At 46.4% G+C, this 576716-nt stretch overlaps 1 protein-coding gene, 1 long non-coding RNA gene and 1 pseudogene across 4 annotated transcripts; 2 read left to right on the top strand and 1 right to left on the bottom strand.

The window, feature by feature from the left end:
• The window catches only part of LOC100614986 (putative selection and upkeep of intraepithelial T-cells protein 1 homolog), a 109577-nt pseudogene extending 6867 nt beyond the window's left edge, over positions 1 to 102710 (top strand).
• A 70086-nt stretch (positions 102711 to 172796) lies between these two features.
• Positions 172797 to 409424, top strand: TRABD2B (TraB domain containing 2B). 3 transcript variants are annotated; one of them, XM_001142926.6, is made up of 7 exons: positions 172797 to 173484; positions 175565 to 176128; positions 368296 to 368442; positions 375163 to 375337; positions 391389 to 391479; positions 394491 to 394760; positions 403842 to 409424. In XM_001142926.6, exons 1-7 carry the CDS (start codon positions 173383 to 173385, stop codon positions 404044 to 404046), a joined length of 1554 nt encoding a protein of 517 aa, XP_001142926.2. In that variant the 5' UTR covers positions 172797 to 173382; the 3' UTR covers positions 404047 to 409424. The 3 variants fall into 3 exon arrangements, with proteins under 3 accessions (XP_001142926.2, XP_063658463.1, XP_063658461.1); XM_063802393.1 differs by lacking the exon at positions 394491 to 394760 and having other exon boundaries at positions 172819 to 173484; positions 403842 to 404134; XM_063802391.1 differs by lacking the exon at positions 368296 to 368442 and having other exon boundaries at positions 172819 to 173484; positions 403842 to 404134.
• Positions 349626 to 351866, bottom strand: LOC107976940 (uncharacterized). The gene is made up of 2 exons (XR_001721268.3): positions 351649 to 351866; positions 349626 to 351283 (listed from the first exon to the last, which is right to left on the bottom strand). It is a non-coding gene; the product is annotated as an uncharacterized LOC107976940 (long non-coding RNA).
• Positions 409425 to 576716: the final 167292 nt, after the last annotated feature.

Below are 576716 nucleotides of genomic sequence, written 5' to 3' on the forward strand. Positions count from 1 at the left end.
ATTTTTATGTTGTGCAATTCAACAGTTTCTTCTTTTCACAGTGTCCAAGTCCTACATTTTCTTAGTAAGAGTTTTCCAGACCACATTTCAAGATTATAACAATGACTCTTTCATTTATTTTAAATTTTGAAACTAACTCATGCAAAATGATTTCTTATATAATAATTGAGATTAAAATCTGACATTATTTTTTCAAAAAATACCTAGTTGTTTTTTTATTTATTAAGTAATCCATCTTTCTTCAGATATCCGAGATGTTATTTTTGTCATAAACCAAATTCCCCTAAGGATTTGCATTTCCAAACTCTGTCCCATTGAACTCTCTTCTCATGGGCCAATTACAGAACTTTTTTAAAAAGGTAGTATTTATATAATTAATTTAATATCTTGTAGAAATATTCTCTGCTCAGTGTTTTTTATAATATAGTTTTTCTATTTAAAGTTTATAAGCATATTTTCTTTTTTGAAGTACTTTAAAGGTATTTTTATTTTCAGGATCTCAAATGGTTCCATCAAGTTATGTGTGCTGTATTGTTGATTTTAACATAAAATATTCTGATATTTTCCATTATGCCTTTCAAATTTTTTTCTTTCTTTTTCTTTATTTTCTCTAAGATTGTTGTAAACTGGAAAACGTGATAAAATATGTATTATACAACCTTAAGAATATATCAAATTATATATCTAGTCAGATATAAAAACTAGTATAGAATAACAATGAAATGATTTTACCTTGCATTATTATTATTATTTTAGAATAGACATAAAGGTAAATATGACAATTAGATTGTAATCACTCTATATGTGATATTTTGCTGTTACATAAGCATTTAAAACACATTCAAAATAATCAATATTTTAAATATATAATTGGAGTTTAATTGATTAAGGCACTAAAATTTGCAGAGTCTGCAAAATATCTCAAGCACTGATCTTAGGAGCAGTTTAGGGAGGGTAAGAATCTTGTAGCCTCAAGCTGCAATGCCCTTTAGCCATAATTTCTAATCTTGTAGCTAATGTTAGTCCTACAGAAGCAATCTAGCCCCCAGGCAAGAAGGAGGCCTGCTTTGGGAAAGGGCTGTTATCATCTTAGTTTTTTGTTTTTTTGTTTTTTGTTTTTTTTTTTAATTTTTTTAGTATTTATTGATCATTCTTGGGTGTTTCTCAGAGAGACGGATTTGGCAGGGTCATAGGACAATAGTGGAGGGAAGGTCAGCAGATAAACATGTGAACAAAGGTCTCTGGTTTTCCTAGGCAGAGGGCCCTGCCGCCTTCTGCAGTGTTTGCGTCCCTGGGTACTTGAGATTAGGGAGTGGTGATGACTCTTAACGAGTATGCTGCCTTCAAGCATCTGTTTAACAAAGCACATCTTGCACCGCCCTTAATCCATTTAACCCTTAGTGGACACAGTACATGTTTCAGAGGGCACGGGGTTGGGGGTAAGGTTATAGATTAACAGCATCCCAAGGCAGAAGAATTTTTCTTAGTACAGAACAAAATGGAGTCTCCCATTTCCACCTCTTTCCACACAGACACAGCAACAATCCGATCTCTCTGTCTTCTCCCCACATTTACCCCCTTTCTACTCGACAAAACCGCCATCGTCATCATGGCCCGTTCTCAATGAGCTGCTGGGTACACCTCCCAGACGGGGTGGTGGCCGGGCAGAGGGGCTCCCAACTTCCCAGACGGGGTGGCTGGGCAGAGGCGCCCCCCACCTCCGGGACGGGGTGGCGGCCAGGCAGGGGCTGCCCCCCACCTCCCAGAGGGGGTGGCTGGCCGGGCGGGGGCTGCCCCCCACCTCCCGGACGGGGCGGCTGGCCGGGCGGGGGCTGCCCCCCACCTCATCATCTTAGTTTTAAACTATAAACTATAAATAAGTTTCTCCCAAAGTTAGCTCAGCCTATGCCCAGGAATGAACAAGGACAGTTTGGGTTTTAGAAGCAAGATGGAGGCAGTTACCTTAGATCTCTTTCACTGACTCGGCCTTAATTTTGCAAAATCGATTTCACTTTCCTCAATGAGTGGGGCAAGGGACCAACATGGAGAGTTTGAAATGTCCCCTCTTCCCACATCTTATTATAGTCAGGGACTAAATATCAGCTTTGAGAGTTTCTGAGCCTCAACACTGAAAGAACATCTGTTACAGCCAAGCTGTATCACAAGCAGAAAACGATAAATGAAACATCCTAACCTGTGTACATTTGTAGGGGCAGGTGGTGATAGTTTAAGACATCTTGTTGGTAACATCGAAGAAAACAGAGAGACGCAATGTGTTAAGCATAGTACTTCCATAATAACAGACTGTGAAGAATAAGGAGGTCAAACTAAACATAGAATGTGTGAGAATTTTCCAGAATTTAAAAAAGACAAGAATCATCCAATTCAAGAAGCACTATGAAAGAGCCAGAAAAAGACAAATGCATTCATACATGGATTCATTATAGTTAAAATGGAGTAAATTTTAAGAACTGCCTGAAAGTATGTTTAGAGTAAATGAAATAATGGAATGAAGATGGGCATGTGTGGCTGGCAAGATGACTGAATAGGAACAGCTCGTCTGCACCTCCCAGCAAAATCATTGCAGAAGGTGGGTGATTTCTGCATTTCCAACTGAGGTACCCAGCTCATGTCATTGAGACTGGTTAGACAGAGGGTGCACAGACGGCAAGCTGAAGCAGGGTGGGGCATCACCTCACCCGGGAAGTGCAAGGGGTTGGGGAACTCCCTCCCCTAGCCAAGGGAAGCCATGAGGGACTGTGTCATGAGCAGCGGTGCTTTCTAGCCGAGACACTACGTTTTTACCATGGTCTTCACAACCCATAGACCAGGAGATTCCCTCAGGTGCCTACGCCACTAGGGCCCTGGGTTTCAAGCACAAAACTGGGCGGCTGTTTGGGCAGACACCAAGCTAGCTGCAGGAGTTTTTGTTCATAACCCAGTGGCGCCTGGAATGCCAGGGAGAGAGAACTATGCACTTGCCTGGAAATGGGGCTGATGCCAGGGAGCCAAGTGGTCTAGCTCAGTGGATCCCATCTCCATGGAGCCCAGCAAGCTAAGATCCACTGGCTTGAAATTCTCGCTGCCAGCACAGCAGTCGGAAGTCATCCTGGGATGCTCGAGCTTGGTGCAGAGAAGGGCATCCACCATTACTGAGGCTTGAGTAGACGGTTTTCCCCTCACGGTGTAAACAAAGCGGCCTGAAATTTCAAACTGGGCAGAGCCCACTGTAGCTCCACAAAGCCACTGTAGCCAGACTGCCTCTCTAGATTCTTCTTCTCTGGGCAGGACATCTCTGAAAGAAAGGCAGCAGCCCCAGTCAGGGGCTTATAGATAAAACTCTCATCTCCCTGGAACAGAGCACCTGGGGGAAGGTTGGCTGTGGGCACAGCTTCAGCAGACTTAAACATTCCTGACTGCTGGCTCTGAGGAGAGAAGTGGATCTCCAAGCACAGCACTTGAGCTCTGCTAAGGGACAGACTGCCTCCTCAAGTGGGTACCTGACCCCTGTGCCTCCTGATGGGGAGACACCTCCCAGAAGGGGTTGACAGACACCTCATATGGGAGAGCTCTGGCTGGCATCTGGTGGGTGCCCATCTGAGACAAAGCTTCCAGAGGAAGGAGAGGGCAGCAATCTTGGCTGTTCTGTAGCTTCTGCTGGTGATATCCAGGCAAACAGGGTCTGGAGTGGACCGACAGCAAACTCCAGCAGACCTGCAGCAGAGGGGCCTGAGTGTTAGAAGGAAAACTAACAAACAGAAAGGAATAGCATCAGCATCAACAAAAAGGACTTCCTCACCAAAACCCCAACTGAAGGGCAGCAATATCAAAACCAAAGGTAGATAAATCCATGAAGATAAGGAAAAAACAGGGCAAAAAGGCTGAAAATTCCGAAAACCAGAAAACCTCTTAATAACAAACTCCTCCGAGCTAATGGAGCATGTTCCAACCCAATGCAAGGAAGCTAACAACCTTTAAAAAAAGTTAAAGGAATTGCTAAATAGAATAGCCAGTTTAGAGAAGAACAGAAATGACCTAATGGAGCTGAAAAACACAGCACGAGAATTTTGTGAAGCATACACAAGTATCAATAGCCAAATCGATCAAGAGGAATTATATCAGAGACTGAAGATCAACTTAATGAAATAAAGCATGAAGACAAGATTAGAGACAAAAGAATGAAAAGGAATGAACAAAGCTGCCAAGAAATATGGGACTATGTGAAAAGAACAAACCTATGTTTGATTGGTGTACCTGAAAGTGAAGGGGAAAATGGAACCAATTTGGAAAACACTCTTCAGGATATTATCCCAACCTAGCAAGACAGGTCAACATTCAAATTCAGAAAATACAGAGAACACCACAAAGATTCTCCTCGAGAAGAACAACCCAAGACACGTAATTGTCAGATTCACCAAGGTTGAAATGAAGGAAAAAATGTTAAGTGCAGCCAGAGAGAAAGGTCGGGTTACCCACAAAGGGAAGCCCATCAGACCAATAGTGGATGTCCGTGCAGAAACCCTACAAGCTAGAAGAGAGTGTGGGCCAATATTCAACATTCTTAAAGAAAAGAATCTTCAACCCAGAATTTCATATCCAGTTTCATATCCAGCCAAACTAAGCTTCGTAAGTGAATGAGAAATAAAATCCTTTACAGACAAGCAAATGCTGAGAGATTTTGTCACTACCAGGCCTGCCTTACAAGAACTCCTGAAGGAAGCACTAAATATGGAAAGGAAAAACTTGTTCCAGCCACTGCAAAAACATACCAAATTGTAAAGACCATCAACACTATGAAGAAACTGCATCAACTAATGGGCAAAGTAACCAGTTAGCATCATAATGACAGGATCAAATTCACATATAACAATATTAATCTTAAATGTAAATGGGCTAAATGCCCCAGTTAAAAGACACAGACTGGCAAATTGGATAAAGAGTCAAGACCCTCATTGTGCTGTATTCAGGAGACCCATCTCATGTGCAAAGACATACATAGACTCAAAATAAAGGGATGGAGGAATATTTACCAAGCAAATGGAAAGCAAAAAAAGCAGGGGTTGCAATCTTAGTCTCTGATAAAACAGACTTTAAACCAACAAAGATCAAAAAAGACAAAGATGGGCATTACATAATGGTAAAGGGATCAATGCAAGAAGAAAAGCCAAATATCCTAAATATATATGCACCCAAAACAGGAGCACCCAGATTCATAAAGCAATTTCTTAGAGAACTACAAAGAGATGTAGACTTTGACTTAATGATAATGGGAGACTTTAACACCCCACTGTCAATATTAGACATATCAACGAGACATAAAATTAACAAGATATTCAGGTCTTGAACTCAGCTCTGGACAAAATGGACCTAATAGACATCTACAGAACTCTCCACCCCAAATTAACAGAATATACATTCTTCTCAGCACCACATCACATTTATTCTAAAATCAACCACATAATTGGAGGTAAAGCACTCCTCAGCAAAAGCAAAAGAATGGAAATGATAACAAACAATCTGTCAGACCACAGTGCAATCAAATTAGAACTCAGGATAAAGAAACTCACTGAAAACTGCACAACTACATGGAAACTGAACAATCTGCTCCTGAATGACTACTGGATAAATAACAAAATTAAGGCAGAAATAAGTAAGTTCTTTGAAACCGATGAGTACAAAGACATAATGTACCAAAATCTCTGGGGCACAGCTAAAGCAGTGTTTAGACGGAAATTTATAGCACTAAATGCCCACAGGAGAAATTGGGAAAGATACCCTAACATCACAATTAAAAGAACTAGAGAAGCAAGAGCAAACAAATTCAAAAGCAAGCAGAAGAAAATAAATAACTAAGATCAGGGCAGAAGTGAAGAAGACACAAAAAGCCCTTCCAAAAATCAATGAATCCAGAAGCTAGTTTTTTGAAAAAAATTAACAAAAGAGATAAATGGCTTGCCAGACTAATGAAGAAAAAAGAGAAGAATCAAATAGACACAACAAAAAATGATAAAGTGGCTATCACCACTGATCCCACAGAAATACAAACTACTGTCAGAATACTATAAACACCTCTATGCAAATAAACCAGAAAATCTAGAAGAAATGGATAAATTTCTGGACACATACACCCTCCTTAGACTAAACCAGGAAGAAGTCGAATCCCTGAATAGACCAATAACAAGTTCTGAAATTGAGGCAGTAATTCATAGCCTACCAACCAACAAAAGCCCAGGACCAGATGGATTCACAGCCAAATTCTACCAGAAGTACAAAGAGGAGCTGGTAGCATTCCTTCTGAAATTATTTCAAACAATAGAAAAAGATGGAGTCTTCCCTGACTAATTTTATGAGGGCAGCGTCATCCTGATTCCAAAACCTGGCAAAGACACAACAACAACAAAAAAGAAAATTTCAGGCCAATATACCTGATGAACATCAATGCGAAAATTCTCAATAAAATACTGGCAAAATGAATCCAGCAGCACATCAGAAAGCTTATCCACCATGATCAAGTTGGCTCCATCCCTGAGAAGCAAGGCTGGTTCAACATATACAAATCAATAAACCTAATCCATCACATAAACAGAACCAATGACAAAAACCACATGATTATCTCAATAGATGCAGAAAAGGCCTTCAATAAAATTCAACATTCCTTCATGCTAAAAACTCTCAATAAACTAGGTATTGATGGAGTGTATCTCAAAATAATAAGAGCTATTTATGACAAACCCACAGCCAACATCATACTGAATGGGCAAAAGCTGGAAGCATTCCCATAGAAAATCCGCGCAAGACAAGGATGCCCTCTCTCACCACTCCTATTTAACATAGTATTGGAAGTTCTGGCCAGGGCAATCAGGCAACAGAAAGAAATAAAGGGTGTTCACATAGGAAGAGAGGAAGTCAAATTGTCTCTGTTTGCCAATGACACTATTGTATATTTAGAAAACCCCATGGTCTCAGCCCAAAAACTCCTTAAGCTGATAAGCAAATTCAGCAATGTCTCAGGATGCAAAATCAGTGTGCAAAAATTACAAGCATTCCCATACACCAATAATAGACAAACAGAGAGCCAAATAATGAGTGAACTCCCATTGACAATTGCTACAAATAGAATCAAATACCTAGAAATACAACTTACAAGGGATGTGAAGGGCCTCTTCAAGGAGAACTACAAACCACTGCTCAAGGAATTAAGAGAGGACAAAAACAAATGGAAAAACATTCCATGCTCATGGATAGAAAAATCAACATCGTGAAAATGGCCGTACTGCTTAAAGTAATTTATAGATTCAATGCTATCCCCATCAAGCTACCATTGACTTTCTTCACAGAATTAGAAAAAACTACTTTAAATTTCATATGGAACCAAAAAAGAGCCTATATAGCCAAGGCAATCCTAAGCAAAAAGAACAAACCTGGAGGCATCATTCACCCTGACTTCAAACTACACTACAAGCCTACAGTAACCCAAACAGCATGGTACTGATAACCAAACAGATATATTGACCAATGGAACAGAACACAGGCCTCAGAAATAACTCCACACATCTACAACCATCTGATCTTTGGCAAACCTGACAAAAACATGCAATAGGGAAAGGATTCCCTATTTAATAAATGGTGTTGGGAAAACTGGCTAGCCATATACAGAACACTGAAACTGGACCCCTTCCTTATACCTTACACAAAAATTAACTCAAGATGGATTAAAAACTTAAATGTAAGACCTAAAACCATGAAAACCCCAGAAGAAAACCTAGGCAATACCGTTCAGGACATAGGCACGGGCAAAGACTTCATGACTAAAACACCAAAAGCAATGGCAACAAAAGCCAAAATTGACAAATGGGATCTAATTAAACTAAAGAGCTTCTGCACAGCAAAAGAAACTATCATCCAAGTGAACAGGCAACCTACAGAATGGGAGAACATTTTTGCAATGTGTGCATCTGACAAAGGGCTAATATCCAGAATCTACAAGGAACTTAAACAAATTTACAAGAAAAGAACAAACAACCCCATCAAAAAGTGGGGAAAAGATATGAACAGACATTTCTCAAAAGAAGACATTTATGTGGCCAACACATATATGAAAAAAAGCTCATTATCACTGGTCATTAGAGAAATGCAAATCAAAACCACAATGAGATACCATCTTATGCCAGTTAGAATGGTGATCATTAAAAAATCAGAAAACAGATGCTTGTGAGGTTGTGGAGAAATAGGAATGCGTTTACTGGGTATATACCAAAAGGATTATAAATCATTCTACTACAAAGACACATGCACACGTGTGTTTATTGCAGCACTGTTCACATTAGCAAAGACTTGGAACCAAGTCAAATGCTCATCAATGATAGACTGGTTAAAGAAAATGTGGCTCAACCATGGAATACTATGCAGCCATAAAAAAAGATGTGTTCATGTCCTTTGCAGGGACATGGATGAAGCTGGAAACCACCATTCTCAGCAAACTAACACAGGAACAGAAACCAAACACTGCATGTTCTCACTCATAAGCGAGAGTTGAACAATAAGGACACGTGGGCACAGGAAGGGGAACATCACACACCAGGGCCTGTTGGGTGGTGGGGGGATAGGGGAGGGATAGCATTAGGAGAAATACCTAATGCAGATGACAGGTTGATGGGTGCAGCAAACCACCATGGCACGTGTATACCTATGTAACAAACCTGCACATTCTACACATGTATCCTAGAACTTAAAGTATAATAATAATAATAATAAGTTGTTTTAACTAGGGTGAAAAAAAAGAATGAAGAGGGGCAATTGTTATACTGGTAGTAGTAATTTTTCTTTATTTTAACAGAAATGAAAACCATACAGCAACAATGGAAACCATTTTTTATATTTCTTTCTTTCTTTTTTTTGTTTTCAGATGGAGCCTCGCTCTGTCTCCCAGGCTGGAGAGCAGTGGCGTGATCTCAGCTCACTGCAACCTCTGCCTCCTGGGTTCAAGTGAGTCTCCTGTCTCAGCCTCCCAAGTAGCTGGGATTACAGGTGCACACCACCATGCCCGGCTAATTTTTTTTTGTATTTTTAGTAGAGACGGAGTTTCACCATATTGGTCAGGCCAGTCTCGAAGCCCTGACTTCAGGTGATCCACCCACCTCGGCCTCCCCATATTTCTTAAAGTAAGTAATTTGATGAATTTCCATTCAAGCAAAGCGCAAAGTAAAGGTGTTTTCAAGGAAAAGAGAAAACAAAAGAATGTACTCTCAATAAAGTGTGTGTGTGTGTGTGTGTGTGTCTATGGGTGTTTGTGATATAATAATTCAAATAAAAATTTTGTCTTGGTCCACTTCTCACCCTTTGGTTGCTGTCTCCCTTCACAGAACAATTCATAGTGAATAGCTTATAGAGGCCAATCTTGGCTCCACTGGGTGGAAAAGTTGAGCTCAGTTGCCAGCTGTCTCCACCACAAAGCGCAGAACACATGGAAATACGCTGGTTCCGGAGTCACTACACATGACCTGTTTACCTGTATAAGGATGGTAAAGACCTGTATGGAGAAACTATCTCCAAGTATGTGGAGCAGACAGAGCTCCTGAAAGAAGCCATTGGAGAAGGTAAAGTGACCCTCAGGATCCTTAATGTCAGTGCTGATGATGACGGGCAGTACCACTGCTTCTTCAAAGACGGAAATGTCTATGAAGAGGCCATCACAGAAGTGAAGGTCACAGGTAAGGATGGATCCCTGTGAGTTTTCTATGCATCCAAGATTCTCAACCTGTATGAGGCTGAGTATTAGGAAAATTCTCACTATTTCTATTTTTATATTATATGGTCTGGCTAACAAGGTCAATTTTATGAATTTAGAGTTTGATTTGGAAAGAGTGGAGGATCAAGAATGAGAATTATATCTGTTCAGACATCAAAACTATCAGTAAATACTGTCTGCTTTTTTACATCTACATATATTGTTAGATTGCTAAAAAATTAACAGAATCTTTTAGAATTTGTTACAATCCTTCTAATTATTTCTGGCAACACTTTAGTAAAACTTGACTTTTAAAAGTACCTGAATCTTTACAATAGACTCTTTAATGATAATTTTTATTCTCATTTCTCCCTGAATCAAATTACTGACTACTTAGTTACAGATTCACCTTTCTAAATGTATTTCAGAAAGCCTTCACCTACTATCTTCAAAATTCTACAATCTATATACTATATGGGTGCTATTTGCAAATACGTAGCATTTAAGCCAATCACCCTTGAAGTATTCTGAATGAAAGGTGAATACTCACCCTTGAAGTATTCTGAATGGCAGAGAAATGGAGGGGAGATGGAGGACTTGAAGCAAACTAAGGTCTTCACAAATGTGAGGACACATGTGGAGGGATCCAGGGCACTCACGCTTAATATCTTTACTGGATATTATATGACACCCAACTCCATAGTCTACAGCTGAGCTATCCAATATGATATATATTAGCCACATGTGGCCATTTAAATTCATATGAAAATTAAATAAAATTAAGCATTCGGTTTTTCAGTCTCAATGGCCACATTTCAGGTGCCTAGTTGTCTCATGTGGCAAGCAGCTACTGCATTAGAGGGCGCACATATAGAATATTTCCATAATTGCAGAAAATTTTATTAGACAGGGCTGCTTTAGAGTCACACTTTAAATCTTTGTTCATTCTTTCTTTGCCCACATATTAGGCAAGACTTATGTCCTAGGTAATATCCTGAAATTTTTCAAAGACTTCTTTATTTTCTCTAAAGTGATATGCACCATATTTTGAAAACAGTAATGTATTTCCTTTTTTTTGTAAAACATATTGCATGTAAAAATACCTATTGTATGCAAAATACAAATTTGTAATTTGTTATGGTGGCTCAGAAGTGGCTAATGGTGAAGATTAAAGAAAAAAACATTAAGCCATAAATTCTATGAGGACTGAGATCTTGATTTTTTTGTTTATCATAATCCAAGGACCTAGCCAAGTTACTTAAATTTAGTAAATAGCCCATATTTTGAGTGAATGAATAAATGTAAAAAACAGGCATTTCCTCACCTCACTTACTTTGGACTATGTTGTTAATATGATTATCATAACACTTCAGTACGGCTTATCCCTGTTCCTTTTTGAATGGCTTGTCATGACAATCAGCCTCACAGCTTAGCTATCAATATCTAAGGACACAGGGATTAAAGAGGGCAGGAAGGCTTTTCCCCCATCTCTTCTGTGTTTCCTTGTCTTCCTCTAAAAACAGTTTCTCCCTTTTTGTATTCCAACCAGCTACAAGTTTAGAAATACAAATTCTTATTCATCCTCCGAATAGCAAAGGTCTTTTAGTGGAGTGTAATTCAGAAGGTTGGTTCCCACAGCCTCAAATGGAATGGAGAGAGAGCAAAGGAGAGATCATTCCACCTGCATCAAAATCCCATTCCCAGGATAGAAACAAATTGTGCAACATGAAGATGAGCCTTCTCCTTAGAGACTGCTCCCATGGCAACATCACTTACTACCTTCAAAAGCCTGTAACTGGTCAAGAGGAAAGGACAAGCATTGTCTTACCAGGTGCGATCTGAGTGTTTGTTCTTCAAATGATGGCCATTGACATAAAATTTGTAAATTAAAGAGAAAAAATCATATACATACTTTCTTCACTTGGTTTCCAAGACATTACTTTCTCTTGGTTTTATTCATTGTCTTCTTGCTTGTTTTCTTTCTTATTCTTTTTGTTATGGTCTTTTTTTTTCACTCTGCCTTCTTGCTATTCAGATTCCCAGGACATAGTTTTTGTTTTGCCTTGTTTTTTAGCTTTTATTTTTAACTTTTATTTTAACTTTTATGTTAACTTTTATTTTAAGTTTATTTATTTTAAACACATGTGCAGGTTTGTTTGTTTGTTTGTTATATAGGTAAACTTATGCCATGGGGGTTTGTTGTACAGATTATTTTGTCACCCAAGTATTAAACCTAGTACCCATTAGTTATTTTTCCTGATTCTTTCCCTCTTCCCACCCTCCACCCTCCAAAAGGCCCCAGTGTGTGTTGTTCCCCTCTAAGTGTCCATGTGTTCTCATAATTTAGCTCCCACTCATGTGAGAACATGCAGTATTTGGTTTTCTGTTTCCCAGGATGTAGTTTTTTGAGCCTTTCCTCTGTTGTGAGCTCATTCTGTCTCAAGACTTCGGATATCATCAGTGTGACTATGGCTCCTCCAATAGTATCTCCTGCCCTGTGCTCTCTTCAAACTCGGCTTTCATCTTCAAACTCAACCTCTCAACATAGAAGTCTAATAAATATCCTGAACCAAACACATCATAAAGTAAACTCCTGATTACCTCCAAATTTGCTTAATTAATGTCTTTCCAATCACACTTTATATTTTCAGTTTCTCAAAACAAAATAATTGAATTCATCATTGACACCAATTTTTCTCTCATATTCTGCAACACATCTATCAAGAAATTGTGTTAGCTCTACCTTTAAAATATATTCAGCATCTCATCACTTGTCACCAACTTACTACTGCTATCCAAGTCTGAGACACTATCACCCATGGTCTCAACTTTGGCAATAGCATCCTAAATATCCTCTTATTTTTATTCTTGTCCACTCTGGTACATATTCTGCAACACATCTATCAAGAAATTGTGTTAGCTCTACCTTTAAAATATATTCAGCATCTCATCACTTGTCACCAACTTACTACTGCTATCCAAGTCTGAGACACTATCACCCATGGTCTCAACTTTGGCAATAGCATCCTAAATATCCTCTTATTTTTATTCTTGTCCACTCTGGTACATTCTCAACATATAAATAGGAACCCTCTGTTCAAGACCCTGCAATTTTTCCCCATTGTTTTTCAGAGTAAAATGCCCTTCAATATCCTGCATTATCTCTGCCCCCATTACCTATCTGACCTCATATCCTAACACCCTCCTTTGTGCACTCTACTCTAGTCACACAGACTTCCTTGCTGTTCCTAAACCTGCAAGACATGCTCCTACCTTGGAGGCTTAGCTCTAGTTGGTCCCTCTTCCTAGAATGCTCTAACTTCCTCTATGTCCTTCCAGTCTCTTCTCAACTCAACCTCCCTAATAAAGAGTACCTTGACAAACCAGCTTGAAAAAAATGCCACCTGCCCCCAAATTACTTGCTTCCCTCTCTCCTTACTTTCCTTAATTTTTCTTTCTTCCATGTTATTTTCACCATTTAGCCCACCATACAACCTATTTATTATGTTTATTTTCACTTATCTGTTTCCCTGTCTGAAACATGAAGATACAAATGTTTGTCAGTTTTATACACTAATACACTCCAACTGCTTCAAACATTGCGCGGCACATAGCAGGAATGCAATAAATCATTGATACTTGAATGACAGAAATACACCCTAGTAAGTGTCTTATAAACTGTCAAGGAAATATGAATGTGTTAGTGTTTGTGTATTCCATGAAATTAATATTAGAGTCACATGCTGAAAGGGACATTATCACTTACAGGAATGACTCCCCTAACAATTTTAGCAATTTACTACATTCAAACATTTCTGCGTTTATTTTCTCATTTGATTTTCCAGAAAAAAAAAGCTTCATATTATGGTTGTGTCAGAAACAGCAATACAAACAGTTACAGGGGATAAAGGAGGACTAAACTACATACCTTCCTTCCCCCAAGTTCATAGTAGGATATATATGAATAAAACAAACAAAGAAAAAGGCAGGGCTGGGGGAAGCCCTGCTGATTTATTTATAACTTTAGTGAAAAATGCTTTTTAAAAGTATATGCACTTTAAAAATGATGATTTAACAGAATTATAATTAGCACAAACTTTGAGAATGAGTTACAGTCCTGGGAATAGAGACATCTCAGGGAGATCTTATCTGTATTCACTGAATGTCAAAAAACATGGAAGAGGCCAGGTATAATGGCTCATGCCTGTAATCACAGCGCTTTGAAAGGCCTAGCGGCCAGGATGCCTTGAGCTCAGGAGTTTGAAACCAGCCTAGGCAACATAGCAAGACCTTGTCTCTATGAAAAATTAAAAAATAAAAAATTAGTTGGGCATGATGGCATGTGCCTGTGGTCTCAGATACTCAGGAAGCTGATGTGAGAGGATCATTTGAACCAGGGAGGTTGAGGATGCAGTGAGCAGTGATTACGACACTGCAATCCAGCCTTAAGATATAGCAAGATTCTGTCACAAACAAACAAACAGAAAACGTGGGAGAGCAGCCTTCACTCACTAACTCACATTCAGCTCTTCCCTACTCCAGATCCTATCCCATTTTTCACGTGCACAATTATAATTAATTTCCCAAATTGGCCTTGGTTTACATTTGAAGGTGACAGGTATTAAGCAGAAACATGCTTTGGATGAATCATCATTCCTAGTTTGGTGGGTTCAAGTTTCCTAAGTGGTAAAATTTGTGACTCCCTATTTCAGATAAACTGTTTCCATGGAATTCTATCTGGATACTGATTCTGGTTGCAATCTTGGCTGTTCTGCTAGTCTTCATTATGTTGCCAAGTGTTGAACTACAGCAAAGAGAGCAACGTAAGTTGGCTTGAAGGATGAGAGATGCTAATGGGAGTGGGGAAGCTAAAGCTGCATGACCCATAATTCTCAAGTCTGTCTGTCTCAGGAAGTTCTGAACTTTTCCATGTATGCTAAACATATGCTATCCACCCATTCCTTGATCCTACATACTGTTCTCTTTTGCTGCTGGAGCTGTTGACAATGCTGTTATCTGAAAGTGTGACCTTTTTGTATCTCAACCAAATTGAAACCCATTGTCCTTATAGTGACAGATTTTCAAACAACCTGGGAAAGCTTTTTAACATTTAACACCTAACAAAATCTACACATATTTCTCACTTGAATTCTTAAAGGGACCACTGACCCTTCAGGGCATAAAATTAAGTTTTAATTGCACAGCATCAGGAAAATACACCACGTAGGGAGAGTTACACTAGCTGCAACACCAGGTGTTTTACTTTTCCTTAAACAAAAAGTTTTCATTCATTCTCAACTATGGTGTTGGGGGCGGGGATTGGGGGAACTTGCACAATAAGCAAGAAAATTTAAGACCCCAAAAAATAGCTGTTCATGATTTGGGGTGGTGCTCAATTTAAGAAGCTTCAGACTCACAGATCTCTTCTGGCAGAGCTCTGTGTTTCAAGAGTAGTGTCCTGTGCTCTCCCCCTGCTTTTCACCAGGCTCCTGCGCCACCTCCCACCACGTGTAGTTCTGCTGTCAGCGAAGGATTTGGGTCTTGGTCTTCCTAAATATCTCTCCACTTCTTGGATTTTCCGTTTACATTTGCAGCTGCTCTTCTGGCCTGAACTCTGTTATCTGACCCTCAGAACTGCCATTTTCCACCACTGTGGTTGTGGGGTTTGGGGAAGACACCACTCCACCAGAAAGCCACCAGTTCACAACATTCACCTCTGCTAGCTGCTGTTTTGCAAAACAAACTGTACTGTAGCTTCTATCAGCTTATTCACACTATCCAAGTTTTTAGAGATTTGTTTTTTTCTAATGTTCCTGCTTCAATACATCTTTTAATGCTTGTCCTTATTTAATACTGACCTGCTTCTCTGTATCTTACACTTAATTGAACATTCAAAGGTCACATGTGTAACAACTGACATTTCCCAGATAGCTCTTCAGAGATTAGCAGTCAGGAACATTTCAAACTTGACCTTTGCCAAGCTGAGTGTGCCCAGTTATTCAACTGTTTCTCATGGGCGTAATTTGAGTTTCTGAAAATCTCTTCAACTTTATCTAAAAGGTATTGGTGAATCAGTTGGAATAAATAATTTTTAAGGATGCAGAGTTAGTTTTATAATAGTAATTATTACATCATCATTAGAGGCTAACATTTATTGTATTTTTACTACTGAAAAACTCCTCACCAACAGATTTACAGAAATCAGTGCATTTAACCTCCATAATACACTTTGAGTTAAATATTATTACCACTCCAATTTCTATATTATGAAAATAAACCCATCAACGTTAACTATCGCACCTAAAATCACACAGCTAGTAATGGTAGGAAACAAGATCGATTATAAGCCATATAGACACTGTATCCCATATTTTAACCACTAAGTTACACTGTGCCTATGCTACTCCAGTGGTGGAGTGGCATCACTTGTGGTAGTAAGCCCCACACCATAGGCTATTTTATGGACAGACTAGATAGCCAAATGATGTTGCTATGGTGCGTGCTAAAGAATATTTTTAATATTATGTTGTTGAAAACCCTTTCACTCATGAGAGTCGTATATCCAAAGCTCATATGATCTTTTAGGCAGTTCAGAGGTCTCCAGAACTATTGTACTCCCAGACTCTTTCAAGCCCACGTGAAATGATAACAATCGGAGCATAACTCCATCTAGTGCTCTAATGAGGCCCATTTACTGATGGGCTAGATAGAGAGAAAGAAGGATGAGTTGTTTTTCTCCAGACCTGTTTAGCCTCAACCCAAACCTATCCCATCCTAGAAACAGCCGTTCTTCTTGTCTCTGTCACCCACAGCTCTCTGATCTTTAGACCTAAGCCTTAGCCCAAATCTAAATGAATTCAGTGGGATGGCATCAAAACATACCTCTTGATTTCTTGACACATTGTGCCCCAATCAAAAGTGCCTCCACACCAATAACTAACAATTACAATATCTCTTCTTCTTCAGGTAACTGGTGTGACTAGAATTCTCCCTGCCTGATAGGCATTGGGATAGTCTTCTTTTCAATGTGTGTAATTGTTGGACTCATTATCGGTTTGCATCGCAGAAACAGAGGTATGTGGATTAAAAGGATGGGAACGTCCTGAAAATATCTCATTTCCTAAATGCCCATTCTCTGGTAAGACGTTTAGCCAAAGAGCAGTAATGCTTGTTTGAACTACAGGAATAATACCTACTTGGACCTCATGTCCTAGAGTTTGGAATCCAACTTCCTAAAATTTGTGGGCTTAATGCTACAAACTGCTGATATTTCTGTTCCTAGGAAAAGAAAATATTTCTTTTAGTTGATAGCTTTATTTTTGCCAAACATTGGCCGTCACATCATCAAATAAATTATGTCAATTTTTACTGTACTTTTAGCCTAGAAGGGGTAATAATTCAGTATATCTTAAACTTTTTAGGTCATAGGTATTTTTTCAGATATCAGTGTAAATCACAGGACACTCCTCTCAAAATTATTCACATGTTCACACACATTTTGCTAAATTTCATGGTCTGCATGGACACCTGAAACTGATTCTTTTCCTTTTTGGTAAAATGGGAATGGTAATTGTGAAAATGTTGGGATAGCTGAACCCAACATGTTTGACATGTGTGCTCAGCTTTATCTTTGAGGTCCCTATGGAAATGACATATGCAAGGCAATAATCAGCCAGATAAAATAATTCTTCTTCTTCTTCATAAGCTTGAGCTATAGCCAGAAATCACAATTAGAAGTTATAAAGCAGGCCTGGACTCTTCAGAGGGTTTTGTTCAATAGTTTTCTCCTGTGAAATGAAGACACAAGTGGCCTTAAACCAAATTAGGGTTAAAGTGCTTTTTATATTTTACTCCAAAAATGTCCATACCTGAGCCAGTGAATATTTACTGTGTTAGTAGACTAAATTGCACATTCACCTTTACCAGAAGAAAAGGAGCAAAGTGATTTGATATTAGTTAATATACATTACATGCTTATTATATGCTCTAAGAGTTGTATACAGATTAATATATTCAATCTTTAGTGAAAGAGATGTTATAGTTGACAAATTCTGGTACAAAAGGAAGCTAAATATCTTATCTAAGATGACATAGCTAAATAATGGCAGAGCCAGGATCCCAACTCAGGCACTTACATGCCTTCACCGTGTGTTTCAACAATCTTAGTATATGGTTTTAAGAGAAAATAGAAAAAAATATTATAAATGCATCATGAAATTGAGACATAATGCATTCTAAATTCAAGTTCTTGTCAATATATGTTTTACAGATATTTTCTTCCACTCTGTGGGATACATTCTCCCACAAAGTATTCTCAAAAGCAGAAAATTTTATTTTTGTGGTAAAATCTATGTAACATAAAATGTACTATTGTAGCCATTTTTAAGTGGACATTTTGGACACACAGAGTACATTCACATTGTTGTGCACCCATCACCACCATTCACCTGATCTTTTCATCTTACAAAATCGAAACTGTATACATCAAACAATAATTCCCTATTTGCCCTTCTCTCCAAGCCCTGGCACCCCACATTCTACTTTTGGTCTCTATGATTTTCAGTACTCTAAGTTACTCATATAAGTGGAATTATAGAAATATTTGCCTTTTTATAGCAGACTTATTTCACTCAGCATAACATAATCAATGCTCATCCATACTATAACGCATTGCAGAATTCCATTCCTTTTTAGACTAATGTTCCATTTTACAAATATAGCACATTTTGCTTCTCCATTCATCCATCGATTGGGATTTGTGTTGCTTCCATATCTCAGCTATTATGTATAATGCTACTATAAATAAGAGTGTACAAATATCTCCTCAAGATTTTGCTTTTAATTCCTTTTGGGTATATACCCAGAGTGGAACTGATGGCTCATATGGTAATTCTATTCTGAATTTTTTGAGGAACCACCATATGGTTTTCCCCAGTGGCTGTACCCTTTCACATTCCTACTAAAAGTGCACAGGAGTTTTCATTTCTTTATATATTTGCCAACGCTTGCAGGTATGTACGTATGTGTGTATGTATATATATAATATTGTATAGAGATAATATATTTATGAAATATATATATACACACATACACTATCCAAATACTTCCATTTGCATAGCATATGTGTGTATATATGTATATATAAACTATATATAAAATGTGTATTTATATAATACACATAAATATATATTATGTATGTGTAATATATTAATTATATATATATTATCCCAATGCATGTGGTTTCTCATTATAGTTTTTATTCGCATTTGCCTAATGATTGGCATATTGGGCATCTTTTCATGTACCTATTGGCTGCTTACATATATTCTTTGGAGAAATGTCTATTCAATTCATGTGCTCATTTTTGAAAAGGGTTGTGTGTCTTTTGTTGTTGACTTTTCAGATTTCTCAACATATTCTGGATATTAATTCCTTATCAGATGTAAGATTTTCAAATAATTTCTCCTACTGTGTGGTTGCATTTTTACTTGGTGAATGATGACTTTTTGAGGCACAATTTAAAGAATTTTTCAAGCAGTCCAATGTCTGAATGTCTATTATTTCTTTCATTGTTGTGCTTTTGGTTTCATGTTAAAGAAATCATCACTAAATCCAAGTCAAGAAGCTTTTACCCTATGTTTTCTTTTAAGAATTGTCTTACTGTATGCTTTTGATCTACTTTCTGTTAATTTTTGAATATGGTATTATATAAGGGTCCAACTTCATTCTTCATGTGGATATCCAGTTTTTCCAGAATCATTTATTGAAATGACTCTCCTTTTCCCAGTGAATGCTCTTAGCACCCATGTCAAAGATTCTTTAACCATTTTGTAAAGGTTTATTTCTGGGCTCTATTATATTCCAATGGTCTATGTTTCTTTTTCTATGTCAGTATCACACTGTTTTGATTACTGTAGCTTTGTAGTAGGTCTGGAATTAGAAAGTGTGAGTCTTCTGGCTTTGTTATTTTACTTTTTAAAAATTGAATCCAATATATTACATTTTTATGGGGTACATGTGGTATTTTGTGTGTAATAATCAAGTCAGGGTTTGTGACAGGTCCATCACTTTGAGTATTTATCATTTGTATCTGTTGAGAACAATTTATCTCTTCAGCTACTTTAAAACATATAATACATTGTTATTGACCCTACTCTGTAGTTGAGCAATAGAACTTATACCTTTTATTTACGAGCACGTGCGTGCCCATTAAGCTACCTCTCTTAATTCCCCCTTGAATCCCCTCATCCCAGCCTCTAGTATCTATCATTCTTCTCTCTACATTTATAAGCAAACTTTTTTAGCTCCCACATATAAGTGAAAACATGCAATATTTGTCTTTCTGTGCCTGAGTTATTTCACTTAACATAATAACCTCCAGTTCCATACAACTTTCTGCAAATAACATGATTTTCTTCTTTTTAATTGCCAAATGCTATTCCATTGTGTATATGTACCACATTTTCTTTATCCATTCACCCACTGTTGGACACTTAGGTTGATTGTATATCTTTGCTATTGTGAATTGTGCTACAATAAATATACATGTATAGTTATTCCTTTGATAGGCTGATTTCTATGCTTTTGTATAGATACCACATAGCGAGGTTGATGAATTTATTTTTAGTTTTTTGAAAAATCTCCATACTGTTTTCCACAATGGTCATACTAATTTACATTCCCACCAACAGTGTATGAGTTCTCTTTTCTCCACATCCTTATAAGCATCTGTTATTTATTTATTTATTTATTTATTTATTTATTTATTTTATTTTTTAATAGTAGTCATTTTAACTTGGGTAAGATGATCTCTCACTGTGGTTTTGTTGTGCATTTCCTTGATGATTAGTGACGTTGAGCACTACTGATGAAAGACAAATAAATGGAAAGAAATCTCATGCTCATGGACTAGAAGAATTAATCTTGTTAAAATGACCATACTGCCCAAAGCAATGTATGAATTTGGTGAAATTCCTATCAAAATACCATTAACATTTTTCACAAGAATGGAAGAAATAATTCTAAAATTTTCATGGAACCAAAAAAGAGCCAGCATAACTAAAGCAATTGTGAGCAAAACAAACAAAACTGGAGGTATCATACTGCCTGACTTCAAAATATATTACAAGGATATAATAACCAAAACAGCATGGTACTGGGATAAAAATATACACATTGACCAATGGAACAGAACAGAAAACTCAGAAATAAGTCTACTTACATACAGCCAACTGATTTTTGACAAAAGCACCAAGAACATACACTGGCAAAAGGACACTCTCTTAAAAACCAAATATCAATATGCAGAGGAATGAAACTGGACTGTTATCTCTTAACATGTACACAAATCAACTGAAGATGAAATCAAAGACGTAAATGTAAGATCTTAAATATATTCTACAAGAAAACATAGGGGAAACACTTCACAACATTAGTCTAGGCAAATATTTTATGACTATGATCTCAAAAGCACAGGCAATTAAAATAAAAATAGGCAAATGGGACTATATTAAACTAAAAATCTCCCATGCCACAAAACAAACAATCAACAGAAGAAAGAAACAACATGTTGAATGGGAGAAAATACTTGCAAACCATTAATCCAACAAGAGACTAATCTCCAGGATATACAATGAACTCAAGCAATTCTCTAATAATAATAACTATTATTACTATTATTTCACTAAAAAGTGGAAAAAGTCATGGCTAGACAATTCTCTTTTCTTTCTCCAAGGTTAAATTGTATGTTAGGTTTGGGAGTACATGTGAAGGCTTGTTACATCGGTAAACACGTGTCACTGGGGTTTATTGTACATATATCATCACCTGGATATCAAGCCCAGTACCCAGCCATTATCTTTCCTGCTCTTCTTCCTCCTCTCACCCTCCACCCTCAAGTAGACCCCATTATCTGTTGTTTCCTTCTTTGTGTTCGTAAGTTCTTATCACTTAGCTCCCATTTATAAATAAAAACATGTGGTATTTGATTTTCTGTTCCTCCATTAGTTTACTAAGTATAATAGCCTCAAGCTTGATCCATGTTCCTGCAAAGGACATGATCTCACTCATTTTTTTGGCTGCACAGTATTCCATGGTGTATATGTACCACGTTTTCTTTATCCAATCTGTCATTGATGAGCATTTAGGTTAATTCCATGTCTTTCCTATTGTGAATATCGTGGCAGTGAACATTCCTGTGTGTGTGTCTTTATGGTAGAATTATTTATATTCTTCTGGGTATATACCCAGTAATGGGATTTCTGAGTCTAATGGTAGTTCTTTTTTTTTTTTTTTTTTTTAGCTCTTTGAGGAATCACCATACTGCTTTCCACAATGCTTGAACTAATTTACACTCCCAACACTCCCACCGACAGTGTGTAAATATTCCCTTTTCTCCACAACCTTGCCAGCATCTATTATTTTTTGACTTTTTTTTATTATAGCCATTCTCTGACTGGTGTGAGATGATATCTCATTGTGGTTTTGATTTGCATTTCTCTAAAAACTTAGTGATATTGAGTTTTTTTTTCATATGCTTGTTAGTCACATGTATGCTTCTTTTGAGAAGTACATGTCCTTTCCCCACTTTTTAATTGAGTTGGTTGTTTTTCTCTTGTAAATTTGTTTAAGTTCCTTATAGACACTGCATAGTAGACCTTTGTTAGATGCATAGTTTGCAAATATTTTCTCTCATTCTGTAGGTTGTCTCTTCACTCTGTTGATAGTTTCTTTTGCTGAACGGAAGCTCCTAAGTTTAATTAGATCCTACTTGTAAATTATTGCTTTTGTTGCAATTGCTTTTGGTGTCTTTGTCATGAAATCTGTGCCTTCTCCAGTGTCCAGGATGGTAGTGCCTAGGTTGTCTTCTGGGGTTTTTATAATTTTGGATTTTATATTTAAGTCTTTAATCTATCTTGAGTTGAATTTTGTATATGGCATAAAGAAGGAGTCCAGCTTCAATGTTCTGCATATGGCTAGCCAGTTATTCTAGCACCATTTATTGAATAAGGATTCTTTTCCTCATTGCTTGCTTTTATCAGTTTTGTTGAAGATCAGGATGATCACAGATGTGTAACATTACTTCTGGGCTAATTTTTCTGTTCTATTGGTCTATATACCTGTTTTTATAGCAGTACTATGTTGTTTTGGTTACTGTAGCCTTATAGTATAGTTTGAAATCAGGTAATATAATGCCTCCAGTTTTGTTCTTGTTGCTTAGGATTGCCTTGGCCAATTGGGCTCTTTTTTGAATCCATATGGATTTTAAAATATTTTTTTCTAGCTCTGTGAAGAATAATGATGATATTTTGATGAAAATTGCATTGAATCTGTACATTTCATTGGGCAGTATAGCCATTTTAATTATATTGATTCTTCCTATCACACGGAATTTTTAAAATTTGTTTGTGTCTTCTCTGAATTCTCTGAGCAGTTTTTTTTTTTTGTAATTCTCATTGTAGAGATCTTTCATCTCCCTGGTGAGTTGTATTCCATTCTTTTTGTGGCAATTGTGAATGGGATTACCTTTCTGATTTGGCTCTTGGTTTGGCTGTTGGTGTAGAGGAATACTAGTGACTGTTGTACATTGATTTGGTATCCTATAACTTTGTTGAAGTTGTTCATCAGCTCAAAAAGCTTTTGGGCCAAGATTGTGGGCTTTTCTAGATATAGAATCATGTCATTTGCAAACAGGGAGAGTTTGGCTTCCTCTCTTTCTATATGGATGTGCTTTAGTTTTTTCTCTTGCCTGATTGCTCTGACTAGGACTTCCAATACCATGTTGAATAGAAATGGTGAGAGAGAGCATCCTTACCTGTGCCAGTTTTCAAGGGGAATGTTCCTAGCTTTTGTTTATTCAGTATAATGTTGGCTTGGGTTTGTCACAGATGGCTCTTATTATTTTGAGGTATGTTTCTTCAATACCTAGTTTATTGAGAGTTTTTTAAATGACGTGTTGAATTTTACTGAAAGCCTTTTCTACATCTATTTAGATAATCATGTGGTTTTTGTCTTAAGTTCTGTTTATGTGATAAATCACATTATTGATTTGTGTATGTTGAACCAATATTACATTCCAGGAGAAAAGCCTAGTTGATCATGGTGGATAAGCTTTTTGATGTGCTGGTGGATCTGATTTGCAGTATTTTCTTGAGGACTTTTGACTCAATGTTAATAAAAGACATTGGCCTGGTCTGTTTTGTTGTTGTTGTGTCTCTGCCAGGTTTTAGTATCAAGATGATGCTGTCATTATAAAATGAGTTGGGGAGAGATCCCTCCTCCACAAGTTTTGCAGTTGTTTCTGTAGGAATGGTGCCAGGTCTTTTTTGTACAGCCGGCAGAATTTGCTTGTGAATCCATCAGGCCCTGAGCTTTTTTTTTGGTTGATAGGCTATTTATTACTGATTCAATTTTAGAGCTCATTATCGATCTGTTCAGGGAATCAATTTCTTTCTGGCCCAGTCTTGAGTGGGTGTATGTGTCCAGAAATTTATTAATCTCTTCTAGGTTTTTTGTTTGTAGAGGTGCTCATAGTTTCTGATGGTTGTTTTTATTTATGTGGGGTCAGTAGTAACATTCCCTTTATCATTTTTAATTGTATTTGTTTGAATCTTCTCTATTTTCTTCTTTATTAGTCTCTATAGTTAGTGGCCTACTTTATTAATTTTGTTTAAAAAAAACCCTCCTGATTCATTGATGTTTGGAATGTTTTGTGGGTCTCTATTTCCTTCAGTTCAGCTCTGATTTTTGTTACTTCTCATCTTCTGCTAGCTTTGGGGTTGATTTGCTCTCGCTTCTCTAATTCTTTCAGTTGTAAAGTTAGGTTGTGAATTTAGATCTAACTTTTTGATGTGGGCATTTAGTGCTATGAATTTCCTTCTGAACACTGCCTTAGCTGTGTCCCAGAGATTCTGGTATGTTGTATCTCGGGTCTCATTCTCATTCAGGATCATGTTGTTTAATTTCTATGTAATCGCATGGTTTCGAGCAATTTTCAGTCCTGACTTCTCTTTCTATTGTGCTGTGGCCCGAGACTGTTTTTGGTATAATTTTTTTTTTTTTACATTTGTTGAGGACGGTTTTATGTCCAATTATGTGGTCGATTTTAGAGGATGTGACATGTGGTGATGAGAAAAATGTATATTCTGCTGTTTTGTGGGGTAGAGTTCCATAAAGGTCTATCAGATCCATTTAGTTCAATGTTGAGTTTAGTTCCTGAATATCCTTGTTAATTTTCTGCCTTGATGATCTAATACTTCAGTGAACTATTGAAGTCTACCACTATTATTGTGTGGGAGCCTATGTCATTTTGTAAGTCTCTTAGAACTTCCTTTATGAATCTTAATGCTCCTGTGTTGATTCATATATATTTATGATAGTTAGGTCTTCATGTTGAATTGAACCCTTTACCATTTTTTTAATGCCCTTCTTTGTCTTTTTGGTCTTATTGGTTTGAAATCCATTTTGTCTGAAATTAGGATTGCAACCCCTGCTTTTTTTCTGGTTTTCATTTGCTTGATAGATTTTCCTTCATCCCTTTATTTTTAGCTCATGGGTGTCATTATATGTGAGCTGGGTCTCTTGAAGACACCATAGCATTAGGTCTTGGTTCTTTATTCAGCTTGCTATTCTGTCCCTTTTAAGTGGGGACATTTAGCCTGTTTACATCAAGGTTAGTACTGATATATTGAATTTGATCCTATCATTGTGCTGTTAGCTGATTATTATGTTGGCTTGTTTCTGTGGCTGTTTTACAGTGACTCTGGTCTTTGTGTTAAAGCACGTTTTTGTATTAGCTGGTAGCAGTCTTTTCTTTCCATATTTAGTTGTCCTTTCAACATCTCTTGTAAAGCAGGGCTGGTGATAATAAATTCTCTTAACATTTGTGTCTCTGAAAAGGATTTTATTTCTCTTTCACTTAGGAAGCTTAGCTGAACTGGACATGACATTCTTGAAGGAAGATTTTTTTTTAAGAATGTTGAATATAGGTCCCCAATCTCTTCTGACTTGTAAGGTTTCAGCTGAGAGTTCTGCATTAGCCTGATAAGATTCCCTTTGTAGGTGACCTGCTCTCTCTCTAGCTGCCTTTAACATTATTTCTTTGATTTCAACCCTGAAAAATCTGATGATTATGTGTCTTAGTTATGATCTTCCTGTGTAGAATCTTAAAGGAGTTCTCTGTATTTCCTGATTTTGACTATTGGCTTCTCTAGCAAGGATGGGGAAGTTTTCACGAATGATATTCTAAAATATGTTTTCCAAGTTGTTTGCTTTCTCCTTCCCTTTTTCAGGATGCCAGTGATTCTCAGATTTGGTCTCTAAATAATCCCATATTTCTTAGATATTTTGCTTATTTCTTTTTATTGCTTTTCTTTATTTTTGTGTGTCTTATTTCAGATAACCTGTCTGCAAGTTCTGAGATTCTTTCCTCACTTTGGTTTATTCTACTGTTAATACTTGTGATTGCATTGTCAAATTCTTATATTGTGTTATTAAGCTCTGTCAGACCTGTTAGCTTCTTTTTTATACTGCCTAGTTCATCCTTCAACTCCAGTATCACTTTATTTTGACACTTTTTTTTTTTTTAGATTGGGCTTTACCATCCTTCTGAATCTCAATTATCTTTATTCCTATCCATATTCTGAATTCTATTTCTGTCATCCCAGCCAGTTCAGCCTAGTGAAGAACTCTTTTTTACTTTTTCTCTCTTTTTTTTTTTTTTTTTGAGATGGAGTCTCGCTCTTTCGCCCAGGCCGGACGGCAGTGGCGCTATCTCGGCTCACTGCAACCTCCGCCTCCCGGGGTGAAGAACTCTTGCTGGAGACCTGGCGTTGGAGGGCATACAACACTCTGGCCATTTGAGTTACTGGAGTTCTTGTGTTGGTTCTTTCTCACTCTGCGTGTGGGTGTTCCTTTGACTGCAATATAGATTGAGTACAGTCAAGACATCTTTTCTGGATGTTTTCACTGGACCAGGTCTTTTTGTAGGGTCTTTATTTGAAGCTGACTTATTGCCTCTTGTTTCAGAGTTGGGGAATGTTAGCCAGGTATTTTTGATGTTGAAGCTTTGGGGTGTGATCCAGCAGGTGGCATGTAGGCTTATTGATCAGTTGGTAGACTCTTTCTTGGCTGTGTGTCTCCCCCACGTTTCCTCACAGTTGCATCCTGAATGTCACCTCAGATGGAAAGGGAGGGTGTTGCAACAGCAGAGGAGATGCAACAACAATGGTTTCCCTTTCGGCGCCTGCACCTTTTGATTAGAAGCAGCGATGAGTGATCAGGCAACAGATCACCAATATTTAGAGGAAAGAGTTCTTTTTGCCTGCTGTAGCTGTTGCAATCTATGTGCGGCCTGCTCCAGGAGCACACACACAACTGTCTACCAAGAGGATAGGGATAGGGAATGGGTTGCTGCTGTGCTAAAAGCTGAAATTCGCTGTAATTAACTACAGTTTAGTATCCAAGACTTCCCCTGGTAGTTGCAAACTTTCAATACACTCCAGAGATTCCAAGTTTACATCACACAGATTCTGCTGATGTAATTTTTATTTACATGAGAAGGTTCTTTCTACTCTTTCATCTTTCCAGAATCTCCTCTATTGGCTTTTAATATGTTCTTTGCACTGCAGTCAGAATAAGCCTCTATGTGTCTATAGGATCTTGGCACTTTGTTCAAAATACTTCAGTGAACTTCTGTTGTTCACATAGTGAGCTCATTGCTCATTGCTTAAGCTGGTTTTCAAAGCCCTAAATGGTCTGATCCTGATTATTTCTTACTGATACATTGGATAAATACTTCTGACTATAAATTCTTTTGAAAATACAAACCTTAGACAAATTAAACAGAGTTTAATTGAGTAAAGAACAATTAATCAGGCAACCTTCTAAACCATAATAAGTTCAGAGAGACTCCAGTGCTGCTGTTACTGGTGGAGGGTCTTGACTATGAGTCATCCAGGTTCTTGACTTATTGAACAAGGAATTGGACAAAACACAGAAACAAAGCAACGAAAGAACAAAGACATGAATGCACAGATTTACTGAAGCAAAAGTACATGCCACAGAGTGGGAGCAGGCTTGAGCAAGAGGCTCAAGAGCCCCATTTGCAATGTTCCTTGGGTTTTTATTAAGCTAGAAGAATTTGGTAACACCCCTAGGTACTTTTTAGAGGCTTTCAGTTGATTACACCTTATGCAAATGAAGGATTCACCCACAGCCAACCAGAGGCTGAAATGGGGGCTTGGCCCATGGCCAGTAAGAGGCTGAAGTTTTTCTTCAGTTTAATTCGAAGAAGCCAGCCATGGGTTGGCCTTAGGCTCCCTGTCTCCAGACTCTATTCTATCTCATTTCCCCTGAGAGATGTGAGCCCCATATATTTTTATGGGAGGCAGAGAGACCAATGGTCTTTCTTCTGTAACTGCTTCATGCTGATTTGTATGCAGTCCCTACCTATTGAGGATCACAAAACGCTCTCCCTTCTCTGTCTAATGAAGACAGTGTGACCTCTCAATGACCAGGGCCATTATCTGAAACTGGCTGGTAGCTCTTCTGCATGATCACTTGAAGCTTAATGGTCTCTAGGTGAGAAGAAATAAATGTGGTTAAAAGATTTACAAACATGGTCTATAAATCATTGCAACTATAATTATTAATAATGGGCCAACTAAGGGAAGGAGCTCCATAACTCAGACAGCTGTCAACATATTTTAGAGACCTGGTCAGCTAATTTTTGGGTGGCATCTCTTACTAATCCTGATAGGTTGACATAAAAACAGCATTCTTCCTCTAGGAAAAGACATATGCCACCTTTTTCAGCAGTTAGGAGATCCAGTTCCCTTCTATTTTGTAAAGCAACCACTTAGCCTTTCTCGTTGTATGTAGCAGAACAGAAAAGCATAGTTGTGGGTGTGCTCACTAAAATATTAGGCCTAGAACCCAGGCCAACCACCTACTTCTCAAAGAAATTGGACAGAGTGGCCTTAGGGTGGCCAAGCTGCCTGTGGGCAATAGTAGCCACTGCTATTTTTGTGGAAGAAACCACTAAAATCACCCTGGGTCAACCACTGGATGTGTTAACCCCACATCAAGTAAGGTCAGTCCTAGAAATAAAAGGACACATCTGGATGAGAGGGGAAAGGTTAATCAAATACCAGCCCATGGTCCTAGACAATCCAGATATGAGAAGGGCTAAGTGAGTTTCAGGATACCAACTGGTGGAACCTGGCTGAGAGCCTGTTTTAACTTGGTGAAGGCTCCCTTCATTTCTGGGGTCCACTCCATTGACTTATTTTCTGCCTCCCTTGTTGCTTCATAAAGTGGTTTTGCTATGAGCCCCAAATTTGGAACTTATAGTTTTTATACATCAAAGGAAAAGTTCTAAAACCAACTCAAACCATTGATTCAATTGACTGACCCTGGAAACAAACACTACTCAAACATTTCCACTCTCATCCACCTCTCCAAAAAACAAAATATATAATGTACTTTCTCTGTTTATATCATATAAAACTAAGTCTTTTATTTTTTTTAGCTCTCTAGATCACCAGAGGCAAGCAAAACCAACCAAATTCCAAATAGCTGGCAGCTCCATCAATTTCTGCACACCAAACAAAGATAGCCTAGGAATTCAAGATAAAGGGAAAAAATATTGACTTGCTAGAAATGCACAGGAAATGAAATAACCATTCAGAGAACCAAATGAAAGCCTTCCATCAGAAACTAAAAAAAAAAAATCAATGATTTTATATAAATATATATGCATACACAAGCAAAACGCCAAACAGAACAAACAGCAAACAAATGAAAATGAGAAGCAAAAACAAATAAACAGAAAACCAACCATCAACCTTTTTCCTACTCTGTCTACTCTGGAGGCTACAGTGTTACTCAGAGCCCCCCACAAAACATGTAGTGAATACTTTATTCCTGTTATACAATTCAATATTATTAAGTCCACTGATATTAGCATACATCCTATGCAATCAAGAAATTTACTCTAGGCACATGACCAGTAAGTACTCTAGTGCCAGCACTATCCATGCAAAACAGCAGACATAATGTGAAGCAATGTAAGCATGTACATTAAGGCCGGCTTCATGCTTAACTATATTAAAAAAGAATTGTCAAACTGCCAATGTATTTCTTTACAATATTTCTTATTTTAATTTACTTAAGACTCAGAGCTTTAACTGTGAAAATGTTAATTAGCCATACTTCTCCAATTCTCTATCAGGTTTTAGAGAATATTTTATTATCTAAAATGTTTCAACTTTTTAGTTTCTCTGTATGTGCATGAAGATAAACACACAGAAAAACAGAAAAAAAAAACTATGTATGACATACAGATCATCCACAACATGCCTGAGCTTTCCATTAAGTCCCAGATTTCCTCTACTCCTCCTTCTCCTCCTTCTTCCTTCTTCCTTCTTTCTTCTTCTTCTTCCCATTTTACTCCAGGAGAAGAAAATCTACCATGGAAGATCCTTCCTCATACGAAATTATTAACTTTATATCCTTCCTTATAAAAAATACATCTTCATATAATAACTTTCTTCACATCTCTCTCCCTTACTTACAAGCTCCTTATTACTTTGTTTCAAAACCTTTTTAAAGTCCATAATTTTAATTAACTTTTAGATAACTTCGGAGTTACACAAAATTATTATTTTTTACTAATAACATAAATTTGGGCACATTTTATATATAGAATTATGTGTTAACTATAATTCTTATCCTTAGTAACATTAAATTTTGGTGAAACCTAAAAAGAAATCCTGAACTATCAGATATGATCATTTTTATAGATGAGAACAATTTCACAATTTTAGAGACATATTTCCTCATATCACAATCCTTTTGAAACTGGAAATAACCCAGATATCCAATAAGCATAAAAATAATTTTAGAATTTTAATTTACACAAAAGTTCACCTAAAACATTTATCCCATTTACATGTACTCAATTTTTTTCATTTTTAACAGTTTATCTAGATTACTTCTGAAAACCGAGATATTAGACACCATCATTTAAGGTTAGTTATTTTCTTGTTAACCATTTTTTTAAAATAGCCAATGAACATCATATGCTCACCTAAATAAAAGCCTCAAAGTTAAATACGTAGGTATTTTTGCTGATAACTCGAAAAATTTAGCTAACAACATTAAACTATTCTCATTTGTCAAAGAAGGCACACAAATCAAGATGATTTTGTTTTGGCTGAGTTAATAGGTTTATTACCTTCTATGCCAAACACTGACAACTCAAAATATCTAGCAAAGACATATATAAAACCCAGAAAAAATGTATGTTTACAATTCTGAAGACATTTCTATTTTTATTTTACTGATAATTTTAAAACCAGCTTGTTCAGTAAAGATATACTTTACTGAAGATATACTTAAGATACTTAAGTCATATGAACTTGAAAATTGCTTGCACTTATTTACTTAGTTTATGAGTGCTCTTCTGCTTACAAGCCAATTTGGTAGCCACAACAATAAGTGTACATACAAATAAACACATCTAGACATGTATACACACACAAAAATGAAGATCCAGTAGCTTTTGCCTTGGAACTTTAGCCGTAAGATAACAACACAAGCTCACCAGTTTTACATGGTTACACTTTGTTTGCCCCAATAGGTAATCCCACAAAGACTGTGAATCAAAATTTTAGGTAAAGCAGCTTCTATGAAAGTTTGATTTTTAAAGGCCAAACCTCCCTAGACTCCAAAGAACACTGAGGACCAACAGCACCAAAAGAGAGCATCACAGTTGCATAGGGTGTAACTCTATGCACAGCCCAACCCTGCTTAGAACAGCAGCACAAAAGTCTGGATATGTGCAACTTCATTCCACTTTCCCATTCAACAGCAAACTCCAGATTCCTAACAATATTGAAGCCAAACAGTACTGCAAAAGAGTATCAAGCATTTCCTGCTTAGATTATCAGGGTCAAACTGATTCCAATGGTTGAGGATGCAGCCAAGTGCAGAATCAGGTAGAATAGATGCAGTGTTTCCCATGATGGTAAGGAATAAAAAAGATTCTAAGAAAAAAAGCCTAAGGAGGGCTTATTTATTGACCCAAAGTTTCTGCCTGGGGTGTCCCTCTGGGGAAGTCTTTGGTTTCACATTGGACCCCCAGGTGTACCCTTTTAGGGTCCCATCTTAGATTTTCAGATGTCTCTGACCTTAGGTGGGCAACAGCACCACTTTGTATGTTTTCCCTTCAGAGGCAATGGCCAACTATGATCTTTCCTTTGGTTCCTGGATCTCATCTCTGGCCTTTAACATCCCACCAATTTAGATGGGCCACATCTTCTGGCAGTTTTTTGCAGGACTAAGGAGGTTCCCAAACATCACAGAGTTGACAGTACCAAGGTTTGTGGGGTGTCTCCATGAAGGAAGATTCCAGGGGTTATATCAACGATTGGGGTTGAGAATTTATTTGGGGTCCATGGCAAGCAAATTGATGCTGAAGAAATGTCCATCAAGCTTGGGGTCCCATCAATGGAGGTTCAGGATGTAGAACATATTCTAATGCTTGTGGTCCCCAAAGGCCCTCAGCCAGTTGAATAGATCAAGTAGAAGGGAGGTCTAAGAAACATTATCTTTTGCTGTTATGGGCTAACTCTATAAATAATTTAGCATAAGAAAAGAGAATTTAAGTTGCCCAAAACATGTGTGAGTTCACCCTGGATGAGCTGCTACCCCCATTGCCTCACCCAGGAGCACAAGGGGTTGGGGATTTCCCTTTTCTAGCCAAGGGAAGCCATGACAGACGGTACCTGGAAAATTGGGACACTCCCATCCTAATACTGTGCTTTTCCAAAAGTCTTAGCAAATGGCACACCAGGAGATTATATCCCATGTCTGGCTCAGTGGGTCCCATGCACACAGAGCCTTGCTCACTGCTAGGACTGCTAGTGCAGCAGTCTGAGATTGAACTGTGAGGCAGCAGCAAGGCTGGGGGAGGGGCGTCTGCCATTGCTGAGGCTTGAGTAGGTAAACAGAGTGGCTGGGAAGCTCAAACTGGGTGGAGCCCACCGCAGTTCAATGAGGCCTGCCTGCCTCTGTAGACTCCACTTCTAGGGGCAGGGCATAGCTGAACAAAAGGCAGCAGAAACTTCTGCAGACTTAAACGTCCCTGTCTGACAGCTTTGAAGAGAGCAGTGGTTCTCCCAGCATGGAATTTGAGCTCTGAGAATGGACAGACTGCCTCCTCAAGTGGGTCCCTGACCCCCAAGTAGCCTAACTGGGAGGCACCTCCCAGTAGAGGCCGACTGCCACCTCACACGGCCGGGGCGAAGCTTCCAGAGGAATGATCAGGCAGCAACATTTGCTGTTTTGCAATATTTGCTGTTCTGCAGCCTCCACTGGTGATACCCAGGCAAGAATTTTCTGCAGCCTCTGCTGGTGATACCAGGCAAGAATTTTCAACCCAGAATTTCATATCCAGCCAAACTAAGCTTCATAAGTGAAGGAGAAATAAAATCCTTTACAGACAAGCAATGCTGAGAGATTTCGTCACCAGCAAGCCTGCCTTACAAGAGCTCCTGAAGGAAGCACTAAACATGGAAAGGAACAACCAGTACCAGCCACTGCAAAAACATACCAAATTATAAAGACCATCCATGCTAGGAAGAAGCTGCATCAACTAACGGGCAAAATAACCAGCTAACATCATAATGACAGGATCAAATTCACACATAACAATATTACCCTTAAATGTAAATGGGCTAAATGCTCCAATTAAAAGACACAGACTGGCAAATTGGATAGAGAGTCAAGACCCATCAGTGTGCTGTATTCAGGAGACCCATCTCACGTGCAGAGACACACATAGGCTCAAAATAAAGGGATGGAGGAAGATCTACCAAGCAAATGGAAAACAAAAAAAAGCAGGAGTTGCAATCCTAGTCTCTGATAAAACAGACTTTAAACCAACAAAGATCAAAAGAGACAAAGAAGGCCATTACATAATGGTAAAGGGATCAATTCAACAAGAAGAGCTAACTATCCTAAATATATATGCACCCAATACAGGAGCACCCAGATTCATAAAGCAAGTCCTTAGAGACCTACAAAGAGACTTAGACTCCCACACAATAATAATGGGAGACTTTAACACCCCACTATCAACATTAGACAGATCAATGAGACAGAAGGTTAACAAGGATATCCAGGACTTGAACTCAGCTGTGCACCAAGCAGACCTAATAGACATCTACAGAACTCTCCACCCCAAATCAACAGAATATACATTCTTCTTAGCACCACATTGAACTTATTCCAAAATTGACCACATAGTTGGAAGCAAAGCACTCCTCAGCAAATGTAAAAGAACAGAAATCACAACAAACTGTCTCTCAGACCACAGTGCAATCAAATTAGAACTCAGCATTAAGAAACTCACTCAAAACTGCACAACTACATGGAAACTGAATAACTTGTTCCTGAATGATCACTGGGTAAATAACAAACTTAAGGCAGAAATAAATAAGTTCTTTGAAACCAATGAAAACAAACACACACAGTACCAGAATCTCTGGGACACAGCTAAAGCAGTGTTTAGAGGGAAATTTATAACACTAAATGCCCACAAGAGAAAGCAGGAAAGATCTAAAATCGAAACCCTAACATCACAATTAAAAGTACTAGAGAAGCAAGAGCAAACAAATTCAAAAGCTAGCAGAGGACAAGAAATAACTACAATCAAAGCAGAACTGAAGGAGATAGAGACATGAAAAACCCTCCAAAAAATCAATGAATCCAGGAGCTGGATTTTTTGAAAAGATCAACAAAATAGATAGATCACTATCCAGAATAATAAAGAACAAAAGAAAGAAGAATCTAATAGATGCAATAAAAAAATGATAAATGGGATATCACCACTGATCCCACAGAAATACAAACTACCGTCAGAGAATACTATAAACGCCTCTATGCATATAAACTAGAAAATCTGAAAAAAATGGATAAATTCCTGGACACATACACCCTCCCCAGTCTAAACCAGGAAGAAGTCAAATCCCTGAAAAGACCAATAACAAGTTCTGAAATTGAGGCAGTAATTAATAGCCTACCAACCCAAAAAATCCAGGACCAGATGGATTCACAACCAAATTCTACCAGAGGTACAAAGAGGAGCTGGTACTATTCCTTCTGAAACTATTTCAAACAATAGAATAAGAAGGAATCCCCCCTAACTCATTTTATGAGGCCAGCATAATCCTGATACCAAAACCAGGAAGAAACACAACAAAAAAAGGAAATTTCAGGCCAATATCCCTGATGAACATCAATGCGAAAATCCTCAATAAAATACTGGCAAACCAAATCCAGCAGCCCATCAAAAAGCTTATCCACCACGATCAAGTTGACTTCATCCCTGGGATGCAAGGCTAGATCAACATACACACATCAATAAACCTAATCCATCACATAAACAGAACCAATGACAAAAACCACAAGAATATCTCAATAGATGCAGAAAAGACCTTCAACAAAATTCAACATCCCTTCATGCTAAAAACTCTCAATAAAGTAGGTATTGATGGAATGTATCTCAAAATAGTGAGAGCTATTTATGAAAAACCCACAGCCAATATCATACTCAATGGGTAAAAGCTGGAAGCATTCCGTTTGAAAACTGGCACAAGACAAAGATGCCCTCTGTCATTACTCTTACTCAACATAGTATTGGAAGTTCTGACCAGGGCAATCAGGCAAGAGAAATAAATAAACGGTATTCAAGTGGGAAGAGAGAAACTCCAGTTGTCTCTGTTTGCAGATGACATGATTACATATTTAGAAAACCCCATTGTCTCAGCCCAAAATCTCCTTCAATGGATAAGCAACTTCAGCAAAGTCTCAGGATACAAAATCAATGTGCAAAAATCACAAGCATTCCTATACATTAATAATAGACAAGCAGAGAGCCAAATCATGAGTGAACTCCCACATTCACAATTGCTGCAAAGACAATAAAATACCTAGGAATACAACTTACAAAGGATATGAAGGACCTCTTTAAGGAGAACTGCAAATAACTGCTCAAGGAAATAAGACAGGACACAAACAAATGGAAAAACATTCCATGCTCATGGATAGTAAGAATCAATATCACAAAAATGGCCATACTGCCCAAAGTAATTTATAAATTCGGCATTATCCCCAATAAGCTACCATTGACATTCTTCACAGAATTAGAAAAATCTAATTTAAATTTCATACAGAACTTGAAAAGAGCCCACATAGCCAAGACAATCCTAAGCAAAAAGAAGAAAGCTGAAGGCATCACGCTACCTGACTTCAAACTATACTACAAGGCAACAGTAGGCAAAACACCATGGTACTGGTACCAAAACAGATATATAGACCAATGGAACAGATCAGAGGCCTCAGAAATAACACTACACATTTACAACCATCTGATCTTTTACAACCTGACAAAAACAAGCAATGGGGAAAGGATTCCCTGTTTAATAAATTATGTTCAGAAAACTGGCTAGCCATATGCAGAAAACTGAAACTGGACCCCTTCCTTACACCTTATACAAAAACTAACTCAAGATGGATTAAAGACTTAAATGTAAGATCTAAAACCATAACAACCCTACAAGAAAACCTAGGCAGTACCATTCAGGACATAGGCATGGGCAAAGACTTCATGAATAAGACACCAAAAGCAATGGCAACAAAAACCGAAATTGACAAATGGGATCTAATTCAACTAAAGAGCTTCTGCACGGCAAAAGAAACTATCATCAGAGTGAACAGGCAACCTACAGAATGAGAGAAAATTTTTGCAATCTATCCATCTGATAAAAGGCTAATATCCAGAATCTACAAAGAACTCAAACAAATTTACAAGAAAAAAAAATAACCCCATCAAAAGATGGACAAAGGATATGAACAAACACTTCTCAAAAGAAGACATCCATGCAGCCAACAAACATATGAAAAAAAACTCATCATCACTTGTCATTAGAGAAATGCAAATCAAAACCACAGTGAGATCCCATCTCATGCCAGTTAGAATGGCAATCATTAAAAAATCAGGAAACAACAGATGCTGGAGAGGTTGTGGAGAAATAGGAACGCTTTTACACTGTTGGTGGGAGTGTAAATTAGTTCAAACATTGTGGAAGACAGTGTGGTGATTCCTCAAGGATCTAGAACCAGAAATACCATTTGACCCAGCAATGCCATTACTAGGTATATACCCCAAAGGATTATAAATCATTCTACTCTAAAGACACATGCACACATATGTTTATTGAAGCACTGTTCACAATAGCAAAGACTTGGAACCAACCCAAATGCCCATCACTGATAGACTGGATAAAGAAAATGTGGCACATATACACCATGGAATACCATGCAGCCATAAAAAAGGATGAGTTCATGTCCTTGGAAGCTGGAAACCATCATTCTTAGCAAACTAACACAAGAACAGAAAACCAAACACCGCATGTTCTCACTCATAAGTGGGAGCTGAACAATGAGAACACATGGACATAGGGAGGGGAACATCACACACTGGGGCCTGTCAGAGGGTGGGCGGCTAGGGGAGTGACAGTATTAGGAGGAATACCTAATGTAGATTACGGGTTGATGGGTGCAGCAGAGAACCATGGCACACGTATACCTATGTGAAAAACCTGCATGTTCTGCACACGCATCCCAGAACTTAAAGTATAATAAAAATAAATTTAAAAAAATGATTTAAGGCCAGGCGCGGTGGCTCATGCCTGTAATCCCAGCACTTTGGGAGGCCGAGGCAGGCGGATCACGAGGTCAGGAGATTGAGACCATCCTGACTAACACGGTGAAACTCCGCCTCTACTAAAAATACAAAAAATTAGCCAGGCGAGGTGGCGGGTGCCTGTAGTCCCAGCTACTCGGGAGGCTAAGGCAGGAGAATGGCGTGAACCCCGGGGGGGGGGGCGGAGCCTGCAGTGAGCCAAGATCTCGCCACTGCACTCCAACGTGGGCGACAGCGAGACTCTGTCTCAAAAAAAAAAAAAAAAAAAAGTTTTAAAAATCTAAAATTCATATGGAGCCCCCCAAAAATGCCCAAGTAGCCAAAGCAATTCTAAGCAAAAAGAACAAAGCTGGAGGGATCCCATTTCCGGGCTTCAAATTATATTAAAAGGCTCTAGGAACCAAAAACGCATGGCATTGGTATAAAAATAGACACATAAGTCAATGGAACAGAATAGAGAACATAGAAAAAGAGCTACACATTTACAGCCAATTGGTCTTTGACAAATTTGATGAGAACATACGCTGGGGAAAGGACACATTATTCAATCAATGGTACTTGGAAAATTAGATAGCCATACGCAGAAGAATGAAACTGGACCCCTATCTCTCAACAGTAACACAAATTAACTCAAAATAGATTAAAGAGCTAACCATAAAAGGTGAAACAATAAAAATCCTAGAATAATACCTAGAAAAAACTCTACTAGACATTGGCCTTAGCAAAGAATTTTTGAGCAAGTCCTCAAAAGCAAATACAACAAAAACAAAAACAGACAAATGGGACTTTATTAAACTAAAACTCTTCTGCCCAGCAAAAGAAATAATCAACAGAATAAAGACACAATCTGCAGGATGGGTCAAAATATTTGCAAACTATCCATGTGATAGGGGCCTAATATCCAGAATATATAAGGAACTCAAACAACTGAACAACAACTAAAACAATGAATGATATCATTAATAAGTGGCCAAAGGATATGAATAGATATTTTTCAAAAGAAGACACACAAGTATAAGAAATAATACTCAGCATCAATAATCATCAGGGAAATGCAAATTAAAATCACAATGTTATATCATCTTGACCCAGTCAGAATAGCTATTACTACGCACTTTGGGAGGCTGAGGCAGGTGGATCACCTGATGTCAGGAGTTTCAGACCAGCCTGCCAAACATGGCAAAACCCCATCTCTACCAAAAAATACAAAAATTAGCCAAGCATGGTAGTGCATGCCTGTAGTCCCAGCTGCTTGGGAGGCTGAGGCAGAAAAATTGCTTGACCCGGGAGGCAGAAGTTACAGTGAGACAAGATCGCCCCACTGCACTCCAGCCTGGGAGACAAAGCAAGACTCTGTCTCAAAAAAATAAAAATAAAAAAATAATAACAGATGTTGGCAAGAATGCAGGAATAAGGGAGCTCATATACTGTTGGAGGGAATGTCAATTACTACAACCTCTTTGGAAAACACTATGGAGAATTCTCAAAGAACTGAAGATAGAACTACTATTTGATCCAGCAATCCCGCTATTGGGTATCTACCCAAAGGAAAAGAAATCTATATATCAAGAAGATACCTGCACTCATATGTTTATTGCTGTTCTATTCACAATAGCCAAGGTATGGACTAAACCTAAGTGTCTATCAACAGATGACTGGAGAAATAAAATGTGGCATATATACACAATGGAACACCATTCAGCCATAAAAAATAATGAAATCACATTTTCTGTAGCAACATGGATGACACTGAAGGCTTTAGTGAAACAAGTCAGACACAGAAAGACAAATACCACATATTCTCACTTATAAGTGGGAGCTATTAATAAATAATGTATACCAGTGGACATCAGGTATGGAGTGATACACAATGGAGACTCAGAAGGGTGAGGGGGTTGGAGGGAGTGGATGATGATAAATCACTTAATGATTATGATGTACTTTATTAGGGTGATACCTTAAAACTCCTGACTTCACCACTATGAAATCTATGCATGTAACAAAATTGTACTTGTACTGAATAAATTTATACAAATAAAAAGAGATGCCTGATAATAAGACACTAATTGACCATAAACATATACACTAGCCCATTAACATGAGCTGATGGGTTTGTCAGCTGGTCAGAATCTTTGCATAAATCAAGTTGAAAGGTTAGTAAATGAAGTCTGGGAAACGTGTTAATATAACTTTCAGAATGAGCACAAAGTATGATATAGTCGTGAATTATTTACATCATTATACAAAGTTGCCTATTGGAGAGGAAGCTTTCTATGGTCGAATCACAAGGTGCCCCATCCTGTGAATGTCAGTCACTCTTTGAGCAACTCTGGTGCTTGTTTAATGGACTCATGTACAAAACAGCCATGGTGATGGGCTAGAGGTTATGCATGAGGTCAACAAAATGGATTTTCTCTTCCCACAGCTTCTCTGCCTGCTGAAACAACTCATTACCCAAATGTCAATGATAGTGATTATATATTAAGTCCCAGATTGGCACGCATTCTCCACTGATTGATTATATTGGACCTCTTCCACCAGAGAGAGAGAAGAGCATTTTTTTTCACTGGATTAGACAATTATCCTATATATGACTATGCCTTCCTTGGCTGCAGCGCTTCTGCCAGCATCATCAAGCACAGACATATGACAACATTTGTATTGTCATTATGCTATTCTGTGCAAAATGGTTTCTGATCAAGGAACTAATTTTACCACAAAAAAAAGTACAGTGAAGAGCTCCTACTTAGGGAATTGACCAATATTACTATATATATATATATTTCTTTATATAGAAGCAGCTGTTCATCTGGATCATTGGAATATCCTACTAAAAACATGTTGCTAGTTGAAAAGCACCATCTGCAAGGCTGCAAAAACCCCATAAAATGCAGTCCTTTATTTGGATCGATGACTTATATGTGGTGATTTTTAGTTTCGTGACCAAAATGCATAATTTCAAGACTAGAGAGATAAAAGTGGGAGTGGTTTCTTTTACTATCATATTCAACAATCTATTTATTATATACTCTTGTTTCTCACTCCCACAAGTCTGAGGTCTGTCAGTCTAAAAGGCTTCCCAAGAAAGGAGTGACTTCACATAAGTAGGCAACATCTGTCCTGGTGACATGGAAGTTGAGACTGCCACCTGGCCGAGTTAGGCTCCCAGTGCCACTGAATCAACTGGTCAATAAAAAGGGATTGATTCCAGCTATCAAGTGGAAATAAACACCATCAAGGTAGAGAGAATTATGCCTAAAATCCAAGGAGTTCTCTGAGAAACATGTAATTACTTCAAGTTCAGTAGTAGATATTAATTAAAGACCACAGGGATGCAATGAAGGCAGGGTCGCTAAAGACTCAGATGCTTTAGGAATTCAGATTTGAGTCTTCTTACCAGATAAAAAAATAATCCCAACATAGAGAGGAATGGCTGAGGGAAAAGGGAATCTGGAGCAGGGAGTATTAAGTGTAACTATTATTTATAGCTTTATAACTAGTTACTGAAAAGAGGACTGTAGCAGCTATGCCGATTCTCCCTCTTGTTGAGGAGGAATTACAAGCATCCTCCACATAACCTTTTCTTGGGGGACCAAGTAAAAATAAAAATGTGTAGCTGAAACACTGGCAATCAGAGCTGACCAGAAATTTTGCTATTCTAAGAAACATGCTCCTTATAATATAGACAGATGTCCCCTAGTAGAGTACAAATGTGTCTTTTCTGTCATAAACTGCCTCCACATCATCATACTGCAGTCCATTGACACTAAGCCTCTGAAGAAGACAGCACTATAAATCTGAGGAAGATCAGTTTAAATGATGCTGATCATAAGGAAAAATCAGGATGAATCATTGTCTCATTGTCTTAAAGAGAAATTAGTATCCTTTGCTCTTATTCTGAATGTGGACATACTTTCCCTAAGTTCCATTTCTGTTAGTAGCTACAACCAAGCTGACAAAAGAGAAGGCAAACTTATTTTCTTTATCTGCCTTTCCCAGGATCTATCTGCCTCTAAACTAATTATGAGACTCAAGATGTTTATCTTAATGAACTTTCCTAAAACTAGCCAGTAGCAAACTTCCCTTCTTGACACAAAAGAGGAGTCAATAAAATAGGAAAATAAGATTTTTTTAAATTATGGAATAGAACCTGGGACTGCCACTGCCCAGTTGGAAGAGGAGTATTAGACTAATCGCCCAAATATGACTTAATCAATCCAGATTTTTAACATGTCCTTGCTCCCTCCAATTTCTCAGAAACATCACCTTGGTAACCAGTGCTGCTGTGAGGTGAGAAAAGAGCAGGACAGAACTGAAGTAACAACCAGCTCTCTCACAGTGAGTGATTCACATCAGCGTAAGTCAAGCCAAGGCAAGTCACTGCAGCAATAAACCAGTAGCATGAAAATCAAAGTATCAGTGAAACTCCTAAGTGAAGGAAATCTCCTCTCAAAGATAACCTTACGAAATTCAATTTGGTACTTTCTACAGTTTTATTGAGGTATAATTGACAAATAAAACCTGTGTATATTTAAGGTGTACAACTTGACATTCTGGTATACATATATACTATGGAATAATCATCACAATCAAGCTAACTAACATGTAAATCACCTCAATCAATCCCCTCACATAGTTATCTTTTTCTTTTGGGTGAATAAAAACACATAAGAACTACCCTCTCAGCAAATTTCAAGTATACAATACAGCATTGCTAACTATAGTTACATTGTTCTAAATCTTACTCATCTTGCATCACTGAAAATTTGTGCCCTTTGACAAACATCAACCCATTTGCTCCTCTTTCCAGCCCCTGGCAAACACCATTCTACCCTCTGCCTCTGAGACAGCAAGATAGAGCTTAAGTAGCAACCAGCTCACTCACAGTGGGTGAGTCACATCAGCAGCATCAAGACAAGACAAGGTAAGTCACTGCAGCCATAAACAGCAGCATGAACACCAAAGTATCAGTCAAACTCCTAAGTGAAGGAAATCCCCTCTCAAAGATCACCTTACAAAATTCAGTTTGATATGTCAAGCTCGAATATTTGAAATTACACATATAAATGTGATTATGCAGTATTTGTCTTTCTCTGACTGGCTTATTTCACTTAGCATAATGTCCTCCAGTTTCATCCATGTTGCCACAAATGGCAGGATTTTTTTCTTTTTTAAGGCTGAATAATACTTCATTATATATATACACCATATTTGCTTTTTCCATTCATTCATTGATGGACATTTAGATTTTTTTCCATATCTTGGCCACTGTGAATACTGCTGCAGTGAACATGGGGGTGCAAATATCTCTTCAACATACCAGTATTATTGCCTTTGGATAGATATGTAGTCAGAAGTGCAATTGCTGGATCATAAGGCAACTGTATTGTTAATTTCTTGAGGAACCTCCATACTGTTCCATAATGGCTGTACCAAGGTACATTCCCACCAACAGTATACAAGCATTTTCTTTACATCCTCTCCAACATTTGTTATTTCTTTTTTATGATAGCCATTAGAACATGTGTAAGATGATATGTTATTGTGGCTTTGATTTGCATTTCCCTGATGATTAGTGGTATTGAGAACTTTTTCATATGCCTCTTAGCCAATTGCATGTCTTCTTTTGAAAAATATAAATTCAGGCTCTTTACTCATTTTTTAATTGAGTGTTTTGGCATTCTGCTCTTGAGTTGAATGAGTTCCTTATATATTTTGAATAGAATCCCTTATTAGAAATGTGACTTGCAAATATTTTCTTCCATTCCATACATTGACTTTTCATTTGATTATTTCCTTTGCTGCGCAGAAGCTTCTTAATTTGATGTAGCCTTACTTATCTTTGCTTTTGTTGCTTTTGTGTTTGATGTCATTCTAAAAAATCATTGCCCAGACCAATGTCAAAAGGCTTTTTGCCTATAGTATCTTCTAGCGGTATTATGGTTTCGGTTCTTACATTTAAGCCTTTAATCCATTTTTAGTTCATCTTTGTACATGATGAGAGATAAAGGTCCAATTTGCTTTTGCTACATGCAGGAATAGTTTTTCCAACATCATTTTTTGATGAGTCTCTCCATTTCACATTGTTTTTATTGGCATCATTATCAAACATCGGTTGATAGTAAATGTGTAAATTTACTTCTGGGGTCTCTATTCTGTTCCACTGGTCTATATGTTCTGTTTTTATGGTGGTACCATACTGTTTTAATTATTGTATCTTTATATTTTGAAATCAGGGAGTGTGATGTCAGCTTTTATCTTGCTAAATATTGCTTTGGCTACTCAGATCTTCTTTAATTTTTTCACATCAATGCTTTATACTTTTTAAGGTATAAATATTTTACCTCCAAGTCACATTTATTCCTAAGTATTTTATTTCTTTTGATGTTATTTCAAATGGGCTTTTATTTCATAATTTTTTATGTGTCAATTTTTGTCAGTGTATAGAAGCGCAAGTGTGTTTTGTATGTAAAATATGAATCCTGCAACTTTACTAAATTTATTAATTCTAAAATTTTTTTACTAGTCATTAGAGTTTTTACATATACGATTATGTCACCTACAAACAGATAATTTTACTTCATTCTTTCCAATTTAGGTGTCTTTCATTTCTTTTTCTTATCTAATAGCTCTGGCTGGGACCTTTATTAATATGTTGAAAAAAAGTATGTCATGTGGATATATTGTGTAATGCTAAGGTTCAGAATATGAATTATCTTGTTACCCAGGCAGTGAGCAAAGTATTCAACAATTTTTCAACCTTGCCTTCCTCCCTCCCTCTCCACTTCAGTAGTTCCCAGTGTCTTTTGTTGCCATCCTTATGTCCATGAGTGTCCAATGTTTAGCTCCCCCTTATAAGTGAGAACATGTCATATTTGGTTTTCTGTTCCTACATTAATTTGCTTAGAACACTGGCCTCCAGCTGCATCTATGTTGTTGCAAAGGACATGATTTCATTCTTTTTTATGGTTCTGTAGTATTCCATGGCATATATGTACCACATTACCTTTATCTGGTCTACCACTGATGGGCACCTAGGTTGATTCCATGTCTTTGCTATTGTGAATAGTGCTGAGATAAATGTGTGCACACATGTGTCTTTATTATAGAATGATTTATATTCCTTTGGGTATATATCCAGTAATAGGATTGCTGGGTTGAATGGTAGCTCCATTTGAAGTTCTTTGACAAATCTCCAAACTGCTTGCCACAGTGGCTGAATTAATTTACATTCCCATCAGTAGTGTATAATCATTCCCTTTTCTTTGCAACCTCATCAGCATCTGTTATTTTTTTACATTTTTTCTAACACTACTCCAACATGATGTAGTTTACTTTAGCCTTCTGTACTTGTATGTCTGTAACTTCCCTCTTTCTGAGAGAAACTGGCTTCCAGCACCTGCTATCCATTTACTTGTTTTGGGTTTTTGTGTTTGAGATGGAGTCTTGCTCTGTCACCCAGGCTGGAGTACAGTGGTGTGATCTTGGCTCACTGCAACCTCCGCCTCCCATGTTCTAGTGATTCTCCTGCCTCAGTCTCCTGAGTAGCTGGGACTACAGGTGCCCAACACCATGCCCAGTTATTTTTTGTATTTTTAGTAGAGAGGGGTTTCATTATGTTGACCAGGCTGGTCTCAAACTCCTGACCTCAAGTGACCCTCCCAGCTTGGCCTCCCAGTGTTGGGATTACAGGCATGAGCCACCACGCCCGGCCCACTTTTTTACTTTTTAATAATCACCATTCTGACTGGTGGGAGATGGTATCTCATTGTGGTTTTGATTTTCATTTCTCTAATGATTAGTGATGTTGAGCATTTTTTCATATGTTTGCTGGCTGTGTGTATATCTTCTTTTAATAAGTATCTGTCCATCTCCTTTGCCCATTTTTTAGTGGGGTTGTTTAGTTTCTGCTTATTAAGTTTCTTATAGATTCTGGATATTAGACCTTTATTGAATACATGGCTTGCAAACATTTTCTCCCATTCTGTAGTTTCTCTGTTTACTCTGTTGATAGTTTCTTTTGCTGTGCAGAAGTTATTTAGTTGAATTAGGTCTCACTTGTATATTTTTGTTTTTGTTGCACTTGCTTTTGGAGACTTTGTCAAAATAGTCTGATCTTCGACAGTGTTGACAAAAGCAATGGGAAAAGGATTCCCTATTCATTAAATGGTGCTGGGATAACCAGATAGTCATATGCAGAAGATTGAAAATTGACACTTCCCTTTCACCATAAGTGAAAATCAACTCAAGGTGGATTAAAGACTTAAATATAAGACCTAAAACTGTAAAAACCCTAGAAGAAAACTTATGAAGTACCATTTGGCAAAGATTTCATGACAAATTCTTCAAAAGCAGTTGAAACAAAAGTAAAAATAGGCAAGCAATGTTTTTCTTCAATAAGCCATTTTTCTAACTGAAATGTATAAAATGTGTTTGTGGTGAGTGGGTGAAGAGCTTTAAGGAGCATGTGCTCTTCTTAAACTACTGTGTTATAGGACATTGCCATGGTAATGAGTGGCCGAAGGAGTTCAGATGAAGGGTTTTGGAATGAGGGTCAAACAATCTTGAAACTGGGGTGTTGGATTGCTTTTCCTTTGGTCACTAAAGCCTCGTATGATTATATAAGAACCTATACTGAATAGAAACACAATAATTGCTGACTCCTATGTATTGAGTGCCTGCTAATGGTCTCATATTACTAAATATTTTATACACATTGGCTCTAATTCTGACAATTACCCTTCAAGATATATATCACTGTCCCAGATGTATAGGCTAAAGCCAGACATTATCTGGAAAGAATTAGTGGAAGGGATAGGAAAGTTGGTTGCTTTTGTTAAATCAAGAAGCATGAAAGTAGTGTGCACTGTTTTGGTTGGATAGCCTCAGTAACAAAGAAAGGTGGATTTTTACCTGATAAGAAAATAACATGCTTTCTGAGGACATATAAGGGAGCTTCAAAATGCTGACACTACCCCCTGGCTCTTTGGTCTAGGGTGGGAGAGGAAAAGCAGTAACAATTAGTGACACATACAAGGTAGGTGGTTTCCATGGGGCAGAGTCAAGTTTTCTTTAAGGGAATGTGTTAGTAAAGGTTCTCTGAAGAAAGAAAACCAATAAGATGTGTATATGGAGAGAGAGACTTGTTTGAAAAGACTGCCTCACATGATTGCGGAGTCTGGCAAATCCGAAATCTGCAGGGCAGGCCAGCAATCTGGAAACCCAGGGAAGAGTTGCTGATGTACCCTTGAGTCCAAAGGGGATCTGGACACAGAATTTCTTCTTCCTCAGAAGACTTCAGTTTTTTTTTTTCTGAAGGCCTTCAACCCACTGTATGAGGCTTACTCAGATTATTGAAGGTAATCTGCTTCAGTCAAAGTCTACAAATTTAAATGTTAATCACATCTAAAAAATGTTTTCACAACAACATGTAAACTGCTACTTGATCAACAACTGGACACTATAGCCTAGCCAAATTGGAAAATAAAATTGTCACAGGAAGGAAGAAAGAAGACAATTATATAAATAAGGCAGAAATATTGGGTAGAGTAAACTGAAATAGGATGAATGTCCTGAGTCAACAGATAGAATGGGTAGAAAAAATAAATGAAAGACTAAAAGCATAAAAGGATCCACGGAATGAGAGACTACAGGAATTTGCATTTTGGAGTGCCCTATGGTGAGAAAGATAAGAAGCATGGTAAAATGGATGTTTCTTGAAGGGAGGGCCAAAGCTAAGCTAGTAAAGTCCTGTACTATTGGAGGCCTGAGCAGATTAGTACACTGAGTCTTTCTCATTATTGAAATGGAATGTTGTAGGGCACCATTCTAATTTCTTGGAGCAGTTCTTTTAGAAACAGAAAGGGAATAATCACTTTAGCAGCAACTCATCAATATCAGTCCCTCTCTTGCGGTCAGAAAGCCCTAAGCTCTGGAAGTAGACCTGAGAAAGAGTAGATTTTTTTTCATATTACTTCAGTTAAATCTACCAGCTAACTCAGACTTTTCTCAATTCTCCACCTACACCTTTAATATTTCCACTATCTAATTTGAGATATTTATGAAATAGCCAAGTGTGTGTGACACTCCACTTCACTATTTTACATTTTTGAGGCTCACCCAGTCCAATTGTCCCAAGTCAGAACTGGTTTATGGAGTCTGTCCTCCTGCTGGAATTTGGTCTGCTTGCTATCTTTGTATCTTTCTGGTGTCTCATGTGTGGCCACTGCTTCTGCCATGGTCTGTCCTCCTAAATTCCTAAGAATGACTCCTCAGCACTACTCCTTGCCTTGACCCAATGCAACTTGGTCCCAAATAGCCTTTCCTGTAGCGCCATAATAAAGCACACTCAAAGCCCTTTCTGAAAACATTTCTGACAATAGGTTTATCAAGGCTCATACATAACAAAACAAAAACAAAACAAACAACAATAACAAAGCCTATCTGCCCAATCTACTCTGAGGGGCAATTTTAGCTGATTCTGAGCTCCTATGTCCTGAACCCGGACAGCCTGCTAAATAAGAGTAACTGCCCAAACAATTTGTTTCATTCTACCAGATCCTAGATTCATATCTTACTGACTTCCAAAATCCCCTACTAGAAGGCTCCAAAAAAAAAAAAAAAGAAGTAGAAGAAGGGCTCCAAATTTGATATCATCATGGTCCACGTGACAACCCAGACGCACCCTGAGAAAGTAGTGACATAATGGATTGAATCAGACTGCTCTAAATTATAATCTTGCCTGCTATTTGCTGGCTGTGTGATTGCAGCAAGTCAGTATAAAAGATAAATATTAATTATGTGCTCAATATTGTATATTAAATGGAACTAGTCTCATGTGTGTGAAGCCAAACTACCAGACTACTCAGCAAAAGATCAATGTTGAGTCTGTTAAATGTAAATATGAATGAACAGAAATAGGACTTTCATCCTACTTGCATTCTCTGGTACAAGAGAAACTTAAGAACCTTGATTCTGCTCACCAATCAGCCAGAAAACCTTGATTATTATAGTATTTATAGCACCAAACATAATAATGTAGAATATATAAACATGGAGGGATTATACCATTTACTTTTCAAAAGATTTCTTTAAATGGCAAGTTCTTCCACTTGCAATTATATACTATGAAATATTAAATATATGTCAAAACAGCTGATTCTAAAGCAAGCTGGAGAAATTGAATTTTTATTCTTGTTTACTCCTATTTCCACTCCATTATCTCAGCTGAGTTCTTATTTCTCTGACAGCCAGAAAAGGAAACATTTCCTGAATATCCAAGGAGAAAAGAGAGGAAATAATAAAAGACACATTTCTTCTCACCCACTGTCCAACACATTTCCTTCTTAGTAGATGCCAATGACAGGCAGACAACCAAAAAACTAGAAGAACAGGAGTTACATTTTCCTCAACAATGGGCAGGTATAATATGTGTAAAATTGTGTATTTTCTTCAGTAAGCCTCTTTCTAGCTGAAATAGCATACAGGATGGGATTGTGAGTAATTTTAATGAGCATTGCAGAAACTTCATTTAGGTGTTGAAGTGGTGTGATGACAAAGATAAGAAGTATGGAGGATGATTTTGAACCAAGCAGTAACCCAGTCCAGAGAAAATGGGATTCCATTTAAGAGGTAGGAGCTTGGATTGGTTAAGAGCTTAGACTAAAGAGAGTACAGAGAACATAGGAAAGAACTCAGGCCATACCTAGATTAAATTCTGGTAACTGAAGGGAAAGCAAAATGAATGACTGACATTAGCATCTACTTTTCCTTGCACCTCCATTGCATTTTTACATATACTGCTTTAATATTTCAGTTCACATTCCTGCTGGCCCTGCCTGGAATCCCATTTAATACATCCACTATTGAGAACAGAATTAATATTTATTTTTTATACTGACTTGCTGCAATCTTTCCTGAAAAGGATATTTGTGACTTATGCAAAATTTGAGCTGAATTTGGCTAGGTCATATGCAATAAAACTGAAAGTTGATAAGGGGAACCAATTCCTGGGTGAGGCAGCAATGTTGACACAAACAAGGTAAATTGTGCAAGCTCAGACAGGCTGAGTTTAATTTCCAAAATACATGGCAATGACCATTATGCATTATTTCCGGAAGCAGAGGACTGCATACCAGACCATCCTCCCTCTCCAGAAAGTCTACTAGGAATATGTTCATACTATTACTTAGGTCACAATAACAGGAGGCTGAGAGCTTTGTAGGGTCACAGATAGAGGCAGAAAGAAAGTCAGGCTACAGATTGCTCAGCAAAAGGGACCAGAATGCAAAAACCAAACCATGGACTGCAACAAAACTTGCAAAAACTTGACAAAGCTTTGTGAAAGAATAAGAATTACAGAGGAAACAAGGATAAGATCTCAGACAGAAGGACATATAATTTGACCTTAGTGTGTGTCCTTGATACACGAAAACCACATGATTATCTCAATAGATGCAGAAAAGGCCTTTGACAAAATTCAACAACACTTCTGCTAAAAACTCTCAATACATTAGGTATTGATGGGACGTATCTCAAAATAATAAGAGCTATCTATGACAAACCCACAGCCAATATCATACTGAATGGACAAAAAATGGAAGCATTCTCTTTGAAAACTGGCACAAGACAGGGATGCCCTCTCTCACCACTCCTATTCAACATAGTGTTGGAAGTTCTGGCCAGGGCAATCAGGCAGGAGAAGGAAATAAACGCATTCAGTTAGGAAAAGAGGAAGTCAAATTGTCCCTGTTTGCAGATAACATGATTGTATATCTAGAAAACCCATCGTCTCAGCCCAAAATCTCCTTAAGCTGATAAGCAACTTCAGCAAAGTCTCAGGATACAAAATCAATGTGCAAAAATCACAAGAATTCCTATACACCAATAACAGACAAACAGAGAGCCAAATCATGAGTGAACTCCCATTCACAATTGCTTCAAAGAGAATAAAATACCTAGGAATCCAACTTACAAGGGATGTGAAGGACCTCTTCAAGGAGAACTACAAATGACTGCTCAATGAAATAAAAGAGGATACAAACAAATGGAAGAACATTCCATGCTCATGGGTAGGAAGAATCGATATCATGAAAATGGCCATATTGCCCAAGGTAATTTATAGATTCAATGCCATACCCATCAAGCTACCAATGACTTTCTTCACAGAATTGGAAAAAACTACTTTAAAGTTCATATGGAACCAAAAAAGAGCCCGCATCACCAAGTCAATCCTAAGCCGAAAGAACAAAGCTGGAGGCATCACACTACCTGACTTCAAACTATACTACAAGGCTACAGTAACCAAAACAGCATGGTACTGGTACCAAAACAGAGATATAGACCAATGGAACAGAATACGGCCCTCAGAAATAATGCTGCATATCTACAACTATCTGATCTTTGACAAACCTGAGAAAAACAAGCAATGGGGAAAGGATTCCCTATTTAATAAATGTTGCTGGGAAAACTGGCTAGCCATAAGTAGAAAGCTGAAACTGGATCCCTTCCTTACACCTTATACAAAAATTAATTCAAGATGGGTTAAAGACTTACATGTTAGACATAAAACCATAAAAACCCTAGAAGAAAACCTAGGCAATACCATTCAGGACATAGGCATGCGCAAGGACTTCATGTCTAAAACACAAAAAGCAATGGCAACAAAAGCCAAAATTGACAAATGGGATCTAATTAAACTAAAGAGCTTCTGCACAGCAAAAGAAACTACCATCAGAGTGAACAGGAAACCTACAGAATGGGAGAAAATTTTTGCAATCTACTCATCTGACAAAGGGCTAATATCCAGAATCTACAATGAGCTCAAACAAATTTACAAGAAAAAACAAACAACCCCATCAAAAAGTGGGCAAAGGATATGAACAGACACGTCTCAAAAGAAGACATTTATGCAGCCAAAAAACACAAGAAAAAATGCTCATCATCACTGGCCATCAGAGAAATGCAAATCAAAACCACAATGAAATACCATCTCACACCAGTTAGAATGGCGATCATTAAAAAGTCAGGAAACAACAGGTGCTGGAGAGGATGTGGAGAAATAGGAACACTTTTACACTGTTGGTGGGACTGTAAACTAGTTCAACGATTGTGGAAGTCAGTGTGGCGATTCCTCAGGGATCTAGAACTAGAAATACCATTTGACCCAGCCATCCCATTACTGGGTATATACCCAAAGGATTATAAATCATGCTGCTATAAAGACACATGCAAACGTGTGTTTATTGTGGCACTATTCACAATAGCAAAGAAGTGGAACCAACCTAAATGTCCAAGAATGATAGACTGGATTAAGAAAATGTGGCACATATACACCATGGAATACTATGCAGCCATAAAAAAGGATGAGTTCATGTCCTTTGTAGGGACATGGATGAAGCTGGAAACCCTCATTCTCAGCAAACTATTGCAAGGACAAAAAACCAAACACCGCGTGTTCTCACTCATAGGTGGGAATTGAACAATGAGAACACATGGACACAGGAAGGAGAACATCACACACCAGGGACTGTTGTGGGGTGGGGGGAGGGGGGAGGGATAGCATTAGGAGATATACCTAATGCTAAATGATGAGTTAATGGGTGCAGCACACCAACATGGCACATGTATACATATGTAACAAACCTGCACGTTGTGCACATGTACCCTAAAACTTAAAGTATAAGAATAATAAAAAAAAACTGATGAAAATTTAACACTGATTGCATAAACAAACATACAAACAAAAAGAGAACTAATACAAACTCTACATTTTAATTTTGTCCCCCCAACTCTAACTTTTTGTTGTTACTATTTATATTTTATTGTACTATGTCTTGAAAAGTTGTTATGGTTCTTATTTTTTATAGTCTTTCTACTTACGATAAAAGCATTTTACATACCACAATTACTGTCTTATTATAATAGTCTGTGATTTTTCCGTGTGCTATAACCAGTGAGTTTCATACCTTCAGATAATATTCTGTTGCTCATTAATGTCCTTTTCGTTCAGATTGAAGGACTCCCTTTAGCATTTCTTGTAGAACAGACCTGGTGTTGATGAAGTCCCTCAGCTTTTGTTTGTCTGGGAAAGTCTTTATTTTTCCTTCATATTTGGAGGATATTTTCACCAGATATACTATTCTAGGGTGAAAGTATTTTTCCTTCGTTACTTTAAATATGTCAAGTCACTCCTCCTGGCCTGTAAGATTTTCACTGAAAAGTCTGCTTCAAGACTTATTGGAGGTCCATTGTATGTTATTTGTGTCTTTTTTCTTGCTGCTTTTAAGATTTGTTCTTTATCTTTGACCTTTGGGAGTTTGGTTATTAAATGCCTTGAGGGAGTCTTCTTTGGGTTAAATCTGCTTAGTGTTCTATAACCTTTTACTTGAATACTGGTATCTTTCTTTAGATTTGGGAAGTTCTCTTATATTATTCCTTTGAATAAACTTTCTATCCTTATCCCTTTCTCTTCCTCCTCTTTAAGGCAAATAACTCTTAGATTTGCCCTATTGAGTCTATATTGTAGATTTTGTAGATTTTGTAGGTGTGCTACATTGGTTTTTATTCTTTTTTCTTTTGCCTCCTCTGACTGCTTATTGTCAAATAGCCTGTCTTCAAGCTCAGTAATTATTTCTTCTGCTTGTTCAATTCTGCTACTAAGAGACTCTGATGCATTCTTCAGTATGTCAATTGCATTTTTCAACTCTAGAATTTCTACTTAAATCTTTTTGACGATTTCAATTTCTTTGTTAAACTTATCTGATAGAATTCTGAATTCCTTTTCTGTGTTATCTTGAATTTTTTTTTTTTTTTTACTTTTTTCAACACAGCTATTTTCAATTATCTGTCTGAAAGATCAGATACCTGTGTTTCTCCAGGATTGGCCCTAGGTGCCTTATTTAGCTCACTTGGTAAGGTCATATTCTCCTGGATGGTCTTGATGCTTGTAGATGTTGGTCTGTGTCTGGGCACTGAGGAGCTAGGCGTTCATTGTAGTCTTCATGGTCTGGGCTTATTTGTGCCTGTTCTATATGGGAAGTCTTTCCAGGTATTTAAAGGGACTTGAGCCTCACACTCAATAATGCTGTGGTTCTTGCAGGCTCATAGAGGTGCCAACTTGGTGGTCTTAGGTAAGATCTGGAAAATTTTTCTGGATTATTAGGCAGAGACTCTTGTTCTTTTCCATTACTTTCTCCCAAGCAAACGGAATCTCTCTGTGTTCAACCTCCTGGAACTGGGAGTGGTAGGACAGAAGGATACATATGGCCACCACTGCTGGGACTGTGTTGGTTCAAACCTGAAGCCAGCCCAGCACTGGGTCTTCCCCATGGCCCGCTGTAACCACTACCTGGCTACCACCTAAGTTTACTCAAGGACCTAGTGTTACAGTCTCACCAATGCACCACAATGTAGCAGTCTCTTGTTGTGACGTACCACCTGGAGTTCTTTGTCTCATGACCAAGAATATTAGGGAGCATGGAGGCAAAGGGTGAGGTTGGAGTGAAAGTTGAATGAGCAAAAGAAGAAAGCTCTCCACAGCAGAGAGGGGGGCCTGAGTGGGTTGCCATTTTTACAGTTGAATCCAACAGCTTTTATAAGAAACTCCCCCTCACCAACAGCTTTTATAAGAAACTCCCTCTCATCTCTGTAGCTATTTGTATCGCTTCTCTTGTCTGTGAAACTTTCTGTGCAACTCCCCTCATCTGTGGAGCTGCAGGCATATCTTTAGGCAGCACAAAGTGCAGGTTCTCTTGTTTGTGCAACTGTGGATGTGTTTTGGGTAAGCCCCCACCTCCCTGTGCAAGTACCCATGGAAAAGAGGTGGAAACTTTTTCATGGGAGCCCACTAATCACACAAAGAACAAAAGGCTTCTGTGTTGGACTTTGCTTTCTTATCAATGCAGCAGCTGCAGTTTGGTTTTACCCCAGGCTGCTCTATTTGTGCCTGTAACTGATTTTTCAGGTGTTTTTCTGTTTAAAAGAATTTTACCAAGGACCAGCTTTAGTTGTCTGCCCAACTAATTTTTCCTTTTTCTCCCCCGCTCACTAGGGCTCTACAATCAGCAGGTGGCAAACCCACTGATGTTTCTGTCCCTCCTTCAGGTTGGCAAGTTCCCCCAGGCCCCAGATAGGTTCAGAGATGCTGTCTGGAAGCCAGGGATTAAAGTCAAAAACCTTAGAAATTTACCTGGTATTCTATTCTACTGCAGCTAAGCTGGCACTCAAACCACAAGACAAATTCCTCCCCACTCTTCCCTCCCCTTTCTACAGGCAGACATTGCCTCTCCCTGTGGCCACCACCAGCAGCAGCCCATGGGGTGTTTTACTTAAAGTTCAGGGGCTCTTTGATCAGCTTGTGATTAATGCTACCAGGCCTTGGACTCAAACTTCAGGTCAGTGGGTTTCCTCTGGCTCCAGAGAGGTCCAGAAATGCTGACCAAGAGACTAGGCCTAGACTTGGGGACCCCAGGAGCCTATTTGTTGCTCTATCCCAGTGTGGTCAAGCTGGTATGTATGGTGCAAGACAGAGTACTCTTCACTTTCCCCCACTCCCTGCTTTTCTGAAATAGTCTTTCACCATAGCCACCACAGCTGGGAATGTGGTCACATCTGAAAGCAGCATGTCTCAGAGCCAAAGGCCCACAATGTACTAGCTGGGTATCACTGTTGGTTATTCTTGGCCCACGAGCTCTTTAGTCAGCAAGTGATGAATACTGACAGGTCTCTACTGTGACAGGGCAGCACAGAGTTCAATGTAAAGTCTCACATTTCCTGCACTCTCCCTCTCCCAACAAAACAGATTTCTCTGCACCATGCATCTGCTGTCAGAGAGTGGGGGAGGTGTGGTGCAAGCCCTCCCTTTGCCACCCTGGCTGTTCTCTCAGTAGGTTGCCCTCAGTCCACTGGCTCTGAGCTCAGCTCAGTTCTAGGACTTGCCTAGGAATTGCAATCCTTTGGCACAGACTGTCATTCAAGTTCACTTAGGGCCCCAGAGCACTCCAGGCTGGTGGTGAGGCTTGCTGGAACTCAAGCTCTGACCACTGGGATGGGTGATTTCCCTCTGGCTAGGGCTAGTCCAAATACTCCCTCCATGAGCGGATGTCAGCTGAGTACAGCCTGGTTCTGCTTTCCACTATAATAGGGCAGCACTGAGTTCAATGCAAAGCCTCACAATTGCTCTGCTGTCTCTCTCCCAAGCACAGATTGTCCATGCCACGCAGACACTGCCCAGGGGATAGGGGAGGAGTAGTGTTGCCAATTCAAGACTGTCTTTCCTGCCCTCTTCAATGTCTCTTTCAGTGATATGATGTTAAAATCAGGTACTGTGGTTACTCACTTGAGTTTTGGTTTTTGTGATGGCGCTTTTAATGTGCAGTTAGTTGTTATAATTTAGTGTTCCTGCAGGGAGAGGACAAATGGTGTAGGCTTCTATTCAGGCATTTCGCTCCACCCTAAGAGACTCTCTTTAACAAATGGTGTTGGGCACGCACAGTGGTTCATGCCTGTAAGCCCAATACTTAGAGAGGCAGAGGTGGGAGAATTGCTTGAGGCCAGGGGTTTAATACCAGCCTGGACAACATAATAAGACCCCCAACTCTACAAAAAGTAAAAAAAAAAAAATTGGCCAGGTATGATGGCACATGACTATAGTGCCAGCTACTTGGGAGGCTGAGGCAGAAGGATTACTTTAGCCTAGGATTTCAAGGCTGCAGTGAGCTAAGATGGCACCACCACACTCCAGCCTGGGCAACAGAGTGAAACCTTATCCCTAAAAATAAATATAAATAAATAAATAAATAAATAAATAAATGTGGTGTTGAGAAAATTGACATGTAAAACAATGAAACTGAATCCCTATCTTACACCACACAAAAAAAATCAATTCAAAATGAATTAAAGAATAAGACTTGACACCATAAAATTCTTAGAAGAAAACATCATAAAAAACCTTCATGACATTGATCTTGCCAATGATTTCTTGGATATGACACTAAAAATATAGACAACAAAAGCAAAATAAACAAGTGGGACTACATCCAACTAAAAACCTTCTGCACAGCAAAAGAAACAATCAACAGAGTGAAAAGGCAGTCTTTGGAATGGGATAAAATATTTGCAGATCATACATCTGACAGGAGTTAATATTTAAAATACATAAGAAATTCCTACAACTCAAAAGCCAAAACCCAAATAATTTGATTAAAATGTGGGCAAAGGTCTTGAATAGACATTTCTCCAAAGATATACAAATGGCCAATTGGCATATGAAAAGGTGCTCAACATCACTATAAGTGGGGAAATGAAAATCAAAACCACAATTAAATGTTGCCACACACCTGTTAGAATGGCAATTAAAAAAAAAAAAAAACAGAAAATAACAAGAGTTGGAGGGAATATAGAGAAACTGGAATACTTGTGCACTGTTGGTGAGAATGTCAATAGTTCAGCCACTCTGGAAAACAGTATAGAGGTTCCTCAAAAAATTAAAAGACAGAACTAGCATATGTTCCAGCAGTCCCACTCCTGGTATTTTCAAAAGAATTGAAAGTAGGATTTCAAAGAGATATTTGCACTCCCATATTCAATGCAGCATTAATCACAGTAGCCAAAATGTGGAAACAACCTAAATGTTCATTGACCGATGATTAGATAAGGAAAATGTGGTATATTCTTACAATGGAATGTTATTCATCCTTTAAAAAGAAGGAAATCCTGTCATATGAAACAATATGGATGAATCTTGAAGACATTATCCTAAGTGAAGTAAGCTAGTCACAGAAGAACAGATAGTGTATGATTCCATTACTATGAGGTATCAAATGTAATCAAACTCATAGAAGCAGAAGGTAGAATGATGGTTTCCACAGGCTAGCCACGTGAGGGGATAGGGAGTTGGTGTTCAGTGGATATAGCATTTCAGTTACACAAGATGAAAAAGCTCTAGAGACCTACTGTACAATATTGTGCTATAGTATACACTTAACATTTTGTTAAGAGGATTGATTTCATATTGTTAGTTTTTACCACAATTTAAAAAATGTAAAACAATGAAACTTCTTGAAGAAAACAGGAGAAAACCTTTGTAACTTAGGATGAGGCAAAAAACTTCTTAGATATGAAACCAAAAGTATAATCCAAAAAAGAATATATTTATAATATATTTATAATTTGGACTTCATAAAAACTTCTCTTTAAAATACGCTGTTTTAAAAATGAAAAGACAAACTACAGACTGAGAGGAAATATTTGCCAAGAATATCATTCATAAAGGACAAAATGTGTAAAGAACTCTCAAAACTCAACAATAAGAACACCTAATAAAAAATGTACAAAAGATTTAAACAGACACTTCACCAAAGCAATGCAGATATGCTCAGCATCATTAGTCTTTACAGAAACGTTGACTAAAACCATGAATGAGATACCACTAAAAGCCTATTAAAATGGCTAAAATCAAAAAGACTGACTATACCAAGGTTTGGCAAGAAAGTGGAAGGTTCCTGGGCCACTGACGGTAATGTAAAATAGTACAGCTGCTTTGTAAAACAGTTTAGCAGTGTCTTTAGAAGTTAAACTTATACCTACTATATGATCTAGCCCTGCTGCTCCTAGGTTTTTAGCCAAGAGAAAACAAAGGATACATTTATACAAAGATTTGTATAAACAAATATTTATGTTAGTTTTATTTATAATGGACATAAAGCAGAAATAACCCAAAAGTCCATCGATGAGGGAATGATTAAATAAACTATGGGATATACGTACGATGTTATACTACTCAGCAATAAAAAGAAATAAATGGTACACAAAATGACAGAGATGAATCTCAAAATAATCATGCTGGGTGAAGGAAGCCAAACACAAAAAAGTTCATATTGTATGATTCCATTTATGTAAAGTATTGGAAAATTCTCAGCCATTATTTCTTTGCATATTGCCTCTCTACCATCCCGATTTTTCTCCTTCTGTGATTATCATTATACTTACTTTAGCCCCTTGGCACCCTCATGTCTTTTACATTTCTCTATGTGTTTTGCATTCTTTCTCTGTGCTTCAGTTTGGATACTTTTTATTTACTTATCTTTCTGTTGTTTTGCTGTGCTCAATTGACTTAATTTCAGATTTTGTTTTCAGTTTTTAAGTCCCACTTAATTTTTTTATAAATTCCAATTACCTATTAAACTTTCCATCTATTCATCTGTGTTAGCTTGGGCTGCCATAACAAAACCGTAGACTAGATGGCTTCAACAACAGAAATTTATTTCATTGCAGTTCTGAGGAGGCTGGAAGTCTGAGATCAGGGTGCCAGCATGGTCTGGTTCTGGTTCTGGTGGGGACTCTCTTCCTGCTTCCAGATGGCTACCTGCTCACTGTCTGAAGGAGACTTTGTTTTATCTTCTCAATTTCCTATTAAGTTTTTTATAATCCAAATTTTAATTTCCAGTAATTTGTTGTAATTCCTTAATCTTTATTACTGTGTTGACTTTTTGATGTTATTGGCAGAGAAGGTGGGTATTTGGGGTTTGTTTCTGTTTGATTTTGAACTCCTATTCTCTAAATGTATCTTTACTTTTTTCAGTTTTTTTAATATTGAATTTCTTTCCTTAACATTGCACACTTTTCTCGAGTATCTTGGAATCATTTTTACCGATATATATTTAAGACTGAAGAAAAAGAAAGATGAAGTCAGAGTGAGACTTACAGACCATCAAACTTTATCAGCTGCCAGGAAACCAGTCATTTCTCTAGAGCACCTCTCCCTCAAAAAAGTGCCAGATTATGGAAAGGTTTACACAGGTAGGCAGTAGCTACACCTGCTCTCCTAGATGGCTTCTTTAATATTTTTTAAAAGGAACTTCTATTTTATTTTATTTTGTTTGTCTGATGTAATCAAAGTTATGGCCTGTTTGGTTTGCTTTTGCCAAGGTATAAATACTGCCTAAAGGCCATTCTGCACATGGGGATAGGATGCAAGTCGACTTGCATGTACAAAGCTTCAACTCATCCTCCTGTCTGGGCCCCCACTTTTAATTCTCATTCTTTGTTATGCATACAGTCTCAAGCCTTTCTAGGATATTACCAGGGGAGTTGACTGCCTTTAACTGTAGTTTCCTTGGAATTGCAAATATCAATAGAGAGCTGGTTCCTTCTCTTTGTTCAGGTTTCAGCTCCAACATCACCCCAGAAAAGTCTACCATGACTTCTCTATCTAAATAAACCTCATCTCAATCACTCTCTATTATGGTTTTCTATCTTGTCATCCTCATAGCATTTACCATCATCTGAAATGATTTTGTTATTGGATTTTTACTTCCGCTACTAACATGCAAGCTCATGGGAAGAAGTTTTGTTTGCCTCATCCGTAGCTACTTCCTCAATGCCTTTACCCATACCTGAAACACGAGAGGTGCTCGTATATTTATTAAATAAAGACATAGTCATAAGATACTGGGCAAGGTCAGAGGAAGGAGAGATGCTTCTGCTCCATCTCAAAATTCAACTAGCCCAGGCTCAGCCCCATTCCCAGAACTTCTCACTCCAAACTCAAATTCATTCTCCCCTATCCAAGCTTAGAAAACCTGGGATAATATCATTTCTCTTTTACCAACCCTTGCCTCGCCTCCAATTCCTATGTTCCTAGTTTATTGATTGTTACATCTGTCTGGTAATTTCAAATTCACAGTTTCTCATGACTTCCCTAAATACAGTGCTTATGATTGTGCCTTACCTCCATCCTGTCTACCTAGATGTGTCTCAGAATAATAGAATAGTTAAGAGCAAACAAAAAGTAATAAATATGGAATTGAAGAAAACAAATTTCCTCCACCTCTCTGCCACTTGAGACAAAACTGGTTCTTTTCCCCAGGGCAGGGCTGTGTCAGAATCTTGTCCCTTCATAGACTCAAAGTCCAAAGCCTGACCCTCTGTGCAAGGATCCAAAGAGAATGAAAGTTCCTCTTGCATCAGAAGGACTGTCTCAAGGGCACCTGTGCTGTCTGCCTCAAATATGTGTAATACAGGATGCTAGACTGGTCGTTCAGCCTCAAATTCTTTTTATCCTCAGAGAAGATACACATGCATGAATTAATAATCAATAAAATAAACATGTGTCTGTCCTCTGGCGTTTCATTCACCGTAAATGGACACCATGACCTAGAGAAATACAACAAAAAGAAATTGGGAAAACATTGGACAGAACCAGTGCTGTTTCTTTGGAAGCTAAGCAGTAAAAGCTGTAAAAGTACATGAGTGCCATCTAGAGGCAAAACTAGCACTGCAGTGTTGTTAAAGGTTGTTCATACTCAGGAGAAAAGAGAAATTTGCTCCTGGAAACCCATAAGTGATGGGAAAACTTGTCATGACAACCTGATGGATCCTGCCCTATTGTCAATGACTGGCAGTAAGCAAGTTTTTCATATCCCGGGTCAAAATTTGCCTCTGCCTTTCCTGACCGCTGCAGACCACAGTAACCTCCCCTCCTCTGATAGATCCTAGGGTATTTTCTTTAACATTTAATCAGTCCCAAGTCAGAACACATTCTCTCTTCAACAAATATCTTTCCCGATATATTCTTTGCATCAGACTCTGAGCTCAGCAATGGGACTGTCTGCTGGTTTACAAGTCACTTCCTGAGCTGGACGGACATTGTCCATCCCCTCCTTCCCTGTGACAGGAGTTCCCTGCATAACATCTCTGAAATGCACTTCCTAACCTTTTTAGAAATGGATCCTTTGGAAAAGCACATCCCACCTGCTCTAAGACAGGTAAAAATCTGTAGGCATATAACTTCCCGCAGTGAAAATCATGGGTTTGGAAGTCGGTGAGATGTACTATTGAATCCTACCTCTGTGATTTGTGAAATGTGTGAACTACCGAAACTTGGGCAAAGGACTTAACATCTCTGAGACTTGATTTCCTAGTTGTTAAATGGAATAATAATACCTACCTGTGGTCTTATGGTAAGGATTAGCAATAGCACTTTTTTTTGGGGGGGGGGGGACAGTTTCGCTCTTGTTGTCCAGGCTGGAGTTCAATAGCACGATCTTGGCTCACTGCAGCCTCCACCTCCCAGGTTTCAGTGATTCACCCACCCCAGCCTCTTGAGTAACTGGGATTACAGGTATCTGCCACCATGCCCGGTTAATTTTGTATTTTTAGTAGAGATGGGGTTTCACCATGTTGATCAGACTGCTCTTGCACTCTTGACCTCAAGTGATCCGACCTCAAGTGATCCGCCCTCCTTGGCCTCCCAAAGTGTTGGGATTACAGGTGTGAGCCGCTGCACCCAGCCCAGTATTTATTATTTATATACAACCTGGCACAACCTGGAACAAAGAAAAAGTGGTAAGAAAATATAAACTTTCACTATCATTATGATAATAAAAGTTCTATGAGATTAAGTCATCTACTTTGCAAAGTTGTTGTGAAGACTAAATTATGTACACATGTATGATAGACTGCCAGGCAAAACAGAACTTAGAATTTTTTTCATCAAGAGAACCTACCAGTGGGTTTGGCAGGATATGATGTCTCACACCTGTAGTCCCAACACTTTGGGAGGCTAAGGCAGGCAGATCACGTAAGGTCAGGAGTTCAAGAGCAGCCTGGCCAACATGGCAAAACCCCATCTCTACTAAAAATACGAAAATTAGCCAGGTGTAGTAGCACACACCTGTAGTACCAGCTACTTGGGAGGCTGAGGCAGGAGGATCACTTGAACCCAGGAGGCAGAGGTTACAGTGAGCCAAGATCACGCTACTACACTCCAGTGTGGGCGATAGAGCGAGACTCAGTCTCAAAAAAAAAAAAAAAAAAAAAAAAAAAGAGAACCCGCCAGTGGCTTCTATCTGACAACATTGTAAGTTTTATCACCTTGAAATAGATGTTTTATTTTTCTCTGAACACTTCAGTTGCATCTCTGAGTTATTGCAAACAAAAGACCACAAGGTACACGCTAAGATATTAATATGGTTTGGCTGTGTCCCCACCCAGATCTCATCTCAAATTGTAATCCCCATGTGTTGAGGGAGAGACCTGGTAGGAGGTGATTGGATTATGAAGGCAGTTTCACCCATGCTGTTCTCGTGATAAGTGAGTCAGTTCTCAAGAGAACTGATGGTTTTAAAGTGTGGCACTTCCTGGTTCTCTCGCTGTCTCCTGCCACCTTGCAAAGAAGGTCCTTGTTTCCCCTTTGCCTTCTGTCATGATTCAAAGTTTCCTGAGGCTTCCCCAACCATGTGGAACTGTGAGTCAACTAAACCTCTTTTGTTTATGAATTACCCAGTCTCAGGTAGTATCTTCATAGCAGTGTGAAAACAGACTAATACAGATGTGGAACAGCTGTAACAGGATTCTTTAAGCCTCACAAAGATTATCCTTTGCAAAATGTCCCAAGATTTGACTACTTGGGAGAGGGAGCTAAATTTGCACAGGGGTGGCCAGGCATGGTGGCTCATGCCTGTAATCCCAACACTTTGGAAGGCCGAGGCAGGCAGATCACCCAGGTCAGGAGTTTAAGACCAGCCTGGCTAACATGGTGGAACCCTGTCTCTACTAAAAATACAAACACTAGCCAGATGTGGTAGCAGGCACCAGTAATCCCAGCTACTCAGGAGGCTGAGACAGGAGAATCGCTTGAACCTGGAAGGTGGAGGTTGGAGTGAGCCAAGATTGCGCCACTGCATTGCAGCCTGGGCAACAGAGCAAGACCCTCTCTCAAAAATAAATAAATAAATAAATTTGCACAGAATCAAGCCAGTCTCTTCCCCCTAACAATCAAGATTAGATTCTCTCTGATAGATTGAGTACATTTGGAAACATCACCAAATGCTTTACACTACACAATGTTCTTGAAAAAGTCAAGGAAGATGGACATGATTGGCAGATAGGCCTTAAGCAATTAAATGAAAAGCAAAAGTGATATAACCTATTTTTATGCCTTGGGCTGATAAAGAAAGTCAGTCCAACTATTCATGTGCAGCATCACATCTGGCATGTGGTAGCACTCAATCAATGGTGGTTCTTATTACTGATATTGTTCCAAGTGGTTTCTTGCTAATCCAACCCAGAGCTTGTGTCATCTGGCAACAGTCTCATCTGGGCCCAGTTAGCAACTTCTCTATGAGCTAGCCATGTTAACAACCTTCTAGCTCACACAGTGGTAGGCCAGAGCCTGTTAGGATGGAGGGAGAGATGGCAGGGAAGCGTGGCCAGCCAAGGCTGCCAGCACACACACAACTCAGAATTCTAAAATATGTTCCCCAGCAAGGAGAGATCTGAGAAATGCCTCAATGTAATGCTTGCCCTTTGGACTTGTCTAATAGGAGCAAGTTGCTCTAAGTGATGTATCTAAAGTGTAGCTACCCATGCTGTAGATTATTTTTCCTTTTTCTTTTCCCCCATCAGTGTTAACCTTCTTGCACAGAATAGAGGAGAACAAACAGAGAAGGGAATGAAGTAATAGTTCTTAGGGATGTGACAAAGTCCAGAGGCCTCAAATCATCTCTTGAGTGTGTTACACTTTCTCTCCCAATGGATTTTCCATGTTTGCTACATGAATAATGCACCGTTAAGCACTGAAGCAATACAATGGTAGCCTTAACAAAATAGCAATTTGAAAGTTAAACTGTCATTACTGGTTTGTATCTCAATAGTGCATCTTTCTTTATAACGCATGCTTAATTACATTAGAGGCATGGGGAATAAATCATATTCCCCTTGCCTATGGTGGGGATCACCTTATGGTTGCAAACATCAAGATCTATCTTTAGATTTATTGGTGACAAATATCAGCCCATTGTCCTAATGGTGAAATAACATAGTCTACTAGCACAGGATACAAATTTAATTTAGTGAAATTTCTTTTAAAAAAAAAAAAAAAAGCTCTGAATCACAAGCAGTATGAGCTGGAAGCATTCAGAAAAATAACCCATGCCTGGTTCTTAGCCTCAGAGGCACTCCAGAATCACCTGGGAGCTTTCAAAAAATGCATTGCACAGGCCCCAACTCAGACCTATTAAGTCAAAATCTGTAATTATAGGGCCCAGTTATCATTTTTGAAAACCTCCCAGGTGATTAATAAGTGCAGTCCGGAATGAGCACCACCCATATACATCAACCCCATGATTGTACAAGGGGGCTTTAGCCCCACAGGGGAGATAGCTGGTGCAGGGTTCCCAGGGATGGCTGGAGAGTTGGGTCCAGAGCGTGGTATTTTGCCCCAGCTGGCACCCTTCCTGATTGGATGCTGTGCCTTAACATCTCTTTGCCTTGGTTCCTTTTTCCCTCAATAGCCTACCCCTGCCTCCAGGTTTCTACTTCATTCACTAATTCATTAGACTTGTGTGGAGTACCTACTATGTGCCAGATAACCCCATTCCTGGAATATCCCCCTATGTCTTAGCTCTGCCAAATCTTTTCCATTGTGGTGATCTTTTTAGCACTCCTAAAAGGCAAGGCTTCCTGCAAGCAACAGCTTCTGACTGCTCTAACCACAGGAGGGAGCCAAGCACCCCACTCTTTTTTCTATAAATCCACAGATTGGACAAATCAAGCAGAGGGCAAGTGGATTGCAGGAGGCAGGGCCTGCAGGGAGTGGGTGAGGGCTGTAAGAAATGAACTCCGAGTGACCTTTCAGGCTTGAGCCACCATGCTGCCCACCTGAAGAAGGCCATGGGGTACACCAAATACAACAGGCTTGACAGACAGGCACACCTAGGACTTCACTGGCTGAGAGTTCGCCTGGATCATCACTTATAAAGCAACCACAGAAGGTTGTACCAAGATCCAATGTGGCCAAGAATATAAGTGCTGGAACAGAGCAAGTGCCCAACTAGCTGGAGTTCCATCTTCTGAGAGCCCCTCCCCTTCCTTTTCTCCCTGCTTTCTTTCATCCTCATCCTATTCTCTTTCCTTTTCCTGAGAAGCCACATAGAGCAAGGAAGGCCTGAGATGCAGAGCATTCACCCCTCCACCATGGGTAGCAATTCATGATGTAGGTTCTCCTGCAGAAACCAGCCTATAAATGTTAAGTTGTAGCCTTGACATGTCCCAAGGATATGATGAACACTGCCTCAAATGGCCTTGTCTGTCACCAATCCTTCACCAGATCATCCCTCAGTCAGAGAATCTGAGGCAGGAGCCTGCGGTGACCTGCAGGGTCCTTGCTCTGCCCTCCCCAGCCCTCTATGGCCACCTGGTCCCATTGGTGAGTAGTCGTTGGGCCTCTGTTGACTGTTGACTGAAACTCACTGCCACATAAGGCAGCCACTGTCAGGCTGTCCCTGTTGTAAATGAAAACTTGACACTCCCCCAGCACTTCTGCCTTTGGCCCTTCAGAGATTTGGAGCCAGAGAGATGCCCCTGAGTCTTCTCTCCTTCAGACTTTAACAAAGAAATCTCTGCCCACCCTGGTGAGATCTCCAATTTTTTGTGGTCCTCACTCCTGAAGATACCTGGTTTGGTGTGGTGACCCCGGTGAGGGCAAGGGGAATCTCTAAGGGTTTGTGCTATGCTATGAACCATAATACACTTGTCAACACCAGCCAAGATCACATTAACCTGGGAGCAGCAGGTCAGCCTCCTCTTTCCTGTCCACCTCTGGTTCCCAGATTGGTTTTTTATGAACAAACAAAAGACTGAGCTCCCTAAGGTGAGGTATTCATAGTTGGGGGTTTGGGCCTAAAGGCAGACTGGTTCCACCAGACTCCTGCTCACTGTCTGCGGTTCCCTCTGTCTCTTCTCTGTGGCTATCCCCAACACGCAGATTGGTATCTGTCAGCTAATGCACACAAGGCTGTGCTCTCTCAATCACAAAAGGAAAAAAAAAAACACTCCTTGAGACTCCAACTCCTACATTCTTTTCCTAGGAAATGCAAACCCATTCTCAAATGAAAAGTCACATTCCCACTGTCAGCCAGGCACCACCAGAGTTGGTCTTGACCAGTAGGTGGATTGACTGATTCCTCCCAGGGCTGTGAATGAGGATACACCTTCCATGCTGACCCATCTGTCGCTCCCTTTCTTTCTCCCTCCCTCTCAATACACACACACACACACACACACAGACACACACCCAGGGACGCACATACAGAGACACACAAATACACACACACAGACACACACACGGAGATACAGGTATACAGAGACACACAGAGGTAGACACACCCAGAAACAAACAAAATGACACACACATTCATAGACACAGATACACACATATAGACACACACAGAGACACCTACAGAAAGACACATCAAAGACACATACAGGCACACAGAGAACACATACACAGATACACACACAAACACACAAAGAGAGACCCACAGACACTCACACAGACATACACATAGACACAGAAGCACAGACAGAGAGACACACACAGACACAGAGATACATGCAGACACACAGACACACACACAGATGGCCTTAGCATCCAGCTTCAGGGCAATGCCCTCAGGCATGGGCACTGTCCCCATTTCATCCCTGTATCCCCAGCAAAGTGCCTGCACACAGTATGTGCACAATAAATGTTTGCTGAACTCAACAAAGCCACAGGGGAGACAGTCCAGACTGCTTAGAGCAGCCACTTAGAGCAGCAATGAGAAAAATGAGTCCTGTCCAAATTTCCTTCTGATTAAATCCTGCATATAAAGTTCTAACTGGAAGATTTTACATTGTAAAAACATTTCTGAGACCCTCCCCACTTCCTTTCCCACAAAGCCCAGACTCTATCATGAGCCCCCGTGACGTGGCCCCTATTCTCTTGGCTGCAGCCTCTTGGGGAGAGTACAGTATGAGGCAATTCTCTGGGAGGTTCCCAGATCATCTTTGGCCTACTTGTGTGCCCCCAAGAAACCTGGGATCCTGGGAAACCCCATTATCAGACAGTGCCTGCTCACCAAAAGTCCTCCTGCCCAACAGCTTCCTGAGCCATATTGAAACCCAGGTTTGCCTGACTCCAAAGCCTGTGCTTGAAACCACTGTGCCCCACAGCCTCCAGCACCGTCAGCAGTGAGAATCCCCAGATAAGATGAAAACAGCATTTCCAGCCAGGAGAGCAAGGCCCACGGCTGCAGCAGGAAAAGCCACAGGAGGAACTGGGCCCAGTTTCATGAGGAGGCAATTATGGTTGTCAGAGGCACCTCAGAGGCTGGATGATACATGTGTGAACATTCCTTCATTCATTCCTAGAAATGAGACATTACAGAATATGGTTGAAGCAAAGGGTCTAGCATCAGACAGAGCTGGGTTTAAATCTTGGCTCTGCCACTCAAATGCCAGGTAACCTTAGTCAAGCCATCTGAACTGCCTCACTTTCACTCAACTGTAAATTGAGAATGATCGTATCCCTATTTTAAAGGTTGTTGTGAAGATTAAATGAGATAATGTATATAACAGTTATCAGACCCTCACAAAAGTCTTACAAGGTAGATATTTTATTCCCATTTTACATTTGAGAAAACTGAGGCACTAGGAAGGAAAAAAATGTTTCCAAGTTTGCCCGGGCCCAGTGGCTCAGACCTCTAATCCCAACACTTTGGAAGCCCGATGGGGGCAGTTCAGTTGAGGTCAGGAGTTTGAGACCAGCCTGGCCAACGTTACGAAACCCCATCTTTACTAAAAATACAAAAATTAGCCAGGCAGGGTGGCGGGCACCTATAATCCCAGCTACTTGGGAGGCTGAGGCAGGAGAATCACTTGAATCTGAGAGGTGGAGACTGCAGTGAGCCAAGATCACACCACTGTCTCCAGCCTGGGCAACAGTGCAAGACTCCGTCTCAAAAAAAAAAAAAAAAAAAAAAAAAGGTTTCCAAGTTTGCACAGCTTGTCACTGGCAGAGGCAGAGGTGGGACATAGAATACAATTCTGCCTGATTCTTCAGCCTCTGCTCATAGCCCATCTCACTTTCTCTCTCCATCTCAGGATGTGTGGAGTCCCCCTGCCATCTAAGTGACCACTCTTGCAGGACCAGGCATCACCATGGCCTGGAAAAACCAGCCTCAGTGCCCTCAGTATTTTTTGGTTGCTCCTTCCCTGGAGTCCTTCACGGCACCAGAAACTGACTCTTCCTGGCTCCAGTTCTCTTCTAGATCTGAGAGGACAAAAGCCCCACAACCTCCCAGCAACCTGTGCATCAATAAAGGCTGCCTTGCTCCCTGTCTACAGTGAGCAGTAGGTGCCTCCCAGCCTGAAGCCCTCTTCTGCTTCAAGAAAGGACCTATGCAGTTCTCTCCTGCTTCTGAACCCACTGTTACAAGCCTATGGACAGGGAGTGAGTGGCCTGTGCTCACAACAGGTGCACGGTCCACCACTCTGCCTCTGGCATCCAGAGACACTCACCCCAGTGTGAGCTATTTAGGCCACTCTCAAGGGGTCCTGGCCCATCTCACCTCCCCTCTTCATCCCTCTCAGTTCAGGATGTGGGCCTCCTTGATTTCATAGTTCTCTTTTCTTGTTACCTAGAGGACACGCTCTCCCCACCCACCTGCAAACACTTGTGTGGGAGTAGCTATCTCAACATCATGAGCAAAAGGTAGGTTTTTTAAAACTATAGCAGATGGTGAGAACATAAGAATCACCTTAGGTATTGTAGTTGCTTAAAATTATCCTCCTGCAAGAGATTTTAATATGGAAGAGCCTGAGGTGAGGCTCAAGAAGCTGCGTTGTTAACTCTGGGGTCTCCTGACACCAGCCCTCAGGGCCTTGCTGCTTTAATGCTCCTGACTCAAGGTCCTGGGGAAGGATACCAGTCATTAAAACCCAGCCAGGACCTCCAAGGTGAAAACTGACAAAGCACAGGCTCCCGTGTCAAACAAATCTGATTCACATCCCAGCTGCACCATTTTCTAGCTATGCAGTTGGGGTCTAATGACTTACCATCTGTGAGCCTCAATTACCTTTCCCTGGGACCCCCTCCCTCATGCCTATTTTTAGAGTTATCACGAGGATTAAATGAGGAATTATACATTGACTAAATGGCTCAGAACAAGTGAAATCAGCATCCCTTCAGTCTCTGCTTACCTCTCTACCAGGGGATCTCATGCCCATGTCTCCAGCTTAGCATTTGTTGCAACACATTGAGAATATCCGGGTATGTCTCTCTCTCTCCAGTAGGCTGTGAGCTCCTCGAGGACAGGAGCCAGGATTAAACCCTCTTTTTATTTCCATGGCCTAATGCAGAGCCCAGCACACAGTAGGGTCTCCATGAGTTGTGGGTCTATTGAAATAGAGAGGACATTCATTGTGTCCTTCCACCCCTGGAACCTCAGTCAGTTCATGCAAAAATAACAAAACCTACCTGTGTTCACTGAATTACTATTTAGTACCAGGCCCTGTGCTAGGGACATAGCATACCTCACTTCTAATCCTTATTCATCCCTGTGGATATATATTACTAACCCTGACCCCACTACACACATGCACACACATCCTGGGTTTTTTTGTTTGTTTGTTTTTTTGTTTTTTGTTTTTCACTTAGGAGGTTACTATGGTTCAGAAAGATGAGGTATCTTGCCCACAGTCATACAGCTAGAGGATCTAGTTCAACCATTGTGGAAGACAGTGTGGCAATTCCTCAAGGATCTAGAACTAGAAATACCATTTGACCCGGCCTTCCCATTACTGGGTATATACCCACAGGATTATAAATCATGCTGCTATAAAGACACATGCACACGTATGTTTATTGCGGCACTATTCACAATAGCAAAGACTTGGAACCAACCCAAATGTCCATCAATGATAGACTGGATTAAGAAAATGTGGCACATATACACCATGGAATACTATGCAGCCATAAAAAAGGATGAGTTCATGTCCTTTGTAGGGACACGGATGAAGCTGGAAACCATCATTCTCAGCAAACTATGGCAAGAACAAAAAACCAAACACTGCGTGTTCTCACTCATAGGTGGGAATTGAACAATAAGAACACTTGGACACAGGAAGGGGAACATCACACACCGGGGCCTGTTGTGGGGTGGGGGGAGGGGGGAGGGATAGCATTAGCAGATATACCTAAGGTAAATGACGAGTTAATGGGTGCAGCACACCAACATGGCGCATGTATACATATGTAACAAACCTGCATGTTGTGCACATGTACCCTAGAACTTAAAGTATAATAAAAAAAAAATTAAAAAAAAAAGACTGACACCCAAACCATAGCCCCAAAGCCTGTCCCTCCTCACTGCAACAACAGCCTGTCTTCCATAACCAAGGACCAACGCCTTTGCCTGAGGATCCTTCCCCTTTCTCAAGACTTGTTGAGGTCAAGGTGAAGGGCGTGAAAGGAGCCAAGCAAACTTCAGTGTCGGCCGCGTGCCTTAATGCCCATCTGATATGTACTCATCTAAAATTCTCCACAGACTGAAGCCATAAAATCATAGCCTTATTTAGTGGTTTCTCCAAGTCTAGCTCTGAGGCAGCTCCACAACTCTTGGCTAGGAATATTAATTCAAATAACTCACGCAGACAGCTGTGTAACCAACACGAGAGATAGATGGAGCCCAGAACGCCCCTGTGCTGTAGATCACAACCCCCCACTCCCGTGCCCTCCCCAAAGCTGCCCGGACAGAAAGAGGTCAGTGATTAATTATGCTAAGATAAACAGAGTTAATTTTCTTCCTGGATAAAACTAATTACAACTGTGTTTGTTTTGGTAGGACATGGAATTACTGTCCCCGGTGACAAATCTTCCTAATTGAAAAGAGTGTTTATTTTAAAGGGGTGGGGGTTGGGGTCACTAAACAACAGTTAGCTAGTGTTTTCCCCATTTTTCACTTGAAGAGGGACAGTGATTAGGCGTTGGTCTCAAAGAAATGAGCAAAATCTTTTTGTCCACGTTTCCTTCCTTCAAGCCCGCTCGAGAGCCTTGGCAACAGCATGAGGGAGAAGAAGTTGGCAGTTTGGAGGTTTCCAAGAAGAATTCATGCCCTGTGGTTAATTAGATTTTAGTGGGCGGTGAAATCAGGGTGAACCCCTCTTTGGAAATCCAGTGAGGAGGGAGGAATGAGCATTTTGAATCCCACCACCCAGCAACATCATAAACTGTGGGAGAACATGTGACCCAACTCAGATCAATTCTTGCAGCATTATGCTAGGTCAGCTCAGTGCTAAAGCAACAGGGATAGAGGAGAGGGAAGCAGAGTCCCTGCTCTCAAGGAGGCCAGAACAAGAATTGTTGTTCACATATCTGGTGCCGAAGGAGCAGAATGAAGAAGTTGTGGAGAAGGTGGGCAAACAGAGAAGAGGAAGAGCCTTCCACCAGTGACCAGTATGAGCAAAGGCGTGCAGGTGCACAGTGTGTTTCAAGAGCTGTACGTAATCCAGTGTGCCTGGGATAACAGGGTGAATTGAGGCACATGACTGCAGAGGAGGCTGGAAAGATACCTGGTATTTGGATCATGACAATTTATGTTCATTTACTAGGGCTGCCATAACAAATTACCACAAACTGGGTGGCTTAAAACAACAGAAGTGTATTGTCTCGCAGTTCTGGAGGCTGGAGATCCGAAATCAAGGTATTGGCAAGGGCTTGCTCCCTCCAAAGCCTTTCTGGAAAGAAGAATCCTTTCCTTGCCTCTTCCAGCTTCTGGAAGCAGCACCAGGTGTTCCTTGGCTTGTGGCAGCATAACTCCAATCTCTGCCTTCACTTCCCATGGCTGTCCTCCCTCTATTCCTATGTCTGTGTCCAAATTTCCCTCTTTTTATACAGATTCCAGTCATACTGGATTAAGAGCCCACCTTACTCCAGCATGACCTCATCTTACTAATTACGTTTCAACAACTCCATTCCCAAATAAGCTCACATTCTGGGGTATGAGGAGTTAGGGCTTGAATGTACATTTCTGGAGGACACAATTCAATCCATAGCACAGGTTGCAGAGGCCACTTACAGGAGTGTGAAGTTTAGGAGCAGAGGGAAGACACTCTAAGAGCTGTAAGTGATGGAGGGGCTTCATTTGTTTGTTTTATTTTATATAAGACGTCTCTGGGTCCAATTTGGAGGACTCATAGGTGAGCATGACTCAAAATAGGAAGACCAGTTGGGTAAAAAGTTGTTACAAAAATGCTGGTGAATCTTGATTGTACCCAGTGATTGACAGTGGCAGAAAAGCTGGGTTGGAGAAAAAGGAATCTGTGACAGGGCTGTTTAGATTTCCAGGATTCTGGGGTTTAAAGAACCTCATTATTACTGGGGTGGTGGAACAGTAAAGAAAAGGGGGGGAGTCAAGGACCACTTCCAGGTTTCTGAGCTCACTGAGGAGAAGCAGATTGGAGGGGAGAGGAGTTCAGTTCTGTACAAGTGACAAGTTATGCAATCAATGACATTCGGGAAACAGTGGGATGTAAAGGTCTGAGATTCAGAGAAACACTTTCCTCTGGAGATACAGATTTAGAAGCCATCAAGAATTAGACGATTATTGAGGCAGGAAGATGGATGATGCTCCAGAAAGACCACATAGAGTGAGAAGAAAAGGTCCAGGACAGAAGCCTGCAGAACCAGTCATGAGAGAGGCTAAAGGAGAAGGGGGATCAAGGGTTTACACTGAGAAAGTGCAGGGTCTGACTTCCCAGCCTTCCAGCCCCAAACCAAAGTGACCTCCTGCCACCACGGTGCACACAGCAGTACTTATGTGCACTACACCTTCTCCTGAATGCTGATTATCCACACACGCGCAGAATCCCCTGATCCCAAACTCTGCCAACTCCTTAAGTGCGTTGTGGACCATGTCATTATCTGCTACCCTTGGGTTCCTCGCGGCCTCCCTAAAAAGGATTTAGCACAAAGCAAGTGCTTATCACTAAATATATGAATAAAGGTGAATAATTAAACCACCGTCAAAGATGTATTTAGTACTTACTGTAGGTAAGGCAAGGTTCTCTAACAGAAACCAAGTATAGGGCACAAGATAAAACAGGTGCCCACTAAATGTTGTTGAAAGGAAAGGAGGAAGGGGAAGACACCAGTTAGCATCAGAACTATTCAGAATAATGATAGTAAGAGGCTCCACCAGAGAGGCCCCAGGACTGCGTGATTGTGATACGGAAGAAAGGGCAGAAGGTTGGACATCGGGACACCTACATGCCAATTCTCCTCTCACAGTAACTCCCTGTGTAAATCATTCAGCTTTCTGGAGCCAGTTTGCTCGAGTATAAAGTTAGGGGTTTCGGTTGTAGATTTTCTGAGAACCTTTGCCTTTGCAAAGCTAGAGTCCAAATTAAAAGTGTTGAAAGACAGAGTACAGAGGAAAACTAAGCTCTGGTTTTTTTTTTCGACAGTTACACGCAGAAATGCTGAACATTTTCTCAAGTAATCCTCACCCCTGTCTCACAGAGAAGAAATAGAGGCTCAGAGACATTTTGATATGCCCAAGGACCATGAGAAGATTGGAGCATGGGGCTGGGGATGCACCAGGGCTGGGAGACAGGGGCGAGCATCCCCACAGTCATGGATGGCAGGGAGGCCGCGTTGCAGAGCCATTAAAACATGGCCTCTGACTTGGCGATGCGGGCTCTTTTTTGGTTCCATATGAACTTTAAAGTAGTTTTTTCCAATTCTGTGAAGAAAGTCATTGGTAGCTTGATGGGGATGGCATTGAATCTATGAATTACCTTGGGCAGTATGGCCATTTTCATGATATTGATTCTTCCTACCCATGAGCATGCAATGTTCTTCCATTTGTTTGTATCCTCTTTTATTTCATTGAGCAGTGGTTTGTAGTTCTCCTTGAAGAGGTCCTTCACATCCCTTGTAAGTTGGATTCCTAGGTATTTTATTCTCTTTGAAGCAATTGTGAATGGGAGTTCACTCATGATTTGCAAGTCAATCCTAAGCCAAAAGAACAAAGCTGGAGGCATCACACTACCTGACTTCAAACTATACTACAAGGCTACAGTAACCAAAACAGCATGGTACCAGTACCAAAACAGAGATATAGATCAATGGAACAGAACAGAGCCCTCAGAAATAATGCCACATATCTACAACTATCTGATCTTTGACAAACCTGACAAAAACAAGAAATGGGGAAAGGATTCCCTATTTAATAAATGGTGCTGGGAAAACTGGCTAGCCATATGTAGAAAGCTGAAACTGGATCCCTTCCTTACACCTTATACAAAAATTAATTCAAGATGGATTAAGGACTTAAACGTTAGACCTAAAACCATAAAAGCCCTAGCAGAAAACCTAAGCATTACCATTCAGGACATAGGCATGGGCAAGGACTTCATGTCTAAAACACCAAAAGCAATGGCAACAAAAGACAAAATTGACAAATGGGATCTAATTAAACTAAAGAGCTTCTGCACAGCAAAAGAAACTACCATCAGAGTGAACAGGCAACCTTCAAAACGGGAGAAAATTTTTGCAACCTACTCATCTGATAAAGGGCTAATATCCAGAATCTACAATGAACTCAAACAAATTTACAACAACAAAAAACAACCCCATCAAAAAGTGGGCGAAGGACATGAACAGACACTTCTCAAAAGAAGACATTTATGTAGCCAAAAAACACATGAAAAAATGCTCACCATCACTGGCCATCAGAGAAATGCAAATCAAAACCACAATGAGATACCATCTCACACCAGTTAGAATGGCAATCATTAAAAAGTCAGGAAACAACAGGTGCTGGAAAGGATGTGAAGAAATAGGAACACTTTTACACTGTTGGTGGGACTGTAAACTAGTTCAACCATTGTGGAAGTCGGTGTGGCGATTCCTCAGGGATCTAGAACTAGAAATACCATTTGACCCAGCCATCCCATTACTGGGTATATACCCAAAGGACTATAAATCATGCTGCTGTAAAGACACATGCACACATATGTTTATTGCGGCACTATTCACAATAGCAAAGACTTGGAACCAACCCAAATGTCCAACAATGATAGACTGGATTAAGAAAATGTGGCACATATACACCATGGAATACTATGCAGCCATAAAAAATGATGAGTTCATGTCCTTTGTAGGGACGTGGATGAAATTGGAAATCATCATTCTCAGTAAACTATGGCAAGGACAAAAAACCAAACACCGCATGTTCTCACTTATAGGTGGGAATTGAACAATGAGAACACATGGACACAGGAAGGGGAACATCACACTCTGGGGACTGTTGTGGGGTGGGGGGGGCGGGGGGGAGGGATAGCATTAGGAGCTATACCTAATGCTAAATGATGAGTTAATGGGTGCAGCACACCAGCATGGCACATGTATACATATGTAACTAACCTGTACATTGTGCACATGTACCCTAAAACTTAAAGTGTAATAATAATAAAATAAAAATAAATAAATAAATAAACATGGCCTCTGGACAAAGGCCACCCGGTGTGAACCCTAATTCAGGCAAAAACGTGTTTCACACAGTTTTGAATTATTTGAGGCTTGGAGTTGTTCCAACAGCAGTTAAAGGTACTGACTCAGGGAGGAGGGTCCTTCCCGTGGCTTACCAAAGGTATTTTCAGATCCTTGGGCTAGCGGGGAAGTGACAGTATTATAACCACGGAGAGCCGCGGTCAGCAGGGCTGCGGAGGAGGGAGGAGACCTGCACTGTAGCTCAGGCTGTCCGTGGCACGTTCCCTCTGGCCTCAGGCTCCTCGTCGCTAATGCTTCATCAGTGAGCCCCAAAATCCTTTTCAACTCTGACACTCTGTGAAACCTCACCCTGAATTCTAGGAGCCCAGGTTGTTGATTTGTGTTGCACAGTTAAACGCTTCATGCTTGTGTGAGGCTGCCATTCTCTGGAACACTCTGAAGCAGCGGCTTCCAAACGCAGGTCCCTGCACCAAGCTGAATCATAATTACCTGTAGGGCTTTATAAAAACACATATGCCAGGCCGCCACACCAAACCCACGGCGTCAAAATCTCGGGGGCGGAGCCTGGGGATTTGTATTATTAGAAATCTCCCAGGTGAGCCCGGTGCTCAGATCCACCCGTAGAACCAGTTGTGCAGCTGCCGCACCTGCGTTTCCGATGCAGCACCTGCCACCTGGTGCACATAGAAGGTACTGCAGGGATCCTGCAGGTCCAGGCAGCTCACTGCAAAGGGTGGAAGAGGACTCTGGGGTTTCTCATCTGGGTAACCAGCTGTCAGATACAGCTGAGCTTAAATCCTTACACTGACACCTCCAGCAATGTAACCACAGGTGTACTTAGAAAAACTGGGTGGAAATCCAGTGTCAAATGTGGGTTCTCTTGGAATAGCAAAAAAAAAAAAAAAAAAAAAAAAGTCCCATTCTTTCTCTTAGGAATGGGAAAAGTGTTTTCTGCTATGCAAAGATCTAATTTCTTGGGGTGATGATGGAGATAGAGTAATGAAGGAGGGGCAGCGAAAATGTGGAGGAGAAAATAAACGCATATGTTTGGGTTCATTTGGACTTTTTCTTTCAGTGGTGAAGAGAACTTAATTAGTAATAAAGGACAGATAATAACCACGGTTAATCCTCGGATAGAGCAGACCGTGTGCCAGACACTGATTAACAGCTTCATCTGTAATCACACTTCATTTCCAGCGCCAGCCCAGTGAAGTAGGCACTATCATGATGCCCATAAAAACATATAAGGAAACTAAAGTACAAAGAGGTTAAGTGATTTATTTGATGCCTCTCACCTGGATGTAGTTCTGTGCGTTCTGATCCAACATTTCATCTGTGTAAAACAAATATTTTCACGTAGTGTTCCCCTTCCTCATCCACCTCCATTCAGCATTCAAACTGCCCTTGCTTCATCAGGAGATGGACTGACAACACAGCTCAGAGAGATGGAAAACCCTCAACATAAGCAAAAATGTTTGGAAAAACATCAAGGATAAGAGCAAAGTGATTAAGGAGAATGACACTTCCTGTGAACTGGAGAGATACATGTGAAATTTCTATAATCTATATTTAGACAAGTTGGTTGTGCCTCGGTTTCTGTCATCTGCCAAATGGGGGAAAAACTAGTGCCTATCTTATAGGTTGTGAAGAGCAAATGACATAGTGTGTATACAGCAGTCAGCACAGTACCCCTTTCAATGTTTAGCAGCTGTTGTTAGCAGATCAGATGTAACCAGTTTATTGAGAAGCCTCAATCCATTGGGGTATAGGTATAAACAGTTCAACTTGTTTACTCTAGCCACAACTGTTAACCATGATTTGTCCTATCTGTCAGTATCATTTTCTAATGATATTTTCAGGTAGATCCCATTGCTTTCCCATCGATATCAGTTACCAAAAGTCCCATCTGGTCTAGTTCACAACTCCCATCTCATATCCAGTTTCAATAGCATTTCCTCGTCTCGCTTCAATGTTTGCCAGACTTGTACCTCAAGTTACGAGAGTGGGAAGGGGACATGGAGAAACCCTGTCGCTACAAAAAAAAAATACAAAATTAGCTGGTCATGGTGGTGCATGTCTGTAGTCCCAGCTACTTGGGAGACTGAGGCACAAGAATCACTTGAACCTGGGAGGCGGAGTTTGCAGTGAGCCGAGATCACGCCACTGCACTCCAGCACCTGGGCAACAGAGTGAGACTGTCAAAAAAAAGAAAAAAGAAAAAAAACACCAAGAGTGGTAAAAGGTTGTGGTCTTGTCTTCTAATTTTCTCCTTTCTTTTCTGGGTCTAGTGCCTTTCATGTTGAGGGAAGAAGGGAAAATAAGAGGAATAACAGAGATCACTCTAAATAAGTGGCTGTTTGTCATTGGTGGAAAAAGGCTCCTGATCTTACACTGGCTTTACCTGCTTCCCTCTGTTGCTGGTGGCCTCTGACAATATGTTGGTCTCCTATTAGATGATGTAGTGTATGGAGTTATATGGTTTTGGATGCAGATGTTCATCTTTATGCCAGCCCTCTCCATCTCTGATGACCCCACAGAGGGGTAGCTGTGTCTCCCTTCATCCTATTAGCAGTCTGGCTCCCAGCTTCCTCTTTGGCCGGATATCACCTTATCTGGTCCACATCAATCAGAACTCCCACCTTATCCTCCAACTTCTGTTCTTTCCTTAAAATGGAGCCCTGATGAACATGGAGGTCTTCTACACTCCCCAAGGGCTGAAGGGAAGTTGGTGAGGTAGACAAAGAGCACAACATTTTCTTCTTTTGTGGAAAACTTCACTACAGCACCTGCTCTCCCTTCAGAAGTGTGTTGCTCCACCATGCTTCCAGACATCAGAAATCTATGGTAAGAATTGGATGCCAGGAGATTTGCACTTTTGCCCACAATTAAGTTACCAGGATTGAATTTACCCTCCTGCCTTCAAAATAAAAAAGATAAAATGTCAGAAACGCCATTTTCAAGACACTAGACCTAAGACAACAAAGGATACTTATTCCCTGAGAGACAAGAAACAAACTAGGTAAGCCCTATGACTGCCCCAGCTTGCTGCCTTCAGAGACTATGCAGGCTACGGGACAAAGAAGAAAGTCTGAGAGGAGCCCAGTAGGATCCTTGAACTGAAGTAATAAGGCTGCGAATTAGGGAAACCAAGTGGACTAGAGTTCATGGATGCACAAAGTAATAAAAGGAAAGAGATGTGCAGAGAAAGAGCCCTGACTATCTGCAGAGCATCCCCCTCTGATATTCAACCGAGTCCTGATTAGCACATGCATGTGAAGTAACACTTCAGGATGGAGTAAAAATAATTTGAAAAGATTAAAGAACATTGTCTGATGCTCACACGGGGCTGGGAATATTGCATATCCCCCCTCTGACAGCTGAACGAAATCATACTTTATGAGCATTGGGTAGAGTACCCCAGAAAATCTTGCTTAGTAGTGGGGCATAATTAGCCCTAGACTGCTCAGATATGCCAAATAAATCATAAAAGCAAGACCCAAGAAGATCAAACAATTTCCAGGCAACTTAACACATCCCAGAACAAAGCTCAAGAAGATTTATAAGAATCAAAAAGATCCACCACCCAATAAGGTAAAAGTGACCATTTCTGGCATCTAATCAAAGATAACCAAGCATGCAAAGAAGCAAGAAAACACACAGAGAATAATCAAGCAATCAAAACCATCCAAGAACTGAAACAGATTTAAAATTGTCAGGCTAAGATGTCAAAATAATTATTATAATTGTTCTCTATATGTTCAAAAGTTAAGTAGAGGCATGGATGATTTCAAAAATACTCAAATAGAACCTGGAGATGAAAACTACAGTGTTTTAGATGAAAAATACTCTGAGTAGGATTAAGGATATATTAAACATGGCAGAAGGATGGCTAACTTGAAGACATAGCAATTAAAAATAATGGAAAAATAAACAGCAGAAGAAAAAATAATAAAATTCAGTGCAGAAATCAATGGAATAGAAAATAGTACAACAGTAGGGGGAAAAAATCAATGAAACCAAGAGATGATTTTTTTAAGATCAATGGAATTGACCAACCTCCAGCCAAGTTGATCAGGGAAAATATGAAAAAAGACACAAATTACAAAATTAGGAATGAGACAGGTGCCATTACCACACATTCCCTTATATTAAAAATAGGAGAATATTATGAGCAACTTTATACCTATAAATTTGACAACTCAACAAACCAATTCTTTAAATAACACAAATTATGAAAGCACAGTCAAAAAGAAAGAACCTTAGCATCTCTGTATCTACTTGTTTTTTTCTTTTTTGTTTGTTTGTTTGTTTGTTTTTGTTTTTTGCAGTCAACACACATTTATTGAGCATCGACTCTGTGCCGGGCCCTGGGTGGGCACAGGGGGCTCAGAGACGAATCACATGCAGCCCCTACCACTGAGGCCGTCACAGCCTGGCAGGGCAATTGGTCACGTCAATGGACACTCACGATACAGTGTGGTCAGTGGCGTTAGAGGTAGCACAGGTGACCGAGGGAGCACAGAGGAAGGTCCTCTGACCCGGCTGGGGGTGGCGAGGAGGGCTTCTTGGAGGAGGTGACACCTGAAGAGGGCTTTAGGGAGTGAACGAGAGGGTGTCTCGTCTGAGGAAGTGGCCTGTGCAAGGGTTCAGTGGTAGGGACAATGGTGGCGGCTGGGAGTTGAGCAAGGGCCAGTCCAGGAAGGGCCGTGGAGTCCGCAGGCAACAGGGAGCGCTGAGGGGTGTGAAGCAGGCGGTCGGCAGAGGGCCCGCTAGAAGCCAGCATGAAGGGTGGCCCAGGGGACAGGGCAGGGGAGAAGGGTGGGTCGCCGTGGACAGCAGAGGTGGACGAGCACGGCCCTTGCCCGGGGAGTCTCATCCTGCCTGGAGGCCCCCTCAGCAGCGGGGAGGTGGGGCTGCAGGCTGCCAGCCGCGGGGCCGCAGGGTGCACAGCACTGGGTCCAGTGGCTTGAGCGTGGCCTGCTACTGCAGCCCGAAGCGCTGCCCGGGCACCAGCTGGAACTCCAGCCTCTGCAGCAGCTTTGCCATGACCACCTTCACCTCCATCTGAGCAAACTGCTGACCGATGCAGGAGTGGTGGCCCAGGGAGAAGGGGAAGTAGGTGAACCGTGGCTTGGGTGCTCCGGGGCCAAAGCGATAGGGGTTGAAAGTCAGTGGGTCTCTACTAATAAAACAGAACTTACAGACAAAAAAAACTTTCCCACTAATGAAGAAAACTCTAGTTTCTTCACTAATGAATTATCCCAAACATTAAAAGAAGAAATAACACTAATTCTACACAAACTCTTCCAGAAAACTGAAGAAGGAATGCCCGCCAACTCATTATTTGATGCCAGCTTTACCCTGACACTGAACCCGGATAATGACAATACCAGAAAACTACAAGCCAATATCTTTAAAAAACACAGATACAAAGTTCTAAACAAAATTTTAGCAAATCAAATCCATATTAAAATGTAACAAATTAAATCCAATAGATAAAAAGGATAATGTATTATGGCCAAGTGAAGTTTTTCCAAGGAATGCAGAGTTAGTTTAACATACGAAAATCAGTGCCAGTTCTGGAGATCTTTTGCACAACAATGTGAACATACTTAATAAACTGTACAGTTAAAAATATTTAGATAGAAAATGTTTGTTATGCAAGGTTTTTATCACAATTAAATTTTTTAAGAAAAATCAATGTAATTCACCATTTTAACACATTGAAAAGAAAAAAAAAACAACCCACATGATTATATCAACAGAGACAAGAAAAAGCATTTAGCAAAATCCAACAACCTTACAAAATCCAACTAATCTGGATAAAAACTCTCAACCAACTAGGAATAGAAGAAAACTTTCTCATTTTAAAAAGTCAACAAAAATATCTACAGCTAACATTTTATTTAATGGTAAAGACTAAATGTTTTCCCTCTAATATCAAGACTAAGAAAAAGATGTCTACTTTCAGCAATTTTTTCAACATTGTTCTGGATGTTTTAGCCATGTGTGCAATCAGGAAAGAAAAGAATAGAAAGAATCCAGGTTGGAAAGGAGTGAATAAAATCATTTTTTATTCCCAGACGATGTAACTGTCTATGTAGAAAATAATGGCATGTGCAAAAATCTATTAGAACTAATAAGTTTAACAAGATTGCAGGATATAAGGTCAATATATAAAAAGTGATTGTATTTCCATATCAGATACTCAAACTATCAGAAATAAAATATTTAAAAATATATTTACAATAGCATCCACCAAAAAAAATATTAAACAATTAGGGGTAAATCAGACAGAAGGTGTGAAAGACCTATACACTGAGAACTACAAACCATCACTGAGAGCAAGCAAAGAAGATCTAAATAAATGGTGACATTCTTTGTTTGTGGATCAGAAAACTCACCATGGTTAAGATTTTACTTCTCCCCAAATTGATCTATACATTCATGCATTCCACATCAAAATCCCAGCAGGCTTATGGCATAAATTGATAAGTTGATTCTAAAATTCATGTGATCATAAAAAAGACCTAGAATAACTAAAACGGTTCTGAAAAAGAACAATGTTGATAGGATAACTCTACCCGATTTCAAGACTTATTATAAAGTAATCAAAGTGTGACATTAGAATCAAACTAGACAAATAGATCAATGGAACAGAATACAGAGTCCATAAATGGATCCACACATATATGGACAACTGATGTTTGACAAAGATTTAAAAGCAATTCAAGGAAGGAAGGTGTTTTCAATAAATATTGTTAACACAGCTGGATGTATGTAAGCAAACAAAACAAAACAGAAAGAGAGGGTCCAATTCATAATTCACACTGTATATAAAAAATTAACTCAAACTAAGTTATAGATCTAAATGTAAATCATACATTTATAACATTTTTTGGAGAAAATCTTTGTGACCACAGGATAGGCAAAGTCTTTTAGATTCAACATCAAAATACAATCCATAAAAGAAAATTTTGATAAATTGGACATTATCAAAATTTAAAACTTCATACTTCAAAAGACACTATTAAGAAAATGAAAAGACAGCCTACAGAATGGGTCAAAATATTTGCAGAGCATATATTTGGCAAAGGACTTGTATTCAAAATCTATAACGAACTCTCAAATTCAATAAAAAGAAAACAAGCAATCCAATAAAAAAATAGACAAAATATTTGAAGAGACATTTTACCAAAGGATATATATGCATGGCAAATAAGCGCATGAAAAGGTGCTCATCATCCTTAGCAATTTTAAAACCACAAAACCACTATACACCTATTAAGATGGCTATAATCTAAAAGACTGATCATGCCAAGTGTTGGCGAGGATCTCAACTTGATACTCTTCTAGTGGGAATGTAAAATGATGGAACCACTTCAGAAAAAATAGTTTGGCAGTCTCAAAATCTACAGCTACCATATGATCTAACCATTCCAACTAAAAATACATGAGCACATATGTTCATACAAGACTTGTACATGAATGCGGATAACAGCTTTATTTGTAATAGCCCCAAACTGAAAACAACTCAAAGGTCCATCAACAGGTGAGTGGATAAATACATGAGTGTATTTACATACCATGGAATGCTACTCTGCAGTAAAAAGGAATGAAGAAACCATACAGCAGCAATATGAGTAAATCTCAAATTATTGATACTAAGTGAGAGAAGTCAGGCAGAAAAGAGTGTGTACTGTATGATTCTATTTATATGAAACTCCAGAAAATGCAAACTAATCTATAACAACAGAAAACAGATCAATGGTTGCCTGGGAAGAGTGGGTGGGGGATGAGATGAGGGAGTAATCACAAAGGGGCAAACTTTTACCAAATAAAAGTGAGGATGATGGGTCTATTCACTATCTTCATTGTGGTGAGGGCTTTAGATGTGTATATACATGTCAATACTTGTAAAACTGCACACTTTGAATATGTGTAATATGTCTATTATACCTCAATAAGGTTGTTTTTTAAAAAAGAAGCAACAGCAAATCTCAATCTCTGGTTCATGTGTACCCTCAAATTCCAGTGAATTTTGAAGAGGCTAAGCTCTTCCTAGAACTTTCCCTCTAAGTTCCACTGTGCCCTAATAGGGATGGGCCTGCAAATTCTGAACATCAGCAAACTTCTAACCAGGAAATGAACCTCTCCCTGTCCCCACTTCCTGTAGGTGCTCCCAATCTCTACAGGGCTCTCTCTTGGAACCACCTCCCTGACTTAGATTAAGTTAGGAGAGAAGTGGGGGGATGGGCGTGAGAAGGGAGTATCCCCTCTACAAACATTGCGCTTTCTGAAATGACTATAACAAATTTCTGTCCCTCTCCTGACCTATCTTCTTGTGCAGACTGGTGGGGGGCAGTGAGTGGGTGGTTCTTCAAAGCTTCGGTGAAGATTAGGCATACCTGGGATGTTTATTTGCCTCCAAAGGTAATTTCTGACCCTGATTGTTAGCAGCTGCAGGGCAACCTCCTGCTCAGATAGAAAACTCAGGAGAACAACCACCTGCTCAGATAGAAAACTCAGGAGAAAGGGAGTCTTGCTGACTGGCTCAGGCTTTGCGAGAGGAGGAGGCTTTCTAAGTGGGAAGTGGGTAGGGGCAGCCATGGGTCCAGAAAGCTTCAAGCTGCCTATCAAGCTAAGACAGTAAATCTTTAATGACTTCTCTTTGGGGAGAATTAAGAGTTGGGGCAGCCAGATAGGGAAGGCAGCAGTGTTTCTTCTCAGGCTTTCTTCCACCACACTCTTTTTCCCTTTTTTGCTCCTCCTTTCAGCACTCAGTGTTGCTGATGAAGGAAACATAGAAAACTCTTTTATGTCTCATATTTTTCTACTATGAATGTAATTTGTAACATACAATTGTTTACTCTTGACCAAAAGTAATTAAATATTTAAATCATGCACACATCATGTCAATTAGAGTAGGTTTTAATGATGCCTGCCGTATTCTGGAGGTTCTGAGAGAGATGGGAGAAAAACTATCCTTGTAAGGGTCTCATAGGAAACTCTAGAACACGCTTGTACAACCTAAGGCCCATGGGCTGCATGCAGCCCAGAATGGCTTTGAATGCAGCCCGACACAAATTTGTCAACTTTCTTAAAACACTATGAGATTTTTTTTGAGTTTTCTTTTTTAGCTCATCGGCTACCATTAGTATTTTATATGTATTTTATATTTGGCCCAAGACAATTATTCATTTTCTGATGTGGCCGAGGGAAGTGAAAAGATTTGACAGTTCAGAGAAAAGGTTCTCTCTCTGAACTGTTATCTAGAGTTTATCCTTTACTCTTCATTCCCATAAACTGACCTCTCACTTCTAACCTGGCATGAAATTCTCTGCCTCGTCTTTGAGGCTCTTGAGCAAGCCTTGCAAGGATGTCCGAGACGCTGACACGCAGCCCAGTTGTGGTTAATGTGAAACTTTACAAGCAGATCTGCCAGTGAGCATTCTCCTGGCCTTCCAACCTTGCCCAAATGGGCTACATCAATCATTGCTCTGACTGCCTTCTGAGGAAGTCAGGATAAGGGTCTAGTTATTTATGACAACCTCCTGAAGGTTTCTCTCTGCAAACTGGTTCCCTAGGAGAGGAGGTGGTCATTAAACCACCCACCTCCACTGTGCCCTTCCCTTACAAACAAGATCTTATTCTTTAAGTGCGTACTGATGCCAAGAAAGAGATTAGTTTGGTGGGGGAGAGGGAAATTCAAGCAACAGAGAAACTTACATTGGATCTTAGAGCTACAGAAAAATCACCTTGCCCACTCTGTAACAAGAGCCCTAAGATCCAGGGAAGGAATGTGTCCTAGCCTACATATGCCATTCAGAGGCAGGACTGGAACTAGAAGTCAAGTGCCCCTCTACCCCTCAGTCAAGGATTCTTTTCTGTAGCCATTTTTATTTTCAGAGAAAATTTCTGAGTAACTGCAAGATGTCTCAGAATCCTGCAAACATATTCATTTTTCTTTCTTTGAGAACTGAGTTTCATGATCAGGATGAAACTTCCTTTTCTGGAATGGGGTACCTCAGAGTCTTATTTTGGTTGGAAGAAGGAGGGATCACCTTTAAGAATGCAGATAGAGCAACAGAGCAGGAGAAACCCTCCCAACAATCTCTGGGAGGTCATTTGTATTAACTCTGTGTTGTAGATTAGCAAAGGGAAGACCAAAGAGTTAAAGCAGTTTGCCCTACTCAGTATTTTAATCCATGGGTGATTAAATTTGAATGATTTAAGAAATAAAAGAGAATAGAGATGGAGGCCAAAACAGCACCTTTACAGGTTATAGTTGGAGACAAATGGGTCTTATGGCAGAGAGTGGTTAGATGCTCAGCAAACCTGCTTCCTCTTCTTGCTGGCCATCATTAGACCACAGTTCCCAGCCTTGTTCCTTGTATGTGGTCATGTGACTTAGTTCTGGCCAGTAGAATGTGGGCAGAAGTGTTACACATCACTTACCAGTAAGATCCATAAAATTCTCTGACATATAATTCTCCATTCGCCCTCTTTTTCTTCATCTGCTGGTTGAATGATCCAAGAAGGCCCTAGAACAAGATTTTTCAACTTCAGCACTACTGGCATTTAGGCCAGATAATTCTTTATTAGAGATTGTCCTGTATACTGTAGGATATTTAGCAGCATCTCTGGTGTCTACCTACTAGATGCCAGTAGCATTCCCCACTCTCCAGTTGTGACAACCAAAATGTTTCTAGACATTTCCAAATGCCCCATCTGTGGCAAGATCATCCCTGGTTGAGAACCACTGTTCTAGAAGATGCCAGAGCCACACAATGGAGGGAACTTGGGTCCTGAATGACTGCATGAAGCAGAGCACCCTTTTCACATCTTTCAGTGACATTAGCAAGAAATTAACTTTTAGGCTGGGCATGGTGGTTCATGCCTGTAATCCCAGCATTTTGAGAGGCCAAAACGGCAGATAGATCACTTGAGCCCAGAAGTTTGAAACCAGCGTGGGCAACATGGTAAAACTCCATCTCTACAAAAAAATACAAAAAATTAACCTGGTGTGGTGGCATGTGCCTATGCTTCCAGCTACTTGGGACGCTGAGGTGGGAGGATCACATGAACCCAAGAGCTCTAGGGTGCAGTAAGCGTGATTCTGCTACTACACTCCAGCCTGGTGACAGAGTAAACCCTGTCTCAAAAAAAAAAAAAAAAAGAAAAGAAAAGAAAAGAAAAGAAAAAAAAAGAAATTAACTTTTACCGCAGTTTGGGAGATGTTGGTTCAAAAGGTATCCTGAATGACATAGTACAGCTAAATCATCCCCCTAAGTAGGCAGACTTTCCCAACCAAGCACAGCAGCACTATATGAGGCCATCCTTGGCTATCAGGACAAGACCCAAGAGCAAGAGCAGAAAGTGTGCTTCTTGTAGACAGACAGCCCTCAAGATAAAGAAAGTAGCAGAACTGAGCTTTACATGCCCTAAAGTTCTTCCCAAATTCACCAATCAGATGTCACTTCTCATCTACAGGGGCAGAGAAATCTGAAATGTGGATAGTGAAAAAGCCTTCTTCTCAGAAACTCCCTCTTCATGAAACCAGGAGGCTCTGTTCCAGGGGACCCTAGAGCCTGCTGTCTTTCCCCTACACCAGAAGATCTGACTCAGTACAGAAAATGACCTGTATTCTGCTCAGTATGAAATACGGCCTGTGTTCTCATTTTCTCATTAAATGCTTTATCTTATTTTGTTATCGAAGTCAAGGCTCAGTCTTCAGCCAAGGCCGAGGGTCCATCTGTGACTAGACTGAAGCCTCACTTTGGGACTAGCCAGTTCAGCCCATCAAGGACAGGAGTTGGTCTGTGACAGGAAAACAGAACTGGGCTGGAGAAGGGTAAAATTCACAGTCTCATCCTGAATTAACTCATGAATTTTGCCCAGCGCTCCCATCACACAGTCCATTTCCTTTCTTCATTGTCCTTTATTTTTCTAAACAGGCCAGTGATACACTAACTGCTTCCCATAAAGCTGTCAAGAGAATGCAATGAGTGATCTCAGTCCAGGAGGAGCAGACCAGTGAAAAGGAAATAACTGGCTGGAAGCCAAGCGACATGGACCCACATCCAGATCTGATCTGTCACTAACTGATTATTCCAAACTGGACATACTACTTTCCCTCTCTGGACCTCCGTTCCCTCTGCATAAGGTAGGAATATTAAGTGGGGCATCTCTTTTAATTTTATTTTAATTGCACTAAGAAGTATTAAATCAAGATCCTGTCTTACATCTATCATTAATGGTAACCACGTGCTGCTGCTTTTCCCTCCCTCATTGCTCCTCAGGTCCAGCTCAGCTTTGGATGTTGTGAAACTCATAAAGCTGCGATAGCCCACAGTAGGTCTTCTTTATCCCAGACTGTCTCCAAACCCCAGCCTATTTCACTGGGAAAAAGACTAGATACATTCCTAGGACCCTTAAGTTATATTATCCTAGAATTCTAGGATTCTAAGATTCTAATCTACATCTTTACTAGTCTAGATTCTAGTCTAAATATCTGGTAGCCTAAAAGGCTTTGAGTCTGAATTCTTTTTTTTTTTTTTTTTGAGACAAGATCTTGCTCTGTTGCCCAGGCTGGAGTGCAGTGACATGATCATAGCTCACTCCAGCTTCAAACTCCTAGGCTTAAGTGATCCTCCCACCTCAGCCACCAAGTAGCTGGAACTAGAAGCTTGTGCCACCATGCCCGTCTATTTTTTTAGACGGCTAGCACAGGCTGGCCTCAAACTCCTGGGCTCAAGCAATCCACCTCCCTCAGCCTCCCAAAGTGCTGGGATTACAGGCATGAGTCCATTCATGGCTCTTTGAGTCTTAATTCTAAAGCCCTAAAAGTCCAGACTTCTAACTAACTTGAGTTAAATGAGGTTACGTAATAGTAATAGTTCAAATTTTCACTGGCTCCTGCCCCCAGGGTTCCCAAATTCCTCATAGGTATCTTTCATGTCCTTACGAACACATTTGGTCAGTGAGAATGCAGCACCTTCTGTTCCTCTCTGCAGCTTCCACCTTTCCCCACTCTTCAGCCAGGTCTACCTGTCTACTGCCAATCGTTACCTGGCCATTTCCCACCCCTACCTCCACCACACACACACCAGTTAGCTACATCTGTTTAGCCTCATCTAAACCCAATTGAGGACAGAGGCCTAGACTCAAACTAAGCTCCTCACTTCTGAAATTCTTATCATTTGATATTTCAGTGCCCCCTATTTCTGTTTCAGATAGTTTAGAATTCCAAGTTTCTCACAATTTATAATCTGACTATCCTTGGACATTAATAATCTCAGCTTGAAAGATGTTTAGATTCTAAAACACCAGGCTTCTAATTCAGTGGGAGATGCCAGAGTATCTCCTACTCCCTCTCAGAGGCTCTGGAATCAAGGAAGTCAGAGAGGCCTTAGCCAGCTCTGAGAGAGCCTATGAGAGGGAGTAATAGGTCTAAGGTGGGAACACCACCACATGGAAAGAGTGCTGTGGACTCAGGGTGGAAGGAAGAGCAATCAAGCTTCTCTGTAGAATGCCCAGAGTGGTCACACCCCAGCAGGCTTCCCAGGCCCTTGGCAAGCAGTGAGCACCAACTTAACAACCTCCAATCAAGTGTGTTATTTATTTTACAAGTGACTATAAATATCAAAATAAAACTGAGAGTTTATGTACATGAGCTGGCCCCAGAGCTATTAAACTGCTAGTGGCTGTACATTTAGGAAGTTCTCCTCCCAGGGCTAAGGGTAGGACCGCCTGGCCTTTTGCAGGCTTGGTCCTAGCCTCACATCTCTCACGGTTCAGAGTTTTGGAGGTCTGATTCTTCCCAGCTTGGCTGCAGACCCCTCTAGCTCTGGTGAGTGGTGGATACATGGAGTAGGTTTCCGAACAGTGGAAGTGATTTAGGCATGTGTTGGGAAACTGGGGCCTCGTTCAAATGTCTGATTTCGTAAGAAGCCCAGAAGGCTGGCAGAAATTCTTGGCCCAACATATCCCAGAGCCAGGAGCATCATCTGCAGCCAGAAGCAAGGAAGTCTCAGCTTGGAGGAAATTGAGGGCAGAAAGAGAATTTTCTCTGTTGTAGCAGGGCTGGGCCTTCAACAGAAATGGCTCCAATATACTCCCTGTTGCTATGGAGAAGTTTGGACACATACCTCTATCAGCCAATCAGCTCCTCTGTGTGTCAGTCAATATGGGGGTCAGCCAGGTCTGTCATTCATGATCATTATCAATAAAGCATTATCACGGAGACAAAGCCAGCCCTTAGCCTGGTCTTCAAATCTTTTACATCTTGACCTCAAGCCCTTTCCAGTCTCACGTTCTGCCCCTCTCCATTGTAAACCCCACTTGTTCCCCCAAATCCTGCTTTGCACCAGCATGTCTCAGCCTGCACTCTCTGTTCCCTCCCTCTTCTGGTGGTCATTTACTCAACTCAGAGGCAGATGAAATATTTCCTCCTCTTCTGTGAATCCTATTCTAACTCCCCAGGTGCTGGGGTCATGCTTCTCTTTAGTACTTAAAGAACTACTTTGTAATGTTCCATTTAAATGTCAGCCTCCCTATTAGACAGCACCATTTCTCATATCTGCATTCCCAGCCCCTAGCACAGGGCCTGGAACGGTATTTTATTTGGATATTTGCAGACATGGAGGAGTAGGAAGTGTGGTTAAAGCACGTCAGAATAAAATGGAAGAATCTGTTTCGATTCAGTGAAAACAAGGTGACCTCTGAAAGGATAGCAGGAGAAAGGCCAGAGTGAGACATGAGGACAGCTTGTGCTGGGCTTTAACCCCAGAGAGATGTCTGGCCTTTGTGCTGCTGCTCCTCTCTTTACCAATGGGATGATCACAGGCAGATTACTTAACCTCATCTGTAAAACGATGGTGGCTATGAGGATTAACTGAGTTCATGCATGTAAAATACTAGGACAGTGCCTGGCACATAATAAGCATTAGAAAGATATGAACTTTTATAGTAGTAATTGAACTGCTGGAAAGGGTAGTGGTGGTAGTAGTGGCACCATTGTGTAGGTTATGAGGAAAACAAAGCCTTGCTAGCCAGGTTGAAATAGGCAATAGAAGTTGGCTTCTAGTGGAAATTGAGGCTTCCCCATTTTTACCAAGGTTACTCATGCTGTGACCCACATGGATAAAGGTCAAGGGTACTGCTGAGCCCACGGTAAGGGGAGAGTTCTCAGTGTTCTGAAGTAACACTCAGGCTGTCTGTCATGTAACATAGTATGTTTTGGATTTAATTCCTCTTAGGTCCCAGTCCTGAGTCTCTCTGTCTTTCTCTATATCTGTGTCTGTCTGTCTGTCTTTCTGACTATCTGTCTCTCTCTCTCAACTTGAGTGGAAATGCTTTCTTTCCCTTCACTTTCCTTTTCTTAGGTTTTTCTGTTTCATCATCCTCTACCCTTCTCTTCTACCTTAAAGACATGACTGACAGCATAATGTAGTATAAAGAACATCAGATGGGGAGTCAGAAGAGCTGGGTTCCAGCCCTAACATCTGGTGGAATCCTGGCCAAGTGTCTTCCCTCTCTGAACCTAAGTGTCTTCCTCTCAACAAAGAAGACCTCAAGTTGCACGTTGTTCAAAAGCCCTTTCTGATTCCGAATGTCTGTATGTCTCTGTAGCGATGTTCTCATATTGAAATTTCTCTGTGCCTATGGAAATCATACAGAGAATTTGGTTTCATTCATTATTCAGCCAACGTTGATTGAGCACAGATAATATGTCAGGCATTCTACTGGGTGATGGGGATCCTGGGGTGAACAAGCCAGACAAAGTCCCTGCCTCGAAGGAGCTTACATTCAAGAGTCTTGAGGAAGATTAGATGATAAATGAGTTACTTCACAATCACATCTGAAGATAAGAGGAATTGATGTATACTGCATACCTCCCATGGCAGGTGGTATGCTAGACACAGTGGCCTGGGTCATCCCAGTTGATCCTCACAATCACCTTAAGAGTTATTGTCATGCCCATTAAAGACTAAAATGAGGCTAAGAGACATTCGGTAGCTTAGTCAATGTCACCCAGCTAGGTGTGATGGAGATGAGTCCAATAGCACACCTGGTGTCCTTTTCTCATGAGCACACTCTCTGTTCTCTCTGGATTCTGCATTCTGAGGTCTGGGCACACCAGGAGAGCAAATCTCAGAGCCCCACTTCTCAGGAAATACCCCAAGGCACTTTCTCTGGCCCTTGCTGGAACATCTACGCTTCAGACCACCATAGCTCACTCCCTCTGTCCCAACGTCTCAGCAGGGAGAGCTGTGAGATTTGTAGTTGGATTCTGCCCTCCTGGCCCATATCCCTATAAAATAGCAAGCAGAGAAAAGAGGGCGGAACACAATTTAAAAAAATAAACACTGACGCAGATAAGAAATGACTGGGGAGTCTTGGGGATTTATGCCTCATGAAGTGAGATGGCAAAGGAGGCCAGACAGGGAGCAGACAGCCCTGACGCCTCTGCCTCATGGATAATTTATCCCAGAAAGTAGAAGCCTCTGTTTGCAACTCACACAGGCCAGAGTGGTTTTCTGGGTCTTCCTAGCCCACTGTCTGAGGAGACCCAGGCTGAGTCAGAAGTTTTGTTTTCCCAGACTAAACCCACATGTGTGATACTTTTTTATGTCTTTCTACTTCGATGATTTGTTGGAGGTTCATCTTACACTCCCAGTGAGGCTGACAGGACGGAGACCCTTATCCCTGTTGGTCAGGTGAGAAAGTTGAAGCTAACAGACCCCTATCCAGGCATGCCCAGGGAATTGGGAGTATGAGCCATTGTTGGTTGACATTACAGCTCCCATAGGTACGCATTTCCCTCCTTCTCATTCTCCTTCCCCAACTCTAACCCACCCTTAAATTAACTCTGTTTAGCTAATGAATTAATTCAACTACCCTTTATGGAGTAATAATATGTACTAAGACTGCTGCAGACACAGAGATGAACAAGATAAAGGCAGATATTACAAACAAATGAACACTTTTTAAATACATGTTGTTGGTGATTATAAAGATTATGTTAATTGAGGGTCTCTCTCCAACATAATAATCAGCAGAACTGAAAAGCAGAAGAAATTAACTAAAAACCGTAGGGATAAAATGAGAGAGGTAATCAATGCTTGGGTCAAGCACAAGAAATACTTTATTTGCTGGGTTCTTCAAAAGCAATTCAATGGGCATTGGGAAGGTTCTTGTCCTGGATGATGTCCCAGCAAATGAGTTCATGGATAGGAACATGCTTCAAGATTAATAAGGAGCTGACAGTCACACTCGATTGTGATGTGGATGCTTAACTTGGCTGTGTGGCAGGCCCTCAAGCATTTTTATATCCACCAGCTGCTATAGAGGTAAAGCTCAATCTTCATGTAGGATGAAAAGAATTCAGGTTTTGATCTGATTAACTTGGTTTTTAATCCCCACTAGCTGTATGCTTAGAGCTAGTTGCTTAGCCTCTCCCAATCTGTTTTCTCAACCATGAAATACAGGTAGCAATATCTACCTCAGAGTTTTGCCTTGGAAAAAAAACGTAAACTACATTAGTCCACATTTCATGGGAGGCCCCAAGATAATGGACACCACCTCTGCAAGTACAGTGTAGGACCAACCTGTAAGAACTGCAAAAGATTGTATTAAAAACTACTTTTGAGGTTCCTTGCTGATCCTTACTCAACTCTGGCATATAAAAGAGGTGGGAGAGGCCAAGAACAAAGTGGGGGATCAGATAGGGTTTTTCTGGAAAGAGCTGTAAGTACATCGTGTGTCTTTGTCCACTCCCTCCATTAACTCAAGCCTGGGGAAAGTGACTTTAATGGGATAGGTGGAGAACATGATGTTTTCCCTATATTTGGGGGATACTGTAAACTAGAATCTGATTCCCACTGCTAAATGTAAAAGGTTAGATGCCGGCTGACCAGCTGCCCAACAGAAGAATAAAGGGAGGTTGCTGCACTGGGGACAACCTAAATTCTCAGTTTATCAAGGTAGAGAATGCAGATGTGTTTTCTTGAACTAGATCTGGAACACATGAGAGAGAGATGGTCTAAGTCTTCCTAAACCCTGTCAGAGGACCATCTAGTGGGATGAAGGACCTCAGCATAAAGAGGCAGGTGGTGCTGGAAGATGCCTAGGGGCTGGGGAAGGAATCTGAAGGAGCCAGCTGGAATCAAAATGCATTTACCCACATCAGGGATCACCTGCATGAGTTGGGGGTGGGGATTTTCCAAAGAACCCACAAATATACCAAATGAAAGAAGAAGTAAGGTTAATGCCTGCCAAGCTCAAAGAGACCCTGTATCTTCAATTCTATACTTGTCCAGTAAAAATTCTCCTGTTCCTCTTCCTTCTTTTTCTCTTCCCATTCCTGACAATAGAGATATATATAAAAAAAAAAATCCACAATGGTTAGCAAGACATAGACAGAGAAGTAGAAAGAAGAAACAGCCCCTTTCTCACTGCAGGAGATTGAGCCTCTTTCTCACTGCAGGCCAGCAGCAGTTCCAGGTCCAAGCAAGTAGTGAGGGAAAAAAAAATCTTGCTTTTAAAGGAAGTTTGAAGTTTATTACTGCTATTATTGTTAATAGGTTAACAGTAGTGCTACGGTTTAAATGTGTTCCCTGAAAAGCATGTGTTGGAAACTTAATCCCCAATGCAACAGTGTTGGGAGGTGGGGCTTAATGAGAGGTAATTAGGCCATGAGGGCTCCACCCTCATGAATGGATTAATGCCAATTATAAAAGGGCGTGAGGCTGGGAGTTCAATCTCTTGCCCTCTCTTTGCCTTTCCACCATGGGACGATGCAGCAGGAGGGCCCTCGCCAGATGCCAGCTCCTTGATCTTGGACTTCCTATCCTCCAGACCATAAGAAATAAATTTCTCTTCCTTCTAAATTACCCGGTCTCAGTTATTCTGCTATAGCAGCACAAAATGGACTAAGATGAGTAATAGTAGTATCCTAGACAAGTTAATTACCGAGCAGAAACAATATTTTGTGATTTAAGACAGATGGGGAAATTTGTATTACCTAAGAGAAAACAGAAGAGTCATAAAGCAAGTCCCAGATTTCATCAAAAAGAACAAAAGAGACTCAGAAGTGTAGAATAACTGATGAAAGTTGTTTCTTGATTATTCCCCCGTGAGTCTGGCTTATTCAATGTAACAGTTACATGAGATAACATTGTCATCCCTTCCTTGAACACAGTTGACCTGAGTATATCTGAGTTTGCATCTACCATGTCTCTTGACTTGGTTGACCAGCAGTGGACAAAGTCAAACAGCTAGGTTGTCTTCGAGCAGATACTGTGTTTCTGGCCTTTTCTCTAACCCAAGGGTAGAGATAGGAGGAGACCCAGTCTTAATCCTTGGCCAACATGCAGGTCACAGGGTTGGAAAGCCCCTTAGAGATGTATGGATGGGGTGGCAGAGACCAGAGAGGGGTTAGTTTCCCAAATCCATTGTACAGCCAGGCATGGAACCTGGTTCTCCTCTGTCCCTCTTCCCTAACTATCCTATTACTCCCTCCACACAACCTCCACCTAGAAACCTAAGACAGGGTAGAATCAAGTGCTAGGTTGACCAATCTGATGGTATCTACCATTTATTGAGCATCTACTATGTGCTAGGATATAAGCTAGCCCTAATTCTAATAATAACCTTCCAAGGTAGTGGTATCAGTAGCTTTTTCATAGATGAGGAAATTGAAGCCCATGAGGTTAAACAACTTGTCCATGGTCATATAGCCATTAAGGGGTAAAGCTGGGATTCAAACCAGTCAGCCTGACTCCAAAGCCAGTGATCTTGTCACACTGCCTTACCATCTCTCCTGAGGGCTGCTGGAACCAGGAAAGAGTGGTGCCAGCAAGGCTACAGGTGCATCCACAAAGCCCCAAAGGGAGCCCCCAGGCTTCCCACAGTGCCATCTTTGTGGAAAAGAAATGGTGCAGACTGGCCCACATGCTCGCCCAAAGCCAAAATGACCAGAATAGGCTTGCACATTACCAATTCCTTCCAAGCAACTAAAAGTGATGCAAATTTTTGAAATTATAAAGCTGAATAACTTTTAATTAGTTGGCAAATTACATGGCCAGAGGGGCCTTACTCTGTTCTCTGCAGTAGATATTAACTTTATTAACTTTGTTCCTTTTGCAAGTTAAGTTGGTTCTTTGTGAAGGTGGGTGCGTGCGAGTGTGGTAAGTTCTCATTTTATTTGGCAGGAATTTTGGCTGAGATTTACAAGGAAAAGATACTTTTAGATTTTTCTTCTGATGGTGAACTTGGCCTCCCTTACTCCCTACTGAAACTCTACTCTTTGGAGGCGGAAACAGGGGATAAAAAAAGGATAAAGAAAGACAGAAATTAGGGGGCGAAAACAACTGAAGAATAAATAATCCTCTTAAACCAGTCACTGGGAGAGGCAACGGAAAGAGCCCGAGACGGGGGAAGCGGGGGCGGGGAGCAGGCGGCGTGGGTTCTGGTTGGGTGATTCACTTACTAGCTGGCTTTCTGACCTTGGACAAATGACCTAATCTCTCTAGGTCTCTGTTACCCTGTCTGTAACATGGAGAGGATAACCCCAGCTCAAAGGCCTCCCTCAGGTCTGCTGAGAGGATCAAGTGGGATATCATCTGATAAAGTGATTTGACTTTTACAAAGGACTGTCCAAATAGAAGGTTGTGGTGTTATCTCTGACATCTGAAGCGAGGTCCTTGGATGTTCCTGGAGTCAAACCTGACAACAAGGAAACCTTCAGCATGACCGAGAAAAGGGTCTCCCTTAGCTCAGCTCCTGGGAGGGCCCCTGAAGGAGATATAAAATGTGAGTCTGTGGGTGGGAGTGATTGTGCTGGGCATATTTAATGTATGTCAGCATTCACTCACACTTTTGAGTGTGCACATCTTATTTCTTGTATATACAAAAGTGATGTGTGTGAACGCCTGTGTCAATATGGTGGGCAGAGAGGGTCATTTATTCATTCATTCCAGGAATGAGTTTTGAGGATTTACTCTGCTCTCTAGATGCTGGAGATTCAGTGGAGAACAAGACAGACTAGCATTTGCATGTACGTAAGAGTGTTTATAAGAAAACATGAGTTCTTAAGTGTATGGAGTATTAAGTGCATATGTGAGAATATCTGTGTGAAAACACATGTCCTTATGTATTAGGAAGTGTGTACTTGTGTAAGAGTTTGCATGTGAGTGTTTGAGAATCCGTGTATTTGTACCTATGTGTGGTGAGAGAAAAAAGGAAAGAAACAATTCTTGGTCACCCTAGAGGGCATCAAATTTTGTTAAAATACCTTAGAGCTGAAAGACCCTGTCTTAGTCCATTTGTGCTGCTATAACAAAGTATCAGAGAACAGAAATTTATTTCTTATAGTTCTGAAGTTTGGGGAGTTCCAGATCAAAACACTGCCATTGGTCTCTGGTAAAGGTTGCTGTCTGCCTCTGAGATGATGCCTTGTTGCTGCGTCTTCCAGAGGGGAGGAACACTGCGTCCTCACATGGTGGAAGGCAGAAGGTGAGACAGTGCTCCCTTCAACCTGAGCTCTTTCATAAGGGGCCAAATCCCATTCATGAGAATAGAACCCTCATGACTTAATCACCTCCCACAGGCCACACCTCTTAGTACTGTTGCATCGGGGATTCTGTTTCAACATGGATTTTGGAGGAAGCACAAACATTCAAACTATAGGAGACTCTGAGCTTTCATCTAGTTCAATCCTTAACATTCCAGATATGGAACCAGAGAAAGGAAACAGTGTGTATAAGGTGACCAGATGGCCAAAGAAGGGCCAGAATATACACCTACGGCTTTTGAGCCCAGGCATCTTTTCCTAATGAGGATGTGCGTAAATGTGAATGTAAACTGCGCATCTGCGAGGAAGAATCTGGGAGAGCAAATGGAAAGGTTGGCCTGGCTCGAATATGGAGAACCCTGAATGCCATGCCAGGAGGATTTGAGCAGGAGGGCAGAGTGGTCAGGTTTCTGCCTTCTAGGTGTCCTTCTGCTGTGGAGAAAATCAGCTGGAGCAAGAGACACTGCAGGGGAGAGATTGTGAGAGGGCAGGTGGAGCCGTCCAGGTGAGAGGGGATGACACCTGAATTAGGGAGAGGGGAATAAAGGATGAGGTGGGGCCGGGCACGGTGGCTCACACCTGTAATCCCAGCACTTTGGGAGGCCGAGGCGGGTGGATCACGAGGTCAGGAGATCGAGACCATCCTGGCTAACATGGTGAAACCCCGTCTCTACTAACAAAAAAAAAAAAAAAAAAAATTAGCCAGGCGTGGTGGCAGGCGCCTGTAGTCCCAGCTACTCAGGAGGCTGAGGCAGAAGAATGGCGTGAACCCAGGAGGCGGAGCTTGCAGTGGGCCGAGATCGCGCCACTGCACTCCAGCCTGGGTGACAGAGTGAGAATACGTCTCAAAAAAAATAAAAAAAGGATGAGGTGGGCAGGGGAATGCTTCTAGCCTAGAATCAGAGGCTTTTATATCCGTTAGGATGTGGAAAGTGAGCTCACACATTCCAATCGTTTACACAATAAGGCAGTTTCCCCTAAACCTGAGAACCAGGAGCCTGGGAGACTTTACAAGCATCTCATTAAAACTTCTCAATAGCCTTGTGAGGAGGCCATTATTTTCCCCATGTTACTGAAGACAACTGTGGCTCAGAGTGAGAGGCAGCTGCCCAAAGACACATAGGCTGATTTCGGTGGATCTAAAATAAGAACCCAGGTCTTATTTGCTTAACAAAATATTGCATAAGTCAGCAATCACTTATTAAGCATCTACTTTGTGCCAGGAGCTGTACTTGGCACTTTAGGCACATTACTTCATGTAAGCCTTCCGATGACCCTTTCTCCATTTTTCCAGTGAAGAAAATGAGATTCAGGGGTATGACCAAGAGTACACAGTTGGTTCAACCTGTACCTGAACCCAAGCCATCTGATTCCAATGCCCATCGTTTTCAACGATTCTGCATTTCCTTTCAAAATCGGAACAAATGTGCATGCAGTAGTTTAGGAAGAAGTGAATTTAGGAATTCCATCCCTAGAGAATGTACAGGTTTAGATTATGGGCTGATTCAAAACAGTTTTATCAAATGCCTGGGTGATAAGTCCATGCTGCAGATTGAAGAGTCCTATTCCTAATCATCAAAAACCACATACAGGAAGTCAGATTGGGCCTCCTAAATCCCATTGCCTGCCTTTCTCAGGGGTAGAGCAACTGTGGTCTCTACTGGGTCCCAAGAGCAACCATATGGGGTTGGAGGCTGGAAATCAAGACATATGGGACACAGGGTCCCAATAATTTCATTGTGAGGCCCAGGCAAGACCTTGTGGGTATGGGTCCTTCCAGCTCCCGCCATTTGGGATTCTACGTCCTCATCCACTCGCAGACACAACGTGCTTTTCCTTCAGTGACAGAACACTTGGTCTTTGCATCAATGCCAGCCTGGTTCCCTCACCCTGAACAAGTATAGGAACTGAAGGCCTTCATGTCGCACACTTAGACCCGCTTCCTCAGATCCTGAGCCCACCCTGTCTAATACAGAGAGGATAATGAGCCCCTCCTACTGGAGGCTGAGATCTAGAATTTGTCTGATTTTCCTAAGGCCTGTCTCAGGTTCAACTGCACTGAGACTCTCTAGCCCTGCCACTCTTTCAGATGTTTCCTGCTATCTACTCTATTCCCGTTTCCTCAAATCGCTGACTGACGTCCTATTATAAACCAGACAGGACATGGAGAACCTGCCTTCCAAGACTGCCATGCATGTCCCTGAGATACCCACTGCCAACCCTAGTCAGAGGCCCTGGATGAGGCATCAGAATGGATGGGGCCTAAATACCACACCCCCTCCTGAACTTTGATCTCCAAAACTGGTCACTGATAGCCTGAGGCTATGCCAGCTCCAATACCACCTTTGTCTTCCCCCACCAACTTCTCTGCCAAGACCCCAACATGCCTTTGGTCAAACTTACCCATTTTACCTCAATTGAGTTGATTTCTTCTGACTTTTTTGTTCCGGAGTCTCTAACCTCACCCCACCCTAATCCCTGAAACTAATTCCTGGCCCCACTTGAAAGGCCTTTCAGACTGAGTGAAAGTAATCTACCCCAAGCACGCTGACACATCAAGTCCCCAAGGGTACTTTCTTCCTGACCAGAAATGCCATCAGAGAGTCCAGGAAGGGCTTGGCATACTGCCCTTATCAAGGTCTCATCAACATTCATTCCAAGAAAACACAGTTGTCAGAAGACACACCCAAGAAAGTGGCCAGGAAGCAACCAGTCATCTGAATTATTTACTGTCACCTGGAACCTAGCCAACTAGATGCCGGCCATGCAGATGCTGGGAAAATATTTATGTGGGTCTTGATGGATGCTTGGCCAGGAATGACTGCCCCCTGTCATCTTTCCTTCCTCCTGATAAGGTAAAGCTACACATGTCAGACAGCCCTTAGAAGAGCCCGACAGCTGAGGTCTGGCATCCGATCAGAGCCGGGTGAGCGGCCAGTCCTTGGTTCCAGACCTGTCTCTGCTACCAGAAAGTTCTGCCCCTCCCAGGGCCTCCACTTCTCCATCTAGTAGACTGGATGAACTCAAGGTTTCTGTGATCCTATAAGATTGTGACTCAGACAGAGTCGAATGTATTTTCCAGATCTGCCATCATGATGCCATTGGTTCATCACAGAGCTATTTTTCTTGGCATCGTGGAACGTTCTTAAAATTCCAACATCCTAGGATTTCTGTATTCACTGTTCCAGTTTCTGTAATCAGATGGGAGAACTCCATCTGGAGGAGGAAGATCTGAGCTTAAAATAAAGGGGTAAAATGGAAGAGGGGAAATTGAGTTCAAGGAGTGTTTTTCATGCATCCACTAATTGCAAAGCACAATGCAGAGCCCATGCTGGTAGCGGAGTGCCCCCATGTTTTGTCCTCTAAACCACACGGAGCCCCGGTCCTGTTCTCTGTGAGCTTACAATGTCAGTGATGAGGGTGGCCGACAAGGCTCATTTTATTCCCCAATGCTCTTCGTGTTTCTTCTTTCTTGTAAACCCCAGGATCTCTGCCTGCTGCCCTCCTCGGCTCTGGAATTCTGTCCTCATCAATGATCTTCCTGGGCTCCTTTCTGGGAGGAGTTCTGGCCTCCCAACTCTCCATTCCTTGTAGACAACCTGACCTTGCAAGTCCTTCTCCACTTCAGAGTTTATGGCTAGTTCCCTTGAAGACCTACCTGAAGTAGCAGTTGTGGATACAGACACAGGACAAAGGTTCGGGAGCCTCCAGAGTTCTCTCAAACATTGTCTCTACTCAGATGCTCCTGATGCCTCCTCTGAGATGCTCAGTGTCATCTCAGGAAACTGCTGCCTACCTCAGTTTCCCTGAGCAGGAAGCTCTTCTGGCCCTTCTCTCTCCTCAGACCTGCACCTCTCTAGGAAGTCTCTGTATCCCAATGTGAAAATGTGATCTGCTGTAGTGGCCACTGAGGTTGGAATTTGAGTCTTCTAGGCTGAGTGAGTGAATTCAATGGGTCTTCCCCCAAGACAGTCATTGGGACAGGCCTGGTTGGTTTGGGCATCATCTCAGTTTATCTGGTCTGAAGAACTATTCCTGTGGACTCCCCTTGTCTCCATTCAGCAGATACTCACTTCACACCTATTCTTTGCTGGACACCATGCAAGGCATGAGTAAGGCAATATGCAAAGACAGACAAAGCTCTGTCCTCTCTACCTCCCCAGGTGCCTGGGATTCTCAAACCATGGCCTAGGACATGACCAGGCAAGTCTCTCAACCTCTTGTCCCTTGTCATTCCTTGTTCCCTCATCACAATTCTTTCTAGTTACCTGCTTCACTCATGAAATCATGGCATCATGAGAGATCAGAGGCAAAGGGCCTTTACAAACCAGACTACCTAAGAAATCAGTAAGAATGAAGCTGTGTGATACAGGCCAAGAATGGCCTCTCAGAAAGCCATGGCCTGTATGGTAGAGCTCTGTGACCAAGGATCACAGCTTGAGAAATGTTATCTTGCAGAGATAGTCGGATCATGTTATCTTACAGAGAGAGAGCCAGAGAGGCAGAGCTGGGACCCAGATAGCATGACTGATATCTCAAGATGAGATATTCTACTATTCAGTGTAGATACCTCTTATAATCCTCACAAGAACCCTAAGAAGTAGGCTTTGTTAAATTCCTCTTTGTTCAAATGAGGAAACAGACTGAGAGAGATAAAATGACATCCAAGGTCACACGGCTTTGAAGAGGTTGAGTCTAATAGATTCATACCCAGATCTCTTAGATTCTAGAGTTATTTTTTCCAGAGCCCAGGTACTTGGCTGTTTAAAAAAATCATGCCAAGGAACCAATGACCATAATTAAAATGCCAGTCCCCAGGAAAGTTGCATTTTAATATTATTTATTCATTCAAGAAGAAAAATAGCTAAAACCTAAATACTATACTCTGGTACCATAATAGTAAGAGCTACATGTCATGAGAAGCCAGGGGAAGCAACAAATAACTTCGCCAGAGGTTTTTGATAGGGAACTGGAAAGGCTTTTCAGAAGACAGAACATTTGAAGCAAGTCCTTGAAAGATGAGTAGAAATTCTCTCAGAGAAAAGGGGATGGGAGCTTCAATGCACCAAGCTAACAGCTATAAAAGATCAGTTTGCTGTGTCTCAGGGGGCAGTTGATGGGTGGGGAGAAGCAAGAGATTCAGTTGATGAGGGAGAGAAGGGCCTTGGGTGCAAGGCAAGGGAGTCTTTACTTTATATTTAACCCCCTAGGGGTCATAAAGTGTTCAACCAGAGAAGCCACTCTTTGTAGAAGATGACTCTGGGGATGAAGAAATTAATATATCCCAGGGATAGGAGCTTATAATGTCAAGAATGATAATAGCAACTCACATGTGAATATCATTCTCATAAATCTTGAAATAAAACACTTTCAAGAAAATTAATTTATTTCTAACATCGATCCTGTGAGGTCAATAACCTCATCCCACTTTTACAGAAGGGGAATGCAGGGCTTCAAGTCACATGTATCTGTCCACTCTAAGTCCAGCGCCACTCCTCAAGCACACACACTCCGGGTAATGAGCTCTTGGACAATGGTGAGTGTACAAACAGAACCTGTACTTCTGCCCTGGGTGGGAGTCTAGACCAGCTGCTCTTTGAGATGGTAAAATTCTGCAAGTCAGTGGCAGGACTGGCTGCCTCGTGGGGCTGACAGACTGAGCTGTGGGTGGTCAGGAATGTTTCAGGACTTCCTGTGCCCAGTGTTCCAAGTCGGAGTGTCTAGATTAATGATCCATCTCCAAGCAGACCAAGCCGAGGCCCTGACGCCAAGTGTGGGGCATTGATTAGACTTTACACTCTGAGCTTGCTTTCATCTTAAGCCCTCCATGTGGGCTGGGCCCTAATAATTAACATTCTCTGAGCCCCACAATATGAGTGAGCTGGAAGAAGAGAGTGCAAGTCTCTGAGAAGGACCCCATTGGTGGTGGGAGTAGAGCCCCCAAAGCCTCAGCATGGCCACTTGGCAGATGACCACATCTACCCAGCCAACACTCCCACCCTGCCTGGAGTTTGTCCAATGAGTGATTTTGGTCTCACCTTTGGGCTTCACAACATTTCTATGGGGAAATAGCACTAGGATTATTATCCTCACTGTAGAGATGGGGAAACTGAGGTCCAGAGGAGGGCAGGGGATCACCCAACGGCAGAGAGATCCGGATCAGAACTCAAGTCTCCTGCTTCCCTCTCTGGCATCTTTCCAGGGCAAGAGGCTGTCTCTTTCAGGGATGTTAGACCCTCTTGGCATCTTGAGGAAAGAGAAGGTAGAAGTGTGATAAGATATTTTATTTCACAAGAGAAATCATTGCAGAAGGGCCCTTTTATTTGTTCACACACTGTTTCAACAAATACTGAACACCCAGTATGCTCCAGCTGCTGTGCAAAGTGCTGGGAATGGCAAAAAAATAGTCCCTGGCATCAAGAAGCTTATAATCAGGGAGGAGGGGGAGATGGGTGGTGTGGCAGGGGAGAGATAGGTATGCAAATAGTGAGGTCAATGAGGTGTCATGGTGCTTTAAGTAGTAAGTATATTGAGCATATTTAATAGTAAATACATTTAATAGTATAGCACACTTTTGGCTGCAGGTAGGGTTTGAGTAAGAAAGCATGGGAGATGAGGCTGGAGAAATATGCAAGGAACAGGACACTGAGGCCTCCTAAGCTGGGGCAAGGGGACTTAATTTACCCTGAAGGATTCAAGCAAGAAGGCAGCAGGGTCAGAACTGCTTTTTAGGATGTCCCCTCCTCTGCTGTGTTGAAGATGTCTTTGGGGAAATGAAGAAGACACTATCTGGGAGGCAAAAGATGGTAGAAGCCTGCTTTGATCAGGTTTTAGCCACAAAGGACACCAAAAACTTTTATCTAGTCTGGAGAAGCCTCTGTGTGGGGTATTTCCTTATTATAAAAAAGTATGTCCTATGGTTGCCAACTTATGCCAAGGTCCCTGGATCTGACCCATTCCACACTCCTCTGATCTAAGAAGAAGCCACAGCATTCTTTTCTCTCTTCACATTATAGAATTCTCCATACCACTCTACCCACTTCTGCAGGTTCACGCTCTCCCGTAGTGGGTTCCCCACTGCCACCAACACATGGCAGCAAAGCACCACACCTTTACAATCCTCTTCTTTGACCTTAGATGACTCCACGTTATGTGGCCTTCCCCTTTCATTCAACATCAGGTGTAGATTAATTGAGCATCTACTATGTACAGACATTTCTAGGCTTTGTGGATGTGGCCTCTACCCTCACAGCCATGGGCCCCTGTGGTTAAAACCCAAACTCCTCAGCCCAGCATTTCAGGGTCTTCTTAGATAAAGCCCAGCTGACCCCATATTCTCCTTTCCCCCTCCAGCACTCTGTACTTGTCACATTTTTTATTCTCTAAATACACTATACTATTTTTTCAAAATTATAGCATTATTAAAATGCTAATATACACACTCTAATTCAAACAATACCAAAGGTAGAAAATAGAAAGTAAAATTTGTCCTATACCTCCTTGCAGCCACTACCCTGTAAATCCCAGTCCCCAGGGATGAACTTTGTTAACATTTGGATAAATATCTTCTCAGATTCTTTAAAAAACTTTCCCTGCCCTCACACACCACCTTTTGCAAACAACTATTTGTCCTTCAAGAATAATGACACTGCCATATTCTCTCCTCTGAGAAGGTGTATGTGTTCCCACAGAGACACAATGCTCACATCTGACATAGCACCTGCCACTCTCTATTAAAATAATCGGTGCACACATCATGCCTCCATCAGGTTGAATGTGAGACTGTGACCTGAGATCATCATCTCTGTGATGATCACAGAGCTGCTGCAGTCGTGGTCATTATTCACTGTGCCTAGCATGTAGTAGGCCCTCAATAAGTATCTATAGGATACATAGGTGGGTGGATGGATGGATGGATGGATGAGTGGATGAGTGGATGGAGGGAGGGATGGATGGATGGATGGATGGATGGATGGATAGATGGATGGATGGATGGAGAGACGGGCTGACGGATGGACGGGTTGATGGACAGACAGCAGGCACATCTGTGGGATGCTCCACAGGACACAGGTACGGTGACAGTACTGGCACTAAGGAGTGGAAAGGACCTCAACTAAGGGTAAAGGACCTGGATCCTGTCCTGGTTTTGCCTTCTACTTGCTATGTAGCCTTGTATAAATGCCTCACCCTCTCTAAGACCCTATGTCCCTACCTGAAACTGAATAGCGGAGCTGCGGAGTTTCCCAGGACCCTCCCCAGCAGATGCTCCAGAATGCTCAGCTGGCCCTGGCCCAGCACCCTCACTTTACACCTCTGTAATTACCCACCTGCATGCCTTTATTATAGAGATTGGGGTGGGGTGAGGGCTTGTTAAATAAAGGGCAAAAGGAAATTGCTGGCTTGCCTAAATGACATTGTTGGCATTAACTAGATTAACTTCTGAAGTGAAAAGCCCACAAAAGCAAAACCAAAACAGAGAAGGGGCCATGGCTTCCGCTGGGGGCTTTGTGGTCCCCTGCTCAGCCTGCCTGACCTCCAACCCTAGCTCCCGATCTGTCTTCATGAGGGAGGTCACAGAAGCTACTTTCCTGCCTTCACACATGACTTCATCTCAGCAGTCCCAGGAACATAGTCCTGGGCACTGAGCTCCAGGCCAGGACTGGGGGGCTCCTCATGGAGCCTCCAGACTGTAAGAGGGATGGGCAGGTAAATAGATACACACAGAGCAGTGGAAAGTAGTGACTATTGGAGCCAGACTTTGCACTGAAGCCTTTCCAGCTCCAAATCTGTGTTCTTTTCCCACACATCTCTCCCATCCAGACCCTTGTCCTTGCCCATCAGATGTTCCTGAGCTGAATGATGAGCTGCTCTCCAGACAGAGCTTCTAGGAAAGGCATTCCAGGCAGAGGCAAGAGGAAGAGGAAGACACAGGAACGTGAAAGAGGATGGCACATTCAGGCAGTCAGGGACAGTGCCACCTGGCACTGGAGCATAGAGGGAAGAATAGCACCTTTCCATTTGGTGTCCCTCCTGGTCATGCCTCTCAAGATGAAGGATACAAACTCTGCAGTAGCCTAGGCAGGGAACTGAAATGCCACATCTCCACACCATGCCAGAGGTGCCAATGTGTGAGAGCATCCATCAGGCAGCAGAGGGAGGGAGTTGCTGCCAGACCCATGGTTAATGCGGGCTGGTATCAAGACGCGAAACAGAGGCAGGAGACTGTGACAGACTCTGACCAATGCAGTTTCTCAGTTTGCAATGTTTATAATCATCAGAAGAGTCAAGGAGATACTGAGGGCGATGGACCCAGCCCTGCTCAATGGTTCCAGATGCTTCAACAGGTAGGATAGGATGGAGCCTTGATATCTGGCTAACTGTCCAGTCTCACAGAGAAAGGCCATCCTTGTAAAAATCCCAAAGTACATAAGAAAAATTCTTCTCCCCAGATGAACCAGAGATCTTCTCTTCCTCACTACAAAGGGTCAGCTAAGTCAAATTTAAGAGGAGAGAAAATGAAGGAAGGAACAGCATCTGTGCCTGGCTTAAGTCTGTGCCTCTGTAATAATCAGACACTTTACATATACTTTCTCATTTCATTCTCTGAAGAGTCTAGAGAGAGGTATTATTTTCTCCATTTGGTTGACAAATAAGCTGAGGCTTAGGGAGGCTTGCCCAAGTCCTCACAGCTAGTGACTATCAGAGCTGGACTTTGCAACAAGGCCTTTCCAGCTCCAAATCTGTGTTCTCTCCCTATACATCTCCAGACCCTTGTCTTTGCCCACAAGAAGCTTACAGTCTAATTTCACTGCAGATCCGGTGATATTTCATCAGCTTGCTAACCTGGTACTAAAAGTCATGAATCCTGTAATTCTTCTGAGCTGCTGGACACCAGAACTGCCAAACGACAGCCCAAGGAGTATTTGAAACACAATTTATGTGACTAGCTCCTCTTGCCAGGTACATTTGTGATACCCTACGTCTGAGGAATGACCACCTAAATAACAGAATTTCAGGCACAGGACAGAGAATATATTCTTAGGTAGGAAGCCATTCCAGCATTTGTCAAGCCTCTTCCACCTGCATATGAGCCCACACTTGGGCCTGAAGGCCACCAACACTCTCCTGAGTCAGGCCTGGTCAGGTTCACTAGATGCCAGACTAGGTCACTGGGTATTAATCATTGCCAAGGGAGCAGTTAAACTGAAAGCCAGTTCATTAAAGATTAAGCTTCATCTCCATAGCCCTCCGGGAAAGGGAGCTTTGGGTAGGGAGCCAGGCCCTATTCCAGGAGGTCACCTACTGTGAACAGGAGGCATCAGGAGCATCTGAGTAGAGACAATGTTTGAGAGAACTCTGGGGGCTCCTGAACCTTTGTCCTGTGTCTGTATCCATGACTGCTACTTCAGGTGGGTCTTCAAGGGAACTAGCCATAAACTCTGAAGTGGAGAAGGACCTGCAATGTCAGGTTGTCTACAGGGAATGAAGGGTTAGGAGGCCAGTCTCCCTGGAAAGCATATGGTAAGGAGTCAAAAGGCCTGGATTCTGGTCCTGACTCCATTCTCCATCTGCTGGGGGCCTTGCACAGGGCAGTTCCCCACTCTGAGCTCCTGTTTTTTCCTTTGATGAATGGAGAAAACATTTGATAAGTGGATTTGTAGTGATGCTTTAGCATGGGTTGCCCTGCGAATGATCTATACATGTTTGCCTTCCTCAGTCTATATTAGCTCTGCACCCCCAGGCTGTCTGGCCCAAGTTTCACTTCCTGTTCACAATCTCTGTGGCCAAGGAAAGTTGGCAGTAAATCTCAAATTCACCATGAGCCCTGAATTGCAGAGATCAGATCTCTCTTCCTGGCTCCCCACACTGGACAGATTGCATCTGCATACTGGCCTAAGAAAACTCTGGAGGAAACTCCTGTGAGCTCACTAAACCTCAAGAGTAAGAATTCCCCATTTGGTCAATTCTTGGTACTTACATTTAGATTATCCCATCCCAATGGAATCTGTTAAGCCAAAGTTTTGCAAATTCTGCAAAGATACAAGACCTTCACAATTTTGATACAGTACTAAAGCAATGATACAATATGTACTGAACCAATCAATAAATGGATACAGAATCATCTCATCTCTTATACAAGGTGACATGGTGATTTCAGGGCTCCAATGGTGGCCCCCCAAATGGAAATGGCACTATATGCATCCTGGTTTGCAATCAGTGATTTCTGTTAATGTAAGATGTCTGAAGATAATAGTGGTAAACATGATAGATTTTTAAATAGTAGGGTAATAAGGTGAGGGAGACTTTTGGGGCTGATGACAAAAGCTCTCCTTGCTTTTTCTGCTGCTCTTTAATCAGGCTCTTTATGAAATGAATCTAATCACCTTTCTGTCTGTAGGTGGCAGCACTGGCCCCTTTCACTCTCCAAGGGGGACCTTGATTGTCATTTAGAACAAGTGCTCCTCTCAAGAGCAAATTACAGGACAATGCGAGGATAGAATAAGATAAACTAGCTTCAGAACAAATGTTCTCACACAGTTAAGATGGGATGCATCTGGTGAACTCACAAAACTTCTAAAGCCTCACTCCGCTTACAGAATAGCCCCTTCCAGATTCTAGTAAGAATACAGATCACTAAAAATGTTTTAAGGGACCATTGCAAAGATGAAAGTTGAGGAAGACTCCCCAGAAGCCCATAGGGTCCACAGAACCCAGCTTGAAAACCCTTGAGCAGGGGAACAGCAGACCAACCACCCGAAGACGACACAATTCTCTCCCCAGCCTGTTCTGTAACAACCTGGAGTGTCTCACCTTGGGGTCTATTCTCTCAGATATTGCCCAAAACTTACATATGTTGAGTGCTCACCCTGTGCCAGGCATATTGCTAAGCTGGTTACATGCATGTGTCAATTACGCCTCATGACAGGTACTTCCACCATCCCATTTTACCAAGAGGAATCAGTGGATCTGAAAGGTTAACTTCCCAGAATATCCAACCATCACCTTGCACAAATGGGAAAACTGAAGAGAGCAGAAGACTGTTGCTCAGTGTCACATGACAAATCAGTGACAGGGCTAGGACGCTGATTTCTGCTGTCCACGGTGAACACCTTAGAATGAAGGGTTTACGGGAACCGTATGATGATGCAGGACTGGGGCCATTGAAATGGGAAGAGGAGGACAGGAATGAGGCTCTAGGCTCAGGACACACCCAATATCTCCTTTCAATAGTTTACCCCACCCTCAAAGAAAGTCCTGGGGAAGGAGTCAGGAACGCCCCTTGAATCTAGTGCCAGCTTTGCCCTGAACAACCTGAACAACCTGAACAAGCTGTGTGGCCTCAGGCAAGTCCTTTCACCTTTCTGCGCATCTACACCCTCCCCAAAGCAGTGGTGAGTATCTAATGAGATACTGGCAGGAAAAAAGCTTTTAAAAGTATGAAAGCTCCCTTGAAGCTATTATTATTAATTATTATTATTACCATCATCATCTTTCATGGTTATTAATGACCTGTTACCTGCTAGGGATCTGTCATCTAGGAATTTCTTTAAGCCCTTCTTGAACCTGTTTATATTCACAGTCAGCAGCACCTCCCTTGCTTTTGATCCCCAGTCTCTAGCCCAGGTTGCTACAGGCAAGATCACTGGCCTATAGGCCTGTGTTTGAACAACTGTTCTCAGTCTTTTTTGCGGGTTGCATCATGGCCAATTGATACAGTGCAATGCAGCCTCATTTCCTCCTGCCAAACCCCATTTGTATGCCCAGGTCTGTGTTAGGGATCTCAGAAAGAAAGAGAGAAAGATACAGGCTTTGACTTCTCAACCCGCCCCTTCCCCAGGCCCAGAAGCCCAGGGTAAGGTGGGGATATAAGACTCCCTCTTAACCACCTATGCCAGGGCTGAGAAGAGCATCCAGACCTCACAGCCCCAGAGAACACCAAGGACCAGGGCCCCATCTATTCTCAAAGTCTGTTTTCCTCTTCATACCAGGGACAAAGGACCAGGAGCCCTTTCCTGAAGACACTGTACAAGCCAAACATAAACTAAGCTCAACGAACTTCGACACCTACTCTGCTCTGGGCTGTGCAGATTTCAAGTTGATTAGACACTGTCAGGCCCCTGCCTTTAAGAAGTTCGTTGTCTGATAGGCGAGACCAAGGCATTAACAGCCATCTTGCAGAGCAAGGTTAGCTAAAGGCTTGAATAGAGGATTCATGAAAAGCAGAGTTAGGGAAGGGCCTAATTAGCCCTGCCTGGGACAATCTGGAAAGGATTAATAAAGAAGGGACATTTGAATCAGGTGCTAAAGGATGGGTAGGAGTTTGCTAGGCAGAGAAGGTGGTGAGCAGAAGAGAAGAATTTCTAGAGCAGGTAGAGCATGAACCAATATTGATGGCCACATGGTTTTCAGGGAATAGGGATGGACTGGTCAGAGGACAGAGGGGCCCAGCTGGGGTTTACTAGCAGGTGAGAACTGCTGGGTGCACGGTTCTACCTGTCACAGAAACTGACAAAAGCCCTCATTTCCTGCTGTTCAGAAAGGAGCCCTGTGGACAATTGAAGTTAAAGCCCCATAGAAGAACTCTCTGACTTCCCCTAAGCAAGTCCTTTAGATCTCTCAGGTTGTGGAGAACCCAGAAGAGCATGGGCATTAAGGTATTTTCATCCTCAGTCCTGCGTTGACTGTTCACCAACAGCATGGGTCTCAGTGTCCCAGCTGAGAAGGGCTACTCAGACATATCGCATCCCTTCCCTTAAGTACTTCTTTATTGTAGGCGACAAGCCAGAAAAAGACCCTTTCCTCATGAATCAGGAGCAGGGGCTGGGAGTGCAGCCCAGGTCTCCTGACCCCTCCCCTCCCTTCTGCTCATGTAATGGGGTAAATCCCACCTGACGCACTGGAGGAGAGCTCCAGACAAATTCAAGGTGATTGTAACAGTAGCATTTGCAGGCAAATTATACTCCATGAGCTAATTAGGAAAGGATTGGGGCCCTCAGCGTTAATTAATATCTAGTCCCTAACAACTTAATCCTCGGTAAAATCATACCAGGGATCTCACCCGAATGCTGAAATTCTTTCCTCCAACAAATCACCTATATAAATACATATATTTTAATAGCAGCAATTATAAAGTTCTCTGCCAGCTTATGGGGCTGTTTAACATTCCTGGATTGAGGCCACAGTTTGTTCCCCGGTCTCCCCCCTCCCCACAACCAAGGCCTAATGAATAGTAACTCTTTTGTGGCTCTGCGTTCCATTTAACCAATATCTCCTGCCCAATGGGTCTTCACAGGGAGTTAATAAGCAGCCTGGGAGGACTGCCTGAGGAGGTCCACAAACCTAATCGTTAACTGCAAGGCCTAATCAACGTCTGCTTCCCACCCAGAGTCCCCCACAGCTACACAGCCCTGGTCCTCCCAGTAATGGATGGAAAATCGGCAATTTCCTGACAGTTAGCAACCAATTTTCCACCAATTAGGAGAGAGATGGTGGTCTCTGGAGGAAACAAGATGGCTCCTCTGCAAGGAGCTGGTACCAGAAGACAGATGATCCTAGAAGCACCAGGGAACCAAAACCTGTTGGGGTGGGGGGAGGTTGCCAGATCCCTCCCCTGCCTGTTTCTCCCTCCCCTAGGTCTACCTTGGCTTGTATCAGTGGGAGGAAACTTCCAGGGACAGAAACTGCCCTGGAAATTCCACAGGAGCTCTTCTCACTCAGACACCCCATTACGCAATAAACTTACCCCTTCCTTCTCTCCTCCAAGGCCAGCCTGACACAGGCTTCTCCTGCTGGGTCTCTCCTCAGTGCCCAGGACTGCCCAAGAAATACCTCCAAGGCAGCTGGTGTGGTGGCTTAATTAGAGCATAAGCTCTGAGTTGGACAGTTGTGCCTTGAAGTTTTCTTTCTCTCCAGTTGTGTGTGACCTTTGGCATAGCACCTAACTTCTCTGGGCCTCAGTTTCCTCATTTGTAAAATAGGGATAGTAAAGCATCTACCTGATAGGATAGTTTACAAGGATTAAACAAAACAGTGTGGATAAAGTACTTTATACCACACGTTATAAGACTCAATAAATAGGCATAAGTATTCTTCTTACTATTGTTTTCATAATGAATATTATTAATTAATATTAACCACATGTGTGCCAGGCATGGTGCTAAGCTCTATGAGAGCCAATATCTTAGACAATTCTCTGGCTCATTTGCCCCTATTATCTCCCACTTAGATTACTATGATGGTCATCTCCCATCTGGCCTCACACCCCTCCAGTTCATCCCACACCAGATCTTTCTTTATTTATTTTAGAGATGGGGTCTCACTGTATTGCCCAGGCTGGGGTGTGGTGGCACAAGCATAGCTCACTGAAACCTCAAATTCCTGGGCTCAAGTGATCCTCCCACCCCCGCCTTCTGAGTAGCTGAGACTACAGGCACAAGCCATCACACCTGGCTGATTTTTAAATTTTTTATAGAGACAGAGTCTCACTGTGTTACCCAGGCTGGTCTCAAAACTACTGGGCTCAAGCAATCCTCCTGGCCTCGATCTCTCAAAATTATGGAATTACAGGTGTGAGCCCCTACACTTGGCCCAAAGATCTTTCTGAAATACAGATCTGACTATGCCATGTCACTCCTGGATTAAGACCCTTCCATGGGTTTTGCCCTCGAAGAACAGGACATGCTCCTTTCCTGTGGTTCACAAGCCCTGAGCCATGTGCTCCCTGCAAACTCCCCAGGTTCACCTCTCACCACTCCCAGTCCTATCTCTTATAATCCTAAAACAGAACTGCTCTTTAATGGCCATAGTCCCTTAGCACCAGACCTGCCTCTCTGGCTGAATGTGAGGACTCAATGACAGAAAGAAGAAAGCTTTGTACGCAGTAGGTACACAAGATATGTGGCTCCCTTGCTCAGTGCTCCTGGGCCACAGCACAGTGCAAAGAGGAGGTGGGTAATAAAGTTGCAGTAATGCTTTTCAGTCATGAAAGAGAGACAAAGTTGTCCTCAGCATCACTATGGCATTTATTGGACTTGATTGTACTCTGAATTCTCTCATAATTGGCCATTCTCATCTGGTAATTGTAACTGAATCAGACACAGTCCCTCCCTCAACAAGCTCAGTCTGCTGGAGAGAGAAATAACAAAAGCAAAGATTTAATGAGCACTTACTCTATGCCAGGCACTCTGCTGAGAAACTTTACATGGATTATCTCATGGTATCATCTAATTTGATCTTCATAAGAGCTTTAGGAGTAGAGTGAACATATAATTTCTCATACAAACTAAGACACTTCTGTGAGTAAAAGGGCACACTATTAATAATTACACAGAGACAACAGGCAGAAACTGGGACGTCTCAGGCAAGCCAGGACAGATGGACACCCTGTCTACAAGGCCCATATTCAAGAATCTTATTTTAGAAACGAGAAAATGGAGTCATGAGGAAGTTAAGCACCACACCCAAATTTCCACCACTCTTCAGAGCAGGGCTTCAAACCAGCCCATCTGACTCCAATCACACGGACACAAGTAATGACAATTCAAGGTGAAACAAGGTTTTCTACAAGAAAAGGGTGAGACCTGGTTCAGGCTGGAAGTTGAAGCAGGAAGAGAGGGCAGCAACAGGGCAAGGGAGGCTGGCCAGGACAGAGGCACCTGAGCTGAGAGCAGGTGGGAAAGGGTGCCGCAGGGACACAGGATGTGCAGCAGGTGGAGGCAGAAGAGGGAGGGAGTTGTTTGGAGAAGAGGGAGGAGCTGGGATCCAGGGGGTGTGGGGAGGAGGAGCTTAAGGTAGAGAAGCGGACGCAGAAACAGGAGAGGACTCAACAGAAAGGGTCCTGAATGCCAGGCCACAGGAAATACGGAGGAAAGAACAGTCATTCGGCTTTAGCCCCAGCCTCCTGTGCGCACTGCGTACCCCCTAGTCAATTACAGTACACCCCCACGCCACGGCCCTCTATGGGTGTCAGAGTCTCTCCTTTTCTAAACATGCCTCTTCAAAGCAGGCTAGAAAACCCTCGACATCAGAATCCCCATCAGAAAAATGAAGGGGCTGCAGAGGTGCTTGTACCCCTTCCTTGGGTTGATGTTCTATGAGTTCTCCCAATGGGCAGGATTGGGAGTGGTGACCTGGACACAGTCACCTTGCAGAGCTGGGCTCAAACAGCATCCTCTTGCCCCAGGCTTTCTTATTCTTCAGACCCCAGTGCCCCCCACTGCCTTGCCCTACTGTCTGCTTTCTGTTCTATGTGGCCCCCATCGCCTCCAGCTCTCCTCCACAGAACCCAAGAGGTGTGACATCACCCCTTGCCTGAAATTGGGGTCAGAGCTGCTGGTTTGACTCAGGTGGCCCCTGGATTCCAAGCTCATGTCCAGCCTGGGAGAGATACCAGATGCTGCTTCTGACTGGCAAGCTCAGGGTCCAGGCAGGAAATACTGCTGCTGGTGGAGAAGGAGCCCCACACCCATGAGAGCCAGGCTTGGGGAACACGCACAGTGCCTCTGCATCCATGCAGCCCTGCCTTCTTCAGCCTTGTGAGGGCTCTGCACCAAACTCTGCCCAGGCCTACTCACCCTGCTCAGAGCCATGGTAGCACATGTGGCTGAGGCCACCCTGCTCCCAGCTCAATCCTCTGAGCCATCTCCACACCTTTGCCAGAATGATTGTTACAACAGATCTCATCAGTCACTCAATAGCTCCCTGTCACCAATAAGAGAAACATTTGAGCGTCTTCACATAGAGCCCAGGGGACCCTGCAGATCCAGGCCTTGCCCACCTCCCCAGTTTCACCTTTCTCCAGTTCCCCCACGGGCACCCATGTACCTGCATTCAGTCACTTACTCGTGCATCAAATGGGTGCTAAAGGTCTTCCTCACCCTGAGCCCTGCATGGGAGCTGAGAATCACTCCCTACCCTCCAGTGTCACCATGCTGCCTAGGCCTCCCACCCCAGCCCTCCTACCCGATGTCCTCCTGCTGATCCTTCACAGCCTGGAGCTGGGGAGCATCTGGAGACCACCCCTCGACCCCCAGCTCCCACAGCTTTTCCTCATGGTTGGTTGGCTGGCTGTTTCCTGTGTTGGTCTAGAGCTCTTACACGAAGGCACTGGGTCTGGGTCAGTCCTGTGCTCTGTCTTCCTGGGGAGGCCTGAAGCATGCAGGCCTTCAGGAAAAGGCCAGATAAATTTCACCCTTCCCAGCTCGTATATTCCTGGGCTTGCATTTTCCCTTATTTTATCACCCACTCCACCCACCTCCTTTTGTGTGCTGCTAGACCTTGGGACACCAGTGTTTGCATTAGAAAAAAGTACCGCTTCCTCTGGTTGGACATTGCCCCAGGCCAGGGGAGTGTGTCTTATGAGCAGAGCTCTGGCTGGATCTCAGCCCTAACTTGCCCCTCACCAGACACCTTTGTGCAGGACACACCCATACAGCCTTACATATCTTCCCAATGCTCACCAGGTGCCCAGCAAGCTACATTTGGGAGAAATGCCTTCAACTCAGTCACACTTGCATCAGGGGTGAATAGGTGTCCCATCTGCAGGCTGTTTGCTTCTTCTGAAAGGAAATAATATGGGGAAATTATGAAACAATAAAATGGGATATTGTAGATGTTCTGCAGACCCGTTGGAGGCTACATAAGACAAAGGCCTTGCTAGCCTGCTGCCCATCTGACCACTTCAGCAGGTGCCTTCATGATGAGGACTGGGCCAGTTTCCACTGGGAGAACTTCAGCCATTGTACTTCCTTCCTTTTCCCTCTAGTCTTGATAGTCTTAAATTCTGAGATTCAGCCTCAAAAATCCCTTTCCAATCTTCTACTCAGAGGCACACATACATAGGCTCACACACATACACATGCATATACACGCATGCTCACTCCTGGAACTATTTGCTGAAATGGGCTCTAGGAGTTGAGCTCCAGGGAAGCTAACTTGCCAGGAAGAGCCTGGTCCTGGACCAGGTTAAGAGATATGGAGGGTGACAGAAATCCCTCTAAGCCCTGCCACAGGCATATTTACCTGGTATTCACACTGGGACAATAGGAGATGGGGCTTGGCCAAGCCAAGGTAGCCTAGCAATGGCACGATGGAAAACCTAGTTGAGAGGAAACAGCTTAAAGAAGAGCAGGCTTTGGGTGCTGTCTCCATCTCTCCCCAGTTTCTCGTGGGAGGAGGAAGCAGATGTGTTCTGGTGGCCAGAGAGAACTAGGACCAACAGGGGCTGACAAAAGGAGGCAAAACTGGGTTCCATATTCAATAACTTCCCAGGGGCAGCCTTAGGAGGTAATGGGCTGTCAGTCATGGAGATTTTAGAGCAGACCCTGGACAGCTAGCTAGTCTGACCTTTAAGGCCTCAAGATGTGAATATCATTCTGTTTCATAGCCTAAGAGTCCACATTGAAAGTTATTATTTGATTCCATTACTACATAATCTTAAGACTGTCGTAGTTCAGTGATTCAAATAATTTTAAGACTTTCATAGTTTGGTAAGTCAAAAATGCTAAGACTTTATTATTCCCTGACTCTGGAACCTGGGATACTTAGAACTGTAAAATTATCTGAGACATGGTCATCTCTGAACATTTATTTTAAAGATGTGTTAAGCACATGCTTGCATGAGCTACTTTACATATATTACCTCATTTAATCTTCACAGCGTATGTTACATACTATTATTATCCATACTTTTCAGGTGAGGAAACTGAGGCACAGAGAAATTAAGTAACTTACCTAAGATCACACAAGTAGTACATAGTGGTCCTATAACCAAAACTTGGAGTCTATAATCTTAACCACTGTACTAGGCTGCCTCCTTGTGCTATAAAAGGAATATATCCAGGAGCCCTGGCCAGGCCCAGAGCAAAGTTATGGAGCCCTCTGAGATTGTTGCCAGACCTGGACTCCACTGGCCTGTTGCAGTCCCAGCCCTTGGGCTGGAGGAGCTGCGACTCTCCCTTCCCCTTCCCACCTTAACGGGGTGTTCCTTCCATAGTCTCAGGTCCTGAATTCCCCAGGCAAAGCCAGCCACATTCTTCGGGCTAGAGTCCAAGTTTATTTAAGAAGAGGAAAATGTTATTATGGAAATTACAACAGCTTTACAAAACAGAGCGTCGCTGTATCAATCCAGGACCACAAGAATGCTCATCAACTTAATAGCTTCCTGTTGGGAGCCTTTCAAGCTGTGCCTGAAGCTGGCAGGCATCAGGGTGTGGGACTGAGGCCAAGCAACTGGGTGACATTGCCCCCTCCTCTGCCCCCTGCCCTTGGGAATGAGAGCCGACAGAGGGGACCCCTCCCTGACTCCTCATACCCTGCAATCCTAAACAATACAAGCAGCTCAGTTTCCCATTCTCAAAAGTGGAGGGGTATGTGGGGGTGTGTGTGTGTGTGTGTGTGTGTGTGTGTGTGCTTGTATGTCTGGGGTAGTGAGCAGAGCAGCGCAGAGGGCTGGGGCTCCCCTTCCCGCCAGCCCCAATCCCATTCCACACCCTCAGTCTAACTCAAGCATAAATGAGGTTGCTGCTCTTCAGACTCTCTTTGCAAACCCAGTGCTTAGCATCTAAATCTAGGTCCTTGATAAGGAGAGGGTAGAAAAAAGTTTAGGAAAAAGATTCCTTTTTTTTTTTTTACCTCCTAAGCCTAAGGAGAGAGAAGGCCAGGGTCTTAACTCTTTTTATCTCTTTTTTTAATAAAGGAAGAAGAAAAGAAAACCATTAAAGCAAAATTCCTGGGGCTGGGAGCAGCCAGGAGTCTGGCGCGTGTCTCCTCCTGGGTAATTATCTGGCATTTAGCACCCCTCTTCCCAGCACTTGTAATTAGCAGGGAAATTAAGATGCTGTCATCCTACCTCCCAGCTTCTTGCCACTACACCCAGAGGCCTGGGGAGGGGCTTAATGAGATGGGAAGGGGACCTGCACAGCTAGAAGAAGTGAAACTACACATCGGAAAGGACTTTGCGCTGTTTACAGGGCCTTTTGACAAGAGGAGAGCAGTGGAGGGTCCTTTGGGGACCACTTCCTGCTGTCTCCAGCTGAAGCCATCTCTTCCCCCCTGAATTCCTAGAGCATGTGCAAGCTGGGCCACACCCCTTCCCACGGGATACTACCCTAGCTTTGATTAAATGGCTGGGTTTCAGCAGGGTCTTATTGCACTCACCAACATCATTACAGATGTCTCTTGGGTGCCTGCCTCTGTGCTGGACCCTGAGGACAGAGATGAGTCAGACCCACCTGGAAATGCAGGTGTTCACCAGGCAAAAGATACGGCATTTGAGTGGACAAATGTAATACAAGGTCAAAAGTGACAAGACCTAAGGGAGGCAGGGCCAGCTGCAAAATTGGAGGGGCCTAGTGAAAAAAGGAAAATGTGGGGCCCTTGTTCAAAAATTACTACTAATTTCAAGACAACAACAGCAGAGGATTAAACCGAGTGCAGGGTCCTATGTGAGGACACAAGCTGCATGCCCATGAAGCCAGGCCTGGAGGGAGGGCTATGTAGGTCTTGCCAATTTGGGAAGAATCCTTGGAAGAAGCAACATTTGAATTGATCTGGTTAAAGAGATCAGTACTGTTTAATAGATAAGGTTCCTTTTCCTGTCTGGCCAGTTTTCTCATCCTTTGAGGCCTCACTGTATGCTCTCTCCTCCAGAAAACCTTCCCCACCAAACCCAGGCTGGGTTAGGGCTCTCACAGCCCCTTCCCCAATCCCTCTAACCCTAGACTTCTCTAAAAGCCCTTTTCACACCACTGCAATTGAATCTGCATCTCCCACAAATCCACATGCTGCCTAAGGACGAGGTCTACACCTAATCCCTGTCTGTATTCTTAGTGCCCCATGGAGGCACTGGACAAGGTAGGTGCTCAACAGTGGTTGGCAGAATGAATGAATACACCTGAGGGAGTGGATTGGGCAAAGGCCTCCTTTGACTGATGCTTAGGGAACACGAAGGTGCATTTTTACCTGTAAGGCTGGAAAGTTAAGCTGGAATTCCATCAGAAAGACCCCTAAATGGCAGGCCAAGGTAGGAAGGCGTTACTGTCTAGGAAGGTTTGAGCCTTTAAAGATCTATTTAGCCACTATGTAGAGGATGGATTGGAGTGGATGATGGGGTGCAGGGTAATCAGAAAGAGGCAGCGCAGTTAGGAAGCTGTAATCATGATCCAAGCAGAAGGTCAGGATGGTTTGGACCAGACAACAGCCACGGGAATGGAAAGAGAGAGGAAGAGTTGGATGAGAGCTTTGAAGCTCCAACTACCCTGGTGGCAGCAATACTGGGTCACTAGCCAGCTATTCCAATTATTCACAGAAATCAATTCCATTCCACAGAGGCTCAGATAAAACTTGTGTTGCCAGCCGACAGTAATGGATGGGGAGCTTAGAGTAAGGAGATAAGAGGAGGCCCAGAGTGTGGGGTGATCAGGTGGGGCTTTGCAGGGTTGGGGAGGAGCGGTAAGAGGTTATCAAAACATCCCTTCAAATAGCAAAGGCTCAGAGCTGGCCCGCCCAGTTGTGATCTGTGACGGGACAAGTAGGCTCCTTTCCAGGCCTGGAGCTGTGAGACTCAGGCCTAGTGGTCCTTGGGCATTATTCCCAAGGGGAATAATGGGGAAGCTAGATCAGTCTTGCTGCCCTGAGGCTTATATTGAGATCTAGTGCCTTCTTTCGGGGAGGTGGAGAGACAAGGGCAAGGCCATGGAGTAGGGAGGATGCCCTCTGAGGCCCCTTTCAGCCTGGACTTTCTGGAATTCTGAGTCCATGAATCACCATAACGACATTTTGTCTGCACGATCAGGAATAGAATGTTCCATTCTCCAGCATGGGACAGAGAGAGTAGGAGGCAGCCTTCATGGTCTCAACTAAGCTGGGCCAGAAAGGCTGTGTCCCCATCAGCCTCAAATTCCTCCACATATGCTGCTAAGGGATCCACAGAGCATCCTTCCTCCTGAGACATAAGAGAGGATGTGAATGTGAGAGAGAAAGTTTGCCCAGGGGAAGAGAAAGAAAGCAAAAGACACTGGGGCTTCAGCAGTCAGAAGGTGGACCACAGACTTATGCTGATAATAAATAACTGATTCTTCCATAGTGTTTGCCACCATGGCAGGCACTATCCTAGCTGCTTTATGTGAACTCATCATCACCCTCTCAACAACGCTCATTTTATAAAAGAGGAGACCAAGGCACCAAGTTGAAGTGAACTTCCCCAAAGTCACACAGCTGGAGGTGCAGATGCACTTGGACCTGGACAGTCTGACTTCACTGCATCCCAACACTGTGAAGATCATCTGCTTGCAAAGGGCGTGCTATGCACCAGACACTCATTTAGGCACTTTTATAAGAATAATATCACTTAGCGCCTAGAAGGAGTTATCAGCTCCCTTTTACTGATGAGAAGCTAAGGCTCACAGAATTAATTTGCCCATCTTCTGCCCATTTCAGAAAAGTAGCAGAACTAGGATGAGAACACTCATCTCAGATCCTTGCACGCTCACCTCTGGGTCCTCCCTGCTTGGCAGGGGCTGTGCTGAATGGCTGTGCTCGCGCAGCTCCAGATGGAGGCAGAGTCTGAGGGACCAGCCCCTCCTGCCCTCCTCAGACAGCTTTTCCTCACAGTGTGGGTGGAGGCAGCTGGAGGTTGGCCCTAGCGGCCCCATCTGCTAACACTCAGGGCTGGGAGAAGATAGTGCTTTTTATCTCTGCAGAGAGTTCAAGAGTTTATCCCCACCCGGGGCAGTGGGGAGCCTGGTGCCCATTCTTAGAGGGTGTCCCATGACAGGAGAGATGGAAGGCACTTCCTCTCCCCTCGAGCACTCACTCCTCTCCACACCCCAGCATCACCAGAGGCCAGCGGGAAATGTCTTGGACCAAGCCCTTGGACACGGGTGCTGGGTCCAGTGGAAAATATCTGCCTCAGGGTCCAGGGAGGGCTGGGTACCAAGCAGCCAGAGCGGCCTGTAAAAAGGTCACAGCTCTGGAGGTGGGCACCCCATGGGCGGTGGGGATGGGGGTGCACTTCTAGCTCTGCCACCTTCTGCCTGTGTAACCTGGGACACAGTACTTCACCATCGAGCCTGTTTCCTCCTATCGAAAGCTGAATTCCCATTCCTGCTTTGGAGCGTTGTTGTCAGGGTTAAAACAGGAAAGATCAAGTATTCAGTACCTGCCTCACAGTCTGACTTATAGATAGGGCTCTGAAATGACCCCTTTCCTGTATGCACCACATGAATTTGACTTCAATCAATAAAACAAACTCCACTCCAGTCTCCCATAGATAGAGTGAGCGAGCTCACCCTCCTCCTCCAGCCACCTTCCTTTCCCCAGGTCCTCCACATTTTCCCCGTGCCCTACTGAGGACAGAGCACACCCCTCAGCCATTCAGGACCCCCCATGAGTATCTGGCTACCTGTCTCTAGCCCCCAAGTGACTCATTCTCCCTGAACAAAGCAGGCCCTATCTTTGTCCCCCAGTGCATCCTTCAAGGCCCAGATCATCCGCTGCCTCCTCTCTGAAGCCGCCCCCAGATCCCTGAGGGAGAATGAATCACTTGCTCCACTGTGCTCCGACAGTTCTGAGCTCATTCTGCTTTGTGTTATGGGTATGGATTTGTGTATCTGCCTCTCCAGCAGACTGGGATCATGGTCTTCTAAAATGCCTGGCACAAAATTTGTAAATGTTATTTAATTAATTAATTAATCATACAGAATATCCTAGAATTAGAGCATCTCAGAGCTAGAAGATCTTAACAATCATCTGGTCCAAATGCCTTCCTCAATAGTTGAAGGGGCCTGGAGCTGGAAAGTGGGGGAGGGTTGACATGAGGGTAGAGAAGAACAGGTCCGAGGTCGCACAGTGAGCTAGCAGCAGAGGATACACTAGAATGCTGTCCTTCACAGCAGAATGAAGTCAAGAGTTGTTATTTTTGCTTTATAGTTAGATAGACCAAGACCCAACATGACTCTCCATTGCCCTCGGAATACAGTTCAAATTTGTTATCCTGATTCCCTAAGGCGCTTTTTGGTGTGATCCCAGCCAACGTCTCCACCCTCATCTCCTAGTGGACACCCTCACCAGGAGGGGAACCTCATCCTCCTCCATCTCAGGTTGCACTGCACTCCTCCAGTACCTGGAATGGGCCCTTCTTTTTTGCCTCCAGGCCTTCCTTGCTGTGCTCTGTGTCTGGGACCCCACCCCTTTGCCTAGGACACTCGCTGTTCCTTTGTCTGGCCAGTCAGATAATCCTTCAGGTGTAAGTTTAGATGCCACATCCTCTGAAAAGGCTCCCTTGTCGCCCCTTGTGCCACAGGCCCATGTGATCCCATCTATCAACCCAGGCTATAGTTGTCTCTGTTTCCAGTCAGCCTGAGAGTTCACCAAGTCAGAAACTGAGTATCTTGTATTCCCAGTGCCCAGCACAAGGAATTCCTTCTGGAATTCTGAGTCCATGAATCACCATAATGACATTTTGTCTGAAGCATCAGGAATAGAATGTTCCATTCCCCATTCATTCAAAACGAATGAACACGGATGAATGAAGTATAAGGACCAGAACTCCACACCATAGACAGGGATACTAGTGATCCCAAATTAACTCCAAGCACTGTGCAAGGGGTAAGCCACTGAGTTGAGAGGAGATAGAAGGAAGGTGTGTGTCAGGGCAACTGGGGGTGGAGTGGAGGAAATGCTAGCAGGAGGGAGAGGGAAAGGATGTCCAGTTCATTTACTGGAGCCTCCCTTCTATTCTGAGGTCCAGTGACCACTCTTGTTTCTGGAAAGCCTTTGAATCACTGGGAAACATTTGGGAGAAAGAAACCCCTTGGGGAAAAAAATCAGTTAGCACTTCAGCCCAAGTACACCTTCACCATCCTGCCAGCATTCCCACCCTCTGGCCAGCCCTGGGAAGATGCTCTAAAACTGGCCTTGAAAAATAGCCTGAAGTTGGCCAGAGGAAGAAGTGGGGAGGCCATCCAAGGTGACTGCATACACAAAGCCTTGGAGGGAATGTGGCTTGTTCAGGGAACAAGGAAGAGTTTGGGGACAGGAAGAGATGAGCCTGAGGGTGAGCCAGAGCTTGATGGTAAAAGACTTGGAATGCCATGCTAAAATACCCAGACTTTCCACAAGTTCACACATTCATTGTACTCCTGCCCTGTGCCAGACTCAGTCCCTACCCCAGAGAGCTTACGGTCTAGTTAGGAGAAAAGGAACCAAGACACACTCAAAATTCAGTGTAAGAATGGATGTATAATGGAGACACAGAGAGGCTGCTGCCCAGCCTGCCCTGGAAGGTGCTCTGGGGAAGCAACAGCGGCTGGAAATTAGATGATGAATAGGACCTCTTTCCTTCTTTCTTTCTTCCTTCTATCCTATCTCTTCTTCTTTTCTTTTCTTTTTCCTTTGTTTTCTTCTTCTATCTTTCATTCAATTATTAAATATATCATCACTAAAGAACTACCATGTGTCAACCACTCTCCTAGGCCAGGCTATATAAGGTGAATGTAGTCCGTTGTGGCCCACGACTACATGAAGATTGTGGTCTACTGGGGAGGCAGACATAATACACATGACCACACCCTATATGCACATACACACGAAAAAACCACAAACCTGCTAAGGTCTATCAGAGAGAGAGAGAGAGACATTTAGCACCATCTCACACCAGTTAGAATGGTGATCATTAAAAAGTCAGGAAACAGCAGGTGCTGGAGAGGATGTGGAGAAATAGGAACACTTTTACACTGTTGGTGGGACTGTAAACTAGTTCAACCATTGTGGAAGTCAGTGTGGCGATTCCTCAGGGATCTGGAACTAGAAATACCATTTGACCCAGCCATCCCACTACTGGGTATATACCCAAAGGATTATAAATCATGCTGCTATAAAGACACATGCACACGTATGTTTATTGCGGCACTATTCACAACAGCAAAGACTTGGAACCAACCCAAATGTCCAACAATGATAGACTGGATTAAGAAAATGTGGCACATATACACCATGGAATCCTATGCAGCCATAAAAAAGGATGAGTTCATGTCCTTTGTACGGACATGGATGAAGCTGGAAACCATCATTCTCAGCAAACTATCGTAAGGACAAAAAACCAAATACCACATGGTCTCACTCATAGGTGGGAATTGAACAATGAGAACACATGGACACAGGAAGGGGAACATCACACACCGGGTACTGTTGTGGGGTGGGGGTATGGGGGCGGGATAGCATTAGGAGATATACCTAATGTTAAATGACGAGTTAATGGGTGCAGCACACCAACATGGCACATGTATACATTTGTAACAAACCTGCACGTTGTACACGTGTACCCTAAAACTTAAAGTATAATAATAATAAAAAAAGAAAGAAAACAGACCTATGATCTGCCGAATAAGCAGGAGTTCCTCAGCAGAGGAGTGTGAAGGATCACATTCAGCAAGAAGGAGTCGTGCATACAAAGGTTCTGCAATGGGAAGGAGCTTCACATGTTCAAGGAAACAAACAAAAAAAAACAAACAGAAGGCCAGGGCAGGCCAGGCACTGTGGCTCATGCCTGTAATCCCAGCATTTTGGGAGGCCGAGGTGGGAGGATAATTTGAGGTCAGGATTTTAAGACCAGCCTGAAACCCCGTCTCTACTAAAAATACAAAAATTAGCCAGGCCGCGTAGTGGGTGCCTGTAATCCCAGCTACTTGGGAGGCTGAGGCAAGAGAATCGCTGGAACCCGGCAGGCAGAGGTTGCAGTGAGCTGAGATTGTGCCACCGCACTCCAGCCTGGATGACAGAGCAAGACTCCATCTCAAAAAATAATAATAATAATAAAGAAAGAAAAGAAGGCCAGAGCAGCTGGCATGCAGGGAACACCAGGGAGAATAGCACAAGAGGATCCTGGAGAGGCAAGGTGCTGGTCAAGTTTTAATGAGAGAAGCAGAACTGCTAGGGGCGATCAGAATAATAAGGGCTTTATTCCAGGGATTTGACCTGATGCAGCTGTGGGGGGTGGTTTAACCATCTATCTGAGGCTGTTTTCTTGGATCTGATGCTGAGGCCTGAAGTCACAAGGGCAGACAATTAGAGGAAAGATGGATGGGAAGATGGAATCCTGAAGGTCTCACTAACTCCAAAGTCGCAACTTGGGCTGTGAGGGTAGACTCCACGAGAAGCAGCTTTTCACCGTGGAATTGAACACATCCTTAGGGCAGGAGGAGAAGAGGCCAAGGGAAAATACCGCAGGAGGTGGAGGAACTGCAGGCCCACTGCTTTCCCATGCTAACAGGTGTGACTGCACCAATGCTTGGGGCCCTGCACTGCCCTTCCGAGTGTCAAAGAATACTACTGCTGTTCATGTCCTTCCAAATCTCCCACAAAATGTCTCTTGTGCCCCTTGTACACCTGACTCTATGCAGGGAAGGGAACTCTGGAAAACCCAGTTGCAACCTAGCTAACTCGACACACTACAAATCCACTATAGGGGGCAGGGAGCAGATCATACCGGGCCTTGTTACGTTGGATATTAAGAGCCTATGAAGTCTGCATTGTAAGAGGAAGGCTCCATCCATATTCCAGTCCCATTCCAACAGCACTGCTTTCCTCCCTGAGCCTGGGCTGCACAGAGATGCAGAAGATGCTCTCCCTACAAGCTGCCAACACAGAAGCCACACTGGTCCGTGCCATTCCTTTCCTCTGCCTCCACAGATCAGGAAGCTCAGCCCCACCTGGCTGGGCCCACTCCATGCAGGATGCTGAGAGCCTGCTTCATTTTCTCCACAGACAAGAAGAGGGTCTGAGGCCAGCTCCCCTCACCCAAGGCCCGTTTCCCATCTGCTAGAGCCAGACAGAGCCCCAGCTGGGCCTAGAGCCAGAAAGATAAGAAGATTCAGTCACTCACTTTCAATTTCCCACAAACTTGACACCCAATGCCTGTTGCAGAAAAAAACAAATCACCTTCTACTCTTGAGATACCAGGAAATCACAGTGTCTTAGAGCTGCAGTGACTGATCCTAAGTGAGCACCCATTCAGACCTGCCTAGCCCCTGCTGTGCAGGAGACTGTTGTGCAAACAAACGATGACATAGACACAGGTAGGACATGGTGAGGCACAAAGGTAGGAATTTAGTCAGACCCATAGTGAGTGTTACTAAGACAGCTGGGCCGTAAACCCAGCTCTCCTGTTGCTTGGCTTCATACACTTTCCAACCCACAAGTACCTGAGAATCTTCATCTGCACACCTGGGGCTCCTCTGCAACCTCACTCTGCTGGCACACCTTTTTTGACAGGGAGCTCAGCACCTCTAGGCAATCTGGATAATTCTCAGTGTTAGAAAGGGCTTCTCTATCCTGAGTCTGAATCTGGTTCACTGCCCTCGGTGAACTTATCTGGGAATTCAAAGAGCCCGGAACCCTCTTGGGAAGATTAATGTGGAAGGGAAAAAATGGAGAATGTTGTATTCCTTGGAATTTTCTGAGACTGAGGAAAGCAGACTGGTAGTTCTCCCTGCAAGAAAAGCCACAGGTTGGAGTAAGAAAGGAGCTGGTAGATATCCACTGGGCAGTCTATAAAGTTGGCAAAACCTGTGATCCCTCCCCATGACACCCTCAAATCTTCAGTCGAGTGACAAAGCATGGCAAAATCCCCAGGGCAATCAAATTTTTGTGGATAAAGGAGAAAGGCAAAGCTTTATGTCTGATTCTATGGTTTGACGTGGCACAAAGGGTGCTGCAGATCCCCAGGAGCAGGAACAGAGAAGCAAGACAAACACCTGCAGAATAACCAAGCAATCTGAGCTTCACACCAAGGTTGACCCAAATCTCCCAGGGGCATAAAAGTTCCAAAGGGCATACAGATAACTTACAAACATTGTGCCATTCACTTGCCTTATTCCTTCATGTGTCTAGATATTTATTGAATGCTGACTATGTGCACGAGGCACTGGGGGCACTATTATGAACAGACCAGACAAGAGATCTTGGACTCCCTGTATTTTTATCTAACATCTCTTAAATAGGTGTCCCACATCTCCAAAGAGTTTGCAAGTTCCTTGAGGGCTGGAGTATATATTTGCCTCCTCCCTTATCCCTAACACCCACCCCTTCCCCCGTCACCCCCACCACTGCTCCGCAAGAAAGACACACCCTTTACACTGAGTCTCTAGGGATCTGTTCAGGGATTCAGTGGGAGATACAATTTCATCAGTCACATTTACTGACCAGCCGTTTAATCAGTTTTACACAACACACCGGGGCTCAATTCTTATTACAACCTCTCCAGCTGAATCAGGCAGACCCAGAAAGGGTCAACCCAAGGTCATCAAGTCTATCACCCTGCTTCCAGACCAGGCTAAAACCTAGGCTAGATCAATATGAGGGCCTGGTACAGGGCAAGAACCAAACTCTGGGAGTCAAGAGACCTGAGTTTGAGCTGGATTCTGAGTTGAGCCCACTGCATGGTTGGCAATAACGGTAATGTCCATTGGTAGCAATTTGGAAACCCTTTCTCTCATTTGATCCCCTCAACAACCTGTGAGTTAGGCAAGGCAGTTTCTATTATCCCCATTTGACAGAGGAGGATACTGAGGCTTGGAGAAGTCCAGTTGCTTACCCAAGATCACAGAGCTGGTGAGTGGAGGTGCCAGGATTTGAGCCAGGTCTGTCTGGTCCTGGAGGTGCCTTCTCCTTCCCTACCACAGTGCCCCTGGGGCACCGACTCGAGATGCTGCTGTGCTGTGTTCGACTGACAGGAGCCCCAGAGCTGGGCTGATTCATGAACTGATGGTCCAAGTCTCCCTGCCTCCCCCGCCTGATGGATTTACTGGCTCTTCCACCCACCACATCACTGGCCAGTAAACAGGGAGAGGACAAGAAGGCAAGATGGAGGTTGGGGGTGTGCAGAAGAGACAGAGCAGAGGCAGATGAGGCAGTCTCAGAGCACCCACTACCATCATAAGGGCCCATTCATCCTGGGATCTCAGCTGCTGTCTGATCTGCCCTGAGAGCCAAGTTCCCATCCAAGAGTCTGCTGCCTGACAACCTGTCAGTCACTCCCCCAGGAGAGCTCCTTCCCAGGGTAGCTCCTTCCCAGGGTAGCTCCTTCCCAAGCCCCCTTGGCCTCAGGGCCTGCTGGGACTCAAGCAAATGGGCAACATGTACAGGGCTTTGACAAGGAAGGGAGGCAGCCACTCAGACGCCAACAACAGACAGATGCACGCTTTTTCAGCCTCCTGCTTTTTAAGCTGATTCTCTGAACACTTAGTCCCAATCCTAAATTCCTTAAGCTCCTTTGCTTACTGCTTTAAGAGATGCAAACTTTTCTTAGGCATTTCTCCTTCCCCTGGACTTCATCTTCACTTCCTAGGTTGGCCTACTTGGTTGGACGTGCCTGGCCACTGCGCATCCTGCCCTGCGTATCCTGTTGGCCTGAATGTGGGACTAGGAAGAAAGGAGGGAGGGAAAGACCCAGACCATCTAGGGTGGGGTCATGCTGCTGAGGTCGAATCCAGAGGGAAGGGTGACTGTTGGAATTACAGACTCTGCCCATCACTCCTTTGGGGAGCTGAAGTTGAGGGGAGTGCTGCCCTGTTGTGCTTCTGTACTGGTTCCATTTCAACAAACAGGCATTGATGCCTGCTCTGTGCCAGACCCTATGCTAGGCCCCTGGTCCAGGCATGATTCCAGCTCCTGAAGGGCTTTTAGACTGATAGGGACAAGAGCTCAGCAAACAAATAATGAGGACGCAGATGATCATTGCTCTGAGGGGAGCTGAGGAAGCCCAGGGAAGAAGGACACCTAAGGAAGTGGCAAAGAGCCTTGAGGAAACAGCTGGGAACCTGGACTCAGAGCCGAATGAAGATTGCATCCTGCCATGGTTCACTCACTTCTCTAAGTCTCAGTGTTTTATCTGTAAATGAGAGTGATCATATTAAGCACCTCACAGCATTGCTCCAGGGATTGTGATGTCCCTGTTCCTACCTACTATATGGATTGTCCTCATCTGCTTGTCTCTGCCACGAGTCTGTGGGCTGCTGCAAGGGCTGGGTTCCATCTCATTCACCACAGCATCCACACTGCCTGCTGCCAGTGCCACTCAGTGAATGTATACAGCAATAATTAACGATGATTCTGCAGAATGAAAAACAGAAGAAACAGACTAGAAAGAAAAGATGAAACAAAAGGGAACTCATATTTTAAGCTCCCACTGTGTGTCAGGCGTTAGGCTGGTTCCTTATGTGAATGATTAGGTTTAGCTCCCACCACAGACTGCTACGTATGTTATCCTCCCCACATTACAGAAAAGGACATGGAAGCTCCACGACCTGCTGCTGGAAAGCAGCAGCCCTGTGGCTCCACACCCACTCATGGATCCGCACAGCCCTTTCCATCATTCTGGGCCACTTCCAACTGTCCGAAGAAGATCTGGCCAGAGCCTCAGGTCCCAGAGGGCAGCCCCTCCCCACCCACTCCTCTCCCCATCCCCAGCTGTGCAAACATACTCCAGCTGGGCGGTTCAAGGAGTGCTGGGGGAGGGTCTGGGGGTCTGACAGGTCCAGTGAGCCAGGCTTTCCTGAGAACAGCTCCCACCCCAAGGTGGCCTAGAATCCATCCTTGTCAGGCTCAGGAGAGGGGCCGAGAGCCAGGCTGAGACCTCAGCCAGCAGTCGAACTCTAAAACTGAAAATGTGTCCCACCCCAAACCCACACACAAATCCCAACCCCCAACCTCCATCCTCAACCCCCTACCCTCATTCCAAGTGCAGCAGGGTCCCTGTCTGGTTAGCGCTGCACTAAAAACCTTTCAGCAAGTCCTAGGCTTGTGTGACATACACACCTCTCACTGCACTACCATGCTGCTGGGAGGGACAGAAGGTCTGGGAACCCCTACTGGCTTTCCTCATCTGCTTGACTGCACCCTCCCTCTCTGTCCTCTCCCCGCCCCAGAGTCCTACACACAGCGCTAGCTTCCTCTCCCTGTTTCCTCCCTGCAGAGCCCATTTAAAGCCAGAGCCTTTGCAGATATTGTGACCCTAAGGGTCCTGTCACCAATTCTGCAGCAATCTCAGAAGGGAGTGGATGTTAGGGAAACGATCTCCCTGCAAAGAGCACGTGCAGGACACCCATGGCCAAATACCCACAGTCAGAACTTCCCAGCCTGGGTTTCCTCAGCTGAGTGATTTTTTTTTTTTTTCCTGAAGGATCAGATAATCCACATCTAGGAGGAAATGGGCATGAAGACTGATTGGTTCACGCTAACACAAACACAAGCTGCTATACGCCCACTCAGCAATGTGAGACACATTCGCTTTTCATCCACACTTGGCTCTCAGACAAGCTGATACGGTCTTGCACATACCACCCAGAGAGCTGGGGATCCACCCTGCCCAAGGGCTGACACAAGCATAAAGGAAAAAAAAACTTTGTCAGGGGATGCCTGCCACCTGTCCCCAGAGGCTGCCTGAAAACTTTCCGTTTGGAGATCAGGCCCTGTGAATCAGGGAAGCAGTGCCTGTCTGCAGGCGGGGACTTCCCAATTCAGGAGAGCCCAACCCATCCTTCCTATGGGTCAAGTGCAGGGAGGCAACCACACCAAAGTGGACCCTGGAATTCGTCTAACACACATTTAATGCTCACCTATGCTGTGCCAAACCCTTGGGATGAGGAATGGGGTGGCAGAGGAACCAAAGTTTAGAGTCAGAAAACCTTGGCCTTGTCACTTCATTACTCATGTCAGACTCGTGTCAGACTGAGATTCAACAAACACTTCTTGCACACCAACCGTGTGTTGGCCATGCATACATGAGCAATTTTATATAGTTCATTTCTCTATGTAATGGATGCAAAACCAAGACCCTGAGAACATATGTCATTTGTCCAAGGCTACCTGCATTTTCTTATATGTAAAATAGGTTCATAGCAGTACCTACCTCATAGGATTATTGTGAGGACACATGAGTTACTTCATGTAATGTTATTAAAACAGTGCCTGGCACAAAGTAATGTTAACTAATATTTAATGGCCTTGTTATAAATTCTGTTCATAGGAACAGCAGAAACGGAATTGAAATAACTCAAATCTCATTTTTCCCCCACAATACCAAGCTTATTTTTGCATTTTCTTGGCTTGCAAATATTTCCAACAAATAGCTATTTGATGTTAACTCTATACTAAGGGTGAGTTGCAAAGTGTGAGCAGCTCTTGGTCTCATGTTCAAAGCCCCCAGTGCACAGGCCCAAATTCCCCTCTTAGCGTCAGCTCCCTCCCCTCCCTTAAGCAAACACTCTCCTCTGTCATGATGAAGAGTAACTACTCCAACAAGCTCACCCCTGGTTCTCCTGCCTCCAGGTCTTTGTTCAGACTCAAAGCTTCCAAGCTCTGTTCCTGTGGGCTCAGGAATTCCAGGAGTTGTACTCGGGAGTCCTTCTGCTGAGATGGATCTTAAGATCCCTGTGGTATAATACAGATTAGCAGGCTTCCAAGTCAGAACTGAAGCACCAGATCTCAGCTCTGCCCCATTGGCTGTGGAACCGTGAACAAGTTATTTAACCTCCCTGAACTCAAGCATTCCTATATGAAAAGTATGTGTAATAATTCTCATATGAAGTGTATTAAATGAAACAATGTACAGAGAGTACACTTCCCATTTAAGTTTTCAATTCACACTCAAACAAATTACATTAAGATATGGTTTTCTCTATTTTTAATTTTCTTCCATAAGTTTTTCATGAATTTTTATGCCTACTATATCTTTTTTTTAATCTTATTTTAAGTTCCAGGATACATGTGTAGGACATGCAGGTTTGTTTCATAGGTAAACGTGTTCCATGGTGGTTTGCTGCACCCATCGACCCATCACCTAGGTATTAAGCCCCGCACGCATTAGCTATTTATCCTAATACTATATCTTATCCATACCAAAGCCCAATTTAAGAAGGCATAAACTTAACACCAACCAAGATATTTGGCCATTTTGAATTTCACCTCAAAGTGGTTCGTGAAATGTTCAGAGCTTCTCAAATCCTATGGAAGTGACCCTGAACTCTCTTTGAGAATTTGGCTCAACCTTGTCCTCAGCCTGTAGCCACACCCTTTCCATCTTTCAAGGTCTGTCCCCATGTTGAATTACAACTGTGGTCTCATCCATCTGTTTACTGTGATCTCGTTGGGGACAGACGCTGGGTATGACTCTTTGCACAGAGCCTAAGAAAACTTTCAAGAAGTCCTTGAATGGACCGCCATTCATTCCAGTCATCCACTCAACCATCCATCTCCAGTCATTCACTCATCACACGTGAATTAAGGACTCTGTCCTCTTTAGGGAAATCCCCTCCAAAAGTGAGAACCTCTGCCTTATTTGTCCCCTTTCATTCTCCCTCTCCTGGAATCCTTCCAGCCAGTTCTGCTGCCCTCATTGATATTCTCTGCCTTTCCTATTTCCAGGCAGCCTCTTCCATTCCCATTCTGCAGGGCCTCATACCTCCATGCAGGTAGAAGTTGGAACTGACACCTCAGAAGGAGCAATGTCCTATGGTCCACAGCTGGAGGCCTTTAAGGACATCTGGATGGATCGTGAGTTCCCTCCCTTAGCCTTTTAAGCCCCAGGGTGCCAAATCTGAGCCTAGGCAGATAAGAAAGCTAGATTTTCATGTGCACATTTGGTGTGTATGTGGAAAGGGGAGGGGAGGGTTGGGGCAGGATCTCACTTACTCCAGAAAGCCCTTCTTATCTACAAGCTCTTTGAAGTAGGGAGCTCTCAGAGACTGGCAGTCAGAGGGGAGCCTTTTTTCCACACCAAGTCCCTGCCATTCCTCAGCTGCAGAGGCCAGGCTCAGTAATTCCGGAATCTCAGAAGCTTACACATTATTCATTCACTCAGCAAGTGCTTACTGAACCTAGCAAGTGCTAGGCTCTGGAGATGAATCAGACCCACATGCTTATTTCCAACCACAAAGGCTCTCAAATTGCTCCCGGCCCAAGAAGGGATGCAGACATGCAAATAGAGACAGTGCAGTGGAGTGTTTACAATCTTGGGTCCTGGTTTGGAATTCGACACCTGTATTTGATGCCTAAGAATCCTCTACAATGTTGGAGGAAGAAAAGAGGTCTCAAACTCCTGCTCACACACCTCTACTGATGGGGGAAACCACTACTACCCCATCTTCTCTGCCCCAGAGCAGTCTGTTACAACAGTAGACTCTCTGGCTGGTAGTTGTGCTACCTCCCTCAGAGCTGAAACCTGCCCCCTGTGCTCCTCCCACTGGTTTTAACTCTGACCTCTGGGGCCGCACAGACCCTCTCTGGCTGTACATGTCCCAGAACAGCTCTGAAGACAATTGGAAGCAATGTCAGATTCCTACAAAACTCAGTTCCTAAAGATTGTTTGGCTTCAGAAAGGCCACTCTAGAACCAGTAAGCAGGAATCACAAGACTGGTGGGGGCTGGAGATGAGGAGCTCAGTAACACATCAGGTGGGATATGATGTGGCTTGAGCCAAGCAGGATCTGGGCTGGGGAAAGCCAGAGGGCCACTCATTGAGAAGTCCTGCTGTTGGGGACTGAATGGGAGGCCATCTATTGGAGACTGCATGGGAGGGCATGCTGGAGGCTGGAAGCTCAATGGGGAGGCATGCTGGAGGCTGGAGGCTCAATAGAAGCTCATGCTAAACCTTGGAGACTCAATGAGAAGGCATGCTACAGGCTGGACACTCAATGGGAGGACATGGTAGAGGTTGGAGACTCAATGGGTGGGCATGCTGGAGGCTGGAGACTCAATGGGAGGATATGCTAGAGGTTGAAGACTCAGTGGGAGGACATGCTGGAGCCTGGAGACTCAATGGGAGGATAGGCTAGAAGTTGGAGACTCAGTGGGAGGACATGCTGGAGGCTGAGACTCAATGGGAGGGCATGCTGGAGGTTGGTTCCCAATGGGAGGGCATGCTGAAACCTGGTTCTCAATGGGAGGGCATGCTGGAGGCTGGAGACTCAATGGGAGGACATGCTGGAGGTTGGCAGAGGAGAGGCTGACTCAGAGAGCCAGTTAGAGGGAGCTCCCAGGCTAATGAGAGAGACTTAATCCCTCTTTTACCCAAGGAGAGGGTATAAGACAAATGAGAATGAGAAAATAGAAAACAAGAGAGGCTTTCCAATTCCCAGCCCTCTGCCCCCTCCCCCTTCTAGCCAGATGTGCATCCCTCCCCCTGCTCTTTCCTTTGAAAGCATCTATTCTCAGGCTGCTAATGTTCTTGCCTAAGCAGCTGGAGGTCAAGCAGCTGGTTCATCTCTGTCCCATCTCAAGCATTACCCTTGTCCATGACTATGCCTGGTTCACAACCTGCACATGCAAAGGCTTAGTAAGTGAGTATTGAATAAATATCAGCATGTAAAATTGTTCATTGCACTAGTTTATGCTGATTGTGGCTGGTGCAGAAGCTGCATGTCTAAAGAAGTAGGAATCAGTGAACTTTAGGGTCAGGAGACCCAGATCTTAGCCTTGGCTCTGACATAAACTTAGTTTGCTCCAGAATGACCTTGAGCTGGTCTTTTTTCCTCCATGGGATTCAGTTTCTCCATCTAAAAGGACCACACAAGACAACTCTGAGGCTACTAAGCCACAAATGCCATATGATGATCAAGGATACCCCCTCCACATTTATTTGGCACATTCTATGTCCATGTAGGGGACACCTGAAGAGACCATCTTCTAATTTCTCCCATAGCACCTCCATCCCCCTACCAGACTAGTTCTGAGCCCTCCATCCACCAACCAGACTAGTTCCAAAAGAGGAATGTGTTCAACTGTGAGCTTGGCCAAATTAAGCCAAAACCTCTCTCTCTGCAGAGGCAGTCTATTGAGGCTGGGAGGAGAAGCAAATTCCTATTTTTGAATAATTCACTTTGCAGTGGCTCTAAATTCCCCAGGATCAGGAAACCTCCAATGCCAGCTTTCCACTGCCCTTTTCTCTCAATTCTCCCCTGAGGCCACTTCAGTGGTAGGCCTTCTGGAGCACTCTGCTGGCCTTATTGTTTTCCAGAACTGATCTGTCATTATAGTCCCTGGCCCAGTCACGTCCATAGGGCCTGAGTTATGCAGCACAGAAGGCCCAGATCTTCTAGGCTGCAGGCCTGTGCATCAGAGGGTAGCTGGGAATGAACTAGATCAAGACTAGAGCTGACTGAAGGAGGATGGTGGATCTAGTGTTACAAACTTTTGTGTTGTAGCATTTCAAACTGGAAGAGACTTTCAGGATTATTTTGTCACAGACTCCAGTTGTACAAATGGGTAAGGAAGTCACAGAGAGGGCACAGGACTTACCCAAAGCCACATCACATGTTCCTGGTAAGCTTAGGATGCAGATCCAGGTTTCATTTATTCACTTATCCCGCAATCATTTTTCTACCACCTCCCAAGTTCTAGGATTGAACTTGACTTACTTACATAAATTTGTATTCATTTAACCAACATTTATATAAACTTATTATGTGCCAGGCACTGTTCTAAGCACTTTATTAATATTATTTCATTTAATACTTCTAAGAACTCTGAAGGTAGGTTCTATTATCTGCAATTTACTAAGAAGATTGAAACTCCAAGAGGCCAAGTAATTTTTCCAGGGTCACACAGCTAAGAAGTGGATCATTGAGGTCTGGATTCTGGTCTGTCCTGTACTCCTTCATAACTCTGGATTGTTCACTTGGAGGCAAGAGAAGTTCAATCCAAGTAACATGCAGTGCAAACAGTGGGAGATCCAAGGCCACAGAACAGAGAAATCCTGGGCAGGCAATGGAGCTCTGAGGACATCAGGTTCACATATAGCTGGGATGGCCCCAATGATAGGCTTGTCCCCAGCAGCCTCGCTTCTGCCCCAGTACAGCAGCAATACACAACTCCAGGGAACACCGTCCACTCTGTATTCTATGTGAATTGTGCCCCGTGGGGTTGTGCATCGCAGCAGTAGCCCAGCCTTCATGTGCACAAGCAACTGCCAGCCAGGTACGTGCCTCAGCCATTTAGTCAGGGCTGCTTTTCTCCAAGATGAGGACTCCTCAGCCCAGAACGGATGCCTTGCCAGCCCCAGACGTAATGTGCCCCAGCTGCTGCTGCAGCCCCCACCAGCTCTGCACAAGATCATGCCAAGGGCAGCCTGGGGGTCATATGTCTAGACCGTCAGACTGAGAATGGGGCTCGGCATCTTGGGAGAAGTTTCCTGAATTCCTCCCATCTTTGGGAATGGAAACTGAGCTAACAGGGAATTTGTTCTAATTATAGGGAAATAAGGAGAATTGAACAAGAGCTCCTCATAGCTGAACTCTTCTGCAGAGTTTCTCCAACCCCCACTTTGCTCTTCTGTTCCATGAGAAATTACAGAGCACCAACTCTGTGCCAGCCCCCGGCTGGGCATTGGGCACAGAGAGGATTAGACAGGGCCCTAACTGCCAGCAATGCCCATCTAGCTGGGCAGGGAACTGACAAGCTCAGCCCATGATGCTGTAGGTTCCATCAACAAGGAATCCTGGGGATGAAGGAGGGCACATGGACACAGGCTTCTGAAATCCCAGCCTGGAGGTCAGCCCAGGCTTCCAGACAAAGTCCAGGTTGAGCTGCTCTTTCTCTTCTTCTCCCCAAACCAAGGGACCCAGCTGAAAGGCCACCTCCTTCAGGAAATCTGATTTCAGGACACACCCATGGTCATTCAACAGGCACCATTCAACAAATACTCACTGAGGAAAGAGCAGCCGATGAGAGAGAAGAGTTGTCCACTCGTGGGGTTATGGCCACTCCCTTTTGTAAGAAACCTTTGCACACATTTCACCCATTGAACCATCTCAGGGGTGTGTGTGTGTGCGCGCGCGTGTGTGTGCATGCGTGTGTGTGTGTGTTTGCTCTTAAGCATTTCCCATGTTTATTTCAAGAAATAGGTAAGTATAATGATTAAAAACCTAACCTCTAGAATGAGAAATTCACATTTAAATCCTGAGCTCATCTCTATGTAATCTTAAGCAAGCTACTTCGCCTCAGTTCCATTTATCAAATTGGTACAATGATAGTTACTTGAGAAATCTGTGTGGATTACATAAAGGAATGCTTGTTAATTGCTTAAGCTAGTGCTTGGTTATTATTGTGAGTGTAAACAGGGGCAGTCCCTACTGCTAGTCACATCAGCCCACAGTGTGTTAAGACAGGCTCTGTACTTAGTAGGCACCTTATGAATGCCTGGTGTTTGACTGATGTTTGGCAAGAAGCAGAGGGTAGATATGTGTGGCCTTTTAAAATAAATTGTTTTTAGGCCAGGCGCGGTGGCTCACGCCTGTAATCCCAGCACTTTGGGAGGCTTAGGCGGGCGGATCACGAGGTCAGGAGATCGAGACCATCCTGGCTAACATGGTGAAACCCCATCTCTACTAAAAATACAAAAAATTAGCCGGGCGCGGGTGGGTGCTTGTAGTCCCAGCTACTCAGGAGGCTGAGGAAGGAGAATGGTGTGAACCCGGGAGGTGGAGTTTGCAGTGAGCTGAGATCGTGCCACTGCACTTCAGCCTGGGTGACAGAGCAAGACTCCGTCTCAAAAAAAAAAAAAAATGTTTTTATTAAGGTAAATATATCTTTAAAAATTTACCATATTTATAATCCCAGCACTTTGGGAGGCCGAGGCGGGCTCCCATCTGTAATCTCAACACTTTGGGAGGCTGAGGCAAGAGGATTGCTTGAGCTCAGGAGTTCCAAGGCTAGCCTGTCAACATAACAAGACCCTACCTCTACTAAAAAAAAATTAGCCAGGCAAGGCACGGTGGTGCATGCCTGTAGTCCCAGCTACTCAGGAGGCTAAGGTGGGAGGATCACTTGATCCCAGGATTTTGAAGCTACAGTGAGCTATGATCTCACCACTCCACTCCAGCCTGGGTGACAGAGTGAGATCCTGTCTCTTAAAAAAAAAAAAAAAAATTCACAATGTTGCGCAACTGTCGCCATTATCCATTTCCAGAACATTTTCATCATTCCAAACAGAAACTCTGTATCCATTAAACAATAACTCCCTGTTCACTAACCCCCAACACACACATACCACTATTCTACTTTTTGTCTCCATGAATTTGCCTATTGTAGGTACCTCATAACAGTGAAATCACACAATATTTGTCCTTTTGTGTCTAGCTAATTTAGCATAATGTTTTCAAGGTTCATCCATGTAGTAGCACATGATAGATTTTCTTCCTTTTTAAGGCTGAATAATATTCCATTGTATGTATATACACATATTATTTACCCATTTACCCATTGATGAATATTTGGGTTGTTTCAACTCTTTGACTATTGTGAGTAACACTGCAATGAGCATTGGTAAACACGTGTCTGAGTCCTTGCTTTTAATTATTTGGAGTACATACTAAAAAGTGGAATTGCTGGGTCTATGTTTAAGTTTTTGAGTAACTGCCATACTGTTTTTCACAGCAGCTGTACTATGGTATATTCCCACCAGCAATGATGTGTGTGGTCTCGAAGTAGGAGTTGCCTCCAGGGGTACCTGGCACCCTGCTTTGAAGATGTTCCTCACAGCAATGGAAGCAGAGTGATGACGAGGAGGGCAAGCCTGGAGGAGGTGCTCAGCATGGGAGGGCCCAGAAGCCACACTGAGGAGGCAGTGGAAGGCCCAGAGTGTGGGTCTGGCCAGAAAGCCCTGGAGGATGTGACAGCTGCCATTATATGTCCACCATGCTGCCTGGGGACAGAGTGGGCAGCCCCAGAAACAGAGAGAAGTCTGGGGAGAAGAATTCTAGGGAAACTGGATCCATTTCCATATGAAGAAAAGGAAGGCTTTCTGAGAGTCAGGGCCATTCGGTGACATGAGCAGGGAGCTTTCCATCACTGGAGGTGTGCCAGGAGCCACTGATGGCCTTTTGGACAAGAGGCCAAAGGGCATAGGAGGTTGGACCAGATGGCCTCTGCGAGTCTGTAGAGCACTGTGTTCTGAAAGTGTGTGACTCAAGGATTCTGTAGCTGGATTCCATTTAAGCCCATTTGTGGGCAAAGATTCTATGACTTGCTATTCCTACCCATCCAGACAAATCCTGCCCTGGCTTCTCTATGTGAGCCGTATTGGCAAGGACCCCGTATTGGCAAGTACATTGCTCAGCCTAAGCAGAGGTGAGCTTCATTTCCATTTATTATGTGACTCTATACATTCCTGTGACTCCCATCTACATTTTCAATTGGAAATAATACCATATGCCTACAAAAAAGAAAGATGCAGGGAATGGATTTGGAAACCGTGCAGAGGTGGGCAGGGGGCAGAGGGAAAAGGTACAAGGAGCTTTCCTGTCTGGCCTTCAAGGGCATCCAGAGCCTGCCCCTTCCCCGCCACCTGTGTCCCCCACCCCTGCCTCTGGCCTAGGTGCAGAACTGACTTTATCTCTGTCTCTGCTGGGCACTCAGCCTCCCTGCTGCTGCGGTGCTCTCTTTTGTACTCTTCTCTCCTTCCAATCCTTCACCTCACGCTCCCTGCCAAGCCTGCTTCCTGGGATACCTGCTCTGATTCTCTCCGCCTATGCAAATCCTACCCATCATTTATGGCTCACCCAGAAAGCCCACAAAGGCCTTCTCCCGTAAAGTTTTGTATGCTGAGATGCCACTCCATGCAATCATTCAAAGATATTTATCTATCAAGTGTTCAGCACCAGGAGTGCTAGAGGCACTGGGGATATATCAGTAAAGAGAGTCAACATCATCTCTGCCATCACTGAGCTTCGATTGTAGCTGGAGACACCAGAAAAGAAATATGGAAGCAAATACACAAAATTTCTTGGTATAGAGATGATTAGTGTGAAAATGATAGAACAGCAGATATAACAGAGGCTACTCTGTAGAATGGTCAGTGAAGACCTCTCCAAGAAGTGATATTTGAGCTTGAATTATGAAAGCAGCCAGCTCTGAGAGGATCTGGAAGAAGCCTTCCAGGGGAGTACAAAGACAAAAGTGACAGACTGAGGTTAGATTGTTCAAGGAACAGGAAAGTGGCTACTGTGGCTGGATCATGGAGAACAAGGCAGAGTGGAAGATGTGGCAATAGGAAGACAGGCAAGAGTGGTGATTTAAGACATGGTAAAGTTTGTAATTGGAAGCTATTTGAGAGTTTTTGTTTTGTTTTTTTTTTTTTAGAGACAAAATCTTGCTCTGTTGCCCAGGCTAAAGTGCAGTACCACGACAATAGCTCACTGCAGCCTCCAACTCCTGGGCTTGAGTGATCTGTTTGAGGGTTTTAAGCATAGGAGGGACATGATCTGATTTATAATGGCAAGAAGACGCCATGGCTGCTGCGTAGAGAATGGTTTGTAGTAGGAAAGGCTGGAAGCAGGGAGGCCAGTTAGGAGCCCACTGCAGCAGACTAGGCAAGAGACAATAGTGGCTTGGACCTGGGAGGTAGTGATGTGAATGGTGAAGAGTGAGATTGGCCAGGCGCGGTGGCTCACGCCTCTAATCCCAGCACTTTGGGAGGCCAAGGCAGGGGGATCACGATGTCAGGAGTTCGAGACCAGCCTGGCCAACATGGTGAAACCCTGTCTCTACTAAAAATACAAAAATTAGCCGGGTGTGGTGGCGGGTGCCTGTAATCCCAGCTACTTGGGAGGCTGAGGCAGAAGAATCGCCTGAAACTGGAAGGTGGAGGTTGCAGTGAACCGAGATCGCACTGCACTCCAGCCTGGGTCACAAGAGTGAAATTCCATCTTAAAAAAAAAAAATCCAAAAGAGACAGATTTGAGATAAATTTTAAAGTTACAATAGCCTGGGGTTTGAGAGAAGAAGCTCTTTCTACTCAGAACTCACTTGCACGTCTCATCTTCACACAGGGGAACAAAGCCATCGTGTTTGCATGAAGCCCATTCTATGAACAGGCTCAGTCCCGCAGGCAGAGAGGCCCAGCTGTACTCCACTAAAGGGAAACGCAGAATCCTGGTAGGTCTGCTCTTCCCTGTGTGTTCTGGAAAGCACTTGCAAAGCCTGAATTCCCAGCCCGCATGCTGGAGCAAAGCATTCTGTTATCCCTTTGAAACTTAAGAAAGTTGCAGAAACAGCCATTTACCTGTCACATGACTTTCATAATTTCCCTGCCACCTCTGCTAATCACTGAAGGGAGTTTTGGCCGGTGGTGGGTCTGAGGCGGGCATGCTGAACTGCAGCTAGTTCATGAGTAGAGAATTGGAGCCGAGATCTTACGGGGCCCCTCCTGAGTGGGTCTAGCCACAGGGGTCTGCTCATGAATATTTGGAGGCCTTGACGAAACCTGAGAAGCAAACCGATGTGCAGGAGGGTAAACCAGGTGACGTGTTACAAAGTCGAGTCAGTGAGTACCTGTGAGCCCAGCCCGGAAACACCCATGTGTGGTGTAAGAGGAGGGTGAAGAATTGTGGACAGTGTGAAAGATACTGAGTGACTCAGGACTGACAGGGATGCAAAGTACATGATATGTCCATGTAGTCTCAAAAATCATACCTCTTTATTCCTTCTCTCCATGAAGATTAATACGTGTGCTGTTCCAAGCACTAGGATACAGTGGCAGAACATTAACTCAGTCCTTTTCTGCCCAGAAATATGGATTAAAGGCAAGTGCGCAATGTGGTTCCAATTGCAGACACTCAGGAGAAGGGGATATGAGCATGGCCTTGAGTGATGACTAGGAAGGCTTTCTGGAGGTGGTGACATGCCAGATTAACTAGAAAAGGCACTAAGGGAAATCCAGGGCTTCATAGCATCAGTGGAGAAAACTTGGACTGTGGACCAAACAGGCTTGTTTTCAAGCTAACTGAGCCTTTGTTTTCTCATCTATAAAATGGGAATTTTAATGCTTGTTTTAGGTATATTACAGAGATTAAAGGACCTTGGAGCAAATGTGCCTGGTTCAAAGTGAGGTTTCCTGAAATGGTTGGTTGCTGGGGGCCAGGGAGCAGGAGGTGATAAAGAGTCTCAGAGAGAAAATCTACAAAACTATCTCTTCCCCCTCAACCTATGGAAAAGGTTAGGGTAAGTAGGCCCCAAGGCAGCACCCCAGATTGTTTGGGTCTGGTGACCTGTTTGCCTAGAGCTTCCAGAGGGCACTAGCACAGAAGGCAGCCAGAGAGGCTTTGCTAAGCGAATTTTCACAAGCCAGGAGGGCCCTACTCTGAGGTTCACACCTTGCGAACTTGAGATGTTGGCTAAGTTCAGGCTGTGGGAGGGGAAGGCAAGTGCTGCATCAGCTGAATTTGGTGGGGAAGTAGGCCTCCAGGGTGGAAAAGGAAAATAAAGAGAAGGATTCTTGCCATAGCTTGCTCACAGAGAGATGCAGTTCTCAAATGTCCCCGCCTCCCCCATCCCAGGATTTTGTTGGAGAACTAATCTTTGGAATCTGACCCAGCAAAGACCCACCTCCTCCAGGAAGCCTGCTTGGACTGCACTGGTCATTTACGAGCTCTTACTCCTCCAACCCTGTGCACCTGACTGTGGCTTCACTCTCATATGCCAAGTACATGCAACACATCCTGTTTTGTACAGTTCATTCTTGATTCAGATTGTAAAAGTCCACTAGCAAAGGCAAAAGGAGGAGGAGAAAGTACACACTTATTGAGCCCCTACTGTATACCTCACTCTGGGCTAGGCACTTCTCATGTCATCTCACGTAAATCTTGCAACAGCTGTCCAATGTAAGGGCCACTATCTCGATTTTACAGATGAAAGGACAGGCTCAAAGAGATGTAAGTTCTGGAATTGGAACCCAAGTTGGCTGGACTATGAAGCTTTTCTAAAGTCATCTGTCCTTCAGGGCCTACTTCCTCCACATCAAAGCAAGATCCTCTGTGGGAAAAAGAGTACATTATGCATACTGTGGTGACGTGTTTAGAAAATGCTGCTTGTTAAGCATTTCTCTTAAGTTCCCAAACCACAGTCGCATATTCGAGGCTCTGAGAAGTCCTGCAGAGAAGACACCAGACTAACTTTACCTAGCCTAACATTCCTGAGGGACACCTCAGTTGCATTATAGCTTCTATAATAACATCCTCCAAAGCCCCTGGGCACACACTTTGAGATACGCTATCTATAAAGCAAAGATCATCAAAATGGCAGTATTCAGGAACAAGCTCTCTGAGAAATCTGAGGTGGGTGGTGAAAGCTGAATGAGACGTGAATAAGAGGGAGTAGGAAGAAGGGTATGTGAGGTGGTGGAACAGAGAAAAGGCACAGAGTTGAGAGTGAGCAGCATGAGGGGTCAGGACCAGGAGAAGACAGCCTCAGCTGAAACTCAACATCTTAAGTCCATGAACTGTTGTCTTCTTTGACCACAAAAGCCTGTCTTTAAAGCCAGAAGCTCAGTGTGACTCTGAGTCATGCTATCAGGTGTTGCAAGCAGGAGGCAGTAGTTGAAATAAATATGAGTACGTGTCCCTGTTGCCTAAGGAAACAGCAGAATGCAGCAGGAAGGACTTTAGTTAGACATTAGTTAGGCCATCAGTAGAAAATTCTAATCAATCCCCCCTAAACCACATGCATTGTCCTACCACCATCCCATTGCTTATGTTCCCCACACTGTAATGCTCAGGTGAAAGAAGCATGGCCTCCAGCAATGAATATCTTCCTTTCTGCACATTTCCACCTTCCCAGCCTCCACCATGCAGTTCATTTCCCAAAAAAAGACTTCTAAAGGCTCCATGCTCTCTGCTTTCTCTGGAATCAGAGGTCCCAATGCATTTGTCCTTCCAGAGAAGATGCTGGAGACTTAAGATGTCAATGTCAGGATTTGGAATCTTAGTACCAAGATTGGGCAAAGAAGTGGTCCTGCCAATTTCTGCCTAGGACTGAGCGTACCTGGAGTATTATACACTATCAGGGCACCACAGTGACAAATGCTGGGGTGTCCAAGTATTGATAGCCCAGATGGGAAGCTCCTAGAAATTGCCATAGGAGACATAGGTTAAGGAAAGTGGCAGGGAGACACTTATTGAGGGAAATACAATCAAAATCTTTAAGTAATAGCTCACATTTTTACAACCCCTTATGTAGTCTGGAGTAGGGCTTCTCAAATGTGGTCCCCGAACTACCATCATCACCATCATCTGGGAGCAAGTTAAAAATGCAAATTCTTGCACACCACGCCTCCCAGAACACCTGAGTCAGAAAGTCAGGGTAGAGCCCAGTCAAGAGTTTTAATGAGGCCTCAGGGTGGTTCTGAAGCACGCTCAAGTTTGAGAACCTCTGACCTATACTCCCCTTATAATACTAGCTTCTCATGAAAATAGCATTATTATTTTTTGTTGTAGAAAGCATCTCAGAAAGGACATTTGTTCAGTCCTAGGACTCACAGCAGATAAGCTGCAGAGCTGGGGTCCCAACCCAGAGGGGACATCAAATCCCTGTCATTCTGCTCCCAAGGACACCAGACTCTAGCTTTGTAGGGGGAGGAGCTTCCCGGCAACAGGACAGAGCTGTCTGCCTAAGGTACTAAGAGAGCTGCCTGCCTTGGCCCCAGTCGGCCTTAATTGGCTCATTAATAGCTGTGATTAGCGAGAATGGAGAAGTCTTTATCTTTGAAGTCCCTGGGCTGTGCTAGAAGCTCATGCAGGGAGCTTGCTGTGGCTAATTAAAGCTGAGCTGTGTTTCCTGTCAAGGGCCCAGAGTGTTAATGGCTTCAAGCAAGAAAAATTAAGCTTCAATTTCCATTCAGGGGTAATGGATAGAACCAGCAGAATGAAGATGAGAAGACAGAGTCTTTTAAAGGGGCAGGGACCCTGGGCAGGAAGCAGAGCTCTAGGTCTCTTCTGAAGTGATAGCCAAATAGGTGCTGCTTGCTTTAGGGGGGATGGGGTGGGGGCAGGCTCAGATCCTCACATGGCAGCCCCAGGGCTGACATTGTCTTCATTCAGTGTGTTATTAGGATTTTTGAGCACTTCAGCTTCTGGCCCCTGATCACACCTGCTCAGGTGGGTGTGAATTGTAAGTGGGGAGGGAGAGCTGGATGACAGTCCTGGTGGTAACAGGATCTCAGAGGCTGTGAGGGTTCTGGCTTCAAAAGTCATATCCATTGCAGACTTGAGGTCCTCCAACTACTACCATTAATTTATCAGTCACCTTTCCTCGAGTCTTCACTAAATGCCAGATACAGGGCATTATCTCATATAATGTTGCCAATAATCCTACAGAAATTGCACAAGGCACAGGTACATTAGTTAATTGTCTTGTCCAGACATATGTATCTGACAATGGACTAAACCCAGCTGCAGCTGATTCAAAATCCCTTGTCCTTAACCATGAATATAGCCAAGACACCCTGATCCTTGAACTTTCTTGAGGCCTGGGTCATTCCAAGCTGCAAATGCTAACTCCACCCAGCCATCTACCTGGTGAGGGCTCTTTTCTTATCCACCCCCACCCTACCTCTACCTTGCTTCAGGGGAGATGACTGAGGACAGAATCTTTCCTGAGACACATTGTGGTTGGGCGAAGGGGTCAAACTAGACCCTGGCTGTGTGGATATAAGTATAGAAATGATGCTTCTGAATCAGAAATCAGAACATGTGGTCTAAAAAATGGCCTATTCTTATTTAATTTCTTCTTCTAAAAAGTTTGATCAAAGTAATCAAATGTTGGGAAGTTTGAACACATAATACCTTTAGTGAAAAGAGTATTACATAATAAACACAAAAGTCAGACAATAATTGATATATCCATTCAACTAAAACCCTGATTGTTTAAATAAGAATTATCCAGGACACCCGGCAGGTGGTAAATGTGGCTCCCCTGGAGCCCATCATCATAGCTCCAAGTAGTCAAAGGCTTTCCCTTCTTCAAGGCCTAAGTCCTAGGAGCTGTCCCACTGCCCACTACTCTAACCCTCCTCCCCAGGAAAGTGGTTGCACCATCCCACCCCCAATTTCCTACCACTCTCTTTTTAATGACCTATTTCAGAGTTCAGTGTGTCTGCCCATCCTCCACCACCTCAAGGTCTGAGATTTTTAAAAAATTTAAAAATGGTCTGAGGCAGAGGGCCCAGGCCCACAGAGCCCAGCAGGTGTCAGTGTGCTGGCTGAATGAACAAATGAATGACCATGCTGACTGAGAGGAACGTTTCTTGGCCTAGAATTCATCTCTGCGTACCCTGGGCTTTGTTTTTTTCTCACAGTCCTCCAGCACAGCTGGTGATTATGGGTCTCTGCGTCTGCCTCCTCAGAGGCGGTGGTCCAGGTCAAGGGCTAGGTCTAACTTGCCTCTTTATCCCCAGTGTCAACCCAGGGAATGGTGCCAAAGAGACCTACGGAAGGGCTTATTGAAAGAATGAATGATCAAAAGAACAAAGAACTTGCCTCAGAAATGTTCCATCCTTGGCAGAGAAAGCATTAACCTGTATGTGTGAGCCTACCCCCATCCCCAGCAACCTAAATGAAATTAGAAGGAGGTCCCTGCTGATTGGTTATTCTAGGCCAGGCAGAGCACACCAGGCTGAGCCCAGAGGGTAGGGCTGGGGCATGGCCAAACTGGGAGCCCAGGCGGGGCAGAAGGGGCAGGGCCAAATGACCACTGTCACCAAGGACCCCTCCATGTGGATGAGGTTAGGACAGCTTCCCCAGCTCCAGGCTCTACTCAGCAGCTCCCTTTGGCTCCTAAAGCTCCTCAGTGGTCTGTGTCCTTGGCCCAGCCATGAAGGTCAACATAATAAAGAAGAAAATAACACAGAGAAGTCCTGGCTCCTTCAAGGATGATGCTACCCTCCTCCCACCTCCCCTAATCCATGAAATGGGGCAATAATAATAATAATGCCACTTTCAGGGTGTAGTTGAAATATGGAGCTCAATTGGCCAACGGGATTGGGCTTTGCGAATTGTTATGTGGGACCTTCGGGTGGCAGCTTGCCCATAGTAGCTTCCGTGAAGACAGAAAGTGGTGTTGTACGTGGGGAGAAAAACAGATCAAATTATGCTGGGGGTGATGCAAAATTCCCTTCCTGAGCATTTACCACATGCCAACCCCTGGGCTTGTAGACACATAACCATGCATTACTTCATTAATTTTCATAGTCAATATTCAGAGTAGGGATTAATCCCATGGAAAAGATGGGGAAATTGAGGCCAGAGAGACTCAAAGAGGTAAAGACATGTGGCCCACATTGGTCTCAAATGTCAAGGCTGAGCCAGGCTCAGAACCCAGGACTTTCTGACCCCATACTCTCAAGTTGCCTCCCCCAAACCACAAACAGACATCCATTCTGGGTCAGTCTCAGCCATGCACTTGTTCTGTTTCCTTGTGCAAGTCCTTCCTGCTGTGTCTGTTGAAGTCTGACCCACTCCCTACCCCCAACTTCAAGGAGCTACTCTGTCCCAGTCTGCTCATTCACATGCCCATCTCTCTCCACGACCACCTCAAACTGCAGCTGCCATTTCTGTTAGAGCTAGAATCAGCATAGCAGCATGTATTTCTACTGGAAAGGATTGCATGAGCCTGTGCCCCTCCCTGATTGGGATCCCTGGGAAGACAGAGTCTGTATTCTATTCATCTCTATGCTCCTCTACACCACCAAGTCACCCAGCCCAGTACACAGCCTTGAGAAAAAGGACACAGAGAAGATGCATCTATTAAAATGTCCCTTTTCCAGGCCTGTTTTTTCTCCAAATGGTGGATGAGTTCGATTAAATCAATGGTTACAGAAAGGCCAGGAGTAAGCCCTATCCAAACAGTCTGCTCCCATTACCTCTCTGATCTCATCTCCTGTGTTCCAGCAACACTGGCTTCCAGGACATCAGTCAGCCCTGCCTCAGGACCTTTGTATCTGCTATTGTCTCCACCTGGAGTGATCTTTTCTCAGATCTACCCATGGCTACCTCCTTCACTCCTTGAGGTCTTCCTTTCCTGATCACACTATTTAAAGTTGTGTCACCCCCACCCCCCCAAGAATTCTCTGTCTCCTCCTCTTCTTTATTTCTCTCCATTGCATTTATCAGTATCTTACATTTTTTAAAAAGTGCTAAGGTGTTGGCTAGCTGCCTCAGAATTACCTGGGAGAGCTTGTTTAAAAATGCAGATTCCTGAACCCCACCAGACCAGCTAAATCAGGATCTCAGGAATGAAGACTGACTATTTGCATTTTATAAATGCTTTCTAGGTAATACTGATGCACAGACAGGATTGGGAACTGTAGAAAATCACTGGAACAAAGTCCCTCCCAGGTGGGACATCTTTGGATCAGCCAAGCCCCAGCTTCAGCTCTGGCCTTTGTTCCATCACCTGCACCCTGCACCCCCCTAATGCTGTTCACCCAGCCTCCCTCATGCTACATGAAACTACTTGCTGTTCTCTGACCATAGCATCCTTTTAGACTTGTTCAACTTTTTTTTATATATACTTTAAGTTCTAGGGTACATGTGCACAACGTGCAGGTTTGTTACATATGTATACCTGTGTCATGTTGGTGTGCTGCACCCATTAACTCGTCATTTACATTAGGTATATCTCCTAATGCTATCCCTCCCCCCTCCCCCGACCCCATGACAGGCCCCGGTGTGTGATGTTCCCCTTCCTGTGTCCAAGTGTTCTCATTGTTCAATTCCCACCTGTGAGTGAGAATATGTGGTGTTTGGTTTTTTGTCCTTGCGATAGTTTGCTGAGAATGGTGGCTTCCAGCTTCACCCATGCCCCTACAAAGGACATAAACTTGTTCAACTTTTGCTCATGCCCTTTCCTCTGCTCTAACTGTCCTCTTCAGTATTCTCAACTTATTCTCCAAAGCACTGCTGAGATGCCACCTTCTCTGGGAAGCCTGCCTGTCTCCTTCACCCCACCTAAGTCAGAGTCCCTAATTTCTTCCTCCACTCAGAGAATCTGCACATTTCATTGGTACAGGATTTATCACACATTTTAGAATCAATTTTTCATATGCTTGTTCTTCTCAGTAGACCATGGCTCTGAATAAAACAATGATTGAGTCAGATTCATTGATATTCTCAGTGCCTAGAATAGTACTTGGAATGTAGCTAGTGCCTACTATGGTGAGTGCACGAGTGAATGTATTAATAAATATGCATGGGTGCTTAAGTTGACGCATGCTTAGGAAAGCCAGAGTTGTAAGGTTGATATCATTTGTCTTCAAACTGACCCAGCATTTTCCAGTTTCATCTGAGCACTGACAGCTCAAATTTTCCGTTAGGACAAAACAGACCCTCTCAAACTCCCCCTACCCATCTGTCAACAAGTGACCCAGCTTAGTTTAGAAGCACTCCCCTCCTGGAGCTCTTTACTCTGTTTCAAGGTGAATCGAAGCCTTCTGCTACAAAAGTTCTAGATATCAAAGCTGCCCTTGGGGAGTTCTTTTGTTCATGGAAAGGACTTTCTCTAACCTTGCCCAAGTCAGGTGATTCTTAGCCCACTCCATCACAGAATATGAGATCTGCCCCAATGGTGCTCCAAGCAGAAAGGAAAGACAACATTACCCACACACAAAAGTCACAGGACAGCCCTCTAGTTTGGCATGAACCACCAGAGATCACTGGGTGTAGCCTCCTCTCTCTTCAGATGGACAGAGAGGGCCAGAGTGATTTGCACAATTACATAAGGTCACTGGACCCTGGCGGAACTCAATCCTTCAGTGGGAGGCTCTTCCCCTTCCCCACCTCTTGCCCCTTCCAGAGAATGGCTGGACTTCCTCTTAATGAGAGACATGATTTATGTCGGCTGGGCCCAATTAGCGTCAAGCTCTCTTGGGCTGCCAAATGCCCCGCTGGCCAGCAGCTGAGGCCTGTCTGGCAGGACATATTTGGATGATGAAGCCATGCTACATGCTAAACTCAGCCCAGGAAACAGCAACTTGACTTGGATGCCCACCAAAGACTGCCAGGCTTGGCTCCTACCCTCAAGTTGGGCAACAGGGCTGTTTGGCAGGGGATGGAGCCGTGATTCTCTGGCAAGAGGGGTGAGGCTGGTCTAGGAGAGCACCACCCCAGGGCAGGATGCCCTCCTTGGGCTTGGCTGGGCCCAGCAAGTATAGGCAGTGACAGAACCCTGAGCTGTGAGCCAGGGGATCTGGACTCAGAGCCAGCTCCACTACTGACTCCTTATTGGGTGACCCTGAGCCCATTGTTTATCTTCCTCTTTATGTCTCAGCTTCTCATCTGTAAAGTGGGAAGGATTTCTTTGCCTGCCTCAGGAAACACTTAAGGGACATACATGGTACCAAAAAGGCTTACTCTTTTTAGACCTTGGTTTCCTTATCTATAAAATGGGACAAGCATGGCATTTCCCTCACAGAGCTGGTATAAGTTTAGGTGTAGATTAACACATGATGCCTGGCATGGAATGAGAGCTAAATCAGCTTCGTATTATTAGTATTATGTTGGCTTAGCCATACTCTCACTAACTCTTAGTTTTCTGATATGCCTTCTTCATAAGGGTTGGTGTGAAAATCAAATTTGGAAACCGTGTCTGAGAAAGAAGCTTATGTTGGTACAACTAAGAATTAGTAAATTGGGGTTCTAAATTTAGATCTGTCTGACCCTCAAGCCTCAGTTTCATCTACAATAGCAATATCCACTTACCATCCACTGGTTTTCAGATCCTGCTTTCAGTGCTGAGCATGCAGCGTGGAGCTGGCCTGGAGAGCCTAGACATACCAAAACAGCCCCAGCCCCCACATTGCCACCCCAGATCTGCCCTGTTATGTTCATGGTAACACTTCTGAAAAGCCCAACTTCCAGGAGAACAGACTAAAACAGAAAGCAAGGAGGGACTGTCCTGAGCCCCCAGTGAGTCAAGTGCAGGCCCTGAAGAGAATAACCACAAGCTCCAGGCTCTGTCCAGACCTGCCCCGGCTGTGTGCCCAGCCCTACGGAGCCACACAGCCTCCTTCTTCCTCTGCCCTAAGTCTTCCCTGCTTTACAGGGTGGAGGCTTGAGCTGAGAGGAAGAGCACATGGATTTTAATCTCAATTCTAGTACTGACTTTCTTCAAGACTTTGGAGAAGCACTTTAAACTTTCTTGGCCTGAGACTATTGTGTGTTAAGTGGAAGTGCCACGCAAACTCATTAATGTGGGTGTGCTTCTCACCCGTTCCTCATAACAGGATTTTTTGCCCTTATAAACTTTAAGGCAGAGGGATGACTGACTCCTCTTAGCTTTGTGCTTCGTTCTGTTTCTTCAATATGTTAAAAAAAAAAAAAAGAAAGAAAGAAAGAAAGAAAAAGCAAACAATCCCCCCTTATTAATGTCTCTGGGACACCCAGCTGGGGGATAAAGAATGCAAGGAAGATGGCCATGGAGCCCAGATAAATCTGTAGCTCTTCATTTCCACTTGGAGGAGTACAGACCCAGGCCCTCGCCAAGCCCTGAGAACATGAGAGCCTGCAACTCCCAGAGAAATAAACACGCTTCAGAGTGAGAGGGGAGCCAATGGAAGTCAATCAGCTCAGAGAGACTTGAGAGATTTTTGGATGTTTAAGGCAGAGTATAATTCATTTTGGGGAGTTGTGGGCTGCTAGACCCAAAATCTGGACCCCAAATCTAATCTAGATAGAGAAATTAAAATCTGCCCATACATGCCTTAAGTTTTCACCCCAAACCTGCCACCATCCTCAGCCACCTTCTTTCCTCCTGAGGAGCTAGGACCCAGTCTCTTGATTGTTTTTATTCCACCATCAACACCCTCCACCCTAGGACTGAACACGTGGGGTGCTCAGTAGACATTCTATCTGCAATCCTCAGCCCTTACTGATCAGGGGCCCCTGTAGACTGTAAGATGTTAGATCGCCAGGAGCCAGCCCTGTTCTCAGTAGGTGGAAGGTGTTTACTTCAGCTGAGCTCACACATATTGCAGCCCATGGGTTCCAGGAAGGATGGTCAGTTCAGATGTGATTCATCCCAGCCACAGAGCCTCTGGGTGTGACCTTAGATAAGTGAATATGTGGTGGAATGTATGAACATCCAGAATTAGGGTCAAGAGACACCCTGATTCAATCAACTTAGGAAGGAATACATGTCTGTTTATTAATCAGCAGATGGTATCTTTCTGACCTCCCAACTGCTGGGCGTGGGGAACCCAGAGAAACTGGGACAGAAGAGATATATGAGAATGGAATGAACATTAGTTTACAAAAAAGTTAGTCACAGAATGGGGAAAAAAGGTCAAAGACAGAAAGCAAATTTAACCCTTGGTACTATCATAAAGAATAACAGTAGGATTTCCTAATTCTGCAGAAATTTCTTACTTTCCCAGAATCCAGTTTCACCCTCACCACAACCTCATCAAATAAGTCTCATTATGGCCATTTTATAAATGGGGAAATGGAGGCAACTACCAATAAGGTTGCTCGCTCTAACATCTTAGAAACAAACTCATTAAAAATAAGTGCTATACTTTTGAAATCACAGAAGGTCATCAATTTGATGAGCTTTTTTTTTTTCTCCAGAGTAAGAATGATGTAAAAAGGATTCTACAAGATTGATTATGGTCATTAATTAAACTTCCAAAGTGCCTTCATAGGAGATGTAAAACTTTTTTCCCTGTAATGCTAATCCTGTGGCAAGTTTCCTCTGAAGGACCCTTCTCCCTTCTTACTTTACTTTAAATGGCTCAGCCCCTCAGGGTCTATTCTTAGTCCTACTCTTCTTCTGTATACATTCTTTCTAAGTTCTCTCATTCACATCAGGACTTCAGGTGGTATCCCTGAATTGTACACTTCTAGCATGGAAGCCTCCTAAGATCCACACCTGCACGTTCTACGGTGGTGGGCACTTTAACAGCTGAGTATCCCCATAGCACTTAAAACAAGACAGAGCAGTTTCCCTTCCCCAGGTACTACTGTTCTTTCTTTCACACTCAATCATGGAAGAAGAAAGTCAGGGCAGGAGGGAGGGAGGAAGATGGATGCTGCTAAAGAGCCCTAAAAGACTGACTAGTCCAACCCTTCATTCTAAAGATGAACAAACTGGCTAGACAGAATCAGATTTGGGACTGGAAATCCTGTCTCCTGACATCTGGCCTGGATCTTTGTAAGAGTAGTGACACAGAGCACTGAGAAATGACACAGAAAAGGCAGAAGGTCAGGAACGAAAGCTGGGCCTTTGTTTCAGAGCTCTCAACACAACGTGTGGTCATATATTTGTCTGTTTAAATGTGTGATGTCTGTCTTTGCAATGTCAGGTCTACGAAACCAGGGACCATGTCACGCTCACTACTGTATCCATAGCACCAGGCATAGGGCCTGCACATAGAAGGCATTCACTAAATATGTGCACGATTTATAGTATCCACAATGTAGAAATCTAAGAATTAATCTAGGAATTAATTAATCTAGGAATTAATTAATCTAGGAATTAATTTAACCAAGAAAACAAGATACAAGATAAGTGGTTAATTTAACCAATTATCTAGGAATTAATGTAACCAAGAATACAATAGATCTCTATGTAGAAGAGTATAACACTAACATAAGGCATAGAAGATTGTGTGAATAAGTAGAGAGACATTCCTGTGCATGATTGAGCTGACTTAATATTAAAAACATGCCCCTTCTCCAAAATCAATATAAACATATAATATGAAGCCAATCAAAATATCAGTTGATTTCTTGAGGATGCAATACACTTACTCTAAAATGTACACGGAGGAATTCAAATGGAGTTAACCTAAAAATGTTAAATCGTAATAAAGAAAAAAGAAAAGAAGAGAACCTCACTCTTCCAGATATCAACATGCTACAAAAGCAAGATAATAAGCACACTGTAATAATGGCCAATAACAGATAGAGTCACTGTCACAGAACAGAGAGCACAGAGACACATCCTCACACTCTCACATGTATTGCACTGGATACTCTAGGTTTGCCCCTCCACATCCTTTCTCCACCCTTCTCTAGCTTCATATGAGAGACTGGCCTCCCTGCATTGCATTAACCGTACTTACTTGCCCTGTGATCCCCTATTGAGTTTGGCCAAAGAGAGTCACCAGAGGGAGGCTGGAGAGAAAAGGAGTTAGAGGGTAGTTACGCCCTAGCTCTCCCCTGCCAGGTTGCACTCATATGCCCAAGACCAGAACACCAGCTACAGCTTTTTCTGGGTTTGATAGCCACTCCCTTCAACGGCTTGTTCATACTTGGTGGGTAGGAGCTGGAGGATGGAAGATAAGACTTCCCCACTGTTGCTACTGAGTATCCTACCCATCCTTGTTGGTGTCCTTAACCTGGGAGTCCTTCATTAAGTTCTCCTCCGTCACCCCACTTCAGCTTGCATTCTGTGTCCTGCTAGGATGCTCATAGATACATATATAAAAGAACTTCACATACAATAGAATATGACGAATCCAGTCACTACAAATTAAGTGTGTCATGTTGGAAAATTAGTTCACCATATGTAGAAGAGGAAAACTGGATCTCTTACTTAATATCATATACAAAAGTGGTATTATGTGGATTAAAAACACAAATGTGAAAGAAAAAATAAAGTTATCAGAAGAATGATAAAGTTAATAGAAGATCTAAAAAATTTAAAGTTAATAGAATACGTTGAAGTTTATCTTTATGACTTAGATATGAGGAATAATTTCACACAAAAAACATTAAAAGCACAAACAATGTGGGAAAAGATAAATATTACTCCATTATATTTTTAGAAGATTTCTATCCAATGAAGGGCTCTATGGAGAAAATAAATAAATAATAGAAGGTATTCGCAACATCTGAAATTGGCACAGGATTAACATTGAAAAGATACAAAAACTCCTACAAATCAACAAGAAAAAGAGAAAAGCCATGAGAAAAGTGAGCAAAGGATATTTGTGCATAGGTAATTTTCAAAAGAGGAAACTCAAAAAGAGGAAAAGTATTAGGAGAGTTGCTCAAAATTATTAGTAGCCAGAGAAATGTCCCTTATGTAATTTATACCAATAAAAATTAGAAAGCTGGATAAACAATAAGATTTGCAAGGATATAGGAAACTCTCATATAGCAGGATTATTGAGTGGTGGAGCCATTCTAGAGAACATCCCCCACCACTATGTCCAATTAGGTATATGCATAGTCTATAAGTTAGCTATTACACTCTGGGATATGCATTCCCTAAAAAAGCCAATCTACGTGTATAAGAGAATTATTTCTGGAGTCAGGGAGTTGTAGGCAACTTGAAAGATCATCACTCAGAGAGTAGACAGGTGAAACATGTGAAATACTACTACTGAGTGTTATATAGCAGTCAGAAGAAATAAATTGATTGTTAAGAGTATAGTCTTTGATGCAAAAGAAAAGAACAGAGTCAGTCTAATTACACAACATCATTTATCTAAATTAAAAATATATGCACACAAAATAGGTATACATATTTGCAAGGACATATACAAACAAAAAAATGCATCAAATGTAATTGTTGCCTATGTGGTGAGGAGAAAGGGAAAGAGATATGAGAATAAAAGAGAATAAATAAAGAGAGACAGAAGGAGAGAGAGAGACTAACTTCTGCCACTAACCCGGGCATGTGCACTATAGACCATGAAGCAACAATTTATTTAAAAAGAAAAGGAGGATATAGGTAAGGGGAAGTAGAAAGCAGAGAAGGAGAAGAACAAGGGGGAAGATGAGAAGGAGGAAGAAGACGAGAGGAGGGAAAAAGCTACCAAGGTTATAAAAGAAAATGAAATCACAAGAAATAGTCAGTTAATCTAAATGGAACAAATAGAAAACAGACAGCAAAATGGTAGATTTAAACTCAAGCAGACCCATAATCACATTAAATTTAAAAAATTGTCAAATTGGAACAAAAAAGCAGATGCAACTACATGGTGCCTACAAGAAATCCATTTTAAATGTAAAGACACAGTAGGTTATAAGCAAGACATGGAAAAAAGATATACGATGCTAACACTAACCTAAATAAAGTGGTTATAGATTTATTAATATCAGACAAAATAGACTTCAGAGCAAGAAATCTTGCCATAGATAAAAAAGGTCATTTCATAATGATAAAGAGTTCAATTAATCAAGAGGACATGACCAAAATGTATATGTATCTAATAGTAGAGTTTCTAAGAACATGAAGCAAAAACTCACAGAAGCGAAAGGAAAAATAGACAACTCCAGAATCATACTTGGGACTTCAACACTCCTCTCTCAATAATTGATAGACTAGGTAGACAAAAAATAAGATTAAGATAACCTGAAAAACATTATAATCAACTTGATGTCATTGGCATTTGTAGAACATTTCACCAAACAACAGATAAACATTCTTTTCATGGGTCCACAGAACATCTATTAAGATAAATCTTATTCAGTGCCATAGGACAAGTCTCAATAAATTCAAAAAGATAAAAATCATACAAAGTATATTCTCTGACTACAAGATAATTAAATTAGAAATGAATAACAGGAAGAAATCTGGAACATAACCAATAATTTGCAAATTAAACAATGCATTTCTAAATAACCCATGGGACAAAGAAGAAATCAGAAAGGAAATTACAAAGTATTTTTAATTAAATCAAAATGAAAAAACAAATACCAAAATCTATGAAATGCAGATAAAGAAAAACATGTAGAATTAAAGGCATATATTAGAAATAAAGAAAGGATAATTAATGACCTGAGTTTACATCTTAAAACATGAGAACAAGGAGGGAAAACTAAAACCAAAGCAAGCAGAAAAGGAAGGAAATCACAAAAATTAAAACAGAAAACAGGGAAATAGAATGGAGAAAAATTATGGAGAACATCAGTAAAGCCCAAGCTGGTTATTTGGGAAGATATAAATTTGATAAACCTCTGACCAGATTGACCAGGAAAAAAAAAAAATAGAAGATTCAGATTACTAGTAGCAAGAGTAAGAGGAGAGGATTTATTTACAGATCCATTTGATCATTTCTATAGATGCAGAAAATGCAAGGTTATAGAAACCAAGAATAACATACAACTTTTAACTGTATTTTACATACTTTCAAGGAATTGTTGTAAGTAGAAAAACTTTAAATACTATTTCTAAGAGCATTAGAAATCATGAAATGCTTTGGAAAAGCTTTTACGAAAGGTGTACAGATATGTACACTGAATAACTCAAAATATTGCTGAGAGAAGTTTCAGAAAATCTAAACAGAGATAAACCATGCCTATGGATTATAAGACTCAATATTATTAAGATGTAAATTCTCCCCTGATTGATCTAGAGATCATGACCATATCTATCAAAATCCCAGGAGACTTTTTGCAGAAAGTTGATTTTAAAATTTATATGAAAATACAAATAATTTGATAGCCAAACAAATGCTATAAAGCAATACCTGAGACTGGGTAATTTATAAGAAAAGAGGTTCAACTGGCTCACAGTTCTGCAGGCAGTACAGAAAGCATACAGGCATCTGCTTGTGGAGAGGCCTCAGGGAGCTTTCACTCATGGAGGAAGGTGAAGCAGGAGCAGGCACTTCACATAGTGAAAGCAGGAGTAAGAGAGAGAGAAAGAGAGAGAGAGTAGAAGGGAGGTACCATATGCTTTTAAATGACCAGATCTCATGCGAACTCAGAGCGAGAGCTCTCCTATCACCAAGGGGATGGCCCAAGCCATTATTGAGAGATCAGCCCCCGTGATCCGAACGCCTCCCGCCAGGCCCTACCTCCAACATTAGGTATTATAATTCAACTCAAGATTTACACAGGGACAAATGTCCAAACTATATCAAAGATGAAGAACAAAATTAGAGACTTAATACCTGGTTTCATGACTAAGTATAAAACTATAGTAATACAGTGTGATGTTGCTATAAATGTAGATATGTCTACCAATGGCACAGAACAGAGTCCAAAAACAGACTCACACAAAAATGATAATTGATTTTTGATAAAGGTACCAAGGCAATTCTATACAGAAAGGGTAATCTTTCAATAAATGTTGTCAGGCAAATATGTAGTAAACTAAAACATCATGGGGTGCTGAATCCCCTTAGCCTTCAAGTGAAAGCAAAGCTTGTAATCACCCAGCCCACCAATGACTTACATCATATCCACTGTTACAGATTCCACGCCGAGTTCACTCCCAAGTGACCAGAAGATCCATCTCTGTTTCCCCTGGACTCAGGCTATTCAGGGACTGCCAGCTTCGGTAGACAGTGTTCTTCTGTTGCCTAAAGAAAATTCAGCAACTGTTGTGATGCAGCAAATGCCCTGACGGATGGAATTCTCCACTCATCCAAAATATAGGCAACCAATGAAGGGTCTAGATTTGCCTCACAAATCTCAGAATTGATGGTCTTTGTTCCCAGGCTACAAGGGGCTGTAGAAAGAGGGAAATTAAAGATTTTTGTTCCAGATGCTGTGAAAAAAACAAAAAAAGCAAATGGTGTTGGGACATAGATATATCCATTAGCAAAAAGGAAAAGAGAGAGAGAAAGAAAAGGAAGGGGGAATGAGGAGGAGGAAGATGAGAAGAAAGAGGAAGAAGTGGGGAAAAGAAGGTGAGAAGGAGGAGGAAAGAAAAGAAGGACATGAGGAAGAGGAGAAGGAAGAGGAACAAGGGGAGAGGTGGAGGGAGTAGTAGGACGAAGAGGAAAAGAAGCAGCGGCACCCTTGCCCGTGGTCCTTATCTCACAACTCATACAAGGTCCAAGTAAAAACTGATCACTGACTGAAGTGGAAAGCCTAAAACTATAAAAATTCTAGAATAAAACAAAGGAGAGAAAATCTTAGTGACCTTGGGTTAGGCCAAGATTTTTTAAACAGAAGAAAAAATGAACAAATTATTAAAGAAGACCATTGATAATTTGGATTTCTTCAAAATTAAAATATTTGCTGTCCAAAAGACACCGTTAAGAAAATAAAAACACAAGCCATGAGAAAATATTTGCAAAACTATGTTTCACAAACCACTTGCATACAAAATACATGAAGAACTATCACAACTCAAAAATAAAAAGCCAAACAGCCCAATATAAATGTGCAAAAGATTTGAACAAAGGCTTCACCAAATAAAACGTAAGAATGGCAAATAAGTATATGAAAACATGCTCAACACCATTAATCATTAGTGGCCAGGCACAGTAACTCATGCCTGTAATCCCAGCACCTTGGGAGGTCAAGGCAGGAGGATCGCTTGAGCCCAAGAGTTCAAGACCAGCCTGAGCAACGTAGCAAGATCTCATTTCTACTAAAAACTAAAAAATTAGCTGGGTGTGGTGGTGCAAGCCTGTGGTCCAAGCCTGTGGTCCCAGCTATGCAGGAGGCTGAGGTGGGAGGATCCCTTGAGCCCATGAGGAGCCCCTTTCAGTGAGCTGAGATGGCACCAGTGCACTCCAGCCTGAATGACAGAGCAAGACCCTGTTACAAAAAACAAAAAAAGAAAAGAAAAGAAAAGAAAAGAAAAAGGCATATTACAATCACAGTAAGATGCCACTTCACACTCACTGGGATGGCTGTAATTACAAAATCTGGCAAGACCGAGTATTTGTGAGGAGGCGAACAACTGGAACTCCCATACATTGTTAAATGCCTGTCATATAATTAGTGCTCCAATATATTAGCAATTAGTCATAGCAGCTAGCAGTAGCAGCTATTATGAATATGAGCTACACACAATGCAAAATGAAAAACCCTGACATGGTCTCTACTCTCGTGAAGCGTCTGTCTAACCACACTTGTTCCCTGTATATGTGAGAATTTTTTGAATTCACTCTCTTAAAGACTCATGTTTCTCTACTCCTGGGCTAATGCTTTATGTTGTAGCTAGAAATGGTGATTTCCATCTATAACATTACCGGAAAAGAGATCTAGAACTGTGAGAAAATAGTTTATATTGAATAGGTTAGACCAGGAGCTGTTGATTTTTTTTTCTTTTTCTTTTTTTTTTTTTTTTTTCACTTCTCGTTCTGTTGCCCAGGCTGGAGTGCAGTGGTGCAATCATGGATCACCACAGCCTCGACCTCTCAGGCTCAAGCGAACCTCTCACCTCAGCCTCCTGAGTTGTTAGGACCACAGGTGTGCACCACCATGCCCAGTGAATTTTTTAAATTTTTGTAGAGACGGGGTCTCCCTATGTTGCCCAGGCTGGTCTCAAACACCTGGGCTTGAGCCATCCTTCCACCTTGGTTGGCCTCCCAAAGTGACCTCCCAAAGATCACAGGTATGAACCACTGTGCCTGGCTAAGCTGCTGATTTGAGAAGGGGAGAAAGAGATGGGAATGCTAAATACTACAGATAGATTACTAAAAAGCTAAGAGGCAAAAAACTAAGCTAAACTAAAAATTACAACAACAAAAGAATCAATTAAGTTGGTGAGTCTGCAAAAGCTTCTGCCACTACAGAAGTTTCCTGGACTCCAGGGCTACTGCTTCTACATAAAGGCAGCTGTGTATTAGTGAAATAACGTGGATCTGGGTCAGAAAAAAGCTTAAGAGCCGTAAGACCCTGGACAAATCACTTCATCTCTCTTAGCCTTGGATCCCAGGGCACACAGATGTTGGATGAATGAGTTAGTAAATTGATGAATGAAAAAAACTATAAATTATTGGTGCCATTTCTAGACACAAAGAATTTTTTTAGTGGACAGGAGAGTGAAAAGAAGCAAAAGCTTTTATATAAGAAATGGAAGAAATAGCAGTAAGACACAGGGTAACTTGATCCCTCTATCCAAATCAATGAACAGCTGTCGTGAAGAAGATAGAGATTTGTTCCATGTGGTCCCAAGGGCAGGAACCAGGGACTAGTGGGTATAAGCTCCAGGTAGGCGGGTGTGGACTCAGTAGATAGAAGTTTCTGAATGTGAAGAGCTGCTTCAAAGCAGCATCAGCTATCTGAGGCTGTAGTGAGCTTCTTGGCACTAAATGTCATAAGCAGTGTCAAGACAACTACTTGATAAGATTCAAGAAAAGGGCTTTCAAACATAAAATGGGAGTAGAGTATCCAGCCCAAACTCTCAACTGAGAAAAATGGTTGTATGAATTTGGACATAATGAGTTTGAGAGGAAAGCAAGGCGTTCAAGTAGAGGAAAGAGCAGGCTGGGTATAGGGATGGAAAAGTCATCATAAAATTCCAATGGCTGAAGATCAGAAATTCATCTGATTCTCCATGAATGGATTTTCTAATTAAAAGTCAAGCAAACCTAAACATTTTAGGAAGCATGCCGGTGGGTGCTAGCCTATATGGTGCCTGGTGGAATCACTGTAGATGCAGCTCCTTGCCAGGGCACAAGGCTGGACAAGCGGAGTGCTGGCTGGATTTTACTACCACTCACCTCCTTAACAGAGCCCCCTCCTGCGAAGTGCAACCTGCCCACCTGCTCCATGCAGTGGCCCCGGGTGCCACCATGACACAGACTTCCATGGCTCCTTCCACAGGGCATCCATGTTGCAGGTGATGCAGGACCTTTCATGACTTTTTAAGAGAACTTGAAAGTAGTACAAGAAATATTTTTGAGGCCTCTTGTTTTTCTTAGTATTGTTAATAATGATGACAGAAGTAATATTCACAGCCCTTTACAGTACACAAAGTGCATTCACATGCATTATCTAACTTGATTCCCACAACAAAGCTGTAAGATACACATTACTGTTGTTCCTCACTTTGCAGAAGAGGAAATTGAGGTCTGGAGGGATTAAGCTAGGCCTTAAGTGAAGCCTTTAGTGAGCTTCTTGTCACTAAATATCATAAGCTGTGTCCAGACAACTGCTTGATAAGACTGACGAAAAGGGCTTTCAAACATAAAATGGGAGCAGAGAATCCAACCCAATCCAATCCACTACTAATGGTAGTAAAGGCTTTCTTTTCTTTCTTTCTTTCTTTCTTTCTTCTTCTTTCTTTCTTTCTTTTTTTTTTTTTGAGACAAGGTCTCACTCTGTTGCCTAGGCTGGAATGAAATGGCATGATCTTGGCTCACTGCAACCTCTGCCTCCTGGGCTCAAGCCATCCTCCCACCTCAACCTCCCAAGTAGCTGGAACTACAGGTGTGTGCCACCATGCCCAGCTAATTTTTTTTATTTTTTGAAGAGATGGGGTTTCACCATGTTGCCTAGGCTGGTCTCAAACTCTTGGCCTCAATCAATCTGCCCATCTCAGCCTCCCAAAGAGCTGGGATTACAGATGTGAGTCTGTGCCTGGCCAAAGCCTTTTCTTACGCAGCATATATTTTACAGTTATAAACTCTCGATCACCATATAAATGTGTAAATCTATTTGCGTAGACCACATTGGCCCTGCAAGAGTCCACAAAGAAGGAAAACACTGAAGACCACTTAGCAGTCCGAGATTTAGCTGGATCACCCATAACTCCACCCAACCCACTTCATTCAGATCTGCTTGCATGTCCTCATGGCCAGTCTCATTCATTTTCCATTCCTACTTCAGTCTGGGCCTTTCCTTCTAATGAATCCCAACTTTTGGTCCATTTCGATAACCTCCTGTTCTTGGCTCTATCTGGTCATGACATGCCCCATCAGTGGTTCTACTCTTACCAACCCCTCCTCTGACAAGTTTGGGGAATTCCCTTTCATCTGTGGACCTATCCAGGTCCTGCTGAGCCTGGCTTTGCTTCAAGTTTTCTCTTCAGCTGTAGAGATGGGTTATGCTGAGTCACCATAGCGAAAGAAGCTTTCCCAGCTTCTTTCTTATCAACAAAGGGAGGTGTCTGGACAGAACTAGACATTCAGTCTACAAGAAGAGCTCAGTCTGGCGCCAGGACTGGCTCAGTCTGTATCAACGGTCAGGGCTAGGAGCTGACCAGTGGCTCAGGTCAGAGCTCAGATCTTCCTCTCTGAGAAAGTGGAAATCATTCTCCCAGAACAGCATTATCTAGCCACCAGACCACCTACATCATTCACATGCTTGAGGCCTTCTCTCCTATAATCACAGATGAAATGTCCTAACAAGAATTAGCCACTCCAGGGCCAGGTGCAATGGCTCACGCCTGTAATCCCAGCACTTTGGGAGGCCGAAGCGGGAGGATCACGAGGTCAAGAAGTCAAGAGATCAAGACCACCCTGGCCAATGTGGTGAAACCCCGTCTGTACTAAAAATACAAAAATTAGCTGGGCTTGGTGGCACATGCCTGTAGTCTCAGCTGCTTGGGAGGCTGAGGCAGGAGAATCGCTTGAACCCAGGAGGCAGAGGCTGCAGTGAGCCAAGATCGTGTCACTGTACTCCAGCCTGGGCGACAGAGTGAGACTCCATCTCAAAAAAAAAAAAAAAAAAAAAAAGAATTAGCCACTCCATTCTCTCTGGATCCCAAGCCTCTTGCTGCTCTAGTACTTCTCAAGGATGTCTCCCGTGAACCCCTCTCTCTCTGGGATCAGAAGTTCCCTTCTGTCTGCCAGATCGTTCACATTGGCTTGCAAATACATATATGACTCATATTTTTAATAGTTTCACCATTGACCCTTGTTCTTACTCCACTCCATTTCCTTACCCTTTACCATAAAATTCCTAGAAAGAGTTCCCTGTAGTGGCTGTCTCCACTTGCTCAACTCTCTGTCTTCAACCTATTTCACTTGAGCTTGCATCCCCAAGAGTTCACTGAAATGTCTCATGTCAGCCTCCTGTGGTCAAATTTAATGGTCACTTCCCTGTTTTGTTTTATTTTGTTGGATGTCTTGATACCTCTCTCTCCTGGTTTTTCTCCTACTTCTGTCTCTTTTGATGAATGCCTCTCTTTCAAACTTGAAATGAATGAGTTCCCTGACTTACACCTAGGCCTTCTTCCATTCTCTCCCTCTCTTTAACAGCACCTTGGCTCCAAGTATCATCTTTGTGCAATGGATACTACATTTATTCTTCCAGCCCGGACTGCTGCCCTGAGCCCCAGGCTCATTTATAAGCTGTTTTCTTCACACCTCTACTTGGATCCTAGCAAGCAGCTCTTGCTTAACATGACCTAATGGTGGCCTCTTGATACCTTCCCTCCACTCCCTCCAACCCCTGCTCCTCCCTCAGGCCTCCCTATCTCAGCTGATGGAGCCAGTTGCTCAAGATAAAAACTTCAGCGTCACCTTTGATTCCTCTCTTTCTTTCCCTCTCACATGATGTATGCCACAAAACAGTCACTGTATGTGAACCACATTTGCTCACTGTCCTCCAGTTTCACTACAATCACCCTGGGCCAAGGCACTATCATCATACCCTTTAACTACTGCCCTAGCGTCCTTACTGAATCACTCCCTGAACTCCCCATGTGTTGGCCTCATCATCCCCCACATCAAAATCTGAATGTTCTTTTACAAATGTAAATCGGATCCTGTTACCCTTCTTCAAAACCCTCCTATAGCTTCTCAGCAAAGCTGGAATTCAAACTCCTTACCTTGACCTACAAAGTCTTACTCCACCTGGCCCCTCCTATCTCTCTAATGTCATCTCTTGGAATTTCCTCCCTCATAGGAGAATCGCTTGAACCCAGGAAGCGGAGGCTGCCATGAGCGGAGATCGTGCCACTACACTACCGCCTGGGCAATGGAGTGAGACCCTGTCTCAAAAACAAACAAACAAACAGAATTTCCTCCCTCATGACCTAGGTCCAGGTTCACTGGACTTCTCTCTATTTCCTGAACTGACCAAGGTGCCTCCCCACCTCTGGGCCTTTTCCCAGCCTATTCTCTCTGCTGGACATGCTCTTCCCCCACATCTTCTCATGGCAGACTCCTTCTCAACACTCACCAGACATTCTCCATCACTTACATTATCTCCATTTTTATTGATTTGCTTGTTTATAATTTTTCTTCTCAACTAGAAAATAAGTTGTGTGAGCAAGGACCTTGCCTATCTTGTCGACCAATTCTTTATCACCACGCTGTGATTAAGCTCTCAATGCATATATGTTGCATGAATGGATGAATGAATCCTCCCACTCTAGAGGTGGAGAAGTCACCATCACCACCACGTTCCAGACACTGAAGTAGACACACATGAGTTCATGCCACTGCTTTGCTTCAAACCCGGGCACACTGCCTTGGTTCCATCACTTACTAGGTGTGTGATTTGGGGCATGTTTTCTCTCTGTGCTTCAGTTTCCTTATCTAGAGAATGAGGATAATGGTAGTACCACCCTCCTAGCTTTGCTATTAACAGATACAGGTTGACACACTTTAGTGATAGAACAGTGCCTGACATATAGTTAATGCTCAGTAAAAGTTTGTAATTATTATATCATCACATAGCAACCTAGAAGGCAAGGTTTCTCAATCTTGGCAGGATTCGCATTTTGGGCAGGATAATTCTTTGTTGTGAGGGTAGAGTGGGGGCAGCATCCTGGCCTCTACCCACTAGATGCCAGTAGCACCTTCCAAGTTATGACAAACAAAAGTGTCTTTAGACATTGTCAGACGCCTCTGGAGGCCAGGATGAGGGCAAAACCACTGCTATAAGACATGCGCTTTGCCTCCTTTGACAGGTGTGAAATTGGAAGTTTACAGTGTTTAAATAACTTGCCCAAGGTCAAAGGGCTACAAAGTGGTGGAGCAGGAATTCAAACTCTTGTCTTCTGGGCTCCACCGTGCATGCTCTTTCCTCTACAGCTCATTGCCCGGGGCCTAAGCACCCCTCCCCTCACCCGGGCCTGCATGCTCACTCACAGATCTGTGCTAATTACACAGCAACATAAAACTTTATATGTGGTTTGTTATTTTATATCCAGGAACATGGTCCACAGCCTTCATTACATAAAGCAGCTGTGTGTATACTTGGGGTCTAAGTGCTATTTAGTGGTCAGCTCGATGGGGTATTTTGTTTCAAGCATCACATTTCTTTTTTCCCTTTCCATACTCCTATTGAATCCCAAATAGAGGAGTGGAGCCTCACACAGCTTGGGCTAAAGTGAAAGGCAAAAGTCTCCTAAATGGCAATCATCCCACTAATTAGATTGGGGGCCGCAGCACAGGAATTGCCATATTTGGTATGTATGTGCCCCCCAGTGTGTGTGTGTGTGTGTGTGTGTGTTTACTAGCCATACCATCTGGCCTGTGCTATCTGTGCTACCTTCCCATTCATGTCTTAAAGGAAGCAAATGCTTTAGTGGAAAGAGCTAGACAGTCCAGTTCTTCTAATTATCAGCTATATGACTTGAATGTGTCATGCCTCCCCTCTGAGACCCAGTTTCCTCATCTTTAAAATGGGGTAAACATATCTGTCTCACAACATCATTAAAATCTTTTAGATACAGGGTCTTTCACAGAATCGGTCTGCAATAACCCCCAGCTCCTTTTCCTCCTTCATGGCCAAACTGCACCCCAGCCCAGTCCCGACTTCAGCCTGCTATCTCAATATTCACCCCTTCTACTCTAGCCAGAACCTTCTTTTCCCTACCCCACGTTGGCCCTTTCAATTTCCTCATTCCCATTATCTGGAATGCAAGCAAGGCCCTTTCCATCGATTTAAATCCTACTTTTCCTTTATAGCCTAATTCAAATCCTGCCTCCTCCAGGATCATTTAGTAGTTCTATATGAAGGTGAGAGTCTTCAGCTCACTGACTTTGCCTGGAATTTTACAATACTGCACCACTCCCCCGGCCCTTCCATGCATGCGAGTGGGTGGGTGGTGATTTCTAACTCTTTTTCTCTTTAAAAATATTTAATTGACAAATAAAGATTGTAAAGTCTGGCCAGGCGCTGTGGCTCATGCCTGTAATCTCAGTACTTTGGGAGGCCAAAGCAGGCAGATCACCTGAGGTCATGAGTTGGAGACCAGCCTGGCCAACATGGTGAACCCCATCTCTACTAAAAATACGAAAACTTAGCTGGGCGTGGTGGCAGGCACCTGCAATCCCAGCTACTCAGGAGGCTGAGGCAGGAGAATTGCTTGAACCTGGGAGGCGTAGGTTGCAGTGAGCCGAGATTGCGCCACTGCACTCCAGCCTGAGCAACAAGAGGGAAACTCCATCTCAAAAAAAAAGAAGATTGTATACGTTCAAGGTATACAAAGTGATAATTTAATATATGTATATATTATGTAATGATTATTAACATCAAAGTAAAAAATACATCCATCACCACACTTGCTGTATATTAGATTCCCAGAACTTATTCATCATATAACTGAAAATTTATACTTTTGACCAGTCTGTCTATACCGTTGGTAAGAATGTAAATTGGTAAAGCCATTATGAAAAACAGAATGAATGCTCTTCAAAAAATTAGAAATAGAACTACCATTTGATCCAGCAATCCCACTTCTGGGTATATATCTATAGGAAATGAAAACAGCATGATCCAGAGATATCTGTACCTACCATATTCATTGCAGCACTATTCACATAAACACATCTTAACTTACCACCTACCCATGTTTTGTCTTGTTCAGAAATGGCAAGTATCCAGAGGGCAGGACTATATTCCTTCCTGCCTAAGACACCACAATTCATATGGGGACCCAGTAAATATTTGTGAGTTAACACAGCCCATGCCTCTCATTGCTGTTATATCCCTGAGGCTGCACACAGCCTGTCTGGTACCTGGCAGGTCAGCCACCCTCAACCAGCACCCACAATTTATGCAGAGCAAGCTCAGGGGATTATCTCCTCTGAATGGCAGGATGAAGGGATTTCCAAGATAATGTATAGTCCTTCCTGGTACAGTCTGATTTCTGAGTCTCCCCAATAGTTCTCCTCCATTCTGCCTCTCCTCTCCGCCTTCATTGTTGACAATCCCTGTATGTGCCAAGCAATTGCAGTCCCATGTCTTAGCACATTCAGTTCCCACTGCCTGACCTTCCCTTCTTCCTCTTCCGTGTCCAACTCCTGCTCATCTTTAAAAATCAACTCAAACATGACCTTCTCAGCAAAGACCTTTGCTGATCTCCTTTCTCCTAAGGCTGACTTCGTTGCTCCTTTTGTCCCCTCTATTTGTTTCCCAAAGCCCCCTGTTTGTTTGCATCTCTGTCCTCCTCACTGGATTGCAAGCTCCCTAAGAACAAAACCCTGGACTGATTCCTATGTACTCTCTACTCCCCCACTGGGCAGGCCCATGTAGGGTTTTTGTTTTTAATGAATGCCATATTATATGGCAATTTTAATCCTTTGTTGCACTTTTGTGACTATGTGTCTATTTTCCCATTGCCAGGAGAAAATGCCCTTTTCTGAATTAGTTTCTGCACTTTTTCTGGTTCTTTTTTTTTTAATTTTTTTTTTTTTTGAGACAGGGTCTCTCTCTGTCACCCAGGCTGGAGTACAGTGGCATGATTTCGGCTCACTGCAACCTACGCCTCCCGGGTTCAAGAGGTTCTCCTGCTCAGCCTCCTGAGTAGCTGGGATTGCAGGTGCCTGCCAGTACGCCCAGCTAATTATTTGTATTTTTAGTAGAAATGGGTTTTCACCATGTTGGCCAGGCTGGTCTCAAACTCCTGACCTCACGTTTTGCCTTCCTTGGCCCCTCAAAGTGCTGGGATTACAGGCGTGAGCCACTGTGCCCAGCCCTTTTTCTGGCTCTTTCCACCACTCTAGACTGTCTTAACTGCCAACCTCTTGGTCCTAAAGTCAGCTGTCCTTCCCTCCCATGCCCCATGTCCTTCCCTCCCACACCCCATGTCCTTCCATCATCAAGGATTAACTGCCAACCCAGGTGAGGGAGTTGGAGGAGAGGGTGTGGAGGAGATAGAGCCTGAGGGTGGGTAGGTAGGAGCAGGACTGGGATAGGAGTCAGAGCTGGAAGTCAGGCCAGGCCAGGCCCATTTGAAAATGCCAGTGTGGCCAATGGCCAGGGCAATGGCCTTGCAGGAGGGCAGCCCTCAGGCCCACAGCAAAGCTCCTCCTTTCAGTGGACTGGAGCAGGGGAGCCCCTCCTCTGCCTCCCTGAGAGATGCCCTTTAGCAGCACTGGGCTCCTGGATCTGCTCAGGAGGCAGACTTTGTTGATTTAGTTCCGCTACAAGGCTTTCTGCTCCTGCCCTAACTGTTACAGCTTTCAATTCCTGGTACCAATTTGATTGAACAACTTAATTAAAATGCAATAAAAGGAAAGTGAGCCAAATGTGCCCAGGGGAGAGGAGGCAAGCTACGAGTCCCCTGACTCTCTCTTGAGCCCTGTGCTCTTCCCCATCCTGCCTAAAGGCTCTAAGCAGGCTGTGGCCAAGGGGCTCAGAATTCCAGTGTTATGTATAGAGGCTCCTAAAGGTGACCTGCTCCACAAACTTCTTCATACTGATGACATGGAACCTCAGTTCCTACTCAGGTCCAGAGAGAACAAGTGAATTACCCAAAGCTACCTCGTGAGATGTTAGCAGAAGAAGGATAAGTCTCCAGGACTTAGGACTATCATCATCCAGGGTTTCTCACACTACACGATGTGGGAGGAAAAAAATGGTTTGAAAACACTGAGACCCTTGCTCTTGAGTCTTGAGGAACACTCTCTCCTGAGGCCCCAAACTTATTTATTTATTTGGTAACAGCTTTATGGAGATATAATTCACATACCCTACAATCCACCCATTTAAAATGTAATTCAATGGTTTTTAATATATTCACAGAGTTGTGCAACCATCACCATTCTAGAATATTTTCATTACTCCAAAAGGAAACCCAGTACTCTTCAGCTATGGCCCCACCATTGCCCCCATTTTTCCTAGCCCTAGGCAACCACCAATCTACTTTATGCCTTGTTATATATTTGCCTATTCTGAACATTTCATATAAATGGAATAATATAATATACGTCCTCTTGCAACTGGCTTCATTTGGCATAATGTTTTCAAGACTGATTTATCCTATACTGGAAATAGCATGTATCAGTGCTTCATTTTGTTTTATGGCCAAATAATATTCCATCATATGACTATAACACGTTTTTTAAATGTATATATTTAGCATATGATATGATATTTTTATATATCACATTTTGTTAATTTATTCGTAAGTTGATGAACACTTGGGTTGTTTCCACCTTTTGGCTATAATAAATAATGCTGCTATCAGGCTTTACGTAGAAGTTTTTGTGTGGATGAATGTCTTCAGTTCTCTTGGGTATATATCTAGGAACAGAAAAATCTATTTGTTCTTGCATCTCTTTAAGAATATCAGTAACAATACTGGTAAAGATCTTAAGACGTTATTGCACACATTGACGCACAGAAAGTGAGGGGGACAGGAAACTGGCTGGGGAAAGAGAGGCACAGAAAAGCTAACTGTCCTGCCTTGGTCACAGTCACCACGTGTACCATGGAGGAGGAAGTCATAGCTGACACTCATGAAAATTAGCCAACAAAACTTTTATAATTTTAGGAAAAAAGATACCAGGGAACCTTTGTTTACAATACAGCAGGGGAAGGTTTTTTAAATCCACACACATATTTACACACATCATTATTTTAAATTGATCGGGCTCTTTCTTATCCACTATCTGACTTGTGTCTTCGAATTCTCCAATGAGAACCATGACCCTCCCTCCAGTGGAATTCAGTTCTCACTTCCCCTCATCCTTACCAGCAGAGTGGTGACCTTGTAGGGAGTTTTGGAGCTCCGGAAAGTGGAGGCTCTTTAAAGGACATCTCTTGTCAGAGCTGCAGGTCTCAGAGCTCTGTGTGTGGGAAACATGGCGCTGTCCTGTGCTCTCATACATACCGTCTGGGCACTCTGGCCTGCTTGGTGTCTGTCACCAAGTGTGTGTGTAGCTAAGAGGCTGAGGTTGCTCCAGACACCCAGTAAGTCGAACCATATGAAATTGCCAACATGCATTCACTTGTAACTTACAAAAGTGGCAACTTCATGTGGCACATGAGGGTAAACCTGCCAGTCTCTGGTGTCCCCTTCTTTCCTTCCCGTGTTCCTCCCAACCACCCAGATCCTGTGCTCTGGAAAACCTTTCTGGCCCTCCAGCCCTGCTTGGTCTTTCTCACTCAGCCTTCTAGTATGGTCATTTTCTAGCTGCTCAATCTGGTACCTGCAGGCATGAGTGGGAGAAGTGGGGGAGAACACTGGGCTGGGAGTCAGGAGACCGAGGCTTGGGCTCTGGCTCCCTCCTCACTGACTATCTGCCCACTGGTCTCCCTGCCTCCAACTTGCCCCCTCCAATTCATGCCCCCGATGAGCACAGATCTACTCTAGCCACCTTAAACTTCAAATCTTGCAGTGACTTCCTATCACCTGATACCTAGAACGGACAGACTCCCCAGCTTGGCCAGAAGACGCAACTTCAGCTCCTGCCACTTGCTTTTTGCCGCAGCCATGGATAACTGCTTGCAGTCCCCTGCAGGTGTGCTCTCACACTGCTGCGCCTTGGCATCTGGTCTTCCTCCACTTGGAAGGCATGTGCACCTCCTTCTCTAAGCTACCTCTGACTTATTTTTCAAGACCATCTCCCAGGCCTCTTCCCTGGGCCTCTGAGCTGTGTTAGGAGCTCTTCCTCTCTGCTCCCATTTCCTTGTGCTTCTGTCTCTCCTGGCCCTCATCATCCGTATTTTAATGGCGTCTTTGCATATCTGTCTCTGTCTGTCTCCTTCTCTAGGCTGTGGGCTCCTGACAGTATGACCTAATTCATCTGTCGATCTTTGTTGTCAGGATAGGAAGAGACGACAAACTCTCCTTTAACAGAACCAAGCAGGGGTGCCTGTGCCTCCCTTTCTTCATTTGCTGGAAACGGCTCAGAAGCTTAGATCTTGTGCTCTGGCCTTCTCTAAGTCTCATTTGCCTCTTGAGGACGGGTAGATTGGTTTAAGGGGTCTTTCAAGTCTTGTGGTCTAAGAAACTGGGATATCAATCCTCACTCTTCCAGAGACAGACACAGGGATCCTGCGTGGGTCCAAGGACATAGATAAGAGGGGATTACTTAAATGGAAGATTCCAAGGAATTTTGAGGATTTCTTTTCTTTTCTTTTACAGTTGGTGTTTGCAGAGCATCTACCAAGCGCATCCCAGAGCTACGCGTGACATAAGGTTGCACACAGCAGCTTTCTGAATTTTGTGTGATTGCTGCCTCCCCAGTCCAACTCCTGTCCCTCTCGCTGTTCGCTCCTGCCAGGATCTGCGGGACGGATGCGTTGGGCGAGGCTGGTCCCCAAATCTGTCGCTGCCACCCAGTCCGCGTCCGCCGCCGAGCCGGCGGTGGTTGGCCGAGCGGGTCCTTAGCCCGGGCGCCCTCTGGCGGCCGCACGGGGAAGCTGCGGCCCGGTCGCGCCTGGCGAAGGGAAGGAGGAGGGATGGGGGAGGAGGAGGCGCGGGCAGGGGAGGGGAGGAAAAAGTTGCGCTGGGAAGTTTGGAAAGTTGGGAAGTGGCTGCTGCGGGCTTCGCCTCCCTCCGCGCGTGTGTGAGGGAGCGAACGAGGGAGCGAGAGAGGAGCGAGCGAGCGCCTGCCATGCCCATCAGACCCCGCCTCGCCGCGCCCGGGCGCGGAGCTAGCCCCGACTCCCTGCCGCCTGGCCCGTCCCGGCCCGGCCCGGCGCGGCCCCGGCCACTCGCCCCCCCGCCCCCCGCGCCAGGTCCTCCCCTCCCCCGCCCCAGCGGCCCCAGCCCCCCGCCCGGCCCGGCTCCGCGCCGCTCTCCCGCCCTCCTCTCTCCCTCCCTCCCGGCCGCGGAGCAGCATGGCGGAGCCCGGGCAGCGGCCGCGCGGCCGCCCGCCGCCCCTCTGAGCCGGGCTCGGGGGCAGCCGGTCGCCCCAGAGCCGCCCCCCACCCCTGCCGCGCCCTCCGCCGCACTTGTCCCACTGCGCGCCTCCTGGAGCGCCGCGCACCCCTGGGACCCTTGCGCGCCCCGGGTGCCCAGCATAACCCCGGGACCCTTGCGCACCCCGGGTTCTCGGTTCTGCCCCAGGAACCCCGCGCGCCCCTGGACCCCGACGCAGCTCCGGGACCCCGCGAGCCCCCGGACCCCAACACGCCCTCAGCACCCGGGGCGAGGTTGAGCGCCCGGGGGAGGGGCCCAGCCCTAGAGGGTCCCCCTCTTCCAACAGACGGAGCCCCGCCCCAGAGAAACCCCCAGGTCCGACAGGGACAGTCAGCCACGCCCCAGAGGGCGCCCAGCATCCTGCGGCTGGAGCCCCGTGCTCCAGAGGAAACTCCGTGCCCAACTGGGGGCTCCCCGCCCCGCTGAGGGGCGCCGCCCAGGAGGGTCCCCCGCGCCCCGCGGGCCCTGGCAGGATGCACGCCGCCCTGGCGGGGCCGCTGCTCGCCGCCCTCCTTGCCACCGCTCGCGCCCGCCCGCAGCCCCCGGACGGAGGACAGTGCCGGCCGCCCGGATCGGTGAGCGAGCGCCTGCCCGGCCACTCTCCCGCCTGCCTGGGTATTCCAGTCCCGTGGGACGATGGTTTGGGTCCTGCTTCCGCACCCACCTTAGCCCACCCGCTCCACCTCCACCCCCCGGGCGCAGCCTCGGGCGCCCTTCCTTCGCTCCTTCCTGCCCCGGCTCCAGCTCCCAGCCAGGAGCGAGAAGGGGCGCTCCCTCTCCGGTTCCTTCTCCACACGCTGCCGCTCTGGGGCTCTCCTCTTGACTTGTGGTGCTGCTTGGACGCCTCCTCTCTCTCTGCCCCTTTTTGTCTCTCCTTTCTCATATTTTTTCTGTCTTTACCCTTCTGGTCTCTCTGCCCGCTTCTGACTGTGTTTTTCTACCATTCCTTGCCCTTCTCTTGACTTCCATCGAACCCTTTTGCTCTCCCATTCACACACTCTGCCCCCTCCCAGGCTTCCCTCTCTCTCCCTGCCCTCCCACTCTGACCTAAGACAAACTTTCTCCCTGTTCCTGGTTCTCACCTCCATCTCTGCGGCCCAGGCTCCCACCACCTACTCTCCCAAGCGTCCATATTTCGTGAAAAGAGGGAAGATTTCAGAGGAGAGGAAAAGGCAATGCCAGGACATACTGGCCTAATATTTCTTGGGGTCGAGTAATTACTGGTTCTCCTAATTTTCCTTCCAAAACAAAGAACCTCTTTATTTCCTTCAGTATCTTTCCCTCTAAGTGTAAATTAATGCATTGACAGTAACCCTGAATTGGAGGCCAGGAGACCATAGGGTCTGGCTGCTGTAGGTGTGCTGCCTGTTAGCCCGGAATTCGCTGACCTTGGGCAAGGTGCACCTCCAGCGGCCTGCCTTGTGCACAAACAGGGAGCTCGTTGGCTGACTGGGCTCTCAGTCTATCGCCAACATGCTGGGATTAACAGTTTGGGGTTGTTAGTAAAGTAAGGTACTGTTCTCCCACAACCCACCCATCCCAACACATACTTTTCATTTGTGCCAGAATCAGGCAGAAAAGTGTTATGAGTTGGTCTAAAGCTTGCAAGTGGTCAGTGGGCACTCCAGGGATTTTTCTGGATGGAAAATGGCTTTGCCCTTTATGCCTGGCCCTGACTTGGATCTGTAGAAAGGACCCCTGTCTGCATGCCTCTCTTCAGCTCCTACATACACACACACGCACACACACATGCACACACACTCCCCTAAGTCGGAGCTTAGGTCATAGAAAATGACAAACAACTGGGGTTGGAAATCAGGTATACATTTTTAGGGGAGGAGCCTGGAAAGTACCCAGAATATGTACATTTCTTGGGACTAATTGTAATGGAATCCTTTCCTCCCAAACCAGATTCTGAAATTTGACTTGGCCTTGCAAGATTTTAAAGCACTTTCTCATCTATGGTCTCAGCTGGTCGAGCAAAGTAGCTGACACCCCAGACCTGCCCTCCAAAAAGAAAAGTGTATTCACCGTGATGAATGTGAAGTAGCTGTTTAAATAGGTGTGCTATTTTTAATAGGTGTTCTGCTTTCAAAGTGCTCTTGGCTTATATCTTCTAATGATTGGATTTAAAAGTTATATGACTTCCTCCCTTCTTGCCAGAGCAGGACTCTTGGTCCCCCTTTCCCCACCCTCCGCATGAAACACCACCGGTGAAGGTTTGACTTGGCCAAGCATGAATATTCTCAGGTGGTGTGGCAGTCCTTGGCACTCACAGCGAACGCTAATCATGAGAGTTTCCCTTCATTGCTGACTTCCTCTGTGCCTGGCACTGCTCTGAGGGCTTAATATACATATATTGTATCTTTTAATCCTCCCAACAACCCGAGGTAGTTGCTTTCACCCCCATTTTACAGATGAGGAAACTGAGCCTGTGGAAGTGAAATGATTCACTCAAGATCATACATCTAAGACAGGGCAAAGCTAGGTTTTCAATGTGGGTCTTTCAGGCTCCAAAGACCTGGCTCTTTACCACGGCCTGTGTATGGTCTCTGCCTCCCATCCCCACCTCCCTCTGCAACGTGCCTCTGGGCTACCCTGACTCTACTCTGTTGCCTTCGGCCTCACTGCCTTGCCTCTTTTCTACTCCTGCAGCAGAGGGACTTGAACTCCTTCCTGTGGACGATTCGGCGTGATCCTCCGGCCTACCTGTTTGGCACTATTCACGTTCCCTACACCCGCGTCTGGGACTTCATCCCGGACAACTCCAAGGCAGCCTTCCAGGCTAGCGCCCATGTCTACTTTGAGCTGGACCTGACAGACCCCTACACCATCTCGGCCCTGGCCAGCTGCCAGCTGCTGCCGCACGGGGAAAACCTGCAGGACGTGCTGCCCCACGAGCTTTACTGGCGCTTGAAGCGCCACCTGGACTACGTGAAGTTGATGATGCCCTCCTGGATGACGCCCGCTCAGCGGGGCAAGGGGCTCTATGCTGACTACCTATTCAATGCCATCGCGGGCAACTGGGAGCGCAAGAGGCCCGTCTGGGTGATGCTCATGGTAAACTCGCTCACAGAGAGGGACGTGCGCTTCCGTGGTGTGCCCGTGCTCGACCTCTACCTGGCCCAGCAGGCTGAGAAGATGAAGAAGACCACAGGGGCTGTGGAGCAGGTGGAGGAGCAGTGCCATCCCCTCAACAACGGGCTCAACTTCTCCCAGGTAGGCATGCAGTGCCCCAGCCCGGAGCTGACAGCCCTGGGTGCCTGGGTCCTCTTCTCTGATTGTCTTTCTTCTCCGAGGGGGAGGGGGAGGCAGCCAGAGTCAGGTCCTTTTTCTGGAAGGAGAGGTTCTGCTGGGCAGCGAGGCAGCACCTGGCTGCTCTGGTGGTATCAGTTGAGAGTGGCGTATACTGGAATTTGGGGTAACAGTCTGCGTGTTTGCTTCTATTTCAGCAGTATTACATGTTGGGGATGTACACTCCTCACCTGCTGTGCTTGCCTGGGCAGAAAGAATTTCCCTCAGAGCATCAGAGTGATCAAAAACAAAAAGAGGGGGCTTCTGGTTTGTGTCAGGCCTTCCTGAGGCCCTGGAGGCTGTATTGAGGCTGGTGTGTGGACAGTGCCCAAGAAAGTAAGAGGTAGGCATGGCTCCCAGGGCTGAGCCAACAAGGAGTTGCCTGGGACCTGGCGACAGTAGAGTGCTGCTTGCCATTTGAGGTTAAGCACCATCAGTTTCCCGGTTCTGTGCAAAGCTCTAGGTGACCCTCGGACCGCCTCGCTAAGGCCAGGAGAAAGTCAGCCAGGAGAGTTTTAAGGTTAATAATTTCAGAGAAGTGTGTTCGCTTAAAGGTTGACAGTCCTGATTTCTGAACCTCAGAAGTAGGAGAGAAGGGAGGGGCTTAAGAGGTTTAAAGTCTCTGGCTGCCAGAGATCTGATAGAGCAAAATGTCATTAAAAGCCCCTTCTCCATGGGCAGAGGTCACTTGCTACTCACTGGCCCCAAACTCAACTCTGAGACCCTGGGAACAATGAGTTCACATCTGTGCCTTGAGAACGGGGCTGTCAATCCCAGGATGGGGACTCCTTCAAGGAGGCCCCAAGATGGGGCTTGGGTCAATTTCCTGAGTGAGGCATGGCTCAGAGACGTGCTGCCCATTAAGGAGACAGCCTCATAAATTGGCTGGACCAGAAACTACCACTGGAATCAGACCTGCTTGCTCCTCCGGAGATGTTGCAAGCTCTTCACCAGGGAAACAGCGGCAGAAACTGATCCCCTTTCCAAGATCTCTGGCCTTTGTTTTTCCAAGGGAAATGCAATATTGTCCCTGGGGAGGTAAGAAGCCAGATTGATTTGCCGGCCAAATGAAAGGCGGGTTTGTCGGTTCTCCTGCTGGCTCTCCCATAATTGTGGAGTCCTTACCCAGAGGGCCCCAGTGGCAGGAGTATTGGGGCAGTTAGTCACGCCCTGCAGGGTTCTGACTACGCCTGACTCCTTCTCCACGGGGGAAAATCCTGTGTATTCTCTGGCCCAGTGCTGATTCCTCTGAACATAGCCGCTTTCTCCCTCTGAAGTGACTTTTCCCTTGCCAGCCTCGGGAGCTGATATTATCTGTGTCGGGACCCCCGGCGCTCACCGCCCATCTCATTTCAGAGGCAGGTTTGTGGGAGGCCTCTCTGTTCAGAGGCCTAGGTCTGGCCTCGATATCTTTTTTAGGATGGGGAGGTGAGGTATCCACCATCACTCTCAACACTCTCTTTGCACCAACCACAGAGGAATCCGACAAAGGCTGAAGGGAGCACACACAAACTCTGGCTAAGCAGCCCCTGTCTTTAATCCGTCTTTCTTAAAACAACAAAACTATCTTTCTTTGGGGTCAGGAGACACTCCTGTTCAACCAAATGATGGCTTTGGTGGGGTGAAAACATTTGCTGGAAAGTGTGTGTGAGGTTATGTTTTAGGAAAAGTTACTGAGAGCCATTCATCGGCCGGGAGGGAGCCTGCTGACAGTCTCCAAAGCTCATGTTTGAAGATCAAACAGACTCCAATCTCTATTTCAAAAATGTGCCCAACCCATCACCAGCCTGGGCCCACTCTTAAAATTGTTCTTGGGTCCAGCTCCTCAAAAGAGCTGCAGAAAGCAAGTCCCAAACAAAAGAAAACAGAACTCCTCTTAGTTCCCTAATCTCCATACCCTTCACCACCTGCCAGAGTGTCCAATCATGCCAATTTGTCCTGTTATCATTTTGTAGGGAGGCGATGAAATCTCTCCTCCATCCCCTTGGGCAGCCTTGGACTAAATGGGAAGGGTGGGATTCTGGAGCCTAGGCAGGTGAGGTCATTAGGGATCCAAAAATTCAAAATCAGAAATGCAACAGCCTTCTCAGTAAAATTACATGCACGCGTGCACAGTTTGATATGAACATCTGTGATGCATTAGTGTACTGAAATATCTGTTAAGTGCATCAGATTTTTATTTTTTCTTTCCTCGCAGCATTACTGTTATTGCAAAATATTTGGGTTGGGGGGACGGTGAGAGAAGAAGGCGGGAAAAATAAGGCTTTAAACAATGTCTTTTTGTTAAGATCTGGGATTTTAGTATTAATATTGTTTTTAAAATTTTTATAATTTTTTCTGGACAGAAATACCATAATTTTGCTTGTTAAATGGAGAAAGAAAGCTTAAGTTTTGGAACCCCGGAAAAAGCTTCTTCCACCCTTGTGCAGCTTGGAAGATCAGGTCTATTGTTAGGTTTTGGTCTTTGATTTCAAAATAAACTGAGGGTGCTAGACCCAACATCACCGTGACTTTGCTATGTGACCTTGGGCAAGTCACTTCCTCTCTCTGGGCCCTGTTTTCTTGGTCTGTGAAATAAGACACTGAGATGAGGTCATCGTTCAAGCTCCTTCTAGCCCTGACATTCCATAGGATGATTCTAATCAATTCCACGTGCCTGGCACCCTGCAGGAGGCTCCACATGCTTTTCCACTGCATTGAATTCTCATAACAACCCTATGGCTTTCTAAGGTGGGCATCCAGAAATGTTGAATGACTTGCCCAAGGTCACGTGGCTAATAAGGAACAGAGCCAGTCAGCCTGACTCTGTATGAAGGATGTGTTCTCCCAGCTTCCCCACACTGTTTCTCTAGACTTCCTCTTGTCTAGGTATTTGATATCTTCTGTAATCATTCCTTAGTTCTTTCTTCTGTTTCTCTCTCCCCTTTAGGACTTGAGGGCTTAAAATTGTCTTTCTTGGAAAATTTATACTTGTAGAGATATTATTTCCTTCGGCTATGAGGCTGGTGGTGAGGCAGGTCTCTGAAGGTTTTCTTGATGTATTGTAGACAGCTCAGCACAGTGGGCTGGAGATAGGAGACTTGCTTCCAGGTGTCAGTCCCAGCCTCAACACTAAAACCAATGTTATATATATATATATATATATATATATATATATATATATATACCAATGTTATATATATATATATATATATACACCAATGTTATATATATATATATACCAATGTTATATATATATATATATATACCAATGTTATATATATATATATATATATATATATATATATAACCAACGTTTTAAAACCAACAACTTGTATATAATCTTGGGCAAGACTTGGTATGCCCATCCATCCAATGGGGCAGCAATTACCAGTCTTTCAAAGTTGAGCTGGTTTTTGTGGGGACATGAGAAAATACTACCTGTGGGAGGTTGTTGATGGGTTAAAACGACTACTTGGATGTTGGTTTTGTGCTTGGCAAACAGTCTAGGCTGGCTCCAGGGCAGGGAAAGAGGAAGGCTGCCTGGGAAGTTGCCACTCCCTTCTCCCAGCAGCCATATCCACTCGTCATCCCTTGTCGAATGTAGTAAAGTTGGAGTATTAGGAGGCGGTGAGCCCCTGCCCTTGGGGGCCCGAGGATGCCTAAGTCTTGAGTCCAGATCTTATGACAAGCTTGAGACCTGCAGATTTCTATCAGCTCTGCCTGCTGCCTCCAGGGACTGGTACCGGCTGCCACTACTTCTCCCTCTAGGGGACCTGAGTCCTCCCCTTCAACTCCCTGCATGGCAGAATCAGAGACACTGGATGAGACCTCAAAGTTACATGGTTCTCTGAGGTATAATAAGAAAACAAGGACTCTGCTATTCTGTACTTTACCAAGCATGCGAGCATTACCCATCTAATATGTGTAGCGCCTGAACACTGAAGCGTGCCTGCCAAAGGTGTGCAAATTGTTTGTAAAATTCTACAAGTCCCTCACTTAAGGAGTTAGAAACCACAATACCATTTATTGAGTTTTGTCTCTATGCAGGGTGCTGCATTAGACCTTATAATTACATTATCTCTAACCCTCACAGAGATGCAACAAGATTTATTATCATATTTATTTTTAAGACCATAAATTGAGATCTGAAAAGGTGAAGTCATTTGGCTGTGATTACACAGACAGGCCAAGTAGACTCAGTGTTCAAACTCAGGTGAGTCCATTACCACAACCCAGCGTCTGAAAGATGACCTGGTTTTTATTAGATGACATTTCTGCTGAATTGTGTGTGTGTGTGTGTGTGTGTGTGTGTGTGTGTGTGTGTTGGAATGGTGGTAGACCATCATTTCTTGCCGAAAAAGAGAGAGAGAGAATTGAAAAGTGCTGGAACTGATTTTCTCCTTGACGTATAAATTGGATCTCAAGGTGATTCTAAAATAGGAGTTCTCAAAGACATTCTGGGCATCAGCTACTCCCAGGGAATATGTCCCAAACTTTCTAAGCCACTGCTATGAAGACATACACACACCCCCCCCCCCCCCCCAATATAGGCTAAGCCTGCGCAGTTGAATAAAGATCTCCTTGGTTTATAGTCAGAGCTCCTATGTCTACACCCTGGCGGGGCCAGCAGGTATTAGTAAGTGCTCAGTAACTATTGGGAGCATGAATGAATTAATGAGCAAATGGTCAAAAATCATGATGTGACCATCCCTGATTCCGTTCCACCATGCAGCATCATTGAAGGAATGAACGATGAAGAAAAGTATAAATCACAGCGAGGAGCCCCCTTCTGAACTTTGAAAGCTCCTTTCCATCCTATAAGGACAAAAAATGTCAAAATTATCATGTAGCCTGCTACAGCAAAATACCTTACAGTGGGTAATTTATAAACAACAGAAATTATGGCTCACAGTTTCTGGAGGCTGGGAAGTTCAAGATCAAGGTACCAGCAGATTTTGTGTCTGGTGAGGGCCTGTTTCTCATAGGTGATGCCTTCTGTGTATTTACATGGTGGAAAGGGTGAACAAGCTTCCTCTAGCTTCTTTTGTAAGGGCCCTTATCCCATTCGTGAGTGTAGAGACCTCATGAACTAATCTACTCCCAGAAGTTCCACCTTTTCAGATCATCACCTTGGTGGTTAGGTTTCAACATACGAATTTTGGAGGGACACATACATTTGGACCACAGCATAGGCAGGTCGTATTCAAAGCAGGTTCTAATCCTGATCCTGTTAGTACCTTGCCTGTGACTTTGGGCCAGCCCTTTTCCCTCTGTAGGCCTAAGTTGCCCCCCTTTGTCCCATGAGAGCGCTGGGCTAGGTGATTTCCAGTGTTGGCCCAGGTCTGAGTTCTGTGATGCGTATCTCCCATATTTTGGAGAGCCTAGGCCAACCAAGTCTGAAATTTTGAGCCTGAGTTATCTGTAGTTGGGAGGGGCTGGCAGGCTTGTCTTTGGCAGTTGCTGCTGATACCTATTTGTCCAGAGCCTGTTGGTTCCAGTGGGTGATCCTGCTGCCAGGCTTCAGACAGGAGAGCCCCAGCCTGTCACGGCACAGGCTGCTGGACACCCACCCAGCCTCAGCTGCTCTCCTTCATTGTGACTCTTCTCCCTCTGTTGCTCCTCACTCATTCAACCAGAGCACCTCACTGTGTTGTGCCAGTGAAGGGTCTGGGAAGAGACTTCGAAATGTGTCTTTGCCTGCCGAGAATTCATTACCTGAGTGTGCACCCCATTGCTTTTATGCCCTGACAGGTGGGTATTATTAGTCCTGTTTGCAGCATGGAAACTGAGGCACAGAGCACCTGAATATTAGTCTCTCCTGTGCCCTGGTTCTCCACACTTCAGATAGAGACCCTGTTCTTTGTTCCCCTTTTGGTTGTATGCTCCCACCTTTCAGAACCATTCTCTAATTTCCTGTCCTCCAACAATGGCCATTCTTGAGTCCTCCAGCCCTCTCTGGGCCTCTGTGGCAGCCCTGGAGCCCACAGTGTTATACCTTGTCAGATCTCTTGTCAGATCTATGTGCGCTCCTTAGAGTAGAGGGAGCAAGCCTCCCCCGAGGCCCCAGACACCCCTGGAGGACCTCAGACCATGCCGAAGCCTTTTCTCCCAGGAAGTCAACCACGGAGGGAGAGCCCCTCCATCACCGTGGAATTAAACACAGGCTAGCATCGCCTACACCATATACCTCCAGAACCTGGACTGAGAAACAGGCTTCTTCTGGCGCGACCTTCACCTTGTGCTTCGGCAGTCTGCCACACCCGCTGTGTCTCCCCCACAGAGCCATCTGGTAAGGAGCTGCTCAGCAAATGTCCATCACCGGGTGTCCCCCAGCAGCGACCCCTGGGCATGTGCTCACTCAGATTATTTCTGTGCCCAGAGGGCTGTTTGTGAAGAACCCCTGCAGGCATGGCGAGCTCTGTCCATCCCCTCTCCATGACCTGGTTCATTCGTGTCTTAATATTTAATATATTATCTAAATGTAGGGGGATAACACACGCAGAAGCAGCACAGGATAGCTTACGCACCTCCATCAGAGGAGAGTGAGGTCCTAAAGCTGGAGGTGACCAAAATGTCACGAGATATTCTAGTCTCAGAATTGGAAGTTCACAGCAAGAAGACTTCTAGGCTCAGAGAATCTCCAACCATAAATCCAAATTCTGAGGCTCAAAGAATCTAGGAATGGTGAAATCTCAGAATATTAGGCTCAGAGACATTTAGGGACTCAAAGAATCTTCACTTCATGAAATCCTAGCCTCTTAGCTTTGAAGAATTGTCAGCTCATGGACACAGACTTCTAAAATCTTAGAGTTGAAAGGGGCCAGCTCTCAAGAATTCCAAGAACCCTCATCCACAAAAATATTGTCTGATCTTCCCCCAACCCGCTCTCCAATCCCAGGCCAAGCAGAGAAAACCTGACCGGCAAAGCACTTTCTGACGGAGATAAAAATGGGAGCGTGCCTTTGTTAATAGTTCCCATTTGGACGTCTCTCAAAGCCAAGAAGAGGTCGCCTGGTAATGCAGCTTTCCTAGGGAGGAAACAAGAATGCCGGCGTGAGCGCCACAGCCTGCCAGCCGGGCTGCTGACGCTCTTTTCCCCTTGAGTTTGCTTCTAAATATTATCCACTTCACTCCCTTTTATCTCCCATCACTGGCTCTCTGTCCGCCCACTTAATCCACAGGCAGCCGGTGGCCGAGCCTTCAGTATTGTTCAGCGGCTGCCAAGCCGTCTCGCCGAGCAGCTCCTCCAGGATCCACAGGCTTTTAAATCGGTGCACTATATCCGCTGGAACACAAAACTGTTGCCCCAAGCTTGGAAACGCTGTTGCTTCTGCTAGGCCCCCTCCCTCTTTAGGAATTTCCTCCTTTTCTATTCTATTTCTGAATCCTGAGATTTTTCAAGGCTCAGCTTAAAGCTGTACCTCCTCCAGGAAGTCTTCCTAGAATGTTCCCAGGTCTAATCTGCTCAGAAAGACTTGGGCCAAAGCTTTACTTAATGACCCAGCCACATATATTTTTCCCCTCTGTGGAATTATTTATGGCATTTTATGACATTCTTTCAGCACTTATATATTTTGTTTATAATTTTTTCTCAGGCAGTCTTTTCTCTTCTGATTCAAACCTAGCTCAAAATGTGCTCACAATTGATTACAAAATTAGATTGAATGTTCTCCAGTTCTGAAGTTGGGGCTTTGTGGTATATTCTGTGGTTGGAGTGTTGGCAGCTCTGGATGCTAAAAAGGGACTATGTCTTGGCCTCTGTAATTCTCAGAAACTTCTTAGGCTTTCCACCTGAGACATATTCAGTACTGTTGCTGGCCCATTTGGTCAAAACTTTGTAACATTCATGGGTCCCTATTGGATTCATTAATCTCCATCCTGGGATATTTTGGGTTTTTTTCCTTCCTTTTCAACTGTTACTTGCAAACAAGTCTCTGTTTTTCTCCTTTTCACTATCCAGAGCACACATGATCTTCTCCAGGCTCACTGCATCCCTCCACTTATTTTCATGTTAAAATGCTTTTTATTCTTTGCTTGCTATCTTGGTTTTGGAGCACCAGGGTTGCTGAGCTGTATGATTTCTCCCTCCCTCCCTCTCACATATACTCCTTAGTTATGCCTCCATGCATTTGCTTATGTTGTTCCCTCTACCTGGGAGCCCCTTCCCAGTTTTTATTTTCTGGCTAACTCTTACTCCTCTGAATTGGTAAAGGCCCCTGAGGACCATCCATGTTAAAAGCTTGGGCTCGTCAAACAAATGTCACTTTACAGCAAGACTTTTATCCATGGTCATCAGATTGGATGGATGCCACGTAATCATAACTCAGTAGTTTCAGTTTAGGTGCAACAATGTAATTGGCTTTTAGCATTGTTTTTTGAAAGAACTGGTAGGTAAATTGTACTTGGGCCACACTGAATGCCTGGCTTTCCTGGAAAAGAGCCATGAGGTCATCAGACCATGCCTATAAAAGTCAGGGCCCTGGGGCCATCTCTGAGGGACAACCTAGGGCCTTAAGAGATGTGTGGTCTCTGCCTTTGCACCTGTTGCTGGATTCTATGTTCCTTCCGAAGGACTTAGACAAGGTGGTTTCCTTGGGAGAACCCGGGGTTTTCCAAACAGCACCAGACCACCCCTGCCCTGAATGCTGACACTCTGTCACCTTCATTCTTGGGATTCTCCCTGTACTTCCCATTGACTCAGGAAGGGCAGGAGGAGACATTAAGCTCCTTCCCACCTTCCTTATTCAGAGGAACATCCTGGTCTGATTCTACCTTCAGAACCAAAAGTCAGTCTTTAAGTTTACACGTCATAGTGCAGACTCAGCTCAGGAGTCCCCTCCACTGGAAAACTTCCCGACATTGGCCGGATGGCCCAGTGCTCCTTCAGTTCCCAGAATAAGTGCACTTATCAGGAGTATAAGTAACCTTGGGGTAGTTACATAAGCTGTCTGTGCGTCAGTTTTCTCATGTCAACTGTATAGGATTGCTGTGAGGATTAATTGATTAATGTAAAGCACTACAGCACAGTGCCACACACACAAATGCTCAGTACATACTAGCTCATAGTTATTACTTCATTTTCAAATTATCGTTATACAACTTTTCAAGAAATGTTTGTTAGTTCCTACTGAGTGCCAGACATGGGATAAGTGCTGGACGTAGTGAGCGAGAAGAACGTTGCTGTTGCCCAGGTGCTTCCTTTCTGGGTAGGGAGGGGACACAGCATCCGTGCAGGTGCTGGGAGGAGGGAGGCTGTGGCTTGTCTTGTGGTGTGTTGCGGGAGTACAGAAGAGGCACAGCTTCCTTGGCCCTGAGGAGATCCAGGAAGGCTTCCTGGAAGAAGCCCAGGTGAACCTGAGATCGGAGGGAGTAAAAAAGCCAGGTAAAGGCTAGGGAATACTAGGCTCAGGAGATTGGAGGCACCTACGCTAGAGGACGGGGCGCGAGTTGTGCATTTGAGGGCCGAGAGCAGTTCAACTTGGCCGCTCTCTGCATGGACTGCGACTAGAGAGAGACCATGCTGCATAAAGCCGCCTGCTGGTGTCCCTCCACCTCCAGTTCACCTTGGCGCTCCCCCGGGAGGCTTGCATGACTGTGCCCATTTCACGCCCTGGCGCAGAGGCGAGCGCTCTGTGCATGACGCATTTGGCCGGAGCCGCGCCGCCTCTCTGGCCTGGCCTCCGCGAGCGTTAAGTGCACGTTTCCTAAAAGAGCAGCGGTTGGGCGGCTGCGCCTTGGGGGCCGCAGTGTGTATCTCCTCGCCCGTCACTCGATCGGGCAGTGACACAGGCGGGGCCCTGCGGACAGGCACCTCGGGGCGAGGCGTTCCTGCGGTGGAGGAGGCGGCGCGGCGCGCGGCCAGCCTTGCCCGGGTAGCCACGGTGCAAAGATAAAAGGACAGGCCTTCCCCTCCTTGTCTTCTGTTTAAAGGATTTGCCTCCTTCCTCCCTATTAAGGTTATTTAAAGTTTCCTGGCCAGTGTTATCTCCTGGGGACTTAATGCGCCTTCAAGGCCGTTAGTAATTTAAGCCTAGGGTCCCATTCGACAGCCCCTTTTAGAATGATACCAGCGCAGAAAGCCATTTGGAAATCTCTCTGGCTCATCTTTTAGCTTTAGTTCACACGGTTTCCCTTTCTTAAGCTGCTTGGCCTTGAGTCTGAAAAGAGACAAAAGCCTAATTGGCAATGATAATTTCAACCATTTGCATCGCGGTTTGCAATTTCCAGAGGCTTTTCACATGCACGACCGCGTTCCCTCCCGTCCCCAACAAGGACACCAAGACACCAAGAAGTGTTAGTCTGTTCCTGGCTCCTCTTTTTTTTTTTTTCTTTTTTTTTTTTTTTCTTTTTTTGCCAGTGTGGTTACTGAGCTGAGAAAGGGAACTGGATTTGCTTCAGAGTGCCAGGTGTTGGGACCCCCAGATATCCAGCTGGGTGGCTCCAGCATCCACTGGATTATAGTACATTTTTGAGCACCAGACCCTGTATTGGGGCCGAGTTGCAGCTGGAAGAGCTGTGGATTGGTCACAGGATGGGTAAACTGAGCCACTTGGGGACTTCGGTGATAACAATGCTTGGTCATTGTGCTTGACCTTGACTGTCATTTTTTAAAAAAACTTTTATTTTAGGTTCAGGGGTACATGTGCAGGTTTGTTACATATGTAAACTACTGTCACAGAGGGTTTTTTGTACAGATTATTTCATCACCCAGGTATTAAGCCCGGTACCCAATAGTTAGCTTTTCTGCTTCTCTCCTTCCTCCTAACCTCCACGCTCAAGTAGACCCCAGTGTCTGTTGCTCCCTTCTTTGTGTTCCTGAGTTCTTGTCATTTAGCTCCCACTTGGAAGTGAGAACATGCAGTATTTGGTTTTCTGTCCCTGTGTTAGTTTGCTGAGGGTAATAGCTTCTAGCTCCATCGTGTTCCCACAAAAGACATGATCTCATTCTTTTTTATGGCTGCCTAGTATTCCATGGCATGTATGTACCACATTTTCTTTATCCAATCTGTCACTGATGGGCATTTAGGTTGATTCCATGTCTTTGCTATTGTGAATAGTGCTGCAGTGAACATTAGCATGCCTGTGTCTCTATGGTAGAAAGATTTATAGTCCTCTGGGTATAGACAGTGATGTTTGTTGACCCACCACTACAGAACCCGCATGCTGAGGCCTGCTGGTGGTCTTGGAGGTAATTTAATATTCTGCTTCCATCAGTAGTTTTGTGGGGAGGCTTTTTGATGGAGGTGGCTTTGAGAGACACCTTGCAGGTGGGATAGGATTTGGGCCCCTGGAGATGAGGTGGAAAGGAAGCAGACTTACACGGAAGTGCCAGGATGGGAAAATGCAGAGGGAATGCAGAACAAGCCTTTCTACACTCCCTCCACTGGCTTTATTCTTTCTGTTTCCTATCCAGCCCCTAAGAGAGCCATTGCTATTTGGTGCCTGTTATATGCTAGGCCTCTGGTTTATCACAGTAAATTTCTAAAACAATCCTGAAAGGTAAGCATTTTTCCCCCATTTTGAGGACACTGAAGCTAAGTACTTTGTTCAAAATGATGGAGCCAGGATTTCTACTTGGATCTTTTGATACCTTAAGGAAGAAACTGGACTGGAGTTGGAAATCCAGCTCCTCCACTTTGGCTAGATGGCTGAACATCTGTTTCCACATCTGAAAAAATGGTGCTCACAACAGTATTTACCTCCTGGGTTTGTTGTGAGGCATAAATGAGATAATGCATATAAACCACACAGCTGAGTGGCTTGGCACACAGTAAGAGTTAATGAATGTTAACTGTGGTGGCTTAAGTAGTGGTCATTTTCATTATTATTATTGGCCCATTTTCACAATGTCTGTCTTGAAGTGAAGCCCATTCCATACAAAAGATGGCTCTTCGTCCTTTGGTCTCTCACACACTGAGCATCATCCAGTGCAGGGATGGGTTGTTGGTTGGTCTGATAGGAACTATGTGGTTGGACCACCCAGAGCATGGCCATTTATTTTTCTGACCATCTGCAGTGTGTAATGTCTGACTGTATTCATTCTGGCTTGCCTTCACTGTGGTCTCCCACTGCTCTCTGGAGGTGGGACACACCAAAAGGAGGGAGTGAAAGGTTTAGGCTGGAGTCCCCAGCTTGAGGCCCAGCTCTGCCCTGGGTTAGATCTGTGACCTGGGGCTCCTGCCTCTCAGCATCCTTTTCCTCTACTGCTCAGACAGGTTGGATGTTACCTAGCAACAGCTTACAGCTCTTGGGAGAATCCAGTGGGATCAAGTCTGAGAAGGCCGTTATCAGCCATCAGGTGCTCTATGCTCTCAGTAGTGCTAGAGGTGCATGTGTTTTTCCTCTTTTCTCCCAAAGTGAAATTCCCCATAAATAATTAATTGAATTAGTTATTATTAAACTGTTCATTCATTTATTTGTTCATTTCTTTGAAAAGCACTGCTGGGAACTACATTGTGCCAGGCTCAGTTCCAGATCCTGAGGGTTCAGAGAGGTATATGGGGCTAGTGGGGAAGGGGGTGGGGTTGAAGAGACCTGAGAGAGAGGTACCTCACTGCAGAGTGCCAGGAATGATTCTGAGCCCTTTATGTGCACTGCCCCACTTAATCCTCATGGCAGTCTCTCAAGTAGATTCAGCCGCATTTTACAGGTGAGGAAACTGAGTCACAGAGCGGTAATTCACTTGCCTGGGGTCACACAGCTAATGAGTGGAGGATCTGGAGTTTAAACACAGAAACTCTGGCTGCAGAGCCCTGTTCTCTTGACTTATCTGCATCTAAAGAAAGAGAGAATGTGGCCGGGTGCAGTGGCTTATGCCTGTAATCTTAGCACTTTGGGAGGCCGAGGTGGGTGGATCACTTGAAGCCAGGAGTTCAAAACCAATCTGGTCAACATGGTGAAACCCTGTCTCTACTAAAAGTAGAGAAATTAGCCAGGCTTGGTGATGCACGCCTATTATCTCAGCTACTTGGGAGGCTGAGGTACGAGAATTGCTTGAACTGAACCCTGGAGGCAGAGGTTGCAGTGAGCCAAGATCGTGCCACTCTACTCCAGCCTGGGCGGCAGAGCAAGACTCTGTCAAAAAAAAAAAAAGAAAAAAGAAAAAAGAAAAGAGGGAATGTGACCCAGAGGAGGTGGAGCTGGAATCTGAGAGTAGAGGCGACAGCCCTTCTGAAACTGGAGATGTGATGAAAGGTAAGAGGCCAGGAGGTGACAGGGACAAGGAGCTGAGAGACTTCTGAGGGTCCCTCTTGAGGAAGGCTGTGGCCCTGGGAAGCAGAGAGTGAGATAGTCCATTTTCTAGGAGATAGAATGAGGAGGGAGTGTGAGGAGAAAGTCTGTGGTGGGCATTCAGAGCAGAAGCTGACCTTGGCAGTTGAAGTGATGGCAGGGCAGGCTGAGGGGCCCAACAGACGTACAGGTGCCAAATTTGTAATGCCACCAGTCTAGATGGCTGGGATGCTTCTCTGCAGAGCTTTCTAGTGTAGGGCAGGGAAAGGGGAAATGTGATGGAGGGCCACCCCCAGCCTAGAGGAATCTCTGTTCAATTTGCCTCAGTAGCTGGAAAGAATGTCGCTTCCCACCTATCATTCAATCTACTGTGTTAGTGTACTGTTGAGTGCTGACCCTGAGTCCCCCACCCCCATGGCAGCTGGGGCTTTGCAGAGCTCAGGTGATCTGGAGGGTCCTATGGATGCTACCAAATGGATGAGCCTGTATTCTTGCTGTCTAGGAGTTAGTTCTCTTTGCTGTTGCATATACTCAATTGTATACAATAGACTGGCCTCACCTCCTTGTGAGTACCTGGTTTGGCTTTAGTGTGATACCACTTGAGCTGTATTGAAGGACAAGTGGGCATGTCCTGGGTTCAGGAGTGGCACCATGTTATGGGGGTGGGTGCTGATGGTGATATTGATCCGGATTGAAGGAATATAGTTACTCATACCACTCACATGTGGAGAACACTAGTGGGAAGCATGGGGAGACTAGGCAATTGACTATAGAAGCACATAGGGGTCACATGATGGAGGCCTTACAACCATATTAAGAAGTTTGGGCTTCATCCTGGGTGCACTGGGGGGCCACTGACCCTCACTCTCATGTTCTGCATTTCAGAATTCCTTCTGGTTAATAATTGGCCCACCCACTCATTCCTTTGTCGGCTAAACTGGAACACCTCACCCAGGCTTGTCTGTACCTTCCCAACCCTCTTGCTTGAGCCAGAGCAGAAGGGTTCCCAGCTTCTGGGACAGGAACTCAGGACTGGGTTTCCTTTAGAAACAAGGTGGTGAAAGCGATCTGGTGACTGAATGAGACCAGAGTAGTTATACATTACAGGGCCTTTTGTGAGGGAGCCTGAGACCTTGACCACCATTTCTAACGTCGTTGCTGGAGGATAACATTTCCTGCATTTTGTGTCACTTATTTTATGTGATTTATTTGTGGGATTCCACCTGTTCAAAGTGGGGGCGGGGTAAGGCAGGCGATTCCTGATGTTCGCCCCAGCCCCAGCAGAAGTGAGGGATGGGAGGACCCTTGGTCGGTGAATAGAGCACTGGGTTGGGAGTCCCACAGCAGGACCAGAGCAAGTCCCTCCCCTCGCTCAGCCCCCTTGGTGGGTGTGAGATTGGTTGGTAAACCATAAACCACACCCCTGCTGCTGCAAAGCCACTTTCTAAGCTGGCTCTGACCTCACTGGAAAGTGGCATTTTAAATGTTATTGTCTTTTATATGTTCACATGTCTGTCTCCTTCATTAAACTGAAGTTCTTTGTGGGAAGGAACCTCCTAGAATGAATCTGGGTTTCCCTGACACCTGGCTTTGAGTACACATGCAGGGACCCTGTGTGTAGCTGTAAAATTATTGACCATGTCTACACATCATCGCCTGAGTATCCTGGTAGAAAACAGGAAGCCCCCTTCCCGCATTGTTCCCACATTTCTAGATGTTTGGTTCCAGGAGGCCAAGTACCTCGGCAGCCACCTCCGCTTCCCACGGCAGTCCTTGGGTGCTTTGGCTTTGGGAGGCCATGACCACTGAGAGCCTTCTCAGCCTCTTGCTCTGACCGACTCCTGGTGCGGCTGTAGCATCCCCCTGATCCTCCCTTCCCAAAGGGGCCCTAAGGGCTTTGACTGGACCACCCTGTGGGTGGGAGCTGCTTCTCCTTGGACTGGAGGAAACTTCCCAGCTCTTCCCCACAACCTCCTTCTTCGTGCTTCTGTGTTTTTCCCAGGGCACGGATCAGAGCTTCTGTTTGCTGGTCATTCCGTGATCCTCACACAATATAAATGAAAGCTGCTAAAACCAGTAAATTCAAACCATGTGTGGGGCACCAGGGAGGAGCGAGGACGTCAGAGGGCCGCAGTGTGAAGTGGCGTCAGCTCTGACGGCACCCAAGCTGATTTGTTTATGAGAAAAGTAAATATCCAAAGCCATAAACAGCCTTGGGTCTCTCATCATCGCTGGGATTCAAAGGCATTTCGTAGGAACACACACTCTCTGTCTCATGTAAACAAAGTGAGATTCTCTGTGTGTGCTGACCTAAATTCTGCATTTTCATCTTTGGGAATGCCAGCCAGTCATTCGGGTCGGGATACCACAGGCAGTCTGGGCCTGTGCTGGGTTGCCTTGTTTCCAGTTTTGGCAGTTGGCCTCGCACCTTGCTTTGCAGAGGGCTGCCCCATCATCGCTCCTTGGCCTTAGAGCAGTCCTGGATAGTTGTCTTAGTCTGTTCATGTTGCTATAACGAAATACCATAAGCTAGTTTGCTTATTAACAACGGAAATCTATTTCTCACAGTTCTGGGGGCCAGGAAGTCCAAGATCAAGACACTAGTAGATTCAGTGTCTGGTGAGGAACAGCTTTCTGGTTCATGGATGGTGCCATGTCTCTGTGTATTTACATGGCAGAAGGGGAGAACTATGGTCCCTTCAGTCCCTTATAAATGCACTAATACTATTCATGTGGGCTCTGCTCTCAAGACCTAATGACCTCCCCAAATCCCCACTTCCTAATACCATCACATTGGGGATTAGGTTTCAACGTATAAATTTGGGGGTTGGGGAGGGACACACATTTGGGGGAGAATTTTGTGAATGGGAACATATTATGGACATTTAGAGCATACCAGATGGATGGCATGGGGTGGCCATTCCCACCCTTGTATGGATGAGGAACATGAAACCCAGAGATGTAAATTGACTCACCCAAGATCACACATGAAGTCAGGGCTGAACCAGGACATCTCCCTTTTCTTCTCCTTTAGAGCCCTCCAGCTCTTCATTTCCTCTTCCTGTGATGATACTTCTGTTCTCCCTAACTCAGAATCCAGAGGCATACTTTTCAATTCCCCCTCATTTCCTCTCTCCTCCAATGTCTCCTGGAGCCTGTCCTTCCTCTTGGTTCCTTATTCCTGTGTTTTTTTTTTTTTTTTTTTCATCCCGGCCATTCTTGTGCTCAAGAAAGAGTCCCAGGAAGTAGTTAGACAGTCAGAGATTTGGGGTTCTGATTTTTCTGCCTGCTGTAACTTCCAACAGATTCCTTCTCTGAGTGCCTCAGTCTTCACATAAATAAAATGGAGATAAGAATACCTGTCTTCTTAGGATGATTGCTCGGGTAAATGGGGCTCAGGCATGTGAAAATGAACAGCGTGCCTAGTGGCTGGTGCCTTACTTTGTCCCACTCTCCTTCAGCCCTACACCCTTCAAGTGGCCTTCTAACTCACATATTAAAAATGGACTAACCTGGCTGGGCGCAGTGGCTCACACCTGTTATTCCAGAACCTTGGGAAGCCAAAGCGGGGATCACTTGAGGCTAGGAGTTCAAGACCATCCTGGCCAGTGTGGTGAAACTCCATCTACTACAGATTTTAAAAATTAGCTGGTGACATGGTGGCATGCACCTGTGGTCCCAGCTACTCAGGAGGCTGAGGCATAAGCATCACTTGAACCTGGGAGGCAGAGGTTGCAGTGAGCCAAGATCGCACCACTGCACTCCAGCCTGAGCAACAGAGCAAGACTCTGTCTCCCGGAAAAAAAAAAAAAAGGACTAAACCTTAAAATTGCATAAAGCTAAATACACCATCCACACATATACATAACTGAGTGCATGTAAAACTGGTGAAACCTGAATCACATCAGTGGATTGTTATCAACCTCAATTCCCTGGTTTTGATATTGTACTATAGTTATGTAAGGTGTTACCACTGGGGGAAACTGGGTAAAGGGTATTATTTCTTACAACTGCATGTGAATCTACAATTCTCTTAAAAGTTTAATTTAAAAAATGGATCAATCTTCCCAACACCCTCAGTTCATACACTCATTCATTCTTCTGTGCCTGCTGCATGCCAGGTACTGCTCATGTACCAAGCATGTATGCAAAAGAAAAGAATTCCATCCCTATCTACCTCAGGTGCTCAAAGATGTTTTCCCCTGACCACCCTATTTGAAATTGCAAATCACTCCCTTGAATTTACTTTCCTTTCTCCTTGCCCTTTTCTACCATAGCACCTGTCATCAATTGCATTCTATACATTTTACGTATTGCTCTTCACCCCATCACTACAATGCTAGCTCCATGAGAGTAGAAATATTTGTGTGTTGTCTATATTCTTAGCACCTACTACGTCTAGCACATAGTAGGTAATCAGTTAATGATTGTTGAATGCCTGGAAGGTGACAGATAAGAAACAAGTACGCAAAGTACACAAATGATTAATAAGAAGTCAGAGAGGGATAAATGCTGAATGAAAACAAGTAAAGGAAGGGGTTGGGGAGATAGTGGAGGAAATGTCATTTTGATCCTGGATTTTTCTACAAACCCTGCAGGCCTCCCAGTGTGTAAGGGGTAGAAGGTTGGCTTCTTAGATTATAATTCACTGATTAATTCTCTCTTTTATTCACTCACCAGATATTCCTTTGGGCCATTACTATGTGCAAGACCTTTTAGAGCAGGCAGAAATTAGGCAGGAAAGGACCTTGCCCCCAGGAAGCTTACAGGTGGAGTAGGAGAGATGGGACAAGAATGCAAATGACACATGAAAAGGAACATGAAGCAGGGGACCTTGAAGGTCTGGAAGGTCTTTTCTGGTCTGGCCCCAGCTCAACTACCAACCTCCTTTTCCATTGCCCCTCTAGGGAACCCCACAGCTCTACTCAGACTACCGTCTGCAGTTAATTCTGGACTCTGTGGTTACCCTGGGGTGCCCTCTGTCCTTCCTCTTGTCACTCCAAATCCTGTTTCCTATTTCAGGTCCAGCCTGGCCCTTCCTGCAGGAAGGCCTCTTTGACTACCCCACTCCCATGATCAGTTTTCTCTGAACATATTTGCCATTTATAGTTTGTATTGCTTCATTTGACCCCTTAAAAGAGTCTTGTGTTTGGCCAGATTTGTGTTTGCTGCTCTAGGACAAGAGCTGGCTGTTAAGCCCTGTAGGCCCTCAGCAGTGCTTGTGGCTGAATGGACTTGAGAACAGTGAGATAACTGAATTCATCCTCAAAAAGGGCAAGATTTGTTTTTTTTGTCATTGACCCCAACTTTCCTCACTTAGAACCACTGATGGTTCAGTTTCGGGTGAACCAATGTCTGCCTTTACAATGTTTCAGGTGCACAAAGTAATGATGCAAATGGTATGACCCAGACAGTGCTTAACAGACTTCAGGAATTCATCTGTTTTCTAGTATCATGCTAAACCCTGTGCTCAGTAAATGCTTACAAAAAGACCTGAAAATATATGTGCAGCATTTATTACTGCACATTCATTCACCTAACAAATGTTTTTTAAATAAACTTTTAATTTTAGGACAGTTTTTGATTTACAGAATTATTGAGAAGATAGTACAGAGAGCTCCCCACACCCAGTTCCCCTGTTATTAGCATCTTATGTTAATGTGGTACATTTGTCATAATGAATGAACCTGATACATCATTATTAACTAAAGTCCATATGTTACTCAGATTTCCTCAGTTTTCCCCTAAAGTTATTTTTTTATTCCAGGATCTTATCCAGGATACTGTATCACGTTTACTTATCATCCCTTCTTAGAATCCACTTGGCTGTGACAGTTTCTCAGACTTTCCTTGTTTTCGATGACCTTGACAGTTTTGAAGAGCACTGTCCCTCCATAGGGATTTGTCTGATGTTTTTCTTACAATTAGAGTGGAATTATGTGTTTTGGGGAGGAAGGCCACAGAGGCAAAGTGCTATTCTCCTCACATCATATCAAAGGTACATGCTAGCAACATGACTTATTACTGTTGATATTAACCTTGATCACCTGGATGAAGTAGTATTTGTCAGGTTTCTCCACTATAGAGGTACCCTTTTTTCCTTCCATCTTTTCATACTGCACACATTGGAAAGGAGTTGCTGTGAACAACCCATTCCTAAAAAGTGGGGAGTTAACTGCTCTGTCGTTAACAAGTGCGTTTTGAAGGCTCAGTCTGCACTGGGCACTGGTACAGATGCTGAAAATGTAGTGGTGAACAAAACAGAAAAGATTTTTTTTTCCTGCATGGAACTTTTATTCCAGTGAGGATTTAGCAATGAATTAATAAATAATTTTAGGTCATGATAAGGGTATAATGAAAAACAAAAATCAGTAGGCTAGAGAGGGACCAGGCTGCAAGTGGGTGGGGGTTGGATGGGGGCAGCTGCTTGGTGTCCTTGGGGTTTGGGGAGAAGGTGCCTTAAGAGCTGAATCCAGAAGGATGAGGAGGAGCCAGCCATGAACACCTGGGGAAGGCACATTTTGGGTAGAAGGAACAGCATGTGCCAAGGACCTGAGGCTGCTTAAGGGACAGAAAGGATGTAACTGGAGCCATGCATGTACAGGACATGCATGTCAGGAGATGGAGCAGAGAGGAGATGAGGTGAAATCTCACCTGGCCTACAGGTAATAGGACAGTACTTGGATTTTATTCCAACAGTGGAAGTCATTGGTTTGAAGCAGAAGGTGATCTAATTTACTTTTTGGAGGAGATGCAGACAGAATCTTACTCTGTTCCCTAGGCTAGAGTGCAGTGGTGTGGTGTGATCATGGCTCACTGCAGCCTCGACCTTCCAGGCTCAAGCTATCCTCCTACCTCAGCCTCCCCAATAGTTGAGACTGCAGGCACATTCCATTGCACCCAGCTAATTTTTGTATTTTTTGTAGTGATGGGATCTCACTATCTTGCCCAGGCTGGTCTCGAACTCCTGAGCTCAAGCTATTGGCCCGCCCCGGCATCCCAAAGTGCTGGGATTACAGGTGTGAGTCACCGGCCCCAGCCTAATTAAATTTTTAAATGTAACATTGCTTTGCCTGTGGTATGCAAAATGGACTTTCCGGAGAACAGAATAGAGAAAGCTGGGAGGCCAGCATGGACACTATTAGAATAGTCCAGGTGGGAGACACTGGTGGTTGACTTGGGGAGGAGTGAGGTAGGTGTGGCTCTGTTTTGGAGGTGGAGCTGAGACATGACTGTTGGTTGCTTGTGGAGATTTCAAGAATCTGGGGTGGCACTTGCACATTTTGGTCCATGGTGGTGCCATTCATTGAAATTAGGGGAGGCTGGAGGAGGAGCAAGTACGAGTATACACACAGTACTTGTAAAATTTCAAGTACTATATGGTTCATTAGAGAAGCTTCCTGGAATTCGTTTGTTGGCAACATTGTTAGTGGCATCTTCGGGTTACATCACATACCTGGTGAGATTAGAATAATGCCCTGTTTCTTAATTCCCATGCCCCCTTTCTCCCCAGTAGTCCATACTATTGAAATAGGAGATGCAAATATCAAGTGTGCATGGCTGAGGACCCTGGATGTGAAGAGCACACCAGTTGCCAGAGACCTGGCTGCGGGGGCTGCCCCCTGCTGGCCCAGGCCCTGTGTGCCTGTCATTGAACTGTATACCGTCTAGCCTTTCCTGGTGTCCAGCCCATAGCAATTTATTTTTTCCTATCCCAGCTGCCACTAAATCAGCATCTCTTGGTTTGTGTTGAATTACGTCCACAGTAAAGTCTGTCAACAAGTATTTATTGAACACCAGCTATTGCGTAATGCTGTCTTAGACAGGAGCCATGATCTCTATCTAGGTGGGTAGATAAGGCATACACAAGGTGAATGAAGTGTATGAGGGCATGTCCAGTAAAGAGTACACAGCCATGCACGTACAGTCCCCACAAGAGAGAAAGCACATGTCCTTAGAGATGCCTCATTTACTAGGAGGGATCCAGGAGGGCTCCCTGGAGATGGACACAGACTGTAGATCTGAAGGGCATTGAGGAGACTGGGCCATGTCTTTGGGGTTTCTGTTAGAGAATTAGCGAGAGAAAGGATTGGAAAGGTAAATTTATGGACTTTGACTAGCATGAGGGTCAAAAATTGGTGCTTGTCTTAGCTCAGGCTGCTGTAACAAAGTACCAGACTGAGTGGCTTATAAACAAACAAAAAAAAATTCTCACAGTTCTAGAAGCTGGAAGTCTGAGGTCAGGAAGCCAGCATGTTCGGGTTCTGGTAAGGGTCTTCTTTCAGATTGCAAGACTGCCGTTTTCCGGTTTTGTCCTCATGTGGTGGAAAGAGGGCTAGAGAGCTCTCTGGGGTCTCTTTTATAAGGGTGCTAATCCCATTCACTAGGGTGCCACCCTCATGGCCTATTACCTCCCAGAGGCCCCATCTCCTAATACCATCACATTGTGGGTTAGAATTTCAGCATATGAATTTGGGTCAGGAGGCTAAGGGGACACAAACATTCAGTACATAACAGTGCTGAAAAACTAGTTGTTGAATGAGTGAATGATTGGAAAGTAGGTGGATACTGCTGCCTGGAGGGACTCTCAGGCCAGAATGAGGAATTCAGTGGCTCCCATGGGTAGTGGGGGACCACTGCTGGATATAACCCGTGTGCAAGAAAACTGGAAGAAGCCAGATCCTGAAGAAAGACTTTTGAATTTCTAGCCAGTATTTAATTTGTAGTAATAATAATGATACTGCTAATAATAACAATAATTTTTATAACTACTTAATTAGCATTATTTTTGCCGGAAAGTCTCAGTTAGTTGCATGCTTGGCCCTGTCTTTGTGTGATTAGAGGTTGTGGACTTATCTTGAGGTTTTGCTGTTTTCTTTCCTGGTTGGTCTCTGCTGATAGTCCATCTCACTGTTGGCTCTTTCATCTGTTTGTGCTCCATGAGATACCACAAAAGCACAATCTTTGATAAGGCAAATATGTCAAATCCTTATTATAACATTTAATCACTTACGGAGGTTTCATCTGGGGTGAGAGTGGGAGGGGTGGTGGGAATGGAAAGAAAAGGCCAGATTGCTTTGATTAACTGCATTTTTCTTTCTGGGTGAATGGGAAGTCTTTGGTGGAAACCTCATTGTTTGAGGCTGTATCCAGGAAAGAGTAAGAAAAGCAATTGAGGAGGTTCTGGAGTCTTGGTCAGCAGCATATATTGAGTACCTATTGTGGGTGTGGCATTAGGCTGCGTGCTGTCAGGGAAGGAAGGAAGAACACACCTGTCCTCCTGTTAAGGTGTGGTATCTGAGTGTAGGAGTTAGGGCTGGGCAGGCCTACCTGGCACAAGGTAGACCTGGATAAATTCTCATTGATTGGTTGGGCCTTTACCTGTTTGGTAATTAATTGTTTTAAGAATTCAGATTGGCGAGAGAGATCATTTCCAAGGAGATAAGCCTTTCTCCACTTATAACTATACCCAAGGCTGGCTTTCCACGGGTTTTCCCATTTATTGCAAGGTTTCTCATGTATTGAGAGAGCTGACATTCAGAAGGTTAAGAGCTACATTCATACCACCAGGATAGCAGGGACATGTCTGTTTGGTTTACGAAACTGGCTCAGGGTCTGGCATGATATTCCTATATATAGTAGATTGTTAGCTTATGTGCACTGAATGAATGAAGTTTTGGGGGAGTATACTGTGTCTGAGTCTCTCAGAAAGTAGGATGTGTACCTATGATACAAGCCAGGCCTTCCATTTCCAAGCCTGATTTCTTTTACCGTACTATCAAATTTCATTAGGCAGAGATGGTGTGTTAGATTAGATTATTGTTCAAACATATTCACTCTCTGCCTCTTCCTTCCCCCAGCCTCCAGTGATGTAGAGTTTGACAATGTCACTTACTTTGGCTTTCTGGTGGGCTAAGTGTACTTCTTGCTTCTTGACTTTGGGCTCTGTCTTGTCACTTGCTTTGGCCAGTGAGACGCTAGCAGACATGCGCCACCAGAGCCTTAGATGTGCTTGCTTTAGTTGAGCTCATCCTCTCGTGCCTCTGCCATCACCATGAGAAGGGAATCTTCCATGTAGCTGCTGCCTCTTCAGCCTGGGTCCCAGAATGCACACAGCAGACCTGAGTCCAACCCACAATGAAGAGTCACACCCAAGACACATAGGTTGAGTCCAGCCAAGTCCAACTCAGATCAACCAACCCCCGGCTGACCCACAGATGTGCTAGTGAAAATAAATGATTATTGCTTTAAGCCACAGAGGCCTGGGGTGGTTTGTAACACAGCAATAGCTGACCAGTACAGATGAGAAGGGCATTTCAGGCAAGGGCAGGACCATAAATTATGTCATGGAGGGAAAGAGGGAATGAGGGATGGGAGATGAAAATGGGAATATAGATTTCAGCTAGATCTTAGAAGGTCTTAAATGTCAGTGTAAGGAATCTGGCCATTTTCCAATAAGCAGTGGGAGGCATTGAAAGTTGTTGATTCAGGAGGAATGAGTTCCAAACCCAGCTATAGAAGGGTAAATTTGAAAATAAGTGCAAAATGGTTAAAATGGAGAGGGAACTAAAAGTCAAAAGACCTTTTGAAAAGCTACTGTGTTTTGTCCCCCACTGAACTCCAGAGCCTGACACCCTGCCTCTTATCTAGTAGGTACTCCATATTTATTCATATTTGTTGAATGAATATATGTGCAACAGAATTGTCCAGGCACTTGATAACAAGGACTTGGAAAACAGGAGTCTCTGATAAGTCATCCGTTTACCCATTCATCCATTCACCAATGTTTGCTGAGCTCTTAAAATGAGTAAGTGCTTGAGTCTGGGGTCAGGGCTGGATAGAGCCTGAAGAGAGATCCATAGGGTCCTTCCCCAAACATTTTGGAAAAGGGACCAGAACAACAAGGAGGTCAGGCTGCAATGTGAGAGTGAGGAGCGGTGGGGGAGGTGAAGTCGGACACTGGAAGGGGCAGCTTCGAGGGAGGGCATGCTCCTTTCTCTTGATCATGAGGACATGACAGGGGAAACATCACCTTGCTGGCTTCACCTGGGACCAGGACAGCATCACTTGTCCTCCCTCTGAACCCCAGGGCTGGCTCTGCAAGGGCCACTAGGTTTGTGAATCTGATTCTATTTGGCCTTTCTTTTTAGGCCAAATTACTAATGCCATGCTGTCCAATCGTTTTAGGCTTTGTGTCTACGCCTTCGATCATTTATATGTTCTAGGTCACTGACCTGGGTGTGGGGAAACATCAGTGACTGAGAGGTCTCTTCCCTAGAGGAGGGCACAGTCCAGTGTTTGTAAGTTTCTAAAGTGTGACTTTTGGCCCATCATGGACCTCTCCCAGCCTTTTTCCTCATCTGTGAAATGATCACTGAAAGGTCTACTCAAACTGCCCTATGCTGGCTTCTGTCCTTGAGTGAATCACTGCTTAACTGAGCCCTTGTGAGTGGTGGTCTCATCTCCCTCTGCACGGCATGAAGATCTTGGAGGATGGCACCTGGGAGACAGGCTGAGTGTAAACTTAGAGAATGCCAGCTTTTTAAAAGCCTGGCCCTGCATCTCAGAGTTCCTGCCTATAAGCAGACATACCCAGTGAGCACTTATTTCCTATCCAAGGTCAGAAGACACTACATCCCTGCTTATGGATCCACTTGCAAAAGAAAACCAAACAAGCAAGCAAACAAAACCTCCAGGCTTCTGTGATAATAGCCTGGGCTGGGAATGGTGAGCAGAGCTCCTATGTTAACGAGGACCTAATAGTAGTGGCTTCCTGAAATCTTGGGTTGAGAATGATTCTGAGGCTCTATTGGACTTGACACAGGGCTATAATGTGTTAATGATAGGCATGGGACACTGCAATTCAGCATATGCTTACCAGGGCTGATATCTTTCTTTAGTCTGCAGGATCAGCCACCATTCATTTGTCTTCATTCAGCATGTTATTACTGAGCCCCTACTCTACTGTCAGGGAGTGGCCTGGGTACTGAAATCGCAACTCCAAAACAAAACAATGTTCAGGGTCCTCAGGCAGCTTCCATTCTAGCGAGGACAGATAGATAGCAAATAATAAACATAACAAGTAAATAAAATAGTAGATTGGAAGGTAATGTGTGCTGTGGAAATAGGAGAAGAACAGGTGCCACGCCCACCCCAGAGCTAGTCTTGTTTGATGTAGTTAGAGCAGCCTATGAACCCTAACCATTGCTGGAGCTTCTGCCTGGGGACTCATACATGGTGAGTGGTTGAGGTGATTCAAAGGGATATGTTGTCTTGGAGTGTGTGTGTGTGTGTGCACGCATGTTCATGCCAAAGTGTGAACCTGTGTTCCTGAGCCCAAGATGAATGACTCTGGAGTAACCGTTGTTTGATATTAGCTGTACTTCCTCTAGCTGCCCAGACAGCTAAGAGTTATTGTCCCTTTGTGGCAGCTCACGCCCAAGGTCCTGGCCTTCTGGCAGCTGGTTTGGGGACTTGAGTAGTAGGGGGAGTAAAACCATAGTGGTTGTCGTAGGAGCAGCCTGCAGTTTACCTTCTCAGACTCTAGGAAAAGGATTTGCTGAGCAAATTAGAATGAAAATACATATTCATGAGGAAATGTGCATCTGGGTCATGAACGCATAGTTATCACAAGGCAGGGATGTTATTTGTTTGGGATCAAATATTAATATGCTAATTTGAACAGTTCTTATCTCTGTGAAAGCAGGTAATGTAAGTATCTCTAGTAGGTAATACTTTCTTGCCTAGTTCCAGTTACCATGGCAATCAGTCAGCTAGGGTGGTGCCCACCACATGCTCATCATTGCATTATGCATTACAATCAGTCTCATCTTCCCTTGAAAACCATGCTGTACACTGTAAGATAACACACAGTGACACCTCATTTAGTCAACATCACTGTAGAGTGAAGTCTTCCACCGAAATGAATTATCTGGATAAAAAGTTATAACCGTTAGGTATCATGATGTTAGTTGGCATAACCATGTTGGATGAAAAGTTTGTAGAAGTATGTTTGTTGTGTACAGCAGCCAACTCTTGAACTGGTTCACAGTTTTCTTGGAGACTCAGTGTCATTTATAATTTTCTTGGATATCACATGGTGAGGTGTATATAGTATTGCCTTTTCTCTGGATGACTCTAGGCTGCTATTATTTTCTAGTTCCTATTTTTCTAGTTTCTAGTCATTTATCTATCTCTCTTAACAGAGTCAGGCAGAACATTTTGACTTCTTACTGGAGCCAGCATCCTTTGCAGTGTATTGGTTGTTTTTAATCTTTTGTGAGCTAGAAAGCCAGAGAACCAGACGTAAACGAGAGTCCAAAGATAAACTAAATAATTTCAGATGAAGATGGTGAGGTATTGTTCTAGGAGTCAAGTGTATGGATGTGGTGCGGTGTTAATTTTGTTGTTTTAACATATGTTCTGGATATGGGAAGTTGCTAGATAGTGGACTTCTGGATAAGTGAAGTATTGATGTGTGTGTGTGTGTGTGTGTGTGTGTTTTCTTGCTTATTCACATACACTCATAATACATAGTGAGGGGTGGATAACTCAGCTAATTCAATTTCTGAAGGGCTGTCTCTAAGCACCAGGATCTAATGTGTTTTTTATGGCCCTGCTTAGTGAATAAAAGCTTCCAGGAGGCAATTTCAGCTCAGTAGGAAGAACTTGCTAAAAGAGAAGTCCAGTCTTAGAATAGCTGCCTTGAGGGTATGAGCTCCTGTCAAGGAGCTGTGTGCCAGCAGAGACCAGGCCACTAACCATCCAAGCACATGGTCAAGGGGATTTAAACATCTGCCAAGCTATTGAACTGTTTTTCTCCCATTTTTAAGATTTGTTCAACTTTATTGAACTACACTAAACTATGTATTTGAAGGATTGACCCGATTATTTTATTTTATTTTATTTTATTTTATTTGAGACAGAGTCTTGCTCTGTTACCCAGTCTGTGGTGCAGTGGTGTGATTTCAGCTCACTGCAACCTCTGCCTCCCGGGTTCAAGCGATCCTACCGCATCAGCCTCCCAAGTAGCTAGGATTACAAGTGTGCGCCACCACACCTGGCTAATTTTTATATTTTCAGTAGAGATGGGGTTTTACCATGTTGGCCAGGGTGGTCTCAAACTCCTGACCTCAAGTGATCTGCCCACCTCGGCCTCCCAAAATGCTGAGATTACAAGTGTGAGCCACTGCACCAGGCCAACCTGATTGATTTTAAATTCCTTCTTGAGATTGGCAAAGCTGTGTTAGCCAAATATAAATCTGCACATCTACTGTATACATGTGACTCAGCTTAGCACTCCTCTTCCCAGGTGGGCTGGAATCACCAGTTTCTGTCATGTACTCAGCAGGCAGTCTGGTGAGCGCCTCCTTTTTGTCATCCCACTGAAAGCTGAGTGGAGATATGTCCCTTCTCACCTCCTCAGGTGAGATATTCACCTTAACAACTAGAAATGGGTGACATTTTTTTTGGTGTCAGCTGACAGCTGGGCAAGTCAAGAGCCCAGCCGTGTGGCCATAAATACTGACAAGCGTGGCCAGGCTGCCTTCCAGAGTCACATGGGAGGTTCTGGGCTACATGGGTCAGTGCTGGGGAGCGGTGCCAGGGTTCCTAAGGGTTCCCACAGCCCCCTGCCCTGGCACTTCCAGACGTCATAACACACAGCCCTGCCACCTCCCTGCTGTCTATGCCTGAGTTGGTATATGGGACTCAAACCCTCAGACCCTGTGCTGACCTTCAAGAGGACTTAATAGGCCTTTTTGTAAACAGCGCCAGACAGTTCTTCAAGTGACATGTATGGCTTCATATGGCTGTGATGTGGAGTGCAGCTGGGGCTTTTTGTTTGTTTAGGTTATTTCCCCCTTCATAAACAGTGAGGGGTGTCTGCTACAAAATATTCTTCTTGACAGGATAGAGAGGGGATAGAGATGGTAGAGTCGGAGATTCTTCCTTTCCTGCTCTATTCTCCATGGGTCTGGGATAGCCTTAGGTTTCCAGACCCTTCTTCGAGTACCCTTGCTCTTCATGATCTGAAATCCTGAGTGGTCATCCTAGTATCCTAGAAGTAGAAGAGACTCAACATAGACTTAAAACAACGCCAGATCACATGGTGTCATGAAGGAAGAGGTAGCCCCATTTCCCCATGTACTGAAGTGGGAAGAGAGGTGTGATGTCACATTTAGGTATTGGGCACCTTGTCAGAGACCTTTCAGAAACAGATTCCCCCAGTGTCCCCTGGGTTTGGGGTTGGGGCTGGGGGAGGGCTGGGGCCCGGGTCAGCAGGGCAGACATTCTCAGGAAAAGGGAAGGGAAGGGGCAGTCAGATATTGCCAAAGTGAGTCCAGGGGCATCTGGTTTGCCCTCCCTCTGCCTGGGCTTCATCCACAGGAGTGCACTAGACTTCCTGGCCCCCAAGGAGATTTTTTTTTTTTTTTTCAGGGAAGGAGATGCTTAATTTCAAGTCCAGATCTATAACTTTGTCCTGGACCTTGCCAGACACCCTGTCGCTTTGGAATGCAGAGATGTAGCCCCAACTTTGCAGAAAAGTCAGACTTGTACTCTTGTTGAAACTTCCCCCCCGCCTCCCCCTCCACCCTTTCCCCTCCCCCCCCCCCCCCCCCCGCCAAATCTGATGGGATATTCCCTGTTCCCTAGTGGCTTTGGTTGAAACCGCAACCTGGTCTTGATGCTTGAGTTGAACCTATTTGATCAAGTCCTGGAAGAAAAATCAAAGGCTATTGAGGAAGAATCATGTGCAATGCTTAAAGCCCCTTAGTACATCTCTAAACAAAAAAGACTTATTCTTTGAAGATCGAGTCAGATGGCTCAGTGCCCTAAATGGAGGAGAAAAGGCTGTAAAGAGTTACGTAAAAATCTGGGATGAGAAGAAATGGTGTCTGCCTGGGGTAGGAAGTGGGGGCCGCATCCTTCCTGGGCAGGGCTTCCAAGGGGTCTCTGACTTATGCAGTGCCTGGCCGGTACATTGTTTCCTCTCTCTGGGCTTCCACTGCCTCCTTTGCAACATGAGAGAAACTGGATGAAGTAACTAAGTCCGGCCTGGACCCCAGAGCTCCCTAGACATGAAGGAATACAGTAATACGGTGTTACCATAATACCCTAGTTGAAATCCCAAGGCTGTTCAGCATTAAAAACAAATTGTTAGAGGCAAAACTATAAAGATAACTAAAATTTCAAGTTTCTACCCCCCAAAATATATCAATATCCATGGCTCAAACTCTGTCATCTTTTTCCTGATTAGAAGCCTGGACTGGCAATTTGACACAATCATTTGGGACAGGGATGTGGTTTGGTTAATAGGGAAAATATTTCAAAACATGACACTCAGTAGTCTAAGGGTAGGCAGGTCTTATCTCAGTAAAAAGTTGGAAACGATGTTTATACAGTGTTTCAGAATTCTTAATGAAGTTTGTGCTCCTTCCTCAGCAAGTCTATCGGTGATCTTTGTGGACTCTCCCCTAAAACTGCGGGTTGGACAAGGTTTTGGGTCTGGAACCTGCTAAGCCCACTCATGGGAAGTTTCAGGGAACCTCCTTGACCCCTTGGGCCTGACTCAGGTAGTGATTTCAGTGTGTAATGTGACCGTAACGCTTCCTTTTCATCTCCGTTAATTTCCAAATTGGCTCGTTAAATCTATACATTCCAGAAACTCGGTCCAACATTCCAGGGAACCTTTCCATGGACAGACAATCAGAGCAGGAGTTCTTTTCACCAGGGTTTGTTTAAGCAGGGGGAATGTAGGGGGAAGAAAACAACACTGCAGAACAAATTATCTTTATTTCTGCAAAGGGGACCTCAGATGGTAGCCTCACAGTGACCATGGCCTGTATCTTTCTTTTGCTTCATGAAGTATCTCAGTCTGGCCTTTGGGCCTGGCCCAAGTTCACTTGCTCACATGTTTGTTGAGCTCCTATTGCAGACTAGACATTGTTAACTCCGCCAGAGAGTCAGCGCAGTAAACTCCAGGGTGTTCTTTTTCTGTTCCCTTTCTGTCTTGTTATTGGGATGCAAACATGTAAGTGTGTTTGAAACTTCATAGGACGGTTGCCAGGGGAGGTGTCAGTCTTGCTGCCAGATGGGTGCATAATGTACCACACATGCAAGCAAGGCACTGGGGAATTTTAGCCGGAATTAACAACTGCACAAGGACTGGAAGCAAATAAATAAATAACCCAAATGTTCAAAGGCCGTTTATCAGCTCAGTTTATCTCCACTGCTGAATGCTAACTTTTTTCCTGACTTACCTTTTCCATTTCCCTGACCTTCAAAATTCTTCCCACATTCTGGGTTAATTGAAGTTACTCTCATGTTTCTTTATGTCCTGGCTTAAAGCAAGGGCCTGCTCTTTTTCTCCTAAGTGCTTTGGTCCCTAAGAGGCAGCTCCTGGCAGTGGGAAAATGCCCTGGCCTGAGAATCAAGAGGGATGGGCTCTGATGCTTTGCTGGTCTCTCTGTTCACCACCTGTAACCTGGGGATGGGGCTAGCAGAGCACTTCCAAGCCTTGTCCAGATGTCACCTGCCATCTGTCGCTGTATTCAACATGCATGTCTTGAATATCCAGTGAATGCATATTGCAAGTCACCTATTTGTGAGATGGTCCCTGCTTCCAGAAACCTGTTATGTTAATCTGTCTTTGGGAGACGATCCATCAGATAAATTCGTATGTGTGTTTAAGTCAGTCTGTGCTCACTGCCCTGGCACAGACATAGTTTGTCTCCCTGCATCTAATGGCATCCCACATACAATTAATATTTAGTGAATGAATGAATGGATGGATGGATACCAAAATTCTAGAGCTTCAATTCCAACTCAGAGGTAAACCAGGGAGGCTAATTGTGTTTCACGGTGGGGCAGCAGGCCTGCTCCCTGGCATCTTTGTTATGTGGGAGTAGATACCCCTTCCTGTGAATGGAGGTAGCCCTATGCTCAATGCATGGCTTGTCCTCACCAGGAGCCCTTGGGCTAGAGTCAGAATGCACCAGTGTGCAGGGTGGCCCCACTGGGTGAGATGGGATCTGGGGAGAAACAGAGAGGTATAGAGCATATACTCTGCAGCTGAATTGCTTGGGTTTGTGTGCTAACTTCACCACTTTGTACCAGTGCCTCAGTTTCCTCATCTATAAAATGGAGGAATCACAGTACCTACTTCAAAGGGTTGCTGTGAAGCCTAAATGAATCAATCATATGTAAAGTGTCTAGAGCAGTGCCTGGCACGTGGTAAGGACTAATTAAGTATTAGCTGTTGTTCATGCTGATATTATTATTAAGGGCAAAGGGGGCAGGTATCAGGATCTGAGAGACAGAGCAAACTGTAGGACACCTCAGTTTCTAGATGGGTGAAGGGGTGAAAGGAAGAGGAGCTACAATAGGAAATAATCTATTGCTGGGCTGCAGTCAATGAATTGGGTTTCTTTTTATTTATTTATTTGTTTGTTTGTTTGTTTTTATTACACTTTAAGTTCTAGGGTACATGTGCATAATGTGCAGGTTTGTTACATATGTATACATGTACCATGTTGGTGTGCTGCACCTATTAACTCGTCATTTACATTAGGTATATCTCCTAATGCTATCCCTCCCCCATCCCCCTACCCCACAACAGGCCCCGGTGTGTGATGTTCCCCTTCCCGTGTCCAAGTGTTCTCATTGTTCACTTCCCACCTATGAGTGAGAACATGTGGTGTTTGGCTTTCTGTCGTTGCAATAGTTTGCTGAGAATGATGGTTTCCAGCTTCATCCATGTCCCTACAAAGGACGTGAACTCATCATTTTGTTATGGCTGCATAGTATTCCGTGGTATATATGTGCCACATTTTCTTAATCCAGTCTATCATTGATGGACATTTGGGTTGGTTCCAAGTCTTTGCTATTGTGAATGGTGCTGCAGTAAACATACGTGTGCATGTGTCTTTATAGCAGCATGATTTATAATCCTTTGGGTATATACCCAGTAATGAGATGGGTGGGTCAAATGGTGTTTCTAGTTCTAGATCCTTGAGGAGTCTCCACATTGTCTTTCACAGTGGTTGAACTAGTTTGCAGTCCCACCAACAGTGTAAAAGTGTTCCTATTTCTCCACATCCTCTCCAGCACCTGTTGTTTCCTGACTTTAATGATCGTCATTCTAACTGGTGTGAGATGGTATCTCATTGTGGTTTTGATTTGCATTTCTCTGATGGCCAGTGATGATGAGCATTTTTTCACGTGTCTGTTGGTTGCATAAATATCTTCTTTTGAGAAGTGTCTGCTCATATCCTTTGCCCACTTTTTGATGGGGTTGTTTGATTTTTTCTCGTAAATTTGTTTAAGTTATTTGTAGATTCTGGATATTAGCCCTGTGTCAGATGGGTAGATTGTAAAAATTTTCTCCGATTCTGTAGGTTGCCTGTTCACTCTGGTGGTAGTTTCTTTTGCTATGCAGAAGCTCTTTAGTTTAATTAGATCCCATTTGTCAATTTTGGCTTTTGTTGCCATTGCTTTTGGTGTTTTAGTCATGAAGTCCTTGCCCATGCCTATGTCCTGAATGGTATTGCATAGGTTTTCTTCTAGGGTTTTTATGGTTTTAGGTCTAGCATATAAGTCTTTAATCCATCTTGAATCAATTTTTGTATAAGGTGTAAGGAAGGGATCCAGTTTCAGCTTTCTACATATGGCTAGCCAGTTTTCCCAGCACCATTTATTAAATAGGGAATCCTTTCCCCATTTCTTGTTTTTGTCAGGTTTGTCAAAGGTCAGATGGTTGTAGATATGTGGCATTATTTCTGAGGGCTCTGTTCTGTTGCATTGGTCTATATCTCTGTTTTGGTACCAGTACCATGCTGTTTTGGTTACTGTAGCCTTGTAGTATAGTTTGAAGTCAGGTAGCGTGATGCCTCCAGCTTTGTTCTTTTGGCTCAGGATTGACTTGGCAATGCGGGCTCTTTTTTGGTTCCATACGAACTTTAAAGTAGTTTTTTCCAATTCTGTGAAGAAAGTCATTGGTAGCTTGATGGGGATGGCATTGAATCTATAAATTACCTTGGGCAGTATGGCCATTTTCACGATATTGATTCTTCCTATCCATGAGCATGGAATGTTCTTCCGTTTGTTTGGGTCCTCTTTTATTTCATTGAGCAGTGGTTTGTAGTTCTCCTTGAAGAGGTCCTTCACATGCCTTGTAAGTTGGATTCCTAGGTATTTTATTCTCTTTGTAGCAGTTGTGAATAGGAGTTGACTCATGATTTGGCTCTCTGTTTGTCTGTTATTGGTGTATAGGAATGCTTGTGATTTTTGCACATTGATTTTGTATCCTGAGACTTTGCTGAAATTGCTTATCAGCTTAAGGAGATTTTGGACTGAGACGATGGGGTTTTCTAAATATACAATCATGTCATCTGCAAACACGGACAATTTGACTTCCTCTTCCTAATTGAATCCCCTTCATTTCTTTCTCCTGCCTGATTGCCCTGGCCAGAACTTCCAACACTATGTTGAATAGCAGTGGTGAGAGAGGGCATCCCCGTCTTGTGCCAGTTTTCAAAGGGAATGCTTCCAGTTTTTGCCCATTCAGTATGATATGGGCTGTGGGTTTGTCATAAATAGCTCTTATTATTTTCAGATACGTCCCATCAATACCTAGTTTATTGAGGGTTTTTAGCATGAGGGGCTGTTGCATTTTGTTGAAGGCCTTTTCTGCATCTATTGAGATAATCATGTGGTTTTTGTCTTTGGTTCTGTTTATATGGTGGATTACATTTATTGATTTGCATATGTTGAACCAGCCTTGCATCCTAGGGATGAAGCCAGCTTGATCGTGGTGGATAAGCTTTTTGATATGCTGCTGGATTCGGTTTGCCAGTATTTTATTGAGGATTTTTGCATCGATATTCATCAGGGATATTGGTCTAAAATTCTCTTTTTTTGTGTGTGTGTCTCTGCCAGGCTTTGGTATCAGGATGATGCTGGCCTCATAAAATTAGTTAGGGAGGATTCCCTTTTTCTATTGATTGGAGTAGTTTCAGAAGGAATGGTACCAGCTCCTCTTTGTACCTCTGGTAGAATTCGGCTGTGAATCTATCTGGTCCTGGACTGTTTTTGGTTGGTAGGCTATTAATTATTGTCTCAATTTCAGAGCCTGTTATTGGTCTATTCAGGGATTCAACTTCTTCCTGGTTTAGTCTTGGGAGGGTGTATGTGTCCAGGAATTTATCCATTTATTCTAGATTTTCTAGTTTATTTCCATAGAGGTATTTATAGTATTCTCTGATGGTAGTTTGTATTTCTGTGGGATTGGTGGTGATACCCCTTTATCATTTTTTTATTGCGTCTATTTGATTCTTCTCTCCTTTCTTCTTTATTAGTCTTGCTAACTATCAACTTTGTTGATCTTTTCAAAAAACCAGCCCCTGGATTCATTGATATTTTGAAGGGCTTTTTGTGTGTCTATCTCCTTCAGTTCTGCTCTGATCTTAGTTATTTCTTGCCTTCTGCTGGCTTTTGAATGTGTTTGCCGTTGCTTCTCTAGTTCTTTTAATTGTGATGTCAGGGTGTCAATTTTAGATCTTTCCTGCTTTCTCTTGTGGGCATTTAGTGCTATAAATTTCCCTCTACACAGTGCTTTAAATGTGTCCCAGAGATTCTGGTATGTTGTTTCTTTGTTCTCGTTGGTTTCAAAGAACATCTTTATTTCTGCCTTCATTTCGTTATGTACCCAGTAGTCTTTCAGGAGCAGGTTGTTCAGTTTCCATGTAGTTGAGCAGTTTTGAGTGAGTTTCTTAATCCTGAGCTCTAGTTTGATTGCACTGTGGTCTGAGAGACAGTTTGTTATAATTTCTGTTCCATTACATTTGCTGAGGAGTGCTTTACTTCCAACTATGTGGTCAATCTTGGAATAAGTGTGATGTGGTGCTGAGAAGAATGTATATTCTGTTGATTTGGGGTTGAGAGTTCTGTAGAGGTCTATTAGGTCCGGTTGGTGCAGAGCTGAGTTCAATTCCTAGATATCCTTGTTAACTGTCTGTCTCACTGATCTGACTAATGTTGACAGTGTGGTGTTAAAGTCTCCCATTTTTACTGTGTGGGAGTCTAAGTCTCTTTGTAGGTCTCTAAGGACTTGCTTTATGAATCTGGGTGCTCCTGTATTGGGTGCATATATATTTAGGATAGTTAGCTCTCCTTGTTGAATTGATCCCTTTACCATTATGTAATGGCCTTCTTTGTCTCTTTTGATCTTTGTTGGTTTAAAGTCTATTTTATCAGACACTAGGATTGCAACCCCTGCTTTTTTTTGTTTTCCATTTGCCTGGTAGATCTTCATCCATCCCTTTATTTTGAGCCTATGTGTGTCTCTGCACATGAGATGGGTCTCCTGAATACAGCACACTGATGGGTCTTGACTCTTTATCCAGTTTGCCAGTCTGTGTCTTTTAATTGGAGCATTTAGCCCATTTACATTTAAGGTTAATATTGTTATGTGTGAATTTGATCCTGTCATTATGATGTTAGCTGGTTGTTTCACTCGTTAGTTGATGCAGTTTCTTCCTAACCTTGATGGTCTTTACAATGTGGCATGTTTTTGCAGTGGCTGGTACTGGTTGTTCCTTTCCATGTTTAGTGCTTCCTTCAGGAGCTCTTGTAAGGCAGGCCTGGTGGTGACAAAATCTCTCAGCATTTGCTTGTCTGTAAAGTATTTTATTTCTCCTTCACTTATGAAGCTTAGTTTGGCTGGATATGAAATTCTGGGTTGAAAATTCTTTTCTTTAAGAACGTTGAATATTGACCCCTACTCTATTCTGGCTTGTAGAGTTTCTGCCAAGAGATCAGCTGTTAGTCTGATGGGCTTCCCTGTGTGGGTAACCCGACCTTTCCCTCTGGCTGCCCTTAACATTTCTTCCCTCATTTCAACTTTGGTGAATTTGACAATTATGTGTCTTGGAGTTGCTCTTATTGAAGAATATCTTCGTGGTGGTCTCTGTATTTACTGAATTTGAATGTTGGCCTGCGTTGCTAGGTTGGGGAAGTTCTCCTGGATAATATCCTGCAGAGTGTTTTCCAACTTGGTTCCATTCTCCCCGTCACTTTCAGGTACACCAATCAGATGTAGATTTGGTCTTTTCACATAGTCCCATATTTCTTGGAGGCTTTGTTTGTTTCTTTTTACTCTTTTTTCTCTAAACTTCTCACTTCATTTAATTCATTTGATCTTCAATCACTGATACCCTTTCTTCCAGTTGATCGAATCGGCTACTGAAGCTTGTGCATGCGTCATGAAGTCCTCGTGCCATGGTTTTCAGCTCCATCAGGTCATTTAAGGTCTTCTGTGTGCTGTTTATTCTAGTTAGCCATTTGTTTAAACTTTTTTCAAGGTTTTTAGCTTCTTTGTGATGGATTGAATCATCCTTCTTTAGCTCGGAGAAATTTGTTATTACTGATCGTCTGACGCCTTCTTCTCTCAACTCGTCAAAGTCATTCTCCGTCCAGCTTTGTTCTGTTGCTGGTGAGGAGCTGCGTTTCTTTGGAGGAGAAGAGACACTCTGATTTTTAGAATTTTCAGCTTTTCTGCTCTGGTTTCTCCCCATCTTTGTGATTTTATCTACCTTTGGTCTCTGATGATGGTGACATACAGGGAGTTTTGGTGTGGATGTCCTTTCTGTTTGTGAGTTTTCCTTCTAACAGTCAGGACCTTCAGCTGCAGGTCTGTTGGAGTTTGCTGGAGGTCCACTCCAGACACTGTTTGCCTGGGTGTCACCAGCAGAGGCTACAGAACGGCATATCTTGCAGAATGGCAAATGTTGCTGCCTGATCCTTCCTCTGGAAGCTTTGTCTCAGAGGGGCACCTGGTTGTATGAGGTGTCAGTCAGCCCCTAGTGGGAGGTGCCTCCCAGTTAGGCTACTCGTGGGTCAGGGACCCACTTGAGGAGGCAGTCTGTCCATTCTCAGATCTCAAACTCCATGCTGGGAGAACCACTACTCTCTTCAAAGCTGTCAGACAGGGACGTTTAAGTCTGCAGAAGTTTCTGCTACCTTTTGTTCAGCTATACCCTGCCCCCAGAGGTGGAGTCTACAGAGGCAGGCAGGCCTCCTTGAGCTGTGGTGGGCTCCACCCAGTTTCAGCTTCCTCGCCACTTTGTTTACCTACTCAAGCCTCAGCAATGGTGGGCGCCCCTCCCCCAGCCTCCCTGCCGCCTTGCAGTTTGATCTCAGACTGCTGTGATAGTAGTGAGCAAGGCCCCGTGGGCATGGGACCCTCTGAGCCAGGCATGGGATATAATCTCCTGGTGTGCTGTTTGCTAAGACCATTGGAAAAGCACAGTCTTAGGGTGGGAGTGACCCGATTTTCCAGATACCATCTGTCACGGCTTCCCTTGGCTAGGAAAGGGAATTCCCCGACCCCTTGAGTTTCCCAGGTGAGGCGATGCCCCGCCCTGCTTCAGCTCACGCTCCATGGGCTGCACCCACTGTCCAACAAGCCCCAGTGAGATGAACCCAGTACCTTAGTTGGAAATGCAGAAATCACCCGTCTTCTGCGTCATTCACGCTGGGAGCTGTAGACTGGAGCTGTTCCTATTTGGCCATCTTGGAACCTCCATGAGTTGGGTTTCTGAAGCTGTAGTTCTCTGTAGTCTTCAGGTCTTATGTGGTGGGTGGGTTTCTATGGTGGTAGAGGCAGGAGATCATAGGCAAAATTAAGTGACCAGCAGCTTCCTCCTTGTTGTGGTTCTGAGCAACAAATACCTCTCACCACCTCCCACCCCCATATACTCTTACTGAATGGCAGCAAGTTTAGCAAATAGCATCCAGGAAACTGGCAAGATCAGGCAGGGCAGTCAGAAGCCAACTAGGTAGGCCAGGATACAGAGATTCATCTGCGTGCCAAGCAAGGAGACTGAGGCAGCAGCCTAGGAGGTACAGGCTGCCTTGAGTTCCTTGCAGGTATAACTGAAATCTGTGGTAGCCAGACTATCTGTCCCCCTCCTGGGGTTGCTGAGCAGTGGACTCCTGGCCTGGCAGGCTTGGCCCAAGGACCACATGAGCACAGTCAGCAGTGACCTGCAGCCTGGATGGGAGGGGGTCCTGGAGACATCTGAGGCTAATGAGTTGGGGTAGGAGGCTTCATGAGGGCCTTAGAGTTGAAATGAGGCCTAGAAGGAGGGTTAGGGCTTGGATGACCAGAGCTGAGAAATTCCAGGCAGAGGAAGGAATCAAGGGGAGATTCAGGTGGGCTTGGGCATGATGAGATCCAGAAATATGAGTAAATTTGTGTGTTTGGAATGAAGTGATGGTCAGTGCTTGTAGGGGAGAAGCCTGAGATCAGACTGAGGAGATAAGGCCAGAATGGGGAGCTTTGAAGGCTGAGCTGGTGGTGAAGAGCCACTGGCCATTCTTTGAGCAGACAGTTATAGCCAGAGTTGAATAGTAGGATAATGGATCAGATGGTGACGTGGAGTCTGTACTATTCTGTGCTGTAGACAACTGGATCAGTAACAGGCGGGATTTGGGAGAGGTGGTGGAAGGAGAAAGGGACTGGGGAAGGAGGTGACTAGAAACAGCGGGAGCAGGTTCTTAACGTAATAGTTGTAACTATAGTCTGGAAAATGAAAAGGCTTAGGTGGAGGCAGTAGAAACAGTGAGGAAAGGAGAGATGGGAGAAATGTCATGAAGGAAAAAGCCCTAGGGCTTAGTGGCTGATGAGCTACAGAAGACATGTGTGGATGGGGAATGGGGGACTGTTTAGGAGGAGAGGCCAAGAGGCCAGCTGTGGGTAGAAAGGAATTCCATTTCCATCCCACAGGACTCAAGGTGAATGTGAAGGACTCAAGTGGACAGGCTGTCAGGCAGTTGGGCCCTAGGGAGTAGGGTCTGGGCTGGAGATGAAGATGTGGGAGGCCTCTGGGCAGAGCCGAAGCCACAGGCTTGGAGGGATGGAGCACAGAGACAGAGAGGAGACCAATGACAGAAGTTGGGACCACAGCCATACCTGGGGCCAAGAGCAGGAAGAGGAGATGTGGCAGCCTCAGAAGGCAAGGGTCACCGTGGCCAGAGATGCAGGAAGCAAAAAGAGTGCAACTTCCTGCTGTGCCAGCCGCTGAGAGCTTCTGCAACTTCGTCCAGCCTGGCCCCTCTGCTGAAATCCATTCTCCGCAACACACAGGCACACACATACAGACACACACACAGTGACATGCACATAGCTCAACCCCACGACCTTATTCACATGACAGCTCAAATGTTTGTTGTCTCTCCTTGAAAACTCTCAGCAGTTCCTGTCCCAAGCACCATTTTAGTTATTCCCTCCTCTGTAAGCCCATGGCTCCTCCCTCTCCATAGCACCTGTCAGATTCTATTGCAGTCACCTGCTTTATTCAGGGTCTCCCCACTAGACTGTGAGCTTTGCAGGTCTGATTTTTCTCTGTGGTGCCACAGCCCTGGCTAGTACTTGATACTGTAGTGACTCCCAAATGGATATCAGCCCATTGAGGAGACAGTTTCCAGGGAAAGGGAGGGAAATGGGGTAAACGGAGGCCTGGAAAAGCCCCTGGGTGTTCAGCCATGGCCTTTGAGACTGCAGTCAGAGTGGAAGGTGGTAGGGGAGGAAGTCCAATTTGGGGAACATACCCCACACTTCCAGCTGCCAGGAATCACTCATCTCCAAGTTGCCAGTCACCTCCTTACCATCTCTACCGTGATTTGAATCTGTAGTGACCCTCACTGGCCTTTCCTTGTTACTTGCATTTCTTGTCTCTGCAATCCTTTGAAGCTGTGACTTGAGCTTCTCCCATGACTGGGTACATAGTAGGCCCTCAAGAAATGCCAGTTTGAATTAAATGTTATACATTCTTAAAATGAGAACTGTTGAAAGAAGAAAAAGAGTCGGCCACTCAGACAGAAGGGAGCTCACGTTGTCTGATTCTCCGAATTCATGTGAAGAGCTATGAGGGAGGCTGAGCCATTTACTAGAAAGAGCACTGGAGCACTGGAGTGGGAGGCACTGGGTGGATTCAGCCCCCACTCAGCCACCAAACCCCAAGCTAGGTGAAAGAATAAGAAACTCACATTTCCTAAGTGTCTTCTGAAGCCAGGCATAAAGGTCAGAACTCATTTTATTTCATTAATCCATATAGCAACCTTGGGATACTGGCTTATGTGCTGATTCATTATCTTCATTTTATTTAAGAAAGTAGGGGGACTCAAAGAGGTGAAGTGACTAGCTCAAGGTCTCAGAGCTGGTAAGTTACAGGTTGCCTGATTGTATGGCCACCCCAACTGCCCCGGAGGCCTCTGTAAGTAGGAGAGGTTTCCTTTTGTCTGAGAAATGGTAGGACGGAGCTTTTAGGAAGGTATAGGGTGGGGAGCTTCCTGTGTCCAGCCCTATGATTTTAAAAGCAAAGGACCATGTGACTTGAATACACAGTATTTAGGGCAAAACTGTGTCTTGGATGCCTGGAAATGTTTGACATGATGTCATGAAAAGCTGTGAAAGTGCGTCTCTCCAAGCTCTAAGGAAGAAATTAGGCTTTTGCACGTTTGTATGTGTTCCATTTATGCTGTCCTGATTTCTCTCAGAAAGCTGGTTCTTTCTCAAAGTTGCCCCACACCCCTCTGTGCATCATCTGCACTGGGACAAGTGCAGTACCTGCATGCCTGGTGCTCTCAGCCCATTTTTCTGGGCTGGTTGGGCTGGGCAGTCCTCTGTGGCATTTTTCAATTATGCACTGTCAGGAGCTAAGAAAATTAAAGCAAATGTTCCCCCAAGCAAATGTTCCCCTAATGGTAGCTAGGGATTGCTGAGTTGCCCCATGGATTGGACCAGAACCTGGGGCCAGTGATGCCAGCCAGGCAGAGTCCCTTTTCTGTCACAGCAGAGTGCGGCTGTCCCAAAAGACAGGGCAAGAGGAGACCCGCACCTTCCTCTGGGAGCTGATAGTCGAGAAGACCCAGAAGAGAAAGAGACTGGACCTGCCCTTGGGGAGGCCTCGGTGTCCCCCAGGAGACAGGTCATGTGGGAGAGTAGTTCTGTAAGACTGGGGATAGTTCATTTTGCTCATTTGGTGTTCAGTAAATACTGTATAAGTCAAGGAGGGCCTGGGTCACAGGAGCCCTGGGTGGCCCTTCTCTCTGCACAATGTATTACGCCCTTGAGGGACACACAGTCTAGTGGGAGAGATAGACAGACACATGTGAGTCCAGGAGTGGGCGACAGGTGCTGAGACAGAGGGAGAGGTGTGCTCGAGGCTTTCGAGTGTCAGGGAAGGAGTCCTGGAGGATTAGGAACTGCCATACAAAGAGCAGAAAGGGTGTCTTAGATACAGGGAACAGCAGTCAGCAGATGGGACTGGAGGCCTGAAGCAGCCTGGCATTCTTCTGTTTGTGGCCATTGTGGGCTTGGCTGCCCTCTGCACCTTATCTAAAGGCCACCAGATGTCTGCTCAGGGTCTTAGTGGAGCCCAGCTATCAGAATGGGCAGCAGAGGCTGTAAGAAGGGCTAGATGAGCAGAGGCAGGAGGGAGCAAGGGAGGATTCCTGGAGGAGATGTACCTGGGGCCTCAATGAAGGAGCACATTTGGACAGGTAGGAAGGAAAGCAGGATAGGAGCTCAACAGGAGCAAAGAACCAGGGGCGGGATGGGAACCTGACATGGAGGGGGCCTCAGACTGTAGGTGCCTTGGAGTGTGGCACATGGCATAATGCCTGGCTCCTTTAGGTGAGGCTGTAGCTTACTTCTCCCAACTGCAGTGAGTGCCAGGGAGGAAGCTTTGGGTCAGAAGAAGGCTTCTACAATAGAAGTCGCTGCTCCCTCTTCAGGGCACTGAGGGTGCTGAGCGATGCAGGGGTCAGAACTCCCAGCTCCTATGGGATCAGGCAATGCCTCTGACTGCCTTATGCCTCAGTTTGACCATCTAGAAAAAAAGGACACGGGAGGGAACCTCTGGCATTCTGTGATTATCTCACTTTGTGACATTGAGCAGGGCACATCACTTTTGGGACTTGTTCCCTAGTATATAAAGTGGGGAGAAGCATGGGCCACTGCTGTCACCTCACTGAGAGTTTCAGCGGACTGTGCAGATGGTCTCTCCAGACCAAGCCTCTGAACCAAGGTGAGGGGTCAGAGGACACCGGGCTACTAGGGACTGCTCAGCCTGCTTCCCTGCAGCCAGGCCCCCATCTTCTCCTCTGCTGCCCCACCCTCTCTACCTTGGGTATGAGATGGCACAGCCAACCAGCTGTGCCCCACATCTGGAGGGACTTCCTCAGGCTGCAGCAGCCTAGCCTGGAGCCTGCCCCTCTGCAAACTCACCCACATGCCTGGCAGCAGGAGTGCAGGCGGGCCCACCCGACAAAGGAACTCCCTGGCCCTGGGAGGACGGCATCCAGTCTGTTCTGGGCTCAGGGTCCTGGCTCCAGTGCTCTGAGCTCACCAAGGTTTATTTATTTATCATTTGTTTGGGGTGAAATGGGATAGAATCAAATCCAGTGGGCTGTTTAAGCAGCAGTTGGTGGAAAGAAAGCCATGTCTGTTTCTCCCAAAAGAATCCCCCGCATTGTGGCCCTGGCCCCTTGGTTGGGTTTCAGCAGACAATGCCCTCCTTTCTCCATGTGCCCGATGACTCGCCACTGCCTGCCCGCCTGCCTGTCTGCCTCTGCTTGGCTTGGCGCTGGGGAGGAAAGGAGAGTAGACACCTGAAGTCTCAGCCCATCAGTCCAGCCTGGCTTACCATGCCCTGCAGGACTTCTGGGACCACCATGCCCCTGTGACCTCCAGATCTCTGTTTGGGACATTTAGTTCATAAAAATGCATTGAAGGCCTGCTGTGTGGGGGGCACTGTGCCCACGGAAATGAAACCCTCTTCTCTACTGGAAGCAGGCCCAAGGGTTCAGGTCCCAGGTGAGCATCAGTGCCCTTCCCACCAGTGCCCCCTCACCACTGCCAGTGGAGTTTCCATTGCCTTTTTGCAGATAAAAAATAAAGGAGACATCAAGGGGCTGAGCGACTTGCCAAGTTCACATAGGGAGGTGTTGGTGGCTGAAAATTTGGGGACACATTTTTCCACCACTCTGGTAGAGGCAAAGACGAGTGAATCAGCAGAGGCTGAAGGTGACCGAGGCAGCCTCTGTTGGTGAGCTCAGCATTCCCTATTTGCTTGTCTGCAGCCATCTCTTCTCACTTCCCTTGTGACTTGGCTGAAGCCATTCTTCACATGTGGAATAATCCAGAGCCATCCCCTGGCCCCTGTTTTCCTTCTGTGCTCTCTGTCTGCCTCTCCAGCTTCATCGTCTCCCTTGTCTTTTCCCATTCTGATCTCATTCTAACTTTGCTGTTTCTTCAGCTCATCAAACTCATTTCTGTCTTGGGCCTTTATACTTGAGCTCATCTGCACAGAGCTCTCTTCTGATGTGTGTATGCGGCTGGTCCTGGACAGATAAAGGGTCCATTAGATTTGCATGATTTCCTGCTGCCCATGCTTCTGAACACCTTACCTCTCTCTCCTTTCTTTTTATTATTTTATTTTTTTTTCTTTTGAGACGGAGTCTTGCTCTATCGCCCAAGCTGGAGTGCAGTGGCCCGATCTCGGCTCACTGCAAGCTCCGTCTCCCAGGTTCACACCATTCTCCTGCTTCAGCCTCCCGAGTAGCTGGGACTACAGGCGCCCACCACACACCCGGCTAATTTTTTTGTATTTTTAGTAGAGATGGGGTTTCACAGTGTTAGCCAGGATGGTCTCGATCTCCTGACCTTGTGATCCGTCTGCCTTGGCCTCCCAAAGTGCTGGGATTACAGGCGTGAGCCACCGTGCCCCGCCTACCTCTCTCTCCTTTCTTTACACCATTTGTCACTTCCTGAAATCTTGGCACTTAGTTGCCTCCTTCTTATAGTTTTGTCTCTCCCACTGGAATGTAGGCTCCATGCCTGGTACATCCTAGGAGCTTGGTAAATATGTTTATTTTTTGAATGAGTGAATGAATGAATGAAATCTGAAATGTTGTGTCTTGATTTTCAGGGACTTTTTCTCAGAAAAATGTATTGTTTTCTCTAGAAAGTTTCTGGGACCTTGGGGACACAGATCCGAAGAACCATGGCCTAGAAAGTACAATCATAGGCTGGGCACAGTGGCTCACACCTGTAATCCCAGCACTTTGGGAGGATGAGGCGGGTGGATCATTTGAGGTGAGGAGATCAAGACCAGCCTGGCCAACATAGTGAAACCTTGTCTCTCCTAAAAATACAAATGTTAGCCGGCCATGGTGGCACGCACCTGTAATCCCAGCTACCTGGAAGGCTGAGGCAGGAGAATCACTTGAACCCAGGAGGCAGAGGTTGCAGTGAGACAAGATCGCACCACTGCACTCCACTCTGGGTGACAGAGTGAGACCCTGTCTCAAAAAAAAAAAAAAAGAAAGAAAGAAAAGAAAATGCAATCATAGAGTGGACTGATGGGAGAGGCCAATAGAGTTGGGCAGGGAAGTGACCAGGCTTCACAGGCTTCAGAGTCAAACAGAACTTTGAGACTTTGGGCAATTTACTCAGCTCTCTGGGCCTCAGTTTCCTCATCTGTAAAATGAGAATAATAATAGCCATATCACCCTCAAAAATTACTTTAATATTTTAAAAGTGCTTAGAATAGTGTCTGTCCCACAGCATGCATCATAGTAGCATTAATTGCAGTTACTCTTACTATGTATTAGCAATTTTACTATTATTAGTAATAGTATTAAAGTTATTGTTTGAACTCAGCTCTGACATTTACAACCCATGTGCCCTTATGTTAGTCACGTAACCCCCTTGAACCTCAGTTTTCTTATTTATAAAATATGGTTAATGTCAGTGTATTAGTCTTATAGATTTGTCATGAGGATTTAATTTAAAAACTTAGGAAAGTCATGGGAGCTGGAAATGTAGGGACAGAAAGATGGAGACTAAAAGTGAGAGGGGGTGATGAGGAGGCTTGGCGAGAGGGTGGGTGGGGCCCACAGAGAAGAGCTGATTCAGATGCACAGAAGTGGCGGGTGTAAGTAACTAAGTGGAAGGGAAACATCTTGAAATTTTGAAGGAGGAATACTGAGATTAAGGAGAGAGAAAGCTCATCTTATTTGTCACTTGGGACGGTCTTAGAAGCTTATGGAGGGGTAAGAATTTTGTATCCTTCTCAATAAACCAAGTGCAAAGAAAAGAATTTGGGGTGAGGTCTTGGAGCTGCATTTCCTCTCCCTCATTCTCTTGAAAATGAAAATATGATCTGATTTTTTAAACCTAAAGGGTTGGAAAGAGATAGGGAGGTCTAGACATTCGAGGTTTAAATCTGAAGGCTGTACTCGACCCTCAACTCCTGTCTCTTGTCTCCTGTCTCCAGGGGCAAGAAGAGGTAAAAAGTTAACAGCCTGAGATAGGTGTGTTTACCACCAGGTGCTCTAAGCACAGCAGGTTGGCTGGGGTGACAGTTCCGGCCTGATTGGGAAGTTTAATGTTTGACTAGACTCCTTGTACCTTTTGCAAAGCCATTTTGCTTATTGGCCTTTAGCTGGTCTGTCTGCTCCCCCTAAAGGACATCCCTGGCAAGCCATCACTCAGGATATGCCCTCAGGATAACAGCACCTTTGCCCACATGCCCAAGTCTCTCTATCCCCACTGTCCCAGAGCCTATTAGCACTATTTTGGAATCTTTGACCCTAAGATTTTACAGCCTGTGTCATTAGAATTTCAGATCTTTTGACCTCAAGATTCCAAAGCCCATGGCCCCCCAAATTCCAGAATTTTTGTTGCCACAGATTTAAGAGTCCATGTCACCAAAAGTCCCAGAGCCTTTTGGGGTACTTATCTGGCTTCATTCAGATTCATGACACCTGGGCTGCTCTGTGCTTGACTTTCTGTCTTAAGGAGTACTGGACTAGGAATCAGGTCTAGGCCTGGAGCTTCTGATAGGTTGTGTATAGTCACCAGCAAGGGCTTTACCCTCTGAGCCTCAGTTTCCTCACCTATAAAGTGCGGGTAATCACCCTGTGAGCTGCGGGAGATAATGTGTTGGAAGGCAAGTGCTCTGCAGATGTGAGCTATTCCTGTGTTAGTGCATGTCAGCTCTGCTCAGCATCAGCGTCATGACACTGGAAAATCTAGCTGCATGACCTCCTTGTTTTGGCTTTTATTCACTCTGTGGGCCATGGCCATCCTTTGCTGTTTACCAAGATTTTTAACTCAATTGACACCCGAACTCCTCCAACCATGTCTTCTGATCTTGGCTGCTTGCCCTCTTTCCTGTACACTTTCTAGGAGTGCCCAAGTCATAATTAATCCCTCCCTTGCCTTCAGCCTCTCTGTTTATGCCTCAGTTGTGGCACTCTGCAAAGCTGCTTTGTATGAGTTATATATTGTATGTGTTAATGATGCCATTATGCTAATTACCTCCTGCCCCATCACTCCTGGGTGTTTGGTGCCTAACAGTATTGACCAACCTTGGGTGAGCCCCTTGGCCTTTCTGAATCTTAATTTCCTTGCTGTTAATGTGGGAGAAAGTAGCACAAATCTCATAAAGTTGCAGTGATTAACAGTGACAAGAAATAAAAGATTTAAAATAGATGGCACTTAGTAGGTGTTCATAAGCATTAGTAGAGCTGACAAAATAAGGTGGGAAGAACATAAGCTTTGAACCAGGCTTCAAACCACAGCTCTTGCTTTTGAGAATAATGTGACCTTAGACAGGCTACTTACCTCTTCTAAGCCTAAACTTTCTCATCCTTAAAATGCTTAAAGCTGGCATAACAGGGTTGCAACAAAGGTTTGGTGTTCATATGAGTAAAATGCATGGAAAAGACCAGGAGCTCAATAAAGGGTGGGTACTATTATTATTATTTCTCTTTACCTCCATATGGAAAAAAAAAACCTAGTCTTACTTGTCTTTTTTCATCACCTTGAGCTATTGTGTGTAGCACAATTTAGTCTCTGAAGCAAACTGAATTAGCAAAACTAGTAACACAGATGAAAAAGACTACAAAGAATAGTGAAAGGACAAAATATAAAATTTTGAGAGGGTAGAGGAGGGAACACTTCCTAACTCACTTCCCAACTTTATAAGGCCAGGACTATCCTGATACCAAAACAAGACCAAGAAATTATAAGAGAACTATAGACCAAAACCCCTTGTGTCATTAAATTGATGCAAAAACACGCAACAAAATTATTAGTCATTCAAATCCAGCAAAATATAAAAAGGATAATACAATATGACCCAGGAATTATCCTGGGAATACAAGGCTGGTTTAATGTTCAAAAATCAATCAATGTAATTTCCTAAATCAGTAGACTAAAGAAGAAAAACCCATATGATCATCTCATTAGATGCAGAAAAGGCCTTTGACAAAATTCAATATTGCTCATGATAAAAACTCTCAGTAAACTAGGACTAGAAGAGAACTTTGTTTATCTGATAAAGAACATTTACAAAAAACCTACAAGCAATATCATATATAATGGTGAAAATAAAATACTTTCCCCTAAGATCAGAGACAAAGCAAATTACATATCTGATAAAGAACTTGTCTTTAGAATATATAAAGAATGCTCAAAACTAAATGATAAGAAAACAAATACAATTTTTTAAATGAGCAAAAGATTTGAACACTTCTCAAAAGAAGATATATGAATGGCAAGTAAGTACCATAATAAAAGATGCTTAACATGTTTAGTCATTAGAAAAATGCAAATTAAAAGTACAGTGGAGTACTACAGTACACTTAATCCAGTGGCTACAATTAAAACTGATAATAGCAAGGGTTGATGAGATTAAGGAGCTATTACAAATCTTGTACATTGTGGCTGGGAATGCGAAATGGTACAACCACTCTGGAAATCAGTTTTGCAGTTTTTATAACATTAAACATACACTTACCACATCCAGAAATCCCACTTGCAGGTATTTAACCAAGTGAAATCAGAACCTCTGTTCACGCAGAAATGTTTTTAGTGGCTTTCTTTGTAACTACCCCAAATTTAAACAACCCAAATATCCCTAAACTGGGGAGACAATACAACACACTGTGGTGTATCCAAATAATGAAATACTGCTCAGCAACAAAAGGAAAAAAACTACTGATACAGGCCCAACATTGATGAATCTCAAATGCATGGTGCTGAATGAAAAGAAGTCAGACTCAAAAATGATTCATTTATATGACATTCTGGAAAAGGAAAAACTATAGAGACAGAAAACATCAGTGATTGTCAGGGACTGGGGAGGAGGGAGGGTTTACTACAGAGGGACACAAATTCTTTGGAGTGTTGGAACTGTTTTATATCTCAATTTGGGTGGTTACATGACTGTACATGTTCATCAAAACTCACAGAACCATACACCAAAAAAAGGTGCATTTATTGTAGGTAAATTATTTTTTAATAATGAAAACCATGAAAGCTCTGAGAGCAGGATAGTAAAGCTTTAAGGTCTGTAACACAGGCAGAAAGCATGCAAATGTTTGTTGGACCTGGTAAAATCCTTCCTGAAGCCTCTTTCCCTTAGACTAGTTTCAGAGCTCAGAGCTACGGCTACATCCATGTCCAATCCCAGACGTGCCTGGGGGCTCATCGTCTCCCTGGAACATGGCAACATTGCTTCCCTGCCTTCCTGCCCTTTCACGTATCTCCAAGTGCTGCTACAGAGATCTAAAACAGAAATGCACACACAACTCCTTCTTTCAGAGCTCCCCATTGCCTGGGCAGTGAAGTCTGAATCAGTCCCATGGCATACACAGCCCTTGGAGATCTGTTCCCCACCCACCCCCAACTTCCCCAGCCCTTCCTAAGCTCCAGAATCACTGAACTACTTGTCCTGCAGCACATTTCAGACTTGTCCCCGCATCAGTGCCTTTGGGGGTTCATTTTCTACTCCAAGAATTCTAGTCCCCTTTTTTCTATCTAATGAGTGTTTCTTCTCAACCTCCAAATCTCCTCTGAGATGTTCCCTCCTGGGAAGTTTGCCCAGGACAGAGCTGGCTATTCCCTCCTTGGTGTTCTGGAATCAGCCTGCTTATCACATCTTCTACTGTGGTAGCCATGTCCGTGAGCTGCTCACATCTGCCTTCGGGAAGAGTCTGCTGCCAGGGAGTAGAGAGAAGTGGCAGACTTCCAGCTAACAGTCAAGCCTGACCATTTCTGCCCAAACTCCTGTATGGACAATTTTTGCACTGGAGCTTCTTGTTGGGCAGGCTGAGAAATGTGTAGAGGGGCTTCAGTCTGCAGCACTTCCTACCTGATCCTTCTTCCTTCCTCCACCTGCTCTTTTCACTGTGTCTGGCCTGCACTACAGTCAACTTTTTCCTTGCCTACTTGTGCTTCTTCTGTCCTTTGCCTTTTGTAAGCATTACTCCCAGTGAGTTGCTTGCACCTCTGACTCTGTCTTGGCTTCTGTTCCCTGAAACACTTCCTAATGGTTATTTCTTTTTTCCCATTGGTCTTTACTTCATTCTCCACTGGCTCTGAATTCATACATTTATTTATTCATTCAACAAATATTTCTTGAGAACCACTATCCAGAGTTCCCACCATTCACAGCTCAGTGCCAAGGTTGCTCTCTTTTCATAGGACCTAGCTGGATCCAACTCTTCTGCCATTCCCCCTGCTCCCTCTCTCCACACCCCTGAGAATTTCATGTCCTGTGGCCCCTCCATTCCTGGGCTCATGCACTCCCGTGTCCTGCAGCATCATCCTTTATTCCCCAGGTAGCTTCCTCCTTTAAGGCTTTGCCAAGCCTCAGGTCTGGGAAGCCTCCCTTGATGGCCCCTGGCCCTGGTTATTGCTAATGATAGTGCATAGCATATATTAGATTGCAGAAATTATTAGTTGAGTGTCTGGCTGAATCTCAGATGACTATTGTCAGCATTGATTAGAAGACATAATGTGTGTAAAGCAACAAGCATGGGGCCTGGCAGGCAGTAGGTGTGTGGTAAACGCTCATGGTTGAGTTCCAGTAAATTCTATTTGAAGGCATATCTCATAAATTGCAGCTGATGTTTCTTTCCATTGTGTTCTGTGTGTGTGTGTGTGTGTTTTGTTTTGTTTTGTTTTTTCTGGATGCATCTCACGTATAGTTGGAAAAGAGAGAGACAGTGAAATTTTCTACATTGTGTTTTTGTTTTGCTTTTTTGAGGCAGAGGTTGCAAATGTGCATGCCTCTTGTGGTGCCAGCACACCAGGCTGGAGTCAGGAGAATAAGTTCTAGCGTGAGTGGGTGTGTCTCTTCCAGTAGCTGAATATATGACCCTGTCCTTCTAAGGACCTCAGTTTCCCCATCTGTAATGAAGAATTGGACCCTGATTTCTGTGATCTTTGTGGAACTAAGGTCTTGCATTAGGGTGTAGAACCAATGAAATGAGCTTGCATTTGTTTTTTGTTTGAGATTATTTGTGCTTTTTTCAACCTCCTTTCTCCATGAAGGCTGAAAGTGCACAATACTGACTTGTAATAATGGGACGTAGAAGCTCAATAATCACTTTATAACTTGATATTAATTACATTTTACAGTTTACCTGTGGGGGAACATTGGCATCTTTCACACACATGTGAAATTTTGTGCCAAAAGTGGAAGAACCCTAACATGGATTAAACACTAGTCATGTGCCATGTCCTTGAGTGGGGATTGCGTGTGCATGTCCTCGTTGAATCTTCAGAACCCCGTTCTGGAGTAACCAGTGTTATCCCCATTTTTTTTAATTGGGGAACCAAGGCTCAGAGAGAGGAGGAAACTTTTCTAAAGGCTCAGAATAACCAAATGATTGGACTTTGAACCCACTGTTCCCTGACTTCAAAGCCTGTGCTCTTCTTTTGGATTCAAGTACATTTGGGTTTAGGCTTTCAAAATAGAAAAGAAAAATCCAGTAACAACTAAAATACTTAGAAATGACGAATCAGTAAATGCTTGGGTATAGCAAGTAAGAAGCATGAGCTCTCACATTGCCAGCCTCATTCAAATCCCAGCTCGGGCCCCTACCAGTCTTCCTGTGTAGAGCAAGTTCCTAAGCCTCCTCTGCTTCCGTTACTTCAACTGTAAAATAAGTGTAATAATAGTATCTGCCTCCTAGGTTGTTATAAGCATCAAATAAATTAATATGCATAAAGAGTTTAAAGTAATGCCTGCCTGGAACCTGGTAAATATGCAAAATTATTGTCATTAACATTATTGTTGTTGCAGTAGTCATCATTATTTTGATCCAAGCCTGGGATCTGGGAGATTTCTTCTGATCAGGAGGGCAGTAGGTGGGTGGTGAGGGATGTCCTGAGAGTGTCATCATAGCAGCAGCCACATCTCCTTTGAGTCATGCAGAGGAACAGCAGAGTGCCTGAACCCTACTTGGTCTGGAGTAGTGCTTGCTGATTGCTGGAGCAGGACACTGCAAATGTATAAACACTGCAGCTATGGAGCCACTGCCTCCCCTGATCGTCCCCTTCACCCCGTCCCAACCACTTCCAGCTCTGGCCCTGCTCTGCTCTTAAGTACTTAAATGCTCTGGGCCAATGAGCCTAGGAACTGCCATGCTTATTTTCCAAAGAGGGCAGGAGGCTTTTGCTAACCCATAGGTAGAGAACGTGACATCCTGAATGGGGTACTGGGGACTCTTGGTGTCCCTGCTGAACCAGGGAGTCTGAGAACAAAAGAAGGAAGAGGAAGGCAGAACCTAATTCAGAGAGACCATAATGCAATCAGATTTACTCCCAGTACCAGGTGTGAGTAAATCTGATTGCATCACCCTCCTCTTCCAATAGTGTTTAGTCATTCATTAGACAAACATTTACTGAACTCCTGTGTTGCACCAGGCAAAGCTAAGTTAATAAGTATTAATTTGACAATGGTATTCCATTGACTAACATTTATTGGCACTTATAATAGCCCGGGCATTGTTCCAAGAACTTCACAAGTGTTAATTCATTGAATCCTCACACTAAAACCTGGTGGCTAAGTTCTATAATTATTCCTTTTTTGCAGATGAGGAAACTGAAGCACAGAGAGGTGAACTTACTTGCCCAGGGTCACACAGATAGTATGTGGCAGAGAAGGGACTCAAACCCAAGTGGCTGGGCCTCTGAGCTGCCAAGCCATCAGCTTCCAAGGAGACAGAGGCAAGTGAGCATAGCTCATCAGTACCTTCTCACACCTCTCCTTTCAACCTTGTAACAGACAGCCTGGAGAGGTAGGCAAGGTGATTACTAGCCTGGTTTATACATGGAGAACTGAGACTGTGAAATGACTTAGCCAGGTTCACATAGCTAGGCAGTGTCCAGGTAAATTGGAAGTCAGGTTTCCCAGTTCTCAATGTAGTTCACTTTTTCTTGACCCAGGTGCATTTTTGTGGGTAAGTGGGCACACATCTATGTGTTTGTGTGTGCAAGTATGTGTATATGTGTATACATGTATGTCTGCGAGTGCGTGCATACAAGTGTGTTTCTGTGTATATTCATGTGTACACATAGATGTGTATGTGCGTGCATGGGTGTGTGTACATGCATGTGTGTGCTTATCAGGATGGGGTCTGGTGGCGGGGGAGGGTAATGAGACACAGTGTGGCTAGCGGAAGCTTGGGGACTTCTACTCAAAGGAACTTGGTGTTCATCTTGGCTCTACCACTGAGGTTCTGGGACCTTGAATAGGTCCCTTCTCCTCTCCTTGGTTAGGATGAGGAGTGGCCAGGGTGAGAGTCTCAGAGGTGCTGCTCTTCTCTGGCATCCTCTGGCCACAGAGAGAAAGGAGGAGGGGTAAGTCTGGGAAGGCTGCACGGAAGAAGCACAAGATGTTTTGGGACAGAGACAGCCAGCCAGTCGGGAGTGGGTAAGTGTGGGTGGAGAGTGTCATTCATATGGCCCTACTGCTCTTCTGGGCTGGAGTCCAGGAATAGCTGTGGTGAGAACTACATTTCTAAAGTGGGTCTTAATGTTTTTCACTGCTGGAAAATACGCCATTATGGGCATTTTCCCCTCCGGATTCCTGGACTGCCATGCTCTCGAGATTCCCCCACACTGCTGCCTTTATTTCTCTCTGGCTGAAGCTTATTTTTATTCCTGCATCCTGCCTCTGTCCCTGGGTTTTATTGGACTTTAGGAGATGACTCAGGTCGAAGCTGGATGGCAAGGTCCTGTCCAGCAAGCCCCCCTGGCAGATGGGGACAGAGCACTGCAGCGGGGCTCAGGAAGCCTGTGGGGTCCTGGCCCTGCAGCCACTGATCTTCAGTTCATGGGAGGGAACGTGTAGTCACATCTGCCACATCTAGAGCTCTCCAGGAAGCAGTAGTGACACAGCAGGCAGGCATGTGACTTCTGCACCAGCTCCAGCTTGATTCTTCCTAGAGCGTGTGGACTTGGGCCATTCCTCTGTCTCTGTGCCTCAGTTTTCTCAAGTATTATATAATAATAGTGCCTGTCCATAGTACACCCCAACAAATTCCATCATCGCCATCGTCGGACACAGTGACTTGTTTTTGAGATGCTCACAGTCTGATGGTGGAGACCGGTAACTACTCAGCTACCTGTGAAGCAAGGAGAGTGATCCTGCTGCACAAGAATTCTGCAGGGTGCTGGGTGCTGGAAGCATTATCCATTTTACCTGGGAGCCAGGGGAGGTTCACCAAGGCTGCATCTTGAAGAGTCAGAGTTTAGGGATAGGACAGAGAAGGGGTCTAAAGGGCACTGTAAACAGAGGAGCAGACGGTGTAAGCAAGAGTCCCTGTGGGAAACCGCATGGTGATCAGGGCCAGGGAGAAGCTTAATAAAGGGTGCATCAGGGATGGTGGGGAACGGAAGGCTGGGAAATTCGGTTGGAGCCAGATTGTGAAGGGCCTTCCATGATAGTGTGTTTCCTGGGGCATTGGGAGCTCTGCAAGGTTTGCTTGGATCTCAGAAGGACCACTCTGGATTCAGTGTGGGAGGGAGGTGGACTAGAAAGGAGAGGCCAGAGGCAGGAAGGCCAGTAAGGAGGCTATGGAATAGTCCAGAAGTTACCAGAGGCCTGAGCTAGACAGAGCCTGGTTCCTAGGAAGCTCTGAGTTTATGTTTGAATGAAGGACTTGGAAAGGAGGACTCCTTGTGTGACCTTGAGTAAGTCACTTGTCCTCTGGAGGCTTCGGTTTTCCTGTCTGTAACAGTGACACTGAAATAGTCTCGTGGTTAATATCAGAGTTAGACTCCCAGCCCAGCTTCTCATGAGCTGGGTGAATTAGGACAAGTAACTCCACCTCTCCAAGCTCCTGTAATTTTTCTGTCCAGGGGATTACAGTGTCCCTGTCTCATAGGGCTGTTGAGAGGACTAAAAGAGAACTCAGACAGAACAGAGAACATGGCACCTGGCAAATGGCAATCCTGCGTAACTGTAAGCTCTCATCAGCGTTCTTCACTGCTACCTTATTTTATTCTTAGTATTACTACTACTATCATTTAAAATCTTCTTATCATTTAATGATAACATTTAAAAGTAGAACTTCTCTAACTTAAATCACAACATCCATCCTGGTATCCTGGTCTGTGTGCACCAGCCTGCTCATTGAATGTCTTCTCTTCATTGTCATGTTGGCTTTTATTGGATTTTGACCTCAAAAACTTTCAAAACTCTCTGCCTGTGCTTTCAATCCCATCTTCTGCCTGCATACCCTAATCGAAAGTGGAACTTACCAATTAATTATAATTACAGAATCCTGGGGGTCGGGGGTTGGCATTAGGAATTCAAGGCTCCTCGCCATGTGGTCTCCGTGATCCTCGTTCTCTTCCTCATCACCGTTACCCCAGGCACCCAAGCCTGGAAAGCTCTTTCCTGCATGCCACTCATCTTTCCCTAAGCTGTTTCTTCCTCCTAATTCACACCCCTCTGTCAGTCTGCCCCTCTCTGTCTCTGTCTCTGTCTCTGTCTGTCTCATGCACACACTCTTACTTTTCTGTGTATGAGATTCAGAACCCATTAAAGTCAACCTCTTATCCTCCTCCTGCCAAGAAACTATCTCAAATCCTTGCTTCCAGAAGAAATGAGTCCTCTGGTTCTCAGCCAAGACCTTCTCTCCGGCTGTGTGCACTGTCTTCACCCCACAGGTCTCAAATGTTGTGTGCTTCCTGCTGGAGTTGAACTGAATCCAGTCCAACACCATCATTTTAGACAGGGACACATGATTCCGGTAAAAGGAAAGTGGGAGATCTCTCTTCTCCATTTCCCATTCGCAATCCCAGAGAGAAGAATTCCTCTGGGATCCCTCCAGCTGTTAGTAAGCTAAAGTCATGGAGTATGCACTATTCTCAAAGCAGAGGAGAAAGATGCATTTTCCCAGTGTCTAGTGCTTCCAAAAAGAAGACAGGTTGGAGCAGATGCCTTCTACCACTGCTTCCTACCTCCCTATCCACCACTATGTTTAGTCCAGGACTTGAGACAGAAGGGACCATAGTTTTCAGAAAAACAGATGGACAGGTGAAAAGGTTTGTAGATGGCCATACTCCAGACACAGATAGAGCTGGGACTAAAATAACCAGTGGTGATTTAACTCTTTAATCCTGAGTTTACTCTTGCTTGGCCTCTCTGCTCTCCTTTCCTTCACCTTCTGTGGCCTCTCTGTGCCTGCAGCGTTGAACCCCGCTCACCTATATAACACTTAAAAGAGAGAAGGGTCCTGCTAATGGACTGTACATCCCTTTCTGTTTTCTAGTCTCTTCCAGGCCTGAGTTCCCTTTGGCCTTATCTAATTTCCCTCAGGCCTTGTTCTGTGGGCCTGTGCCGGAAGTTTGGTGGCTACAATATGTAATTTAGGCCCCATTTGCGGCTGGCAAAATATATCATGAGTAGTAGAACTGGAGAATGATAATATTGTTGGAGACCACTGTGGGATTGAGGTGGGGAGCTAGGAGTTTTTTCCCATATCCTCTTGGAACAAGGAAGTCATGACAGACGTGTGCACTGCCCCTGCTTCAATCCTTCACTGAGTCTGGAGCATTTGATTTCTCTCCCTGGGTATCGGGGTTGGAATGTTCCCCTCTGTCCTTGGCTGCAGGTGGTATGAACTGAAGGACAGTTTGCATCCACAGGGCAGGAGGCAGAATGATTGGCCTTAAGAGACAATACCTTCATTTAAACATTGGGTGGCCCCATCTCCATGAACCCTACTCCTTTATCAAGGATCTTGGGTCTCTTACCTGTGACAGGAAGCTTGTTTTTTTTTTTCCTAAAAATTCTGTGAATGTTAGAAAAGTAAAAGTGTCGGGGCCTGCCTCTGACTCTCTAAGTCACCCTGAACAAACCTCTTCCATTTTCTGGGCCTCAGTTTTCTCATTTGTAATAATGATGATGATGGTGATGATGACAATGATAGTGATGATGATGGTGATGATAGTGACAGTGGTGGTGATGATGGTGATGATAGTAGTGATGATGGTGATGATCATGATGGTAGTAGTGATGATGGTGATGATTATGATGGTGATGGTGGTGATGATGATGATCATGATGGTGGTGGTGATGATGATGATCATGATGGTGGTGGTGATGGTGATGATCATGATGGTAGTGGTGATGATGATGGTGATGGTGATGATAATGATGGTGGTGGTGGTGATGGTGATGATCATGGTAGTGGTGATGATGATGGTGATAATGATGATAATGATGGTGGTGGTAGTGATGGTGATGATGATGATCATGGTAGTGGTGATGATGGTGATGGTGGTGATAATGATGATCATGGTAGTGGTGATGATGGTGATGGTGGTGATAATGATGGTAGTGGTGATGGTGGTGGTGATGATGGTGATGGTGATAATTATGGTGCTGATGGTGATGATCATGATGGTGATGGTAGTGATGGTGATGGTGGTGGTGGTGGTGGTGGTGATGATGATGATGATTCTTATTTGTTGATCAATGTGTTGTAAATGGTTTCCACATACTTATTCCATAGAACATTCCAATGTGGCAGGTACTGTTATCATACTTATTCTACAGATGAGAAAACTGAAGCATTGAATGATTAACTTGGCCAAGATCACGCAGCTCATAAGCGGAGGAAACAGAATACCTTTGACAACAAGGAGAGTGCAATAGATTTTTTTAAGCTTCCTCCAAAATCCGAAATATAGTGGCAAACTAATTTTTAAAACTTATTATCCTTTTTATGCCTTTTCCTTTGTCTGTACGGCACTCCTCTGTAACTGAAGATACGCTTTCCTAGAAGTTCTATCTCTTCCTCAAGACTCAGCTCTTCCACAAGCCTCTCCTGACATCTCTAGGCTTGGTAGAGCTCCTCATGGTCTGTCTGCCCTTTGCCCTCATACCTGCTGGGTTCTCTGTTCACCTTTCCTGTTGTTTTTCTGCTCCAGCACCCTGTGAGCTCCTAGATGGGAGTGGGGCAAGATTTTACCCATCTCTTTCCATCTGCCCTAATGTAGGGCTGCTCTTAGGGTGGCCTGTTATTTCATCCACACTCATTGTGAGTCTATAAATGATGAAGAAGTCAATTCATGACCTCAGCCCCAAGTAAACCAATCTCTTCTCTTTGATCATTGGTCCACCAGTACATCACACCCTTTGCATTCAGCTGAGTCTGTTGCTAAGAATGGCTTTCTTGCCTGACCTCATTTGAGAGAGAGGAGAGACCTCATAGTTCCTGAGTCCCTCCTGTGTGCCAGGTGCCATTCTGGGTGCTTTCCCATATGTTCTTCTGTTTACTACGCTTAACAGCCCTGCAAGGCAGCAGCTCTTAGCTCTATTTTTACATTTGAGTCTCAGAGAAGGGAAACAGTTTGTCCAGGATTGCACAGCTAATGAGCAGCAAAATTGGAATTTGAGCATGAGTCTGCCTTCCTCTAAAGTTGAAGCTCTTTTTTTCTGTGGCTTTATTTCCTGCATCCTAAATTACAAGACATAGTGGGATATTTGGGATGCGTGGGCATGAAATATCATATAAGAGATACAGTTTAGATATCTAAATATTGGGGTTTCTAGGTCATTCTGGTGACATAAGGAACCGATGAGATATGGTATTTAAAAGTAGGACTAACGTAGAAAATTCAGGACTTTTCAGTCCCAGTTGAGATATAGCGTTTTTTTCCTGTAGTCCTATCTTACTTGCTTATTGAAGCCTTTGCCCATTGCTTTTTTGAGTCCTCTTAAATATCCTGCAGTAGGGCAGTAATAAGTGACTGCCCTAATTTTATTACCTACTTAGTGCACTAGGACTTTCTTTATGTGAAGTTTGCTCAGTGGTCATTTCCTGAGTACCCGTGTTATTGAGGTCAGATATGTCCCCAGAAGCTCTATTTTAATGAAGCAAGAGACAAAACAGCCTGTTGCAATACAGTGACGACAGGTGTGAACACATGTGGCGTAAGGCTTAAATTTTGGGTTGGAATCTTCTGAATTTAAGTCCAGCTCCATTATTTGGCAGTTGTTTGACCTTAAGCAACTCCCTTAACCTCTCTGAGCTTTTGTTCCCTAGTCTGTCAAATGTGGATAAGGATAGTGCCTTTCTCTCAGGGATGAGGTGAAAAATAGATAAGGTACATGGTGCCTGGCAAAGAGGAAGCCCTCAGTAAATAGTAGGTGTAATTATGATTATGGTGTGCCATGCTAGAAGAGATTTACAGGGAGTAGAGACTACTTGTCTACCTGCGGGTGGGAGGCTGTGGGTGTCAGAGCAGGCTTCTTGCAGGACGCCAAAGCTGCCTCCTGAGGCATGAGTAGGAATTTTCCAGGTGGATAAAGAGAGGGCATTAGCAGGGTTGGACAGTGTTTTTCGGAGGCCCCTTTCACTGTGACTGTATCACCTGCTGCTTCCAACTCGGACTCTGCCTTGCATTTTGAGAGGAAGGGAGTAGGCTCTTTTGAGTACCATCTTGAAGGTTCTCCAGGACTCAGGAGATGCCCTGTTGGGGCTCTGATGGGAATTCCAGGTCACCAGATGCCTCCTGTTACATCTCCACTCTAAGCCCTGTGTCTGGCCTTGGATCCTCCTCCCTTGTAAATGTGGCCGATGACGAAACAGAGACATGAGTCCCATTTGTGGCTCCATCAGCTTTGGAAGCAGATCATGGGAATTTTCTGAGTCTGGGCCCCCAGCCAGAAGGCATTTATAATCAGACATGGAGCAATCATTAGAGCAGAAACAATAAATTACAACAGCACCAAGAGAACTCCCCAAAGCTGCTCACGCGAGGGGAGATCCAAGGAGCAGAATGCTAGCAGGCTCTGGGCCCCGCCTGCCCCTCCCGCTGGCAGCCAAGGCCTCCTGCCTCACCACACTCAGCCTCTGCCCCCAGACGTCTGCGAGTGATGCAGCAGCACTGCCAGAAGAATGCGCCTTGCCAGCTAGGACAGGGCTGTGGGCCTGACCTGTGTGCCTGCAGGGACTGTGGGAGGGGGCGTGGGAATGGGGAGGACTCCTTCACAAAGCACCTCCAGGGCCAGGCCCTGCATAGGTATGAGGTCAGCCTAGTGTGGTGGGATGAACCAGAGACTGGGGAATCAGGGACCTGCTGTGCAGTCTCCAAGCTGAGGGCTCACAGCAAGTCACTGCCTCTCTCTAAGGTTCAACTTTCTTGTCTAAAACGGGAAAATAGTGCTTGCCATCTCACAGAATTATTGTAAAGATTAACATACTAAAGAGTGTCAAAAGCCTAGCACATACTAAGTGTTTAATAACATCAGCTTTTCCCCAACCCCTTCTTTCTGCCCTCTAACTTGTGCTGTCCAATAAAACAACCCTTAGCCATCTGTGACTATTTAAACCTAAACTAAATTAAATTAAAAATTCAGTTTCTCAGTTGCACCAGCACATTTCAAGGGCTCAGTAACCACAAACTTGTGTTGAGTGATCACTGTATTGGAAAGCACAGACACAGAACATTTCTGTGTTGCATAAAGTTCTGTTGGACAGTGCTGTCTATCCCTCTGATTCATCTGCTATCTGGGAAAAGTTTGGTTCAGCAGATACTCACTGTGTCAAGCCCTGTAGTTACAAAGATGATTGGAGCTCTGTTCTGTCTCTCCAGGGGCACACAGTGTACCAACAGAGCAGTGTGTGCAAGAGGTTAGCCCCAGTGGAAGGGCACCTACATAGGACTAGAGGGAGTCAGAGAAGGTTCTCTGGAGGGGAATGTCTCAGTTGCTATTTATATACATCAAAGTGGAGAATGACATTCTAGGTAGCACGGCAGAGAGGAGAGCATTCCCAAAGATATAAAGCTGAGTAACAGCAGTGTGGTTGTTTCATAGTCTCATATGTGAGACTATCAGAAACTCATTGCTGCCAAGGCACAAAGTGCAAGGTAAAGAATGACAGGAGAGGCTGGGTGTGGTGGCTCACACCTGTAATCCCAGCACTTTGGGAGGCTGAGGTGGGTGGATCACAAGGTCAGGAGATCGAGATCATCCTGGCTAATATGGTGAAACCTCATCTCTACTAAAAAAATACAAAAAAAAAATTAGCCGGGCGTGGTGGCGGGTGCCTGTAGTCCCAGCTACTCAGGAGGCTGAGGCAGGAGAATGGCGTGAACTCAGGAGGCAGAGCTTGCAGTGAGCCGAGATTGCACCACTGCACGCCAGCCTGGACAACAAAGCGAGACTGCGTCTCAAAAAAAAAAAAAAAATGACAGGAGATGGGGGCTCACGGAGGGCTCTGAACGCCAAGGAGATGGGAGACTGAGTTCAATTCCTGGTCTGCTCATTGCCACTCATGTCCTTTGCCCTGTGCTGGTGCTGAATTACAAAGCTCAGACTCAAAGAGGTTTGCTTCATGGCAAAGAGATCACATGACCCAAGCCCACGTTCTGGGACCAAGAACCCCAGTATCAACTGCTGCAAGAGCCACCCGTTCTTTGAACTAGTCACTTGACGACTGTCAGTATCTATGATCCTCCTGACAGCCCTGTGAGTTAGGGATCATTAATCCCCATGTTCAGATGAGGAAGAAGTGACTTGCGCAGAGTCAACCAGCCATTAAATAGTGGGGCTGGGACTGTCACCTGTGGCCTCTCCTCTTTGAAAACCCAAGGCTCTGCCATGTTATGGCTGTTCTTGTGGATAAATTACACCCGCTTGTTCACTTGCTTCCTTAATCACGAGTTCCTTCTCCTATTGCACGAATTTTTGCTCCTGTGCTTATCCCTTCTCTTCCCTGCATCAATTTCTCACTCTCTCCTGATCACTCAGGAGACACACATGCTATAGGATCTCCCATCTAGAAACAACTCCCTTGACTCCACATCCCTCCTCAGCTCCTGCCTTATTTCTCAGTTTCCCATTATAACTCAGCTCCTCCACTAAATGTCTGTCCTCACTGCCTTCCATTGTCTTCTCAATCCAATCCTTATCACTATTTCATCCTCACTTCTGCTTTGCCACCACTTTTGTTCAATCCATTGGTCAGCCATTTGGTCCTCTCCTTGGTGCACCTTCTGTAGCTATACTCCAGGGAATCCCACCCAGCTCCATGGCCTTGAATCCATGTTGGCATTCCACTGATGCTGTTGTTTACCTCATGGATGGTCTTACATCATGTAGAGGTCTTAAAATTGGAGCAGTCTCTACCCTAAAGCTCTAGACTAGTCTCCAAGTGTTCACTTTGCAACTCTTCTTGGATGTGCACCAGGCATCTTAAATTTAACATGTTCATAAAAGAACTCTTGATTTCAGGTACTCTTCCTGCACCTCTCAAACTCCTCCTCCCCAAGACTTCATCTCAGTGAATGATTCAGGCCCAAAACCCTCTGTTAAGTCCTGTGATCAAATATCATATTCTCAGAGAGGTACAGCCCTGTTACCATTTGTTCCTTTCCTCTGCTTTATTTCCCTCACAGCACTTGTTACTACTTGGATGTTGGGGTTATCTATTGCCGTGTGACAAACCACCCTAGGCTTAGTGACTTCACAGTACTTATATTGTGCTCTTGATCCATGGGATCAGGACTTGGACAGGGAGCAGCTGGGCCATTCTGCTGTCTGTAGCATCCTGAGAGTTCACTCGGGTATTAGGCAGGCAACTGGGCTGGTGTGATGAGTTCTAGAAGCTTCCCTCTAGAAGGCAGGTATGGCTGGGAGATGGCAGCTGCGATACTTGCCCTCCCCACGTGGTGTCTCCAGAAGCATAGTTGAACTTCTCACGTGGCACCTCAGGAACCCATGCATGTATGCCAGGAGACAGGAAGTGGGAACGGCCAGTGTTACTGAGACCTGGGCCAGAAAACAGGCACAGCATCACTTCTGCCTGATGTCTTAGTCAAAGTAGTTGCAGAACGCACCAAGATCTGAGGAGTGGGGACATAGACCCCTGCCAAAGGTCTTCTCAGCACACGTGTCCAGATGGAGAAAACATAAGGTGGGGTATGGCTGCTGGTGGCGAAAAGAGAAAGATCTGGCTATACCTTCATGGGGCTGCATTAGAGGCTCTCTAAAGTTCTTCCTGCTCTAGAACAATCTAGGACTCCAAAGCTGAAGCAAGAATAATCAACTCACTTTTTTAAAAAAGAAGGAATCCTAAAGCCTGTACAGGACAAGTGGCTTATTCTACACATAATCATTCATTCGTTAGCTCATTCATTTATTCCTTCACCCATTTGTTCTGATCTCTTCTATGTGCCAGGAACTGTTTTAGGTGCTGGGGATAAAGCAGTCGATAATACAGAAAAGGTCTCAGCCCTCACAGAGCCCATATTCTGGTGAATGACACAGGATATATAAAGTAAGCAGATGCCCACATTCTGGAATGTCAGTGTCACAGATTGAAGGTGGCCACGGTTTTTACATTGCTCCCATCAGGAAGGAGTGGTCTTTGGGAGCACCAAGGGAGAATCAACAGCTGTGGGGTCGGGTCCCAGCTCGGCTCATAAGCTGCTGGTGAGACCCTGGGTCAGTCCCTTTTCCTTTCTGGGCCTCAGTCTGCCTGTCTGTAAAGGGAGGGACATGAGCATGTTCTAACCACAGAGAGCCCTGGAGGTGAAGGCCATTGGGAGGGAGAGAGGACTTGTGTGACTCACAGGCTTGAGATGTTCTTTCTCAGCATAAGGGATCCTTGAAGAGGAGACCAGAGGATGAAGGCAAAATTAGTCTCCACCTGTTTGTTGCCAACTATAAGCCAAAGAGTGTGTGTGTCTCCTGTCACACAGCCAGTTCTGAGGCTCCTGCTGTCCTTTGAAGCCTCTGCAGGGCAGTAGCAGGGAGGAGGGCAGGCAGAGCAGGCCTGGTTTACTGTCGCTGACTCGTAGCTCCTCTCTCCCCACTTCCTAAGCCACCAGGGGCCTTGTTCTGCTCCAGGATGTGGCGCTGAGGAGTAGCTGGAGTCAGCCAAGAGCTCAGCGCTATCCTCAGGGATCCAGATCCAGATGCCCAGAGAAACCCCAACACCCCTCAGGAAGAGGCTGTGCACTCTGCTTTCGCCTGCCTTAATCTCTAGGGCTAAAGCTTTGTCAAAGCCAAGACTTCCCTCATAAATCACCTGGCCTCCTGGTCTTTCTCTTCTCTGGCATCTCCTATCAGACACTGAAAGGCATCTGGGAAATTGGACCCTAAACCTTGGCGGACCATGGCTCAGGATCTGCCTTTTGGCAGGGAGGAGGGGAAGGGTGTGCTGTTCCCCACAGCCTCCACTCCAGAACTGGGCACCTCCCTGGCTGCGTCCTGGGGAGCCAAAGACGAGGGAGAGTTGGTCTCATAGTGTATCACAGTAGAATTGGTATGTATGTGGAGCAGGGAGGAGGGAGAAGTAGGGAGCCAGGTATGCACATAACCACCTCTTTTCATACCAGAGCAGGGCATTGGGGGGCTGGGAAAGGGCATTTGGTTCAGGACATGGAGCTAGAGACAGTTAGATGTTTCTGACAGGCCCATTTGGCTAAAGAGGAGCTGGGCAGGGAAAGCCTGGAGGTGAAGAGGGAGATGAGGATGTTGCTGGAGTTGTCCACACCGGGTTTAGTCCGAGCAGTGTGCATTGCCCATCGTTACAGCATTCCTCCAGTGCTAACCCTGCCCAGCAAATGCGCATGAGCACCCCCTCTCTGCCAAGTCCCAGGCTGGGTTCTGAGCATGCAAAGTAAAGGCCGGCCCCTGGGAGTGCAATCTAGCCAGATGAGGGCAGTTTTGTGGATCAGAAGGCAGAGATTGGTAGGTGCTAGGACACTGGGTCCTTCAGTGGGATTTGAGAGCACAGGATGAGGGAGATGAAACTTTTATGCACATCCAGCAAGTGCTGATTCAATGTCTGCCCTCTGCCAGGCTCTGAGAATGAAATGGGGAGCAAGGAAGAAGTATTCTGGCTCTGGAGCTTAACAGTTCAGAGAGAGGACTGATAAACACCCAGGCAATCACAGTCCTCTTAAGTAAAGACTATGACCAGGGGATGGCACAGAGCAGGGACTCTAAAATAGCAGGGGATTCATGGAGACATCCAGAGGACCAGGGAGAGGCAAAGGAAGCATCTAGGACTCAAAATTTAAGGAGGCTCTCTCTCTTCAAGTCACACAAGTGCAGGGTTGGCACATGAGACTCAGGACCTCTGTAAATTCTGTGCTCCAGGTGCCTTGCTTGCCTCATCCTAGTCCCAGTTCTGCAGGAAAAATGTATGTATAATTAACATCTAGGCTGAGACATAGAGGCTGGGTAGGAATTAGATAGAGGGGGCTTTACGAGAAAAGTATTGCAGATAAAGGGAACAGCATGTGCAAAGGCCTTGAGGCAAGAAGCATCTGTGCCCAGAGACCTGCAAATTGTCTAATCTAGGGTCAAAATGCAAGGCTGAGAGGTAGATAGTCTTGTAAGTTATGTTAAAGCAGTTAGGGTTTTACCTGGGAGATCAATTCCAACAGGGGATCTAGTCATGAACTTTCAGAGGACATGATGTTTAGGCTGGGCCTTGAAGGATGACCAGAATCCAGACACGTGAAAATGAGGGATGTGAGCCTGAAAGAGCTCAGAGTGAGGGCCTGAGGGACCCTTCAGTCCTGCATTCATCAATCTTACTGAGCATGGGCTATGTACTAGTACACTTAGGCACCACAGTAACTGATGATGTTTGCAGATTGACTTTTTGCTAGAGGATTGGACTGGGAACTCTTCAGAATTTAAAGGATAAGTCAGTCTAGACTTTAAGAGCCTTGCTATCTCTTCCTATTCTTTCCCTTCTTCTCAGCTCAGCAACTGTGTCTGCATTGTTGGAGGCAGAAAAGCAGTCTTTTCACAGATTCTTGGGCCCAATAATCATGGGGTATGGAGTTTAGAGGTTGTGGAGTGCAGATGAAGGCAAAGCTTGTGAACATCAAACATGAAATGCATGCAGTGCAAGGCATCTGATGCATCCTCATTTTAATCCTCATCATTAATCCTAAAAGATAGCTATTATTATACCCATTTTACAGGTGGCAAAACCAAAGTTCAGAGAAATTAGTTAGCTTTCTTCCTAGGCCATAGGGTATGTTATGGCAGAGGCAGGATTTGAACCTAAGTAGCTCTGATTTCAGGGCCTGTGATTCTTCCTTTGCACTGCACTGCTACTTGGGCCCATGTCTGCCACTTATTTACTGTGTGGCTTCCTGTAAGTGACTTATTTCTACTGGGTCTCAGCTTCTTCACTGGTAACATGAAGGGGTTACGTTCCATGGACTAGAACAATACTTCTCAAACTTTACTGTGCCCATGGATCACTTGAGGATCTTGTTAAAATACAGATTCCAATTCAGAAGTTCTAGTGTAGGGCCCAAGAGTCAGCATTTCTGACAAGCTTCCAGGGGATGCTTATGCTTCTGGTCCAAGGCTGCACTTTGAATACCAAGGGCTTAACCCTCTCCAAGGGTCCCCCATCCAGAAAGATTGACTCTTGTTGGGGAGAGAAGCAGAGGTCTTGCTCAGGCGAAGATTATTCTTGCAATTCTTTTCCATTCCATTCAGCTTCTATGCAGAGATCAGGGCAAGGAGAATGTCTCCCATTTCGCAGATGAGGAATCAGAGGCTCAGAGAGGAACAGGGCTTGCAGGGTGCCTTTCCCCCTTTGACAGCTTCTTCTTGGCACACTGGAGATCAGCCTCTTTAGTAGGCACCTCCCATAATGGATGGCCCCCATATTTCCCCTAATGGGGAGGACCCTCCTGACAAACATGGAGTGTTTTTTTGTGGCCTCAGTGTTTTTCTGCTGCTAGTGGCTGCTGGAGCATCTGTCTGTCCCTCACTTGCAGCCTGGTTAGACTGAGACAGGCCTGGGCTCTCTGGAGGGAGGTGCTCTGAGAAGGAGCCAGCTTCAGCCCGGAAGCCTGTCCACGTGCCTGCAGCCAGCTCCGTAGTGCTTGGCACTGGCAGGCTCACGTTCCATGGGATGGCTTTGGGCTTGTTGGCTTGGAAGGGAGAAGGCACCGGAAGAGTGGATGTTTGCAGTTGGATTTATAGGCTCTGTATTTACCATATTGTCAGGGAGACGGGGCTGCAAGACTGAGTCAGCCAGAGCAGGAAGGCTGCACCTGGCACCTCTGGTGGTCTCAGCACACCCAGCCCTGGGGCCACTGTGCCAGGCCTTCACCAAGACCAGCTTAGCCTCTGTCCTCACCTTCACTCATGCAGGTCCCCCTCCCAAGAATGACCTCTTATCTTGTGCCATTCTCAATCTTAGTCCTGCTAGACCCTCCAAAGGTCTTCAAGGCAGCTTTCCCACTCACCTCCATCAATCCTTTCTTTGAACTTGGCCTGCGTCATACAATCCAGCACTTGCCTACCATAGTGCCTGTGTATAGATGTATGCTGCATGGACTTGTTTGTGGGTGGATCTTGTTTTTAACCTACTTCTTGAACCTAGGAACTAGGATGTATACTGAACCTGCATCCTTCAGCTGAATACACAGTCAGCGCTTAGCAAAGACTATAGGATGAGCTCTCTAAAGCAAGGCAGGAAGGGTGTGCTGGAGAGGAAGGGAGTAGGGCTGAGTAGTTGGCACCAGTCTGTGGTGCTGCATGCCCCAGGGAATTCCTCTTGGCCTCCTTCCTCTACAAAATGTTTGGAAACTATGCCCTATCCTCAACCCTCCCCATTCTCTCCAACCCCTCTGTACCCACAACTATTGGGTAGTAATGCCTGCCCTTCTCAACAGGAAGGGGGCCTGCCACCAGATCTTATCCCACAGCATGGGAGGATCTGGAGGTGGTCTAGGTGGATGCCAAGGGAGGGGTTTTAAAAGGACAGAGTGCTTGGCACAGCCAGGACCAACAGTCCTGCAAAGTGGGAGAGCCCTGGCAGATCAAGTAGGGTTGAAGCACAAGCACTCATTCCTGGAGCAAGAGCCTCTGGGATGCTTTCCTCCTCCCCAGATGCTGGGAACACCTCATCCCCAGGAGCCCCCAGGAGCCATGACTTGGCCCAGGCAGATCTACAGTGCAATAGAACGCACTATCGGAGCTGTGCTGCTGTATGTATGAGATTTTACTTCCCCAGTCTTATCCTTGGGCCTCGGTGCCTTTTCCTATGTGACATGGTAAGAAGTTGAGAGGGCAGGGACCCAGCCTCTTCTTCTTTTTATTTTTGAGAAGGAATGATTCCTTTTTATTATTCGTAGATAACATATGATTTACCTAAAATATCAAAAAAGAATTATAAGAATAAACAAGTGACTTTAGCAAAGTCACTTGATACTGTGTCCACATGTAAAAGTCAATTAGATTTCTATGTATCAAAAACAAATAGAGCATAAAATTTAAATGATTATAACATTTGCATCACACTTATGCGAATGACACAGGGAAAAGTTGAACAGAAGAGGTATAATTCTTCTATCCTAGAACTACAAAATGTATTGAAAGAAAATAAAGATATAAATAAAGGAAGATATATACCAGCCTCTTCTTTAATCCCTCTCCTCCTGCACCATGGCAGCTTAGACTTTTCAGACATTTCTTTCTTGTCTCTGTAAGAAAGGATAATGATACTCGTAAATGGATATAAGAATTCAACAAAATAATGCTTGTAAACTGCTTAGCCTATGCTTGGCATGTAGTAAGTGCTCAAAGAAAGAAAAGCTCCATCTCTTGAACTCTGAGAGAAACACTTACTCCTTAGGACAAACTGTGTCCTCTGAGATCTAATTTAAACCAAACCAGAGCATGAGGCTCCAGCATCTTCAGCACTGTGTGAAATGGAGATAATAGAAACTACCTCACTGAGCAGTTTAGTGAGGATTAAATGAAAGAAAGTATATAAAACAGAACTTGCTAAGTGATTAGTTCTTAGTAAATGTTACTTGCTGTTGCTATTACACTACAGAGATTTTTTTTTCCCATTTCTTTGGAGGTCAGTTCTTGAATCTCGTGAAGTAAAATCTTAATCGGAATTGTTTTCAGTATAAAATACAAAAAATCTTCTTTCATATCCTTGTTCTTTGCTTTCTTTTTTCAATTTAATTCCTTAATACTTTTTGAATTCTTCGTTTATGAAGGATAAAAGGCTCTGAGAAGTGCTAATATGTTTTTAAAGTCTATTTTCTATAAAATCCTCATGAAACTGTGTAAGGACACCAGAGGATGGGATAGGGATGTTTTGAGGGAGAGTAACAAGAAGGACTGGAAGTCAAACTAATCAAACTGGAATCATGAGAGTTTCTATCCTACCTTAGGAGGTAGAGAAGGTGAGATCTCTGGACTGAGTTTCAAAAAGGCTTGATCAGTTTGCTGGAAATATTAAGAGAAAGATTCAGTTACTTTCTGGGCTAGGTGACTTCCCAGGAATCAAAGCCATTGGGGGTCACAGCCTAACAGTTGACCCTGGCCCCACACTGAGCCAAGCCCTGCCTCTGGTTGCAGACAGAGACTTGCCCTTTTCACAGGAGTAGGTTCTTAGTCACTAAGGGACCATGACTAAGAAAGGGTGAGGGATAGCTCCCTGCACCTTTCCCATCCCCAGGCAGGCCAGCGGGAGCACCGGTCCTCTGCCCTAGATGGCCCCAAAGGAAGTTTCTTTCACTGAGAGAAGTGACTGCAAGCAGAGTGGTGGAAAGAGGTTTTGAACTTATGTGTCCTCTGCTTGCTTACTTCCACTCCTCTTTCAGGCTAAGAGCAGGCAAAATTACTGCTTTGAAAATGCCACGTCGTTTGTCCAGCAGTCTACCCTGGGTTCTGTTGGCACCCTCCACAGCTGGGGGTCAAGTCTGAGAAGGTGGGAACTAGACAGGGGACAGAAAGGGCTGGGTGCATCTGTTCCAGCTAATAGGATCATCTTACATCATTCAGTGTTACCCAATCACTGCTCCTCTTGTTCTCAGAGAAAGCAGCCTCGGCTTGAATTCCTTAAGGGACCATGTACCGGGGTAGGAGTCCACGTTCTGAGCATCAGGTGTAGGCTGGGGAGAAGAGCTTTTCAGCCCTAAGTTGTACTTTTCATTTCACAATGCACTGCTGTACTGTGTTCTGCTTTGATCTGCCTGAGAGCCTATTTCATTCCTCAGATGGTTCTGAAGGGGGTAAACCTTGGTCTTCTGAGTCCAGTTCCTGGAAGCAGCCAAGATGCTTGAGCCGGTAAATTTCACTGTGACTCCCTTTCCACCTGTGGGAACCTGGACAGGGACTCTGGTATGGGGGAGGCCACCCACGTATTCCGTGGCAGAGTGAAAACTTCCCCTTGAATCCTAGGTGCAGACCCGAGGCTCTACAGCTGCCCCTTTGAGTGATACTGAAGGCTGAATAAAGACCAGAAACATTCTAGACCATAAATCTCAGGCCACTTGCATAAGTCGGGTTCTCCAGAGAAACAGAACTAATAGGATGTGTGTGTGTGTGTGTGTGTGTGTGTGTGTGTGTGTGTGTAGAGAGAGAGTGAGAGAGAGAGATTGATTTTATGGAATTGGCTTACAAGATTTTAAAGGTGCAGGTCCACAGTCTTCAGGGTAGACCAGCAGACTGGAGACCTAGGGAAGAGTCCAAGGTTATCTGCTGGCAGAATTCCCTCTCCCTTGAGGGAGGTCAGGCTTTTTCTCTTAAAGCCTTCAACTGATTGGATGAGGCCCACCCACGTTATAGAAGTAATCTGCTTTACTCAAAGTCTACTGATTTAAATATTCACCCCATCTAAAGATATATCTTCACAGAAACATCTAGAATAATGTCTGACCAAATATCTGGATACCATGGCCCAGCCAAGTTGACACATAAAATTAACCATCATCCACATCTAAAGAGCCAGTTATGATGAAAAATCCCTTTCTCAGCCATCCTTTCCCAAGATCCTCTAGCAGCCTGTGCAGTGGTCAGGGATGGGCAGGGTTCATTGATTCATCCTGTAAATTGGCTGCATGGAACCTTGACTTTATGCCAGGCACAGTTAGGTGCTGAAGATACTGCACCCACCAAGTCACTCCCATTCCTTGCCCTCTTGAGAATCCAGTGGTGAGACTCATCTTGAACAAGTAATTGCCTGAATGCATTACTGTCTAATTACCAGGGTGATGAATCCCTCAGAGAAGGAGGAGTACAGAGCATGTAAGAATGACTGGCATGGGGCCTGGCCTGAGACCAAGGCCGGAGGGGGCTCCTCTGAGGAGGTGACACTCAGGCTGAAACCTGAAGGCTGAGCAGGTTGGGCAGGGGAAGGTGGTGAAGAGGAAGGTTTCAGGCCAAGGAACCACGAGTGTGAAGACCTAAGGTGGGAAAGGCCTTGGCGCATTTGAGGCTCAGAGGGAAGCAGCTGTGTACATGCCTTGCAGTGCACAAGGAAGGGAGGTCCTCTTTGAGACAGAGAGGAAGGCCGAGGCCAGACCCTGAGCTTTATAAGGCCATTCAGGATCTTTCACTTTAGCTGAAGGGCACTAGGGACCCTTGAAGGGTTTTAAACAAGGGAGTCCCATGAGAAGATTTGTTCTTTTGAAAAGCACACCATCAGTGGACTGCAGAGAATGGCCTAGAGGGAGGTCGGAGTAGATGTGGAAACTTAGGAAATAAGTCTAGATTTCCAGGGGAAGATGTGCTGTGGAGATGAACAGAAGAGTGACAGATTTGAGTGCATTGAGGAGGTGGAATCAACAGAGCATTGTGTGTGATCGGATCTGGGAGGTGAGGAAAGGAAGGAATCAAAGGTGCATATCATTATCTAATTTTATAGATGACAGCTGAGGCTCAGAGAGACCCAGGGAGATGCCCATACTTACCCAGCCAATGGCAGGCGAAGCCAGAGTGCAGCCCAGGCCTGTGCAACTCCACCCCTGGCATCTTTCTGGCTGGTTTTCTTTAATTGTGCTAGATTCTGTGTGGTGCTGATGAAGCCAAGGTTTAGGCTCTGTGTTATGATCCACCTTGACCACTCAGAGTCCTTGACCACAAGCTTCAGCCCTGACCTGGCCCCAGTGATTCCTACCTGGCTTCTGACCAGGCCCTGACCCTGGTCACCCACTCAGTCATGCTCTTGGCCTCTTGTGGAGCCTGGGCCAAGGCTTGTTGATTCTGTTATTCTTGGTAGAGATAGCAAGTAGCCACTCTCCATGGCCGTAGGCTAGGTACATGTTAGCCACAGCGTGGATCCCTCTCCCACAGGCCAGCTCACACTGCTGCTTATCTAGGGAACCAGATGAGAGAGTGTAGATATTAATCATCCCGCTGGCTAAACAGAGACCTGGAGGACTGCAGCAGCACAGATGGCAGAAATGGCGTGGGCTTTGCGGATGGACAGCCCTGAGCCTGCACCCCAGTTCTGCCTCTCATTAGCTGTGTGACCATGGACAGCTTACTTTCCCTCTCTGAACATGTTTCCTTACTTGTCAACTGGGGATCACAGACCTACTTTTCTAGTTGAGGTATGGATTAGTGAGCTTGTATAGACTCTAGCCTATATTAGGTACTCAATACATATCAGATCCCCTAATTTTCTTTACAGTCACTTATTCAGTGACTACTACGTATTTGGATTCAGGGTCCTTTATTAGATGCCGAGGATGCAAGGGTGACGGCCAGAGTCTCCTGGCATTGCATCAGAATTTCTAGCACACTCCATCGCACACATAGCACACATCCATAGTAGGTACTTTGTAAATAAAAGTTCGTGAAGCCAAAGAGGGTTTTAGAGACAGTTGGCTTTGCTGAACCCTGCATTATCAGATTCTCAGAAGCATTTTTGCAACATACAACAAAAATACAAACATAGAATAATCCAGTTCTAAAATACAGCAGAGACATTGTCACATAGGTGGGTGGGAAGAGAGAGACATCTGGGATGCCTGGAGGGAAACAGTGACTTCATTTTTCCTCTCTTGTCATGAAAGTTGTGTGTGTCACAGTCTGGAGACCCTTTGGAAGTCTGATGGTTGTTGGAAGGAATCTGGAAAGGACCTGGGAAGCTTCTGCTCTGCCCGCCAGCCCCACCTTGGGACTTGTCTTTCTTAGCTGCTGGCCCTGGCAGCGGAGGCAACTTGCATATTTGTGTCTTTGGAGATCATCATCTCCAGCCCAGCAAACGTCTCCACTTCTGGAAATTCACAGGTCATTCTGACCAGCAGTTGGTCTACCATGACCTGTCATTCCTAAGGAGTCTGAAGTTGGGAAGAGACCACCAAGGGTGCAGATGTGGCAGGGAAAGGTTTCAGTGAGCACCAAGCACAGATCAAATTCTTTGGTCCAGTTTGACAAACATTTAGTGAGTGTGTGTCTAGGCCAAGTATGGTGCAGCAAGTTGAGAGTGCAAACCTCAAAGGTGTTTCTAAATTCCTTTAATAAAATGGGTAGTTCCATAGTGAAGGCAGTTGTGCAGCAGAAGGAACACTATAGTCCAAGAGGAGTCCAAGAGGGTAGATTGCAGTTCTGTGTGCATCACTGACTGTATGACCTTGAGAAAGCCCCTTCCCCTTGCCAGGCCATTCATAAAGTACAAGAGATAGACCACATGATGTCTAAGAGGTCCTCCAGATCTCTCATAGTGTCATTCATTCATTCATCCTGAAGTATCTGTTAAGCACGCAACCCTGTGCTCAGCACTGTAGAAACACCAATAAGGAAAAGAGGGTCTCTGCTCTGCAGGGAGTTACAGCTCAGGATAGGGGACAGGCACTGCCAGGGACCTTTGACCAGTGGCTAAATTCCATTTTTCTCTGAGTTTTGACTGCACATCTTGGCTGCTTCCAGCTCAGAAGACCAAGGTTTCCCCCACTTCAGAGCCATGCTAAAGAATGCTTTTCAGCTTCCAGAGTGGCTTCCAAAGAGGCAGCAACCCAGGGCAGAGTCAGTGGGGCCGCCCCCAGGGGAAAACACCCAGCCTCCCCAGGGCCACCTTGAATGGGGAAATACTCTTTTGGATGGAAAGTGCTCTGATTCAGAGTCACATGGTCTAGGTCATGCATCATTTTGAGGACAGGAGAGGCCATTGTCTTAAACCTATAGCCCTCTTGACCTTTAATTTTACAGGGATTAAGCCAGGGACAGGACATTCAGAAATCTAGGGTTGACTTGCTATGTGACTTTGGGCACATCACTTCCCCTCTCTGAATTTCACTGCCTTCACTGTACAAGAATAATTATAACACCTGCCTCTGATTCACAGAGCCACTGAGTACTCTGCCAGGCACCGGGCATCATTCACCACTCGATCCTCAGGAAAACCCTATGATACAGGTGCCATAATGAGTCTCATCTTACTATACATGTACCAAAGTCTCACACACAACTAGAAAGTAGCAAACCAATGTCTCCAAAGGTAACTGAGCTTTCTGTGTAAAGTCTGTACAGGAAGCTGAGGCAGGTCTGTTCCCAGATCTCTTTCATCTCCTGTCCCATTACCTAAAGGAACAATCACTAATGCTCAGTGCCACATCCAGGAGCCCTCTCAACCCCTCTCCTCCTATTTACATCCTCCCTCTCTTTCCTGCCCCAGCACCAGCACCCCCCTCTCCAGGAAGCCCTACCATATCCCTCCTTCTGAGCACTTGACATGCAGTGCTGTGCACTTAGCATGCCTTGTTGGAAGGGCATGACAGGAGCTGACTGGAGCAGTGACCCAGCTCAGGCACAGGAACTGACATGGGCATGCAAGTTCTCTTCCCTTGAGTGATGTCCTCCTTAGAACTCTTGCCCTGTGCATTGCTCCACTAGATGGTCCTCACGAACTGTCTAGTCCAGTCCAATCCTCTCATTTTACAGATGGGGAGACCAAAGTCCATAAAGAGGTGCTGATTTCCCCACAGTCAGCCAGCAGATAAGGTGGAACCCAACCAGCAGCGGAGCTGCTTTTTCCAACTTCCCTTGGAGAGATTTGAAGGCAGGAAGCTCCTCTCTGCTTCCTGTTACCCCCAACTGGGATAGTACTACAGCTCCAGGCAGCTTTTAAGATAGACTTTGCTGTTTGGCTCCCCTTAGATTTCTGGAGCCCTCTATGGCTAAGAGATGTTTCAGTCTCCTTGGATAGCTCACCATGGGGAGGGCTGAGCGCATGCAGTTCATTCACTGGCCCAGCCAGCCACCACTTACTCCATTCACTCTCTTTTATCTTCCCGTCTGTACATTTATTTACTTCCTTTTTCATTTGTTCAGATAATTGTCTATTCATTCACTTATTCACTGACCCATTTATTCCTTTACTCATTTAACAAGCACAGAGCACTCTGCCTGCATGAACTGGGGAGACCTATAATAAAGCAGATGACCACAACACACAATGATTGTACAGTAGGCAGCTTGGTGGACCGCGGGAGCCCAAGAGGGAGTGACTAAGCTCCAAGGAGACACCTCAGAGGAGTGACATCCCAACAGGGCCTGTAAGAATGAGCAAGGATTGTCCAGGTGAGAGAGGAGGAAGGAACATCTGTTAGCTCTTGATGTGGTTTTCTGGGGCCACTTAGAGCTGAGCTTCCCAAATCCCTTGGCTTTTGGTCAGCCTAGGCAGAAGGAACCACAGCCCAGACTGTGGCTCAGATCGAGTTCTTGGATATGTTTACCTCTAGCCCTGACTCTGGACCTTGGTCGCTGATTTTCCCCAGTCTGCATGGAGGCATAGAATGGTATGAGTCTGGCTGGGCAGGAAGAGCTTGGAGTCCTTTCTTTCCGTCCCCGTCTTGGCTTATGGCCAGGCTTCCTGATTATTATCTGGGTGCACAGTTCCACGTGGTCTCCTCTACCCCTGCTTGCCTGAGTTGGAGAAAAGGAAGAGAAGGAGGGAGGGGGTATTCATAAACTCAACAAGAATTTCTTTATGGGCAGGAGAGCAGTGAAGGCCACTGTGTTTGGAATCAGATAGACATGGATTCAGATTCTGCCGTGCTGCGTACTAGCTATGTGACCTTGGACAGGTGCCTCTGAGCCTGTTCTCTTCTCTGTAAAATGTGGCTAATAGCATGTAACTCGAAGGGTGGGTCACATTCTCTGTGTCACCACTGTTGACAGACAGTCTGTTCTCCAAATATGGTGGCTAATGTTTTCCTATTCATCTACTTGCTACACAGTTGTAGCACAGTTGCCATGTGCAGGACTGCCAGAAAGGAGCTGGCTATGCAGACACATAAAGCATTCACAGCCCAGCCACGGAGACAGACAGGTGAACCCTTGCCTTCCATGCAGTGTGGTACTGCCAGGGTCTCAGGTCCACTCAGGGCACTTCAAGGAACCACAGCAGGCTGTAGAGTGAAGGTGATGTTCTGACTGGGCCTTAAAAGCAGAGCGCATAGGAGGCTTTCTTTTCTAAATCCAGGTAGCACCTCTGACTGCTAAATTACTTTATTCTGACCTTCAGCTCTTCCAAATGCAAAATGGGAATAATAACTGTTGCAAGAATGAGACAGGACAGCACATGTTAAGAGGCTTTGTAATGGGAAAGAGCACTTCTTCATGAAAACAACCAACCAAACCCAGCCAACCTGAGTCTAAAGGCCTTCCCCAGCAGCACACGCCTGCGGGCCAACATGCATGTCATAGATCATAAAGAATCCGGGAGTATTTGTTCAGGAAAAGACAAGAGGGAGGTGAGAACACTAGTTTCTCTTGCTCTTTTTTCTTTTCTTTTCTTTTTTGAGACAGTGTCTCACTCTGTCACCTATGCTGAAGTGCAGTGGTGCAATCATAGCTCACTACAGCCTCAAACTCCTGGACTCAAGGGATCCTCCCACCTCAGCCTCCCAAGTAGCTGGGACCACAGGCACATGGCACATGCCACCATGCTTGGCTTTTATTTATTTATTTATTTTTTATAGACACAAGGCCTTACTATATTGCCCAGGCTAGTCTCAAACTCCTGGGCTCAAGCAATCCTCCCACCTTGGCCTCTCAGAGTGTTGGGATTACAGGCGTGAGCCACTGCACCTGGCCAAGAATGCTGGTTTCTAGCCCATTAGAACTTGGGAGGAGTGTCCCATGAGTGACAGAGATAATAGCCTCTCAGCCTGCTGCCTGACGCCCACCCATCCGCAGATATGAGGGAATGGATATTCACTGTGGCAGGAAGGATAGGCTAGAATCTCAGTGGAGCATCCTGGACTTCAGCACCCAGCATTTCAGACTCACTTTCTAAGGGTTTCCGGGGTTCCTGGCCTATCTGGACTGCCTGCCCAGGGCCTGTGGAACTCTCTCTTCTCACCTCTGTGGCCCACCAACTTCCAGGGGAGTCCTGGAGCCCGTCCTTGCGTGCTGGACTTGGTCCATGACACCTGAACACCATCTGTTGGGTCTGGATGCGTCTCTGACCCTGCTCTGCAGGAGCTGTGCGTGGTCTTGAACAAATCACTTAACCTCTCAGGGTCTGTTTTCTCATCTGCAAGACGGGAAAACAGTACCTGCTTCATAGAACAGTTTTAAGTGCAAACGTTAAACTGTGTACAGTGCTTTGGCTAGTGCCTGAGACATAGTTGGAGCTTTCTCGACTGTGCCTCTCAGGATCACAGTCAGTTCATACACTGGGGAGGGTATGAAACAGAATGGGGAGAAGAAAAGAGACAAGAGAAGGCAACTGTGAAGTGGGTTTGAATAGAGAAGGAGAAGGGCCAGGTGGGAAGGCATTAGAAGAGGGGGTGCAAGCCCCCCCAGTCTGACCCTGCCCACTGCTGGCCCATGTCCTGCAGCTTCCCTAATGGGCCCTTCTCCACCTGTATGGATTTTCTTGTCATTCAGCCAATGTGCAGAAATTTCTCCTGCTTCCATTTCGTCACCCTCTGTGAGATGTTATTTCTTACTTTCCTCCACCTGTACTTGACCTCCAAGATTTGGCAAAGTGCTTCCTCTTCCTGGAAGCCTTCCTTGACTGACCTGGTCCCCAGTAATTAGCTGCTCCAGCCCTGCATGCCTCACCCAGCCCTCTGCTGCTGCCCTCAGTCACAGTGCTCATCCCACGCCTGGTCCCCTCCTTCAGTGTTGCCCCACCTGTCTGGAAGTCCCTTGATGCCAGGGGCATGTTTGATCCATCTTTGTGCTTCCAGGGCTCCCAACAGTAGTGGGCTCCTTAGTGGATGTTGGAGTGTTGAATGAATGGATGAACCAATGAGTGAACAGCTGCAAGGGGAGGTGGTGAAGCAGGGGAGGCTTCTGTAAGGGCTGGGCCTCAGCAGATTTCATCTCCGTCTGCTGCTGAGACTGCATTTCCCCCTCAAACCCCACCCCCCGCCCAGCTAGTGAGGAGTGAGGAGCAGGCGAGCAGCCATTGTCCACTGCTGCTCCAGAGGTGCCTTCCCCTCTCTTGTCCCCTTTAGGGCTGTCTGCGGCGTCCTCAGCAAACCCAGGTCCTTGCAGACCTGCAGAAAAGGCTTTTTCCTCCCAGCCTGCACCCTCCTCCCCAAAACAAACGCAGTCACTGCCAGAGAGCCACAGGGGCCAGCAATGAAAAACAGGTGTCTCCCGGAGACCTGTCAGCCATGGCTACGCAGCAGCTTGGGGTCACCGCCTGGTGGGGGTAGGGGAGCGTGGGGGCACGACAGGGCTTACCCTGCATGTTCAGCTCCCAGGGTCCGGCACAGGGCGCAGCAGCCACCTCATGCCCTGTGACAGGAGGCTGTGACTGACAGCACATCCCCCAAAGGGGAGAGGAGCCAGGGAGTTCTGGTTCTGTATGAACAGCTGGACACAAAGACCTGGCCCTTGTTCCTACCTCACCATCTCAGATTTAAGCTGCACTCAGGGAGTGTGGGAACATGGAATGTCCTAAATCACCAGCTTTGAATCCCTGCCTGGCCTCTTATAAGCTGTGTGAACCTAGGCACCTATTTTCTCTTGGAACTTTACTTTACTCATCTGTAAAATGGGTCAGTAAAGACTCTCACAGCCTGTTAGTGGGATGGGACTGGGCCAGGCAGCGTATACACATGCAAATGGTAATGATCCAATGTAGGGCCTGGGTGTAATACACTTGTTAAGTGTAAGTCCCCATGCCTCTGGCTCTGAAATCCATCGCTGAAAGACTGTGTGAACTTCAGCAAGGTATTCCCAACTTCAGAGGCCTTTGAGAAGAGTCTGTAGCCTCCATTCTACTGTTGCCTACTGAGGCAATGCTCTCTGGAGTTGCTTCGAGTCTCCTGCATAGGTCACCCCTCTCTTGCACCTCCCTGCTTTTGTGCATGATGTTCCATCTGCCCAGAATGCCTCGACCTAATCTCCTCACTCCTTGCAGTAACAAGATGTGCTAACTGCACCCCTGCTGTGTGCCAGGCCCTGTTGCAAATACTTGGAATACACCAGTGAGCAAGACCCTCCTTATGCTTCAGGTGCCTCTGCTCCTTGTTAATGAATCTGCCTCATGGCATTTGTCTTGCTGTACTGAAGTGGGCTGCTTTCATGTCTGTCTTCCCCATGACTGAGCTCCTGGAAGGCAGGGACATCTAACCAGGTCTATACCCAGAGCACGGGCCACAGAGGGCTGTGTCTATCTGGTTCATCCTTGCCCCCCCAGCATTCAGCCTAAAGCCAGTGCCTTTGGATGAATAAGTGAAGGGCTCAGGTAAGCTCTGCTCATTCCCTGGCCCTTGCAGAAAGGATAACTCCATCTCCATCCTCTACCAAGACCTGGTTCCGATTCTGCTGACTCAGGCCTTCTGAGCAGTGCCAATGGACCAGCTCTTTCTATGGAGGGGGCCGGGTCCAGACACCCTGGAAGATTTGGCAATGGAGGGAAAGAGGCACAGTGGGCGCTGGCGTAGTCTTCTCTATTTGTATTGGATGCCGTTCCTTGTGTACCAGCACTCACCCCAGATCAGTTATCCAATTGCACACTGCTGCTAAAACTGCCCCTGGGCAGATGAGCTGGCTGTGGGCCCTCACTCCATTCATTCCAGCAGCCCCTCCCTACATTGCTCTGGCTCCCTCCCTGTCACCAAGGAGCTCCCCGCTCTTCCCACAGCAGGCACCGCGGAATCTGTCCAGGTCACCAGGACGGTAGCCTGAAAGAGCTGAGGGGGAGGAAACTCCCTAAGAAAAACACTTGTGTTTGTGAGCGGTTTCAGGTCAGACACCTCTCTTCCTGCTACTCTTGTGTCTGCGCAGTGCTTGCATTCCCTGGGCTAGTTCTCAACCAGCGGTCATTTTACCAAGGCAACTGCAAAGGAAGGTATTTGTAATCTTTGGGACTGGGGCTCACGACGTCACCTGCCAGGTGCTGGAATTGATTTCAAAGGTGGATAATTTGCCCCCATTTCCAATTATCCAGGCTTTGCCTTATGGTGTGTTTGGGAACATTGGAAGTCTACAAAGAATTCGAGAAGCTGCGACAGAGTGAGCAGTTCCAGCACTTTACCGAGGCAGGCGCCATGTTGGGGCTGTAGAAGCCAATGACACAGGCCCCAGCCTGACTCTGCCATTTATTCGGTTGCTGAACTTAGGCAAATTAATCAACCATGCCTTAGTTTCCTCATCTATAAAATGGCAGCAATAGTACCCCTCATTAGGAGTTGATAGGAGGATTAAAAGAAATGAGTTTTCCTGTGTAGGCACATAGAAGGCTCTTTCCCCTCCTTGCCTTAAGTTTCTTTATTTAATTGTTTATTGCTCTTTTCCTGATGTTTTCAACTAGAAAGGACGTGGCTGCTCTTCTCTTGGAGCCAGATGATGGCAGCATGACGAGGTAGGAAAGGAAGGGAGGAGGGAAGCAGGAACTCCATGCTGCCCCGGACTGCTTTCATAGCGGTTCGTATTCATGGGGTGCTGACCGCTGCATGCATTCCTGTCTTGGGTATGTGCTGGGACCTCAAGGGACAAAAAAGCAGCCATTCAAAAGTATCATTTAGAAAGCCAGGCAGGAAAGGTCAGACACCTTTGTCTGGGGACAAAGTGCAAAATAGGCACTGGGTAAACAGTCAGCTGGGTTTCCTAGAACCGACTGGGTGCCTCTCTGCCATCAGAAATGGTGTTGTTTCTGATGGGTGCAGAGCACACTTAGGTCGCGCCCAAGTATCCCGCTTGCAGAGAGCTAACATGGAAACCATACTGGCTTGCTCCAGCCTAATCCCGTTCCCAGCCCCAGGACAATTTGGATAAAAGGCAGCACCCAGTGCCCATGAGTGCTCAGGAGAGAGTGGATCGATCTAGAGGAAGGTGGTGAGAGTGAACCTGGGAGCTACGAGGAACTGTAAGAACTGGGGCTAAGCATGGAGAGGAGAAGCTTGGGAAGGACAAAGTCATTTTCCCCAAAAGTCTGTTGGGCTGCCCTGGAGTGGAGGGTAAAGAGAGGGCTACAGAGCATGGAGCTGGGCCTGGTGGGGGAACTGAACTGAAGAAGTAAAAAGAACCTTTTCACAGCCAAGAGCTGCCCAGACACTTGAAATCAGTCAGTAACCTGCTGTGGCCTCTGGTGGAAGGCACAGGGGGTTCTGGATTAGGAGTGCTAGGGGCGGCCTGTGCTGCTTCCTAGAACTGTGGCCACCACAGGTCCTTTCTTCCCACTGAGCCTCAGGCTTCCCCCATGCCCTGGAGATGGTAATGACTAGGGAGAGTGAGATGCTTCCTTGCCAGCTCCTGGGACGAGGTGGGCCTGAGAAGAGTCAGTGTCCCTTGTCTCACAAGGCTGAGCATACACAGAAGGGCCGCCCCGGAGGACCCCCAACCTGAGGTGACCGAGACGAAGCCCAGTGTCTCCCCAGCACTGGGCTGCCCTCTCTAAGCCCTCCCAGCATATGGTAAATATCCTCTCAATGAGTTAAAACTCCACCACTCCAGGAAATGTTGTTACAAATTGTTTTTCCACTAGAACACATACTGGATTTTCCATGCCACCTCCAGCACATTTTCGGGAAATCCCAGGTGGTGGGATGGAGGCTGAGACCCTCCAGAAAGTCCAAGGTCCCAACAAACCAAAACCAAAAGACGGCTGGGTTTTATTTAATCATAAGTACATATATGTCTCAACCTTTGAATACTGGAAAGGAAAAAAAATTTAAAAACCAGACAAACTGAAAAAACGCACACATCGCTTTGCTTTGGAAGGTAATTACTTTGAATTCAGTTAAACCAACTTGCTCTAGCTAACTAGATTAGTTTACATCTTGTGGTAGAAAAAGAAATACAAATTACTTCAATTGCAATAAACCATGTTTTTCTAACTAAATAGATTAGTTTATATCTTGTGGCAAGAAACAAGGAGAACGGCTCAGAAATGCCTGTTGCTCACTCCTGCCCACTCAGTCATTCAGGGAAGTTTGTTTTCTGTTTGACCTCTGGCCTCTGATCCCCATGCCTCCCTCAGCCCCCTCCTCCAAGAGATGCAAAGAATTGGGCTTGGGAAAAAGAAAAACAAAACCACATCCCTCCCAACTGCTTTGATGATGAAGCCTTAGTACTTGGGCGTTGCGTGATCCACACTGATTACATTCACTCCGTGACTGCCTACTGTGTGTGGCACAGAGCACGGGGCACCCAGTGTGGCAGGGCTTCCTTCACAGGCATGAAACCTGCGTGTCACACAAGTCCCTGTGCTTATTTCATCTTCTGCTGTTGCTGTTATGTAATTCTTAATGATTTATGAATAAGGAGCTCCTCATTTTCCTTTTGCACTGGACCTTGCAAATTATGTAGCCCGTCCTGGTGGACAGACAGCATAGAAAGCATAGAGACAACACAGGGATAGAGGAGACGAGGGCCTGCGCTCTGGAGCTGTGGCTCCATAGGGGACACAAGGGGCTCGCAATAGCCCATAAGCTCCTCCTGGAGCAGGACCATGTGGGACCCATGTCCAGGGACCCGTCCACATGAGGGTGGTGTTCGCAAGGTGAGTGTCGCTTACAGAACTGACAGACGATACATTAGCCTGAGTCAGTCCAGCCACTTCTGTGACTCAGGAGTTCTTCGGCCTGTTCTTTATCTAAGGAGAAAGTCACTTGCTGCCTCCTGTCTGTGTCTTTCTATCATTCTATCACATCTTACTCTTTCTGTCATAGGAAAGGCCTGGGGAAAAGGTTGTAACTTGCACCAGTAGTTTCTGAGGAGACTGGTCTTGGCATGGTGTCTCCCCAGGCCTGTGCAGAGTGGGTCCTCAAGGGTCAGCTCACTGGAAACAATGAATTTAACCACCAGAATGCCATCTGCACATTACACCCTGCTGAGGTGTCCCTTTATGTGCATTATCTCATTTAATTGTCACAATTACCCTATAAGGCTGTTAGAAGGAATGCAGATTCAATCTAAAGGTAGGCTGGCTTTCTATTAGACATTTCTATTTTCCCCCATGTAAAAATCCTGGCTGGGGCTGGCGCTCTGCTCCAGGAAGCTATGGAGGGTTCAGGCTCCTTTCACTGCTTCTCCACCATCACCAGGAATTGCCTCCGATCAAAGGTGGCTCCATCCTCTGCCTGGCCATTCCAGCCTTGGGCAAGGAGAAAGGCAGAGCCCGGAATTAGACCCGTCGGTCCTGCTCATGAGCCATTGGCCACAACTTGGTCATTTGGCCACACTTAACTGTGAGAGGAGACTGAGAAATGGGGTCTCTTCTGGGTGGCCATGTGCCCAGATGAAAATGAGGAGTTTTATTACTATGGAAAAAGGAGAGAATCGACATGCAGGTAAAAGAGCAATCTATGCCATATGAGGATAGGTATTTTACCTCTGTTTTATAGAGGAAGACACAGGCTCTGAGAGAGAAATGGCATGGCCCAGGACGCACAGCATACAGGTCTGTGCTTTTTCTAACTACTACACTCTAGGGCTTTGAGCTTCAAGAAGTGTCCTGGACTCCCATGGGGGAGGGTACATCTACCCAGTGCCGGTCCACTGCATGGCTCTGTGACTGAGGGTCACCGACTCATTCTCCCACTCTCTGAGTGACAAGGTACTCGCTACTTCCCATGGCCATCCTAGAACTTTGTTGGTTAATTGTGACTGTTTCCGTTCAGCAAATAATGAGCAGACCATCCTGGACAGACAGAGCTGTGAAGGCTGACAGGAGGAGTCCCTGATCCTGGCTGAGTAGTCAGGAAAGGCCTTCTGAGGAGTCAGGTTTTAGGGAAGTCTGTCCTAGAGGATGAATTGGAGTTATTGTCTAGCCTTTGACCTTGGACACTTTATTTAACCTCTCTAAACCTCAGTTTCCTCACCTATAAGATGAAGGTAGTAAGAATACCTTCCTGATATGGTTTGGATGCTTGTCCCCACCAAATCTCATGTTGAAACATGATCCCTGCCAGGCACAGTAGCTCACACGTACAATCCCAGCACTTTGGGAAGCCAAGGCAGGCTGACTGCTTGAGCTCAGGAGGTCAAGGCCAGCCTGGGCAACTTGGCGAAACCCCATCTCTACAAAAAATACAAAAATCAGCCAGGCGTGGTGGCACGTGCCTGTAGTCCCAGCTACTCAGGAGGCTGAGGTGGGAGGATTGCTTGAGCCCACAAGGTGGAGGTTGCAGTGAGCCATGATTGTGCCACTGTGCTCCAGCCCCCAGCCTGGGTAACAGAGCAAAAGTGTCTCAAAATAAGTAAATAAATAAGAAAGAAAAGGGAAAGATAGAAAGAAAGGAAGGAAGGAAGGAAGGGAGGGAGGGAGGGAGGGAGGGAGGGGATGGGGAGGGGAGGGGAGGGGAGGGGAAGGGAGGGAGGGAGAGATCCACAGTGTTTGAGGTGGAGCCTGGTGGGAGGTGTTTGGGTCATGGAGGCGGATCCTTCATGAATGTCTTGGTGCCCTCCCCATGATAATGAGTGAGTTCTCATTCTATTGGTTCCCATGAGATCCGGTCGTTTAAAAGAGTCTGGCTCCTCCTTCTCCTCCTCCTCCTCCTCCTCCTCCTTCTTCCTTCTTCTCCTCCTTCTCCTTCTCTTCCTTCTCCTTCTCCTCCTTCTCCTTCTCCTTCCCCTTCCCCTTCTCCTTCTCCTTCCCCTTCCCCTTCTCCTTCTCCTTCCCCTTCTCCTTCTCTTTCTTCTTCTTCTTCTTCTTCTTCTTCTTCTTCTTCTTCTTCTTCTTCTTCTTCTTCTTCTTCTTCTTCTTCTTCTTCTTCTTCTTCTCTCTCTCTCTCTCCCCCCTTCTCTCTGTCTCTCTTTCTCTCTCATGCTTCCTCTCTCGCCCTGTGACATGGCTGGTCCCCTTCTCCTTCCTCCAGGAGTGGAAGCAGCCTGCGGCCCTCACCAGAAGTAGATGCTGGTGCCATGCTTCTTGTAATGCTTGCAGAACCATGAGCCAAATAAACCCCTTTTATTTATAAATTATCCGGCCTCAGGTATTCTTTTATAGCAATGCAAAACAGACTAACACACTACCTTGCACAGTTAAAGAGAAAATTAGAACGTGTCCACACGTATTTAATAGATGTCAGTTATTATTAAGAGTATGCCTAGCAAAAAGAATGGCAGGAGCCAAGGTCAGTTGGTGACCAACCGCACAGGCCACTCAGGAGGCTGGCCTGGAAAGCGGAAAGTCAAGAGCAGCAGGAGCTCGGCAGAAGCTTTTGCTGGAGGTTCCTGGAGGTTTGAAAGACCTTCCTGATGTCCAGCCCTTGTCAGCCGTCCTAGATTCATGCGCTGAAGCTCTGTAAAGGAAGTCCGCTATGTCTTCGGGGAGCTGCAGTTCAGACAGACTGTCCTAAGGAGCAGTCAGAAGGGCCTCAGGGGCAGGTGTTCCAGAATGCTGGAACTGCCCCCTCCCAAAACCATCTCTGTACATGGTATGAGGAGCCAGAGCCCTCCATGGCCTGCTGCCTCCCAGCTGGGACACTGGTGGGACTTGTGTGCCTAGCCGAGCTGGCTCCTTGGCCATTGAGGGTTGAAGAAAAGGCCAGAGAGGCTTGGAGGAGAAAGAGCTGCAGACAGAATGGAGGAAGGAAAAGGGACAGAGGAGGTGGCAAGAGACAGGAAATGAGAGTGAAGGAGAGGCACAGGAGGGAGAGAATAGGAGCCTGTGCAGACTGGGTAGTCCCAGGCACCAGGTCTGTCCATGGAATTTATCTAACCCTTGCATCAACTCTGGAGGTGGGGTAGAAGCCCATTTTACAGATGAGGAAGCTGAGGCCCAGAGGACTTCTTGATTGGCCTGAGTTCTCCCAATCAATTATCTGATTGCAAAATTTTTCCTCTTTTTAAAAATCCTCTTTTTTTCTCTTTTTATGTAATCATCATAAAAGGCATAAACAAAAAAATTATAAAATTCCACCATCTGGTGGGATACCCACTGTTAACATTTGATGTATATCCTTCTAGACATTTCCCTTTGCAAGTCTGTGTCTCTCTCTATATGTGCATATAGATGAATACATAGTTATAAAAATGGGATTATTATTATACATACTCTTCAGAAACTTCCTGTATTCAGTTCACCATATATCATGAACATCTTCTCACTAAGGTAAATACATATCCATGGTCTCATTTCTAATGGCCACAGACCACATTTAGGTCATTTCCAGGTTTCCACAGTTTCATGGGAGAGAACACTTCTCAGGTTACTTTTTAATGAGAAAAGAAAAGAAATACGGAAAATTTGGAAGAAGAGAGGAGGCAAAAACTTTACCTAGTCCCTCTCTTTGTTCCACCCACAGCCAGGTACCTCAATTTGCCTTCCCAAGTGGGTTCTACGACATTGTGACGCCAGTGAATCCTGCAGTTAACATTATTGCTAGAAAGACAGTTAAAGCTCAGTTCTTTCAATCAGTTATTACACAGAAGGGAGGCAGGTCAAAGGAAACACTGTGAGGGTTTTCCTACCAATTTGACTTCTAGACTCAGGACTCCTTCTTTTGCTTTTCTCATGGCCTCCAGCGACCTGGGATCCTCCTCCTTTAGATGGTTAAAGAGTGAGAACAAACATGAGTGCACCCGGCAACTGGCTTCTCCCTCCTGACATGGCATAATGGAGAAAGCACCAGGCCCAAAAGTCATACAAACTAGGTTCTAATCCCAGTTCCCCTCCCTATTTACAGGGCAACCACAAGTCCTAACTCATGTTGGAGCCTCAGTTTCCTCATCTATTAAGTGGAAGGAACACAGGAAACATGAAAGGTACCTGGTAGGTGCAGGGTACAGAATAGATACTCAACAAATACTTTCTGATATTATATCATTTCCTGTTCTCAGAAGTTTTCTTTAAGAGAGGTGGGCCCACCTGTTCTTGCATTAATATCTCCATTATTCAGTGGCTTGAGGAGAGCTAGAAAACCAAATTCAATGACCATGACTCTCTTGTAAAAAGCCATGTTAGTAGCCCAGCCCGACTAATGAACAAATCCCTGGTCATGAAAGACAGTGTTTCTAATAAGCATGAAAGTGTATTTGTGAAGGCAGCCTGGGGCCCACAGCCCCAGCTGCTGGAGCTTATAGCATCTTTGCCTGAATAGCCACACTTTTGTGCCTGGAAAATGTGTGTTATTGGAGCCAGACTCCCCCCTTCCTTCCCTCCCCACGCCAGCGGCCGGCTGGTGCTCACACGGGCTGCCTGTCATGTACAGGCAGGAGACCGCCAAGCCTATTCCAGGGAGCAGGCCATCACTGTCCAGGGAAGGGGCTGAAACTGGGCAGGCACTGTGTTTTCTAACATTGTGCCTATTGCCGGAGGGGGACCGACAGCACAAGGGATTGGTGTTGGCAGGTCCCCCTGCTAAGCTTCTGGCTGCCCTCAAGAGCCAGGCCAAAGGACTTGTGTTTTCTTTGCTGCATTATTAAGCTGTCTTTTGCTTTTAAGGTTCCTAGACCTGTCATAATACAGGCCATCCTAGCCAAGATTCTGGGCCCCTGTTCCTTTGAACTGCAGGGGCAGCTGTGGAGAAATCCAGCTTTTCCTGTGGTGTGGTTGACAGCCGGCTGACAGCCTCCAGCCAGGCTGCTACCAAGCAGGGTTGCAGTATTACCCGTCTAGGCTTGGGGAATCAGTCTCATCCCATGGGGAGATTGGACGGAGCCCTGCTACGCTCGAATCCTATCTGGGAGAATGGAGCTGAGAAGAGGGGAAGAAAGGCAACCTCAAAACTGGGATCAGAATTTCTGGGTTCTCAGAAAGGCATTATCTCGCCATGGCTAAGAGCGTGGAGCTTGGTGCAAGAAAGCCTGGATTGAATCAAATGCTAACGTGAACTCACTGCTGTTGACCTTTAGCAAGTTCTTTAACCTCTCTGAGCTTAAGTTTTCTCATCTGTGAAATAGGGAAAATAATAGTGTCCACCTCCTAGGGTTATCAAGACTGTAACTCATTATAAATGAGTTATGTTTCTTCAATGAGTCATTCAAAGCACGAAGCCCTGTGGCTGGTACACTGTGTGCACAACGCACGATGTAGCCAATAGTGTTTTTCTTTCATGGGGCCTTAGTCAGTGCCACAGGAGGGCAATTGAAGTGGGGAGCACTCAGGAAACCTGGCTTCTGATCCCAGCTCTGCCGCAGGCCTGAGGTATGACCTTGAGCAAGGGTGTGCCACTCTCTGAGCCATTGTTTACTTGTTTCTCGGCATAAAAAAATGAGACATGGCAGGAGTGCTGGAAGACCTCTAAGCCCAGGAGTAATGTGGAGTGCTGGGGTTAAGAGCGGCAGGTGCAAGGGATAGAGGCTGGTGAGATTCCAAATGGGAAGCAACAACCATCAGGTAGCCCTTCCCCAGAATTAAAACCTTGCCTTCCACTTCTCGCTCTCTCTGCAGCTGGTTCAGTATTGGAGGCCAGTGAGGTGACCCCTCCAAAATATGTATGACTGTATTCTTTCACACCATATGCCATAGAGATTGAGGGCTGGGGACAAAAGGGAGGTAGAAAGAGAAAGAAAAGAGAGAGAGAGAGAAGGAGGCAGAGAGATAGACATACAGAGAGAGAAAAGGAGAATGTCAAGAGAGTTTATGTAGAGCAGCAGAGTGGAAGAATTGTGGCATCAGGTGCAAAGGATGTGAAATGTAGATTTCTTTTCCGAAGTGGAGGCACAGCCATGGGAGGCTGGGGACAGGGATGGCTAGGGAACCATGTAGATGTAGGGTGCTAGTTTATTTCTGCTGAGTGGGATGGGGTAGGTTGCAACATGTATTCCCTGAGAACCCCAACCAGAAACAGGCCCAAAGATAAGTCTGGGTTGGGGAAACCTTCAGACATTTCCCTGTTCAGACATCTAGCTACCACTCCCTTCCCCATCCCCAGCTGCCAGGATGGCTCCTCTGGGAAATTGGTTCTCATTGCTCCTCACGCCATAGTAGTCCCCAGGTCTTGGATCCTTTGAGAAAAATGAAGGAATGGAGTTTAAACTTAGCCACTATTTATTGAGAACCTGCTCCCCTCCAGGCATGAGCCAGATGCTTATACATGTGTTACCTCATTCCATTTGCTTTTCGCAAGCACCCCTTGTCCTGTGAATCCCTGCTTTAGCAGTCATGATTTCTCCCTCTTTCCAGTTACTTGTTCCCTGTCTCCTCTCCTCCCCTTTGACCATGAGCTCCCTGAAAGCAGGCTCAGCCTGTGTCTACCTTTGTTTCCTCCACAGAGAGCCCAGGCTATGGGCTCAACATGTCAGCTGGTTTCTGTAGAATCAGAGTATGTTAACTTAAATCTGATTAATTTTTAGGGAGGCATACTGAATATAATTTAAGTGATTTGGAGCATTAGGAGTCAGCCTATATCGGGAGAGAGCACAGAGGATATTATATTTTGAGAGCAGAGTGAGAATGTAATACATGGAGGGCAATGCTTAACTCAATTAGAAGAACAGTGTTAATGGTGGAATTTCTGACATGGAGGCAAGTGTGATAGAGAGGAATTGGGCTGTGAATCAACATGGCTTTCCAGGACCTTCCTCCTCTCCTGTGCTAGGCTTTGCAGGAGACAAAGGAGGCTGCATAGTCTCTCCCTTGGGAGTGCATGATCCTGTTGTGAAGATGAGATTCTCTCAGGTGAACAGCGAGAGCCCCAGGACCCTGGGTGCTTGGTTAGTGGGACTGCTCCACTGCTGTAACACGGTAACATGGTTTCCATCAGGGGTTGAATATTTGCTCCTATAAGAGTTGCCCCAGGATGGGAAAGGAACCATCATATAAATGTCTTCACCTACTGAGTAAAATCTAAACTCGATTTCTCCTGCCTGCTTCTCAGCCCCCAGTGCTTTCTCCACCACACTCTGTGCTTCCCCCATCCCAGCCATTGATCATGCTATTTCCATCTCTTTTAATGGCCTCCAAGACCCTGACCTATTACCACATTCTTCCCACCCATCTTTCAAGGTTAGGTTCAGATCACTCCTCCTCCAGGAAGCCTTCCCTCATTTTCCCTCTGCAAACATCATCCCACTCTCCAAATCTCACAATCAGTGCCCTGTTACAGCTCCTTCTGCAGGCCTTATTTTAGTTTGTGCTCAAGTTAGGTTTGGAGGAAATATGCCCATCTCTTTTCTTCCCCAGGATGAGCTCATGGGTTCATCACACAGGGCCTGGCCCAAAGGGTGTGCTCAGTGGGTGTGGTCAAGGAGAGACACCTCAGAGCAGGAGGCAGAGGCAGGAGAGTGACCTGATCTGACCAAACTGGAGCAGGCAGGCAGATCCTGTAGCCTGGCCTGGTGAGCCCCCAGTGCTCTAGGGGTTAATCAGGGTTACATGTGATCAATAAATATTTACTGGGTGTTAAGTTTTTAGCCTAATGCAGGATTTAGCAGCCATTCTCATTTATGGTAATGAGAGGCATTGCCACCCTGGGGGATTTGGAAAGGAAACTCCTCCACCTGCCTGCAATCTGGGTTCAGAACTGCACTGACTCTAACTGCCGCTGCCCAGGAAGCCCTGTGGTAGTGGAGCTTCAGCTTTGGCTTCCCTTCCAACTATTTTTTCAGGGTCTCAAGCCTTGACTCCACCCCACAGGAAACTCCCACTGCCTCCCTCCTCACACAATCTTCACCCCATCTCTGTGCCTGGCTCTGCTGGGCCCTGGGGGCACAGACACAGTGCAGACAAAGCTCCTTCTCCTCAAGGAGCCCCTGCTCAGAAAATGATTCCCAACTGTTTTTCTTATGCACTACGTCACAGCGAGATCTTCACACCAAGACCCTGAGTTACAGCTGGGCAGTAGGAGAGGCACAGCTGGGTCTCTGTGAATGGCAAGGCATAGGGGATGGTTGGAAGCCCCTAGGCAGAGGGGTGTCAGAAGCCCCCTGACGTAGGGTGTGCAGAAGTTGCAGGTGGAGGGGGTGTATAGAAGCCCCAAGGCAATTTGACGTACACTCTCAAGGGTGCCCTCCAACAGATGTCACCAGTCTAGAAGCTGAGATAGACACATAAATAAGCAACACTGTGCACAGTGAGTGCCATGACCAGAGGAAGCCCAAGAGCTCTGACGGACAGGAGGAGGCATCTCACTCAGCCTTGGGAACACTCCTCCAGGGAGGTGACTCTTGAGTGGCTTCATGAACCCAGACAGACAAGAGGGGAATGACTTTCCAGGCAGAAGGGGCTGTGAGGCATGAAAAAATTTGGCATGTTTAAGATACCAGGATGAATTTATGACTAGACCTGTGCTGTCCAATATGATAGCTACTAGTCACATGTGGCTATTTTATTAAAATTAAACAACATTAAAATTATATTCCTCAGTCTCAATAGCCACATTTCAGGTGCTCAACAGCCACATGTACTAAAGAATGTCCATCATCAAGCTGAACAGGGTGGCTCATACCTGTAATGCCAGCACCTTGGTGGGCCAAGGTGGGAGGATGGCTTGAGGCCAGGAGTTCAAGACCAGCCTGGCAACATGGTAAGACCCCGACTCTATAAAAAATTAACTAGGCATAGTGGTGTAACCCTGTAGTCCTAGCTACTGAGGAGGATATGGCAGGAGGATCACTTGAGCCCAGGAGTTCAAAGCTGCAGTGAGCTATGATCGTGCCACTGCACTGCAGCCTAGGTGTCAGAGTGAGACCTTGTCTCTTAAAGAAAGAATTTCCATCCACAGGAAGTCGAGTTGCCCAGTGCTGGCCTTAGAGTATAGAGCCACTGTGGATCCTAAAGAGCCTGAGGACTCTGGACTCCTTCTCGTGGGTCTCGGTTCTTCTCTGGACCCCCTGTTTGCCCATCTACTTGGCAGTCACCCTGGGAACTCAGAGGCTTCTCTTTCATCCCACCATTTTATCAACACCTATTGTGCCCCTGGTTTTCAAGAGAGGCACATGCCTGAGAACTTGGTTATGGGAGAAGGGTTAGAAGCCTCCTCAGAACCGCAAGCCATGAGGTTCCAAGGGTCCTATGAGAAAGCAGTGAGCACAGCACGTGTCCTATGTAAACTCTTGGTAAAGACCAGTCAGGGCCAACCAGGGAAGATGCACCTTGTGGGAGGCTTGGTCAAAATATTTGGCCGTTTATGAACAGTAGACACTGGGGCAACTGTGAGGTGCTGGCCAATTGAAGGTTGTACTAGGGGAGTGGGCAGAAGAGTGGGTGGAAGGATCAGGAGGAGACTTACCAGGACAGTAGCTGCCTGTTTCTAGGGCACCCTGTGGCTCCTTGCCCCACAGGTGAGTTTCTTCCTCTTCTGTGCTCAGTTTCAATGTCACCTCCTCTGTGAGGCCTTCTCTGATTGCTCAAGGAGCCCCAACTGCCCCTCATCCTGGATTTTCACATGACACTTGTCCCACAGACTGCCAACGTGCCTGTCCCCCTAATTAGACCCTGGGCTTCTTTGAGGACACAGACCTGCCTGGTTAATTATGCTGCTCCGTTAGCCTGAACCACTCTTCTCCAGAAGTCTGCCCCCATGGCTGTAATCAATCTATATCAGTGTTACTTCTTACGTACCTGTTGCTTCCATTAGACCATGAACTCCTTGAGTGCAGGGGCTACGTCTTGTTCAGCTCTCTAAATACCTGAGTGAATGAGTGAAGTCAGGGAGGTGGAGGCTGTTGAATACCAGCTGGCCTGGAGGCAGAGGACTGGAGGCAGACAGAATCAGGAAAGGGACTGGGAGGGGTGGAGAGGTGAAAGCAGGCTGTCCATGCCCCCTGCCGCTGAGCCATGCTGGCTGAGCAAGAGCTTCCCTGTGGTCCCACCTGAGCAGACTTCCCTAGGAAGGGAGACTCTGCTTCTTGTGGACTTTCTTTCCTCTGTGAGATGGCTGTTCTCCCCTGCTGATTGCTGCAGAGAAGATAATGGCAGATCCCTTTATTTCTTGGGCTGGCCTCCAGGCAGAAGAACTTGTTCCAAGTGCCACTTGGTGACTCTTGCAAATTGTTCCTGACAGCCCTGCAGAAGGCCAGGCCATCTGCCTTACCCTTTTGCAGGGTGGCAGGGGCTGAGAGGAGAGATATTAGGTTTCCACTTTAGCCAGTACTTTGATGTTCAAAGCTGTTTAATATTCATTAAACCAGTCCTTCAGTTGTAATTGCAGTCATTACCCGCCCTTTTATGATTGTCTGTAAATGTTATGGGACAGACGGGCGCAGCTAACCTAATGATGGAGGGTTTTGATGATAGATAAAAGGTTGAATAGAACCCCTTCAAATCCGTCTCCTTACTCCTTGGTGCCCACTCCCAGCCCTTTCTGCTTTCTTTCTCTCTTAAAAGATGGTGCTTGGATTGAGAGAGCAGGATGGCCCTCCAATAGTGTCATGGTTAGTTAATTTTACCAAGACAAAAATGCTGTCCTGTGGTTTCAGACTGAACCCAAAATCACACACACAACTAGGCCTTGGCATCAGGTGAGGCACAGAGCCCCGACCCTGGCCATAGTCAGAGCACTTAGCTGACACCAAGAAAAGGAAACTAGGTTTTTACTTCGTTCATTTAGCAAACATAGAAATTTTGAACAGGTTTGGCCATCAGAGATAACAGTGCTCTTGCTCTGTGGAGGGGTGGGGGCCTCTTGGAGGAAATACACAGGCTTTTGTATTTGGCATCAGACTTCACTTTTAGGTGCTGCCACTTTCTAGCTGCATGACTTTGGCAATGACTGAAACTCTTCAGTGTTCAGTTCCTTCATCTATTAAGGATAAGATAATTATACAACCTACAGGTAGAGTTGGTGTGAAGATCCCACTAAATAACAGGCACTAAGTACCCAACAGAGTGCCTGGCAGGTGGCACTTGCTCGGTTCCTGCCAACTCATGGCTTTAGCACCCTCTCCTGAAGTTGTGTGAGAGCAAGTGGGCCCTGCCTTAGGAACCCTAAACCCAAACGGGGAGACAGAGTATTGTGGGCTGGCCAGGTCCTGCCTCTCCAGCCCAATCTTCCAACAGTCCCTCCAACAACAATCTGCCAATAGCACCCTCTTCTGACCTCCTCCCCCACACCCCCTCAGTCTGGCAGGTGAGTTCTCTGGGAAGCCGACTCTGAGGTGGTTTCCATGTGTATTTATTAGGGAGGTCCTTGGAGGTGGGAGGAGAAAACAAATGGAGCAGAGGGAGAAGTCAAGCTGAGATGCAGGCCCAAGCACTTTCTACAGGGAAACTTGGATCTGAAATAGCTGGCTGGGCCTTTGCATACCTGCCTTTATTCCTCATTGAATTGACTCTTATTGGATATGGGTCGTGCATTGAAGGGCCCAACTTTGAGCAAGGAGGCTCTGCAACTGGGGCAAAAGAGACTGACAGTGCAAGACTGCACTCTGACAGCACTGACAGCAGCTGGGGCAACAAGTCCTTCATTAACATGGGACCTGTGGGCTGCATCGCCCTGTCCACCACAACCAGGGCTCATTATCATTTCCAAGAGCTTCCCTTGGAATGCTCTATCTACCCACCACACACACCACCACCACCACCACCACCACTATTGCACAAACACACAAAACTTACCAAAATCCTTTTTCTTCTTCAAAATGTTCTAATAGTACCTCCTCCAGAAAGCCTTCCCTGGTTTCCCCGACTTTGAATGATTGCATCTCTCACTGCTCCCAAGATTCATGGGCAGAGTGCCACGTAGGCAGATATCCTCTTATCAGACAGCAGTTTTCCAGAGGTGGCATTGTATGTAATGGAGTGGGCCACAGCAGTGTCCAAGTGGCCTTGCAGGGCCTTGTTTCAGGGGACCAAAGCACCAGAAGGGGCTAAACCAGAAGCGCTCGCAGGTCTTTCTTGCCCTACTGATCTGTGATTCTCTAGGTCCCACTCTGGGTGGCCCACTCCTCCAGGTGTGCATGAGCACCTTAGAGAACAGGGCCTGGGCCTTCTCCATGTCTGTAGGAGGTTGTTGAGGGTACTCCACTTGCAGAGACCAACATGCATGCCAAGATCTGTGGGGCAAGCAGAAGATCATGCCCTGTGCACATAAGAACCCCCACCTGGAGTGGAAGTCAGATGGAAACAGAGGACACAGCCCAGTGGACAAATGCAGAGACAGAAAGATATGTAAGATGAGCCCTTATGGGCCCAGGCCAGGGTCTCACATCCAGAAAGACTCAGTGGGCACTTGCTGAGGAACAATATGGATGTAAGGCCTTCTCCAACAGCAAAAGGATACATGTAGGTGGTGAAGGCCGTGAAGACTGAATGCGTGAATGAATGAATGAATGAATGAGTGAATGAGTCAATGGAGGAATAAGCAATTTAAAGAAATCCACAACTGAGTAGAGTAGATCTCCAGTCTCTCTTCCAAAACCCTTGAAGCCACATTTGTTTCAGAATTCAGAATTCAGAATTTTTTGGATGTTAGATGGCAAAATATGGTATATATCCATACATCATTTAACACCCCATTGTGGCCTGGAGCAGCATTCTTAATCAAATACATTAACATTTGTGCAGCAAAACATGAATATTCACAAAAAGTGGGAGAGATCAAGGCTATATATAGCCTTGGATACGTTCAGGTCAAGTTACCAAAGACATTCTTCAGAGCGTTTTGGATTTCAGAATTGTAGATAAGGGAGTTAGAGCTCGTATGACCATCAAGGTTCTTTCTGGCTTCAAAAAAGTCCCCTTGAAGATGCAGAGCCCCTAACTTGCTCTTGACTGTTCCCACCCAGTGCCTCCCTGGCTTCCCTCCAGAGCCTAGGCCTCTCCTTTTCTGTGTGTTTTTCTTTCCTGGCTTCCAGGCAAACTTCTGCCATCCTGAGGTCAGTCAAATGGGAGTCTCAGAGCAGGTCTAATCACACATCATTAGCATCCTAATGGCACCTAAGTGAGAGGGCAGTGACTTTTATCAGAGGGAGAGCCAGAGCAGCCCGGGCTCAAAGATTGGGGCGGAGGCCTCTGGGAATGGGGGAGGTTGTGACTGTTTTTCTTGCCATTGTTAGGGCTCAGGGTTCCAGCGCCTTCGTAGCCCCTGCTTGACAAGTTGCCTCCTCCACATTCCTCACCAGTAGCTTACCTGCCTGCTTTTATGCCTTTTATGCCTAGATTCTTCCCTTCCTTCATCTGCTCATTCATTCATCTAACAAAAATGTTCTGAGCCAGTATTCTGTGCCACCCGACAACCTGTGTTGTTGGAGTGATATCAGTGAATTGGGACAGTGTAGATACTGAAGGAAAATTCTTATAGGATAAAAGTAACTTCCAGTTATTTTTTTCTTGTATCAGGTAAATAGCTAACACTTCTGTTTGTATAGAATGCTATCCTTTGCAAGGGATTTTTGCATGTTAGTTTAATCCTTACCAATAATCAACCCTGTAAAAAAGATATGGTCAGTTCCAGCTTAAGAATACAGAAGCTCAGAGAGGTAGAGTAGGTCGGCTGCAGTGTCTGGCCCATTGGGTACCTGCTCTCTAGCTGGTCAGGGGCAGGTCAGATTGTATATGTGTGTGTGTGTGTACACCTGTGTGGTGCAAATGAGGGGTAGGGAGGAAACTGATTGAGCTGTGATAAGGACAAGTATGTAGTTACGAAGAAAGGTGGTGAATACAGGATCTGAGATATGGTGGCCCTACCTTGCCTTTTAAAAGAAGAGCTATTTCTTCCTCAGATGCAATTCACGTTTTACCAAAACACATCAAAAATCTTCCATCTTTCCAGCTGCCCTCCAGGGTCCTCCCCATGGGGAAGAGCCTGTTTTCTGGATACACCTCTGAGCCTGTCTTCTTCTTGGCTCGGTGAACTCCTCCTCATCCATCAGGGCCATTCCACAGGTTACTCCTTCTATGGCCACCTAGGAAGTGCAGTACAGCAGCCTACAAGGCCCAAAATGATCAGCTGCCCCCAGCTCGCTTCCTCTCTGATCATCTCCTACCTCCCCTCCAGCCACGTTGTCTTCCTTGCTGTTTCTGGGACATGCCAGGCATGATCCTGTCTCAGGGTCTTTGCTGTCCCTCATCTCTTATGTGTCTTTATTCAAATGTCACCTTCTCAATGACTGCTCCATTTAAAACTTCAGCCTAGTGCACCTGTCCCCTGTTCCTGCTCCACTTTCTCCTTTCCCATAACACTTCCTGTCATCTAACATGTTACATAATTTACTTGCTATGTTTTTTGTTTACTGTCCATCTTATCCTATCACATCCAATACCTTGTGAGATCCAGGAGAGCAGGGATTTGGGCCTGTTGCATGCTGAATATCCCACATACTGAGAACAGTGCTCAACATATACTAGGGGCTCAGTATATATGTGTTAGGGAGAGAGAGAGAGAGAGCCTACTATGTGCAACTACTTTTACTGACACTATCTTGCTTAATCCTCATAACACATCTTTTAGATGAGTTGTCATGATCCCCACTTTTCAGATGAGGAAACTGATGCCAAGGGAGTTGGAGTTTCTTGCCCAAGAAGTGGCAGTACCAGGATCAGAACGCAGGCCAATCTGAATCTAGACTGTATTCCCCAGGCCGAGAGGTAGAGGTACCTCAGAGAGGGTGAGCTCAGCTCGTGGGCAGATCACACATAGCCTGGCAAGCCCAGTTCCCCAAGCCTGCCTGATTTTAGTGACGCACAGACTGGGCTTCTGTGCCCACTCTCGCTACAACATCTTTGGGAAGCAGATCCTAATTATCTGAGGCCTTTTCCATCCCCACTTCCCACCAGGGTCTCTGCCTGGGTTCCAGAGGGAGGTTTGGGCAGTACAGGCCATGGCATTTGGACCCAGGCTGGAAATAGCCAAGCCCAGGGTCTGCTTCATCAGTGTGGAGTGGGCTGTGTGACTCTGTTGAACCCAGAGTTTCTTTGTTAGCCTTGAGCCTCCACAGCCCCATCCTGCCTCCCTTAACCCACCCTTCTCTCTGTAACCCAAGACCCCCAAACTCCCCATCCTCTCTTCCCTCTAGGCCCTGGGCCAAGCCTCCACTGGCTTCCCTCTGCCATCCTGTGAATGTCCCTTTGTGCGGCAGCCCTGACGTGAGGTCCTTCCTGGGGAGGTGTTATTTTAATATATGGAGGGCAGTCATTACATTTCATAAAGATAGCTTGTTTGGAGGGGCCAGCAGGGGCCAGGAGAGATCGCACTTGACAGATGCAGGGACAGCCTGTGGTTTAGGGGCTGGAGATCACAATGTGTGCCTGTGAAGCCCAGTGCTGGGCACCATGCCCCCGGCAGCCATTGCTGGAATGAGTCCTGCCACTGGGGCCAAGGCACACAGGAACCTTCCCCCCTTCACTGGTGGGGCAAGTCCCAGTGATGGAGAATATGCGCAGGCCTGGGGGAAAGCAAACACTAGTACGAGGAGGCAGGCCTGGGAGTGGGGTGGGCGTGGGATCTGTGCCAGCACCATCTCTGCCCCTCCCTCCTCAGCAGTGCGACCTGAGGAAATCTCTGCCCTGTGGGTCCCTTTCAGCCCAGAGGATCACCCAAGGGCTTTCTGGCACTGTCATTCCAGGAGACTTTTAATCCAACCTCCCTAGAGTGGATGTTGAAAATAAATGAGGAGTGAACTCTGTCTCCTGCCACCTTGGGCCCTGCAGCCAAGCCAGGGTGATGGACAGGGTGACAAAGTCTGAACAGGGTTGGTTCCAGGACAGCTCTGGTTTGCTGCCGAGTAAAACACCTGGTCCTTGGGGAAGCGAGACCTGAGGGCAACCTGACCAGCTCCTCTCCTCAACAAGGAGCCTTTCTTTAACTGTGGTGGGAGGGGGGCAGTGGGGTCCAGGCTGGGCAGTCCCAGGGCACCCACTGCCAGGCATCAAGGTTGTTGAACTTGGAAGTGTACATGCTTCCCTCCGCTCAGCAGAGCAACCCACAGCTCGCTCAGTGCTCACACAGAGTGATCAGATACAGGCTGTGCTTTATGGTAACTTCAGTGAGAAGCGGGTGTTGGGCTGGGCTTCCTGGCTGGGGGGTGGGGCAAGTGGGCTGCAAGAGACTATCCACGTCCCCTCCGCTCATCCTCTGTGTCCAGTGTAGGCTCAGGCTATGAAACTCAGGTCTTCCTCCCTGTGGCCGTCTCCTGGGGAATTCCTTTGTTGAGTGTCAAATCTATATCCTTGGGGTGAGGCAGGGGCCGCAGGATATGATTTTGTCCTGAGGGCTTTTTGAATATCTCCCAACCCTTTGAGATGTGTTTTTAGATCCCTTGTTATGCAGGAAGCTGAGCCAGGACTGGGGTGGTGGAGGAGGAGGCAGGAGGCTCCTGCCCTTGTACTGGCAGAGCTCTTCCTCCTGAGCTCTTCCTACCCAGTATTCTGGTTGTCTGTGGCCACGTCTGGCCACTCCCCTGAGGGCAGGAGTGCCATCTGAGTCATGTCTGTGTCCTCAGCACATGTTGCAGAGCATGTGTCACGGTGCCCCAGATTCTTTGTGGAAGGAGTGGTACGTCATGTTCACTTCCCTGTCCCTATTCTTCACTCTTGGCTTGTTCATTCTGCTACTGGAAGTGTCCTCCTTCACTACCAGCACTCACACATACTGCTGGTGGGGTGCTAATTGACACAATGACTTGGTCCCATGTGGTCCGAAATGCATTCAGTGCCCTGCTGAAATATCACCTCCTCAGAGAAGCCTTCCTGATGGCCATATCTCACATAGCACACCCTGGTCCCATTCTATTCCATCTTCTCACTCTGCTGTTCTTCGTGGCACTTGGTATTAGGTAGCTCCTTGTCAAGGTGCTTGTTGTGTGTCTCCCCACTGGAATGTAATCCCTGTGAGGTTAGTGACTTTTCTGTGTTCACTGCTATAAGAATAACAAGAACTTACTGAGTGCCTGCCATGTGTCAAGCACTGTTCAAAGCACTTTATGTGATGAATTTATTTAATCCTCCCAAACCCAGTAACCAAGTACTATTATATCTCCATTACAGAGATACGGAAATTGAAGCACAGAAAAGTTCAGTAGCTTGCCCAAGGTCACAGTACTAAGTGTCAGAGCCAGGATGTGAACCAAGGCGGCTTGGCTCTCAATTGCAGAGTCCTAAGTATTATTGTAGGCTGCATCCACAACACCCCCACCCACACTGCGTATCACTGTATCCCCAGCATACAGAACAGTGCCTCCCCATGCGCCGAGCCCTCAATAATAGTATTTGAATTACTGAAGTAAAGAAAGAATATAAATGAATGAATATAGGCTGACAATATAAGTAAGTTCAAGGAGGAGCACAATCAACTCTCAGAGGGAGGATCCACAGCAGGTTATTTGGGGGTTTCGGGATAATGCCAGGCCTGGAAGAGCATTGTCTCACGAATCGCTTTTTGGTGATTCCATCACCAAAGCCAGGATCCTGAAGCAGCCCGAGAAGTTGGGCCCCCCCAGGGTCCAAGAGCCTGCCCCTCTGATGAATCTAGGCAGTTTGCAGACATGCCTGAGCCCTCTGTTGATTTGTGGGCAGGGAACTTTTTCATAACTCTTCTCTTTTAGTCCCTGGAACAACCCTAGGAAGGTAGCGACTGTGCATTTAATCAACAACAGCATGTTTGGCAACTTCTCTGTGCAGTGTACTCATTGTCAAATAAAACACAAGGGCTCCCCTCTAAAAGCTCATAGCCAAGTGTCAACAAGCTCTCAAGCATTGAAATGTGAGGCAAGGTGCGCTAAGAGCATGGCTGGAAAGAGAACCTACACCAGCCTGGGCTAAGGGCAGGTAAAAGTAGGGCTTTCCTAAAAAGGCAACACCCAGGAAACCCGAGTAGAATTCAGGGAGGCTCTTATTTGTTCAACATCCCCCAGATGGTATGTGATGGAGTGAGGGTTTCTACTTAGGTCTGATCTCAAAGGATGTTCTTTCCACATACTGGCCACTCCCTCTGCCTGGCCCCCCAGAGGTTCTGTGAATGCACTCTGTCCCATAGAACACCAGGAGTTGGGATGAGGAGGACACTTTTAGGAAGCAAATCAGTTTTTGTTTTTGTTTTTTTTTAGATATTTGAAAACTATATATAATCAACTGAATTGAAATGTGAAAGAGAAAACAATAAATAAGTCACTAACTTTATCCACTTCTCCTGGTAACCCAGGGGAGATGAAACACACCCACCAGCTGAGGGGCCATCTGGCCAGATGACACTGCGTCTGGACATAGACCTGTCTCACCACTGACCTCACAATGGCTTCTGCAGGGTGCTGGAAGCCCTTGGCACCATTTATGTACTTCTGTAATGTGTATAAATCACTCCCCACCAGCTTACCTTTTTTCCTCTTCCTATTCCTCTGGATGCCCTCGTAAAATTTTAAAAGCTTTGCATGTCAGACTGCACTTCCCAAGGCTCTAAAACTGGAGACTGGATTTGTACCTGCTGTTTCATGGTGCTGGCCTTCCCAGAGCCACATGGTCAACCTGAATTCCGATGATGGCTTACATTTCCTCCAGTGTGTGATACGTTCTTCAGCTGTTATCACCTCCTCACCATTCATTCACATAGAAGAATCCCAGGGTCATTTTCAGTCCTTATCTTTCTCAACCCATCAACACATGCCCCTTCTTGAAATATGTCCTTCACTCATCCTACCTCAGTAGCCTCTGTTAGTCTCCTTGCTGCTTCTTTCTCACCTCTCTGACCTCTAAACTCTGGAGGGTCCCAGGGCTCAGTCCTCAGTCCTCTTCTTTCTGTACTTATCCATTCTTACTTTGTAGCGAGGAGACCTTCATTTCAATCTGCAGCCCAAATTCTCTCTTCGTACAAACTCTCTGGATTCATATATCCAGATGTGATATAGAATCTCCACTTGGGTGGCAAATACACATCTCTAGATTAACAACTTTTAACCAATAGTTGATTCTCCCCCTCATGGCTTCCCAGTCCTGATTCTTACCAGACTTCTTCAACTCAGCACATGGCAGTTCCATTCTGCCAGTTGTTCAGGCCAAAAGTCTTAGAGTCATCCTTGACTGTTCTCTTTCTTTCTTAACCTCCATCCAGTCTGTCAGCAGTTTCTGTCATGTCTACATCCTACAGACAGCAGGATTCCACTACTTCTCCCCACCCTTCCTGTTCAGCACCATGGCCTCAGCCACCATCACAGTTGCATGTAATAAGCTGCCTGTAACAGGTCTCTCTTCTGTTGCCTTCTCCCACTCCAGGAGGCTGTGCTTCTCACAGAGCCTGGAGCCATCCTTCAAAACATTAATTCTGAAAACCCTCCACTGGCTTTCTGTTTTACTCCTAGCAAAAGCTAAATCCTAATGTGGCCTAAGAGCCTCTGCATAATCTGACCCCAGCTACCTCACTGACCTCATCTTGGACCACTGACACCATTACTCCACTCCAGCCATACTAGTCCCTTGCTCTTTCTTTTTTTTTTTTTCTTTCATTTTTGTTTTTTCTTGTTGTTGTTGTTTTGTTTTGTTTTGTTTGAAATTGGGTCTTGCTCCATAGCCCAGACTGGAGTGCAGTGGCATGATCTCAGTGCACTGTAGCCTCAACCTCCCATGCTCAAGCAGTCTTTCCATCTCTGTCTCCCAAGTTGCTGGGACTACAAGCGTGCACCACGACACCCAGCTAATTTTTAAAAATTATTTTTTGTAAAGATGGGGTCTCACTATGTTGCTCAGGCTAGTCTCGAACTCCTGGGATCAAGCAGCCTTCCTGCCTCAGCCTCCCAAAGTGCTGGGGTTACAGGCATGAACCACCATGCCTGGCTCTTATTGAACACACAAAACATATTCTTGCCTCTGCCTGGAACCCTTTTTACCCAAGGTAGTCCCGTGGCTCATATATACTTCATTTCATCCAAACCTGTGTTCAAATATCACCTGCCCAGAGAAGCCTCCCCTGCCTGCATAGTAGCCCCCCTTACTCTCTGTCTCTGCGCCCTGCTTTATTGCTCATAGCACCTTTTCCTACATGGCGTGTATATTTGTGTGTTTCTCATCTGTTCCCCTGCTAAAATGTAAGCTCTATGACAGCTGGAACTTTGTTTGACTCATTGCTATGTGAACAGTGCCTAGTATGATCCTTGGCACATTTTCACAGCTAATACTTCTATAGCATTATTATGTACACTAAGCACTATTCTAAACAGTTTACTTGTAATAATAATTCAGTTAATCCTTATAACAAACTGAGGCAGAGATTAAGCAACTTGTCCAAGGTTATAGTGAGCCGGGATTGGAACTCAGCCACTGTTCTCTATGTCTCTCCTTGGGTAACTACTCCAAAAATATCTCTTAGATGAATGGGATCCAGCGAGTGCTGTTGTGCACCTCCAGACTCCATACCAAACAAGATAGGGATGGGAACCGGTACTAGTGCCAAGGACAGCCCCATAAACGTCCTTAATACAGCAACCTACCTGCTGTAATGAAGATGCACAGAGGATTTCTTTCGAAGCTGTTGCCTTTTTGAAGTTGGGAATTATATTCTTCTTCTTCAGGGCCTACAGTAGGCTCCAGTGAATATTTGTTGAATGAACGTTAAAGGGACAATGGAGGAAAAAACACCTAACTTTGCTCAGGAGATTCTCAAAGGCTCCTAGGGGTGACCATGTGAGAAGGCATTTGGCAGATGAGAGGCCTGCAGCATCAGGTCTGTGGATCCTTTGGCCCACCTGTCAATGCTCAGTCACCTGTGGACACCTGGGCCCCCCCAGCAGTAGGAAGCTGAAGAAATGCTCTTTCACTGCCTGGTCACCCTGTAGAACACTGATGCCCAGGAAGTTGCAGCATCTCCCAGAACAGCAGGCTCCATGGGCCTGGTAACAGAATGGAGGCCAGCAAGGCTTGAGCACAATGACTACCTCTGTCACCTCTTCTGCCACCAGCCTATCACTGCTGCTACTGTTACTGTACCTGCCACCTCCATGACCACGCTGGTCATGGCCATTGCTACTAACTGGGGCAGTGTTAGGCATTGGCCACCCTCACTGCTATTACATCCATCACAGCCACTGCTGCTATTACTACCTGACCCCGATCCTGTTACCCAAGTCTGTTGTAGTTACTTCTACCATTTCCAACCACAGCTACTGATATTATTATTACTAGTACTAATAGTTGTAGCTATTATTAACAACCTACCTGTGTAGCATACTCTGCAGTGTACAAAGCAGAGTGACATCCATGCTTGCTTTGACTGTCACAGCAGGTGGGTGAGGCAGGCAGGGTAACCTGTACCAGATGAGAAAAAGGAGACTCAGCCAGAGATATTCAGCAACTTCATTCCATCCAGGTAGCAAAAAGCTCAGTGAACAAAGGGAGCTAATAATTTACTTTGGCTTCCTCTAGATGAGACACTGTCCTAAGCACATTTACAAATTCTGACCCATGTAATCTACACTGCGCCTTAAGACATTAAGTATTGTCTTCCTCGTTTATAACATGGAGAACGAGAGACTCAGAGAGGGTAAATGTTGTGCCTGTAGTTGCCCAGCTGGGCAGTGGCAGGGTACTGCCTGGCTCTAGATCTCATGCCTCAGGGACCAAGGACTGGAGGTTGAGTAGAAATGCCCCAGTCCAGGATTCTAGATACCTGGAGAGTAATCCTTCCACTGAATCCTTCGGTCACCAACTCTCAGCAGCTATGCATCTTTGACCTAATAGATAACCCTGTATGGGTCTTATTTTTACAATCTTCTGGTGACATATGCCTCACTGCCCTCACAGTTTGCTATTGGCAGAGTCAACAGTGGCTTGAGTCACTTCCAAGGTCTTATCCCCACATCTGGCAATAAGATTCAGGTATCTGTCATCAATGTGACATGAACACATGAACAATGTGACATGACAAGCCACATACCGTGCTTGGCAATTGCACAGGCTCTCTGTCCTTTATTTCCCCCCAAACCCTGAGAGGTGAGAAATTGTTTCAATTGACAAATAAGAAAGCTGAGGCTTAGAGAAGTGGTGTGAAATGACCAAGGACATTCGGCTTCTGCATGGTGGGGCAGAGCTGGGATCCAAGCCAGCGATCCTGACCTCCCATTCTGGGCAGCTTCCATGAGGCTAAGGTGTGTTGTGGATCTCAGAAGGATTCACCATCACCTGGTCCATCAGTCATCTGGTAGCTGTTCATTGGGTTCTTTCTGTGCACTGGGCTCTGTGTTAGGCCCACATTTTCAGTGGTGAAGAAGAGAGACGGTCTCTACCCTCAAGGAGAACACTGTCTCCTGAGACAGACAGACATCATACAAATTACTCCAGAGAGTGCAGTGTAAGCAAGGGCACCAAGTACAACCCAGAAGTACAGGGGCTGGGGAGCGCGGGCCACAGGCACCTGACCTAGGGTGGGTGATGCTAACTGTTGTGACAACAAGCCCCCATCATTCAGTAGCTTCACAGCTCCAATGTGAGTATTCCCAGTGGGCCAGGGAAAACTCAGGGCCCTAGGTGGACAGAAGCTCTCTCATGGGCAGAAACAGCAGTCAGCGTCCATGGGAAGGGACAAGGATCACACTGGGAGGGTCTCAGGGGCCAGGCCTGGAAGTGGCCTCATGCTCCAATGGCCAGAATCAGTCTCATGGCCTTCTCTACCTACAGAGGAGGCTGGGGGAAGGCAGTTGAATTGTGTGCCTGGAAAGAAGAGGATATGGGTGTGGTAAGCAGGTGACAGTCACTGTCACTCCCAGTTTGGAGGTGATCAAGAGAATTTTCCCTACAGAAGTGACATTTCAGAGGAGATCTGAAGAAGGGACAGGAGGTAGCGATGGCAGGTGACTGGTGCTTTTTTGACCAGAGGACCACAGGCTCCTCCTCTCTGCAGCCAGTGCCCAGCCTTGTATGGGGTGAACAGCCTGAGCCTCCACTCCTCTCCCAGGGTCCCAAGGGCACTGCACCTGCAGATGAGAACCCTGCTCTCAAACCCAAGCAGGGGCCTCCCTCCAAACAGAAAGCCCCCTGCTCTATTTTCAGCCCATCAGAGGGAATTCCACGGGAGAACCCAGATGATCCTCTCCAGGGTTTTAACACTCCTTTGCCCCTGCTTTGCTGCTGGAGGCTGCCTTTCAGGCCCGTCAGGCTAAAGATTTTAACCTAAGATTTAAAAGGACCAGAGATCAAAAGCAGATGCTCCTGGAAGACACTTTAGCCTCCCCAGCCGTCTGGGGACATGGCTATGGAGGAGAAGACAATTCATCACGAACCATGCAAGCCCCCGTTCAATAATAAACAGATGTATTATGGGGGGAAAGAAAGGGATGGGTGTCAGCCCTTTGATTCATTTGTCTCCCTTGCGAAGTCACCTTCATCCTGGGCTCCGGAGGGCAGGCACAGGCGCTTTGAAGCAGAGACATCTTGTCAGGGAAATGGAAACATTTCACGTTGTAAATCCTCAGGGTTGTCAGAGAGATCCTAATGAGAGAGGAAGCTGTCAGGGGTGGCGGGGAGCACCCAGGACTGGTTTGGAGGGACCTGGGGAAGAAGCCTAAAGGCGGTTCTGGGAGACAGGAACCTGGCCCCGTCCTCTCCTGATTTACACCCTTTCTTCGCTGCTCTTCAGCACTAATAGGAAGCAGGCTGGTTTCCCCGGGTACCCCTGCCTGCAGCAACACTGTTTGCACTTGGTGCCCTTGGCCCAATCCACATGCTTTGCTCAGGTTAAGACTGTTCATTGGCTTTGTCATGTAATCACCCACCCCCCGCCGGCCCCCACCCCAGGACTTTCACACCCTTCACTTATGGCAAAGAACCTGAAAATGTTTTGACAAGTGGGAGATTTAAGTGTGCTTATCTCAAAACATAGGATGTCTCTTGGTCCCTGCTTAGGGGAAATTGAGTCATGACTCCCAAGCCCCACCCCACTCAAAGCCACAGATAAAACCACTAGGCATAAGGGCATCCTCCACAGACTGAGAGAGCTAGTAGCATGTCAAAGTTAAGATCAGGGTCCTCTGGGGTCAGTCAGTCCTGTATATGGAATTCCAGTTCTCCACTTATAGCTGTGTGACCTTGGGCAAGCTACTTAACCTCTCTGAGCCTCAGTTGCTATGTTGCAGAATGGGAATAGCAGTAATAAGAACTTCTGCCTGTCCCTGATTGTTGAGAGGATTGTGTTAATACATGTAATGTGTTTGGCCTGCTCAGAAATGGAATTATTATCACTAGATTTACCTCAAGGTAGAGCCACACTCAAGTTGTAGATTATTAGCCCACTTTATCTTTGAACAAACTGAGACTTAGAGAGGGAAGGGTTTATCCAGCTTCTCACAGGGAGCTAGAACCCAGCCTTCCTGACCAGTGCTTTCTCTGCGCCACCCCACTCCCACTTCCATGTTCTCAAAACTGTTTACCAAGTGTGATGATGATGGTGTGGAGGTGGAGAAGGCTGGAGCAGGAGGCCAGGGACACATTAGAAACCTGTCAGAGATGAAATGGCCCCGGACCAAGGCAGGCCCTTTGGATGTACAAGAGAAAAACTGTTTGAAAAACTGTTTAGAAGTTAAAATTCCCCCTAGACCATTTCTGGCCAATTCACCACTGTTTGTCCCTAGCCCCTAACACAGGACCTGGCAGTGAGTAAACATAATATTTTTTGTTGTTATTTCTGAAGGAATAGAAGAATGAATGAATGAACGAATGAACAAACGATTAAAAGAGGAGGAGGGGAGGACTCATGGATGACTTCCAGGTGTCTGGCTTGGCATGTTCACTGAGGTGGAGAGAACAGGGAAAAGGACAAAATTCGGGGAGTGGTTTATAATAGGATCTCAGATAACTTTTGAACTTCTCATGTGTGCAAAGCCCAGAGACTATAAATTCAGTTCTGTCAACCATTTGATAGAAATTTCCCTAACACCAGCTAGGTGTCCAGCAGTGAGGAGAGGTAGAGAGGAACAAGAAGCAAACCCCGCCTGCCCCACGGGAGCCCGAGCCGAGTGGAACGGCCAACACTTCAGCGGGTAAAGTTCATCCATCATGCTGAACAGTGCATATGCTCTGCATAGTGGCCGAGATCAAGTAGAGCTTGGAGGAGTGGAGATCCCTGGGGACTGGGTTGGTCATGGAGGGCTCCCTGGAGGAGGTGGGTTAGATGATGAATCAGGTTTGAACTGATGGGTTAGACAATGAACCAAGTTTGGGTGAGGATGGAAGGATCTTAGGGATAAAGTTTGTACCTGAGGATGAATCCTTGGCATGAAGGAATTAGTATCCATCTCAGCATCTCTGACATCTGGTAGAGGACCTGGCATTGAGCAGGCAAAAGTGAACTTTGCAGTTTCTCTATCTCACTTCCTATATTCTTATCCAATAGCTACAAAATAAAGATTCTCTTCAGCCATATGCCTGAAGGTTGAAGGCATTCCAGACCCGTAAATATTATTTTCAAAACCAACTGATGCATAAAACTAGACTTTGATTAAATATTACAACCAGCATTTGGTAACGGAGCATGAGACTGTCATTTATCAGCAAGCAATGTGGACATAATAATTCATTAAGCTCCTTTGAGCTCTATCTCACCTGAGCACTCAGGACAGGAGGAGCCTAGAGAGGTTATGTTTTCTTTTGGCTATTTGCAGGACGCCTTCCCAAACTGCTCCTGAAAACCATTAGCTCCCTAGGAGGCCCCAGGCTGCTGCCCTCCAAGTGTCCCGGCCACCGAGCTACTTGAAAGGCCCTCATTTATCACCATGAACTCCCTGCCTCCCGCTTCAACCCAGAGATGTGGGGGGAGAGCATATAAAGAAACTTCCCCTTGCTTCGTTAAATCACGGTCCCCTGCCACCAACAGAGGACCTGTATGTGGAGGGATTCATCATCCATTCATTCAGAAGATGCTCCACAGTTACCAGATGGCCGATGCAGTGATGGGCACTGGAGATACCATGGGGAAAAAAGCAGACACAGCCCTTTGTCTCAAGGATCCCACAGCCTGAAAGGGGGTGCTGCAAGTAAATAAGACGGTCCACAGTGATACACATGGTAAGAGTGGAGGCACTGAGAACACATCTAGCCTGGCCTGGGAGTCAGCGAGGGCTTCCTGGAGGAGGTGGACACTAAGCTTAGGCCCAAAGGATGTGTAGGAGTTGGTTAAGTGAGTAGGACAGAGAAGAGTGTTTTAGGTACAGGCAATGGCATGTGCAAAAGTTCTGGAAGTGAGAGAAAGCATGGCACCTTGTAATGAAGTAATTTTGGTTAATAGGGCTTAGAGTATGAAGCAAGAGGTGGCAAGAGCTGAGGCTGGAGAGGTGAATTGGACCAGGTCCATGATATCCTTGAGCCTTATCTTTTGTGGTTTTGAGCAGCTGGGTGGCAGGGGAAGGGGAGGGGTGCTATGTTCAGGTTTTGAATGTCTGGGCACTTAAAGTGGGAGGCAGAGTGCCATGATAACGTTTGTAGTTTAAAAAGATGATCCTGGCTAGGTGCATTGGCTCACACTTGTAATCCCAGCACTTTGAGAGGCTGAGGTGGGTGGATCACCTGAGGTCAGGAGTTCGAGACCAACCTGGCCAACATGGCGAAACCCCGTCTCTACTAAAAATACAAAAATTAGCCGGGCATAGTGGCGCACACCTGTAGTCCCAGCTACTTGGGAGGCTGAGGCTGGAGAATCGCTTGAACCTGAGAGGTAGAGAGGTTGCAGTGAGCCGAGATCGCAACACTGCACTCCAGCCTGGGCGACAGAGCGAGACTCTGTCTCAAAAAATAAAAATAAAATAAAAATAAAATAAATAAATAAAAAGATGACCCTGGCTACTGTGTGGAGAATGGACTATTGAGACTGAGGCTGGACTCCATTAGAAGAGTTAGGATGAAACACATGCTCTTCACACTTTGCTTCTGGGGCTTACCAGCCGGTGTGTAAGTTGTAAGGAGTTACCATCACGATAGCCAGGGTGTGCAGCTGGAACAAGCAACCCCAAAACTCTTAGTGTCTTCAAGCAAGAAAGAGTTATTTTCTACCGTGTTGTGTGAACACCACAGATCTGCTGGGGGCCTCAGACCAGCCACTGTCCAGAACTTGGAGAGGGAAAGAGGACAGGAAAATTCCACACTGGTTCTTAAAGCTTCCACCCAGAAGTGACAGGCACCATTTCCATTCACATGTCATTGGCCAAAGCAAATCACACGGCCACTGCTGTTTTCAAAGAGCATAGGAAAGAGCCACCCTACAGGGCTCTGGGAAGATTGCAGAACCAGACTATTTATGGACTGGGCACCTAATGACTAGCACTGTGAGACTAGAGGCTCTATGGCTTTCCCATTATATAACCGTCACAAATGCTGATCCAGTGCTTTTAGAATTTATTTCCTTGTACCTGGCCACATTTTATCCTCCCACATCCCCTGGGGGTCAAGCACAATCATCCTTTCCAAGACACCAGGCTCAGCTTCCTAAAATCCCCATGGAGAGAGAGATCATGGCTCAGGAACCTCAGAGCTTTTGGTAAAGTTGAGTAGGCATGGACCTCCCAGATGCTTTGAGCACATTTTTTACTTTCACTAAAATGAGCAATACAGGCAACTTGCTGAATAAAGAGAAAGCCAGTGGCACTTACACATCTAAATGAGACATCAAGGAGACTGAACAGTGGGTTTGCGTTTGCCATCCCTCTGAGCATCTGCCTCCCTGTAGTTGGAACAAGAAGATTGTAAATGTGTTTTGGTGAAGACAGTACATATGCACTGGGGCATTTATTTATTCTGGGTCTGGCTAACCATCCAGATGTCCTGACTGTGTGATGCAGCTGAAGGCTTCAGGCTCTTGGTCCTTCTAAGATCTCAGAGAAGCTGCCCCAAGACACATCCATATTCAGGGCCACACTTACTTTCCATCCCTGAGTCTCCTCCAGCTGTCTTGTCTCAGCCTTCTTTTTCTACTCCCTACCCCCTAGTTATGTCTCTGTCTTGTTGCCAATAGGTATGAGTTTCAGTGGAACTAAAATTCTGATGATGACTGAGATGAACTTGAACATCAAGCCTATAATACCAGCATTTTGAACTACAGAACTCAAATACCAGCATTTTGAGCTAGAGAACTCAGTTTTGAGACAATGTCAAGACCAAGGGCTCTGGGAGAAGCCTGACTTAGAATTAAGTCCCAACTCTGCTGCTTAACCCAGGTGTGGCCTTGGACAAGGTATTTAGTATCTCTGAACCTCCGTTTCCTGGCCTACAAGCTGGGGATATGGAGGCAGAGAGCTGATAGGGATGTTGTAAAGAGTGGGTGAGATAAGACAAATCAGGCACTTGACACTGTGTCTTGAAAAGTGAGAACTACTAGAATGATAATTATTATTTGTAAGTTCTTCAAGGAAAGCTCACATTGGAGAAAGATTTCTGTGTTACTAAGTGACTTGTCCAGGGTCATGCTGTTACCGCATGGTACTGCGAGACCTGCCGGGGGTTGTGGGAATGAGCAGCTTCTCCAGGACTCCTCTCCCAATCCTTTTACCTGCCTCCTTCCTGGGGTGCATCGTCTGCTTTGCCCCTCCAGGTGCCTCCTTCCTCACTGTTACCTTCCTCGTTCTTCAAATAAAAAACTTCCCCACAAGCTACCAACTTATGGCTATTTCCTGATGACCTGATTTGGAGGTTATTGTGACCCTTGCTCCCCTCCAGAGCTGCATGGCATGTTAGCTTTCACAGAGCTCTCCTGTTAAGGCCAGGACTGAAACCCAGGGCCTTGGTGGCTATGGTGGGCATTCTGCTTCTGCTCACATAGGTGCTGTCTGTGTTAGATACAAGGTGACTATTGCATACACAAACACCCCTATGTGCATGACAAAGTCAGCAGACTATCTGAACCAAACATCTGATGGACCTGCATTTTATAAGTTTCTCCTTCACCCTGGGACCACCAGATGGAGCTGAGAACAGAGACCCCCTCACCCCCAACCCTAAGACTTTTGCAAAGGTCTGGGCTAGAGCTGTCAAGGCCTGAGCCAGGGGAGATGTCACAGGGTGGAGGAGAGGGATGAGGAATCAGACTCAGGGGGCAGATGCAGTGGCAGAACGGACGAGATCACTGTGGCGGGTGGTCAGGCACACACGTGCAGACCCCACAGTGAAGTCCCATGCAACGGCAGCATGGGGAACATGAGGCAGGATGTGCTTCTGCCATTGAAGCCCTGTGTTTGCTGGTGTTTACATAAGGAATGGAATTAATTAAATGCCACAGGGCCTCCTCGGTTGCTGAAAATAAACCCAGCCAGGCCCCCAGCAGCGTAGCCTGCCTGCCTGCTTGCTGCAGAGCGGGGCGTCTGTTGGATTTCTCCAGGCTTCTGAGGGCAGAAGGCACACACGCTCACACGGCAGGGATTACTGTTGCAGTCACCCTCTCCCCACAGGCAATGCGTCAGAGCCAGATGTGGCTCTGAGCCCTGCCCAACTCCTCATGGGGGTGTGCAGATGAACGGCCACATACAGGCAGCCAGAGACACACAGAAACACAGAGACACGTTGATTCATGCAAATAAGCATGGGCCACCAGGATGCACAGTTATATCAGGACATGCAGACACAAAGACAGATGCCACAAGCCATGCAGACATGTGGTGTCTATGAGCACATAGTGAAAAAGATAGCCTGGCCACATAAGTTCAGATAAGCCCGCCACACGTGCTTTCAGAGCCCATGAGAACACTGTCACCCAAGCACCTGGTCACATACCCACAGACTTACGAGGATACATGTAGACATGGCTTCAGAACCAGAAAGCTTCAGTCTGCTCCTGAATCTGCCTTTTGCTAGAACTGTGCCTTTGGGTTTGTTTCTTAGCCTCTTTGTGTCTCAGTTTCCTCAACTGTAAAGTGCGGTAACAATAGTACCAATCTCACAGTGTCATTATAAGAATAAAAATGGGAAAATGGATGTCAAGTTCTTAGCAGAGTTCCTGGTGTATACTAAGCACTCCACAAACATTAACTGGTATTATTCTGTCTTAACACCGTCCAAGTTATGGGCTTACACATAAACATGGGACACTCAAATATATTCTGACACAGAAACACACATCTGCACCAAGTGACACAGGGGCACACAGAGAGACAACAGATCCATTCACATGAGCTCACAGCAAGCCTGCATGGACCTGCCTTACGTAGGCCTGTGCTTACACACACACTCCCGGGCCCACCACCACCACCACCACTGCAGCCCAAGTTGATCATGTGCATGGGACCAGACCATGCAGGATTAAGGAAAACCGAAAACCAGATTCTTGGCTGTGGAGGCCCATGCCCTGCGGTGTAGTCTGTAGCCACTGAAACACACAGACTTTTTTGTGACTCTCCATGGCCTACAGGACAAGATCTAAGCTCGAGCCTGAATTTATGGACCTCCATGCGGTGCTCTCGTCTCTCTCCGAACCTCACTCCTCCCCGCTGGATTGCTGTTCTCACTGCTGCGAGGGGACCCCCAATGAACAGTACCCTCTAGTTCTCAGCAATTGAGGAAAAAAAGCAAATGATAGCAAGTGGGGGCCCAAGCATAACCTTTATTACTGAGAAAGTTCAGGTTGGCCCTCATATCTTATTGTGAGAGGTGGAGAAGCCTGCTAACTGGATCCCAGAATTGGTTAGACCCAGTCCCAGGACTCAGACAGTGCCAGAGGAGGCAGGCCTCCCATGGAGCATCTCCCCAGGTAAGACCTAGAACACAGATGGGCAGAGGAGAACCTGTGCACACGCTGTGCCTCCACATTGCTTCCCCATGACACCTCCCCGGACAGTTCTCCTTGATGTCTAAAACCTAGCCACTCCCCACTCTGTTCTCTCATAGCCCCTGTTTTGACCTAGTATCCGCGTTCCATGCTGTGTCACAATATGACCACACACTTAACGACTTAAAACAAAACTGATTGTCTCACAGTCTCTGTGTAATTATTGTTTCCGGATTCAAAAAATAAAAATAAAAACCTTCACCCAAAAGGAATTGACTGAATGATCGATTGGTTGATGATCAATTCATTTCTGTTTTTACATCTTTTTCTTTCTTTTTTTTTTTTTTTGGAGACCGAGTCTCACTTTGTCACCCAGGCTGGAGTGCAGTGGCACAATCTCAGCTCACTGCAACCTCCACCTCCTGGGCTCAAGCAATTCTCCTGCCTCAGCCTCATGAGTATCTGGAATTACAGGTGCCCACCACCACCCCCAAATATACAATAATTTTTTTATTTTTAGTAGAGATGGGTTTCACCACATTGGCCAGGTCGGTGTCAAACTCCTCACCTCCAGTGATCTGCCCACCTGAGCCCTCCAAAATGCCAGGATTACAGGCGTGAGCCGCTGCTCCTGGCCTGTATTTACATCTTTAAGGAGCCTCCTCTCTCCTAGAAGCTAAGGGTGGAAAAGGAGTGAAACAGTTGTTACTCCAGACAAAGAATCAACACAGATGACTAAAATGGGAGGGAGAAAGCACGAGAGGGGTCAGCCTGGCAGGGGTGGCCTCCCCACAGCTCCCTGTCTACATCTCAGCCACATCAGTAACAGCCCTACACTGCATCAACCCTTTGGACTCTGGGGTCTCCCCACTCTCACTTCTGGCCCTTCTTGGCCTCCTTAAGAACAAGTTATAGATGACATCTAAATGAGCTGTCTCTTTTAAACAACTTTTTGTTCTAGTTGTTCAATATAAATTTATTGTAGAAATAGAAAAGTACAAATAATATAAAAATCATTCTGAAATAATTGTTACCATGTCAATGTATTGCTTTCTTACCTATTTTCCACAGGTATAGAGTCATGCATCACTTAATGACAGGCATACGTGTTAGATGATTTCATAGTTGTACCAACATTATAGAGTGTACTTGCACAAACCTAGAAGGTGTGGTGTAGCCTTCTACACACCTAGGCTGTCTGATATAGCCTATTGCTCCTAGACTACAAACCTGTACAGCATGTTGCTGTACTGAATACTGTAGGCAATTGTAACACAGTGGTAAATATTTGTGTATCTCAACATATCTAAACATAAAAAAGTAAAATAAAATAAAAATTTTACATATTAAAAATATAATCTTACAGAATCACTGTTGCATATGTGGACTGTATTGAACAAAAACATCAGTATGTGGCACATGATTATATATTTATATGTATGTGTGTTTTTTAAATAAAATTGAGACTAGGCCATATACTGGTGAATATTTTTTATCATAATGCTTCCTACATGTCGTACTATCATCACTGGTCTATGCATAAACTTTTTTTTTTTTTTTTTTTGAGACAAGGTCTTACTTTATCACCCAGGCTAGAGTGTGGTGGCATAAGCACAGCTCACTGAAGCCTCAACCTCCCGGGCTCAGGTGATTCTCCCACCTCAGTGTCTCCAGTAGCTGGGACTACAGGTGCATGCCACCGCACCTAGCTAATTAAAAAAAAAAAATCTTTTGTAGAGATGCAGTCTCACTATGTTGTGCAAGCTGGTCTCAAACTCTTGAACTCAAGCAATTCTCCTACCTCAGCCTCCCATAGTGGTGGCATTACAGGCAGGAGCCATTGTGCCTGGCCCATAACCTTATTTCTTTTTCCTTGTTTGCTTATTTATTTGTGAATACCATAATAAAAACTCTGAACTTACCACTTAACCCAAGAAGTAAAATCTTACCAGTAACTCACATTTACCTGTGTGCTCACCTGCTCTCCTGGCCCCTGCCTCTCAAGAGATAACTCAATTCTAGATTTTGTATTTCTCATTCCTTTAATTTTTAAAAATGTAGTAGTGTCATATAAATGCTATTGCTTGATTGTGCCTGCTTTTTTGACATCATTAAGGAGAGAATGATGTATGCGTAGACGTCTGAGACTTGCTTTTTCACTCGCTATCGTGTCACTAAAAATCTTCCCTGATGTTGCCTGTGTTGGTGGCCCTTCTAGTTCGTGGCTGTGTGATGCCGCATTGTGTGAATCACCACAGTGTAATCCCTTCTGTCTAGGCACATCACGTTGTCTCATTATAACCTACTCACTGAAAACATTTTTACAAACATGTTCTTTTTTGGGGGGGTGCAGGGGAGAGTCTCTCTCTGTCGTCCAGACTGGAGTGCAGTGGTGCGACCTCGGCTCACTGCAACCTCCACTTCTCAGGTTCAAGCAATTCTCCTGCCTCAGCCACCCAAGTAGCTGGGATTACAGGTGCTCGCCACCACACCTGGCTAATTTTTTGTGCTTTTAATAGAGATGGGATTTCGCCATGTTGGCCAGACTGGTCTTGAACTCCTGACCTCAGGTGATCCATCTCCCTCGGCCTCCCAAAGTGCTGGGATTACAGGCGTAAGCCACCATGCCCGACCACAAACACGTTCTTTTTTTTTTTTTTTTTTTTTTCTGAGATGGAGACTTGCTCTGTTGCCCAGGCTGGAGTGCAGAGTGATGGAATGCATGTTCTCGGGCTCACTGCAACTTCTCTGCCTCCTGGGTTCAAGTGATCCTCCTGCCTCAGTCGCCTGAGTAGCTGGGACTATAGGTGTGCACCACCACACCCGGCTAATTTTTTATTTGTATTAGAGACAGGGTTTCAACATGTTAGCCTGGTCTTGAACTCCTAACCTCAGGCAGTCCACCAGTAGCTGCATAATATTTTATTTATGGAAGACTGCATCTTTTTAAAATCACTTCTCTATGATTGACTTTTAGGTTATTTATAATTGTATAAATGCTGCTACTACACACATCCCTTCAGGTAATTTTTGCATGCCTCCAAAGTGTGTTTTTCTTCAAGTGAGTTCTGAGATGTGGAACTGCTATTCAGAAAGTTTGAACATTTTTAAGGTTTTTAATAGAGATGGCGAGATGCTTTCAGATGGTTTCCACTAATCCCTGCGTTCACAACACCTGCCAATATAGGGTACCATCATTTATTCAAGGGACAGAAGAGGGAGGGAGGGAAGTAAGGGAGGACACGGATGTATTTGTCTTTTTCAAAGGACCCAAGCCTTTGCCATTTGAAGCTGGATATGCACTTAGAGTAGATCACCATCCCCTGCTTGGCCACTCTCTCCCTTCCCTCTGTTCCAGCTGCCCTGGAGCTGGCCTCCTGTGAGCTCCTTTAACACACCAAGCTGTCTTCCCAACAGCCTTAACAGGCTGTTTGCTGTGCTTGAAACATTCACCTGCCCACCCCCCAGCCCCACTGCCAAAATATACACAGAGCTGACTTCTAGTCCTTTGGGCCCCTGCTTGTATTTCACAAACTCAAAGAGTCCTTTTCAGATGTCCCTTTCTGAGTGCCTCTTTCCTGTCCCCATCATTATTCCCTAACCCAATTTGAGCCCTTCATGATACTTACCACAATTTGCAATGTTTATTTCTTTGTCTCTCTTCCTTACCTGACTGTAAGCTTAATGTGAAAGGGGCCACGCATGACTTACTAGCTACTATTATAGATCTGCAGTGCCTAGCACAGTGCCTGGCACACAGGAAGAGCTTGACAGACAGTTGTTATTGAAGGAATGATGAGTGGATGAACGAATGCATGAATGACCTAGCATGTAGCCCAGTGCCTGGCAAACAGTTGGTGCTTAGTATGTGCGTATATAAAGAGTAAACAGAGACATGAAGGAGTGCTGCCTGCTGCTGTCAGTGCTATCTGAGTGGGGCAGCACTCACTCCCTCCCGGAACCCCTCCCAGCACTGCTGGAGGCTGTGGGCCCCCCGGCTGGGCCAGGGGAAGTTTCTGGCATGTTGCAGGTAGGCTTCTGAGGAACAGGGCTATGGCTTCCTTCTCCATGAACCTGTACTTCTCCAGAGAGCTCTGAATCCTGAAGTTGCGGGGATTTCCTAGCCCCTCCCCACCACCATACACAAGCCCCACTTGTAGGTACTTAGTCTGTCTCCCAGCTAGAGGCCTCTTGACCTTTTGACTTAATGATTAATGCTGCAGAGATGGGATTGGCTGGCTAACCTAGAGTCTGTGCCCTGGGCCAGGAGTCAGAGACAGTTATGGTTCCCAGGTTGCCATGGGAAGTCCCTTCACTGGATCTGTGCTTTGTTCTCTCAAGTCAGGGCAATGATGACATCACACTGTTCTATGTTCAGGTTTATGTGGCTCTTTCCCATGAGTTATTTGATTTGATTTTTCTCAGCAGCCCTGTGATCTCCGGGTTATGCTCCCCACTTGAGTTGACTGAACTGAGGCTTAGAGAGGGCTTGTTCAAGCTCAGTGACAAGTCAGGCTTGTGTGACTCCAGACACTTCTTTTCATTCCTGTTACTGTAGAGTAGTGGAGTGGACCTTCTGGGAGGCTGGGACCTCCAGTGGGCTGGAGGGAGCACCATTTCCTTTGGTTGTGGAAAATATATCTGTCTGTCTTGGCTTTGTTTGTGACACTGTTCTTTCACATGTTCATTTTGTAAATATACATCATGTGCTGATGCAGCACAAAGCACTGTGGAAGGTTCAGTGAGAAACACAAATATAAATAGATGTGAGTGTGCAGAGAGGCCAGGGCTGTGGCCACAGCCAGCACTGATCTGTGGCTGGGTTGAGAACTCACCTGGGGGCCAGGATCAGAACTCTCAGGGGACTTGGGATATTGAGGAAGTATAATGACCTCCCTGCAGGTAGAAGAAGTCACTTTGTCCTTTTCTTTTCTTTTCTTTTCTGCTCTTTCTTTCTTTCTTCCTTTCCTTCTTCTTCTTCTTCTTTTTTTTTTTTTTTTTTTTTTTGAGACAGGGTTTCACTCTGTTGTGCAGTAGCACGATCATGGTTCACTGCAACCTCCATCTCCTGGGCTTAAGTGATGCCCCCACCTCAGCCTTCTGAGTAGCTGGGACCACAGACATGCACCACCACACCCAGCTGATTTTTATATGTTTTGTAGAGACAGGGTTTTGCCATATTGCCCAGGCTGGTCTTGAACTCCTGGGGTAAAGCGGTGCTCCTGCCTCTGCCTCCCAAAGTGTTGGAATTACAGGCATGAGCCACCACGCCCAGCCCACTTTGTCCTTCTTAGCTTAAGAGAAAGCTTATTGAAATCTAGGACTTTTTAGCTTTAAGGGCAGCATATCTAGTGTTGCCGCATGCACGCACACGTGTGTGTGTGTGAATACTAAAGAACACTCTCAGCTCCTATTGTAGTAGGAAATTTTCAGTCTTCCACTGTACTCAGGAAGAAGTCTCCATGGAGTGCTAACATGCTTTCAACAACCTGGAACAGACTGTTTCCTATCTGGGAGGGGCTGATCTCCTTTTAACACCTAAGGCTTAGCCTGCCCTAGAGACATATTCCAAACCTCTCAGTCTGAGCCCATGAGCCTTACAGCACTGATTTTGTCACCCATGCAGAGTCCTGGGTGAAAGCGCTACATCCTTCACCAAAACCCCACCAGGATCTTGAAGTCACTATGAGCAAGTGTGTGAGGACAGACTGAGTTGAGGAGCTCCTGGGTTCAGAAGCAGTGAGTGAGGAGACAAGAATAACCACTTCTCATTTCAAGACCTCAGTTTTTTCCTGTCTAAAATGAGAGTGCAGGCTGGGCACAGTGGCTCACTCCTGTAATCCCAGCACTTGGGAGGCTGTGGCAGGGAGACCACCTGAGACCAGGAATTGGAGACCAATCTGTCTCTTAAAAATATATGTGTATATATGTGTGTGTGTGTGTATATATATATTAGCCAGGCCTGGTGGTGCATGTCGGTCGTCCCAACTACTCAGGAGGCTGAGGTGGGAGGATCCCTTGAGCCCAAGAGTTCAAAGCTTCAGTGAGCTATAATCCTGCTACTGCACTCCAGCCTGAGCAACAGGGAGACCTTGTCTCTTAAAAAAAATTAATTAATTAATCAATTTAAAAATAAAATAGTCTGGGAGTTAGAGAACAGAATTGAATTATTTTATCTCTAAGTTCCCAAGTTGCTCACTCATTAGGCCACTTTGCCCATCGGGAATTCACCCACTTACCCCTTGCACTAGAAACGGGGCTCTCTTTGCAAGTTTCCATTTTTACAAGCTACTCACTCTATCCTGACCTCTGCTAGACAGGTAGTCTTCTTTCTCTAAGACAAGGTCACAGTCTGGCCATGGTTAGCTTTGAGGCAAGTGACGGCAGGTTCTCCAGTCACACATTTTTCCCCTAGCATCTGTGTCCTCTCATAACCCATGTTCTTACACAGAAAGCCAGCGTTTTGTCTTAAAAGGAGAGAAAAAAAGCAAACACCTACTTTATATAGTGTCAGAATGACTCCCAAACCCACTCTTGGTATTAACTCATTCATTTGTATTAATTCATGCAGATTCTGACATAGTAAAATAATGTGCTGGACAATGTTCTAGTCCCCAGGGCCTGGCACACAATAGATTCTTGGTGTGGTCCTCTCTCAGGCTTCACAGGGCCACCAAGACCGTGCATGGCTTGACACGTGTTCAGACCTTCTCCACTGGGAGTGGAAAATCAGTCGCATGGTCTAGACAGGAAAATCTGCTGGTGTAGACACATCTGGAAGATGATGCAGCCAACACCCTGCTTCCCTCTTTGTCCTGGTCCTGTGAGCTTGCTCTGTGTAGCACACGCCCTCGCCCCAGCCACATGCTGTCTGCTGCCCCTGCTGACTTTTGCTTGTAAAGAGTGTATGTTTGGAGCTCTTTAGACAGTGAGCCAGAAATGGATATATCCACCCCATAAATTTGGTAAAGAGAGGCAAATAAAGACTACCTAACATCAACATTGTGGACACTTTGGAAAAGCTCCCTTACTGGTACTTGGGTGAGCCACACACCAGCTTCATCCCTCTCTCAGGTTCTGGGCTCTAAGCATGGGAGGTGCTATGGTCCAGATGTTTCTATCCCCCCAAAATTCATATGTTGAAATCTTGACCTTCAAGGTGATGGTATTAGGGTGGGGCCTTTGGGAGGTAATTAGGTCATGAGGGCTCTGCCCTCACGATAGGATTAATGCTGTTAATGATTAATTTTGTTAATGATTAATGATAGGATTAAAGCTACCCCCTAGAGCTAGCTAGCCCCTTCCACCAGTGAGGACATGGCAAGAAGGCACCATCTATGATTGCAGGAAGTGGGCCCCACCAGGCACTGAATCTGCCGGCACTTTGATCTAAACTTCCCAGCCTCCAGAACAGTGAGAAATAAATCCTATTGTTTATAAATTTCTCAGTCTATAGTATTTCATTATAGCAGCCCCAAAGGACGAAGATAGGAGACATCATTGTCAGGCACAGGAGCCCTGAGAGCCCCACAGGCAGCAGCCATGCCCAGGTCAAACTCCCAGCCTTCCCCCCACTCCCTGGACCTTCCCCACCAACCCAGTCTTAGTCTTCTCAAGGGACTCCCTATCCCTCCAGGGAGCCAGATTCTCCCCAAGATAAGGTAAATAATGTATAAGGATTGTTCTCATGGGACAGCTTCTTAGTAGACATCTCAGTCCTTCTCTGACTCTTCCTTGGCCTTACTTCTCCCTCACTCCATCTTCATTCTCTCACCATCTATACCAACTTCCCACCCACTTCTGCTCGGCTGCCTCCCCACATGCACATGGGGAGTTGAAGCCAGAGAGGTAAAGGCAATACCTGGGCTGGGAGTTGGGACCCTAGGCTGCTAGCTCTGTTGCTGCCCCTGTTCCTTGTGGGGCCTGGCATTTACCTCTTCATCCATCCATCCATTCCTCCATTCATTAATTATTTTCAGTCTCCCGGAGGTGGCAGGGAGAGTGGCAGCCAGTGGGGTCTATGAGGTTAAGGAATACAAGCAGCCTGCTCAAGGTCATCTGAAACCACAACAGCCTGACTTGCAAGCCTGAGCCATGACCCAGAAAGGGAGTGGAATGTTATCCTGGGAGGCCAGACACAGGTCCAGAGGGACTGGAGTGAATTAGACTGTAGATGCAAAACAGGCCTGAGCCCACAGACATAGGGTCCCCAGAGAGGATGGGACTAGTGCTGCCATGACCCTGCATGCTGCTGTCCTCCCAAGGTGCATCAGACCGACACATCACACACCTGGTCCATCCTGAACATGGAACTGCCCTGCCTTGCAGGAGCCCAGAGTTCAATGGCTCATTAATAGACTCTTGTTCCCCAGAGCAGATGCAAGATGACTCATATCCCAGATATCCCTTGGGAGTGCACCAGTGCACTGACGCACAGGCACCTGTTGGCCCCCTTGGTCCTTCTCCTTCCTTGGAGAAGTCCCTGATCACTGCAGAGGCCATTTGGCCATTGTTTGTACCAAGATCCCCATGTTGCTGGTGTAGAGAGCTAATGACTTCCTAGGGGGGCCAGGAGGAAATGGATGAGCGATGAAAAGACAGAGCACTGGAATGGAGGTCAGAGCACCAGGATCCTTAAGCAGCCTCTGCCTCTAACCAGCTCACTGGGAACCACTGCCTTCTCAGGGCTTCGCTTTCCCTACCTGTGAGGTGGGCAGGGTTAGCTCCCTCCAACACATCTTCCCACCTGTCCCGACCATCTCTGGCTCTGAGTGTGTGAGCGGCAGGTATGAGCCTTGCAGGAACCAGCCCACAGAGGATGAAAATGGTTCCACTCCCTGGGCGGCCATTCAGGGCGGTTCATTCAGGGCTCCAAGCCATTCTGTTCAGTAGGCATCCAGTGTGTATGTGTGGCGGGGTGGGTGTGGGGGCTGGTTTGTTTTTGGAAGTGAATGAATGTCCTTGCTGGCTCTGAGCCAACTTGCCTCCTATCAGATTTCAAACCCTAATCCAGGTCTGGTTCTGGTTACTGCAGGGATTGAGGGCAGGGGAGGATCTGGGAGGGGCCACACTGACGGCAGGTATGCTGGGGTTTCCTGGGTCCTTTGCAGTTCACCCAAACACATTCTCCTGCTCCTGCCCACCTCTCTAGCTTCCACCCTGTAACTCTCATAACTCTCAGCCCCTTACTACTTGGGCAAGTGACTGTGCCTCAGTTTCCTTAACTGTAAAATGGGAATAATATTATCTACCTCATAGGCTTGTTTGTGAAGATTAAGAAGAGTCAACACATGTAAAGCACTTAGAATAGTCTGGCATATAGAAAACAAGAAAAGATATAGGTGTAGCTATCATTATTACCCTGATTATGATTATTTTTATGCTGTACGCTCTAACCCAAAGGAATGTCTCCCTGCAGTCCTGATGCTTTATAAAATTCAGTGCCTCCACATGCTTCATATGCTGTTCTCCCTGCCTAAATGCCCTTCCTGGTCTGATCTGCCTAGAAAATCCCATTGTCCTTCAAGATTCAGCTCAAACTGACCCATCCTCCCTGACACACTAAGTTTAAGAGTGCATCACATCCCAGTCAGGCTTCCTGCTGCACTTTGTTCCCATTTAATGTAGGTCATGCTGGCTTGTGATGTACGTCCTCCCATGTCTGTGTCCCACACTAGACCCTGAGCCATTTGAGGTTAGGAAGTACAACTGATTCATTTTTGTGTCACTAACACAAGCACAAGGCCTGAGGCAGGCGATGTGGGCAATGCATGTTTCCTTCCTTCCGTGTGTGCTGGAAGACAGGAGGGGACGTGTGCATGAGTAATCCTGATGCATGGTGACAAGTGCCATCATAAAGACACAGACAGACATAGGTGGGTGCCTGGGAGAGGGATTCATTCTGATTGAGGCTAGGGGGAAGGGGTGTAGGAAATTGAGGAAGATGAGGTAAGGCTGTGAGCCTCCAGCTAGTTGTGGAAGTGCTTCATAGGTGTAAATTGCTCTGCAGCTACCAGCAACACAGAATTCCCATCAGTTTTCTCTGTGTAATGCAAGAACATCATCATACTGTGTTGTTTATCGTCATCAGAGCTGGGTTCAGGTCTGCATCTCTAATGGGGAGTGATCTATCCACTGATCTCCAGGCTCCCCTCCCTAACCCCCATCTCTACTTCCACTCTGAGATGAAGGCCTGCTTCTCCCTTGCAGTTACAGGTGGGATGGGAGTACAAGAAATACCAGATAACATATTGATTGGTGAAATTTTAAATCTTTAGCTGCAGGTTTCCTTGCCAGGTAGGCAAAGGCAATCATTATTCAAGGTGAGAAATGGGGATCTTCAGTCCAGCTCTTGGGACGCTAGGTGTGCTCAAATTACTGTGTGTTTTCCTGATTGGATCCTGACTGATACCCAGGGGCTCCCACTTTCTTGTTGGTCTGATGGGTTAGGACTGCAGAGAATCTCTCCCTCCACCACCCTCATACCCCTTCCATAGCACAACTGCTGGGACCCAGCCCCAGCTGCCTCCGTGGCTTCCAAATGTTCTTTGCTTTTGATTTGCCTTGATTTCCCAAACCGCATGTGATTGGGAGGGAATGTGCCATGTGTTTCTGATTCAGCTCTCCTGTGCTCAAAGGCAATGCGATTTTGAGCACTATCTGATGGCCATTGAGCCTCAGAAATAGGTTCTTCAAGCCTTCTTTTCCTGCCCTCTCTCCGCCGTCTCCCTTGATGAAGAGGAAGTAACCCTGGCCAAGAACTGGTCAACTCCACAGCCCCAAGACTTGGCGAACCAGTCCTTACCTCCCCATGCTGAATCTCTGAACCTGGGAGACTGCAGATATCCAGAATGGAAAACAGGGTGCCCTTTGGAGAGGACACATGCCATGACAGCATCATCTTCTTTTGCGGACCACCGTGGCGCATGTTTGCTTAAATCGGTGATCACACCTGTTGTTGCTGACTGATTTGGTGGTTACGATGAGTTTACTTTCCAGCACATTGCAGACCTATTGCTGGAAATCAGAAAATATTTTTATTTGTCTTAGGTTCAACAAGTCTTGAGACTTTTCCTTTTCTTTTTCCTGCTAATCAGCAATGTCTGTCCATTTATTTAGTAAAATTTTATTGAGAACCAACCTAATATGAATGGTTTTGTATATATGTATACATGTATGTGTATGAATGGAATATGTGTAAGACAGTTCCTACCCTCAAGGTGGGAGAAATGAATACTTCAATAGACAATTCCATGACACGGAATTCTTATGGGGGAAGCACAGGTAGAGGATGAGCATAATTCATTTGGGGGAAGGAGGGAGGGAGGAAAGAAGAAGGGGACCAATTAGGGGAACCTTCCCAGAGGCATCAAACCTTTCTCTAACTGCTGTGTGATGCTCATGGGCAGAGTCCAGAGTGAGGACCCAAGAAGGGACTGTTGGGATGAAGAGTCTCCAGTTTACCAACAAATGAATATCTCAGTTTTTACAAAAATGACTGTGGACACTTGCCCAGCTGGGGAAGATGAAGTCTACAGTTCAAAATTCCTTTATGTTTCTAGGCAGATTGCGCTTGAGTAGAGTGATGTCCCCCCAGTCTGGACCATGCTTTAGAGCAGTGGTTCCCAACCTTTTTGGCACCAGGGACCAGTTTGGTGGAAGATAATTTTTCCACAGTCTAGGGTGAGGAGGGTGGAGGGGATGGTTTAGTGACGAAATTGTTTCACCTCAGATCATCAGGCATTAGATTCTCATAAGGAGCATGCAACCTAGATCCCTCACATGTGCAGTTCACAATAGGGTTCCTGCTCCTATGAGAATCTAATGAGACTGCTGATAGGACAGGAGGCGAAGCTCAGGCGGTAATGCTCGCTCACTTGCCCACTGCTCACCTCCTGCTGTGTGGCCTAGTTCCTAGCAGGCCATGGACGTGTACCAGTCCATGACCCGGGACTGGGGACCCCGCTTTAGAGTCTACAGAGTCCCAGCCATGACCTCATTCTCTCTTCCTTCTGTCCTTCCTTCCTCCTTTGCTGTCTTCCTTCTGTCCTTTCTTTCTTCACTGAAAAGTGTTTACCAGCCATATGTCAGATGCTAGATTAGGCTCTGGGAATAGTGATATCCAAAGTCAGCACAGGCCTTGGCTTCATAAAGCATGTAGTTCAGGAATTCATGTCATTTTAAATTGAAGAATGATCCTGTCCCTCTAGACGCCAAATGCCAATGGTGCTTTGGGACTTCTGAGTTGCTCCACATTGAGGTTTTCTGTAAAATAGTTCCCTTTTCCTCATTTCACATTAGGTAGGAATTCAAGAGAAACAAACAAGGAGACGGTGTTTTTTCAGCAATCAGGTTCACCTCCTACCCCTTTCAAACAAATGCATCTCCTCTTCCTGCCCTCGAGGTAATAAAGGAAGTCCAAACTCCATTTCAGGCCTCCAAAATTGGAGCTTCCCAAGCATTTTACCCCTGATAAAGCATCGATTTCAATGATTCATCTCCAAAAGTTTTGTTATTGATTCCAGCCACATTTTGCAACACTCTGTTGGTTGCTAGTATTTTAAAATAGCACATTTCATGTTTGCTTTTTTGAGCCCATTTCTCATTGTTTCCCACGTATTTCCAGTGAATGAAGAGATTAGTGAGTGCATCATTTTTTTTTCTCATAAAGGACGAAAGTTAAACATCCTGTTCTGACTGCAGAGAAACTTTCAGGTTTCTGGAATCCATTAAAACCCCAAATGTCACAAGAAAGTTACTCTGGAGCTGCAAAAACACAATTTTACACTTCTGATGTCCATTGGGCATGTTTGCCTGTCCTTGGAAGGGATCACCATTTTCTTTCTTCACTCCCTTCCTTCCAGAAAAATGGAAGGAAGCCAGTGCATGTAATGCTAAGTACTTTGCAAACATTATCGTATTTAATCCTCCTAGCAGCCCCTTCTGAAGCTCAGACAAGCTGGCTAACTTGACTCAAGTCACCCACGAGGAAGCAGCATGTGCAGCCCACACTTTGTTGCATTTTTATCAGTTTCCTCCCTTCCTACCACCACCAGCTCCTAGTTTCATATCCTGATGCCACACCATTTTTTCCCCCACTTTGTAGAAAAAGATATAGATATGGAAGCCCGGATGTTGGTACAAGCTAGAAAAGAACCAACATTTTTGCCTTCCCTCTTGGCTAAAGACCATGTTTTCTCATGTGTAAGCAGATGTGCCACTGCAAACATGACAGCCAAGAGTGATTTCAGAGCATCTGGGTCCACAATCCAGGGCAGCACTGTAAACGCAGTTGTCATTACACATTTCACTTCCTTGCAGGAGACAGGCAGGTGGCTGTGAAGTTTGTATAGCTGAGTGTAGGGCGGCCTCCTCCTACCAGCAGGTAAGGGGCAGATTGGCTGTGACAGGGCCTGAGAATGGGGGTCTAGCTGGTTGCAGCTTTGCAATCAAATCTGGGCCTTTGAAATCCATTAGTAGCTCATTTCTAGACCTTGGGGCCCCCAAGGCCTTTCAGCCTGCCTTCATTTGGGTGTTTGTTAGAAAGTCAGGGAATAACAGGCTTGGACGGGCCCAGTGGGATGGAGAGGGGTCCAAGGGGGAGCACAACCATTGGGTTGCATCACAGGCACTGGCAAGTTATACAACATAGGAGGAACACAGCCAAGGGGCCTCCTCTGGCTTATGCTTCACCCTCATTCCAGCACATGCCTTGGGAATTTTCCAGGACTCTCCTAGACTAGGAAGGGTTTGGGAAGTTTGTGCTGGTGATAGTAGGGTTGGCAAACAGGGAGCGCTGTCCTGGCTGGGCACTCAGTGGTTCAGAAGCATCAAGGAAACTGAGCCAGTGTCTTCCTTCTCACAGCATGGGAAGCAGTCAGGAGGGGCTTCCCTGTGGCCTCACAGTGACCCTCTGAAACAGGGTAGGGTGTAGAGAAATGGTCAAGATGCCTAAAGTCAAATTATATCTCTTGAGCCTTCTCTGATCTTCCAGGAATTAAAGGCTCCCTTTTAATACAGAAATTTGCTTTTTGCTCTTGACTGTCTTAGCCAGCCCTGAACTGAGATACTGGTCCTGTGTCTGCCTCCCTTAGACTATGACTTCCAAGGGACAGAGCCCCTCGGACATCGGCTTTAGAGCCTGGGTCTGCTCGTTCCTGCTTGTTCCTGATGTTTTATATGCCAAGGCTGATTTCCTTCCAGACTGGGGGTTGCCAAGCACATGGACAGGGCTCACCTTCCTGCTTGTGCACAGAGCAGAATACAGTGGCAGTGCAAATGCGCTCTTTGGCCTGTGATGATGATTAACAAGAGTCAAAGTACTTACTCATGCACTCTACTAGAGCCTTATGTTCAGACTTTAGTCCTTAAAGCAGTCCTGAGTCTCTCCCTTTATAGATGAAGAGACTGAAGCACAGAGGAATGGAGAAGCCTGTCTGGGCAACAGAGAATAAGTGGAAAGTTGAGATGGGAACCCAGGCTCAACTGATTTCAAACCCACTGAGTGCACAGTAACATCCTTCTGCCTCCTGGAAGTGTCTGCCACTCTTACTTGTCTGCATGTTTGACTAAGAGCCGTAGTCTGGTGTGAATTATCATCACCATTGGAAGGATGTGACAAGCGCCTAGGATGCAAGGCCAGAGGATCATTAGAAACCTGCAGGTCTAAACCCTTTATTTTAAAGTGAGATAACAGGCTCAGAAAGAGGATGAGAACCTCTCTGGAGCTGGGCAGAGAATCCAGTGCCTTAACTTTTCTTTTGTATTTCCACAAACCATATTTCCTGAACCCTGGGACAAGTGCCCATGCTATGAAACTGCATTCTTTTCCATAAAAATGAACCACAGATGTCTAACAAAATTCCATGTAACTGTTCAACCTTCAGTGAAACTTGGTCAGAAGCATTAGTTGGTCAGGTAAAGCGTCCACCAGCAGGCCCCGTATCCCAGTGTTTGGGTGGAAGTTCAGTCCCTATAAATCAGTACTGCGAGAAGTGGGGCCTTTGGGTCAGCTTGTAAAATAGAAGTAGCAAGCAGAGGAAGGAATGGCGGGGGTAAGACACCACCAACCAGAAGGAAACCAGGCCTTGTTTCCTGCTCCTGGCTTCCTGGTCCCAGCTGCAAGCGGAGAGGAGGCCTGGGCCCTACTGTGATGCTGAAGGCAGAAATGGGCAATGACCTCCCAAAGAAGTGTTGCTCAAAAGAAGGGAGCAGATTGCTAGGCCTCATGCCCAGTTCTTGGGGAGGATCCACTTGCAACCTCCTTTCCTGCCAGCAGTCAGGTTTTCTGCAGAGTCCCATCTGCCTCCCTGGGAGATCACCCCACCCCACCCCAACCCGCATGATCTGAGAGCTGCAGAAGCCAAGGCCAGGTGTCCAGCCAGTGGTGGTGTGCCTAGGGCAGAGGGCAGTCAGGGGCTCTACTCATCCAGGGCAGGGTTTAGGAGTGGCTATTTGACAAAAAAGGAGAAACCTGGGTGCTGTTGGGGTAACTGAGCCCTGATCGTCCACCCAACGCACAGAGAGAAATGAGAAAGGCAGAGATTCCAGGCAGATGACTAGTTTTCAGGCAGTAGGGCCCCCTCCCCACTACCACCCACAGCAGGAGCAGTGTCCCCACCTAGGCCCCTCAGCATGTCATCAGGCAGCCATGTGGATTTGGAAGAGCCTCCCAGGAGGCCTGATGCAGAAGAAGGAAAAGTTAACCCAAGAGGAAAACCCAGTGAGGCACCATCTGTTCCTAAGAAGCAAACTAAGGCTACTTCAGATCACTCTGGAAAAGGCCACAGATATCACAAGAATAAATTTTTGAGAAAACTGAGTAATTTTCCTTAGTGTAGACTAAATTTTCTCAACACTATTGACCTTTTTGTAAGACTTTATTTTTTTTTTTTAGAGCAGTTTTAGGTTTACAGCAACATTGAGAGGAAGTTACGGAGTTCTCATACACCCGCTGCCCAACACATGCACAGCATCCTCTATTATAAATCTCCCACCAGGGTGGTTCATTTGTTACAACTGACGAACCTTCATTGACACGTGTCCACCAATGATGGACATGTGTCCATCATTACAACTGATTAAGCTCGTTGACACATCACCCAAAGTCCAAAGATTAGTTGACTACATTAGGGTTCCCTCTTGGTGGTGTACATTCTGTGGGTTTGGACAAATGGTGGACATGTGTCTACCATTATAGTATCATACAGATTATTTCATTGCCCTAAAAATTATCTATGCTCCACCTATTAATTCCTCCCTCCCCACAACACCTGGCCACTACTGATCTTTTTATTGTTTCCATAGTTTTGTTGCATTTTCCAGAATGTCATATAGTTGGAATTATATAGTAACTAATCTTTCCAGATTGGCTTCTTTCACTTAGTAATAATGCATTTCAGTTTCCATTATGTCTTTTCATGACTTGATGGCCAGTTTCCTTTTAGTGCTGTGTAATAGTCCATTGGCTAGATGTAGTGTAGTTTATCCATTAATCTACTGAAGGACATCTTGGTTGCTTCCAAGTTCTGTCAATTATGAACAAAGCTGTTATAAATGTCTGTGTACAGGTTTTTGTATGGACATAAGTTTTCAACTTTTTGGGTAAGTACCAAGGAGTATGATTGCTGGATCACATGGTAAGAGTGTGTTCAATTTTGTAAGACCTAACCATCTTCCAAAGTGGCTGTACCATTTTGCATTCCCATCAGCAATGTATGAGAGTTCCTGTTGCACCACATCCTCTCCAGCATTGGGCACTATCAGTGTTCTGGATTTTTGCCCTTCTGATAGTTGAGTGGTATCTCATTGTCATTTTAATTTGCATTTGCCTGATGACATAGGATGTGGAGCATCTTTTTATATACTTACTTGTCATCTGTACATTCTTTGGTGAGTAGTCTGTTAAGGTCTTTGGCCCATCTTTTAATCAGGTTGTTTGTTTTCTTATTGTTGAGTTTTAAGAGAGAGAGAGAGAGAGAGAGATAAAATTATGTAGGATATATCCAATTATCCAGTTATCCTATATATATATATTTATATTTATCAGTCTTTTGCAAATATTTTCTCCCAATCTGAGCTTATCTTTTCATTCTCTTGGCAGTATCCTTCACAGAGCAGATTTTTTATTTTAATAAAGTCCAGCTTATCAATTCTTTCTTTCATGGATCATGCTTTGGTGTCCTATCTAAAAAGTCACCACCAAACTGAAAGCCATCTAGATTTTCTTCTATGTTACCTTCTAGGAGTTTCATAGTTTCGTGTTTTACATTTGGGGCTGTGATTCATTTTGTCTTAATTTTTGTGAAGAGTGTAAGGTCTGTGCCTAGATTCATTATTTTACATGTGAATGACCATTTGTTCAAGCACTATTTGTTGAAAAGGCAGCCATAGTGCCTGTGTCAAAGATTAGTTGACTACATTTATGTGAGTCTATTTCTGGGCACCCTTTTCTGTTGCATTTGACCTATTTGTCTTTTCTTTCACCAACACCACACTGTCTCGATGATTATAGCTTTATAATAAGTCTTGAAATTGAGCACTGTCATTCCTTTAACTTTGTTCTTCTCCTTTAATACTGTGTTCACTATCCAGTCTTTTGCCTCTCCATATAAACTTTAGAATCAGTTTGTTGATAGGCACAAAATAACTTGGTGGGATTTTGATTAGGATTGTGTTGAATATGTAGATTAAGTTGGGAAGACCTGACATCTTGAAAATATTGTCTTCCTATCTATGAACATGGAATATCTCTCCATTTATTTAGTTCTTATATTTCATAAGCGTTTTATAGTTTTTCTCATATATATCTTGTGCATATTTTGTTAGATTTATACCTAGCATTTCATATTTTTGGTGTTAATGTAAATGGTATTGTGTTTTTAATTTCACATTCATCTTGTTCATCAATCATTATTGCTGGTAAATAGGAAATATACTGACTTTTGTATATTAATCTTGTATCCTGCAAACTTGTTATAATTGTTTATTAGTTCCAGGAGTTTTTTTGACAATTCTTTCAGATTTTCTACATAGATAATCATGTCATCTGTGAAAAAAGATGTATTTCTTCCTTCTCAATAAGTATATATTTTATTTCATTTTCTTAATTACATTAGCTAGGACTTCCAGTACGGTGTTGAAAAGGAATTATAAGACAGGACATCCTTGCTTTGTTCCTGATCTTTGTGAGAAAGCTTCAAGTTTCTTAGCATTAAGTGTGATGTTAACTGTAGGTTTTCTGTAGTTATTATTTATCAACTGGACAGAGTTCCCCTCTATTCCTACTCACTGAGAGCTTGGATCATGAATGGGTGTTGGATTTTGTCTAATACTTTTTTTACATGTATTTTCTTCTTTAACCTGCTGATTTGATGAATTATGTTAATTGATTTTTTAATATTGAACCAGCTTTGCATACCTGAGATAAATCCCACTTGGTTGTGGTATGTAATTCTTCTTATACATTATTGGATTCAATTTGCTAATCTTTTGCTGAGTATTTTTATATCTATATTCATGAAAAATATTGGTCTGTAACCTTCTTTTCCTGTAATGTCTTTGTCTGGTTTGTGGTTGGCTGAGGTTAGGCCTCACAGAATGAGTTAGGAAATATCCCCCCGCTTCTGTGTTCTGAAAGAGATTTAGAGACTTGGTATAATCTCTTTCCTAAATGTTTGGCAGAATTCACTAGTGAATCCATCAGGGCCTGGTGCTTTTTGTTTTGGAAGATTCTTAATTATTGATCCAATTTCTTTGGTAGAAATGGGCCTATTCAGATTGTCTATTTCTTCTTGTGTGAGTTTTGGCAGATTGTGGGTCTTTCAAGGAGTTGGCCCATTTTATCTAGGTTATCAAGTTGTGTCTTATTATTTTCCATTTAATGTCCATGGAATCTGTAGGAAGTACCCTCCTTTATTTCTGATGTTAATTATCTCTGTCCTCTCATTATTGACATTTTAGGAAGGATAATTCATTGTTGCGGAGTGGGGGGTGCTGTCATGTACATTGTAAGACGTTTTACAACATTCCCGGCCTCTACTCATTAGATGCCAATAACATACCCCCGCGACCCCCACCACCGCCATTTGTGCAACCAAAAATGCCTTCTAGGCATTGCTGAATGTCTCCTGGGGATGGGAAATAGCAAAATTATCCCTAGTTTGAGAACCACTGCTATAGATAATCAAATAATTTAAACCTAAAAGGGATTATTGAGGTCACCTAAGCCAGACCAGATGTAGTCCTGGTTCTTCTGGGAACCAGTAAACATCTCTGGTTTTCATCTCCTCCCCTGTAGCACAAGAGAATTGGAAGAGATGATCACCAAGGCTAACATTCCATTGGTCTATGAGACCCTGTCTTAGTCCATTTCATGTTGCTTAGACAGGATATTTGAGACTAGGTCATTTATAAAGAAAAGAGGCCTATTTGGCTTACGATTTTGCAGGCTGGGAAGTTGAAGGACATGGTGCTGGCTTCTAGCAAGGGCTTTCATACTGCATCATAATATGGCAGACAGAGCAGGAGCAGGCATGTGCAAAAGGAACCAAATGGGAGGAGGAACCTTGCATTATAACAACCCATGAGAGCAAGAACTCATTACTGTAGAATGGCACCAAGCTATTCTTGAGAGACCCCCCCCCATGACCAAAACACTTCTGACTAGGCCCACCTCCCAATACTGCCACACTGGCAATTAAACTTCAACATGAGTTTCGGCAAAGACAAACCACATTCAAACCATAGCACAGCCTCATTTTACTAATAAGATGCTGGGGCCCAGAGGAGAAAAGTCATTCAGGAATCCAGGACTCACCCAGGTCCCTATGTCATTTGTAACAGGGATTTGGCACCTGGGACCATTTCTCAAGCAGACTCAAGCCCCTGGGTGGTCTGTGAGGCATGTTTTCTGAGTGTCCAGTCCTATGCCAGGAGACACTCATTAAGAGACAAAGAGAAGGAGGGGACAGAGATGTTCAGGTAGACCCAACTCACATAGGTCACAGTAATGGCTGCACACCATCAGGGTGAGCTTGTGCAGCTGTGGTAGCTTGGAAGAGGGCGAGTGTTTAGTAACAACTAGGTGGGAAAGACTTATAGGAGAAAGCAGCCTTCAGCTGAGCCTTCAGGAATTTGAAGGAGAGTTTTAAGAGAGGGAAACAGCAGGAATGAAGGAGTGCAGGTGGTGATTTGAGTCGGTTTAGATCAACCAGCATTTAGTTCTCCAGGAATGAAAGCCTCAGGACATCAAGGGCCAGTGCCTGCCCTGTCCGCCATCACAGCCCTGGTACCTGCACTGTCTAGCACCTGGGAGGCACACAAGGTAGTGCAGTCTGACCAAGCAGATTCACACCCTGGTTCCACTGCATCTCGAGTTGGGTGACCTTGGGCAAGATACGTCACCTCCCTGAGCTTCATTTCACATCTGTCAACAGGACTAACCAGGTTGTAGTAAGGGCTAAGTGAGCTCATGAATCTGAGGGTTTGGTTAACCATGAAGAGTTGTCGATGTGAGGAGTGATCATTATTATACAAAATAGAATGACGTCAGCCCTATGATAGAGGTGCCAAGGCTGGAAGGTGCTAAGGACTTCATCCTCAAGGGAGAAGCTGGGCAGACACTTGTCAGATTGGTCTGATTTGGCCAGGTAGAGATGGTGGGGAAGTGGGGCCCACTCTGAGCCAGGAGGTGTGATCACTGCTTCTTCCACCACAATGAGCAGCAGCTAAGGCATGCTCTGGCCACATGCCTGCTGGTGTATGCAGAAACCTCCCCAAACTCCAGGGTCAGGCCAGAAAGGGGCTGCTGCAGAAAGACTTCTGAATTCTGTGGCCAGAGCTCTACAAGTCAAAACTAAGGCAGGTAGTGCCCAGGGGCTACATGAGACTATCCTCACACACAGTTGTTGCGAAGAAGTATAAAAGGAGGGTGTGGGGTAGACAGGGCTGTGGGGCTTATTCTGAATACAGGGCTGGGGTCCAACTGGAGCTCAGATGAACCACAAAGGCCAGGTGAGTACCTGGTTAGCCCTATCCATTTCCCAGCCAGTGTGTGGCTGGCTGGCTGTGGGTAACCACCAGACCACAGCAAAGGCGGGCGGTGGGAGGAGCAGGCCAGATGGGTTAGAGAGGGCAGGAAAAAGAAAGGAAGGATGGGGGAAACAAAAGGGTCAGGACTGCAAAGCTGCAGTCTGCTGGAATGAAGCACCATGCCACCCTCAAGAGGGGCAGCTTTGTGTCCCAGAAAATGATAACTCTCAGCAAGTATCCCTCTGTTCCTTGCCAGCTGAGCAAAGACAACAGCTTGCTTGGTTGCAAAGACCACCCCTAAGCAGGCTCAAAGACCAGCCTGCGAGTATGTGTATGTGAGTGAGGAGGGGTGGTAACTGTGGCTGGATTTGATTTAAGGAGCAGACAGGTTTGCCCACCTTGACTAAGCCACCATGGTTCCCATGCCCAGACAGGAGCTCTCTGCTGTGCCCAGTTATCCCACTAGTCCACCAGGCCGCCATCCTGAGGACCTTTCTCTAGAGGCATCTGCAGGCTTAGCCACTCTAGCAGGGCAAAGGCCTCTTCTTGTCTGGCAGGCTTCTGGAAGAGACAGCAACACTGGCTGCCTACCACCGTTCAGGATGAGGCAGAGTTAAAGCGCATGGCTTTGGGGACAAGGCAGTCATGTTTGAATCCTGACTGTACTTGTAAGCTGTGGGAAACTTGGAAGTCACTTCCCTTTGCTGAGGCTTACTGTCATTATCTGACACTGGATTAATAAATTTCACTTTGTAAGGCTATTAAAAATATAGTATGGCTAGGTGTGGTGGTTTACCCCTGTAATCCCAACATTTCGGGAGGCCAAGGGGTGAGGATCACTTGAGGCCAGGAGTTTGAGATCAGCCTGGGCAACATAGCAAGACCCTGTTTCTACAAAAAAATTTTAAAATTAGCCAGTCATGGTGGCACATGCCTGTAGTCCCAGCTACTCGAGAGGCTGAGGTGGAAGGATTGCTTGAACCCAAGATTTTGAGGTTGCAGTGAGCTGTGATTGCACCATTGCACACCAGCCTGGGTGATTGAGCAAGACCCTGTCTCAAAAAAAATAAATAAAATAAAATAAAATAAAATAAAATAAAATAAAGTAAAATAAAGAATGAATGACTATTGTAGTTGCCCCTTGTCGGAGGATGCCTGAAACCACAGATAGTAGCAAACCCTGTATATGCTGTTTCTTCCAGTGTGTACGTATGATAAAGTTTGATTTATAAATTCAGCACAGTGAGATTAACAATAATAACTAATCATACAATAGAACCATTATAACAATATACTTTAATAAAAGTTATGCAAATGGGATCTCTATCTATCTCTCTCAAAATATTTTATTGTGTGTACTCACCTGTCTGCAAGTAACTGAAACCATGGAAAGTGAAACTGTGGATAAGGGGTGGGGGGTGGGTACCATATTAACTAAGATACAAAGTGCTTGGCACAGGCCTTGCACACAGACATTATTAGCAGTTACTCCTCAATGAGGACTTACTGTGTGTCAAAATGATGCTAAGAAAAGCAAGGGCCAGTGGCTACATCCAGGGAGTAGACCACCTAGAAGTAGGGGTGGGATCCGGGGAGAGTTCCTTCACTCCCTCACTCTTTCATTATTCTTGGAGGCCTTCTCTGTGCCCAGCCTGGGCAGGGCCCTGGGAAACTGATGTTGATCAGAATGATGCCCTAGGAGGTCAGCTGAAAGGACAGACAAGTGAACAGACAGACCTCGGGCACAGCAGTCAGGAGGAATTCAGAGGGACACCCAGAGGTAGGTACTGAGAAGGGGGCCTTAACCCCCTTGCTCACGGGATCAGGGAAGGCTTCCCCAAGGAGAAGTCTATGGTTCTGTGCCTGGAAGGAGGCATAGAAGGTTGCTAGGTAGGCACACGGTGGGGCAGGGCTAATGCAGCAACGGTGGCTGGCCCGGCTCATTGTGCCTAAACAGGAGCACCTGTCAAGTCTGCAGGCTAAGAAGATGAGAGCTCAGGCAGCAAGCTCTGGGAGTGGCTTCAGGAAGGGGGAGGGTCCAGGATACTAGGGTTTCCCTGATTAGGGAGCACCTACTAAAGGCCCAGGGGCTGAGGGAAGGGGAAGCCACTTCAGGAAAATCCTTGCAATGCACCAAGACTGCCCACTTGGATGCAGAAGGTGCCTTTATGATGGTCAACTCCCAAACATAAAGGTGAACAGAGGCCACAGTTTGCTTGGCTGCAAAGGCTATCTCCCAACAGGCTCAAGGACCGAAGGCAGTGCTACTGTGGTCACCTGGCAAGTTGTTGGACCATTGCTGAAACTGTCAAAAAACCTCCTATTCAGCTATTCTCAGCTGGCTGTGGAGGAGCTCTGAGTGACAGCTTCTCCTGCACATCAATGGCTGACAGCCTCTAGTACGTTTTCCTTTTCCTTTTCCTTTCCAGGCTCACATCTTACCGCTCACCTCTCTTTCTGCCTGCGGGGCCCAGGCCTCATCGTTTATCAAGATAAAGATCTATCAAGTCTCTGAGAAGGAGTGGGATAAAAAGAGTTTGTGGGAGTAATAAATCTCTTTTACCATAGGTGGTGAGCAAGGAATTCATCCCAGACTGTGCTCTTGAAAAATGAGAGGCTGTGTGTGGACAGTGTGTAACCAGAGCTTGAGGGTGGGTGCATGGTTGGAGTGAAGTGGTCCACTTAGACCATCAGGACATCATGACTGAAAAAACTTTGAGCCTCTCTAAGCACCATGCTATGTCCTACGATGGCAAAGCTGGGCCTAGAATCAGGGACTGGGACTCTCAGCCCACCTCAAAATGCCTTTTCAAAGTTGAGGGAGATGGTATTCTAAGCCCAAACATATCCTAAATCCAAGAACTAACTGCATTCATCCACCCAGCCCTTTCATTATTCACACGCTCATTCATTTTCACTTCACACTCTCATGCGTTCACTCACTAATATTTACTGAGCACATACTCTGTGCCAAGCACCATGGCAGCAGTAGGACAGCAGAGGGTAGAGCAGGATCCATGGCAAGGGAGGCAGAGAGATCCCAAAGTAGGGTCAGGAAGCACTCCACAGTGTGTGTGGAAGGGGTGTCTGGAAGCAGGCAGGGGTCCTGCCCGCAGACCCCACTTACATGGTGGGCAGAAAGGGAGCTATCTCTGTGCCACTCATCCAGGTTGAACAGCATTTCAGGGGCCTTTCTTTGAGTCCAATCTCATGCTTAGAGAGTGGCTTGTCCATCCTTCCAGGGAAAATGGTTTCTCCTCTCCTCACATCTCTCTTCTTCATGACAGCACAGTGAAAAACTAGGGGCCAGGGTCTGGGGCATTTTTCATCTGCAAGCGCCCTCATCCACTAAGGCTGCTATAACATAACATCACAAACTGGATAGCTTAAATGACAGACATTGATTTCTCTTAGTTCTGGAAGCTGGCAAGTTCCCTATCAGGGTGTTAGCATGGTCAAGTTCTGATGCGGGCCCTCTTCTGGTTTGCAGATGGCTGTCTTCTAGTGTGCCCTCACAAAGTGGAAAGAGAGAGGAAGTAAGCCCTCTGTGTCTTTCCCTGTAAGGGCACTAATGAGGGCTCCACCTTCATGGCCTGATTACCTCCCAAAGCCCCCATCTCCAATTACCATCACATTTCAGCATAGGAAGTTTGGGAGAACACAAGCATTCCATCCATAGCAGTGGACAAATGGATAAATGAATCATACTATGTTCACACAGTGAAATACTAGACAGCTGTTAGAATGGATGACCTATGCGTGTCAACATGGGTAAATCTTACTTAGATAATATCCGGTTAAAAAGGCAAATCAGAACAATATGTACAGTCTTCTACTTATGCAAATTTAAAAACAGAACGATATCCCATACTGTTTATGCACATATGTGCATGTAATAGAAGAATAAAAATGCAGACAAGGATACACTCCAGCCTCAGAAGTGATTGCCTCTGGAGGAGAAGAGAAGGGACTGGGATTAAGGAGAGGCAAGGGAACTTAATGATTCTATACATTTTGTTTTTAAAAAACATGTGAAACAAATATAGTAGAAGATCAATATTTTTAAAAATATGGGAAACAAATATAGTGGAAGATCAATGTGTGTTAACTCTCAGTAGCAAATACATAGGTATTTATTCGATTTCTCTGTACTCTTCGTTTGAAATATTTCATTTTAAATAAAAAGGTTTAAACAAAACCCAGTCTTATTCAAAAACCCACATGAACCACAGTCTAAGGGCCTCTGAAGTTTCAGCTCGGTGCCAAGGTACTCTGAGCCATTTTATATCATATCTGCTGATGACCCCAAGAAGGCCTATTACCCTCATTTCACAAATGAGGAAATAGGCTCAGAGGTGGTAAGCAGCTTGCCCTACATCACACAGCTATTCACTTGAAAAATGTGAGCTCCAAACTTTTTTACATGTGACTCCAAAGGCATACTCTCTCCCCTACCTCTCACCACCTATACAAGCTGCCTTTTTAAATAAAATACTACAAACTTCAATAAACAAACACCAAACAAAATGCAAACAAGCTCAGGGGCAGAGCCTGACCTTGAATTCTACCTCTGTTACTGCCTATCTGTGACCTTTGGTGAACTACTTTCCCTCTTTCAGCTTTACTTGCTCTAAATGCAAAATGCAAATTGCGAGGTCACTTCCCTAGCAGGTTCTAAAGCACCTCGTTAGTGTCATTATTACTTGCTAAAGTGGCTTGTGGCACCCTACACTCTGATTTGAGACCCTCACCATCAAATCACAGAGGACTATGACTTATTCCAGGCAATTAGCAAAGTGATTTAGTTTCATTGATTGGATAAAACATTTCTGCTCCAGTTACATTTTGATTATGTGACCTCAAAGGAAAAAAGCCTTAATTCAGACGCCTGAAGCATCATCTGCAATACCTTCCTTCCCTGATCAAAACAGAACCAGACTCTCGAGATCAGCTGAAGGAAGAGAACAGGGGCTGCAACAGCCTCATGAGAGAGGCCAAAGGAGGGTAAGTCATTCACATCCTTTCCTAGTAACCCCTTCCCAAGAGGTAGCATGACTGACCCTGCCAACTCTAGACAGTAGGCATTGTGCTAAGAATCTGACATATATTTTCCTAGTTTCAAACCCAGGAGACCGTCCCCATTTTACAGAGGTTCAGAAATTGAAGTGGCCTGCCCAAAATGACATAGCTAGTAAGTAGCAGAGTTGAAACCCATGTCTTTCTGACCCCAAAGCTCTGCTTGTAACTATTATGTCATATGAATTGTGGGAGATAGGCCAGAATGAGGCTAGAGGGAGAAGGAAACAGTAATGAAATCATTATAGTCTCTCTGTAAGCCATCTAAGGAGCTAGGCTTGCTTGCTGCTGCAGGCAGCGGGAGCCATTGCAAGGTTTAAACAGGGAGAGATGTGATCATATTTGTGGTTTAGAAAGTCCACTCTAGCTACAACTTGGAGAATAATTGCAGAGTAAGAGGTGGGAAACAGAGGCCCCAGTTAGAAGTCTTGTTATGGTTTTCTAGGCCAGAGGGGCTTAAGCTTGGGTAGGGCCAGTGACAGCTGAGAAGAAGACAGATTGACAGAGCTATTCAAAATCTAATAAATATTGGATGGGTGGATAGGTGGGTGGATGGATGGGTGAGTGGATGGTAGGGTTTGGAAAGAGAGAAAAGGAATCAAAGATGACTCCTCCCAGGATAACCCATATTAACCATCATGGTCTCCACACAGTCCCTGAGCTAGGCTCCCAGAGATCCTTTTAGACTCTTTCCTGCGTGACTTTCCTGGTTCTGAAATATGTGGAAAGGTTTGAGGTCAGACATGATGAGAAATCCCACCAGAGTTATCCCCAACCCTCAGCCTCCAAGTTCAGTGACCACCACCCTGTGGAGACCTGCTGGGCCCAGCGTGCGTTTGGGAAAAGATTCTGGGCAGTGGGAGGCAGCACTGTCCAAACACAGATGCTGCCGGAGGTGGGACCCAATCTGTACCAGCAAATATTGATCTTGCCCCTTGGCTAATTCGGGCCACTGCTAGACAATGCCGGGGCGCGTTGGTGGGTTTGGGCCCCAGGCTGCAGACTGAGGAATGTGGAGTCCCAGGGATATGTGTTTGCTCAACTCCCAGAGCTTGACATTCCCCAGCTTGACCATCTCCCAGTGAGTGGCCCTCGGCCCTAGCATCAACCAAGCCCCCGTTCAGGGTATTTGCTCAGTGGCCACTCTGCTTAGCCAACATTCATTAGAAAAGGCTTTTCTCTGCTAGGCATGCTTCCAGGATGTTGGGGAGGCTTTCCCACCCACCCCTCTTTACCTGCCCCACCAGCCCTGGCTGCCTTTGGGGAGCCGTGGAAGTGAAACTCTTAAACCCAATCAAAGAGAATATGAGAACTCAGCTGGGCCTTCAAAGAGGTATTAGTCATCATCGCCCTGTTTTAAAGATGACCAAAAATATATATATACTTTGAAATACTCAGCTTTGGGGCAGGTATTATGGTTGTTAAGAGTTCTTCAGTCTAAGACACTTGGGAAAATGAGCTTGGATGAATAACTTAACCTCAACAGCACCACCACCACCCATCCCATTTCTTCATCTGCAGAATGGGGATAACAATGGTACCTCCTCCTCTGGGATTATTGAAATAGTATGTAACCAGTGCCTGGAACACAGCAGAAATGGATAGGCTCAGAGGGAGCTCGGGCAATCACAGCGTGCTTTGAGAGTCTGCTGGTCCTGCTGAGAGCTGACATTCCCGGAGAGTTCTGGCCAGACGTGACCAGCAATGGTGGCCCTGGTGGGCTGCAGGGAAGGCTCAGATTCTTGGCGTTGCGCAGCCACATGGGGCCTGTTTCCAGCTCTCTGAAACGGGCTCACATCATTGAAAGGGGATCGTGAAAATGAATCCCATAGTGGGTCAGGAGGTGGGGGAGGCAGAAACTTAATTCTGTTCATGGTCGGTTAGATTACTTTGGCCTGGAATTCCTAGCCTCCAACAGCAACAAAGGCTGCCTTAGAATCCTTATGTGTGTGGCTCCATGGGGCCAGGAGCCCCGCAGGCCTTACCAAGGGACTCTGCCCCAAACCCCCGCCTGGCCTCGTCTATCTCAGGCCGCAGTCTGGGCCCAGCTCTCATTCCAGAGCCCCGGAGCTTTCTCGGGATCCTAGTCCCCCAGGGCCCGTGGCGGTGGCTGGTGGGTGTTGGGGTTTGGGGTTATTCTTTGGACAGTTTCTAGCTTTCTGTTTTCCTTTCTCTTAGCACAGAGCTCTAGAATGACTCTTGCTAGCCTCCCCTGCTTTTGCTCACTCTGCCTTTGGGTTGCCCTTTTGTCATTTCATAGACATTTGTCAAGAGCCTACTTTGTGAATCACATTGATTAAGAGCATAAATTCTGTAGCCAGACAGTCTGGGTTCAAATCCCACCTCTGGCACATATTAGCTGAGTTATATTGAGCTATTTCTGCAATTTCTCTAAGCCTAGGCTTCCTCGCCAATAAAATTATAATGCTCACACAACCAATGGGAAGGCCCAGGACAGTGATGCATGTGGTGCGATTTGCTCATGTCTAGTACTTAGTAGGTCAGCCTCTGTGGGATATGTACACACACACTCAGCTAATTCTCACGGTGGCCCTGGGAAGTGGGGATTGTCACTCCCATTGTGGCTTGGGACACTGAATATCACTTGTCCGAGCAAATGACAGAGAAGGACTTGGAGCAGAAGCTTCTGACTCTAGAAAGCTCTCTGACATTTCTTCAGCTCCAGTATAACTCAAAAGAAGATCTAAATTTCTTACTGAGCATAATGTCAAAAATCAATCTCTTTCCCTCTCTCCCTCCCTTCCTCCCTCTTTTTCCTCACCCATGTCCCACTCTGTGACTACACACACCACCCCGCAGGTTCACATACATTCTTGTGACTCTCCTTAGGTTGGGGGACATAGTTATTATCCCAAGAGGCCTTGATATTTAAAAGGCTGGTTTCCCATTTTGATTATTTATAATTTGTTATATTTTATGTGCTGATGAGCTGCTTTAGTTCTGAAGGGCTGGGGTGGGCCATGGAGCATGGGGCGGGAAGAAGGAGAGTCATGAGTGTGCAGCAGAGTCCAAGACAGCCTGAAACAAGGAGAATGGGGCCTGTCACCAGTCAGTCCTCAATGAGCCCAGACTCCTGCCCTCCTTCTCAGGTAGAACATTCATATAGAACAGGGGTCTCCACCACCTGGTCTGTGGACTGGTACCAGTCCATAGCCTGTTAGGAACCAGGCCACACAGCAGGAGGTGAGCAGGTGAGCGAGCATTACCACCTGAGCTCCGCCGCCTGTCAGATCAGCGGTGGCATTAGATTCTCAGAGGAGCATGAACCCTGTTGTGAACTGTGCATGCAAGTGATCTAGGTTATGTGCTCCTTATGAGAATCTAAGGTCTGATGATCTGAAGTGGAACAATTTAATCCCTAAACCATCTCCCAACCCCCGAGTCTGTGGAGAAATTGTCTTCCATGAAATCGGTCCCAGGTGCCAAAAAGGTTGGGGACCACTGATATAGAAGACATGAGCCAGAGGAGGTGGAGAGTGGGCAGGGGCCCACCTGCAGGATTCATTCATTCCCTCCCTCTCGTCTGCACTTCCTCCTTGGTGGTGCCAGGCAGCACTCACTCACCCCTTGGTCCAGGCCAAATCCCAAGTCAGGCACTGGGGCACCGAGATGGGGAGGTGGCTTGGCCTGGAGGGAAGGGCACAAGCTGGAGTGTGGGAGACCAAGGGTCAAGGCTCAGCTCTAGCTCTGCAGTGTCCATGCAATGTGCCCTTAGGGTGGAGAGCACCTATGAATGTTCATTGAATGCATGAATCTAGATTCTTAGACCCCTGCTCTTTCAAGGTTGGAAGAGGCCTTTCGGATTATTTTGGCCAAGCTTCCATATGGTGTTAGGGGCCTTTCCTCAGTTTCTGACAGTAGCTTGCATATACTCCTGCTGGCGAGCTCAGCCCTGCCTGGGACAGCCTACTCCATCATGAGATAGCACAGACTGTGAGAAAGTCCTCCATCACACGTCCTCTTGGTTACTGACTCTGTGTTCAGGCCTTTGCCCCTGTCCTGGCTGAGAGGGGCTGGGCCAGCTCCTGTGAGAAGTCTACAGCATCCTCTAGGACTTGTGACTAGGGGAAGGCTCCCTGGAAGCCACACCTCCTATGCAGGCCCCAGTGACAGGATTGTCTGTGGTCCAGCCACCTCCCAGCTGAGGGTGGGAAATAGATTTTCTTTTGTATAAACAAGTAGCTCGAAGACCCAAGGCAGGGGAATTTGATCTGGAGTGCAGGCCTCGGTTTTGCAATTCTCCTGTGAGTCTGTGGGCCAGTGCTGGCTGGGGCTGCAGCTTCTTCTGGAAGGAACAGGCCTGTGAAATGCCAGGTTAAGCCAAATGTCCCATCAGGGGATTCTACTTTGGGCTGCAGTGGGTGGGGATGGAGCAGGAAGGCAGTTGTGTAAGGCAGGGTGCTGACCACAGTGGTAACAAAAGCAAAAACCCCGGGCGGGAGCCACGTTGGCCTTCAGGGGCCAGGTTTGCCCTGTCTTCCCTCCCGCACCCCATCCCCTCACTCAGCAGCCAATCCCACCGGCTCACACCAGGTCAAACAAAACAACAAAGACTGACAATGCCCAATGCCAGATGGAGACAGAGAGGTAAAGACACAACTTCTGCCATCTCAGAACTTACATTCTAGCTAGCTGGGGCTTTGAGAGGTGCCCGCTCACAGTAGGGAAGAATTCAGCACTGGGAAGATTTTCCCGTCTTATTTTGGCAAATCTTAGGTGAGCCACTGTATTCATCTGCTGAGACTGCCGTAACAAAGAACCACAGACTGGGTGGCCGAAGCAACAGGAATGTACTTCCTCACAGTCCTGGAGGCACAGTCCAAGGCCAAGGTGCTGCCAGCATTGGTTTCCTCTGGGGCCTTCCTCCTTGGTTCACAGATGGCAGTGCTCTGGACGCCTCTTCTCATGATTGTCCAGTTGTACACATGTCTGGTGTCTCTGTATTTCCCAATCCACCTCTTTTTATAAGGGCAACAGTCAGATTGGATTAGGGCCCACCCTAATGGCCTCATTTAAACTTAATTACCTTTGTAAAGGCCCTATCTCCAAATACATCACATTCTGAGGTCCTGGGGGTGGGAGCTTCACCATATGAATCAGGAGGGAGTAGGACACAATTCAGCCTTATCAGCCACTTAACTGCTGTGATCCTCAATTATTTTCTCAGCTGTACCAGAGACTGAAAGGCTGCTGCAGAGCTCACATCAGGCAATGTACATGAAGCCTTTAATAGCCACATATAGACAGGAAGGGTTGCCGATGGGGACCCACAGGGATGAAGGCCTCTGGCATTTCAGGGAGCCATGTCCATAGGGAAGATAGCCTAATATCCTTAAGGACATGTGACTACCTGAGAAGACAAACTCTCCCTTTTCTTTTCTCCTGGGGACACATGGTCAAGGATTAGAACCATACAGCCAGACTTGACAGGCCATGATTTCCCATTATTCCTTTGCTGTGGAGCAAGTGAAGGCAGCTAGGAAATTGTGTTCGGCTGGGGGTCTGGTGACCTGGACAAACTTTCCCTGCCCTTCCAGGTTACTAACCCAACATTCAGGGAATATTTGCAGCCCTCAGATTCCTCGTTTGTGTCATGGGCAAGCTGAGAATTTAAACTAGAAGATGCTAAGCTGTGTCACTCTGGGGGTTCATGCATCTGTAACAAAGGCAAAACCATGGGCTGGAAGCCACGTTTGCTTTTAGGGGCCAGGTTTGGTTGAGTGTTTTCTGATATGATGACTGTGACTACATTCTTAAATCCCCTGTGGGCCTGTGAGCAGGGTCTAGTTCTGCCCACTCAGGATAGCCTGAGCCCTGATCCTGGTTACAGCCTGGGCTGTAATCTTGGTCACAGCCAGAGCCCTGATCCTGCTCATAGCTGACCCCTCACCCTGGTCACAGACTGGCTGTGAGGAATGTAGATGGTAGAATGCACACAACTTCCATTATAGAAATCACACCTAAAGTTGTGGGTAATATGTGTATCCCCCTTTTCTCAGCCCTCTACTTTCTATTAAGTGGCTGAATTACTTAACATTTTGGGTCTGGCCCTCATAGAGAAAAGAAAGATCTTGCTGTCTCTCCATGTGTTTCTCTAGTCTAGGGGCTGGGGTCCTGAGTCAGGGGAGGCTGTCTTCTCTAGTCTTGCTTCCTTTGCATACAGCAGAGTAAAATGGGGTGGAGCAGCCTAGCCTGGAGAGATACGTCTCTTAGAAGAGTTTGTCTCAAGCTCAGGGCTCTCAGGTAGCTGGAATTTATGGCGTCAGCCCCGCCCCATGTCATTAATAAAGGAAAATTAGCCCTCTCTGGGTGAGGACATTTTTCACTGGAGTCTGAGGGCTGTAATGAGGCGCTATCAAAGCCCTAACGTGCCATATGAGTTTTATATGCCCTGTTTCCTACAAGTTCTGAACAGCTCGGCCGATTTATAAGGTAATGATTTTTCCATCCATAATTTCTTTCGTATGATTTTGGTAATGTGGACATTTCCCCCTCTTGACTGGGCTGTGCACAACCTAGTTGAGTGGATTAAGGCAGGATGGAGAGGGAGAGCTTTTTTCTGAGGCCCAGATCCATGTGCAAGAGCTGCAGGGCGCTGGAGCAGATGTGAGGGAATACTGAGCTCAGTTCCGCATCTGCTGCTGACTCCTGCAGCCACTGTGTGCAATTGACTTTCCAGCTCTGGGCCTCAGTTTCCCCATCAGTCCAGCGAGAGGGTACCATTCAATGTCAGCCAACATAATAATGTCAAAACTATTCAATTCATTGCAACCCGACATATTTCCATGCATAATGACCCATGCCAGCCACTGTGCTGGCCATTGGAGACACGAAGATAATCAATATGGGCCCTCCCTCCAAGATGCAAGAACTCTCTGAAAGGAGTTGCATGCTTTCAGAACATAGAGGCGACCAGTCCTTCCTGTGAAGGGGGTGGTGTGGCAGTGCACCATGGAAGATAAGTCCATTTTACTTGGCCAGGAATGACCCACTGCAGAGCTTTTCAGTTGAGGTAGTGTCCTCTTTTACCTTAGCTAAGACCTTGGTGGCAGGCCCAGCCTCCCCAAGTGCAAGACCACCTCCAAGTTCCCCCAAAACTCTCCCAAGAAGGAGCAGTTTCCAGGAAAAGCCCTTATTCTTTCTCCTTTCCCAAGGCCAACACCTCCTCTCCAGATGCTCCAGTGGGGAGGAGGTCAGAGAAGAAACACCTGGAAGGATCCCTGCACACCATAAATCTACCCCTCTCCATCCTTTGATCTGGACACTCCTATCTCCTGCAGATCACTGCCCAGGAGGTAGCTATCGAGCTGAGGGTCAGAGGGCACCCAGCCCTCATTTGTGTGTGTGTGTGTGTGTGTGTGTATGTGTGTGTGTATGCATGTTTTAACTTAACCTGGCCTGCATTATGTTAAGCCAGAATGTGTTACAGGTGTGAATCACTCCCAGTCTAGGTGGATGATCCATATGGATGGTCACCCATTGTCCATGTTCCAACTCAAGAGTGGTTCAAACTGAAAAATACAGTAAGTCCCCCAGATGTTTCGTCTACAGGACTCAGTGAGCCCCTGCAGGGATTTTTTTCCTTTTGTTCCCTGAATTGACCAGATGCCTTGCCTTCCCTGAGACCTGGCCTCTATGTTTCATGTACCTCACTCTCACTGTCTCACTCAACCTCCCCAGCACCTCAGACATGAGGGTCACAATCAATCCCCTCCACAGGTGAGGAAATGAAGACCCAAACAGGCACAGCCCCAGCTATGGTCATACAGAGAATTAGAGAAACAGGCTAGGAACTCAGGCCTTCGGCTCTTGGATGAGCACATATCACTTCTGCCACATCAGCTCCTTCTCACTGCCCAGGAGTAAGTCTAGCTCATTTCACAGATGAGCCAGATGGGCAGTTGGAGCAGGTGGAAATGGCAATGGGGCAGCTCTTGGCATCCCTCTTTCCCATTCCTCAGAAGTTGGTGCATTTCCCTTGGAAAGAAAAGCCACTTCAACTTTCCTGTAATAAAGTTTTTTAATTAACCGGAGGGGGAAGCATGCTGAATGTATTAACCACATCTTAGCTATATGCTGGTTCTTTTCTTTTTTTAACTTCTTCATTGAGAAGCTCTAGCAGTCTTTGCATAGCAGCTATTAAAGTATTGCCATAAAGCCAGGTATGGGAAGTCCTTAAGCCTGGCTACTCACGCAGACCCCCTTTGCAAATTTATGAAGATAGAGACACTTCCTCCACCCTTTCACTTTCCCAGCATGCAGGTCAGCCCTGGAAAGAGGAAACCTACTGTGTGTGTCAGTTCATTCAGCAAGCATTTACTAAGCACCTACTATGTGCCAGGCATTGTTCTAGGGATTTCAAATAGAATAAAACATGTTCATTTCCTTTAAGAAGCCCACAGTTCAATGAGGACTAAACACATTAGGAGGTAACTATTCAGATTATAAAAATACGTTCCTTATTATACAAAAATAATCTCTCAGCAGCCACATTGTCTGTGGTCATATATTCACATACCTTGTATCTAAAGCCCCTAAAAGCAGACTTTAAACACCCACTCTATAATGAATTTGCTGCACATATGCCTGAGGAGAGATAGTTTATTATGATTATAATTATAATTTTTCTTCTCATTGTCATTAATAGCAGTCTCTAAAGTCAGATTTCCTTGTTTCATATCCCAGTTTCACCATTTACTGGCTGGATGACTGTGGGCAAATTACTTTACCTCTCTGTGCCTCAGTCTCCTAATATGTAAGAGGAGAATAATAGTGCCTGTAGCACAGATTGTTTTGAAAATTAGCAAAGATCATGGCTGTCAAGGTTTTACCCCGGTGCCAGACACTTAGTAAGAGCAAAATAATTACTCACTATTTTGTTGTTATTATCCTAATATTAAGAAGAGAAAGTGTGGATTAAGGAGGTAAAATATGTCAGGGTAGGGTTAGACCTGAGACCAAGCTCCTAAATGAGATCATCTCCAGTTATCAATCACTACCATGCTAACGGACATGCTCTTTCCATAACGTGGCAGAAAAAGGGGTGGGAAGGTGAGCTTTTCTTGGAGGTGGAAGGGGCAAGGCATAGTCATTGGAACACAGGGGCCAAAGCTAGTCACAAGCACGCACCTGACCAGCGTCTGGAGATTGATGGACGGGGGACATTGATGCTGGGTGGATGCCTGCACAGGATGGAATCCTCACCCTGTCTCCACCTGTCTTGGAAGGTGCTACCTGTTGGTGACTGCTGGAGGATCTCCTGCCCTGGGGGAGGGATGTGACCAGGTGTACTTCTGTCTTGCTCAAAGAACTGCAGTTCTTACATTACAGGGGCCCATCAGTCTGTGACTCAAGCCACCTGAGAGTCTGACTCTGAGTGTCTAAGTCAAAGGATCTCAGCTTCTGTGAATATCCAATTGAAGAATTTACCAAGTTCCTGACCTTTACTCATGCTGCTTCCACTGCCTGTAATTCTCTTACCATGAATCCTGTCTGTTGAAATCTTATCCTCGTAGGCCCAACAGATGTTCCTGAATCCGTCATCCCCTCTCCGGGACTCACATCACCTTATGCTTTTTTCTCCTGTGAAGAATTTAGTTCATTCTGCCTTACCCTTGGAGCAGAGCGTCTGCCCATCTCTTGGGTTTGCCAGAGAGTAAGCACTGTACCTTGGCACACTTGAGTCCCAGGCACTCAGGCCAGAGCCTGGCCCAAAAGATGTTCATTGAGATCATGGGGATTGGAGTTGGAGAGCTAACGGCATCTGGGCAATGAGAGAAACACATCACATTGATGTGATCAGAGGACACAGAAAAGACGAACTTCTCCTGCCTCCAAGCTGGGCTGCCAGCCAGCCCTGGATGGGCCCCAACTCATATGGACCTCGTATAAGAAGGTGGCCCCCAAGAGCCACCCTCCCTTCCCAACTCTGGGCAGGCATGGACACACACGACTCTTGTGGGCTCCGGGAGAAAAAGGCCTATTCAAAGGGTGGCCTATAAAACCTCTTAGCTTGCACTCAGAGGCTTATATCACTTTTTAAAGTGTGGTCAGCACGGTGTTATTGCACTGGGGCTGCAGGGGACGGTGACATGATTTACTTGAGTAATTAACTGGTTGCTGCACCCAAACTCTAAGCAAACACAGTGCACTTGGCTGAAATTACCTGCTTCTGAGCTCCAGCTTTTCCTTGTGGGGTTCAAAGACATTCCAGGAGTTAGGGCTAAAGTCAGCTTCTATTGGGGCTTTCTTCCACATGTTACGGGCCTGGGGCTGGGTGCCCATCGAGAGAGGCTCCACAGCCCTGGCCATTCTGTTTCCAAAAAGATCCATTCTGAATTGGCATCTTGGGAGGGGATAAACTACCTCATGTTTGGTTCCCTCTTCTTTTCAGGCTCCACACCCCAGTCATCTGCCTTCTCCTGCAAGGGAGTCCTGTTGTCAGCAGGCTTTGACTGAGTTGGCAACTTCTTAAAACTGTTCTTACTTGAATTTCGGGCCACCCCTCTGTCTTCACTGCTTGCCTGGCTGGCCACTCCTTCACAGTGTTCCAGCTGGTTCCTCCTCATGCCCCTGACCTCTAAATATTAAGGTCTCCACCCATAAACCTCTCTTCTGTCTTCCTTCCTTTAAAAAGTCATCTCCCAAATGTATAACTCCATCCTGGACTTCCTTCCTGACACTCCGTCTGGTTGTTCAGCAGGCACTTCAAAACGCACATACCCTAAACCAAACTCCAAATCTTCCCCTACTCCCAAGCCTGCTCCACTCCGACAGTTGCTCAGGCCACATCAACGGGGCTCATCCTGATCCCTCTTCCTCTCGCCCTACGTCCAGTTGGTCAGCAGACCCTGTTGGCTCTACCTTCAGTCTGCATCCAGAACACCCCTGCTCACTTTCTCCCCTTCTCTCATAAGCCTCTGGACCAGGGTCCCTGCGTCTGCCCTGCACCCTGGCATTCTCTCCTCCACTCTACAGGCAGAGGGAGCCTTTAACATGCAAATCAGGTCTTATGCCCCCGGCTTAAAACCCTCCAGTGGCTCCCTCCTTGCTCTAAGGAAAAAGGTCTTCAGGATGGCCTTAGGTCCTGCTTGACAATCACCCCACCCCTACTGTCACCACTGACCTCATCTCACACCTCCCTCCTCTACCCCCTTTCACTGTACAGCAGCCACACTGGCCTCTTGCTGTCCTTCGGGCAGCTGCCATGCTCCTTCATCATGGCACTACCTCTGTCTAAAATGGTCCTTAGATCTCCCCAGGACAGCTCTCTTAGCCCTTTCAGTTCTCAGCTCCAACGTCCCCATCCCAGTGAAGCTGTCCTTGGCCACACTAAACAGAACAGCCCCTGCCACCTCCCTTACTTTGCTTTATGTTTGTCCACAGGGGTTATCACCACCCTACACACCAAGTATCCACTTGTTAATTCCTCTCTTCTGCTACAATGAAATCTCCACACATTAGAGAGTTAGTTTTGTTCACTGCCATAAACAGTTTCTGAATGGGGCAGACGCATCCATAGGAATGAATCATCCAATTAGCTATTTCAGAAGCATTGCAGGGAGGAAAATGAAGCTCAGAGAAGTAAACCACTTGCCCAAGTGAGTGCCCACACTGGGGACTGAATCTAGTCCTGGCTGCGTACTTGTTGTGTTATAGAGCATGCTTTTTCTTTCCTGAAGTTTGAACTTCCAAACCATGTCACCTGGAAGCTTTCCACCGAGGCTGGTGCTGGAGGGAGAGGAAAGGCAGATGTCTGTAGGACCAGTATCCTCCCCCTGGGAGGGTATAGCCCCAGCAGGGACCAGGCAGAATAAGAAAGGCAAAGGAGGAAGCCTGGGGACAGATGGAGTCTCCTGCCCTGAGGCAAGGTGAGCCAAAATGTGATCCCCTGAGCCCTGGGGGTGGTCAAACGAAGTCTGAGGTGGCCACCTGAATCAGTGGCCTCCAACCATGGGCAGCCTCTGCCTTTTACCCTAGTGCGCCCTGCCAGTATCACCATTCTCTATGAGAGTCTAGATGGGGAAAAGCTCAGAAAGGGAAGCTAAAATCAAACAGCCACATTGTGCCCGGCACTTTCTACAAACCTTTTGTTTAAATTTTCACAGGAGCCAGCTTTGTTATCAAACAAGGCAAAGGAGAAGGTTGGTTTCGGCCAGGCGCAGTGGCTCATGCCTGTAATCCCAGCACTTTGGGAGGCTGAGGCGGGTGGATCACGAGGTCGGGAGCTCAAGACCAGCCTGGCCACGGTGTGAAACCCCATCTCTACTAAAAATACAAAAAAATTAGCCAGGCGTGGTGGCAGGTGCCTGTAATCCCAGCTACTCAGGAAGCTGAGGCAGAGAACTGTTTGAATCCAGGAAGCAGAGGTTGCAGTGAGCTGAGATCACACCATTGCACGACAGAGCGAGACTCTGTCTCAAAAAAAAAAAAAAAAAAGAAAAAGAAAAGAAAAGAAAAGGAGAAGGTTGGGTCATCCCTGCAAGACCTGTCCAGAAAGACTGCTCAACTGGTTGCCCCTGGCTCTGGGAACCTCCCTTTCCTCCACCTTGCCCCTCCCCAAGCTGAGCTCATTAGTCCCTGGCTTGTGCCTCCCCTGGCTTCTCTGCTGACACGATTCCCACCGGGCTGTGGGCTCCTCTAGACCAGGAGCTCCTCGGCAGTGTAACTCCCCATCCATGCCTCTTCCTGCACCTCCCAGAGAGCCTGGCAAGTGGTAAGCATTCAGTGACAATGAATGAATAAGTGAAAGAGTGAGTGAATGAAGATAGGGATGGGTTGTGTGACAGTTCAGGGATTCAGGCTCTGGCCTGGCTGCCCCTGCAGATATAGGAACAGGTGAAAACCTTGTATCCAGGGGAGCAGGGAGTCTTATCTTGTTGCTGCAGCATCTGGTATGTGTGTTGGTTTGGGGAAAGCCTTGGCCTGCCTTAGGAGACAAGACAGGTGAGGCAAATTGTGTGCCTTACCCAGTTTTCTAGCAAGAGAGTCCAAAGGCCCTACATCAAAACCAAAATGGGTGCAGGCAGCAGGTAGCCAGGGGCTCTGCTTTACTGCTATGGAGAGAGAGTCACAGAGAGAGATTAAATGAGTTAAGGAGTTAAGCAGTTGCCCTCCCCTCGTCAGTCATTTATTGCTGGCCATTTTAGTAACAGCAGTGGTGATGGCAAGGACACTGTCAGTGTTGCCCAAAGTCACCAAGCACTCCACGCAGGAGGTAGGCCTGCTCCAGACTGTCAGGTTTGAATAGCCTTCATTCATTCTCTCTCTCTTTCCTTCCCTGTCACATGGGTCCAGCAGCCCAGGGTTCAGAAGATCCAAAAAGGCTTTCTGGAGGAGGGGAGATGGAATTGGCAGGTGAGCTACAGCCACAGAGCTTAAGGACAATCTCCATCCTTACACTTAAGCAGCAAATTTTTCTCTTTTTCTTAATCCTTGAGAAATGTCATCACGCCCCAAGTTGATTCCTTCTCCCTGGGCCCCACTTCAGGCAGAAGCTCAGTGCTGCCAGCAGGGAGTTTGGAGCTCATAACTCAACTGTGGTCAGGACCTGGGGGGGCCTGATTCCAATTAAAGATGTCAAATATATTTATGGATTATGTAATCAACAGGTATGAAGCAGCCTCGATAGCCGCCAGGGCCACCCTGAAGACAGGCCTGTCATTAATTAATCCCAGTGGGTCTGCCAAACTCTGTTGCCAACATGAGTGCTCTGAAGAATGCTGTGGACCAGGGAGGGACAGGAGGCTGGGCCTATAGGGTCTGTCTAAGCAGAGAAAAGAATGTTAGAGGAAGACTCAGGGGATTTGCCTTGGAATCATGGCTGTACCACTTACCAGCTTGACTAGTGTGACCTTGAACAAGTTACTGAATCTCTTAGGGCCTCATCTCCACTGCTGGAAATGGAAAGGATGATACGTACCTCTGGGGGCCTTGTCAAAGACTGCTTAAGGCAATGTATGTGAAAGGGCTCAGCATGTAGCGAGTGCCCATCAGTTGTTGACTGAGGAAAGGACGGCCCTGGAGTGAGCGTGCTTAACTTCCCCAGTCCCTACATGATAGTGCCCACCATCTGCTGTGATAGTGACCAGGACTCATGGTCCTGGTCCAGAGACCGAGATCCTCCGATTGTTCACTCAGCAAACCCGGACTCTCATTAGGCCCTGGGCTGCACCCCAGGCCCCAGAACAGAATCCGAGGAGGTAAACACTCTCCAGGAACTCACAGTTTACAGGGGAGATGTCCACACTACCCTGGACCTACAGAAAGGCTGATGACAGTGGCAGCAACAAGCTTGGCCATCGATGGAGGGGGCAGCCAGACACAGCACTCAACACTGCCCATGTCCAGCTCCCCACCCTCAACTTTATTCTACCAGGTAGCCAGGGGTTCTGCTTTACTGCTATGGAGAGAGTCACAGAGAGAGATTAAATGGTGTGACAGGAGTTAAGCGGTTGCCCTCCCCTCATCATTTATTGCTGGCCATTATAGTAACAGCAGTGATGATGGCGAGGACACTGTCAGTGTTGCCCAAAGTCCCCACGCACTCCATGCAGGAGCTGGGCCTGCTCCAGACCCTCGGGTTTGAACAGCCTCTGTTCATTCTCTCTCTGCCCTTCCCATCAGAGGTGTACTTTGCATTTCATAAATTCCCTCTGGCTGCAGGCTGGAGCGTGGATGGCAGGGATCCAGAGAGGAGGTTGATCCACTACTCTGGGTGGAGGACCATGAGGCCTGAAGCCAGGTAGTGTCAGCTTGGTAAAGGGAAAGCTGTAGCATCCAGAGACATTTAAGAGGCTGAATCAGTCTGACTGGGGGACTGGTTAGGTGTGAGTGAGTGTGTTTGTGTGTGGGTGAGTGTGTGTGTGTGGTGGGAGTGAGGGGGCAGGCTCCTAGCACTTGCAGTGGAGGTGTGCACAGAGCTAAAGGCCATCCCATATGTCCCCGTGCCCACTCTGCTTGCTCACGGGTGTGTGTGTCAGGCCCCTGGCCTTTATGCAGTAGCCTCTTCTCTGAGAATAAACTCTGTGGTGGGGTTGTGACCTCTCGGTTAACGCTTACTCCATTGTATAACATGTCCTGTCACCAGAGCACCTGGCATCCATGATCTCACCTTATCCCACAATGTCTTGAAGGCGGCGTTCCAATCTATCCCACAAGGCCTGACGCCAAGGGTGTGGCTTATCACAGCAGATGGGGACCAGGACTGATGGCCTCCGTGCCAACCCAGTGCCCTCCCGCCACATGAGGGTATCAGTAACAAGGGCAGACAGAAACAGCCCAGGCCGCAAGCCAGCTGAAGCTCCAGCTTTCGCCCCTGCCTGGACATCTCTCCCGTTTCGTCTCAGGAGTATTTAGGGCTCAGCCTTGACCCTCTGATTGGACCGCTTGTTTCTCCATTTCCTCCTCTCTTCTTGGTCAGGCCCCAGTGTGCTGAATCTGCTGTGTGGCCCTCATTATGTCCCTTACTCTTCTGGGCGTCAGCCATCATATCTGTCAGCCATGTGACTGCATCAGTTGATAGCCATGTCTTTCCAGCACTGACCATTTGTGGTTTACACTGCGTCTCCTTACAAATGTCACCAAAGGGACTTAGTCTTCTTCAGTGGATGACTTGGAAGTGAATATCTAAACCTATCAGCTGTAACTGACCCTAGGGACTATTGTTCAACACTCTTGGGTTACTGACCAGGAAACAGAGATTCAGAGAAGTTAATGAAGTGCCCAAAAGCAGCCAGTAAGCTGCAGACAGACTCAGAGCCTCACAGAGCCTGCAGGAACCTCAGACATGAGCTGCAGCTGCTCTTCTTGGGCTGCAGACCCTGCTGACCCTCCTCCAGAGATGGATGCTCACCACCTCCTTGGGAAGTCCATTCTGCTATGGGCATTGATAATCTCAAGCCTCAGCCTTCCCTGCCTCATCTTCCAAGCAGGACAATTAACATTTGCCTTGTTGCCCAGATGCCTTTGGGTCCCTGGATGAATGACTTCCAGAAAGGTCAGCTTGGCTCAGAAACCAGCCATGGATGTGTCTGACAAAGGGAAACCAGTGTTCTTGGAAGTGGGGTAGGGTGAGAGGGAGGACAGTGGCAAAGTCTCATTGCAAACAGACTGTCTCACACTGCTTCCTTTGAGCGCTGTGTAAATTGGCCCTAAATTACACAAAGGCAGGGCTGTGCCGGCCTGCCCAGGGCAGGTGTCCAGCCTTGAAAGGTTACATGGGATTCTGGTTAAGGGCTGGACTTCGCCCTGAGATTACTTGAATCCCTGTGCTACCTCCACCTTCTCACTCTGTGGACTTGAGCACATAATTTAACCTATCTGTGCCTCGGTTTCCTCATGAGATGATGAACCATGGGCTATAATAGTATCTGCCTCTTAGGGTTGCTGTGAGTATTAAATGAGGAAACCCATGGAAGGGGCCTGGAAAAGGCCTGGCCCATAGCAGGCTACATTCTTCCTTTTTTTGTGCTTATTTGCACCGCTGTGCAAACCTAGTGCAATAATTGCCCTCGGGAATCATTTTCCGCTCATCACTCAGAGTTTTCAGGAGGACTCGGGCCATGGAATGTGCATTCTTCAGAAGCCCGGTTCATCTCTCTCTCCGCCCTGCAGAGGCCTGATGGTCAAGGTGATACAGACAGGAGGCGAGTCCAAGGCACTGAACTCAGATACAGTCACAAGAGGCTCTTGGGGACCTTGGCGGGAGCAGAGGCAGGGAGGGTCTGGGTGGAAGTCAAATTAGATCTGGTAGGAGATGGGGAAGTAGGAAATGGAGACTGTTGAGATTGGCTGTGAAGGAGATGGGGCTGCATCGGGTAGAGGGAGTGTGAGGGTTCCTTTAAGATATTTTGAACAGGCCTGGTCACCCTTGGATCCCAAATATCTGTCAGGGCCAAGAACCCGTTCTTAACAAGACGTCCTAATGTGGGAAAAATGCGGATCTGTTCCCTCTTGGTGCTGAGGTTATGACATTTCCTCCTAAGGAGTCCACTGTACTGCTGGCCCTGGCTGTGGACTCCCGGAGCCCAGCAGGGGAGAGGGTTGGATCCCACCAGCAACTGTTCTCATCCCAACCCTGGCTTCCTGAGCCCCAGTGCTCTCCCCTGTGGTGTGAACTTTCACAGGATTTTAGGCTTCTCTCTGGATGACAAAAAGGCCAGTGAATTTCAGTTCAGTGAACAAACACCACACCTAATAGGAAGCCACTCTATGACAGGCTTTGGGGGACCCCAGATTAAGAGGGTTTCTTGGTTCATTTGGGCTACTGGACCTAAATGCCGTAGACTGGGTGGCTTATAAACAACAGAAATTTATTTCTCACAGTCCTGGAGACCAGGAAGTCCAAGATCAAGGCACCAGCATATTCAGTGTCTGGTAAGGGTGTGCTTCCTGGTTCATAAAAGGCAGTCTTCTAGCTGTGTCCTCATATGGTGGAAGGGGCAAAGGACCTCTCTGGGGTCTCTTTTATAAGTACTAATCTCATTCATGAGGGCTCCGCCCACATGACCTAATTACCTCCCAAAGGCCCCACCTAGAAATACTATCACAGTGGGAATTAGGTTTCAACAATGAACTTTGAGGGGACAAAAACATTCTGTCTATGAAGGCATCACTGCCCTCTTGGATTGCTCACAGTTAAGAATAATCGCCAACATTTCTTGGATACCAACATTTATTGGATACCTACTATATGCCAAGCACTCTGCTTTAAGGACAACACACATAATTCCATGCAGTCTCTAGATGAGGGGTTGTTGTTTCTCCTTTGCACAAAAGAAGGAACTGGGGCCCTGAGAAGTTGAATGATTGCCCCAAGCCACACAGCTAGGAAGGCTGAGGGGCAAGATTCAGGCCAGGCCACCAGGGTGGCCTCCCACAGTCCACTGGAGGTCAGTCTCTTCTCTTTGACATGCATGGCACACTCATTACCTTATTAGGGATATAGATAAACCTTGGATTGTCCATAGTTATCCCCATTTGAAAGATAAGGAAACTAAGATTCAAAAATGGGGGATTACTTGCCCAAGGTCATCTAGACTGAAATGACAGCTTTTTCATGTGAACCCAGGTCTATGACTACTTGCATTTTGAGTTAGTTTTCCTAGTAGTTGCCCCGAGAATTATAAATTCATATTAATATCAACTTAATGACAATAATATATAAAAACTTTTTCTGTGTAGCTCCTTTTCCTCCCTCCTCCTTTGTGCCATTATTGTCACACAAATTGCATCCTTGTACCTCATCAGTATAGATTTATAACTGCTTTTATGCCTTTTAAATCAGACAGTGGAAAAAAGTCACAAATGAAGAAATGAACTAAGAACCGGAACCCTTCAAAATTCATTTTTCATTTGTACTGTCTTTTATACTTACCTACATAGTTATCTTTACTGGTACCCTTTATTTCTTCCTGGGTTTATGTTGCTGTCTAGTGTCCTTTCATTTCAGCCTAAATGATTCACTTCAGCATTTAGTGAAGGGAAGGTATGTTGGTTACAAATTATCTCAATATTTGTTCATCTGAGAATATCTTAATTTCTTCTGTTATTGAGAGATAGTTTTGCTGGATATAGAATTCTTCATTGACGTTCTTTTCCTTTTAGCACTTTTTAATATATCACCTTCTGGCCTCCATGATTTCTGGTGAGAAATCAGCCATTAATCTTACTGAGCTGTATGATGGTTCAGTTGTCTCTTGCTCCTTTCAAGGTTCTTTCTGTCTTTGGCTTTTGACAGCTTGGTTATGATATGTCTGGGTGTGGATCTCTTTGAATTTATCCTACTTGGAGTTCACTGAGCTTCTTGGTTGTGTAGATTAATGTTTTTAAATCAAATTTGGGCAGTGTTCAGCCATTATTTCATCAAAATCCTTTATCCTTCTTTCTTTCCTTTCCTTCTTGAACTCCCAGTATGCATATGTTGGTACACTTGATGGTGTGCCATGTTTGTTCATTTTTTAAATTATTTTATCTTTTTGTTCCTCAGACTGAATAATCCCAATTGGCCTATCTTCAAATTTGTTGATTCTTCTGCCTGCTGAAATATTTTGAACTCCTCTAGTGAATTTTTCATTTCAGTTATTGTACTTTTCAACTATACAATATGTGGATGTTTATTTGGTTCTTTCTTTAAAATAATTTCTGTTTATTTATTACTATTCTATATGTGATGAGACATAATTCTCATACATTTCTTTAGTTCTTCAGACATGGTTTCCTAGTTCCTTGATCATATTAAAATAGCTGATTTAAAGTCTTTGCCTAGTAAGTCCAACTTCTGGACTTCCTCAAAGATACTCCTTATTAACTGCTTTTTTCTCCTATTTATGGCTCATAGTTTCTTGTTTCTATGTATTTCTAGTAATATTTTTGTTGAAAATTTGACACTTAAAAGAATATAATGTGGCAAATCTGGAAATCAGATTCTCTTCCCTTCTCAGGATTTGTTGTTGCCTTTGCTGTTTGTTGTCACTATTTAATTAATGACTTTTCTGAACTAATTCTGTAAAGTCTGTAAAGCCATTGAAGTCTCTGCTCAGTTAGCTTTGTTATCAGCTAATGATTAGACAGAGATTTACTTAAATGTCTGGAACCAGTAAGTCCCTCAGTCTTTGCTGAAGGGCTCTGTGTGTGTGTGTGTGTGTGTGTGTGTGTGTGTGTGTGTGTGTGTGTTGGAGCACATCCTTAACACCCATCCATGCAGTTTACAACTCTGCCTTAGCCTGCACTTCCTGTTTTAAAGCCTCAAGGTTAGCAGAGGTGAGAGCTTAGAGCCTTCTCAGGTCTTTCCTGAGCATGTACATAGCTCTGGGCATTTACACAGCCCTATGCTTGCATGCAGCCTTCTAGATTCTCAGGAATATGTTGGAGCTTTTCAGAGCCCCCTGTGGACATCTTATTTCCTAGCTTTTCCTTTAAAGCTTTTTGGTTAGTCTCTTGTATGATCCAGCTGTTTTCGAATGCCTCAGGCTGCTGTGATGTTCAAAAATTTGACTCTGATTCTCTGCAACAAACACCCCTGGGGAAAATGCTGTTAGCACTAAGCAAGCTTTAGGTCAGATCAAATACAGACAGCATTGAGGGTAGGATCTTCCAGAGAACCATCAGGTGGGTCAAACAGTGACAGTTGTCTGGGAATGGGATTTTGAAGGAGCTCCAACCCAGTTTTTCCTTTGCCAGTGACTGCCAGGCTGCTGGTTTTCACTGGGATTGCAGGTGTTGGTTTTCAAAGATACTGCAGAAGGCGTATGGGTAATAGGGCAAGTTAAAATGCCACAAAGCTTACTGTTTTTACTGAGATTTTGCTGGTTAATGTTCCCTGGAATCCCGCAAGCCTTTGGTTAATTTCCAGAGTTCTGAAAAAGCTTATTCTGACCATTTTTGTCTGTGTTCTTGTTGCTTTATGAAGGGGAGAATTTTCAGAGGTCCTTAGTCCACCAAATGGTTCACTGATATCCAACTCCTTCCACTTTTGCCAAGAGGCAGGATATACAGGTGTGAAAGGGCAAGCTGGATGTAAGAGAATGCAGAAGGCAATGTCCTGAAGATCTACTAAGTGGCAAAAGGTATGGGTATTATAAGGGTCATAGAAGCCCTCAGAAGGGCATGATTAAGGTAGACTGAAAAACAGGTAAATGTTACTAGAGGCAATGAGATTCCAGATTACTCCAGCTACCAAGAGGGAAGGACTAGGCATGTGTTCACCCATCCCAGCATCTTCTGTCTCCTGACAACCTCTTCTGCCAATGATCATTCCCCAGCCAGACCTTTGGCCAGGGTCATGGTTATCTTAACTCCACCAAATGCTACTGCCCTATCTGGGAAAGTTGGTTTTAGTTTTTAAATTTCAACCTCTTTTCAAGGCTGTACCTTTTGACCTGCTCAGCCAGGTAGGACCTGAGACTTTATCTTAACTCCGCATCTTCTTCTCACCTGTGACATGTCCTTTCCCCTGCTACCTAAGAGCCCAGGGCCAGGTAAATCTGGACTCAGAATTCCTTGGCAAATCAGGAGTCAGATCAAGACTCCCTGGCTCAGAACCTCTCTGCCACCATCCCCCACAGAGCCTGGGATTCCAGTCATCAGTGCTGACTACATCATTGCCTGGTCCAAGCATCTGTGTTTAAATGAATTCTGATTTGCTAAAATACAAGTTTCAAGGGGTTACAAGCCTGGGAGTCAATCCTAATGAATTCTGCCACTTACCACACAATTTATATGGTCTGAATTTCTATGGCTGTAAAATAAACAGGAGGATCTTATTAAATAAGGACCCTCTGAGACTAGGAGCCTATGACTGTGACAGCCAGGTGGAGGGTCACTTTTTCAGGGAGTTACAAAGCCTTCCCAGTCCCTCAAAGCAGAGTTAGGTGCCTTCCCAGGTCCTCACAAGCTCCCGTGCCTCCCTCTGCCCCACTCTGAGAGCCCCAAATAGCTAGTGACTATTTGCAACTGTGTCTCCCTAAGCACACCAAATATAAAAAGAACAAAGAAACTACCAGATTCTTCTCTGTGCCCCTAGCACCCAGCGTCAGGACTTGTAGACAGCAGGTGCTCAAGTAATGTTAGTCCCTACTATTATAAAATTATTGGCACTTAACTAGGGTTTCCTGATAGTCACAGTGCAGCCCTTCAGCACCTGCAGAAGACTGTGAAAGGGAGAGAGGAAGAATTATAGCCATTTAAATTTGTAAATGCTTTTGTACCTATTAGTTATCCACTAACAAATATTTGCTAAGCCCCTGCTAGTCCCATGCATTTAAATCATCCTCCCAAAACAGGATTGCTATTGGTATCCCTATTCTGCAGTTTAGGAAGCCAAGTTTCTGAGAGATGATGTGCCTCCCCTGTGGTCATGACTGGTCGGACTGGACCCACGTCTGACCTCTTTTTTTTTTGAGACGGAGTCTTGCTCTGTTGCCCAGGCTGGAGTGCAGTGGCGCGATCTTGGCTCACTGCAAGCTCCGCCTCCCGGGTTCACGCCATTCTCCTGCCTCAGCCTCCCGAGTAGCTGGGAATACAGGCGCCCGCCACCATGCCTGGCCAATTTTTGTATTTTTTTAGTAGAGATGGGGCTTCACCATGTTAGCCAAGATGGTCTCGATCTCCTGACCTCGTGATCCGCACGCCTTGGCCTCCCAAAGTGCTGGGATTACAGGCATGAGCCACTGCGCCCAGCCCGACCTCTTCTTTGAGAGTCTGACTCACATGACTCCAGGACAGGCAGACACCAGTGATCATAAAACATAAGCTCCAGACCATAGGAGTTTTTTTGCTGTATCACAGTGCCTAGAACAGCACTTGGAGCACACAGTAGGTGTTCAGTAAATACTCATCTAATTGAATGAGTCTTCCAAAGTTCAAGTAAAAGATGAGCGACGACATACTGGAAGAAGAAGCCTGGCAAGAGGAGAAAGAGCCAGGTGCTCCGTGTGCCAGTCGTCCTGCAGTAGCCCTGTGGGTGGGAACTACACACCCAGGCCAAGGAGCATGCCAACTCACCCAGAGTCACCTAGCCAGTTCGCGACCCACTGGTGATTTGAAAGGTTCTCTCCATCCTCCACAGCTTCGACTTTCGAATTGGAAATGTCCTTAAGACCAATTAATCCACTCTCCTCTCTTTATAAAGAGAGGGGGGAGTGATCACCCAGCATACAGCAGCTCTGTCACTGAGCTGCCATTCTTGGCACCTAAAAGTTGCCCAGAGCACACACCCTATGAGGCTGCAAGCTCCCTGGGAGCTGACAAATGTCTGCAGATCCTGGAGGTGTATACACACATGCCTGCGAACACACAAAAGACATTCACGCTGCGCCCGCAGCAGCAAAGGAGCCCCAGGCTCCTCTGAGTGTATTTTAAATCCATTCTGACTCCCCAGAAAGTCTGTTTTTGTTATTCACGCTGACCTTTTAAACTCCATGCAGTCTTGCATTTTTCCCGAGGCCTCAGTAGGACCTATTAATAATTCTGCTCTCCCACCGAGGCTCTGGGCTACAGCCGGCTTTCTTACGTGCTGTAAAAGCCAGTCCTCCCAACTGTTGGTGAGTTTGCCCCCTGTCTCCAGACAATTAGAGGGAAAAGCATAGGCACCCCCCAGCCATGGGGATAGGAGACCAGCACACGTAGCTGCCTATACTCTTCAAAGGTGAGGACAGGTGGTCCAGCGACAACCAAGGACAGAATCAGGGCACTCAAGGGCTGGGGGAATGTGGCTCAGTCGGGCCCCCTGCCTCTGGTCGCTTTCACCTTTCTCTGAGCAAACATCTCTGCAAATAAATCTCCTCTTTCTGCCTTTCTCTCTCTCTGCTGGGTTACTGCTTCAGTTTCATTAAAGACGCTGGAAACATTCTTCAGGCTCAGCTGAGATATATAATACGGAGAACAGAGATTTGCTTCATAACCCACAAACTATTAAAAATATTAGTGTCCCCCAGAGAGTCTCTCTTAAAGATTCCTTCTCCCTCTCTGCCTCCGTCTTTCCCTGGCTCACAGTGCCAACAATAATGCAGGCAGGCTGGGCTAAGCCATTTCCTTGAAAGAAAATAAAAAAGAGATAACAGGCCTTGGAGAAACCTCTCTTTGTGCCTGAATAATATCCGTCATCCTATATGTCTGACTAGAGCTTTGTACTTGTCAAAGCCTCCTTTCACCACTCTTACATTGTTTAATCCTCAAAGATGTGCAAAGCAGGGAGGGGCACATCCCTTTTGTTAGGAGGGGAAACCAAGGCCCTGGAGAATGAAGGTGCTTTGGCTTTGAGGCAGAGCTGGGACCAGAACCCAGTTCCTTCTGATTCCCAGCTTGGTGGGTTTTCTCATGCAAGTGAACTTACGAAGTCACTTCATTTCTTGGTAGCAAATGCCTGGTGCATATGCAGCCCCTGTGATCTCTCTGTCCTTACTGTCTCCCCAAGGGTCTAGAATTTAATGTTATCACAGGCAACTTGTCTTTCATGTGTTCATCAAAGATGTATTGAGGGCCATCCTCTGGGCCAGGCCCATCCTTGGGGCTGGGAACGGGGCAAGGGGTGAATGAGGGTGCGATGCTGCTGCCTTCAGGGAGGTCCCATCTGGGAGGGGGACATCCTGGGGCAAGGCAGTAAGACCCCAGAAGAGCAGATGGAGAGTCAAGAGCACAGGAGCACTTCTGACCAGGCAGGAAAGGGTCTCAAGAATAATACTTAGCTGGGAATTCTAAGGACGGATGGAATTTAGGCAGAGGGGGTCATGGAAGAGGCTTGGGGGGTGGCGGGGAAGAGAGAAGAAAGTTTAAGGCCCAGAGACCAGAGAAGGCCTGACACAAAGAAGCCCAGTATAGCCAGGTAAAACCATGGGGTGAGTAGTGACAAGAGACCAAGAGGAAGTGGCCATGGGGGCCAGTGGCCCCTGTGTTCAGTGACAAAACTGACTTTCTCCTAAGAACAATGGGGTGCAGTAAAGGACTTTTTGTGGTTGGTAATATTTTTTAGAATGTCCTAAGTGTCATGCATGAATTTATTCATGGGAAGTCATTGAATGTGCCATAGGTGCTTGTGTTCCAATTTAAATCTTAGAACTGATGACGAGTGAAGTGAAGGGGACAGGATAAGGAAGGGAGGACCAGGAAAGTGGCCTGAGCATGGGAGTGGCGACAGAGAGGAGTTCTGGGTTGAAGATTTGGGAGGTAGGCTTGGGGATCTGGCAGGGAGTGGTGATGGAGAGGATGGAGTCCAGGCTGACCCCAGCCCAGGGCATCTGCTCCTGCAGACGGATGTGGATTATGCACGCCATCGACAGTGAGGAGTCTAGCGCACAGGAGTGATATGCCAGCAGTCACTCCTACGCTGCGTAGGAGCTGAGCTGCAACCTCAGGTTCTTCAAGCTGCAGCTTCTAAACACCTGGGCTCCGCTCACAGCCTGCCCTAGCTGAGCCCCTCTCCCAGGGGAGTGGGGGTAAGTGAAGCCCCTCCAGGAACTGGCTGGAGACTGCTCCTTGAAAGAAGAACTCTATGGGCAGCTCGAGGTTTGAGAAGCCAGCACATTCCTTCCTTCTTGTCCCCTGGGATATTTAAAATTAGCCTCTTGTAAGCATTTGAAAAGCCAAGACCAGACCCATACTGATGTCTCAACATAAGAGACAAGTCAGGCACAGGACCTCTCTGGGGTCCCTGGGGCCAGTCATCCTCAGTTTCCTCAGCAGTAATGACCCTCCCTGCCCTCCCCACATCACAGGCTCAGGGTAGGCATCAAATGAGAGCATTGTCCTCCAGCCATGGTTCCTGCATCCGCAGCATTGGCCGATGCAGACGCACAGTAGGTGTGCACAGGACGCAGGCAGGCTGTGGAGCTTGAGAGGCTCGTGGGGAAGGGGGCCGGGTCATAGCCCTGCCTCTGCCACCTGTGTGCTGTGAGACTGCTCTAGGTGGCACCTGTCATGTGAGAGTCTAAAACTCCCTGATCTTTTAAGGGCTCCACTTTCTAGGGTGTGGGTGCTTAATGTTGAGGCTCACCCAATGTTGCTATTGGGTTAAATTCAGTCCATCTACAATAGGAAATACCAGGGGCAGCTTCTGAGAGAGGCTGAGGATGAAGAAGCCCCTCTGGGAACCCAAATCCTGACAAGGGGCCACTTAGAGTTCCTGAGCAAGGGGACTTATACCTCTGGCCTCAGCATGCTCTGGCCACAAAAGGGAATCATTTGCTGAGTATTTTTCCTTTATTATTTGTTCTACAAACCGTAGGTCATACGTTCCTCAAAGGCTGCAGCAGCTGCTGACTGAGCGGCCCTCGTGCACTGTCAAATCCCAGTGACTTTCTAGCACAATTAAAGGGGATGGGAAGACAGGAGGGGCAAGTGATGTGGTCGCCACTCACCCCTCTGCCTATACTGTCCCCCTCGCCCACATAGGGGGACACCAGGGACTTGGTGGGGGATTTTCAGTTCAGGAGCCTGTTTGTGAGGAAGGAGGGGAGTTTGGAAGACTTCAGAATTCCAAGGACCAGCCAGCGAGGGGGACAGTGCTGCCCATGGGGGTGGGACCACAGAGGGTGAGAGCTAGAACCCAGGAGCCCTAGAGAGAAGGAGGAAACATCGGATATCTAGGTCGCACCTACTGTGTGTGGCCCTGGACTGAGCCCTTATGCTCCCGTTTGTATGTATGTTGTTAATACCTCAGGCAAGCCTGCAAGGAAGGGCTCATTGTCCCCAGTTAACAGGAGGAAACTGAGGATCCTAGCCTGAGGTGCCCGGGCTGAAGGGTGGCCAAGCCTTCTGACCTTGCTGGACTCCCACCCCTTTATGCCCCCGCATCCAAGCTCACTTGACTAAGCCTTGGAGTAGCTGCCCCCAGGTGGTGGTGGCTCAGCTTGACTCAAACCTTATTTAAATCCCTTCTGTTTAAAAAGGGGGGTACCTCATTGTGGGCCAAAGTGGACTCAAACCTTGTTTAAATCCCTCCTGTGTAATAAGGGGGGTACCTCATTGTGGGCCAAAGTGGACTCAAACCTTGTTTAAATCCCTCCTGTTTAAAAAGGGGGGTACCTCATTGTGAGCCAAAGTGTTGGTGGTTATCCCTTGCTGGGGCCTCAGCTCCCATTCTCAGAGCAGTGACAAGTGGCTGTTCTGATTATTTTTCCCTAATAGGCCCCTTCTCAATTTGCCGTTTGTTTCCTCAGGGCTGTGGGCCTTGACCTCAACACAAACAAGACAAGTCAGGTGCTGTGAATCTGAAGGGAGGGAAATGCTTCTTTCAGGCTCTGGATCTTTTAGGAGCTCCCTTGGCCAGCTCCACCCCAAATGTTTCATGTCCCAGCAATTTAAAGGCCCTGCATGCAGAGCAGAGAGATAAGGGTCTTGCCATGGGCCACACAGACAGAGGCATTCCAACCTAGGTGGTCCCACTGCAGAGCACATGCAGATGCTGAAAATGTGCCTCTCGATTTGAGAAATCAAGCGTGTCTTCGGCACTGCCTGCAGATTTCCCTGATGCATTCATGTTTCCGGAGCCCTGAGCTGATGAGCTGGGGAATTCCCTGGCTGTCTCCTCCATTACACACCCTGTGAGCCGGAGGCTGAATTTGGGGAGCTTGCTGGGATAGATGGCATTACAGGGAGTAAAGAGTCTGGGTGGCATCCCTGGCAGCCCCAGCGAGGCCCGTGCTGCATCCTCGCCCTCCCCACCCTACAGTCACACACCCATTCATACTCAGTCCTCCATGGAGTGTGGACCCCTTGGCAGAGCCAGACTATGAGGCCCCAAAGGTTTCCCCATCTTTGCCCTAGGCCCCACAGCGTGTGGGGGTCACTACAGAAATAGAACTCAAGAGTCCTGCCCCAGTACTTCCCAATGACTTCCTAAACATCATCTTCTCCAAGAATGGCTCCCTAGGCCGGGCGCAGTAGCTCACACCTGTAATCCCGACCCTTTGGGAGGCCAAGGAGGGAGGATCACTTGAGGCTAGGAGTTTGAGACCAGCCTGGGCAACATAACAAGATCACGTCTCTACTAAAAATTAAAAATTAGCCAGGCATGATGGCACGCACCTGTAGTTCTAGCTATTCGGGAGGCTGAAGCAGGAGGATTGCTTGAGCCCAGGAGTTTGAGGCTGCAGTGAGTTATGATCACCCCAGTGCACTCCAGCCTGGGTGACAGAGTGAAATCCTGTCTCAAAAAAAACAACCAACCACCAAAAAAATGGCTCCTAGAAACGTCCCTTCACCCAAGACAGTGTTTCTCAACTCTTTGTATGTTTAATGTCATGGCTCCTTTTAATGCAACTTGAGCAGCTCAAACTCTCTTTTATTTATTTGAAATAAATATACATTTTAAAATAAATTACATATGTAAAATACATTATATATCACATATGTAATGATATATGATATAATGATGTTGTGAGAATTAGTGAGACCCCAGATTTGCACCCCACTTAAATATATGTCATATTAAATAAATTATATGTCATGAGCTAAACCACAACCAAACACAATGGTAAAATTAGAAATGTCCTTTCAACTAGAAAGATAGGTATTTCTCCTTTGACCACAGTTAAGTCTGTGGCTCAGCTCCAGCCCAGCCCTTCTGCCTTGATGTATGTGTGATGGATGGAGCTCACCACAGTCCCCTTCAAGCCAGTTGGGCTGCTAGACTTTCAAACTACATGCGACCTTCCAACCTCACTTGCCCAACTGCCATTGGGTAAGTAAATGTTTCCTGAGCATCTACCATCTGCCAGGCATGGGGGACCTGCATTGGTGAGGAAACAGACCTGGTCTCCATTCTGTTGAAACCTCTAACCTCTCCCTGTTGAACAGATGAGGAAACCAAAACCCAGCAAGGGTTGGTGACTTGCCCAGTTCCACACAGCAAGTTAGTGGTGGAGGCAGAACATGAACCCAGGCTCCTGACTCCCAGTCCAAGGCCCTACACACTGTTAGAGCCTCAGGGAGTTGCTTTCCCTTCCTTAAGAGTAGAACTACATGCTGGGAACTCAGCCACTTCCTCCCGGCTCAGTGCCCACCCTGAGGATTTCCTGAACCTCCTGAACTAAGGGTTGGGAGGGTGGGTGCCTTCTGAGAGTATAGACAGTGATTCTTGAAGTGAGGGCCTTTCTGGGCACCTACTCCGCACCAGGCTGGGTTTTGGGAACTGTGCCAAGGATGCTGCCCTGGCAGAGCTCAGCATCCAATCCCACAGGTAAAGAATGATGGGTGCTCAGTGCAGGTGGGTGTCAGCCAGGTGGAGGTTTGGCAGGAGGCCCTTCTAGGCGGAGGGCATAGCTTAACAGAAGTGTGGAGGAATAAAAGAGAATGGGGTCTTGGGAGACTCATGAGTTGTTATTTGGCTTTTCAGAACCGTGGTGTGAATGAGGGGACAGTGAATATAAGAAGGAGGTGACAGGCTGTGGAGGATAAGGAGGCAGTGGGAGCCACACGGGGCTTTGGAGCAAGGCAGTGCAGTTGGATTTGTGCTGTGGGAAGGTAATTCCATCAGCGGGGCTCATGATGGACTTTGACTTTCTTTCTCTGAGCCTGACCCTCTGCATTTGCAAAATGGCTATTGTGAGAATTAGCGAGACCCCAGATTTGGAAGAGCTTTGGAAAGCACAGTGGGGCCTGCCTTTATTCCTGCTCATGTTGTTCTGTGAAACAAAGACATCCAGTCCCTGCTCCTCCCACAGCCCGCTCTGTGACCTTGGCAAAGTCACCCCTCTCTCTGAGCCTGAGATTCCCCCGTGGGTAAAATTGGGCTGGCGGTTCATCCTCGTCGCAGGGACTTCTGACCATGAAGAAGACAATGCAAAGCCAGGGCTGTGCTGGCCAAGTTGGCCTCCTCCTGTGGGCAGCCGTGTGAATGTGCGTATGTTGGAGGGTGCTGCCTGGCTCTGAGGGTGTGGGCTGAGCTCCCTGGGCCCTTTACAGACTATTTATGATGTGCCACTGTGGTAACTGCCCATGATTAGCAGCTCCACAGGCAGCTCTGGGCCCGGAAACAATGGAACACAGAGGAAGGAAAGGAACTATTAAAGGGCCAGGAGCCTCGAATGTCACCCTCAATAATTCATCCTGCACCTGCCCTCAGCCTCTTGGTTGTGGGGCCTCTCTCCCACAAAGGTCTTCTCTGCCTGTGTCCTCTGCTTCCAGCAAGTTTGAGATCAGAATGAATAGGGCATGGGCTTTGAAGTCAGGCAGACATGGGTTTGAGTGCCACTTCCTCGGCCTACCAGGTGAACTGTGTGCCTGGGCCTCAGTTTCCTCATCTGTGAAGTGGGCGTGTTAACCCCATCCACCCACAGGTTTGTTGGACCAGTCTGACCAGTTACAGCATGGGATGAAGGGCACGTACAGCACAAAGTGAGTGGTCAGTAGGTGGGCGCCAGAGTCAGGGTTGAATTTGCAGGCTGTTGAGGGGGCGCTGGTAACTCACGTTGCTGAAGGATTCCCCCCAGACCTGCCTCTGTGGAACCGGCGGGAACTGGATTTACCGATCTGTGTTGCCTAAGGAGCTGGGCCTGCCCAGACACTGCCTTCTCCAAAAAAAGGAGTGAGGAAAGAGGACACGAGCGAGCCTGGCTCTGTGCTGGGTGATGTCCTTATGTGTCACTGACCCTCACAGCAACCCTGTGCAGTAGACACGAGCAGCCCCCACTTCACCGTGAGGAAATCCAGGCTCAGGAAGGATGAGAGCATTGCCAACTTTCCTCTGAAGGCCAGTGACAGCGATCAGGCCTCCAGACTTGGGATACACCCATTCCCCCAGGCAGGGGACCCAAGAAGCTGTCCACATTATCAGGCACCTACAACCTTCCAAACAAAGAGGGAGCAAGGAGCCATTGCAGGCAGGCCCCAGAAGAGCCCTGTCGATGTTGGTAGTGATTCCTGGAGCCCCTCAAATCTCACCCCTTTCATGGCTACCCCACAGAAAGAGTTCTGAAGTAGGAATTGACAGACTTTGATGCTGGGCCTTGGTTCCACCTTGTGAAAACCCAGAGGGTTAGACTAGAAGGAAGATCTTTACAGGCCTCGGCTGCCTTGATGCTGCTGCTCTGTAACAAAGTCTCTGCCTTCCTGTTCAGCCGGGCTGAAGGCCTCTCTCTCACCACCCCATTCTCAGTCTGTAGCAAGGATGTGCCTTTCTCCTCCCCATTTGTCTGCACCTCCCCCTGCTCTGACAGCCCCAGCAAACACACATATCCATTCTCTAGAACCAGGCATGCCTACAGAGGAACAACCTTCCCCAAAGCCCCAGGCCCTAATGAGCTCCCTGTCACTAGGGGAATGCAATCAGAGGCCAGCGCCCTGGGTCAGGGAGGCCAGATGGGGCCGGAGGGGATTGCCTCTGTAGAATGGCAGCTGGCAGAGCTCTGAAGCCTCTCCTCTTCCCCAGAAGCCTCCAGCCCCAGTCAGTGACCCAGGCACGAACCTGCTGGGGCGGCAAGGTCCTGATTCTCATTTGGAAGTGGAATCGGAGGACCAGCCTTTCAGTGCATTTGTTCCAAGAATGTGCTGACACTGCAGCAGCTTGGCAGACTTTCTGCCGTCTGCCTCCCCCGTGCAGCTACATGTTCAGTACCTCTGCCTTCCCAGCCTGCAGCAGATCTCCAGGCAAGAACCTGTGGCGTCCCAGGGGATGCATGAGCACAGCAAGACCCTATCACACAGATGGATCTGCCAGGCCGGCCCCATCTCTCACTTCAATGCCCTGAATGCCTCACCAGCATCATGTCCCCATCACCACTCTTCACTTAGGGTGGAGAAGGAGTCCACCCCCGGGATGAGAGGCCTTCAGGGAAGATGGCACCTTGGAGGTACTCAGATAATCCAGGAGCTGAGGGTGTGGCCAGGTGGCACTCTCTCTGGATGACATGCTGGATGGAACCACAGCCTTCTACAAGACCACCTGGATCAGGAGTTGCTAATGCTTACAAGTGTGTTCTTATTACTCGTGTCCTGACCCTCAGCTGCTAGAACTAAAATGTAAAGACATCTTGGGAAAGGGCAATGCTACAAATTATCATCACAACCATGTATTGTGATTTAACTTCTGTTTCCTCATCTCTGAAATGGGGATAATAAGAGTAGCTACCTTATAGGATTAAAAGAGTTATTAACAAATGAAAAGCATAGTATGTATGTTAGCTCCAACTTTCACAGCAACCCTGCAAGAAAGACATCCCCATTTTACAGATGAGAAAATGCCATCAGTGAGGTCAAGGGACTGGCCCAGAGTCACAGAGTGAGCAAGTGGCAAAGCCAGAATTTGATTCCACAGCCTGATTCTCTACCTGCCCCCCTCCCCTCATCACCCCTGTGACAGGGAAGCTCAGAGCTCAGCAGGCACTGTATTGAAAAGCCTGTTTGAGTCCCAAGATAGTTGAGGTGGTATCTGCACTTCACTCCAGAACCTAAAAACCAGGCAGGGGCCTAATTTCTGGGACTTATAGATGCCCAGAGTAGAAAGGTGGAGAGTTCTTTCCCGACAGCGAGCCCACAGATGTGTGGGAAGGAGGAAGAGAGCCCAGAGCAATGTGTAGTGGATCGGTCAGGCCTCGGGGGTGAGCTGAATCTCCACTGGAGGAGTGTATGTGTGTTTGTGTGTGTGTGTGTGTGTGTGTGTGTGTACGTGTACACACATGTGCCTAGGGGTCTGTGTGCATCTATTTGTGTCTATACATGAAACGTACCTTTGTGTAAGATGTCAGTGGTGTGTTTTAGAGTATGAATATGACTGAGAGTGTGTGCATGCACGTGTTTGTGCACGTCTCTGTGTGAATGTCTACGAGAGAACACATTACCCAGTGCTCCAGGGGTAGGCAGTTACATTTTCTGGTTGGCTGAGAGTTAATCAGCAGTGCCTCATTGTTCCAACCCCTGTAGAATATTTTTTTTCCTCAAATGTCTGCATCTGCTGCTTTTGAAGAGGGATGATGACAGCCTGAAGGCTGTACAAAGAGGGTGACCAGGGTTGAGGGGCATCCTGGAATCCATGCTGGAGAAGGACTGGCTGACACTGGTGGTTGCTGCCCTAAATCTCTGCAGGCCTTTGCAGGATCACAGGGTGCAGACAAGTTCTAAGGGGCTACTGGGCTGGACTGAGGCAGGCAGGCAGGGTCAAGCTCAGTGTGAAAAGCATTCTAGATATGGGAGTGGTCCAAGGATGTGGCAGGCTGCTTTGGGAATACTGAGCTCCTGCCACAGAGGCATGGCACAGCCCTGAGCATCTGCCTGTCAGGGGCATTGCCAAGGCAACTCCCGCCCTGGAGAAACAATCGGGTTCCTTCCAGTCCTGATATCTGGGGCTATTCATTTCTGCTCCCACAGCCAAGTCCTGTAGCTGAGTCAGACTCCTGTGGGCCCCTACCATTCCTCAAACAGTCCTGGGATTTCTTATATCCATTTTTTCAGATGAGAACATGGAACACTCAGAGAGGTGAATTGATTGTCCCTAACCATGTTCAGGGGGACTTGAACCCAGGGCCTCTGACTGCTAATATGTTTCTCTGTCCACCTCTCAAGACTCCATAGCACAGAACCTTATACAGAACAGCCACTGGTGGGTGGCCACTGACTGGCTTGCTGCCTCTGTAGCACCATCATGTGAAAATGATGCCCTGGCATTTCTGGAACACTACTGGGAGAAACAGGAGGCCGTTTCAGCTCAGAGGGTGAGAGCCTGTGCTCATGTTGCAGGGAGCGGTCTGCAAGACAGCATCAAGGGGAGGGGAACCAGACAGGGGCACCATCACGATACACAGATGCCCAGAGGATGCAAGGACAGTGGGTGTCCAAAGGTCCAGGCGGAAGGAAAGAACTCTTTGAGGTCAGAACTTCCTGCTACTACCTGAGTGACCTTGGCAACTTGTTCAACCTCTCTGAGCCATAGTCTTATTATTTTAAAAACTGAAATAATAATTCCTTCATGGATTATGGGAAGAGTAAGTAAGATTGTGTGTGTGTGTGTGTGTGTGTGTGTGTGTGTGTGTGTGTGTGGTGTGTGTGAACTTCTCAGTATTGAATAAATGGTATCTGTTGCCTTAACGTTGCTATTCCCACCTGTTGACGGAGGACGGACATGAGACCAACAGGGGAAAGTGGGCCCTTGAGTCACAGGACACGGGGTGCTGGAAGCAGTGAGGGCATAGTGCTGGCTGGGGAAAAAAGCAGGGTGGGAAAGGATGCCCCGGTAGCCAGGGGCCCTAGCCCTGCCCACCGCTGCTGACCTCACTGAGAGCTTCCACTTCTTCCTTTTAGGCGCACTTTCCTGGTACCTCACCAAGCTTGGGGTAGGCCAGGCCCAGGCATATCCCACGGTCTGTCTAAACATGTGTTCTCGTGCTGTGTGACCTTGGACAGGCCCCTGCCCCTCTCTGAGCTTTTCTGTAAAGTAAGCAATTTCACTTGCTGTGTAAGCACCACCTTGCCTTCTCCCTAGGCACCAGCACCCTGCTGCTGAAAGGATGGAGGTTCAGGGGGACTGGACTTACATAGGAGGGCCTGGGACTGGTAACAGGTAACAAAAGGCCACACAGTTCATTCATTTGTTCACACGACATTTATTGAGTGCATTTTATGTGCTGGGGCTGGAGATAGACTAATGAACAAAACAAACATTCCTGCCCTCATGGAAGGAGGGTCTTACCTTCCTGTGGAAGGTGATGTGATAAACAATAAACATGATAAGTGAGGAACTAACATAGTGTGTTAGAAGGTGGTCAGTGCTATGTGCTGTGGAGAGTATGGCAGAGTGTGGAGGTGGGAGTGCCTGGGAGGGGGTTAACATTAAAGTCAAGGGTCTGAGTGGACCTTATTGAGAAAGTGAGGGCAAGTGGGGCAGATTTGTTTTTCGCAGATTCATGCAGAAGGTGCCAGCCACAGGTGTTCCTCTCCTGTGAGAATTTACCCCAGTGTCTCTGGTCTGCGTCCTATATTGGATGCAACTGTATCGGATTCCACTCTTGTTTCCCCAGAATCCAGTGCAGGGTTCAGCCCGAATACGTGCTCAGAACTGTGTATCTAAGGATTACTCCACACTGGCCTGGACCTGGGATAGGGCAGCCTGATTGCCCTTGTTCTCTCAAGTGGGAAATCCTTCCTGGCACCGCCCGTCTTCAGAGGGAGTATCAGCCCATCCAGGCCCAGACCCCACAAGGCCATACCAAGGGGCGACAGTCCTTGCTGTGTTCATTGCCGTGTCCACACCAGGCCCCAAATTCCATCTGCCGCCAAATTCCAGGGCTGGAAATAATGAGGCAAACTGTCCCTCACCGCTGATTAACTTTCAAGTTGCTCCGCTAAACTGGGTGCAGTTGAAGTTTTAGCAAGTCTCCCGGGGACCTCAGGCGGCTTCGGTTTCAGCCTTGTAAAGAGCTGTTAAAGATCCAATCAAAATAAATAAAATCAGATCCAGGAAAGCGATGTGTTGGTGACTGCAGACCAAACACTCAGGATATTCAAGCGCCCCGCTTTTCCAGGGGATTCCTTACACTCCACTGGCATGGGCCATGATCCTCCCGCCCTGGAGCGACTGGAGGGAAAAGTGCTGGAGAGTCCCATCCCTGGGGCTAACTGCAGAGCAGAATCCTGTCCCTGTGAGCCTGCAGGGTGGCCGCTGGCCCTGTGCCCTAGCCCTGCTAGATTGTATTGGAGGCTAAATGCCAGCGCCCTGAGATGCCTTATCACACTGAGTCCTCCCCACAACAGGCTTGTCAGCACTGGGATGGTTTATACTTTTTAAAAATAATGTCTCTAGACAATAATCATACATTTTTAAAAAATTAGAAAGAATGAAAAGCCCAGGCCCTGGCAACATAAGGTCTAACCACAGAATCAGAAACTCCAAATCGGGAGATGCCAGACGCCACAGAATGCGAGTGATGGACTTGTGAGCTGTTCACGTCAAAGGCATCGGAGCCACAGCGAGACAACCCAGAGGACGTGAAATCCCAGCACTTCAATACCAAACTGTCTGCCCACCAGGTTTCATTCAAACTGCTCTCATTCCACCCGCCTGTGATTCTGGACACCCGGTGAAGCAAGTTAAAGGCCACAGCAAGGCTGGAGAGAGGAGCGCTCTTTCCTCTCCCTGGTGAGGGGCAGCCTCCTGCCTGGCCAGCCACCCATTCTGGTTCCACGTGCACCCTCCCCTGGAATTAATGACTGGCTGATGCTTCCGCTGGAACTCTTCATCAAACCTTGGAAGAGAAATCAAAGGTGTTTGAGAGGAAAGTCATGTGTAATACCAAGAACCACCTCCCAGCTCCTAAGTTTCAGAGAAACCAGCAGGGAAGATATTGAAGTCTGTGCAGTTGGACACTGGTGCCCCAAGAGCATTGGACAAACTATTAGATATCATTGTGAACACCCCACTCCTGTCAGAGATGGCAAAACAGGTCCCAAGAAGGAGAAGAAGGACTCGGGGTTACTCAGGGGACCAGGTGAGTGGCATGTTTGGGAGCCAAGCCCTGTGGTCCCCACTCCCCATCCTGGCCATCTGACTTCCAAGAGCTGTGTGCATCATGAGCTGGTAGGCATCACTTCCCCATTTGCCAAGCCTCACCCAGAGTCCAAGCCAGAGGTCAACCAGGGCCTCCCAGCCCTCCATCCCATGGGTGCCAGGCCGTACTGGCAGGCCTGGGGCAGAGCCAGTCCCCCGCAACGCCTGCCCGCCTGGCCGCCCCCTGAAGCCGGCTGAAAGGCCCCCTTATGCGCAGCCCTGCCTCGCCGCTGCGGCACACAGCCCTGCTCTCTTACCTCATAAACGGCTAATTTGTTACATATTTTCTGACGCTGTAAATGGGAGAACAAAGACCTTTTCTCTCTCATATTTTCGTTCAATTATGTTTGTGGGGGAACCTGATCCCCTTCAAACGGGGGTGGAGGAGCTGGGGTGGAAGCCTCCCAGGCTTGCTGACCTCCCAGGCCTGCTCCTGGGCCCACGGCCCCTGAGAGCGGCTCAGGACAGCTTCGGTCTGGGTGTGGCTGGGGATGGTGGGAGTCTAGCCACAAGAGAGAGCAGTGAGGCCTCCCTGCATGTCCTGCGAGGACCCCGTGAAGGGACTGGGCCCTCATCCCTAGAGGAGCAGATATCAGTCCTGGGAGCAGGCTGGGTGGACTTGGGCTCCCCCAGGAGAGATGAAGCCTCCTGGGGACAGATTTCAGGACCAGAGACGGAAGGTCGTCTTCACAGCCGACATCCGTGCCCCGAGAGGGCATAGAGCAGCCAGGCAGGTGATGAGCTCCCTGTCACTACACTGACATGTCTCTCCCTGTAGCTGAGGCATGTTCCCCAAGGAGATGAGGTGGGAGCTGGAGGTAGAGGGAAGGGGAGGTATTTTGAAAAGGGAGGTCCCACAGCTGAGGACCCCTGGACGCACCGTTTCAGGGCCCCCAATCCCGAGGTTCTGTTGCTTTTGCCCTGGCTTCACACTGGGAACCCAGATGGGAGTGCTCTGGCTCACATCTGGGTTCCCAGTGTGCTCCTTCCATCCTCTTTTGAGAAAGCACACTGACTGGTTTTGAATACTGGCTCTCCTGGATCCAGGAGCTGGGGCAGGGGTGTTGGGGGGGATGGAAAACATGGCCTCTGGAGGCCGCTCCTGTAGGAATGGCTGCTCAAGGATATCTCTCTAACAGCTGGCACAGCAGCCACTCCTCCCCTCCTTCCTTCCTTCCCACTTCCTTCCTCCATTCCCTTTTTCCCTTTAGTGAGTGGCTACAAATGGCAGGTCCTGGACTAGGTACTGGGATACGAGAATGAGTAAAGCTGACATAGACCCCACTCTCGTTACATCTGCAGAGAAGTCGGTAGATGACTGTTTGGCACATGGCTAAAATTGCTAGACTATTTTCATTCATCCACCACTTACTTGCTGTGTGACCCCAGGAAAGTCACTTAACCTCTCTGTGCCTCCTTTGTCTCACCAGTAAAATAGGGATAAAATTGAGAACCACCTCACAGAGTTGGCAGGATTTGAATGAAATACTTGTGACAAACTTCACATACTCCCTGTCATGGAACAAATGATTAACCTCATAAGTATATAAAGACAAACCATTATAAGTACTCTGAATAAAGAGTCCAGGGTGTAGGAGAGCTTCAAACAGGGGCCCCTGAGTGGATCTGGGGGATCAGGGAAGGAGTGTGCAGGAGGTGGTACTTGAGCAACTGTCTGAAATATTACAAGTTAAGGAGGCAAAGGGGAGAGATGATGGGAATGGCATACCGGGCAGAAGGACCAGCATGTGCAAAGGTCCTGAAGCAGGAAACAAATTGCGCATTCAGAAAAACTATATGGGCGGCACATGAAGGCAGTAAAAACCCAAAGCAAGGAGGTCAGGGAGCAGGAGGAGTCCAGGGAGACAGACAGGTCCCTGCCAAGTACTTCTGAGAGTCCATGTTGAAGAAGTTCATGGTTATTCCCAGGGCAGAGGGGAGCCATGGGGAATTTAAGCCTGGGAGTGCCATGGTCTCACCCACACACAGCATGCCCTTTCCCCATTAGGCCAAGACCAGTGGGCCCTACCTCAGGTCAGGGCTGCTCAGGATTCAAGATGCAGCCCAGACCCCGGGCCCCAGGGCCGGAGATCACTGTGTGCATGCCCTCCAGCAGCAAGGAGAAGTAAAAGTAAAAGAGAGAGAGGGGAAGAGGGTAAGGCTGAAGACACAAAAACAGCCAGACCAGATCACAAAGGGCCTGGCAAGTCAGTCTAAGACCAGACCATGGAGAATGATTGATGGGGCTCCTTGGTGTCAGGAAGGAGGGAACCAAGTCCCATTAATCTCAGTCTCCCCAGGACCCCCGCACAGCACCTGACCAAGAACAAACACATATGCTTGTTACATGTGTGAATATAAGTCTGTGGTTGGGTCTCTTGATGGCTGGGATAACACAAAGCACAGCCCACACTCCTGACTCTATTTCTATCTATCTATCTATCTATCTATCTATCTATCTATCTATCTATCCTATCTCTGTCACCATCTCTACCTCTCTCTTGCCCACACATGTGTGCACACACATTCTTACACAACCCTCAGTCACTTGGAGCCCCAGACACTCCAGGTTGAAAGAAGCTCTGGCCTGCAGCCGTGCTTCCCGGTTGCAGGAGCTCACACAAGAGGAAGACAAATATAGGCTGGAGCAGAAGGGAAGGCCTTCTTAGAGGAGGTGAGCTTTCAGGTGGGGCAGGATGGATGCTTGGGCTGTGGACAAGCGGTGGCCAGCAGGGACCCCTGTTTCTGACCTGGTGGGTCCCTGGTGGCAGGTCCATGCTGGAATGCCTGCATGAGCCTGAGGCTCCTTGAGAAGATTCTGGGCAGGGAGCTAAAAGGCTGGAGCAGTCCTCTCTCTGCCCAAGGTGGATCCTGGAAGCAGACTGGCCCCTTTAACCTGCTCCTTCGAGGGCCCCTGTCTGCTCTCATCGCCTCACACACAGCCCGCCCTCCCAGGTCAGACCTGCACAACAAGGAGGCCTTGGATAGCCCTGAGTATTTCCCATCTGCAGTGTAAGCAGATCTGTGCTCATCCAGAATGTGTCTGACTTCTCTGTGTTCTTTTCCCAAGACCCAAGGCTCAGATTTCAGTTTCACATTCTTTTGCCTTGGGTCTAAAAACATTTTCCCTTTCTGTGGTAGGGGGAAGGAGGGGATAAGGGGGCATAGGAGACCCGAGCTGCCCAAATGAAGCAGACCGATACCTTGTTCTTGCCTTAGTCTGCATCCCCTGGCTTGCTGTGTGACCTTGGGCACTTTGCTGCCCTCTCTGGGGCTCAGTGTTCTCTCTGCACAACGAGAAGCCCCATGCAGGATCTAAGGACCCTCCCTCGCCTGACCGTCTCTTGCAATGCCAGAGTCTCCAGCGTTCCCATCCTGTTGCCAGGAAGTGTCTCCTGTGACTTCAGACAGGCAAAAAGCAGAAGTTGGCACTGCATTTTAGTTTTGTCTGTGAGGCCAAGTTCTGCGCAGCTGTCTCCTTTGATGCACCCTGGGAGGAGTATCTGTTCCCTGGACTGTCAGCACCACAGAGTCCCAGGCGGGTCCCACGCAGTCTTCTTTTCTTCCGGCCATTCTGGGTCTCATCTGCCTTTGTCCAACCGCTCCCTCAAGTGGGGCTCAAGGATTCCTAAAAGGGAAGGGAGTGGGGAGGGCCCAGATTCAAAAGTCGGGGAAGGAGAGCGGGAGCAGTGATGGGCAATAGGAAAGCCTCAGAGCCCTGAGTTGGAGAGTTCTAAAACATGCAAGCCAGGAAAGATTTGGAATTCTAATCTGCCCCTCCCTTCCTCCATGCCTCCCCAAAGCCCCTGGGGCCCAAGTGGGGCCTTCTCACCTCTCCTTGTCCAGAGCCAAGAATGTCTCCCGCTACAGTCAGTGTCCTCAAAGCCTTTCTCCACACAGCAGCCAGGGGCAGCTTCTAAAGAGAAAGCCTGATGATCACTCCCTCCTTAATAAATTCAGTGGCATCCCATTGTCCGTAGAGTAAAGTCTGAGCTCCAGATCCACCTCGACTCCCTGCTCTGGGTCTATCCCATGTCCACCTCCACCAGCCACAGGCTGCACTCCAGCCCCTGCCGTCACTGACACGGCCCTGAACGTGCCAGCTTCACCGCAGCCCCCATTCCTCTGCATGGGCTGTTGACACTGCCTGGAATTGCTTTTCTTTCCCTTCTGTGTGGCAAATGTGTGCCCCCACAGGGGATTGCTGCAGAGCCAGAGCCACCTCCTTTGGGAATCCTGTTTGTGGTCCCCCACATTTGCTGCACTCTCACAGCACCTTGTCCATCCCTTAGCCCCAGCCTTAATGAATGTTACTTGATCTTGTCGCAAGTCTTCCTGGAACTTCCTCCCTTGCTCCACCCTGCCTTTGAGCTTGTCAAGGATGGACAGGGTACTGATTTGGTCCCATGGCCTTGGCACTCAGCACAGAGCCTAGCACTAGCCCATACTGAAGACTGAAGAGAGAACGGAAATCTCATCCACATGCAGAATTCCAGCCTCTCTTCAGAACACCTCCTGCAGCTGGGACCCACCCCGGTGCTTAGGGAACAAAAATTTCTTAAAGTGTGTGTGGGGGTGTGGGGGTGTGTCCTAAGGAAGGGCAATATTGCTTTACAAGGTTTTTAGAATGCTAGTCTCAAGCAGGCAGGACAAATATACACCCCACTTGGCAGATGGGTAAGCTGAGACGCAGCAAAGAGAAGAGAAGAGTCTGCCCCAAAGAGCCAGAATAAGAACTTCACACAGCCTGCATGTAGCAGGTCCTAGGTTTGAAACTGGGTCAGATCTCTGCCCTTTCAGCTGCTGTTTGTCTCTAAAGGCTTGGTAACCGGTGGCTTAGGAGACAAACGGAGAGGCATGTTAAAATTTCTCTCATCAGTATTGAGCACTCCGAGACTCAACTCCTCTCCTTCCACCCCTGGCCACCACCTGGAGGTGCCCCCTCCAATCCGGTCCTCCTTAGCTACTGCCCAGGACCAAGGAAGAACAGAGGTCCCCATACTGCTGGAGGGCCTGTGAGACCCCCTCCCTCCTCTGCAAATTGGTAATTGCTATGTGGTCAGACCAGAGGAATTAGAGGGGCCCTCTAGGAATTTCATACTGATTTTGCAAATGAAAATGGAGACTTGCCTTTTGAAGTTTAGGCAGCTGTGTCAGCAGGGCAGGTCTGAGACAGCAGGGAAAATAAAAATGACATGCTTCGAACCAATGGAAGCAGCTGCTTAATAACAATAACAGTGATAATGGTAACCAAGGCTACCGCTGACTGATCGCCTCCCGTGTAGACCATTATCCCTCCATGGGCCTCAGTCAGCTCATCTCTGATTTCTCATCCATTCCAGCCTCCACAGGTGACTTGTCCATTGTCTGAAGATCAGGTAGAGAGGGTCATGTATGCTGCTTGGGTTGAGTGCATGGTCCATGGCATGAGATTGAAGACCCTCCACTACTGAATGTCTTCCAGCCCTGACTGCTGGCTCATCTTTAAACACACCATGCTCCTCCATATCATTCTGCAGTTAACACTTTCTTTTTCTTTCTTTCTTTGTTTTTTCTTTTGAGACAGAATCTCACTCTGTTGCCCAGGCTGCAGTATAGTGGTAAGATCATAGCTCACTGCAGCCTTGAACTCCTGGCCTCAGGCAATCCTCTCACCTTAGCCTGCTGCGTAGCTGGGACTACAGGCACGTGACACCATATCTGGCTCTTTGTTGTTGTTGTTTTTAGAGATGGGGTCTCCCTGTGTTTCCCAGGCCTGTCTCAAACTTCTGGCCATCCTCCTGCCTCAGCCCCCAAAAGTGCTGGGATTACAGATGTGAGCCACCACGCATAGCCTGCGGTGAACACTTTCCTTCTCAATGCTACTCATCTTCGCAGCCCAGCTGAAGCCTGTGATTCCCTCACCGACTCCCAGGCTGGGTCAGAAACCCCCTCTGAGGCCCCCAACCTCTGTGTTATATCATTAACTTACCACATTATAATTACCCGTTCCTTCCGTCATCTCCTCCATCACCTTGAAGTTGCTCAAAGCTTTATAATTGAGGATAAGTTGGTGTAGGTGATTCTCTGGGACTTTCCAGTATGTCTTATTATTTTCCTCTATGGACAGAGTGTGTTCGGTTTATGAAATCAAAGGTAGTTACTGAAGAATAGAAATAGAAGATTCACAGCAGAAGCAGAGAGAGCTCGATGCATTAAGCCTGGGCAGAGTGGAGGCCCTGGGTATGGAGCCCCATCACTGGGGAACAAGGGATGCCACTTACTGCTCTGAGCCTTGGGTTTTCAATAATGCTGTCCTCACAGGGCTCTGAAGAAAAATAAATGAGCCTCCACATGTAAAGTATTTGGAAACATAGACTGTTGAAATCATGGGATGGTAGGTGTAATGTTCTGAAATGTTGGGCTCCTGGAATAGGTCTTCCAGAGCTAGGAGGTACTCCCACACCCTCCTGTTTCAGAGGAACCCTGTGGCCCAGAGAGTGGGTCCCACAGCTGGTCTGGGTCAGAGCCCACAGCACCAGAATATGCATCTCTGAGCGCCCTTGGACTTAGCTGTACTGAAAGCTAAAATCGAAGGGATCCCTTTGCCCTCCAACAGGGCAGACCCCACATAAACTCCTTTCCTGGAGACCCCAAGCCTCTGGGCCAGCCCCAGCCAGTCCCAACCATCAGCCTCCCTACCCACCCAGCAGAATGCTAATCTCATCATGTGGGTGGCTCTGGATTTATGAGCATTTCCTGGCATGACTTGAAGGACAGAGGAGGAACACTGGGATTTTTAAGGGTGGTCTTTGGGTGGAGAAACTAAGCATTCAGAGAAAAGAAGGAAAGAAAGCTAGGGTGAGTCAGGCTTCCCGATGCCCGCCCAGGAAAGCACTGAGAGCTCAGCCAGCCCACTGCAGGGCAGATGGAGGTGTGGGCAGCACCACCAAGTCCACGGGGCAGGCGACAGCTGTACTAGAGGCCAAGTCCATGCTTCTTGGGTTGTGGCTGGGCACTGGGTGGGCGAGGGGGGGATGGTGAGGGGAAGGGAGGAGGGCAGAGCTGCCTTCATCTTCAGTTGGACCTCCCTGCTTCACCCCTGCCTCCCTAGATTCCATTATCAACACAGCTCCCCCCACATTCTTCTGCCCAGACTCCCCGTGACTTCACATCTCAGCAGGAAGCCACAGGCCTTCAAAGACCACAGGGCTCTGCAGGCCCTGCCCACCACCCACCTCACTATGACCTCTCTCCCTTGTGCTGGAAATTCTCCACTTTCCTCTCCAGATCCACTTTCTGCTCTCCCTGCCCCACCCTGTGCATGAGCTGACGCAGCATCACCTGGGCTCCCGCCTTGTCCTCCCTGGCAGGAGATGGGCAGGCAGAAGGGAAAGGGAGTTGAATATTTCTTACCTCCGCCCACCCTTCTCCTCCTTCCCTGGCGTTGCGGTGGTCCAGGCCATGCTCAGCCATAGTTGTGCTCCCTTTCAAGCCTGTGGCTGTGCCGGGTCCAGATCCCTGCTCCCTCTCTTCCCCTAAAGGTTTAGAGACAGGTAAGCTTCCCCCTGCAGCTACTCCCTGCTGCCTCACTGTGGCCTGCCCACACCTTCGTGAATATTCTGACAATCACTGCTCTTCAGTCACTCTTTCAGCTGAACTTACTTCTTTGGAACTCATCTCACTGACAATGTGCCACCTGGTTGTTGTTGGGTCCCTGCCTAACAGTGGTCCGTCGCCTCACTCCCCCTTGCTCATGCATCTCCAGCCACATTGGCTGCACACCTATCAGGCCTGCTCTGCCTCAGGGCCTTTGCCCTTACTGTTCCCTCTTCTCTCAGATACCCACGTGGCTCCCTCCCTCATCTCCTTCAGACCTTTTCTCAAATGTCACCTCTCATTGCAACCTTACCTGGACATCTTATCTAAAATGGGTGGCGGGGGGGCAGGGGGTGATGGCACGAACTTGTTGTCCTAGTTTATTGGGAGGCTAAGGCAGGAGGATCACTTGAGTCCAGGAGGCTCAGGCTGCAGCAAGCAGAGATCGCACCACTGAACTCCAGCCTCGACAACAGAGCAGGGCCCCAACTCTAAAAAAATTTAAAATAATAATAATAAAATATCAACTCCCAACACACACACACGCGCGCGCGCACACACAGACACACACACAGACACACACACACACACACCCTATATTCCTCTTTGCCTTATTTTCTCCATAGCAACTATCACTCTCCAACATACTGGATGGTTTACTTCTTGTTTCTTTATGGTCAGCTTTCTCCTACTGGAATGAAAGCTCCTTTAGGGTGGGGATCTTTATTTGCAGTGTTCACTCCTGTACCTCCAGGGCCTGGAACAGCATCTACTACATAAGTGCTCAATAAATATTTGTTCAATGAATGTGTAAATTAGTTCTTTTCAAAGGTGAGTAAACCAAGACCCAGGGAAGGAAAATAATTCACCCAGAGGTTCGTAGTGAAGAGTCCAGTGGTGACTAGATCCCTGGTCCCTGCTCCCAGCCCAGAGCCAGTCCACAGCTCCAGGAAATCTTGTGTTTATTTGGATGCCTGCTGCTCAGTAGCCCAGTGTCCAGAGACAGGATTCAGTGCTGGAGGCCTAGGAGACTCGGAATACTGAACAGGAAGCAGGGAGGTAGTCGGCATGGCTTTGGTGCTGCCGATGGGGCAAGGAGAATAAATAAATAAATCTCAGCCAGAGCCTGGCAGGCTCTAACCTTTGAAGAAATGTCCCCCAGGCCAGAGAAGGCTTCCTGTGAAGTGAGCTGTCCTCCACCCCTACCCAGTGCTGAGAGATGATTTGGGCCCAGGGTCTAGCAGGCGCAGCTCCTCCCAGCTCTGCACCATGGGAGGTACTGGCTTCTGGCAGGGAGCTGCTCAGGGTGGGGGTCCTGTGACGGGCGACTCACTTGGCTTTCCATTCACTTATTCATCCTACAAGCATTCCTCAAGCAGCTACTATGTGTGTATTGGGCACTGCACTCTGGGAACATAGTCAAGATGAAGACAGAGGATTTGCCTGACCTCAGAGCATTCATCCTCAAGCGGGAAGGACGAGTGTTAGTAATAAAATGGGGAGTACCTGGCCTGGGAAGTGTCAGGTGCTTTGGGGGCACTTAGCAGGGGACCCTTGCAGTCCATGGCTCAGAGTTCTCCTGAGGGAAGGAGCCTCTACAGCCAGGTGCAAAGGGGAGTGTCAGCTGGTAGATGGAGAGAGGTTTCCAGACAGAGGACGTGCAGAGGAGGGGATCCTGGGCAGGGAGCAAGGTTTCGTCAGCCTGGGCAGTGAAAGCAGACTGGGGAGGCCGTGAACCAGGTGAGGTTACCTTGGCAAAGGTGACCTCTTTCTTATTCTCATATGGCAGCTCTGACAGTGCACCACAGCTAAAGTTCTAACACCCCCTCTCCTTCCAGCTGACAGCTCAGAACCTGGGCCTCAAAGACTGGCCCCTACTTGTCTCTTCTTGTCTGTACTTCCTACCAGCTGGTTGGGTGGAGGTGGCTTGGTGGGCCAGGACCAGGGACAGCAGAAAGAACCCAGACCTGCCAGCTGGACCTGAGTTTGAATCCTAACTCGTTAGTTCTTCAATGTGGGACCTTATGCAAGTGACTTTACCCTCCTCAAGGGCTCAGTTTCCTTGTTTGTCATATGGAAATAGTCCTTATCTGAAAGAATTATGGTGTGAGATGGTTTCCTAGCATCTTTACAATGCTCCATGTAATTGGGGGCTTGCTCATTAACCCTAACTTTGTCTCCCATCACTGTCTTCCTTGTTGGCTCAGCTTCAGCCACGCTGGCCTCTGCTTCTCCTCACATATGTACAGGGCCTTTGCACCTGCTGGTTCCCCTTCCTTCATCACTCCCCATCCAATTTACTGCTTTATTTTTTTCTATAACATATTCTGTATTAGTTCTCCAGAAAAACAGAACCAATAGAATATATGTATGTGTGTATGTATCTCTGTAAATATATATATAGGTATATACATTTTATACACACGCACACACACACACACACACACGTAGTGTTGGTGGTATTGGTGGGTAAGTCTAAAATTTGCAGGGCAGGCCAGCGGGCTGGAAATCTAGGGAAGAGTTGATGCTACAGTTCAAGTCCAAAAGCAGTCTGCTGGTAGAATTCCTTGTTCTTTGACAGGGTCAGATTTTTTCTAGTAAGGCCTTCAACTGAGCGGAGGAAGCCCACCTATGTTATGGAGGGTTATCTGCATCTCAAAGCCTACTGATTTAAATATGAGTCTCATCTAAAAAGTACCTTCACAGAAGCATCTAAAAAAAGTTTGACCAAATATCTGGATAGCGTGGCCTAACCAAGTTGACACATAAAATTAACCATCACAAGTTCACCCCTTCTCAGTTGGGCTCCCATACACATCTTCAACCATACTGAATCTCCAAATACTGACAATAACATGGCCATAGTTCCACCTAACATGATGCTGCTATCCTGCATACACCAAAAATGCTCTGTTTCTTTCCCCAGAAGAGGATGCAAAGTCTTTGGGTGACATTTACTTTTCTTGATATCCTGTACCTTAAATATATGATGTAAAGCTAACAATACCTAAATACTATAAGTCAATATATCTTATGTTATATGATAAAGGGATGAGAGGGAAGAAAGCAAAGATATTTGAGATAGAAACACACACACACAGACACACACACACACAAATATGAATAACAAAAGAGGGAGGAACTCTCATCACAATTACAGTTCTCATCTCTGTCACTGGTCACGTTATCATAGCTGGTATTGCTGACTACCTTCTTCTACTACCCATTCTGTATTCTCTTTGCTTTCAACAACAACCTCAACTGCTCATGGTTCTTAACCTGGCGGCATGACCCAAGCCTTCATTGTTGAATGGTCTGGGCCATTAGTAGTCCTGTCTGGATTGGGTTGTTGTAGTTTTCCATTGACTTTAATCTCAGGGTATGGTAATACTAAGAGATGCCCTAAAAGGTCTCCTGCATTCCAGAAACACTCTTCCTCACCTCCACTGGGGTGGCAATCTAATTTCCCCCTTGGTAGTCAGGATCAATCATTCCAGGCAGCATAGTAACCCCTTCTTTGCTTGTTGACTCAGAGGTGTGAGGAATCCATGTGGCTGGGTGGCAGTCTTCACTTCCAGTTTAATGAAGCCATTGTTGTGTGTCCAACATGCTGCATATTAGTATTTTTACTAATAATTTATGTATTCTCACTTTACCCCTCTAGCAGGTGAGCTCTGTAAGGGCAGGGATTTTTAAAGTCTGTTTTGTCCCTGGCTAACTCCCCAGCACCTAGAACAATGCCTGGTGCTCAGGAAGAATGGCTGAGTGGATTGGGGCCTTTGCAGTGATTCCCTTGGGCTTTGAGTTGGGTGAGCAGACTTGCAAGCTGAGAGCCAGGCTTGTCCCAAGGGACCCTGACTCTAAACCCTCTTCTTGACTAAGGGGGTCCTGCTGCCTTCTCAGTGCCATTGCTGGGCCATCAAGTGAACATAGGCCTTCAAGTCTACCATTCCAGCCCATCTAGGACTGTTTACAGGACTACTCTGGAACAATAAACCTGTTCCCACCCTCCTGGTGCCTGCCTCACTCCTTCCTAGTTCCTCGTTTGAAGACGTGTTTAAATTCTGGGCCTACATTCAGCAGATGCCACAAGCCATTTCATGTCCAGCCAGCGTTGGTGAGGGGAGTCCACAGAGGATGCTCTGGAGCTCCTGGTGGCTGGGCCTCCACACAGCCATCCAGGGGGAGAGAGGCAGCTCTAGCCTTCACCCGATGTTTGTTATTCCATGTCAAAGCCTTATCATAAACATTATCCTAGAGTGGGCCACCGAGGCTATGTGCAAAGAAGGTTTGTTATTCTAAGGTGGCCAGGAGCAGAAGACATCTCGAGTCTGAGCAGCACCAGGCTTGGGAATTCAGGGTGAGTGAAAGGGAGGCAGGAGTCAGGGCCAGGCGCTTCATTATAAAGCCTGTGTACTTACCACCCTTGCTGTGCTGGCCAGTTGGCACATCTGCCTCTAAAATGAGCTCTGCACAGACAGAAGCCAAGTCCAATTAATCTACTAATCTCAAATCCCTGCAGAGAGGAGCTGAAAGTAAATGTTTGTGAATGAATGGATGTAGCTTCCCTCTGTCTGTTGGAAGCACCAAGGATGCTGGTGAAGGAGCACATACCACGCTGAAGTCCTGGTTGTGAGAACCTGGTCCGGTGCCAGACGTAATTTCAAACCCCAGCCCTGTCTTTTACCAGCTGTGTGGCCTTGTGCCCATCACTCCCTTCTGCTTCTTTGGTTTCCCATCTGTGACTACGGACAACATCCCTCTTGGCTCTCTTCCAGGGAGAGCAGAGGGAGGGCCTACAGGACAGTGGTTAACTAGGAGGATACATTCCAGGCCTGGCCCAAATGCCTGATCCATCCCTCTCCAGCTTTGTCACCTTTGGCAAGGTATTTGATGTCTCTTTGCTGCAGTTGTTTTTTTTTTTTTAATTAAATGGAGCTAATAATAGAGTTACCTCAGAGTTGCTGTAAAGATTAAATAAATGAACATGAGTTTAGAAAGTTCCTGACACATAGTAAGTGCTCAATAAACATCGTAATCCTGGTAATGAACGGATGAAGACTTCTTTATAAATTGCAAAATGATGGTACAGGGCAGGAGGTGCAAGGGAAAGTGCGCATGATTCTGGATCAGCATCCCTCTTCTTGCAGTGCTTCCTGAATGTCTGCTAATGGAGACATTGGGATTCAGCAGGAAACAGAGAGGCAGAGAACAGGGACAATTCAGTGAGATAAGTGTCTAAAGAAAAAGAAGGACAGGGGTCTTTGGGAGACACCAAACCCTACCCAGGTAGGGAGAATCAGGATGATAGGCTTGCGTTTCAGTCCTGGCCCCACCACACTCCTGCTGTGACACATGGGAAGGCCTCATAAATGGTCTGGCCTCTGTTTTATATCTTTGTAATAGACTATTAATAACAGACTTATTAGTAACAGACTAACAATAAATATTCCCTGGCTATTTCACAAGGCTCTAAAAAAAAAAAAAATGGGTGTGGCAGTGTGTGTGGATGAATGTGGGCTGTGCCTGTGGACATCTGGAAATCCAGCCATGTGGTCCAGGGCACTGCAGAGTTCTGGACCAGGAGTTAAGAGTTGGGGTTGAGTCCACTCTGCCCACAGCTCATTGTGTGGCCTTAGGCAAGCCCCATCCTGCCTGCTCTGGACCCTAGCCTCCTCTCCTCTTTAATATGAGGAGGCCACAGGATGAGATCAGTGGTTCTCAAACTAGGCTCCAGGGTACCTGTGGGTTCCACAGAAGGGCCTTGGTGCAGAAGTCCCTGCTGCAGGGAGACATTCAGCTAGTGAGACTTCAGGCACCCGCCTGCCTCCCTTACATCAACCAGGGAAGTTTCCATTTTTACCTTCTCCATATTTTGAGTTCTAAGTAAGGTTCCTTTGGAAAACAACAGCAAGAACATGGCTTTAAAAGGCCTGAAAAGCCTCTGGACCAGATGACCTCCAGGGCTCTTCCAGCTCCAATCTGGGAAGCTTTAGGTCTATTTTCCTCTCAGTTTTATTTAACAAACACTTATCCAGCACTTAACTACATGCCAGGACTGTTTTTAGCACCCCACAGATTATAACATACTAAATTCACTGGAACACCTTCCAGCTCTGTGATGGTTGCATGATTGCAGAAGCAACTCTGTGAGTCGAGCAAGGTCCTGGGGAGACATTTCTCCTCCAGTCAGCTCTTCTGGGTGCCTGGGCCGATGACCTCACCACAGGTCAGGTGGTGTCTTGGCCAAGCCGACGCCGAGAAACAAGGGAGCAGGTGTGTGCAGTGGCCGAGTGTAGTCACGGGAAGCCTGCGTCCCAGGCCCCCAGGGGAGGAGAGCGGATCAACTCGACATGGACACTTTCATCCGAGGCATGTGCCGTGTGGGAGGAAGTGCCTGTTGCCTTAGCAATGCCCACAGCAACAGGGCCACTGCCTCCTGTGATCCATCCCCAGCCACCATGCTGCCATCGACACCCTGCACCAGATGGCTACATATCAGATTTCAATGGTGGCGGCCAGAGCCTAGAGGCCTGGAGAAGGCCCAGAGGTGGAGTTTTGGGTAGGGGGTGGTGGGGACTGACCTCATCTCCAGCCAGCTCATTACGTGGAGCAGCCTGGGCTGCATCCAGTGCAATCTAGCGCTCCTGCCCAGCCATGAACAAAATGAGAGGGGAGGGAGGTGATCTCACGAGCACACGCTTGGCCCTGTTGCCTATGTTAGTACTTTGGCCTGGCTGTGCACGCCTATTTTATGAGCTTTTCTGGTCAGATTATGTGTTCTTGAACCAAGTGACTGCTGCCACTTGGTGGGACCTTCTGCCACAAGGTGGTGGCATGCCTCAAAATGCAGAGTGCAGAAGTTGTAGGGGCTAGATTTAAGGACTCAATGAGCAGCCTTGAACTATGAAGTGACCATAGCAGTGTCAAAGAAATAAAGAAACAATGAAGTGACACTTTATCTTCACCAGGCACAGTGCTGAGTGCTGCAAATTCAAAAATGAACAAGACACAATTCCTGTCTTGAAGGAGCTCATAGCCTAATGTGGGAGGCTGGTAGCTAAACAGCAAATACAATATAATGTTCACTCCATAGTGGAAGGAAGCATGGTGTATCAGTTATCTATCACCACAACTATGCTGTGTAACAATAACAATAAGAGTTTTCCACTCATGCATCTGGGGCCAATTGTGAATAGTCTCTGCTGATCTTGGCTGGGCTAGTTCGCATGTCTGGGGATTGGCAGGCTGTTGGCTGTTCCTGGTGGAGGATGGCGTTCGCTGGACGGCTCTGCGCCACATGTCTCTCATCATCCAGCAGTCTAGCCTGGATTGTTCTCAGGGCAGTGGCAGAGGTGCAGACAGCAGCAGCAGTATCAGCAGCACGTAACTACTTTTCAAGCCTGAATTTATAATGGTTACTAGCATCCCCTTGGCTGAAGGATGTCGAGGGTCAGACTGGAAAGGAGCTACAAAGTTCCATGGAAAAGGGCATGAATACAGGGAGGGGCTAAGGTTTAGAGCCATTAATCTATCAGTCTGCCACCCATGGAGGCTGTGGGACCCCCAGGGAGGGGCCTAACCCAGTCCCCAGGTGGTCAGAGAAGCTTCCTGGAGGAGACAGCTGAGGAGAGTCTGGACAGCTAAGTCTGAGTTTGCAAGTGGAGACTGGAGGGAGCCGGATTTCCCTATGGAACAGCATTTACAGAGGCACAAAGGCAGAGGATTTTTTTTTTTTTTTTTTTTTTTGCTTGAAGGAATGCTGAGTATTTTAGTATTTGGAGGCATGAAAGCCATGTAAGAAATGAGGTTATTGACCATAGCAGGGTCCAGGTTACTGCCTTGGAGGCTCTACTGAAGAGCTAGCCCTTTAGCCTGCAGGCGGGAGGGACCTGTGAACGTTTTGAGCAAAAGAGAGAGAGAGAGATCATCAGATTTGTGCATTTAAAAGAGGACCATGACAGATAACTATGGTATAGAAGAGAAGGGAGGGGGTGTGCCCGGAGATGGGCGGGACTGGTGCAGGGGACTCAACGAGAGATGCTGGGGCCTGAGTTGAGGTGGGTGACGAGGCTGGGAACTTGATGTCCAAGGCATTGTGCAGACAGAATGAGCAGGGCCTAAAGACTGAGGGCTAGGCTGGGCTAACAGCAGGGACCAGTTCCCTGAGACAGCCTCCTGACTTTCTGTACAGGGACCAAGTTTTTCTCTTTATCTGTGTTAAAAAGCCCAAATAATGATCAGCCTCCTCCCTTCTGTTGAACAAAGGAGTCTGGGATACTCTGTCTCCTAAAACTAGCTCCAGGCCTAGCTGTGTGAATTGAGCAGGTCCCTCCCTTCCCTTCCCTGGGCCTCAGTGTCCCCATCTAAAATGAGCAGGTTATGTTCCATTAGAGCCACGATCCTCAAATGCCAGAGACGGTCAGACTGCTTAGGAAGTGTGCAGGGATCCTGTTAAAAATACAGAGCCTCTGATCCCAGAGGGCGAGGTCTGGGCATCTGACATTTTGTCTAGCACTCCAAGTGATCCTGATGCCCACAGATCTGGCTGGGCACAGGCACGGTGGCCCTGAGGACAGAGGAGCTTGAGGACATGCATGCTGAATACAAGGATAGAGCAGATGCTCAGGACCGAGCTCCTCAGGCCTTTCCCTGGGTGAGGAAGGCTTCCAGGGTAGGCAGCCTTTAGGTTGGGCCTTGACATCCAACCGGGCCTTTTGTTCTTGTCCTGTTGCTTTGTTTGCGGGATGCTCTTGATTACAAAATTAGTTCATGCACTTTTAAGCACAGGAACACAAAGGAGTCAAAAGAAAAACTCACCCATCATTCCGAAACCCAGACACAAGTTGGGTTCTCATTTTGCTGCTTCTTTAATAAGATGTTGAGACCCAGAGCAGGAGTGGGGACCTGTGTGGGCAAAGGGCTGGAGGTGAGAGCAGGCTGAACGTGCTCAGAGACATGAGGCAGGAGCAGAAACTGGAAACACGCAGCCTGAGCCAGCTGGTGCCAGCCCCACACACCTTCTCTGTTTCAGGCCTGTTGCTCTGAAGTCCAGAGGGAGGAGGGCCAGTCCTAGAGCTCAGCCAGGGTCCCTGAGCACAGCCCTCATTCCTCTCTCTTTCCTCGGCCCAGGTGCTGTTTGCCCTGAACCAAACCCTGCTGCAGCAGGAGAGTGTGCGGGCCGGGAGCCTGCAGGCCTCCTACACCACGGAGGACCTCATCAAGCACTACAACTGCGGAGACCTCAGCGCAGTCATCTTCAACCACGACACATCCCAGGTGAGGCTCCTCTCCAAAGACCTGGATACCTGGCATTTATTAGATCCCTATGACGTGCCAGGCATAGGTAATCTTCTCTCCAGCCATGGCAAGAAGGAGCTATCGTTATTCCCCTTTTATAAGTGGGGAAATTGAGGCTCAGAGATGAGAAGAGATTTGTCCAAGGCAACACAGCTTATGAGTTGTTGAGTTTTAAGTTACCAAGAGCAGCAACTTGAGCCAGATCTATGTGGCTCTGGGGCCTAGGACTCTGGAAACTTAGCTTGTAAGACCAGGGAGGCCTCAGAGGTTCAGTTCTACATCTAGGGAGATTAAGTTCCAGGGAAGGAAAAGCCCACAGTTACTCAGAGCTTGGACTTGAGTCCAGCCCAGAGCATTCTGCTTTGATTTGAGTCTCAGAGGAAAGATCGTCACCAGCTGGTCGGGCAGCAAGTAGAACCCAAGGGGCTGAGCATGGCTCACCCCTGCTCAGACTCCACCATGCCTCCCCATTCATTGCTCTCAGGTTGAATTCCAAGATGCTTCCTCCAGCATTCAAGGAACTTACAACGTGCCCTCTGCTGGCCTTGTCACAGCCCAGGTCCTCCACCCTACAGACCTTGCTCTGCGGACTGTGGAACTTGCAACTCTTCCATTGTACCTTGTCTTTTCAAGCTTCTGGGCCTTTGTTCAGGCTCCTTTCTCCTCCAGGGTTCCTCCCACTTGGTCATAGTCATACGTCACCTCCTGAGAAACCTTCCTGAGCCCCTGGATAGGGTCAGACATTCTCCCAGGCACCTCTAGGGCCTTGTGCCTCCTCTGTCATTGTGCTTGAATACCCGTTCATTCAAGAAGCAGTTGAATTAGGCAGAACACACCACTTCCCTGCTCAGGACATTGCGTGGACTTCCCATTTTTATCAAGGTGAAAGCCAGAGTCTCTACAGTGGCCTGCATGGCCCCCATGCTCTCTCCGTACCCTGTCACTTTCTGCTCTCCCCTCCTGCACGCCACTTGGGCTGCATGGGCCTTCTTGCTGGTGTGCGAACCCACCTCACCAGCTTCTGCCTTTGCACTGGCTGCTCCCTCTGCCGAATGCCTCTCCCAGGTATGACCATGGCTCAATCCCTCTCTGCCTGCAGCATTTAACTAAAATCTCGTCATCTCAGTGAGGCTGGCCCCAACCACCCGACTCAGAATTGCAACCTGGCCTGCATGCCCACACTCTCACCCTCTTTATTATGCTCCACTTTTTTTCCCCATGGCCTTTGCCATCCTCTAACACACTATCTACTTGATTCATTGATTAGTGACTGTTTATTGGTTGCTCTCCCTACTAGAACATAAGCTCCATGAGGGCAGGGAGTTCGGTCTGTTTTATTCATGGATTTATCTCAACTGGCTGGAGCAGCCCCTGGCCCAGAGCTGGACTCAGTAAACATTTGCTGAAGGAAGGAAGGAAGGAAGGAAGGAAGGAAGGAAGGAAGGAAGGAAGGAAGGAAATAGTTTATAAATGCTAGACACAGTGCTATGAAAAGGGGCTTACAGTCACATAGGGAAGATGGGGACATTCGAGAATGAATTGCACCAAAGTGTGATCCTTGCTATGAGGATGGAGTGGAGGAAGCATTTGGAGCCTGTGGAAGGAACGGCTGATTTAGATGGGCTTGTGGGTAGGGCCTGGGACTGGGGAGAGAAGGAAAGATTTTTGCAAGATGAGAGGGCATGGAAGAACCTGAGTTGGCCATAGACAAGGGGAGGAATAATATTCCAGCAGAGGAAACCATGCACCAGTGAGCCGGAGAGGGGTGCTGAGAGTGTAGCCTGCAGACAGACCGGGCCGGGCCATGGTGTTCCATCAGTACTTGCCCCCACACGACCAGGAGCTCCTGAGGGTGATGGTGTGCTGCCTATCTTGGTCCCCGTTGCCCAGCTTAGGCCTGGCACAGAGCACATGGCAGTGAGTGACTGTCACCCGAGCAAATGTAGGCATGTGGCATCCTTGCGGCAGCATAGAGAATGAAAGAGAAAAGAACTGGAGGCTTTGCCGCAGGACGCTCAGGATTCCGAGAGCTCTGACTCAGTGGCAGAGAAGTGAGGGTGGAGAGAAGAACCCTGACACCACGAGGCTCCTAGGAATCTCACCTATGAGTGACCCCCTTTGTGGCCAGGCCCACCCTGCTTCATCTGCTGAGGGAGACCCCCGTGAGTCCTGAGCAGCCAGGGAGCTCTGTGGCAAAGGAGACCCTGGTCATGACTCGGGATGGTCTGGCCATGATGTGGCCAGGAGGGCGGGAGTGTGCAGGACAGGGTGCTGGCCAGACTGTGGCTGACCCTAAGCTGAGAAACGGAGGCATGAGGTGACCTCAGGAGAAGGCAAGCTCAGATTTTCTTTGAGCTTGGGTCCAGACCACTGATTTGTCTTTGGCAAGTGGAACTGCCTCAGAGGTCTCCCAACAGTTCCCATACTTGAAGTGGGACAGAAGGTAGGTGGATTGGGCCACCTGGATTCGAAGAGCAACCCAGGCTGCCCCAAGGATGCACAGATAGAATCTAGTCGCTTGAGGAGGGGCTAGGCAACCCTACCCCAAGGTGCAGAAAAGCCTGGTGTCAGGGTAGCAAGGCTGAATCCAGTTCCCATGGGGATCTGTTGGAGGTGGGGCTGTGTCTGTAGCTGGGGGCCTCAAAGTCTGCAGGGCACTGAGGATACGGAGGCTGTGGGGCCACAGTCCCTTTGCCTGAAGGCTTTAGGGAGAAAGTGATACGAGAACCAGGCTTGGCAGTAGAGTCCCCTAGATGGGGGTAAAGAGGGGATGCTGAGGGGTGGAGAGCGAAAGCTGGAGAGCAATGTGGTCAGAAAGATGCCTCTGGCCATAATGTGGAGGATGAGGAAGCAACATCTGGAGGCCAGGGCAGGACAGGTGCAGGCCTGGGTGGATAACACTGGGAAAGGGGCCAGGGGCACCTCATCCTTGGCCTGCATCCTGGCTCCACTGTCCCCACCTGCAGCAATGGCTGCATCCCTGGCCTCTGCAGCCCCCAGGCCACTGGCACTGTCCGTGCCTAGCAACAGCAGGGTGATCCAAAGGCCTTCGCCTTGGAAGCCTGGCCTGAGCCTCAAGACTGCCTTAGGTGTAGAGTTGCTGCATGCATTTATTGTCCAAACCCAGATAATTTTGAGAGTCAGATACAATTGAGGATCAAGATAATTAACAGGCATGGAGCAATCTCCTCTAGCCATCGACCTGGACTGTTCTGGTCAAACCAAGACACATAGTTACCCTATTAGGTGCCTCCTCTGGGCTCACACATTCCTCGTTGTCCTCTCAAAGCGCATATCCATCAGTGTTCTTGTGCGCATATGTGACTCCCCCATCAGTCTGTGACCCTCATCAAGAGGAGCAGACCCAGTCTGAGGAAGCTCTCAGGCCCCCTAGCCCAACACAGGGCCCGGCTCATGGAAGTTCCCACAGGGTGTCTGTTGGATGGATGGGCTACAGGGAAGGGGTGCAGAGTTTAGATAGGTGGTGTCAGCAGACCTGAGCATTTGACCATTAGACCTGACATGGTTCATGGGTCAGGGAAGACTACACTGAACTCATCCCCCACAGCCCCACCCCAGCCCTGTCCAACCAATCACCTCATCACCCCATCCCTGGAGACCTCACATGTCCTCTTTAAAATGTCATTGTGCATCCTGCACTTAAACTTGTCATAGAAGATTTAAGGCCCCCAACAAGTCTAATGACATCATTAATTTGCTTCCATCCCAGCCGTGGCCCAAACCCAGAACTCATCCTTGGCAAGGAGCCAAGGCCCATCAGCATGAAACATGCGGAGAATGCCGGCCAGCGGCTGGCCAGCCCCTGGAGCCTGGGGAGCTAGCCCAGTTTCCTTCATGGCTTTAAACTTTCACTTTTGGGTTCTTGTCCTTGTTAATTTTTTTTGACTCCCCAATTAACAAATGGAGAATCATCTTTGTGTACATGCACATTTGTGGTCAGGAAGCATAGGAGGAGGGGCTGGACACGTGTTCAGGTTCCAGGGACCCTTGGAAGGAGAGGGGAAGTGGACTGCTGCCTTCATGGTACTCTCCAATGGTTCAGAGCCATTTATTTGTCATCTTCATCTTTACCCTGTGCCCAAAGCCACCCTTCACTGGGAAAAGTGATGAAGCCAGCTCCATCCCCAGGCCAGTTGTGTAATAGCTGACATTGATTCAGGACTTCCTTTGTGCCAGGCACAGTGCTCAGTAAGCACTTTCCAAAACACATCTTGTTTAATCCCTACAATAATGTGTGTTACCCCCATATTACCAATTTGGAAACTTAGTCTTAGAGAGGCCAAGTCACTTTCTGGTTCTAGAGAGACCACTCAGCTAGTAAGCTGCAAAAGAGGGATTCCAACCTAAGTTGTCCTGGCTGTCTGACTTCAGGCCCTACATTCATAGCCCCATACTTCTAAGGCCCCTCAGCTCACTCATTCATTCACTGATTAGACAAATATTTATTTGGTGGTACAACATAGTTTTCACATTATTTTCCATACCTAAAGAACGGGGAGAACCTGTGAGGGTCACATTTCCAGAAATAACTCCTCTGAGTCATGGGCTTTCTGTGCTTCTCCCCGTTCAGAAGCCGTCAGTGTTCCCATAGCTGCATCAAGTTCAAGCATGCCCTGTTGTGTTAGGGTTTCCAATCATCGCTTTCAAAGGGGGTATGTAGGGAAGTAAGAATTCCATTGCCAACTCTGATTGGGCAACACTGCTGTCTACAGCTATCCCGCTTGCGCACTGCACGAGGTTAGGGGACATCAGCCATGTTATTGTCTTGTTCATCCCAGAGCGGTGAGTCAGGCCTTTCTGGCAGAGAAGCCCCATGGTGCATGTACCTTTACCTCTCCTCTCACTCTGGGGAACACACTAGGCCTTGGCCAGCAGATAGCAGAGGCAAATATCCTAGCCTCCTTAGAGTCCCTTAGGGCTCAGCCTCCATTGACTCCATTTTCCTCAGAAGGAGTGTTGACAACACTGCAGTGGCTCTAGAAGCCATGTGGCTGGGCTGCAGGACCATTTAGGGGCTTAAACCTGTAGAAAATTAGCCTCTTCATGCCAGGCTCTCCATCCACCTCACCCTTCAGTTTGCAAGGTCTGGTGTCTTGTGCTTTGGGCCTGGGTAGGTGAAGATAGAGAAGTGGAAGAGGGGACACCAGGTGGAAACCATCCTGTGAGCAGGAGCTTGGAGGTTGGAATGACACTGACAGGTTGTGAGGAAAGAGAGTATATTCTGACTCCCTGCCTCAATTTCCTCAACAACCCCATGCACATATTGGAGGAGACAGTGCAGGAGCACCTGGGCCTGTTATCCAGGTTGGAAAGACAAAATGTTGGGAATAGAAGAACACAGTGGGGCAACTGTGGTCAGAAAGGGACAGCACAACTTTAAGTTCAAGGTTCAAGGAATCTGGGTACCTTCTTTGTGCCGGGTGTTGGGGGCCAGGAATGACAAAAGCTCTGTCCCTGAACCCAGGAAGCTCTCTGCCTAGTTCAAGACCCTGTTAATGCTGTTCCCAGGCCATGTGGCTGGGCGTATAGTGTGGGGTGATGGCAAAACACCTAGGCAGCTCCAAGCTAGGTTGTTGAGCAAGCCAACGTGGGGGAAGCCGTGGTCCTGGGGTTGAGGTATTCAAAAAGGGATGGAGGCATTTGCATTATGTCCTGGAAAGTGGTGGTGCAGGGATGGGGAGTTGGTGGTGGCAGCAGATGGTGGCTCAGGCATTGGGAAAATCAAAAGTGATGATCCTTTCTCTCATCTCTGTAGGGTGGCATGTGCTGAATGTAGCCCATGACAGCCCCCATCCTCTTATTGAATCCCCACAATATCATCAGTTTCATCTTACAAGTGACAAAGCTGGGACTCGGAAAAGTTAAGTAACTTGCCCGGTGCCACGCAGCATCAGAACAGGGGGTGAGCCTACTCTTGTACTCAGTGGCCTTCCTGCTGTACCAGGCAGCTCAACTGACCCTGCACATCCTCTTGCTGAACTAAATTCCTTGTACTTGCCAGCACCAGGCTCAGTGGTGAAGTGAGAGCAGTTAACAAGATGAGCACAGTGCCAGCCTCCCCAGACCTCAGCATCTGCTGAGGTTCAGCAGGGCAGAGACACAAGGCAGAGCAACACATGTGGAAGCCCAGCAGCTAGGCCTTATCCTGGCACTGCCAGCACATCTCTGGATCTTTTCCATTCTTGCTTGCTTCATCCGTAAAACTGGAATAACAATGCTTATCTGAGAGGATTTTGGAATTGATGAGAAACATGTACAAAACATGTAGCCCACTGTAGGGGCCTCATAAAAGGAAGTTGCCCAGCCCCACTGGGGCTGTGCATACTTATCCTAAGTCCACCTTGCTCCATAAAGAACTGACAGCAGGTCATGCACAGCGGCTCATGCCTATAATCCCAGCACTTTGCGAAGCCAAGGCAGGAGGATTGCTTGAGCCAGGAGGAGTTCGAGATCAGCCAGGGCAACATAGTGGGATTCAATCTCTACAAAATATTTAAAAATTAGCTAGTCTTGATGGTTCATACCTATTTGGGAGGCTGAGGCAGGAGGATGGCTTGAGCCAGAGAGTTGAGGCTGCAGTGAGCCACTGCACTCCAACCTGGGTGACAGTAACACCCTTTATCAAAAAAAAAAAAAAAAAAAAAAAAACTGAAGGCAGCCTCTGTCTTGCCTTTGCAGCTGCCCAACTTTATCAACACCACCCTCCCGCCACACGAGCAGGTGACGGCCCAGGAGATTGACAGCTACTTCCGCCAGGAGCTCATCTACAAGAGGAATGAGCGCATGGGGAAGAGGGTCATGGCGCTTCTACGGGAGAATGAGGACAAGATCTGCTTCTTTGCCTTCGGAGCAGGTTTGGGCCAGTGTGGGGAAGGGATTGTTTGCAGAATCCTGGGAGATTTGCTTGGCTCTCCCCTAACCTCTACTTCATCGAGGGAGAAGTCAAGGCCCAGGATGGGGCAGGAAAAGCCACACAGTGCTTAGCAGCAGCACCGAGATCCAAGGCAGTTCTCCTGATTCGGGTCAAGGGTTCTTCCTTACGGTCCCCACGGGAAAGAGGAGTGATGACCCCTGCCATGGCCAGGATAATTTCTGTGGTGCCTTCATGCCCCCAGGCAGCCATGTGAGAGCCCAGGACTAAAGCCAGCTCCCACTGCCCAGCCCAGCCTCAGGCCCACCCACAGAGCCAGGAGCAAGGCTGTGAAGCCCATGTGGCCCCAGAGGGAGAGGCTGGCTCTGGCGTCCCACAGTCCTGGCTCTAGATCCCAGCCCATCCACATCACCTTGGCTGGTACCTTCTCAAAGACTCAATTCTTTCTTATATAAATGGGCAGTGATAGCAATAACTATTTGATGAACTGAAAATATCTACTTTGTAGAATAGTTGTAAAGATTAGTGATAATATTTTAAAAATAACCTGCCACATAGTAGGAACTCAAAAAGGCAGCTGCAATGATCATCATGATGATGATGATACTGAGTATAAGTGTGATCATCACACATGGAACGGTGAACTTGATGCTTGCTTCTGGGGGACCTGGCCTCCTCATGCAAAAGGGAGTCTACATGTTCAGGTGCAGGGCTCACTTAGCATTTCTCTCCCTGTTCCTTTGCCTTTCATTTTTCCTCTCCTCCCTCACTCTTTGTTTCCTTCTATATGGCGGTCCCTGCCAGTAACACTGTGTTTACACTGGGACCAGGATATTGTGTTTGCCTCTTGTTACTAACCAGCTTTTGCTCAGTAACTTACAGCAACAGACATTTATTTCTTGCTCATGTTACCTGCAATTTGGGTTGCCAGAACTCACCTTCTGCATTGTGAGAATTAATGAGATGGCTCCTGGACATGCTCACCACACCTGGTGCCACTGTGTTCCCTTCCCCTCCTGCCACCCTCATGCCGCCCTCCAGGGCGAGCAGTCAGTCTAATCCACCAGGGCCCTTGTGGATGTCCTGATTTTATAATGGGATATGTCCACTGTTTGAACATTCACCCCTAAGGGCAAGAGCCAGGGGCACATCTGCTGGGCCTCGCCCCTCCTTTGCAGCCCTCACGTAGTAGAGACACAGGGGAGGGGCTCAGAAGTAGATAAAGTCCTCCTGGGACAGCCCCTTTAAGGCACAGCAGTTGGGCAGAAAGAGTTCTGGGTTCATGCGGGATCTCTGCCGTGGCCTGTTGTGGCCTCTGGCAAGTCTCTTTCCCTCTTGTAGCCTCAGTTTACTCATCTGAACAGGAAGAGCCAGGACTCACTTGGGCCATCTAGGATTCCAGAGCTATTCAGCCATGGGTTTTAGAGAAGGGAGGGATTCCTGTAGGGGTGTAGGGGCAGGAGCAGGACCTTGACTGGCTGCTAGGAGCTCAGTGTGAGTCAGGACAGCTTTGAGGACCGTGCAGGGAAGAGTCCCCTCCCACTCCCCCACCATCCAGCTGCCTGGTCCGCCCTCCCTCCTATAGGCATCAGGGCAGTGCCTCCTGCTCTGGAACAGCCCCCAGTAGACTCCAAACGGGGAACCACCCCGAGTCATCCAGCCCCCAGGCTCCTCCTCAGGCCTAAGGGGAGCCCCCAGAGAGTGCAGTCAGTGAAGGGGCCTTCATTCTACACACCCCACCTGAGTAGTCCTGCCTGCCCCAGGACCCAGCAGCAGAGTCTCCCAGGGCTGGGGGTAGCTGCCACCAGCTCTGTCTGTGAGCAAGAAAGCAGAAGAGTCTAACAATGAAAATCACAGCAGTGAGGGGAGCCGTGGACACTAACCTCCTTTTCCTGAAACCCTAGGTTTGTGGAGGCACTGATGTCCACTCCAGCACCAGGCCAGCACACAGGCATCATGCCCAACGCCAGCTTCTCCCATCTCCAAAATGTAATCAGTCCCCAGTGAATCCTGTTGACAGGCCACCAGAAAGACCTCACACCCATCTGCTCTGTCCATGCCCACTGGCACTATCCCAGTCCCAGCCTCCTCCCCTCCTCCCTGCCTCTGGACTGCTCCCCACATTGTGGTCAGTGAGTGGTGCTGGCTTTGTCTCCCATGCTCGCCTCAGAGGTGGGGCACCACTTAATCATCGCTGTGTCTTTGGTAGCATGTAATAGGCTTTGAGTTTGCTGAGTGAATGAAAGAATGAATGAGTGAAGAAATGAACGTTGACCAGGGTCTCCCATCCTGTTCTCCTCTGGGCTGGTGAATTTATAAGGATAGGCCAGCAGTAAAGTCAGGGCAAAGGGAGACTCACCTCCGCTCTCATGAATCCACTCTCCAAAAACAACAGATCTGGAGCCACGTGCAGATCCTGCTGGCAGCTGCCACTTCTCCTGGCTCAGCCATGCCTGGAACAAATGGCCCACTCTGCACAGCAGATCTCCTTTCCACCCAAGAATTTCCAAGCTGGACAGAGCCTCTGAGCTTGAGCTGCCCACCTCATCCTAGCTGTGGGACAACTGAGGTCCACAGAGGGCAGGGACATGAGCAAAGCCCCCAGAAAGTCCAGGACAAGGCCAGAACCGTACCCTAGGCCCAGGATCTATGATCCAAGGGCTCTGTTTTTGTGTGCAGGGCATTGAGCCACCCCAGCGGGCCTGTTACAGAGTCAGCATATTGACATGGAACGCATCCGCATGAAAGCTGTGGTGAGGGAAGTCCACTCCGGCCTCGTTACATTCTTATGATCATGTAATTTCTGAGTCCCACATCCGGTGACACGCTGACTTACGTGCAGAGCTGGGACTAAGCACTCTTTTGGTGGAGTGAGACCTGAAGACATACCCGCTCCACTCCTCACCTACCCACCTGGGGACCCCCGCAGTTCTGTCCCCGGACTGCCGGGCAGTGGGGACCCTGGGACTCAGCTGGGCTTTCGCAGCCCATTGCCTGCCAGGTCCCAAATAACTCATAAGACCCCCAAGGCTATGGGATGTAGGAAGGGTCTATACTACCAGGAATGCACCCATCCATCCCCCAGGCATGTGTCTGCTCATGCAAATGTCTCTCAAGCCTAGAGTCCATGGGTATCTCTAAGAAATATCTCTGGAAATAGAAACATAATTATAAGGCACACCAATGACCCCCCAACCCAGCCTTGCCAGGTGTCTGAGCCAAGCCCCTGCTGAGGGCTCTTCTGTCATTCCACGACAGGCCCAGCCTCAGTGTCCAGCTGAAGTTCCTGAAAGCTCTGTGGTTCTGGAGTCTGGATGGGGCCAAGCATGTGAAGGTGAGAGATTGAGCCTCCGCCTGCCTGGCCCCTCCAGTGCTTGTTAGGACCCAACCCCGACCCAGCCCAGCTCCAGAATCCTGCCCTGAGAGCCTGCGAGGACAGACAGGGATTTCCAGTGCTGACTGCAGTCTGGCTTCTCCTCTCTTCTGCTCTGAGGGGGCTTCAGTGCAAAGGGTAAGAGCTTTGGGGTCAGGAGGCCTGGGTGTAAAGTATGGCTCTGCCACTGTGAGCTAAGAGATGCTGGGAAAGCCATTTCACCTCCAAGGGCCTCAGTCCCTCATCTGTAAAACTGGGACAATACATCTGCCTCATGGGATTGTTCTGGATACACTCATTTGCGAACACAGTATTAAAATGCTCTTCCATGGTGGAAGGGTTCTTATCATAAAAGCCCTTACTATGTGCCAGCCACCATTCCAGGCTCTCTGATTACGTAACACCACGAGATGGATTTTAATGATACTCATTTTGCAGATGAAAACAAAGCCTCAGGGAAGATGAACGGCTTCCTCAAGGCCATGGAGGCAGACCTGCCATGGGAAGCCTGGCCTCTTGAGTCCCAGGTGTGGCCATCTTCCTTGCACGTGGTGCCCTTGCTGTATGCATACAAAAGTGTTGATGATTTTGTGGAAACGAGTGCCTGTTTAGCTGGTGCATCTCATGAAATACTCTTAGCATCTGTGATGTTTCTGCAACCTGGCACTGTGTGACCTCTTCTAGAGGTTACCCTGCAGTTCGGGGCAGGTGGGGTGCAAATGTGTGACAACCTTGAGCAGGCCTGGGTGATGCTGGGGGGGCCCAGATGGAAGCCCTCCCTATCCAGGAGGTGGCTGTGGCCAGTGTGCAAGCCCAGATGTTCTGGAAGTAGCCAGGCTGTGGCCATGGAGGGGCGTGTCATCCAGAGGGGAGAAAAAGCCCATTTTCTGTCTGCTGAGCTCCTGTAGCTGGACAGGCTGAGCCTCAAGAGCCCCCCAAGATTTTCTAGTCCAGTTGCTTGTAGATGCAGGTCCTTGGGTTTCCTCTGGTACAATTAACGGAAAAATAAGTACAAGGTGGTGAATTCCTTATTAGCTAAATTTATTCAGTTTACAGGTTTATATTCTGAAATTATCTCCTTTCAACTGTGTTTGAAATTAAAATATTCCTTACTTAAGAAAATTAAAAAGATGATGGTGGGAAGCAGATAAAAGTCTCAAAGTCCTTACTTGGCAAAATGAAAATCTGGTAATTGCATTGTTCTTCCCACTCACCTACCTTTTTTTTTTTTTTTTTAAGATGAGAAAGAATTGAGCATGCTTGAAATATGATGAAGAGAATAGTCTAGGATGAGTGAGGCTGATGATACAGGAGAGAGGGGGGAAAAATGATAAGCCTGAGGTTCCAAGAAGGCAGCAAGGTGGGGACCAGAGCTTGGGTGCAGGGTTGAGGAGGACGCCTTGGGTGGAGGAAGACACCTCTTCACCTGTAACTGAAGGGAAGGAGGGAGGAGGCTGGCAGGCAAGTAATTTGGCAGCCAAAAAGGGAGCAAATTCTCAGCTGATGGCTTCTAATCAGAGCACCACTGTCTGAAGTAGAAGGTGAAGTCATCCACAGAGGAAGAGGAGAGAGAAGGGAGGATTCTTGGTTTGAAGAGGTGAGACTATTCGACATAAGAGAAATTGGCCACAAGAACTGACCAGGACAAGAAGTTAAAGATGTTTCCTCCCGTGGGCCATTATGATTGATTGGTAGCACCTGCCTGGAACGTTATGGTATAAGATGATAAAGTCGCATCAGAGCCCAGCAGAGAAGAGGCCCTTATTGATTTGTGATGTCTGCTGGGGACCGAGATTAGGGCACATGCCAGCCACAAATCTGCTCTGTCTATGCTAGGAACACAGAGGATGCTGACTGCAATGAGGGCCCATGAACCTGCCAAGTCACGGGTGTGAGATTTTCTCCAGCAACACCAAGCAGCTGGGGTGTAAATGTGGATGTTGTCACCCAGGCCTGTGTGCTGATTTTTTCCTAGCACCCACTGCTCAGTGATCATCCCATTGCATGTGAACTACTCCAGGACAGGGCACATACGCCTCAGAATTGCTGACACCTAGGAGATGTTCTATGAGGACATACTGGACCAAATCACACAGAATGAAGTTCATTCCATTGAGTCAAGGTATCTCCAGGCCCAATTGCGGGGGTGGGGTCCAGTCTTATGCACTAGAAGAAAATTACAATTTTACCCTTAGTTCCAGGGAAACAGGTTTCTCAGGATATTTACTTGTTCAGCCATCCAGAAATCTTCTAGCATTCTTTTTTCCTGGACTAGAATGAGTAATGTAGGAATTAGAGGAACTGGGCTGGAGACATGAGCCGGACTCAGGGGTGGACCAGGTAACCTCTAGGGCCCATTCATTTCAAACTCTGAGAACCGGTGGTTATCACACACTCCGTCCCTAGCACGTGCTATAATCTGAGTATAATTCTAACTTCTGACATTCCAAAATCCTTGACCCTAACATGCTGTTGCTTTAAAGTTGCACAGCTCTAACATTCCAGCATGCTGTAATCAGAGCCTTCTAACATGCTAGCGTTATTTGCTCCAGCCTCTCTTGGATTCCTTGGGAGGAGTATGGAGCTGAGAGCCTTCCAGGAATGGAAATCACTCTTCGCAGGACTGCTGTCACCTGCTCCACAGGGAGCAGAAGTCCAGGCAGAAGGCAGAACTTGAAGAGTTAAGAGGCAAGCAGTGTGAGCACCAGAGACAGAGAGGCTGGCTCCATTACCCAGGCACCCACACATTTGGCACATGCAGCCCCCAGGCTCATGCCAGCCTGTTTCTACCCCAGCTAGAGTGCCGCAGACCCCATAATCCAAAACACACCTGTGAAGCTGGGACACAGAAGCAGATCAGAGGTAAAGACCCAGGCTTGAGGGAAGGGAGAGATATAAGACCAACACACAAAATACCATTAACACCTTTTAAAATTCATAACGATAGAAATTGCTCCCTAGAGAGTGGACACCATCCTGCTTGAAAAAATTCCCATATCCATCAACTTATATGGCCCTTCCACATCCTCAATTCCTCTTGGAGGGAAACAGGATGGAATTGATTATTCCATTTGGCTGGTCAGTAAATCCAAGTACAGATGGGATGTCAGAGAGTCTTAGAACTGGAGTGAAATGGTGGTCACATTGTCTAGGTCATTCTTCCTGATGACCAGGAAGTCATCCTGATCCCTAAAAAATCCATCCAGCTGTCACTTGGGCCCTCTGTTCTGCTGGGAATTCTTCTGCTGGGCCTTCCCTGATTTCCTCTCTGGGCTCCCATAGGCCTCCAGGATTTTGCTATCACAGCCTCTCTCATGCTCCCAGTCTAGGATGTCCACTCCCTGAGCGCTAAGAAGGTGCGTATTACCCACTTGTTGAATGAATGAATGAATGAATGAATGCACCAACCCTGAGGTCCATAAGCAGAAATGCTGCCTGCTTCTACATTACCCCACAGCAAAACCCAGCCTAAAACCTACATCTTCTGCCCCCATGGTGGGAGACTGAGGGGTCCAGCCACGTCACATCTGCCTTTGGAAGTTGAGGCTAGATTGACAAGTGAAAAGACCTAAGGAAAGAGAGTCCCAGGTACTGCTGAGTAAACCATGCAATCACAGCTAGAGGAGGGGGAGTTTAGTGCTAAGCAGGAGCGTTTGTAGGGAGGGGAGGCGGCAAGATGATTAGGTAGGGAAAAGCCAGAAAAGAAAGAAAATAGAGCAAGGTGAGAGTTACGCCAAAGACGTGAGGGTAGAAAGGGGATTCTGAGATCTTCTATGTGGCCTTCTCAGAGTCTTTCCTCCTCTGTCTGCACAGTGAGGGGCTTTAGACAGAGCTAGGTCCAAGATCCCCTTTAGCCCCCAACATTCAGCATTTCCACACATGTCTAACAGAGGTTTGAGTGACTGGCACTGAAAGGAGGCAGGGTAAGTTAGAGAAAGCTTCCTGGAGGAGGTGAAAACCAGTTGAAATTTCCCTGATGCAGATCCAGCTGCCTTCCAGTTTACTCATCATCTCCATAGTCCTCAGGGCAAGACCCACACCCACCTCCTTCCCCATCATGGTCCTTCACTTGGTGGCCTCAGAAATGGCAGCCCTTCAGAGCTCATAGCTGGGCACAGAAGAGCAGCCATGGTCCATATAGGGCCTTTTTCATCTTGGAAACAAGAGGCAGGCCAGTCACAGTGGCTCACATTTGTAGTCCCAGCACTTTGGGAGGCTGAGGCAGGAGAATCACCTGAAGCCAGGAGTTTGAGACCAGCCTGGGCAATATCCCAAGACCCCATTTCTACAAAAATAAAAAAATTTGCCAGTCATAGTCATGGTGATGCATGCCTATAGTCCCAGATACTCAAGAGGCTAAGGTGGAAGGGTTGCTTGAGCCCAGATGTCAAGGCTGCAGTGAGCCAAGGCTGCACTCCAGTCTGGGTGACAGAGTGAGACCCTCATCTCTAAAAAAAAAAACAAAACAAATGAACAAACAAAAATAACAGCTGCTATCCTCTCTCACTGGCAAGCGCCCTGGTCTGCCACCCTCCCCAAGCTGGAGCTTGAGGCCACGGCATCTGAAGTGTTTCAGAATTTCCAACGGTGCTTCAAAGGGCCCTGCCACCCCACCACGCATGCATCTGGCAACTGGCATTCCTGTGAAGGGCTGCAATCCTTGGCCAGAGTCGCCGTTGCTGCTTCAGGCCAGAACATCCAGCCAGCCAGAGGAACATCCCCTCCTGGCTTGTCCCTAGCTGGAGCCAGCCCTCACCCTCCGAAACAGGGGAGAGTCTAGAAGAACAGAGTGCCCACACCCCAGGCCGGATCCCAAGGCTGCTCCATCAGTGAAGGAGAATGTACGAATCTGGCAGGGAGCTCAACATTCTTCCTGGACAGTGTGAGAAAGGCAAGAGGAGAAGAAAGTGTAGATTAAGAGCATGGGCTTGGACCCAGACTGTGTGAGTTAGAAACCTGGTGTTCTCCTGATCAGAAGTCGCCTTGGGCAGATCAGTTGCTTCACTTCTCTCAGCCTGCGGCCTCCCACTCTGCAGATGAGCCTGAGATCCAGCTCACTAGCACTCAGGGCCTGGCCTTGCACTACAGCTCAGGGCCTGGCCTTGCACAGTCATTCCGTAAATGTGAGCTCTTGTGTTGCCACCATTATTTCAGGGTCCCTGGCCCCTCAGAGCTCGAAGTCCTCTAAGAACAGGACTCCCACACAGGAGACAGTAGAGCCACTGGGATCGAGGGGCAGAAGTGCTTGGTGGCCTCTGAGGATGCAACTGGGACGCTGTGGCAAAATCCCAAGAGCCAAATTCAGCTCCAAGTAGCATTGAGGCTCAGGAGGCGTGGGGCCCTGTCCCTGCCAACAGGGAGCTCCCAGGAGTCCTGGGGTGTTGTGATTCTAAAAAAGGAGCCTCTGGATGTTGTAAAGAGTGACTGACATGGCCATGGAGATCCCTGGCTGAGCACTGCCTCCTGCAGTTCACAGAACCCATCACAGGCTCTGTCCTGTGCTGACCTGGAATCACCCTGCATGGCCATTGCCTGGGTCTGGGCCTTGACATGGATGCACCCCGTGCCATGCCTGGACTTGAGCCCAGCTCTGCCCCTTTCTGCCAGTGTGACACAGGGCAAGTTCTGTTAGCCTCAGCAGGGTTGCTCCTCTCGGAATTGGTAACCATCTTTGCGCTGTTCATGGCAGAGCTGAGCTGTCCAGCTGAAGCCCTGGGGCACTTTCATTTCTGACGTCCTGCGTTCTAACAGCCTCCAAAGAGGAGCAGCTGGTAAAGGCTGCTAAAGCAGGCAGAATCTCTGGTTCCACCCAGACACAGCAGTTCCCCATAGGATGTCTGAATACCCCTCACAGGCCTGACAAGTGCTCTTCGACCATCGGCTTACACACCTCCCAGGGTGGAGCACTCACTTCCTTACAGCTGGACAGTTGCCTGGGAGAGTGTTTTTTGGTCCCAGCTTGAATCTGTCCCCTTCACCATGTCCTGCAGTAATCAGAATGTCATGGAGGAGGGACACCCTCCTGTTCCAACCCTCGCTATTGCCACCTCCCCTTTCACTTTATGTTACTGCAACCCAGAACTGCTGTTGGCCAGCACGTGCCACACCACCTCTCCCCTCCATGCATTTGCTCCTGCTGTGCTCTACCAGGAATGCCCTTTCTCCGCTCTTCCTCTCACTCCTCACTCATCTCCTTAGTCTGGGTCCCTCTGCTTCCACTTCAACCCCATGGCCCCTGGCACTGCATGGCTCATGCTGTCCTGTGAGTGTTTGCCTGCCCATCTCCCCCTCTCCATACCGTGACCTCCTCAGGGGAGGGGACTGTGTGTCAGCTCCTGGCACAAGGTTGGGTACAGAGGTGGTGTCATCTCAGGCCCCACTGAACTGAAAGGTCCCTAGCCCTTCCCTGGGCGGCCTGCAAAGCAGGAGAAAGGAAGCTCGGCTCTGCCAGTGTCCCTCCAGACACTCTTTGAGAGACCAGTTGTCCATCCTCCACTGGCCCTCCCATCCAGCCCTCCTGTCATACTTCCTCAGGAAAACAAACACCGCCATAGCTTGATATCCGGCCGGCCTGTCCTGGCAGCTAGATTAGCATTTGAAAGTTTCCCTTGCATTAATTTCAGACGGAACATAAATATGGGCTTGGGATGCCTCTTCCAGGAGGAGAAAACTGGAAACCCAGCATACTCACTGGAGAGAAAACATGTGTGCTGGTCGGGGGGAGCCAGTGCTGCTTTGGAGCCTTTGTGGGAACATCTGGTTCTCCCCTCCTCCCTCTGCCCAGCCCCTCAACACGGTCCTGAAACTGCCCTGTTAATTGTGTGTTATTCTTGCTGAGCACTTGCACACTCTCCTCTCCAATCTGGTGAACCTTGGAAGGGACGCATGTTTCTGACAATTTCCTGCCCCCAAATGTGAACTCAGGATCCCTCACAGCTGCCAATACTTCAGAGTGGGTGTAGTAGGACATGCAGTAAACTGGGACATCTCTGGATTGAAGTCCAAGCTTTGCCTTTTACCAGGTGTGTGACCTTGGGCGAGTCACGTCCCCTCACTGAGCCTGTTTCCTCATCTGGAAACTGGCAACACCTCAAAGGGCCGCTGCAAGGGTGAAATGAAATGACGTTTGAGAAGCATCCTGTACTCGGGAGGCCCACTAAGTATGAGCGTGTGTGCAGGTCATCAAACGAAGGAGTCATAGAGGTGGGAGGACCCATGAGACCGAGACCATGGGGCCCAACACCATGTGGGGAAACTGAGGCACAAAGTGAGAATGGAAACTCCCCAAGGTGACGTGGTTAATTGATGAGTGGGGTGTTCTAACAGTCCTAACCCCAGGACAGCACTCGCTCTACCCTGCCTTCCCATGTCAGAGGATCAACAGGGGCTGTCAGACTGTGCCAGGCTGATGGGAGGCGGGGTAGATCTGGCCTTGGCCTGTGCTCTGCTCACTGAGCCTTGTGCCCTGGCATAGGCTAGATTGTGCTTAGGAGAAAGGGAGTCTTTTTCTTTGCACTAAAACATCATGGGGGCTGCACCTGCTCAGAGCAGGGAACCTCTTCCTGTTTGTATGTAAGTGTCCTTTATGTGGGACCCTGGCTTCTCTCAAGGTAGGCAGGCACCATCCCAGCCCCGCAATTTTTAAGATCCAGTCCACCTTTAGGCCCTTGCTTCTCCTTACTTTGCCTGTCTCCTCTTACATCTGCATCTGAATCCCACCCATCCTGGGGGAGTCCTCGATACATGACTGGATACATGAGCCCCTCCTCTCGGAAGCCTTCCCTGATGTCCTCAGTGAATTGGTCTCCACCACGCTTTTTGTCTTCATTTCTGGGTTCCCTCTCTCCTCTTTCTCCCTTCTCTCCTTACCTCTCTGTCTCTGTGTCTTTGTATCTCTTTGTCCTGTCCTTGTCTCTTTCTGTTTTTCTTGGTGTCTCTTCTTCCCTCTCTCCCTACCGTTGTCTCTGTGTCTCTTACTGCCTGTCTCTGGGCCCCTTTCTCTTTCTCTCCACATTGCCTTTCTGCTCTCCATCTGCTCCTGAAGCTCTCTTCCTCCTCCGTGCCCCTTTCTGTGAGTATCTCTCTGCTCTTCTCCCTACCTCTCTCTCTCTTTCTCCTCTCTCCCTCTCTTTGTCTGCATGGCTCTGTGTGCCGCAACCCCCCCACCCCATGGTCCTCCCTCTGTTTCCTCCTCTTCTCATCCACGAGGCCTCAGCAGATGAAATGGAACGTATCTTCCTGCAGAGAGCTGGCCAGAGAACAGCTGTCAGTGTTGGAAGGGGCTGCTGAGCCGTGGCCAGGAGACCTGGGAAGCCCGGGCAAGCCTTGCAGGCTGAGCCCCAACATCGTGGGGCCCCTTTGGAGACTTTCCATGACTTTCCCTGCAGGTTCCAGGATAGGTGTGGCACCTATTTTAGGATTTCTGACCTTGGAGGCAAGCATAGTTCCTGTCTGCCAGCTCCTGAGGACGGCATGCTCTGGGCCCTGACTCAGGGGCTGGTCCAAGGGCCAAATTCCTGGGATTGGTAGAATCTGGAGGAGCACCACCAAGGGGCAGGGCTGAGTTACAAGAAGAGGAGATCCATGAGCTCAGGTCTCCTGGGGATAGGATGAGATCATGGAAAGGATATGGAGTAACAGGTTTTTTCACTCATTCATTCAACACACATTCACAAAGCCACTGCCACATGCCAGACTTGAGTTTACCTCTGGGGATAAAGATGAATCAGGCATGACCCCTGCCCTCAAAAAGCTCTTAGATCCCCCTCAGGTGGGTTGGGAGCACGTTCTGACAAAGTCAGCTCTGGGGTGTGAACTAGAGAGAACAAGGAGAGCAGTTTCTGCAGTGATTCAGGCAGGAGGTGATGGTGACCTAGGCCAGAGTCAAGCACCTTTAGGAGGTCACAGCAGGGGGCCTCTGGGAACTGATCGTATGAAGATGAGGAGCGAGGAGAATCAAGATAGGACCTATTTAGGTTGAATAGCAGAGCCTGGTTGAGACGCAAGACATTCTTGCAGAGAAGGAAGAGTTGGATTCTATAGGTTCTGAGGATGTTTAGGTGGAGATGTCCAGTAGGTCGCTGGACAAATGCATCTGGGCAAAAGTGGCAATTCCAGAGTGGTCAGCATTGTGTAGTTACCAAAACCATCAGGGTGGATGATCTGTCTGTGGGTGAGAAGAAGAGGGCCAAGGGCATGGTTCCCAGGGCTCCCACATTGACTGGGCAGGAGAAAGAGGAGCCCACCAACAGGACAGATAGGGGGCAGTGAGAGAAGTACAGAGAGAACCAGGATAGAATGGAGTCGTGAGCACTGGGGCAGTTGCAAGTGTTGCCAACCCAGCTGTGGGGTGCTGTGAAACCAAGCCCAGAGAGGGCAGGGTGGTAGAAACATGGGCTCGGGAGTGCAGGAACCACATTACACAGTTCTGGGGCACAGACCACATGGGAATGGCGCCTCCTGGAGTTGTGCAAAGAGTAGCCACCTGGGTGGAGGTGACCGTTCTCCCTGCCCTGGCAGAGGGAAAGGAAGGTGAGTGTGGCTTAGAGAAGGAGAGAATGGGAATTGGAAGGATTATTCCTGATTGGTTTCATTTTCTCAAAGCATCTGAAGTCTTCTGTTTTGGGTCTTACAGAAAACAATAAAGGTCTGAAATGGTTGAGGTTGAGGGGATGGATAGGAACGCTGGCCAGACACGTGAACCATTGCCACGCAGTGCTCAGGATCCAGTGGGCATCCTGTGAGGCCTGCACCATCGGCCGGGCTGAGGCCTGGGCCCTCTAAGTGTCTCCTCTACTCAGTCCCAGAAATGCTCCTTTTGGAGCAGCCACGCAGCAGTCAGTAAATATTTGCTGCTGCTCCTATACAGCCCGAGGCAGGGCTTTTTTTCCTAGCAGCTCTTGAAATCCTCTGGGCAAACGCAAGGACCACTGTTGGGCTGGGAGGCCTTGTCTTTGAACAGGTCTCCATGGAGGCAGAAAAGGAATTGCCTTTGCTGCCAGGAGTAGAGTCCAAGAGCTGCTTGCAGAGAGTTCCTCCAGCCTGCGTGCTGGAGGCTGCCTCTTCCCGTCCCTTTCCAGCTTTATGGTGCTGTGGGGAAAGGCAAGAGTGGGGATGACCCCGCCCTGCTGGGGACTGTCTCCAGCCCATCACTCAGTACTGCACTCTGGGCTTTTCCAAGGGACATCCACTTCTTATGCCTCATTAGGGCTTTACAGTTGCCCCAAGGAGTCGGTCAAAGAACTGTAGGCCCATTTGACACACAAGAAAACTGAGGCTGGTGGCAGGGAAGCCACTTGCTTAGGATCACAGGCTGAGGGGCAGAATGAGAGCCTTGGCAGGAGCCTGGATCTTTTGTCCTCAACAGCACTAGGTCAGGGCCAGAGCTCTGGAAAGGCCTGTTCATGCCTGTGCTGCCCATGCCTCTTCTGCAGTTAGCTTCCCAAATGTGCCTCATTCACCTCCTAGTCATTGCACATGCTGTTCCCCCTACTGGAACAGCCTCCCCCACTGTGCCACCCACTCCTATCCTCACCTCGATAACTCTTATCCCACCCTGCAGCTAGCAGTGCCCCCTCCAGGAAGTCTGCTTGACCCCAGGCTGACTTAGAGGCCTCCTGTGTGCCCTCACAGCCTCCTGTGTGAACAGTTCCCTCTCCATCATACTAAGTGCCCGGATTACAGGATTCCCATTCTCAAGTCTGTGAGTGCCTGGAAAAAGACCCTGCCTCTTCATCACTACCCAGCACAAGATATGCACCTAGGCAGTGTTCATTAAATGAACGAAATGAATAGGTGGGGAAAGGAAATAAGAGAAGGAGGTATCTTTTCATAAGGGTCTCTGGAATGAAACAAAAACCTTCCCCATAGGCTCTGAGAGCCAGAAGAGCCCATAGATATTATGCATAGCAAGAAACTGAGGGCATTAGAGGGTAATATGCTTGCCTGAGGTCTCAGAGTAAGTGTGGTGGTTGCCAGACTAGAGCCCTCTGACATTCCAAGCCCAGTGACCTTTCCCAGTGATCCTCAAGTGAAACTTCAGGGAGGCAGGGTCAGCCAGCCACATGGCACATAGTCAGGCATGGTCAGCCAGGCCTAAGGTAACTCCAGATGCTCTGGCAGGGCATGGTCAGCAAGAGGGAGATCACTGGGCTGGGAGACTTCCTGAGGAGTTGTGAAACCAGCCCAGAGGTGTGCGAGGCTGGTGGGGCAAGACAGCGGCACGGTTCGTTCTCTGTTCCAGCCACTATGCAGTTCTATGCTGGCTTCCTCTGCCAGAGCATCTCTGTTCCCCAACAGCCTGTCCACTTTCTATTCTCCTAGACCTCCCTGGGGCTGTCAGCATGCTGACCTTCTGGCTTCCACCTGTCACCACCATTCACAGGCAATTAGAGGAATAGTGCAGGGATCTCCCCTAGGGCCCAGGATGAACAGGGAGCAGTAGGGGAGAGTGCTTCCCTAATGAGTGCAGCCACAGGGCAGGCCCATGGCAGGAGGGGCCCAGGGGCCCTGAACAAGCACCACATTGAGCCTCAGGATGTCCCTGAGGCCCCCGAGGAAGAGGGACATCCCAGAGTGTTGACTCCCAGCACCTCTTGTGTCCAGAGCCACTGGGCCTCCTGAGGGTTCTTCCCAACCAGAGCCCAGGAGAGGCTCCCCTGAGTAGTCAGACATCAAGCCTGCATTCCAACACAGGAAGACGATTTCCACTCCCAAATGGGGCTTTCAACTAAATTGCCCATTTCTGTATTCATCGTTCCTAGTGCAGAACTGACCACAGAGCAAGGTTGTCATGAATGTTTGCTGAATGAATGAATAATGAATAGGGGACTGACATGGAGGCCAGCCCCTCTCCCCACACACACCTCTGGAGGGTTCAGTTCTATGTTTCTGCCTCCTGTAGGTGACCGTCACTGTCTGCCAGGCCCTGCAATTAGTCAGGGTTTTTTGGTTACCCCAGCTGGGATCTTACACCTCAGTGAGTCCCAGGACCTGGCCCATAGTGCGTTCTCCACAGGTACTGGGTGGATGAGTCTGTGAATCCAGCCAGTAGGTGCTGAGCCTGTGCAGGGCAGTGGAGATGCCATCTCTGCTCTCTGGGAGCTGAGTGAGGAGGCCCACATGAACACACAGAACCCCACTCCCATGCTAAAGGAGGGAGGCCTGAGTTGCTGGTAGAACTTACCAAGATGAGCCATAGTCCTGCTAGGGGCTTGAGGGTTCCCTGGAGCTGGGCTTTGAGTGGCTGCTGGAGGCTGTCCCAGCCTGGACTGTTGGGGGCTGGGGTCAGCTTCATGGTGTGAGGCACAGAGATGCACCAGGGAAGCACGGAGAGCCCTTACTACCTGCAGGTAGCTGTTTTTTATAATCCTCACAGCAACCCTGGATGTTGCTATTACAGCCATTCTCACTTTGCAGATGAGGAAACTGAGGCATGGGGAGATACAGTTAATGAGCGGCAGAGCCAGTATTTGAACCCAGGCAGGGTGGCACCAGGACCATGTCTTACCTTCTATGCTATACTGCCTCTCAGGGAATCTGGGGCATTGACTTTGGTGTAGGTCACTGGCCCAGATACAAACTTAGGGGATGGCCTGGGGCAGTCCCCTGTGGCCGGTGGCCTGGCATGTGGCTGAGCCCCTTTTGTCACTTGTGTTCCAGGTCACTTTCTGGGGAACAACACAGTCATCGACATCCTGCGGCAGGCAGGGCTGGAGGTGGACCACACACCCGCCGGGCAGGCCATACACAGGTAAGCCACATCTGGGTGTGCCTTGGCCCTCACTGACCCTGCCTTCCTGCCCAGGCTTTCAGGAGAGCTGTGAAGAGGCTTCTGGTGAGGCAGGGGCAGGTCTCTACCAGGAAGCAAGAATGGAAAGGCTGGGCTGGAGGCAGGAGATTGGGAAGGAGCTGGTGAGCCGTCTTGGCTCTAGGTGACAGCAGGGCCAGAGCATGGGTGGGAGTGAGAGCAGCGTTAGGACTGGAGAGGTGCTTATGATTTATAGATGGTGGGTTGGGTCGGGGGTAGAGGGACTCAGTAGAACTCCTGGGTGCTGCTTGGAAGACTGTGGCTGCCCTGGCTCTGAATCAAGATGGTACTGGGAGGATGGGCAGGGCCCTGGTCTCTTTCCTGGGTCACAGCCCCACTCTGTGGCAGCCCTGCTGCCCCACCCACTCCTGGTCCTCACCTTCTCCGTTGCTGTCTCTGGCTATGCCCCTCACCCCTAACTTTCCTGCCAGGGCATACCCACCCTGCTCAAATAGCCACTAGTGGCCATCCGCTATTCCTGCCAGGTCTTCCAACCCCCACCCCCACAGTCTGGGAGCTGCCTGAGGGTAGGGACCAGCTCAGTCCATCTGTGGTTCCACAGCACCAGCACCAGGCCAGGCATGAGAGGTGTCAGCGAGAGCCAGGCTCTGAGTCCCGGGGAGCCCCAGAGGTCAGTGACAGGATCCTCAGACTCCAGGGTTCCATGCAGCTCGTGCTCCAGCATAAAGACCCGGAGTTTGAAAGAAGCTTGGATCTTCATAGCCAGTATTTATTAACTGCTCGCTCCGTACCAGGCTCTAAGACCTTTTAACTCATTTAATCTGCATAACAGCCCTGTGAGGTCAAAGCTATGAGTTTCCCCACCTTATCCTTGAGGAACATGAGGCCCAGAGAGGTGAAGTCACTTGCAGAAGGACACACAGCGGTGTAAGTGGCAGTCTGGCTCCAGGGCCTCCCTGAACTATTACTCCCTGTACCAGCTCTGAGGGTGAACTGAGATCTCGATAAACCCTCATATTGGGACTTCATCCCAGTCTCCCACCACTTCTCATCTGAGTCAAACTGACAAGGCTGCTCTTCCTGCCTGAACCGTTTGGGCCCAGCACGCATTAGTTTATACTGGGGGCCAGGGGCAAGCATGTGTTTGAGGGTTGGGGATTCCAAGGCAGCCTCAGGGACAAAGCCTTCTTCAAGTTTCCCTCCTCTCCCCTCACCCCAGCCCTCACGCCAGCAGCCCCAAGGACCTTCCCCTTGAAGCTCATTGTGTCTGTTCTGGCCAGGGCAGGGGAGGCAGGCAGGCCAGTGAGGCTAGCGAGCCTCCTATTCATCTCAGAGCCCAGGCATTAGGGGAGGGGGCCCTCCACAGCTCCCCCATGGGCTCTGCTCCAAGGACTCTCAGCCTTAGCCTCCTGCACGGGGGAGCAAGGGAGCTGGCAGGGCGGAGGGGGGCGGGGATGCTGAGGAGGCTCCAACAATAAAAGCCATCATCGGCCACAGGTGCTTCCTGGATCTAGCTTTTTGTCTGACTGTTTTGAATTATCTCCCCAGCAGCTGCGGCATCTCCAGGCAGCCTGAATCCTGAGAATCTGGGGTTGCCATGGGGGTAGGGGAGGAGAGGCTGAGCTGATGGCCTTCTTTCTTTCAAAGAGAGAAGCTCCTCACCCATCGTGCCATGTGAGAGTGGGCTGGGAAGACGGCCTGCCTGCTGTCTTGGGTACTGTCTAACCTTGCAAGCTGCCCACTCAGCCACAATTCCTGAAACCATTCCCAACCTTCTCCCAGGATCACATGTCCCTAAAACAAATTCTATTGTGGCCATGGAGAGGAAAGAATAAAAGGGAGAAAAACAGAGGGTGCCCTTGGGCTAAGCGGTGCACGTGTATGCCCCTGTATAAAACATGAATTCCACAATGTGACAAATGACACTTTAGCGCCTGCCTGACAGCCAGGTCTATTTGCTTGTCGGCCAACATCCAAGAGAGGCTTATGTGCCAGGCACTGTGTTAAGACCTCATCTCATTCATCCTCATGACAACCCCATGAAGTAGGTAGTATTATTATTCTAGTGCTATAGCTCATTGCTGCTTGAGATGATTAAGTAACTTACCCTTCGTCACACGGCCTGCAAGTTGTGGAGCCGGGCTGTGGACCCACATCAGTCTACCTCCAGCTCTGACTACTTAACACTGTCTTTGCTCCACTGAAAAGGTGCACAGGAAATGTGTATTGAATGTATGAGTGGAAGGTTGGATGAATGCACAATGCTAATAATCTTAATTACTTAAATGTTTTGGCTGCTTACTATTTGCCAGACACTGTTCTCGGTGCTTTGCCGGTGTTCACCTTCATAATCCTGATGACGTACCCTGTGAGATACAGGCTGCAACACCCCCATTTCACAGAGTAGGAGACTGAGGCACAGTGAGGTTAAACTCACCTAAAGTCTCAGCCAGAGTTGTTGAATAAATGAGACCCTGACCAAGCTCAGATACGCCCCAGAGACCTACCCAGGGCTCGCTCCCTCACGTCTTCCTAGCCTGGGCTCAAATGTCACCTGCTGGTGACCAGACCACCTTCCCTGAGTAGCACCCTTCACCCCCACTCTCACACCTGTCTCTGTTTCATTTGCTCCTCGGCAGTTAGCAGCATCTGACATCCTCTGTTTTACTCTCTGCTGCTTTGGAATGTAAGCTCTCAGAGATCAGAGGCATTGTCTGTTTCCATCATGCTGATACCTACCTCCTAAAAAAGTGCCTGGGACAGGGTTGGTGCTCAGTAAATATCCATCCACTAAACAAATGAAGGTATGACTCAAAGCACTGGCTTTCAGCACCAGACGAGGTTTTCCTGGGCTGCTGTCACCGGGCCCAGCAGGGGCACCCTGGCACTTTCTCCTGCCATGACAAACTCCCACTGAATTGGACTGTATTCCCCACCACACATGGATGACATTCTCCAACACATGTGCCCCATGTGCCATTACCTCTTTCCAGCCCTGCCCCCCAGAGCCCAGCGCCCTCTCTTGAGGGGACCTCGACGAGCCCGGCCCCAGTGACCCCAGCTGCCGCTGTCCCCGAAGTACCCTCTGTGACCCCCACCGCCCCACCAGAGAATGAGGATCCAGCCCTGTCCCCACACCTCCTGCTCCCCGACAGCCTCAGCCAGCTGGAGGAGTTTGGCCGGCAGAGGAAGTGGCACAAGAGGCAGAGCACACACCAGCGGCCGCGGCAGTTCAATGACCTCTGGGTCCGCATCGAGGACAGGTGAGCCAGGGAGGGCAGGTCTGCCCAGGAGCTGGGCGTCTGCACCCGGGATAGTATACCCTGAACCCCCCACAGCTGGGCACACTGTCGTCAGGCCAGCCCTGCTCTAAGGAAGTGTGGCAGGTGGCTTTCTACAGCACGTTCACATCTGATTTTTCAGTTTTATTCTCAAAACAAAAGCAATTCAACAACAAGTACAATTCTCTGCATCTTAAAGGTGAGGAAATAGAAGCTTTCTTCAGGCACAGCGCACAAATCTGCTTTGCACTCAGCTTTCCTGGGACACACCTGTACAAACAGGGCGCCATTTGTCCCATGGACTGGAGGTGAAACTAGGAGAAAATGGAACAAGCTGGCTAAGCCAAAAGGCATGAGCTCCCTGTGCCTAGAAGCTGTGAGTAGCCGACACCCTGGCAGGGAGGCTGCAAAGGGAACCGTGCTCTAAGAGAGAGATGGGATAGATGGTGATCAATGCCCTTGAAGCTGTGGGCTCTGTCTTAGGAGTGGATGGGGGATTTGTGATATATCTTGTTGAAAATGGACAGATACGAGAAATCATCCTAATGCACGGAGACCCTTCTGTCCTCTTCCTATATGCCCCTCCTGCCACCTCTACCACCCACCTCAGCTTGTCTGTCACCAAAGTCCTGCTGTGACCAGGATGCTGTGTTCCAACCTCTGCCTGCAATCTCAGTACACAGGAGTTTCCCCAGATTCCACTTTTTGGCAGGAGTCTCCATATTTAGTGAACAGTGTTGCTAGAGCACAGGGAATGTCCCAGGGAGGGACTGTCAGTGATGGGGTAGAGTCCTACCCACTGCACTGGCCCAGCTCTGAATATGCCATGCTTAGCAGTCATAGAGTCTGCATCTCAGAGTCTCTATCAGAGGGAGCCTTAGACTCTCCATCTGGACCCTAGAGATCGCCATCCAGGATTTTCCCCCGAAACCCTAGAGAGAATCACCTTGGCTATTCGTTAAATAAACAGATTCTCAGGCCCCACCTCAGACCTCATGTATCAGAATGTGCAGGACAAGGGCCTGGGACTCTGTATGTTGCGTGTACACCTGGAGATTCTTCTGAGCAGCTGTGGGAAACCCTGACTACACTGTGCATTATAGATGGTGAACCAAGGCCCGAGTCAGAGAGGGTTTGACCAGGGTCCCCACAAGGAATCAAGGGCTGCCTCTTGCACTTTGCACTTCATGAATCTCCTACAGCCAGGTCTCAGAGCCAATGCCAAAATGTTGACATGGTCCAGCCCGTTATCATAAACTGTGGGGTACACACTATCTTTAAAAGACTTCCAGCAAATAAGAGTCAAGCCCATTGATCCTTTGGGCATTGGTTTCAGAGAACCTTGGGTTACTGAGAAATGTACTTCTGCAGAACCTGGCCCTGTGTATTAGTCTGTTCTCATGCTGCTAATAAAGACATACCCGAGACTGGGTAATTTATAAAGAAAAGAAGTTTCATTGACTCACAGTTCCACATGGCTGAGGAAGCCTCACAATCATGGCAGAAGGCAAGGAGGAGCAAAGCCACATCTTACATGGCAGCAGGCAAAGAGAGAGAATGAGAACCAAGCGAAAGGGGTTATAAAACCTTCTGATCTCATGAGACTTATTCACTGCCACAAGAATAGTATGCGGGAAACCGCCCCCATGATTCAATTATCTCCCACCAGATCCCTCCCACAACACGTGGGAATTATGGGAGTTACGATTCAAGATGAGATTTGGGTGGAGACACAGCCTAAGCATATCACCCTGCCTGCCTAAGGCAGAGGCATTACTGTGGCTATATTGGCTATGACACATTTGGGTCATGTGCCCAGCATGGGCCTCCCCCTTCTAATCGGGAGTGAGGGCATAGAGTTACTGAGAGCCACTTTCGTCAGTGGCAGGGAGGGTTTGCAAGCTGCCAGGGAGGCTTGAAGCAAGTGAAGGAGCTGGCAACTCATTAAAAGTTCCAATTAGGCTGGTCACTCAGAGCCCTGATCAACACACCAGGGTGATCAGGAGACCTGGCCAGTGGTGGGGCCAGCCCATGGGGTGACGGGAAGCTGGGCTGTCAGCTCCAGCAATGGAGCTCCGGCCCCTAACCATGTCTGAAGGTAAATTTCAGCAAATGACTCCAAACAGCTTCCTTCTCACAACACATAGCTCCGAAACACAGAGCCTGATTTCAGGAGAAGAAAACAGCTTTTCTTTGGCAAGAAGGGAGCCCCTTTTCTGTCCCCACAGGTAAATTGCAGTTGGCTAACTTTATTCCATCTGGTTGGGTTGGAGAAGAAAGTTTCCACCACCGCCTGGCAGCCTGTTTGTTGAAATTTCTTGCCGCTTCTAGGGGAGCAGGCCCTGAGCTCCCTGAGAGGCTCAGGTGCAGGGCACAGCCTCCGTTGCTCCCAGGGGACTCACCCCACCCTCCTGCAGTCCCCAGGTTTCCAATTTTCTAAGAGAAGCAGATGAGAGCTCTCTGGGGGTGACCTGGGGCCCACTGATAGTCCTTCTAACAAAACCATTTTGGGGGAAGCTTTTACTCCCATTTCTCATTTTTCTCCTCCGAAACCCCATTGGAGCCATCCCCTCCTCCCCATCACCTCTCCCAGCTCATCTTGCACCTGTCGTCCTGGCCCCGAGTGCCCTCCCACATGGCCGCTCCTCAGCCTGGGGTCCTACAGTGCCCCCCACACCGCTGCTCAGCCCAGATGCAGGGCCTTCACCTTCTTTCCGCCTCAGCCACCACGCTGCTTCCTCGGGGTCTGCTGCCCCTGTCCTCACCAGGCTGTGTGCCACCCGAGGTGCCCCGTCCCACCTCCACACCTTCGTCCTGCTCCTCTCTCTGCTTGGAGTGGGGTGCCAGTGGATATTTGCCAAGCTTCCCCTGCTGTGCCAGATACCTGCCTCCATTCTGTCCCTTTTTCTGTCAAGAATTGTGGAAGGTAGGCCTATTTTATACCAGAGGAAACAGACTCAGCAGGTTAGGTAACTTGCCTAAGGCCAGGCAGAGAGTCAGGCAGACCTGCCTGACCCTAAGGGTCGCTGTCATCACTCAGCACCATGTGGTTGCCCTTCCCCCTCTCCCTGGCCCAGCTAAGGCCTCCCTTCCTCCACGCAGTGCCGGTGGGTGCCCCTGTCCTGACACAGTAGCACAGACTGCGAGTCCTCACTCATGCTCTAGGCCGGGAGGCCGTGAGGATCATATCCGGGTTGGGCTGGGAGCGAGTGTGAGAAGGAGGGAGTGAGCCAGGGACGCACCTGGAGTGCCTGTCCCGGATGCCACCTGGAACAGGCTGGCCTCCCCCTTGCCCCTCATTACCCGAGATATAAACACACACTGGAGGAAGTTTAGAGAAGCAGTAGCCCATGGCAGGATGATTTATGGGGACCCATGGAAAGGGCAGACGAAGCGTGTGTCCACAGATGGCTGTGCAGTGGCAGAATATTCTTGGGGAACCCCCACCGCTGAGAGCCAGGCTTGGGGGAAGGGCAGGGCTGTCACCAGGGTGCTCTAAAACAGGGTAGAGGTCATTTCTTTGCAGCGTGGGACTTGTAGCACTCCTTCCGTTTCTCCTTTTGTGCAGTTAGGACCTTGATGGGTCTTTGGAGGTCATGCCAGCTCTTATTCTCCAAGTCCACAGCTGACATGGGAGAGGAAGGGGAGTTTCATAAATAGGGAGCAGAATGTCTGGGCCATCTAGATTGGAAGTCCTTGGGCAAGTCATGCTGGCCAGGTGTAGGGAAGAGACTACTTTCCCAGTGTCAGGCATGGCCCAAAGCAGGGCACAGAGGTGGGTGACAAGACAGATACAGAGCCTTGGTGAGTTCCACCATGCAGGGGGAGGGGGTGCAGGACACATGTGCCACAGGGTCATTGCCCTCTGGGTCTCAGCTTCCCCTGAAGTTTGAGCAGATGGCTAGAGCTCTCAAAGAGGGGAAGAGACGCAGTGTCTCCCTCCTGCCCCCAGATTCTCCAGCTCCAGTTCCCCATAGCACAGCCAGTCCTCCTGGGATGGTTCGAGATGGGCAGAGTCTCCAGGTGAGGACAGGACCCCATCAGATTAGAGGCAGAAGATGACCCCATCAGATTAGAGGTAGAAGATGCCCCCACGAGAATGAGAAGCAGGATCATCCAATGAATAAAAACAGACAAATTCAGGCAGAATGGGGTTCAAATCCAGTCCCCCTTTTTACTTACTTTGAGGCTTGGAGATTATGTGAGATGATGCTCGTAAGCTTTAAGCTGGCATCAGAGCACCAGTAACACTCGGTAACAGTTGCAGCTCGTATTGACACCTGTGACTTTCAGAGTCTCTGGTCTGAGATGACCAGCTCCCTACCCTAGCAGAAAGGGCCTTTGGCCTAAACCCTTAAATGAGGCATTGGTTGGGTGCTGTGAACTTCCCCCAGTTTAACAGGAACATGTTGGGCACATACTGCATTTAGTGCTAGTGAGGGACAGGAAGAGGAAAAGTCTCGTGTCATGGCCAGGGACAGATGGCTTCCAATGTGGTGCCACTGAAGAGCCCCGGAGCCACAGTCCAGAGACCCTGCCTCAGCTCTCCTGAGTGATCTTGGTAAGTCCCGTTTCCTCTCTGGGCCCAGTTTCCCATCTGAGGGACAGACAGGCCCTTCCAGCTATGGTCTGCTATGAAGCTATTAGAAAACAAGCCTGTCTGCCCTGTGCCCAAGATAGAATTGATCAGTCATGGCCCAGTGAGGCTGAGCAAAGCGTGAAGGCATTCCCAGCACAGAAGACCATGTGGACAAAGGTGTGGAGGCGGGAGGAGCCCTAGATATCACAAAGTCCTAGATATCCAGAGCTGCAGGCAAACCAGTTGCTTTGGATCTCTCATCCGACCTGCTTGGCCCAGAGAGGCTGAGGCCCAGACTGGCATCACAACAGGGTCTCTGCTAAGTGATCACAGTGAGATCTCTATCCCCAGGCAGAGGGCCACCTGTGACCCAGGCCCCGTGTGCCCCAAATCCGGTCTCCTCAGGCTGAAAAGCTCTCTAAGGAGGTCAGTCAGGGTACAGCCCACCAGCCCCTTGTACCGGCAAGAAGGCTCGGGATGCCCGGATCCTAGACTGGGATGGCTCTCAGAGACCCTGTAGTGCCAAGACCCACCCCTGCTCCAGGGAGCCCCTTGGAGGTGCCTCATGGTCAGACAGCTGACAGTGTCTCAGACACACACAGCCTTGCTTTCTGCCTTGGGCTTGTGATTTCTGCCTTGGGCTTCCACCTAAGATCTCGCTCTGGCTTCTGCTGCTAGTAAACATTTTAAAGTCCATGGGTCTGTTCCTGTTCATTGTGTTGATGGGGAAACCGAGGTCTAGAGGATAGCACTTGCCAAAGTCACACAGCAAGCCAGGAACGCACTACAGGCTAGAGCCAGGCTTCTGCCTTCTGCCCAAGCAGAGGGCCTCTTCCCCACTTTGGGGTCCCTGTTGACTCAGAGCCGACGCGGCCTCTTGGTGCCAGCCATCTGTGGAGCCTGGGAACACTTGCAGTGTTTGGTTTGGCTTTGAGGCCACTTTGCCATGAGACAGTTTCCCCCATTGTGAGCCTAGGAAGGGGTGGGGATCTGGACTGGGGGACTGAGCTTTGTGAGCAGAGTCAGGCCCAGGAGGTGGGCTGGGGGCATTTGGAGGGGCTTGTCCTCCACACCCCCCACCCACCAGTCCTGCCCCATTTCTCTGGGACTCCTTCCAAGCAATAAAAAGCCCGCTCAGGCTCCAAGCGGGAGTTTTCATCTTTGGTTTTCAAAGTGTGAAAGAAAATGCCTTTGGGCGCCTTGTGAGACATAGTATTCATAACTCCTACTTGGTCTCGCCTTCTGATGGTGGGGGCCCCAGCTCCGGGCACCTCAAGGGGCACACCAGCCTGCTGTCCTGAAGCCAGCCCACCAAACCAACAGTTCCTCAGGCTGAAAGGATGGGGCAGCAGCTTAGGAGGACGTTTTTATGGACTTCTTGTGTTTTGTATGTGGGTTTCTTTTTTTTATTTTTGTTTTTGTTTTCATTAGAAAAGAAAGGGAGGAAAGGGGCTGAGGTAATGATCCCTGCCCGGCACAGGCACTAATCCCCTCCAGGGGCTGAGGCCAGATGAGGCCTCAGTGTCCCCGCCTGGCAAGCCTCCATCTGCGGGTTTGAGAGATCTCAGCCGGAAGCACCCACGCTTCGCTCATGGGCTCTCCATCAGGGGTTTGCTCATCTGTTCAGTCAGGGACGGCTCCTTGGCCTGTCTCAGGCTGGGGAGACACTGTCTCTTACAAGAAATCTGAAGTCCTTCAAGCTCAGTTTCCACACCTTAGAAAGGGGAATAATAATAACATAACACGTGTATAGCACCAAGCAGTGTCTGTCAGCACATTGTAAGTGCTCTATAAGTGGAAGGTGTTATTATTAGGAGAGACACAGACACAAAAATATTAATAATGATGCTAAAAATAGCCAACCTCTTCTAGCACTTCTTGTGTGCCAGGCACTGTTCAAAGCACGTTACATATAGAAACCCATGCAAACTACGTATAATAAATGGAGACCTACAACACAGAGAGGTCAATGAGAAATGTACAAGGTTTGGGAGAAGCCTTAACTGCCCCAAGTGGCATTGAGGGATGGAAGGCAGATCAAAGAAGGCCTCCAGGGGAAGGGCATTGAGTCTGGCCTTCAAAGGTGAGTAGGAAAATGGCAGCAAGACTGTAGGTGTGATGGAGAGGGTGGTATGTGTTGAGAGAACCATGAAAGGGGAGGGCAGTCAGGCCAGATCAGGCCGGCATGGGGTGGGAGGCACAACATGCTTGATTCTGTGGGTGCGTAAGGGACATTGGAAGCCACCTGGCCCTCCCCCCCACTTCCACACACACACACTCTACTCAGAAACGCCATCCCTGCATCCTCTGGGTGGAACAAGAGTTTGCTCCCTCCCCTCCTGATAGTTCCTTGGAGTCTCTCTAAAGACAGAAGATCATGGCACATCACACCAGGTTGAAAGGAACCTTATGCAACTGCAGGGGGTGCTGAAGGCCAGAGCATCACCGGAAGAACGTAGAGGGAGAGAGGGATGGGGCAGTGAGTGAGGACCCCTCTCTTTAATGACATACATCAAGCCAGGACAGAGTGCCAGAGGCCGTTTGGACACCTGCTCCCAAGCCAAGAGCCCATGTGGAATCATGATATGCTTGGTGGCCCCGGGTTCCCTCCCCTGCCCACCTGGCCTAGCTGAAGCTGAGCCAGGGCTATGTGAGAGGCGTCTGGCCAGGACGGTGGCCTGGACTGAGTTCTGGTGGTGGTGATTACAGGCTGTCACCACTGTGATTATGGCCAGCTGTTAGGACCTCACAGCCCAGCCCGAGGAAATGCAGCCCGGAGTGACCGAGGGCAGCCTGTCGAGGTGGGGCAAGCAGTGGGAAGCGTGGCAAGAAGGCACACATGCTGCAGACTCCATGAAGCCTGCCCTGCCCTGTTTCTACAGCCTACCCTCTAGGCTGGCCAGCCCAAAGGGAAGGGCAAGCTTCTTGCCCACCCATCTGCTAGTGAGCACCTACTGTGTGCCCAGTTCAGATCCTGGCCCTGCTTTGTGTCCTGCAGGAAAGCCACTTAACCGCTTTGTGCCTCAGTTTCTTCCTAAGTACAATGGGGACAACAGTCATACCTGCCTCCCGGTGTTGTCATGAGGTCCAAAGGTTAAAGAGTGGCCAGTGCTTCACACAGAGCCTGGTGCGGGGGCAGGGCTCTGTACGTTCTTTTCTCACCGTCCAGGAGTGCCCTCCCCATGCTCAAACTAAATTCACTATGCCTTTCAGGCTGACTGTGGCCTCCCTGCTTCCGGGAGGCCCTCATGGCCTTCCCTTCATCTACCTGCTGCCCCCCGGTCCTCCCCTCTGGGTGACGGGGCTTGTGGGTTCCTCTGTCTGCATCTGCATCTCTGTCTGCCTCCTGCCTGCTCAGGGTTCCTCGAGGATAGGCATGGCCATTGCTTCAGGGCCCAGCCTGTTTCTCTATCCCAGAGCCTGTCCCTCTCGTCCACAGGTCTCCTGTCAGACTCCTGACCTCTCTGCTAGGCCTCTGTAGTTGTGCACTCCCTCCTCAGTCCCTGTGTTAGCCTCCGTCTCTCTCTGCCTGTCCATTTCCTGTGTCTCTTTCCTGGACCTGAGCCAGTAACCTGGCCCTGAGTACCCCCTGCCCCCGCCTCCAGCTTCCCAAGGCCACCGTGTGCTGGGCTCAGGTCAGCTTCCAGTTGGCTCCTGCCCTGACTCTCCTTCCATCTCTCTCTGTCACATGGGCTTTCTTGAGCCAAGAATCTCACCTGTTATTTCCAAAACTAGATTCTGTTTTTGTAAATTCGTGAAGGACTGCACCTCTCACTAAACATATCCTGCAGCTGTGCAAAGTAAGGCAGACCCAGGGCTCCTGCTTCATGGCGTCCCACTCCCACTTTCCTCTGGGACCTGACCACCAGGTAGCCTCCCCCCCGGCCACCACACAGCCTCTCTGAGCCTCAGTTTTCTCATTCATGGAAAGGGAGCAATGAGACCCATTTTGAAGGCTTGTTATGAGGATCAGAAATATTGCTTGGAAAGTGCTGAGCTCATGATGGATGCTCAACAAGCGGTAGTTATGATAATGGCAGGGAACGCGGTGGGGTTGCTTGTCTTGTTTTCTGCGTGTTTTGGTGGTCTGCAAGGGGAGAGCAGCCAGCAGGCAGGGCACCTGTGTACGTCGATGACTGACCACCCCATGGTACCCCAGATCTATCTCCCCAAAACACTATTCTTTCTGCCTGGGACCCATTCTCTCGAGTGGTGACATCTGAGTGGCTGAGATGTGACAACCTGTGGCTGCCAGGGCCTGGCCCATCCCCCAGAGCCTGGCAAAGGGGGTCCGTGTGGACTCTGGAGCTCAGCCAGGCTGGTTGTGTGGCTCTGGGCTGCCCGGTTTGCCTGCTCAAGCTCCTTGTTCCCTTCTCCATTGTATTAGGCAAAATAGACCTGAAAAAATCAGATCTGAGCCCCAAGGCTTCTGCCCAGGACGAGGCTGCCGATGGTGACTCTGCCATGTGCTTCCTCCTTTCCAGCACCACCGCCTCACCACCCCCGCTGCCCCTGCAGCCCACCCACAGCTCGGGGACCGCCAAGCCCCCCTTCCAGCTTTCAGACCAGCTACAACAGCAGGACCCGCCAGGGCCCGCCAGCAGCTCGGCACCCACCCTGGGCCTCCTCCCCGCCATCGCCACCACCATCGCTGTCCGCTTCCTGCTGCATAGCCTTGGGCCCTCCTGACCTCGGCCACCCCAAGTGGAGAAGCCAGAGAAATGACACAGGGGTCTTCGGCCACACCCCACTGCTCCTGCCACCACCTCCAGGGGGTGCCCAACACGTCGAGGGCAGTCCACATGGGATTGGCTAGACACTCTAGAGCTTTACTGTACCCAAGTTACATCTTCTTTTTTGTAGAAGGATCTTAATTTCCCATAGTGCTATGGGGCTCTTTTGTAAAATACGTGTCCATATTAAAAAAGAAAAATGTATTTATTCTACCGATAAAACTATTTTTATGTGGCCTATGTTATAACCCCCTAGCCCTAGTGCTGGCCCGGGAGGGGAACCCGGGACATCAGTGACCTCCTGTGGACTGTGGCTCTGGACTGGCTTGCTCTTGGATCACCGAAGCCTCCCGGGTCTGGGTTTGGCTTCTCCGACTGTGGGGCCCTCAGCGGGAGGGGCAGGGAGGCAGGCTTAGCCTTTGTGAAGCTGGATTTGGGAGCCAGAGGTGTGAATGTTGGCCATCCTCCCCTCCGCTGGATGCACCCGCGGCCTGGGAAGATAATTTAGGAAAGAGAATGCTGCTATTTTGAAACCCCTGAGTGTCTATGAACTGGCCCTCCAGAGCTCTTGGTAAGTGTTTTCAACCAAAGCGCTGGGGTGGGGTGGGAGGTGGGATACTGGTGCTGAGGAAAGCAGTCCCCACCCCACAGAACAAATGAATAAACTGAGATCCAGAGAGAACCAGGTGGGTAGCCCAAGGTCACACGGCAAGTGGGAGAGTGAGGACATAAATCCAGACCTCTCTGTTCTGGTGTCATGAATCCAGCTTGGGTTAAAGGAGAGGCTGTTGAAGTCCTGGCTAAATGGATTGAGCTGGGCCGAGGGACTGGAGTGGGCACGGGAGGGCAGTTTTAGAGACAGGGGCTTAGGCCTCACATGATGTTAATAGTAATGAGAGCTGCCATTTTTCCAAAGCCTGCAGCGTGGCAAGCACTTTGCACACTTGCTTCACTGATTCTTGCGCTAGTTCTGTGAGATGTGACTATCCCCATTTCACAGATGAGGAAACTGAGCCCCCAAAGAGGTGAAGGGACTTGCTGAAGAGCCCCCAGCCAGGATGTGGCCCCAGATCAGTGTGATGCAAAACAATTCCTGCCTCCTGTTCCCTGTTCTGCCACGTTCTCTCTGCAAGGGAGTCAGATCTCACCCAAACTGGGGCCAGCACAAGCTTTCACTCCACCAAGAAACCTTTTGGCCAGCTGCTTATGTTGACCCCTCTGGCCAAAGGGCTCTGGCAACTGCATGTGCCATGTGTCGCATGTCCTGACTTGCCAGATCTTGGAGCCCATGAGAAGCTTTCCTGCCAAATCAAAGGCTGAGAGGTGGGCACAGCTGTGGGGCACCTGGGGAGGCACAGCAGCCAAGTGGGGAGGCAGGTGACAGGGACTCCAAGAGACTTTAGCCCCTCGGCTCCTCAAGGTGGTGGTTGAGGAGACAGAGGACCCAGGTGGGCTAACTCCCACCTGGGAGGCCTGAAACCCCATGGGGCAGGTGCCTCAGTAATTACAGAGTCCTGGAACCTGACAGCAGAAAGGACCCTTCACTTGATGGATAATAGTAACAGTAGGAGGAATAATAAGGCCCACAGAGAGGAGACACTTCTCCAAGGCTGCACAGCTGGGTGGGCCTGCTGACTCCCAGCCCAGTGCACCCCAACTTTACAGCTTCGTGGGTTTCTCTGGCAGGCTTGATGGCAGCTAATTGGCCCCAGTGCCATCTTGCCCAGCTTGGCAGCTATCTCCCTTCTGAGATGGCAAGTTCTGAGCAGCTCATGGGATGGTCAGGAGTCCCACGGGCATCTTGGCAGGCAGCTGAATTCTTTACAGCTCAGCCCTGATGGACGTGTTTGAGCTTGAGACCTGGCAGGAGACTGGAGCTCTGCCTTAGAGGGCCCAGCCAGCCCCGTGGGCACCATGCTCTAAACTGAACTTGACCTCAATCCAGGCTGGAGTTGGTTTATCCTTGGCAAAAATGTGACTTCCTATTTCTGAGCGGGAAGGGGCTTAGCTGACTTATAAAGCAGGCTCAGAAGTTGGACATCAAATGGATCGTGCAGAGCACTATTTGGATGAGATAAGTGTAAAGGAATTAGAAGCACACAGGCCAGATTCCTCTCTGTTTGGAGCAGAGTATGGCATGAGACGTATTGAGATGGAGCTTGAGGTTAATTAAAGATGAAGCATTTGGGTAAACAGTCCAGGCACCTGACCGTGTGCCCAGATCTGTGCCAGGCACTGAGCCAAGAAAGTAAATTAATACAGCTTGTAATTACTGAGCACATGCAATGCCAGGCTCTGTATTAGAGCTGAATCTAACCACTCTCCTTGGCCCAGAGGAACTCATTATCAAGATGGGACAAGCAGTGCAATGCTAGATTACGTCGTCCTGGCCCCTAACTTCAGGAAGATTCAGCCTTAGTCTTTCCCAGATCCCTCCTCTGGGCATATTAGGGGATCCTAAACTCTCCCTTACCCTAATTCAAGTGTTTAAAGAAAGATGGCTAGACTAACCGATGGAGTAGACATGTACCTACAGGAGAGCAAGAGCCAATGTGGTCAGACATCTGTTGCCAAAGTTCACTGATCTCTGAGGACCACCAGCTGGCCAGGGTCTGAAATGAACTCAACTTGCTGACTTATGACCCAAAAGACTTGAGGCACATATGCAGGAATCTGCATGGCTGGGGCACTTGAATTCTCTCATCCTGGGCCAGAGAACCACCATTCCATAAGCAGCAACCCACACCTTTGACACGATCTATCCACCACTTACTGACATTTCTTCCAGAACCGTTCTTTGTGCCCAGCCTCATAAAATGCTCCTGTTGCTCTGAGAAATTTGTGTGCACTTCTTAGACTTTTCTGTTTGACTGTGAGGCAGGCAGGAAAGACGAAAGGTCTGAGACCCAGCAGGTAAAGTGATCTGCTTAAGGTCGGGCAGCATGTTAGTGTGGCCCTGGGTCCTCTACCTCTCACGAAAGCTGACTGTGTGATGAAGGGCTCTCTGGGGCATGTCAGAATGGCCATGTCCCCAGGTCTCCCTCCAGTGGTGGGTCTGATGCACCAGCAGCCAGATGAAGACAGGGAGAGCCCTGTCATCCACAGTGGAGGGAGAAGAATCAGGCTGCCAGGGAGCTGCAAAGGGCTGCTGAGGGTGCCTCCAGCCCTGAGAGTCAAAGATCTGGGATCTAGGAAGCATGGAACCTTGTGCTGGTTATGAACAAATTTGTCCTTGCATTGAAAGACCCTAAGCATATTTTCTTCATGCTAAATAATGTGTTATCTACAACTTCCTGGCCTCGGCTAGACCTGGACAAGCCTAGGTGCTCAGGCCCCTTGTCCCACTTGCCTAATCTCCAGCCCAGGGCCATTGTCACAGTGCATCCCAAAGAGGAGGGAAAGTCCTTCTACCAAAAGGAAAGTCTATTGAAAATGCTGTGAAGGACAAGAGAAGTTCTCCAGGGAATTGCAGCTTTGATGGCATCCTGTGTGGCAGACAGCAGAATTGGGGCTGGTGATAGTTTTTCAGTGACTGTGAGATAAGAACCAGAGTTCTCAGCCTCACCCTGAAGTGTCCTCTAGACCCTTCATGACCCAACCCTGCTGACCAGCCACGTCTCTCATGTCTCTTACCCTGTGCCTGGCCAGCGTGATGTGCAGTCATCTCTAGAATAGACAGGATGTTTCACACATGCTGCTCCCTACCCCTGGAAACTCCCTTCTCTCCCCTGTAACTGCTCATCCATTGAGGATCAACACAGATAGCACCTCCTCCAGGAAGCCCCCTCCCATTCCTTTGTGCTTTCTTAGCATCTATCACAATACCCACTGCCCAGTGTTGTGACTATCTGGTGTGTATCTGCTCCTCTCTTGGACTGTGAGCAGCTTAATGGCAGGGGTCATGTAAATTTGTTTTTGTATCCTCATCTGACACAAAGGTGGTGCTCAACAGATGTGTAGAGAGAGAAAGGAAGGGAAGGAAGCAGAAGGAAGGGGAGGAAGAAAGGAATGAAGGCAGAAAAGAAGGAGAGAGGCAAACCTTAGTTCCGCCAGTGGAATAATTTCCACCAAGCCAAAGCTGTCTGGGGATGGCCCGGAGCCCCCAAGGGTGGCAGGTTTCCCATCGGGAGAGGTGTTTGAGCAGGGGCAGTGTGCCCACTGGCTGAAGAAGTGGTAGGAGAGTTGACAACTTGGCAAGGGCCTGGTGTAGATGACATTGAGGGTCCCTCCTGGCTCTGCAATGATCAAGTTCTGTGAACATTGTTATTTTTCCAGAAATTCATCTGAGCAGCCAAAAAAAATCACCCCGCTGGCTGTCTAAACCACTAAGGTTCAGAAATAAGTCCAGCCTCCCCACTCCACCCACAACCACCACCACCCCTCACAGCGCCCCCTTCAACGACCCAGCTGGGCTTGACTGCTGCCCTTGGGCGGGGGAACTTCTGAAAGGTGGAGGAGGAGTGAACTGGAACCCAGGCCCGCAGCCCAGCCCAGAGCTCCTTCCCGCTCTGCCCCACTCCCTGACCCCAGGGGAGGAAAGAAAGTGTTCACGAGAACTGATTGACCCCCTACTTGGCTCTTTCCAGGGAGCATCGGCTATCCTCACCCTTTCTCCAAGTGGGAGCTGGGCTCTTCCTTTCCGGAGATACTCTGGATACTCCTTCACTTTGCTGGATGACCTTGGGCAAGTTCCTGTCCCTCTCTGAGCCTTCACTTCCTCATCTGTCAAATGAAGACCTTGTTTCCTGCCTGGGCAGTTCTAGGGCTGGAGGGCAGGGGTGACATGGACAATCTTGGGCCTCCATGGAGATGAGGTGCTTGGCTTTCTTCCCAGGACCCACAGGCTGCCATGGGATTGAAAGCATGTGGAGGCGGGAAAGGTGACAGAGTAGCATGCCTCCAAGGCCCCCTTCATCCCAGTCCTGCTGTGGGGAAAGTGGGCTTTGAACGGGATCCAAGTCTAAGATGTTTCCGGTGAGCTGCCAGGGACAAAGGGCTCTCAGACATCTTGGGTCCCCAGTGGCTGGGGTGGGCAGGGGTTGATTCAGCCAAAGGAGGCTCTAGCCCAGAACAGAGGAAGCCAGAGCCCCTGCCCCATTCTTGAGCCTCACAGAGCTTGTCCCCGAGTTGATTCACTGTGCAACACAGGCTTCAGATTCATGTATTTGAAAGGTATTCATGATGTTGTTCTCTTATCACCTCTGCCCCTCACCTCTGTGAATTATCATGAAGAGTCCTTTAAGAGTATAATAGAAGACAAAGATGCTATTAATGTTATTTTGCCAAAAATATTTTTGTAGCATAATATATTAATAAAAGATATTATGAATTCAATGGCTTAGTGTTTCTGTGTGACAGCTCCCCTCTTCCTGCCAGGGAACGTTCAGGAAAATTGCCTTTGCTGTGAGGGCCGAGGCCTGCAGTGAAGCAGAGGAGTTGGAGTGAGCCCGGTTTTCATGCACAGAATTGGGCAGACTTTGGGAGGATGGTTTCAGCAGGAACCCAATGGCTTGAGAGGCCTCATGCCAAATGAGGTCCAGATACCCTCTCCCCAGCCAGATTGAGCTGCCCAACGATGTGGAGAAGGAGCTGCTCGGGGACTTTAAACACAGCTTGAATCTGGGGCTCAGGCTTGCAGTCTCCCTTTTTTTTTTTTTTGCCTTTCTCACTCACCAAGACCTACTGATTCTTCCCGATCAGCTCTTCCTACACACTCCCTCATCCCCATTGCTCCACCCTGGTCCAGACCTTTTACCTGAGCCCCTGCCACCTAGCCAGGCCCCTCCAGTCCACTCTCCCTTCGGCAGCCAGAGAGCGCTGTCAACCAACAAAAATGACCACATATCTCCCCTGCTTTGAAAATTCTTCAGTGTCTCCTCGATGTTGACAAAGGTTACACAAGGCCCTCTAAGATCTGGTCCCTGCCCATGACTCCTACAAGAAAGCCACCTCTTGCCAAGTCTTCCCCCAGCATTCCACACTCCAGAGTTGCTGCCAGCCTCAGTGTTTTCTAACTCCGTCCCCCGCTTCACCACCCGCCACCTCTGCACTTGCTGTTCCCACAGCACTGCCAGTCTTTCCTCTTTATGCCTCACCCATTGCTCTGTTGAACTCCTACACATCCTACACAACCCAGCTCCAATGGTATCTGTTGCACAGAGACTTCCCCAACTCCCCAAGCCATGCCTCCCCTCTGTTCCTACAGCTTGCTGTTCCTCGGAGCACTTAAGGTTGTGCTGAGATGATCTGCAGTGCCCACTCTGCCCCTTGGCTTCCTCGTGCCAGGGCCACGGGTTGCCTCTCTGTGAAGTCAGCCTCAGCACAGTGGTTTATGTATGCCATATAGACACTATATATAGTGGGGACTTGTGGAAGAATGATGGAGTAAACAAAAAGGAAAGAAAGAAGGGAAGACTTCAAATACAACATGTCATATCTGTTCTATCACAGCACAGCATACCATCCAGTGTCAGCTGACTGGGAACCACACAAGGTATTCCTGCAGCAAGTTTCACCCGGGAAAGACTTAGTCACTGGAATTGCGGGGAAGGAGGGACAGGTCACTGAGAAGTTTAGAGAGGAAGAGGACTCTATTCTAAAGCCCCAGAAGCCTCTACCAGAGGCGATTTATTGCCCATGGTTACTGAGCTCTTTTGGTTCCTACTAAGAGGAATATGGACTCCACACAGTGGCCCCACCTGCACATAGTGTGACAAGAATGCAACTGGAAGCTAACATTTGTTGAGCATTTATGATGCATCAGACAATGTTCTAGGCATTTATAAATACTAAATCATTTCACTCACGCGGCTGCTCTTCCTTATCTCCGTCTACTGATGAAGCAACTGAGACACAGGAAGATTAAGTAACCCGACACAGTTTATAAATGCTGAAGCCAGGCTGGGAACCCAAGTAGTCCAGCTCCAGGCCTATTCTCCTCATTTTTATCCGGCAATTCCGTGATGTCAGGTGTGGGCTGCGGCCTGCGAGGTGGGCAAGGATGCATCCAGCATCCACATTTCACAGGCGGGGGACAAAGTCAGGAAGCGACTGAGGCCCAACACAGTGAGCCTCTTCCATGTCCAGGAGCCTGCCCAGACCTCTGTCCCACCCACCAGACTCTGGGCAGAGATCCAGAGAAGCCCTGCCCCACTCCCCACCACCCCCGATGATGGTCTTTAGGAGCTGACGTCAATGGTGTGAGGATTCCTGCTGTGGCTGTGACCCCTGTCCTCTCTGCCCCTCACACACAGGAAGGAGGCTGCTGTCATCCATCCACCCAGAAGTTCGGTGAGCGAATGAGGTCTTGTCCTTTCTTAGGGGCGGTAGTCCCCAGTTCACTTACTCCCTGGAGAGGCCGTGGCCCAGAAATAGGCTCTCAGACTTGACGGAATGGGTGGCTGAGGGAGGGGCGAGGGATTCCTCAGCTCCTGACACACTGCTCTCCGTACGGCAGCAGGTCTTCACTCCCTCTCCATCTTTCTACATTCTCTGAGGCCTTTCTGTCCCTGAACATCTAGGGTTCAACAGCCTAGCCCTTCAGAGGAACCATCGGACAATGTCCTGCAGCAGCCGGACTCTTGAGATGAGGACCACGGGTGCTGGGTTTCAGTCCCAGCTCAGCAGGCCTGCTGTGTGACCTTGGGCAAGCTCTGCCATTCTTGGACCTCTGTCTCCTTATCTGCATAGAAAGAGCAAAAAGTGGAGCAAATTGTATTCACTAAAATTCCTTTTAGAAAGAGCAGCATCTTTCTTTGAAAGACTGCTTCTATCAGGGCTTTAGGTAGGAAGGAAAACCACTGTCTCCCACCTCAAAGGAGGTAGAGAGAAGGTATTCTTTATGACTGGGGTAGGAATTTTATCATTTTACTCCTGAGAAGGAGAGCAGGAGACAGAAGAAATCAAGAGAGAAGGATGAGAAGTCAGGAGCTAGGCAAATGGAGAGAAAGTGAAGGAGGAGGAACATCTCGTTGATGGGGAGAAAACCTGCCAACAGCAGTCATTTTCACAGTGGCCATAAGAACCCCACCCCCATCTGCTCTGCCAGTCTCCACTAGGTCCTCATGGCCTGTGAAGATTTGGGACGGAGCGGGGTGGTACCATGGAAGGGGCTGATTGCACCCAAGTAGACATGGGGTAAAGCAGAGGCTGCAAGCTGGAGACCAAGATCACAAGTGTGTGAGCCCCAGGGAGCCCATGCACTCTGGGAGGACTTGGAACCTCAGCCACAGAGTAGGGTGCCAAGAGTGTCTTAACCAGGTACTTTGCAGTAGCAATACTGGGTTACAGGTAGCTGGGAATAACAAGCTTAGACCTGCCAGCCTTGGGCTTTCATGAGGTAAGGGACTTGGGAGCTGCAGGGCTCTCTCAGGCAGGCAAGAAAGCCCCCACCTCACAACTACCTTCTAGGGGTGCTGTGGCAGAGGGAGCACCCCGGCCTAGCCAGCAGGACAGAATGAAGGCTGGGATGGGCTGGGCTTGGAGGGGAGGAGGTAGGGGCTCCAGCTGCTGCTCATAGCAGCCGCCAGCCAGGGGAGCTGGGCTGGCCACTGTTACGGTATCGCAAAATGAAATTATTTTCAGAAAATATTCGTAAAATCTTGTTTCATATCAGTTGGTTCTGGGCTTGCAAAACAGTTCCTGGTTTGTTTTGTTGTTGTTTTGTTTTGTTTTTTCTTAGTTTTCATTTCTTCCTCCCTGATCAGCCACAAAAAAACAGTGATAAAATTCCCAACCTGAAGACACAAGTTCCCAGGCAAGGAAGGGTTGGGGACTTGCAGGTCCCCAGACATCCCTTCCCAGTGTTCCCTCACCTCTGCTGCCCAGAGACCCAAGAGGGGGACAAGGGGGCTGAGCAGGATGGTGACCAAGGGTGGGGACGAAGAATGAAGGAGAAGATAAGCAAAAGAGACAAAAACACATAGAAAGATGGATGGAGAGAGAGTGAAGACACAGTAGGAGACAGCAACAGAGAAGCAGAGAGAGGCAGAGAGAAAGGGGGAGAATGAAAGGGAGTCATCGGAAGAAGCCTGGATGGGGAGGCAGAAAAACACAGACGAGCATGGGTGGAAACAGAGAGAGGCAGGACTGGCTGGAGTCAGAACACAGCAGGGTCTCAGCAAGAGGGAGGAGGCCTGGTTCAGATCCACAGCACAGGCTGGGGCCTGGCTTGAGGGGCCAAGACAGACGGGCCACTGGAGACAGCTCCTGGGTCCAGCAGTCTTCCTGCTCCCAGGGAGACCTGAAAACACAGATTGCTTCCAGGGCCAGCCAGTCTCCCCGCATTCAGCCTCTCACCCTTCACCCCGTCCCAGAGGTTGTCCCGGCTCAGTCGGGATCTTGGGCTTATGGTCAGGGGGAGCCAGAGTCCTGGACCTGCTTTTGCGCCAGGTAGTCCCTCCATTCTCTCAGCCTTGTTTTTCTCATCTCTATGGTGAGTTTAATAAAACTAATTCTGGCACAGGCTGCAGTGAGGTTTTAATGAGATGGTGGATGTAAGAAAGCTTTGGAAACCAAGGCCCAGAGCACGTGTTAGCTGTTACTGCCACCCCCACAGGCGGCAGAGACCAGCAGCACAGGTGGAGGGCTGGCCTCAGAGTGCCCAGGCTCCAAGTGGCAGCAGAGGGGATACTCTCTGGAGCTGGTGGAATCAGGCTTTAGAGGCTGTGACTCACAGGTCAAGGCATGAGGACACCATCCGGTGGGCAGCAGGAGCCCCAGGCAGCTTAAGAACAGAGGAGTGGCATAGAGGTCGAGGAAAAGCCTGATGCCCTGGGGCCATCTCCTCCTCCCATTGAATCTCAGTTTTCCCATCAATAAAATGGGAGAGGATAGCCTCACCCCACAGAGATACCGTGAGGACTTAGGATAAGGCAGGTTTGCCTGTGCTCGTAGACTCCAAGAGCTCTGTGGTGGTGATGATGATGAAGATGAGGGAGGACGGTATTTCCTGAGCCCCACCTCCCCCTATGCCCCTTGCCCGATCCCAGGGACAGAATGACCCATGAAGTCATGTGGTCCCAGGGACTTTCCTCAGTGATGGTGGGTGGTCATGGGAGGGCACTGGAAGCACTACTGGGAGTCCCCTGGGAAGGGACTGACTCTGCTGAGTTGCCCACCCCTCTGCTCTGGAGCCATACCCAAAGACAGACACTGAAGCTTGGGCCAACCTCTGCTTGGACTTGGAAGGTGGTACTGGTAGGGGGATTGGACTTGGAAGGTGCTACTGTCTCTCCTGCCATCCAGCAGCTGCCACCAGGGGGCAGTGCTGCTCAGGTCGTGACCTCAGGCTCTAAACAGGTGACCTGACGGAACAAGGTGGGAACGTGGGAGCTGGAGGGGACATGATTCTTCTGTGGGCTCAGGCCCCTCACTGAACAGATAAGGGGAACACCAAGAGATGGACCCACCCAAGGCCTCTTGGCATGTGCAAGTCGGAGGCCAACCCAGGAGTCCAGACTCCCAGGCCCCCCTTCTGGCCTCAGCACACTGGCTCACCTAGATACAGAGAACTGGCCCAAAGAGTCCAGTTCACCTTGGGTCCAAAAGCCTTCCACATCCCAAACCTGAGCCTGCAGGGTGCCAGGCCCAACTAGAGAAATACAGAGCCTGCAGCTCGGTGGGGGAGGCAGACACTGAGTAGCATCCATCAAGTATGTGATGGTTACCATAGTACTGGGGACCTTCCTCAAGAAGTTAAAATTAATATGGAATGTGCATTTGCTTCCTCTCCCCCTCCCTTCCCCTCCCAGCAGTGCTCCCTCACAGGCCCTCTACAGTTTGCCCAACCAATCTCTCCAGACATGGGTCTCCTCCCCTCCCCTAAAACCATGCTCCAGCCATAGAGAGCTACTCGGGCTCCCTGAACGTATCTGCAATTTCCCAACTCCATCTCCATCCCCACTGTCCCTTCCACAGCTAGCTGCTCATTCCCCCTATTTTCACCTGAAAACTTCTTTCCTGGTATTCAAGGCCTCACTTAATTTGTGCTTCCTCGTAGAAGCGTGCTCTGGTCCCCCGGGCTCACACTTCCACCTCTCCTGAAGCCCCAGCCTTTGTATGCATCCAGTCTTAGATGATGGGTTTCGTATGGCTTATCACCCTTAGAATATGATAAAGGGAAAGCCGTGCATGCAGAGCCCAGGTCATATTCATTTTTCCATCCCCTGGATGAACAGTCTTTAAAATAGAGGACACGTGGTCAACATTTACTGCATTAATTTTAAGTCTGAAGACTAAGCATCATCCAAGGTTAGTATTAAATTATGTTCATCAAAAGCAAAACTGAGAGAAATCCAAACATCTAGATACAATAGAGGTCTGAGCCTTCCCTCTTCCATGCCTGGCTTCTCAGAGAAAACCTCCAAATTAGTGTTTTTCAGCAGGGGTAGTATCGACACCCATAGGATGCTTTGGGAATTCGTCGGGGAGTTTTTGGCTTTCATACAGCTGTTGCGGGGGCGGGGTGGTGCGGGGGTAGTTGTGGTCAAGGGCTAGCGACACTTAGTGACCTGCTAAGAGTCCCACATAAAGAATTATCCCCCATCCTGCACAATTTTTGCATGTTTTGCCAAACATTCATTAGGGGAGAAAAAAAATCATTTGTAATTATCTGAGCCTAGAACCTGAATCCATTTTATGTAAACACGTAGTATTTGATTGTAAAGGTTTAATGTGCACTAAATCTTACAGGAATGTAATTGCCATGTATATTGAGAGAAGAATGTGCTTCATTTTGTTCTGAACTTTACCAAGAGTTGCTCACTATTTTTGAGTGCCACCTTACTAACAACAATGCCTGCGTATTCCGGGTGTCAGAGAGACACACAGCTGTACTCCTTGGTATTTTAGCTGTCACTTTCAGGGTGACTCAGCAGTTAGGTACAAGCTTTGACTATTACATTATGTCTACAAGTGTTGATGTGCCCAAGTGTGGACAAACCAAATTACATATTATTTTATTATAAGCTACTATTTCTTTTTCCTTATAGTTAGGGCACTGAATTAATTTTTAAAAATCATATGTGTAGGTGTGTTATATTATTCATAAGTTTCATTTCAGTACAGAAGGGACACTTTAAAGTATTTGTGATAAAATGGGATCCTGGGTCTGAAAGGATAAAGAGCCCCTGTTCTAGATGTTTCTTTCCACTATGAGAAATGAAATGTCCTGAGCTGTTGTACCAGTCCCTGGATCCTGGAGCTATTCCATTTTCTACTGCAGCCTTTTCTGCATGATTTTCTAAAAGAGTGGAGCACCTTTCGAGGAATAGGAGGTAGAGTGACACATTGCACATAGCAACAGGCCTGAGCCCAAGACCCTCTTTGGCTACCTACCGGTTATTTTTCCTTGGGCATGTGACTTAACCCTGGTATTATTAGCCTTATCTGGGAAATGGAGATAAATATGACTTACTTTATAGAGCTGTAATGGCGATGACCTGAGACAACAGGCCTGAAGTGCTTTATATCTGCAAAATCAACTTCAATGCATGTTATCATGGTTCTCGAAAGAGGGAAGAAGCATGTGCCCCTGAATTTCCACAATGCTTCAAGCTTCGCTCAAGAACCCCAGGTGCTGTGAGTGGAAGATTTTGACTAATTCAGGACCCAAAGAGAGTTCCATTCCTGCTTTGCCACTGACTTCATAAATAACATTAGGCCAATGGCATCTCCTTACTGAGCTTCAGTTTCCCTATTCAAAAAATGCAGCAATTAGAGCAGATGATCTTTGAAGAGCCTTCTAAGTTTGATAGGTTAGGATTCCAAGATCTTTCTCTACCCTCTAACCTCTTAATAAAACTCCCAAGTTTTAAAGCCATCCCTTCTAAAAAATTAATTTGCATCAAATGCTAAAGCCCAACAACTAGTTGCTGCCCTTAGCAGCTTCCAGCCTGGCAGCTTGATCCTCTTTCGAAGGGGCCCTTTAAGGTCTCCAGGACATGAAGAGAAGCTCCAGATCCACGTTAGGAGCATTCCACACGCATTCGGGCAGAGGCACGAAGGTGCAGCCAGAGTTAGTGGTGGGCGGGGCACAGAGAGTGGGCTCAGGGGGTACTCAGAAGGGGAGGCAGGAAAGACAGCGGTGGGAGTGTGGGGCGTGGACAGGCTGGGTAAGACGGAGCCACCCAGCAGGACTTTCAAGAGGGGGGTGGGGGCCGTAGACCATTGGTGGCTGTATGAATGACAGAGAAGGAGGGCATGGAGAGACGTGCTAGAGGAGGCGCTGGGCAAAGCATGTTAGCGAGGGTGTGGTCTTAGAGCACATGGAACTGAGAGAAGTAGAGGGTCTGGAGCAGGACTTGGAAGCCTGGACTGTGGATTTTGGATTTGATCAATGACTGTCCCTAAAAGTCTTTTATTCAAGAAGATGGAAAAAATCGTGTCTCTCTGGGACACTGAGGCTCCTAAGGAATGCACGGGGTGGTAGCTGGGCCAGGGAATTCAGGAGGCAGGGAGGGCTAAGCCAACTCTCCCAGCGGGCCCAGGCGCGTCTGCCAGAGCAGGAAAGAGAAATAAACACAGGCCGGACGGATCCGGAGCGGGCACGAAGCCCCAGCTGAAGGTCTCCTGAATCTCCATGCTTGGCCATGCACGCTCACGGCCTGCCTACTGGTGAGAATGAAGCCGCCAGCTCAGACCCGTGCTGGAAGCTCCTCCCTGGCTGGTCATCCACCGCCCCTTTGAGCGCTCCTGGTCCCATACTTCACAGGGACTCAGGCCAACAAGAAGAGGTGTTTGCCTGCAGTGGTTAATGCTCCATGAGGCCGCTCCCTCCTCCTCTGAGAAAGCTGCCCAGCCTGCTGCTCTGGCTTCAATATAACACTTCCCTTTCAGCTTTTGAATTTCAAAGCAAACCTGAGGCTGACTGCAAACAGATGGATGGGGTCATAAAAATCTCCACGCAGGGAGCAAAGAGGCTCATGGTTGTAAAAGAGAGACTATTTTGGAAGAATGAGTCTCTGCACCCAGGCTGGGTTCCTGCCTCTTTGCGCCCTTGCTCCTTTGCTGCAAACACACCAAACATGTCTTTCTCACCTTCACCTCTGCACATTCTACCTGGCCTTCAACGCTCAGCCCCAGCTCCAGATTTTCCGGGAAGCCTTTTGTGACTTCCTCCCTACCCCTCCCCACCCACCCAGCCACTTGATTTTTCCCACCTTTAAGTTCCTATGGTACTTACTTCTGGTGACCCCTCACAGGTATTTACTACAAACATCTTGGCACTGGCAGTAATTTTTTTTACCTGTCTTACACTCAAAATAGATTCTAGGCTTAAGATCAGAAAACACCTTTCCCTTCTTGGCTAATCCAGCATTGGACACCAGGTAGGTACTGAACCAACAGTAACCGGATGCTTTTCATGAGAATGCAACTTTGTATGACTTGAATAACCATACACAGGAAGTGGATGGAGTCAATATTACCTCTACAAATCTGCTTTGGGAATTTGTTATTATGTAACACAGGAAGTATCATTTTACTGGGCAGTGAGGGATCCATTTTCAGGGTGCGCTCCAAGCAGGAAGTGATTTCATTCAAAGGATCTGCTATTACGTCCATAGAGTGCAGAAGAGTTACTCTTGGCAGAGGGCACAAAGAGACAGGACAGATAATTAAGGAGATAAAACGAGTGGTAGAACAGGCAGGTTTTGAGATCAGACAGGTCTGGGGGCAAACCCCAGTTCTGCTATTTACAAGCTGTTTGCCCCTGTGCAAGTGACTCAACCTCCTCCTGAATCTCACTTTTGTTATCTGTAAATGGGAATGATGATAATATGTATCCTGCAAGGTTGTTGTGAGATGCAAATAAGATAGTGATGCTCGAGATACACTAAGCGTTATTATCAAAGACAGCCATGCAGGCCAGGCAAATGGCAGGAGGGAATGGTACCTGGATTAGCAAGAAGCACTGACATCCAGTCTAGGTTGGAGGAAATGAGGACTCCTCAGAAACATACAAATAAGGGCTTCTGTTTATTGAGGGCTTGCTATGTGCCACATGGCACCTGAAGAACAAATCAATCTAAACAACATACTTGAGAGTGAAGGCCATTGCCCCTGCTTTACAGATCAGGAAACTGAGATCCAGAACGGTTAAATGATTTGCTCATGGTCACCCAGCCAATGTCAGACTCCAGAACTGCAGACTTAACCATTCTTCTATGCTGAAGATAAAATTTGAGCATTTGAGTTGAGAAAGTTAATATCTTATATAACAGAATATTACTTGGAACTTTTTCTGGTATCTGGAAGTCACATCTGAGGCTCCAAAGCTGAAGATAGTATGTTCCCATTCAGAAGAAGGCAGCCAGTCCACTCATGCAGGACTTGCTGAGGGATAGCAAAACTGATTTGGAACCTCATATGCCCCCACCCTCTCACCTTTCCCCAACCAGCCAACCAATGGGCCAGATTGAAGCCAGCCATCCTCAGGGTATGAGGAGTGGACTGTCAGAGCAGAAGCTGCAAGGGGGTTGGAAGACACCAGCCAGGGAGAGCTTTGCCCACACCAAGGAAAGCTTTGCCCACACCAAGGAAGAGCACAGTGGCTCTGAAAAAACCCACATATAAGCCCCTAGTCAGGGAAAGAGCTGGCATTTGGATGTCTCCACACAGAGGGCACCAATGTCCTCCTTTACTTTCATTTCACCTCCCACCCATCCTTGCAGGAGCCAGAAGCAGCCTCCAGAGGGGACAAGAGGCTTGGGCTTTCCCTGAGCTAAGGGGAAACAAACACTTTGAATTTGGTGAAAAATTTAGATTGATTTTGATCAGATGAGAGTTTTTTGTAGATGAAAAGGAGATAGTGTCCCTGATAGTGACAAGGAAAGCTATTGAATCTACATGAGAGGCCCTCCAGGGATGGGGACGTGGTCTGCCATATAGCCAGTCAAAGGGGCAGGGGGAGTTGGAAAAAAATTAAAGTTATTTTCTCTTGGTGCCCCAGCGAGTCCAACTGGATCAACAGCAGGCTACATTTGGAAACCAGGCCACTGGAGTAGGCCACACAAGTAGCACCAGGCGGGGCAAGGAGAAAAGGAATTCAAACCAGACCGTCACTGGGATTCTGCCCTCAGGTACCATGGCAGTCATTCTTTCCAGTTCATTTGTAAGGAGGTATTGGAGACCCATCTCAGAAGCCACTGATGGGGCACTTCAGAGCAATTAAATATGATTGTGTTAAGTACATAGTAAGCTGTGTATAATTTTCATTCTAGGGTATGGCTCAAACACTCCCCAGATGAAAGTTCTGAGTTGTTTTTTTTGTTTTTTTGTTTTTTTTTGCCTGCAAATTTTGTTATGTGGATATGACTTAACTGGGTAGATCATCAGAGTCCAGATTCTGGAGCCCAGAGAGAACCAAGTCAGCATCCAGCACCCACCACCATGGGGTGGTACATTTTATCAAAGGATTCTCCTCCATGAAAGATTCTCAAAAGTGACATATCTCTGACTTAAAGTAAGATCTTGATTCACAAACTTGGCACTCAAGTTCACATTTCCCATGAAAAGGCCAGTATGAAACATCCATTAATACCCATTAATATCCATTATCTTAGGGCCTCATTTTTCTGGTGTTCTCATGCAGGGCACTGTACATAAATTGTCTCATGCACTTCTCCAGTGAGGTCAGTGCTACTGACCCTGTTTTATAGACATGGACACTGAGTTTTGAAGGTGAGTCACCTTTTCCAGACCTTGCACCTAAGAAGTGGCTGCAAGGTTGGGAATTAAGACCCAAAAGACTCTAAACCTGTGCTTTCTCAACTACCCTAAGCCAGGGGCTGACCTAGCCCCAGCCCCAGCCCTGACTTTTGGAACCTAAAATGTTGCCATGTCCAGATCTTAACCACCCCCAGTCCCCAGCCCAACTCCATCTTTCAAAGAATCTTCCTCCTCCTCCGACCCCCATCACACTACAATACCTGCCCTCTCTTACAGCACATGACAGTCTGACTAATGTAATGATATTTACAGGTAGCCAGATCTTTTTTTTTTTTTTTTAATGGCTCCCTTGGTCTAAGTCCTCTTCTCTGTCCACACTCACTCCCCCGGTGACCTGAGCCCATTTCATGGTTCTAAATACTCTGCTGAATCCCAAACTTACACTCCAGACCACCTCTCCCCTGACACTCAGCTGCCACTGAGACCTCTGCACTTGGAGGTCAGAAAGCATCTCCCAGGCAGCATATTCAAAACCAAACTTGTGACGTCTTCCCCCAGATCTCCAGCACCCACCTCAGTAAATAGTGCCACTGTCTACTTGGTCTCTTAGACAAGACATGGTGGAGTCAACCCTGGTCACTCTCCCCACTCATCCCCTACATCCTTTCCATCCTCTTGCTTCTACTATCAGAACATATCCAGAAACGGGCCACATTCATCCCCCACTGCTTCTACCCTGAGCAAGCCACCCTCATCTCTCCAGCCTCCCAGCAGGTTTCCTCATTGCCACTGTGGCCACCAACTCCAGTCTACACTCGATAAGGTCACAAACCCTTTAAAATGTAAGTCAGATCATGGCATTCCCCTGCTCAGAGCCCCCATTGCTTTCCCATCAGACTTAGAATGAAATCACCATTGCTTTCCATGGCCTGCCAGGATCCAGTTTCCTCTGACATTATTCCCTACCCCCGACATTATTCCCTACCCCCTTCTCCTTGCTTATTCTATACCAACCACAGTGGTCCCCTTGTCACTCCCAAACATCCCTAGCATCTTCCGGTGTTAGGGCTTTGCACTTGTTCCTTCTGCCCAGAACTTTCTTCCCTAGACATTTTTTGACTTCCTCTGACATCTCTGCTTAAACGTCACCTTCTCAAAGAGGCCCTCCCTGGTCATTTCATATAAAATATTGCCCCCAAGACTCTCTCTATCCTTTTTCCTGTATTAGTTTTCTTTGTATCACCAGTCACCACCTGACATCGTATTGCAGATTTCTCTGTGCCTGAGGTCAGCATTCACCACCACCACTAGAACAGGAGCTGCCTGTGGCTCACACCTTTTCTGCATCTCCACTGCTGTGCCTCCACTCTCTGGCCCAGAGCCAGCTCTCAAAAAAATATTTGTGCTATGAGTGTTGAAAAGCTTTGTTTGTGATGAAATTAGGGTTACATATTTTTATGAAATGTGTATAATTACAGGTCAATTTAGGCTGGGCATGGTGGCTCGTGCCTGTAATCCTAGCAATTTGGGAGGTCATGGCAGGAGGATAGCTCAGGCCCAGGAGTTCAAGACCAGCCTGGGCAACATGGGAAGACCCTGTCTCTACAAAAAAAAATAAAAAATTAACCGGGTGTTGCTGATGTGCGCCTGTAGTCCCAGATACTTGGGAGGGTAAGCTGGGAGGATTGCTTGAGCCTAGGAGGTTGAGGCTGCAGTGAGCCATGATCACACCAGTGTACTTCAGCCTGGGCAACAGAGTGAGACCCTATAATTGACTGATTGATAGATAGATGATAGATAGATAGATAGATGATAGATAGATAGATAGATAGATAGATAGATAGACTAAATAAATAAATAAAATAATTATAGGAAAATTTGAGGCTGGTTTCAAACCTCAATTCAGGGGCCTGACCCATTGGCCAGATCTCAGATGTATGCAATGTGTCAATCCCTGCCTGGACTATGAGGACCCACAGAGAAATAACACATGCTCTTCAGGATATGACTGAAGGCTTTCTGGTCCATATGAGTGGACCACCAGTTAACAGCAAGCTTTCTAAACCATGGATGTTATACCCTTGCCCTACTAAGGGTGTTACTCTGGGTTGTAGTGACAGAAACCTCTACCAAAACAATAATATTCATGAAAAGTAGCATTGACTCAGCCCATCATACACTCAGCCCTGGGCACATCCTAGGGATGCTGTGGGTGTGAGTCAAACACAGGCCTGGCTCTCAAGGACTTTGCAGTCTAGGGGGCCATAAATCAATGTGGTGTTGGTGGGTTTACAGATGGAGAACTGAGGCTTGGAGAGGAAAACTGACTTACAAGCTATTGATGGAGCCAGAGAGCAGGGAAGCTCGTCCCATACAGAAGAGACGGGAGGTGGGTGTAGGGGAGGTGGGATTGTGCCAGTGCTGTGTGCTACATTCAGACCACCTCTGTGAATCTCCCCAGTGACACTAGACAGTGTGGTATTATCCCCTTTACAGATGAGGAAACTAAGTCCCTGACAGGACCACACAGTGGCCTGAGTGCAGGTGCTCACACAGCCATGGATTTGTCCAGCAGATTCAACCCTCACCAAACACTCGCATTTGGTTGAAAATTGCTTCAAGCACTTTGCAAACTAACATGCAAAGACATGATATTATACATTGGGGGAAAAAAGTAATAAAATGGTCAAATCATTAACATCCTTGTCTTTATACAACTCTAGGATAAAGTATCAAGTTAATCTCATTCATTAAAATTGTTGCCAAAGACGTTTGTCTTTGGACTCATCAAATATACTGTTTGATGATATCATTCAGTAAAGGCAGCTTCCCAGCTCACCCATCTCTTGTTATCCCAAAATAAATTCTGACGTTTGTAAACTGCAGAAATTATTAAGTGTTTCTTTATTTGTCAGTTTCATCTTCCAAGGATAATCTAAGGCTGCCCTTAAAAGAAGCATTGAACAAATTTGCATTTGCCTCTTAGATTTAGATATGAATTTTAGAAATAAGAATTTGTTAAAAAAAAAATCCCCACCTCCACTGAACTGTGAACTCCTGAGAATAGAGACAGTATCTGATTCATCTCTGTAAGCCAAGTCTACACTTAGCATGGGACCTGGTCCTGTATCAGTCAATAACTGCTGCAACAATACTGCATAACAAACCACCCAGCTGAATGGCTTACAATAGCAGACATTTGTTCTCCTGCTCAGGAGCTGACTGCAGGCCAGCTTCAGTGTGACTGTTCTAATCCGGGTTCATTTGGGTGATGATGTCCACACTGAAGAGCAGCTGGATGGGCTCCAGGATGCAGCTAAGCTTAAGTCTAGCCCGTGTGTGCTCATTCTGGGGCAGGCTGAAGGGGCAGTGGCTTTCTAGAGCATGCTCTTCTTATGGAAATCACCAAAACACCAGCTCCTTTACATCCTCTGCTGTGTTTCATCCACTAATTTACCACCGACCAAATCAAGTCATATGGCTAAGCCAACATCAATGGAAGGAGGAATTACTTTTCTCAGTGCAAAAGTACATGGTAAAGAGTGTGGGTGTGTAATCCTATTACAATGGAATGAAGAATTGAGACCCAAAATTTAATCTACCCCAGCAACCAATAAATATTGACTAAACAAAGGAATGAATGAAATCTTGCTCCACCTGTTTCCAGTGACATAGTCGGGGCTTCCTGTTTAATGTCTCTGAGACTCAGTATCCACATCTATAAAATGGAGCCTGATGCATGTGGGACTTAAAACCTAGATGACGGGTTGATGGGTGCAACAAACCACCATGGCACATGTATACCTATGCAACAAACCTGCACATGTAGCTCAGAACTTAAAGTAAAATTTTTAAAAATTTTAAAAAGCAACAACAACAACAAAATGGAGTGAATAATGCTTTCCAGCATGTAAGTGACTTGCCCAAAGTCTTATGGCAAGCCACTGGTGGAGACAGGATTTGAACACAGACCTCTTTGTCCATTCCATCATAAAAAGAGCCCTGGACTTGAGATCAGACAGACCCAAAGGTAAATCCCATCCCTGCCATGGGCTTGCCATGTGACCTTGGCCAAGTCCTTTCCCTTCTCTGTATATCAGGGTTTCTCTCTATACGACAAGGAGGGGTTACCAGTCCAATGCTAAGCTCTCATTCTTCATGCCCTCTAAACTCATTCATCCATTCAACAAATACTAATGTTAGAACAGAATACAACTCAGGGTGCTGTGCTAGATCCTGGGGTAGGGCAGGGATCTTCAGTACAGGCCCCTAACTCTTGGAAAAATCTCCCATTCCCTCACCCCCTTCCCCAGGCTTGTCTCCAAGGACCTCAGCTATGCTGGAACATCAACAGTGGAGCTGTTGGTATCACTCCATGTTATAGTCACCAGCCTCAGCTGGGCTTTCAAGGCTGCCTGGCATTGCTGCTTTATTTCCGCAATCACTTCCCTCTTGAGCTCCTTGTAATGACCATTGCATACCTGCCCCATCCCCAGACCTCTGACACCCATCTCCTCCCTCAGTCTCAGTATGTAATCTTGCCTGCTACTTCCCAGTAAAAGTTGAAGACCTTAGATGAGAGCTTCCTCAACTTCCTGCTACCCTCCCTCCATACCCACCTTCCTGTCCTCTCCTCATTCCCCTTTGCTCCACTTGAGGCCCTGCTTCTGCTCCCCTTCAAAGACATTTCTGCCACCTCGGCTTTGGAACTCTTCCCCTCCCACCTTTGCAGGGGTTCACAAGATCAATTTTCTCTTCTCAACACCTCCCTCTCAACCAGATTATGAGCATCAATATTTAAACATGCTTAAGTCTTTTACACCTTAAAAATAAAATCCTCTCTGTGACCTAACATCCCCTTCCAGCTGCCAGCTAATTTCCCTTCTCTCATTCTATTGCAGTCAGATCTCTTAGCTACAAGTAACAGGAGCCAACTCTTGCTGATTTAAGCAAAAATGGAACTGATTAAAAGGATATTGAAACATATGTCCACAAAAAGACCTGTACACAAATGTTCATTGCAGCCTTATTCATCGTAGCCAAAAACTGGACATGGCTTTAATATTCACCAACAGGTGAGTGGATAAGCACATGCAGTATATTAAATAGTGCAGAATATGATCCAGCACCAAGAAAGCATTAACCACTGTAGATAAACATGTTTACTGTAGGTAGGCACACACCTACATGGATGACTCTCGAGAACATTAAGCTGAGGGAAAGAAGTCAGATACAACAATATTGACTGAATTTGTATAAAACTCTAGAACAGGAAAAACTATAGATATAGAAACCAATAAGCAGTTCCCTTGGACCAGAAGTCGGTGGGAAATGAACTGCAAAAGGGCACAAGGCAACTTTTTGGGGTGATGGAAGTGCTCCATATCTTGATTACAAAAGTCATCACATAGGGGTACACATTTTTCAAAATTCATTGACTTGTACCTCAATAAAGTGTACTTTTAAAGCTATACATACATACATACATACATACATACATACATAATTAACAGGTGCACACATACTTGGTTGGCTTACAGAATTGCCAGGAGGTTGGAGAAACCAGTTTGGGTCTGCTTCTAAAACCACCACTACCGCCACCACCACTTCCACCAACACGACCACCACCATCACCTCCATCACCATTATCACCACCACCACCATCACTACCACCACGACCACCACTTCCACCACCACAACCACCACTATCATCTCCATCACCATCACCATTACAACTCCTGCCATTGCCACCACCACCACCACCATCACCATCACTATTATCACTGCCACCACCATCACCACCACCATCACCACTTCCACCACCACCACCATCACCTCCATCACCATCACCATCACTACCACCACCACCACCATCACCTCCATCACCATCACCATCACTACCACTACCACCACTTCCACCAACATGACCACCACCATTACCTCCATCACCAACACCATCACTACCACCACCACCACCACCACTTCCACCAACACAACCACCACCATCACCATCACCACCATCACCACCATCACTACCACCACCACCACCACTTCCACCAACATGGCCATCACCATCACCTCCATCACCATCACCATCACCATCACTGCCACCTCCCTGCCATCGCCACTGCCCCTACCATTGCCACCGCCAGCACCATCACCACCACTACCACCACCACCATCACCGCCACTAACACCATCACCACTACCACTACCACCACTTCACTTTCTGTTGGTGCCACGGTGAGCCCTGCTTACACCACTGTAGCCAGCTCTGCTATCCCAGGAACTCATCATTTTACAGCCAGCAGTGCTCTCAGAACACATTCCTCTTGTGCATTACTTGTTCCTGATTTTGAGTCTGGGATAACACTTCTGATACATAAGCCTTGTCCTGTGTTCATCCCCACTCCAGGCCAGCTGGGAAGACAGGTACTGTATTTATCTGGTATCTTCCTCATGTGTAATGTGAGACAGGCTCTGTTTCTCAGCAAGATTCATAGGTAGAGAATTCTCCAAAAATAGGGAGATGATGCAGTTACTGGGCAACCAAAAAGAATGACAGGTGCCTACTCCTACACCTCACACAAACTCCTCAAAAGAATTGCTACACTAGCTACCTCTGTTTCATCTCCCATTCTCTTCCCCACTGCAATCCAGCTTATACGACCCCCATCACTCTCCCAAACATGGCTTGCTAAGGTCACCAACGGCCTCCCTTTCTCTTAACGTAACAGACACCTTTTTTTTTGTTAAACAGTATTTGGTAAATGTATTTGATTGATTTAACAAAAATAAACTATGTTCCTGTTCTAAAACTGAATCTAGTGAGGGAGACTTCTGTGACAATTTACAAGGTATGAGGGAGGCAGTAAGGGAAAGCTCATATACCATGCTAGTTTGTCTCCTAAGCTCCAAGTGCCTTTTCTTATAAACCAAAGTGCTCCCATCGGTTAATGGGATTTTTTTTAACTTTTATTTTAGGTTTGGGGGTACATGTGAAGGTTTGTTACACAGGTAAACACACGTCACAGGGGTCTGTTTTTACATATTATTTCATTACCCAGGTATTAAGACCAGTACCCAATAGTTACCTTTCCTGCTCCTCTCCCTCCTTCCAGCCTCCACCATCAAGTAGACCCCAGTGTCTATCGTTTCCTTCTTTGTGTCCACGGGTTCTTATAACTTAGCTCCCACTTATAAGTGACACCATGTGGTATTTGATATTCTGTTCCTGAGTTAGTTTGCTAAGGATAATAGCCTCCAGCTCCATCCATGTTCATGCAAAAGACATAATCTCATTCTTTTTTATGGCTGCATAGTATTCCATGGTGTATATGTACCATGTTTTCTTTATCTTGTGCCATTGATGGGCATTTATGTTGATTCCATATCTTTGCTATTGTGAATACTGTTGCAATGAACACTCATGTGCATGTATCTTTATGGCAGAATGATTTATATTCCTCTGGGTATATATCCAGTAATGGAATTGCTAGGTCAAATGGTAGTTCTGCTTTTAGCTCTTTGAGGAATCATCATACTGCTTTCCACAATGGTTGAACTAATCTATACTCCCACCAACAGTGTATAAGTGTTCCCTTTTCTCCACAATCTCCCCAGTATCGGTTTTTTTTTTTTTTACTTTAAATAGTAATAGCCATTCTGACTGGTGTGAGATGGTATCTCATTGTAGTTTTGATTTGCTTTTCTCTAATGATCAGTGATATTGTGCTTTTTTTCATATGCTTGTTGGTCACATGTATGTCTTCTTTTGAAAAGTGTCTGTTCATGTCTTTTGCCCACTTTTTAATGGGTTTTTTTTTTCTCTTGAAAATTTGTTTAAGTTCCTTATAGATGCTGGATATTAGACCTTGGTCAGATGCATAGTTTGCAAATGTTTTCTCCCATTCTGTAAGTAGTCTGTTTACTCTGTTGATAGTTTCCTTTTGCTGTGCAGAAGGTCTTAAGTTTAATTAGATCCCACTTGTCAATTTTTGCTTTAGTTGTGATTGCTTTTGATGTCTTTGTCATAAAATCTTTGCCTGCTCCTATGTCCAGGATGGTATTGCCTAAGTTGTCTTACAGGTTTTTTATAGTTTGGGGTTTTACATTTAAGCCTTTAATCCATCTTGAGTTGATTTTTGTATAAGGTATAAGGAAGTGTTCCAGTTTCAATCTTCTGCATATGGCTAGCCAGTTATCTCAGTACCATTTATTGAATAGGAAGTCTTTTCTCCATTGCTTGTTATTTTCAGCTTTGTAGAAGATCAGATGGTCATAGATGTGTGGCCTTATTTCTGGGCTCTGTATTCTGTCCCATTGGTCTATCTGTCTGTTTTTGTATCCCTACCATGCTGTTTGGGTTACTGTAGCCTTATAGTATAGTTTGCAGTTGGGTAACATGATGCCTCCAGCTTTGTTCTTTTTGCTTAGGATTGCCTTGGCTATTCGGGTTCTTTTTTGGTTCTATATGAATGTTAAATTTTTTTTCTAGTTCTGTGAAGAATGTCATTGGTAATTCGATACGAATAGCATTGAATCTGTAAATTGCTTTGGGCAGTAGCCATTTTAATGATATTGGTTTTTCCTATCCATGAGCCTGGGATGTTTTTCCATTTGTTTGTGTCTTCTCTGATTTGTTTGAGAAGTGTTTTGTAATTCTCATTGTAGAAATCTTTCACCTCACTGGTTAGCTGTATCCCTAAGCATTTTATTCTTTTTGTGGCAATTGTGAATGGGATTGCCTTTCTGATTTGGCTCTCGGTTTGGCTATTGTTGGTATATGGGAATACTAGTGATTTTTGTACACTGATTTTGTATCCTGCAACTTTGCTGAAGTTGTTTATCAGCTGGAGGAGCTGTTGGGCTGAGACCATGGGGTTTTCTACACATACAATTACATTGTCTGCAAACAGATAGTTTGACTTCTTCTCTTCCTATTTGGATGCCCCTTATTTCATTCTCTTGCCTGATTGTTCTGGTTAAGACTTCCAATACTATATTGAATAGAAGTGGTGAGAGAAGGCATTCTTGTCTTGTGCTAGTTTTCAAGGGGAATGCTTCCAGTTTTTGCCCATTCAGTGTGATGTTGGCTGTGGGTTTGTCATAGATGGCTCTTGATATTTTGAGGTATGTTCCTTCAATACCTAATTTATTGAGTGTTTTAAACATGAAGTGGTGTTGGATTTTATTGAAAGCCTATTCTGTGCCTATTGAGATAATCATGTGGAAACACTCTCTTCTACAGGCTTCAGTGACACCTCCTCCTAATTTATTTCTACTCTCCCTCACTTGATCGCTTTGTAAGATCATCTTCCTGTTTCCAGCCTTTCAATGTCGGAGCTCCCCATGGCTCAGCCTAAGACCTCTTCTCTTCTCCCCTATTCCCATCTCTCACTGGTGACTCACATTTATCTCTCTGGTCCAGAGAGACCTCTTGTCCAAGTTTCAGACCTAGCTGACATCTGCATTTAGCTGTCTCTAAGGCAATAATTCACACTCATCTCTTCCATTCAAAACCAACAGAGAGACAGATATGTGAATCATATAGGAGGAGATAAAAATATCAGCCTCAGTACTGGTGAATATAGATTGAAAAGGCTGCTTTGATGTATGGCCACAATCATACTTCCTAAAACTTATCCCAACACAAGTCCTTTGGGTGATGCACCCAGGTGAGCATTTGGGTCAGCAGAGCAAACATATTCCTGCAGAATCACTTCTATATGCCCACTGAACTACAATAATAGGAGCAAAGAGGGTACAAACTCTGGATAAACTCTAGAAGGCAGGCCAAACACTGCCCCAACATGCTTCCTACATGAAAGAAGGAGCAGAGCAGAACATGCCAAGCCTGCAGGCAATCCTCTCTCCCTGGTTCAGTCTTGGCTACCTTCAGATCTCACCTTTAGTACCTTCCACTGGGCAACCATCTCTGCAATCCTTCCTTCTCTACAAAACCAGGTCACTTCCTCATCACAGGCCTTCATAGGCCCCCTTTTCTTTCTTCAGGGTCCATCTCAAGTCTGCCACTACTGATTCACTGGGGGCTAATGGATGGCCATCACACTCACTTCTCATAAGCCACAGGACTTCAGGGAGGTGGCTGCTCAACCGCCCTTTTATCCCCACCATCTGTCCCAGCGACAGGCACAAGATGGGGCTTGATCAATGCTTATATTAAGTAAATGAATGAATTTGATGATCCCTCAGTTTATTTTCTCTCTTCTGGACCAAGCGCTGTCTGAGCCATTCACTTATTCCTGCCACCACCACCACCACCCCACCCATCTACATGTGTGTGTGTGTGTGTGTGTGTGTGTGTGTGTGTCTCCTTCACTCCAGTCCACTATTCTTTCTTTACCTCTCTCCCTTCCTCGCTCCCACCCACAGATTCCTAACAGCTTTGCCAAAATTCCTCAGCCCAAAACTTTTGCGGCCACAGTGCCACCTAGAGTTCATCTATGAGATGGGCCAACCCCAGAGCTCTTGACCGCTGTCCAGCCTAGTGCAGCCCAACTCTGCCTTGGCCCCTCCACCTTATGTTCTGAGCACATCTCTGGGTCTTCACACTTCATTTTCCTGGATTCAATGTATTACCGTTTCTACAATTCCCTAAGTGCCTAGTAGAGACTTTAAAACAGAAAACTGCAGCAGAGAAGAGAGAGGGACAGATGTGGTTCAAAGTATTTCCCTCTAATGTTTGATCTACCTGTCTTTCCTTTCTTCTCTCCAGTTCTGTTTTTCTCTTCTCAACTTTAGCTAATAATTCCAACTGGTATTACAATACAGCAAATATTTCATGAGTAACAACAATATTTAAGACCCCATGCAAGGTATCAAGAGGCACTTACAGTTATGAGAGAAGGCATGTGAAAGGAAACAAGTATTTCTCTTATTCTCAGCTACTATTTCTTTTCTAAACCCACAGGCATTGTTCTGGCAGTTTGGACTGAATGCCTCAAAAACTGGTCTGGTAATTTCATCATGTGGGCAGAGGTTCATGAATAAGAAAGCACAATCCATCACTGCATGTAATGGCAAACATGTAGAAACAACCAACCTGCCCAACAGTAGAAGACTAAGTTATAGCACATCCACTTGCTTGAATACTATGCCACTAAAATAATGCATGTAAGTGCTGTATAATAACATGAGGACTTAGTTTTGAGCTAATTTGGGGGTAGGAAAACAGTTTACAACTTGTGTAGGAAGTATTATCTCAATTGTGTAAAATAAAAATACATGTGTGGAAAGATTATGAGAGAATAGTCTCAAATATTCTTAATGGTTGTTCTGGGGAATTCATTTTTTGTTTTTCTTTATTCCCTAAAATGTAATGAGCTTGTGTTTCATTTACAATGAAAAATTAGAATAAACCTAAAAAATACTAGAATAATCTGAAAGAAAAGAAATATTTAAAAATATGAAATAAATCTGTATTAAGATGGTTCTTTCAGAGAATAAAACAGTGGTTACTACAGGTAGAAAAGGGAAGAGAGAATGGGAGACGCAGGTCAAAGCATATATAATAGCACATATGTAGGATGAACAAGTTGAGAGGCCTAAGGTACCACATGAAAACTAAAGCTAATACAATTGTATTGCATTAGTGGGGAAATGGTTCTCCAAATAGTCTATAAAGCTCATTATCAAACTGGGAAATCTTTGGACTTTTTCTACTCCGGGGATAGAGAGTTTCGAGGTCTTCTGAGACCCACCAGATTCAAGGTCAAGAAGGAATCACAAATGTCTTCCCATTGCCCTGGGCTCAGCCAACATCTCCTCGGTACTTAGAAATGTGATTGGATCCCAGCGTTAGGGAACATATCTCAACCACTGGGCCTGCCACAGAGCATCACAGTCTACTGAGAGGAGCAAATCAAACACTGGGGACAACTGTGTGAAAGCTGTTACTGCAGGTGTGACTGCTCCTCCCCAACTCCCACCACTTTAAGATATGTCACAGCGACCACCCTGTGTGGTGGCTGTGCAATTACAGAGGAGCAGGGGCTGAGGCCATGTCTCCTCTCCACACCCTGTGGGCATTACCAGGCATACGGCGGGTGAGCATTGAAGACTTGCTGAATGTGAATCCTTCTCCACTAGGTTCTTGCTCGTATCCTGCCCCGTTGCATCCTCACAGCAACCCCATGAGGAAGAGGACATTATTATACCTATTTGTCAGAGAACGGAACACATATGTCAAGTGGTGAAGTGATGTGTTCAAGGGCACACTTCTGGAAAGTGGCAGAACTGAGATGTTGTCTCAAGATCTGTCTGTTGCAAGCCCCACATTCTCTGTCTTGAGAGTGGCTGCATGAAGGAGCATATAAGGGAAATAGAAGTTTGACTTTGAGTTTGACCTGACCTTGAGTCTGACTTGACCCTGAATCAAGTGTCATCCCCACTAATTCATTATGTGACTTTGGGCAAGAAACTGCTTGGAGCCTTGGTTTCCTCAACTGCATAATGAAGACAATAATAATGCTTCCCTTGTAGAGTTATTGTGAATATTAAACACACACACAGACACATGGTCCCAGATGGGGTGACGCTGATATTATTTGAATTGTTCAAGAGCATAGAAAAAAATAAGGAAATCTTCAAAACATCTTTCAAAAATGGACCATAATGTTAGAAAAAAACAATAAATACTGTACAAAAACAAAAAGAAAACTACAGGGTAATCTCACTTAGAGATTTAGATGCAAAATCTTTATTAAAATATTAACAATCAGGATACAGAAGAACATTAAAAGAATACTACTATTTCCAAGTGAGATTCATTTCACAATGTAAGGATAGGTCAATATTAGGAAATCTACTATTATTCATCATATTAAAAGAGCAAAGAAGAAAAATCAGATGATGATCCCCAGGGACAATGACAAGATATGTTACAGAATTCAACAATTCTTGATGAAAAAGAAACAAAATGCAAAATAGAGTGGAAATGGATGGATGTTCCTAAGTAGATCTTCCTTGGGATAAGGAAAAGCAGTATCAGCTTTAATGTCACAAAAGGACTATCACTGAAATCCAGGAGAAAGATAAGAATGGCCACTTCTTCTACTATTATTTTTCCTTATTCTGAATTTACTTGTTGCAGGAGGCAGGGATGCAGAACTATTTCTTCTCCACTTCTGATGTTTTCTTCATCTTGGAGGGAGCCCAATCAGAATAACACACCTGGCCTTTCTCCACCCCTCATTCACTCCACTCCAGGGAAAATGGAGTGGCTTAGACTTGTGTATTTGGGAGCCTTCCTTTGGGAGAGACCTGCCCACAGAGAGTACACCTTCCCCTCTGCACCCACCCCCATACCTGAATCTTACAGGAGCAGCTGCCACTCACTCCACCACATGAGAGCATCCACACTCATCCCACAGTGCCCATGACATGGTAAGTAAGTCTGTTTTAGAAAATCCCCTTACCTTACAGATATGAGTCACATTCTCCAATAACTAGTCCTCGTGGATAAAACTGGTGCTGGCGTCTGCTTTGTACTTTCCCTGTCTTGAGCAGGGAAGAGGAGAGTATTAATCGAATCCCCTGAGACTCCATGAGTACTAATCAATGCAGTAAGACAAGATGAACAAAATTGAGGTGTAAAAAAATGAAATGAAGAAGAGAAAACCTGAGAAAGTATCTACAGAAAGATTAAGAGGGCTCAGTAATTCAGTTGAATACAAAATAAATAGCTCTAATATATACAAATAACATTCAATTCGAAGATATAGTGTAATGGAGGAAAAATTTATAATAGCAACAATAACGATAAAATATCTAGGAATAAACTCAACTAGAAATGTGCAAGATCTATGCATAGAAACCCTAAAGACATTCCCAAGAGACATGAAAACATACTCGAACAAAGGGAAAGGCTAGCCCATGTTCCTGAATGGGAAGACACAACGTCATAAAGATGCCAGTTATCCCTAGGTTAATATAAAATTTAATGTAATCTTGATGAAAGGATCAACAATATTTTTTTAACTGAATAGTCAATTCTAAAGTTTATATGGTAAAATGTGTGCAATAATATTCTGTAAAAGTCTAAAAAGGAAGCGTAATAAGGGATGGCTAGCCCTATAGTTAAAACAACATTTACAAAGCCACGCTGATTAAAACAATGTGGTACTGGCACACAGACAGATCAACAGAACAGAATGAAAAGTCCAGAAAAAGATGAAGATACAGACAGGAATTTAGTGTATTGTGAAGGTGGCATTTCATATCAGTAGGGAAAAGACGCGTTATTTAATAAATGGTATGGCAACAACTAGGTAGTCTTCTGGGACAAAGTAAATTTGAGTTTAACCTTACACCTTACTTCAGGATAAATTTCAAATGAATCAAAGATTTGAATGTAAAAAAATAAAAGTTCGAAGGAGCATGAGAGAATGATTTTATAATTTCAGAACAAGGATGACCTTTCTAAATATGACAAAATCAAGAAGTCTCAAATTTTTAAAAAGCTAATGTTTGACTATAAAAAAAACTATAAATTTTATTCATGGCAAAAACACTCAATAAAATTATCAACAGAATTTTTTTTCGAACTTGGCTGGATGCTATGGCTCACACCTGTAATCCCAGCACTTTGGGAGGCCAAGGTGGGAGGATTGCTTGAGCTTAGGAGTTCGAAACCAGCCTGGCCAAAATGGTGAAACCCTGTCTCTACTACAAATACAAAAATTAGCTGGGTGCAGTGGCAGGCACCTGTAACCCCAGCTACTCAGGAAGCTGAGACACCAGAATTGCTTGAACCCCAGAGGGGTGGGGGGTGAAGGGCAGAGGCTGCAGTGAGCGGAGATAGCACCACTGCACTCCAGCCTGGGCGACAGAGTGAGTCTCCGTCTCAAAAAAAAAAAAAATTTTTTTTTTGGAACTTCACAAACTCTAACATTCATATGAAACATGTACCCATTGAATCTAAAATAATACAAATTAAATAAAGTTCATATGGAAAAGTAAATATGTAAAAATGATTTATAAGAAAGTTGAAGGACAAATAATGAACTGAGAAAAATACTTTTAACTCATATCACAGGCAAAAGTAAATTTCCTTTAAAATGTAAGCTCTGAAAATTGATTAAAAAGATCAACACTTCACCCCCACCTCCGAAAATAAGTAAAGGATATAAAGCACACAATTCAGAGAAAAGGAAATACAGCTCTTAAGTGTGTGGAAAGATGTTCACAATTAAAATACGAGAAATGCAAATTAAGACTTCACTAAGATCTCTTTTACACCTACCAGACTGGCCATGATAAAAGAAATCCAATAATATACTATGTTGGCAAGGATATGTTGAAGCCAACATCACATTGCTGGAGAGTGTAAACTAGTTCTGCTCCCTTGAACGGCAATTAAAGTACATATGTACGTACTCTGTGTACCAGCAACTCCCTATTTCTAGGAATTTATCCTGCTGACATAATTATGCACCTGCAAAGTGATGTTAGTACAAAAATTGTTATTTGTAGCATTGTTTGTAATAGTAAAGAATTAGAAACAAACTAATTGTTAATTAATAGGGGACGTTTAAATATATTGAGGTATACTCATCAATTCCATTCTTTGCAACCATGGAAAAGAATAAGAATGATCTTAGTGAGTTGCTAAGGAATGTTCTCCAAAATACATTGTTGGGTGCAAAAAGTGAGATGGAGAAGAACACAGTGAACAGTATGCTCCCATTTGTTGTTTGTTTGTTTGTTTCTTTGTTTTTGAGATGGAGTCTCGCTCTGTTGCCCAGGCTGGAGTGCAGTGGCACAATCTCTGCTCACTGCAACCTCTGCCTCCTGGGTTCAAGTGATTCTCCTGCCTCTGCCTCCTGAGTAGCTGGGATTACAGGCACCTGCCATCATGCCCCACTAATTTTTTGTATGCTTCCATTTGTTTCTTAAAAAGGAGCAGGATGGGGTGACCATATACACACATTCATTTACAAATGAATAAAAATATCTCTGGAAAGAGACATTGGATCCTCCAGAAGTGGGAGTCAGGAGAGAGGATGGCTGAAAGGCTGGAGACAGGGGTGGCAAAAGACTTTTCACTGTACATCCTTTTGTAACTTCTATAGTTAGGGTCATATGAATTTAAAATAAATTTTTAAAATAAAGTTTTTTAGAAAAACAAAAATTTACATGTGATTTCAGTCTTTGGGGGCAGAATATCTATTCATTTTGGGAAAATACATGAACCGGCCATTTAGTAATATCTTATAAAGCAAATACCCTCCAGTTTCTTTTTGGGGAACATTTAAGTAGCTTGAAGTGGATATTTGATCTTGTTGTTGTGATGAGGGCTGTGTTTCTGTAGGTTTTATTGTCCTTTTAAAAAACACACAAAAATAGAAAAACTACTTCTTTGCTCTATATAAGTTAGACTTCATTGTGTGTGATTGTGTGTGTGTGTGTGTGTGTGTGTGTGTGTTCTTATTTAATAGTAGTTCTCCAGACAGTCTAAGCTGAGAGTCTGGAGATATGTCCAGACGTGATACCTGAAGGACCAATGGTAATAATTAACTGGGCTGGGTTAGCTGGCTGGGTCTAGCTGACCACGGTTATGATGTCCTCCACAGGTTACTTAAGCCTAAATGACTCAGGCTTTGGGAAGTGTGCTGACTGATGTTCGATTGTTGCTTTCCGATGTAATTGTCTTGGGACACTTAGGACAAGGCTTCATTCTTACAAATATGGGTAAGGAAGTAGACATCCCTATTGTCAACCATCTAGGCCAGCCATTGATCCTGACAGTGGAAATGAGAGAAAACTCCTTCTCATTGGGCCTTGTGGTGGTTGGGCCAAACTTGTAACATACACATCCTCAGTGAATTCCTGGCTAGGAGGAGGGATGTGGAGGGGTGCTCCAGCCTCTCTTCTGCAGAGACATGTAGGGAGGTAAGCAGGCAATGCTTTGAAACTGACTTTAGAATGGACTTGGGCTCTAGGGCTCTAAGAGAAACCCCCAATAGTAGAGATTATGTTATCCTCTACAGAATGCCCCCTCCATTTTCCCTGAACCTTCCCATCAAAAGATATGAACAATCTCCACTCTTCTATGAGAAATTAAGGGAACGTTAGGCCAGAGTGGTGGTGGGAAGAACAGCTTCTGTTGCTTCCCAAGGCCAGTGGTGGAAAGAACAGCCTCTAGCAGAGCACCATGAGTCTGAAGTACAATTGTGTTTGGTCCCATGGGGCAGCATGACATAAGACCCAAACAGAAGAGCTGGAGTCACAGCACCGAGACTGCACACACCCACATCGTATTCAGATCCCAGATCCTGGGCACCGAGACTGCACACACCCACATCGTATTCAGATCCCGGGCACCGAGACTGCACACACCCACATCGTATTCAGATCCCAGATCCTGGACACCGAGACTGCACACACCCACATCGTATTCTGATCCTGGGCACCGAGACTGCACACACCCACATCGTATTCAGATCCTGGGCTCTAACGCTATTCCCCACTAAAAGGAATTGGGATCTTTTAGAGGGTAGGTGGTTCTATGCCTTGGAGAAAAAATGGAAAGTAAGGATGGCTATCAAGCATCCTGCTGTTGGCGGAAAATAAGATTGCTTTCAAGGATATCAGTGTAGCATTAAAAGAGGGGAGGGGGCAGCTGAAAGCGCTTTCCACTGGCAAAGTGATCATCTGAACAGCAAAAAGAGGGAAGGAAATGAGGAGAAGAGGATGAAATATAGTTGATTAGAACAAGATAAGTTAATGAAAAGCCATGAATTCATGACATTAAAAAAGTTCATATAAGTTATACAAAAAGGTGGTTGTAATTAAAAGGTAAAATAATAAGATCTATTTGTTTTTATTATTCCAATAAGTTGAGGTATGTTTACATATGGATCTTTTATTTTTTGCTATTCATTGTATTTCTTTATAACATATTACCATGTATCTGTTTCTAGCTATAGAAACAGGAAAGAAAAATCACGGGGACCCATGAGTAAGCTAAGAAGTCATGGAAATGGTAAGACAACCAAAAGGACAAGGTGGCACTGCTGGCCTCACTGACAATCAGATGGAAGATGAGCTTGGTGAGCCAGCCTTGGCAGGCATGTGGACCCAGTAACCAAGTAGATGGAACATTTTGCCAGGTGTTTCACAGTGATGGATTAGCTGAATGTCTTGGGGAGGAGAAAAACACGCAGACCCAATCTCTCATCTCCTGTGAAACCTCTAGATGACCCTACTAATTACAAGGTAATAAAAGGTATCTAGCAGTCTTAAATAATGCTCACAGACCAGATCCATATGTCACAATGACAGGACAATGGGTTATGTAACATTGGCCAAGTGAGACTTGCAATGTATAAAATTTTGGAGAGAGACACCAGGTTGCAATAGAACGGAAGACTGTGTAAAAGACCCAGACTTACAAATTTCACTGATGTAACAAGTGAAGATTAAGCCAAAAAAAAAAAAAAATGGCAGCCCAGCCTGTTGACCCAATGGCTCTTCAAAACCCTTGGAAAAAGTAATCCGTTTCCATGTCAAATTAAGAATTGAATAGGTAACCCACATCGTATCCTGGGTTATTATTACTTTTTGCTTCAATCTAGAAAGTTGTTGCACCCTAGGTAGGTATCAAAATAAATATATGAAAAGCTAAGAAGATATAACATTATAGAAATAACAAAGAAATAACCCATGGAACTGATGCTTTAAGAATAAGTATAGCCGGGCGTGGTGGCTCACGCCTGTAATCCCAGCAATTTGGGAGGCCGAGGTGGGCGGATCACGAGGTCAGGAGATCGAGACCATCCTGGCTAACATGGTGAAACCCCGTCTCTACTAAAAATACAAAAAAATTAGCTGGGCGTGGTGGCGGGCACCTGTAGTCCCAGCTACTCAGGAGGCTGAGGCAGGAGAATGGCGTGAACCCGGGAGGCGGAGCTTGCAGTGAACCGAGATGGCACCTGTGCACTCCAGCCTGGGCGACAGAGCAAGACTCCATCTCAAAAAAAAAAAAAAGAAACCAACAGGTATAAATGGCAACATAGTCATAAGTTATAATAATTCTGTTTTGTATATGTTTAATGTGTTTTCTTCCTGAGTTTGAAAGACTCAAAAGTATATATTGCAAAATGTATAATTGCAGTTTAAACTATGTAAAACAATGTGCTTATTTAAGTTTATAGCATATTAAAATATTTAAATATTGCTTTGCTTCTAATTATTATTTGATGTTTAATAATATCTTTTAAAAATATTTTTTAAAATACCAGTGGTAGTGAGTCTTTCTCTCCAAGCCCAGACACCACTTGGTCATTGTTTCAGTTATCTACTTTTGTGTACCAACTATCCCAAAACTCGGTAAATTTTTTATTATATCCCTTGATTTCACAGGTCAAGAGTTCAGGCAGGGCTTGGCAGGGTAGTTCTTCTGCTTCACAGAGTGTCAGCTGGGAACACTCAGTAGTTTTCAGCTAGCAACTGGGCTTGGGATACAAGACAGATGTACTCAGAAGTCTAGTATCTTGGTGGGCATGGCTAGAGTGCTGAACTCAGCTGGGACCTGTCTATGAAGTCTCAGGGCCTCTCCATATCGTCTCTCCAGGAGAATGGTCAGAAGACTTCTCACGTGGCCAAGGTTCCCAGATATGAAAATGAAAACAGCCTGTCCATTTAAAGGCAGGCCCAAAATTAGTATAGTGTCACTTCTGTTACACTATATTGGTCAAAGCAGTCACAGACCAGACCACATTTAAGGTGTCAGCCTAAGGGCTCTTGTATTAGTCCATGTTAATGCTGCTGATAAAGACATACCTGAGGCTGGGTAACTTATAAAGAAAAGGAGGTTTAATGGACTCGCAGTTCCACGTGGCTGGGGAGGCCTCACAATCATGGTGGAAGACGAAAGGCGTGCCTTACATGGCAACAGACAAGAGAGAAATGAGAGCCAAGTGAAAGGGGTTTTCCCTTATAAAACCATCAGATCTCGTGAGACTTATTCACCACCATGAGAGCAGTATGGGCTAAACCATCCCTGTGATTTAATTATTTCCCACTGTTCCCTCCCACAACACATGGGAATTATGGGAGGTACAATTCAAGATGAGATTTGGGTGAGGACACAGCCTAACCATATCAGCTCTCTAAAGGAAAATTATATTTATTTGGAAATGGGCACTTTAATGGGAATATGTGTGCCAAAGTCAACTATGTGCTTATCAGGTAGGTAAAGAAAGACAAAGGTTTTTAAAGAAAGAAATGAGGAGGATTACTTAATTGTTTTGAGGTAATTGTCTTTGGCTACAAGGATCAATAACAAGGGTGTTGCCAGTCCAAGGTTGGACAGGCAGTTACTGGGCCTCATACAAGTATTTGTGTGTGTGTGTGTGTGTGTGTGTGTGTGTGTGTGTGTGTGTGTGTGAGTATGATCACCTTTGTTCAAGGTTGTGGTTTTTACACAGTCTTTTGTGATAGCTCCTGTTATCAGGTATTTGTACATGACAACCCTTCCTTCATGGCCTCCCCTGATTCCATTTGTGAGAATTTTTAGCATGTGGCTTTCTTTTGATTTTGACAACTTTCACATTTTCTCCTTTTAATTAAGATCTTTCTCTGAAAGCATGGCTGATTAATCACCCCACAGTTAGATTTTGATCATCCCTCAGTGCCGGAATGGACCTCCCAGTTTGTTGGTCTGGTCTCACACTGGAGAGAATGATGACTAGAAGTGAGTCACCAATCATGATAAGCAATGGATGAAAACCCATTTAGCCACAGTTGTGCAACAAGGGATGTTTGGAGGGCATGGCTCTCAGGCTGTCTACCCAGTATCTATTGCTAAACTTAATGTTGTGTTTTCTGTAGGTGTTAGCTATCATCTCAAAGTGCTGGGAAAACATTATTTCATTAAGAGTTGTACTGCTATAGAAATTTGACAGGCAACAGGAATGAAGTTTAAAAAGGAAAATAATAATAATATAATAATCTTAATTTGTGTAATAGTTTTGAGCCACAAACCTGGGCTTTTATGGGTTTTGGGAAAATTTGGGAGTTGGTGGGAGAGAGGGGAGATAGCAGGGAGGCTCCTCTAGTGAGGAGGTTTGGAACTGGGTTGGGATATTTCCCTGAGAGATGGCTTCCAGGGAGCCTGGGCTGCCTAAGGCAGCGTGGCCCCGGCCCAGCCCAAGACAGCCTAACGGTGGAGCTGAATTCTGGGTTTCCAGTCCTATGAGAAGACCTGTTTTCTTGTTCAACTCAGAGACTTTGAAGGGCAGAATAAGACCAGAGTGAGCAGGGTGAGCCAGCAGGGAGAGGTGCTATTTTCTAGCTGAGCTTACCTTCTGCCTGCCTCCCAGCCTTGCACATCCACATACCCCACATGGCCTCCATGCATAAACCACTGTGGTCATTTAAGGCTCAGCTCCAAAGCAGGGTGACACAGCGGTTAAAAGCAAAGGCTTTGAAGTCAAATAGACCTAGGTCCAAATCCCAGCTCCAGAATTTACTATGTGACTATGGGTAAACCACTTAACCACGCTGAGCCTCGGTTTGCCCATACGACCTCATAAAATTATTACGAGATTTTGTGTGATAATGTACCTCAGAGACTTAGCCCAGGGTCTAGGGCATAGTCATTACTTAATAATTAGTAGCCAAAAAAGCCCCCCTCTGCTCTCACTCTTCCACAGCCCACACTGGCCTCTCCCGTGTCCCCCATTCTGTCTTGTACCTAACTATGGAGTGACACCTCCTGTGATATTTCTGTCTCGGGTTGACACTGTATCTCTGCACTCCTCCCCAAAGGAGAGTTAAGCAGCTTATGGTCGGGACTGAGGTTTATGCTCCCCCTTCCTCTCCACAAAACACACACTAGTACTGGTTGGGTACCCTGTAGGAGCACAATAAACACTGATTGGACTAAATGGCCAATTTATGGCTTCTCTTTGAACAGGCCTTAGATGATTACCTTTTATGAGGCTTACACTTTAGACTTAAGACGTAAAACAGAAGCTCAGGTTAAGAGGCAAATAATGGGATATTTTATGTGCTGTTCTGGAGCAAAAGTCCACAGCTTTATTGCAGTGGCTATAAAAGAGCATAATTGGAAAAGCCTTGATTGAGAAACCCACAGTGGAAAGAACTCTAGGTCAGGAGACAGGAAGCCCAGACTTCCCACCCTGCGCTGTACCATCCAACCAGGCGCCTTTCCTGTCTGACCTCATGTGCAAAACCAGGGGCCCCTAAAGACCGTCTCAGCCCTAACTGTCCATGGTTCTTGAGTCCACAAGTCTAAGATGCACTCCTTCCAGAATTTTATGATTCCAAAATCTTAAGATTCTCCAATTCTAAGATTCTCATACCCGACGATCCTATAATATTAAAATTTGGCAGTTTCAGATTGTACTATCTTAAGGTTCTATAGTAAAGTATGGTGGTTAACAGCCTGGGTCTGGAGTCAGGAGACCTGGGTTCACATTTCAACCCACTGCTTATCATAATGTGATTTTGAACAAATTACTTAATGAGATTCTCAGTTTTCTCACCTATACAATGGGGATAAATGCCGTCGCCATGTGATGATGATGGAGAGAGACTTAAATGAAACAGCTCCCACAAGGCACTTTCTTAATACTTTGACACAGAGAAAGCTATCAAGAAATGGTAGGTATTGTTATTGTTCTAACATTCCATGAATGCATTATCTCAAGAATCGAATATTCTCCCATCCTAAGTAAGTACCATCCTGTGATTCTAGGACTCTGTGACTCTCAGATGTCACACATCAGCCTAAGTTCGTAGGGACTAGGACTGAGACCGCATTCTAGGAGCAAGGCTGTCAGCACAGCCATGGCCACCAGATGGCAGGCTCAGGTTACCAGTCCCTCCGTAACCATAACCGGGTGGCCGAAGGAGCTCTGGGACCAGCCCTCAAGTCTTCTCTCTGGCTCTCATTTAAAAGTTCCTTTCTCTGATGTGAACAGAGAATGAAGGGGGAGTAAGGGGAAGTTGCAATTACCATGTTTTTCTTATCAATCCAAAGATCCGCAATGCAAGAATGAAAGGCGACCCAGAGCGGGGTGGAGGTCTCATAACGAAATGAGCTTAATATGATGCCGTTTCAACACGGCTCACTGGCTGCAGGCTGGAAAGGCAGAGACGACGCATCAGCACGTTCCGGGCCTCTCACACCGCCGCCCTGCCTGGGAGCTGTGTGGTCCTCAGTGCCCCCAGTTCAGACACCCACTCATCTGGGAGGGCACATCTGCCCAGCGGCCGGGAGAGCAGGAATTCTCATTGCTGCCCTCACAGACGAGAGCATCCAAGGGGTCAAGGATTTGCCTCAGGCTCTTCAGTAGTGAGGTAGGATTCAGATAAAGAATTTTCCACGGCCGGTACTGTGTCGCCGTTAAGCTGATGCTGGCAGCAGCCCGCTCAGCAGTGCCCTGAAGGAGGCAACCAGACAGAAGACAGGGAAGGGTGACACAGGACAGGGGCAGACACCCCTCTGCCTTATGTCAGAGCAGCCCCTCCCAAAACGACCCCGAATGTCAGGTTCTGTGCTGGGCACTTGGCCTGCATTATCTCTAATGCAATCCTTTCAAGAACACTTTGAGGAAGGCGTTTAAAAAAATGACAGCTCTGAGGGCTCAGAAAGGGGAAGGGATCTGCCCAGATCTATACAGAGACGGAGTCAGGAGTCAAGCCGAGGCTCTCTTCCCACTGCAGGCGCTGCCCAGGGAGTACAGCGCCGAGACAGGAATGAGGCCTGAGACTCCAGGTCGGGTCCTGGGAGACCCTGGGCGAGACCCGCCTGTGTCTAGCCCTCAAAAGACTCCTTGTCAGGGCCGGGGCCAGTTGGGACACCTAGATGAGGCTCTGGTGGCCCAGATCCAGCCTTGGGCTGGGGGAGGCCAGAGGGGCTCCCGGGTGCCCCGGGCGGGCGCCGCGGCCAATATTGACTTTGGTAAACACGATTTTGCACGGAGCGGGGGGCGAGGGCGGGGGCGCCCTGACCCGGGGGGCGGAGGCAGCGGCTCCGCATTTAGACGAGGCCATTAGCCGCGATCGATGGCTGCGCCGCGCGCTCCGGCCGCTGGGCGCTCCCAAATGAAGGTTAAGTTTGCTCTGCGCCCCGGCGCGGCCGGCCATGCGCCCGCATAATGGCCCCGGCCCAGCCAGCCCGCGCGCCCAGGTTAAGCGGAGGCCGAGGGGCCGCGCTGTTGTGCTGGGGAGGACTCGGCTTGGCCCAGGGGAACCGCAGGGTAGATGTGCTTGGGACCCAGTGTGCGGTGCCCTGGTCTGTCTCCCTCAGGGTTACCCTCCTGGGCTCCGGTGGGTCCTGGATGGGTAGGGTAATGTGTGTGCTGTGCCTTAGCTTTTGCTCCAGGGCCACTCGTTTGAATGCACGGCCTGTGTAACCTTGTGAGAGTGTGCCTGGGCGTGCACCCTCGCACCTGGACATCTGGCGTGGGCTACCTGGAACACTGGAGCCAGCCAGTCTGGGAAGCCAGAGCTCTGTGTCCCAGAATTCTGGTTCTGCCATTGCCCTATCTCTTCTTGCAAGTCACTTCCTTGCTTCAGCCTCAGACTCATCCCCTGAAACAGGCAGGTCAGAGGGCACCTGGCCCTGGACAGGCAAGGACACATTCACACGCGTATTCGTGGGTGGCTAGGCTGTGTGAGTGCACATCTGGGATGTGTGCATGGACATGGGTGTGGCTACACCCAAGGTGTGGCTGTGGTGTGTGCCCAGGTGCTGCAGCAATCCTAGTTAAGTCTTAGCGATTCCTCGCTGGGAATCCCCTTGCTGTCTGTTGGAAACTGCAGCACAGGCAGCCTCACAGCATATACCACCGCGTTAGACCAGCTCCCCCCAGGACAGGAGCCACAGTGCGTGTTTAATGAATGCCCCTGAAGCGCCCAACGCTGCAAAGGTATCACATTAATTCTCGTACCTATTCTTTTCTCCAATTTTTTTTTTTTTTTTTTTTACAAATGAGCAAACTGAGACTCAGAGAGGGGAAGCAACTTGCCCAGAACCATAAAAGTCAGCAAAGGGAGGAACTGGGATTCAAACCATGCTCTGCCTACTGCACCCTGCTGCTGCTGCTGGTGACAGCTCTGGGGATGGGCAACTTGAAATGGCAGACCCTTGGCAGGAAGCGGGTGAGGACAATGCTGTGCACCCACCTTAGTGCACCCACCTGTGCGCTAAGAGAATGTCTTCTGGTTTATTTAGAGATCCTTCCCCCTACCCCCGCATGTTACACCCGAGCAAACTAAGGCTCAGAGAGGGGAAGAGAGTTGTCTCAGCTTGTTCAGCAAGTTAGCACTGGAACAGGGATTAGACTCCTGATAGGTTGTGGTGTGCTGCTCGCCTTGGTCTTGGCTGCCTGCAATGTGTGCTACAGAGGGGGCCCAGGTTCTAGATGGCAGCCATCAGCATGATCGTGACAGGGTCGGGGGAAGGAGACTCAGGCAGTCTCCCCACTGGGGGATGAGTACCTCACTCTCCCCCACGGCCTTCTTGTGGCCTAGGCCCCAATCAGTGCACTGAGGCAGGTGTGCACTCATGAGCTCTGAGCAGAAGGGATGACAGGATGGCCCAGAGGGGTTTGCATGTCACCCCAGGAGGCATTAGGGAATGTTTGGGAACATTTTGTCACAGTGAGTTGCCATAGGTGCTAATGCCCTACACAAAATAACTGTCTGCCCAGAATACCAGTCATGCCCAGGAGGATCTGACTCAAGATTCTGAGGAGCCAGGGAAGCAGGTGGCCCCAGAGCTGGGGAGTGACCTCCCTCCTGCCGCTCTTCCCCTCAGCCCCCTAGCAGCCCCTTCCTTGATCAGTCCTGATAAGATAAGGTCCTGCCCAGTCCTCTTCCCCGGTGCCTCTGCCTTGGTAAATGAATGACCCACGGAGAGAAGGGGCCTGGCCCCGAGCCCTGTAGGGTTATCATTGGCAAGGTCATGCCACCCGCAGGCCCACCATGCTGTTTCGGAGCTCTGGGAGCTGAGGGGCCACCATCCACGCTCCAACATATGCTGTGCCACTTCAGCCTGATCCTTTGCTCTTCTCCCATCAGGCAGGTGAGGACCTTGGGGCCAGAGAAACAGGGCAACTTTCCCAGGTCACAGCACCGAGTCAGTGGCTCTAGAGCCCAGGTTTCCATACCACACCAGCTCCTGGCTCCCTGCCCAGGGTTGTGAATGTGCACCTTCCCCTAGTACAGCCAGGCCTGGGTTACCAACCAACATATCCCTGAGCAATGACTTCTGATGGCCGGCTTTAGTACCAGCTCTGCCATTCAGTACCTGGCTGTGTGGCCCTAGGGGACAATGCCCCTGCTTGGGACCTCCGTTTACCCCATTGTAAAATAAGATGGCAAGCCAGGTCCCTGAGATAAAGAGTAGGGGCACAGCACTGGCAGTGCTCACCTCTCTGGGGGGCCAAGGCCTCCATCCATTGCCACCACTACCTTTTTATGAACACAAGATGTGAGTTGCTCCCTGTCCTAACGTGACCTTGGGGATGCCAGGCTGCTCCCCAGATGTGAGTGGTAGCTGTCACAGGGAGTGGCAGGGGGAGGCTGAGGCTTATTGTGGCTGCCTCCTCATGGGCAGTAGGAGCAGGAAAAAGAGCTCCATGGACCCTGAGCCTGAAATCTTCCTCTTCCACAGCTTCAGAGCACTCTACTCTCTCCAGAGACTTCTGCAAATGGGCCCTTGACACCCCAACCTCCTCTTCAGGATCAGAGGGTTTATCCATTTGGAGTCTTAGACTGAGCCACAAGGTCATGGGTCCAATCCCCTGAGTAATTCAAAGCCAAGAGAGGTACAGGATCTTGCCCCAGGTCACGCAGCAAGCCAGAGGTGAAGCCAGAGCTTGCCTACTCGCTGAGACATAAAGGGTGAGCTGCAGATGCGATGCTTTTCTCAGATGCCGCTTAGCATTTCCCTGGCCAATCTCAGCCACAGCCTGCACAACAGCCACTGCCACTAAACCACACCAGCTCCTCGGGGGCTCCCTTAGCAGAGGTTGGCTGAGGGCCTGGGCTGGCTAGGCACTGTGCTGAGCACTGTGGGGCAAAGAGATGACCTGGGCATAGGCCTGCCCTGGAGGAGCTCACAGCCGAATGCGGGAGGAGGCATCACCAAGAAGGAAAGGAAATCACTAGAGAAGTAGTGATTAGGGCAGTCACCAGGGATAGAGACAGCAGTGAGCAAAAAGCACATGGTCATACCCTCATGGAGAAACGGCGTCATTTTTAACCTAATATGAAACACAAGTGAATAAGCGCTGTGATAGAAAAGCTCAGGGGACAATAAGCACACCAACAGGCAAGGGCGACCTACTGTGAGTGTCGGGAGAAGTTTCCTGAGTGAGGAGTGAATGTTGGAGTGGATGTAAGATGTGACTACACAGAGGAATTGACTAGGGCCGGCCTGGAGTCAGGAGGGGCATTCCTAGCAGTGGAATCTGTGCATTTGAACGTCCTTGGGTGGGAGGAAGCCGGGAACATTTCAAATAACCAGAGTCCACAATGGTGACGTGATGGTTCAGTGGGTTCCATGGCGAAAGATAAACCTGAAGAAGTTGGCAGGCCTAGATCACACGGGTCCCTGGAAGCCACAGAAGGAACTGGACTCTTATCCTAAAAGCAATAGCAAGTCATGGTTGTAAGCAGCAGAATGTAAGGTGTGTTCAAGAGATCACACTGGCAACGATGTTGAGCATGGATTGCATTGTGAACAGAAGTGGAGAGGACAGCCCCTTTGGGGAGGCTTTGCTATAATCCAGGCAGGGGATGGTAGCTCAGACAGGACAGCAGAAGTGGAGATGGGAAATGTGGATGGAGACAGGATCCATGGGCCTTTGTGAGGGCTCAGCTGCGGAGGTGAGGGAGGAGGAGGTGTCAGGCTGACTCTGCCCTGGGTACAGGCTGCAGGCTGAAGGCTGTTACCAGGCCCAGAGACAAGAGCCCTGGAATGGACATTCTCTTTGGGGCATGTTGGCATTTCAAGTCCCTTTAAGACACTGAACTGAAGGGGTCAAGTAGGCAGTGGGACTTACGGTTCTTATGGGAGAGAGATGTTCATGACATTGGCAGAGAGATGGTAGCTGAAGCCAAGGGCATGGATGAGGTCATGTAGGGAGAGAGAATCTGTGGGAGAGGAAGCAGAATGGAAGTTAACCACCTGGGAGGAGAGGATGAGCCAGGAAAAGACTTCAGAGAAAGCAGTCACAACAGCCAAGCATGGTGCCCAAGAGAGGACTGGCATTCAGTTCCCAGGATCTTTACACAAACTCCTCTCTCTGTCTGAAAAGCCATCTCCCCACCAAGCCAGCTAGCCACTGCCTAGTCCAAGGTGCTGCCCAGGTACAGTCTCCTCCAGGAAGCATCCCCAACCCACCTCTCCTTCCCAAGGTTCTCCAGACTTCTCATAGCCCCTGGGGCAGGAGGAGATGGTAGAAAGGGCAAGGCTTTGGAGCTTGTCATGTGACATGAGCAGGCTGCCTTCCAAAGCCTCAGTCTTCTCAGCTGTCAAATGGAGTAATTACTGTGCAGGGATTATATTTCTTGTGAGGAGCAAATGATATACTACATATAAAACCTGTGGCTCATAACAAGCACTCAATAAACGGAAACTACCATTATCTTAGCTCCTATCATGTTGCACTGACATTATCTGTTTTTGTCTATTTCTCTCATCACCTCATGAGCTCTTTCAGCCGACAGAGTTTATGTATCTCAGCATCGCCTGTGCCTGGCCCAGGGCCTGGCATATAGCAGGTGCTCAGTGAAATGAGAGTGAAGGAAATAAAGAGGTTGAGGGGGCAAGAATGTTCAGCGTAGACCTCCTGCAGGAGGAGTGGCCCAGTGGGTCCCGGAGTACCACCCCCACCAACCCCTGCAAGCAGTGCAGTGGGAGGGACAGGGGGAGGGGAGAGGGAGGCAAGAACACTCCAGGAAGGGGAACAGCTTGAACACATTTTTCCCAGCTGAGGGGGCTGGGGAATGACTTCTCTGCTGAACTGCGACCTCAGAGCCACATACCCTCTTTGAACTGTCAGGCAGCCCCCAGCCCTGTCACTCCCCATCTGAGCTGGGTGAAAAGTGAAACTCCAGCCCTGCGCTGGAGCAGTCCCCAGTGAGTCCCAGGCCCAGCCCCCATGTCTGGGTTTATTTGTGTGGGGCTAGCCAATCTCCTAGCGAGGGCTCTCTGCATGTCCATGGGCCAGGCTTGTACACCCCTCACCCTCCCCTGTGGCCCGCCTGGGCCTGCTATAGCCCAAGGTCCCCAGTGCCTTTCCTCCCACATGGGCAGGGGACCCATGCAGTGGCAAAGCTCAGGCTGCAGAGGTGGGTGGGAATCCTGCTCCCCACCACATGCACAAGGTTCGGGGAGCTTAAGAAAGTTTCTTCACCTCCCTGGGCCTCTGTTTCCCTGAAAAATGGGGGCCTACCTCCGACTGTGGCCCAGAGGAAGGGGCAAGCATGTACTTATTGTGTTTTTCTGTGCCAGATGCCAGCATCACGCTCTACCCCTCAAACACAGGTTTGAACCTTGAAGCAGGGTGGATGTTTTTATCCATTTGACTTAAGAGGAAAGCTGGATTTAGGAAAAAGAGGGGACCACCTGTCCAAGAACAAGAGACATCACTTGTAAATAGCAGAGCCAAGGTTCAAATGTAGGATCATCTAACCCAGGGATCAGAGTGGCAGGTGGCAGTGGAACATAGCACATCACCCCTTGTACCTGCAAGCACAAAGCTTGTGGCCCCTCAGAGCCTGTCTGCCCACCAGAAGACCAAGGACTCCACGATTCTAACGCCAGCTAAACCCAGAGCTCATTCCCAATGGTAGCCTCAGCATCTAGCCAGGACCTGGCACCAGAGGGGCTCAATTAATATTTGTTGAGTGACTACGTAAATGAATTTCCAACTCTTTGTAGAACATCTATGAGGGCGGTCATGAGATAAGTTGGTGAAAGTAAATGGGAAAGACCGAGGTGAGTAAACATGAAAGATTCATTTAGTTATTAATACAAAATATTTCTCTCTGTCATTTTTTGTCTATTGGCCTCCCTTCTTTTCCAATACAAACATTTATTAGGCATCTACCATGGAACAGGCCTGTGTGGGCTCCACAGATGCAGGGATAGACAATGTTAAGACATTTCTTAACATTCCTTTAGCCCTTACTGTGTGACTGACACTAATCCAAGCATTTTACATGGGTTTTCTCACTTAATACTCATAACAACCTGAAGAAGTAGAAACTTTTATTATTGTTCCATTTTACATGTTAGGAAACAAGAGACAAAGAAATTAAATAACTTAGTCAAACTAACTGAGAAAGTGGTGGAGCCCAGAATCATATGCAGACACTCAAATTTCAGAGCCAAGTGGGGAAAAATCTTCAACCCTGCGTACCTCACTAGCTGATTGAATCAGGTGTGAGGGGGGGGTTAAGTAAGGCAAGGGAGGGCCTTAGATGGCATACATAGCATGGTATTTAGCAAAGAGAGAGCTCTTTCTAAATGTGACTATTGTGAATCCTATTTTTATTGTGAAAGTATTACCATGAAAGCAATAATTTTGTTATCCACACTTTCTCTCTTTTCTTTGGTATCTAATGAGCTTTTTTTAAAGGCCCTTAGAGGGTAGCTAAGGCACTGACTAAAGAGGAAACTGAGGCCCAGAAAAGGGCAGGAATCTGCCTCTTCCCAGGCCGCCAAGGCTAGAAGCATCAGTCTACTGGTAAATTTAACACCAGCTCTCTAGAGAAGATAAAGCCTGATTTGCAGTCTTTGCCAGTTTCTATGGTGTGTTCTCACCATGGCAGATTTCAAACTGAAGTGAGATCACTTGATAGTGCAGTTGAACAGAGGCACTTATGGTCAGCTCTGGCCAGTGGGTGCAAACAAGCTCTGCACACCGTGGACCAGAACCTAGGCTTTCTGACAAGCCTGGAGACCTTTACAGGATACCACCAAATCCAACGGCCCCAAGGGTCCATGTAGATGAGGAGCGGGGCTATGAGGATAGGAGGAAGAGGGGAGGGACAAAATGCTGAACCCCGAAGAGCTCTGAAAAGTTCAGTAGGTCTTCCTTCTCCACACACTCAAGATTGCTTGTTCTATGCTCTGATAACTTGTAAAGTTTAGACTTGGGGAGAAGAAAGGGAAATGGCTTGGTTCCTGATACCCTCCTAGATTGAGCAGGATGTGGCAGTGTGAGCTCAGTCCTGCCTGCTTTGCAGTTCCTGAAAGAAGAAGCCGTGGCTGGGGTCACCTGCTCCCTGGGTCCAGAAAGGGAGATCAGGTGATTTCATTTCCAGAGTACAGCATGTATTTCTCAATTTAACATTGGGTCATTTTCACCGCTTATTTCCTTCCTCCTGGTCTCATAGTGTGTCCAGTGACTAATCCAAGACCCGGACTCTGACATAGGCTTAGAGATCTGCGATGTTGGGCACTCTACCAAGTACCCCTCTTCATCAGCATGGCCTCAATTCCACTAGTAGCTCTCCCTCTAGGTCAAGTCAGTGGTGTTCTATTAAAATTGTCCTACTATTAATGATGGTAGTGAAAAAAATAACTGCACTTACTCTAACATCTTTAAACTGACTACTTAATATTAGCTTATTGCTATCCCAAACAAGTAAAAGAAACATTTAAGCCCCTACTATGTGTCAGACATGCAATGTGCATTATATTTAATTTTCCAAGCAAACTGACCAGGAAAGTTATCATCCTCATATTTTATTGATGAATAAAGCTCTTCCTAGAAGGGTTATGTAACTTGGCTGAAGTCACATGGCTAGTAGGTGACTGAGCCAGGACTGGAACCCAGGTGTATTTGTGTTCAATACTGTATTCTTTCCCTGTTCTGTGATAATTCATCTCTTAGGTTGATTAGGAAAAAAAAAAATCAAGATAATTCTGAGAGAGTGAACACAGGCTAGGCATATTAGTTTTCTATTGCTATGAAACAAATTACCATAAATTTAGCAACTTATGGCAGTACCTATTTACTATGGTATAATTGTGTAGCCCAGAAATCCAGGTGGGCTTATGTGAGTCTTCTGCCCTGGGTCTCACAGGCTAAAATCAAGGTGTTAGCCATCTGGGGTCTTAGGGGAAGGCTCTGGGAAGAATGCCCTTCCAAGCTCAATCAGGATGTTGGCAAAATCCAGTTCTTTGCAGTTGTAGACTGAAGTCCCTGGTTCCTTGCTAGGCATCAGCTCCTTAAGGCCATTCATTTTCCTTCTCACATGGTCCTCTCCATTTTCAAAGCCAGCAATGATGCAGCAAGTTATTCTCATACTTCAAATATCTCCAAGATCTCCTTCTTCTGACTTCCTTTTCTGCTGTTGGCTAAAGAAAGCTTGCTGCTTTTAAGGGCTCATCTGATTCCACTGGGACCACCAGATACTTCAGGATAACTTCCCTATCTTAAGGCCAATTATACCATATAACATAACATCATCACAGGAGCGATGTCTAATCATATTCACAAGTTTCAGGAATCAGGGAAGGGCATCTTTGGGAGCCCATTTTAGAAATTCTGACTACTACAATAGATAAGCTTTGCAGGAGTGGAGGTTCTAGGGGTACTCTCCAGGCAGGTAGGACCAGGAAGGAGAGGGGCTTCCCACTGGAGGTCTTGAACACCTGGAAAGCACTGTGGGGACACTGGGTAGCCAAGGTGAAAGGACATAAACAAGGAGGCAGGGTCTATAGTGGGGGGGAAATCGGAAAGAAGGAGGCAAAAAAGAACAAAGGAAATGCATAAAAAAAAAAAGAATGCAGCCTTACATCTGTAAAGAAGTTCAAGTTCCCTTTGTTCTCTCACAGGGGCCCCAAAAGATACTCAGTAAATACGTGTGAAATTAAATGGGCTGTGTCACTCAACTCCCATGGAATGGGTTGGGTTGAGATTCATTGGGTAGGTTGGGATTAGGGCTGGGAGAGACTGAGTTGAGATGAGTTGGATGGGTCATATAGGCTGAGGTGGAGATTAAATGGCTCGTTTAAATTAAGGTAATTGACCTAGGCTGAGATGTGATGGATTGCATTGAGTTTAGATGGGCTGAGGTAGAAAGAGGTGAGTCAGGCATAGCTTGGTTGGGGCTGGGTTTGGCTGAGCTAGGCTAATTTGAATCAGGCTGGATTTAACATGCTTGGGTGGGTTGGAATGATTTTAGGATGGGTTGGTTTTTAGCAGGGTTAGACTGAGCTAAGGATATATTTGGTTGGGGATGTATTAGCTTTTAGTTGCAGAGACAGAATCTACTCTGAATAGTTTAAGCAAAAATAAATGTATTAACAGTATTTCATGGCTCACAGAAATATTTGGAGAGCTGAAAACAGATTCTAGGCTTCATCTTCAGGACCAACTCCCAAAGTTAGGCTGCAGAATGGACCACCAAGGCAGCTGCTCCTTTTGCAACCATTAGGAAACCATCTGCCAAGTCAGGAAGCCACCAATTTGGCTTCTGACTCAAGAAACATGCTCGCCTCCATGTCCACACTAGTTAAATGCACACTTCAGTGAAAGCATTGACAGGGTTTCTCTCCAGATAAAAAAAGTATGGTGAGGAAATTATTTGGGCAGGTAACACAAAATTGGAAAAATGTTCCTAATTGTTGAATCTGGGTCATACAGATAGAGGTACATCACACTCTTCTCTCTTCTTTTGCATGAGTTTTTTCTATGGTTATTGTTTTGAAAGGACGGCTCATTCCTTGCCTTTCTGCCCATTCGATACACTTCTGACTTCAAGCCTTGCATGAATGTATGGCATGCGGTAAAACCTACATAACATCTGCATTCTAACTCTAGGGCAGTCTGGGAAATACAGTTTTTAGCTTTTCAGCCCCTATGAGATAAAAAGGCACACTAGAAGGAGAGAGGGAAAGGGGCTGAATGAATCAGTCTACAGTTTCTACCACCATTGAGCTACACAGGTTGGGTTGGGATGAGTTGCAATGGGCGAGGTTGCCTGGGTTGGACTAGGCTAGGTTAAGAGAGGTGTTGGATGGGTTGGACTAGGTTATGTTGGAAAGTTTGGGCTATACTTAGGTGAGCAGGACTGAGCTGGGTTAGGCAGCACTGGCAGGAGTTGGATCAGGATAGGTGATTTATGTTGAGAGCCTCAGTGAGGCCAGTGCTTGGGCACTGGTGTCAAGCCCTTTGAGAGCAGTGGAGTGTGAGTGTTTTACTCACTCAGAGCCAGGAAGGGAGGACTTGGAGAATGACATTATTATGATAGTAGCACCTCTGTCAGTCCACCCTCATTGGGTTTCCTCTCCACTTCCTGGGGCCAGGCTCATGTCCCCTTCACTGAAGCCAGACCTCTCTCCAGGCTTAGGGCATTTCCAATGTTCAGCTCAACCTTTTCTGCCCTCCTTAACATGAAACTATTAGAGCAAGAGGCTTGGGACATAAGTTACAAGCAGAGAAACTTGCAGGATGTGTTGTCTTGGGGCAAAACCAAACCCAAAGTCAGGATATCAGAGCCATATGGTTCCCTCCCTACATTTCTGGTGGGAGGCGTTGTGGATTTTATGGAATTTGGGACCAGTTCTGGAGTCCCACAGGTGCTGCGTTCACTGAGCCAAGGAAAATGGGTGCTGGCAAGCACACATGTTTACATGCAGAGTAATGCATATAAGCACAAAGCTTTCCAGTTTGCAATGCAGTTTCAGTTTACATACATTCTCTCTGAGTAGCTCTGTAAGGCAGGAGTCATTAGGTAACATCCCAAAGGAGACACTCATGCTCAGAGAGGCTAAGTGCCTTGCCCAAAGTCACACAGCAGGGCTAGGATTTGATTTTTTGGTTGTTGTTTACATAAACATTGTCTCCTTAACTAGCATCCAGCCTCTATGAGGTTTGCAATTTTGCTTCATTGTTCATGGTTGTAGCCCCAGCATTTTGAACAGTTAGGACACATGGTAGGTGCTCAATTACATTTATTCAATGCACATATACGCTTACTAAATAAATGGGGAAAGAAATCCAAGTATCAGAAACCCATGTTCAGAAACACACACACACACACACACACACAGAGCCCTTGTGACAAGGGCCCCTTGTCCCAAGTCCTTGAAGTCTTATCCCATCTCTGCTCCTTGGGTTTTCCTGGACCTGACACACTGGCTCAGGATCAAGGGAAGAGGCCTCTGCACTCAGACCTCCGAGCATGCCTGACCCAGTCCTGGTATGGTAGGTGCACAACAAACATCACCCCACTCCATCGTCTGCCTTCAGTTAGACCCTTTTTAAAGGCAGAGAATAGAGGAGATGCCAGACAATTCCATTTGGAAAATGTGCTCGCCCTTCCAAGAGAGGACAGGATAACCAGCCCAGACAGGAGTCTGAGACCATATCTCTCTACTCAGTCAACCAGCCTCCAAGTAGTTACTGCTCAGAACATGGTCTTATTCAGTTTGCACAGACAAGCCTCAGAAGGAGGGGTCATTATACCCATTTTGCACATAAGAAAACTGAGGCTTCTAGAGAAGAAGTAACTGAATTGCCCAAGGCCACACAGCTAGAGAGTACAAAGCCGGGATCAGAGTCCACGTCTGTGTGACTCCAAGGTCCATAGGCGTCAATGCCAGACAACTCCCACGCTCCCCCCGAAGGGGTGCATCTCCCCTTCATCCCTGGGCTCTGTGAAGGGCAGAGCCATGTCCCCTCTTCCCTCCATCCTGCCTCTGCTCTCAGTCTGGGTCACCACAGGGTTGGGGGAAGGGGGACATTTCTTGCTGGCTCCGACTGATATTGATGGATGGAGTGACTATTGTAAATGCTACCGTGTTGTGTAATCAGTAGGAAAATGTGACTCTGTCCCCAGAGATGCCAATGGCATTTTGGAGAAAATCCTATCCTTGATTTTCTGGGCCTGTTCAGTTGAAATGTCTGGGTGACTGGGACGAGCTAGGAGCTCTGATCCATGGGGCCTGGGCAGAGCTACTTGCTGTTCCAGCCCCTGCCTGAGAGAGGAGGGGTTGGAAAAGTCACACTGTGGGCTCAATCTCAACTCTGTCACTTACTTGTTGTTGTTACTCAACCCCATTTCTTCCACTATGAAATGAGGACGGGAAAAGCACCAGGTCATTATGAGGATAGGTGAAAAGGTGCAGCAAAGCAGCTAGCACTTAGCATAGAGTCTGGTCCACGACTAATGCAAAATAAATATTTGTTGAGTTAGTGAACAAATGAATGAATGAATGAATGAATAAACGAGCAAACAAATGAATGCGCGTGAATGCATGAAGAAGCGTGGGCCAGCAGCAAGAGAATAACATTTGGAGTCAGGAGACCCAAGTTGGATCCATGCCTGTCACCTACTAGCTAGAGTGACTAGAGTGACCTTAGGCAAGTCACTTAACCTTGCTGAGCCTCAGTTAATAATAGCAATAATCCCTGCCTCTCGGGTGGTTGTGAGGATTAAATGAAAGTGCTGGGTGGGACTGCTTTGTTAATGGCAGGGCGCTGTGCAAATGTTAGTTCTAATTATTCTCTACAATTATGACTGCTCCGCGGGAGGTGCGTGTGTGAGCGAGGGTAGGGAAGGCTGTGCATGTGGGGAGGTCTGTGACCAGGCTGTGTGTGCATGTGTATTGTGTGTGGGTGTGTTTGGAGAACTGGGGCCATTAGAAAAACCATCAGCCCTCTAAGTTGTTCTTTCTTTTGCTAAACTCAACCTGCCAGGCTGACATCGGAAGCCGGAATTAGTGGGAAGTCTGGGGGGACGGGATTAGCAGCTGAACTTTCTATTCCTGGAGACCCTCTTTTCTCAGGAGGTCAAAGCAATTTCCATATATTATCCTGCTGGCAGCTTGGGAAGGTCAGGGAAACAGCAAACACATGACGTGCATTCCTCAGATGGAGAAACCAAGGCAGGAAGGGCAGCTACTGTGGCCCCCTGCCGTACTCCTGTTTGAACCACCATCTGAAGGACTTTTCTGCCACCTGGGCCTGGCCTGCCTGGCTGGCAGCGGTTCATTCATTTGAGTGCTTATTGCCATCCCCTTCACCCCTGTTTCCAGCCCTGGACTGTGAGTGTTCCACCAGAAGGATTAGAGCCAGGACCCTAAGTCCCTGCTGACTAGATGCACGCAACCATCGGAGGGTCTGACTTTGGCTCAGTGTCCACCTTTCACTCCCTGGCCAGGCTGTGGCCCTAACTCCCCTCTAGCAGATCTTCAAGTTCAGTTCTCCTCCAGAAAGTTGGCCTGACTGTCCTATCTGGCAGTTGTAGAAGTCGTTCTCCTCTGAGCCACAGGTGTGAAGGGACCAAGAGGAAGGGGGCTTGGAGGCCCAGCCGCATTGCTCCTGTTGATGCTGAGGGCCAGCCCAGAAATGTTCTGTGAAACTGACCAGAATAAGAGCAGCCCAGACAGAGGTAGTGTGAGTGTGGAGCTGGTGAACTGAGAAGCCTCAGAGGAAGTTCTCTGAAGGGTTAGAGCAGTGACTGTCAAAGTGTCATGCATCACCTGGGAACTGCCGATTCTCCTGCCCCACACCAGAACTACTGTGTCGGAACCCTAGGGGAAGGGGCTTAGCAAGTGTTTTAGCAAGGCTTCTAGTTGATTCTGATGCTCCAGCAGTTTGAGAACCACTGGGCTCAAACTGCACCAACTCCTTGCACCTGCAGCCAGGCACCTGTCTCCCCAGCTAGATCTCAGGAAGCCCCACCTTCCCCACACTGGTTTTTGTTGGCTCTGAAGACAGCCCTAGACTCCGGGTCTTGCAGATGGGGAAGGTTACAGCTTTCATCTCGGGGCCTGTGTCCCCACCTGTAAGGAGGAGGAGACCTCCCAGAACCTGTCCAAGGCCCTGGAGAAAAGTTGCTGAATTGCAGGGCTGTGGGCAGCCGGCAACACAGTGCTGGGCTCATGTCCCAGCAGCAGCCCCAACCCTGAGCTCTCGGTTCTCTGGTTAGCCACGGAGGTATGTAATCCTCGGTTTGCCGCCCACCCACCACCAGCTGAAGTAGTCACACCAAATGCCATCCTCCCTGATTAAAGCAGCCATGGCGCTGGTACCCCACGCTGTACTCGGTGCTCCAGTCGCCTGGCCCTGGTTCACCCCTCCCCCAACAGTCCTAAGAGGCGGGGTCCTCCCGGTTTTACAGATTCAGAACTGAGACCCAAAAATGTTCTGTAGTTTGTCTGAGACCTCACAGCCTGTTCTAGACTAGAATTTGAACCCGAGTCTGTCTGACTCCAAAGCCCTCTTCCTTAAACCTCGGTGAGAGCCAGACCCTAGCCTGGGAGCCGGGTGCACGTGAGGGGGGAAGCAGATCCAGTCTAGGTGCTGGCTCCGCTCCTCGCCAGCGAGTGGCCTTGGGCCTGCTTCGGTTGCCCCATCTGTATAGTGGGAATAATAATTCTTGCCCTGCCGGCCTTACAGGACTCCTGTAAAAAATCAGGGACGGGGTGGAAGCGAGTGGAAAACTACCGTGGTGTTCAAACGCTGTGACCGGGTGTCCCATGTGCTTTACAGCATACAAAGCGTACGGTATACAAAATGCATCCTCGTGTGGTCTCAGGTCACCCTCTCCGCAGCTAATCGATCCTCGCCTGCGCAATCATTGAGAGAGAGGAGTCAGATGCCGCGTCCAAGTCCAGCAGGACCGCGGGACACGGGTCAGACCAGCAGCCGCCTGCGCCTCCGGCCACGAACGCAAGAGGGCGCCATGGGCCTGCAGCGAGCCCCGGCTGCCCGACCCGCAGAGCGCAACCTCTCTCGCGCTCCGCTTCGCCCCGCAGCTTCCAGGCTTCGCTGAGGGCCCGGAGGTGCGTGGGGTTCCAGGGGCGTCCGGGAGCGATGGCGGAGAGTTGTGCAGTCTGAACTTGAAATTTGAAGTCAGAAAAACCAGCTGCCTCTTACTGCTGTGTGACCTCTTGTGAGACGTTTGGCCTCTCTGAGCTTCATTTATAATTATAGGAATATAATTATCTGCCGCCACGCCAAGCCAGCCCGCCGCAGGCACCTAGGCCCATAAAAAGAGATCGCTAAGTCTGGCTCTCAGTGCAAACATTCACACGTTAGGATTCGTGTAAAGCCCTTTCTCCTGCCCTCCCCGCCCCCACCCCCGTGTACTCAGCATCTGAAGCCCCTCCAGCGAGGTATGCATGGTCTCTGCATTCTCATTTTTTGGGCGCGCAGACTAAGGCTCAGGCTGCTCTTTCTGGGATCATGTGGCTCATCCGGACAGAGACTGGCTGGCCTTCCGGCACCAGCACCAGACTCCGACCCTTCCAGGTCCCGCGGCCTCGGCGCCAGCCTGCATGGCCTGGGAGAGCGGGCCTCGGCGGCGGGGTGCTGGAGAGTCGCTTCCAATCTTCCGCAGACACCGGGTTGCTCCGGAGGCCAAAACAGTCGGAGAAGCCTAGGGGCCAGAATGCTCAGCCCCACCCCGCCCGGTCCCCGCTGAAGGGCAGCGAAGGGCAGCGGGTGTTCGGCCCCCAGTTCTGGGCTCAGCCTCTGGCCCGACTGTGACCCGCCATCCCGAGATTGCCGGGCCGCAGCGCGTGCCCGCGTGTGTGGTCGGGGCTCGGTGGCTCTGGGCGCGGACGGCGCACCCCGATTCCCGGGTCTCGTGGGTCCTCCTGCGCGCTCTCCCTTAGCGGTCGGCTAGAGCTGCGCCAGCAGAGCCCCTCCACTGCGGTGGGACTGCCAGGGTCAGGCCGGGGGAGGGGCGGCCCCGCGGCCTAGCCCGCGCCCTCTGCCGCGGCTGTTTGCACACATGTAATTAGCGCTAATTATCCCGGGCTTTCAGCTCGCCAACTCCCGGCTTGAGAGCCGCGCGCCCGGTGTCAGAGCGGCCCGGGAGCAGCTGCCCCTACGCGCGAGCCCTCTCCGCCCGGGCCGGGGACACTGCGGCTCCATCCGAGTCCCCGGGACCTTGCGTCGTGTATCTGTGTGTGCCCGAGTGCCTACACTAGTGCTGGCTCGCGAGCGTCTTTGTGTGTCCGCCGCTCTGTGTTTGAAGATGCCGCCGGGGAAGGTTCGCGGGAAGCCGACGCAGATGGGGAGAGGAGGGGTCTCAGGATAGCGGCGGTGGGGATGAAATGGTTCTCAGTTGCTAAGGAAGGAAGCTCTAGCGCCCCACTCCCTCCAGTCTGCCGCGAGTCCTGCGTAAACAGGACCCCCCGGGGCCGAGAATCCCGGGATTGCTGCTGTAACCGCCCAGCCCAGGCGTTGTCAAGCGAAACAAGTTTCCCCGGCCCCTGAGCCGTTTCGTCCCTTCTTGAAGGCCCCCGGTGCTGCCACTGCCTGCTTGAACGGGCCACCAGCGCGCCTTCCTTCTACAGGTGGCAGGGCCAGGCTCTGAAAGGTTAGGGCGCTGGCCCCGGGCGGCGCAGCAGGCGGGGGGCGCCACCCCCAGAGCGGGATTCAGGCTCGCTAGAGCTCAGAGGGTCGGCTGGGGCCAGGGAGATCGCCTCCGACTCCCGGGTCCTCTTCTCTCTCTGATCTCAGAACCCCAGCCCTTGCCGACCCGGGTCCTGCGTACTCAGCCCGTTCCCGCCGCGTCCCTCCAGCCCTCTCCCAAGGGCCAGTTCACCCTCCTCCACTCGGAAAGGAACCAGAGAGCCAGGGGGAAGCAAGCTCAGCCCCAGGGGCCTTAGGCGGAGGTGGGGGCGTCAGCCTAGGTCCCCGGAGCCGGGTTTCTCAGCACACCCTCCGCCCCTCGCCGCTAGAGCGGCCCCTGGCCTTCCCCTCCCTGGGCACGGCATCCCTTGTCCAGGCTCCTGGGCACAGTCTCTTCCGGCCTGTCTCTCTCTTCCTCTCTGACCTGCTTCCCCGTTTCCCCGGTGTCTCGCTGTGCCTTTGCCTCTGTCTCTGCCTCTCATTGTCTCTGCCTCTCTCTCATCGGATCTTTGCCCGCGAAGCTACCCCCATCCCCCGCCCCCGCAAAGGAACACACACGGGCAGAATCCGCCTTTGCAATAAAAAACGACAACTGGGAAACAGTGAATTAAAAAGCATTAACTTAAAAACAAGCCATGTGTCTGCAAATACGTTCCAAATGACAGCCCTTTGGGAGTAGGGGGTGTGTCGGCCACATGTTCTGGAGCCTCAGACGCAAAATGTAGGGGGGGGCTCAGTGACTCGCGGTGTACCCCTCCTGCTAGCCACCTGGGACAGCGGGATCTGGGGGGAAGGGAGTCTCCTCTCCACCCTGTCATGGACCCCTACCGGGTCCCCTGGACCCTCTTAGCGTTCTGGCATCTGCTGGTCCCGCCTACTCCCTCCCCACCCCCCCACAAACTTTCCCAACGCTGACCTCAACTCTCCCTTTGCGCCAGCCCTCCCCATCCCCACCCCACTCACATCGATTCCACCTCCCCCCATCCCAAGTCTTCCACCCCACACCCCTTGTTGCACCAGAGGCCTGCCCTGACCCACCCTCATTCTGCCCTCCTGCCCCTAGACCACCCAGCAGTCCTGGCTCGGAGAAGTGGTTAGAACCATAGATTTCCTTGGCCTGAAGAGACTCCCCAGGGAGCTGAAGGCAGAAAGGGTGCTGCCAGCCCCACGACCTGCAGCTGCTGTGTCCTGCCCATGCTAATCAAAGATGGTGTCTCCAAAGGCTGGCCTCTCCCAAGGTTGCAGAAGGAGGCTGCTGTCTTTTGAAGCCCCTCACCAAGACAGGACCTCCCTTCAAAGTTTCATCATGCTGCCTCCTCTCCCCGCCCCCACTTATTCCTAACAACCTTCCTTAGCCTTTTTCTCTGCAAACTGGAAGAACTGAAGTACATCCACTAGGCTTAATTACAGAAGATAGGACTGGGTGGGGGCCCAGATTTCTACTTCACCTTCAGTGTCTTCTCAACTGGGAGAGAGATCTTGAGCCCATAAACCAGAGGGAGAAGGAGTTCTGGAGTCTTAGCTTTGCTCTGCTAATCATAATAACTTATGATGATAACAATAATAGTAATATAGTAGCTAACATTTGTTGACCACTTACTGTGTGTTCTGTATACATTTACTCACAGAAATCACTAATGGCTCTATGACTTCAAGCAGTAGCTCGTCCTACCTGGACCTCAGTTTCCCTATCTGTAGCAGGAAAAGTAGAACCAGAGGCCCTCCCTATTTAGACAGTGAGTCTGAAACACCTGTAATGGAAACAAAATCTCCTGGACAAGTTGTATTTGTCACGGTTCCTATCTGTTTTAAATGACATAAATACATCCACCAGGAAAGTTCCAGCTTCAAGTTATTCTATTCTTGAAACAACAAAACAAGAATGCCATCACTTTAAAAAAAAAAAATCATGACTGGGCACAGTAGATCAGGCCTGTAGTCTTAGCATTTTGGGAGGCCGAGGCTGAAGGATTGCTTGAGCCCAGTAGTTTGAGACCAGCCTGGACAACATGCCAAAACCCCCATCTCTACCAAAAAAGATTCAAAAATTAACCAGGTGTGGTGGTGTGTGCCTGTAGTCCCAGCTTTTTGAGAGGCTGAAATGAGAGCATCACTTGAGCCCAGGAAGCAGAGGTTGCACTAAGCCAAGATTATGCCACTGTACTCCAGCCTGGGCAACAGAGCACGACCCTGTCTCAAAAAAACTAAAATTAGAAAAATTTTTTTAAATCATAACAGTTCTCACCAAATCAAATTATTCTTCATCTTGATAGGGATGAGCCATTTAATTTTATTTTTAATAATAAAAATGTTCTGTTTTCATTACACAAGTGAGCCTTTCAAAATTCGCATGGCTACTACCATGTCTCACTTGATGACTTACCAGATTCTGGAGAAACCCAATATGAGTATTTATACAAAGTCCCCTGGTGATTCTGATTTGAGAATTCTGATTATCATATAATTTCTGAATCCAGTGTCAGATATCTTATACCTATCATTCTTATGTGATCTCTTCTCTGATTCTGAGATTCCAGTTGAGAATCACTGATGCTGGTTTCTGAGAATTTTTGTTTCTGTAGATTTAAGCAATTTCTCTGTGTGTGTACCCTTACACATGTGTTCCCAGAAGCTGTGAAGGTGCATATGCTACACACATGTGTCTCTGGGGGTGGGTGCCTATGCTTCTGGGCAAATGTGTGTGACTGTGCCTTTGTGTCACGTTTATGTAAATGAGGAGATATTTGTGCTTGTGTGGATGTGTCCTGTGCCTTCATTGATGGGCTTGCCATTTTCTGAAGCCTCCAACAGGGAAGAAGTTTCTCTGGAGGAGGAGCCCATCAGGCCCCTGAAATGCCAGTTGAGCAATCTCTTGGCTCCAGAGCTGACAGGGCTCCTCTCCTGATTGGAGAAGAGGGACAACAGATTTTGAGCATAAACACAGATCTCTGTGCTGAGCATTCTAATTCTGCAAGTCAAGTAGAGAGCCCGTGCAGCCGCCTGCTAATTAGCTACCCTGGGGAAAAAATTGCCTGTGTTGGAGTGGATAATGTGTTTGCCTGTTTCCGTGGGATCCTTGACCAACTGAATGCCCCCACCTCCCTCTACCCTCTCCCGTGGGTCTGTCTCCCTGCGCCCCCAGCTTGGAAAGATGGTGCAGCCTGTGCATGCCTCAACTCCAATATGTCGGCTTTTTCAAACAGGCCAATTGCTAAGCAAATGTCATTTGAGCTGGAGCTTGGAAGGCTCTCAATGAGAAAAATGATCCATTTGAATAGATGAAGATGGGTCCCACACTGGATGAAGATGAGCTAATAAAGTTCCCATAATATCAAGGACAGGCTCCATGTCCCCTCCCCAGGCAAACTGCACCCTCAAGGGCAGGGGCTCTGCCACAGCACAGGACAAATCCTCAGGTACCTGCAGCTGAGGATCTCAGGCTTGACAGATCCCCAGTCCTAGTGAACCTCTGAGTCCCTCTGCCTGGGTCCCTTTGGCAGTGCTATAGGCTGGTGGGAGCAGGAGACTTGCCATACTGGGCTGAGGGGTAGCTGCCTACTGTAGCCCAAGTCATGCCCTTCCCATGCTTGTATACACATGTGTACACATGCTACACACACCTGTAGTCTGAGCCCTTGGTTTTAACCTCTGGTACACTCTCATGTGTAGAAAGGTCCATACATAGAGGTGTACACAATATCTAGAAACCTCCATACCTCCGTAAGTAGACAATAACACCTATACAATATACAGGTTCACCAGCTGATAGAGACATGAACTATACAGATATCAGATGTAGATACTGTTATGGACTGAATGTGCTCCCCTAAAATTCACATGTCAAAGCCCTAACCCCCAATGTGATGGTATCTGGGGTTGGGCCCTTGGGAGGTAATTAGGTTTAGATCAAGTCTTGAGGGTGGGACCCTATGATGGGATTAGTGTTTTTATAAGATCTCTCTCACGCGCGCGCGCGCTCTCTCTCTCTCCCCTCCTACTTGAGGATACAGGGAGAAAGTGGCCACGCACAAGCCAGAAAGAGTCCTCACCAGAAACCGAAGTTGCTGGCACCTTGATCTTGGACTTCTCAGCCTCCAAAACTATGAGAAATTAATGTCTGTTGTTTAAGCCACTCAGTCTATAGTATTTTGTCATAGCAGCCTGAGCAGACTTAAACAGATACGCACTAGGAATGGTGCTTGCACACATTTGCTCATATTCAGTCACACATCAATGAAAATTATTGCTACACTCCTAGAGACATAGTGGAATGTGTGCACACTGCTCCCATTACTGCTGCCTCTTATGTATGCAACTCTTACCGTGGCCAGCATTTCACAGACTTCCTCTCACTTTATTCTCAGGACAGCCCCAAGAGGGAGACATTTATTAGCTCCATTTTATAAAACAGGAGGCTAAAATGAATAAGGTGTTCAGGGTTGATTGCACAGCTGCTAAGTGGTAGAGCTGGGATTTGAACTCAGGTCTGCTGACTCCAATGTGCATGCTCCATCGGGATCATAAATAATCCAGCATTCAGAGCTGGGGGAGAGGAACCTCAGTAGGGTCTGAGAGAACAATCCTGGCACTCCAGTGAGGCCAAATTCTCCATTCCCTAGGGCGCGGGACTTGTTCAGCCTAGCACCTTATGACTCACTTATATAATTGGGTACAGCTGTCTCCCAGAGTGTGGCAAGGTCTTCCCAAGTGCAGATTCACAGGCATCTCTGAAACCGTTAAAGAACTGGTTTTCAACTTTTGTTCAAAATAATGACCATGAGAAGAGTAATAATATAAACTGATTTTAATATATGCCCAGCTTAAATGACAAGCTCTGCTCCAGTGTTGATATTTTCTGCCAATACAAAATTATTTTATCCTTAGTACAAAGTTTCTTATCAGATGCATGCTGCTACGTGTTTTTGATTAATAATGAGATCATTTAATGGCCTATTTGCCACTGATTTCTAACTGTAGCACCCACTTCCACACCCAGGTCCTCTTGTTTACAGTTAACAGGTGCCAGGGTGTGTTCTGCTTTCTCAGGCCCTGAACTCCCTATGTCCAGCTCTTCTGAAACCTCCCGACCCCATCCAGAGCTGCCCTGGGAACATTCTGGACTCTCCATCAACCCTGGGCTGCAGAAGGGCCTGGGGCAACCCCATAGGCACGTCACACTCCTCCATCCCTGGACTAGCACCCTGGCTGGCTCCCCAGAAGAAAAATGAAGGTCCTCCTGACAGGCAAGCATAAATATTTTCTTTCCCAGCCTCGTTCAGATGGGGATCTTTGCTGTTAATAAAGTGGCAGCTGGCTATCTGGGAGTGTCTGAACGTGGCCTTCTCTGGCAAAGAGCGCATCATCCATCTCTGTCCTCACCCCGTCAGATGACAAGACTTTGCTGGCCTGCTCCTTCTTGGAATGTGCCTTGGCTGGCAGAAAGCAGGCAGGAAGCATTTTCAAAACACCAGTTTCATCTTCTCTCTGTGGAGGGGCCAGGAGGAGCGAGCTGAGTTTGCTGCTCTTGGCAAGCCCATCTATCAGGAGTGTGGCCATCGGGTGCCGGGCAAGGCTATTTATTTAAGCCTCACATCAGGCAGTGAGACTTAATTTATGGGGACAGGAGGGAGGGTGTTGCAGCAGGCTGGGTCTTCCCACTTTGAAAGGGGCTCAGACCAGAAAGGGCAACAGCACGTAATGGGAAATCGTGCCGTGCTTTGTAGCATGTGGCCTGGAAATGGAGCTGCAAGGCCCGGAAAGGTTTTGAAATAACATTTCAGGTTGGAGCCCTCCCTGCCCCCACGTGGAAATAGGTGTTAGGATGGAAAACAGGGCACCTCGCTTCACCCCTCATCACCAGCCAGGGCTGTTGAAATGAAAACAAAAAATTCTTCCTTAAAAGAAAACGTATTTTCCAAAGTTCTGTGAATTTTCTCTTGACTTCCAAGTTCAGAAAAGGCTGCGTGAAGTCTTGGAGTTATGGAGCCTGCTTGGGGGACCAAGGAAGAAGCGCTGTAGGGGTAGATATCACCAGCCTCCAGGCTGTTCAGGTTTGTTCATCCACACATCTGGTGAGCAGTAGGCCTCTGGATGGTGAAAAGATACAAAGATTTAGGGTCTCCTGGGCCTGGGCTCAATTCCCCGCTGTATTAGTTTCCCAAGGTTACCTTGGGGAAATTATTCAAACTTTTTGTGTTTTAGTTTCCCCATATGTAGAATGGGGACAGTAATACAGATGTCTACGGATTGGTACAGGATACTATTGAAGCCTGCCCATGAGAGTGCCCATTATAGCACTTACTCACAATCAGTGCTTGGCAACATGTTGAGTTTGTTGAAGGAGCTCACAGAGGTTTCCCATTGCCTGCAGAATGGGGCAGAGCTCTCACTTTTACAGTCAATACCTTCTGGGATCTGATCCCAACCAATCCTCTCACCTGGCGTCCCAGGATCCTCCTACTAAAATTGGTGTGCAGGGCCTGGCCACACCCTGTCCATTCACTCTACACCACTGCACCCCCAGCTGCTTGCCCATGCCATCCACACCCAGCACACCCTCCTCATTGCACCGTCCGTCCAGAGGCCCTGTCATCACGGGTGGCGAGAACTACCACTTACAAGTGCACGCTGTGGGTCAGACACTGCACGTATGTTATTTTAGATCTATGTTTTACAGGATCAGGAGAGACAGAATCAAGAGAAAGGAAAGGGAACACAGTAAGAAATTTCCAGAAGTCACAAAATATGGTCAGATTTACCATAGAGGAAACATTGCTCTGAGCCAAAGAAGAGATTGTGGAGTAGGGGAGGAGGCCAAGTGTCAGGGAGGAGGCTGGGGGTCAGGGAGGAGGTTGGGGTCAGGCAGGGAACTGAGGGTTAAGGAAGAGGCTGGGGATCAGGGAGTAGGCTGAGTGTCAGGGAGGAAGCTGAAGGGTCAGGGAGGAGGCTGAGCGTCAGGGAGGAAGCTGAGGGGTCAGGGAGGAGGCTGATCGTCAGGGAGGAAGCTGAGGGGTCCGAGAGGAGGCTGAGAATCAGGTAAGAGGCTGTTGCAGGGTCCCAGCAAGGAAAGACAATGAGAGTGACTTTTAGATGGAGAGGAGAGGCTGGGTTTGAGAGTTTGCTTCATTCATCCATTCAGTGCATATGTGGTGGGCAACTACTGTGTGTCAGGCTGGATTCCAGCTGCTGGGATACAGTAGTGAACAAAGCAATACGAAATCTCTGCCCTCCTGGAGTTTACATCCTAGTGGGAGAAACAGATCATGGGAGAAACAGATCATAAACTAATAAGAAAAACATACAGTGTTAGATAAGGATAAGTGCTATAAAGAAACATCAAAGCAAGGGAATGGGATATCAAAGGAAGGGGTCAGTGACAAAATTATGGATACGGTAGCCACAGAAGGCCTCGCTAATAGGGTAACTTCTGAGAGAAGACTGGAAGGAAGCAAGAGTGAGCCCTGCAGACATCTAGAGGGAGCATCCCAGGCAAAGGGAATTAGGAGCACCAAGGCTCCAAGGCAGGAGCGTGCCCAGCATGTGCCAGGAGAGGGTAGGGCCTGTGGGGCTGGAGGGGGCACAAAGGGAGAGGATTAGGAGAACTCAGAGGGGGACGAAAGGAGCTAAGTCAAAATGGGCCTTGTCTGTCTCAGGCTCCTGGAGGTCAGGACTCTGGTGTTGGGGCCTTGGGCAGGCCCTTCCCTCTCCAGCTGATTTCTCCCAGTGGAGGATACGTGTGGTGTGGATATGATTGTGAAAGCTTTGAGGATTATGCCATGTGCTGAGCAAAACTCAGACCCTGTGGCCAGGTGGGGTGGCTCACTCCTGTAATCCCAGCACTTTGGGAGGCCGAGATGGGTGGATCACCTGAGGTCAGGAGTTCAAGATCAGCCTGGCCAACATGGTGAAACCCCATCTCTACTAAAAATACAAAAATTAGCAGGGCGTGGTGGCGCACGCCTGTAATCCCAGCTATTTAAGAGGCTGAGGCAAGAGATTCGCTTGAACCCAGGAGATGGAGGTTGCAGTGAGCCGAGGTTGCAGTGAGCCGAAATTGCACCACTGCACTCCAGCCTGGTGACAGAGCGAGACTCCATCTCAAAAAAAAAAAAAAAAAAAAAAAGCAGCCAGGCATGGTGGTGTGCATCTGTAGTCCCAGCCACTCAGGAGGCTAAGGCAGGAGAATTGCTTGAACCCAGGAGGCGGAGGTTGCAGTGAGCCGAGATCACACCACTGCACTCCAGCCTGGGCAACAGAGTGAGACTCTCTCAAAAAAAAAAAGAAAAATCCAACCCTGCAGGCCCTGAGATTCTCCAGGTTAAAGTCACAAACACCCACCCTTTCTGAGACTAAAGTTTGGGAGATGCTAAGATGGTAGCAGTGCTGCCAACCTCAGGATGCAGAGGGCCTTACCTCTCCCCACCCACCTGCTGCTCCTGCCCCCTGGGAAACAAAAGAGGGGCTGACTTCAGGCCACAGTGGCCTAGTGGCCCCTAGGCCTTGTGTCCACAAATACTGTGTCACACGGCTTGGGGTCTTTTCCTTCACAATGAATTCATCTTCATCCATCATTCCATTAATTATTCTCCCCAGTATTCTTTTATTCATGTACATATTCATTTCCTCCCTCACTCTATTTGTTTACTCCTTTCTTCACTCATACACATATTCATTTTCCTCCCTCCTCGAATTTATCACAAGAGTAACTAAATACATAATAGATTGTGCAACTCCCGGTGTCTGCCTGAGTTCTCAGCTACGATGTGAAAGATGAGGGCAGGAAGCATGTCTTCTTCACAGCTGTGATACCAGCATCTGGCCCCATGCAGAGCCCATAGCATGTGCTCTATAAATGGATTTCTACAGCCATCCATTCACTGCACGTGCATTCATTCTTTAGGCATTCCTCAAACCTCCGTGTGTACCAAAACCTGGGCCAGACACATTTCAGAAGAGGGAGAAGCAAGAAGAAAATATAGGATAAATTATCCCAGCCCCTGTCATCCACCATTCCATTCATCCATCCAATAAACGTTTACCAATGACACTTAGTACCGAATCCTGAGCCGGCAATTGCTTATGCAACTGCTTGCATAAGGATGATCAAGGGAAGGCTGAGGTTGAGCCGCAGCTGGGCCTCAGAGAATGGGCAAAATGTCAGGAGGAAATGTAGCCAGGGGAGAGGGAATGGCAGGAACAGAGGTTTCCATGAACATCACCCTGCCTCGTGGTTAGGGGACAACTGCTATCAAGATAGCTTGGGGCAAATCATGGAGGCATTTAATTGCCAGGCATGAGAGTTTCCTGGGCTCCAGAGGAACTTGATCTGGGCCTGTCATTTCCAGGTGTGAGAAGGCAGGTGAGGCAGGCAGCGCTGAAGGTTTCAGGTTGGTTGCTCCTGGGCAGAGTATGATTTCCTGTTTGCCTAGAGAGGAGGAAAAGGCCTTCGAAAGACAGTGAAGGTTCTCCAACAGGCCACACAAGCTCAAAATGGCTCAGACAAAGCTTTGTGATGACTTTAATGCAAATGAACTAAAAGTATATGGATTAAATTTTCCTCCCCAAAATACATGAGCTGTGGAAACAGAAAGGTGTATATTTAAATGTAGGCCCCTTGAGCTCTCTCTGAGCCTGTCTTAGCGCAATGATACACCGTGGACGCGGTTAACTCTGCAGGTGCCACAGCTCCACCCAACAGCTTTGGACCTAATCCAGGATAAAGGGGTCTCAGCCCTCTAATGCTGCAGCTCCCCTCCCCAAATCTTCTGGGCCCTGGCAGGTCCTGGCAGAGATCCTGGGCCCACTCTTGGCCTCTTTCACCAGGAAAAATTTGCTCCCGGGCTTAGGTCTTCAAAAAACACCAGCTCCTTCTGGCTAGCCAGGAAGGAGAGTAAACACCAAATAATAACAAAACAATAGGTACAATTTTAATATTTATTCTTTCACATGTAAACACATTCATCTAACAAGACTGAATCAGTATCTCCTTTGACCCTCATCAGAAGCTGAGGGGATAGTTGGCAGCGGGTGGAGGGGGGCGAGGGGGATTATTATCCTCATTTTACAGATGAGGAAGCTCAAGTCCAGAGAGGTTAAAGTGACTTTTGTGAATGTCACACCTCTGCTACAGTGCTCTAATGAGCCCACTGCACCAAACTTCCAAATTGGTAAGATCATGGCATCCTTTTTCAGTGAAGAGTGTGTCCCGGATGCAAATAGCCATTAAGTGGTTCCTATGGTTCTGTGGTTGAGATGGGCCCTAAGAAGCTGTGATCTTTCCTCCCATCTCATGGTAACCTAGGGGTTAGAGGTAAGGCTACAGTCTGCAACTGAGGTCTGGACTCAGCCCAGGTAAGAACCAGAGACCAGGTCTCCTGGCCCCAGCCCAGTGTTATTTCCACTCTGACACTGACCTAGGGCAAGGCCCTCCCAGTTTTTTCAGCCTCCCTATCTGTAGTGAGAGGGTGTGGGAGAGAAAGCCTCTAGGGCCCCTTCCAGGGTCCAGGCTGTAGCTGTGATCAGTTCTGAGCTCAGGATGTGAAGGTGAAGAATGAGAGCAGGAAGTTCCAGGCTCCAGGGGGTGGGGCAGGCCCCACCAGGGGAGGCAGAGGGCACAGAAGCCACCCCTGACCGACTTCACAAGATAAGGCCCACCCTCACCTCCCCATTTCCTCCCCTCCAGTCCCAGGGTCTCCTTTGCTTCCACATCTTGTTGACTTTTGAATTTACAAGGTGTGCCAGTTGCCAAGGCCCCCGGTTGATTACAACCCCGGACCTGCCTTAGGAAAGCATCCTCCTCTCCAAGCCCCCACCAGCAACTGGGAGGTGGGGCTGGGAACACAAGATGGGATCTCTCAGGTGCTGGAAAGAAATTAAAGAGGAAACTTATTGAAAAGAGGATGGAAGAGAGAAAGCAAAGGTAAGTTCCATTCTGGAAAGGAAAGGGGGAGGAGCCACGTGCAATTTTATAGCCATGTTCTGAAACTCATGACTCTTGACCAGGTCCGACTCTGACCGTGGGGGAAAGCTCAGGTGGGGTGAGGAGCTTTATGGTGTTTGCTTGGTTTATTGGCTTTGTGGAAGAGGATATGAGGGCCCAGGCAGTTCTCTGGAGATAGGACCCCTCAAGGAAAGGCCAAGATTTATGGTTTCCGGAAGCCCTCAAGGTTACTGGCCTAGGCCTAGGCTTTCCTTGGTTCCGGGGATTTAAGGGAGGGAGGGCCTGGAGGTAAAGGAAATTCCAAATCATGGTGAGAATCATTCCCCAAAAGACTTTATCTTCCATGGTCTCCCATGATTCCCAGTAACTACATGATGTTGACAGTCCGCCAACATTTTAACGAAATGGGGGCCTGAGGCTGGGAGAGCAGGCAGGCCGGCCCCTGGTCAGCTAGAATCAGTGTCAGGGGAGCAACTCAAACCCATCTCTCCTGGTTCCCACTCCAGGGCGCTTTCTCCCTGGGCTATTTATACTGGAGTGGCCTTTGACACCCAATCAGAAAATACCTGAGTCACACTGGCTAAAAGAAAAGAAGTATTGCTAAGGGCTCTGGCCTAGAGTCACCTCTGTGTCACCACATGCAGGCCTGGGACAATAGCCATCCATCACTGCTCAGCAAGGTAGCGTAGGTGTCCCCTTGCACAAGCATGTGACTACACCAAGGGTGCTTGACCTTCCAGGAAATGCTACTGTGGACACTGTCCCTGGCCAAGTAGCTCTGGAAACAAATGTTTCATTGACAACCCTACTTCACAGGCATAAGAGGCTGGTTCCTGACATGGCCTTCCAGTCTTCTGTGGACCCTGTTAGCAGGATAAATTTTATTTCTGAGCTTAATTAGGGGACATGCCATAAATATTCATGCAGCAAAATGAGCCCTGGCTCACAAGTGCAGCTGCTTCCCGCTTGGGGGAAATTAACATTGTTTTCCAACCATGAGTAATGAGGCGCCACTGCTGGAGAGAGGAGCCTTTTCAACAGCCTCTTTAGGACAGAAAGGGAGAGCCACAGTCAGAGGCACCCGCACCCTGGGAGCCAGCCTGGCCCCCGCAGACCCCTCTGCATCTCCAAATGAGGGGCACAGCTGGGCTCCTCTGGGGCTCAGTCCTGAAGGGAGCCCCCACCAAGGCACTCAGCAGAGCAGACAATGCATCAAGAACAGGGATCAGCAAACTATAACACAAGGGCCAAATCCACCTGCCACCTGCTTTTGTAAATAAAGTTTTATTGGAACCCATTTGTTTAGATATGGCTACAACAGCAGAGTTGAGTAATGTGACAAGAGACCTTATGGCCTGCCAAGCCAAAGGAAAATATTTACAACCTGGTCCTTTGCAGAAAAAGTATGCCCTAGAACTGTTTCATCCTGGACATTTGCAATTATTAATATAAGTCCCATAATCTCAAATTCTCTGTAACCTTAGGAATATGGAATGGTTTTAAAGTCTCATGGTTTTAGAATCTTCGTGCATAGACTCTGGAACCAGACTTCAATCTCAGCTCTATCACTTCCTTAGCTGTGTGACTATGGGCAAGTTACTTAACCTTCTCTCCGCCTCAGTTTATTTATCTATAAACTGGGGGTAAGAATAGTACCTAGCTCATAGTGTTGTGAAGACTCAATGAATATTTATAAAGCCCATATAAAAGTATTCAGCATAGGATAAGCTTTAAATAAGTACCTGTTAAATAAATGGATTCAATTTCCTATAATTCCAGATCCTCAAAGAATAGGATCTTAACCTTCCCCTACAAATTTCAGCCTGTAAGATCTTAGAATCTAAGCTGTGACAGGGAGAGCCCCCAAGTTTCTGACACTGTACTAAATACCTTATGTGCATTATCTCATTTAATCTCCAAAACAACTCTTGGAAGTAGGAATTACAGGCAATTTACATATAAGGAAACAAACTTTGCAAAGGTAGGAGACTAATCCAAGGTCACAGGGGTAAATTGCAAAGCTTGAACAGGAGGAGCCCAGGGTACCTGACTCCAAGCCTATCTCTCAGATAATCCTACCCCTCACCCACTGCCACAGTCTCTCCTCAGTACCTGTCACAGGGTCCTCCAGCCTCTGCTGGGCACCTGCCGTGTCGGGGAGCTCACTGCCACTGGAGACAGCCAGCTCTGTGGCTGGAGAGCTCACACTGGGATCTGCTCTTACTTTCGCTCCTTCTAACCCCCTTGGTCCTAGTTTGTCTCTTTGCAGCTCTGAAAAGCCCAGGCAAGAGACCACAGACACTTCTGGGGACATCTCCCAACTTGCTGGGAGCCAGCAGCAGCCTGGGCCTCAAGCATTTGCAACAAACTAGACCCATGAAAAGACAGAGCTCCATAGCTTTGGACAAACCATGCCTCCAGCAAGCCCTCCCTGGTACCAACAAGAAGCAGGGACCCTTCTTTCTCCTTAAGACTCCCAACATTCCTGCCTGAACCATCACTCGATGAGACAAGAGCCATGTCCTCATCTAAGTCTTGTCATAATGCTCCTAGGACTCTCTAAGCCTTGTAATCTTTCTTCTTGCTGTCAAAGTGTTTTGAGATCTAGTCTCTCCTATGGTTCTGCAGCATAATGAAGCTCATCAAGTGCTGGTAGCATTGCGTTTATCCTCAGCATTCTTGACCTAGTAGGTCAAGAAAGTATTACCATTCCTATTTATAAGATGATGTACCCGAGACCCAGAGGGGAGGAGGAACAGAAAGAAAAAAGAAATTATACTATAACAGAACCTTCTGGTACCAGGCCCTGTGCTAAGCCCTTTGTCTCATTTCATCCTGACACACGTAGATGCTACCCCACTTTCCAGGAAAGTGAACTGTGGCTCCTAAAGGAAATCCGACCTGTTCTAGGTTCCATAGACAGCAGGAGGAGGAAGACATTGATCATGCATCTACTGTGTGCTAAGTATGTTCATACACATATATGCCTTATTCTGCCATCACACACACACAAAACCCTAAGGTGGGTTTTTTTAATGCCTGCTTGCCAGATGTGTAAACTAAGGCTCAGAGGCTGGGGTGGCTGTCCCAGGGGAGTGGGGCTGGGCCCCAGGCCTCATTGGTGTGGATGAAGCACTCTTGCCCGACCCCAGCAGCCATGGCAAGACTCAGCCCATATCCTTTCAGGGAGTGGCAAAGGAAACACTGGGCCCTTTTACAGGGTTTCCATGTGCATGACCGGGAGCCCCTAAGGATGGCCGATCTGCCACGGATGGGAGGAACGGTTTATTTTTTCTGTGGGCCGCTCTGGAGCCTTTCAAAGGTGTGAAGTTCCATGGCCTGCAAAAGCTGATTCTACTGGCTATCCAAAGCAGACCTGCCTGGGCCCCAGCCCCTGCAGCCCCCACAGTCCCCACAGCCCTCCACAGCCCCCGCAGACCCCAGCCTCTTCATATGCCACCCATGGGAACTCCCTCTGGCCCACCTGGCCTCTCACACACTGAAAGGCTGCAGAGTGACAGGCCGGCAACTGGACTCTGATGTTTATTCACCAAACACAGAGACGGCCCTCCAGGCCTCTGCTACCTCAGGGAAGAGGGGTCACCAGCCCACTCCCAGGCCAGGATCCCAGCACACTCACCTCTGGAGACTGGCCATGAGGAGGAGCATCCAAGCTGCTCCTGCAGCGAGAGAGACTCTGGTTAGACACAAGGAAGAACTAGCTGCCACTGAGGGACATTCAGCTCAGAGAGAGAAGCGGAATCTCCTGAAGTGCCATGGCATCTTGGTAAGGACCCTGGACTCTTTGTAACCCCTGGGATGAGGAGGGGTGAGGCTGCATGAATCCCAAGCCCCACTCTACCAGTTCTGACAATGTCGTAATTCTGAGGTTCCACGGCATGAGACAGGGGGTCAGACTGGACCACAGGATCATTTCTGAATGCTTCTACCTCCAGACCTGCCAAGTGATTGACCGGACAAGGCTGAGCTTGTGTTGGGGAACCGCTTGGTTGCTTCCCTGTACATAGTCAAGAAAGTTGCACGGTCACTTTGTAAAAACGGAACTGCTGGTATTGTTGTTTTTCTGTTGTTCCTTTCCCCGCTACCATTTTTATAACTGAACTGATTGCTTTGATTGGACTGGCCTGTTGCTCATCTAAACTGACCCGTTGCTGGACTCAACTGACAGGCTGTTTGTCGGCCACGGTCAGCTGTGGATGTGGAGCTGGTTGGTGTGTAGCTTTCCAGATTAGATATTTTGACGAAATGGACTGGTCTGAGCCCTGCAATCACCCCAGCCCCACTCCCCAACCTCACCACCAGCCTCGGCCTTTCCAGAGAATTGCAGTTTCATGAGTTTCAGGCATAAATCCTGGCCAAATCCACCATGAAAGGACACACAATATTGTCACGGGTTTAAAACTGGGATTCAAATCAAGAGGGCAGAAAGTCCCAATGGAGGACTCGTTGTGCCCTGCAGCCTTGCCAGGCAGTCCACGTGGGCTGGACCGAGGCTGCGGTTCTGTCCCTCATCCGTGTCGGGGGATTGCTGAGCCCCTAGCACAGCCCCCTCACTTGCCTCTTTAACTCACTTCCTTTCATTGCTGACAGGTCCACCAACTTTCAATGGGGCTGTGGCAAGAGGGTACTCACCCGCCCACCCCCAAGCCCATTCACCCTGCCCACCCCTCCTTGGCCTTTCAGGCTCACAGTGAAAGGGACTTGTCCAGAAATCGGGGATTTACCATTGTGCCCTTTGTAAAGACTCTCCATTTTCCTCAGCCCCACCCCTCCCATCTCCAGAATCAGTAGGGGTGGCCCCTGCAGAGCTGCAGATGGATGCAACAGAGCACAACACACCCAACACCCTTGTTTAGAATCAGGGCTGAAGCCTCAGAAACTCAAACTTTGTTTCAGAGCCGGAAGACAACCTCTAGATTTCTCCGGCCTCCACCCGCTCCCCATTTTACAGATGGGGAAACTGAGAGTCATAGAATGAGGCCTCTTGACACCTAGTGTGCTATTCCATTAGCTCATTTTCACTCCCCATTTCTTTTCTTACTTCTTTCAGAATTGAGGAGGTAATGACATTTGTCATTTGTGTTAACAATATGCCACACCACTGAAAACTGTGTACAATCGCTGCAGCCAACAGTCTGGGAAGTTTGGGGTCATGGTTTTGTTGTTTCACATCTGAAATCAAAACCCAGAGCCATGAAAATAGCAGATCTTGGTTGAACTGCCTCTAAAATAAATAGAAATACTCACCTGACTAATTTGAAATTCAACTCACAAAAAGGAATAAAGCCAAATTGTAATTTTTCTGTTTCTAATATTTTTGCTCCCACATTTAGATTATTTAATCCAACTACCTATTCGTGGGTGGGCCTGCTGGGGACCAGAAAGGAGCTCTAACTTGCCCAAAGGCACACAGCACGGCAGGCGGGTTTGGCCTGACTATCCTCTACCTCTCCGGCAGGCATTTCGGTGTTGGAAAAATCTCGGCTACATTGAAATGGTATTCCTAGAACCAGTTGGGCACTGCAATTTGGTTAGCTGTGTGGCTTTGCAGTTTCTAAACTAAATGGTTTATTAAGAATAGATGTGTCAGGCCGGGCACAGTGGCTCATGCCTGTAATCTCAGCACTTTGGGAGGCCAAGGCAAGTGGATCACCTCAGGTTGGGAGTTTGAGACCAGCCTGACCAACATAGAGAAACCCTGTCTCTACTAAAAATACAAAATTAGCAGGGCATGGTGGTACATGCCTGTAATCCCAGCTACTCAGGAGGCTGAGGCAGGAGAATCGCTTGAACCCAGGAGGCGGAGGTTGCAGTGAGCTGAGATCGCACCACTGCACTCCAGCCTGGGCAACAAGAGCAAAACTCCGTCAAAAAAAAAAAAAAAAAAAGAATAGATCTGTGAGATACTATCTTATGCCAGTTAGAATGGCGATCATTAAAAAGTCAGGAAACAACAGATGTTGGAGAGGATGTGGAGAAATAGGAATGCTTTTACACTGTTAGTGTGAGTGTAGATTAGTACAACCACTGTGGAAGACAGTGTGGCGATTCCTCAAGGACCTAGAACCAGAAATAGCATTTGACCCAGCAATACCATTTGATCCAGCAATCCCATTAGATCCAGCAATCCCATTACTGGGTATACACCCAAAGAATTAAAAATCATTCTACTATAAAGACACATGTACATGTATGTTTATTGCAGCACTAGTCACAATAGCTAAGACTGGGAACCAACCCAAATGCCCATCAATGATAGACTGAATGACGAAAATGTGGCACATATACACCATGGAATACTATGCAGCCATAAAAAAGGATGAGTTCATGTCCTTTGCAGGGACATGGATGAAGCTGGAAACCATCATTCTCAGCAAACTAACACAGGAACAGAAAACCAAAGACCACATGTTCTCACTCATAAGTGGGAGTTGAACAATGAGAACACATGGACACAGGGAGGGGACCATCACACACCAGGGCCTGTTGGGTGGAGGGGGTGGCTAGGGGAGGGAGAGCATTAGGATAAATACCTAATATAGATGACTGGTTGATGGGTGCAGCAAACCACCATGGCGCGTGTATTCCTATGTAACAAACCGGCACATTTTACACATGTATCCCAGAACTTAAAGTATAATAATAATAATAAAAGAATAGATGTGAAAGCAGCAAAAGCGGTTGATTTCAATGCTTCATCTATGGGAAGATTGCCACAATCTCTGAGCATTTCTAACCCAGGCTGCTCCCTCCCCTAGGAGGTGCTTTACGTGATCCTGGGGCTGGGAGATTCTGCATGGGAACTGAGCTGGAGAAAAGATCATTCGAGGAAGATAGCCTCGTCTTTTGGCGGTCACTGCACAGACTCTGTCTTTATAGTGCTTAAATAAAAAGCAGGAGGTTTCATATTTAAATTGTTTATCTTCGGCTAGTTCTTCTACAGAGCTTTGGGATGAATTCATTCCGAAGGCAATATTTTCTAAATTACCAGGCTGACTCTGAAGCCGACTTTGTTTTGCTTTTGGTTTATTCCTAAATGTAATAGAATCCCAAGTGTTAATCTCCAGCTGATACCTAACCATCCTCTTCCACTATGCTGTCCCGGTGGGGATTTATGACTGGGTGATGAGCCACCACGTCTCTCTGAACCCCGGTGAGGACATGGATAACATCATCAACTCATCACTGAACCATCGTCATCAACCCAGCTTTAATCCCCAAGACTGATAACCATCGGAGGCTGTTAATTCCCAGCAAATTATCTAATCCACATGTTGTCCGATCTGTGTAAACCCAGCCCATGAGGATCATAAAATAAATAAGCATGAAATGGCTTACAGTTTCAAATCTCCCTTCACCTAGATAGGCCAGGCTGCATGATTGCAGCCACTGTCGTGGCTCCCACCTCCTTCCAAGAGGGAATGGGCAGCATGGGTTCCTATGTGGGCCTGCTTGATGCTGTTTCTAGGACGGAGGCCACACACACACCCCTGCCTGTCCCTCCTGCTCTCCCTCCCATATCCCAAATGAAGCCAAGGCTTTGTTTCCCTGATATGTTAATCACTGAAATAGCCTTGTCCTGCAGGACACAGGCATGGTGAATTAAGATGCTGGATGATTTGCAAAACGAAAAGCAAGCTCTCCCTTGAAAAACAGGGGGCTGGTAGGAATTTGTAATGATGAGAGGCAGGCAGAGAGGGGAGACAGAAAAGGAGGTCGGCGGCTCTAGGGGATGTAGGGAACGATAAAATTAGACTGCGTTGTCTAGACATAAGCACAGGGTTACCGAGAGGTTTCGCGCGCGCGTGCACGCGTGTGTGTGTGTGTGTGTGTGTGAATAGGACTGAGCAAGGAGTAGGGCCAAATGGCCTCTAAATCCCTTTTTGCCTCTGAAATTCTTCAAGGCTATGTCTAAAAGCCTGTAATTCTAAAATTCTGTAATTCATAGATCTGATACTTCTCTAACAGACACTGTGATTCTAAGGTTCTGTGATTCTAAGAGTTTATAATCCAGTGAGTCTGTAATTATAAACTGCTATGATTCTCTAATTCTAGACACTTTGGTTCTCTAATTCTACCATTCCATGATGCTAATATCCTCCTGTAATTCTAAGATTCTATCATTGTTTCCTTAATTTAATATTCCACCATTCTCAAGTTCTATGATTGAAAGAGGTCATGATTCTGTATTTCTATAAATTTATTCTTTTATATTTATAATGCTCTATAATTCTAGTATTCTATAATTCTGATTTCATAATCCTAAAATTCTAGAATTCTAATGTTTTATGCTACTAAAAATCTAAAGCATTTATATGATTTTTTAAATCAATTTTTCAAGAATTCCCACAATCTAAGATTCTAACATACTGGGTTTCTAAGACTCTACAATACAATTTTTTTTAAATTCAATGTTCTGTATTTTGAAGATTAAATGTCAAGGAGTCTTAGTTCTGAAACATTAATATTATATGCTATCATGATTCCAGCATGTCTCATATTTTATGATATCATTATTACAAATTCAAAGTCATTTTATCTACAAAATGCAGGAATTAAGCTGCAAGTGACACAGAATCAAGGGACCTCCACAGCTGTCCTCCTAATCAGATTGGAGCACATCCCAGGGCCATGGATTCTTCCTCAGTGGCAAAGGAGACCTGAAGACAGCTGCTTTACCCAGCCAGTGCTCCAGGAGCTGCCTGGAAAGACAAAGGCATGGGAGGTGGGGGGCTGGCCAGGGTCAGGCCGAGGAGTTGGCCCCATGCCTCCGGGAGGCCCCTCCTCAAAAGCCAGGTTTCCAAACATCTGCCAGCATTTGGGTCCCGATTGCTGTCCTTTAAAAGTATCCCTCTCCTTTTCTTGTTCCCCATCAAGGGCTCCCATGACAATCATTTGAAGCAGCTAATGAGTTTCAGATGGGCTTTGGGAGCCAGGGACGGATGGACGCTCAGAGAGGAGGGTTCTTAGGCTGAGTTCCGTGGGCAGGGGGAGGGGTGGGGGTCAGAAAGGAGAATGTTTTGTAGCTGAAGTATTAGGGGCCGTCCACCCCTCCCAGGCCTGGGGACAGAACCTGGAAAGGAGCTGGAGCCGTGGTCACGCTGCTTGCTCCTTCCCGCTGGCCCGTGTTTGCTCGCTGTCAATATAGAGACCCACACTCCCTTTCTAACGCCTCACCCACTGTTTTGAACCTTGATGAAATAAAGACCCAGAAGCATTATAGGAAACATCGAGGCCTTCTTGAGGCCAAGATGTGATTACTCACCTGCTAATAGAAGGGTCTTTGCAAAAGACCGAAATCGTCCTTGTTGAAATTACATCGTCTGTGATTCTCTCCCCTTCCAGATGCACGGGAGTACATCCAGAGGCTGCTGTCAGCTCTCATGTGGGCCACACCGCCTGGCCCGGGGTGGGGTTGCCTGTGGGGCCCCTGGGCCCCCTGGCACCACACGGGGGCAGCTCAGCAATCCTGCCGTTCTCTGTGCCGGGCTGCTCTCTCCCTTTGGCCCGGGGGCTCTGAGGGGGCTGACAGTGACCCCAAAGAGCTTTCTCCCTCTTGTGCCAGGGGATGAGGAGAGGCCAGGTGCTCAGGAGAGGCGTCCCAGCCTTCATTTCCGTAGCATTCAGAGAGCCCAGGGAGCAGCCCGTGCCCAGAACCTGGCCAGGATTATAAGTGGGTTCTGCAGCGTTCTCACTCCCTGGCTGCCCGAGAACTTCCGCTGCTTTCAAGGTCTAATTTACGGATTCACTTAAATGAGCAGAACATTGAGAAAGACACACCAATGCATTTCAGAGGAACTCACACACTCCACAACCCAGCGAGGCCATTCCCTACCAGGAATGTAGGGGGAAGTTCTGCAACAGGATGTGTATAGTGTAGGGTTTGGAGGGGGTCTCTCCTGGCAAGAGAGACCAAACCTTATAATTAAGTAACTCTCCGTTTCCTTCAAGATATCAACAACAACAACCACGTTCTCCCCAGTTGCCTAAACAGGACAAGTCCCCGGTTAAGCAGTTCCTGGTGGTCTGTGCTCACACATGTGCAGAGAGAGAAAAAAATCTGCCTGGAAGCTGGCCTCCTTGGCTTCCCAGCAGCGGGCCACCTCCCTGCCTCGCCGCCACCCCCTCCCCCGTTCGCAATTAGGGGTAATCTTTTGTTGCCTGGAAAGTGTAAAAATCGCCGGCTTTTCTTTTTGCATGCATAATATCCATTTCCCCTCCAAGTGCGTTATTTGGTTTGGGAATTACATCTATTTACAAGAGTAGATGTTGCACAAAGGTTGTGTTTATGTGGAAAATTATATCGGTGACACGGGCTGATTGGCATGTGGAGGCTGGGAGAGCAGGCCTTCTCATCAGCTTGGAATAACAAAATGATTGTATTTTCAGCAAAGCTAATTGATCACATACCTCGCTGGGCTATCTGTTTACTCAAAGGCCATCCAGGCCCTGGGAAGGTGGAGAGAAGAGAGCCCGGGGCCCGTGGTCACTGCCAGGCCGAGCCAGCCAAGGGCTAGGGGGGTGTGGTGTAGACAAGGGCCCTGGAGAGGTCCTCAGGTGGTGAGGTTGGGCAGGGAGATAGGCTGACTCTGTTCTCCCCGGGGAAACCAGGCCCGTACTTCACACTGGTGACCGTGTCCTTTCTCCAGACCCCTGAAGTCAGTATGGGGCAGCGCAGGTGTGGGGAAGGGCTAGTTGGAGTATGATCTGGAGGCACTGAAAAGAAAAAGACAAGTAAATTCCCTTCTCTCATCCATTGGAAAAGCAGTGGGCTTTAAGCTGGTGCTGAGCTGGCTGCACAGGGCTCGTGGGAGTGAAAGCTCTGGAAACCTGTCTCCATGTGTCTGTCTTGACCGAGTGACTCTGTCTTTGCTCTTCTCTGGGGAGCTCTAGATCAGGGGCCAGGACTGGGACTAGGAGGATGGGTGGGAAAGAGGGACGTTATGGGCTGGGGGATGCTGTCAAGGAGTACATTCAGCTTCCAAATCTGCAAACAGTGAAACCTGAGCCCAACCCTCTCTGACACCCTGCCGGAACAGATCTTGCTCCTGCCTTTGGGGAAGGAGGTGCTTATCTTTAGGTTTGTGATAAAAATTGCTGGCCCCGGGCTGACTGAGCCTGTGCGAGGTCTCCTAAGAAGATATTACCTCCTCTCAATTGACCCGCACCAGCCTGGCCTCTTGGACCAAACAGCTGAAGCCACCTAAAAAAAGCCCGGAGTTAGAATTGTATTTCCTCCCCAGGGTTAAAACTTCAGTTATGTGGGGGCAGAAAACAAAACAGTTGGATATAGTTAAGCAAGTACTTGAATTGAAAATGGCCAGTTATTTGAGAAACAACTTGTCCGCAATTCACCAAGAAACATTAATTTACCAGTCACTTTGCAAACATGAAGTTCCTTTGAAAACTACTGGTTTAAAACAATCTGATATCCCTCTCCTATTTTATGAAGATGGCTGGTTATTCTGCAAACTTCCACTTGGAGTTAGTCATGCTACTAGTTATTCTTTACAAACAACTTGGCACAAGCTTCAGCTCCTGGTTTGTCAGGTTAGAACTATGATTTGGTCCTTTTTCCCATTGCTGATCAAATTCAGATTTAGTTAACTTTTTCTAAAGCAAAGATGAAGAAATATTTGGGGGCAATCAATAATGATCCTTCACTGATTTCCTGGAGCTATCCTAAAATCCTCAGATACTATTCAACCTAACAGCCTTATTTTACAAATGGGGAAACTGAGGCCTAGAATATGCTAGTCTTTGCTGATCCCTGCTGGTGACATCTGAGCCGGGTTTGAGTATTATTTGTGGGTACTTGGAACAGGTGATGCTAAGGAAACTTCAGGTGCTTTTTCTCTAAGCTCAGTCATGAGGTTTTTCACTTCTACCCAGGTCTGCGCCACACAAGTCTGAATTTGGAATATTTTAGATATTGTTGTAATAACCCTCTGGTAACACTGTGCATGTGTGTTTGTGTATGTGTGTGTTTGTCCACCAGGCATTTCAAAATCTCTGGCCCTTCTGAAAGACAGGCAAGTTTATTAATGCAGAGCTCTCCGAATTGTTTTATAATTGGAAACATTTTGCAATGAAAGAACATTAATAAAACCTGAATCCAAATCAAACTTCTCTGTGTATGTTATTTTTACTCCGCAGTCAAAAGCTTTTATTAGATTTAAAACTTTCACTGTGCTTATCTCTGGCTGTATAATGTTCTACAATAAGAAAAAAAGTCCAATGACTCTGAAGTCTGGCAAAATAATATACTTTCTTGGATGTCTCTGTGTGTTGCCAATTAGCTTTGCCGTGAACACAGGCCCCCATCCATCACCCGCCTCTGGGTGGCTGTAACAGAGACCTAATTTGTTTCATATGCCCCGCGCTCTCTGAGCCATTCACCAGCGCCTCCAACCTGCTGAGGAGCAGCTTGGCTGGAGAAGAGATGAATGACAAGAAAAACCCAAGAGGAGACAGAGAGACCGCTTATCAGAAATGGGCCCTGCTCTGCTCACTCAGTGGGAAAATCCCAGCCCTTCATGCCTCTAATTCCTTCCACCCACCTCCCGCCCCACCCCTCTTTCTCTTTCTCCTTCTCTTCTTCTCCCCTTTCATGACCTAAAAGACCCAGGACTCACAGAAGGCGAGGCCTTGAGTGGAGAGTGGAAAACTTAGCCTTGTCTTCCAACTTCCAAGGGCTGGCTGCAGTCCTCTCCCTTCTCTGCCAGGTTCCCACTCCCTCCCACCTACTCCTTTTACAAGCCCAACGTTTAAACCTCCAGTTCCCTAGGAATTTTATGAATGCTCAGCACAAGCCAAAATAAACTCGTAAAGAAAAAGTTTCTAAAGAAGGTCATAGACCCGTATAGCAAGTGCTAAGCGGTAAATACAAAAGTTCTTGGGGTCTTTGGGAGCTGTGGTCTGGGTGGTGGAAGGTTGGGGTCAATAGAGGGAAAAGGGAAGAACAAGGAGAAAAATTGAAGCTTCCTTTTTCTCCTAGTTCTAGACCCTCAGAGTCTTTATTGTTATTATTTTGTAAAGCCTTATAGTTTGATGCCTCATTTTATTGATGCTGTAGCCCAGAGAGGTGGAGGGATTGATTCAATGTCACACAGGAAGCTGGCCCGTGCGGTGCTCTGACACCCATGTCTGCAGGCCTCACTCTCTGTGGTACTGACACAGTGAGGGGAGGAAAGGAAGGCGCCTTGGGATCACGGAGCTGCCTATTTTAACTCGTTAGAGCAGTGATGTCCAATAGAACTTTCTGCAATGGTAGAAATGTCTTCTGTCTGTGCTGCCCAATATAGTAGGCACTTGCCACATACAGCTATTAAATTAAGTAAAATGTAAAATTCAGTCCAACCAGCCACAATTCAAGGGCTACCATATTGAACAGCACAGATATAACACATTTCCATCTCTGTAGAAAGTTCTATTGGATAGTGCTGTTCTAAGGGCCACCATCACCAGCCCCAAGGACATGCTTGTGGTCATGGTGCAAGGTGGCCCCTTCCTCTAGGCTTTCACAGCTCTCAGTACTTTCACTACCCCCATCATGACAGTTGCCACTCAATTATAAATGACAATGTCCTGTCTGTCTTGCCCACCTGAATGAGAGCACTTTGGGGGCTGGGGTCCTGTCTCTTTTCTCTTTTCACCTCCACGGCATCCAGCACAAGACAGATTCTCAATGATGATTTAGTCTCAGAATCTTAGAGTTGTAAAGGACCTTAAAGGGAGTCTAACAGAACTGCTCCCGGGGCAGGGACCTGCCCTGCAGCCTCTCAGAGGTAGCCCATCCACCCACTGTTTGCACACCTCTGGGGGCAGAGACCTCACTATCTCCCCAGGCAGCTGAGTCCATTTCTAAGCGGCTGGGATTATTAGAATATACTTTCTCAAATCTAGCTGAAATCTCCCTACTTGCATCGTCTACCCTTGCTCCGCCCTCTGGCGTCTCACAATATTAATTTTGCTTTTGTTTCTATGTAACGACCCTTCTAAGAGCTAGACATAGTATATAATTCCTCCATGTTCCTCTTGAAACATGAAGCTCATCACGGAATGCCTAATTCTAGATGTGGGCTGGTCAGCAAGGATAGCAGATACTGACCTCCCTTGATCTAGAGACTATTCTTCTGCTAGGGCCACCCACACATTTAGCAACTTCATTACTCCATAGGCTCATCTTGGGTTTGGGTTGTATACACCTCCCAGGCCATATGCATGGCCCATGACTACGTTGCCCCAGTGGTGAATGGAATGGAAAAGGCCTCTGTCAATACTGCTCTTTGACCTGGGTGTGCAGGGACACTGCTCCTGCCTTACTTCTCAAGCAGCCTCACACTTTGAGTGCCAACCTCAACATTTTCTAAATCCCTCTCCATTGTCTGGGACTTGGGATTTGCAGTAAATACCAAGAAATATTTGGGGGCAATCAATAACAATCCTTCACTGATTTCCTGGAGCAATCCTAAAATCCTCAGAGACTATTCAACCTAACAGCCTTATTTTACAAGTGGCGAAACTGAGGCCTAGAATGTGCTAGTCTTTGCTGATCCCTGCTGGTGACATCTGAGCCAGGTTTGAGTATTATTTGTGGGTACTTGGATCCGGTGACAGTATCAGGTGACTAGGGCTTGCAGTATCTTACAGATGGGATGCTGTGAGCCCAGACTGAGACCTGTATAGGCCCTGGTCCATTTCTCCCCTTCAGGGCTCTTTCCAACCCTCTCCTTCACACCGGGGGTTGACCAGATGCCCTAAGGAGCTCTAGGATTAACTCCTATAGGCTTTACCTGGGGCTGCATGGCCAGGCCCTGGTCCCAGTAGAGCAGTCTGGCAAATGGATCACTTCCACTGGCCAGTGTAGTACTTCTTTTATAGAATCCCATGAAATGGGGCCTCCAGAATGGCGCTGACATACTGATTTTAAGTGACAAATTGTTTCCAGAGACAGAGGCCTCACACACCCTAGAGGCAGTCCTGGTCCCTGTGTTCAAAATCCAGTGGGAAAAACAGTCTACTCTGCAGTGTTGGGAGAGAAGTGCTGGGTGAGCCCAGAAGAAAGACCCTCGAGGGCTTCCTCGAGGCAGTGATACCTAAGCTGAGTCTAAAGAATGAGCCAGGAAAAAGAGAGAAGAGAGAATTACAGGCAGAGAAAACGGTGTGTAGAAAGATGCCTGAATGAGATTCAGCCTGGTTATGTAAGCTTGGGAATATGGCTTAGCTTTTTTGAACCCCTCTTTCTTTATCTGTGAAACTGAGAGAACAGTATGGGCCTCGCAGGGTCAAGCCTTCATTTAGCCATTCAGAAAACGTTCTGAGAACCTACTAAGCCAGGCCCTGTGCAGGTGCCAGGGGCATTCAGAAGAGCAAGGCACGCTCCTGCTCTTAAGGGGCTCCAGACCGTGGCCGTGCAGCAGCTGAAGGGCTGTCCCAGGGATTGGGCCCAGTTCCCCAGTAGCCCAGACGGCTGAGTTGACTCTGGCTGGGGTGATAGGGGCAGCTTCACTGACTTCCTGACCCTCAGGCTCCATCTTGAAAGGATGAGTAAGAGAGTCAAGGCTGAGAAGATGGGAGGGAGCAGTAAGTGCAAATAAAGCAACAGAGGGAGCAGTAAGTGCAAAGGCACAGAGGTCTGAGAAAGCCTGAGATAGTTGGGGCATGGGAAGTGGTCCCATATGCCTGTAGTGTATGGGTCACATTGACCGTGGCTGGAGATGAGGCTAGAATTCAAGGCTATAGCCTGAAAGGCCTCAAGTGCCCTTTATCACATGGGTGGCATTCAGCTCTGGAGGATTTTACGCCTGAGGGTCATGTATCAGATTTGCAGCTTAGAAAGTTTCTCTGGAAGCTGGTGAGGAGGCTGGACTGATGAGCAAGAGGCTGGAGGCTGAGAAACCAGGGAAGAGGCTGGTGGGATGTCCAGGGGAGAGACGATAGATAAGGCCATCACCAAGAGGGGTGGAGGGGCATGACCAGACTGAAGCCCCATGCAGGAGGCAGAGTTGACAGGAGCTTGGTGATTGGAGGATGTGTGTGTGGTGAGGGAGAAATGGGCCCATGAATGACTCAGGCGTGTGCCATGTTTGTTTTCCAGAAGGAATACCATTATTAGCCACAGTATTCCTTCAGGAAAACAAACAAGGGTACACACACGGCACACACCTGAGTCACTCATGGTACCACTTGCATGTATTGAGCATGTATTATGTGCCAGGCAATGAGCTAAGCATTTCACATGCATGATCTCATTGAATCCTCACAGCAATTCTGTGAGGCAGCTTCTGTTTTATCTCTCATTTTACAGATGAGGAAACTGGCTCAGAAAGGTAAGGTAACTTGCGGAAAGTCACACAGCAGACCCAGGCTGGCATTCAGGGCAGCCCTCAGCATCTCCATCCTTCCCTCTCTCCTGCTTTTCTCCGAGGCTCAGGCTCTGGGTTCCCACCAGGCTGTCCACACCCTGTCTGATCACCCAGACACTCAGGCACAGGATGAGCCTCGCACACCTCTGCAGGGCTTTCCTGCATGACAGCCCAGTCTCCTCAACTGCAGGGAGCCCCACAATCACTCACCCTCCATCATCCACCCGTCCACCCAACACACTCACTGAGCTCCGCTCTGGGCCACAGCCTGTGTGGAGCCTGGAGACAGGAAGGTGAACAGATTCACGAACCCCCCTGCCCCACAGTGCATTCAGCCTTCAGCCCAGGGCAGGGCAGGGGGCCTGAGCTCTGCAGAGGCTCCTACCCAACTGCCCTGTCCAAAGGCACGACTCCACTCTCCCTGTGCCTCTCTCAACCCTGTGCTGTTTATTCAGACCCTCATCACAGCTGAATCGTTATTTCCACCTGTTGTGCCCATCTGCCCTATTCGAGGCAAGCTCCTTGTTAACTGAATTGTGTCCTCAAATTTCCATGCTGAAGTTCCAACCGCTAGGGCCTCGGATGTGACTGTATTCAGAGGTGGGGTCTTCAAAGAGGGAATTATGGTTAAATGAGGTCATGAGTCTGGGCCCTGATCCTTATAAGAAGAGAAGATTAGCACAGACAGACCTGAGGCAGGACCCTCTGAACACACAGGGAGAAGACGGCTATCTATAAGCCAAGGAGAGAGGCTGCGGAAGGAACCAACCCTACCAACACCTTGATCTTGGACTTCTATCCTCCAGAACTTTGAGAATATGTATTTCTGTCATTTGAGCCAGTCTGTGGCACTGTTGTGGCAGCCTGAGCTGACACACACTCCCTGAGGGACACTGTCTTCTTTACTCCTTGTTCTCCTGAGCGTAGCATTTCATCCCACCCAGAAGTAGGCTCTAGGTAAATATCTGTTGATTGAATATGTGTAAATGTGTGTGATGCTTATACATGTCGGAGCGTGCAAGGATCTGTGATACAGTGTGAATATGTGTTTCCGAGTATATCTATCTGTAAGAGCAGATGTACCTGCCAGTGGGCACATAGTCAGGTGTGAACAGAGGTGTGGTAGGTGCGGGAGTGTAAGCATGGATGGTGCTGTGTGTGTGTCCGTGAGCTTTCCACACAAGTGTGCATCTGGGCATATCCATGTGCTCACATGAAAATGAGTGTGCGCCTGTCTTTATGGGTCTAAACATGTCAGTGATGGTGCATGTGAACTCAAGTCTGGGTCTCTGTGTGTCAAGTATGTCCTTGCACTCACATGTGTCCACCCTCCTCTTCCAGGAATGTTCTGTGGCTGGGGCAGTGATGGGGTCTCTGCCCCAGCTGAGTTCTTGGAAGGCGTCAGAGCTGGAGCTGCTGGCCCTCCATGAGGTGGACTCACAGAAAGCGCTTTCTGAAGTGATGTTGGGCCCAGCTAGCATAGGCCCAGCCTTGAGGGGTGGTGGAGGGGAAAAAGTGAGAAACTGAGCCAGCAGTGGCTCCCCTTGGACCTGTCCCTGTCCCTGACCCACTTGCCCTATACAGAGTACGCTCAGTTCAGCGGTCAGACCTTTGCCTATGTAATGTGTCCCCTCTCGGGGCGCTTGTTGCCTGCTCCTGGTTTTGTTCCTCTTATTGAGATGATGACTATGACAGTGATAGTGGATGGTATGTGAAGATAATTGTTATGTTTCATTCCTCCCCTTGTAGTTTCTTGTTGCCCTCCCGCTCACTCCAGCAAAGACTGACTCTATGCTTGTTGCCCCATGGGAGGTGTGTGGCAGAAAAAATGTGGTCAGCAAAGGCTCCTGGCTTCTTTCCAAAAGCTTAAGCCCAAGAGTACTGAGAGGGCCTGCAAAGGAGATGGAAAAGAGAAGCAGGGCTGTGCAGAGTTGCTAAAACAGAGAAATGAGACGAACCAGCTTGGAGACACAGGAAGAGGCAGGGTTTTCCACAGACCCAGGCTGTGCGGAGGAACAGAGCAAGATCTGTGGATCCCCTAAGTGGAGAGGACTGACTGCTCCGGGGATAATGCATCTGTGGGAGGTATGTCTAGACAGACACACCCCCAATGCAGCGCAGGAGCCTCCTAGAGCTGCCGGGCCAGATGGGGCCATGTGACGGGGTGAGGGACAGCTCTAATGTCGCTGTGAGTTCAGCTGACTGACAACCACAGCAGCCCCCTCCCCACCTTAGCATAGTGCAAAATCCTGTATCGCGAGTGACTAAGGTCACCTTTCCTACCAGCTCTGCGAAGTGGGGACTCAAACGCCAACTTCTTTTTTAAGCAATACAGGGACTCACTGTGTCGTGCATACTTGAATGTGTGGACTAAGATTCACACCCATGACAGTGTTAATAGCCAGTGTCGGTCTTTGCATGAGTTCATCTAATCCCAAGGACAGCTCTGAGAGGAAGGTACCATTATCAGTCCCTTTTTAAAGATCAAGAAACTGAGGCATAGAGAAGTTAATTTGTTCTACAGCTGCTCTGTGGCCGAGACAGGATTCTAAGCTATCTTAGTCCCTGCACCAGGTCACTAAAATCTTCCTGACCAGCATTCCTGCCAACCCCCTCCATAGATTCCACCACTTGAATGCGAATCTAAGCCTGTAACACCCCCACCATGCTTCAACCCTCCCATGACATCTTCGTCTTCGGAATGAAATCCAACCTTCCCTCCTCAGGGCCTGCCCTGTGACCTACCCCTCACTACCCTTTCCTTTCCTTTCCTCTGCTTCTCACTGTGCCCCTCCTTCCAGCCAAGTTAGCTGCCCCCTGCTTTCTGAACACAGTTTGCTTTCAGGTCTCTGCACCTCCACACCACCCTGCCTGTTCCAGCTGCCTGCAATACCCTTCCTCTAAGAGCAGCTTACAGACCACTTCCTCCAGGAAGTCTTCCCTAACTGCCCCAGTCCCGGCTAGAAGGGGACTTTATATTTCCCCAGATTCTCCTTTAGATTCCTCCAGTTCCCACTGGTATTTCCCCTGTACAGCCCTATTCACTTTTTACCTGGAGTGTGTCAACCCATAGACTGTGAGCTGCTTTCTTTTTTTTTTTTTTTTTTTTTTTTTTTTTTGATATGGAGTCTCACTCTGTTACCCAGGCTGGAGTGCAGTGGTGCTATCTCGGCTCACTGCAACTCCACCTCCCAGGCTCAAGTGATTCTCCTGCCTCAGCCTCCCGAGTAGCTGCAATTATAGGCATGAGCCACCATGCCTGGCTAATTTTTGTATTTTTATTAGAGACAGGGTTTCAACATGTTAGCCAGGCTGGTCTCGAACTCCTGACCTCAGGTGATCTGCCCGCCTTGGCCTCCCAAAGTGCTGGGATTACAGGCGTGAGCCACTGTGCCCGGCCGACTATGATCTTCTTGAAGGCAAAAATCAAGTAAGATTCAACCCTGTGTCTCCTGAGCACCTAGCACAGAGTAGATACCTAGTAAATATTTGGTGTATAAATGAATGAATGATGTTGCTCAACATTCAGGCCTAAGCTAACACCTTTCTCCTCCAAGATTTTCTCTGATAATAAATAGGGACCAGGAGGGGAGGAAGGATGGGATTTTAAGCCAGACATTCTCAGTTTTGTCCCTAATTTCTGTGGACCTATCAGAATCTGAATCTTAATACCACTTTCCCTAAAATGGGGGCAGGAAGGCCCCTGATTTGAGAACAGAGGAGGTGCTGGCTACGAGCATACTTTGCAAACTACAAAGCCCCAGGGAGCCCCCTTAATGTGGCTCCAGTTTCCCCTGCAGCTCCTGGGCTGGGGCGTCTTAGCCTGGCTGCTGGGTGTCCTCGAGCTCCACTTGCACCCAGGCCTCCCTCTCCGGCGGTGCTGACCCAGCCTGGCCCAGCAGGAGAACCTCAGCTCGGGAACCGCGGGGCCCTGCGGGGGAAGGTCAGGCTGGCAATTTATGGTGTGTGGGACCAACTCTCTCCCGACACATGATCTGTCAAGGGCGATGTTTTCCTTGGAAAGCTGCTCCTGCGTGGAACCCTCTTCCCGGCAAGGAGCTCTCCCTCAGGTGCTCACAGAGTTCACCGGCAGGCGACGGGGAGGCCGGGGCCTCCTGGGAAGGGGCCGTTTCCATCAGAAATGACAAATGGATTTCCTTAGCTCCAGGCCTCAGCCCAAGCACATTCTGCTGGGCAGAACGGCCTCGTGCAGGTTCTGAGAGGGCCACAGAGCTCTCGTGGGCTGGGAGGGAAGCCTGGCCTGGCTCTCTGCCCCTTCTACACCAGACCCTCTTGGTCTCAGAGGCTGCAGAGTGGCCACAGAAACAGAGATACAGGGATGCAGAGAGGGGGGAAGAGAGGCAGAGATGTAGACACAGGCACAGAGAGCTCAAAAGTCAAAAAGACTGAGAATGACACAGAGACAGAGACTGGGCAGGGAAGGAACAGAGGAAGTGGCCAAGAACAAAAGCACATGGTGATGGAGAGCCTCAGAGACGGGGAAACACAGAGCAAGGAGGGAGAGGGGACGGTAAACACGTGCAGTAAGCGACAGCGGAGTGGGCTGGGGCCATGGAGAGGCAGCAAGAAGGCTGGAGAGACAGCAAGGGAGAGCTCCAGACAGAGCCGAAAGATGAGCCAGACAGGGAGTGAGGGCCTAGGAAAAAGTGAAGGAAGAGGCCAGGAGAGAGAGAAAAGAAGAGCTGTGGGCGGAGAGGCCAATGTGGAGGAGGCTGTCACAGTCCACACAGGACACTGAGGTGAAAAAACCAAATCTCTGTGACCCCAGTGAAAGACGTGGGTTGGTTCCACCTTCATTTAGAACAAATGTATGGGCCATTCAAATCTCAGGCCCTGTCACGCAAACCTGCCTGCTCACCCACTTCCTGGACAGCAGCAAGTCCCCAGACGTACAGGTAGGGGATGAGAGCACAGGTCCGTTGGGTCCCCAAGGGAGGGGGACTGTGTCGAAGGCCTGGGGTGGGTGGCTGTGAGGGGAGCCCAGGGAGGTGGAGGAAAGAGCCCTTTTGTGGGGGGCGCTGCAGTGGTGGTGATGATGGAGGGCTGGTGAAGCGAGAGCTATCAGGAATCCTGGCTGAGCTGATGGGGAGGAAGAGAAGAAAGGAAAGGATCCCACTTTCTCTGATGCCAAGGACTACTGTGTTTTTCATAGCATCAGACTCCAGTTTGAAAGCTAGGAAGTCCAGCCTCCACTAGGACAGGAATCCACTCAGTAACTGTTTATTGAGCCTCTACTAAGTGCCAGGCAGTCCTCCTGTTGCTGGGGATACCACAGTGAACACAACGGAAGAAATGTACCCTCACGGAGCTTGCTTCCTAGTGAGAAGAGAAAGAGAATAAGAAACAAAGGCTTGCAATGTATGGCCTGGCAGGCGGGAATGGGAGCTGTGAATACAAGCGGCAGGGGAGGAGGAGAGAGTGCTAGGAGGCTGGTGATTTTAAGCAGGGTGCTCACACCAGCCCAGTTCAGGGAAGACCCAGCAGAGAGGCCTTGAGAGTGTGCAGGAGCGAGCTGTGAGGACGCTAGGGAAAACAGGCCTGGCACGTCCATGGAGAGCAAGAAGAGTGGGCCTGAGGGGAGGGGACACGAGGCCCAGTGGGAGATGAGGGCAGGACTGGAAGAGGGGCCAGGCCTTGCGGGTCCCACAGGCCCATGTAGGTGCTGGTTCGGGCTCTGAGTGAAATAAGGAATCAGTGAGGGCTTTGAGCAGAGGAGTGATGTGAAACGACTTACTTTATTTAGGAGGTGACTGCCATAGGTGTGACAAGAGATGGTGGTGACTTGGACCAGGGTGCTAGCTGTGGAGGTGGTAAGAAACTGTCAGGTTCTAGATGTTTCAAAGGTAGAGGGCACAGGATTTGCAGACAGATTGGTGTGGGTGTGGTATGAGGAGGAGAGGCAGGAGTCGCGGCCTCCCTGCCAGGGTTCTGCACCTCTGCTGTCACCTCCTGGGGCTCTCTTGGATAGCCCTGCCTGAGAGCCAGTGCTTCCCATGGGTGGTGCTCAGACCTGCCATCCAGAAAGGCCCACCAACACTGTTCAGTGGGCATGCAGTCAGGAGGACAGGGACAAAGAGAGCCTCAGAGACTCCCTGTGGACCATCCACAGAAGCCCAAGGAGCTGAGACCATGTGAGGGAGACTGAGCCTGCCTTGCCATCTGACTGCCACTCTACTTGTTCCCACCCCACCTTTCTAGTGCTGCCTCCTGCAGGAGAATGTCCCTTTTATTTCCGGAAGTGTTGACTGCATTGACTGCAGAGAACAAAGGTGGTGGTTGAAAGAATTAAGTGGACTACAAGAACTAACCTAGGTAAAGCCCTACACAGTTACTATTCAGTAAAAGGTATTGATGATCCTGATAATTATTATTGATAATTAAGAGTCAGGCAGATATGGATTTGAATTGTGTGTCCTTGAACAAACTATTCAACTTCTGAATCTCGGAGTATATACCTTCAAAAAAGAGAGCATAACAGAACTTCCCTTGCACAGTTGTTATGATTAAATGAGATAATGAATGTGTGAAATTTGTCATGGTGTCTGACACAGAGGAAATACGGAAGTGGGTGGTCAAGTGAGTGTTGGAGTCAGCTTATTTCCTCTTGTAAAACAAAGATTATTAAATGTTCAGGAATTGTATAAGCCAGCTATTATTAAAACTTAAAATATATAAACTTACAATTAAAGGCATTATATTAAAAACAATGGTAGCATTCAAACCTCATCATTTTCTAATGATTTACACTTTACTGGTATTTATACTCTTAACAGCTGTTGTATCTGTGTGGCATAGATAGATACTACATAATGATATGCTACTGTGCATCCCATCTCAAGTCTATTTAGTGATGTCAGGTTCGTAGCTTGGAATTAGCTATGATAGGAGTAATTATACCCAAAATTTGCAAAGGCTACCAATCAGGGTTTGAGTTACTGTTTTGTTGAATGTCTAGATTTAAGAAAATGGTGGAGAAAATGTAATAATGCAATGTAAACTTAAAAGTATGTCATGTCTGTACCACAAAAATTTGAAAAAATTCTCTTTAACATTCAAAACTATTGTGCAATTCCGCAAGAAATTTATTAACATCATTGATGAATGAGTGAAATTGTGACATAATATCTTTGTTGATATACTTTCATCTTTCTTGTTAATGTAAACAAAATTATCAACCAAGGTTTCTGTAAGAACTACATTCATTCATCAACTATAAGCATTAGCTGGCTATGGATAAAAAAATAAATCAACAAAAGCATTCTGTAAGAATTAATTGGCAATATGCAATCAACAATAAAATAAATACACTGTACATTTAATTATTTGTAAATTGTGTGCTACACATTCTTTGTATCAGTAAAATGTATAATAAACATATATATGTATATTATACATATATACACATTTCTTGAGGGACAAGTTCAAATATTTGCCACTACACCACTGTTGTCATTAATTTTGTTACCATTGTTATTACATATAATTCAGTGTGACTTCTAGTATTGGCAGACTGATTAATTCAGACCAGAATCTCCTGTTAGGCACTATAGAAAAGCTGAACAATAATAAAACACATCTGTTTGAAGACATTGGAGAGCTAACAAGGCAGTGAAGAATTATAGGAACAAAACTGAAAGAAAAAGGAAACTCAGACAGGGAGACTTAGCATTTAAGGTTGCTTTTTGACTAGGTGTATCTGCTGATTTCAGAGAAGACCCACTGAGAGGCTGAGAAACTGAACAGAACTTTCAACAGATTCACGAAACCAAGGAAACAAAAGCTGGAGTTCAAAGTCAGCCAAGGAGGAAGGATTCTAGTAACACTTAAGGCTTTTGGTGGAGATCCTGGTGACTACATCCTAAGAGAAAAGGGTGAACAGGAAATAGACTGCCCTATGAGGGACTGTGGCCTAGTTTTAAATGATTTTAATCACTGATTGTATTAAAGTGATCTAGCACAGATAGTATCCACAACCACTATTAAGAAAAGGTAAATCATCTCTGGACAAATATAATATCAGCCCAGGCCTCAAAATTATCTCTATAATTTTTCATAGACAGTGTTTAGAAAACAACTTAAAATATCTAGGCACATAAGACTGCAAATTTAAAAAACTATATAAGATACGACAAAACAGACCTACAGGGAAGCCAGATAATTTAGTTAATCAGACATAGATTTTAAAATAACCATTGTTATAAGAGAAATAAGTTCTACTGTTAGACAGTTCTGTAGAATGACTATAGTCAATAATATATAGTTTCAAATAGCTAGAAGGAAGATATTGAATGTTCACACACAAAAAAATGGTAAGTGTTTGAGATGATGGATAAGCTTATTACCCTGATCTGATCACTATACATTATATGTATCATAGCATCACTATGTGTCCCATAAATATGTATGATTATTATGTGTCAATTTAAAATATTTTTAAAACATCATTAATATGCTTAAGAAATTAAGTAACATTTGGAGGATTTCAGCAGAGAAAATAAAACAAAAAAAGAATTAATTGGAAATTTTAGAACTGAAAATTAAAATCTCTGAAATTAAGAACTTAGTGAATCAATGGATCAGTTTAATGGCAAATTGGATGTAGTTGAGGATAGAATTAGTGAGTTAGAAGATAGGTTAGAAGGAAATAACCAGAGTGACATACAGAGAGCAAAGGAATGTGAAATACAAAAGAGAATGTAAGACAGGCCTAACATACCTATAATGTGAATCCCAGAGTGAAAAATGAGAAAGAATGGAATGGAAGCATTATATAAAAAGATGATAAATGAGAACTTTCTAAAATTGCCAAAAGACACCAAACCACAGAATCAATAAACTTTGAAAAACCCAAGAAGGATTAACTCGAAGTAAACCATGTCATATTACAATTAAACTGCTGAAGATCAAAGATGAAAAAAAATCTTACAAGCAACCAAATTAAAAAAAAAAAGACATTACTTTCAAAGGAGTAATAAGTAGATTGAAAGCTTACTTCTCAACAGAAACAATAAAACTACACAATAGAATAACATCAAACAGTTGGAAGAAAATAATCTTAATCTGAAATTCTATTCCCAGGGAAAATATCCATCAAAAATTGATGGTAAAATCATTTTTAGACAAAATTTAAGAAATAAAAGAATTATAACCAGCAAATCTGAACTATAAGAAATATTAAGAAAGTTCTCAAAGAAAAAATATCCCAGATAGAAAGTTGGAGAGGCTGAAAGAAAGAAAGTACAATAAAAAGTATGAGTGTGTGGGCAAATAGAAAGGAATATTGATGATGTAAAATAACAACAGCAATATCTTGTGTGGGTTAGAAATATAAATAATTTAAAAATATGAAAGAATCCTATTACAGTTCAGAAAAGATAAATGTAGTTAAATTGTTCTAAGGAATTAGCACTTTCAGGAAGAAGCAAAAGTATAAATTTATATATTATGTAATGTTCAATAAGTTAAGAATACATTTTATAATCTCTAAATAAATATTAGTAAAAGAATAAAAATAATACATGCAAAAGAAAGCAAGAAAAGGAAAAAGGGGAGTGTAGAACAGGAAGGACAAATAGAAAGTCAATGATGAAATGAAGATTTAAACCTAAATAATTTAATAATTCCATTAAAATATTAATGACCTAAAGTATTCTAATTAAAAAACAAAAATTGTTAGCCCATATTTTAAAATGAAATCAATTATATGCTGCTTATAAGAAATGCACCTAAAATATAAATATACAGAAAGATTGAAAATAGAAGGATGCAAAAGGACATAACATGTGCTATGATTTGAATATGTTGCCAGTGTGATAGTATTGAGGTGGGGCCTTTAAGAGGTGATTAGGCCATGAGGGCTCCTCCTTCATGAATAGGAGTATGTGCCCTTATAAACGGGCTTAATGAGGGAGTTCAGCCCTTTCTCCCCTTTTGCGTTCTGCCATGTGAGCACAGCGTTCCTCTCCTCCATGGGACTCAGCATTCAAGGCGCCATCTTGGAAGCAGAAAGCAGACCCTCATCAGACACCAGATGCCAGTGCCTTCACTTTGGACTGCCTGCCTCCAGAATTGTGATAAACAAATTTCTGTTCTTTGTAAATTACTCTTTCTGTGGTATTCTATGATGGCAGCACAAAATAGACTAAGATAACATGCGAACTATAATTTTAAAAATTGGTGTAACTATACTAATATCAGACTACGTAAACTTTAAGGTAAAGTTTTAGTAAGGTTGATGGATATAAGATCAATAATCTAAAATTCAATTTTATTTCTGTATCTCTTTACCAAGCACTTCAAAGGTGACAGATATTATAGTACTAAACAATGTTTATTACCTATAAATAAATCTAATTAAAGGCATGTACAATCTCTACATCAAAAACTATAAAACATTTGTTGAGAGAAATTAAAGAAACCCTATGGAAGGACATTCCAAATTCATGTATTAAAAACTCAGTGTTGCAAAGATATCAGTTCTCCTCAATTTGATCTATAGATTCAATGGAATTTTAATAAAATTCCCCGCAATTGCTTTATGAAAGTTCACAAGCTGATTCTAAAATTACATAGAATGCAAAGAGCTAAAAACATCCAAGATTCACTTCAGGAAGAATAGTAAGATTAGAAGACTTATTCTGTGGATACAAAAATGTATTACAAAGAGACAGTACCCTACAGAAATTATTTTGCTAATTGGCCACAAGGATAGGGAAATAGATCAACAGAACAAAGTTCAGAAAGACTCGTGCTTATATGGGGGCTTCTTTAAAGAGAAAGATGACACCACAGATCATTAGAGAAAGAATGAACTTTTTCACGAATGGTACTCAGTCAAATGTGTATAATATGCAGGGAGGGAGGGGATTAAAACCGATTCCTTCCTCACACCATACAAAATCAATTAAAAACAAATTATAGATCTAAAGTGAAACAAGAAGCAATAAAGACAACATAGAAGAATACCATCATGAACTAGGCATAGGGAAAGATTTCTTAAAGAGGACACAAAAGTTCTAGTCATAAATAGAAAGCTTTAATGAATTGGATTACATTAAAATCAAGAACTTCTGTTCATTATAAGACTTGATTAAGAGAGCAAAAAGGCAAGCTAAAGAGTGGAAGAAGATATCTGCAACATGTATAACTGACAAAGAAATTGATTCAGAATATTTAAAGAATTCTAGTAGCCAACAAGAAAAGGGCGAACCAATTAAAAAGTTAAAAAGAGATTTCAAAAGCCAACTCACAGAAGAGGAAATCCAAATGGTCAATAAATATATGAAAAGGTATTCAACCTTATTGGTCCTCAGGGAAATGCAAATTAAAACCACAATGAGAATAGTACACACCCATCAAAATGGCTAAAATTTATAACAAACAAAACTAATAGTAATGAGTGTTGGAGAGGATTTGAATTAGAACTCTTATGTATTGCTTGTGGGAGTTCAAATTGGTATAACCACTTTGGGACACTGTTTGGCATTATCTGCTAAACCTGAGAATATACATGCCCTATTACTCAGAAATTTCACTCATAGGCAGGTATTTATGTCCAGCATAAATACATGGACATGTGAAGCAAAAAACATGCTCAAGAATATTCATAGCAATAGTATTTGTAACAGTTCCAAACCAGTAACAACTTAAATGTCCAATGACAGTAGAATGAATTAATACATTGTAGCATATTCATACAATCGCATATTATACAGAAATGAAAATAATAAACTGCAGTTACATACAGCAATATGTGTAAGTCTCACAAACAAAATGCTGCCTAAAAGCAGCAAGAAATGAAAAAATATGATTCTATTTACATACATGATTTTATTTACGTATTTATTTATTTATTTATATTTATTTTGAGACAGAATCTCACTCTGTCACCCAGGCTGGAGTGCAATGGCGCGATCTCACTCACTGCAACCTCCGCCTCCTGGGTTCAAGCGATTCTCGTGCCTCAGCCTCCCGAGTAGCTGGGATTACAGGCACCCACCACAATGCCTGGCTAATTTTCGTATTTGCAGTAGAGATGGGGTTTCACCATGTTGGCCCAGCTGGTCACAAACTCCTGGCCTCAAGTGATCCCCCCACCTTGGCCCCCCAAAGTGTGAGGATTACAGGAGTGAGCCACCACACCTGGCTTTACATAAAGTTCTAAAATGGCCAAAACAAATGTATGATATTGTCAGGTAGTGGTGACCCTCGGGAGAAGGCGAGAATAGACTGGGGAGGGGCATAAGCAAAACTTCTGGTGTGCTGATGCATAGACTTTGTGATCATCAGAGCGCATCTTCATTTGTGCACTTTTCTGTAGTGTGTTATATTAGATAAAAGGCTAAACAAAAAAAAATTAATCTTCTTCCTACACTCCATTGGTTCCATCTTCCAGATGTCTTATCTGACTCTTAAAACTCAAACTTCATACCATGAACAAGGCCCCTCCCAGAACCCTCAAACTCATTGTTGTCAAAACTTTCTTCTTCTCCCACTCTGTACCCAACCCTATACTAGGTAGTAGAGATACAAAGATGACTAATATAGTGCTGGCCCTCAAGGAGTTTAGTCTACAGAAGGAGCAAGTAAAAATTAATATGATGCACTCAGTGCAACAGCAGAGATGTGCAAGCGTTAAGTGACCTCGGGCTGCGGCTGAAGGAACTGCTGTTGGAACAAAAAGAAGAGCATGGGTCAGTATCAGGTAGACATGGTGGCATGTCCTAGCTCTACCACATTCTAGCTGGGACTGCTGGTAAGTTCCTTAAACTCTCCATCCTCAGATTTTTTATCAGTAAAGCAAGGGGATCCTGCCAAGATATTTTGAGGGCCAAATAAGATAACACAGGTACATGCCTGGTACATAGTAGGTGCTCAACAAGACTTAGCCTTTTCCGTTTCCCTCCCTAGCAAAGGATTCCCAGAGGTGGGCTTTGAAGGATGTAGGGATGTCCCCAAGTGAGGTTCACCTTGAGGGACCTCCCTCCACCTCCTCCTTCTCTCACCTCCACCCTGACCCCAGTACCACGCTGGGCACCTGGAGGGTCTTTACTAAAAGCTTGTTGATTCAGTCATGCCCTCCCTTCAAGTTGTGATGTCTCAGAGCAGAGGATGGATGTGTGTTCTGTCTCAGAGCAGAAACCTGAAACAGCGAAGTGTTGGTTAAAGTCATGGTGATACATGCGCTGAGTTTGGTGCTAAACTCTGTCGCTCACCAACTCCGTGACCTTGGATAAGTCCCTTTGTTCTCCAAACCTCAGTGTCTTTCTACATATAATGGGATTTTAAACTCTCCTTCACACGGGTAAGATCATAATTAACTGAAATTATGCATATAATTATGCATAAAATTAGGAAATGAAGAATGCTGTGTAAATGTCAATAGCAATAATGATAGTCAAAACACTGATTGAGTACTTTCCATGTGTCGGACACAGGGCTATGAGTGTCTTATAGACATTATTTCATGAAACCCTTACAATCCTAGGAAGCAGTTAACAATTACCAGCTTCATTTTACATGAGAAGGAGCTGAAGTTTAGGAGTAAGTAGTTTGCCCCAGGTCACTCAGCTAAGAAGTGCTGGAGTCAAGAAACAGATGTAGGCAGTCCTACTTCAGAGGGGCCTGTGCTCAGAGCTACCTGATGCTGCCTCCTGCCATAGTTCAAGAGAACTCATTCTGAGGGTTTCTCAGCCTTCTCCTCCAGGTGAGTGCCAGGTAGCCCCCTTGTGGGAGTAGCAGGGAGCATTAGAATGAGGAATAGGACCTCAGGGTCATTACCATACATGCTAGGAAACTGTCTTAGTCCATTTGTGCTGCCATAACAAAATATCTGAGACTGGGTAATTTATAAACCATAGAAATTTATTTCTCACAGTTCTGGAGGCTGGGAAGTCCAAGATCAAGGCACCAGCAGGTTTGGTGTCTGGTGAGGGCTGTTCTCTACTTCCAAGATGACACCCTCTGGAGGGGACAAATGCTGTGTCATCCCATGGCTGAAGACAAGAAGGGCAAAGTGCAGAAGGGGCAATTGCTGTATGAAGCCTCTTTTATAAAGGCCTTAATCCTATTAACAAGGGAAAAGCCCTCATGACCTAATCACCTCCAAAAGGCCCCACCTCTTAATTCTACTGCATTGGAGATGTTTCAACATGAATTTTGGAGGAGACACAAATATTCAAACCACAGTAGGAACCCACTCAACTTTGACCATTTTTGCCCTGTCTCTTTTCTCACTGGATACTCTCAGGTTGGGTGTATATTAACCACATGTGGCAGATTATTAATTAGGCGCCATCAGCCGGGTGCAGTGGCTCATGCCTATAATGCCAGCAGTTTGGGAGGCTGAGACAGGCAGATCACTTGAGGTCAAGAGTTCAAGACCAGCCGGGCCAACATGGTAAAACCCCGTCTCTACTAAAAATACAAAAAATTAGCCGGGCATGGTGGTATGTGCCTGTAATCCCAGCTACTTGGGAGGCTGAGGCAGGAGAATCACTTGAACCTGGGATGCAAAGGTTGCAGTGAGCTGAGATCGCGACACTGCACTCCAGCCTGAGTGACAGATCAAGACACCATCTCAAAAAAAAAAGAAAAAAGAAATTAGGCTTCATAGAGCTACAGCAGCTCACCCAAGGCTTATTGTCAGCCTGAAGAAAAAGGCCTCTGACTACCGATAGGGCTCTTTCAATGCTACCCTGACTCAGACACTGAAGCCCAGGAGCCAAGAGAGGCCACTTGCTAAGTTCCATTGGTATGGGTTTTATTTGGATTGGAATCATTGAGTTGAATTGCACTGATTTAGTTCCATTCATTTGGGTTTTGTTGGATTGAGTTTCCTTGGTTGATTTCCTCCTAACCTGACCTGGAGCATTCCACAGGGCACTCTCAGTTGTAATTGACAGTAACCCAACTTAAACTGATTGAGCCAAAAAGAGGATTTATTACCTCACTTTATTAGAAAGTCCAGGAGTGGCACTAGCATCAGGACCAAAGGACAATTGTCAGATCTCTCGTGTGTGCACCTGCTTCCACTCTGCCTCTCTTTCAGGCTCTCTGCATCATGTTATTAATACTTTCTGCTGTAGACAGGCTTCCTGTCTCTAGACAACTGTCCTTCATGCCTTGGGGTGGAGAGTGGAGGGATGGGGAGGAATGATCTCTGACAGCTCCACTCTCACATTATCCTAGCTTGATGACTCCAGACTTTCTCTTTCCTGGTATCCATATATTAAATCCTAAGGAAGGATTTAATGCATAGTCTAGCTTTGGTCACCTGCCCACCCCTGAGCCAATCTCTGTGCTCAAAAAGATGGGGTATTCTAAAGGACTCCATGAACAGAGAGGACAGACTGACTAGGCACCTGTCTCATGGAGCAGGAGAGGAGCTGTCTCCCCATAGGAAGAGGGAGTGTCTGGAGGGAAGAGATGTCAGGCTGACCTAGACTAGATGTCCTTTATTCCAGTGACTGCTATTGTGGATCTGGCTCTGTCTGGTCTGCTCTGGCTAGGATCATTTCCTCTGAGGGTCTCTTTCATCCTGACCTGTGGGAAAAGCATTAGGCAGGTGGATCAGGTGAATCAGGGTTACCCTGCTCACCTCAGAACAGCCTCAAAATGTGACTGAGTGTAGGGGTGAGTCCAGCAAAGAAGCTGTGCATTGTGGACAAGCCTCCACTTCTCACTGGGCCTCAGTTTCTTCCCCTATAAAATGGGAATGATGGCCACCACCAGAAGGAAGGCAGTGAGGGTAAAACCAGATCCTGGCGTGGATGTTGGGCAAGCCCAGTGGGCAGTTAGGTCTATGGGTGTGGTACTCAGGCCACAGAAGGGAGCTGAAGGAGTGGACTGGGGCACTTAATGGGCACAGAGATTGATTAATTCATTCAACACCTTTGTGCCATTTAGTGTTGTGCCAGGCACTTTCTAGGCACTGATACATGAACAAATCAAATAAAGATTCAGCCCAGTGGCACTTGCATTCTGCAGGGGGGGACATACAATAACAACAAACATAATGCATAAGTAAATCATGTGGCATATTAGGTTATAAATGTGATGACCAAAAGAAAAAGTAGAGCAGGATGAGGGGAGGGCAGCAAAGGGGAGGGGACGAAAGTTTTAAATGGGATGTTGGGGTAAGCCTCACTGAGAAGGTGACATTTGAGCCAAATTGTGAAGGAGGTAACAGAAGCCATGGGAGTGGATAAGAAAGCCCCAAAGAGATTGGAATTCTAATCTGGGATCTGTGAGCAGAATTCTGGAGTCTGGAAGCATCTTGAAGCTGGGTGTGTGTGTGTGTGTGTGTGTGTGTGTGTGTGTGTGTGTACAAACTCTTCAAGTCTCAGCACTGGAAGGGCGCTTAGAGAACATTGCATTCTGGCCGGGTGCGGTGGCTCATGCCTGTAATCCCACCACTTTGGGAGGCCAAGGCGGGTGGATCACCTGAGGTCAGGAGTTCAAGACCAGCCTGGGCAACAAGGCGAAACCCCATCTCTACTAAAAACACAAAAATTAGCTGGGCGTGGTGGCAGGCACCTGTAGTCCCATCTACTCAGGAGGCTGAGGCAGGAGAATTGCTTGAACCCAGGAGGCGGAGGTTGCAGTGAGCCAAGATCGCATCATTGCACTCTAGCCTGGGTGACAGGAGTGAAACTCCATCTCAAAACAAACAAACAAACAAAACATAAGAACATTTCATCCTATCCCCACCTTCCTGTGTTACTGCAGAAGTCTGAGTTTACTTGCAGAGAGCAAGTTATCTGCTGGGCTGAGATGAGAACTCACATCTTCCAATTCCTGGCCCAGGACTTAGCAGCTGGCTGCTCCATGAGTGGAAAACCAGGTCATCATGTATCACCAGCCTGGAGCCACTTTGTCACCATCTGTACCTCTGTCTCCAGCTCTGCCTCGGGGGTGGCTGTGGTCTCAGCAGTGGGCCATGGGCCGTGTCAAGGGCAAGGTCAGGTTACATGGCAGGTACAGCCATTTAGCAAGAGGATTCTACTACATCCCCGCCCAAAACAATGTCATCTTTAGATATGTTGGGAACTTCTCACCACAATTTCAGAATCACAGGGGACCAATCAACAAACTAGCATTTCGATTGTGGCTTCACTGGCATTTGCCTAGAGTGGCCACAGATCCGACAGAATCTCACTGCCAACAACCCTGCCTGGAATGGTGCCTTCCTCCAATGTCTGCCCTAACCAGGGCCTTTGTCCTCAGGGTCCTGAGAGGCCCATCCTCCCTGCTTCTTCTCAGCATCAGGGGCCTTTGAAGATGCAAGGTGAGCTAATGAAGGCCGACAAGAAGAGTCTATTGAAGAGATTTCAAAACCAGAGGGAGATAGGTTCATTTGCATTCATTTCCATTTAATTAAACAAACATTTACTGATTACCTTCCTGTGTGTCAGGCACACAGATAAATAAGATCTTTTCCCACAGTACACTGCAAAAATGACCACAAACTCTCCTCATTCTTGCACCTTTGCAATGTCATTTTGCAAACCTTCCAACCAAGAAATGAAATATGTTTTTTAACCCCTTGACTCTGGACTGCCCTCATGACTTGCTTTGACCAATGGGACATTATGTGACTTGGAGGCATGTCTTGAAAAGCACATGTACACTGAGCTTATCCACACTCACACACACACACACATCCATCCAGTTTCCAGATGCTCCCAGACTCCAGAATTCTGCTCACAGACCCCAGATAAGAATCCACTCCTTTGGGGGCTTTCTCCTCCATTCCCATAGCTTCACTTCCATCAAGGCTTTCCTCAAATGTCACCTCGTCAGCGAGGCTTTTTGCTGCTCTTGAGAACCCTGCAACCACCACCATATGAAGAAGCCCAGGTTAGCCTGCTGAATGATGAAAATCATGCCACCTCATTACCCCAGCCAACAGCCAAGCAACCACAAATGCTTGAGTGAGCCCAGCTAACACCAGCAGAGGAGCTACTCAGCTGAGCCCAGATCAAACTACTAACTCACAGAATCGTGAGCTAGATACGTGGTTGTTGTTTTCAGACATTGAGGTTTGTGTGGTTTGTTACGCAGCAAAAAATAACTGAGACACTGCTCATAAAGACCTCTCTTTACCTTAGAAGGCAGGCCAGTAAGTAAATATGTGAAACTAGCTTGGTACAGGGAGTAGTGGAAATGATGGCAAATGGACTTCATCTAAAGGAAACAGCCTCTATTCAGCTCTTTCTAATTGCTGCCATTGAGGAATGTGTACCCAGTGTTGCCAGGCAGAGTTTTAAAGAGAAGCCAAAAATCAGGACACTTACGCAAGATCTTCCAATGCTTAAATGTTAACAATTTAACTATCTTTAACCTGCATAGTCTAAGCATCTGCAGGCCTAATCTGGCCCACAGGCCTCCAGCTTGCAACTCTAAATTGGTGGAAGAAAGGTAATACTTTAAATGGCAACAACAGTGATAATAACAGTAACAAACAATAATCTTAAAACGGGGAGTTAAATGCAGGGAAAGTTAAGCCCCAGGGCTCCAGGAGCTCAGGAGAGGCACCTAACCTAGCCAAAGGAGGTCAGGAATGCACCGTGAAGCAAGAGGCATTGGGCTTGGTTCTTGAAGAATGAAGACATGTAAGGCAGGTAACAAGGTGACAAAGATGTTCCTGGCAGAGGAAACAGCCTGTCTTAAGGACTGGTGTGGCAATGGTGACATCTGGGAGGAAAGCATCCCTGTAACATAGGTGGGACAGCAGTCAGGGTAGGCAGAGTGAGGCTGGAACAGTGAACAGCATCAGGTAAAATCTGAGCTTTACTGACTAAGGGAGGTGGCAAAGTGACGAAAGTAATTCAGAGAGCAGCCTCAAGAAGCAGGCTCCTTAATTTGAACCTTGGCTTGGCCATTTCCTATCCATGTAAACCTTTAGCAAGTCACTTACCTCTTTGTGCCTCAGTTTCCTCATATCAAAACAGGGTTAGTAATGACCCTGTTGTGGGTCAAACCACTGTTATTATTGATCCATGAAGAACCATAAAAAGGTGTTGGTTGTTTCTTGTTTTCTTTCTTTCTTTTGTAAAAGCAAAATATATTTGTTACAGAAAACTCATAAAACATGGAAAAGTACAAGCTGGGCACAGTGGTGCACACCTGTAGTCCCAGCTACTCAGGAGGCTGAGGTGTGAGGATCCTTTGAGGCCAGGAGTTCAGGGTTCAGTGCACTATGATTGCACCTGTGAACAGTGAATAGCCAGTGCACTCCAGCCTGGGCAACACAGCAAGATCCCATCTCTTTTTAAAAAAATTATAGAAAAGTACGAAGATGAACATTTAAAAATCACCCATAATCCCACTACTCAGAACCAACCATGGCTGGTATTTTGTAGCTATTTCCAAGTCTCTTATCCTGTAGGACATGGTTTGCTTGCTTATCTTCATAAATTTGAAGTCCTAGGCTATATGGAATTTTATTTTTTTCTCTTAATGTCACACCATAAAACTTTTCCCATGTCCTTAGAAATTCTTCAAAGGCTCAAAGGCAAAATTTTTAAAAAACTGTTATGAAAAAAAAAATTATATATATATATATATATATATATATAATTTTTTTTTTGAGACAGCGTCTCACTCTGTCACCCAGGCTGGGGTGCAATGGCGTGATCTCGGCTCACTGCAACCTCCGCCTCCCGGGTTCAAGCAATTCTCCTGCCTCAGCCTCCTGAGTAGCTGGGACTACAGGCGCCTGCCACCACGCCCAGCTAATTTTTATATTTTTAATAGAGATGGGGTTTCACCATGTTGGCCAGGATGGTCTCGATCTCTTGACCTCGTGATCCACCCGCCTCGGCCTCCCAAAGTGCTGGGATTACAGGCGTGAGCCACTGCACCCAGCTGAAAATATTAATAATACATGTGCGTAGGATGTCTTCTATTTGCTCTGATACATGGAGAATAATGCTAGTACTCATGGTTATTAACATTTGTTGAACGTTCACTATGTCAACACCGTTCCAGGATTTCATATGTATGGAGCCATTTCATTCTCCCAGCCTAGGAATTATGTCATTTGAATTACCCGCATGTGCTGGGATGCTCTCTTCCCTTCTCCCAGGCCTCAGTGGGCTCACGTGTATGGACGGCCTCCACCAGCTCCTCTGCCCTCTGGTTGGTTATGCCAAAGGGAGGCATGGCAGGAGACAGAGAGCAGCTGGAGTTTTTATTCCCAGGGCTCCGTTCCTGCTGGGGCTGCTGTAGACTGGCTGCCTCCCTCTACCCAAAGCCACAGCCCCCCTCAGGAGGCCCTCTCCACACAGCTCTCTTTCCAGTATCACTAACCGTGTCCTCCCCTAGCCCCGAAGGCCCAGGGGTGCTAACAGCTACCTGTGGTTGCTAGTGTTAGAGTACTATCCCTACTCCCTGCCTACACTTTCCTAAAAAGCCCTTTTGTTAACCTCTTGTCAAATTATCCAGGTTGATTGGGCCATCTGTTTCCTGCTGGGGCCCTGACTGTTTTATCCATGCACAACATGTGCATGGATAAAAATTTCATGTGCACTAATAATTAGCCATTTCAAAGTTATACAGGGAAAACGAGGCTTCTTCCCTGGTTTTGGCAGGCTCCCAAGTTTACTGCTCAAAGTTGAGCACCCTCAAAAGTTATTTGTTTAAAAATAATAATTGCTGACATGTATAGTATTTTATAGATGAAGCAATTGAAAGACAAAGAGATTAAATGACTTGCCCATGGTCACACAGCTCATAAGTGGAAGAGCTGGGATTTAAACCCAAGTAACCTGGCTACAGAATCTGTGCTCTTAAATATACTTACACACATTGCCTCTCAGAAAACTACACTAACATTTACGTCTATCCTCATCTAAATATTGTCTGTTGATTTTGTATAAATTGAAGCATATTATATATATCAATCGTGATTTCATTCACTTAATAATATATCTTTCAGTTCTTGCCTTACACCTTTTGTTTTGTTTTTCATTTGACATACTTCACACGCTTTCCTTAAATAAAGGTCTATCTCATGTTTTAATTAATCCGGTGGCTTCCTTGTCCTCTGGTTGGATGCTGCCAATGGGAGGCGAGGCAGGAGATTTGTATTTCAGCTATTTCCAATTTTTTGCTATTTTAAATAATATACAATAAATAACCATATTCATATATCTGTGCATATAAGGGAAGTCATATCTATGGACTAGATTCTTAGAGGTACAAAAGATATGTGCATTTTTAAAATGTGACGTCTTTTGCAAAATTGTCATTGAGGATGAATATCCTCACAGTCTGTTTAAATGCTTGTCTTTCTAGGATGTGTTTCATAAATTATTATTTTTTATTTTTGTAGTTAAAAAGTGCCTTAACTTTCATCTCTTTCACTGTGGAAGAGTTCAGCATCTTTTCAAATAAAACCATTGTTTTATTGGCTCCTTGATACTCCATCCTATGCCATAATTTACTTAGCCCATCTTTCAAAATTCACTATTAAAAATTGCAGTGTGATGATCATCCTTGTACATAAATATTTGTCTATATCTCTTAGTATTTCCTGGGAAAGATTTATAGAAGTGGAATTACTGAGTCAATAGGTACAGGCTTTTTTTAGACTTTTGCTAAATACTGCAAATTGTCATAGAAAGAATTGGATTACCTTCCCACCAACAGCATTTGAGAGAGCCCCCAATCCACCTCCCTAGCACTTTTATCATTTTAAATGAGTGTCTACAAATAAGGAAAATGGGATCTCAATTTAATTTACATTTCTTTGATTTCTAATAGGCTAAATTAATTTTTTTCATATTTCTTGGCCATTTACATGGCCATTTTTGCCCCATTTCTAGTGGGATCTTAATGTTTCTTTTATGACAGGTACTACACCAAATGTTTCTAAGGAGGTCAAATCAACATGTTACTTATTAAATTTCTACTGTGTAGAAAGTACTGAACTAGGTGTTTGGAGAGACGTAAATGAGAGGCAATCATTATTCTTATAGATCTTGTGATTTAGCCTGGCAGACAAGCCCATACACAGAGAAAGCAATTAGAGGGCAAGCCAGACAGTCTATAATCAAGTGCTGAATGGGCAGCTTGGGGCTACGTGCTGTGAGAGCTCAAAGAGGAGAGAACAGACCAAGCAGGCACGGTCAGCGAAAGCTTCTTGTAGGAGGAGCCCCACGCAGGAGCTGTGACATTTAAAATATGACTGTTACACAGCGACACATATTTCTCTTTCCTCCAGCACAGAGGATGATGTCTCAATGGCTCTCTTATCACTCTTCAAGGAAATCAGTCTTAAAGAGATAACTTGTTGGTCATTGCCAAGGCTCAGTCCAGCTAGCATTGGTTGACCACTGTCATCATCGCCATGGTAATGACAGTGACAGCACTGATATTTATCGTACTCTGACCATGGATAGGCACAGGGTACAATAACTTTATATTAATTAACTCATTTAAACTCCTGACAAGTCTGTGAAGTAGGTATTATTGGCACCCTTTTTCCAGATGTGGAAACTAAGATTAAATAAGTCACTCATAAGGGCATTAATGTAAGTGTCAGAGCCTGGTCTCTGGCCCATGTTTGTCCAAATCCAACAAGCATGCTCACCATGCAGGCTTGCTGCAACTGCTGTGGCCAAAAACCTTTTCCACCCACCCAACACATCCCTTCTTCCTCCAACCAGAGCCTGAAGTCACACCGTTCTGGCACTTCCTTTGGCATGATTGACAAAGCCACACTTACCTTGAGGGGAAAAAATGAGAGTCACAGAAGTTCAGCAAAAACTCCCTGAGCATGTGCTAGGGTCAGGGTGAGGCACTGGAGTCCCCACCCAGCAAGGGAATGACGGAGGAGTAGATGACCACAAGACTGGGAGAGGGGAGCACCAGGAGCTTGGAGATGGGGGTTGGGGGTGAAGCCCGGGTTGGGAAAATCTTCTTGGAGGACATGGCACCTGAGTCAGTGCTGAAAGATGGAGGAATTAGCCAGGCAGAGGGGCACTCTAGGAAGAGGGGACAGCCCAGGCAAGAGCCGAGGTGGAAGCCAGGGTAGAGGGGAGGGCAGATCACAGCATGCCCTTCATCACAGCACCGATCACGCTGTGTCGTCCTCCTCTGTGGACCCATCTGTTCTGCCCAACAAGCTGTGTCCTCCCCCAGGGCAACGACTACATCTGACTCTCACCTGGGAGCCCTGCAATGACCTGAGGCCTGGCACATGCTGGGGAGGGGGTACACATGTGTGAATGAAGGACTTAATGACCAAATAGGTGGGGCTTGTCTGTGCAACCAGACTATGCACACCCTGAGGACAAAGACCAATGTCCTTCTTCATCTGTCCCTCAATACCATGTTGCCAAGCACAAGCCTGTTAGAATGTAGCACTAATAATTACTTTTATTAGAGCAAACTCTTACACAGTAACGATTTACAGGCCCTACTCTAAGTTGCTTTACACCTATCTTCTGATTGGATCCTCAGAAAAACTCTGCAGTATCCATTTTATATATCAGAAAACCAAGGCTCAGAAAGGTTGAGTAACTTGCATATTTAATGTCTCTCAAGTGTCACTTGAGAGACACTAAATAACAGAACTCTAAAGCACAGGTATGGGAATCTGGCTACACCTAGGTTCAGGTCCCAGCTGTACCACTTGGCTGCTGTGGAATCATCATGACTTACCTTCTCTAGCCTCAGTGTTGCCGTTTGTGAAATAGTAACAATACCAACTTCACGGGTTTCTGGTGGGGAGCAAATTATATAAATGTGAAGCACCTAGTTCAGTGTTTGGCACATAGTAAGTATTCAGGAACTGGTAGCATCATTTTTGCCCTGCAGTCGGGATAGCTCTCTTCCCAAGGAAGGGGGCCGTGTGTTGCCCTCCTATTCTTCTTGGTCCTCTGTCTCCTCAGACACGACCTCCTCCTGCCCCGCATGAGCCACTCACAGGAAGACGTGTGAATCAGATCCGCTCCACTTGGGCCTGCTGTTTCCCAATCAGCAGACTTCTTCCATATAGAGCAATCTTTTCCATTGCTCCCCGCTGCCAGCAAAGACCAGCATTAGAGAGCGTCTTGGCTCCCATCGGAAGAAAAACAAACTTTGCAGAAAAATAAACACTTTTTTAAAAAGTCCCGTGGTTTTACATTCAAGACCTAATAGTTTTTCCTTTCTTTTTTTCCCAGATACCACAAATCTTCTGCTGGAGGGGAAAAAAAAGGAAGAGCGACCAAGGAGGGACTTCTAGATTGTTCTTCCATGCAAACATGACCCAAGATGGCTGCATTCAAGGTCCCAGGACCCATGTCTGTGCTGCAGTGAGAACTCTCAGCCGCAGCTCCTTGGAGACTTGAGTCCTCTCTTCCCCACTCCTCCTTACTTCCATGGCTCCAGAAAGGGTAAGTCTGGGCACCTCTTCTCACCCTCTCCCATTGCTCCTGGGCTGTAATAGGCAGAGACACAGGCATAAATGTCAGGGAGGCCCAGACGGAGGCTCTCGTGTGATAGGCCTGGGACAGCTCCACTCCAAAACATACTTGCCTCCCCACAGTGAGGCTGGCTGGCCAAAGGCCATCTTGTTCCAGTGACAAGTCTAAAATAGGAAACCGTTTCTTAGAGAAACATGAAACCATTGCCTCTGAGAACACAGAGTCACCCAGCAAAAAGAAAGCCTCTGATCTGGAGGGCAATTTCTTGGCAGCCTCCATTCCACCCATCCCTCAATAGGGCAGGGAAGAGAAGGTCCAAGTGACCTGGGCACTGGCTGCATGGCCAGGGGGAGCTGTGCCACTCATACATGCCTATGTTTGCTCATCCCGAGCCACCAATGTGTCAGTCTGCAGTGGGTAGCAGGAGAGACTGGTGGATGTGATGATTTAGAGGCAATACAAACAAGGCACCTTCTGCAGGAACCGACACTTATTAGGTGCTCTCCTCATCTCTGTTAACCCTGGTACCCATGGCTTCTGAAGATCTGGAAACACCCCGAGTAGTAGACAATATTTTTTGTGCATATCTTCACTGGTGAAAACATTTATCAAATTCTCTAAGGGGACAAATACCCCAAAAGGCTAAGAATCACTGGCTTTTTTATTCAACTTTTTAATTGAGAATTGAAATCCTTAGAAACAAGGACCTGTCTTATTCATCTTGGTGTCATCACAGTGTAGGAAAAGACCTGGCATTTTGGACGTCCAATGGAATGAATGAATGAATGCGTGAATGAGTAAGTGAGTGAATGAATGACAGCTTATTCATTCAGGGACTTCAGAGCTTGGTAGAGAAACTATAGAAAAAACAATAAAAGGCAGAAAATGATCAAAGTCAAAGGAAATGGAAAAATAAAGAGTTGTAGAGGCTCTGAGTGGACATAAGTTTCTCTGGCAGGGCTGGCGAGGGGAAATGGCTGGCAGAGTGGAGCTGGGACAACTGGTGGGAGCCAAGGGAGGGGAGGTTCAGTAGATAAACTGGGGAGAGAGCTGGGAAGTCATTCAGGAAACATGGCGAAGAAAGAAATCACAAACTTTATAGAGACATGAACTTTTTTTTTTAACTGTGGTTTTGCATACGAGGCCTAATGGTTTTTCCTTTCTTTTCCCATACACGCTGTCCAGTTTGGCTAGAGGAGAGGATATGTTCGAGGAGTGGTGGGAAAGAGGTTTGGAAACAGAGGTTGAGGCCAAATCCTGGGGGGCCTCAGATGCCAATCTCTGCCAGCCCAGCCCTGAAGCAACAGAGCCATTTGGCACAGGGAGGAGAGGCTGAAGGGATGGAAGCCCAACCTGCCCCAGCTGGAGGAGCTCCTGCAGGGCTCCAAGTGAGGGATACTGAGGCAGCAGGGCCAGGGCAGGCTGGATGGAGAAAGGGGACAGATATGAGCGGCTGGAAAGGGGGACTCAAGCATCTAGAAGCTGACTTCATGTGGGGTTGATGAAGAAAAAGCTGTCCTTAAAGAGTCCTCTGGTTTTCCCCAGAGGCTGGTTATGGGCCATTTTTTGGACTCAAATAACAGCATATTTTAAAAGATAAGATTAATCTCAGTTATACGTATATATAAAGCAAGATTTTTTAAATGAGCAAGACTGAAATAAATATGTGGAATAGGCACAAACTGATGTTTTCTCTAGTTTCATCTGTGTTTCATGATTGCTTCCTAAGTCTCTGGTTTTCTCCCAGCCCTAAGCACCCTCACCCTGCTGCCTCAAGGCATTCGTTCACTAAGATTCTGCCTTGAAACACTATCCTCCCACTCTCTCTCAATAGCTCCTTCCAGCATGCAGCAGCCTTCTTGTGCAATGAAAATGATGTTGATATAATGCTGGATTTTGCTAAAGGTCTTTAGCCAAAGTTACTATCATCATAGATAATATGTTAGAAACCCAAACCTTCCAACCCAGTTCTCTCCGCACTCCATACATGAAGCTCTATTCATTACAATAACAATAGCAACAGCTACCACTTCTGTCTGTGCCTGCTCTGTAACAGGTGCTGCTCTGAGCACTTCACATCTACCAACTCATTTTATTCTCACAAAAATCCTCATGGGGTGGATGCTACCATAATTCTCACTGACAGATGGTAAACTGAGGCACAGCCTTTGGCTAATGAATGGCCAAACCAAGATTCAAACCCAGGATGTGTCTTTGGGGTTCAGGTTGTACACCCCCACTCTTGGCTGCTTGTCATTTGGGACCCAGTTCTTCCCTTCACACAACCCCATGGATAGGCTTCATTGGTGGGGTTAATCACTCATAAGACTTTGATGCAGAGAAAGAGGTTAATGGGTGGGCTTTCCATGCCTGCCATATTCCTCTGAATATATGCTTTAAAAGAAATGCCAGAGGAATTATTGGATGTGAGGCATTTTGTGGGAGCAGGTAAGTAGCCACTCTCTATGGCCTGTCCAGTTCCCTACACTCCATGGTGATCTGAAAGGACCAGCCACCAAAGCACGCTCTGCTTCCACAAGCCAATCTGAAAAATGGGCTTGCAAAGTGAAAATTAACATCTGTCCACAGACCCACAATAACAACATAAATTATAAAAGTCTCGGAGAGAAGCTTCAGAGACTTGCCTATTTAAGGCAAGTAAGATCTTTCAAGAAAAGAGCCACAGGTCTTTCAGGGGCCACAGAGGGAACTTGTTTTTAACACAAGAGAGAAACATAATAACAGAGAAAGTGACAGATTGTCACGGGTCTCAGTGCTACTTCTGCCACTTCCTAGCTGTGTGGCCCAAAATAAAGTCTACCGTCCAAGCTTCAGCTGGTCCTCAGGTCAATGAGAATAGTCCTCACTTTGTGTCCATGATTTTGGTCCTTTTGTGCCTTGTCTCAACTTTTGCATGAGTTGAACCTCTACTTATTCCTCAAAGCCTCATGGAAGTGCCATCCCAGAAGCCCCAGGTGGAATGAGCCCCCCTCCCACTGGGTGCATGGAACACTCACTTCTGTCTCTCACTGGGGCTTACATATCTTGCTATTGTATTTTATATAATTGTTTAATCATTTAGGAAAGTGTTCATTTTTTCGATGTGATCTGAGCACCTGCTCCAAGCCAAGGGTTGTGCCAGATGTTGGGAATATAATCATGAATGAGAGATTGTGATTGGCTGAACTGTGTGCCTCAAAAAGACAAGTTGAAGTCCTAACCCCAAGTACCTCAAAATGTGACCTTGTTTAGAAATAGAGTCATTGCAGATATAATTAGTAACATTAAATGAGGCCATAGTGGAGTAGGGTGGTGTCAGTATAAGAAGAGATACAGACACACAGAGGCAGAGGTGCTGCCAAAATCCAAGGAATGCCTGGGGCCACCAGAAGCGGAAAGAGGCTTCTCCCCGAGAAGCTTGAGAGGGAGCACGGCCCTGCCAACATGTTAATCTCAGACGTCTAGACTCCAGAATTGTGACAGAATAAATTTCTGTTGTTTTAAGCCACCCAGTTTGTGGTATTTTGTTATGGCATTCCTAGGAAACAAATACAGAAATGTTCGCCACTTTCAAGGAACAATACATTAAACCAATAATTACAAAATAGTACGGGATGTGCTCTGTACAATCACAGAGGACATAACAAGTAACTCAGCCTTGGAAGAGGATCCAAAAAGACCTCCAGAGGGCGGGGTGCAGTGGCTCACCTGGTAATCCCAGCACTGGGAGGCCGAGGTGGGCAGACCATGAGGTCAGAAGATCAAGACCAGCCTGGCCAACATAGTGAAATCCCATCTCTACTAAAAATACAAAAATTAGCTGGGCATAGAGTCACTTGCCTGTAATCCCAGCTACTCGGAGGCTGAGGCAGGAGAATTGCTTGAACCAGGGAGTCGGAGGTTGCAGTGAGCAGAGATTGGGCCACAGAACTCCAGCCTGGCGAAAGAGTGAGACTGTCTCAAAAAAAAAAAAAAAAAAAAAAAAAAAAAAAAAAAAAAAAAGCCTCCAGAGCAGGCACACAGTTGAAGCTGGGTTTTGAAGGATGAGTAGGAGTTCCCTGGAGGAAGGTAGTGGGAGAAAGCACTGTAGGCAGAAGGAACAGCAGCACTCCCTGTGCATCCCGTTGGTCTCTCCTGCTGGACTGTGCTCCCTGGTTCCCTTAGTGCAAGTCTGTGTTGTGACAAATGCTCAGCACTATCTCTTGAACATGCAGAGTCTTGAACAGACTCTCTAAACAAGAAGAGGGAACAGAGGATAGAGTGTAGGTGGCTGTCGCCAAGAGACGGGAAAAGCTGAAATCTTCAGATTCCTCAAATAGAGAGCAGATGGAGGGTAGCAGCAGAGGCCAGAGAAATGAGGCAGCCAAGCAGGGTTGGCTTTGAAAACACACACACACACACACACACACACACACACATATACAGACACACACACACCAGAATTGGGTTGTTCTCTAGGGCTCCAGCTCAGCTGGGAAGGGAAGCAATTTATGGCCAAAGGAAGTAGCCTGACAGTAAACAAAAATACAGTGACCCCGAGTTCCCACTGGACAGAAGATAGATGGTGCCGTCGTAAAAATGAGATTAATTTTAATAAGGGCTTTCACCAAGCAGCAGACCCTGGTGGCCAGAGGCCTGTCAGAGCGCCAATGACAGGCAGCATTGCTGATGGATGAGGCTGACCCCAGCGAGCTGAAGACATGGGGAGCAATCAGAAGCTTGGGACTGGTCCCTGGCTGTGCCTTGGGAAGCTGCTATCTGCGCAGATTCTTTATCATGCTGGTCAGTGTCCAGGAGCTAAATGCCCATAATCCAAACCTCTGAACTGTGGCTCATCCCCTGCCAGAGCAGGAATCCCCTCTTCCCTCAGCTTGATGTGGGACTGTGAGGACAGTGCTTGCACACCTCTAGTAATGAGAAGCTCACTACCTATAAAGGCTGTGGGGCAGCTCTCTGTGTGGGGTCACTCAGAAAATGCCCTTTGTTTCCTTTGCCACAGCAGAATTGTGCAAAGTCTGTGATCATTCTTGATTTAAGTCGGCAGAGTTCGATTTAATAAACACTAACTGAGCACTCACTGTGCAACAAGATTGTGAGAAGAAAGATGGTTAAGAACTGGTCCCCTGCCTCTGAGAGCTTTCAGAAGGGAAAACAGATGTTGCCCTGACCCTGGCTGTTGACTGAGCCCTGACCCTGATCATAGTCCGAGCCCGATTCTCTTCTAGACTCAGCCCTGATTTTGGACAGCAAATTGAGCCCTGAACTAAGCCCTAGGCCCAACTCAGACTGGGCCCAGTTTCAGTCTGAAGTTTAATTCTTTTATAGACTGAGTCCAGATCCTTGTCACAACTGAGCCCTGACTCTCACCTATGGCCTCATGAACAGATGCCTGTTATTAAAGAATGAACATAAAAGGCTCAGTACAGCTCATAGCCACGCCTGGAGCAATGTCCAAATCCCTGATGCCTGAGGCAGACATATTTTACACTCAGCACTGTGTGGAGCGCAGCCCTGCCTTTGAAAGCACAGTCTTCCTCCCTCCCAAGCTCTCACCGCTCCTTGCTCACCCAGCCATGGCACTTGTTCACTGCATCACTGTTTATGTGTGCACCCACCCTCTGGCCTCTGCTTTCCTTGAGGGCAGGGACTGTTTATTCGCTTGCAGGCCAGGCTGCTGTCACTGATCCTTCCTTCTGCCTCACTCCTGAACACCTGCTGAGTGCTGGGCCCTGGTGTGCTCATAGAGACACAGAGACGAGCAGCCTCATGGCCCAGCACAGACACTACCGAGGGCCCTATTAGATCTTTAATCATTTACTTAATCGATAAACCAACGAGAGCAATCACCTTGCAGAGCTATGGGGTCCCACAGGTTTTATGAGATGAACACCTGCCAACCATATAAAACCAGCCCTCCTAATTTCCCAGCACTCGAGCTCCCTGGCGTCAGATAGCCCGATGTTGTGTCAGCCATTTCCCCAATAATGTATCAATAGATGTCACACAAGCTAGTCTTGGCTCCCAAGAGGGTGTTTGAAAAGTCAGAGATGTTTGTCTAATGCAAACCGATGTCATGTCAGGAATTAGTTTGACTAATAGGCCTTTAATGAGATCCTTGTGAGGTCTGGGTCCCAAGCAGAGGCTTCCCAAGTTTTCATTTAGAAGATAAACTATCCCTTCCCCCAGATTGCCACCATAAATCTCCCTTCCCATGTGCACTCAGAGTGGCAGAGCAAGGCATGGATTTGAGTCCTGTGCCCAATCACCCAAGGGTCAAGTCCCTGTGAGTCCCTTTGAAGTCTGGAACCCCCACAAAGGAGCTGGGGGAGGTGCTGGCTGGTTTTCTCTGCCCCAGATGGGGACCAGAGCTGCTTACCAGGGCCATGGAGGCAACAGGAAATGTTCACTTTCTCAACCTGAATAACCCTTGCAGGGCCAATTCTAGAGCAGAGCAGAGAATAAAATGTGATCATCATCCAGAGCATTTCTCTCAGGGGAAGGAACATGGAAACAGAGAGAAGCCTGCAGAATGAAGTCATCATGCCACCCAGGCAGGCGGAAGGGATTTTACATGAAATAACGTATGTGGCCCACCAGGCGCTGAGCAGGTGCTTAATACATGACAATATTGTGATTCATGCTGATTCACTCCTCCGCCCTGAACTTACTCGAGAAGTGCTTGAGTACACACAGCCTAGATCAGCCCACTCCAAGTGTGCTCCAGGGCCTGGTGCCAGCCAGCCCCTGACTGGTTACCGGTTTGTGATGAGTTCACAGAAATTGAGAGAGAGCAATTAGAAATGTTTACAGATAGTTGGCATTGCCATGACAACATTGATTGTATTTCACGGAAATATCAGTGGTCAGCAAAAGACTGAAAATAAAAAAGTCTTTCACCACAAATAGTTTGAGGACTGGGGGCCATGAAAGCTTCCATGGCAGTCTTACTATTATCATTTTATACATGAAAAACTGAAGCTTGGAACAATTAACTTGCCCAAGTCCATCGTTCCAAGTGGTCTAGCTGGTCCTTGAACCCAACCAAGTCCTTCTTGCTCTAAAGGTTTTTAACTAAGAACCACTCTATTCCAGAGGCCAAGAGGGTTACAAATATAAACTCAATACTCTGCTAATAATAAAAATGCTAACATTGATCTGAAACAAAGTCTGGGGCATCTTGTCTCAGCTCTGCAATCTACTCACACAGTGAGTTATTTCCTCATTGGGTCCTCAGTTTCTGCATATGCACAATGAGAGATTTATCTTAAGGGCCCCTTTTTGCGCTGGCACCCTGAATTTGTAGACCCCCTCAACAGAAAGGGACCATTGAAGTCATGTCACCAATTTCCCTTCAAAAGCACCTGGGCCTGGGGCTTCTGCAGTCTCTTGCATATTCCCTGTATGTATCCAAGATTGGATCACTCTTACTTTCAGGCTAGAATCTTCCTCCTAAGGGCTTCTGCCATGAGTATTGGGCAGGGTCCCTCTGTTGTCCTCAGGATGCTGACCCCCCTCACTCTTGCCCCCAGGGGATTCTTTCCCAGAGATGGGTCCTCCCCATGCACTGCCTTCACGCTCAGGTGTTCAGCCTCAAACTAAACCAGACGCACCTTCCACCTTAAGAGGAAATTTGATCTGTCTGGGGTAGGCTCACCTTTGGTGCATAAGAATAAAAGACATATCAAAGTATCTCATATGCCCCATAAATATATAAATACCTACTATGTACCCACAAAAGTTGAAAATTTATTTTAAAAAGGAGTAGAAGGATAGCCTAGAAGCCACTCGTGTTTTTTCTTTAGGGGAAGCACTGAAAGTCCTTTTGTCCTCAAATGCCCAGAGAGTCCAACCTGTGAGGGGCTAAAGACCCAGAAAGCTCCCATCTCCTTCACAAGAGTCCCAAGGGGGCACAGCAACTACCTAGAGGATCTCCCAAGACCTGTGCTGGCTCCAGCCTGTGACTTGTTAGAGCTCCTCCCTGCCTGAGACACAGGCTGTCCTGAGATGCATGCTGGGCCATCAATCCTGACTCCCTCCATACCCTATCAAGTATACAAGCCTGCCCCAATAAAAGCTGACCCCCAAGACTCCACCCAACCACCCACCTCTAAATAGAGGAAATGAGCTAAAAAACTGGGCCATCTATGTTACATGCCACCCCCCCAACTCCAAACTCCCACTCCCCAAACACTGACTCATTGTAACCTCTTTTAAGCTGTCTCTGCAACAATCAATTGGAAAATGGAAAGATTGGTCCCTGTTGATGCTAAATGAAATGACCAACTACAGATCTGGGGAGTCCTGGAAATTTGGAAATGCGTAGAATTTCCCAGTAATCAACTCAGAGAATCATACAGGCAAACATTAAACATTTACAAGGTGTCAGGCCCTATGTGGGACCCTGGAGACTTGAAAGTACAGGACAGTCTAGAGTCAGAGAATCCTACAAACTGTAGCATCATGAATTCTTCAGGTCCTGGAATCTAGAATCACAAGATATTAGATAAATAAAATCTAGAATCACGGGACCTTGGAAACCCAGAACCTTAGGGCTACACAGAGCCAGCACAGGTTGCTGGAGGTCTCTGTACGTCATGCTTTGTTTCAACCAGGCCAGCCCACCCTGCACGGGAGGCAAGTTTGGAGAAGAAAAGACATTTCCAGTACAATGTCAGTGAGGGGGTGGCAACCAGGACACGTACCAGCGAGAGGAAACTGGCCCGAAGGATGAGAAAGGGGCAAATGGCAGGAGCTCTGCTGAGGCATGAAGTGGCTCCGAAATAAAGACCAAGGACACAGGGACCCCTGATAGGATAAGGAAAGGCCAAACTGGAGGCAGACCTTCTTGACTGGTCTCATTTCCTGCTAATGGAGGATTTCCCAGGTCCTGGACAAAGCTGAGACAAGTCAGCTCATTGCTGGGTGGCTCTGATGGGAAGACTGCTTATATGGCTCTGGAATCAATATAATCTGGAATATCCTCATCCTGTCCTGGTTCTGGCCTCTGTAGAATGCCAGACTAATGGAAGAGGGTTCGCAATACTTTGTCCCGCATCAGCAAGGGCACTCCTGACAAGGACAAGCACATAAGCAAAAGCAGAGAGGCCAGAGCATGGGGCATGTTCACAGAAGGTAAATACGTCAGGGTGTCCAGGGCACAATGGGACAATGGAAAAGAGGAGATGCTGGATGCTGGGATAAAATGGCAAAGGCCCAGGAGGCTCAGAGGCTGGACTCTGCGTGCCTCTCCTACATCTCTTGGTAGCATGGTCTATGGCACTGTCAGAGGCCAGGGGAGATTGCTCATTGCCTGGTTCCCAATGGGGTCTTGGCAGGGACCTCTTATTCTCCCTATGGCAGGTCTGTGGGATGCCCTTTCCCTGCCCCTGGGTGGCTCAATGAGGCCCTGGAGGAGCCATGTGGTGGGCTCAAGGTGTAATGTGCAGGCTTAAGTGTCTCTAAAACAACTAGTAAAAACCCTGACCAAATCCAAACCAGATGCCCCAGGGCGTGCAGGGTTGAGAGCTGTCAGCACCTCTGCATTTTCACCTGCTCATGTGGGTTGCACCTGTAGGCGGCCTGGACGCACGATAGCTTCAGGCTGCCCACCAAGTTCAGCCCCCAACTGGCCTGAACTTGGAGGCACTGAGGGGCTGTAGGGTAAGGCCATAGACTGCTGCTGGGACAGTTCCCACCTCTGATTATTTTCCTCTTCCTCCTAATTCCCAATACAGGCTCTGAGGATTTATTAATGTCTAAACTATACTCCCTTGTGAGGAGAAACTGGGCAATTACCTTTTCTCTCTGAGCCTCAGTTTTCCTATAAGCAACATGGGCACATTAATAATGACCTCCTAGTTTACTGGATAGTTCCTTCATTCAATTAAACAAATACTTATTGGGCATTCATTGTGGGTCAAGTATTGGATGAGGTACTGGGAATATGATGGTGAACAAAACAGACATGATAGACAGGCAAAACAAGTCTACACACAAACAAATATACAACTTACAAATTGGGTTAATGCTTTGAAAAGGACATGCTAGGTGCATGTGTGCATGCTACAGAGCATTCAAAGGGGTAGGGGTGAAGGAGGCCTGTCTGGAGAAATGATACCTGAGCTGAGACCTGAATGCTGAGTAAGAGTAAGCCAGAAGAAGGGTTTGGGGCAGAGTGTGTCATGCACAAGAACAGCATGTGCCAAGGCCCTGAGGCAGGGAAGCACTTGACTCATTTCCTTCTCATGGGCAGAGAGCAAAAAGAGAGGGGGAAGTAGCATGAGGTGAAGCTGGCAAAGTAGACAGAGAACAGAGCAGGCAGGAAGCCCCCAACTGTGTTCAACAGGGGCTTCGTACAACTCTACTTACAGCTTTAAAAGATTATGCCAGTGGGAGTTTGTGATCATGGATAAAACTTCACCCCCCATCTGCAAGAACTTCTAGGATCTGAGGCTTCAGAGATGAAGGAATTGGCCCAAAGTCATCTGGCCAGTAAGTGCCAGGATCTAGTATATAAGCAGGTCCTTCCCAGTCCCAGGGCTGCCTCCTTAACAATCAGAATGTGCTTACTGCCATCCTTGACCTCATTTGGCCCTTCCAGCCCTTGGGGAGGGAGGCAGATACAGAGGTCTTCAATTCCCTGACCCAGTTCAGGAAGCCCAGGCCCAGGGAGGTGAATGGGCTTACCAGGCATCATGCAACACATCAGTGGAACATGGCCCCACTAGCTTGTCCTCTGACCTGAAGTTAGATGAGATTATTCCCCAGAATGAGCACTCTATCAAGAACCTGGCCCTGTGGGAATGAACAGCCTCAAGGATGGAGATAAAATGTTAGGGCAGAGAAAGGAGGCAAAAGTCACACCAAAGGAGCACAGGTACGAGGCTCAAGGTGCCAAAATTTGTCCAGTGGAAAGAAGGTCTGGGAGTGAAGGGGAACGAAGCACGGTGGCACATCTGAGAACACCAAGTAGACAACTGACCACTGTGCAAAGCTCACAGTGCTGATGATTGCCCTTAATTTGTCCCAGCCCTTCCTGGGAGCTACATCCCCACAGCGTACCTGTTTTCTCTGCCCCAGAACATGCCTACCAATACTTAAAGGCAGTAGCTCTGCCCTGTGTCTGAGCAACTCCTGGCACAGCTGCCCAGCTCCTGCCATCATCATTGCCAGGACGGAACCCCAGTCCCTCTCCATCTCCCTTGCAGAGTGTCTCTCCCAGCCAGAGTCACAAACCCCACCTCAATATAGTCCAAGCAGCTTGGAGTCTGCAAGGGCTGTGATCCCCTTCTTTCTCTCATGATCTCTCTGTTGGTTCAGCCCAGATTTAACTCCTTCCACTGCCATGTGATACTCAGGACCACTCTCACTGTTCCCCTGGAGCTGTGGCAGCACTGGCCTGCCCACAGTCCCTCTGTCCCACAGACTGCTGCAGCCTCTTTCCTGGGCAAATGCCTGCCATCCTTGAAGGCTTAGCTCAGCCATCTCTTCCCTGTCCTCCAGAGCTCAGAGCAGGTACCCTAGTCCTCCTCCAGGAAGTCTCCTCCGATCTCAGGGAGGAGCCTCTCCTCTGGGCTCCTGCAGCCCCATCCTTCTCTTGCCTCTCCAGGTGGACTGTGAAGCTTGTGAGGGCAGGGTTTATGTCTTCCTGGTCCCCGGTTCCCGGAGCCTCACATGTGGTAGGAGGTCAGTAAATGTCTAGATCTCTTCCCTTTCCTTTCTGGGAAGAGAGCCCAGCAAAAAAACTTGAAGCATAAAAAAACCAATTTGAAATTTGAACAGTGGTTGTTTAAATCTCCCAGTATCTAATAGAATAAAGTCCTCCTCGGCCAGCCTTCCCTAGGGTCACGGCTGCCCCAACCCCACCCTCTCATATTGCAACTGAGATGACCTCGGATCATTTATTCCCCACCCCGCAGGGCCACGGGCTTCCAGCTTTCCTTTCCTCTCTCCCTTGTCTCCCTCTTGGCCAGTGGAGTGGGTTAAGTGCAACGGAACCTCAACTCTTTCACCAGGTGTCCTGGATGTGGTGTGACTACTCGAACCCCCACCTTAAAACAGGAGGCTGATTCCTGCTATGGAACAGGCCTTCAAAAAATGTCAGTTCCCCTTTCTTGCCTTCTTTCCCTGTATAAATTGTTTTTCTCTCCCAATATCAGGAGTTAATCCCTCTTGCCCAGGAAGCTTTCCCTGACCTCCCCATCCTCCAACTTTGCCGAGCTTGAAAACTAGGTGGCCTCCAGCTCACTCATGTCTCTGTCGGTCCCTTAATCGAAGAGCTGCGGGGCAGAATGGAGCCGCCTCTAAGCCTGGATAAAGGTGAAATCCAACAGTTGGGAGAGGTTATTTTTGGACCTGACACAAATGCTAAATGAAGAGCCCCCAGCCTTCCAAGCAATCTTTGCTTTGTGCTCCAAGGCCCAAAACTAACATTTTCATAATAATTTTCCAGTATCAAAGTGATAGTTTTGATTCAAGACAGCTGAAGCCTGCAAAACTGTGTGGCAGCCTCTCCCACCCTCGAGCCAAACATGTGCCTCTGTCTCTATTTTAACACCTTTGATAATCATCGAAAAATGCACGGCCCAAGCAGTTTTCTCAGCTTTCTGACCATAACAGCCGCCTCTGGAAGGAGTCCGCTGGAAGTCTGTTTTCCTTCTGCATTACTCTGAGCCCAGGGCTTAGTTCTCCCAGTTCGCCTGGCTTTCCACCCTCCCTCTCTGCATTCCATTAGTAATGTCTGATTAAGGAATTGGCCTTTCTAGTGCTATTAAAAAAAGGGGGAGCCCAAGAAATACAGTAACACAATATCATGGAAAACTGATATAATCTTTTCAAAACTATAAAGATTGCTCACCCAGAGGAACATCTGCACAGAAAAAGAAAAAGGTTTTAAACAAACTGGAAAGGGGTCGGGTAACTTGTAAAGCCTGGAGTGCTGAGGAGATGCTGGCTCGTCCTCGGCCTGCTGTCACTCTGTAGGGGAAGGCCATCCTCCGAGGAGCCAGCTCCCTCACTGAGAGCTCCCACCATCTGGAATTCATTGCAGGATGGAACACTGGCGTTTGCAAAAAGAAACTCGGTCTTACAATAATTGTTCCTTAAATCATTAATATGGCCCGAGCACCAGATGGAGAGTCAGAAGACAGCAGGGGCCCAGGGCCAGAGTCCTGGCCCACCCCCCTGCCCTCTCCCTTGGAAGCTCCGGCCACCTCCTCCTGGGAAACAGCCTCAGGTCAAATTCTAGGCTCTTACCCCAGCCAGATTTTGGCTGCCCTGGAGAAGAAACTGCTGCAAAACAATGATTTGCAAAGATCCTTTTGGTTCCTGGTGGCTTCCGGACTCTGAGACTTGGAAAGGGCTGAAGCTGATGCAGTCCCCACATGAGACCTGGCCCTCTAAGCATCCACACTCCCCAGACGACTCAAGGCACCTTTGGTGGTGAGTCGTCTCACCTTTGCAGATGCGGCAAAGGCAGCATCTGCCACGCTCAGGGAACCTGCTGAGATGAACTCACACACTGGGCCACATTAACGCACGGCATAGCCAGCACGGGCAAGGCCAAAACCGGGGACTCTATCTGTTCCACCACCAGCATCCTGAGGTGGAAGGGGTTACTGTGGGCCCTAGTCACTTGGTCTTAGAATAACAGGATCTGCAGATCCGAGCATCCAACTGCCTGAGAGGTCTGGAAGCACAGACTCTTAACAGCAGAGAGCTCTAGAAACTTTAGACTCTCCAAGCCTCTCCCCTTGGTATAGGGAATCCCAAATGCTGAACTTGTCTCCACGCTTGGAAGTGTTGATTTGCTGAAGAGGTGGTAGTGGGGCCTGGGAAGCCTGGAGACCCACACAGGTGCCTGAGCCTCCAGGGACTGGGAGAGCCCTCGGGACAGAAGGGAGGCTCCTACCCCTGGACAAGGAGTGCCTCTGGGCAAGGGTCTCTGCCCCAGAGTGCTGGGTGGGGTCACAAGGGGGATGGGCTCCCCTTGCGGGTAGTCAGGACCTCTCCACTTCCTTTCCTCCTCTGCCCCAGGAACTGCCCCAGGCCACTGCTCTGTGCTTCCGATCCTGACTCTCTGTTTGGCCTGCCCTTCCACCTTGAGTGGAGACCCATGTATCCAAATGCCTGCCAGACACCCTCTCCTTGATGTCTCAAGGCTCTGAGACCCAGCACGTCCCAACCAGGACTCTTCATCACCCTGAAGTGGCTCCTCCTCAGTGTTCCCCATCTCAGAGAAAGCACCACCATCCACCAGGTGCCCCACCCTGAACCCAGGGACTCCTCCCTGACACCTCTCTTGCCCTCTCCTCTCACATCCAGTTTCCAAAATCTAAAGCCCCATCCATCCTTTCTTCCACCGATTCCTCAAATCCATTCACATCTTTCCAGCCTCACTACAATGCCCTCGTTCAGGCCTCACCATTTCATGCCTGCCTCACCACAGCATGTACTGGAATGATGTCCAGACTCCCCACCTACCCATTCATCCTCCACCCAGCAGCCGGGGCCATCTTCCTAAAACACAGAACTTACCTGGGCTCTCTCTGCTCAAAACCGTTACATTAATTATTCATAGGAAATACTCCCCACATCATCACTGTGCTAGTCCAGATGGGTTAGGATATGCCATGGTAACTAATATCTCAGAATTCTCAAAGTTAAACTATCAATGTTTCTCACTCACACATGGCCATTAAGAGTTGATGGGGGCTCACTCAGGTCCTGGGCTACTGGAGCAACTGCCATCTTGAAAGTTGTCAGTCACTGTGATGGAAGGAAAGGCTGCCTTGGAAGGTGGTGCATTGGCAATTAACACTTAAGCCTGGGCTGGGCTTGGTGGCTCATGCCTGTAATTCCGGCATTTTGGGAGGCCGAGGCAGGTGGATCACCTGAGATCAGGAGTTGGAGACCAGCCTGGTCAACATGATAAAACCCCTTCTCTACTAAAAATACAAAAAATTAGCGGGGCATGATGGTGCACGCCTGTAATCCCAGCTACTCGGGAGACTGAGGCAGGATCACTTGAACCCGGGGAGGTGGAGGTTGCAGTGAGCAGAGATTGCACCACTGCACTCCGGCCTGGGCGACAGAGGAAGACTCTGTCTCAAAAAAAAAAAAAAAGAAAAAGAAAAAAGAAAAAATTACTTAGGTCTGGAAATGTGGAAATGGCACATGCCACTTCTCACATGCATTGGCTGGAACTGGTCACGTGGAACCACTCACCCACAAACGAGCCAGGAGGGCCACCCTCCCATGTGCTCAGAAGGGGAGAGCCAGGAAGAGTTGATAACGCCCCAGTCACACACTCCCTTCAGTGCCTTGAAAGTCCATGCTCTCTCACCGCTATGCCTTTTGGAAAGCTGTTCCCTCTGCCTGAAGCCCTCATCCTCACAAGTCACTTAGGTAACGCTTGCCCATCCTTGGCCTCGCCCTGAGAAGCTGGCTCTGGATCTCCCACTCTGCTGGGAGCCCCTCCTCCGGGCTGTCTCAGCTCCACTCACACTCTATGAGAATTGGCTACTTATTGTCTGCTCCTTCTTGGACTGTGAGTTCCATGAACACCAGGACTTGAGAACTTTGTTTACTACCCTACTCTAGTGCCTGCTCAAATGCCCATAAGGAAGGACACTCAGAATGTGTTGAATGAATAAATGAATGAGTATATGAATGACAGAAATAGATTAAGATCCAGTGGCAGAGCTATCAGGAGTGGCAGGGAGCCTGGAGGTTTGGGAATAAAGCCCTAGTCCATACAGGGTGAGCTCCAGAGGGCAGATGCCGTGGGCTGGCTAGTGGAGCAAAGGGGAAGGAGGTCTTTGATAGGGCTGCCATGAAGAAGGGGGATGACGACCTGCAGCTAACCTCCCCCCCCCAGCAGTCCAAAGCCAGTCACAGATCCCCAGTCTAAAAGCAGAGTCCTGTGCAGAGCCAGAGCCACAGCTGCCCCCCGACTGTCCTGAGCCCTCTCTTCTATCCTCTGGCCTCCTTCGGCCTCCTTCACCTACAGCTGGGGCAGCTAAAAGGCAGACACCCTTCAGCACATTTTACTTATCGAAACTGGGTGCTCTCCAAGGGCAGAGACTTGTGTTGCTATGGCTCCCCCAGCAACTAGCACAGTGCTTGGCACATAGCAATAGCTCAATTAGTGCTTGTGAAATCTGACTCTGATCCATTCCCTACTCTCCAAGCCCTCAGGAGAGCTCAGCCTGCCTGTCCCTCTAATCAGCAAGATGTTGGCCCCTGACACCTTCCCCCTCCCATCCCGCCCCACCCTGATGTGTCTAGGGGCAGACAGGAATGTGTACACTGAGTCTCAGACTTCACCCCTCAAGCTTTGTGAATCTCAGCCAAGGCTCTGTGGCATGTGAAGCCCTTGGACCAGCCTCAAGGGCCAGAGAAGACATGGGGTCTGTGTTCAGTGTAAGTGACACATGGAGCTCCAAGCTGAGAGCCCCACGGATGGTGTCCAGGCACTCAATGGGACCCACTGTGGACTGTGGTCAGAGCCCAGGGGACTAGGATTTCCACAGTGATGATATTCATTCTCCCCTCCTCCCACTCACTCCACCCCCACCCCCAACCATCTTATCAGTCACCAAGACTTGCCAGGGCCACCTCCTAAATGTCTAGAATTTGTCCACTCACCTGAATTATCATATTAGCTAGAGTCATCTATCTAAAGCCCAAACGAGCTTAGGTCATGTCCCTGCTTAAAACCTTCCACTCTGGAGTCAAGATGAAGGCCTGCAAGACTCTCAGTGTTCAGGCCCTGGCTCACCTGCCCTCTCCCAGTCTCATCTCTTGCCACCTCTCCCCTCCCACTCCACATTCCAGCCACATGCACTTCTAAAAGTGCAACATTTCCTACGCTTTCCAACTTTGAACATGCTGTCCCTTCTACCTGAAACTCCTCTCTCCTAGAAAATATCAATTCCTTTTTAAGTCTTGGTTCAGTCTTCACTTCCTCTAGGAATATCTCTTGGATTCCTGCCCTGTAAGGAGTGAGATGCATCTATTCATTCAGTCAGTCAGTCATTCACCAGTCTCTAGTATCTATTGACCTGGCCAAAAACATCTGTTGAAGAAGAGTGAAAGGTGAGGGAGGGGTAAACAGCTAAATCGATTTGGAACAGAACTGGTAGGACAGACAGGAAGGATGGAGGAAGTGGCAGAAATCTCCAAATATTGAGTGATCTGAGAAGGCTTCCTGGAGGAGGAGTGGCTGGAGTTGAGTCTGGAAGGATAAGAAGAGACAGAGCCCCACATACCAAGCTTATGAGTTTGGACTTTATCCTGAGGTCAATGGGGAAGTATCAGAGGATTTTAAGTAGGAGATGTTTATAATTAAGCCATGATTAAATCTCCATGTTAGAAGGGTCTCCCTGGCTGTGATGTGTGTGGGAGACCAGTTAAGAGGCTCCAGCAGACTCTGTAAGAGAGATGCTGACAACCTGTACTCAGGAGAGGGAGTGGAGATGCAGCCATGGATCTGAGACCTGCTTCGGAGGCAGCGTGGATGGTACTTCGTGACTGACTGGATGCTGGAGGGAGAATGGGGATAAGAGTGGCTCTGGGTTTTCCCACGTGGGACTCTTACACAACTAACAAGGACTGGATTTTCTCTGGACACACTATACATGCAAGCTTTGGGTGGAGAATAGGGTAAAGGTGGCCATAAGCAGTCACTTCTGAGCACTTAGCAAGGGCCAGAGCACATGTTAGGTGTGCAGTTGAGATGAGTTGACTTAAATTGAGGTGATTTGTCTCCTTTTCCCAATAGAGTAGAGAGTGTCCCGCTTGTGAAGGCCTACCTCACCTGAGGATCAGGATGGGCCTGGAAGCTCTGCTGGGAGGGGGCCAGCCTAGGAGAAGGCCTGGAGATGGGCAAGCCCACAGCACACAGGAGCAGTCCAGTCCCATCCAGAGACAAAGAGTGGACAGCTGCCCTCTCAAGGACCCAGGCTTCATTCTGGGATGGAATATTGGGTGTGCTCCTACTTTGCCTGCCAAGAAAAAGGGTCTGGGGGCCCTCGCAGACAGACGGAAGGGCATGAGTGGCGTTCCTGGCACCCTGAAGCCAGACAGTTACCCACAAGGAAGTCAGATAAGAACAGGGCATGTGGCAGCCAGAAGCAGCCCACTCTAGCCAGCCCAAACCCCAGGTCCAAGGCCTGGCAGACAGTAGGTTCTCAATCAATATCTCAGATCAAACAGTCCTGCCTCTACACTCTCAGCCCAAACTCCCAGCAACCAGGATGACGAGAAGCAGAGATCCTCTGTGGTACAGTCCTTTTCTGCCCACCCTCACACTTCCCACCCTCCGCCCCAGGCAGGTGAGCCAACCGCAATTCCCTGGGCCCCCCACGCTTCCTCCTTCCTCCTGGCTTGTGTTCATGGTGCTCCCTCTGAGAGGAACATGGTTGTCCTCCCCTACCCCTTATCCAGCTTAGATCTCACCTCCTCCAGGAAGCTCTCTGCGATGCCGCCAGGATGGAGTCATCTTTGGGCTCTTGCAGCCCCCAGCTCCAGCTCCCCTGAATCCCAGCAGGTGACCCCCTGACAACGGCTGGCTTATTCATTACCGACCCAGGCACCTCACCCACTAAGCCCGGGCTTCATACGCCACGTTGCCTCCCTCCCTGGGCCACCACAGTGCTCCTCCTTCACCCGGAAGCTGCCCTCTTCTCACATATTCCTTCTTCCCGGCTCAGGACAAAGGTTACTTCCTCAGAGGCCGTCGTGGACCCCACACTGTGCCGGGGTCCCCTGCACTCAGCTCCCTCAGCCCCTTGCCCCCCTCCCTTTGCCACTGCAATCATACTTCTGTATCCTTCCTGTTTCAGTGAGTGGCAGTGAGGCACAGCAGTTAAGGGCATGGACTCGGGGCCAGACTGCCTGGCTCACCTCTCAGCTCTGCCATCCACCAGCTCTGTGTCCTTAGGACCATCCCACAACCTCCCTGCACCTCAGTTTCCTCACCAGTAAAATGGGGATAACACAATTCCCTACTCCAGAGGGTTGTGTGAAGTTTACATTGATAATGGACATGAAGCCCTGTGGTAGCCACTGTTCACAGCTATCCTCATCTGCCTGTAGAACTGATGTCCCCACTGCCTTTGAAGTCATATGGTGGCCATGTGACTAGCTTTGGCCAATGATTTGAGTTATATGTGCCACTTCCAGAGGGAGCTTAAAAGACATTTGCCATGCCCTCTTGTCCTGTCTCTGCCTCAGCCTTGGTCTCTAACTGAGATGTGCCAAGCACCTCCTGCTAACCCATATGCACACATGCCATGAATCAGAAATAAGGCCTTGTTATTTTAAGCCACCAAGATTTGGGTGGCATTTGTTTCTACAGCAAAACTGTCCTATCCTGACTAATGCAAGCATTTAGAATAGGGCCTGGCAGAAAGTAGACACTTTCTGCCAGGTAAGGGTTATCCATTATTATTGTACTTCTGTGTCTGCTTGCCAGACTCTAAAAGCAAGGCCCAGCTCATCTCATTCACTGTGGTAGCCTCAGCCCTGGCACAGTGCCCAGCACATAATAGTTGCTCAATAAAATACTTGCTGACTGACCGGCCAATGGTCAGGCAGGGGCCCTGCTGAGCATATACACCTCACCCACTTGGCCAGGCCCCCACCTGTGGGTGGTACAGACCCAGGACCGCCCCTCTATACTCCCATAAATCCCAGTGGCCTAGTTTCTTGTGAACAGCCACCAAAGTTCCTCCATCCTAGCAACGCCTGTCAGTTGTGATGGAACAATCTGGTCTCGCCAAGGTTGTGGTCTGCCATGGCTCCCTCATGGACATTCCTCCTGGGCTGGCACAGCAGGCAGCCTTTCGCCTGGCAGTTAGTTGCCAAGTATTTCCAGGTGGTTTCATTCTACCCTGCACACTTAAAACACTCTCAGTGACTAAGAGGATTCTTGGTTCTGATAAAAGGCATATAGAGATATCTTGTTCAATCTCCTTGCAGCATCTCAAGTGGCATCACTCCCTGCTTGCACACCTCTGTTGGCGGGTACCTCACTACCTGAAGGGCTTTAGCTTTGCTGTGGAGTAGCCCTGACTGCTAAGCTCTTCCCCATGTAGAACTGGCATCTGCCTGCCTGTAACCTACCTTACCCCAGCCTCCAGGGTGAATGTGCCCCACACAGATCATAGCTGCTTCATCGGCCTGTGACAATTCTACAAGGTGAGGAGACCATGCTCTCCACCCACCCTCACCTCCCCTCATTTTCTTCTCCAAAACATTCGCAGTTTCCTCCTTTCTCTGGAATTTTTTCTTATCATTGAGATTTTTATAAAAACTTTTAAAATCTCCCATTTGTGGGATTTTTGTCACCATTTATCATTAGTCCAGTCCATATTTTGACCTCAAAATATGCAGAGCGGAATGGTAGGTGACTCTCTGAGCTGACAGGTCTGATTTTACTGGGGAGGAAACTGGGGCACAGAGAAGCAAGTGACTTAGCCAAGGTCACACAAGGAGTCAGTGGCAGAGAAAGGACAGGAGCCCAGGGCTGGGGGGGAAATTACCAGCCACGGAAAAGCATGATGGAAAGAAATCAGAGGCAGCAATAATGTGCTCAAATTATTGGGATTCTTGGCATTTCTAAGAGCCGTCAGCCATCCCATCCAGGGGAAATGAAGGCAGAGGGGTGCGGGACAGGGAGGGAAGCTCCAGAGTTCAGGGCTGGCCCTTCATGTGGCCACTGCCTAACAGGTGGGGAGACGAGAAGACAAAGCCTCAATACAATGATGCCTCCCCTGGTGTATTTCTGTGCCAAAAATAGCCACCATTAACTTAAATACAGCCATGGAGGGTTCTTGGTGCAACATAGAAGGTGTAAAAGGCCTCAAAAAATGTCTCCAGAGAATTTCCACTCATGGTACTCTCAGCTGGCATTCAAGCTACAGCCCTGATATTAATTTTGTGTGATCCTAGGTTAATTGCCTCACTTCCTAGGACCTCCATTTCCCCCATTTTCTCACAATGAGAAAGCTACACTTTGTAATCTCTAGAGGCCCTCCTGACTTTATCAACCGCTCACATCTAAATATGAATCAGTACCTCAGATTAGCTCTGGCAATGAGTAAATCTCCAAATGGATCAGTCATGGTTCTTAGTTGCAAGTAACAGAAATCAACTCTGGCTAACTTAAAGAAGGAGGAGAAGGAGAAAGAGAAAAGGAAGGAACAGGAGGTGGAGGGAGAAGGAGAAAAGAGATGAAGAGAAGGAGGAGGAGGATGGCAACAACCGTGAGGAAGATGAGGAAGGCAAGGAAGAAGAAGAGGGGAGGCAAAGGAGGAAAAGGATGTAGAAAAGGAAGAAGAGGAGAAGGATGTACTAGGACGCTTTTGGATGGTCCACAGGATTAAAGGGAATCCTGAATGAAGAACCAGGCTCAGAAAACAGGCAGGAACCAGGGACAAGTATCATAGCCAGGGTCATTCCCCAGAAACAGCCAGGTTCAGGCAGCCTGTCTGCTCCTGCTGGGATAAATTTTAATCATCTCTGCTTCTTTGCATCACTAGCTCCAGATTCAGTGCCCTAGGTGGAAGCATCCAGCTGGAAAAGCCAGGGTTCAGGGGGAGTGTGTGCACCTGGCCTTTTTGGCTTCCTCTACTTAACTCCACATTAAGCACAGTGGGCAATACCACGTCGGCAGAAAGGTTTGGGCCCTGAAAGTCTCCACTGAGTGCCTGTCGGGTACCACTTGACCCCCAGGACAGCACCTGAGATGTGGCAGGCAGATAACGCATGTGACACTCTCCCGGTCCACATGCCTTGTCATCTCAACCCATCTGCACCACAGGCCTGGGGGGCAGGTACTACTATGGTCCCATTTAATAGATGAAGTACTGAGGTTCACGGAGGGATCAGCCATACTGTACAATTAGGCAGAGAGTATAAAATCAGGCCTATCTGAGACCAAGCCTGGCCATTTGCACTGGCACCTGCTGCCTGAGAGTCAAGTACAGCAGTCCCCACTGATCCTGGAAGAAGGCACTCCAAGATCCCCTGCCCCGGATGCCTGAAACCACGGATCACCAAACCCTATGTATGCTATGTTTTTCCCTATACATACATACATACCTATGATAAAGTTTAACTTATAAATTAGGCACAGTAAGAGATTCACAACAATAATAATAAAATAGAATAATTATAACAATATATCATAATAAAAGTTATGTAAATGTGCACTGTCTCTCTCAAAATATTGTACTGTACCCACCTGTTCTTGGACCACAGTTAACCACAGGCAACTTGAACCATGGAAAGCAAAACCATGGCTACAGAGGAACAACTGCAGTGCCTGGCTGCACCTTATGTATCTTAATTCCTGTAACCTTCACCATAGCCCCAGGAGATGTCTGCTATGACTATCCCCATTTTACAGATGAAGAAACAGAGGCACAGACGGGTTGAGTAGTTGGTAAATGGCAGAGCTGGGATTTGAACCCAGGCAGTCTGGCATTACCATCTGTGCTCTTAACTCCCCCAGTGTACCGCCTCTCATGACAAAAAACATTTCTACCATTCACTGTCCCCCTGCTGTCTCTCCCTGGCTCTGGGAAGCTGCCAAAGGCCCAGAGGCAGATTTGGGTGGAGTCCCACTGAGCCCCTGAGGCCAGGTCTTGACTCCTATGTGAAGGTTCATGTGTTCTTAGCAAAACCACACCTTCTCTGGGCCTGGGATATGCCTCTGCAAAAGAGAAAAGCAGAAAGCAAGGTGAACTCATGGGGCAGTGAGCTCTCTATTCCTGGGGGCAATCAAACAATACTATCTTGCATAGTGATTTCTACTAATATCCTTTTTCTATTGCACCCTGCCCTGTCCCCCAGACTGTGAAACCCTCAGAGCAGGGACTCTGATTCGTGTCTTCATCCCAAGCGCCTAGTGAAGAACTTGACACAGTGGCTGGATGGAGTAAAGGGCAGGGAAAGGAAGACAGGGAGGGACAGGATGGTGAGATGTCAAAGAAGGAAGAGACTTGTCCATGCCCAAGCTAGAATCTTCCCACCAGCACAGAGTGGGATGTGTGGTGGCCATCCTTACAGATGGTCCTTTCCCATCTGGCCCTTTAGCTCTCTGTCATCAGAGCCACTTCCTTCTTTTTCCTATCCTATGCCCAAGGATGGGAACACTATTTCCAACCATGCCATAACCCCACAAGCCACCTCCCCCCGGAAGCCTTCCGAGCTCTCTATGCTACTTCTTCCCTGGGCTTTGCTGTGGTCCAGCCTTGTTTCCATGACAGGTTGAAACTGGGGTGGTCCTCAGACAGTGTCTCCTCTCCAAAGCCTGAAATAGTGGAAAGTAGAGCTTAGGGCCAGACACCTCTGGATTCTAACTGTGGCTTTGCCAGATGTCATTCTGTCACTTGGAGCAAATCAGGTCCCTGTGTAAGCCTCAGTATCCTCATCTGTCAAATGGGAGCAATAAAGATACCACTTCACACGCTGATGATGAAGAAAATGACAGAACAGGTGAAAAGTCTGGGGGAGTTGCAGGACCACTGGATTTGGGTGACCCCTCAGCAGCTCTGTGAGACAGGCACTGCTGTCCCACCTTAAGAAAGAAATGAATGCACTGAGCTGCTCCAGAGTTACACAGCTAGTAGCAAAGGTGGAATTCACAGCCAGTGCCACGTGGCTTGAAATCTTTAGCTTTGGTATGCAAAGAATAATAATAAAAGTAAGATAATAACAGAGTTAACTTTTATTGAGTGTTGGCTACATCCCGGCACTGTGCTAAGGGGTGACATAGATTCATTTCATCATGACAATACCATGATGAAGCTTCAGAAGCTGAAGCTCAGAGAGGAACCCCAAGGCCTATTGCTGGAGAATGGTAGAGCCAAGATCTGAATTGAGGCAGCCTAACTCTAGCATCTGAGCTCTTAACCACTACAGCCTATGGCACTGCATTATGGCCCAAGAGCTGAGAAGCCCCTCCCCTCTGCCTCTGAGCAGGTTCAAATCCCCCTAGCCCCTCACTTATTCCCCCACAGGCCCCTCTTTTCTGGCCCTACCTCTCGAAGCCCTTCTCAAACTGTTCACACCACACTCACCCCTCCAACCACCCCAGTCTGGCTGGTACCTATCAGCTGCCAGGAGCCAGTGCTCACCAAGGCTGCTGGGAACCTCCTTGTGCTAAATGGACACTTTTCGGTCCTCATCTTGCCTGAGCTTCTGCTGAATTTGAAACTGTTGGTTACTCCCTTTTTCTTGAAATTCTCTCTTCTCTTGGTTTCTGGGACAGTGCTCACCCCAGTTCTCCCACTGTCCTCTTCACGGGCCACTTCCTTTTCTGCTTTCTCTGCTTGTTATTCTTTGAATACACACCTTTTCTGCATATTCAGTTCCCCAGGGTTCTGTCCTTGGCTCTGACCACATGCCCTATGGGGTTCATGGTCAGAGCCAATGCCTCCAACACGCTGTGTCCTCACCACTGTGCCCCATTGCCTTCTGGTGCCTGCTCTTGGGCAAGTCGTTACAGCCGTTTGAGCTCAGCCTTTCCATCACACCAAACTGACCCCTTCTCCCCCTGTGGGCTTGTGAGAATTGAGGAGCACCCAGGACAGAGGTGCTGGGACCTCGGCGCTGCTGCCCTCTCCACATGTGCTCCCCATCGGTGGATGGAGTTAGGGTGCAGCAGCCCCCTTTCTTCCTGCCCTCTCCTCTCTGCTAGTGCCATTGATAGCTCAGACACAGAGCTAATGCCCTGGACTATCCAGTCTTTTGCCCCTGCATTTGAAAGGGACCCCCACTGAGTGTGTGTATGTTGGGGGGTGGTGTCTTGCTGTTCTCTTCTTCTTTATATTTCAGCTGAGAGCCCCCACCATGGAGTTGTGAGTGGAGGTGAGACACCCCAAGGCATGACTGCACTCTCCCCCTCCACCCGTGGTCCTGAAGTTCTCTGCCTTTTATGAAGGCCACTTGCATCATAAAGCTAAGTGGACATTTTCCTGGTAGCAGAGGGGGGCAAAGGAGCAGGGCCTTTTGGGTGGGTCTCAAAGGGCCTCTGGCTTTCTCCCCTTCCCCTTCTCATCCTGGAGAGCCCACCCCACACCACTGCCATTCAGGGGGAAATTATACCAGGTTCTAATGGGGGCTGAAGGAAAGCGTCCCCTCTATTCATCCCAGCGGCTGAGCGGCCTCTCGAGCACCCATTGTGCCCAGCCTGCCGCCTCCACCTCAATTGCGATCAGGTGGTCTGGTGTGGCCCCCCCTCCCCCTGGCCCAGGACAGGAATGGGCTCAGGCAATGGGCCAGCCCACAGAGTTCTCTGTCCAGCCTCTCAAGGGGCTTTTGTTGCATAAAATAGCACCCGCCACTCGGCCACTTTAAACCGAGGCCAGGCACTTGAATGTGAAAACGGGGCCCAGGCACTGGGAGCACAGGGACAATGGCCACCCTCAATTAGCTCACTGAGGTGCCCCAAATGGACTTGAGGAGGGGCCGCGGCCACAGCCCATTCATGCATATTTATCACAAGCTGCTGCACATCGGTTTGCACTATTCCCATGACAGCCCCAGGGGAGGACAGAGGGGCGGGCTCGGGGCCTGCAGAGGTTGTGGTTCAGGGACACTCTGGGGCTCACCCCAGCATATTGGAAAACTGCCCCCAACCCCATGTCCCCTTGCCTTTACTTGGCCCTGAGACTCATGCCCTGCATAGACTAGAAATCCTAGAATATCAGAAGCAAGGGACCTTGCAGTGTGCTAGGCACACCCACTAGACAGGTGGAGATGTCACGGCCCAAAGCAGAGGAAAATGAGCTTTTTCTTATTTTTGATTTCTATCTCAAATGGGAGAAGGTGGGTAATAATGAAAGCATGTATTGAATGTTTGCTAAGTGCCAGGATCTGTGTCAAGTGCTTTCAACTGTCCTGTCGATGCCATAAGATAAAATGCTGAATTGGCTTCACTTGAGAAAACTGAAGCTCAGGAGAGGGTGGGTAATTGTTCCAAGATCACTGGTTGATGTAAGTAGCAGAGCTGGGATAGTCACCCAGGTTGTCATTCCCCATAGCGTGGTGCCTGGCCTTCTTCCCACCTGGTGAGCAGGAAGTTAGGTAGGGCACTCTGCTGTTTGTCCTCAGCTCCTAGATGCCAAGTGCCGTGCATGAGCTAAGTTCAAGCTACAGCACCTGAAATCTAGGAGGTGCCACCTCATTAGACATTCACGATAACATATGAGGGCTCCATTGACAGATATGGAGACTAAGAGATGCTATGTGCCCTGCCATGGGCCATACACAGAGCTAACAAGTGGCATGGCCGGGACCAAAGCCATGCAGCGTGGGGTGGTTGCCCCCTTCCTTTCTGGAGCTCCTGGAAAAGGAAGGCAACCTCTTCTTCCAGATTCTGCCACACTATGGAGAATCTCAGTGGCTCCCCAGGAAAACCTGTGTGGGAGGGGCAGCGGCTAGACCTCCCCTCCCAGCATCCTCCCCAAGACCACAGCAGAGGCCTAGTAGGCAGCTGCTGCTGCTCGCAGCTCCTCAGCAGAGCTCTGGGGTACCCCCTCTTTCTGCGGAGTTGAGCTCCTTCGAGGAACTCACAGCATCAGCTGAGAGGCAGGCAAGTGTGGAGGTAGACAAAACTGTCTGCCTGACCCTGCAGGACAGCATGGCAGTGAGAACCCCCAGGTTCCTCCCAATCTGTGCCGTTTTGGTGCTTCTGGCTCCACTGTGCTGTTCTGTCAGGCTGCCCTGGCCCACTATGCTCCTGTTTTCCCCCAAGCAAGCGTTCTTGCCTTCATGTCTCTGCTCATGTTGTCTCTCCTGCCTGGAATGTGAGTCGAGTTGCGATGAGTTGAGGGTTGAGTAGAATTTGATTAATCGGTTTGGATTGAGCTCTGCTCCATTTGTTTAGTTTGGGTTGGATGAGTTGGTTGAACTCCATGTGTACCATGCTGAGCGATGAGTTGAGTTCCACTGCATTGATTTAAGCTGAGTTGAGCTAAAGTAAGCTGAGCTGAGTGGGGTAAAAATGAATCGATGAGATGATTCCATAGTATGACTCTTCTATTAACTTGCTCTGTTACAGCAGGCGAGCCTCAAGCCAATGATCTCCAAAGAATCCCCAACTCTGAAAAACTAGGACGCCAAGAAGCAAGAGTCCCCACAGGCAGAAAGTGTGTCCTTTCCACTCTGTCCCTCATTTGCTGGTGGATATGACTCCTCCTTGGTCTGGGAAGCAGACATGAGGCTCTGGGACATTTTCCTTATTTTTATCAGCAACCTCCTTCAAGGTCAGAGGAGCAAACAATCATGATGGCTGGTAGAAGTTAACATAAGTCTTGAAACTCCTTGACTTTCATATAGAGCACAGATTCACAGCAGCCAGAAGCTCTTCCAGGAATAGAATGATAGACTCACAAGTCATCGGGTCTGATATTTTCCCCCATTTTTCATTGGCCTCAAAACCAGGACCCCTCCACATCTCCCCTAAAGGGGCCACCAGCCCCTGCTCAGGTGCCGGAGGCAGGAAGCCCAAGACCTCAAGGGATCACAGTATTATCTAGTGGTAAAGAAGTCCTTGGCTTACCAGCACTGTTACCTGAGGCAAATAACTGTCCCTTTCTGAGATTTTTGTGAGAATAGGGTTTTTGTGGGGATTAATATGACAAAATGTGTAGAGCACTTAACATAACACCCAGCATACAGTGAGGCCTTTATCAAAGGTAGTTTTTATTACCGTCACTAATCCTGTTGGCCTAGTACTGTTATTACTGACAATACTGGCCATTGTTTAGCAGTCTAATTGCCAGAAAATGCTTCTTGACTACCTGAGGTCAGGGCAGGCCCCAGGTAAATGGATGAAAAGGTACAGTTTTTCACCAGCCTGAGGTTTAGTGCCCAGCCTCACTCTCTACCCTCTCCCTTTCCTTATTTAGCCTCTTCCCTGCAGCCTCAGATGCCAGGAACAGCAGACTCCCTCTGCTCAGAGATGGTCCCGGTCCTAGTATGGACACTGCTTTTCTGGGAGAGCAACCTTGGTCACACCCCTTCTCTCCTCTGGGCCTCAGTTTGCAGAGCTATACAATGGAGGATCAGGCTAAATTTTCTTTGAGATGGCCCTAGCCTCAGACACCCCAGTCATCTATCTGAGCACTGTGCCCCTCCCTTCCCCAGCCCATCTACTCGGTAGAAATCTGTACATTGGCCCCTTTTCTTCTTGTCAGTCCTGAGGACCTCCCCTTACGATGATTTCCGCCAATATTTTCAACCTTCCACATGTTCGGTTCCCAGGGAAAAGGAGTCAGACCCAGCCAGCACCTGCATACCCACAGAGTGTGACACTAAAGGCTAGAATCAGAATCACTGTTTACGTCGTGGTGAGCCCAGTGTCCCCAGTTAGGTAAAGGGCCCTCTGCCTCGCTCCACCCCCACCCCATCCCCAGCCACCAAGCAGATTAAAGGTAATAATCAAGCCTCAAATCCAGGTCTCCTGACTTCCAGTCCAGTACCCCTCTAGCAGTCAGCAGTCCAGCAGTCTATTATTCAATACACAATAACTGAGTACCAAGCACTGCTAGGGCACTGGGAGTATCAATTTGAGAGGGACTTGGCCCATGCTATTGAGGAATTTTAAGAAAGTTCCTAGAAAGAGACTCAGTCATTCGTTCATTCAACAAACACATAAGCATCTACTCTGGCCAGGTCAAAAGACCAGCTCAGACCCAAAGGCCAGCTTCTACTGCTCCCATGGCCTGGCCCCTGCGGTGGGGAAGAGGCCTGGTGGTTGGGCAGGCCACCCACCTCCTCCCGAAGGGACCGGCAGGCATGAGCTCATGTCTGCAGAGCCCTGCAGCTCTCAGAGTGGGCTCTGAACACAAGGCCTCCTTGTGATTCCAAGAGGGATGTGGCGGGGGCGGCCGGCCCATGAAGCCGTGGGCATGGTGGGGCTGTCAGCAGACACTCCCGAGGCTGAGGGTACTGGGCTTTGATACGGCATTAATGCGCTAATATCTTAATCCAGCCACCACCAGCCAGCTGCCTGGCCACACAGCAGAGCCCTGGGGACGGGTTTCCAAATTACATTATTGAATGTTTACCTACTGAGCTGTCCAAAGAGTGTTTAACACCAGCTGAGGGGAGCAACTACACACAGGACGGCCCCACACCCACAGCTCTCACGTACGCCACACACACGCATGCACCCGCCTGCAGAGACTCACAGACACACAGGTTCATAGAGCCGAACAGGCAGCACACCCCTTAGAAACACACATGCATGCACACGCATGCACACACACAGAGATCCCACACTTCACAGCTTGCACAACCCCCTGAAGACCCACACCATGCACACACGCACGCACATTCCACAGGCGTTTACAGAGCCCTATCTGGCCAGCACACAGGAATGCCTGCTTCTCCTCACCTTGCACAGTCACCCGAGTGGAGACCCCTGTCAGACAACCCTGAAAAGTCGCTGCTGCCAGGGCCTTGCAACTAAGAACCCAGCCTCACTAGGCTCCCTGGCCCCAATTTCCAAGTTCAGAGACAACCCCAGGTCTTGCTGATGGTGCTGTTAATATGGCTGTGGAGATAACACAGGCCGGGAGTCCTGCCCTCAGGGATAAGCAGGGCTGACTTCCCACCTGGCCCTGCCCTCTTGCTGGGATCCCCACCACCACCGCTCCACCCTCTTCACCTCTTCCCATGCTAAACATGTCCCCTCTTCCAAGTCTTTTGAAATGCTCTTCCTGCTACCTGAAACGCCCTCCCCACCTCACATCTTCAAGTCCAAGCTACTCATCCTTCAAGGTGAGCTCATCACTCCTCTTCAAAAAGCTCTCCCTACTCCAGCCAGCAGAGGGAAGGCTCTCCTCCATGGATCCCCAAATTGGGCCCTGACTTGAAGGTCAGAGCAGGCACTGCCATGACATGAAGATGGTAATAGCATCTACCTTGCGGGGCTATAGGGAGAAGTAAACATTGATTCAAAGGCTGGCATAGAGTCATCATTCAATTAAAATTATCCATTACACATATTATTACATGATGGCAACCACAATGACTGTGGCTCGTGACCCCTGTGCCTGGTCCCTGCCCTGATCTGTGAGCTCCAAGGTGTGAAGCCAACATTACCCTTTGGCCCACAGTGGGAACTCAGTGTTGGTTGAGTGAGTGACTAAGAAGTCCACTGTCTGCCCTGCATTTTCATGACCAGAGAATGGATTTTTCTAGAAATACTCAGTTGAGAAGGAAGTCTGAAAAATTAACTGAATTAAGTAGGGGTTAGGTGGGTCCCCAGATCCACCCACTGCTGGATCTGCCATAGCACTCTGTGACCTCAGGTAGGTCCATTCCTCTCTCTGGGACTCAGTTTCCTCACTTGTCAAATAAAGAGGTTAGATGGCAAGGTCTACCTGTCTCTTCCAGCTCTGAAGTTCTGAAATTCTAAGCCCCAGTTGCAACCTTGCCCTAGGGGTCCAATCTAGATACAATATCCTTGAGGAACAGGACATTTCAGCAGAACCATCTGGGAAGGAGGAAGAGGCAAGAGAGAGAAGATGGGAGAGTATTGCAGTGGGGGACACAGCAGAAGCAAAGGCACAGGGTCTGGATGCCATATGGGTTTTCTGGCAACAGTGAGTAGACAGGCATAGAAAGAATGGAGCATTGGCCCAGGGGGTGTCATGGATGGATGAGTCCAGAGAAGTGAACAGGGGCTGCCACAGCAAAGGCCTTGTAGGCTAGGCTGTGTGGTAGAGGTTTTATCTTCTAGACCAGTGTATTCCAAACTTTCATGATCATCAGAATTACCTGTGGCAATTCTTAAAAATACAGATTCCCAGGTCCCCACCTCACCCCTACTGAGACAGAGCCCCTTGGCAAGGGACCTGGGAATCTGGAATCTATATTTCTATTAAGTGCCCTAGGTGATTCTTATAAACCAGGCAAGTTTGGGAAACACTACTGTGTGAGATGCCAAGTCACTCAACAGTCTTGTACCTTGGAGGGACACACCCATGTGCTTGTCACAGAAAGTGGACATGGGCCATGGTGTGGGCATTTGCTCCAGGCTCAGGTTGCCTGGATTAGAGTCCTGCTTGCCTCCTTCACTTCTTATCCCTATTGCCTTGGCAAATGACATGACTTTTCCTCACTTTCCCACCTGTAAAATGGAAATATTCCTTAAAGGCTGGTGTATTAGTCGGTTCTCACACTGTTATGAAGAACTGCCCAAGACTGGGTAATTTAAAAAGGAAAAAGGTTTAATTAACTCACAGCTTTGCATGGCTGGGGAGGCCGCAGGAAGCTTACGATCACAGTGGAAGGGGAAGCCAAACATGTCCTTCTTCACATGATGGCAAGAAGTGCTGAGCAAAAGGGGGAAAAGCCCTTTATAAAACCATCAGATCTCATGAGAACTCACTCGCTATCAAGAGAACAGCATGAGGGTAACTACGGCCATGATTAAATTACCTCCCACCGGGTCCCCCCCATGACACATGGGGATTATGGGAACTACAATTCCAAACAAGATTTGAGTGTGGACACAGCCAAACCAGATGAGCTGGTCATGTAGATCAAACAAGCTAATGAAAGCTTGACCAGGGCTAGGAATCATGAGGCTGTTTCAGGAAAATGGGTGAATGTGCCCCCACCCAAGGGATTTTAGGGAGGAGAGGAGCTAGCTGTCTGTGAGTGGAGAGATTGGCCAAGGGTGGGCAGGGGAAGAAGGTAATTGGCAAAGGGAAGTTTCCATAGACTCCCTTTTGGTTATCCAGGATTCATTTTTCCATCCATTCATCCAACAGTACTTATGCATATCTACCATGTGCCAGTTGATGCTAGGTGATTCAATAGGAATCCTTCTCTTTGAAGATTTTACATTCTAAAGAGAAAGGTTAGAAAAATGGACAACTAACTAAAATAATCCCGAACCATAACAAGAAATATGAAGAAAACCAACAAGAGGCCAGCCAGAGAAGACCTGAAAACATGGCATTTATGAGGATTCTCCTCAGGAACAGTGAAAGATAACTGTGTGGGCAGAGGGAACAGCATGTGCAAAGGCCCTGGGGAGGAAAGTTGCTTGGTATGTTACAGGAACTGAAAGGAACTGGCCTAGTTGGAGCCTGATGAGTGAGAGGCAAAGAGGCACAGATGAAGTTGCTGAGGTTAATGGGCTGGGTCGCGCAGGATCTTCTAGGCATGGCCAGAAATCTGGATTTTATTTAAGTGCAATGAAGAGTTTTTAAGCTGAAGAGTGACATGATTTGATTTACATTTTAAGAAAATCCCTCCTGCAGCTGTGTGGAGAATGGACCATAGCGGGCTGAGAGGGGAAGCAGAGGCTGCGAGTCCAGGAGGTGGCAGCAGGGGAAGCAGGAAGAGGTAAACAGATTCAAGAGGCTGGCTCTGCACCAGGTGGTGCAGAATGGATGGGACTCACAGATGGATTGGCTATGGGGAAGGAGAGCAAAGGGTTGGGGGATCAGGAATCACACCCTGGTTTATGGCTCACAGAATTAGGCAGATTATGGTGCTGCATATGGAGTTGGAGGAGCTTGGGAGGCAAGAGTGCTCTTGTCAACTGGCCCATGGCACATGAGATTTCCCAGTACCAAGAGAGACTTAAACAAACCTCATGCTGGAACTCAGAGGGACTGCCTTTCCCACCGCAGGCCTGGGGTTCTCTGGCCTTCCTGCTATGAGCTGATCTGAGGAAAGAATAAGATAGTCATCACATGCCACTTTATTCCAAGAAATTCCTCCAGGGAATGTGCATATAGTGTTTAAGAAGATGCAGTGTTGGAGCCAGATTGCCTGGGTTCAAATCCCAGCTCTACCACTTCCTGGCTGTGTGACCCCAGGCAATTGATTTGCTCTTTCTGTGCCTCTGTTTGCCCAGAAAACATGGGATGATAATAGCACCGATTTCCTAGAGTCGATGTGAGGATTAAAGTGCATTGCTGTGCTTGTGGAGCACTTAGCAGAGTGCCTGGCACAAGGTAAGTGCGGAGACAGGCCAGCAAGAGCCAACAAGTGACAGCTACTCTGTCTGTAGCTACAGGCCAACTTGCTGGTACTCACTTGTTAGGGAGGCAAGGGGCCCAGTGGTCAGAATTTGCAAGTGTGGGCTCCAGGTCTGCCTCTTCCATTTAGTAACTACATGGCTTTGAGCAAGTTACCATAAGATCATATCAATGATCTCTGCCGTACCTGCTCTGTAGGCTTGGGGCAAGGACTCCGTTAGATGGTGGACAGGTGGGCCCATACAGTGAGAAGCGCTGTACCGTTTGGTTCTGCACATGGGAGACTATGCCACTGACCTGTCCTGGACAGTGGATCCATAGGACAGGGCCTTGGGGCAAGGTGCCCATTCAGGGCTCTATGGCGGCCCAGGCCAGGCTCTCTCTGCTGTGATTCTCCCAAGGCCCAAGATGAAGATTTACCATCCTTCACAAATAATAACAATGATGTCCAAAATGCTTCCTTTTCTTTGTTTAGACCATTACATGATGCTATCACTCCAGAATCTCCATGGACTAACAGCCATTTGAGCAGGTCAGGGAGCAGCCTCTGTATTTTGGGGATGAGGACAGCAAGGGTCAGGAGATGCTCGTGGTCTTGCAGAGTTTGCAGTAGGGGCTGGACAAGGTCTTCTGACACTCAGGCAAAAGCGCTTTCCCCAATATTACACTGTCCCACCACCTTGGCCCTGGCCCCCTCCCTGCTCCTGTGGGGCTCTCTCTTTCCCAAACTCCAGCTTCAGTTTGAGTCTCTCCTGTTGTCTATCTCCTTCACTTCTTCCATGTTCTCTTTCTTCTTAAGAAATGTCTCAGATATATTTCTGAGGCTGTAGCCTTGGAATTCCACAGTCCACTCAGACTCCTGTGAAGGTGTACACCCAACCTTTCCCGGAAATGCCTGCCTGAGTGATGCCCACTCCTCACAGTTTTCCACAATTGGGCCCTTGCTGGCATTCATTTTTGAGGAGTTCTGGGCTCCAGATAATTCCAGTTCAGCTCTTGGAAGAGAAAGTCAGAAGAGAAACTCAAAAGAGAAATGGAAAAAGAAAAACAATCTCCCTACTCCAACCACACATTTTCATAACCCGTTCCAAACTTCCCAGCTATGATGACATAAGTTTTACTGTTTTACAAGCAACTTGCCCTTAAAATGGATGGGAGGAAATGAGATGCAGAGGGGTCCCTCGAGAGACTGATCAAATCCCAAGAAGTGAGATCCAAGGACCACCAGCCACAGTTCCCTCCTGCCTCCCCATCTTATTCTGCCCAGGACGCTCTAGGCTCTGGGAGGCAGGCCATGGCTGGGCAGAGTCCTAGCCTCGGAGTCAGAAGATTCACACTCGTGTCCTAAATCTGCCCTTATGTAGATCTCAGTTTCTCCAACTATAAAAGTGGGGGCTGGATAAGATCATCTTTAAGGTCTTGCCCTACTCTAGAGGACATTATGTCTGAAAGTTAGGATGGGAACCCGGAAGCCATGTCGGAATGGCAATAAACAAAAATCCATGTGAGCACTGGACTGGCCAGAGACACCCAGAGAAAAATTATACATGGTTCCCTGGTCAGATTAGGGCTTAGAGGGGAAGTGAAGGTGGGAATCAAAAATCTCAGAGTATCTAGGATGTTCTAGCAAAAAACACTCTCTAGAACCCTCTTAACCCAAGCAGACTTGTATTGGTAGACAGAAAGAGAGAGAGAAAGAGAGATAAAACCCCATTCCACAGATGGGGAGATGGAAGACCAGGGAAGTTAAGTGACTTGCCCCAGTCACACTGCCCACAAGGGCAAAGGGCAGCACTTAAAGGAAGAGAAATGCTTTAAAAATATCCTGGCATCTAAAAATAGTGTGCAGCTTGGCCTGGCTGACTCAAAGGGGTCATGTTTTATGGCTGCCCCATCTGCTTTTCTGGGACTATGCAGCTCAGCCTGCTCTGGTTATAGTTTTTCCATGAGCTCGGTTCAGATTTCCCTGTCCCACTGGTGAGCCCATGGGTCAGTGCCTAATTTTCCAACGTTTATCTTTCCCATTTACAATTTCCCCCATGTAAATGGCCAATTCATTCGGTCTCTTGTGATTCTGACTCTAGAGCTAGACTACAGGCTAATCAAGCAAGAAGTCCTCCCTCGCTTCTCAGAAAGCCCTACAGCCATTTGTAAGCACCATACCCAACAGGATTGAGCCCACCCTGTGCCCCACTAGCCTGCCTGCTGGGTCCCTTTCTCTCCACAGGCCCTGCAGCCTCAGGGTCTGCGGCCTCAGTTCCCTCATTCATCACCTGTCTGCAGGCCAGCTCCACACTAGCTTTATACCCTACACTAAGGAAACAATGCAAATTTGGCACCTTCCTTCCCTTCACAGTGTTTACAGTCTAGAAGGAGACAGCAGTGAGTGGCACACACTCCATGGGCGCGTGGAGAAGATGGTGGGCTCAGCCGGGACCATGTTAACTTGGAGGCTGCAGTGGAGATGTCTACTCTGCAGCTTAGATGTAGGGATTTGGGGACCAGAGGAGGAGTCAGGGTCGGTGTGTCCCTGGCTGTCTCAGTCCACTATTTCAGCACTGGAAGGATCCTGGTGACACACTCCACGCTGGGTTTGATCCCCTCTTGGATCTATTCCCGGTTGTTTCTCATGGGATTGTCTCATCTCCTCAGGCCCAACACAGGGTCTGCACAGAGAGGCCGAGGACAATCTATGGACTTGAGCTGAACAGAAGCACTACCTATGGCTCTCTAGCCAATTCACTAGCATCCTTAGGGAGGAAGGCAAAAGGGAGGAGAGAAAGTACAAGTCCACAGGGTGGTAGGTTTGGCTCACCCATGTAGCAGATGAGTGTGTTGGCCAGGTACAGTGGCTCACACCTGTAATCCCAACACTTTGGGAAGCTGAGGTAGGGGGAGCACTAACCCAAGTTAGAGACCGCTTGGGTCACACAGTGAGACTCCATTTATACACAAACACACACACACACATATACACACATATGTGTGTGTGTTTGTGTGTATATATATATATAGAGAGAGAGAGAGAGGTGGTGGGGGGTGCTGGGAGATAAGAGGAGGCTGGGTCACCTGGGAAAGTGCTCTGTGAGCAGGTACTCAAGCCTAGTTTTTTTTCCCCAACCTTGGCAGTCAGATACTTCCTTCCTCCTCCTCCTCTTCTACCCCAGGGGGCAGCCAGGAGTGAGAGTAGCATTGGTGTCAATCACTGCACTGGAGAGATTAGAGAAAGTCTTTGAAGGAGACTACCTGAGGATGATTTGAAATTGGTTGGGATTTACAATTAGCATGGTCTATTGAAATTCCAGTTTCAAACCAGAACCTTAAATTACCTGAAGCATTTCGTTTCCTTCCCAGTTCACCCCCAAGCAACAGTACAGTCCCTCATACTTGTATTACTGTCGCAGTCATTAACTCATTCTGTTCTCTGGTGAGCACTATTGTTCCATTGGACAGATGAATAAACCAAGGCACAATGAAGAGCAGTCACTGAAGTTAGGAAATAATAAAAGTAGCCGACTGAGATCAAACACTGATCTCCTCCCTGGAAGCCCCCATTGCTTTCCCCATGGTTGCCCTGAAAGATCCACATAAGGCTGGACTTTGGGCTTTCTAGTTTGAAATAGAACCATGGCTGACTCATGGATACGCATTGGGTTTCCCTTGGCTCCTTTTGATTTTGTCCCCTACTCTCCCTTATGTGACCTTGGCCAGTGTTTTGGCTGTAAATATTGACTCTCTGACCATGACTCTAAAATCTAAATCCATAGCCATGAACTCCAGATGCATCAACTTAGGCTTCTAATTGGCATCTTCCACTTTCCTGTCCAACTCCTGATTTACCGCCAAATCCTACTCCCCAGTCTTCCTGCATCTCAGTAAATGTCTCCACCCTGCCTCAGGTTGCTCACATAAAGATCATCTTTGATTCATCTGTCCCACATGCCCTTCATCTAATCCATCAGAAAGCACTGTTCCTCAGAAGCACGTCCCAAATCTATCCACCTCCCTTGATCTCTACTGAGACATCTTAGTCAGTCACTGTCATCTTTCTCCTGGACACTGCAGTAGCTTCCAGACAGGTTGCTCTGATTCCACATTCCCTACTTTGTCCCTCAACATTCTCCACTCTGTAGCCAAAGCAATCCTTATAAATGGAGATCAGATCAAGCTACACACTTGCTACAACCCTCCGTTGACTCCCCACTGCAATTAAAACATAATCCAACCTCCTTGTGCTGGTCTACAAGGCCCACTTAATCCAGGCTTCTGCCTCTGGAATCATCTGCTCCCTGTCACCAGCACCATCCACGCTGGCCTTCTTTCTGGTCCTCCAATGCACCCAGCTTGTTCCAGCCCCAGGATCTTTACAGTAGCTGCCCCGCTGCTTGAATCACTCTTCCCCAAGAACATTACATAGTTGGCTCTTTTTTCATTTTTGTAAATGTTCTCCCTTCCTAAATCTACCTACCAAAGTAGCCAATCCCTAGCCAATTGGAGCCCTCCTGCTATCTCAATTCAGGGACATATTGTCTGTCTCTGACAAGCAAAGACCTTGTCCATCTTGTCTGCTCTGACTTCCTGAAACAGAGCTGGGCCTAGGGGAGTTGTTGAGTGAACAAATGGATAAATGAATGAACCTGCTCACACCTCATAATATGAGAACTAAATGCAATATTCTGAAGAAACAGGCCCAATTCATACCTCCCTGCCATATATACACGTGCATATAATGTACATAATATCCACAAAGAAACAAAGATTTGGGGGAACGGAAACATTCATTAGTGATAGGGCTTTGGAGGATTTTTTTAAATCCCTCTGTACCTCAATTTTCTTATCTGAAAAGTGGAAATAATACTTATTGCACTGAAATAGTGTGAGGATTTAGTATCTGTAAATCACCAGTGACAGAGCTTGGCAAGTAGTAGGTGGGGTCACTAGATGGCATCTGTCATGATTGTTTTTCGTTGTCATTCCACGCCTCTCAGGTTCCTTGCCTGGTCAAACAGGCTCAGTGACTCCATTGCCCTGTGGCCTCCTCCTCTCCTAATCTTTCTCTTGTGTTGCTAGGAATTGAGGCTTTGAAGTGAGAAAGAAGATCAAGCCCTGACTCTACCACTTACAGCTTTATGATCTTGGGCAAGTTACTTGAGCCCTCTGAGCTCCAGTCTCTTTATTTGGAAATGGTGCTAATAATAGCACTTACCTACTGGGGGTGCTGTGAAGTCTACATGAAGTCAAATAGGAAAAACGCATCACACGTGTTTGAAAAGTGACCGCTGTTGTTATCTATCAATCATACACACCTGTGCATGTACATGCACAGCCACATGCACACACACACGTACACACACAAGTCTTCTCTCTTCGCTGGGTCTGAGAGCTACTGATGTGAACTTTAGGAATGGAATCAATTAGAATTATTTTTGAAACCTCATCTGTTTTGATTTAACAGGAAGCTTCTGTTCAATGAAATGCAGCATTAGTCAATGAAAAATCAAAGGCCCTGGATTTCAGGGCTCAGCTGTCCATGAAGGCCGAGCCGAGACTTCCAGACCCCACAGGCTTTCCAGGCCCAGCCTTCACTTACACATATCCCTCTCCCGAGAGCTGCCTTGTCCTCAGGGATCTCTGGGAGGAGAGAGGCCTGTCTATTCCAAGTGCGGGGTCTCTGCTGGCCCTGAGCCATGCCCCTCTAAGCACTGGGCATCCCTCCCTGGGGATGTAATTACCAGTATCTGCTTCTGTTTTCCCCTGATTCCATATTGAGGACAAGAGCTGCCTGATTTTTATCTGTGGCTCCAAGGCCCAGCCAAGTGCCTAGCACAGAAAAGATACTAGATGAAAATTTTTTATGGAAAAAAGTGAGTGATGATTGAATCAATGAATAAATGATTTAGTTGCAATAATTATGACTAATATTTACTGTGCTGCTTACCACGTGCCATGCACCATTTTAAACGTTTTTCATGTATTGACTCATTGAGTCGTCATAACAACACTATGAGGTAGTTTCTCTTATTTAGCCCCATTCTACAGATGAGAAAACTGAGGCATAGGAAAATTAGTAACTTGCTCACAGTCATATACAACAAGTTCAGTAACTGGGATTCCAACCCAAGCAGCAGGATTCCAAGGCCAGCATTCATAAACCCCGGCACTGTGTCACTCATTCATTCATTCATTTATTCATCAAACACTCACTGAACGCCTCCATTGTGCCCAGCCCTGGACTGGGCTCTAGAAACACCCTGATGGTTTAGACCCACTTCCCACAAGGAGGTCATGGTCTAGGGGAAGAATAAAAAAAATGAGTCATTACAGTGGGGCAAAGGCAGGGGTGAGTGTGGGGAAGTTCCTCAGCAGAGGCCAGCACAGCCATCCCACCCTGGTCAGGTTAGAGGAGACTTCTTGGAGGAAGTGGCCCTTGACTGTGTTGGCCAGACATAGGGGAGAGAATGGGCATTGCAGGCAGAGAGACATGTACAAAAGTGTACAGGTAAGTAAGTCTGGTGCCTCTGAGAATGGCAAGCACCTGAGGTGAGGGAGTAGTACAGGTGGTAAGTAGGAATGGCAAGAGAAGAGGCCAAGAGGCCATCAGGGCCAGGTCAGGGAGGGCTGATGTAGTCTACAGAGTAGCTTGGACATTATCCCAGAGGTGCAGATACCCAAGGAAAGGCTTATGGCTCTTCCTATTGGATTGCATGATTTAGTGAATTAATGCAAAAGGATGAGGAAGAGTGGAGGCACTTCACAAAGTAAATATTATCTACACATACTTGCCATAAGCATATACATCCACCATACACCCATGCACACCCACCTGTATGGCACCAGAGTTAGGAACATGGACAAGAAAATTGAGGACTGGAGATGACGACTTTTAACAGATTCCAGATTTGGCTCCCTCAGTATGATCCCTTCCTTCCAACAGAGGGTTGTGCCCCAGGCCTGGAGGCATGCCCCCGACCACCATTCCTATAAAACATTCCCATCCTCACCTACCAAAGATGTTGGCTCTCATTTCACAGGAGTCCAGTGTGGGAACCGTAGGTGTCCATGCCTGAGGTTGGGCTCTGCAGCCATGCCATGGGCCAAGAGCCACATCCCAGAGGATAATGATTGTGATATGGGGGTAACAGGCTTAGAGGTGAAAAATTGGTTTTCCAGAGAGCTCAGTGAGCTGTGGGCTTGAGCATTTACAACCTGAAGGGAAACTTGGAGGCAAGACCAGAGGACCTCATGTCCTGAGATAATCAGGACATGGACTAGGTCCCTTCTTGAGAGTCCTTCCCTTGCAATCTCCAAGGTTTTGCTCTGGGATTCTGTCATTGTCTTTCTGGCTCCAGCCTCAAGTGTTTTAGAAAGTAATTCTAACATTATTCCCTGCCATGTGATTCCAGCACAAGGCATCATAGAATAGTACCAGAAACAGCTAGTTTTACAACCAGATGTCTGTAGGTTTGGCTCTTGACTCCACCACCATCAGCCCCATATGCTCACTATGTTTCCTTGCCTTGTTACTTCACCCCTCTGAGCCTCACTTTCTTCTTCTACGAAAAGGAATTAGTCATGCCCATCTCATAGAGTTATTGTGAAGATGAAACAATTCAGAATGCAGAATTCAGAAGGGAAACCAGTGTCCTTCCCTACTTTCTGCTCTATCTTCTTGTAGTGAGAGGCTGTTCTGTCCCCTCCACAGGGGTGGCATGTTTTCAGTCAAGGAATCTCCAGCCTTACCCCAGAGAGCAGCTCACCACTTCCTGTGCATGCAGATGCAACTGTGTCCAATGGAGGGGGCAGGTGAAATGGACAGTGTGGGGTGACTATGATTTCGGGATGGAGAGCCCTCCCATGGGCCTTGAGACCCTTGGTGAATCTGTCCCCAGGTTGGAGACCTACACCAGTCCCACTGATGATCCTGTTCTGCTGGACTCAAGTCTCACAAGGGACTGAACCGGGAGAAGTCATGGGATTTTGCTCCAAGCAGGGCCCAGGCACTCATCCCTCACCAAACTCCCAGGGATTATGCTGGCTGAAATGACAAGGACTTGCTCCTTGACGGATCTTGAGTCAGCTCCTCCGAGCCCTCTTCTGGACTAGGCTCTGACTCAGGGCCCTATCCTTGGCTCACTTAGTGCACTTTTAGAAAGAATCCTGCTGATCAGTTTAGTGAAAATCCCCGGCCTCTGATCACCCTCCATATATGATCAAATTCCTCATCCTCACTCTCTATAGCTTATCACCCAACTTGCCTTCAGCAAGAATCCTGTTGAGTCAGGTTACCCAGAATCCCTCTTCCCCTTGATGTTTCTTACCTCTTAGTAATTTTCCATACACTGCCCCCAACCCTGCTCCTTGGCTATAATTCCCCATTTGTCCTGCTGTATTCAGAGTTGAGCCTGATCTCTCTCCCCTCCTGCAAAACCCCCGTTGCAATAGTCCCACTTGGAAAAAGTCTCCCTTACCATCTTTAACAAGTGTCATGAATAATATTCCTTCAGTAGAAACTCCCAGGAACTGACATTGTGCTTTGGACCATTTAAGAACTCGTGGTTTTTCATGAGAGTGCAGAGAGATGTGGTCAGGGTTGGAAGTGCCCAGCTGGCCAAAGAACCCCACTGCAGTGGGGAAATGAAACAGCTCCATGAAGACTGACAAGTAATTCCCTCAGAAGAGGAGGTGGAGGTGTCCTTGACCATGAGTGGGGAGAGCAAATACTATTTCCATCACCAGTGAACCAGCAGAGGGACACAAATGGAATCTTACCTCCTCAGCAACCTCACTGTGCCTTCCCTTCTCTCTCTTCTTTCCCGTCCCAGCTTTCTGCCTCACCAGTCCCTTCCACAACTTTTCCTCCTTCTCCATCTCAGCACAACTGCTGCACACCTTGAATAAAACTCTTTCTCTAGGTCCCACTTTCTCCTTTGTAAGTTGAAAATGGTAACCTCTCTCATAGCTACTTCTCTCCCTCTCTCTCTCTCTCTCATACACACACACATACACATACACACACACATACATACACACACACCCTTGACGAATCAGTGGTTTACCGTTTATTCTGCTAACATTCAAAGGACCTTGATCTTTTAGGAGTCCCCCAAAAAAATCAAAGTGCAAGAGTCCACGTTATGAGGTGGTGGACTGAACCATCATAATAGTCTCATGTGATGGCGTTTACTGTGTGTGAGACACTGCTCAGTGCTTCAGACATGTTGGCTTATAAAACTAAGAAAACATCAACTGTCTTTCTCAAAGAATAGGGTGAGCATGAGGGGAGAGGGAAATGTTATAATACTACACTGAGTTTATATGTTAATTTGGGGAGAATTAACAGCTATGCAGTCCATCAACATGCTGCTTCTATTCCTTTATTAAGGCCTTATTTTATATTTTCTTAAAGTTTAAAATTTTTCTTCATAAAGTTCTTGCACACTCTTAATTCCTACTTTATAGTTTCTATTGTTATTGTAAAAAGGGGGGACTTACTCGATTTTCTAGTTAGTTATTATTGTTGTAAAGGAACACTTAATCTTTTGCAATTATAAAATATGTCTGACATCAGAAGGTACAGAGAATAAGAAAATGAGCACCCAGTACCCACTATTCTGATAAGAATAAAAACAATATACATACAGTTGAAGACCTCTGAGGACCTCCCCTCAACCTCATTCCTTTCCCTCCCACTAGAGTAACCACCCTCCCAGATAGGATGTATCCTTTCCATTTATATCTTATGCTCTTATACTCCTTCACACATTGTATAGTATCATTTTGCATGTTTTTGAGTTTGTGTGAACATAAACATTACATAGCATCATTTTGCCTGCCTTTAAACTTCATACAAATGTTATCCTACTGTATATCCTTCTGCGATTTGTTTTTTTGTTTTGTCCTGTTTTGTTTTGTTTTCATCCAATAGTGTGTGTGTGAGATTTCCCCACATTGATCCACGTAGCTCTGGGTCTTTTTTTTTTTTTATTTTCACTGACACATAGTACTTTACAGTATAGAGTTATCCCACAACCTATTCACCAATTCTGCTCTTGATCAACATTTAGGTTGCATGCATTTTCTTTTTACTCTTTCTTTCTTTTTTTTTTTTTATGAGATTCCCATCTCAGCTCACTGCAACCTCCGCCTCCCAGGTTCAAGCGATTCTCCCGCCTCAGCCTCCCGAGTAGCTGGGATTACAGGCATGCACCACCACGCCCAGCTAATTTTTGTATTTTTAGTGGAGATGGGGTTTCACCTTGTTGGCCAAGATGGTCTCCATCTCCTGACCTTGTGATCCGCCCACCTCAACCTCCCAAAGTGCTGGGAATACAGGCGTGAGCAACCACACCCGGCCTTGTTCACTCTTTCAAACAATATTGAAGAAATATTCCTGTGCATGCTTCCTTATGTGAGAATTTCATATGTATATGAGATGTGTTTGTGTGTGATCTTTATCAGATATTACCAACTTGCCCTGCAATGTAGTTTCACAGATGTCCTCTCCCATGTGCAGTGTATGAGAGCTCCTATGGCCCCATAGTCTCTTCAACATATGAAATTGTCAGACTTTCACATTTTTGCAAATCTGATATGTGCATAATATAATTACAGTGTAATTTTAATTTGATTTTCACTGCTTAATAGTGTGACCAACCGCCATTTCAAATATGTATTGGCCATTCAGGTTTTCTCTTCTGTGAATTGACTCTTGGCATATTTTGGCTATTTTTCTGTAGGTTCTTTGCATTATCTAATTGATTTGTAGGTCTTTTTATGTATTCTGCATACTCATCACTTTTTTGTGAAATGTGTTGCATATATCCTCTCCTAGTCTGTAACTTCTCTTTTTACATTGTTTGTAGTGTCTTTGTCTTTTGATGCATATAAACATTTGAATTTTAATGTAGTCAAATCTATCCATGTTTTCCCATACTTGTTTCTGGTTTTTTTGTAAACTGTTTAAGAAATCCCTGAGGTCAGAAAGATATTCTCCTAGGTTTTTATCTGAAACTGTTATGTTTTTGGTTTTCCATATTCTTCCATATTGATTCTAGAATTAATTTTTGCATAAAGTGAGAGTTAGCAGAACAATTTTACTTTTTCCATAGATCGAGAACTATCTGTAGATAGATAACACTTGTCCCAGCTGATTGAATTGTCCATCAATTTGCCACTGGTTTGGAATGTCACCTCTGTCATGTAAAACAGTGGTCCCCAATCTTTTTGGCACCGAGGACCGGTTTTGTGGAAGACAATTTTTCCACGGACATGGGGGCAGGGATGCTTTGGGGACGATGCAAGGGCATTACGTTTATTGTGCACTTTATTTCTGTTATTACTACATTGTAATATATAATGAAATAATTATACAACTCACCATAATGGAGAATCAGTGGGATCCCTGAGCTTGTTTTCCTGCAACTAGATGGTCCCATCTAGGGGTGATGGGAGACAGTGACAGATCATCAGGCATGAGATTCTTGTAAGGAGCATGCAACCTAGATCCCTCACATGCACACTTCACAACAGGGTTTGTGATCCTGTGAGAATCTAATGCCACTGCTGATCTGGCAGAAAGCGGAGCTCAGGCAATACCATGAGCAATGGGGAGTGGCAGTAAACACAGACGAAGGTTTGCTCCTGCTGGCTGGCTCACTCCCCACCTGTCACTCACCTTCTGCTCTGCAGCCCGGTTTCTAACAGGTGACAGACCCTTATCAGTCTGTGGCCGGGGGTTGGGGACCCCTGATGTAAAAATTTTCCACAGGGGTAGGGGTCTGTTTTTAGGCTCTCTATTCTTATCTGTCGCTCTATTTATTTAATCCTGTACCAAGTAGCAAATGTTTTCATTTATGAGATTTTTTAAAGTATTTAATTATGTAAATAGGTAATACATTTATATAAGGCAAAATAAGATATAAAAGTGTCCATCCCACATTCTTTCCCCCATCCCACTTCTAAACAGATCAACACAGATTTTTACGTATATTCAAGCAAATATAAATATATAATTATCCCTTCATCTTTTCACACAAATTGTGATGTGTCATTTACACTGGATATTTTACCTAACAGTATGCCTTGAAGATCTGCCATGTGAGTACACTGAGAGATTCCTCATGTTTTGTGTAGGTTTACGGCTTTCTTTTGTATGGGAATAATATATGTATTACAGTTTATTTAATCATTCCCCTATTGATGAGTATTTAGGTTGTTTTCAATCTTAACTATTACAAAGAACTCTGCATATGCCCCTTCCCTCTGCATATTCTGCAAATCTACCTTTAAATTCTTAGATTTGTTAGATCAGAGAATACATACATTTCTAATGTGAATAGGTTTTTGCCAGATTGTCCTTCATGGAGACCAGACCAGTTTATACCCTAACAGCATTGTTTCCTCAGCCTTATCAACAGAGTATATATTTCAAATTCTTGGATTTTTTTTATCATTCTGACAGGTGAAAAATGGTATCTTGGTGTTGCTTTAATCTGCATTTCTATTATGAGTGAGGTAGAACTTTTTCTGTGAACCACTTGATCATATCCTTTGCCAATTTTTCTATTGAGTTCTTGATTCTTTATCTCATTGGTTTCTATGACCACTTTATAAATTAGGGAGATTAACCTTCTGATGAAATGAGTATCAAATATTCTTTCCCAATTAAGTTATCTTTGGCTTTGTATTTTGGCATAAAGATTTCCTTAATGTAGTGTAACTTTTCTATTTTTTTTTCTCTAAGGTCTTCTCTATTTTAGGTCATAATTTGAAAGATCTTTCTGATCCCAAGATTACAAAAGGATTTTCTCAAGTTTTCTTCTAGCATATTGTGGCATTATTCTGGTTTTTCAATCTTTGATCCATTTGGAAGTTATCCTGGTGTATGGTGCTAGGTATGAACCTAACTTTATTTTTTTTCCACATGGCCAACCAATGACCCCAACCACATTTATTGAACAGTTAATCATTTCTCCCACTGATCTTAGAAGCCAGTTTTTTTCATATACTAAGCTCCCATATGTGTAGTAACTTCTATTTCTGGACTTTCTATTATAGTTGATTGGCCTGTCTTGCTATTCATGCATCAGTTCCTCACTGTTTCAGTTACTGAGACTATTATGTTTTAATATCTGGTAGAGCTAGTCCCCTGATAGTACTCTTTAGAGTTTTTCTGAATGTTTTTGTTTCTTTATTTTTTCACATGAACTTTAGAATCAGCTGGTCTGGCTAAAAAATAAAACTGCTGATATTTTATTGAGCTCACATTAAATTTAGAAATTAACTCACAGAGAATTGACATCTTTATGATGTTGAGTCTTCCTAGCCAAAAACATGGTCTTTCCAATTATTCAAGTCTTCTTTTGTGTCCTTTAGAAGTGTTTCAACATTTTCTTTGTATAGGACTTGCTACTACCTTTAACTTTATTGAAAGGTAGTTTATTTTTGTTGTTGTCATTGTCACTACTCTTGTAAATGAGATCTTTTCTTTCATTCTGTCTTCCAAATGGTTATATTTATACATGACGGTAGTTAATTCTTGTTTTTTAACTTTACGTATCCCTCTTACTAAATTCTCTTACTGTTGGCAATAGTTTCCCTGTAGGTTCTTCAGGGCTTCCAGGTATAAAATCATCTACAAGTAGTGCTAATGTTACATCCTCCTTCCTAGCTTTTGTCTCTCTAATATTTTTTTTTGCCTTGTTGCATCGTTTAGTAGTATAGGGGCAGTCCAACAAATAACATCCTTCTTCTTTGCCCAAATTCTGAACCCACTGAGAATAAAACAGATGGAGGACAAAATATTATTTTATTGCTGATAAAGTTTAGGTATAGAAAGTGTGTCTCCTATCTGCCCTACCCACTCATTCACAAGCAACACTGGCCTGGGTGCACCCCTTTAACCATAGTCCGTGGGCTCTGACATGGAGTATTTCCATCAAAATTCATTTTAAAATATTCTTCAATTCACATTTCCTCTTTGACCCAAGGCTGTTGGGTCAAAGTTTTTGTTTGATTGTTTTCATTTTCCAGATAGAGGGTGATGTTATTTGGTTCTGTGTCCCCATCCAAATCTCATGTCTAATCATAATCCCCATGTATTGGGGGAGGAACTTGATGGGAGGTGATTGGATCATGGGGGTGATTTTCCCCATGCTGTTCTCATGATAGTGAGGGAGTTCTCTTGAGATCTGATGGTTTAAAGGTGTGTGACAGTTCCACCCCTCCCTCTCTTTCCCCTGCCACCATGTAAGAGGTGCTGTGGTTCCCCTTTACCTTCCACCATGATTGTAAGTTTCCTGAGGCCTTCCCAACCATGTGGAACTGTAAGTCAATTAAACCTCTTTTCTTTATAAATTACCCAGTCTTAGATAGCTCTTTATAGCAGTGTAAAAACGGACTAATACAGAAAATTGGTACTGGGAGAGTGAGGTACTGCTATAAAGATATCTGAACGTGTGGAAGCAACTTTGGGACTGGGTTACAGGCAGAGGTTGGAACAGTCTGGAGGGCTCAGAAGAAGATAGGAAGATGTGGGAAAGTTTAGAACTTCCTAGAGACTTGTTGAATGGTTGTGACCAAAATACTAATAGTAAAATGGACAATGAAGTCCAGGCTGAGGTGCTCTCAGACGGAGATGAACAACTTACTGAGAACTGGAGTAAAGGTCACTCTTGCTGTGCTTTAGCAGAGACTGGCAGGATTTTGCCCTTGCCCTAGAGATTTGTGGAACTTTGAACTAGAGAGAGATGATTTAGGGTATCTGGTGGAAGAAATTTCTAAGCAGCAAAACAATCAAGATGTAACCTGGCTGTTTCTAAAAGTGTACAGTCATACACATTCATGAACAGATGATCTGAAATTGGAACTTATGCTTAAAAGGGAAGTAGAGCATAAACGCTTAGAAAATTTCCAGCCTGGCCATGTGGTAGAAAAGGAAAACCCATCTTCTGGGGGGAAATTCAAGCCAGCTACAGAGATTTGCATAGTAACAAGAAGCCAAATGTTAATAGCCAAGACTATGGGAAAAGTGTCTCCAGGGCATTTCAGAGATCTTCATGGCAGCCCCTCCCATCACAGGCCTGGAGGTCTACGAGGAAAAAATGGTTTCATGGGCGCCCAGGGCCCGGCTCTTCTTTGCAGCCTCGGGACATGGCACTCTGTGTCCCAGCAGCTCTAGCTCCAGCCATGGCTAAAATGGACCAAGGTACAGCTCAGATGGTGCAAACCCCAAGCCTTGGCAGCTTCCATGTGGTGTTGTGTCTGTGGGTGTGCAGAAGAGAATAATTGGGGTTTGGGAACCTCCACCTAGATTTCAGAGGATGTATGGAAATGCCCGGATGTCCAGGAAGAAGTCTGCCACAGAGGTGGTGTCCTCATGGAGAACTTCTAGCAGGGCAGTGTGAAGGGGAAATGTGAAGTTGGAGGCTTCACACAGAGTCCCCACTGAGGCACTGCCTAGTACAGCTGTGAGAAGAAGGCCACCATCCTCCAGACCCCAGAATGGTAGATCCACTGACAGCTTGCACTGTACACCTGAAAAAGCCACAGGCACTTAACACCTGCCCATGAAAGCAGTCACAGGAGCTCTACCCTGCAGAGTCACAGGAGTGGAGCTGCCCAAGGCCTTGGGAGTTCACCCCTTGCATCAGCATGTCCTGGATGTAAGACATGGAGTCAGAGGAGATTATTTTGGAGCTTTAAGATTTAATAACCACCCTGCTGGGTTTCAGACTTGCATAGGGCCTATAGCCCCTTTGTTTTGGCCAACTTCTCCTTTTCGGAATGGAAGCATTTACCTAATGCCTATACCCTCATTATATCTTGGAGGTAACTAACTTGTTTTTTATATTTTATTTTACAGGCTCATAGGCAGAAAGGACTTCTGTTGTCTCAGATAAAACATTGGACTTGGACTTTCAAGTTAATGCTGGAATGAGTTAAGACTTTGGGGGACTGTTGGGAAGGCACAATTGCTTTTGAAATGTGAGAAGAACATGAGGTTTGGGAGGGGCCAGGGCAGAATGATATGTCTTGGCTCTGTGCCCATCCAAATCTCATGTCAAATTGTAATCCCTACATGTCAGGGGAGGGATCTGGTTGGAGGTGATTGGATCATGGGGATGGTTTCCCCTATGCTGTTCTCATGATAGTGAGTGAGTTCTCACAAGATCTGATGGTTTAAAAGTTTAAAAGTGGCAGTTCTTCCTTCACTGTCTTTCTCCTGCTGCTATGTAAGACATGCCTTGCTTTCCCTCCACCTTCCACCATGATTGTAAATTTCCTGAGGCCTCCCAGCCATGGAGAACTCTGAGTCAATTAAGCCTCTTTTCTTTATAAATTATCCAAACTCAGGTAGTTCTTTATAGCAGTGTGAAAATTGATTAATAGAGAGGGGCTTTTTTGTTTTCTGATTTTAGTATTAATTTCTAATTTAAACTTATTGGAATTAGAGAATATTGTCTAAACCATCACTTCTTTTACTTTTGTATTGATACATACTAGTTGATGATTTGATACCAGTATATGAGGAGGTGTAATGATCAAATCAGGATAATTGAGATATCCATCACCTTAAACGTTTATCTTTTCTTTCTGTTGGGAATATTACAGTGTCCACATTATTAATATTTTTATTTTTATAATTTATCAAGGTTTTCTTGTTGGTCTTACATTAATTGTCACAAACATTTTATGGCCAACTGAATTTTTAAATGGTAGATTATCTGTTTTTGGAATATAGATTTCAAAATGATATTTAGTCTTCTCTATCCTTGACTATTTCTTGTCCATTTGCCTAATCATATACTATGATCACTGAATTAAGTCTTCCCTTAATCATGTATTTATGGTTTATTTCCCCTTGTAGCTCCTGTAGTTTCAGTTTTATGAATATTGATGCTATATTGTTTTGTGCATAGATACCTATAATGGTTATGAACAATGATGTCCTGTTATCATATACAAGTGTAGTCCACACCCACATTATATCAGGGTTGGTCTTTATGACCAATAGAATATGAAAATATCACAAAAATTATGGTATATATTACTTTTGATATTAGGTTATAAAAGACACCATAACTTTCATCTCAGGTGCACTCTCTCTCTCTCTCTCTCTCCCTCCCTCCCCCTTTCTCTCTGCTGCCCCAACAGCCAAATGAGTGAGCTTGGAGCTGCATCTGCCAGTCCCAGTAAAGCTTCCAGCTGATTATATCCCTGGCCAGCAGCCTACTGCAGCCTCCTGAGGAACCCTGAACCAAGCCAGAACCACCCAGCTAAGCAGCTCCAAGATTCCTGATCTTCAGAAACTGTATGAAATAATAAGTGTTCATTGGGTTAAACTGCTAAATGTTAGGGTAATTTGATATGCGTCAATGGATAATAAATATGTTAATTGCAAATGGCAACCTTTACATATAACATGTCTGTCTTTGACTCATTTAATGCTTTTTGACTTGAGATCCTATTTGTCTAATTATGATCTCTCTCTTCGTGTCTGCATTTGATGGATAGACCTTTGCCAAAACATTTATTTTAAATCTATATGAATGGCTTTGCTTTATATATAATATGTCTCTTTTATACTGCTTAGAATTTCTTTCTTCCTGACAGTCTTTTTCTTTTAATAGGTGATTTTAGCCTGTTCACATTTATTAATATGATTGATGTATTTGGTCTTGGCTTCTGCATATTTTTCAGTATTGATGTTACTTTGCCAAGTTCTTTACTATGAGCTCTCTTTTCTTTATCTGTGTGTGTGTGTGTGTGTGTGTGTGTGTGTGTGTGTGAAGTTACTTTGACAGTTAGAAAAATTGCATTTTTGTTTTAGTGGTTATATTTATACTTAGGACTTTATATAACTTCTTTGGTTCTCTACTTCATTAGATATCATCTATTAGTTCCCTCCTATGAAAAATGATAAAGTGGTGTACTTCTTTCTTCTCCTTTCCTTTTCTTTTCTCCACTTCTCAATTTCTGTCATTAATATTACCTTTTCAGTGTATACTTCTGTACTATTAAATAGGCATATAGTTCAATCACTTGATTTGTCAGCTTTAAAATACATGCTTTTACTCTTGGTTGTAAAAGTTTAAGCAAACAGCAAACACTCTACCTTCAATCTTCCTCCTGATCCTCTCATAATTTATATTAGTTGTATCATTCCTATATTTTTTGAACATTATTTATCTTCTATTCCTCAGCCTAATCTTCACACTCTTTTTAGTTTTTTAGTTATTTTGCTCCAACTTCCCTAATTAACTATTGGTTGATTATGCTGAAATCATGCATGTTCAAAATTGCTTGTCTATAGCCTTTATAACTGAAGAACTGTTCACTGAAGAGCACTTGGGCTGGATATAAAAACCCTCAGGTATCATTTTCTTATCTTGAGGATTTTGTAGATATTACTTCTCTGTCTTATAACATTAAAAGTTAATTTGAATAAATCTAAGGCTATTCTTATTTCTTTTTTTCCTCTATACATGACCTAAACTTACCTGGATTATCAAGATTCTTCCTTTATCTGTAAGGTAGAATACATTTACCAGACTATGTCTTGGTATTACCATGAATTAATATATATAGTCAAGCCTACTTTATTTCAGGAAATAGCCTCTTGAATTAAGCTTTAAATATTCATTCTGTATTATTATATTGGTTAACTGCTTTGAGGACTCCAAAAGTCCACAAGTTGAATCTTCATTGCCTGTATATATATATATATATATATATATATATATATATATATATATTATACTTTAAGTTCTAGGGTACATGTGCACAATGTGCAGGTTTGTTACATATGTACACATGTGCCATGTTGGTGTGCTGCACCCATTAACTTGTCATGTACATTAGGTATATCTCCTAATGCTATCCCTCCCCACTCCCCCCACCACACAACAGGCCTAGGTGTGTGATGTTCCCCTTCCTGTGTCCATGTGTTCTCATTGTTCAATTCCCAACTATGAGTGAGAACATGCTGTGTTTGGTTTTTTTTGTCCTCATGATAGTTTGCTGAGAATGATGTTTTCCAGATTCATCCATGTCCCTACAAAGGACAGGAACTCATCATTCTTTATGGCTGCATAGTATTCCATGGTGTATAGGTGCCACATTTTCTTAATCCAGTCTATCATTGTTGGACATTTGGGTTGGTTCCAAGTCTTTGCTATTGTGAATAGTGCCACAGTAAACATACTTGTGCATGTGTCTTTATAGTAGCATGATTTATAATCCTTTGGGTATATACCCAGTAATGGGATGGCTGGGTCAAATGGTATTTCTAGTTCTAGATCCCTAAGGAATCGCCACACTGTCTTCCACAATGGTTGAACTAGTTTACAGTCCCACCAACAGTGTAAAAGTGTTCCTATTTCTCCACATCCTCTCCAGCATCTGTTGTTTCCTGACTTTTTAATGGTCTCCGTTCTAACTGGTGTGAGATGGTATCTCATTGTGATTTTGATTTGCATTTCTCTGATGGCCAGTGATGATGAGCATTTTTTCATGTGTCTGTTGGCTGCATAAATGTCTTCTTTTGAGAAGTGTCTGTTCATATCCTTTGCCCACTTGTTGATGGGGTTGTTTGCTTTTTTCTTGTAAATTTGTTTGAGTTCTTTGTAGATTCTGGATATTAGCCCTTTGTCAGATGAAGAGATTGCAAAAATTTTCTCTCATTCTGTAGGTTGCCTATTCAGTCTGATGGTAGTTTCTTTTGCTGTGCAGAAGCTCTTTAGTTTAATTAGATCCCATTTGTCAAGTTTTGCTTTTGTTGCCATTGCTTTTGGTGTTTTAGTCATGAAGTCTTTGCCCATGTCTATGTCTTGAATGGTATTGCCTAGGTTTTCTTCTAGGGTTTTTATGGTTTTAGGTCTAACATTTAAGTCTTTAATCCATCTTGAATTAATTTTTGTATAAGGTGTAAGGAAGGGATCCAGTTTCAGCTTTCTACATATGGCTAGCCAGTTTTCCCAGCACCATTTGTTAAATAGGGAATCCTTTCCCCATTTCTTGTTTTTGTCAGGTTTGCCAAGATCAGATAATTGTAGATGTGTGGTATTATTTCTGAGGGCTCTGTTCTGTTCCATTGGTCTATACATCTGTTTGGGTACCAGTACCATGCTGTTTTGGTTACTGTAGCCTTGTAGTATAGTTTGAAGTCAGGTAGCGTGATGCCTCCAGCTTTGTTCTTTTGGCTTAGGATTGACTTGGCAATGCAGGCTCTTTTGTGGTTCCATATGAACTTTAAAGTAGTTTTTTCCAATTCTGTGAAGAAAGTCATTTGTAGCTTGATGGGGATGGCATTGAATCTATAAATTACCTTGGGCAGTATAGCCATTTTCACGATATTGATTCTTCCTATCCATGAGCATGGAATGTTCTTCCATTTGTTTGTATCCTCTTTTATTTCGTTGAGCAGTGGTTTGTAGTTCTCCTTGAAGAGGTCCTTCTCATCCCTTGTAACTTGGATTCCTAGGTATTTTATTCTCTTTGAAGCAATTGTGAATGGGAGTTCACTCATGATTTGGCTCCTGTTGTCTGTTATTGGTGTGTAAGAATGCTTGTGATTTTTGCACATTGATTGGGTTTTGGTGTGGATGTCCTTTCTGTTTGTTAGTTTTCCTTGTAACAGTCAGGATGCTCAGCTGCAGGTCTGTTGGAGTTTGCTGGAGGTCCACTCCAGACCCTGTTTGCCTGGGTATCAGCAGCGGAAGCTGCAGAACAGCGAATATTGCTGAACAGCAAATGTTGCTGCCTGATCGTTCCTCTGGAAGTTTCGTCTCAGAGGGGTACCCAGCCATGTGAAGTGTCAGTCTGCCCCTACTGGGGGGTGCCTCCCAGTTAGGCTACTCAGGGATCAGGGACCCACTTGAGGAGGCAGTCTGTCCATTCTCAGATCTCAAACTCCATGCTGGGAGAACCACTACTCTCTTCAAAGCTGTCAGACAGGGACATTTAAGTCTGCAGAGGTTTCTGCTGCCTTTTGTTCAGCTATGCCCTGCCCCCAGAGCTGGAGTCTACAAAGGCAGGCAGGCCTCCTTGAGCTGCAGAGGGTTCCTGCTGCCTTTTGTTTGGCTATGCCCTGCCCCCAGAGCTGGAGTCTACAAAGGCAGGCAGGCCTCCTTGAGCTGCAGTGGGTTCCACCCAGTTCGAACTTCCCGGCCGCTTTGTTTACCTACTCAAGCCTCAGCAATGGCGGACGCCCCTCCCCCAGCCTCGCTGCCGCTTTGCAGTTCGATCTCAGACTGCTGTGCTAGCAATGAGTAAGGCTCTGTGGGCGTGGGACCCTCTGAGCCAGGCACAGGATATAATCTCCTGGTGTGCCGTTTGCTAAGACCATTGGAAAAGTGCAGTACTAGGGTGGGAGTGACCCAATTTTCCAGGTGCCGTCTGTCATAGCTTTGCTTGGCTAGGAAAGGGAATTCTCTGACCCCTTGCACTTCCTGGGTGAGGCAGTGCCTCGCCCTGCTTCGGCTCATGCTCGGTGTGCTGCACCCACTGTCCTGCCCCCACTGTCCTACGAGCCCCGGTGAGCTGAACCCAGTACCTTAGTTGAAAATGCAATAATCACCTGTCTTCTGCATCACTCACACTGGGAGCTGTAGACTGCAGCTGTTCCTATTTGACCATCTTGGAACTGCCCCCATTGCCTGTTTTATATATTAATCATTTTCTTTCCCCCAATCCTTTTTTAAAATATTCTCCTGTTTCATTTTGCTTGCTTTTCTCATTTTTATCCTCTAGTTCACTTACTGTTTTCCTCAAAGTACATTCTCATTTGTACTCATTCTAAGCTATCTTCATTTCTGGATTTTTTTTATACTCCTTTCTTGGATTTTGCCAGCTAATGTATTTTTTCTTTCTGTAATCATACCTTTTCTTCCCTAGGCTCTTTCATCTTTGCTTTGTTGTCTTACTTCATATAGGCAATAGCTCCAAAAAGATTTTTTAAATTCATGATAATGTTTGGTCCCAATTTTTATCTGCTCTGTGGCAACCTTTCTCTGGGGAGGAGTCCTTGTCAATTAATAAACTTCTGAATATTTTCCTTTTATCTTAGTACACAAAATTATCTTTGTATTGATGCATTTCTTATAATATCTTTGTATTGATGCTCTGTTAGATCCTTGTTATAACTCCTCATAGCACTAAAAATCTTTGCTAGCACTAAATAAGTTGAGTTCAGTTTTCCTAGATTTTCCACTGCCAGACAGGAGAGTACTTTGGTTAGGGCAAGATGGAATCCCTTACTTGCTGGTTTTTACTAGAAGGGCCTCTTCTCTGCTGCCACAGAAACAAATTGCTTCTGAAAAGAGGTTCACCCTTATGATTTTTTGTGTAGACCTGCATCTTCAGTTTTTCTCAACCAAATCAAGTCCAAGAAGTCTTTTCCCTTTAGCACATTTCACTCCAGTTATCGCACCTGTTTTTGAAAATAGGAGATATAGCTTTTGCATCTCTGAATATATACCCCTTACCTTTAGGAAGAATATTTTTGCCTAGCTATCTCATCAAAGAGATCTTTCTGGGAGCTTCTTTCTCTTCATTTCCTCCTATTTATTTTCTTCCTAATCTCAGCTTCTTTGGACAATTCTTACACATACTTGGGAGTCTTGGGTAATACCTGTCCTCAAGTTTTGCCAAAAATAGAGTTTATTTTTTCATTCTTTTTGTTGCTTTTGGATGATTTCTAAGAGAAGGAGAAATATGCTGATTTATACAACCATATCTATTCCAGATGTACACACTGTCTTAATTACCAAGATTTTAAAATAAGTCTTACTTTTTGCTAGGGCAAATTTAACCACCTTGTTTCTTTTCTTCAATTGTTTAACTGTTACTGAACCTTATTTCTTTCATGTAAATTTTAGAATAAGTTTTAAAAATTATATACACACATACACACACACACTCACTGTTGGTATTTTATTTTAATCCTAATAAATATATTATTAATTTAGAGAAAATTGACACTTTCATAACATTGACTCTTCCTATCCATTAATATTATATATTTTTAATTTATTTGGATCTTTGATATCTTAAAGTTTTATATTTTTTCCCAAAAGGTCTCTTATATATTTTGTTAGATTCATTCCTAAGTACCTTATGTTTTCTGTGCATATTATAAATGCTATCTTTTTAAATGTTTATTTTTAATACTTTGTTGTGGTATATGGGGATACAATTGATTTTTGTACATTGATCTTATTTGTAGTGAGCAAATTCACTTAGTTCTCACTCATCTTAATAGTTTGTCTGTAGATGCTCTTAGGTTTCTACATAGATCATTATATCCTATCATAATCCATCACAATCTAGTTTATTTCTTTATCTTGCCTTACTATTCTGGTGAGGAATTCCAGGTCAATGTTTAATTGAAACAGTGATTGCAGATATCCTTGCATAATTCCTAATTTTAAAGAAAGTGCTTCAAATATTTTCCCACCACATACTGTGTTAGCTGTAAGTTCTTGGTAGAAACCTCTTTTCAGGTTTAGAAATATCCCTTATATTACTAGTTTGCTGAGATCTTTATCATAAATGGACATGGAATTTCATCAAATCGTTTTTCTTAATTCATTGGGACCATTGGTTTTTTTTTCTCTTAACTTGCTAATATTTGGGATTGAGTTAATAGATTTCAAAATGTTACATAATCTTTGCATTAATGAAATAAACACAACTAGTCACAATGTTTTAATAAACTGCTGGATTTGGCGATTAAGGGATCATTCATTAGTCTTATTTATCTTCACGACATCCTTTTCCAACACTTTATTTTTAACCTTTCTGGGTCCTTATGTTTTAAGTGTGTTTGGGGTAAATAGCATACAGCCAAAATGGGGTAGATAGACATATTTGTTTATTTTTGCCCAATATTACCATCCTTATCTTTTAACTAGAGATTTTAATCCATTTACATTTACTGCAGTTCCTCATATATTTGGGTTTATATCTACCATCTTATTTTCTGCTTTTTGCTTACCCTGCTTCTCTTTGCTTCTTTATTTACTTTCATTTTCCATCCTCTTTTGAATTAATCAAGGCTTTTCTTTAATTCATTTTTTCCTTTACTGGTTTATAAGTTATACATTTTATTTCTACTTTTTTACTAGTTACCTTTAAATTTTTAACATGCATTCTTAACACAATCTAAAATGAAGTAATATTTTTCCTCCTCCCCAACAATACAAAGACTTTAGAATGCTTCAACTTAAATTACTCTTCTTCCCATCTTATACAATATTATTCTCCAGCATTTTAGTTCTACCTTGATTTTTGACCCCCAATTAGTCATAATCCTTAATATTATATTATTGTTTGACAGTCAGTGTTTGTTTACATGTATCCTCATATTTACTTTTCTTACCCAGCGTTCCTTTTTGCATCACATTCCCTCTTTCTGGGTTCAGTATCCTTCTTCCCAAATATGCCTTTAGAAGTTCCTTTAGTGAAGGTTTTTGGTGATAAACTCTCTCATACACGAGCTCCCCTTGTTTCTCCTCTGTAATTACTTGGACGTGCTTCATGGTCCCCATATCCCACTTTGTCTCTTTGAGGACTCTCACTATGCTTATTTTAAATTATTGTTCCTCCTGGTCTGTTAGCTTTCTCCCTCAGATGCAATCATCTATATCTCAGATGCAATCAAGGATTGATGGGAACTGGGAAGGTGGAAAGCTCAAGGGTTGATCCATTCACTGCATGTGTTATTATCACTGTCACTGGTGTTTTCTACCCTGCAGTGGCAACAGGATGGGCAGTGACCCACTGAGGGCAATGTGGGGGAAATTCAAGAATGCCACATAATCCTATGGCCCCTGTACTCCTCCTTCTGGCTTCATGACTGGCTTTGTGCCCTGGAGTCCCTGGGGAGAGATGTCTTTTCTGTGAAAGCCAGAACTTTTGCATTAATTGCACTGTCATTTGGGGCTGGTTTCTTTTTTAAAGCAAAAAAAGTAGATCAGAAACGGTCTCGTTTGATGGTCTGTTTTCAAACTGTTGCCTTTTTATCAACCCAAACCTCAGCTCTGGGGAGATTTAGAAGATCATACGTTTCTTGTATTTGTTTAGTGTCCTAATCAGGTCCCAGTCAGCTTTGCTATCCAGTCACCACTCGCATAATAGCCTTCCACAAACCCACAACAAACTCCCGAAGAGCCCGGCAACTTACATGGAGCTCCAAGGCCTTCCGGAGTCGCTTACCCCATGCCGGCCACCCCACACACCCAGGAACAAAGTCAGACACATTCAACCCTCCCATGCATATCACATGCAGCCTGCGTCACCTACAAGCACACACATACCACACACGCATGCTCATCCTGGCACAGGCTCACACTCTGGCCCACAGACAGGTCAACACATACTCTCACACACATTCTGTTTGGGTAATAAAACCTAAAGCAATGCCAAAGGCCCTGACTGCACAAAGCTGAAGTCAAATCTTCAAACTTCCCTAGAGCCTTGGAGGTGAGTATAAAGGCAAGCCTCACCCACCGTTTCTGAGCCCTGAGGACAAATGCTTCCTGCCTTGCCTTTGAGGTCAGGAGCCTTACACATTTAGTGGTGGCTTTAAAAGTCTTTCATTATAGACATTTTGGTGTTGTACTTTTCTGAACAAAAATGGGGTCTATTTCCTTTTCCAAATTCTAAATAATCATACACAAGAATTTCATAGCTTCACAGAATAAAGGTGCTTTGTGGACAAAAGATTTTCCTTCAAGAAAAGCTGCAATGCTGCACCTACTCTCCATGTGCCCCTGCGACCAATAGTGCCCCATGCCTAAGGCTATGATCAGTCTCAGGGTATCACCATGATTAGGGCACTTATCATTCTGCATCATGGATGGGATTTTTAAGATCATGGTCCAGCACTTATTTGACTAAGGAAGAGGAGACCAAGAAAGGGGCACAGCTGCCCAGGGTCACCAGGACACTCTGTGAGGGCAGTACTGTCAGAGGGGGGATGTGGAATCCCGAGGTGTACAGAGGCTCCATGTTTGGGGAGATAAGCACCAAAGATGGCTCTGAGTGACCTCACCTCTAAAAGGGGGATCAGGATGGTTGCTACATTAGGGGTGGGTTGAGGCTCAAATAAGATGCATGTATTGTCAGGCGTGTAGTAAGGACTCAAAAAATAAGCACACACACTCACACACACAGTACTACAACGACAGCCAGCCCCTCATGTCTTGGTGGCACACCTGGTACAGCTACCTCAAATCTTCCACCAAAGACAGCGCGCCACCATCACCATGGTCATAGGTATGTAAGGAAAAGAGGAAGCACCCCGGGGGAGAATTCCTGGTCCTAGCCTCTCACCCCACAAAAAAACTCACTCTATGACTTTAAACAAGTACTGTCTTCTCATTATATGAACTAGATCAAGTCACTGAACTTTTTTTTTTTTTTAGACGGAGTCTGGCTCAGTCGTCCAGGCTGGAGTGCAGTGGTGTGATCTCGGCTCACTGCAAGCTTCGCCTCCCAGGTCACGCCATTCTCCTGCCTCAGCCTCCCGAGTAGCTGGAACTACAGGCGCCTGCCACCACGCCCGGCTAATTTTTTTTTTTGTATTTTTAGTACAGACGGGGTTTCACCGCGTTAGCCAGGATGGTCTCTATCTCCTGACCTCATGATCCACCCATCTTGGCCTCCCATAGTGCTGGGATTACAGGCATGAGGCACCACGCCCGGCCTTCACTGAACTTTTTTAAAATTAAATTTAATTTTTATTTTAAGTTCCAGGGTACGTGTGCAGGATGTGCAGGTTTGTTACATAGGTAAACGTTTGCCATGGCGGTTTGCTGCACCCATCAACCCGTCACCTAGGTTTAAGCCGAGCATGCATTAGCTATTTTTCCTAATGCTCTCCCTCCCCCGACCCCTACCCCCACAGGCCCCAGTGTATGTTGTTCCTCTCCCTGTGTCCATGTGTTCTCATTGTTCAGCTCCCACTTATAAATGAGAACATGTGGTGTTTGGTTTTCTGCCCCTGTGTTAGTTTGCTGAGGATAATGACTTCTAAGTTTTAAGGGACAAATATAGTACAAGCTCAGAAGCCTGTTTTCAGAACTAAAGAAAAAGCACATTGAGCACTACCCAGAGTGCCAAGCAGCCAGCTCTCAGTGATGTCCTCCATTGTGACTTTTTAGTTTGAGAATTAAAGTGGCTTCTTGACATGCTTTAATAGCAGGGGTGTGGACTGTGGCCTGGCCCAGGGGTGGCCACAGAGCCTAGGAGAAGCCTCAGTGAGTGATCTGAGAGGGTTGTCATAGGCCTGAGATGATTCCTCTTCCCTGGCCACCCCATACCCCGGGCCTGGCTCCTCTGTGTCTCTTCTGGAACCGAGCTAAAATGACTATTCATCTTCTGGCCTTGTGGGCGGCTGTCAGGTTTATAAGGACTTGACTTTAACAACACAGGCTGCTGGACCAGCAGCCGGGAGAGTGTTTGCTGCCCAGGCCCAGCCAGGTGAGGTGGGCCAAGTCAGTGGGAAAGAGATAAATTAGGGCTCTGTCCCAAAGAGGTGAGAGCACCAGACACATGTCATGCAACACTGTAACAGCAACTGACAGTTGACATAATTTGGCTCTGTGTCCCCACCCAAATCTCATGTTGAATTGTAATCCACAATGTTAGGGAAGGGACCTGGTGGGAAGTGAATAGATCATAGGGGCAGATTTCCCCCTTGCTGTTCTTGTGATAGTGATTGAGTTCTTATGAGTTCTGGTTGTTTGAAAGTATGTAGCACTTCTCCCTTTGCACTTGCGCTTGTCTCTCTCTCTCTCTCTCTGTCTCTCTCCTGCCACCATCTGAAGACATGCTTGCTTCCCCTTCACCCTTCCACCATGATGGTAAGTTTCCTTAGGCCTCCCCAGCCATGTCTCCTGTACAGCCTGTGGCACTGTGAGTCAATTAAAACTGTTTTCTTTATAAGTTACCTTGTCTTAGTTAGTTCTTCATAGCAGTGTGAGAATGGACTAATACAACAGTATTGGTCCATTTTTTCTACATCGGTGCCACTTTGTCTGTAGTCTGGCAGCCATCAGCTGTCATGTGGGAGCAGGACAGAAATGCAAATTCTTGAACCCCCATCCCAGACCTACTGAATCAAAATTTCCTAGGTGGAGTACAGCAATCTGTTTTCACAAGCCCTCCAGGTGATGCACACTAAAGTTTAAGAAGCACTGTTCTATATTACCTCCTATTATATTATCTCTATTTATCGTCATTTTCCAGAAGCAGGAGCTGAGGCTATAGCAGGTTAAGGAACTTGCCCAAGGTTTTAAAGCAAGGAAGGAATGAAAGCAAAATTCAAACATGAGTGTAGCTGACTCTTCCCTCGCCTATCTGGGGGTGTTGAGTTCCTTGGCCTAAAGGAGAGCTACTGGAAGCTGGAAACCCCTGCTTGTGGAGGGGCTTCCTGTCTAAGGTGGTCTTAGTCCATTTTACATTCCTATAAAGGAATACTTGAAGCTTGATAATTTATAAAGTAAAGAGGTTTGCTTGGCTTACAGTTCTGCAGGCTATTCAAGAAGCATGGCACCGGCACCTGCTTCTGGTGAGGGCTGAGGAAGCTTCCAATCATGGCAGAAGGTGAAGGGGGAGCAGGTGTGTCATGTAGAAAGAGACAGAGCAAGAAAGTGGGGCGGGGGTGCCAGGCTCTTTTAAACAACCAGCTCTCCAGTGAACTAATAGTAATGCACTCATTACTTCAGGGACAGCAACAAGCCATTCATGAGGGACTCACCTCCGTGACCCAAACACCTCCCATTAGGCCCCACCACCAACACTGGGGATCAAATTTCAACATGAGATTTGGAGGGGACAAATACCCAAACTATATCAGGTGGCAAACCAGTGGCCTCAGCCCCAGCTTATGACTTGAAGTTTAAACTCTAAGGCTCAACCCAGGAGTTCTACTGTGGATGAGTTGGTAAGTGATGAGGTCTGGTGGGGACACATGCTGTGGAGAGAAGAGAGGGCCAGAGCCAGCTCTTGGAGAGTACCCACTTCGGCTCCTGCCAGCTGCCCTCGGCAGTACCTGCCCACATGCTCCCCTCCCTGGCAGACCACCACACCTGCCAGATGCCAGGGATGAACCTGGTCTAACCCCCCAGACTCGAGCTACCCAAGTATATGGCTGGTCTTACTCTTCTCTGACCCCATTGCCCAGCTGAGGGCCTGATTGATTGTCTGTGAAGCTGCATGTTCAAGTGAAGCAAGGAATAAACCACTCCTTTCTGGCAGATTGACTAGGAAAGGCACCAGGCAAGGCCTTGCAGACCTTAAGTTGCATAAATATGTGGGCAAGCAGGAGGTTGTGGGAAATGTGTTCCTGGTGACAGTTACAGACTGAGGAAAAGCACGGCAGTAGGAGAACGTGGAGTGTGTTGTTCCAGCCTCTCTCTAGTGCTTATGAGGTAAGAGCGTGAAAGGTGGATTTGGAAGCCATCATGGAAGGCCTGTACTGTCAATAGAGGGATTTGGGTTATTCTGTAGGTACTAGGGAGCCATGGAAGGCATTAGAACAGGAGAGTGATGGGATCATATGGAGTATTGGGCTGTAGAGGGATTGAGCAGAACCCCTGTGCCCTGAAGCCTATTCTGCGCCAAGCACTGCACCTACTGCTTCCTGAGTACACGCTCATCTTAGAACTGAGGCTCAAGGTGTCTGCTCAAGGGAGCACAGCTAGTAAGCAGCAAAGCAGAATTTGCACCAAGATCTGTATGACTCCAGAGCGCAGGCCCTGGCTCCTCCACTACTGCTCAATCTCTGTCTGAGCTGTCTCCAGGGTTTGACTCCTGGGTGGGAGCGGGGCTTGGAGGTTTCCTGCCTCTGCCTAGAGTATAAAGTCAGTGCTGGGACCCTGGACCTTCATGGGGACTCCCATGGGGTAAGCCTGGGGCTTGGGGTGCAAGCAGGTGGAAAAGATGCCCAGGAGAGGAGGGTGTGGGCATGAAGGGCAGAGCTTGGCTGGGAGGCAAAACCTGTCCCCAAAGCCCTTGCCAGGACTCCTGACCTGAGCTCTGAACCCTGGGCTTGGAGGGCCGCCTCTCTGCATGGGAGTGCAACAGGGTTGGCGGGGTTGGCGGGCCTGGAGCTGGGGGCCGAGGGGCGGGGTCGGGGTGGGGGAACGGGGTGGGGGTGTCCAGGGCAGCAAGCTCTAGAAGGCAAAGCGTGGGATCGGGTGAACCCAGTATCCCCCTTTCAGATGGACCAGAGACCTCCAAAATGTCTTTGATTCCACGAGATCTTAGAAACAGAGAAAACGAGAGACAGACTGAGCCCCACCAAGACAGAGAGGACGAGAGACAGCCCCGCGGGGCGGGGGGAGACAGAGAGAGGTCCCGCGCCCCGTGGGCGCTCCAGGCCCGCGCAGCCTTGCTCGCTCTGCACGCAGCCACCGCGGTCCAGCCAGGGCGGCAAACTGGAAACAGCTGCGGAGGTTTTGGGTTTCCGCCCGGCCTCCCCCTAGCCCCTGGCTCTGGCCCACCCGAGCAGTTCCCCCTTAATCCCGCTCTCTCGGGAAGCTGTGCTGTGAAAATCCTCCGCCCTGCTCTGAGAGGTCAGCCCCGGGCTGGCGGGGGCGGGCCGCGGAGCAGGAGGTGCGGGCCCCGGCGCTGCAGACCCTGCGGTGACGGCCCCCTCTACTGCAGGCGCCGCCTCATCTAATAAGCGGGGCTGATAACGCATTCCGCGCAATACCGCTGGGAGACCCTCCCTGGCACCTGGCAGACGCGCGCAGAACCTTCACCAGTCCGGTT

The sequence above is a fragment of the Pan troglodytes genome, chromosome 1 (genome assembly GCF_028858775.2).
Source record: "Pan troglodytes isolate AG18354 chromosome 1, NHGRI_mPanTro3-v2.0_pri, whole genome shotgun sequence".
NCBI classification, from domain to species: Eukaryota; Metazoa; Chordata; class Mammalia; order Primates; family Hominidae; genus Pan; species Pan troglodytes.

Excerpts from the sequence above, each read along its gene's own strand:
- TRABD2B (XM_001142926.6), top strand. The coding sequence starts at position 173,383 with ATGCACGCCGCCCTGGCGGGGCCGCTGCTCGCCGCCCTCCTTGCCACC. Across the intron at positions 173,485-175,564 it reads AGTGCCGGCCGCCCGGATCG|CAGAGGGACTTGAACTCCTT; the intron begins GTGAGCGAGCGC and ends CTACTCCTGCAG. Across the intron at positions 375,338-391,388 it reads CTTCTTTGCCTTCGGAGCAG|GTCACTTTCTGGGGAACAAC; the intron begins GTTTGGGCCAGT and ends CTTGTGTTCCAG.